Below are 576,716 nucleotides of genomic sequence, written 5' to 3'. Positions count from 1 at the left end.
ACGCTTTTGGCTAACTATTTCAAAAATAAGTTTAGTTTCCCACATGCTCTGATCACTTGTAGTAATATGTAGTCTAGCCACAGGTTTTAACAGTGCCACAAAAACTGGACTCACTTTAGCTTAAAGCTCAACTCCGGGTATGCCATTTAGGGCATAGTTACATTGGTTGGACCAAGGTGAACATGCATATCCCTTACCTGGCCGATCCCTATGGAAATGGAGAATGTCTGTAGTAGTCTCTGCTACTATAGTGATTCTTGCTGTCTTCTGGGTCCTGTGCCGAGCGACTGCCCTGCTGCTCAGTATGAGGATCATTCAGAGAACACTTTGCATTTTCTCAATGCATGCAAAGCATTCTCTGATTGGACAAAGTGGGGGTAACATTCCAATCTCAAACTTAATTTTAGGAGAGCAAATTTTCCAAAGATGAGGGCTGCTCTCCAAGACTTAGACTGGGAGAGAACAATGGCATCAAAGAACACAGCACAGAAATTGGAATTCCTCAAAACCACTGTATGTGAGCAAACTGCAAAATATATTCTCATGGGCAATAAGTATAAAAGTCTAAAAATAAAACCTATGTGGCTCACGGCCAAAGTAAAAAAAAGCTATAAATAGGGCTTTTAGAAGGGCTTTTAGAAAATATGAAAATGAAGCAACACTATTATAATTTAAATGTTACAAGGAATATAACAGAATATGCAAAAAGGAAATCAAGGCTGCAAAATTCAAAATGAACTGCAGATTGCAAAAAAGGGTATGACAAATCCCCACAAATTCTTCAAATACATTAACAGTAATAAGGTCCCGTCCGAACATTTTACAAAGAGAAGGCAAATATATTAAATACCTTCTTCAGCTCTGTGTATACAAAGGAGCATGGGGGAGCTCTTGTCCATAATGGGCATGGTATTGACACAGCCCCAAATTATCCACAATGGTTCCAAACTGATATGGTCCAGAAATATTTAGACAAAATAAAGGTGAATAAAGCACCTGAACCAGATGGCATACACCTAGGGGTCCTAATTTAATTGAGCTCTGTCATTTCAAAGCCATGGTTTCTAATTTTTAGGGACTCTTTAATGACTGGCAAAGTACCACTGGATTGGCATGAGACCAATATGGTGCCTATATTTAAAAAGGGATCATAGTCTTTACCAAGTAGCTACAGACCTGTTAGTTTAACTTCTATAGTTAGGAAGATACTGGAGAGTTTAATAAAAGACCACATAAGATATGTTTTTAGAAAAACATTTTAAGCAACAGACCTCATAAATTCATGAAAGACAGAAGTTTCAGACAAAAATAATTTCTTTTTATGAGAAGGTGAGCAAAAACTTTGACAAGAGAATGGCTTTGGATATAGTATACTTGGATTTTGCAAAAGTGTTTGACACAGTTCCCCACACACAGCTAATGTGAAAGGTAAAGTCTACAGGCTTAGAAAATCAGTTTGTAAATGGATAGAAAACTGGCTAAAAAAAACATATTCAGACAATAGTGGTTAATGATTCATGAGAACAAAGGAAGTCCGATCTGCTGCCCTCCTAACAATCCACTGTATTTAACCAGGATAAAATCAATACATACAGTGGAAATACAGTGGGGGACTGGCAGGTAAATGTGTTTCACACTAAAGACATTGCTTATTCATTACCCAGTGGACCCATGTACAAAGTGTCGGTTTTAAGCACCAGCAACAGCTGTTCCTCCTAATCAACACTGGGTCCACCTTCTGTTATACCAGACTGATGTAAAGATAAAGACAGTTCTGCAACTAACAACAATTATAACATCCCCAAAGTGCAACGCACAAAATTCAACACACCAACCCACAGGATATGTGCAAGAATTCCTGAGTCGCACAATGGAGATGGCAGAAGTAAATATAAAAATAAAAGTGAAAGTGAAGCTGTAAAGAATGCATGGGAAGAAGTAACAAAAAACAACATACCAAGAAGAAAACACCACATCATATATAAATGTATGTATATTGGATCTATCCCAAAAAGGAAGATATACAAATTATAAAAATAAATATAAATATACCTCAGATCAATGACATAAAATCTCTGTCTTATCCTCACCATCCCAGTTATATTAAAGACCAAGAAGGCCCATAAGGCGATGGAACGGGCAGAGACACAGAGAATAATCAAAAAAGATCAGCACCAGATAAATGCATGTAATCAAATAAATGCATGTATTCAAAAAGCTGGTAAATCATAATCACATCAGAGAGGGAGGGGGGTGAGGCCATGGCTGGACAAAGAAGCCACTCATAAAAATGGGTAAGATCCCATTCAAAATTCAAACCATTAGGAATACATGTACGTAAATAAAAAATCCAAAAAACGTCATGTTTGCACAGCAATCTAAAGCCATCTCCACCCCTAGGAGACCTGTCAACTCCCTTAATACCCTGTATGCTCAAAGCACTAAGGTCACCTCCATAAGCACTGTTAAAATATTAATGATTCATACTCTGAATGGTCTAAAGTTATTAGTGGTGTACCCCAAGGTTCAGTATTGGGGCCCTTACTTTTTAACATACACTATATTGCCAAAAGTATTGGGACACCCCTCCAAACCATTGGATTCAGGTGTTTTAATCACCTCCATGGCCACAGGTGTATAAAATCAAGCACCTAGGCATGCAGACTACTTCTACAAACATCTGTGAAAGAATGGGTCACTCTCAGAAGCTCAGTGAATTCAAGTGTGGTACCGTGATAGGTTGCCACCTGTGCAAGTCCATCCCTGGAATTTCCTTGCTATTAATATTCCAAGGTCAACTGTTAATGGTGTTGTAACAAAGTGGAAGTAATTGGGAACAACAGCAACTCAGCCACAAAGTGGTAGACCACGTAAAATGACAGAGCAGGGCCAGCGCATGCTGAAGCACACAGTGTGCAGAAGTCACCAACTGTCTGCAGAGTCAATAGCTAAAGACTTCCAAATTTCATGTGGCCTTCAGATTAGCACAACAGTGCATACAGACGTTCATGAAATGGGTTTCCATGGCCAAGCAGCTACATCAAAGCCTTACATCACCAAGTGCAATGCAAAGCATCGGATGCAGTGGTGTAAAGTATGCTGCCACTGGACTCTACAGCAGTGGAGACGTGTTCTCTGGAGTGACGAATCACACTTCTCTGTCTGGCTATCCAATCAACATATCTGGGAACGGTACTTGCCTGATTGCATTGTGCCAAGTGTAAAGTTTGGTGGAGGGGGGATTATGGTGTGGGGTTGTTTTTTAGGGGTTGGGCTTGGCCCTTTAGTTCCAGTGAAGGGAGCTCAACATACCAAGACATTTTGGACCATTTCATGCTCCCAACAGTTGGAAGATGCCCCCCTTCCTGTTCCAACATGACTGCACACCAGTGCACAAAGCAAGGTCCATAAAGACATGGATGAGAAAGTTTGGGGTGGAGGAACTTGAATGGCCTGCACAGAGTCCTGAGCTCAACCTGATAGAACACCTTTGAAATGAATTAGAGTGGAGACTGAGAGCCAGGCCTTCTTGTCCGACATCACTGCCTGACCCCACAAATGCACTTCTAGAAGAATGGCCAAACATTTTCACAGACACACTCCTAAACCTTTTAGACAGCCTTCCCAGAAGAGTTGAAGCTGTTATAGCTGAAAAGGGTGGGCCAACTCAATATTGAACCCTACAGAATAAGACTGGGATACCATTACAGTTCATGTGTGTGTAAAGGCAGTCCCAATACTTTTGGCAATATAGTGTAAATATACAGAATATATAGTATATTCAGGTATGCATTCATAACTTAATAAGTACCTTCTATTGCTCTCGGACTCCCAAAAAATTTATTTTGCTGCTCTCATCTGACCTCTTGTTGGAGGGTGACTACTTTCATTCTTCATGGTCCTACCCTCTCTTGCTTGCTCCCAAGGTGGGTTAAGGACATTAGTTTGTTAAATTCTGCTCTTTAAATGTATTCACAACTTTATTTACCAAAGGTTATTTGACACAAGATTTATTGTGTTGATTTATGTAGAGGATCTGTAACCAAATACTTCAACGATACTCAAATACCTGATGTGATGTCACATGGAATACAAAACTGGAATTTCATAAATATGAGATAGTCTAACGTTATGGAAAAAATTATCATTGATGTCAATGGCAAGGACACATCAACCCAAAACAATGTAATGTTTGATGGACACACACACTGAAGCTACAAATTTACAAAATAGTGGCAAACAGTACCACTCAAAGTCTATTGCACTAGGTTCATAAACATGAAAAGCTTACATCCAGGGGCGGACTGACCATTCGAGCACTCGGGCACTGCCCGAGGGCCCGGGGTCAGCAGGGGACCCCATGAAATGCCCCTGGTACCTTTTTATAGGCTTTTTTGGGTGTGATTTGAGTGTGGTCAAGGACACAGGGGCCCCATCATCCCTTATTGCCCGGGGGCCCCATGAGTTGTCAGTCCTCCCCTGCTTACAGCTGCAATTTTCTGGGCTTTTCATGTACATGTACCATAGGTAGTCTTTGGGTTAGCTTTTGTTAGTTCATTCAATGGCTATATAGGTTCCATTTTCTATGCTGTCATTGTGTACAGTAGGATTGCACATTGCAGAGATGTGTAAGATGGGCTTACATTATGCCATAGTATCCAGTTTATAGTACAGTACCCTGCCCTTTTTAACTATAAGGCTTTAATTGGTATTCAGTGCCTTGGGGAGGTACTCTGCTCTATATGGGCCACTAAAAGCTCTGAGGGAATAGCTGCAGCCACAGGCCCCAAGAAAAAAAATGGCCAGTGATTACATTTGTGTTGTCTTCCTAAAATATCAAAATTGACTATTAAAAATACAGCCTATAGCTTTTTATAACTCCTTCCTATTACAGTGATATGAATACAAATGTATGATACCACCTGCAAATGCTAAATGTGTATGGAATTGTTGTATTTAGCAGAGCCCCTAAACACACTAGTAAGTTCATGCAATTAATATCAGATGTTTTTGGTCCTGGACAGGGCTATATTGTTCTCTGTTGGTGATTTTCCCTCTATAGATTTTGCTCGTCATGTAGTCGTTATCTTACAACCAGGTATTTTTGTGGAATTCAGAACATCTTCTGTGATTTATCCTACAATTTAAAAAAGGTTATATGCAGTTCTACACTATAGTCTATTATAGCCTAAATACATGTTTAAGGGATTTAGGATATGTTCTCAGTAGCCTGCACAATAAAATACAATGTTTTACCATGCAGGCTAGTGCAGTGCCAGCTCCACGTTTCAGCATGTTTTTTTTTCAATGTTATTTGAAGTGTCACAGTGACAGGTCATTCATTTCACAGGACAGGTGTGTTGCACTGCTGTGCAGTGACATGTGGTGCCATCCAGTGCACTGCACCACAAATCACACCAGCGTTACAGTGTGAATGGGGCACACCGAAAGCAATTGTTTTCTATGTGCCCTAGCAGTGACCTGTGTTTATCCAGTGTGGAAAAACGCAGGTCACAGCAAATAGTGTGTACAAACCCTTAAAGGGTGTGAAATATATAAAATGGAATAAAAAAACAAATCTCATTCTTTGTCATGTTCACTTTATCTTCTCTCTATATGTGGCAGTTCCATCAGAAACATGCAGGTGTTTGTGGTTACCCTCAATATGAAGAATAAAAACAGATAACGGTTTTGTTAACACGTTGCATTCGGAGTGACTTTTGTGTAATTTCCTTTACACCTGGATCACAGTGCGGAGGGTTTCGTTTGTTCCATATCTGCCCATCAGGTAATAAATCACATTTATCATAGTTATTAATTACATTAAAAGTGAAATGCGCCTGTGATAAAAACTTTCAGTAGCCTTATATTTTAGGTTTTACATAATGTTTCAACACCTAAACATTCCAGTTTCATTCCACACCATTGAAAATTTGGAGATACCAAGAGACATCCTATACACTACCCAAGCCATACCGAAGTAATTTGACCCTTTAAATCAATACATGCCCTTAAAACCATGAAGTAAAAGCTACATATTCATCCTGTACTGTGGAATGTGGATGTGCAAACTTTACCTCGCTACTCATAACACATGTTGTGGATAATACAAATTATCTGGCATGTGTGTTGCTCTATCCCACAGTACCTAGTCCATCTCCATCTCGGGAGCAAGCAACAGAAGATGGCCACATTCTTACATACAGTGGGAACATGAAAAATTTATGTACCGTAGTCTCTCTCTATCAGGGAGTCAGATCACAGCAGCAAAAATGAAGAGGAGGCTGAAAGTAATAGAAGGTACTTTTCTGAGTTGAGAATACATACTTTAATAGAATTTGTTTTCTTTAAGCCAGAGTTTAGTGTCACTTTAAGATCTTGGTAAATAGTGTACATACAGTACAGCCATTAATAAATACTCCTCCAAAAAAAACCTCTGATGAGAGAAGCATTGAGGGTGAATTGCTAATACCTTGAATGTCAGGCTTTCTGGATTCAATACCTCAAATCATTGATCTAAAATAAGTATGCAGATAAAGACTTTCTGATTTACCTGACCAGCATACTTGTTTCCATATAACTGATATCTAGCAACTTTGAAAAGGAGGTCAGCAGCTTGACAGGTTAATTTTCTGTTTCAATAAGTATTTAGAAAAGCCTTTTTAGACATACAAAACAGCAGGCAAAATTAGTATCAGAAAATGGTACATATAAAAGAATTTAGGCACCTTACAACAGTGCCAAACTAGGGTTATAAAAGTGACTTCTGTGATCCACACAAAAGAAGAGGAGAGAGACACATAAGTGAACAAGGTGGAAGGTCCTCCGAGGGTGGATATGAGCAACTCGATGACCAATCAGTAAAATATCCATGGAACAAAGGTGGTTAGATGGTCAAGTTCATTTTAAAAGTAGAGACTATAGATCATATATACCAAGACAACTGTTCTGTTGAAACTAACCTGTTCAAATAATTACACCTTTGAAATAAATAGAAATTACTTAATATATCCTTGCTAAAAGGAATCTCCCCAATTAACCTGTTGTTTCTATTTAGTTTTTTTTTTTTACTTGCTCATGTTTTACCAGTATCTATCTCTTCATTGAAATTTAAAAATCTGCAGAGACAAGTTTTGCAGTTTGTATGGGACACCACTAGACTTAACTCCCATACAAACGAGAATATTGGACGAATGATTGTCCATTTTTTGCATGCTAATCTCCATATCAAAACTGAAGAGGTTACTAAAGGTACAAAAATTCTCATATGACAATAAAAATTCATAAGTGATGTAACATATTGTATTGTATTGTATTGTATTTTCGGAAGAAAACGGTACTGATTAAACGATAATTGCACAATCTGGTATCGTATCAAAAAGATTTTTTTGCTTGTCCCTTTTGGATAATTTCACACCGCTTGTCCTGTTTAGCCCTCGAAAGCTGTGTTACTAACAATCAGACTATCATACGATCTCTTCGAAAGCGGCATCAGTTTTCTGATCGTGTGTTAATACCTAATGGCTTAAGAGTCTCACAAAACATTGTCTTTCATCACAAAATCCACAGGGAGTTAAGTTTACCAGATAATAAATATTACCAAGCAGCACAGGTGGCCCAACTGACATGCACATGCAACCTCTGTAACCTCAAGACACAACTTCTGTAAAAATATCTACTTTTATAGGGCTTCCACAGAAATTCTGATTATATATGTATAGAAAACAATAATGAAATGAAAAATATCTGACTAATATGCAGTTAACTGTATATGCAATTCACTGCCTTATATGTATGGTTTAGATAAGTAACTTGTATACATGACTTGTACAATTGGTACATCATCATTCAGTCTCCAGGTGGATTTAACCTGCCACTAGTAGTACTCGAATGTTATTTAATGTTATGTAATTTGGTAATATCTTGGGTTTTAGTACGTTTACCTTTGTTTACAACTTGTGCCGCTGGGTCTTTTTACTTTCTATGTAAAAAAATGTATTTGTTATGCTTTTCTTTTTTAATATTGTTTTCAATAAATATATATCAGAATTTCCATGGGTGCCCTTAAAAAGTAGATATTTTTACAGAAGTAGCGTCTTGAGGTTTTCTGCTGTGAGCTCCGGATTTGTTATTTATTTTTGGTTAACTATTCAAGGTGTAGGCTTTGAGGTCTGTTTTCAAATTTGATTGTTTTCAGTACTGTAACCTAATTTGTCTGCATATTTGGAGGCCTATCTGTAGTCTCAGCAATTGACAATATACTATAGCTGCCCAAAAACAATAGAGGCCCTATTTCCAGGCTTATTACCATTCTCTCAAGCATTGATATGGGACCAAACTAAACATATGGGTAAATTGAGCTTGCCTTTCAACATCCTATTGTCCTTTATGGGTAATCCCTTATTCTCCCAACATCCACAGATGTGTTTGCTTCTTTTTGGTGGTTCTAGCATAACAGGATCAAACTTTACAGTTTAGTAAAGAATGGTAAAATTATCTTTTCAAACATAGAAGAAAAAACATCGGATTCCTCCTAGGGAAATATTCTGGTGCTTACAACTTAAACATATATTAATAGACACCCAAAATTTCAACTCCAACCTTACTTTATTTGAACAAAAATGCAAATAAGATGCTCATGCCCCATGCATGATCACAAATATCTGTTCCCAGCTCCTACTTTATTTGCAGCTCCCAACCTACTACTACTACTACTACTACTACTACTACCAACTACTAAATGAGAAATAATCTGGAGAGAAGAATGGACCACCTTTGGATATCCACAGCCGATAGATCTGCAACTATAGCTGCTGTGGAAGCCAGCTTCAGAGTATTACTTCAGTGGTACTTGGTCACAGCCTGTCTCATAAAGGCTTTCCCAACCTATTCTTAAAATTTCTTTAGTGGCTGTTTGCTACCTGATATATTCAGTTACATTTGGTGGAACTTTCATAGTTTTAGAAGGTTTTGGGTGTAAATTTATCAGATGATTTTCACAGTAAACCCTCAAAGTGATATTGGGAAAAGCACCTGATGGGTGAAACAAATCACAAAATCAAATTAGTAACACAGCTTTATAGCAGCAAAAAGGACCATAGCTAAAGCTTGGAAGTCCATGATTTTACACTTCCAGGAATTTAAGCACATAGTCTCCCACATGTTTTTTTTTTTAATTTTTATTTAGAAGTATGCAACAGTTACAATGAAACAACACAGAGAGGCGTTAGCCTGAATCGTAACAATAGTGGTGTAACCAAAAAGCAATAACAAAATTTCTGATGTTCTGGGAAAAAAGAGGAGAAAAGAAAGGGACAGGAATAGTAGAAGAGAAAAAGAAAAATAAAACAGGGGGAGGGGAGAACCAGCTAGCACATATTGCTCATGGCTCAGACGGAAATTGCATATTTTAGACATATTAGAGGTATTCGTCTGAGAAGCAAAAAGAGGTCCCAATAAAACCATCTGGACTTATGTTCCTCCAATTTGTCTCTGATATCGGAAGTCAAATTCTCCATCTGTTCGATGTCATTCACCCTGGCGAACCACTGAGTCACAGTCAGGCTGCGTTGAGAAGTTGCTTAAGGAGAGATTTATGATAGCATTTTCCCAACATAGGAGTAAGGTTAAAGAGGACCTCTATTGTGTAGAGATATGTCTGTAAATTTGTGTATGAGTTGGAGCACTGGTTGCCAGAAGAACTGAAGTTTGATGCAGTCCCAAAAAATGTGAAGGATAGTGCCTGGGTGTTGTTCACAATGCTAACACCGGTCCGATTGGTTGGGGAAAAGTTTGGCCAGGACCGATGGGGTTCTGTACCATCTGGAAATTAGTTTATATGAAAACTCTTAGTATTTGCTGCAAAGGGAAGACTTATACACAAATAGGAGAATGCGGTCCTTCTGGGGTATGGTATAACTCATCTGTAAGTCCCATTCCCATTTCGCTAAGAAAGGGGGATCAGCAGATGCATGGAGGTCCAATAGTATTTTATACCAGGTCGACAGGGTGCCACGAGTTGGGCCTTCTTGTAGGCACAGTTCTTCAAAGGACAGAAGCTGCCTAGGGAAGAGCTCTGGCCTAGGCAAAGAATCTAAAAAATGGGAGAGATGAAGGGCTCTCCAATAGTCTAGAGTTATGGGCATCTGTTCACCAAATAGTGACTGAGCGGGAATCCATGTAGGAGGCCGAAGGAAATGAGAGGCACGAAGTAGACCTTTTGAGGTTTGTCTTAAAAATTTTGCTTCTGTGAGGCCTGGGGAAAAGCTTGGGTGGCCAATTACTGGTGTCATCGGCGAAGGGAAGCCAGATATGGAAGACAGATGAAAAAAATCTGTCCATCTCTGCTAGTGTGGGGCTAATGACCGGGTGTGAGGCTAAATAGGCAGTGTGCATCTTGCCCGCCCAGGGTAACCCTGCTAGTGGAACTTGGCCCATCTCCCTCTCTAGTCCCACCCATAGTTTCACATACCCATGTCTGCACCAATCAACCACCCGTGTCATGTGAACAGCTGTGCAATACAGGGCGGGATCTGGGAAGCCCATGCCCCCTTTGAGCTTGGGGTGCAGCAACAGTGCCCAACCAGTATGTGGATGTTTCCCTCACCACAGAAAGTGCACGAATGCAGAGGAAACAGCACGAAAAAATCACTGAGGTATCTTGATCAGTAACGTCTGCAGCAAGAATAGAAGTCTGGGCATGGCATTCATCTTTAAAATATTACAACGGCCAAACTAGGAGATGGCCAGCCCATCCCATTTCAGAAGGTCTGCCTGCAATGTGACCAAGAAAGGATGAAAATTCCAAAGGAAGACATCAGATAAATTAGCAGGTATGTTTGTCCCAAGGTATTGTAGGGAACGACTTGCCCATTTAAATGGGAATGAAGGACGAAGGCTCCTAAGCGTGGATTCTGGTATGGAGACATTCAACGCTTCCGATGTTTGGAAATTAACTTTAAACTTGGAAAGAGCCCCATACAGTTTAAATTCTTGTAACAAATAAAGTAATGAAGTCACCAGATTGGAAATCTTGAACAAAAGGTCATCAGCATAGGTCTCCACTTTGTGTTGCAACATCCCTGCCCGAACCCCGCTAATGTTCGGGTTGGAGTTGGCACGACGGAGTAAAGGTTCAAAGGTAAGTACAAATAGTAAAGGTGACAGGGGCCAACCCTGTCTGGTGCCGTTAGAAATTGGGAAAGGGTCAGATTCTAGACCATTCACGTGAACAGTGGCAGTGGGGTTAGTGTATAAAGCGGAGACCCATCGTAAAATGGGAGAAGGCATCCCAACATGGCATAGCGTCTCCTGAGGGAACCTCCAGTCCACAAGATCGAATGCCTTCTCAGCGTCAGTGAGCAAACACATGATAGGGACGCTAGATCTCTAGTGTTGTCTCTAGCTTCTTGCGTCGTTATGAAGCCAACTTGATCAGGTGCAATGAGACATAAAGATTTTAAGGTCACGGTTCAGACGGGAGATAGGCCTATAACTGGAGCATAACAGGGGGTCCTTATCAGGTTTCGGAATGACTGTGATGGCAGCTAGTAACATACCTGAGGGATGGCATGTCCTTCTAAAATAGCATTAAAAGGAGACAGGAAATGAGGCACCAAGCAATCATGGAACGTTTTATAATAAAGAAGAGAACAAACCGTCTGGTCTAGGAGCATTCCCTGTTTGGGTAGAGGCTATGGCCGCAGCAAATTCCTCTGAAGAGGTATGAAGTTTGGTGCTAGCGGAATCAAGCATGGTTGGGATATAAGACCGAGATCACTTGTCTCTCAACATATTAGTTAATAATCGACCGCACATGTCACCGTATTCATAAAACATTCAACGTGTATTAAGCAAGACCTGCTTCGTGTTACGGAAAAAAAATGGTCCCTAATCGCTTCCCGATTCCGCACCAATTCTGCCTCATAAGCATAGTCTAGTTTGTCTTTATGTCGCCGTTCCAGGGTATGAAATTTTGTCAAGAGGTCAGATAAAGTCTTGGCACGCTGTTTACAGATATGGCCGAGCTTTATTAAAATATCTCTAATGTAACATTTGTGAGCAGCCCACATAGAAAAGGGATTATCCACCGAGTTCACGCTAGATGCAAAGTAAGATGTTAGTTCCCTCTGAAGCTCTTTAGACAAGTCAGGATCCTTGAGGAGACAATCACTGAGGTGCCATGAAGGCTGCTGGGGGGTCACATTGGACGGGACTAGTTCCAAAGAAACTGGCGCGTAATCAATGTGGCCTATATCAGACTTCGAGATCATGAGTATCGTCCAATCTTGTGTTAGGAAAAAGTCCTAGAGTAGAAGCCATGTACTGTAGAATAAAAGGTATAATCACGCTCTTGTGGGTGCAGGATTCTATAAAAATAGACTAACTGGTAGGCATGTAAAAAGTCTCAAAGACGAGGTCAATCTTTCCGCGACATTGGGGACGAGCCTGTCGAGGAGTCCTTATGGGGGTCTAGAGTGAAGTTGAAATCCCCTCCTAATACCAAAGTACCCTTAAGGAAGGACTCCAAAACACGTAAGAAAGGTTCCAGAACCTCAAACTCGTTTGTGTTAGGAAGGTAAATGTTCGACAGGGTGAAAGTCTGAGAATTGATTGTTCCCTTTAAGAGCAAGAACCTGCCCTCCGGATCGTGACGTTCATCGAGAAACTGCCAGGCAAGGGTTTTTGCTATAAGGGTACTCGTTCCTTTAGATTTAGACGTAGGAGACGGGTAATGGTAGGCCAGACTGAACTGTTTATCAGTGAGTTTTGGGACCCGATCAGCACAAAAATGGGACTCCTGGAGAAAGGCTATCTGCACTCTGCATCTCCAAAGTTCAGTGAGACAACTGGAGTGCTTCTCAGGTGAATTCAACCCCTTGACATTCCAAGAATTAAATCTGAGGGCCATGGCAGCTAAAAGGAGTGCAACCGGGAGTGCCCGCCTCCTGTACCCAGGGGAAAGAAAAAAAAAGGGGGAGAGAAAGGTGCAGAAAGCAAAAAAAAGTAGAAGAAAAGAGAGAACGTTAAGAAGACTGTCTACAGAAAAAGTTTCCTAACTAGGAAAGCTACTACCACCAGGGCAGAGTGACAGAGTGACCCTGAAGTGGGGGGGTGAAAAGGCACAAACAAGCACAGAGTCCTGGCCAGTTGGGCTCCCCATATCAGTAGTAGTCCAGATCTGGCAGGCCAGTATGATATATCAACAACAATACATGTAAGATAACATTAACCTGTGGTAGTCCCTGGAGGGGAAAAAGGTAAATAGCAATGCAGAAACATTTACAGGCGCAGTCAACAGTCAAACGTACTCGAAGACATACCTGCCAACCTAAACAGGTACTAACATATCCAACCCTACAAGAGAGCAGGGCAAACGTATGTTGCAGGCAAATTCAAACTTCCACAGCAGAGTACAGCAAGGACAATAGTTACAGTTTAAAAAGGAAATACTCCCTGGTCCCAGGGAAACCCGAGGTTCACGCGTCCGGCCTGTGGGGCAAAGAAGGAGCATGCATCAGAAGTAAGGAGATCGAATCCCGCCCTCAGCAGGCAGGGCAGCAAGGATGCAAACCCAATATGCCCATGCCTCCAATAGAGGCCAGTACTCCGGGCGCAGCACCACTTCTCAAAAGAGGACAGTACATACCCCTGGGAAAAGACATCTCCGCAGGCCACAGGACAGGCACGCTGACCAAGGTACACAGGTGGAATGCGCCCTCCCATCCAATGCAATCAAACCCTTTGGGCTGAAGGTCGGCTCCCCCCACACAATCGGAAGAGGCATGTGGCAGGGAGCCAAGGGCCCACAATACACGACTAATAGCAGTGAAATGCACAACAGAAAAACAGTATGAAAAAAAATAATTAAGGAGGAATGAAGCAGCAACTTTTGAAGCCCTCGTTAGGCGCTGAGAGGCAGTTCCGTGCGGGCCTGCGGTAGGTTTCTGCTAGACCGACGGTTTTTTCCACACGCATTGCGGCCTGCCCGCCAGGGCTCGACCCTGTTGATTTTGGGGAGTAGATAGCAACCAATTGGGTACAGGGATCGAGTCCATCTCTGTGAAGGTAAACATATCCGGCAAGTCCGATGGGATTGGAGGTGAAAGGTGAGCATGCCCTTTCAGACCACAAGGTGAAATGGATGGCCCCATTTGTAAGTAAGTCCTTGTTCCACAAGGCCATCCAAGAGAGGTTTAAGTGACCTGCGCATCAGTAGAGTCTTCCTGGAGAAGTCCAGCAGTAGGTGTACGGCAGCGCCATCAAACTCCAGGATGCCTACCCGCCAGGCCTTTTGTATAATTTCCTCCTTAAGGGTAGAGGAATGCAGACAGCATAAAACATCCCTGGGCCTATCAGAAAGGGAGGACTGCAGGCCTAAAGTTCGATAAGCACGTCAGTGTCTGGCGAGCGATCCAAATAGTGGTTGAAAATAGTGGTAACCATTGAACGTAGGTCTGACTGCGGGATGGATACAGGTATACCCTGCAACCTAATATTATGCCTGCGGCTGCAGTTTTCTAGATCATCTAAGATATGACTTGGTCAGAGAGCTCAGTGCTGGAAGACTGTAAGGCCTGCACAGTGTGGAACACCGATCCCTGTCCCTGCTCCAGCCCAGACACTCTAGTATCCAAAGAAGCCAGCAGCTGTTTAAGACGCTGAATCTCTCCCCTCATAGCCTCCTCCATTCTAGCAGCTAGAGATTCAATATCAGATCTTGTGAGCAGCTATTGTAAGAGTGTCCAAAGTTTATGTTAAATATCCCCGCTCGGGGGGGCTCCAAAAATTGGGGAGAGGGAGTACTCACTGAGTCCTGGGTGGGGGGCTCCGTCCTCCACCGCCAAGGCTGAGTCGCCAAAGGAATACTCACCACTCCCCAGGATAGGAGGAGAGGCCGAGCGTCCCATGCCCAGTGAGTCCTCCTCTGTATCTGCCAAGACTGCCAAAGATTGCAGAAGACAAGGTGAGAGGTCACTGAGAAGAGAGAAGGGCGGCATATTGTAGTCAACCGGGGACCGCTGAGATGTGCTGTGGATATCTGTGGCCTCCGCTGGGCGGAGAACCGCATGGCGGGCCAGTGCCATCTTGGAAGGAGCTGGAGTGGAAGAAGCCGGGAGCTCTGTCGAGACACATCCTCACTCTGCCATCCTAAGCCACGCCCACTCCAAAACATTTTTTTTTTAAACTCACTTCCATACAAGTTGAAAAAGTTGTCAATTTTAAACAACTCCTGACCCCTTGGGTGGCATACTACCACCTGACAACTTCAATCTAGTCTTGCTAACCATCAACATTTATCTCCAGTGACCTAGACCCAGCAGTATGCATGGAACTCCTTACTCTCCCCACCAAGAAACTTGCCCTCTTTTCTCCTCCCACTCTTTATTATTCCCTTCTTTTTTCACACTTCCTCTGCTACTTCTATTTTTTTCCCTTCTTTTCCCTGTTCCTTTTCCTTACACCCTACTTCATCTCATTACCTATAAACACATTTTCCCTCTTCTCTACTTTTGTAAATCCATTTCTGCTCCTTTAATACATCAACCTCGCTGTGTCACCCTTAAGTATAAATAGATTATAAATAAAATGCATCCAATCCACATAGCTAGTACATATGTAGACGGTACTTGGCCTCCTGTCCTTTATATGATTATGCATAGAATTATATTACCTGCTTGATTTTCTGTTTCCTGCATTCCAGATGTCCCAAAGATCAGCAAGAATCCAACACCACAAATTAAAACCACAGACTTCATGTTCTGAAAGAAGAAAACATTTTACATTTGTTAACACATCTAATTTAATTGTGATTTGCTTAAATGTGAATTCTTGTGAATATTACATAAATATATCAAATATGTACCAGGCTTTGAACATTCAAAATATCAGTAGTGTCAAATGAACGATTACATGCAAACATTTTAAGAGATGACCTCAGAGACTGCCACGATTCATAGATTACCAACCATGAGAGTATGGACCACATCTAAGGAACTTGAAAAGGATGTCAGTATGTTGCCTATTGCAATCAATCAGTCTCCTAATTGGGATCATGTGTGTTTTGTAAACTCATATTCTATATATAGAAACAGTAAAATCAAACTAAATAGCAACAATCTATTTCTGTGCAAATTTTCATTTTGTAACACTAGTGCTCTTGATTCTGTTGAACAGACTTTATTTGAAGGATCTTTATACTACGTACTAAATGCATAAAGGTGACAGTTGTGTTGCTTATTGTGGCTTTCTTAAATATAATAGCCCTCTACCACAAAGCTTTAGGTGTTTTCACAGACTTTATATATTTCCTGACACACCTAGTGATACTTCAAGCATTGTTTTCATTTCATTATCTTCTATTATACCTTCAGAAGGGAAGGGGAAAAACATAAACTACAATAAATATGCACAAAGGGAGTAGTCACTGGTGAGTTTTAGATGTAATGCTTTATAAAAGTAGATTCTTACTTACTAAGCAGCCCTCAACAAAATGGATCATAAACATGCCAACAGATTAAGGCAGCCCATACAATAATTTTTTTACCTTAACCAGCAGGTTGAAAAAAAAAAGAAAGATCCGATTCCCCCATCCTCTCAATGTGGATTGGGGAGTCATTCCCACTGTGCTATTGTGTTCTGACAGGGGGGAGCCTTCCCCACCATCAGAACGCACTAATCAATGCTGCAGGCTATAGTCGGTGGCACTGATAATTTGGAAAAAAACGAATAAGTTGGTTGTACAGAAGTTGATCAGTAGATCGGCCCAGGGCTCCCATATATTGTTTGACATGAGGTCAGTTCCTGCTTAAATGGCTGTGTTGCCACCCATGTATAGTTGAATTAAGAAAACAAGTGGAAGAACTTATTCTTAGAACCCTTTATCACTGGTCCTAAGTGGGCTTTCATGGCATTTTCTAAAATGCATTTAATTATTTATCGTATTTATGTATATGGTCCTGGAATTTTTTCACTTCATTAGTCCCTGCCTTACCATATAATACCCCTACTACAGTAAAACACACACTCTTGGGCCAATTTTCCTAACATGTTTGAGAAGCAAATACAAACAGAAGAAACCCACAAGCATGCAAACCTCCCATGAACCCAGAGCCACAGTGCTTCAAGGTAGAATGCTAAATCCCTGCCAGCACACTCTCTTGATCCTATTTGACAGTTAGACTGACCATGCTGGGGTCAAATTTCATCTGATTCCTGTTAAATCTTGCAAACATTGAGCTATGGGTGGCCCCTTTTGGCACCATCTAGCTCGACAAATATTGATTTCAAAAACAAGGGAGCCAGGTGAAATTTGTTGGCCAACAGTGACTACATCTATTCAGATCAGTCACTGTTTGAGTATTCAGACATATGTGGGTGTTGCAGCTGTCAGAATACAGTGATAGCAGTGACTAGTCATGTCAGCTTCCACCAGGCACAGGACCCTACAACATAGTTTCCAGCTTGCGGTGGCAGGAACCCTATTGGAGGACCCATTGTCTAGTGATGGGATGTAATCTACATTATCTGTACCACTTTCTTTACCTTTACATATGATATATTTACTGCAACCTATGTAGCCTTTAACATTTCCTTCAATAGAAAATATTGAACCAGAATAAATGGCCTTTAGAATGGAACCCTAAGACACACATACTGTATATAGTAGCTGCCAATTCACCTACAAAACAGTGCAACACAAGGCACATACCCTGCATTATGGTGGTCTGCACTGATGCAAATGGTCCAGGTATGGTGTTTTTGTGTACTAAGTCTGCTATGAGCCCCATCAAAAGACAGGGACTGGAAATGCATAAAAAGAAGACCACCATGTCAGGATTTGGAAGGCTGGGGGCACAAGGGATTAAAGGAAGCTAGGATGCAGTGTGAGAGGTTAGGTTGTAAAGAATATAGGTCTACAGATAAAGAGGTACAACATATGCAGGATTTGTTTATTCTCTGCGTACCACCTGAGGCTTGTCACTTCACAGGGCATATGTAAAGATTTACAACCACTTTAACATAAAATCAAGTTGTACTGACATTTTCTTATGCACAGCCTACTATATCCTAAAATGGCAATACAATCTGATTGAAAGCAGAGACCCTGTTAAATAAAGTGGCAGTGGCAGTAGAAATTTATTATGATACTTGCTAGTTGTGCAGTTGTTTATCAAACATATTTTCAGGAAAAGATACACTAAAATGAATTTTAGTGCACACAAACTAAATATAATACCCAGATATTTGGTAAAATTTACAAGATAGAGCTACATTGAGTTCAAAGATACCAAATATGTCAAATTTCAATATTGTGCACTCCAGTGAAATGACAAAAAACTTAATCTGAAATGAACATTATAGAAGCTCAATAAACATGCAAGAAAATTAATATTCTGCAAATGTAAGCTTTGCATTTAGATTAGCAGCCCCATTCAAGCGCCACATTTTTTGCCACATTCAATTACTTCCTGTTTTTTGGCGGAGGAGGGGCTTTCTCAGCTAAGCACACCCTCCTGTCTGCATGCCTGATCTTAGGGCCAATGGATTCCAGGAAGTAAATTCTACATGAATCATCTGCCCTTACTCAAGATGACCACAGTGGGATGTTTTTCAAAATGATTTCTCAGCAAAATAAATCATGGAGACATTGATGTATGGGGGTGTTTGCTCTGAATATTAAAAATGAATGAAATAGTGTTTTTGGTTTGTGGTGCTCAGATGCAGTGTAGCTCCACTTTTATCTCGGTAGATGGACTTGTAGTTCTCAGTGGAATATGAGTGCAGCAATCACTTGTAGTTCATTGACACTTCTTCTAGCTCTTCAACTGTAAGCCCCTACAGGGGTATGGCTAGAGATCTGGATGAAGAGTTTGTACTAGCTTGACATTGCCCTCCCTATCTACTGATCAAAGCAATGCTGGTTCCTGTGAAAAAAAATAATAAATGCAAATTTTTTTCTTGCGAAATGTGCATATAATATTTTTTCTTAAAGGTAAACAGCCTTTAAGAAGTAATTTTCAGATAATTGCCTAAAAATGGTCCACATCACTTCTTAATCATGTGCTACATTGCTGTGTAAGTTCTACCGCAATCTTGTTTATAACACTTGGAACAAATCTGTGAAAATAGGAAAATATTTGCAGATGTTCAGGTGTAAAAGGTAGAATAGGAGGGCAACTGATTTCCATACATTCACAAGGCGCACGATTTGGAAATAGAGGCCAACTGTATTCATAAATGTCCCTCACCAGTTTTTTTTATAGCGTTTGATGATTATAGGACAGGATCTCCTAGGTTCACCACTTGTCAGGGTAAATTATAAAAACCCTCATTTTCTTTGTTGGGTTTTTTAAAATTTAATTACACATTACATATATACTATGGCTCTGTGACTTTCACCAAAACATAGAAAGCTACTGACAGGCATTAAGTTTAGGCACCTAATATACAGGTGAAACTCAAAAAATTTGAATATCGTGCAAAAGTTCATTTATTTTAGTAATGCAACTTAAAAGGTGAAACTAATATATGAGATGACTCATTACATGCAAAGCAAGATAGTTCAAGCCGTGATTTTTCATAATTGTGATGATTATGGCTTACAGCTCATGAAAACTCCAAATCCACAATCTCAGAAAATTAGAATATTGTGAAAAGGTGCAATATTCTAGGCTCAAAGTGTCCCACTCTGATCAGCTAACTATTATATTATTATTATTATACAGTATTTATAAAGCTCCAATAGTTCGCTCAGCGCTGTACATTACAAAGGGACAGAACATGTGGCAGAACAACAACAATACAATGCAAAACACGAGGGGATCGAGGGCCCTGCTCTTTCAAGCTTACAATCTAGGAGGGAGGGGATGGTGGCACAGGAGGAGATAGCTGTGGGGGATGGGGTGGTAGGAAGAGTGGAGGAGGTTGGCAAGTTAGCAGGGGGTGGGGTAGGCTTCCCTGAAGAGGTGGGTTTTCAGGGTGCGCCTAAAGGAGAGGAGAGTAGGTGATAATATGATGGGTTGGGGCAGGGAGTTCCAGAGGATGGGTGACACCCTGGAGAAGTCCTGGAGGCAGGCATGGGAGGAGGAGACCAGGGAACTAGAGAGAAGGAGGCTAATTAAGCCATAACACCTGCAAAGGATTCCTGAGCCTTTAAATGGTCTCTCAGTCTGGTTCAGTAGGAATCACAATCATGGGAAAGACTGCTGACCTGACAGTTGTGCAGAAAACCATCATTGACACCCTCCATAAGGAGGGAAAGCCTCAAAAGGTAATTGCAAAAGAAGTTGGATGTTCCCAAAGTGCTGTATCAAAGCACATTAATAGAAAGTTATGTGGAAAAGAAAATTGTGGAAGAAAAAGGTGAACAAGCAGCAGGGATGACCGCAGCCTGGAGAGGATTGTCAGGAAAAGGCCATTCAAAAGTGTTGGGGACTTTCATAAGGAATGAACTGAGGCTGGAGTCAGTGCATCAAGAGCCACCACACACAGACGGATCCTGGACATGGGCTTCAAATGTCATATTCCTCTTGTCAAGGCGCTCCTGAACAACAAACAATGTCAGAAGCGTCTTACCTGGGCTAAAGAAAAACAGACCTGGTCTGTTGCTCAGTGGTCCAAGTCCTCTTTTCTGATGAGAGCAACTTTTGCATCTCATTTGGAAACCAAGGACCCAGAGTATGGAGGAAGAATGGAGAGGCACACACTGCAAGATGCTTGAAGTCCAGTGTGAAGTTTCCACAGTCTGTGTTGATTTGGGGAGCCATGTCATATGCTGGTGTTGGTCCACTGTGCTTCATTAAGTCCAGGGTCAACGCAGCCGTCTACCAGGAGATTTTGGAGCACTTTATGCTTCCTTCCGCAGACGAGCTTTATGGGGATGCTGACTTCATTTTCCAGCAGGACTTGGCACCTGCCCACACTGCCAAAAGCACCAAAACCTGGTTCAATGACCGTGGGATTACTGTGGTTGATTGGCCAGCAAACTCGCCTGACCTGAACCCCATAGAGAATCTATAGGGCATTGCCAAGAGAAAGATGAGAGACATGAGACCGAACAATGCAGAAGAGCTGAAGGCCGCTGTTGAAGCATCCTGGTCTTCCATAACACCTCAGCAGTGCCACAGGCTGATAGCTTCCATGCCACGCCGCATTGAGGCAGTAATTGCTTCAAAAGGGGCCCAAACCAAGTACTGAGTACATATGCATGCTTATACTTTTCAGAGGTCTGATATTGTTCTATGTACAATCCTTGTTTTATTGATTGCATGTAATATTCTAATTTTCTGAGATTGTGGATTTGGGGTTTTCATGAGTTGTAAGCCATAATCATCACAGTTATGACAAATCACGGCTTGAACTATCTTGCTTTGCATGTAATGAGTCTATCTCATATATTAGTTTCACCTTTTAAGTTGCATTACTGAAATAAATGAACTTTTGCACGATATTCTAATTTTTCGAGTTTCACCTGTACCTACAGCACCTTTCAGTCTCCCCTCTTCAAACAAAGGAGGGTGTATTCTGATCCAGTAAAGCTTTAGCACCATCCACATATTCCTATTGAACAGTGAGGCAGACCATTGTTGTGATGAGTCAATAGAAATGTATGGGGGCAGGAGGGATTGAGCAAACTCCAACGCTGTTTGGAAGTCATGGAAGTTTACCCAATCAGAATAGTCTGGCATGTGGACAGAGCAGGAGCACTAAACACTGCTGCAAGTATGTAAGTGAGTGCTTTCAATTGGTTAATGCTTTTTTCTCTGTGCTGACCCATTGTTTACATTTTTCTGGGTCAAGTCTGCTGTCTTTCCACTAAAATTTTTACAATGTTTATGTGTTCACTGTATCCCTGGGTTGACCTGCTAGGTGGATGGATCTGAGAAAAAGGGGTTAACATTGTTGGCCAGGTTTTCTTGCCAAATTCCTGAGATCCACCGACCCTTGCAGGTCATCTCACATAAATAGGGGTGCTCCTGTGCCCCTGAGATCTTCCTGGGGAGGGAGGCTGCCAAAAACACTGGCAAAATGTTGACTGTTATGCTGCTGGACTGTGCCCCACCTGGGGGGGGGGGCAGTTGGGGTTCCCTGAGGGGCTGGGAACCTGAGGACTTTTTGGACTCTTTGATATGCACCATGGACTGATTACCTGTTTGTGGATTATTGCCAATCTTGGACTTTAGGGACACTTGCTACCTGTTGTGGATTATTTGCATTTATGGACTCTTGCCTTAAATGGACTACTTTAAGGATTTTGCTGCTACTCTGGTACAATTACCCATTAAGCACTAGAGCACCTCTGTACAGGATGATATGAGAAGTTGCTTTGCCAGGACTGTACTAGTATGTTTGCACTACTTCAGTTAAGACTTTTGTTGCCTGGTCTGAAGTCTCTCAAAAGGGTGCAATGCATGGTGTATCTAAAGAACAGAGTTTACATTAAGGGGGCTGTAGGTTAGAGTAGATACAGTACATTTTAATCCAGTATGTAGTTTGCTGGCTATATTGACATTGCTAGGGACAACCATAAATGTGTCATTTGCTTAGTGCAATCAACCAGCCAGGGAACGAGTGACTTGGTGTAGGGTGATGGTTACTTTGTGAAGAGGTGTTGTGCTTGTCCCCTTCACTAGTGGCTGGTTCCCCATGTACTGGGACTGGACCCATGGCACAGCGTACCTAGGGACCTAGCCAGGAAGTCATGAGAGAGTTATGTAGAGGGGGCCCCTGGGAGAGAAAGCAAGCACGTAGTTGTGAGTGAAATGCATTTTCTGTATCCAGTAGCAACAGTTGGACATATCACTGGGAGTGAGGTGACAGGAATTGGTTGGTGGGGGGCCTATTCTACTGAACTTGCTGATCAAGGGATTTCTTTTGGGGATCTGCTCTGAAGAGTTCATGGGAGACATGTCTGACTGATATTGGAAGGAGGCATCCAAATATCCAAGGCCATTTGTGAGTTCAGACTGGTGTGAGATCCTAGTGACTATGGTGCTGCTATCCCTCTGGAATCAGTGTCACCCTGTTCCTAAAAATGGACATTTCCTTTGGTGTCCCTGTGTAGTTAGTCCATCATTTGCTGCTGCAAGTATTGTGCTAGGAAGTCTGAGGAAGTAAAAAGTGTCCTCACGTTGTTACTTTGCCCAACAGGAGTATCCCACAGTTACCCCTCAGCTGTCCAAGTTCAAGTTTAATCAAGCATCAGAAAAAGGATACCCCTAGAATGTTTAATGAGCCGGAAGAGTGATTGCGATTGTGTGCTTGGCTGCTAGAACACTAACTAGGCAATCTGAGTGGACGTTTTGCTCTCCTCTTCACCCGCAGCTTTTTGGGACACGTCACAGGTCCCAGAAGACTGCGGGACCATTCACAAAGTGTAGTGCAGCTCATGCATGAGCAGAAGAAAGCTGGCTGTGAAACCGCAAGCTTTCACAGTCAGCTCCCTATACTAAAGATGCCAGCGCTGGAAACCCGAAGACTAGTGAAGAACCAGTTCGGGTGATGACAGTGCTGGATCCCTGGACAGGTTAGTGTCGTTTTATTAACCACTTGACCTCCAGAGGATTTACCCCCCTTAATGACCAGGCCTCTTTTTGCTACTCGGCGCTGCATTAATTCAACTGATAATTGTGCGGTCATGCAATGCTGCACCTAAACGAAATTTACGTCCTTTTTTTCACACAAATAGAGTTTTCTTTCGGTGGTATTTGATCACCTGTGCGCTTTTTACTTTTCACGCTATAAACAAAAAAAGGCCAAAAATTTTGAAGAAAAACAATATTTTTTACTTTTCAGCTATAAAAAATATATAGTAAACTCAAAGTTGGTTATAAATTTAGGCCAAAATATATTCTGCTACATGTTTTTGGTAAAAAAAATTCCAATAAGTGTATATTGATTGCTTTGTGTGGAAGTTATAGCATCTACAAACTATGGTATAGATACTGCAATTTACGCCATTTTTTTGCTATACAGAGCTGTGCTAGTTTAACGGAAAATTGCGCGGTCATGCAATACGGTACATAAATGAAATTTACATCCTTTTTTTTCCCACAAATTGAGCTTTCTTTCGGTGGTATTTGATCGCCTGTGCGGTTTTTATTTTTTGCGCTATAAAAAAAAAAAGGCTGACAACTTTGAGGACAAAAAACAATATTTTGGACTTTTTGCTATAAAACATGTCCAGTAAAAAAAGAATTTAAAAATCAAATTTAGTCATAAATTTCTGCCAAAATGCATTCTGCGACATGTCTTTGCTAAAAAAAAAAACCAATACGTGCAAATTAATTGGTTTACGTGAAAGTTATAGCATTTACAAATGGCAGGAAAGATACTGGGATTTTTAGTTTTTTTATATACTAATAATGGCGGCGATCGGTGACTTATGGTGGGACTGCAGGACTGCGACGGACATTCTGACATTGGGGGGTACTGACTTGGGCTCACTGACATCCCCAGTGACACCAATACAGTGATCAGTGCAAAAAAAAAAACACTGACACTGTACTAATGGCACTGGGGAGGAAGGGGTTAAGTTTATTATTCAGGCAAAGGGTTAACTGTGTGAGGGGAGTGTTTTACTAGGGGGCGGGGGTGTGTACTGCAGGGAACACCGCTGATCGGGAGAGAGAAACTCTTCTGTCCTGATCAGCATGTCCTGGAGCTGTCAGGGAACTGACAGAAAGCACAGCTACTGTAGCTGTGCTCTCTGTCAGCGATTGCCGCCGATCGCCGGGACATAGCCGGTAATGACCGGCTGTGACTCGGCGACTGACATCCGCGGCTGTGACCGGCGGGACAGGTAGGGCGGCGGCATGCCTCGCGCGCGCCCCCTACCTGTTTACAAAACACACATTTTAAAACGTGCTTTTGCCCAGCCGTGCCGCCCTGCCGCTGTATTTCTACAGTGGCTGGGCGGCATGTGGTTAAAAGTCAGGATTTGTAGCTGCTGACTTCTAATTTTTTTTTCTAGACTGAAGAACGGCTTTAACCACTTGCCGTCTGCCTGCTGTTTATACATGGCAGGACGGTGGCACTCCAGGGGCGGGTTGCCGTTCATAAACGGCACCCACCATTTCTAGCTGTGCGCGCTCTCTGGGAGCGCGCAGCACCGCGATCCGGTGTCCGCTGTGTCCTCCGGACACAGTGAAACACCGATCATCGGACGGGACCTCTGTACGAGGTCCTGATCTTGTGATCACTGATTGGCCAATCAGTGATCACATGCAAAGTAGTAAGCAAGATGTCACTTGTGACATCATTGCTTACTACGTGTGAAATCTGTGAATGATCACAGAGAACACATGGTACAAGGCTGTTGTGAATAGCTTTTACATCCTAAATGATTGCTTTTACATCCTATATGGGTGTAAAATCAATCACTGTAAAAAAAAAAAAAACAAATCTTCATCACCCCTCACAAGTAGTACATGCCATGGTGACACTGTACTGCTAGGGTGACAGTATGTAAAAAAAAACAAAACATTAATAATATAAAAAAATAAAAATTTAAAAAAAATGTTTAAAAATTATAATTTTTGGTTATAAACTAATTTGGCTTATTTTTTTTTTTTATTTATAAGATAACGGAATACATTTTGGCCAAGATTTATGATGAAAGATTATTTATTTGCAAAACTTTATAAGAAAAACACTTTTTTTCAAAATTCTTGGACTTTTGCATTTACATAGCAAAAAAAAAAAATCCCAGCGGTGAATAAATACCACCAAAATAAAGCTTTATCTGTCTCAAAAAAATGGTAAAAAATTCATATGGGTACAGTGTTGCATGACCGCACAATTGTCATGCAAAGTGTGATAGCGCTGAAAGCTGAAAATTGCCCTGAACAAGAAGGGGGTAAAAGTGTCCGGACTGGAAGTGGTTAAAAGATTACACTTGCTGAAAATATTGTTATAGCAAGCTGACCCCTTTTACATGTTTATCTGAAAAAAATCATTGCAAAGACAGTATTTTCCATTTAAATGAGTATGTCAGTGATTTTCTTTTTCTAACTATAGATAAAATCTGGCAGACAGTGTACCTATCAAATAATGATATGATTTTGTTATATATATGGTATAAATGCTATCTGAAAAATGTGTGCTGTGTGTGTGACCGTTACACTGTCAGATCCCACAGCTACCGCTAAATTTTGTTACACACTCAGCCTCACCCTGCATAGAGATTTTCCACCTCTCAGGACAGCAATTTAAGCACAAGCAAACATACAGGGGTTTATTTACTAAAGCCTCCTACACATGATAAGAATACTGGACAAATGATCATCCATTTTTTTGGGGGTTTTTTTTGCATGCAAGTCTCCATGTTGAAAACAAAGAGGTTACTAAACTTACGAAAAGAATTTCAAAAGCGATTTCATGTATTGTATTATATTTGTATTGTATTTTCGGACGACTACTGTACTGATTAAATGAAAATCGTACAATCTGGTATGGTATGAGAAAAATCTCGTACTTGTCCCTTTGGATAGTGTAGCATGAATTGTTGTGATCAGCTATGTACTATGTACTAATGATCAGATTATCGAACGATCGGTCCTTGTATGAACATTTTCATAGGTTTTTTTTATCATGTTTACAGGCCTAGCCGAACAGTGCAAAATCAGGCTCGCTTCTGCATAGAAGCCAATCATCTTCTAACCGCAAACTTTTCAATTAGGCTTTGGCACTAAAACATGGAAGCTGATTGGTTTTTATGCAGAAGTGAGCCTGATTTTGTACTTTCCGGCTTTAATAAATAAAACCGAAAGTGTTATTAAATCTAGACTATGAAACTCATTACATGCTATATAACAAAGTCTGCATACTCACAAAGCCACTTAAGTATTTATTTTGTGTAGATTGAAATATACCTGGTTGATCCCTCCTTCAGCTGTCCCTTCCATCTTCTCCCACTTCTTCTTCCCCACTGCAGCCTGAGATTGCGTAGACCAGTTATTGTCATCTACTGAGGATGCTCAATTTCATGCCCCTTCTAAACTATTAATTTCCTCCTTTTTCTTACTGGGACTAGAGGGTCACACAAGTGGACAAATAAACAGTCTTAAATGACAATCCCCCTCCTCCTCCATGTCCTCCTATTGCTGAACACTATGGGGGTGGGATATAGTATGCTGATTAATTACATTCACTAAGAAACTCACAAAACTACGGGCAGCACAGTGGCTAAATAGTTAGTACTATCACCTGGCAGTATTAGGGTCATTAGTTTGAATCCCAACCGTAGCACCTGGCAGTACTAGGGTCATTGGTTTGAATCTCAACCATAGCAACACCTGTCTGAAGTTTGCATGCTCTCCCTGTGCCTGTGTGGGTTTCCTGCATATACTCCAGTTTCCTCCTACACTCCAAAGACATGTTGGTAGGTTAATTGGTTCCTGTCTAAATTGGGCCTAATATGTGTAACAACACAGGATTCCTTCGCCGTGCAACCATGGACAGACTGATCCCCGACGGAGTTGGTTGCATGGTTGCACGGCAGAGGAATCCTGGGTGTTGTTGTCCAAGAGATATTCCACAGGAGAGGTGGTATAGAGGCTCACCCACTGCTTGGACAGGAGATTTACATGTGAAAGAGATCAACTTAATGCATTTGTGGAGTGTGGAGGAGGATGACTAAAACAGTGAAGGAGACCCAGACCCACTGGACAGCATCACCATCTCATCACAGTCCAAATAAAGGGATACATGCTTTATATGACCTCACTTAGCGGTTTGGCCATATACACCAGGTGAGAGCACAACCGGAGGAGGTGCACAAGTGTTGTTCTCATTATATCACACGAGGTGAACTGAGGAGCACCCCATTTCTACATAACAGTGGATGGAGAGAGCCACGCACTTTTGTGTGGACACATGAATAGTAATTGCTAATACCTGTAAAGTAAAAAAGAGCCTTGGATGCACATGCCGTCTGATCAAAATGAAAGCTAGTGTCAATCATCTTTGACTCCACCCAGTGGTGTATTTAGACTTTGTGGTGCCCTAGGCAACACAAAATGTTGCGCCCCCCTCCCCCCCAATGAGAAAGCGAGAGAGTCAATAAGTGTTTATATATATATGATTCTCTCTCTCTTCCCTCTCTCTTTCTCCCCCTCTTCCCTCTCTCTTGCCCCCTCCTCCCCTTCCTTCTCTCTCTCTCCTCCCTCTCTCCCTCTTCTCTCTGTTCCCTCTCTCTCTCCTCCTTCTCTCTTCCCTCTCTCTCTCTCTCTCTCTCTCTCTCCTCTCTCTTCACTCTCTTCTCTCCCCTCTCTCTTCATTCCCTCCCTCTCTCTCTCTTCATCCCCCCTTCTCTCTCTATCCCCTCTCTCCCCCCTCTCTCTCCCCCTCCCCCCTCTCTCCCTTCCCCCCCCTTCTCCCCCCCCTCTCTCTCTCTTCCCAACCTCTCTCTCTCCCCCCCTCTCTCCCCCTCTCTTTTCCCTCTATCTCCCCCCCTCTCTCTTCCCTCCCCCCTCTCTCTTACCCTGTCTCTCTTCTCTCTCTCTTCCCTCTCTCTCTCCCCTCTCTCTCCCCCCCCTCTCCCTCTCTCTCCCCTTTCTCTCTCTTCCCCACCTCTCTCCCTCCCTCTCTCTCTTCCCCTTTTCTCTCTCTTCCCCGCCTCTCTCTCTCTTCCTTCTCTCTCCCCCCTCTCTCTCTCCCCCCCAGCTCTCTCTCTCCCTGCCTCTCTCTCTTCCCCCTCTCTCTCTTCCCCCTCCCTCTTCCCCCTCTCACTCTCTTCCCTCTCTCTCTTCCCCCCTCTTTCTCCTTCTCCCTCTTCACCCTCTTTCTCTCTTTCTCCCCCCCCCTCTCTCTCTCTTCCCCACCCCTCTCTCTCCCTCTCTCCCATCCACCCCTCTCTCCCCCCTCCCTCCCCCCCTCTCTCCCTCTCTCTCTCTTCCCCCTCTCTCTCCCCTCTCTTTTCCCTCTCTTTTCTCTCTCTCTTCCCTCCCTCTCTCTTTTCTCTCTCTTCCCTCTCTTCTCTCTCTCTTTTCTCTCTTTTCTTTCTCTCTCTCTTCCCTCTCTTCTCTCTATTTTCTCTCTCTCTCTTCCCCCCGCGTGCTCTCTCTCCCCCCTCTATTTCCCCTCTCTTCCCCCTCCTCTCCCCCCCCTCTCTCTTCCCTCTCTTCCCTCTCTCTTGCCCCCCCTCCTTCTCTCTCTCTCCCCTCTCTCTCCCCCCTCTCTCCCTCTTCTCTATGTTCCCTCTCTCTCTCCTCCTTCTCTGTTCCCTCTCTCTCTCTCCTCTCTCTTCACCCTCTTCTCTCCCCTCTCTCTTCATTCCACCCCTCGCTCTCTCTTCACCCCCCTCTCTCTACCCCCCCTCTCTCTCTCCCTCCTCTCTCTTCCCCCTCCCCCCTCTCTCTCTCCCTTCCCCCTCTTTCTCTCTCTTCGCCCTTTCTCTCTCTTCCTTCTCCCCCCCCTCTCTTTTCCCTCTATCTCCCCCCTCTCTTCCCTCCCCCCTCTCTCTTCCCCCCCTCTCTCCCTCTCTCTCCCCTTCTCTCTCTTCCCCCCTCTCTCTCCCTCCCCCTCTCTCTTCCCCTTTATCTCTCTTCCCCACCTCTCTCTCTTCCTTCTCTCTCTCTCTCCCTCTCTCTCTCTTCCCCCAGCTCTCTCTCTTCCTGCCTCTCTCTTTTCCCTCTCTCTTCCCCCCATCTATCTTCCCCTCTCGCTCTCTTCCCCCCTCTCTCTCCTTCTCCCTCTTCGCCCTCTTTCTCTCTCTTCCCCACATCTCTCTCTCTTCCCCACCTCTCTCTCTTTCTCTTCCACGCCCCCTCTCTCTCCCACCCACCCCCTCTCTCTCCCCCCTCTCCCTCTCCCCTCTCTTCCCTCTCTCTCTCCCCCCCTTCCCCCTCTCTCTTCACTATCTCTCTTCCCTCTCTTTTCTATCTCTCTTCCCTCCCTCCCTCTTTTCTCTCTCTCTTCCCTCCCTCTCTCTTTTCTCTCTCTCTCTTCCCTATCTTCTCTCTCTTTTCTCTCTCTCTTCCCTCTTCTCTCTACCCCCCCTCTCTCTTCCCTCTCTTTCCCCCCCTCTCTCTTCCCCCTCTCTTTCCTCTCTCTTCCCCCTCCTCTCTCTCTTCCCTCTCTCCCCCCTCTCTCTCCCCTCTCCCCCCCCTCTTACCTCCCTTTCCTCCCCCCCTCTCTCTCTTCCCTCTCTTTCCTCTCTCTCTTCCCCCCTCTCTCTTTTCCCTCTCTCTCTTCCTCCCCCTCTCTCTCTCTTCCCTCTCTTTGTTTCTCAGATCGTATGGGGCTGCACACACACACCACCTCCAAGGGCTGCTGATCTCCGTGCAGCAGGAAGGAGGGGGGGGGGGGAGGTGTGTGCAGTCTCATACGATCTGTCAGTGTAGGGAGGGAGGCAGGGATATCCCACATAACACAGCACAGCTCACCTCCTCCGGGCTCTCCTCTCCCTGCTCCAGGTTGTTCCCTGGTCCTGGCTCGTCAGCTGCTGGAGGGAGAGGTACAGGACCATCGATCTGTAACTACTCTCCCCCACATCGATCCTCCTGCTGTCCGGGCCACTGAAAGAGTACCGAAGGTACCCCTCTGATGGTGGACCTGCATGGCTCTGTCCACCACTTCTCAAAAGGTCCCTTTTTCCACCCTAGGCCAACACCTTGCTTGCCTCGCGGTAGATACGCCCCTGACTCCACCTACACCATATTAATGCACACAAATCATACATTCAATAAAGATGTATAGGGAGCTGTAAAATCATTTTTTCTTTTTATTTATAATTTAATTTGAATTGCTCTTCTGAAACTGTTTTTAGTCATGTGACTGCCACAGCACCAATCAGAGCTGGCCAGATACAGACTCATACTGTAGTAATAGAAGCCCATTCCAAGGATCTTTACCTACAGATGCCAAATAACAGAGAAAGATCATGTAACCACACAATATCTCTGCAAGAATAAGGCATTTAGAGGATTTAAAAATAAAACAAAATACAGTGGCATGATATATATGATTTATGAGAATGAATTATGGCAATTAACACTTCTCTGTTTATAGATGGATCACAATTCATGTGGTTTGGCAGGGACTGGCTGAATTTTGATTCATGTGTGGTCACAGCAACTGATCTGTGTATTCTGACAGTAATGAGTCCCTACTGTCAGAATACAAGTCTTAGCATTGAGGATTGGAGAATTAGTTTTTTAAACCAGTGAAATATAAACAAAGAGAGATTGGGATTTTCACGGTGGTGACACCTTCTCTCAGAACAAAAACAGCAACTCTTTAAGTTAAAATCAACAACTTTTATTACACATTTAGTTAAAATTGAATGGGGTAAAGCATTCCTCTAAACAATAGTAAGATCAAAAGAGACTAAAAAATGTAACCCTTATGTATGTCATTAACACCACAACCCCCCAGGGTGCACTTCCCCTCTTGATTTAATACATTGTATAATGATGTAATATATACAATATGTCACATAGTATATCAATCTGTAAGAGGGGGTGCCAGATCTCGACACATTTTGCACTGTAGGTTCTTCAGGGGTTCAAGGGGTGCAGTTGTGAATAACTGATAAAAAGTCAGGGTTCAACTTTTTAGTCTCTTTTGGTCTTACTAATTTTTAGGGGAATGCTTCATTCATGATGCCATCCATTGTATACTAGTGCCTAGCTGTGAATGGTCACAGCTAATCACATGCACATGTCATGTGATTAGCTGTGACCAAATCACAGCTAAGCACAAAAAAAAAAAAAAAAAAAGCTGAATGAATCGATTTCATTCAGGTAAATGCTTGCTTATAGCAAAGTAATTCTTTGCTATAAGTAAATTGTGTAAAAAAAAAAAAAAATACTGATCACTTCCCCAAAGTAGTACAATGTTACTATGGTAACATTGTACTACTTTGGTCACAGTAAAATATGGAAAAAAAATCTTAAAAAAATAAAAAAAAATGTAATAAAAAATTAAATATAATAAAAAAATTTAAAAAAATTAAAAAATATATATATTTTTTTTTTTTCATACTGTCATCAGTCAGTGTCCCTTTTCACCGCCATGCCAGTTATATGATGATGCTGTACTGCACTGGTGACAGTATGTAAAAAAAAAAAATAGTGAAAATAGTTTTTTTAATTTTTTCATTTTCCGAAAAATTATGACAAAAAAATACAACTTCAAAAAACTCGCCATGCCTCTTATGAAGTACGTCGGACTGTCTACTCTGCAAAAAGGGGTCATTTGGGGATATCTGTACTATTCTGACATTCTTGGACCTCAAGAAATTAGATTGCCTGTCAGTACTTCAGGATTGATCAATATTCAGATCTATACCATAGTTTGTGAACTCTATAACTTTCCTACAAACTAAAAAATACATCCTAATTTGGGTTATTTTCACCAAAGACATGTAGCAGAATACATCTCGGCCTAAATTTATGAAGAACAATTGTTTATTTGTAAACTTTTATAACAGAAACAAAGAAAAATGTGTTTTTTTTCAAAATTTTTGGTCTTTTTTTGTTAATTTAGCAAAAAATAAAAACCCCAGCGGTGATTAAATACCACCAAAAGAAAGCTCTAGTTGTGTGAAGAAAATTATAAAATTTTAGTTTGGGTACAGTGTTGTATGACCGCGCAATTGTCATTCATCGATACCTTCATAGCATCACTGCATGGGCCAGTTCACACCTGAATCGCACAGGAACACAGTCCACGTTCCTGTGTGATTCCTGTGCAACTCAGCGCAGTGCAATTTTCAGCCCATTTCTTCGAATGGGCTAAAATCTCACTGGATCACACCAAAAGTAGAACATGCTCTAGTTTTTAAAAAAGACACAGTACCATGCGATCTGGTGCAGGCCACACACTGCATTTGCAATCTGCATTTGGGGTGTGATTAGAATTATATTGACACCTGCAGCAGATCACACACTCAACATGTTTTGAATGCAGTGCATGAAACGTGCATAGAATGCAGATTTCCAGTCTGTCTCCAAACCTGGTCTGATCTATTTTCAGTGCTCTGCAACATGCCCAAAGGGAGCAAGAAACCATAGCATGTCAATGCTTGTCATTTTTTACATGCTTTACTATATATCCTGTAGAAAAAAACAACTACAGAGTGATGTGTGGGGGGATAATGTGACATGCAGCACATTAAAGGTTTAACCACAGTTAAGGCAGTAGTAAACTTGTTTTGCAAAAAAAAAAAAGTTTCCCTCTGCAAAGCAATATCATAATGTGCTAGTATGATTGCATCTAGACATGGTGAAGACAACTTGCTGAAGTTCAAACTGAGCATCAGAATGGGGAAGAAAGGGGATTGCAGTGACTTTGAACGTGGCATGGTTATTGGTGCCAGATGGACTGGTCTGAGTATCACACAACCATCTCTAGGGTTTACAGAGAATGATCTGAAAAAGAGAAAATATCCAGTGAGCGGCAGTTGTGTGGATGGAAATGTCTTGTTGATGTCAGAGGTCAGAGGAGAATGGGCAGACTGGTGGGAGATGATAGAAAAGCAACAGTAATCTCTGAGGAATGTTTCCAACACCTAATTGAATCTACGCAATGAAGAATTCAGTTGTGAAGGGTCCAACACGGTACTAGCAAGGTATACCTAATAAAGTGGTCAGTGAGTGCACATTTTTCAAAACGGGTTCTCCACTTATAATGAAGAGTGTACCCTGGCTAGAGCCCCCTTAAATTACCTATACCAAAAAGTCTCTGGCCCCTGTTACTTACATGAGATATGTCAAGAAAGACTAAAAAAGCCAAAATTGTAACTTTAACATCTGGATGTGTCCCAGAATCTTTGTTATTCAATAGGAGTCTTACTTGTTGATTTTATCATAAATTTGTTTTTTAACAAGATAGAACTTTTAGAATTCATTAAGCTTTGAGGCACAACCTTTATGATGCCATCCACTTATGCCATCCACTTTCAGTTTATCCAATAAAATGCTAGTTCCTCTGTACACCATGCTGTATGTTGCATACTCTGTACACTGGACTGTACAACAGACTGCTATACTATGCTGTGCTGTAAATCACATACTCTCCACTCTTCCTCATTTTCATGCTTCTAAGTTTCTGCTGTCCCATATACACATTGACTCTCCCCCTGCAACCCACTCTGAGTTCTTCTATTTGTTCCAAGCAGAACAACACAATTTGCCTTAAACATCTGTCACCTTCAGCATTTTTTTTTATCCCATAAATTCATCTCCATAAAACAATGCCATTGTTCATCACATACTTTGTCTAACACAAATGTGCCAATTGGACAATTAAAAACTATCCCAAAAATATGTGATAAATAATTGAAACTACATCCCTAACCTGCCTTTTTCATAAACAACCATACATTTTGTGTCTGCCACCAACATCCACTTTCATTTTAAAAGCCTATAAATTAAATTTACCTTTTCTAGTCATATTTTTAAATTGTCTTTTACCTCTTGCACACTGAGTAAAAGTAAGATTTTGAAGCACATCTCCCACCAGTGCCTCTCATCCTACAACATAACCAATCAATTTGTCCACTGTACCAACATGGACACTTTTGTTATAGTAATAAAAGGGCATTTCCGTTTTGGTGCTGGAAGACTATAAACCAGTAAGATGCCACCCTGGGAACAGACATTAGCACTACTATCCGGCCCCCAGCACCAGGGCCGGTGCTAGTCTATTTTGCGTCCTAGGCAAGACCAGCTACTTGTGCCCCCCCCCCCCCAAAAAATTAAAAATAAATAAATACATTTTTAAAACAGTAGAAACATATTAAGTCAACAAAACAAGAAACTGCTATATTTCTTTTCATTTGCAAAATTAAGTGCCATAAGATGCCACCAGCACCAATATTAAAGACAAAATCAGTGTCACGGACAGATTGTATTGGTGGCTGGCAGGGGCAGGGTCACAGATGCAATAAGTGGAGGATGATGGATCCACACTCTGACAGATCCCAGGCTGGAATTCCCCAGACAATGGGGGGGAGATAAAATGTTGTGACAGCAGGCAGTCCAGCCCACACACACAGAGAGAACACCTGAACTGAGAGATCCCACACAGTGACAGATCCGACACAACACACCACCACCAACACTGACACAGATCAGCAGGCCCAGCAGGCAGTAAAAGAGCAGGCTGTGAGATCGTGAAAATGTCATCACTCACTGACAAATTGCATATGTGATAGATGGCCAGCTGGCCGGGTCACACACACAGACACAAGACATCAGAGTCAGACATTACCTTCCTCCGCAGGCATTGGTCTGCCTCCACTGATGAAAGGGAAGAGAAGGGCTGGAACTCCACAGTGATCAGCACCCGCCAGACGGCTTGCAGTATGGGACTGAGTCTAAGAGGAACACTGGAAGAGGTGGCAGTTCAGCTGCTACACTGGCCCCAGACACCTGTCATCTTCCTCTGTCCCTTCTTCCTCCCCTCTGCCACCCCTCCCCTCAGCTGAAGCATCATTCATGACATGCCACACAGAGAGAGTGCTGGCCTGAGCTGCGCCCAGAAGCCTCTAGGTGGCAGTGCACCCTAGGTGGCTGCTTAGTTTGCCTAACGGAAGCACCAACCCTGCCCGGCACACACACAACTCACTCCCCAGTGTTCATGGCAGCAGTGAGATGGCCCCTCCAGTAACTGTACTCACCAGTTTTCACAGCACTGCTGCATGTGCATTAACCCTTCAGTAGCCAGTCTCCACATTACATGCACTAACCCTCAGTGACCAGTTTTCAGTGCGTGTTAGTCAATGATTTAGTGATTAGTCTCCATAATATGTACTTTAAGTGGCCAGTCTTCGGTGCATATGTGTAGCACCCTCCTAGTTTAGCTAGGGGGAGCTAGTGTTTAATTGTCAGTGAGGAAAACTGAGCAACAGCCTGGGTGTGAAAGCCAGAAGGTCAAATTGTGGTCAGGAGCTAAGAGGCTCTGCAGGCCAGCCCCTCTGGAACTTCCCCCTGCTCTGGAGCTTTGGAGGAAAGCCTAGAGACAGTGATTGGATCTGAGGAGTGGCTGGCTTGCACTCTTGAGGGATTCTAGCCAATCCCCAACAGAAGGTCTGGCAAGTGGCTGGGACACCCTTAAAGGCGTTGGAGCCTGTTCAGTTGCATGAGAGTTTGGGTGGAAGATGTGAGGCTGAAGGCAGCTGCCAGGAGGCCCAGTGGGAAGGGACCTACCTGCAGGCCTGGAGCTGGAAAGGAGGAAAGCTTGGAGCTTCAGTGGCCCTCAGAGTGAGGACCATCTGTATGGCAGGGAAGGAGTGGCCCAGCTGATAGGCCTGGGAGCAGCCACCAACCCATCAGTGGTACAGGAGAGGATCTGAGTGAGTACATCTGCACCCCCTGGGCAGATAGGGGAAGGAGCATTCTGGTGGGAAACCAGATTAGCCACCTACCAGTGACTATTAATCTCTTAAAGTGACAGGAACCAGATCCTCTGTTGAGGGATGCCTCCAGATTTCTGGCTGAAGAGAAGTTCATCTAGGGTCTGGGGTGGTACATTAACCCTATCCAGTTCAAATCCCCTAAATAAAAAAACAAAACCAAAGCTCAATGACTGATTTCTGAATCTGGATGCAAGCCTTTGTGAAGATATGTGATGCCTGGCTGTGCAGGACTATAGGACCCAAATCCTTTAGCGACTCCTAAAGGGGTAGTGCTACATATGTATTAACTAGGGTTTCACCGATACCAATATCGGTGCCGATACAGAGTACTTGCACAAGTACTTGTACTTGTGCATGTGTGCATGTGCATGTTCCTGATACCAAAATCGATACCTTTGCGGTTTCATTTGAATCCATAGAAAATGAATGGACTTAAAGAATTGCATGCGATTTGAAGAGGTATCCAGTGCAATACCTGTCCAAATTACATAAATCATAAATCCTCTTTAGTGTCAGTAAATCCCTTCAAATAATCTTCAATGTGATAGTCCAAGAATGGAATCCAATATCGCCTGTCCGAATTACATGCAATTTGCCGCAGAGCTCCTGTGTGAACCTGGGCTTTTCATGGTGTCGTTGAGCCTAAGTTCACACAGGAGTGGTGCGGGAAACCTCCCTGCATGATGGGTTCCACCAGCTCTTGCTCCAGATACCACTTTGGATATTAGCGGCTGCGGTTTTGGCTCCTCCTGCCCCTCCCATGGCTTTCTTACCCCAGCCTCCAGTGGCTCTCTCCCCCAAGCCTTCAGTGGTTCCAGCCATCCACTGGACCCCATCCCCCCTGGTCCCGCTGTACCAGATTGCCGATCCCCCTCTGTCACACAATGAAAGGCTGCTTCACAGGTCCGGGGATTTGAAACCCCCACAGCTTTTAGAAACCCCCTCTCTTTGCATTGCAGACAGTATGGGCTATAGGGATTCTAATAGGTCAGCACCCTCACATGGATGGCGCTGACCAATCAGAAGCTGTCTACAGCAGGACTGGGAGGGATGGGGAAGGGGTCCAGTGGCTGGAACTGCTGGAGGTTCGGGGAAGAGAGTCGCTGGAGGCTGGGGGAGAGAGCAATGGGAGAGGCAGGAGGAGTCCAAGCAGTAGCCGTTGATGTTCACAGTGGGATTGGGAGCTGAAGCTGGTGGAACCAGTCATGCTTTCCCTCACTGCTCCTGTGTGAACTCAGGCTCAAACTCACTATGACAAGCCTGGGTTCACCTAGGAGCTGTGCGGGAAACCTCATGCAATACAGACAGGAATTGCGCCGTACTCCTGTTCAAATCGCATGCAATTCTTTGCAGTGCAATTTGAGCCCATTCATTTTGTATGGGCTCAAATCGCACCACAAAGGTATCAGTACTTAGTATCAGCGAGTACTTGACCAAAAATATCGGTACTAGCCTAGAAAAGAAAATGAATGCAGCCACCACATTTAAGAATTAGTAAGCTGCAATATATTAAATATTTGCTTTTGGGTTTAACACCACTTTAAGATAGTCAGCCTTGTTGTGGGATCCTGGAATGAGTTTCCCAGCTTCTGCATTGTGAAAGAAGATGTGGCTCTTGCTAGTAAGGAGATCTTGCATTTTCAGGCATAATTCTAAAGACGTATGAGTGGAAATGCAGTTATTTCCAAATAATGGATGTACAAGATATCAAACGTTTCAGAATCTTAGTTGAGTAACTACTGATATGTTTGTGGCCAGGGATGGGAGATACTTGGGATGACAGCAACACTGCAAAGGAGACTTGGTGCATGTGCCCAGTATGACTGGATCTAGGAACATCCCTGGCAATATGTGAACCAAAACACAGCCTGCGTGAATTTTAATTGTGCCTTTTTGGGGCCCCTAGAAATTATTGGGAATGTAGCAAACAGCACATGTATTGTGTTTAAATATATTTTAATGCAGTATCTTACAATCAGCAGAAAATAAAGTTAAAATATATATCAGTGCACAAAAACAAACATGAAACCCATAAAAAAATACAAAACTGCAATTATTCTCACAATGTCTGAATTCAGCTTAAATAACCGAAATTTGTGTTAAAATAATTTCTCAATGTCTGTGACCTGATTATTCTGATGTACAATACAGGTACAGCTGTTTTATGAACATAATAAAATTAACAAAATCTTAAAGAGGGCTAATGTAAATTATTCCTGAAAACAGTATGCAAAGAAAAATTCGCTGAAGACCAACATTTTTGAGGATTGGGAGTATTTATGTATTGATTAAAAATATATATTTTTACTAAAAACAAAATTAAAAGCATGATATTTTACATCAAATATTATATAATTTTTAGGGTGAAAAAAGCGATACATTGACAATCAAATAAACACTACAAAATTGCTATAAAGTTTACACAAACAGCTCAGCATAAAGGCATAAAATATAGATGCAAAGGGTTATTCAATGAAATATACATTTTAAAGTAAATAGAGGGAATTTTTAAATTGTTTAACTTACAGTTACAGACAGGGTGTCCTCTAAGACAAATGAAGAAGTGAAATCTTCATGTGAGAAGCACTGTCTGTCAGATGTTGCATGACACAGTTTTGTCTCCACCCAGTGTCCATCACCTCAAACCTCCTCCTTGTTCTTCTATCCCTAATAGTAGAAAAGCACTACAGAAGCACAAAATGTCTGCAAATATGAATAAGGAAAAGACATGGAAAGAAGGTTTATGTACTAAGACTCCAGGCCAGTGGTTGTCAACTCATTATCTAACAGGGGCCTCAAATGCTGCCCCTGACATCACCAAAGGGCTGCACATAATATTGTTCAGTACATGTAATGCTTGAGAGGACTGTCAGAAATCGCAGACCTAGTCAAGGAAATGAAAGTCAGAGAGTGTGGACGTACTACATTTTGTCTGGGGATATGCTGCAGAAGATGATATGAAACTTGGAACCAGGGGCGGACTGACAACTCATGGGGCCCCTGGGCAATAGGGGATCATGGGGCCCCTGTGTCCTTGCCCAAACTCAAAAAAGCCTATGAAAAAGGTACCAGGGGCATCTCATGGGGCCCCCTACTGACCCCGGGCCCTCGGGCAGTGCCCGAGTTTCCAAATGGTCAGTCCGCCCCTGCTTGTAACATGTTATATGAGGCTACTAGAGATCAAAGCTATATGACCAACTCGATGGGCTCCAACCCACCTTCTTATGCAGTGAAGTGTGGCTGACCTAGGTAAAATTCCCAACTGAGCCATATAGACTAAGATCTGGATAGCCACCTCCAAAGGCTCCAGGAAAATTTTCGCTCAGGAAAACGCCTAAAAACTACTTTCTCAATGGTACATGACCCCTGGCTGCATGTCTAACTTCATCCCATTGGTATCCCCCATGTGTTTCCGATGCTGTAGAGAATGAGGCGCTCTATTCTTTATTGGTGGTCCTGCCCCAAGGCCATTTGGTTCTGGATGAGGGTGTACAACATGATCAGATTAGTCCTTAATATCACTTTAACCCTCAACCCACGGGAGGCGCTATTGCATGAGCCAATTCTATCATTGTCTAGAAACCGAAGAAAGCTGGTGGGGTTGTGTTCCTAGATGCACGGCAAACTCCGGCTAGAGTATAAAAACATCCGTTTCTCAATTTTTGGTGAGGTGCCACAGAGGCTTATGGGCACAATGGTGCACAAGAAGCTCACTTCCATGCTAGAGGACACCCATGCCAAATTCCTCAAAGTCTGGGATCCTTGGATCACATACAGTCATGGCCAAACATATTGATACCCCTGCATTTCTGTCAGATAATGTACCACTTTGCCCAGAAAATTGTTACAATTACAAATGTTTAGGCATTCTCACGTTTATTTCTTTTGCTTGTATTGGTATAACAAAAGTGGAGAAAAAAAAATCCAAATCTGACACATTCCACGCAAAACCCCAAAGATGGACTGGACAAAATTAGCACCTTAGCAAAATTGTTAGAAATATTTGCATTCCAAGTTTGTGATGCTCCTGTAATTTGTAATTAAACTCACCTGTATCAATTAACAGATCTTAATGTTCCTGTGTCCACTGTGCGCAACATTGGCAAGAAGTTTACAGCCCGTGGCACTGTAGCTAATTTCCCTGGACATGGGCAAGGGTCCGAGCTCTAGTTAGATATATAGGTCCCCCAAAAATCATACAAGGCCCTTTAGGTCTGATGTGACTGAACCCCTCAAAATGGTGTGGGGTCCCTCACTGCCAAAAGTCATACAAGGCCCTTTAGGTCTGGTCTTACTGCAACCCCCCCAACAAAAAAACCCATATCAGACCTTTTAGGTCTGAAGTGAGTGGCCCCCCAACAATATGCATGTGTACCCCTCCCAACAGGCCATACTGGACCCTTTAGGCCCGTCCTGACTGGAACCCCCAAAAATTAATTGGGTCCCCCCAAAAGCCATATCACACCCTTTAGGTCTGCTCTGGCTGAAAATTCAAAAATATGCAAGGGGTCCCCCAAAAGCCATGCCAGGCCCTTTAGGTCTGCTTTGACTAGAACCCCCAAAATATGTGTGTGGTCCCCACTAAAAGCCACACCAGGCCCTATAAATGTGACAAATGTGTGTATTGTAACCTCAAAAAAAGCAAAAGCAGGTTCTTTAAGACTAGTGTGACTGGAAATCCAAAAACATCCATGATTCCCCGCAAAAACCATATCGGACCCCATAAAGAAAATGCGTAGGTTCCCACCCAGGGGCCATACTAGGCCCTTCAGATCTGGTAAGGCGTTTAAGGGGAACCCCACTGAAAAATTTAGCGTAGGGTCCCCCCCAGAAGCCATACCAGACCCTTCATCTGAGCACGCTGCCTGGCAGGCCAGGAAAGGGGGAGATGGGCATGAAGCTCCCTTTCCTGAATCTTACCAGGCCACATGTCCTCAACATGGGTGGTCCCTGGCAGGGGTGACCCCAGGCACATGTTGATGAGGACAAGGGCCTCTTCCCCACAACCCTGGCCCGGTGGTTGTGGAGGTGCAGGGGGTGACTTATCAGAATGTGGAAGCCCCCTGAACAGTAAGAGGGCCCCCAGATCCCACCCCCCCTCTGTGGAGGAGTATGGGGTACATAGTACACCTGTTTACTCCTTCACAACCATCTAATCCAGCAATAGAGAAGAAAGACACCACACCGGGAAAAAGTCCTTTATTAGGAGGAAAACCCAGACACAGGAAGAATCCAGTCATTTCATGGGGGATTGAGGGGGACCGATCCCGATTCGGTGTTCCCGACCACGACGCCACATCACAACCCACCCACCGACCGCTGTCTGTCCATTCGGTTGGAGGAGATCAAATGTCCACACAGCTAGGCGGAGCTACAATGGGGTCACTCCAGTGGGACAGGGAATGCCCAACCCTACTGCTAGCAGGGGCTTCCTACCCTGCTATATGTTTCCATCCACTACTAGCACCTCCCTTCTCCCCACCCTGAGCTCCATTAGTGAATCAGGAAGAGGCATGGAGGAATCCCCGCCCATATTCTATCCTTGGGGGTGATGCTCCGCTTCTAGAGCTTGTGGGCGGAGCTTGTCAACTACTGAGAAAGCGGGAGAGGCGAGAGGGGGTGCTAGAGGTACAAGCATGACTGGACAAACACGCCTCCGGCACCCCGGTCAGCTCCATCTGTATCTGACAAGTCCCGCCCACCACCTATAGTGGAGCACCGCCCCAATATGGGTGGGGATTCTGCCTTCCTGATTCTTGATTCGGTTTAAGTTGGGCGTTAATAGGGTGCACTGCCCTCTGGGAATTGTAGTCCACTGTGCCCGGATCCTCCTCTGTCTAAAGGCGGCTGGCACAGCTCCGTATTACACTTCCCAGAATGAGAGCGCTTGAATCGAAAAGTTCAAACACAAAAACTTTCCAGAAGTCTGTGATTGGGTTGTATAGTAGAGGGGCGGAGTGTCACAGGTGAGTCACATGTCAGGGTGGAGCTACTACATGCCGTAGAGTTCCGGGGGGGCGGTACAGAGGTGGTGCATGTGGGCGGGGCCTGGGCGTATTTACCACAAGGCGCACAAGGCATTTGCCTAGGGCAGCATTTTTTCAGGGGGGCAGCTGCATTTTTCAGGGGGGCAGCTGCATTTTTCTGGGGTGCAGAGCCGTCCCCTGAAAGAAGGGATGGAAGAAAGGACACACACAGCATTGGAACCAGGTGGGATCTGAGAGGGGCTGCTTGATGGTGTATGAAGAGCCTGACTCTTGTTCCCAGGGATGTCCGGAGCTGTGATGGTGAGTGTCTTCTCTCTTGCCAGGGTGGGGTGGGGGGTTGCCAGTGTATGGGGGGCGGTGGTAGTGGAAGGCTGTCTCGGGTGGGGTGTTGTTGGTTAATGTCAGGCTTTTGTCTTTTCGTGGGGGAGGAGGTTGTTTGTCAGTGTCTATCTGTGGGGGGGGAGCCAATTTTTGTGTTGCCTAGGGCAGCATGAAACCTAAATACACCACTGGGCGAGACATGGAAAGACTCAGAAGAACGAGGAGGACAGAGGACTGCTGACTGCATGGAGTGTGCTGGAAGTATGGAGGGGTGTATGGGGGACTAATGGAGTGTGTTATGGGGTATAGGAGAGTGTATGGGGAATGCATGAAGTGTGCTGGGAATATGGAGGGGTGCGTTGGGGACACATGGAGTGTGTTTTGGAGATTGAATGGAGGATTCATGGAGTATGTTATGGAGAGTGTATGGGGAACGTATGGAGTGTGCTATGGGGTATAGGAGAGTGTATGGGGGACGCATGGAGTGTGTTATACAGAGTGTATTAGGAGACGCATGGAGTGTGTTATGGAGAGTGTATGGGGGATGCATGGAGTGTGTTATGGAGACTGTATGGGGAATGCATGAAGTGTGTTGTGGAAGACGCATGGTGTATACAATGGGGTATAGGAGAGTGTTATGGATAGTGTGTGGGGGACACATGTAGTATGTATGGGGTGTAGGAAAGTGTATGGGGGACGCATGGAGTATAACAGAGTGTATGGGGACGCATCAAGTGTGTTATGGGGTATAGGAGAGTGTATGGGGGACGCATAGAATGTGTTATGGGGAGTGTATGCGGGACGCATGGAGTGTGTTATGTAGAGTGTATACGGGACGCATGAAATGTGTGGAGTATAAGAGAGAGTATGGGGGATGCATGGAGTGTATTAAGGGAGAGAGGAGAATGTATAGGGGATGCATGGAGTGTGTTATGGGGTATAGGAGAGTGTATGGGGGAAGCATGGAGTGCATTATGGGGTATAGGAGAGTGAATGGGGGACGCATGTAGAGCGTTATGGAGTGTGTCATGGGGTATAGGAGAGTGTATAGGAAACTCAAGGAGTGTGTTACAGAATATAGCATAGTGTATAGGGACACGTGGAGGGTGTTATGGGGTATAGTAGAGTGTATGGGAGATGCATGGAGTGTGCTATGGGGGACACATGGAGTGTGTTATGGGATATTGGAGAATGTATGGGGGACCCATGGAGTGTGTTATGGGGTATAGGAGAGTGTATAGGAAGCATAGAGCGTTTTATGGGGTATAGTAGAGTGTATGGGGGATGCATGGAGTGTGCTACTAGGTATAGTAGAGTGTATGGGGGATGCATGGAGTGTGTAATAGAGAGTGTATGGGGGATGCATGGAGTGTGTTATGGGGTTATCGGTGAGTGTGTGGGGGACGCATGGAGTGTGTTATGGGGTATAGGAGAGTGTATGGGGAACGCATGGAGTGTGTATGGAGGACACATGGGAGTGCGTTATGGAGTATAGGACAATGTATGGGGGACACATGGTGTGTGTTATGGGGGATACATGGAGTGTGTTATGGGGTATAGGAGAGTGTATGGTAGATGCGTGGAGTGTGTTATGGATGGTGAATAGGGGATGCATGGATTGTGTTATGGGTATAGGAGAGTGTATGGGGGACACATGTAATGTGCTATGGGGTGTATTAAAGTGTAAGGGGACATGCGGAGTGTGTTATGGGGTATCGAACACTGTGTAGAGGATGCATGGAGTTTGGTATGGGGTATAGGATAGTGTATGGGGGACGCATGGAGTGCATTAAGGGGTATAGGAAAGTGCATGGGGACGCATGGAGTGTGTTATGGGGTATAGGAGACTGTGTGGGGGGTGCTTGGAGTGCATTATGGGATATAGGACAGTGTATGGGGGGGGCGCATGGAGTGTGTTATGAAGAATGTATGGGAGACGCATTTGTTGCATTATGGGGTATAGGAGAGTTTATGGGGGTCACATGGAGTGTGTTTTGGGGTATAGGAGAGTGTATAGGGGACACCAGGAGTGTGCTGTGATGTAGAAGAGTGTATAGCAGGGGCAGACTGACCATTTGGAAACTCGGGCACTGCCCGAGGGCCCAGGGTCAGTAGGGGGCCCCATGAGATGCCCCTGGTACCTTTTTCATAGGCTTTTTTGAGTTTGGGCAAGGACACAGGGGCCCCATGATCCCCTATTGCCCGGGGGCCCCATGAGTTGTCAGTCCACCCCTGGTGTATAGGAAGCATGGGGTGTGCTATGGTGTATATGAAAGGGTATGGGGACACATGGAAAGTGTATGGTATGGGGACACATGGAGAGTGTATGGGCGACACCTGGAGTGCGCTGTGATGTAGAAGAGTTTATAGGAAACATATGGGGTGTGCTATGGTGTATATGAAAGGGTATGGGGACACATGGAGAGTGTATGGGGATACATGGGGTGTGCTGTGGGGTATAAGAGAGTATATAAGGACCACAGTAGGGTCCATTGAGTGCAGTAGAGAACATGGGGTAGGATGGTTTCCGGGGTTCCCTATGAGCTCCCCATACTGTACATACGGAATGGGGGGGGTCACTGTGGTGGGTGGTGTGATGGGGGAGGGGAGGGGTGCACAGCACTCCCCATAGGATGGATGAATAGATCCCGGGATTGGTATTGAGTACGGTGTATATGCTGAGAATTAAGGTGTGTATAGATGGTGGGGGGGACACTGGCTCCTCCCCCCCAGTCCGCTTTGGGGGGTGTAGACTTGTCTTTGTAGCGGGGCGCTCTGAGTGATGACAGTAACCCCATACATTGTCATGTCTTTTCTCCTCCAGGCATAGAGATCAAGTTGTTTGGATTGGAAGGAAATATGGAATCTGGTGACACACCTCATTCTTTTATAGTGAAACTGATCTCAGGAAGGGAAGGTTTTCATCTTATACAGCCGTGGTCTCCAATCTGCGGCCTTTTGTCCAGCCCTTTGGGCACTATTTCATCCACTGATAGCAACAAAGGGACATAATTCCCCCCACTGGCACCTGTTAAGGGGCACATTTCCTCCCAATGACACCAGTAATTATGCCCAGTGACACCAACAATTGGTCACAATTTCACCCAATGACACCAGTAATGGGGCCTAATGACACCAACGATGGGTCACGATTCCTCCCAATGACACCAACAATGGGTCACAATTCCTCCAATTGACACCAATGATTTGTCACAATTCCTCCAAATGACACCAGAAATGGGGCCCAATGACACCAACGATGGGTCACAATTCCTCCCATTGACACCAATGATTTGTCACAATTCCTCCAAATGACACCAGAAATGGGGCCCAATGACACCAACGATGGGTCACAATTCCTCCCAATGACACTCATGATGGGTCACAATTCCTCCCAGTGACACTCATGATGGGTCATGGGCACAAGGCCTGGTAAGACCCAGGGAGGGGGGGCACTCATTTGTCCTTTTCCTGGCCTGCCAGGCCTATGGTCGGGTCTGATAGGAATTTAGGGAAGACCCCCATGCTCCCCCCCATTCTGTGGGGGTGAGGTTCCCCTTAAAGGTCCTACCAGGCCTAAAGGGCCTGATATGGCTTTTAGGGGAACCTCATGCACCTCCCCCCCAATTTTGGGAGGTGGGGTTCTCCTTAAAAGTCTTACTAGGCCTAAAGGGTCTGGTATGGCCTTTTAGGGGGAACCCTATGCACTTGAAAAAAAAAAACACGTTTTACTGTGGGCTCCCTCCTAACCTTCCTACCAGACCTAAAGGGTAGATTAGGAGGGGGGACCCCACGCTGTTTTGGTTTTTTTTAGTTCTATTTTTTTTTTTATATATTTTTTTTTAAATGTTAGTCCTGCTGCAGCAGATTCTATACATTGTACAGATGTGCAACTTTGCAGGTAGTTTAAGGGGAACCCCCGGGCATGGTATTTAACCACTTCCAGACCGGACACTTTTACCCCCTTCCTGACCAGGGCCATTTTCAGCTTTCAGCGCTATCACACTTTGAATCACAATTGCGCGGTCATGCAGCACTGTACCCAAATGATTTTTTTTACCATTTTTTTGAGACAGATAAAGCTTTATTTTGGTGGTATTTATTCGCCACTGGGATTTTTATTTTTTTTGCTATGTAAATGAAAATGTCCAAAAATTTAGAAAAAAAGTGTTTTTTTTTATAAAATTTTGCAAATAAATAATATTTCATCATAAATCTTTGCCAAAATTTATTCCATTATATTTTTAGTAAAAAAAAAATCCAAATTAGTTTATAACCAAAAATTAAAATTTTTAAACATTTTTTTTACATTTTTATTTTATTTTTTTATATTATTTTTTATTTATTTATTTTTTTTTTTACATACTGTCACCCTAGCAGTACAGTGTCACCATGGTGACAATGTACTACTTGTGGGGGGTGATGAAGATTTTTTTTTGTTTTTTTACACATTGCTTTTACACCCATATAGGATGTAAAAGCAATCATTTCTCTTTCTCTCTGTGTGCATTCTTGCACTCATTGAGAAGTACTGAGTGAGCTGTGATTGGTCACAGCTTGTCACATGGTACAAGACTTTTGTGAATAGCCTTGTACCATGTGACCTCTGTGATCTTTCACAGATTTCACACGTAGTAAGCAATGATGTCACAAGTGACATCTTGTGTCAGGAATGGACTTGCCAGTAATGGTGGGACTCACCTGCCTTGTGGGCTGCAGTACCAGGGCTGGCCAGCAGGTGCTCCCAGCAATCAGAGACTCAACCCTGCAGCCAGCCAAACACCTGAAGCTGATTATGCAGGTGTATTTAACCGTTTCAATACCGTGCAATTTTACACCTTCCTGCCCAGGCCATTTTTCAGGTTTCAGCGCTCTCACACTTTGAATGACAATTGCGCGGTCATACAACACTGTACCCAAACTAAAATTTTATCATTTTCTTCACACAACTAGAGCTTTCTTTTGGTGGTATTTAATCACCACTGGGGTTTTTATTTTTTGCTAAATTAACAAAAAAAGACCAAAAATTTTGAAAAAAAAACACATTTTTCTTTGTTTCTGTTATAAAAGTTTACAAATAAATAATTGTTCTTCATAAATTTAGGCCGAGATGTATTCTGCTACATGTCTGTGGTGAAAATACCCCAAATTAGGATGTATTTTTTAGTTTGTAGGAAAGTTATAGAGTTCACAAACTATGGTGTAGATCTGAATATTGATCAATCCTGAAGTACTGACAGGCAATCTAATTTCTTGAGGTCCAAGAATGTCAGAATAGTACAGATATCCCCAAATGACCCCTTTTTGCAGAGTAGACAGTCCGACGTACTTCATAAGAGGCATGGCGAGTTTTTTGAAGTTGTATTTTTTTGTCATAATTTTTCGGAAAATTAAAAAATTAAAAAAACTATTTTCACTATTTTTTTTTTTACATACTGTCACCAGTGCAGTACAGCGTCATCATATAACTGGCATGGCGGTGAACAGGGACACTGACTGGTGACAGTATGAAAAAAAAAAAAAAATAATAATATATATATATATATATATATATATTTTTTTTTTTTTTATTATATTTAATTTTTTATTACATTTTTTTAAATTTTTTTTAAGATTTTTTTTTCATATTTTACTATGACCAAAGTAGTACAATGTTACCATAGTAACATTGTACTACTTTGAAGAAGTGATCAGTATTTTTTTTTTTTTTTTTACACAATTTGCTTATAGCAAAGAATTACTTTGCTATAAGCAAGCATTTACCTGAATGAAATCGATTCATTCAGCTTTTTTTTTTTTTTTTTTTTTTTTTGTGCTTAGCTGTGATTTGGTCACAGCTAATCACATGACATGTGCATGTGATTAGCTGTGACCATTCACAGCTAGGCACTAGTATACAATGGATGGCATCATGAATGAAGCCATCCATTGTATACAACTGTCATGTGACCTGCTGTGATTGGTCCGCCCGTCGCCCTGCCTGGGGGCCCGATGCATGTCGCCCCACCTGGGGGCCCGATGCCTGTCGCCCCTCCTGGGGACCCGGCGCCCGCCGCTCCGCCTGGGGGCCCGGCGCCCGCCGTCCCGCCTGGGGGCCCGATGCCTGTCGCTCCGCTCGGGGGCCCGGTGCCCGCTGCCCCTCCTGGGGGCCCGGTGCCCGCCGCTCTGCCTGAGGGCCCGGCGCCCGCCGCTCTGCCTGAGGGCCCAGCGCCTGCCGCCCCGCCTGGGGGCCCAGCGCCCGCCGCCCCGCCTGGGGGCCCGATGCCTGTCGCCCCCGCCTTGGGGCCCGATGCCTGTCGCCCCTCCTGGGGGCCCGGCGCCTGCCGCTCTGCCTGGGGGCCCGGCTCCCGCCTGGGGGCCCGACGCCTGTCGCTCCGCCTGGGGGCCCGGTGCCTGCTGCTCCGCCGGGGAGCCCGGCACCTGCCGCTCCGCCCGGGGGCCCGGTGCCTGCTGCTCCGCCTGGGGGCCCGGTGCCTGCTGCTCCGCCTGGGGGCCCGGTGCCTGCTGCTCCGCCTGGTGGCCCGATGTGCCGCTGCCCGGAGTCCTGCCCGATGTGCCGCTGCCCGGAGTCCTGCCCGATGTGCCGCTGCCCGGAGTCCTGCCCGATGTGCCGCTGCCCGGAGTCCTGCCCGATGTGCCTCTGCCCGGAGTCCTGCCCGATGTGCCGCTGCCCGGAGTCCTGCCCGATGTGCCGCTGCCCGGAGTCCAGCCCGATGTGCCTCTGCCCGGAGTCCTGCCCGATGTGCCGCTGCCCGGAGTCCTGCCCGATGTGCCTCTGCCCGGAGTCCTGCCCGATGTGCCGCTGCTCGGAGTCCTGCCCGATGTGCCGCTGCCCGGAGTCCAGCCCGATGTGCCGCTGCCCGGAGTCCTGCCCGATGTGCCGCTGCCCGGAGTCCTGCCCGATGTGCCGCTGCCCGGAGTCCTGCCCGATGTGCCAGTCTTTGATATCCCGCCAGTTACCAGACCCGGGCGGTGGAACATTTTTCCCAGCTAGGACTGTTTGGAGCGTCCTGAGGCCCCTCCTTGAGGGGGGGGTACTGTCAGGAATGGACTTGCCAGTAATGGTGGGACTCACCTGCCTTGTGGGCTGCAGTACCAGGGCTGGCCAGCAGGTGCTCCCAGCAATCAGAGACTCAACCCTGCAGCCAGCCAAACACCTGAAGCTGATTATGCAGGTGTATTTAAGGGATGGCCAGACCTGCAGTCTGGGCCTTGGTGTGTGTTTTTCCTGGGCCCCTGTATCTTGTTACCTGCATCCCTGTCCCTGTTCCTGTCCCTGTCCCTGTCTGACTGATTCATTGCTGACCCTGCCTGATCCGGACCACTACTGACTTCTCCTGTTTGATCCCTGGCTTGTGACCCTGACTATTCTCTGCCTGACCCCCTGTACCTACCTGCCCGTTAGTTGCTGTACCTGGCTCGGGACTTGACTACTCTCTGCCTGCTCCTCCTGTTCCTACCTGCCCGATTGTTATTGACCCGGCCTGCCTGACGACGCTTGCATTGTATGTATTGTTATCTGTGGGTGGTTTGGTTTGGTTCGTTTGCACTGTGTTATGTTTTAGTATTGCACTGCGTTTATGTATTGTTAGTGTTAATAAATTATATTGTTTATAACTTATCTGAAGCCTGCGTTTCCCTGCGTCAGTTCACATACCTCTGGTCACACCCTGGAGCTCTGACATCTTGCTTACTACTTTGCATGTGATCACTGATTGGCCAATCAGTGATCACATGATCGGAACCTCGTACAGAGGTCCCGTCCGACGATCGGTGTTTCACTGTGTCTGGAGGACACCGGATCGCGGTGCTGCGCACTCCAAGGGAGCGCGCACAAGCAGGGTGCGGGGAGGCCGTTTATAAACGGCCACCCGACCCTGCAGTGCCACCGTCCGGCCGTTTATATGCAACGGCCGGTCGGGAAGTAGTTAAGCACTTGACAACCAGGCTATACCCGAATGACAGCTACAACGCGGTTGTCCAGTTCTGGAAGGGCGTCATATGACATCCTCCCAGAACACATCCTCCCACGCACCCCTGCGAGCTCCATGATTGCTGTGTCCTACGGACACAGCTGATCATGTGCTGTGGTAATAGGCCAATCACAGCAGCCTTTTACCACGTGAACACCCGTGTCCAATGACACAGCAGATCACCAGTAAATGCAATTGCCCATTATCGGCTACACTTTCCTCATGCTGTCTCGCTGTCTCAGCGCGAGGAAAGTACTGCCGATAACCATCAATTGTCAGAGGACAGATCAGCACCGATCATCAGGGCACTGATGATCAGTGCTCTGATGAACAGTGTTCAGCAGTACCACCCACCAGTGCCGTCCACCTGTGCCCAGCAGTGCCGCCCACATGTGTCCAGCAGTGCCACTCATGTGTGCCCATTAGTGCCACCCACCTGTGCCCGTCAGTGCCTAGTAGTGTCGCCCAACTGTGCCCAGCAGTACCCTTATCAGTGCCACCCATCACTGCTGCCCAGCAGTGCAACCCATCAGTGCCCAGCAGTGCCGCCAGTCAGTGCCCAGCAGTACCACCCATCAGTTCTGCCCAGCAGTGCCACCTATCAGTGCCCATCATTGTTGCCTATCACTGCAGCATCATCAGTGCTAGCTCATCAGTGCCTCCTATCAGTGCTGCCTATCCATGCCACCTCATCAGTGCCGCCTCTCAGTGCCTATCAGTGCAGCCTCATCAATGCACATCAGTGACGGAGAAAAGTTACCTGTTTGCTAAATTTTATAATAGAAACAAAGAAAAACTTTTTTTTTTTTGCTCTTTTTTTGTTTATAGCGCAAAAAATAAAACACCCAGAGGTGATTAAATACCACCAAAAGAAAGCTCTATTTGTGTGAAAATTGGCCTGGGCACAAAGGGGGTATAAGTGCCCAGTAGGCAAGTGGTTGAAGGAATTTAAATTATTTTTTTTTTTTACTTTAAACAATGAAAATTGACTGCCCATTTAAACATTTTACTTTTTGAAATGTTTTTCTTTCCTGATTCATGTCCCTCAGGGCAGTACCCAAGTCCCCATACCTCTTTTATGGCCAATAACTAAGAAAAAGTATGTGAACTCTTTGGGATTACGTGGAGTTTTGCATGAATTGGGCATAAAATGTGCTCTGAACGTCACAACAATAGAAGAACACAGTCTGCTAAACATAATAGTACACAAACATTAGATGTTGCCATGGTTTAATTGCACATAACATGTAAACATTCACAGTGCAGGGAGGAAAAAGTATGTGAACCTTTGGACTTAATAACTGATTGACCCTCCTTTGGCAGCAATAACCTCAACCAAACGTTTCCTGTAGTTGCAGATCAGACCTGCACAACGATCTGGAGTCATTTTGGACCACCCCTCTTCACAAAACTGTTTCAGTGTAGCAATATTCTTGAGATGTCTGGTGTGAATCGCTCTCTTAAGGTCATGCCACAGCAATTCAGTCGGGTTGAGGTCAGGACTCTGACTGGGCCACTCCAGGAGGCGTATTCTGTGCTGTTGCAGCCATTGTTTTGTTGAATTACTTGTATGCTTTGGGTCATTGTCCTGTTGCATCACCCATCCTCTGCGGAGCTTCAGTTGGCAGACAGATGGTCGTACGTTTTCCTGTAAAATGTCTTGATAAACTCTGGAATTCATTTTCCCATCAATGACAACAATCCGTCCAGGTCCTGAGGCAGCAAAGCAGCCCCAAACCATGATGCTCCCTCCGCCATGTTTTACAGTGGGGATGAGGTTTTGATGTTGGTGTGCTGTGCCTTTTTTTCTCCACACATAGTGTTGTGTGTTCTTCCCAAACAACTCAATCTTGGTTTCATCTGTCCACAGTATATTTTGCCAGTAGTGCTGTGGAACATCCAGGTGCTCTTTTCCAAACTTTAAACGTGCTGCAATCTTCTTTTTGGACAGCAATGGCTTCCTCCGTGGTGTCCTCCCATGTACTCCATTCTTGTTTAATGTTTTCCTTATTGTAGATGTGTCAACAAAAATGTTAGCATGTGCCAGAGATTTCTGTAGGTCTTTAGCTGACACTCTGGGATTCTTCTTTACCTCATGCAGCATTCTGCGCTGTGCTTTTGCAGTCATCTTTACAGGACAACCGTGCCTAGGGAGAGTAGCAACAGTGCTAAACTTTCTCCATTTGTAGACAGTCTGTCTTACCGTGGACACATGAACATCAAGGCTTTTGGAGATACTTTTGTAACCCTTTCCAGCTTCATGCAAGTCAACAATTCTTGATCGTAGGTCTTCTGACAGCTCTTTTCTGTGAGGCATGGTTCACATCAGACAGTGCTTCTTGAAACCAGTAAACCCAAAACAGGTGTGTGTTTTTTAAGGGCAGGACAGCTGTCAGCAACACATCCAATATCATCACACTGATTGGAGTCAAGGTTGGCTCACTCCTGGCTCCAATTAGCTCTGGGAGAAGTCATTAAGCTAGGTCCTCACATAGTTTTTCCTCCCTGCACTGTGAATGTTTACATGTTATGTGCAATTAAACCATGGCAACATCTAATGTTTGTGTAGTATTATGTTCAGCAGACTGTGTTCTTCTATTGTTGTGACTTAGATGACGTTCAGAGCACATTTTATGCCCAATTCATGCAAAACTCCACGTAATCTCAAGGGGTTCACATACTTTTTCTTGCAACTGTAGCTTGTCACCTCATGTACGCAACTTCTACGCATTGTTCTGATTAATGATCAGATGTTTGGTTTCGTATTTTTGGGTAAATTCTCTTTCCCCTCTCTCTCCTTCACATCTATTGTTGTAATGTTGGCCCCCCATGGCCCTTTCTTTTTTTTTAACTGTTATTTCAATAAAATCTTTATGGAACTAAAAAAGAATGAACGTTTCTTTAACTATGTTTTAATCCACCGTTTACTTGGACCTTCTGTATACTTCAAAATATAACAGACAAATTCTTTTGAGTAATAGGATATCAAATAACTGATTTTGTTATGTTACATAGAAGAATGGAAAAGATCAAATTAAAGTTCACTTACCCTCGGCTCACACTAGATCCGTTTTGGGGGATATGGCATGGCAGCTCATTCATTTGAATGGGCTGCCATGCCTCGCAAATCGCAGGGAAAAGGCTCCTGCAGCTTTCCAGAAATCACAGCCTGCACAATGCAGTTCTCAGTGTGGGGTCGATTTCCAGTGCGAACGACGTGCCATTAAAACAAATGGCACCTGCCGCGAGTCCCACATTTTGTGTGTGGGTGGTTGCAGCGGCTTCTACCTGCACTAGTGTGAACCGAGGCTTAGGCCTAGTTTACGCTTGCCGTTGAGAGGTGGTAAAAACAGGAGGTTGAGCTGTGTTTTTACTGCTCCCAACCAGAGACACCTAATTGTTGTCTTATATTATGTGGACAACTATAGCGTTTCTTTTCCAGAGAGAATCCATAAAACAAATCTTTTGTCTTTATATTACAGCATATGGATGAGAAGTGTATTTATAAATGTAACTAGTCCAACAGTTCTTTTCCAGAGAGATGCATTTTCTCAGCTCAAAGACATCAGGGCAGGAAAAATGAGTCAGCAGGACAAAGGACAGGGGTCAGAAGAGCAGTGTACAGGGGTCAGCAGGATGGAGGACAGAGGTCAGCGGGGCAGGGTACAGAGGGTCAGCAGGGTAGAGGACAGGGGTCAGAAGAGGAGAGGACAGGGTCAGAACTGCAACATAGCAGCCAGCTATACACTGCAGATCGAGGCTGTGTCTGTAAGGGAATCCGATTTCAGCAATGTGTTGAGTGGGGAAGAGGAGATCTATTGACTGCCCTGTGTGTGGTGCCAGGACAAGATTGTCTAGCTCCCAGGGCGAAGATAACAAACTAAGCCCCCCCATGTGTGAGCATCATGTCTCAGCATAAATCCCCCCTCAAAAAAAAAAAAGAGAATCAGCATGCTCCCCCCATAACTTCTGTCTGCAAGCCAAAATTCTCCTCAAACAACAATGCAAAAATTCCCTCTCCTCCCAGTATAAACCCCCATCCCAGCACAAATCTTTGCCCCCCAATCCTACCTCCAATGCCCCCAATTCTCTCATCCTAGCACAAATCTCAATCACCCAAAAAATCATCCCTCCATGCACACATCCACCTTCCTCTCAAATTTCCCATCCAAGCACAAATCTCTAAATTCCCTCACCACCTCCTAGCACAAATCCCCCACTACTCCCCCCTCCTAGCACAAATCCCCCCACTAATCACCTCTCCTAGCACATCCCCCCCTTCTAGCACAAATCTCCACTCTAATCCCCCCTCCCCCAAATCCCTTTCCTCCAATCCCCTCCCTAAGACAAATTCCTCTAAATTCCTACTCCTAGCACAACTCCTTCCAAAGTACCCTTCCCAGCACATACTCTCCCTTTCCAAATCCTTTGCCCCCACTTAGCTCAGATCCCTCGCCTCCTCTTAGCACAAATATGCACAAAAGTTTCCCCCATGCCCCCTCCTGGCTTAAATCCCCCCAAAGCCTTCTCCTAGCAAACCCCCCCCCCCCCCCCAAATCGCCATTACCCTTTCCAGCACAGCCCCTTCTCATCCCAAGCACAAATGACTGTTTCCCCCCACACCTCCCCCCTCATTATGTACAATTTGCCTGTAAGCCCCATCCTCCCAACTTACAGTCTGGATGAATGGTTCTGTGCTCTGCCCCCTCCTCCTGTCAGAACAGCGCTGCTCCATATAGCTGATGACACAGGATCGCTCTGACCATGGGGCTGTGCACAGTTTCGGTTCCCCCCCATCTAAATTTACTGCTGTGGGACATAAGCGGTCCTTGGAGGAGATTGGGGCGGGTATTGAAACTGTGTACAGTCCGATGGGCGGAGCGATCCTGTTTCATCAACTATATTTATTTATTTATTTCAGGTACTTATATAGCGCCATCAATTTACGCACTGCTTTATATATATATTGTACATTCACATCAGTCCCTAACCCTCAAGGGGTGTACAATCTAAGGTCCCTAACTTACATTCATTCACACATACACATACTAGGGACAATTTTTTAGACAGGATCCAGTTCACCTATCAGCATGTCTTTGGAGTGTGGGAGGAAACTGGAGTACCCAGAGGAAACCCACGCAGGCACAAGGAGAACATGCAAACTCCAGGCAGGTGGTGCTATATGGAGTAGCGCTGTTCTGACAGGAGAAGGGGGCAGAGCACAGAACCGCTACTCCTTGCTCTCTCATCACTTTCTGGAATTAACTGCTCCAGGCTTCCTTTGCTTTGTCCCGGTTCTGAGTGTGGGGATGGGGGGGAAGGAGCTCAGCAGTGTGGGGGGGCACAACTGAAATCTGGGGTAGCGCAGACCACCCCAGCAACCCCCTAGATCCTGCCATTATCATATGTAGAGAACATTGTTGTGAATTTTGTTCCCAATTATCATTTAAGGTATCGTCAACCTTTCTGAGATTAGGGAAAATCTGAATTCTTAAACCCCAGGGAATCATTTTTTGATCATAGTATTTTCAAAATATTTTTAGTGCCAAAAAATACATACTTTCCTCTCTAACATACGTGGTAGTTTAATGAAAATTTTGTCAAGATTAGCTTTTTTAAAGGATGTCACATCTTGCGATCATTGAATTTTGGACATAAAACCTGCCCGTGCATCCCCACAAAAGTCAGCTATCACAAAACAATTCTAGATAAGTTCTATAACAAGACCAGAGTCATAAAAAATACAAAATCAACAAAATATAGAACATAAGGTCAGTCAATCGTCATATGGATCTGGTGTATTAAAACACCTATATATTGCAAAGTGAAAAAATGACAAGTGAATGACCAACAAACAATGCACCACATCCCTGAAGAGATAGAATCTAGAAATATGGGGTTGTGGGATTTTAAAGGTGCAAAAAGAATAAACAAATAATATTGTTATTAAAAGAGATTTTTCTCCATTTTATTACAAACCAATTTTAAAATTGCATGCAAGTACAGTGGTTCTTGACAATCATGACAAATTTGGCTGTTTTCTGTGGCTTTAGGAGATGTAACTTCCCTACATGTTTCGCCCAACCTGGGCTTCCTCGGGATGAAATGACTTTTCCGCAGTACAGTCTACAATTATATCAAGAAAATGTAGAATCAAACATGGTTATAACAAATAATCATTTTTATACACAATACTTTAACTGTCCAGAAAAGTATGTAAGAATCCCCAGCTTACCATTACAATCATGCTGCCGAAGCCATTCAAAAATACACTGATGAATCTACATTAACATTATGGACCAAGCATTTGTGCAATTGCAGAGGATATAAAGAGGGTCAAATATCCACCTAAATATAAATATATTTCTAGATTTTATCTCTTCAGGGATGTGGTGCATTGTGTTTGTTGGTCATTCACTTGTCATTTTTTCACTTTATATAAAGAATTAAAAAATCAATTTAAAAATGAGTGGCTGAATATAATTGGATTCTCCTACCTGTCATTTGGTTGCCTGCCCTGTGTCTGGTCAAACATAACACAGACAATTCTTCTGCCAAAAATCAAGCTCTAGTCTCTAGGGGTCACCATACACATCACAATCTGACCATAAAATCCCTGTACAATCAACCTTACACCAACCAAAACTATGCAATATGGGGACTTTCCTAAACTATCCAATCAGTCTGTATTCAATCAGCCAGGCCTATGTACTGCATACTTGTTGGCAGATCTAAAAGAGACTGTAGAATCAGATTGTAATGTGTGGTGAACACATGGGTTGCAGGATGCTCAAAAGCACAAAATAGGAGGAAAGGTAACTGAATCAGCTGATAAAGAAAGAAAGATAACGAAAAAAGGTCTTATGAATGTGACCTGTAAAAACAAATGCTAATGGACAGAGGACAGCCAGATAAATAGCTTGCCTTCCAGTTTCTCTGAGACACTCTTCACGTAAGTGTATGTCTATCTGGTCCAGCTCCTTTCAGGCATCTGCTGTAGCTCTAACAAGGGCATCAGCCATGGCGCACCCTGAGGCCTGACTCAAAAGCACACAATGCACTGTCCCGGAGGAAGGGTCCCAAGAGAGTTCTGGAAAGGTGCTCCTAAACATTTATCATTGCCCCAAACCATGGTTGAGTGAGATAAGTATTCATGACCTAGAGATAGTCCTTCCCACACTGACTACTGGAACCTCCTTCCAGCAATAGGCTGAAGCAATCAATCTACCAGGCTTTGGGAAAACCTATGAAAAGGTAAGCACTAGCTCTGACTGCATACAGCCTAGCAATAACACATTCTAAATGTATTTAAGATGCCACTGAATGAGCCAGGGTCACTACAAACAGTTCATGGAAATGATTATATTATAATCCCCTGATGAAGCCACGTGACCCAGTGCCGAAACGCGTAGGGAAGGGGCTCTGACGTCACAACGCCATTCAGAGAACACACACAGCAAGTACGGTTAGTGTACAGAGCACACACAGAGGAAAAACTTGTTTTAAAAAGCGCAATTAACTTTTAATAATGTGAGTGGATATTTATGGAGCAATAATAAATACGTTTGAAAAAGGATAAGGCACTATATATTCATTCTTTTGCATGATAACCCACAATATGGAGGAATAAAGAGGAGAGGTGGAGGAAGTGCAAAGACCCCTGGAGGACAGAGGGAGAAAATCCATGCATCCATAACACTAACAGGGATCAGCAAGTCCAGGAGACCCCCAGTGGGAAAAGTGCAATATTACATCCAACTACCCATCGTCTTGGAATATGGTCAAAGCATGAAAAGCATTATCTGGTCCACATAAGGACACAAAGTTATGTTAGCCTAACTTAACGGTTTGGCTAAAATTAAAGTGAGCGCATAATTAAGAAAGATTAATTTACTATCTGATTACAATCACGGAGTGGACAATTTTTTGATTTATTGACTTGGACACTGTTATGTAAATTGTACACTTATTTAATACACGTTTTCTTGATTTTTAAATTTTTTAGTTTTAAAAAATATATTTTTATTTTTCCATCTAGATAACATTTTCTCACTATAAAAAATTATTTTTTGATTATATTGAATATTTATAAAAATGTATAAGAGCATACATTGCACTTTTAAAATATAATAAGGTTTATCACTTGGATTTATAGATTGATTGTTTCATAATTATTTATTCGCATTAATAATTAATAATAATTTATTCACAGTGGAGTGCGACACAAATGTAATATTATACATTATTCCATATAAATTAACCACTTCAATACCGGGTACTTTTACCCCCTTCCAGCTTGTTCACACAACTAGAGCTTTCTTTTGATGGTATTTAATCACCACTGGGATTTTTACTTTTTGTTATTTAAAAAAAACCCTGAAAATTCTTAAAAAAATTTTTTTTCTTAGTTTCTGTTACAACATTTTGCAAACAAAATAATCTTTCTTCATAAATTTAGGCCTCATAAATTTAGGTTAACATCTAGTCTGCTATATTTCATTGGTAAAAATAACCCAAATCAGTGTATATTATGTAGTCTGTGTGAAAGTTATAGAGTCTACAAACTATGGTGTATATATTTTAAAATCGATCAATCCCGATGTACTGATTTCATTTCTTGAGGCCCTAAAATGTCAGGAAAGCACAAATACCCCCCAAATGACCACTTTTTGGAAAGTAGACAGTCCAAGATATTTAGTAAGATGCATTGCGAGTTGAAGTTCAAATATTTTGTAACTATTATTTGGAAAGTGAAGAAATTAAATAAAATTTGTTTTTGTCACAATTGTTTTCTGCATACAGTCAACAGAATAGTTTGGTTCAGAGTTCTACTCTGGGAGGGTAATCAGGGACTTTTTTTTACACTGTGATTGCTTGTTACAATAATGATCACTGTAACAGAAATCATTTCAGCTGGCTTTCATTCATGAATATTGTGATGCTGTGATTGGCCCACAGCTATCACAATACAGAGTGCTATGATTGACCCAGGTACCATATGATCACTGGTGACCAATTACAGATCACACACAGTATAAACAATGATGTCATGAATGGATTCCATTCATGACTACTGTTTACTACATTTACAGTGGCCCGATATCGAGCACCACAATCCTCTGTGTCCAGTGGACACAGTGGTTGCATCATGCTGTTGTGTGCCCCAGGGGGGCCCACACAGTGCACATGAGCACTGAAACATAATGGTATGACACAGTGGGAAGCCGTCTGCCAGCAGTAAATGTACTGTTGGCAGTCAGCAAGTGGTTAAAATGTTATGTTTTTTTTTACTGTGTTCTTTTTAATTTAATTTCTTTTCTAATCTATCACATGTCAACAACTGCACTCTGGCAAGCATAATGTGTGTCTGGTACCAAAGTGCACAGTGAGGATATGTGATACATGTGTTCCTGCTACGCGCTGGGCATTATATGACAATGCATTTTAGATTTGTTATGACATGTAAGCCTGCACATGTGATAAGAAATTTAAAATGAAGTGACATAGTGCAAAGTACAGAGCAGGAAAAATGTGTGTCACCATTGTACTTCATAGTCTTTTGCTTTAACTCATTTTAGATTTGGTATCACATGTAAACTGTTTATATGTCCTGTAAACATGTTCAGCATGGATAAATGATACCTATGTGCTTCGAACTCAAATAGGGCTTCAGTGGGGACACATAGATCCTCACTTTTCACTATGCACCCTGTTGCTTTAAGTCATTACATTTGAACAGTTTACCAATGTTGTCAAAGTTAATGGAAATCTATGGTCACAACAAACACTTTCATTTTATAACATCAGCACTGTAATAGTAATACTAACCAAATTTATTTTTGACAATCCAGTATAAAAACCTTCTTTCCTATTGTGAGTTCTGCCTTTTTGCTGCCCATCAATTTCCACAACTTCCTGGATTCCCTGCATGCTTTGCAGCTTCTCTTCTGCTGTTTTACTTTTCTAAGGACATTTTACTAGCACCGATCACTGTATTGGAGTCACTGGGGATGTCAGTGACAGTCAGTTCCCCCCCAGTGTCGGAATGCCCGCTGCAGTCCCGCTATAAGTCGCTGATCACCGCCATTACTAGTACTAGAAAAAAAAATTCTAGTATATATCCCATGGTATATTGCTGCCTACAACCAGTGATTCCTGTACTGACTCCACCTCCTGAAACCTCTCCTTTCAGCACCTTTGTAGTTCAGAAGGCAGGCTCTGTGAAATGTGTGACACAGCAGTGCCTACTCACAGGACATAGCGAATATCTGTCATGGAATTCAAGGAAGTAAATGTGTGGGGATCTTCACAGAGCAAGTTCACATTTCCTTCAAATTAATAGGAGTAGACTAGACATAATAAAATACAATGAATAAAAAATGAATGTATGATTTTACATTTTGACCATAGATACACTTTAACAAGATATGGTGTGTTAATTGTTACAGCATGAATAAACTCTTTAACCACTTCCCAACTGCCCTATAGCAGAAATACTGCTACAGGGCAGCAGGGCTGCGCAAAATGATGTATATATACATGATATTATATTTCCGGGTAGGGTGCGCGTGCACTACCCGTGCCGCCATTGGCGTCTACAGCTGTCGATCACCGGGTCCTGGCCAGAGATTCCCCGCCAACACCCGATGATCGCCAAATATCACTGACGGGGGAGAGGTCTGAATGTAAACAATAAAGATCTCTCCCTTCTCAGCTCCTTTCTAGTAAAGCCAGCACACAGTAAAACACACACAGCACACAGTGAACCCTTTGATCACCCCAGATGTTAACCCTTTTCTGCCCAGTGTCATCAGTACAGTGTCAGTGCTTTTTATTAGCACTGATCACTGTATTGGAGTCACTGGGGATGTCAGTGACAGTCAGTTCCCCCCAGTGTCAGAATATTCGCTGCAGTCCTGCTATAAGTCGCTGATTGCCGCCATTACTAGTCCTAAAAATACAGTATATATACCGCCATTTGTAGATGCTATAATTTATGTAAGCTAATTAATTTACACGTATTAGGATTTTTTTTTAGCAAAGACCTGTAGCAGAATACATTTTGGACTAAATTCATGATTTTGGACATGTTTAATAGCAAAATATCCAAACTATTGTTTTTCTCACAATTGTCAGTCTTTTTTTGTTTATAGCACAAAAAATTAAAAACGCATAGGTGATCAAATACCACTGAAAGAAAGCTCTATTTGTGGGAAAAAAGGACATAAACTTCATTTGGGTGCAGCATTGCATGACCGCACAATTGTCATTAAAGTAACGCAGCGCTGTATAGCAAAAAATGGCCGGTCAGGAGGGGGGGGGGGGGTAAATCCTCAGGAGGGAAAGTGGTTAAAAGTCATATGAAATATAAAATGACCCAAAGCAACAGGGCAAATAGTAAACAACTAAAATAAATGTTTGTTCTGACTGTGCACTATGAACTCAATTGCTAAAGCCAAAACACACATATTTGCCTACGCTTTTTAATATGCACCCTGTTGCTTAAGTCTAGCAAAAAATGAGACAAGTGGGCATGTCCACACACATGTTTATCATTTTTTTTATCTTTGTGTTACATGTAATTCATAGGCTGGATATACAATGTTCTATGTGCATGCACTACATATGGTAACATTCATGTGTAGGCGTGAGTGGGCCAATAGAATTTGCCTTTGTCTTTCACAATTACTGCAGCACATAGAGGTGAACCAGACACATAGGAAAGACTTTTTTCTGGACATGCATGTTCATTCAGCAAAATGCAAGAGTTTTGTTGCATCAAAACAGACAAGGCTGAATTGGCTTAGGATCTCTCTACATCATTACATATCAATGCACAAACATAGAACTTACTTTTCTGCTTCTTCACCCTGTACCCAACCAGCTGCCAGTTATATTTCGTCAACTAAAATATTGTCATCATAATTTTCCTAAGTGGCATGTTTCCAGTGATGAAAACTAAAAGAAAATTTTCATCAACTGACGAGAACTATGACGAAACTCAATTCCAATTTTCGTCAATGAACGAAAACAAGATGAAAATGTAAGGGAGAGACATTTTTAGAATGTTAGAAAACCAGCTAAATCTATGTCTGTGTAGTTTGTTCAAACCTTAATACGATAAATTATAACATGGTATTAGTTTTTTTTATTCCAGGAGTATATAACAAGTTTGGAGACTCTATTATTATTATTATACAGTATTTATAAAGCGCCAACAGTTCGCTCAGCGCTGTACATTACAATGGGAGACAATACATGAGACAGTACAATAACAATACAATGTGATACATGAGGGGTTCGAGGGCCCTGCTCCTTGGAGCTTACAATCTAGGAGGGAGGGGATAGTGGTACGGGAAGAAAAGCTGTGGGGGATAAACTCTAGATAAATGCTTAAAGTAGAACTATGGGCAAAACTCTTTTTTCCATTTTGGATAGAGTAAGGGAGGGTTATAACCCTTGTCAGATTTTTTTTTTTTTTGCCATCTGTGTCCCATTTCTCATAGCTAAACAGGAAGTGAGAGGAAATTCTTGCAAATTAACAGAATTCCATAGAGACCCCCAGCTAACCAGGACCAGTGCCGCATTGGAAACACAAAAATGTGTTTTTTTTTTACTTTCGCTTTCAATGACAATGATAAACAGGACAAATAGGGTGGTGGTGATGGGGGGGTGAATCTCCCTAACAGGGACATAGACAGCAGTAAAAAACTGACAGGGGTTTTAATCCCTCTCCACTCTATTCAAAACTAAAAAAAAAAGTTTTGCTTTAGTATACTTTACATATAACTTATACCCCCTTCCTGCCCAGGCCAATTTCCAGCTCTCAGCGCTGTCACACTTTGAATGACAATTGCGCTGTCATGCAGCACTGTACCCCTATGAAATTTTTATCATTTTTTTGTGACAGATAGAGCTTTATTGTGCTGGTATTTAATGACCTCTGGGTTTTTTATTTTTTCTTAAAAAAACCAAAACCCACTGAAAATTTTGAAAAAAAATGTTTTTTCTTAGTTTTTGTTATAAAATTTTGTAAATAAGTGATTTTTCTCCGTCACTGATGTGCGCTAATGAGGCTGCAGTGATGGGCACTGATAAGATGCACTGATGGGCATTGATGAGGAGGCACTGGTAGGTGGCACTGATGGGCATTGACAGGCATCACTGATGGGCACTGAAAGGCAGCACTGATATATGGCACTGATAGGCGGCACTAACAGGCACTGATAGGTGGCACTGACTGGCACTGTTAGGCGGCACTGATAGGCGGCACTGATTGGCAGCACTGATAGGTGGCACTGATTGGCATTGATAGGTGGCACTGACTGGCACTGATGGGTGACACTGAAGGGCAGCTCAGATGGGCACTGATATGTGGCATTGATGTGCACTGGTAGGCACTGATATATGGCATTGATGTGGCACTGATGGGCACTGGCACGTGGCACTGTTCAGCACTGACAGCTGGTACTGATGGATACTGACAGGTGGCACTTCTGGGGCCACACTGATCATCAGGGCACACTGATCATCAGTGCCCTGATGATCAGTGTACATGTCCCCTCCGCGGAATGCAGATTACCGGCTCTCCTCTCCTCTCGAGCTGTCAGCGTGACAGCTCGAGAGGAGAGAAATGTCGATAACCGGCATTTCCGTGTTTACATGTGATCAGCTGTGATTGGACACAGCTGATCACATGACCGAGCCGACATCTTCGGCTCTTTCCATGGATCGGTGATCCGCTGTGTCCGAGGGACACAGAGCACCGCCGATTGCCACGCTGTGCGCTACCTGAGTCTTGCATGCACTGTGAGAATGGAAGGCCGTCAAAAGACGGCCTATCAGAACGAGAGAACCACCTTGTGGGCTATATGGTGGGCGGGAGGTGGTTAAAGTGTTACTAAACCCAGGGCCCTGCATTCACTCTATCTGGTCTCCCACAGTACACACAACATGGAAATGCAATTATTTTAGTAAATATAAACTGCTAAATACCTTTTTGCATCAGCAGTTAGAGCAGTCTAGTGACTTCTATCAGTCTATCTCTTTGGACAGTGCTGATTGCCCTGTGCTGATCACATGCTGTCTCCTAAGAAAAAAAAATATCTCTAGCAACGCACACTAAACTGAGCATGTGCACAATGGCTACGGTTCAGTCTGTCTTATCAGGAGATAAGACGTGGACATTTGAACAAGAGGAGGAGCAGAGAAGACAGGATCAAACGGCCTTCTTACACAATGCAGATGATTAACCCCTCTGGTTCCACAGTGAGTATAACAAGTATGCTTTCCTGCATATACAGACTGATTTTACTGTTGTGGGTTTAGTATCACTTTAACTTTATTAAGGTTTTTTTTATGTTGAAGGCTTTCTGGTTCTACCTGGTGCAGAACGCTGCACTGTGTTGATTGATGTGGTTTCTATAAGTACTAGTCTTTGATCCAATCAAAGAATCCATCTCAGAGGCTGCCCTGCTGAAATATTTCTTCTGTATTTATTGTATGCTTCTTCAATGTTAGTGGCTGCATACCCTTGTTCCAAAAGCTTCTTTTTCAAGATTTCGCTTTGGGTATCATAATCTTCCACTAAAGTACAAGTCCTCCTTAGCCTGCAGAATTGTCCCAGAGGAACAGTTTTGATCCATCTGGGGTGATGGTGACTTTTATCATGCAAGTAAGAGTTCCTTTGTAAGGTGTGCATGCGCAGAAATGAAAGCCAGCGTCCAGTCATCCAGAGCGACAGCCAATCCACAGCTTGTGCTCCTGGCGTAATAATATAATATTTTTTATTTTATTAATTGATTATTCTCAACAGTTCATGTCTGCATTTTATCACAGCACACCGCATCGTTAGGCTGCATTGCAGTGTGAATGGGGCACATAGGAAACAATTGTTTCCTGTGTATCCCTGAGGTGACAGACGTTTTGCCATGCAGTAAAATATCTGTCACCACATATAGTGTGAATTGGCCATAACTAAACAAGCTTAAGTTAAAAGATGATTGGCTACCATGTACAACTGCACCAGATTTTGTACCTGCCAGCTTTAATAAATCAGCCCATTGTGTGATTCTACAATTTTACCATAAGAGGGAGACAAATGCTAACTTAAAGTTACATAGCCGACTATTGACATTTTTCATGGGAAGTCTTCAATCTGGAGAAAATACCAAGCTTTATTTAAGGCAAAAAATGTGAAAAGGTAGAAAATAACAATGGTGATGGCTGTAACCATGCCCAGGCACCCTGGGGTGCCTTCAGGTATCTTCAGGGGTGCCTTGGCAATATGCTTAAAAATTGCTTAACACTGTATACGAGCCATCAAGTGCCTCTTAGTTACAAAAAGCCACACGTTTTTATTATGCACCATTACAACGTTCTAGCTGCCAGAGTTCTAAGCACCAATGACATAATTGGTTAATAAGGAGGATATCGGGCGCCTGCACAGCATCCTATTTTGCCCCTCTCCTTCGGCACAGGGGTCACATTAGCAGAGTGATGGAGAGAAACTGAGGGAGAAGGGAAACACTGGAATATAAGTCAGTACCAGTGTGCAAGGGTATTTGCTTTAAAATAATAAATCAACTTTAACGTTGGGTGCCCTACATGTGTGAAGGTTGCTGTGTTATGTAAAAATATTAGTTTTGTTTTTTACATTTTAGAATGGGGTGCCTTGGGATTGTCTAAAATTTTAAAGGGTGCATTGACAGAAAAAAGATTGATTAACACTGCTTTATTGTATCCAAATCATATAAAGTTTTTACTGACCATAGATAAAGACCTGATAAAAGTGATACTCCTGATTATAAGTATTGCTTACAATTAGTGGACTATTTCTGTATTGTCAGAGAAAGGTAACAAGTGCCTTGAATATTCAGGAGGAGCATTCAGAGGAATATGTGATGGAAAATCTCCCTGTAAGCTACCCCTGAGCCTTCACTATTCTACAAAAGGGATCTGAACTAAAAAAATTAAGGTCTGCTATCATATAGGGAATATCTAGACGTATTAAGTGTACCCAAGACCCAAGACCCAAAAAGATTTGTCCTTTGTCTTGAACTGTTCCTGAAAAAGTAGCAGTTGCATGTAACCATGCTTAGACACTCCTGTTCTGTACTGTAGCTCTATATTTGCAGAGTGATATCATCTAAGGCACTGTGTCTGTGCTAATCTTGCAAGATTTGAAGTGAGATTTAGCGATGTCACTACTGTAGTGCTCACTTTTCTCCTTGCTGGAGAGAACGCTGTACCTGAGGATCTGCCATTCAAGAATCTCCCTGCTTCTGCTTTGTCCATTCTGTAGATCAGTGCTTTTTGCACCTCTGCTTCTGCTTTTTGATTATTTCCCCAATAATATCAGATTATCAAACTTTATGGGGAGAACTGTGACACCAGGAAGCAAAGCTATGTGCATCTACCCAGTAGTCTACACACAGGGACACAGTTCATAATATGGCATGGTAAATTAGTAATGGGGAAAAGACAGTCAGCAGTCCTTTGTCTTCTGCTCACCTTTTTTTAATATTACTGGGGTGATACTCAAGAAGCATAAGCAGAGGTGCAGGAAGCACAGTTCTACAGAATGGATGAAACAGAAGCAGTGAGATCCTTGAATGACAGATCCTCAGGTGCAGCTTTCTCTCCAGCAAGGAGAACAGTGCTCACCACAGTAGTGACATCACTAAATCTCACACCAAATCTTGTAAGACTAGCACTAACTGTGCAGGTTCTCTTTAATGAGAATGAAGCATCCAAATTATCACATGTGTGCCAATATTAACATCAGGTGAGGTCTGGCAGGAATATATCTCTATGCCAGTTGCCCTTGAAGAGATATCTGCCCATTTACAGTCAACCTAATTCTAGTGAACATGGTAAGATAAAAGTGGTCACAGACAGTGGACTTGAGCCAGATGGGCACACAGTATATCGTCATTTCATCAAACAATTTCTCAATAATTTAGAACAAATTATATCACAGACTCACACATTCATATTGCAGAGCATGTATGTCTATTTACTCAATACACATACATGGAGATAGTGCTATCCCAACCCAAGAATGCCCAACCTTACTGACAGACTTTAATCCAAGGTGTCTTCTGAGGTTTAAAGATGTCAGTAGATGTCACTATCATCTCATACTGCCAATATCTGTAGTTTAAATACTATTGCAACTTAACAAAATAATTTTAGATGGAGCTTGTGGTTCAGAGCAAAGTCCAGCTACCTTAGTGATTACATTAAACATTTGCAGACTACTATTAGGAATTTTTCAGCATAAACAATCGACAGTAAAAATCCTGCAAGAGAAGAGATCATGATTGAACTTATGTAAGAATCTGAGTATTAATTCCCATAGTGAATTTTGGGTTCACTCATGCAGGGCAAAGCAGCAGCCTTTCTTTATTTCCTCCCTTCCCATCAGCTTATACACTGTTCAAAAAAAATTAAACGAACACTTTTTAATCAGAGTATAGCATCAAGTCAATTAAACTCCTGGGATAATGATCTGGTCAGTTAAGTAGCAGAGGGGGTTGTAAATCAGTTTCAGCTGCTTTAGTGTTAATTTAATTAAGAACAGGTGCACTAGATGGCAACAATGAGATGACCCCCAAAACAAGAATGGTTTTACAGGTTGAGGCCACTGACATTTTTTCCCCTACTCATCTTTGCTCACTGTTTTCCACTAGTTTTGCATTTGGCTAGAGGCAGTGTCACTACTGGTAGCATGAGGCGATACCTGGGCCCTCAGAGGTTGTACAGGCAGTCCAGCTCCTCCAGGATGGCACATCAATACGTGCTAATGCCAGAAGGTTTGCTGTGTCTCCCAGCACAGTCTGAAGAGCATGGAGGAGATTCCAGGAGACAGGCAGTTACTCTAGGAGAGCTGGACAGGGCCGTAGAAGGTCCTTAACCCATCAGCAGGACCAGTGTCTGCTCCTATGGGCAAGGAGGAACAGGATGAGCACTCCCAGAGCCCTACAAAATTACCTCCAGCAGGCCACTGGTGTGAATGTCTCTGACCAAACAATCAGAAACAGTCTTCATGAGGGTGGCCTGTGGACCCAATGTCCTCTAATGGTCCTTGTGTTCACTGCCCCGCACCATAGAGCTCGATTGTCTTTTGCCATTGAACACCAGAATTGACAGGTTTGCCACTGGCACCCTGTGCCAGATGAGAGCAGGTTCACCCTGAGCACATGTGACAGACATGAAAGCTTCTGGAGAAGCCAAGAACGTTATGCTGCCTGTAACATTGTTCAGTATGACCGTTTTGGTGGTGGGTCAGTGATAGTCTGGGAGGCATATCCATGGAGGGACGCACAGACCTCTACAGGCTAGACAATGGCACCCTGACTGCTATTAGGTGTTGGGATGAAATCCTTGGACCCATTGTCAGACCCTACGCTGATGCAGTGGATCCTGGGTTCCTCCTGGTACACAACAATGCCCGGCCTCATGTGGCAAGAGTATGCAGGCAGTTCCTGAAGGATGAAGGAATTGATACCATTGAATGGCCCCCACACTCGCCTGACCTAAATCCAATAGAACACCTCTGGAATATCATGTTTCGGTCCATCCGATGCCACCAGGTTGCACCTCAGACTGTCCAGGAGCTCAGTGATGCCCTGGTCCAGATCTGGGAGAAAATACCCCAGGACATCATCCACCGTCTCATTAGGAGCATGCCCCAACTTTGTCAGGCATGCATATAAGCACGTGGGGGCCATACAAACTACTGAGTACCATTTTGAGTTGCAGCAATAAAAAATTAAAGCAAAATGGACTAGCCTGCTGCATTATTTTTTTTAACTTTGATTTTTGGGGTGTCTTTGAATTCAGTGCTCTGTAAGTTAATTATTTTATTTTCCATCAAACGATGGGGCATCCTTACATTCCTAACACATTACCCAGTCTATATCAGTATAAATATCCAGCATGAGATTTTTCCCCATTGAGATCTGATGTGTTTTCAAAGTGTTCCCTTAATTTTTTTTTCAGCAGTATACTTACTTTGCTTTACTTTCCCTTACTGCTCCATTCTTCTACTCACAGTGAAAGCAAGTTGTTGGACTAGTATCACACACAGGGCTCAGGACACCACTGCAATAGCGCCGTCACATGAGTGATTCACATGCTCTTCTATACCCAGAAGTACTGGAAATTCCTCCAGCTACTGGCACCAAATAGAGCAGCATGTAGGTGGCACTGTAGGTGGCACTGTACTTGTGCTACAGTGAAAGGGAAGTCTGTTAAGGGAAATGTTCCCCTTATGGACTCTGTGAGTCCTCCCTGGGAAGGTATTTTATTGAATGCCAAATAATCGTGAGAGTTTGAGTGGCCATCTTAACGAGGGAGCCTTCCTGATGAGGTTCCCACGTCATTTGGGCATGCTTTGAGTGACTGGCAGGTTAGGGCAATGAACTCACTGGTTAGGGACAGTGCACGGAAAGGTTCCTTGCTAGTAGGGACAGGGTGGGGGACATTGTCCTGTGCTGATGAGCTATCCGGGGATTCCTTCCAGTGAGCCAAAGCGGAGTGGTTATACAAGATACTGGCACCCCTTCAGCCAGCAGATACCACCCTCCAATAGTATTACTGTGAATTACACTACAGACAGCTGTGTTGAAACTGCTTTGCTCATCATTGTACCATAATGTTCTCCCATTGTAATTGCTTTAACTCTGAATAGTCACTATACAATCTACAGTGTTAAAGACCCTGTGTGTGCTTCCTCCGGAGCACTTACCTTGTCTGAGGCCCCAATTAAAATTGAGGGAGCAAATGAAAGGTAAGCATATACTGCTATTGGTAGAGGTGGGTTTAAAGCAAACCTGTTAATTTTCTCTGAATAAGATTTTAAAGCCTGAACAGTGCAATTGAAACACCCCTCCAACATGTGCAGGCTGGCTGTCTAGTTGACAATTTTCCATTAAGGACCCATACTAACAAATGGATGACAACAAGCAGAGACAATACCAAATCTCATGTCAAACTGTGACTCCAGGAAAACTAGAAGAAGAAATAGACACAAGACAACTGCTTCTACTAGGGAACAAATGACATGTACTGTAAACCAAAAGATTCAGAACATACATTCAGTCAGAATCCAGGGGATTGCTGCCTCAATGGTTTAACAGCCAGCAAGTTTATAAGCAGTGCTATAGCCAGCAGTGCTGATCAAGCAGCAAAAATCCAGTAGATCGACTTCTGTACAACCACTCAGCCCACGCTTACTGCACATGGGTTGACATTTGGCTGGTTCCCTCTAAAGCAGCTAAATTTTGATCCATGTATGGCTTGCTTAAGACTTGAGCATGGATAGATGCATATCATAATTATCTTTTTTTAATAACTGATGTGCTTTAATGTGCTGCAATTTACAATTTCAGGCAACCCTCTTCAATTATAGGGTCGGCATGCTCAAACGTGTTGTTTTAACTATAGCTGGAGTCATGTTGGTGGATTCAACTCATAAATGTAACTCTAGTACAGGGGTGTCAAACTTCATTTCATCACAGGCCGTATCAGCATTATAGTTGCCCTCAAAGGGCCGGTTGTATCTGTAAGATTAGATGCCCAGAGCACCCCCCCATTACATCAGCTGTCAAGAATCCCACACCCTCCCTATCATCACCATGGGGGCAGAGCTGGAAAGTAGAAAGTGCAGGGTCTGGAGGAGGACCAGAGGAGGAGTGGAGTCAGTTACCAGAGTCTGCTGAATGCTGAGACCAGGGGAAGCAGAGATGAGGGGGTGCTTCAGCTGCACTGAGAGGTGCAGGATTTGGCAGAGGAGTTCTTTTCTCCTCTCTACTGCTGACTGCTGAGACAAGGTGGGGACAGAGACAAGGGGGTACCTGCAGGAGTGCCAAGTGCCACATGAACTGGCCTAGAGGGCTAGATTCGGCCTGCGGGCCTTGCGTTTGACACCTGTGGTATATAAAGTTTGCTGAACGAACAAATTTTGCAACACTCGGTCGCCCAGCTTCAACAAAATTGATGTATTCTGTTATATAACTAACTCATATGATTGTTAGCACCATCTAGTGGCCATAATGCAGTATTGGTTTTTAAACACTTCAATCAGGTAATAAAAGGAATTTTGGTCACTAGATGGTGATAATGATCATTTGATAAGGTTCTATAACACAGAATAGAGTAAATTTTGTTGGAGCTGTGTGAATGTGTTTTGTGATTTTCTTTTATACAAAGAACCCCTGGTGTCTTGCATGTCTTGGATTTTAGAACATCTAGATATCCCTGCAACTTTTCACAAATCTGTACCTTATTGATACAATCAATGTATGTTTTGATGCCCCACACTACTTAGAGGTTAATAATTTTTCACCTTATTAAGCTAATGTTTTTGATGAGCTTCATGTATATATTTCCTGTTTTGCAACATTGTCCATCTTCATTATCAGTAATAATTTAAACATCTAACAACTCTGCTGCTTGCAAGTCTCTTGAATCTGTTGACCACATACATTTTTTGTATCTTGGTTGTTGGTTTCCGTGCTGCCTGGTGACAACCTTGGTCAGGCTAGGTAAGGAAGTGGTGATGAGAAATAAACATATGTGCCACAATACAAAGAAAAAAGTGGTATATCTAGCAGGATTTCAATGCTTCAGAATGTAATACAATTTGATATGATTGATGTGCAGTTTAGGGAATGGCAGCTCAGTGTGAGAATCTAAGTTTGGAGTTTAGTTATTAGGCTAGACATACATTAGAAGATCTCTCATGCATATATAGGATAGGAGATGAGAAAGTCACCTAACATGGTTATACACCCAATCCTATGGAAGATTTGTCTGATTACCACAATGAATGTAGTTATCCCTTTATTTTGATGTAAAGGGAATTTTCTTTCACTGATTGAAGCGAATTCCCAAAATGTGGAAACATTTTTGTGGGATGTTAAAGCACTCCTCAAACTCCTATGTGGAGGGACTGGGGGCTTTGCTTATTGGCACTGTGTGTGTCTATGAATGCACACAGCCCAGGTTGGGAGCACGTGCACACAGGTGTTCCCTTAGCACACGGCTTGTTGAAGAGGCCCCGGGAGGAATGATGAGTGGAGAGGGCTGGTAAGAGTCTGCTCTGTGGAATACTGTTGCATAGAGCATTCAAGTTTCACATTATTTTTTAATTATAATTAAAAACAAATTAAGCTTTAGTATCACTATAAACTCATGCGGGACCAGCTGTCATCACTCAAGCACTGAGTCAGAGACAAAGCCTATTCTCCTTGCTGTCACATGCTCCCTAATACAGTCTTCTTCAGCCTGTCCCAGTCCAGGCTGCTTCAGTTTGCTGTAGCACAGCCTGTTGACTGCAGTCCAGTACAGTCTGTTCCAGCACATCCTGCTACAGTCCAGTCTCCTGTAGAATGCTACTGTCAAATCTACTCTGTTGCAGTCCACTCTTTTCCAGTCCAGCCTGCTACAGTCTAGTCTGCTACAATTAAATACAGTCTGCTACAGTCCAGTCCAATCTGCTTAATTCCAGTCTCCTACAGTCCAGCACACTACTATCCAGTAAATTCTGCTACAGTCCAGGACACTACTATCCAGTAAATTCTGCTACAGTCCATTACACTACTATCCAGTAAATTCTGCTACAGTCCAGGACACTACTATCCAGTAAATTCTGCTACAGTCCAGGACACTACTATCCAGTAAATTCTGCTACAGTCCAGTACACTACTATCCAGTAAATTCTGCTACAGTCCAGTACACTACTATCCAGTAAATTCTGCTACAGTCCAGTACACTACTATCCAGTAAATTCTGCTACAGTTCAGTACACTACTATCCAGTAAATTCTGCTACAGTCCAGTACACTACTATCCAGTAAATTCTGCTACAGTCCAGTACACTACTATCCAGTAAATTCTGCTACAGTTCAGTACACTACTATCCAGTAAATTCTGCTACAGTCCAGTACACTACTATCCAGTAAATTCTGCTACAGTCCAGTACACTACTATCCAGTAAATTATGCTACAGTCCAGTACACTACTATCCAGTAAATTCTGCTACAGTCCAGTACACTACTATCCAGTAAATTCTGCTACAGTCCAGTACACTACTATCCAGTAAATTATGCTACAGTCCAGTACACTACTATCCAGTAAATTCTGCTACAGTCCAGTACACTACTATCCAGTAAATTCTGCTACAGTCCAGTACACTACTATCCAGTAAATTCTGCTACAGTTCAGCACACTACTATCCAGTAAATTATGCTACAGTCCAGGACACTACTATCCAGTAAATTCTGCTACAGTTCAGTCTATTCTGCCACAGTCCTGTCCAGTCAGCCACAGTCCAGTTTGCACACAGTTCATTGTCCAATGCACTCCTACTGCTGCAGCTCATTGTTTGATTTCCAGTTCAGGTCTGCTACCTGTCTTACCACCAGCACTACCTAGCCCCTACTCTTCACAGTCACTGCTTTGGCTCAGGCATCGACCCTATTCTGGTTCCAAAAGCACCTGTCAGGTGACCTGGGGCTAGCTTGCAGCTAAGTGCATATTCTTGTGATGGCGTGCTTGGTGGAATACCAGCTGTACTCCCAGGGAAAGCAATAGTAACTAGGTAGGAGGTATACACTAGCATCCTGCATGATCTCTAGTAAGGGTCGATTCCCACTGGCCAGGACATGTCATTACCTCTGTGAGGCTTGTCTGAGCTGACGGCCTTGTCCTGTAAAGAACCCTTTCTTGTTAATCAGAAGTATGTAAATTCTTTCAGGTTTTTTTTCGGCATCAGATGTCTTTTTCCCAGATTTGAAAGGCTGCCACCTGGTCCTCTGTTCACATGTCCTCTACGTTTTACCAGGTGGATGTTCAGGCCTCATATGATGCTATCTTTGGGTGAGGGGTCCTTTAAGTGGCCCTTTGAGCTGCAAGCATGGAAAGCTTGCTGTAGTTTAAGTGCTTCCATTATAGCTTCTGTCACTCTCAGTAGTTTCAAGAACTCCATATATGCAAACTATTTCATTCGAAAATGTCTTTGCTGTTGTTTTTGCATTTGCTTTAGATACCGGCCAGGCCTCAGGCCAACCTGAGAACATGTCAATGCACACTAAAGCATACTCTTTGGTGCCTATTCTGGGCATCTGAATGTAGTCTATTGAATTCTTTGGAAAGGGAAATCTGGCTTAGGAGAATGCTTTTGGGGAACATGGACAGGCCTCCATGCATTGCACTGGGCACAAGTGAGACATGTAGCACAAAACCTGGCTGCAAATGCACTAGATCCAGGTGCTATCCAATAGCAGTCAGTAAGTGCCACCATGATGTCTGTAGCAAGAAGACTGACACCATGTGCCAGTTGTCCTAAAACTGGGTACAAAGTCTTGGTTAGACAGCACCTTTTGATCCACTTACAGTTGCAAGAAAAAGTATGTGAACCCCTTGTGATTACGTGGAGTTTTGCATGAATTGGGCATAAAATGTGCTCTGAACATCATCTAAGTCACAACAATAGAAGAACACAGTCTGCTGAACATAATACTACACAAACATTAGATGTTGTCATGGTTTAATTGCATATAACATGTAAACATTCACAGTGCAGGGAGGAAAAAGTATGTGAGTGTCAGGGCAGGGCTGTGGAACGGACAGGTAGGCCTAGTGGCAGGGTAACGCACTGGCTGACGACAACCACCACCAACAGACTGAAGTCCCTCAGGGCGCGGAGTCTAAGTCCCAGGCTGCCCTTCACCAGGGCCCCTGATGGTGGGGATGGACTTGACGCAACCAGGGACCAGGTCGCGGCCCCCGAGACACCCCAGCTGCGGTAATGGCCGCCGCCAATGGCGTGTAGCTGGTGAGAATGACAATAGCGTAGTCAGGCAAGCCGGGTCAATAACAACGGGACAAAACAGTACAGAACAGTAGACAAAGAATCACAGGTCACGGGCCGGGTTCAGCAACGGAAGGTCAGATCAAAGGGAAACACAGAGAATGGTCTTAGTCACAAGCCGAGTCAGAATACCAGAAGAGTCACGAGCGTATACACAGAGCTGTAGCAAGACAAAGACACAAGACACAAGTGCAAAGAGCATGTGCAGATCCCAGGCTTATATGTACTCAGCCACACCCCTCTGGGGGATGGACCTCAGAGACCTGAAGGCATAAAAGATTCCCATCATGCTCAGCAGAAATCCAAGATGGATGCTAGCACATGGAGTAACATAACCTCTGGGAAAAGGTAGGACCTTGACAGTGAGGCCCTAGCTTAATGACTTCTCCCAGAGCTAATTGGAGCCAGGAGTGAGCCAACCTTGACTCCAATCAGTGTCATGATATTGAATGTGTTGCTGACAGCTGTCCTGCCCTTACAAAACACACCCCTGTTTTGGGTTTACTGGTTTCAAGAAGCACTGTCTGATGTGAACCATGCCTCGCAGAAAAGAGCTCTCAGAAGACCTACGATCAAGAATTGTTGACTTGCATGAAGCTGGAAAGGTTTACAAAAGTATCTCCAAAAGCCTTGATGTTCATGTGTCCACGGTAAGACAGACTGTCTACAAATGGAGAAAGTTTAGCACTGTTGCTACTCTCCCTAGGCGTGGTCGTCCTGTAAAAATGACTGCAAGAGCGCAGTGCAGAATGCTGCATGAGGTAAAGAAGAATCCCAGAGTGTCAGCTAAAGACCTACAGAAATCTCTGGCACATGCTAACATTTTTGTTGACACATCTACAATAAGGAAAACATTAAACAAGAATGGAGTACATGGGAGGACACCACGGAGGAAGCCATTGATGTCCAAAAAGAATATTGCAGCACGTTTGATGTTTTGCAAAAGAGCGCCTGGATGTTCCACAGCACTACTGGCAAAATATACTGTGGACAGATGAAACCAAGATTGAGTTGTTTGGGAAGAACACACAACACTATGTGTGGAGAAAAAAAGGCACAGCACACCAACATCAAAACCTCATCCCCACTGTAAAACATGGCGGAGGGAGCATCATGGTTTGGGGCTGCTTTGCTGCCTCAGGACCTGGACGGATTGTTGTCATTGATGGGAAAATGAATTCCAGAGTTTATCAAGACATTTTGCAGTAAAACGTACGACCATCTGTCCGCCAACTGAAGAGGATGGGTGATGCAACAGGACAATGACCCAAAGCATACAAGTAATTCAACAAAACAATGGCTGCAACAGCACAGAATACGCCTTCTGGAGTGGCCCAGTCAGAGCCCTGACTTGAACCCGATTGAAATGCTGTGGCATGACTTTAAGAGAGCGATTCACACCATGTTTGTGTAGTATTATGTTCAGCAGACTGTGTTCTTCTATTGTTGTGACTTAGATGACGTTCAGAGCACATTTTATGCCCAATTCATGCAAAACTCCACGTAATCACAAGGGGTTCACATACTTTTTCTTGCAACTGTATCCTTCTCTTTATCAGTTGCCTGGTTCTGCAACTGAATTAAAGTTTCTATATCTCATTGCTCTTGATGAAGGCAATCTTTCCCCGCTACCTGGGCGATCCCTACAATGGGTGTGACTCCAAGTGTCATAAGGGCAGCATCCTTAGCCACTTGATCTGCTTAACTATTTACTCTGAAAGTCCATATCAGTTAGGTAGGCTTGTTGCTGAGTTGTCTTCCCCTTAGTTGGATTGCCTTTGGACATACCAATTGTCTCAGAATTACTATTGATTTTATGTCACTCAGCTGCTTAAAAACAACAGTATATTTTCCAAAGATGAAGTGGTGGATGGTTGTTTACCTACTGGAGTTTATAAATGGTACTGGATAAAACACTGTTAGGTTTGCTAATGTCTGTGCCCGAGGACAACTCAGTTCACAAACACTATGTACTGAGCCAATTCGAGTGGCTCTGTACCGTGTGGTCATTGTGATAACCAATCATGGTGACTACCAATTTAAACAGTGTATTATTTACTTTGTTCAGCCCTCCCCTTCCTCTTACAACAGAGGAAGATGAGGAAGAATGAACTAATGAGTGGATGGCTTATTCATTTATTAGTTCCTATTCAACAGCCACAGCAGCTTCTAAGTAAAGGTTGTAAATAGCATTTATTCCCCCCCCCCCCGCCCCTGTATTTGTTAGATCTATGTCTCTGTGGTGACTGTATATTAACCCCTTCACTTCCTATATCATGCACATCTGAACATTAATCCCTTAATTTCCATTGTCCCATTGTATGTGACCTGTACATTAACCCCTTCACCTCCTCTTCACTTGTGTATGCCCCCTCAGTACCAGCATGTTTCTTCATTTTCCAAAAATCGTGGCAAAAACTGAGATCACCTTTCCAAAAAGGGGTAATTTTGGTGGTTTTTGTACTGCCTTGGCATTCATATTTTGTATATTTGATGTTATATAACGTATTTGTTGTTTTTTGCTTAATAAAAAATAAGTTAAAAAAAAAATAAAAAACAGTGGTTATTAAATCGCATTAAAAGAAAACTCTATATATCTAGAAAAAAAAAACTCAAATTTACTTTAGTGCAGTGGTGCATGATCAAGTAATTGTTAGTTAAACTATTGGGATATAAAAGGCTAGTGCTAAAGTGGTTAATGAAAAACAGGACTTTTTAATTACTGTACTTCACTTATGGAACTTCTAGCACCAGCTTTTACAGTAAATATAAAATTATGACATCTCGCTGTCGCTTGTGTTTTGTAGTGATAATTTTTTGGAAGATGACCGCCTGTGCCTTGCATCTTCACATTAAGGCCTGTTTTGTTGCCACTACTGTAATACACAGAACTCAGGCAGAGCTCAATATATCACCTATGCTAAACTGATTCTAGCAAACAAGCTCTCTTTGTCTTCTCACTATCACTTTATCTTCAATCTAATAACTCAATCTGTGAGAATAGATACATGGTAGCTCATATATACAAAAAAGTGTAGTGGACTGTTTTGAGGTTTATATTAATTTTTGGGAGAGTCACTATTGTAGTATTTATCACTTGCACTTGCTATATTCCCTTAGTGGGAAGCCACATGATGCACAATTTGTGTGTTATCCCTGTTTTGTGTGTTTTTAAGGGGATTGAGTGCGTCACATTATTTAGTATTTGTTTAGTATTTATTTAGCGCTACACTTTTTTGTATATATGAGTCACTTCACTTATTAGGTATAAGGTTAGTGTCAGCAGCTGTAGGGTTAAATCTTTACCCTCCCTAGCGGTATGATTATGTCCATATTTCTGTGCTGAAAGCGGTACATTTTTTTGCATGGAAATATGTCGTTTTTTTTCTGTAGGCCTGTAATTTTTAGGAATAACTCACTGAATTCTGTCCGAACAAGAGTCTAGTAAACATCCCGGGTATGATAAAACTGGAAACACGAAATCTTAAATTATAATTTAATAAATAATCATAAAAAATAATAGTATAATAATAATAAATTTAATTCAATAATATAATCAAACCAAAAACACTGAAATTTGAAATATAGCGCCAAGTTCGCACATCGCTGAGCTCAGTCGCAAAATCGTTTTCAGTGTCTGATGACGATTTTCCCCACAAAATCATTATCACTCAATTCTGCAAGTCGTTCTGATTTACTATTGCTGTTCTCTAGCTGGTCTAAAACCGCTTTTGACCTAAAGGGACGCTTTTTGGACACCATGGACCATGAAGTTTCCAGGCAGAAAGAACAGTCAAAATGCAGGCAGGGCACAGGACAAAGCACTCGGGACAAAATGTATGTGAAGTGGTTTGAAACAGTAATGTTTTACTATGTAATATTAGTTTATTAGAAAATTACAGTTTTTAAAATTGTAAAAATTTGCCGCCGGTTCCGGCCCTCGTACGTCCCGACGCTCACAGGGACCGGAACACAGAAGCTGGATGCCGGCATCGGCCGGAGGAGATGGCCAGGGACGCATCGCGGGAGCGAAGGACAAGCTAAGCGCTGCAGGGAATCCCTGAGCAACGCCGCATGGTAAGTCCGAGTGTAGCTCGGGGTTACCGCCTTTGGTACTGAAACTTTACCCCGAGCTACACTCGGGAATACCGCCAGGGAGGTTAATACTATTCTTAAAGTAGTTCTAACGGCACAAGTTTTTTTTACCTTCATGCATTCTTTTGTGCTACATCCCCCCCAAATACTCACCTAAGCCTCCTCTTGATCCAGTGATGTGCACTGGAGTCTCAGCTATCCCGGGACTGCCTCTCCTCATTGGCTGAGAGAGAAGTGGAAGCCATTGGCTCCTACTGCTGTCAATCACAGCCAATGAGAAAAAGAGGGGGGTGGAGCCACAGCTCCATGTATGAATAGACACATGGAGCAGCGAGTGCCCCCATAGCAGGCCGCTTGTTGTGGGGGCACCTGACAGGAGGGAGGGGCTAGGAACGCCGGCTGGGGACCCAAGAAGAGGAGAATCCGAGCTGCTCTGTGCAAAACCACTGCACGCAGCAGGTAAACATAAACATGTTTGTTATTAAAATAAATAAATAAACAAAAAATAAGTCTTTAAATTGACTTTAAATGTTAGACCAGATTCATAGATGATGAAACAACAGTCAACTTGTATTCTTCCAATATATGTTCTACCTCATTCACCAGATTTCTGTAGACCTAAAATTGAGAAGTTCTTACATGCATGTAAGCCATCTACTTGGCTCTGCTTTACACCATATACAGTGTATTTAAGCTTCTCGAATCTCACTAGACTGGACCAATAACACAGCAGTCACCAACTGAAGCAGCGGTAAACATCTGGCTGGTGCCTGTTTTAAGCGATAGTGCCAAGTTTCTTGTCCTGCAGGACTTGAATCACAGGAATCCTCTGGAAGGAGCACAGAAGTAGTCAAGTTGAAGCTCTGGTCCAGTGATTTTGGCAGTTTAGAAGAAATTTGTGGTACCCACCCCAACTGGTAATCACATAAGATAAGGAAACTGTAACTTCGATGACAAATTAGCATAAAAGATTTTGATTTCAAAGCCAGTCAAATATCACCGTTTGATAAATTGGGATCTTAATTCCTCACTAAACTCCATTTGCATCAATTCCTTTTTAGTGCAATATATCCAACCTGATTAGGTGGGATTTATGGGACTTATGCGTGGCAGATAAGCCCCAAAACATATTAGTAGACCAATATACCTTGTTTTAGCTATATAGTCTAATTGAGACTATGGTATACACAGGAAAAAGAAAATGTTTATTTTTAGTTATCTTCATAAAGCATTTGATTCCAGTTCCTGGGACTTTTCATATGTTATAGGTTGACACCTTACTTTTTCACCACCCTCAAGATATTATATCAAGATTTCTTAACCTCACATTTGCAAACCCCCTTCACAAGACTGTCAAAATAATCATCATCAGCAGTCCTGTTAGGTGCCAGTAATATATCAATAGCTTGGTTTTACTTTACATAGGGATAGCTAGTAACAGGATTTTATTATATCTATTGATATAAAAACAGAAAATTACAAATATACAAGCTATCTAACAAGATTTTTGCTGTTGTTTTTGTCAAAACATTGAATGGAGAATCAGCTACTGATAATATCAATTGCATGTCATCTGACATATCTGTTGATCTCTGCACATTGGTTTTAGGTCTTATAATGTAGAGAATCCTGTTTAACTAATTACGTTTTTAGAGACCAAGTCCTATACTGTCATTATTTATTTTCCCATACCCTAAGTGGGTATTAAAGTGGTTGTAAAGTCTCTGTCTTAACTTGTACCTACAGGTAAGCTTACCATCAGGCTTACCTGTAGGTAAAATGAGTATCTCCTAAATGTGCACCATTTAGGAGATATTCACATTGGCAACAGCCAATTACATCATTGGCTGTTGACGCTCTACATTCAGGGCACACAGTATACTGTGGAATGAAGAGCGGTGTGACACAGTGGTGGCTCCCGCGTGCATACACAAGAGTGACCATTTATAAGCAAACCTGGAAGGAAGACTGAGTGAAGATGGAGCCACTGGAGTGCTTCATCTGAAAGTTAAGTATGTCATAATGAGCTAGTATGTGGTGCATACTAGCACATTATACCATAAACTTGCAGGGGACCTGTTTTTTTTTGGCTGGCTTACTACAGCTTTAATACCCCCTGTCCCCGGCTCGCTCCCTCCCCCCTCGCAGTTGTCACGTGTGCCTGGCTCGCTCCCTCGCCACACATAGCCTTAAAGCAGGCTCTGCAGGATGAGGGGAGGGGACCACTGTGACCCTCCCTTGCCAGGAGACCCCGGCGGGGGGCCTCTGGGAGGTCTCTGGGCGCCCCCAATGGGCGCAACGTGGGCTCAGGCTCTGCACCCACCAGTGACAAAGGCTGCGGTCATGAGAGCGCGGCCCGAGTCAAGGGGGTGTGCCTCGTTGCCCCGGCAACGCGGCCCTGGGCCGGCCATTGCTGGGGCAACCCGGAAGTGTCCCACACGTCTTTAAAAAGGCTGGCACGGAACCAGGCCGGGCTCTTTCCCCTGTGCCGCTGCTGGAGTCGCCTACCTCCCTGGAAGCCGCTGGGAGGCCCGGGTGGGGGGACTGGGCTTCTGCAGCCATCCCCGCTGAGCACTCTGCAATACCCCAAAGGTCAGGACTAATCTGCTGCCACACTGCAATACCCCAGGGTGGGAGTATCTGCAGCCATCCCCGCTGAGCACTCTGCAATACCCTAGGCTTGGGAGTACCCGCTGTCCTCTGCTAAATACCCCAGGGTGGGAGTATCCGCAGCCATCCCCGCTGAGCCCTCTGCAGGAGACCCCCCAAAGGCCAGGACTATTATCTGCGGCCACTCTGCAATACCCCAGGGCTGGGAGTACCAGCTGCCCCTCTGCTGAATACCCCAGGGTGGGAGGATCTGCTGCCATCCCCCTCATACTCTGGGGCCCGGATTACCCGCTGTGCTGTGGGCTAGAACTGTTTTGCTGTGGGCCCCATGATACCCTGCCTAACACTCTGGGGCCCGGATTACCTGCTGTGCTGTGGGCTAGAACTGTTTTGCTGTGTGCCCCATGATACCCTGCCTAACACTCTGGGGCCCAGATTACCCGCTGTGCTGTGTGCTAGACTGTTTTGCTGTGGGCCCCATGATACCCTACCTAATATTCTGGGGCCCAGGGTATCCGCTCTGCTGTGTGCTGAGGAGGTTTTCCCCCCCCTTTTTTTTGTTCCTGTCGCCTGCTGTGAGCCAGAACCTACCTGCCGGAGCCGTGAGCGTCCGCAAGTCGCCTATGTCCCTGGAAGCCGCCTGCTGCCAAGCGTCCGCAAACCACCTACCTCCCTGGTAGCCACCTGCTGCTGAGCATCTGCAAGACGCCTATCGTGAGTGTCCCTAGAAGCCATGAACTGCCCCTATTGTGCGCACAGACCACCCTTGTCATGCACTGTCCCTATTGTGCGCACAGACCACCCTTGTCATGAACTGTCCCTAGTGTGCGCTCAGACCACCCTTGTCATGAGCTGCCCCTATTGTGTGCTCGGACTACCCTTGTTTGAACCGCCCCATGGCGTGCCCGGGGTGTAGCTACCTGGACTGCCCCCTTGAGTGCGTGAGCCCTCGCTACCTGCTGAGTCCCCGTGAGCCCGATATCCCTAGAAGGCTGGATGGGAGCTGTGCTGAGGTCAGACCCCCTAGTCAAGGTCCTGCTGAGTCCCCGTGAGCCTGTTGTCCCTAGAAAGCTGTGTGGGAGCTGTGATGTGGCCAGGCCCAACAGCCAAAGTCCCGTTGAGTCCCCGTGAGCCTGATGTTGTCCCTAGTAAGCTGTGTGGGAGCTGTGCCGAGGCCAGACTCCACAGCCAAAGTTCCGTTTAGTCCCCGTGAGCCTGATGTCGTCCCTAGTACGCTGTGTGGAGGCCAGACTCCACAGCCAAAGTCCCGTTGAGTCTCCGCGAGCCTGATGTTGTCCCTAGTAAGCTGTGTGGGAGCTGTGCCGAGGCCAGACTCCACAGCCAAAGTTCCGTTTAGTCCCCGTGAGCCTGATGTCGTCCCTAGTACGCTGTGTGGAGGCCAGACTCCACAGCCAAAGTCCCGTTGAGTCTCCGTGAGCCTGATGTTGTCCCTAGTATGCTGTGTGGAAGCTGTGCCGAGGCCAGACTCCACAGTTCAAGTCCCGTTGAGTCCCCATGAGCCTGATGTTGTCCCTAGTAAGCTGTGTGGGAGCTGTGCCGAAGCCAGACTCCACAGCCAAAGTCCCGTTGAGTCCCCGTGAGCCTGATGTCGTCCCTAGTACGCTGTGTGGGAGCTGTGTGGAGGCCAGACTCCACAGCCAAGGTCCCGTTGAGTCCCCGTGAGCCTGATGTCATCCCTAGTAAGCTGTGTGGGAGCTGGGTGTTGAGTCCATACTCCACAGCCAAAGTCCCGTTGAGTCTCCGTGAGCCTGATATTGTCCCTAGTAAGCTGTGTGGGAGCTGTGCCGAGGCCAGACTCCACAGCCAAGGTCCCGTTGAGTCCCGTGAGCCTGATGTTGTCCCTAGTAAGCTGTGTGGGAACTGTGTTGAGACCAGACTCCACAGTCAAAGTCCCGTTGAGTCCCCGTGAGCCTGATGTCATCCCTAGTACGCTGTGTGGGAGTTGTGTTGAGGCCAGACTCCACAGCCAAGGTCCTGTTGAGTCCCCCTGAGCCTGATGTTGTCCATAGTAAGCTGTGTGGGAGCTGTGCCGAGGCCAGACTCCACAGCCAAAGTTCCGTTGAGTCCCTGTGAGCCTGATGTTGTCCATAGTAAGCTGTGTGGGAGCTGTGTTGAGACCAGACTCCACAGCCAAAGTCCTGCTGAGTCCCCGTAAGCCTGATGTTGTCCCTAGAAAGCTGTGTGGGGGTTGTGCTGAGGTCAGACCCCATCGCCAAGGTCCCGTTGAGTCCCCGTGAGCCCGCTTACCGTGTGTGTCCCTACAAGACGCATGTCGCGGAGTGCCATGAACTGTCCTGATTGAGTGCCTTTCATGGTTCAATAAAGCTTTGTGTGTTCCCCATCTTCTTTGTGTGTTCTGTCCTACCTACGCTTCCGTCACACCCCCGTTATAAAATTTTTTTACATAATTTGCCAAAAGGCTTTAGACTTCATGGAGGAGTTCAAATCATCCTAAAATGATGTATTTGAATGCAGAAGACAAAGGTGTTAATTGTCTCTAATATTGTTTGCCGGACTACTAAGCCTCTAGGATTCACTATAAGAGATAACAATATTAAAAGTAGATTTAAGGAAAAACTTTTTTTTGTTAGTTGTAGATAAAATGGAGATGATTTAGAACACCTGTAAGATTTTAATGCTGTCTGTGTCCCCATTAGGGAGATTCATCCTCTCTAATTGTCCTGATTACCATTATCATCGAAAGTGAAAGTAAACCCAAATTTGGGTTGTCCCTAGAAAAGTAATAGACAGGAAATCATGCAATAGGGACACTAGTTATGGCGACCTGGGGGTCCCCTAGGAATTCCCTTTATTTGCAGAGATTTTCTCACTTCCTGTTTTGACTATGGAATAGGATGTGAAGGTAAAACTCCCCAATGGGACACAGATGGCAAAAAATAAACTGACAGGGGTTATAACCCTCCCTTACTCTATCCAAATTGGAAAATAAAAGTTTTCCCTATAGATCTACTTCAAAGACACAAAAAGCAGATATAGAAAGTGCAAGTGTGCCTTCATCGCTGCTGATGTATCCATGTGTATTTATTTCCACTCTGCTCTTCATGTCAACTCACTGCACTCTAAATGGCAGTTTTAACTTTCATTGGTGTCCGAAGTTCCTTTCAAATCTGTTTTTTAATGTAACCTTTCTTCTCTAAATTACATTTGTTAAACATTGTATCATAACCAGAGAAAACCAAGCTGGATAAATGAACAATTCAGTTTAAAAGCATGTTTCACATTTTTGGAGATGGTTGGTCTTTGACAAGTGCTATCATGTCCAATTACATTCTTTGTTTTACTATATCATCTAATGGCATTTGATAGTGGGGGTACGTAAACACTGCAGAATAACAGCTTACCAAAAACAGCAGATGTTCTTTTTTTTTTTTTTTTTTACATATCTATGTAACTAGCCAATTACAGTGTTATGTATTTTTCTCAAAGCACAAGACTTATAAAATTTGACTGCATGGTACAAAAGACTTGATAGATCCAATACAGTAAAGTAGAATGCACCAGACTTACATGGAAGATATGAAGATTAAGTAGTTAACATTACGTATGGTATCAATCAAAAATCTGATGCACTCTGGAAGAAATACAGAATGTATGAGGTCTATCCTATTAAATAGCGGAAAGCTTTTGATTCTGGTTCCCAAGGTTCAGTGGAAAATGTTCAACGAGAAGTAAAGATGACAAATCAGCTTCTTTCCTGTGCCTGCAACTGATTAGCATCGCGTCACACGTATTGCTCCTGTCTGCATTTCAAAAATGTCAGTGTGGTGATCACCCTTTCCTGAACCCACTATGTAAGTGAGAAATGGAACAGCATACAGCAATCTTTCAAAACCTTTTTATTGGACCTTTACAATACAGAGAAATGGTTTCATACAGCCAAGCCCAGGCCAACCTTCTAAAATGCTATCCTATGCTTAAAATCATTTAATGAAAGGCACTTGTGCAGAGACACAGGTGATAGAGCCCCACCACAAAAGCATTATACAGTCCTTTGGCTCCAGCAATGTTAAACAGCAATAACACTGGTTAGGTATCATGCATATATACATATAACATAGTGCAGGCAGTTAAATGTTGCACCATATTAGTCATGGGTAGTAGTAGGAAAGTAAAAATGTAGATAACTTTCATGTGGCTACCTGAATATATTTAGAGGTACAAGCTTAAAAAATTTAGTTTCTTTCTTTAGGGCTGGAAAGATTGTACCTCAAAATATATTCAGTTAACCACATGAAAGTTATCACCTACATTTTTACTTTCCTAAGGTAATGCAGGAAAACCTGCCAAAGTGTTGATGTTTGAAGTTCTATTCTGAAAATATTCTTGTTTTTTATATAATGTCCTATAGCCAGACTGTGTCAGTTTTCAGAAGGCCATTTGTGGTCATTCTGTTCTATGGAACCTCCCAGCCTTGGAACTAAAGCCCTCTACATGCAATATTTCTAGCAATCTGCAATAGGGATGGCATGTTCCATTTATTTCCCTAATGTAGTGAACACACTTAGACTGCTGAGACTTGAAGCGTGATGTTGGGAATCTCTGGCCTGCAGAATTCCAGGTTGCGAATAAGGTTCCTGGACCTCAGGGTTACCAAAAAGCAACAAGAGGCTTATACATTTCAGGATTCCCTGCTGTGCTCAATCAATGCCAAAATTCATTGCATTTTATGCAAAATATCAAACTTCATTGGAATATACCTTCAAATGCACGGCAGCTATTGATCACAGTGGGGGAGATTTACTAAAACTGAAGAGTGCAAAATCTGGTGCAGCGTTGCATATAAACCAATCAGCTTCCAGGTTTTATTGTCAGAGCTTAATTAAACAAGCTGAGGTTAGAAGCTAATTGGCTACCATACACAGATACACCAGATTCTGCACCACTTTTAGTAAATCTTCCCCTGTGTCTTCTAAATCAAAGGCACTAAAGATCCCTAATCCCTTACATAGCAACATGGACCTTGAAATAAACATATTTTATACAAAATTATTTGCCAGATGTATTTGCTGCCTGGAAGGAATGAACTCCTGAATGCATGCATCATTATGTCATTCCCCACCAGTCAATTTGGACAGCCAAAGGCCTAGTATCTGGGAGAAGTCAAAGAGTAGCAAGGCAAGGTGAGTATTTGCAGACTTTCATTCCACTTTAACAGAATATGTATTTGTCCGAATGATGACACAGGAAGGTACTATAACTTGCAGAAGCTCTCCTGCTAGCCCTTTCTACCTTCTAAGTGCCAGGGCTTGTTCCATTTTTTGTTCTTAATATCTCTTTTCTTTTACCTCTCTTCACTCTCTTACTATTGTTTTCCTTCCAGCATCCCCTATTCTCCCATAATGCCTTGAGCATTTATCATTCCTAGGTAAAGTCTTTTCCTGCTGTTTAGCCATTAGGCCCTATGCACACTACAGTGTCTGACATTATCCTGTACAACAATGGAAATTGCATTATTCTCAATGGTGCCCATTTACATCAATGCAACATGGTGAAGTGCAATTTTTGAAAAGGTGTCAGTGCTTCTTTGGTGCAGAATAGTGTGTTTTTGGCCCCATAGACATCAATTGGAGGACACGAAAAGCACATGAAAAAGCATATACAGTATATGCATTTTGGTGCATTTTGTGCAGGGTTTTTTTGTGTAACACTTGTTCTCCTCCTCCTACAAAAAAAGTATGAAACATGAAAATGCATCAAAAATGTGTGTACAAAGAGACACTAAAAAACGCATGATGCAACAACACTGGCGTCAACCAAGTGTCAACCCAGAATCTTTTACATAGTTACATAGTTAGTCTGGCTGAAAAAAAGACAAAAGTCCATCCAGTTCAGCCATAAGAAAAAAAAAAGTTATAATCCTATACCCACAGTTGATCCAGAGGAAGGCAAAAAAAACCCAGCAAAGCATGATCCAATTTGCTCCTGCAGGGGAAAAATTCATTCCTGATCCTCCAAGAGGAAATCGGATATTCCCTGGATCAAGTTTACCTTTAAATGGTAGTATCCAGTTCAATTCTGTGTATCCATGTGTGCATTTTTGAAGCAATGCACTGAGCAATTCCACATTTTCACAGCTCTCACTGTGAAGAAACCTTTCCATGTTTGCAGATTACTGACTATTTTCATGATTAATGGGATATTTTATATATATCACTAATTATAAATGAGTGATTATTCACAATTATTTTTGAGATTTACATTTTTTATTAATAATGATGTGTAATTGGTTTAATAATAATTAGTTTTAATAATCACTGGCATGTATTAATATTATGAATTATTGAGTTTCTATAATCAAATTAATTTCTTGGATATTAAGTTATTATTATATATGAAAATTTATTTTTGGTTAATGGCACGATAATATACGTTTAATTTTATAAATTTTTTTGAAATTACATCACTTTTTTGTATATATATGATTATTAATTTCAAGGGTATAAATAGGGGGTTACTAGTATAAAAGAGATATTATAAAGTAATAAGGAGCGCAACATAATTTGGTGAAATAATATGTATACACAGTGGTAGTTATGTGTTGAATGTTTGCAATCCATTAGAAGTAAGGACTATTGTGTTCAGATTTGTGCTTTAAGGTGGTTATTTGGTAGAAATATTTTGGCTCGCAAGATATATAGAAATTCGTGAGCCACATAGGTTTGATTTTTAGCCTTTTAAACTTGTTGCCCATGGGAATATATTTTGCAGTGTGTTTACATACTGTCTTTTTGAAGAACTCCCATTTCTGTGTTGTTTTCATCGATGCCAATATTCCCTCCCAGTCTAAGTCTTGGAGAGTAGCTCTCAGCCTTGGAAAATACGCTCTCTTGAAATTGAGCGTTTTTATTTTTCTCGTATGTGCTTGCTGTTTACAGCTAACAATAAACGAAATCATGTTATGGTCACTGCTACCTAGAAGTTCTTTTATATGGACATTCGTAATAAGCTCTGCATGGTTTGAGATTACCTGGTCCAGCAGAGCATCATTCCTAGTAGGGGCTTCTATGAACTGTACCATAAAATTGTCCTGTAGTAGGTTTAAAAAAATTTGCCCTTTAATTGTTCCTGCAGTACCATTACTCCAGTCAATTTCCGGGTAGTTAAAATCCCCCATTATTATCACTATCCCAGCCCTTGCAGTCCTTTCGATCTGTGCAAGGAGCTGAGTTTCCACCTCCTCATTAACACTGTGAGGCCTATAACAAACTCCAATGATTACCTTTGTAGTACGCACCCCCATGTGCAGTTCCACCCATAAAACTTCAGCCTCATCACACTCTCTATCAACTAGGTCCTCTTTCACACACGCTCTGAGATCACTTCTCACAGAGACAGACACCACCACCTTTCCTATTTACCTGTCTCTCCGAAAGAGAACATACCCAGGAATATTAATAGCCCAGTCATGTGAAGAATGAAGCCAAGATTCAGCAATACCAATTAAATCAGAGTTCTCTTCATGCACCAAAGCTTCCAACTCACCTGTTTTGTTTGGAAGACTTCTGGCATTGGTGAACAAACACTTTAATTCACTGACACCTTGTTCACATGTATTTTGCATATTTTTTATATTTTAACACATTAACACACCTTCTTCCTAATAGTGGAAATTGATTAGGACACAATGATGTCTACATGTCTATTACACATGTAGCACCCTCCTAGGTAGGTGCTATGATTAGATAGATATTATGCTATGTTTTTGAAAGGTAAAGAGTGACTACAGGCAGAGCGGCTGTAATTATTGCTAGGTAGAGTTATAGTTAGCTCACTATACTGAGTGAGCTGTGATAATTTAGTGAGGTCTGCTCTGTGTGCTCAGATGCTGCTAGTCTGCATAGCTTCCTCTGTATCCAGGAGACTGCAGAAGTGTCTGGATGATATGTGTGGAGCTATGCAGATGGCAGCATGAGTATTGATACAGCCTCAGCCTATCCCAGGGAGAGGGGCTCTAAGGCATGCTGGGTAACTGTGTATATTCAGTGAGCACACAGGGCTCTTGGTCTTTCTTGGCTAGGATTGCCCAAGCCTGGGAGAGGGCATGTTGTTCTCCCAGGCAGCTACTGCAGTAGTCCTCAGGTGGGCTACCTGAGGGTCTGAATTGCTGAGACTCGGGTTCTCCTACGCTGATGAGGGGCCCTTTACTGAAAATCTGGTCTGGTATTATGGAGGAAGTTGTCCAGCTGCTCTTGGGCTATGTGAGTATTGACATCCCTAAAGGATCTTAGAGACTGTGTACTGTTTAACCCCCTCAGGTGCAAGGAAGTCAGCTGCAGGTCTAGCAAAGGAAACACCAGGTGTTGTTCTGAAGAGCTTGGTCCATCTGTCCACTACTACTTAACCACTCTCCCTCCAGAGGATTTACCCCCCCTTCCTGATCAGGCCAATTTTTGCAATACGGTGCTGCATTTCTTTAACAGACAATTGCACGGTCATGCAACGCTGTACCCAAATTAAATTTGTGTCCTTTTTTTTTTTACCACAAATAGAGCTTTTTTGCTATAAAATATATCCAGCAAAAAAAAACAAATTTTGTCATAAATTTAGGCAAAAATGTATTCTGCTACATGTCTTTGCTAAAAAAAAAAGAAAATACCAATATGTGTAAATTAATTGGTTTACGTGAACTTTATAGCGTCTACAAATGGCGGTATATATACATTGGAATTTTTTTTTTTATACTAGTAATGGCAGCGATCAGCGACTTATAGGGGGACCGGGGGACTGCAGCGGGCATTCTGACATGGGGTGGGAACTGACTAACTGCCACCTCAATGACACTAATACAGTGATCGGTGCTAATAAAAAGCACTGACACTGTACTAATGACACTGGGTAGGAAGGGGTTAACATCTGGGGCAATCAAAGGGTTAACGGTGTGCAGAGAAATACACAGCAGCTTGTCTTTGCTGGCAGGAGAGAGACCTGTGTTGTTTAAACACAAGTCTCTCTCCTGTCAGTGTTACTCGGCGATTGCCGAGTGTCGGCGGAGAATCTTCAGCCAGGACCCGGTGATGACAGCCGTAGCTGCCAATGACGGCACGGGTAGGTTGGTGCGTGCACCCCCTACCCGGAAATTAGTTTGCATAGCCCTGTTGCCCTGTAGCAGTATTTCTGCTAGAGGGTGGCAAGCAACTGGTTAAAGGGACACTGCTCTGGAACTCTAAGGACGTTACAGCTGTTATTATTACTACTTGTTGCTACTGTCTTAAGCTGAGGTCCACTGTTTGATACAAGCAAGAACTCTGATATAGCTTGCCCTGAAGATTAGAAAAAATCTTCAATGTACATGGTTTCTAATTTGGAGTATCCCACTCATCTCCTTCATCCATAGCCCAAATCTTCAAAAATAAAAACAAGAAATACAACCCTCCTAGAGTGATTATTGGAGAAATGTGTGAATGAGCCTATGTGCCTGACTGTGAAGCAAAGTAACTAAGCAGGACCTGGACAGTATCCTGCGACTCCTACGGGAGTAGCACTACACACAAAATTGGTGTTTCTCCCTTTGCTCCCCTAGACATATGCAGTCACTCAGTAGAAATTAGGGACCAAGCCCTTGGGTACATAGTGCCAACCTCTAGCAATGCCACTGTGAACAATTTTTGTTATCAAATAGGGAACATTTCAGATGATGTTATCAGTTCCGAACATCATTTAGTATTATAGGGAGCCTGGAGTTCTCCTTTAAAGTTCAATTGAACCCTTTTGCTTTATTACTGTAATGCAGTTAGGCTGCATATACAGTAAAAATGACATTTTTTTCTTTTTTGCTGCTACAGCAAGGATTAAAATACCCTGCACTGGCAACAGGTAGCAGATTTGTCGGTTGGTTTACTAAAGGCAGACAGACTGTGCACTTTTGCAAGTGCAGTTGCTCCAGAGCTTAGTGAATGAGGTAAAGCTTCACTTTGCAAAGAGTACCCAATCACATGCAAGGAAAATGAAAAAAAAAACAGCATTTTTGCTTGGACCCGATTGGACAATGGAAGTCAGCAGAGTTTCTGCTCATTTATTCAGCTCTGGAGCAACTGCATACTGCACTTTGTAAAGTGTACAATCTATTCTCCTTTAGTAAATCAACCCCTTGGACTGCTGCTCACATGCACAAGGGAGCTCTTTAGCAGTCCAACATGCCCCCTAAGCACTGCTCCAATCAACAGCACTCTTGCACCGGTTTACAGTATCTGCAAATGACAGAATTAGACTTTTAGAACCATACAGCTGTTTCAATATACTATAGAGGGCCATCAACTCTTCCTTAGTTTACATACACCTGTGCGTCAAATCCCAGCATTTTTGGGCACCCTGGGAGGCACAAGTACAGCATCCAGCCCTGCTGCCAGCAGTCTGTAAAATCTATGACAGGCTAAAATATATGGTGATTAGGGCTGTATGCTCTCAGGGATGCATGCCCAGAATGCAAGTACAGTGTCTAGCTATGTCAAGTAATCCAAACCCCACCACAACTAAAGTGCAACAAATTGTAACAAAAACAGTGTAACGTTATAACAAGACTCAGATCTATAATTTTTATATATTTTGTAAAGTCAACCCGTCATGAAACATTGGAGGGTTGCTGTTGCTAATTTCCTTTTGCAAATGCTAGTTGCCAGGCTGTCAAACTGATCCCCTGTCTTCAATACTTTTTGAGTCCCTGACCAAGAAAGAAGGCGTTCAGCCAGTGCAACCTTCATATGTATCACAGTAGATGTTTCCTTTAATTCTTCCCCATGGCCACATGGCCACATCCAAAAAAATGAAATAACCCTGCTGTTATAGCTCCTCTGAGCTTAGCTGTTATTACTAATACAGAGATGAAATGCTGCATGATTGTTTTATTCTTATAGTTTGTTTATTACTATTTTTTTTTCATGAGATATTAGAAACTTTACAACATGAACAGAACTAGAAATATAATTAGTTCCATGTACTGAATTTATATTCCACAGTGGGACTGCGAAGAACTACACTGGTAGGACGTTGTTTATAATAATTCAAGTGCTACAACACAGTGGGAGGGGGAATTTATTAAGTAACGCTTTTTCCACAAGCATTATTAATGCACATCAGTTGGTATTATATGGGTTCCCATCAAAGACTATCTCAGCTTTGCTTTGCTTCGACATCTCGAGACAAACTAAATGAAAGTTGGTTAACCAGAAATAAAGACGACAAATCAAGTTCTTTCCTGTGCCTGCAACTGATTAGGGAATGGTTCCCCCCCACCCAGCAGAACTGGCACAAAATGATCACGGGAAATGTGTGCACATGAGATGACGGGAGGGACCTCTGGTTAACCACTTCCCTGCTGCAGGCTCTTGCAAAACTCTGTCTTTTCACAAGTCACAGTGTCAGCACGCAAAACTGATCACAAACACATTTCTAAATAATAATCTCAATATACAGCACTCATAAAAATTTAAATAAAGTCCATAATTGTCCATAAAGCATTATAAATGTCCAATAATGTGCAACATTCAATGTCCTCCTTCATGTTCTCTTCAATACCTGTGCAATAAGTCCATCCGTGAGATTTCCTTGCTACTAAATATTCTATGGTCAACTGTTAGTGGTATTATAACAAAGTGGAAGCAACTGGGAACAACAGCAACTCAGCCATGAAGTGGTAGGCCACATAAAATGACAGAGTGGGGTCAGCGCATGCTGAAGCGCACAGTGCGCAGAAGTCCCCAACTGTCTGCAAAGTCAATAGCTAAAGACCTCCAAACTTCATGTGGCCTTCATATTAGCACAACAACAGCACATAGAGAGCTTCATGGAATGAGTTTCCATGGCCATGCAGCTGCATCCAAGCCTTACATCACCAAGTGCAATGAAAAAATCAGATAAAGTGGTGTAAAGCATGCCGCCATTGGACTCTAGAGCAGTGGAAACGTGTTCTCTAGAGTGATGAATCTCGCTTCTCTGTCTGGCAATCCGTGGACATGTCTGGGTTTGGTGGTTGCCAGGAGAACAGTACTTGCCTGACTGCATTGTGCGACGTGTAAAGTTTGGTGGGGATTATGGTGTGGGGATGTTTTTCAGGGGTTGGGCTTGGCCCCTTAGTTCCAGTGAAGGGAACTCTTAAGGCGTCAGCATACCTCCAAATGTCACACTACTACAGCCGTAACCTCCGCAACCTTAACCCTGCCCCCCTCCACTCTGCAGCTGATCAACTCCACGACTGCATCCTCCCCCTGTCCTGCCCCGACTTGGCTATGACTGCCTACAACAACACGCTGTCAGCAGCCCTTGACTCACTAGCGCCTTTAACCACACGCAACATCAGACTCCGACCGCTCCAGCCCTGGCAGACTGATCACACCAAAACCCTCAAACGACGCAGTCGTGCCCTGGAGCGACTATGGCGCAAAACAAAATCCCAACAAGCTTTCACCTGCTACAAATCTGCCTTCCGCACCTACACCTCCTCCCTCCACGCAGCCAAACAAGCCTACTTCCTGACCCTCATCAAGGCCCTCTCCTCCAATCCTCGCCGACTCTTCTCCACCTTCAACTCTCTACTCTCTCCACCCCCACCTCCACCCAGCACCTCACTCACCGCCCTTGAGATTGCCAATCACTTCAAAAACAAGATTGACACAATTCGCAAGGACATTGCAGCAACTCACACGCCCTCTCAACCCGTCCCCTCTCACACAGCTACCCCCTCATCCCCCCTCCCCCTCGACATTACCCGCAGGGACTTCGTCACTGCTCAAACTCCCTCCAACCCCGTTCCCCCTCACTCAGCTACCCCCTCATCACCCCTCTCCCACAGCCCCACCACTGCTCTGACCTCCACTCCCACCCCACCCTACATTCCTCATACTGAAGCTCCCTCAACACTCCACACCTTTGACCTTACTACCATCGAGGAAGTCTCCAAGATCCTCTCTGATGCCCGCCTCACCACCTGCCCCCTCGACCCTATCCCCTCACAATTCCTACGACCTCCCTCCCCCTCCATCCTACGCTCCCTCACCCACATCTTTAATCTCTCCCTCTCCTCCGGCACTTTCCCCTCCCCACTGAAGCATGCACACATCACCCCCATACTTAAAAAGCCCTCCCTGGACCCCAATGACCCGAACAACCTCAGACCCATCTCCCTGCTCCCACTTACATCTAAACTCCTCGAGCGCCTCGTCTACACCCGCCTATGCTCTCACCTCAACAACAACAACCTCCTCGATCCCCTACAGTCTGGCTTCCGTCCCCTACACTCCACCGAAACCGCCTTACTCAAACTCTCCAATGACCTTCTAACCACCAAAGCTAATGGCCACTATTCAGTGCTCCTACTCCTTGACCTCTCTGCGGCCTTCGACACAGTTGACCACCCCCTCCTCCTCAAAATACTACACTCCCTCGGCCTCAGAGATTCTGCTTTCTCCTGGCTCTCATCCTACCTGTCACAACGCTCTTTCAGCATTACCTATAATGCTACCACCTCCCCCTCACTCCCCCTCTCTGTTGGGGTCCCTCAAGGCTCTGTCCTTGGGCCCCTTCTCTTCTCCATCTACACCTCCTCCCTTGGCCAACTCATACACTCTCACGGCTTCAACTACCACCTCTATGCAGACGACACACAAATCTATCTCTCAACCCCCCACCTCACCCCCTCGGTCTCTGCCCAAATCACACACCTACTGAGCGACATATCAGATTGGATGTCGCTCCACTTCCTTAAACTGAATCTCTCCAAAACCGAGCTCCTTGTCTTCCCCCCAGCCCGAACCCCACCCCCCATTGACTTCTACATCACATCCAACAACGCCAATATCAAACCCGCTCTGCAGGCCAGAGTACTTGGTGTCATTCTGGACTCCAACCTATCCTTCCAGCCCCAAGTCCAATCTTTAACAAACTCGTGCAGACTCCACCTCCGCAACATCGCCAAAATCCGCACATTCCTAACCCCAGAAACCACTAAACAGCTCATCCACTCCCTCATCATATCATGACTCGACTACTGCAACTCCCTCCTCACTGGCCTGCCTCGCCGCTGGCTATCCCCGCTTCAGTCAATCCTGAATACGGCTGCCAGACTCATTCACCTTTCCAACCGCTCCATTTCCGCCACCCCCCTCTGCCAATCCCTCCACTGGCTTCCGATTGCGCAACGGATCAAATTTAAAATCCTAACACTGACGTACAAAGCTGTCCACCATACTGCCCCTAACTACATCACTGACCTAATATCCAAGTACCGCCCAACACGCACACTCCGCTCCTCACAAGACCTCCTTCTCTCTAGTTCCCTGGTCTCCTCCTCCCATGCCCGCCTCCAGGACTTCTCCAGGGTGTCACCCATCCTCTGGAACTCCCTTCCCCAACCCATCAGATTATCACCTACTCTCCTCTCCTTTAGGCGTACCCTGAAAACCCATCTCTTCAGGGAAGCCTACCTCACCCCCTGCTAACTTGCCGACCTCCTCCACTCTTCCTACCACTCCATCCCCCACAGCTATCTCCTCCTGTACCACTATCCCGTCCCTTCTAGATTGTAAGCTCGAAAGAGCAGGGCCCTCGATCCCCTCATGTTTTGCATTGTATTTTATTGTTCTGTCACATGTTCTGTCCCCCTTTGTAATGTACAGCGCTGAGTGAACTATTGGCGCTTTATAAATACTGTATAATAATAAATAATAATAATACCAAGACATTTTGGACAATTTCATGCTCCCAACTTTGTGGGAACAGTTTGGGGATGGCCCCTTCCTGTTCCAACATAAAGACACGGATGAGCAAGTTTGGGGTGGAGGAACTTGACTGGCCTGCACAGAGTCCTGACCTCAACCCAATACAACACCTTTGGGATGAATTAGAGCGGAGACTGCGAGCCAGACCTTCTCATCTAACATCAGTGCCTGACCTCACAAATGTGCTTCTGGAAGAATGGTCAATAATTCCCATAGACACTTCTAAACCTTGTGGACAGCCTTCGCAGAGGAGTTGAAGCTGTTATAGCTGCAAAGGGTGGGCCAACTCAATATTGAACCCTACAGATTAAGACTGGGATGCCATTAAAGTTCATGTGCATGTAAAGCCAATACTTTTGGCAATATAGTGTATATATTGCTTCATGCAAATTGTACAATGTCATTTAGAATAAAGGTTTAAAGAATCTTCACCACACTGGAGAACTCACCAAAAAAAATGACCCCCTCACAATTGAGTAGGTGAATATGCACTTTATCCCCCAAGGGAATAAACATCCAGAGCTGCACGACTTCTTCCTCACAGCATCGCTAGTGTTGTCATAAAAGTGTAAAAGCACTTTATAACTGCATCAATAAAACTACTTGCTAATTCGTTCACATTTATTAGTACATTCCACCATGCATCTGAGTTTAACAGCTCTAAAGTGTAACAGGTCAGCTCCACTGTTTATTGGGCTCTGCTGTCCCACCTGCTGGCCCAATGCGGTCGTGGCAGGTGTTGCTGGGAAGGGCAGTGGGAGCTCAATGTACTTATGTCTGCTGAGCTTCTCTCCAGTGTACGACCAGGAAGTGATGTGTATGACATCATTTCCTGGTCCTGAGCTGTCAATCATCAGGATCAGTGTCCAGGGAAGCGGCTGATGAAACACCAACTGTGTTCCATCAGCTGCAGTGGGGTACAGAGGAGACATCAAGGGTCTAATAGACCCCAGATGTCTCATAAAGAGAAACTGTTATCTATATGCTATCACATAGGGGTATATTGGTCCCCTATGTGATAGCAATACAGTCATCTAAAAATAAATAAAAAAACATTAAAAGAGCCCCATAAAAAATAGAAAGAAAAACAAAAAAGTTTTAGAGTCACCCCTACACACACACATACAAAAACGCATGCATTGTACACCTACATAGGAAAATGGTGCTTTGCCTACAGTTGTTATCAATGACCAGGAATTCCAGAGTGAGAGCAATCATTTTAGCACCAGAGCTGCTGCGTAAGTCTAAACTGATGACCTGTAGGGGCTTTTAGAGCGTTGCCTATGAAAAAAATATAGGGTACTGAAGGTTTTAAGGTTTGACATGGGTATCTATTTACTCGGCACAACCTCATCTTTTATATTTTATTTAAAAAAATGGATAATAAATAGCATTTTTGTGTCCCAAAAATAACTTTAGTGTATTTTTACTGATATTTTGTGTTTTAGAAACCATTGCGCTAATATTGTGTGATGTGAGAAAATTGAATAATCAAAATGTTTTTCTTTAGGTTGTCTGATTTCAGCAATAGTACAATGTTTTGGGGGTTTAGCAATCTTCATATGTAAAAAAAAATTTAAAAAATGTCTCTGGTACACAAGTGGTTACAATACCCGTCTCCTGTTACCCAATACTGTGCCCTCTCTCCTATTAAGGGGGTGGTAGGAGGACAATGGGGGTGTTGTGGCAAAATGCACCTTCGCCTGTATAAACAAACATCCTTGTACCGGGCCTGTCTGTTACCTCCTGAAGACGTCATTACGACAAAAGTGTGGAGCACTGAAGATTCTTTATATCTTTATTCTGAATTACATTGCACAATTCGCATGAAGCAAACATACTGCATGGAGGAGGACACTGAATATTGCACTTTGTTGGATATATAATGCTTTATGGACAATGCAATATATTTGATTTATATTTTTGGGGGAAACTGTATATTGGAATTATTAAAACCTGAGCACACAGTGTGTTACATACAGCAACTGGGAGTTTTTGATTCACTAAGCATGGGTGTTGTTGGTTTAATACATTTCTAAATAGAAGCAGGAGCTAACAGCTGTCCTAGAAATAATTCAGTAATTGAGGCATAATATGACTACCTGTACTATGGGTGTCATACAGTTCTTGACATTGTACTATTTCTGATAGACTACCATATAAAAAATTAACCTTATTTTCATTTGTTAATGTAGTGCTATGATGCGCCATCACCATATTATCAATCAGATTTGAGTTTTTAGCAGTTTATCACAGACAGACTTTGACCAATCGTTGAGGAAAGTGGAAAAATAGCTCTGGACCCATAGGAAAATCTCATTGGTATTGCTATCTTAGAGTACTAATGTCAAAGTAAATGATCTGGTTTCCACACTGGCTACATTTTGGGTTTTTGGGTTGTCCCCCTGACGTATATTGGAATCTGAACCTCTTAGCAGTGGTGTGACACTTCATTGCTGCCATAGCCATTTTTGTATTTGTTTTTTTTTTTTTTGCAAACATGATAAAATGTACATTTTAGGCTTAAAGATCAGTTAGAGTCCCCAGACACTATATATTTCTGAAAGCAGAGACCCTGGAGAATATAATGGTGGAATTGCTTTTTGTGATGTCACATGATTTGAGTGCAACTGTTTAGCAAACCCATATTATCAGTAAACAAAACATTATGTAATAACAGTCTGCAAAAATACACTATATTGCCAAATTGTGGTAATTTTATTTTTTGTAAAATAGAAAATTTGGGGTTGTGTTTAGTAGTTAAACCAAACATGCCAAGTCCTAAAAATTGAATGCCCCTCTTTGGACCTTTGTGTTAGGTATTGCGGTGCAGTAAGTGCACTAGCTCAAATCTGGTAGAATTGCCCCAGAATCAAATTACTTTCATCAAGGGTCTATCAATTAATATACAGTATATGTAGCACTACCACCTTAAGGATTGCTGATGAATTTGGGTCCCCCTATAGTCCTGCAGAGCCAGCTCGCATTTTCCACACAAACGTTCATTCATGGACAGAAATCAGGCCTTGAGCTCTGGTTTTGTTATTTTATTGAGGGGATTAAACTTGCATGGGCTAAGGGGTGTATAGGATGCCAAAGGGTACCGAAATCGGAGGACAACTTCCTGAACTATTCACAGGTTCTTTACTCCAACACAGTCTCTGTTGGAGTGCTAACCAGCAGCTATAGTTGTACTACCCCAGACCCTAGATGAACTCCTCTTTACCCAGCAATCTGGAGACTTTCTTCCTGAGCAGGGGATCAAACTCCTGTTCATTTAAGTAAGGTGTACAGTCACTAGCAGAGGGCTAATCTGGTTTCCTGCAGTGCTCCTTCCCCTAGCTGCTCAGGGGGTGCAGGTGTACTCACTCAGATCCTCTCCTGTACCCCTTGCAAAATGGCTGCTGCTACCAGACCTATCAGCTGAGATGCTCCTACCCTGCCATACAGATGGTCCTTTCTCAGGGGGACAGTTAGTCCTGAGTTTTCCTCCTTTCTAGCTGTTCAGTCACTCAATCACTTCTGCTTAGAATGGGAATCGCTTGCAGCAGGGCTAACAGTAACAAAAAAAACACCTGCCCGGCGCCCAGAACTGCATGTCACGGGCATCGAGCGGTGTAATTTGCACATCCCTGTATCATCCTCCCTGGACACCCTTGCTCCTTTCTCTACATGGCCTCACCTGCTACAATCCTTGCAAACAGATGACACTAGAAGTTTCAAGAGACGCAGCTGTGTCCTTGAGCGAGCGTGGTGTAAAACGAAAAATCTGCAACACTTCACCCTCTACAAAACCACCCTTCTCAAATACAGCTCCAGCCTTCATGCTGCTAAACAAACCTACTATAACACTCTCATCAAAACCCTCTCATCCAATCCTCATCAACTCTTTTCTATCTTTAATTCCTTACTTCTTCCCCCACTGCCTCCACCCACCAACCTACTTACTGCCCAGCAGATTGCCAGTCATTTCAAGAACAAGATCGACACAATTCGTGATGAGATCTCCATTGTCAAGCTTTCTCCTCCAACCAACATACCAGATCCAACACCACACTCAAAACTGTCCTCCTTTGGCCCTGTTACCACCAAGGAGGTTGCCAAACTCCTTTCCGGGGCTCACCTCACCACTTGTCCCCTGGAATTCGTCCTCTCACAATTACTGCAGCCTCCTTCCTGCTCTATCATAAACTCTCTAACCCACATCTTCAACCTCTCCCTCTCTACTGGCACTTTTCCCTCCCCGCTCAAACATGCACTGGTTACCCCTATACTTAAAAAACCCTTGCTAGACCCCACCTGCTTGAATAACCCATCTCCCTGCTCCCATTTGCCTCCAAGTTCTCTAGCGTCTTGTCCAAAACCATATGAGTTGCCACCTCAGCGACAACCTTCTCGACCACCTAGTCTGGCTTCCGCATACAACATTCCACTGAAACGGTCCTACTAAAACTTGCTAATGGACAACTAACTGCTAAAACTAATGGCCATTACTCCATACTCATACTCTTAGACCTTTCTGTTGCCTTTGATGCAGTTGACCATCTTCTCAGTAAACTCCACTCCCTTGGCCTCTGTGACTCTGTTCTTTCCTGGTTCTCTTCTTTCCTTTCTCATCGCACTTTAAGCGTCACATACAACACCAACTCCTCTTCCTCTTTCTGTTGGGGTACCCCAAGGCTCTGTCCTTGGGCCCATCCTTTTCTCTCTACACCTCCTCCCTGGGCCAATTGATAACCTCTCATGGATTCCAATACCATCTCTACGCTGATGACACCCAGATCTATCCTTTCACTCCCCAGCTCACCCTTTTGATTTCCTCACGTATCACAAATCTACTGAGCTACATATCAGTATGAATGTCACACCACTTCCTCAAACTCAATTTTTCTAAAACCGAGCTTGTAATATTTCCTCCTCCCCGATCCCCCACTCATGACTTTACCATTAAGATCAACAGCACAACCACTGGTCTCTCCCCACATGCCAGGGTGCTAGGTGTAATCCTAGACTCTGACCTCTCCTTCGGGCCCCACATCCAATCACTTGCTAAATCCTGCCACATCAACCTCCGCAACATTTTCAGAAATCAACCTCTTCCTAACAACACCACAAAACAACTTATCCATGCCTTGGTTATATCCTATCTTGATTACTGCAACTCCCTCCTCACTGGCCTTCCTTTACACAGGTTATCCCCCCTTCAGTCTATTATGAATGCTGCTGCTAGACTTATACACCTTACCAACCGATCAGTGACTGCTGCCCCTCTCTGCCAATCCCTCCACTGGCTTCCACTAACCCAACGTATAAAATTCAAAATACTTACTCCAATGTACAAAGCCATCCACAATGCTGCCACTAGATCATCAACCTCATCTGCAGATATCGTCCAAATTGTCCACTCCGCTCCTCCCAAGACATCTTACTCTCTAGCTTCCTTGTCACCTCCTCCCATGACCACCTCCAGGACTTCTCCAGAATCTCTCCCATCCTCGGAATGTAGATTGTAAGCTCCATGAACAGGGACCTCCTATTCCTTCTATATTGAACTGTATTGTAATTGTACTGTCCCCTTATATATTGTAAAGCGCTATATAAATCCGTATAATAATAATAATAACCTGCAACAAGACATGAATGTTTTGTGTGCAAGAAACAAGGCCATTTAAAAGCAGATTGCAGAATTTGGAAAACTAGAATTAAAAAAAAAGGCCAAAAGTGTGAAGGAAGAAAATTATTTTTTTTTTCAGATAATAAATATGTTTTTCAATTGAAAAGTTGAACCTCATCTTTGCAGGCATAGTGTCAGGAGCATCTAGCGCTCATGCTCCATCACAGCTGCTGGTCTCATTCCAGCATCCTGGTTTTGGTTGTGATACATTCTTCTTGTCTGTCTGTCCACCTGCAAGGTGATTTATATGGTCAATCCCTGGATGGAGACAAAACCTGATTTAAGCCAGCCAAGCCTGCAGTCTCATACTTGTGATAGCGTGTGTAATACCTGCTCAAGCTCCCTGTCTGTCTGTCCTGCTATGCTGTTTGGATTTCTCTGTTTATGCCCTCTAAGCAGATATCGATTATTCTCTGAACTCTGCCTACCTTTTGATTACGGATTGGACCCTGTCTACTCTGAACCTTGCCTTCTTTGTACCTGGACTGTCATTGAACCACTCTGCCTGTCTGCCAACTGCATGTACTTGTTTGCTGTGCTCAGTGTGCACCTGCTCCAGCATGGTAGACAGGCACTAAAGCATTGCGTATAAGTCCTGGGGGCAACTGAGTACCAGTGGGCCTGCTTGCCATATGGGAAAGGGGGCTGCTATAGGTGAAAAACACAGAAGCTAGCTATAGTATCTGACCACCTGCGTTAGGGGTAAGCATGACACTATCACAAGCCTTTAACAAGAAATTTTTCATGTAAATATGGACTTTACACAGGCTCGTTTATTTGCTAAAGAAGATTTGCAAACTGACATGCCAAGTCCAGAAACTGTCTGTGCCTTGACCCAGAGCCCAAAGTTAACCTGTCTGATCATTTTTCTGGTAACCCCATATGTTTTCCAACTATAAAAAAAATCGTATACTATTCTTTAAGTTTAAACCATGCTCTTTTGCTTCTGAAGCATAAGGAGGTAACCTGATTATTACATGGTTGCAGGGGGAGCCCCAGTCTAGGGCTTTTAGTCTTCCCACAGATGATACAGCCCGAGGGTCAGTCAAAGAATTTTTCAAGGCTCTGGGTTTACTCTTTGATGATCCTGACTGTGCGCACTCAGCAGAAACTAACCTTAGGTTATTATGTCAGGATAAACGCAACACTGTACAATACTGTTCTGATTTCCGCCTCTGGGCACCTGACTCAGGGTGGAATGGCCCAGCTCTAAGAAACGATTTCAGGTTAGGCTTATCAGACTCCATCAAGGACTCTTAGTACACTACCCTTAATCAAAGTCATTGAATGAAGCCATGCAAGTAGCCATCCATGTAGACAGGCGTTTACAAGAAAGGCATGCAGAGAGGTTTGTTCTCTTCCCCCCGTGCAATCTGCCCTGCCACCTCCCCATCAGCCCCTCCTGGGTCTTCTCAACCTCTCCAGGAAGAGCCCATGCCAGGCCAGCAGAAGATCCCAGGGACTCTGCTTATACTGTGGCAACCACGGGCACTTTGTCGCCAGTTGCCCCAATAAGCCAGGAAATGTCAAGAGTCTAATGCATGTGGCGTCTGCTTCTTTAGACCAGTGTTTTTTCAGTCAAGGCCCCCTTTTAAATTATGGACAGTCCCGAGGCACCCTTTCAAACTATGGACAGTCTTGAGGACACCAATTTTAAAATGTGAAAAACTATTCTAATAGTTTTATATAATGCAACAACATCCACACATGTAGGACCCCCAACATTAGAGGGGATTTATTCTATGAAAGCAAATACACTTCTGCTCACTGGTACTGAGTGTTTCTCTTCTCCTTCAGTTTTTCTCCATCACTGAGCTAATGTGACCCCAGCACTGATGGAGGGGGGCAGGGGAGGGTCAAACCAGGATGCTGTGCAGGCAGCTGACATCCTCCTTCTCAACTGATGTCATTGGGTGTCAAGACTCCGGCGGCTAGAAGGTCGTAATGGTGCACAATGAAAACCTGTGACTTTGTGTAACTAAAAAGCAGGTTTGTTCCACCCACTGGCAATTTTTAGACATTTTGCTAAGGCACCCCTGAAGAAACCTCAAGGCACCCCAGGGTGCCTGGGCACCCTGGTTGAGAAATGCTGCTTTAGACTATATGATTCCACGTTCCCCCTGAGATAAACTATTTGTTCCTGCACAACTTATTTCTGCCACTTTTCTCATCACCTCTCAGCTTTTATAGATTCTGGTGCTGCTAGCAATTTCATCTATAGGGACCTAGCACACCGTCTACAGATTCCCTTGACTAATGTGCGCAAACCCTTTTCTATCTTAGCTGTTGATAACTCACCTTTGTCCATGGGCCTGGTCACATTGTGCACTGTACCTATTACTCTGACAACTGGGAAATTTCATAAGGAGACCATCAGCTTCTGCTTGATACCATCTCCTGCTTATTATTATTATTATAATACATTATTTATATAGCGCTAAAAGGTTTGCTCAGTGCTGTACATTATAGTGGGGGACAGTACATAAGACAATACAGTAACAAGACAAAACACGAGGGGTTCGAGGACCCTACTCTTTCGAGCTTACAATCTAGGAGGGAGGGGATAATGGTACAGGAGGAAGTGGCTGTGGGGGATGGAGTGGTAGAAGGAGTGTAGAGTGTAGATCAGCAATTAGGTGAGGGTGGGGTAGGCTTCCCTGAAGAGATGGGTTTTCAGGGTGCGCCTAAAGGTGAGGAGGGAAGGTGACAGTCTGATGGATTGGGGTAGTGAGTTCCAGAGGATGGGGGAAGTCCTGGAGTAGTCCTGCAGTTGGCCGTGGGAGGTGGAGACCAGGGAGCTAGAAAGTAGGAGGTCTTGTGAGGAGCGAAGATTACGGGTAGGGTGGTATTTGGGTATCAGGTCGTTGAGGTAGTTTGGGGCAGCGTTATGAATGGCTTTGTATGTCAGTGTTAGTAGTTTGAATTCTATGCGTTGGGCAATCAGAAGCCAATGGAGGGAATGACAGAGGGGGGTGGCAGATACGGAGCGGTTGGTAAGGTGGATGAGTCTGGCCGCTGAGTTCAGGATAGACTGAAGTGGGGATAGTCTGTGATGAGGTAGGCCGGTGAGAAGGGAGTTGCAGTAGTCGAGTCGTGAGATAATAAGGGAGTGAACGAGTTGTTTAGTAGTGTCTGGGGTTAGGAACGTACGTATTTTGTTGCGGAGATGGAGCCCGCATGAGTTTGCCAACGATTGGACATGGGGTTGGAAGGACAGGTTTGAGTCAAGAGTGACACCTAGGACTTTGGCTTGCGGGGTGGGACTGATGGTTACGTTGTTGGTCGTGATGGGGGGGGGGCACGGGCTAGGGGGAAAATTAGGAGCTCAGTTTTGGAAAGGTTCAATTTGAGGAAATGGAGCGACATCCAGTTTGATATGTCGTTCAGTAGGTGGGTGATACGGGCGGAGACTGAGGGGGTGAGGTGAGGGGTGGAGAGGTAAATTTGTGTGTCATTGGCGTAGAGGTGGTAGTTGAAGCCGTGGGAGTGTATCAGTTTGCCGAGGGAGGAGGTGTAGATGGAGAAAAGAAGGGGCTCGGGACAGAGCCTTGGGGGACCCCAACAGAGAGGGGGAGAGAGGGGGAGGTGGTGGCATTATAGGTAACGCTGAAGGAGCGTTGGGATAGATAGGAGGAGAGCCAGGAGAGAGCAGAGTCTCTGATGCCAAGGGAGTGTAGTTTATTAAGGATGAGGGGGTGGTCAACTGTGTTGAAGGCCGCGGAAAGGTCGAGGAGTAAGAGGACTGAGTAGTGGCCATTAGTTTTGGCGGTTAGCAGGTCATTAGTGATTTTGAGTAGGGCGGTTTCGGTGGAGTGTAGGGGACGGAAGCCAGACTGTAGTGGATCAAGGAGGTTGTTGTCAGTGAGGTGGGCGCTTAGGCGATTGTAGACTAAGCGCTCAAGGAGCTTGGAAGTAAATGGCAGCAGGGAGATGGGTCTAAGGTTGTTCAAGTCGGTGGGGTCCAGGGAGGATTTTTTGAGTATGGGAGTGATTTGCGCGTGCTTTAGGGGGGAGGGGAATGCGCCATTGGAGAGGGAGAGATTGAAGATGTGGGTGAGGGAGCGTAGGATGGAGGAGGAGGGTGACCTGAGGAGTTCTGTGGGGACAGGGTCGAGGGAGCAAGTGGTGAGGCAGGCTTCTGAGAAGACCTTAGTGACCTCCTCAGTAGTAGCAGTGCTGAAGGAGTGGAGTGTTGGGAAGGATAAGGTGTGCAGGATGTTAGGTGTGGTGGGGGCAGGGCGGTTGCGAGGTCAGAGGAGGGGAGAGTTGATTGGGTTATAGTGGGAGGGAGGCTAGGTGGGGAGGTAGGTAGAGCATTGGCAATGTCCTTACAGATTGCGTCAATCTTGTTTTGGAAGTGATTGGCAATCTCGTGGGCGGTGAGTGAGGTACTGGGTGGGGGTGGGGGGGGGGAGATAGTAGGGAGTTGAAAGTGGAGAAGAGCCGGCGAGGACAGGTGGAGGTCCTTGTCTACTTATCATAGGTTATCCTTTGCTTAAACTTCATGACCCATACATATATTGGGCTACAGGATTTGTAACTCTTCTGTGGCCAATACCAGTCACTTGCCTTTACAGTCCTATTTGCCACCTCTCCAGCCAATTGTCACAGTCTGAATCTTTTGCTCCTAGAAGCCGAATTTACCTGCTGTCTCACAGCTTTGAGCCCTGTTTGGAAACTTCTTCTTCTGGGGGCAACCGAGTACTGATAGGCCTGCTTTCCTTACGCATTATCTGCATCTATGGTACTGTAAACTCTATGGGGTTAATTTACTAAAGGCAATTAGACTGTGCACTTTGAAAAGTGCAATTGCACTCTGCAAGTGCAGTGGCTTCAGAACTTGGTAAATGAGTAGAAGCTCTGGTGACTTCCATCATCCAATCATGTGCCAGCAAAAATGCTGTTTTTTTATATTTTCATTGCATGTAATTGGGTATTCTTGGCAAAGGGAAGCTTTACCTCAATTATTAAGTTCTGGAGCAAAAGCACTTGCAGATTTGCCTTTAGTAAATCAACCCCTACAGTTGTGTTCAAAATAATAGCAGTGTGTTGAAAAAAGTGAATAAAGCTCAAAATCCTTCTAATAGCTTTTATTTCCATACACACAAATGGATTGGGAACACTACACATTCTATTCCAAATCAAAACAGGAAGAAAAATATATCAAATTTGTGTTGTTCCTCTTAAAAAATTGTAGAAAAGTGAATATTAGACTGTTCAAAAAAATAGCAGTGTTTGTATTCTTCTTTACAAACTCATTCACTATATAAACTGAAAAATGTTTGAAGATTTTGCTTTCCTTTGAAACACTTGATTAATATTTAGTTGTATAAGCACTGTTTCTGAGAACTGCTGTACATCTAGGACTTATGTGTACCACATATGAACACTCTTTATGAACATATCTTACGTTTTGATCTGTATGGTTATTGCCACAACGTTAATTTCAAGTGCTGCATTACTAAGACTTTTATTTCATTAATGAGGTGCCGAGGTATACCTTTTATGCTAGCAGCTTTTCTACTAATTTTCGCCTGGCGAGTATTAAGTTGTCATATCAAGTTGCGCTCGTTCCAATTTGTTAAGTTCATGCTGTACATCTGTGTTGCATGGAGTCAACCAACTTCTGGCACCTGTGAACAGGTATTCCAGCCCAGGATGATTGGACTACATTCCACAGTTCTTCTCTATTTCTTGGTTTTGCCTCAGAAACTGCATTTTTGATGTCACTCCACAAGTTTTCTATTGGATTAAGATCCGGGGATTGGGCTGGCCACTCCATAACGTCAATCTTGTTGGTCTGGAACCAAGATGTTGCTCGTTTACTGGTGTGTTTGGGGTCGTTGTCTCGTTGGAACATCCATTTCAAGGGCATTTCCTCTTCAGCATAAGGCAGCATGACTTCTTCAAGTATTCTGATGTATTCAAACTGATCCATGATCCTTGGTATGCGATAAATAGGCCCAACACCGTAGTATGAGAAACATCCCCATATCATGATGCTTGCGCAACCATGCTTCACTGTCTTCTCAGTGTATTGTGGCTTGAATTCAGTGTTTGGGGGTCATCTGACAAACTGTCTCCGGCCACTAGACCCAAAAAGAACAATCTTACTTTCATCAGTCCACAAAATGTTGCGCCATTTCTCTTTAGGCCAGTCAATGTGCTCTTTGGCAAATTGTAACCTCTTCAGCACATGTCTTTTTTTCAACAGTGGGACTTTGCGGGGGCTTCTTGCAGATAGCTTGGCTTCACATAGGCGTCTTCTAATTGTAACAGTACTCACAGGGAACTTTAGACCTTATTTGATCTTCCTGGAGCTGATTGTTGGCTGAGTCCTTGCCATTTTGGCTATTCTTCTATCCATTCGAATGGTAGTTTTTCGCTTTCTTCCACATCTTTCAAGATTTGGTTGCCATTTTAAATCATTTGCGATCATTTTAGCTGAGCAGCCTATCATTTTCTTCACTTCTTTTTATGTTTTCCCCTCTCCAATCAACTTTTTAATCAAGGTACGCTGTTCTTCTGAACAATGTCTGGAACGACCCATTTTCCTCAGAATTTCAGAGAGAAATGCACTGTAACCAGCATGTACAACATTTGCTGTCTTCCTTCCTTAAATAAGGGCAATAATTGCCACCTGTTTTTCAAAGAATGAATGACCTCACTAATAGAACTCCACACTGCTATTATTTTGAACATGCCCCTTTCAATTAGTGATTCAATTACACAGAATCAGCAGCAGGCACGTCATGTCTGTTGGGTCTGTTGGATTTCTATTACTCTACTACACCTGCTAGTAAATTATTTGCCATGTAGAAATATCATTTCTACCAAAAACAGTGATTGATCAGGTTAGTGATGTCTGACTGCTATTATTTTGAACTTAACTGTATGTCTTTTCTCTGAAATAAAGTTTTCTGTTTGCAGTGAAGCAAAAAGTACATGTGGACTGTGCACTGTCTGTTCTGTAGGCTATATACAGTCAGCAATGACAGATTCCACGTTACACTACTGATAGGCCTATGTTTGTCCAGTTGCTAATCTCCTGAAGGAGCTCTGATCCAGAGGAGCTGAATTACCGCCCAGGTTATCCATGTTTATCTCTGAGAACAAGGTCAAACAACAAAGACCAAGCATAGAGTATATTATACATTCTTTTTTGTGTACTGTCCTTTCATGAATTAAAATCTATTCTGATTCTGGGAGGCACTCAAAAAAGACCCGCAGTAGATGTACAGGCTGTGTCAATGAAAAATTGTTGCCAAGAAATCCCACAAGTGGTTTTCTAGGTAGAAAGCTGAAATTCAGAAACATGCCCTTTTTACATTCAAGTAAATTTTTGAAGCTGATTTAAATCTATGCATTGTGGGGATGTTTACCTTACCAAAATGCGCAGCAGCTTGTTACATGCGTTGATGTGTTGCCGTGCCGTTCTGCACAGCAAGGCAATGTACATTCCCTGTCCACTTTATTAGGTACACTTTGCTAGTACCGGGATGGATTCCCTTTTGCCTTCAGAACTGCCTTAATTCTTTGTGGCATAGATTCAACAAGGTGTTGGAAACATTCCTCAGAGATTTTGGTCCATATTGACATGAGTTACTGTTGCCTTTCTATCATTTCGAATCAGTCTGCCCTTTCTCCTCTGACCTCAACAAGGCATTTTCATCCACACAACTGTCACTCACTGGATATTTTCTTTTTTTTGGACCATTCTCTGTAAACCCTAGAGGTTGTTGTGCATAGTCAGAGGGGTCAAATTCTGGTCAGGACTGAGAGATTCTGCAGGTCAGCCCCTCTGTAATTTCCCCCTGCTCTGAGACTTTTGGAGGAGGGTGAATCTGATGAGTGGTTTGCTGCGCTTTTGAGGGACCTCAGCCAATCCCCAACAGGAGGCTTGGCAAGGGGCTGGACTCCCTTAAAAGTGTTGGAGCCTGCTCAATAGCAGGAGAGAGAGTTGGGTGGAAGAAGGAGAAAGGAAGATGTGAGGTTGAGCTGGAAGGCTGCCAGGAGGCCTAGTGGGATGGGTCCTGCCTGCGAGCTTGGAGCTACTCAATCACTTCTATGGGCAGCAGAAGGGTGCCCTCCTCCCCCCCCTCGAAGTCCTGCTGTGGGTCCTTGCAGAGGATGTCGGCACTGGGCAGGCCCAGGGAGAGATACATAGTGTGGGCTGAGCAGAGGAGATTAGAGCCGCGGCAGGCCGGACTCCGGAGCTGCCGACTGCACAACGAGAGATGGAGGAAGAGAGCTGGGAGGAGGGGAGAGTTAGCGCCACCCATCAGACACGCCTCCACCAGCGGGACCGACACCTGGACCGGCCCTCACCTCCAACAACAGTTAGTGATCCTACTCAGGGACTGAGACTCCACCTCACCTGTAGTGACACCCTCATATCACTTTTTCTGGGGACAATGACCACTGACCTTAGCCCCCCAAACCTATATCGATAAACATATCACTTATTCTGGGGAATGATGACACATGCCTGGCCCCCCTAATATCACCATTGGGGGACACTGATACCCCTCATATCACTTATACTGGAAAGGAAAACGGATCATATATTGGATGCGCCAATCATATTGCCCACCACCCGGGACATACATGTCAGGCGCTGGGCAGGTGTGGTTTTTTTTTGTTTTTTTTTTTACTGGTAGCCCTGCTGAAAGCAAGCAGCAAGGTTTATTGTTATTATTTTGCTTTTTTGCCCTGACAATCCACTTCTAAGCAAAATAAATTCTGCAGGTGGTGAAAGGGTCACCCCCATGTTGCTGCTTTTCCTAGGGCTCTCCTGTCCAACCATGTAGCCTGGGAGAAATGTGACATTGGTGGCACCACACAGAGAGAGAGGAAATGACATTGTTCCTCACTCTCTGTTACCCTGAAAAGCAGAAGTGATGAGGATTTAGTCACTTCCAGTTTCAGCTCCTTGTTCATCTGGCTGTTAGCAGCCAGGAAAGCAGCTGATCAGACCGATCTGTGTCTGATTGGCTGCATTGGAGGCCAGAGGAGAGATCTTGGGCCTAATAGACCCCAGATCTCTCTATAAAGAGGACTTGTCACAGCCCATTCTGTCACAAGGGATGTTGCTCATCCCTTGTAATAACTTAGTACAATAAAAAAAAATCTTAGGTAAATAATAATGATATAAAAAGAAAAAATGCAAATGTGAATGCATAAGTCCTACATGTATATGTAACTAGTGGCTGCACCACACTTGTGAGGTATTGTACCAAATGTCAGAGCGAGAGCAATAATACTAGTTCTAGACCTCCTGTGTAACTCTAAACTGGTAACCTCTAAAGGCGTTTAAAGCATCACCTATGGAAAATTTTAGGTACAATAGTTTGGTGCCATTCCACAGGCGTACGCAATTTTAAAGTTTGACATATTTGGTATTTATTTACTCTGCGTAACATCATCTTTTACATTTTACCATAAAATTGGGCGCTATATTTGTGTGCAATTAAATGTATTTAAGCGTGCCACCCAAAAGTGGAAGCTCTGCTTGTTTGCCTCCTCCCCTCCACTGCCATATTTGGTACCTTTTGGGTGGGGAAGGAGAAGTGGATACCTAGTTTTGACAGATACCCGCTCCCACTTCCAGCTGAGTTCATTGCAGTGAAGTGAGCCAGACGTTCGGCCCCCCTCTTTCCTCCTGCAGTCTACTGGAAACCTTCACAATTCCCACTCACGCATGCTCAGTGGGCACCTGGCTATGAAGTTGCAAACTGTTGCACATGGTACCCACAGTTCAGATGCTGGCGCCGGGTGGAGAAGAGGGAGAGAAGAGACGGTGCAGGTGAGCACATCACTGGACCCTGGGACAGGTGAGAATGTGTTTATTAACCACTTCCCAACCGACTGTTGCATATAAACGGCCGGACGGTGGCACTGCAGGGTCGGGTGGCCGTCTATAAACGGCCTCCCCGCACCCTGCTTGTGCGCGCTCCCTGGACACAGTGAAACACCGATCGTCGGACGGGACCTCTGTACGAGGTCCCGATCATGTGATCACTGATTGGCCAATCAGTGATCACATGCAAAGTAGTAAGCAAGATGTCACTTCTGACATCATTGCTTACTACGTGTGAAATCTGTGAATGATCACAGAGGTCACATGGTACAAGGCTATTCACAAAAGCCTTGTACCATGTGACAAGCTGTGACCAATCACAGCTCACTCAGTACTTCTCAATGAGTGCAAGAATGCACACAGAGAGAAAGAGAAATGATTGCTTTTACATCCTATATGGGTGTAAAAGCAATCAGTGTAAAAAAAAAAAAAAAAAAATCTTCATCACCCCCCACAAGTAGTACAGTGTCACCATGGTGACACTGTACTGCTAGGGTGACAGTATGTAAAAAAAAAATAAAAAATAATAATATAAAAAAATATAAAAATGTAAAAAAAAAAGTTTAAAAATTACAATTTTTGGTTATAAACTAATTTGGATTTTTTTTTTTTTACTAAAAAGATAACGGAATAAATTTTGGCTAAGATTTATGATGAAATATTATTTATTTGCAAAACCACTTTTTTTCAAAATATTTGGACATTTCATTTACATAGCAAAAAAAAATACAAATCCCAGTGGTGAATAAATACCACCAAAATAAAGCTTTATCTGTCTCAAAAAAATGAAAAAAAAATTCATTTGGGTACAGTGTTGCATGACCGCGCAATTGTCATTCAAAGTGTGATAGCGCTAAAAGCTGAAAATTGCCCTGGTCAGGAAGGGGGTAAAAGTGTCCGGTCTGGAAGTGGTTAAAAGTCAGCAGCTACAGTTTTTGTTGCTGTTAACTTTTAATAAACAAGAAAACAGTTGGAACTCCACTTTTAAGTGTATTTTTTCCAAAAAAAGTTGTGTTTGAAAAACCTCCGCTCAAATACCATGTGACATAAAAAATTGTATTACATCATTTTATTCTATAGGGCCTTTATAAAAGAAAAAAAAATGTATGTATATATATATATATACAGGTGAAACTTGAAAAATGTGAATATCGTGCAAAAGTTCATTTATTTCAGTAATGCAACTTAAAAGGTGAAACTAATATATGAGATAGACTCATTACATGCAAAGCAAGATAGTTCAAGCCGTGATTTGTCATAATTGTGATGAATATGGCTTACAGCTCATAAAAACCCCAAATCCACAATCTCAGAAATGAGAATATTGCATGCAATCAATAAAACAAGGATTGTACATAGAACAATATCGGACCTCTGAAAAGTATAAGCATGCATATGTACTCAGTACTTGGTTTGGGCCCCTTTTGCAGCAATTACTGCCTCAATGTGGCGTGGCATAGAAGCTATCAGCCTGTGGCACTGCTAAGGTGTTATGGAAGACCAGGATGCTTCAATAGCGGTCTTCAGCTCTTCTGCACTGCTCAGTCTCATGTCTCTTATCTTTCTCTAGGCAATGCCCCATAGATTCTCTATGGGGTTCAGGTCAGGCGAGTTTGCTGGCCAATCAAGCACAGTAATCCCACAGTCATTGAACCAGGTTTTGGTGCTTTTGGCAGTGTGGGAAGGTGCCAAGTCCTGCTGGAAAATGAAGTCCGCATCCCCATAAAGCTCATCTGTGGAAGGACGCATGAAGTGCTCCAAAATCTCCTGGTAGACGGCTGCGTTGACCCTGGACTTAATGAAGCACAGTGGACCAACACCAGCAGATGACATGGCTCCCCAAATCAACACAAACTGTGGAAACTTCACACTGGACTTCAAGCATCTTGCAGTGTGTGCCTCTCCATTCTTCCTCCATACTCTGGGTCCTAGGTTTCCAAATGAGATGCAAAAGTTGCTCTCATCAGAAAAGAGGACTTTGGACCACAGAGCAACAGACCAGGTCTGTTTTCTTTAGCCCAGGTAAAACGCTTCTGACGTTGTTTGTTGTTCAGCAGCGGCTTGACAAGACGAATACGACATTTTAAGCCCATGTCCAGGATCCGTCTGTGTGTGGTAGCTTTTGATGCACTGACTCCAGCCTCAGTCCACTCCTTGTGAAAGTCCCCAACACTTTTGAATTGCCTTTTTCTGACAATCCTATCCAGGCTGTGGTCATCCCTGCTGCTTGTCTTCCACACTTTTCCCTTCCACATAACTTTCTATTAATGTGCTTTGATACAGCACTTTGGGAACATCCAACTTCTTTTGCAATTACCTTTTGAGGCTTTCCCTCCTTATGGAGGGTGTCAATGATGGTTTTCTGCACAACTGTCAGGTCAGCAGTCTTTCCCATGATTGTGATTCCTGCTGAACCAGACTGAGAGACCATTTAAAGGCTCGGGAATTCTTTGCAGATGTTATGGCTTAATTAGCTGATTAGAGTGGGACACTTTGAGCCGAGAATATTGCACCTTTTCACAATATTCTAATTTTCTGAAATTGTGGATTTGGGGTTTTCATGAGCTGTAAGCCATAATTAGAGATGAGCGAATCGAAGTATCCGAAGTGGAATTCGAGTCGAATATCGGAAAAATTTCGATTCGTGCCGAATCCGAAAAACAGCCTAATTCGGACGCGCGAATCGAAATTTTTCCGAAAATGGCGGCTGACATGTGCGGCGACGGAGCGGGGATGTCGGGGAAGGCGCGCAGACAAGGCGCGCTGCCCCATAATGCATTCCTCAACGACATGTGATCGCATCAGCCAATCAGCAGCCAGCCAGCCAGCACTGTGTAATGGTCGAGGTATATATAGCGGCCATTTTGGAAATCTTCATTTGCCTGCAGTCATTGAACAGAGGCAGACCGCTCTGTACTAGGGACAGGGACAGAGTTAGGGCCACAGAAACGAGAATTGGGGACAGAGAGAAGTTACTTAGGGACAGAGAACCATTACTCAGGGACACAGACTTGTTAATGAGGGCCACAGAATCGTTATTTAGGGACAAAGAAACGCTAGTTAGGGCCACAGAATTCATACTCAGGGACAGACAGAATTGTTACTCAGTGCCAGAGAATTGTTACTTAGGGCCACAGAAACGTTATTAGGGCCACAGAATTTTTACTCAGGGACAGACAGAATTGTTACTGAGTGCCAGAGAATTGTTACTCAGGGACAGACAGAATTGTTACTGAGTGCCAGAGAATTCTTACTCAGGGCCACAGAATTCATTCTCAGGGACAGACAGAATTGTTACTCAGGGACAGACAGAATTGTTACTGAGTGCCAGAGAATTGTTACTCAGGGACAGACAGAATTGTTACTGAGTGCCAGAGAATTGTTACTCAGGGACAGACAGAATTGTTACTGAGTGCCAGAGAATTGTTACTCAGGGACAGACAGAATTGTTACTGAGTGCCAGAGAATTGTTACTCTCACAGACACAAAATTGTTACTTGCACAGACACAGAATTGTTACTTGCACAGACACACAATTGTTACTCAGGGCCACAGAATTCATACTCAGGGACAGACAGAATTGTTACTGAGTGCCAGAGAATTCTTACTCAGGGCCACAGAATTCATACTCAGGGACAGACAGAATTGTTACTCAGGGACAGACAGAATTGTTACTGAGTGCCAGAGAATTGTTACTCAGGGACAGACAGAATTGTTACTGAGTGCCAGAGAATTGTTACTCTCACAGACACAAAATTGTTACTTGCACAGACACAGAATTGTTACTTGCACAGACACACAATTGTTACTCAGGGCCACAGAATTCATACTCAGGGACAGACAGAATTGTTACTGAGTGCCAGAGAATTGTTACTCAGGGACAGACAGAATTGTTACTGAGTGCCAGAGAATTCTTACTCAGGGCCACAGAATTCATTCTCAGGGACAGACAGAATTGTTACTCAGGGACAGACAGAATTGTTACTGAGTGCCAGAGAATTGTTACTCAGGGACAGACAGAATTGTTACTGAGTGCCAGAGAATTGTTACTCAGGGACAGACAGAATTGTTACTGAGTGCCAGAGAATTGTTACTCAGGGACAGACAGAATTGTTACTGAGTGCCAGAGAATTGTTACTCTCACAGACACAAAATTGTTACTTGCACAGACACAGAATTGTTACTTGCACAGACACACAATTGTTACTCAGGGCCACAGAATTCATACTCAGGGACAGACAGAATTGTTACTGAGTGCCAGAGAATTCTTACTCAGGGCCACAGAATTCATACTCAGGGACAGACAGAATTGTTACTCAGGGACAGACAGAATTGTTACTGAGTGCCAGAGAATTGTTACTCAGGGACAGACAGAATTGTTACTGAGTGCCAGAGAATTCTTACTCAGGGACAGACAGAATTGTTACTGAGTGCCAGAGAATTGTTACTCTCACAGACACAAAATTGTTACTTGCACAGACACAGAATTGTTACTCGCACAGAGACAGAATTGTTACTCGCACAGAGACAGAATTGTTACTCAGGGCCACAGAATTCATACTCAGGGACAGACAGAATTGTTACTGAGTGCCAGAGAATTGTTACTCAGGGACAGACAGAATTGTTACTGAGTGCCAGAGAATTGTTACTCTCACAGACACAAAATTGTTACTTGCACAGACACAGAATTGTTACTTGCACAGACACACAATTGTTACTCAGGGCCACAGAATTCATACTCAGGGACAGACAGAATTGTTACTGAGTGCCAGAGAATTCTTACTCAGGGCCACAGAATTCATACTCAGGGACAGACAGAATTGTTACTCAGGGACAGACAGAATTGTTACTGAGTGCCAGAGAATTGTTACTCAGGGACAGACAGAATTGTTACTGAGTGCCAGAGAATTGTTACTCTCACAGACACAAAATTGTTACTTGCACAGACACAGAATTGTTACTTGCACAGACACACAATTGTTACTCAGGGCCACAGAATTCATACTCAGGGACAGACAGAATTGTTACTGAGTGCCAGAGAATTGTTACTCAGGGACAGACAGAATTGTTACTGAGTGCCAGAGAATTGTTACTCTCACAGACACAAAATTGTTACTTGCACAGACACAGAATTGTTACTCGCACAGAGACAGAATTGTTACTCAGGGCCACAGAATTCATACTCAGGGACAGACAGAATTGTTACTGAGTGCCAGAGAATTGTTACTCAGGGAAGACAGAATTGTTACTGAGTGCCAGAGAATTGTTACTCAGGGACAGACAGAATTGTTACTGAGTGCCAGAGAATTGTTACTCTCACAGACACAAAATTGTTACTTGCACAGACACAGAATTGTTACTCGCACAGAGACAGAATTGTTACTCAGGGCCACAGAATTCATACTCAGGGACAGACAGAATTGTTACTGAGTGCCAGAGAATTGTTACTCAGGGACAGACAGAATTGTTACTGAGTGCCAGAGAATTGTTACTCTCACAGACACAAAATTGTTACTTGCACAGACACAGAATTGTTACTTGCACAGACACACAATTGTTACTGAGTGCCAGAGAATTGTTACTCAGGGACAGACAGAATTGTTACTGAGTGCCAGAGAATTGTTACTCAGGGACAGACAGAATTGTTACTGAGTGCCAGAGAATTGTTACTCAGGGACAGACAGAATTGTTACTGAGTGCCAGAGAATTGTTACTCGCACAGACACAAAATTGTTACTTGCACAGACACAAAATTGTTACTTGCACAGACACAGAATTGTTACTCGCGCAGACACAGAATTGTTACTCAGGGCCACAGAATTCATACTCAGGGACAGACAGAATTGTTACTGAGTGCCAGAGAATTGTTACTCAGGGACAGACAGAATTGTTACTGAGTGCCAGAGAATTGTTACTCAGGGACAGACAGAATTGTTACTGAGTGCCAGAGAATTGTTACTCAGGGACAGACAGAATTGTTACTGAGTGCCAGAGAATTGTTACTCGCACAGACACAAAATTGTTACTTGCACAGACACAGAATTGTTACTCGCACAGACACAGAATTGTTACTCGCACAGACACAGAATTGTTACTCAGGGCCACAGAATTCATACTCAGGGACAGACAGAATTGTTACTGAGTGCCAGAGAATTGTTACTCAGGGACACCTAATCGTTGAATTAAATAGTATGTCAGACAACATGCAGAGGAGTGGCAGAGGAGGCAATGTTTTAGGAGCGAGCAGACGTGGCAGCAGAGGAAGGGGTCGAGGCAGCAGTATTCGCAGCCAGAGGCCAGTGCTCCCGGTGTCATCCAGCGGCCGTGTCTCCACCGACAACCCTGCCGTCATTGATTGGTTGGCTCGGTCGTCTTCCTCTTCCCAGGTCACCTCTGACACCTACAGCCAACGGTCGGTGGGTACGTCAGACACAACCGTTAGTTGGCATGGCCCGGGACCAAGCCCACTGAAATCACGTGTCCTCTACCTGCCCCTGTCCTTTGCTGTTCCCTCACCAAGCGAAGTATCGCATGCTGTGGGCTCAGCCCCACTGTACAGTGAGGAAGAGCTAACAGAGGGCGGTCAGGAACGGGGGGAGACATCGGCCTTTTCAGCAGCCAAGCGAACAAGTACTGGCGAGGAGAGTGGCTCGGTAGCCGGTCTAGAGACAGGTCTGTCTCCTGACCCAGACGCAGCCGAGGGGGCTAGTAGTGAGGCGGAGACCCTACTTGATGATGAGGAGGTTGATCGCACTTGGCACTTGACTCACATAGCTGCTGCCAGGCCCCTAATCTGCCATAGGCCCCTATATACCGCCTCCTCATGCTGCTGCCAAGTCCAGAGTCTGTCATGGTCCCTGTACGGCCTCCCATTGCTGCTGTCTCCATCGCCACACTCTGCTGCCATGTGCCACTTTCAGGTCTCTTCACACTGCTGGTGTGTTAAATTTTTTGACATAGGGTGCAGGCAGATTACGGGCCTCACATAGCTGCTGCCAGGCCCCTAATCTGCCATAGGCCCCTATATACCGCCTCCTCATGCTGCTGCCAAGTCCAGAGTCTGTCATGGTCCCTGTACGGCCTCCCATTGCTGCTGTCTCCATCGCCACACTCTGCTGCCATGTGCCACTTTCAGGTCTCTTCACACTGCTGGTGTGTTAAATTTTTTGACATAGGGTGCAGGCAGATTACGGGCCTCACATAGCTGCTGCCAGGCCCCTAATCTGCCATGGGCCCCTATATACCGCCTCCTCATGCTGCTGCCAAGTCCAGAGTCTGTCATGGTCCCTGTACGGCCTCCCATTGCTGCTGTCTCCATCGCCACACTCTGCTGCCATGTGCCACTTTCAGGTCTCTTCACACTGCTGGTGTGTTAAATTTTTTGACATAGGGTGCAGGCAGATTACGGGCCTCACATAGCTGCTGCCAGGCCCCTAATCTGCCATGGGCCCCTATATACCGCCTCCTCATGCTGCTGCCAAGTCCAGAGTCTGTCATGGTCCCTGTACGGCCTCCCATTGCTGCTGTCTCCATCGCCACACTCTGCTGCCATGTGCCACTTTCAGGTCTCTTCACACTGCTGGTGTGTTAAATTTTTTGACATAGGGTGCAGGCAGATTACGGGCCTCACATAGCTGCTGCCAGGCCCCTAATCTGCCATGGGCCCCTATATACCGCCTCCTCATGCTGCTGCCAAGTCCATAGTCTGTCATGGTCCCTGTACGGCCTCCCATTGCTGCTGTCTCCATCGCCACACTCTGCTGCCATGTGCCACTTTCAGGTCTCTTCACACTGCTGGTGTGTTAAATTTTTTGACATAGGGTGCAGGCAGATTACGGGCCTCACATAGCTGCTGCCAGGCCCCTAATCTGCCATGGGCCCCTATATACCGCCTCCTCATGCTGCTGCCAGGTCCAGAGTCTCTCATGGGTCCCTGTACGGCCTCCCATTGCTGCTTTCTCCATCGCCACACTCTGCCATGTGCCACTTTCAGGTCTCCTCACACACTGCTGGTGTGTTGAATTTTTTGACATAGGGTGCTGGCAGATTACGGGCCTCCCATAGCTGCTGCCAGGCCCCTAATCTGCCATGGGCCCCTATATACCGCCTCCTCATGCTGCTGCCAAGTCCAGAGTCTGTCATGGGTCCCTGTACGGCCTCCCATTGCTGCTGTCTCCATCGCCACACTCTGCCATGTGCCACTTTCAGGTCTCCTCACACACTGCTGGTGTGTAGAATTTTTTGACATAGGGTGCTGGCAGATTACGGGCCTCCCATAGCTGCTGCCAGGCCCCTAATCTGCCATGGGCCCCTATATACCGCCTCCTCATGCTGCTGCCAAGTCCAGAGTCTGTCATGGTCCCTGTACGGCCTCCCATTGCTGCTGTCTCCATCGCCACACTCTGCTGCCATGTGCCACTTTCAGGTCTCTTCACACTGCTGGTGTGTTAAATTTTTTGACATAGGGTGCAGGCAGATTACGGGCCTCACATAGCTGCTGCCAGGCCCCTAATCTGCCATGGGCCCCTATATACCGCCTCCTCATGCTGCTGCCAAGTCCATAGTCTGTCATGGTCCCTGTACGGCCTCCCATTGCTGCTGTCTCCATCGCCACACTCTGCTGCCATGTGCCACTTTCAGGTCTCTTCACACTGCTGGTGTGTTAAATTTTTTGACATAGGGTGCAGGCAGATTACGGGCCTCACATAGCTGCTGCCAGGCCCCTAATCTGCCATGGGCCCCTATATACCGCCTCCTCATGCTGCTGCCAAGTCCAGAGTCTGTCATGGTCCCTGTACGGCCTCCCATTGCTGCTGTCTCCATCGCCACACTCTGCTGCCATGTGCCACTTTCAGGTCTCTTCACACTGCTGGTGTGTTAAATTTTTTGACATAGGGTGCTGCAAGATAACGGGCCTCACATAGCTGCTGCCAGGCCCCTAATCAGCCATGGGCCCCTATACCGCCTCCTCCTGCTGCTGCCAGGTCCAGAGTCTCTCATGCCATGTGCCACTTTCAGGTCTCTTCACACTGCTGGTGTGTTAAATTTTTTGACATAGGGTGCAGGCAGATTACGGGCCTCACATAGCTGCTGCCAGGCCCCTAATCTGCCATGGGCCCCTATATACCACCTCCTCCTGCTGCTGCCAGGTCTAGAGTCTCTCATGGGTCCCTGTACGGCCTCCCATTGCTGCTGTCTCCATCGCCACACTCTGCTGCCATGTGCCACTTTCAGGTCTCTTCACACTGCTGGTGTGTTAAATTTTTTGACATAGGGTGCTGCAAGATAACGGGCCTCACATAGCTGCTGCCAGGCCCCTAATCAGCCATGGGCCCCTATACCGCCTCCTCCTGCTGCTGCCAGGTCCAGAGTCTCTCATGGGTCCCTGTACGGCCTCCCATTGCTGCTGTCTCCATCGCCACACTCTGCTGCCATGTGCCACTTTCAGGTCTCTTCACACTGCTGGTGTGTTAAATTTTTTGACATAGGGTGCAGGCAGATTACGGGCCTCACATAGCTGCTGCCAGGCCCCTAATCTGCCATAGGCCCCTATATACCGCCTCCTCATGCTGCTGCCAAGTCCAGAGTCTGTCATGGTCCCTGTACGGCCTCCCATTGCTGCTGTCTCCATCGCCACACTCTGCTGCCATGTGCCACTTTCAGGTCTCTTCACACTGCTGGTGTGTTAAATTTTTTGACATAGGGTGCAGGCAGATTACGGGCCTCACATAGCTGCTGCCAGGCCCCTAATCTGCCATGGGCCCCTATATACCACCTCCTCCTGCTGCTGCCAGGTCCAGAGTCTCTCATGGGTCCCTGTACGGCCTCCCATTGCTGCTGTCTCCATCGCCACACTCTGCTGCCATGTGCCACTTTCAGGTCTCTTCACACTGCTGGTGTGTTAAATTTTTTGACATAGGGTGCTGCAAGATAACGGGCCTCACATAGCTGCTGCCAGGCCCCTAATCAGCCATGGGCCCCTATACCGCCTCCTCCTGCTGCTGCCAGGTCCAGAGTCTCTCATGGGTCCCTGTACGGCCTCCCATTGCTGCTGTCTCCATCGCCACACTCTGCTGCCATGTGCCACTTTCAGGTCTCTTCACACTGCTGGTGTGTTAAATTTTTTGACATAGGGTGCTGCAAGATAACGGGCCTCACATAGCTGCTGCCAGGCCCCTAATCAGCCATGGGCCCCTATACCGCCTCCTCCTGCTGCTGCCAGGTCCAGAGTCTCTCATGCCATGTGCCACTTTCAGGTCTCTTCACACTGCTGGTGTGTTTAATTTTTTGACATAGGGTGCAGGCAGATTACGGGCCTCACATAGCTGCTGCCAGGCCCCTAATCTGCCATGGGCCCCTATATACCGCCTCCTCATGCTGCTGCCAGGTCCAGAGTCTCTCATGGGTCCCTGTACGGCCTCCCATTGCTGCTTTCTCCATCGCCACACTCTGCCATGTGCCACTTTCAGGTCTCCTCACACACTGCTGGTGTGTTGAATTTTTTGACATAGGGTGCTGGCAGATTACGGGCCTCCCATAGCTGCTGCCAGGCCCCTAATCTGCCATGGGCCCCTATATACCGCCTCCTCATGCTGCTGCCAAGTCCAGAGTCTGTCATGGGTCCCTGTACGGCCTCCCATTGCTGCTGTCTCCATCGCCACACTCTGCCATGTGCCACTTTCAGGTCTCCTCACACACTGCTGGTGTGTAGAATTTTTTGACATAGGGTGCTGGCAGATTACGGGCCTCCCATAGCTGCTGCCAGGCCCCTAATCTGCCATGGGCCCCTATATACCGCCTCCTCATGCTGCTGCCAAGTCCAGAGTCTGTCATGGTCCCTGTACGGCCTCCCATTGCTGCTGTCTCCATCGCCACACTCTGCTGCCATGTGCCACTTTCAGGTCTCTTCACACTGCTGGTGTGTTAAATTTTTTGACATAGGGTGCTGCAAGATAACGGGCCTCACATAGCTGCTGCCAGGCCCCTAATCAGCCATGGGCCCCTATACCGCCTCCTCCTGCTGCTGCCAGGTCCAGAGTCTCTCATGCCATGTGCCACTTTCAGGTCTCTTCACACTGCTGGTGTGTTAAATTTTTTGACATAGGGTGCAGGCAGATTACGGGCCTCACATAGCTGCTGCCAGGCCCCTAATCTGCCATGGGCCCCTATATACCACCTCCTCCTGCTGCTGCCAGGTCCAGAGTCTCTCATGGGTCCCTGTACGGCCTCCCATTGCTGCTGTCTCCATCGCCACACTCTGCTGCCATGTGCCACTTTCAGGTCTCTTCACACTGCTGGTGTGTTAAATTTTTTGACATAGGGTGCTGCAAGATAACGGGCCTCACATAGCTGCTGCCAGGCCCCTAATCAGCCATGGGCCCCTATACCGCCTCCTCCTGCTGCTGCCAGGTCCAGAGTCTCTCATGCCATGTGCCACTTTCAGGTCTCTTCACACTGCTGGTGTGTTAAATTTTTTGACATAGGGTGCAGGCAGATTACGGGCCTCACATAGCTGCTGCCAGGCCCCTAATCTGCCATGGGCCCCTATATACCACCTCCTCCTGCTGCTGCCAGGTCCAGAGTCTCTCATGGGTCCCTGTACGGCCTCCCATTGCTGCTGTCTCCATCGCCACACTCTGCTGCCATGTGCCACTTTCAGGTCTCTTCACACTGCTGGTGTGTTAAATTTTTTGACATAGGGTGCTGCAAGATAACGGGCCTCACATAGCTGCTGCCAGGCCCCTAATCAGCCATGGGCCCCTATACCGCCTCCTCCTGCTGCTGCCAGGTCCAGAGTCTCTCATGGGTCCCTGTACGGCCTCCCATTGCTGCTGTCTCCATCGCCACACTCTGCTGCCATGTGCCACTTTCAGGTCTCTTCACACTGCTGGTGTGTTAAATTTTTTGACATAGGGTGCAGGCAGATTACGGGCCTCACATAGCTGCTGCCAGGCCCCTAATCTGCCATAGGCCCCTATATACCGCCTCCTCATGCTGCTGCCAAGTCCAGAGTCTGTCATGGTCCCTGTACGGCCTCCCATTGCTGCTGTCTCCATCGCCACACTCTGCTGCCATGTGCCACTTTCAGGTCTCTTCACACTGCTGGTGTGTTAAATTTTTTGACATAGGGTGCAGGCAGATTACGGGCCTCACATAGCTGCTGCCAGGCCCCTAATCTGCCATAGGCCCCTATATACCGCCTCCTCATGCTGCTGCCAAGTCCAGAGTCTGTCATGGTCCCTGTACGGCCTCCCATTGCTGCTGTCTCCATCGCCACACTCTGCTGCCATGTGCCACTTTCAGGTCTCTTCACACTGCTGGTGTGTTAAATTTTTTGACATAGGGTGCAGGCAGATTACGGGCCTCACATAGCTGCTGCCAGGCCCCTAATCTGCCATGGGCCCCTATATACCGCCTCCTCATGCTGCTGCCAAGTCCAGAGTCTGTCATGGTCCCTGTACGGCCTCCCATTGCTGCTGTCTCCATCGCCACACTCTGCTGCCATGTGCCACTTTCAGGTCTCTTCACACTGCTGGTGTGTTAAATTTTTTGACATAGGGTGCAGGCAGATTACGGGCCTCACATAGCTGCTGCCAGGCCCCTAATCTGCCATGGGCCCCTATATACCACCTCCTCCTGCTGCTGCCAGGTCCAGAGTCTCTCATGGGTCCCTGTACGGCCTCCCATTGCTGCTGTCTCCATCGCCACACTCTGCTGCCATGTGCCACTTTCAGGTCTCTTCACACTGCTGGTGTGTTAAATTTTTTGACATAGGGTGCTGCAAGATAACGGGCCTCACATAGCTGCTGCCAGGCCCCTAATCAGCCATGGGCCCCTATACCGCCTCCTCCTGCTGCTGCCAGGTCCAGAGTCTCTCATGGGTCCCTGTACGGCCTCCCATTGCTGCTGTCTCCATCGCCACACTCTGCTGCCATGTGCCACTTTCAGGTCTCTTCACACTGCTGGTGTGTTAAATTTTTTGACATAGGGTGCTGCAAGATAACGGGCCTCACATAGCTGCTGCCAGGCCCCTAATCAGCCATGGGCCCCTATACCGCCTCCTCCTGCTGCTGCCAGGTCCAGAGTCTCTCATGCCATGTGCCACTTTCAGGTCTCTTCACACTGCTGGTGTGTTTAATTTTTTGACATAGGGTGCAGGCAGATTACGGGCCTCACATAGCTGCTGCCAGGCCCCTAATCTGCCATGGGCCCCTATATACCGCCTCCTCATGCTGCTGCCAGGTCCAGAGTCTCTCATGGGTCCCTGTACGGCCTCCCATTGCTGCTTTCTCCATCGCCACACTCTGCCATGTGCCACTTTCAGGTCTCCTCACACACTGCTGGTGTGTTGAATTTTTTGACATAGGGTGCTGGCAGATTACGGGCCTCCCATAGCTGCTGCCAGGCCCCTAATCTGCCATGGGCCCCTATATACCGCCTCCTCATGCTGCTGCCAAGTCCAGAGTCTGTCATGGGTCCCTGTACGGCCTCCCATTGCTGCTGTCTCCATCGCCACACTCTGCCATGTGCCACTTTCAGGTCTCCTCACACACTGCTGGTGTGTAGAATTTTTTGACATAGGGTGCTGGCAGATTACGGGCCTCCCATAGCTGCTGCCAGGCCCCTAATCTGCCATGGGCCCCTATATACCGCCTCCTCATGCTGCTGCCAAGTCCAGAGTCTGTCATGGTCCCTGTACGGCCTCCCATTGCTGCTGTCTCCATCGCCACACTCTGCTGCCATGTGCCACTTTCAGGTCTCTTCACACTGCTGGTGTGTTAAATTTTTTGACATAGGGTGCTGCAAGATAACGGGCCTCCCATAGCTGCTGCCAGGCCCCTAATCTGCCATGGGCCCCTATATACCGCCTCCTCATGCTGCTGCCAAGTCCAGAGTCTGTCATGGGTCCCTGTACGGCCTCCCATTGCTGCTGTCTCCATCGCCACACTCTGCCATGTGCCACTTTCAGGTCTCCTCACACACTGCTGGTGTGTAGAATTTTTTGACATAGGGTGCTGGCAGATTACGGGCCTCCCATAGCTGCTGCCAGGCCCCTAATCTGCCATGGGCCCCTATATACCGCCTCCTCATGCTGCTGCCAAGTCCAGAGTCTGTCATGGGTCCCTGTACGGCCTCCCATTGCTGCTGTCTCCATCGCCACACTCTGCCATGTGCCACTTTCAGGTCTCCTCACACTGCTGGTGTGTTGAATTTTTTGACATAGGGTGCTGGCAGATTACGGGCCTCCTATAGCTGCTGCCAGGCCCCTAATCTGCCATGGGCCCCTATATACCGCCTCCTCATGCTGCTGCCAAGTTCAGAGTCTGTCATGGGTCCCTGTACGGCCTCCCATTGCTGCTGTCTCCATCGCCACACTCTGCCATGTGCCACTTTCAGGTCTCCTCACACTGCTGGTGTGTTGAATTTTTTGACATAGGGTGCTGGCAGATTACGGGCCTCCTATAGCTGCTGCCAGGCCCCTAATCTGCCATAAGCCCCTATATACCGCCTCCTCATGCTGCTGCCAAGTCCAGAGTCTGTCATGGGTCCCTGTACGGCCTCCCATTGCTGCTGTCTCCATCGCCACACTCTGCCATGTGCCACTTTCAGGTCTCCTCACACACTGCTGGTGTGTTGAATTTTTTGACATAGGGTGCTGGCAGATTACGGGCCTCCTATAGCTGCTGCCAGGCCCCTAATCTGCCGTAGGCCCCTATATACCGCCTCCTCATGCTGCTGCCAGGTCCAGAGTCTCTCATGGGTCCCTGTACGGCCTCCCATTGCTGCTGTCTCCATCGCCACACTCTGCCATGTGCCACTTTCAGGTCTCCTCACACTGCTGGTGTGTTCCATTTTTTGTCATAGGGTGCTGGCAGATTATGGGCCTCCCATAACTGCTGCCAGGCCCCTAATCTGCCATGGGCCCCTATACCGACTCCTCATGCTGTGACGTTGCAACAAGGTGGAATTCAACCCTACATATGTTAGACCGCCTTTACGAACAGCAAAAGGCCATCACAGATTTCCTGATGTTAAAAGCAGATAAAGGTACTCCCTGTGTAACTTAGATGTCAGCCATTGGCAGCTCATGCGTGACACCTGCGCTTGCTCAGGCCCTTTGAGGAGGCCACGCTATTCGTGAGTCGGCAGGACTATGGGATGAACGACGTCATTCCTCTGTTGCACGTCCTGGAACAAATGCTGTTAACAATGGCTGGTCAGGGTGCGGTAGACGTGGCGCACAGATCTCAACGCCACATGGCCCCTGTGGGGGCAGGACTGGAAGAAGAGGAGGAGGTAGAGGAGGACATTGGTGCTCAGGAATTATTGAGTGAAATGGGTGGTTTTTCCACTCAGCGGACAGGAGTGGAGGAGCAGGAGCATCTGGTAGAGGAGGAGGAAGAGGAGACAGAGGACCTAGACGCACCGTGGCAGTATGCTGTGGAGATGGAGGCAGGGAGTCCCTCGCATTCCTTGGCACAAATGGCCCATAGCATGCTCGGTTGCTTGCGTAGCGACAGCCGAATAATAACCATCAGACAGAGGGATGACTTTTGGCTGTCCACCTTGTTGGACCCTCGCTACCGTTCAAAAATGGTGGCCTTTTTCACACCTGCTGAGAGGGAGGCCAAAATAACGTACTATAAAAAACACCTATGTAGTCAGCTGGTCTCTGCCTGTCTGCGCCAACGTCCATCCTCAGACACTGTGGGCCCTGTGCGCTCGTGTTCCGCTGCCATGGCAGCAGGGGAGGGGTGGGGTGGTAGGAGCAGTGGCAGCTCCACCAGCAGCGGCTGCCTCAGTCTGCAGTCGATGATGAGTAGCTTTCTTCACCAGCGCAGTGAGGAAACTACTAACCAGCCGCAGCAGCAGCAGCAGCATCAGGTGGACCTGGAGCAGGACCTCAAACAACAGGCTTAGGCCTACTTGGACAGCACCCTGCCAACCGAGGTAGACAATCCCCTTGACTACTGGGCAACGAAACTTGACCTTTGGCCCCAACTAGCTGAATTTGCCCTTGAAAGGCTGTCATGCCCGGCCAGTAGCGTGGCATCGGAGCGCGTGTTTAGTGCGGCAGGAGGTATTGCAACTCCGCGGAGGACACGACTGTCCACCCAAAGTGTGGAGAGACTCACGTTTGTGAAAATGAATCAGGCGTGGATTAGTCTGGATTTCAAACCACCAGTTCCTGACACAACTGACTAAATCCGCCATGAATCATGCCCCAAACATGTGCCACTTTCAGGTCTCCTCACACTGCTGGTGTGTTCCATTTTTTGTCATAGGGTGCTGGCAGATTACGGGCCTCCCATAGCTGCTGCCAGGCCCCTAATCTGCCATGGGCCCCTATACCGCCTCCTCATGCTGCTGCCAAGTCCAGAGTCTCTCATGGGTCCCTGTACGGCCTCCCATTGCTGCTGCCTCCATCGCCACACTCTGCCATGTGCCACTTTCAGGTCTCCTCACACTGCTGGTGTGTTCCATTTTTTGTCATAGGGTGCTGGCAGATTACGGGCCTCCCATAGCTGCTGCCAGGCCCCTAATCTGCCATGGGCCCCTATACCGCCTCCTCATGCTGCTGCCAGGTCCAGAGTCTCTCATGGGTCCCTGTACGGCCTCCCATTGCTGCTGTCTCCATCGCCACACTCTGCCATGTGCCACTTTCAGGTCTCCTCACACTGCTGGTGGGTTCCATTTTTTGTCATAGGGTGCTGGCAGATTACGGGCCTCCCATAGCTGCTGCCAGGCCCGTAATCTGCCATGGGCCCCCGTACCGACTCCTCATGCTGCTGCCAGGCCCGTAATCTGTCATGGGCCACTGTTGTCGCTTGTTGGCATATTCCGCTCGTTCAGATGCTCCTTCTCCTGCTACTCCTCTTCACGGATTCCGTCAGCAGTCTTTCTTGGAATCCGTTTCCAAGAGACAACAGTTTGCGAGCACGCACCCGACGGTGCAGAAGCTGAACGTCCTCCTGTCCAAGTTGCTGCTGCCAGGCTCGTAATCTGTCATGCGCCCCTGTACCGCCTCCTCATGCTGCTGCCAGGTCCAGAGTGTGTCATGGGCCCCCGTACCGACTCCTCATGCTGCTGCCAGGCCCGTAATCTGTCATGGGCCCCTGTACCGCCTCCCCATGCTGCTGCCAGGTCCAGAGTGTGTCATGGGTCCCTGTACGGCCTCCCATTGCTGCTGCCAGGCCCGTAATCTGCCATGGGCCCCTGTACCGACTCCTCATGCTGCTGCCAGGCCCGTAATCTGTCATGGGCCCCTGTACCGCCTCCTCATGCTGCTGCCAGGTCCAGAGTGTGTCATGGGTCCCTGTACGGCCTCCCATTGCTGCTGTCTCTATCGCCACACTCTGCCATGTGCCACTTTCAGGTCTCCTCACACTGCTGGTGGTTTCCATTTTTGTCATAGGGTGCTGTATGGCCTCCCATTGCTGCTGCCTCCACCGCCACACTGTGGCTCCACACTCTGGTTTTGGCCCCGTGACTGCCCAAATGAGTGAAGTGTGCGGTGATTCTAAGATCGACGGCACTCATCTGCATGTCATACTGACTGACAGTATTATTTCTCTTCCCCAGCAGACTCCAAGGGCATTTAAATTAAAGGTACAGTGTTCTGCACTAATATTAAGTCTCTCTGAAGCCTAGAAACACCCTTTTTTAAGTTAAATTCACAGCGAATTTATTCGACTCGAATCGAATATTGTCCACGAATTCGCCGAATCAGTCGAATCGAATTTTTCATTTCTTCGCTCATCTCTAGCCATAATCATCACAATTATGACAAATCACGGCTTGAACTATCTTGCTTTGCATGTAATGAGTCTATCTCATATATTAGTTTCACCTTTTAGGTTGCATTACTGAAATAAATGAACTTTTGCAAGATATTCTAATTTTTTGAGTTTCACCTATGTGAAATATATATATAATGTTTGGAGGAGCTAAGTAATTTTCTAGGAAAATAATGCAGATTTTTATATTTGGAGAGAAATGTCAGAATTGGCCCGGTGTGCAAGTTGTTAAAGGAGCAGACACCACAGCTTGATTTGGCTGCTCAGCATGTGCTTGTACTGAGCACCCAAGCGCTTCCGTGTGTGAGGGTAACCTGAAGGAATAACTTTTTTTTTCCCTTGTTGGGGCCGGCGCCTCAATTATTCGCTCTGCAGACGCACTTCTCCTGAGCGTTAACAGAACCTAACACTCCCCTTTCCTGATGAGCACCCAATCGGTGCTCAAAACACTGCAAGATCTCTCCCCTCCCTGCTAGTCCCCAGGTGCCGTGCTGGAGATAGGCAGGAAGGTAAACAGTGCAATGTGAAAAACATTAAAAGTTTTGTTTTTAAAAGTCCCAGACATTCCTAAAAGCACCTCTGCCTAATTAAAAAGTGAACCCTTCCTGTTATCAATAAATACCTAATTTAAATACGGTTTTGGTTTTTTTTTTTTTATCAGGACAAGTAGATTGAGACCCTGATTTAGTCCCTTGGACAAGTAGGTGTTTAAAGAATTTCCACACTCCTTATGATAGCAAGTTGTTGTAGGCAGATGTGGCCAGGTCTGGGCAGGAGACGGGTGAAATTTTATCATAAAGGCACTCGGTAGCAGAGTGAAGAAGGAAAGGGCTGAGGTGGCGGAGGTTTCTGTGGGTAACTGTTTGCTCATTGGAGGCAAGGGAGGTAGGAGGCAACAAGAGTGTGAAGCTGGCAAAGTTGTGATCAGAGAGAGGAAAGTGGGTGTTAGAGAGTTTACAAGGAGTACAAAGGTGGAAGAATGCCAGGTTGAGGGTTTTGCCATTAGAGTGAGTGGTGGTTTGTGTCCACTGTCCATTGTGTTAGGTTAGCAGGAGGTTAGGTTGAGTAGTTGAGAAGTGGCTGAGGTGTTAACATTGACTGGAATGTTAAAGTCACTGAGGATAATGCTGGGTACCTCAGAGGAGAGAAAGTAGGGTAGACATGCAGAGAAGTTGTCTAGAAAGAGTGACACTGAGATGGGAGGCAAGTAGAGGACTGTGATCGTCAGACAAACAGGAGACAAAAGACGATTACAGTTCAGGTTACTGTTTTAATTCCTATTTCCCATCTTTAAAGCAGGTTCTGCACCAGAAGCCCCATCACTATTAATGCTTTCTGTTTTACACTTATATTCATCCACAAGCTTGCCCTTAACATATTCCAATGTCAGTTTATCATCAGGATGTGCATCAAGGTCTGTGACAAATGTTTCAACTTTTTTTTAATCTGCTAAGTAATAAATTAAAGTCTTTTATATCTTCTCCTACACCTCTCAGGCTTCCAACCACTTCCAAGGTGTGCCTTTTGTAATCCTGCATATCCTGGCCTTTCATCAGCTTGGTTTGGTATAGCTTTCTAATCAAATGCAATTTATTTCTGAGATTAGCTCTTTCATGCACCTTTTGTAATCCTTCCCACATTTCTTTAACAGTGTCACACTTGCATACAGTATATGATTTGATCATCTTCTATACTAAGAGAGCTTATGCTCTGAGCTTTCTGATCTTTCTCTATCTACTCATCTGAAGGGTGTTCTGCTCTGAATTCATTTATACATTTCCACATAGCTTCAATTATTAGCAGCATTTTCATCTTGAATTTCCAAGACTGGTGGTTCTGGTTTGTCAGGTTTCTAAATATATGCTTTGTTGCAACTGTGTTACTGCCCATTTTCTTTTATTCTGTTGCAGTCTTCTTTATGTTGCTGTATGACTGGACATCTGGGCCCATAACCTGTTAGAAGTTCTGTATATAGCCTACAGTTCAGACAGCACAGAACAGATGGTGCTTTTCTGCTTCACTGCAAACAGGAAACAGGAAACTTTATTTCAGAGTAAAGACATAGAGTTTACAGTACCATAGAAGCAGCAACAAACTTATAAACACTGTCATCTACTGTTTAAAGAATATATCTCTACTGAAAACTGATGTAATTGTTGTACAAAATACACGAACACTGTATTCCAACGCTGACTTTGTAGACATTCACATCCCAGGGCTGGCTCCAGATTAGTCTTTCACTACCTAAATAACTGACCTGAATATCATATACAACATACCTTCAAGTTTCCCTGGCTGCATTATTTTTCGAGGTCAGTACAGTGAAGCAAAACTGACAGGTGGACTGGATTGGACTGATTGTGTGAAAGGTGTCTATGTATTTGCTTTTATCACAGCTGTTTACTGATAAAACAGAGTACTTTAGTTTATTCACCTGGCCAAAAAGGAAGCTCTCTAGAGAATAAAAGCTTGTCCACCACAACAAGGTAGACTCTTCCAGGGCAGGACCTACACTAAACTATACTAAGGCAACCTTACTAGTCATCATTTTTATAGTGTTGGATGCATGATATACTGTATATCATGCATCCAACACTAGAAAAATGATGACTAGTATGTAGTAGGTTACCTTAGTATAGCAGATATGGACCTTTCATCCAGCCGTTCTGCTCTGCTCAATAGAAAGATCTCCTGCTGAGCAAAGCGGAGTTCACCCCATGTAAAAGGGGACATATTCATTCATGTAAATTACTTAAATATGTAATTTTGTTATCGTTTTTCCTTTTTTGTTTTATTTCATTAAACATCAAAAATAAATTGTATGTTATAGCCTAAGTTTACTTAAAAATGTAGCACCCTCTTAGCTAGGCTTTTTAGGCAAATTTAGTGTTTTGGCTTCTACTTTACCCTAGGTTCACACCTATGCAAGTTGCTTTTGGTGCGTTTCTGCATTGCATTTTGCGTTTTTGCACTTGCTTTTTTTGCCACATTTTTGCAGTGTTTTTCTTTTTTTCTTTGTTTTTTTTTGTTGTTGCTAGGCAAATTTAAAAAGCATCAAAAACGTGGAAAAATCGCAGCAAAAATGCAGCAAAAACGCAATACATTCTTTTCTGCAGTATTCCCATTGAAGTCTATAGAACCAAAAAGCAACGTTCTGCATTCAAAAAAGTCCCTGACCCTTTCCAAAAAACGCACTGGGTAAAAACGCAGAGATGTGAACCTGTCCCATAGGAAATCATGTTAAATGGACTGTACTGTGTTTCTGCAAAATGCAAAATGCAGCAGAAACGCTTAGGTATGAACCTAGTGTTAGTCACAATAGCAGTAATTGTTTAGTGTAGTCTGTTCAGGGTTTAACAGTTTGGGAGTTTGATTACTTACCCCTGCCTCTAGAAGAAGCTTCTAGAACTTAGGGGAAAAGGATTCAAATCCACGGCCTGAATCTTTAGCATGGCCTAGCTAATCCCTAGAGTGGTGTGCCCAGATGGCGGCTGGATCACTGTTAAAATGTCTGGAACCCTGAAAGTTCTTGTCTTTCTCCCCCTGTGGGGAAGGATCCTCATGTTCAAGGGAAAGGGGACTGCTTGTTCCTGGTCCCTCTTTCTAGGACTGGAAGCTAGACTGGATCTCTGGACTGATCACTACCTGGATCTGTCAGTAAAGCCAAACCTCTGTGCTGCAGTGTCTTGTAGTCCCCAGCTGCAAGAATCTAGACTACTTCAGCCTATTTCTGCTACACGGGCCCAGAAATTCTCCTGGTCCTCATCTGGGAATGTATTGCTGCTGACTAGAGATAGGGAAGAGTCCTCTACATTTTGTGCATCCAGCGTTTTGGAGTATCCCTTACCTCATTGTCCTCCCAATGTACCAGTTACTGATCAATAAACTTCAGAAAGACACCCCCTGCACTGTTTATTGAGCCTGGATGGATGAAATGCTGCTGTGTGCCTGGCTGCCCTGCACTGATTAGAAGGAGTCTGTGTACATCTAGAGTGGCTCCTACAGGGACAGCCCTACAAATATATATACAGTTGTGTTCAAAATAATAGCAGTGTGTTGAAAAAAGTGAATAAAGCTCAAAATCCTTCTAATAGCTTTTATTTCCATACACACAAATGCATTGGGAACACTACACATTCTATTCCAAATCAAAACATGAAGAAAAATATATCAAATTTGTGTTGTTCCTCTAAAAAAATTGAAGAAAAGTGAATATTAGACTGTTCAAAAAAATAGCAGTGTTTGTATTCTTCTTTACAAACTCATTCACTATATAAACTGAAAAATGTTTGAAGATTTTGCTTTCCTTTGAATCACTTAATTAATATTTAATTGTATAAGCACTGTTTCTGAGAACTGCTGTACATCTGTGTTGCATGGAGTCACCCAACTTCTGGCACCTGTGAACAGGTATTCCAGCCCAGGATGATTGGACTACATTCCACAGTTCTTCTCTATTTCTTGGTTTTGCCTCAGAAACTGCAATTTTTATGTCACCCCACAAGTTTTCTATTGGATTAACCATTAGCCGCCTGGCCTATAGCCGTTTGGCGGCCGCAAAAGTGCTGCAGATTTCCGGGGTATACGCCATTTGGCGTCCTCCCACACATGCGCAGTTCGCGCGGTTGCAGAGCCGATAACAGATCTGAGTACCATGTGACCTGCTGTGACCAATCACAGCAGGTCACATGACAGTTGTATACAATGGATGGCTTCATTCATGCCATCCATTGTATACTAGTGCCTAGCTGTGAATGGTCACAGCAGGTCACATGCACATGTCATGTGATTAGCTGTGGCCAAATCACAGCTAAGCACAAAAAAAACAAAGAAAAAAAAACCTGAATTAATCGATGTCATTCAGGTAAATGCTTGCTTATAGCAAATTAATTCTTTGCTATACGCAAATTGTGTAAAAAAAAAAAAATACTGATCACTTCCCCAAAGTAGTACAATGTTACTATGGTAACATTGTACTACTTTGGTCATAGTAAAATATGAAAAAAAAATCTTAAAAAAAAATTTAAAAAAATGTAATAAAAAATTAAAAATAATAATAAAAAAAATATATATATATATATATTTTTCATACTGTCACCAGTCTGTGTCCCTGTTCACCGCTATGCCAGTTATATGATGACGCTGTACTGCAGTGGTGACAGTATGTAAAAAAAAATTGTGAAAATAATTTTTTTAACTTTTTCATTTTCCGCAAATTTATGACAAATAAAATACAACTTCAAAAACTCGCCATTCCTCTTATGAAGTACGTCGGACTGTCTACTCTGCAAAAAGGGGTCATTTGGGAATATCTGTACTATTCTGACATTCTTGGACCTCAAGAAATTAGATTGGCTGTCAGTACTTCACGATTGATCAATTTTCAGATCTATACCATAGTTTGTGAACTCTATAACTTTCCTACAAACTAAATAATACATCCTAATTTGGGTTATTTTCACCAAAGACATGTAGCATAATACATCTTGTCATAAATTTATGAAGAACAATTATTTATTTGTAAACTTTTATAACAGAAACAAAGAAAAACGTGTTTTTTTTTCAAAATTTTTGGTCTTTTTTTGTTAATTTTGCAAAAAATAAAAACCCCGGCAGTGATTAAATACCACCAAAAGAAAGCTCTAGTTGTGTGAAGAAAATGATAAAATATTAGTTTGGGTACAATGTTTTATGACCGCGCAATTGTCATTCAAAGTGTGAGAGCGCTGAAACGTGAAAACTGGCCTGGGCAGGAAGGTGTAAAATTGCCCGGTATTGAAATAGTTAAGATCCGGGGATTGGGCTGGCCACTCCATAACGTCAATCTTGTTGGTCTGGAACCAAGATGTTGCACGTTTACTGGTGTGTTTGGGGTCGTTGTCTTGTTGGAACACCCATTTCAAGGGCATTTCCTCTTCAGCATAAGGCAGCATGACCTCTTCAAGTATTCTGATGTATTCAAACTGATCCATGATCCCTGGTATGCGATAAATAGGCCCAACACCGTAGTATGAGAAACATCCCCATATCATGATGCTTGCGCAACCATGCTTCACTGTCTTCACAGTGTACTGTGGCTTGAATTCAGTGTTTGGGGGTCGTCTGACAAACTGTCTCCGGCCACTAGACCCAAAAAGAACAATCTTACTTTCATCAGTCCACAAAATGTTGCGCCATTTCTCTTTAGGCCAGTCAATGTGCTCTTTGGCAAATTGTAACCTCTTCAGCACGTCTTTTTTTCAACAGTGGGACTTTGCGGGGGCTTCTTGCAGACAGCTTGGCTTCACATAGGCGTCTTCTAATTGTAACAGTACTCACAGGGAACTTTAGACCTTCTTTGATCTTCCTGGAGCTGATTGTTGGCTGAGTCCTTGCCATTTTGGCTATTCTTCTATCCATTCGAATGGTAGTTTTTCGCTTTCTTCCACATCTTTCAAGATTTGGTTGCCATTTTAAATCATTTGCGATCATTTTAGCTGAGCAGCCTATTATTTTTCTGCACTTCTTTTTATGTTTCCCCCTCTCCAATCAACTTTTTAATCAAGGTACGCTGTTCTTCTGAACAATGTCTGGAACGACCCATTTTCCTCAGAATTTCAGAGAGAAATGCACTGTAACCAGCATGTACAACATTTGCTGCCTTCCTTCCTTAAATAAGGGCAATAATTGCCACCTTTTTTTCAAAGAATGAATGACCTCACTAATAGAACTCCATACTGCTATTATTTTGAACATGCCCCTTTCAATTAGTGATTCAATTACACAGAATCAGCAGCATGCATGTCATGACTGTTGGGTCTGTTGGATTTCTATTACTCTACTACACCTGCTAGTAAATTATTTGCCATGTAGAAATATCATTTCTACTAAAAACAGTGATTGATCAGGTTAGTGATGTCTGACTGCTATTATTTTGAACACAACTGTATCTTCTATGAATGAAACAGGATCTATAAAAGGAGAACGGGCACATAATAATTGAAGGTCTTTACTATACCCTTTTCATCTAAGATTGGGGTCTGGTATAGATGAAGGGAATCCTCAGCTTGTGTCAGTATTCCTGTAGTAGGTTGTTCACATTGCACAGATGCACCAATTCACAGCCATGTTCACAGCATTCTCTAGACTTGTTATTTAATGCAATTTTGCATATTTAACGTTTCACTTTAAGTATGACTAAAATCGCAGCTCCCCAACAAACAGCATCTTTAAAACCTTTGTCTTGCTTTGGTGCATATTCCCATGGCAGTACACAGCCCCCATGTCATTCGCTTACCAATCCCTAGCATATTAGCCTACAAAACGGCCATTACTATTTTTTTAACAATCGTCTTGCACTGACTTTAATGAGGTAAGGATTCGGTGCTCCTGCTTTAGTCATGTTTGCTGAACCTGCTTTAATGAGAATCCAAGTATGTTTGGCTCATCACTAGATTATAAAGGTAGATGTGTCCAGTCTGCACAGGTGCAGCCTGTATGACAACAATGGCTCCTTACATAGATTCATTGGAGAATAAAGCGTGGACATGAAGGGGCAGAAAGTGTGTTATTTGCACCAGGTAAAAATAAACAGAAAAAAGTGGGGAAAAAAAGAAAACGAATGCAGCTACCATATGTAAATACTGGTATGACACAATTTATCACATTTTTATTTTTTGTTTTTAGGTTTAGCTATGCTTTAAGTCACGTTCACATTTGGTTTATTTAAAGCAGTACTAAGCCCAAAAGCAATCATGTAATAAATTGTAGTTTACCAATTCTTAGATGTGATGGCTGCATTCATTATTTTTTTTTTAGGTTTTTCCCTTTATTTTTACTGGTGATCCTGCCAGTGAGTCTTTCATTTTTCAACTTCCTTTAACAGACCAAGCTGTCTAGCAAACGTGGCAGTTAGAGTACAAAAACAAACTATTGAAAGTAACACTAAGCTCAATTTTTTTCAATCATTCCAAAATAACAAAGTGTACTGTGGCTGTTTTTTGTTTTTGCTGAAAAAGTCTTTTACCAATTTTTTTGAGCTTCTTTTTTCAGTCTTTTACCATTGTTTTCAGGCTTGTCTTCTTTTGTGCATGCTTGCTATCCTGCCCTGATGTATGTAACCACAACTAGTGTAGAGCAAGCAGTGCCGTTATTTCTGGTTACATGCTCCGCTCTGTCTGTATTACAATTCCTATAGAGCTGAGTGTGTCTGCATGATGTTTAGTCCATCTTAGGGGTGAGCAGAAAAGGATGGCTAAATTCACATACCCATGGGGGGCATAAATAATGAACGTAGTCACCCTAGAACAAGAAGTCTGACAACAGCAGAAGAAAGCTTGCTTAAGGAAAAGAGAGATAGAAGGTACATTGTAATTATAGTGAATTTATTTTAGTTTTTACGTTTTTAACTTTATTGTAAGAGTACTTGAACACGGTACTGATATATGAACAACAGATACCTGGCAAAAAATTCCTGCACAAAAATGCAGGGATGGGCAGTAGAGTAAATGCAAGTATTCACATTTTTTCGCGCCAACAAAATTGTCTTAGCTTTTTTGGGATGTGCCGTATGCGCATTTATGCATGTATTTACGTATATACACACACTTAAGTGCATAAAATACCATACAGGAACACAGATTTTTTATTTATTTATTTTTTTACTTGCAAGCTTACAAGCCTGTGTGTACAGGCCTATTAAAAACAACGGGCTGCATTTAGATCAGTAAACAGAAAAAAACTGCACCTGAATGCCTACAAATGTGGCATTTTTAGGCATCTGTGTACAAGAGTTCTAAAACTGACAGGGGTACCATCGTGCTGCTAGAGGCTAGCAGAAAGATCCTGAATAAAAAATGCATGTTATGTTCTATAAAGACGTATACACATACAGGCAAAAAAAGGGCATACACATACAGATGTAAAGCTCTTTTTATCCTCTTCTAGCTGCCAGTGTTTCAATTTACACATACAGTCAGGCCCATATATATGGACAATTTTAGATTTTTTTTCAGGTATTTACCAAAACATATTCAAGCTATAGTTATATACTGGATATGGGCTGAAAGTTCACACTCAGGTATGTACATCCACATTGGAGGAAGGGTTTAGGAATTACAGCTCTTAAATGTAGCCATCCCCTCTTTTTCAAGGGACCAAAAGTAATTGGACAATTGAATCAAAAGCTGTTTCATGGCCAGGTGTGGGCTACTCCTTCATTATTTCTTCATCAATTAAGCAGGTAAAAGGTCTGGAGTTGATTCTAAGTGTGGTATTTGCATTTGGAATCTATTGCTGCGAACCTACATCAAGCCTTCAAAGGAGCTGTCCATGCAAGTGAAACAGGCCATTGTAAGGCTTCAAAAACTAAACAAATCCATCAGAGAGATAGCCGCAGCAAATCAACAGTTTGGTACATTCTGAGGAAAGAAGAACGCACTGGTGAGCTTAGCAACATAAAAAAGGCATGGACGTCCACGGAAGACAACAGTGGTGGATGATCGCAGGATCCTCTCTATGGTAAAAAAAACCCATTCAAAAGACACAGACAGGTGAAGGACACTTTCCAGAAGGTGGGCGTATCATTGTCAATGTCTACAATCAAGAGAAGACTTCACAAGAGCAAATACAGAAGGTTTACCACAAGGTGCAAACCATTCATAAGTCTGAAGAATAGAAAAGCCAGATTAGACTTTGCCAAAAAACATCTAGAAAAGCCAGACCAGTTCTGGAAAAGCATTCTTTGGACGGATGAAACTAAGATTAATCTGTACCAGAATGGCGGGAAGAAAAAAATTGTGAAGCATTGGAACAGCTCATGATCCAAAGCACACAACGTCATCTGTGGCAGGCAGTGTGATGACATGGGCATGCTTGGCTTCCAGGGCCACTAGGTCATTGGTGTTTATTGATGATGTGACAGAAGACAGAAGCAGCTGGATGAATTCTGCAGTGTTTAGAGATATACTATCAGCCCAGATTCAGCTAAATGCAGCAAAGTTGATTGGACAGCACTTTCAGTACAGATGGACAATGATCCAAAACACACTGCAAAAGCAACCCAGGAGCTTTTGAGGGAAAAGAAGTGGAATATTCTGAAATGGTTCAGTTAATCACCTGATCTCAACCCAATTGAGCATGCATTTCACTTGCTGAAGGCAAACCTAAAGGCAGAAAGACCCACAAAGAACAACTGAAGACAGCTGCATTTAGAGCCTGGCAAAGCATCAGAAAGGAGGAAACCCAGTCTTTGGTCATGTCCATGGGTTCCAGACTAAAGGCAGTCATTGCCAGTAAAGGATTCTCAACAAAATATTAAAAATAAACATTTTATTTATGATTATATTCATTTCTCCAATTACATTTGAGCCCCTGAAAATGGAGGGACTGTGCATAAAAATGGATGCAATTCCTAAAATCTGTACTTGATATTTATGTTCAACCTCTTGAATTAAACCTGTCTGCACTTCAAATTCATTTGGATTGTTTCATTTTAATTTATTCTGGTGGCATACAGAGCCAAAAGCATATAAATTGTGCCTGTGTCCAAATATATACAGTATGTCCCTAACTTTATACATTCATTATTTCTTGGGTAGAAACACATATTTGCGTAAATTAAAACTCAAATTTAAAAATGTTTTCTTTACATTAATTAATGCATCGATGAATTAGGAATACTTACGCCCCTGTGTGCATTGTCCCATAGACAACAGTCCACCTGTGTTCAGAACTGTAAAAAAAGCCAACCAAACAAAAAAAAAAAGCCACGCGGATACAAAAGCAGCATTTTTTCCATCTCTGTGCAAGAGGCCTAAACGTCATGTACAAACTTGAGCATGATTCTGTGGCATTAATTGCACAATATATTATTGCATATTACTACGGTACATCACTATCTGACATAAATGTATATCTGCAACCTATAATCGGTGACCTTTGTGCGCTCCTTGCTAACGTATCCTAACAACCTTCAGAATTTATTTTTATTTAATGAAAGCAGACACTAGAAATAGGTAAGCTCTGCTGACCTAATTTTGCTAGCAGGTTCAAAATATACACCGGCCTAATCTATCTATCTAAATTAAGGATTAGCTCCAAAGCAGTGTAATTTACAGAAGATTAAAATAAATAGGCAAATATTTTATGTTTTATTTTTCCCATGTCAGAAAATCAATGGCGCAGCTTAGTTCCACATACAGTGGCATGTTCCTTTTATGACTGATCACTACCATGGGAGTTCATGTGTATGCAGCAGCCATATTTTGCTAGTGGCATGGTTATTTCAGCAACCTTTATAAAACCGTGTGAATCATCACAGAACAAACTGCAATTTGCTAAAGAAAACCTCTCCCATAATCCTATATGACACCCATGTCAAGGGTGTTGTAATTAAATTGGTTATCTAAACACAGATCAGTCTGTCAGTGTGCCCTGCACTAACAGTTCCTCTATGGTCTTGACATTGACTGTAGTGAAACCCAAGTGACATTTTGTTGAAAGGATCGAAAACTAAACACATCATTGCTTATGCTATTACCTGAAAAACTGGACTTGAGCACACAGGAACTTATCATTTTTTTTGCCTTATATTTTTCAAACTATGCCAAAATTCAAACTATTTGAATTCATTTTAATTTTAAATTTCAATGTATTATGTAATGAATATTATTAATAATAATTTCAATGCATTTTAACATTTTAAAGCAGTGCAGAGCGATTGTGCTGTGATAGGTGTAGTAAACCATGAAAAAATAGATATCACCTTATTTAAAGGATAATTAAACCCAATAACAAAAAATGTAATATATTCCAGTCCTTAGATGTGGTGGCTCCATTTGTTTCCTTTTTCAGGCTAAGAACATTTTCAGCACATACAGATAATACCTGTTGATCTCTCCATTAATGCAGTGTGCTTGTTGTGTTACACTATTTGATTTATTATAATTTCTCTGTGACCATCACTTGTTTATCATTACTCTGTGTCTTTAAACTGTCTCCTTCTTTCTAAGCTGAGCTCTTTCTCTCACCATACTTGTGTATACTCCTTCCCCCTGTCTCTCTCTGTAATCATTCCACTGTATCCTGTCTTCCTGAATGCATCTTCCATGAGGCTACAACATTAAAATTTTTCTACCTATGACTATTCGCCATTAAACGGAACATTCAAATGGGTTTCCGCATCTGACTTACTCAACACGTGAGTTTATTAATTGAGTTAAACTATCTGACCCAATGCAAGAGATAGATTCAACACCACAAGGCATAGCTGAATACATGGCGGGAGATAAGGTTTATTGTCCTGTAGTCAGAATAGTCCTTGTCACTTCCAGTGAGTTACACTAAAAGCAAAACTATCTTATCTTTCTTCTTCTATCTGCTAATCCCATCATCTTTCATGTAATGGATATGAACAATGGCAGACATGTTTGAAGTCCAGCCTGGGTGACAACCAAAACTCCCTCTATAGATACAGTGGAGGAGTGTGCGTAGACACCCAGACAAAGGAAGTGTGTTATTCACAGGATTTCTTGGTGTAAATAAAGGGAAAAAGAAAACTAATGCAACTGTCAGAAGCCTGATAAGCTAACAAATTAAATTTTAGTTTTTGGAGCTTAGAAAGGGATTTGACTCAGCACATCCACAATCAAAAATTGGGAACCTGAAGAAGGTGACTGTGACAATAAACTCTGGTTAAAAAAAAAATCTATTCTAATATGTAATTTTTACTTTAACCACTTGCCCTCCGGAAGATTTACCCCCCTTCATGACCAGGACATTTTATGCTATAGGGCGTTGCACTAATTTAACTGGCCATTGCACAGTCATACAACACTGTACACAAATTAAATTTATATAATATTTTTCACACAAATAGAGCTTTCTTTTGGTGCTATTTGATTATTACTAGGTTTTTTGGGGTTTTTTCGCTATAAATGAAAAAGTACTGAAAATAAAAAAAACGCAATACTTTTTACTTTTTGCTATAAAACATTTACAATCAAAAAATTTTAAAAAACAAATTTATTTATAAATTTAGGACAAAAAGTATTCTGCTACATGTCTTTGGTAAAAAAAAATCCCAATAAATATATATTAATAAGTTTGTGCGAAAGTTAAAGTGTCTACAAATGGAAGTATATAAACTAGAATTTTTAATTATTTGGTTATTTATTTAATACTAGTAATGGCGGTGCTCAGCGATTTATAGCAGGACTTTTTGCCTGTGTCTAACATTGCTTCTTCTTGACTGATACATAGACCACATGAATGGCAACTCTTACTGTTACATGAGAGCAGAGCTGTTTTTTTGTTCCTAATTCCTAACCTGCTTAGCTTTGGCATGTTGAGATGCAGTAGTCACACAGATTAGATTTTTTAAAATTCTTCTAACTGCATGGTTGTTCCAAATGCAGTTATCTTAGCATTGCTCTTTTTTAAATGCCATCTCCTGCATGCCACTCAGCTGGTACATAGACCAGTTCCCAGGATGTACAGCATCTGTTTTATTTAACCCCCAAATATGCGGCCTCTTGGTGTCTGGGCCTTTGCATGCAATTAGAAAATACATATGTGCTGAAAGCGTGCGCCCTGCGCGCTCCCAGCATATATGTCCGTGACTCACGGAAAAGTCCTGATCTCCCCTTTCGATTGGGACCTTTTCCGATCATGTGACTGCCGTGATGGCGAATCACGGTGATCACATGACCCTAAAACGTGTCCACCTCCCGGCTTCTGAAACCTCTTAAAGGGCTGGGAGGCGCCGGCGCCAAGAGGTTAAGAAGTAGTGTTAACTACAGCACATTGGTGGTTTGTCTCTTTGTGACCCAGGGGGCAATCAGAACTGTGTGGCAATGGTGCAGTATCAGTTAGGCTTGAAGCACACCTACGCATCATAACGCACATCTTGGAAAGTATTGAACAATGTTACCATCTTGTTTTCAATGGTTTAGGTTTAGATATATGCATTGCAGTGTGTCATTGAAAATAGTTCAGGTATGTTTTTTGATCTGCTGATGTCCATTGAGGGGTCCATAGAAGTTATTGGGAGTGCATGAAAACCTGCAAAGCCCATGACAACAGGCCATGTACACTTCACCTAACTACATCTGGAAAATATCAGGCTTATCCCTGCCTCCCTAGAAGCTGAACCCATAATCTGAAAATACACACAATAAGGAAGTATAAAAAAGCATGAATTGCACATTGAAAAACACATGAAAAACGTATGAAAATGGAAGCACTTACGTGTGACGCCAACCTGATTGATTTATGTTTTATGAGATGCCATTTTTTTAAAACAATGCTTAGCTGATGTACATGGTTGCCACGCTGCGTTATCATCCCTCTTCCTACCAGGCATGCTTTCTATAGACACATGCATCTACAGCCCTATTGTGGATATTGAAGTGGGTCACACTGCAGCTGCTTCTGTTGTCTGCTGACAGCACTGGGACAGTACCTGAACTATAGGATCCTTCCTGGATGTTTTACGATGCCTCGATACTTATTTTTGTGTTCCTCCAGTTATGCTAATTTAGATCTTAGCTTGCCTTACAACTGTATCTTGAATGCCGCCGGCCCTGGCCTTAGCTTGTTTATGGACTACACATTTGCCTGTCTAACTTACTTTGGTCTTCTGTTCGCATGTCATCATTTATTACACAAAGAATCCTGAGAGGCACAATAGAGTAGCATCCCATTGATCTACACCAGTGTTTCTCAAACTTGTTTCAGTCAAGGCATCCTTTAAAAATATGGATAATCTCAAAGAACCCTTTAAAATTCTGCACAATCTCAAGGTACCGCATTCTAAATGTAAAAAAAACTATTCTACACACATCCACAAGATAGTATGTCCAATGTTAGAGGTGCTTTATTCTTCCAAAGCAAATATACCGTTGCACACTGGAGCTGACTAGTATTCCAATGTGTCTCTCTCAGTTTCTCTCCCTCACTCTGCTAATGTGACCCAAGTGCTGATGGAGAGGGGCAGGGGAGGACCAGACAAGGATGATGTGCATGCACCAGACGTCCTCCTATTCAACTGATGATGTCATTGGTGTTAGGATGCCGGCAGCTAGAAGGTCATAAAAGTGCACAATTAAAACCTCTGGCTTTGTGTAACTAAAAGGCAGGATTGATCCACTTGCTGGCTTGTATACAATTTTTGGGCATTTTCTAGGCATGTTGCCAAGGCACCCCTGAAGAAGCCTGGGCACCTTGGTTGAAAAAGGCTGCTCTACACCTTCTTTCAGGGGTTCCTGCTAAAGGTGAGTTCCCATTTTCTTCTGGGTATGAGGCCACCACACTTGCCTGGGCCAATTTTTCCTTATGTGTATATAGTATTAAGAGAAGTTCCATCACTCAGTGGCTGTCACCATTGGCGACACCAAGAGTAGTTTGGGGGCCTTCACCCCCTTGCCAGGACCCCACTAGTGCAGCAATCTTTACCAATTAATCAGCAATCAACAAATGTGTTATTTTTTGTGTCTCCTTTAAACTAATTAAATGCAAAATGTGACGGGATGCTTTGAATTTCTGCACTCTTTCCTAAATGGATTGTATCAGATGGTTGATACTGGTTACTGTACTGTGTGCTTTACATTTTCTCATTGCTGTTCTGAGTACCATATTCAGTCCACACACAACACAGTTATGTTCTATTATTCTGTCTTCTTTATTGTGATGTTTTTCATCAGTTTTTATAATTGTATATAACGTGTTTTAAAGTGTAAGTAAATCCAAATCTTTTTTTTTAATTGTCAAGTCTTTATTTTTCTCTTAGTCCCTTTTGGGATGAATTACCCTATTTGCCTCATGACTATTGTGACTGGAACATAAAGTGATTCAAGCATTTGGAGTAGCCACCAGAACAAAAGATGGGTATAAACGTTCTAATGGGGACACATGACAATTGTCATGGAGAGGGGAATTTCCCTCACTTTGTAGAAATTCCCTCTCTCTTTCTGTTATATCTCCTAGAGAGGAAGTAAAGGAAGACCTCTGCAATGAAACCCAAAAAGCAAAAATAGACCTCTTACGTGGTTTGGAAAGATATGCACACATTCAGGTCCCCTTAGACATACAGTTTCTCTGGTGTTTAATTTGTTACTTTTACCTTCTAAAAACTATATTATCATGTACATTCAGGGCTGCTGTTAGGAAACACATACAGCCAACCAAACAGCCCCCCCCCCCCCAAAAAAAAACCACACTTTACTATGTTTCAGTTATGGACGAACACAGTGAGTGATCAGTACTGATCATTCATTGTGTTCATTCAGAAAAGGAAGGGTCTGATAAATGTGACATATTTACCCTTCCCCCACTCTCCATCTTGAAGGATTCTTTTGTGTTTTTGCAGCTGTCAGTGGAAAGGAAAGAAGGGAAGCCAGCAGCACTGTGAAGGTGGGATACACAGGGGGGCCTGGGCAGCAGGGGGAGATGTATGGTGCACAGGGAGGGTGATGGGTGCAGCGAGGGGGGGCAATTATTGGAATTGATTCCCTCTATGGCTCTCTCTGCAGCTGAAAGCCAGAGAGAGGGAGAGGAGAAGAAGCTGCAGAGAGAGCCATCCAGGGAATCCATTTCAGTAATTGCCCCCCTGCCATGTCCATCACCCAAACTGCCTGGGCCCCCCTGCTGGCCTGGGCCCTATACAGAAGGACTGGTGGTACCCCTTATCCACAGCCCTGTGTACATTGCAAACTGGGAATGTGATCTGCATATAAAACTATCGATGAGATAACATCATTGTAAAATAACAAGAATCCAGCTTGAAAAATCTCACTTGTTGGTGCAGACACCAAAGTCTGCTGCATTTCTCAAAACGCTACAAACCATAGGATTGCCTGATGACCGAGTAATGTTTTTGCTTTATTGCAATAACTTCCCGAAGTGCATGTACAGAAGATCTATCCTACCCCACTTGTTTAACACCTCCAAAAGCTGTGTGTGTAGCACCATGATTAGCGAAGGTAAACTAAATCAAGAGCATGGAGGACCTTATAGTCTCCAACCGAGGCACATATACCAGGTACAGACAGACCTGATTCCTCTTGAATTAATTTTCTACAACTAGGGAGTATGAATCTCTCGAGCCCCAACCCCCAGCACAGCAAGGGATAAATATCAGTGCTTTTTATTAGTACTGTAATGAAAAACAAGCATACTTCCAGAAGTGTCTGTTTCTGAAGGGTTGTCAAATGGTGGTTCCTCATCAATACAGCAACAATTAGTGGTGGCACAGGTAGCAGGAAGGGTGATTCTTCTTTGCAGGAGGCACATTTAGCATTTTTATTTTAGCGATAGAATCACTTTAAACAGTCACAAACATGTACCCAGCAACCCTACAGTCCTATATGCAGTCCAGCTCTCTTCTGACGTGTCCTCACCATGTTTTCAAGATACTCAAATTATATAATATTATTGCCTGCCCCATTGCTATTTGGGTCATTTCAATAAATCTTTGAGTTATTTTAACACCATTATTTTATCTTATGTCAGTTTTCTCTTACTGTATTTGGTTTTATCAGATATTGGTTAGAGTCAGACTTTAATCTATATGCTAAAAAGATATAACTATTCATGTGTTTCCATAGGGACAGAAGCATCTGAAGACCAGGAGGCAAACATCTCATTCTATAACACACCTAAATAGGTGAAATCGGGGCTTTCCCATATAGCCAAAAAGACTCTCTATTTTGCTGGGTCAGTGGAGGAACAATTAAAACAACTTCATCCATTGATTAAATGGACATTTCCATAAGCCTTACAGATAAATTGGATGCAGTGTGCATCAATACCCTAAAGCCCCTTTGGCCTGTTAAATATAGCAATGAAAACATTGTGTTATACCTGCTCATCCTGCTGGAAATCCAATGAGCTTCTAACTTCCTAGGGTGACAATGCTTCTCCTCCCATGAGTGCTAAATCTCAGAATGGGGGTGCGCATACCCACGCACCAAAAGCCACTGGAAAGCTAAGTTACTTAATCATATAGGTATGATTTTTTTCATATACAATATACAAAAGTATAAGATTAAGGGTCTCATATGTTGTAACACCTAAGGATGGAGGTCTAATCAGCCATATCATAAATCACCCCCAAAAACATCAGAGGAAAATTGATTATCCTCACCTGACACCAAAAAACCATAGTATGAAAACTATATATTAATGTCTTCAAACTAATGATTGACAGCACTACTAAAAGGGTAAAAAATATTCACTCAAGTCTTGACTAGGATGGTAATGCATGATATACATCTTTATCCACCCGTAACTGAAAAAAGGCAATGCTCACCATAGATTACTGACTGAAAGCTATTACTGGTGAAATAGCTCTAAAAGGAAGGGGGAAAAGCTCTAACAAGCAGGGCCCTCTGTTTCCTCTTGTACCAAATTGTATCATAACGGTAATGTCTACCTTCATTTTGTAAAGTGCTGCGCAAACTGTTGGTGCTATATAAATCCTGTATAATAATAATAATAATAATAAAAAAAATGGACTTCTAGCTCTTGTTCCTTTATATCTAGAGCTGCCCCAACCTCATAGTTAGTATTGCATTTATCAGAATACATATAAGCTATCCAATAGCCACACTTTCACCTATGGGTGCCAGATGCATATATATGGCTGTCAGATCTCCATCCCATAAAGTAGGAATAAAAGGTGCTCAAACAGGTGCTCACAATAGAAAAAAACAACCAATAATTAACTAGAACTCAACATATTTCACTCCTGGAGTTTTGTCAGGAGTGTTGGAATCATATAAAATGTGTGCAGCCACCATGTAAATCTTGTTTTCAAGATACTCAACTTGTATAATATTATTGCCTTCCCCATTGCTATTTGGGTCATTTCAATAAATCTGTGAGTTATTTTAACACCATTAATTTATCTTCTCTTACTGTATCTGGTTTTATCTGATATTGGTTAGAGTCAGGCTTTAAAAAACATGCCACCTGGCTCTGATCTATATGCTAAAAAGATATAACTATTCATGTGTTTCCATAGGGACAGAAGCATCTGAAGACCAGGAGGCAAACATCTCATTCCATGACACACCTAAATAGGTGAAACTGGGGCCTTCCCTTATGGCCAAAGACTCTCTATTTTGCTGTGTCAGTAGAGGAACAACTTCATCCATTGAGTTAATGGACATTATTTCCATAAGACTTACAGATAAATTGAATGCAGTATGCATCAATATCTTAAATCCCTTTTGGCCTGCTAATATAGCAAGGAAAATATTGTGTTATACCTGTTCATCCTGCTGGAAATCCAGTGAGCTCCTAACTTGCTAGGGTGACAATGCTGCTCCTCCCATGAGTGGGTGTTGTCACAATAGGACAGGAAGTATGTTACTGGTAGGATCACCAGGTGAAAGAAAAGGGAAAAAAGCTGAATAAAAATAAAACAAATGCAGTCACCCACATATAAAGAAAAGTAGGCTACAATATGTTACATTTTTGTTTTTGGATTTAGATACAGTTGAATGTTTCTGTAAAATAAATTTCTGCCCTAAGAATTCATCATCAGGACTATACCGCTTATGAATAAAGAGATGATGCCATACAACTGATCTTATATCTTAACTCACATACACTGATTTATAAGTATAACAGGCTTTATTTGTAGTCATATGACCTCGTTTAGCCAATGAAAAAAATGTAAGCATAAAAACATTGCAATAGCAAATATATTTAATGATGCACATCCATATATGTATATATATGTGTGCTTGTATATATAAGTATATGCATATGTACAAACAGAGCAATGTGCTTCTGACCCATGGAGGAAAGTTGTTCTCTCTTGTGCTGATATCGCTGAACACACCAGCTCGCACTTCGTTCTCACAGTCTCTTCTGCATAGGGTCAATGGTCATTAGAATCTTTGGCAAAATACTGAGTGAGCAGAGTGGGCTCCTGGATACATTCCAGTTCACTTTCAAGCATCATTCGCTCCATTATATAGTTTTTTTGGGGAGAAATTGCAGTGCCCATATCTGGAGTCACACAGATCCCCTATGATGTGTTGGGAGCATTACTGATTGTAATAGAAGTCCCATCCCAGTCCTCTCAGTGAGTAAGGCTTTTTGCATCAGTAAATAAGAGCAGTATTGAGCACCAAGCAAGGCAGGTAACCCCGCTTGACTGGCTCACCCTGGAATGCCTCATATAACAGAGGGTGAAGCCAAAATGGCTCTTGGAGAAAGTTCACGGTGCAGGGCATCCTCCCCTGCTTGTGTAGCATGGCTAAGGGGTCTTGGAACCGCTGCTGTCCTCCTCCGTAGGACTGCCCTCACTGCTATTGCTGGACGGAGGTTCACTGGGTTTAGGAGTGTCAGCACCATCTTCAAAAGCCTCAGGGTTTTCCAGCATCTCACGGATCAGCGGAGGCATTGGTCCTGGGATCTCCATCTTTAATGTGATTGCCCGCTCTGCACCTGTCATAAAGTAATAAAAGATTATAAAACAATTCATTTCTAAGCTATACACACCATCACAGAGAAAAAGCTGGCATGGTTTTTTTCATAGTAACACTGTCCACAGAGTTGTTTAAAACACATTCTTGCTAAATATGCCCAGCTTTTACATTTATGCATATCATTAATATATAACACAGCGTCTATTGTAAATAATGCTCTGGAATGTTGGACTTGTGTTATATCTATGTGTCCAATGCAAGAGTTTACACACCACAAAATTATGAATAAATACGTATAATAAATATAATAAAAAACAGAAACATGAATAAAATCCACTTTTAAAAATAAATCCACAAATGGAGCACACAAGATTTAGATAGCAAAGAAAAATATGCACAATACACATTAAATGTCCTATGCTACTAGTATAAAAGTCACTGGGCACTTTATAAATCTTAGCTACTAGTTTTATTTTAAAGTGTGAAATTGTTTTGTATTTCTTACAACAACCTATAGCAAAAGAGCTTTGTAATTATCACTTTAGCTACACATGTTGAGTAGATTGTGAATATAAAAAGGTGTTAGTGCTTTCTCCCACTGATCTTTATCTGGACACTGAAAATGCAGTGCTGAACTTCCTGTAAAAATATCACCTGCATCTCTGTACACAACTAGTAATTGGCACACAGAATACATCTGTGTTTATTGTGTTGGGTATTACCTTTGGTACTGATACCACGCAGGTCAGTGATCTTCATAAGCATGCGTGGGAACATGTAGGGTTTGTTAGGTCGTCGTCTTCGGGCATAAAATTTAAGTGCCTCCAGTAATGGTTCCTGAAGCTTTTCTACCTTTTCTGGCTCTTCCAAGTCCATCCGATCTACAGGAGATAAATCCAAACCAATGATTCATATCATGTAACTTAATGTGTCACATAAACTCTTGCAATCCTCTATGCCACTCCAGTAATGGCATTTGTGGTGGCCACGTGTGACAACTGTTTCTGGTTGCAGTATGCTTTGACCTTAAATCGGAGTTCCAGCTGAAAAAAAAAAAAATAAAAGTCAGCAGCTACAAAAACTGTAGCTGCTGACTTTTAAAATACAGCCACTGACCTGTCCCTCGGTCCAGCGGTCTCCTCCCCACCGCTGGTTTCACCAGCCATCTTCTTCCCCTGCCGCTGGCATCTTTAGTGTGGACACCCGGCTGCGCTTTGTGAATGGCCCCATAGTCTTCTGGGACCTGTCACGTGTCCCAGAAGACTACAGGGAGGGAGGAGGGGAGGACAACTTTCGCTTCCAATCACCTAGGCGATTGCAGCGGAAGTGGGAGCAGGTACCTGTCAAATTCGGGTACTCCCCCCCCCCCCCCCCCACTCCCCAAAGGTGCCAATCCTTAATGGGGAACGGGGGACAAAGCATTAAAGCGGAACTTCTCCTTTTGGGTGGAGCTCCACTTTAAGTACATGTAAACTCTAACTGGCCAACAGTAGGTTTGCTGTAGGCTTGCTAAAGCATTGTGAATCATGTTGTAGATAATTGGCATTTTGTCATATACTGTATATTAAAACATATACAGTTTTTCTTATTGATCTCATACATTCCAAAATGAATATTTACTGCTTATTCCAGTATGTCTAGTAGTCATGAGACTTTATAAAATGCATGGGGCTTTGCGAAAAACTATAAACTTAAATATACAAAAATCAACACTAAAAACCTTCACCATTTCATTTTTTTAAACACTGCTTCTGAATATATTGATCTGTGGATCAGAAATGAGAGAGCAGCTTTCCAGGGGAGTGGTATAACTACATTTTTATCTGGGGCTAGAATTGTATATGTAAAAGGATACTTAAATCAAAAATAAATGTAATGATTTATGTTGTTTAGGATTTAGGTCATTTGTGTCTGAGGTTGAAATTTTTTGAATTGTGAAAAATCAGACCTCTGCAATGACCTTGAGCAGTAGGATATGAATAACTCCCACATCACTACGTTCCAGTAATGGAACATAAGGCATTTATCAGTAAATAATAGATTGTGACAACTAGCTAAAAACCTAAATTACTCTATTGTCAGTATTACTAAAATTATACACTTTATAGGTTTGATTTGCTCTTTGTGCATGTTAACTTTTCCCGTGGCAAAAAATGCTCATTCATTAAAAATGTTATATATTATGAAAATATAGGTTTCATAATGAGTGTCATACCTCCACAGATTAGGCAGATGGCGCTCAAGAGTCCTGTTTCTGTGTCATCCATTTCCAATGGGAGCAGCTGACCAGCAAAGGCAAACACCAAGTCTGTAAGGGGACCAAAACCAGCATTGTGCATCTGAGTCCGGTTCAAGGTCAGTCCATCTGAAAAGGTCATGGTGTCCTGTTCTGGGGTGTAACGTGTGCAAATTCGCAGCATCTGTCAATAAAACATAAGGTTTGCTTTGTAAATCTCAGCACATACAAATAATACAGATGAACCTACGACATCCTACAAATAATATGTAAGGAGGAACATGCACTTTGAATACAGTTAGAAGCATCATCCACATGTCAGGTTATAAGGGCCAGTTCACAGTATAGAAACACAGTCCGGATGCTTTCCGCATGCGTGTTTTGACGTGTTTTTGGCATGTTCTGGTGCGTTTTTTATGCGTTTTTTACATGTTCCAGTATGATTCTGTGCAGGAAAAATGCAGCCTGTTCTACTTTTTTTTCTGCAACCGCAACGCATTGGAACTGCAAGCACTGATGTGAATTATGACATTGACAACCATATAACCTACTTTCTGTGCGTTTTGAATGCAGAAAAAAAGCAACTGAAACGCATGTAGTGTGAACTGGCCCTAAATCAGTTTATTCATATGAGTACTACTGACAAGGCAAAGTTCCATTAGGCAGGTTTAAGGGTATGTCCAGGCATTACCAAAATGTAATCCCACACCCTTCTCCCCCACTAGAGCATGTCCCAGCATTATTTTGTTTCCTTCTGAAGTGTTTGTGTAGCATAAAAACAGCAGCATTATTTTGCTGGGAAATAAATCAATGTATGGCTGTAGAAAGGGTTACTGAGGGGCAGGAAATAAGTGGAGTTCTGAATGTCAGCAAGAAGGGTTGACAGTGTTGACAACTGGCTGGGAATTCACTGGGAAGGGCACTGTGTTGTCAGCCTTAACAGGATGATAGGAGCACACTGGATTTCCTGCAGATCAGCAGGTATTGTTTTGTCTTTGCAGTGTTTTTAGGGGATAAAAAATGGGAAGATATGTATGTATTGCAGAGATTGCAGACTAAGACTGGGATGCCATTAAAGTTCATGTGCGTGTAAAAGCAGGTGTCCCAATACTGTTGGCAATATAGTACATAGATATATATATGGATATGGAAAGCGCTGTGTAAATTGATAGTCTGATATGCAGTTTGTACTTGTAATAAATAAACCTCACTGTTTCTCTTGTGACAGCTTTCTTTTAAGTGGTGTCATATGTAAGGTTTGTTCACACTATTATTAACCACATCTAACTCCATAGTTTGTCATGTAATTTTTGTAGATCAGAAAGGTAAGGGGTGGCCATCCACCCGTCTTGCAATTGCATCTTTTTTCCACCCGTCTTGCAATTGCATCTTTTTGGAGCGACTACTAAACTTTATAGTGTGGAAGTAGATTTAATACCCTTTAAAATGGCACACTCTGAGTTGCTATTTGTGTCTAAAGAATTAGGGCTAAATACAAACTAAAAAAAAAAGATTCTGTCCTATTAGATGTGTTGCTCATTATGCGATAGTTATTACTATGTGATCAATAGAAACATTTGAATCTAAGGATCTTTATTTTGATCTGTTAAATAGGTGTGAAGACTGCCAAGAAATTAACTCAAACTATGCAACCCAGACAGGTATTTCTTGATTCATTTCCACATCTCCCTTTCAGCCTGGGTTCACAGTTGTGGTGTGCAGCATATCGCATTGTATGGCTAAAATCGCACTGCATCTGCACCAAAAAGGAGCAGGACCCTTTTTTTGGTCTGCACTAGAATCGGCTTACATGGATATTCACACCCCTGCAATCCGATTCTGCACATTGCACTGCATTTTCCGGACCGATTAACTCAACACACCCGCAGCGGTTCGCATGAAAGGGGTGCGATTGTGATGAATTGCGGAATTCGCACAGAAACCGCTGCAATCTGCACCGCATCAGTGTGAACCCAGGCTTAGAGCCACAGCTCTATACATGTCATTGAAAAAAAAGTTTTTTATTCATGATTTAAGGCTAGTATGTGGGGCCATGCAAATTATTTCTTTGCACCCCATAGGTCAGCTGGTTTACAGAGTACAAAGTATAGAAAAACCATATGCATATCTAACTTGCAGAGAACAGTTTCCTTTCAATACGTTTTTATTGGGTTTTTTTGTATTTTTAAGTACAAAGTACAAACTTGACTGCTTTCTAGTATGTAAAGAAAAAGTTACAATAATGAACAGCAGTCAATAGTAGTTGTATACAAGTGGAACAGAATTATAATAAGTAACATTATAGATAACTTGTCAAAAGAACAGAAATAAAACATACATTTTGTGTATAATTGGTTAGTGAACAGAAAAGGCTACCTATCTGTAGCTCATCGGCCGACGTTGATAAAAGGATTATATCATTAAGGATATGCTATCGAGACAGGAGATGTATAGAACACCTCGTGGTTCATGAAGCATCCCTGTTGAAGAGCCAGAAAGAAGAGAAAGGGGAGAAAGTGGAGACAGATTGGGGGGTGAATATCTAAGGCACTTGAGTTTGGTATATAAGGTTTAATAAGGCTATAGGGAGGTGAATCTATCCACTGAAAACTCGGGGTGGACGTGTTGGATCCATAGAGTCCAAGTTTTAAGGAATCTATCATGGGTGTTTGACAGAATGCTAGACAGTTTTTCATTTATTAAGAAGGAAGACTTCTGTGAAGGATACAAACTGCTGTTTCCAGGCTTTTGCTATGGTTTGTTTGGCTGCCAATAGTACATGGGTGGCTTGTTTAAATTGGTGTTTGGACAAGCCCAGGGATTTTAAGTGTAAGAGAGTATACCAAGGGTCTCTTGGGAAGGGACAAGTAAGTAATGATTGGATTAGTTTGAGAACCTTTGACCAAAACAGGGAAATCATTGGGCATGTCCACCATATGTGTAGAACATCTCCCTGTGCGTTACAGCCTCGGAAGCAAATATTGGGGGCTGATGGGTGACGAAACCCAAAATGGGATGGGACAAGATACCACCTTGTCACCATTTTGAAAGCTGATTCCATGGTGAGGACGTTGATGGAGCATGAGGTCAGAGTTCGCCATATCTGTGACCAGCATGCGCGATCTTTAGTGCCTTTCCCATCTGGAAACATAAGCATGATTGTTGGGGTTCTGTAGATTAGTCAGTTGTGAATAAAGGATAGAGATAAGTTTAGGAGAGAGAGGCGTCCAGTGGCAAATGTGTTCAAACAGGGATAGTTGTGTGCTCGAGTCTTTATTGTCAAGGACTGAATTTACCCAATGTTTAATCTGTAGAAATCGGAAAAGTTCTGTGGGGGGGGGGGGGTTGATATTTGTCCCTTATTTCTGCCCAGGTGTAAACTGAACGGCCCGTGAGAAATAAATGGATACATTGCAGGTTGTGGGAAGTCCACCAATGAAATGAAACAGAGGATTGCCCACGAGGGGGAGGAGTGGTAGCTGAAGAGAGATTAGGCCGCTGGTGTATTTTTTGGATTCCTATAAAAGCAGTAAGCAGGCCATTAGAGGACTGATAGATGTGGGTCTGGATCTCGGGGGGGGGGGGGGGAAGTCACCAAAGATCCATTATCTCCTGCGCTCAAGGACTCAGATCAAACAGGCGTTAGTGACAAGCAGCGTGTTGTGTATTCCTCCACCGGTGATCAGAGGTTGTGCAGCTCTATCATGAAGCTAGGGAAGCTTAATAAAACTGTAGAGGAAGATGAAAGAAAGAGCGCACAAACCCTGCGCATTACCTCAATAAATAGTGACTAATTTTATTAATAAGGAAATATACTCACAAAATGATTGTATAACAGGCATAAGTAACCATAATCCAAACAGGGTTACAGGTAAACCAAAAAGGGGGGGTATGAAGGCTAACGCGTTTCGAAGGGTGCTCCCTTCTTCATCAGAGCTGGGTTTGGCAGATAGAAACTTCAGTATGGCAGAGTTCCCATGGCAAGGAGATATTCAGCCACTGAGTGTCAGTATTACAGCAGTTCAGCCTGTTTAGTGTAGACACTAAACAGGCTGAACTGCTGTAATACTGACACTCAGTGGCTGAATATCTCCTTGCCATGGGAACTCTGCCATACTGAAGTTTCTATCTGCCAAACCCAGCTCTGATGAAGAAGGGAGCACCCTTCGAAACGCGTTAGCCTTCATACCCCCCCTTTTTGGTTTACCTGTAACCCTGTTTGGATTATGGTTACTTATGCCTGTTATACAATCATTTTGTGAGTATATTTCCTTATTAATAAAATTAGTCACTATTTATTGAGGTAATGCGCAAGGTTTGTGCGCTCTTTCTTTCATCTTCTTCTCGGGGGGGGAGCCATAAGAGTGAGGCAAGAGAGATCAGGTGGCAAGAGAGCGTTTCTAAAGTTACCCATATGGGGGCTTGTTGTGCTGCATTTAATGAGGATAGAGGTTCGATCTGAGCAACCACATAGTACTTGGAGAAGTTAGGAACCGCCAAGCCCCCCTGTTTCCAGTGTGTGAGCATAGTATATTTAGTGACCTGAGATCTTTTATTGGCCCAAATAAAGCAAAAAATTTGATTCTGAAAAGATTTCAGGACATAAGAAGGGATTGGGATAGGGAGGGTGCGGAATAGGTATAGACGTTTGGGGAGGATAGTAATTTTTACTGCATTTATTCTACCCATCCACAAGAGAGGTTGGTGCAACCAGGTTGTAAGTAGAGTGTTGTGAGAACAGAATGTTGAGGTATTGTTGGCCTCATAGAGAGTGTAGTAGGAATTTTTAAGGTTGATCCCTAGGTATTCTAGATGCGCAGGGGGCCAGGTAAAGTTGTAGTTTTGTTTTAGTATATTTATGTCCTCTACAGGGCGAGAAATGTTGAGGGCTGATGATTTGTCCTTGTTTACTATTAAACCCGAAATGTTGGAAAATCTAGTTAGAATGAAGAAGAGGGTAGGTAATGTGGTGTGTGGCTGGGTCAGAGTGCAGAGAACAGTTTCAACCCTTGTAGCATTCATCAATGCAGAATAAGAAACCCATTGTATTTAGAAAGTAGGACTTCAGAAGCCACAAGCTGACCATTAAGGATGTGGTGATTTGGGTCAAAGGAAACCAAAAATTCTACAATAAAATGCTCCATGGAATTTTTATCTTGTCCTGATGAGAGCTAGGAACATCAACTGTTTATAAAAAACACTTTCATTTTTATTTGTGATTTTTTTTTGGTTCCTCTTTGGCCCATTTTATTATGACCAGATAGTTTGTACTGTCCTTTTGCTGCATTCGCTTCACTTTGATGATTGAATGTGGCATAGCGGGGTTGCATACATATTCACTAACATCACTTTCCCTAACTGTCCCACCAGGTCAAGGTTGGCTCACTAACCAGAATAAGACCCCCAAAAAATGCTGGGCACTTGCACATTTGTAAGAGGACTGATCTCATAGATTTTAGCAGATATACTGCTACCCATAGGAAGCTGCAGCAGAAAAGAACTAAAAGTAAGATATGATGGTGACATTATCTAACTGATGAATTTGATGAGGCTTGGTGAACTGCAATGGTGTTAAGGCTAGGGCAAGAAATTGTATACTGTCTGCTGAAAATTGCAGGCAATGCTGAATTATCAGGATCACTTAAAAAAAGAAAGACTGACTAGAGGGATATAGGAGTATGCCAGCAATTGTTCTACCAATTACTACCGGTAATTACTCACCAGAATGTCAAGGCATGCTGCCTTTAACAGGGTGATTTGGTCAGCAATGCTCAGCGTGGTGAAGCCTGGTAAACGTTTGGCAAATTCCACTATCTTGATGATGCATTTAGTGGCAAGTTCACTGAACTTATCCCACAGACCAAGGTCCAGTTGTACCCGATGATCAGCACTGGAATTCTGCAAGAAAACAAAACGATCATCACTGCTCATACAACAATCACATTCCCACGTTTGTACTATGCTATTGTTTTTAGGACTACCTTCCACTACAGTAGTGAAATAGCTGAGATTTTTTTCTGTTCTCTCTGTAATCTCATGTTGGAAATGGGGAATTTTATTGAGTCAGGCAGCCGCTATGCAGATTAGTTATTCACAGCCCACCAGTCTTACCGTAGTGTATTTGCCAAGCTGGCAAAGTGAAGGGAAGGTTTCCTGGTGAGCTTTGCTGACTTTCTGAATAAGCTCTTCCATCTCAGGAGGCATTTCATAGCTGTCTGATACCACCACCTCTTCTTTCACCTCCTTCTTCTTTTTGTTCCTGTCATTTCGCACCGCTGCACAAAAAACAACACAATGCACAATTAGCCTTATATTCCCCTAACTTGCTAAGATGAGAAAGAGGGACACATTTTTGCAGAAAGTATCAAGGCAAAGGACATACCTATACCACTCACCCAGTTGCATGGCCCATGAAAAAGTACAATGTCAAAAATGATTGCTTACACCCACAAGTGCTTTATTTTCATATTTACTTTTCTAATATACTGGCTTTAATAAATACCAAATGCAAAATTTAGAGCTGGATGAAAAGATTAGTGTAGTATGACACTTTTGGTAGTTAAAGGGTACATTTTCATAGAGGTCTGTGCATCAGACTCAAAAAGAGTAACAACTTAGGAGTAAAGAGGAATTTGCTTCCAAAAGAACAGCAGAGAGGAGCTATGGTGTTCCCTCCTACTGAACATCCTCTACGTCCCCATTAATTTGGCATGATATAGACTCTCTGCTGACCTCTAACTGGTGCGGCTGTTTACAGCTGTAGTTCACAGCATGCATTGCCAGCAGTAATTACAATACAATTTAAAACTGTGGTTGAATTAATAGAGGGACAATTGTGTTAACCTTACTTTTGTGTGTGGCCTTCAAAAAAACCCAATGTGAATCCTTATTGACATGACTCCTCAGTTTGACCACTTGTATGTTATTACAGAGGCTCTTTGCTTTCAGAAGGTGCAAAGCTGTGTGCTCTTTTAAAGTTTTTTTTTTACTTTATCCAGAAGTGAACCCTTTCAAACCTCTAAATTTAGTAATACTCTCACCTCTGGCCAGGTCCACATTTCACCAGCAGCATGAAAGCAGGAATAGCAGGAATAGTAGCTTGTTGATTTAGCTTTAATAGTGGTCATGGCTCTCTAAGCCAATACAAACACGAGGTGGTAGAAGATGGCAGTTGCTTAAGAGAACAGGACCTCTCCTTGTCAGTGCAGAGATCAGAGGTCTTCTTTCTGTTTAATGTGGAAACCCCCTTCAACTACTGCCAGTTGTTAGGAATCTAACCTTTCTTTGGTAAGCAGATCTGGGGATGTATATAAACTTTCCTAAAAATTGGAGACTTACTTTTGCAAGTACTACGGGATCTTCAATCTAATAAAATGAATTCTGAAAGACACTTTTATAGGGAATTGCTTTTTAAGTGGATAAAATAATATGAAAAGCCAGAGGAATGTAATTAAAATGTATGATGATCATATTGTACCTATTAGGGTCAGATGTCTTTTTTTGGAAGCATCGCAATCAATCTCTGCTAGAGGCAACACTGTATTTTCGGGGAAGAGCATACTAGACTTGTGTCTGCTGTCTGAGCATCAATACAAAATATCTCCTGGTCTGAACTTTAACCCTGAAATGTGACCTTTGTCCATGCCTGCAGGTGGTAGGTTTGAAGCACCGCAGGGGATAGAGATGGATGACCTGACTGCTCTTTTAAATCCCTAGTCTCTTCTAAGTTCTTTCTGCCATATATCTTTCTAAAAACCAACCACTGTATACATTTATGGAGAAGCAAGACAAATTGAACATTCTTCAAAATCATGAAGACAAAGACAAGCGACAAGTCGAATTCAGAGAAAATATTACAGGCAAAGAGCCTCTTAACAATCTTATTAACTTTTCAGAGATGTCCTTAAATAAACACATTATGTGACAAGGGAAGTCAGTAACTTGAATATTAAGATATACCGCTGCCTCTTTATTCCAGCAGCCTAGGATATGTACCAGAACTGATGCTACTACAAAAGTGCTAAATAGAAATTAAAGCACACATATAAAAGGCATACTAAGGCAGATGAACACTGACATTGCTTTTCAGTAATACAATTTGCCTTATTTCTGTTGTTAAGTAAAGTTTACCTTTAGGGAGAGGACCTTACTTGCATTTCTCCCTACTGTACATGTCACAGTGCTGCTCTCTCTCACCCTACTCCCCTGTGTCCTGACTCTCCTCACACGTTTCCTTGTGAACTTCCTTTTCACCTCGGGATAAAGTGTGCAGGACCCTAACAACAGGAAGCCAGGCGCCGGAAACCCACTTATAGCATGAGAAGGGCACACAGACTGAGCTGAGAGAAGATAGGGGCTAGAGAGGGCGAAATCGAGAACAAGAGAACTAGACAGAGAGAGAGAGAGAAGGAGAACAGGAGAGAGAATTAGGAAGTGCTAGATTTAGACACAGGAGACAGAAAGGTGGATAGGGAGAACGAAATTGACAATAAGCACAAGAAAGAATTAGAAAGTGCGTGATATAGAAACAGGTTGATAAAGTTACAGAGTGAGTGTGAGAGAGAAGAGACAGGTGGAGAATGAGGGAGAGGAAGAGAAAGGTAGAGAGAAGAAGAGAGTAAGGTAGAGAGAAAGATAGAAAGATAGAGAGTGAGTCAGGCAGAGAAAGGTAGAGAGAAGAGAGCAAGGTAGAGAGAAGCACAGAAAGATAAAGAGTGAGTCAGGCAGAGAAAGGTAGAGAGAAGAGAGTAAGGTAGAGAGAAAGACAGAAAGATAGAGAGTGAGTCAGGCAGAGAAAGGTAGAGAGAAAAATAAAGTAAGGTAGAGAATGAGAGAGAGACATAGAGAGAGAAAGGTAGAGTAAGGGAGAAACAGACAGAGATCCAGAGAGAGAGAAAGAGAGAAAGAAAGAGCGTGAGTCAGGCAGAGAAAAGTAGAGAAAAGAAGAAAGTAAGATAGAGAGAAAGAGACAGAGAGAGAAAGATAAAGAGCGACGGATAGAAAGAGAAAGGTGGAGAGAAGAAGAAAGTAAGGTAGAGAGTGAGAGAGACAAAGAGAGAAAAGTAAAGAGTAAGGGAGAAACAGACAGAGATCCAGAGAGAGAGAAAGAGAGAAATATAGAGAGTGAGTCAGGCAGAGAAAGGTAGAGAGAAGAAAGTAAAATAGAGATTGAGAGACTGAGAGAGAAGATAAAGAGCGAGGATGAGAGAGGAAGAGAAAGGTGAAGAGAAGGAGGGAGTAAGGTAGAGAGTGAAAGAGATAAAGAGAGAGAGAGTGAAAGAGAGAGATAGAGAAGGGTACAGAGTGAGGGAGAGGGAGGAAGAGAAAAGTAGAGAGTAGAAGAGAGCAAGGTAGAGAGTGAGAGAGATGGTGGAAGAGAAAGATGGAGAGAAGGGGAGATTTAGAGAGTGACAGAGAGAGTGAGACAACGATAGAGAGAAAGGTAAAAAATTAGAAAGTGATAGAGAAAAAGGTATAGAGCGAAACAGTGAGAAAGAGAGAGACCAAGCTAGAGGGTGAGACAGACACAACGAGAAAGACAGAGAGTGAGACAGAGAGAGAGAGAGAAAGGCAGAGAGTGAGACACAAAGAGAGAGAGAGAGACGTGGGCAAAGAGTGAGACACGAAGACAGGGAAAGAGAAAAGGGGAGCAAAAGTGAGGGGATGGGGGGGGAGAAAAGGAGAAACAGTGAAAAATAATGGATAGCGGAGAGGGAAAATAGGAAAAAGGCGAGCAGAGTAATAAGAAACAGAGGATGTAAGAAGTTAAAAAAAAAACACAAGGTGAAGAGAGAACAAAAGAGACAATGTAGAGAAGATAGGCTGATTAATGAAGTAGCAGGTTAAGAAAAGAAAGAAAGAAAAAAGATTGTAATTGGAGAGAAAAAAGCTGAGCAAATAAAATGTAAATTTAACCCAAACAAAAGTTAGAAAAGAGAACTGCTACATGGAGACAACCTAGGAGCTAACAAGGAAGATAGTTGGGAGTAAGATTACGAGAAGGAAATAGATAGGAACAATAAATAAGAATTGTGTGCAGATATAACAGTGAGGTCACTTGAACAAAAGAACATGTACAGCGTATGTAAAGACCGAACAGCAAATGACAATAATACAAATACAGACTCCCTGTCTGCCATTACACTGTCTAGTATGGCTCCAAGGAGGGGATGATGGATGTGCCTCTAGTGAGGGAGGGTGAGCCTACAACTCACTAATATGAGAACTCTGAGGCTGAGGAACAGGAGAGAGCAGGTGAGGAATACTGATGGTAAACTATAAAGAAGATTAATTATTCGGCCCCAATCTCTGATATCATGCTGTTTAATAGGTATGTTTCATAGCGCACATTCTCCTATATTCTGATCTACATTGTACTTTTTTTCTATATCTGACATTATAGAGGTGACGGGGCTGACGCGCTGTCGTTTTCTTTTAGTCTTTCCCCATTGGAAATAGGAATAAAGAGTTTCTCACTTTGATGATAGGAGTGGGCAGGATTGTTACTTGAGTATATGTTTATCCTTCTGGAATCCAGAGTCAAGGAGCCTCTCTTTGTAAAGTATCTATTTACATGAGCACCCAAGGGACAGAATGAGGTGTTGGGATTACAAGGAATGCAGAGTCCACAGCTTTAACTAGCTGAAAGCCCAGTGTGAAAGGCCTGACCCCTCTTTTGCTGGAATGATCTATTTTCTTTCTACACCCCATGCAGTGTATGATTGAACACGACCATAACTCACCTTCTTTTGACATGCCAACCTGGAAACATTTTTGTAGTCGGCAAAACTGGCAGCGATTCCGTGTCACCTTGTTGATTTGGCAGTTCTTATCACGGTGACAAGTGTAGACCATGTTCTTCTGTATGCTGCGACGGAAGAAACCCTGCCAGAGAGAGGGAAGGGGGTGAGGTGATTGGATGGAATGAGCGTAAGACAAAAGAAATGATGGACATAAAATTCACAGATTATTCAATAAAGCACTGCAAAGAGGCTTCATTACATACTGTAGCCAAATTCAACCAATCAGATTGCAGCTAATAGTCTGTCACATCAATAGATTGTTCTGATTGGTTGTTATGAGTTATTACATTTTTCTTTTTGCCTTACATGAAAACATGATGTTGGTAACATAAGTTGGACTGTATTTCAGGGAGTGCTAAACAGAAGGAAGCAGAAATGGAAGTTAGGTGGCCCGATCTGAGTTGAATTTTGATTAATTTGTTTTTTGGCCATTTGATGTTTGGCAATTTTTTTTAAATAGCATACCAGAGTCAACTGTACCCTGTGGCAATTCTCTCTCTGTGTTTTCCAGCTAGACAATTATTTTTTAAATAGATTTTTTCCTTTTTACTAAGACGTGAAATAAAATAGTTTTCATGATTGCAACTGAACACTCCTTGCATGCAGAGCTGTAGTGTGCTCCTAAGACTGAACGGTAAAAATTATCCTGCATGCAGCAACTATTTTTTGGCCAGTGCTAATGATTTTCTGACAGAAACTGTTTACTATCAGTGCAACTGCTGCTACAAGCAACAAATACAGTAGCAGACAAAAAAAAAATAGCAATCAGTGACAGGATTTATATTTAGGCCCACCCATGAAGACTCCTGGTCTGCATGACATCATTTTGACCTAGACAAGTAACTGAAGAAATGTAAAATAATTTTTAAACAAGTATATACAGTCAGGCCCATAAATATTGGGACATCGACACAATTCTAACATTTTTGGCTCTATACACCACCACAATGGATTTGAAATGAAACGAACAAGATGTGCTTTAACTGCAGACTGTCATGTTTAATTTGAGGGTATTTACATCCAAATCAGGTGAACGGTGTAGGAATTACAACAGTTTGCATATGTGCCTCCCACTTGTTAAGGGACCAAAAGTAATGGGACAGAATAATAATCATAAATCAAACTTTCACTTTTTAATACTTGGTTGCAAATCCTTTGCAGTCAATTACAGCCTGAAGTCTGGAACGCATAGACATCAACAGACGCTGGGTTTCATCCCTGGTGATGCTCTGCCAGGCGTCTACTGCAACTGTCTTCAGTTCCTGCTTGTTCTTGGGGCATTTTCCCTTCAGTTTTGTCTTCAGCAAGTGAAATGCATGCTCAATCAGATTCAGGTCAGGTGATTGACTTGGCCATTGCATAACATTCCACTTCTTTCCCTTAAAAAATTATTTGGCTGCTTTTGCAGCATGCTTTGGGTCATTGTCCATCTGCACTGTGAAGCGGCGCCCAATGAGTTCTGAAGCATTTGGCTGAATATGAGCAGATAATATTGCCCGAAACACTTCAGAATTCATCCTGCTGCTTTTGTCAGCAGTCACATTATCAATAAATACAAGAGAACCAGTTCCATTGGCAGCCATACATGCCCACACCATGACAATACCACCACCATGCTTCACTGATGAGGTGGTATGCTTAGGATCATGAGCAATTCCTTTCCTTCTCCATACTCTTCTCTTCCCATCACTCTGGTACAAGTTGATCTCGGTCTCATCTGTCCATAGGATGTTGTTCCAGAACTGTGAAGGCTTTTTTCAATGTTGTTTGGCAAACTCTAATCTGGCCTTCCTGTTTTTGAGGCTCACCAATGGTTTACATCTTGTGGTGAACCCTCTTTATTCACTCTGGTGAAGTCTTCTCTTGATTGTTGACTTTGACACACATACACCTACCTCCTGGAGAATGTTCTTGATCTGGCCAACAGTTGTGAAGGGTGTTTTCTTCACCAAGAAAAGAATTCTTTGGTCATCCACCACAGTTGTTTTCCGCGGTCTTCAGGGTCTTTTGGTGCTGCTGAGCTCACCGGTGCGTTCCTTCTTTTTAAGAATGTTCCAAACAGTTGTTTTGGCCACGCCTAATGTTTTTGCTATCTCTCTGATGAGCTTGTTTTGTTGTATTAGCCTAATGATGGCTTGCTTCACTGATAGTGACAGCTCTTTGGATATCATGTTGAGAGTTGACAGCAACAGATTCCAAATGTAAACAGCACACTTGAAATGAACTCTGGACCTTTTATCTGCTCATTGTAATTGGGATAATGAGGGAATAACACATATCTGGCCATGGAACAGCTGAGAAGCCAATTGTCCCATTACTTTTGGTCCCTTAACAAGTGGGAGGCACATATGCAAACTGTTGTAATTCCTACACCGTTCACCTGATTTGGATGTAAATACTCTCAAATTAAAGCTGATAGTCTGCAGTTAAAGCATATCTTGTTCGTTTCATTTCAAATCCATTGTGCTGGTGTATAGAGCCAAAAATGTTAGAATTGTGTCGATGTCCCAATATTTATGGACCTGACTGTATAATATACTTTCCCATCTACTTACCAATGCTAGCAGCATAAGGATAAAATAGTTAAAGCAGAACTCCGGGCAGAAAATGCATTACATGTAAATGATGCTACCTTCATACCTTAATCCAATATGTTCTTCTTTTCATTCACTAGGCTGTTATCTTTTAGATTTCCATTAAACATTTTATGAATTTCGGGTCTCCCCTCAATACCTGCATTGCCGTTATTCCCGCTATCCTCCCAGCCACCGGTTTTGTTACTTCCCCACTATAGTTATTTGCAGTGAGCGAAGACGTAATTACGCCCCAGCTCATTATAGTGGGAGGATCCAGGAGTCTCAGGCTCCTGTTCTTAGATGCCCACTGTTGCAGCATCATTTGATTGACAGGCTAGGAGACTCCTGGTCTGTCCAGCCTCCAATGACCTCACAAAGTGACTGACAGGCCAGGAGTTACATAGTTACATAGTTAGTCTGGCTGAAAAAAGACAAAAGTCCATCCAGTTCAACCATAGGAAAAAAAAGTTACAATCCTACACCCACAGTTGATCCAGAGGAAGTCTCCTAGTCTGTCTCAATCCTCCATGCCTGCGAATGCTGGGCTATACAAATGAGCACTAGGCTATGTGTAATCATCTCTCCCCACAGCCAAATGTGATATTACTAGTTAAGTTGTGGCTGAGCATCGGGTGTGAAAAAATGTGGGCATGTCATGCGGATGATGTGGAAAAGCACACAAGCTCATTCACTGTAATATTTACATATATCCTTCCACAATAATGTCCATTCACTACGATTCCCATGGCATTTTGGGAACTGTAGTTTCTCATGGTTGTGCAGTGAAAATACAGGCTGTGAAGTGTATGACTGCTTTACTCCTCCTCCTGGATCTGGCAGACACTGTTACTTTATGAATTGGAGCTATGAAGTTACAGATATTTCGTCTAATTTCTCATCTAAACGGTGAGGTTTATATCTAACTTGATAAACGTTTATAGGTTTACATAGGCAATACTAATGATTGCTGATTTTTTATTTGCAACCCATTTGCAACCCGGAGTTCAGCTTTAATGTTGATTGAAAGAGTTTAGTTCTGCTTTAATATACAGACTCTCTTGTCACACAGTCATTGTGCAGTAGCAAAGGCTGCGTAAGCTATATGTCCCCCCAAATGTTTACTGAATTAGCCTCAATTCAGCCTGCCAAACATAATGTGACACCCAAACATGTAGAAGAGAATCTAAAAGGAAGCTACGTTTTATATTATAAACATACATCGTTATAACAAATTATAAACTATATATGTATTATTATGATACATGTTATAAATAAGACTTTGAGACTGCTTGCTGTTAGATATGCAATACAGAATTACAGCAGTCCCCATTTTTTTTTGTTAGGCTTTGCACCCCCTCTGTTGGGCTTGTTAGTAAGGGATCTGGGAATGCAGCAAAGAGTTGAAATCATTGATTATTTTAAATAGACACAGATGATGAATGCTTGATGGCATGCAGAGAGGGGGACAAATGAGAGGAGGGAGAGTAAACTCTAGCAGATGGAGATACTAGACAATGGCAGAGAAAAAGAGGGTCAGAGAGAGTTAGTCAGAGATCTGCAACAGAAATAAACCTAAAAGAAAGTAAGACTTATCTTGCAGACTGAACAGAGACATTGAAGTCATATGTCTGATAAAGCAGTCTATCATGTCTCACAGCATTAGTATCTGGAGCCTCATGAACAGATAGACTGGATATTGGGATTATTATTATTATACAGGATTTATATAGCGCCAACAGTTTGCGCAGCACTTTACACAATGAAGGTAGACATTACAGCTACAATACAATTTGGTACAAGAGGAAACAGAGGGCCCTGCTCCTTAGAGCTTACAATCTAGGCATGCCCCACAAAACAGCTACCTCTACTATGAACATATGATGGCCCCCATTGAAGAGTATGTTCTGCCGGCCTATAGGCAGTACATTGTTTTCATTAGTTGCACTAGGGTTGCTGCCTCATCCATTTAACCACTTCTAGTCCGGACACTTTCACCCCCTTCCTGTCCAGGCCAATTTTCAGTTTTCAGGGCTATCACCCTCTGAATGACAATTGTGCGGTCATGCAACACTGTATCCATATGAATTTTTTTAGCATTTTTTTGCGAGAGATAAAACTTTATTTTGGTGGTATTTATTCACCACTGGGATTTTTTTTTTTTTTTTGCTATATAAATGAAAACATCCAAAAATTTTGAAAAAAAGTGTTTTTCTTATAACATTTTTCAAATAAATAATCTTTCTTCATAAATCTTGGCCAAAATGTATTCAGTTATCTTTTTAATAAAAAAAAAAACCCAAATTAGTTTATAACCAAAATTATCATTTAAACATTTTTTTTTACATTTTTATTAAATTTTTTTATATTATTATTTGTTTGTTTTTTTACATACTGTCACCCTAGCAGTACAGTGTCACCATGGTGACACTGTACTACTTGTGGGGGGGTGAAAGCAATCATTTCTTCGTCTCTCTGGCTGCATTCTTGCAGCCATTGAGAAATACTGTGTGAGCTGTGATTGGTCACAGCTTGTCACATGATACAAAGCTGTTGTGCATAGCCTTGTACCATGTGACCTCTGTGATCATTCACAGATTTCACACGTAGTAAGCAATGAAGTAAGAAGTGACATCTTGCTTACTACCATTGGCCAATCAGTGATCACATGATCGGGACCTCGTACAGAGGTCCCGTACGATGATCGGTGTTCCACTGTGTCCGGAGGACACAGCAGGCACCGGATCGCGGTGCTATGCACTCCCAGGGAGCACGCACAAGCAGTGGGCTGGGAGGCCGTTTATAAATGGCCACCCGCCCCTGCACTGCCACCCTTTGGCCGTTTATATACAACGGCTGGATGGGAAGTGGTTAAAACACAGCCATTTTGTAAATTATGAAATGCAGTTGCACCCCATGCATACCCCATGCACACGGCGCATCCTAACGAATATTGGCTCAGTCACGATGTATATGTAACAGATGTAATAAAGACTCCAGTCTTACTTTCAGTCTTGTACAGCTCCTCTCCTATACCGAAACTGCTCACTATAATTTCACTGTACACTGTGAGCTTCTCACAGTGTATATTATAACTTAAATGAGTGTACTTGTGAGCTACTATGGTGTTTGTCTAAACTATTACCGTTAATTAATTTGACAAACAAAACAAAACACAATATATGATACACCTGTGGTTCGCTGGCACTCACACCTACTCATTAGACAGTGTTCTGTGAGAAAATTAAATATATAAATTGTGCCGCGCTCCTGTGTATAAATAATTACAATATTCACTATTTCAAATGACAATCCAAAGTAAAAAAAAAAAACATATATATATATATATATATATATATATATATGAAAAAATAATAAAATGATATATATACTATATATATATATATATATATATATATATATATATATATATATATATATATATATATATCATTTTATTATTTTTTCATATATATATATATTTTTTTACTTTGGATTGTCATTTGAAATAGTGAATATTGTAATAATCTAACATAATCTAGCCCTTTCCTCCCCAGTCTTACTGTTTCTAGCCTTTCCCTTTCATTAATTGGATTTTAGTTTTTTAATTATAGAGGCTCTGCATTACATGTAGGAGTTACCTATGGTGATCTGCATCTAAACAATCTTCCCAGACACTCACTTCTCACTCCTCCAGACTGACTGCCACCCACAAAGGCATTTTGAGATCTGCATAACTACTCAGCTCTCAAAAGTCATCCCACTGCTTGCATCAGGGCTGAGGGTTCTTAAGAAAAATATTGACACAGGGTGCTATGATGTATTCAGGAAGATATGTGCAGCACCCTACTGGCCCCTCCAACCAGCTATGATGTGCCTGCATTGCATGCAGATGCACATAGACCTTGTGATTACATCACTGGTCTAAAATAAAATATTTAATGAAAATAAAAAAATATTTTTTTCAAATTATATTAACCACTTGCCGCCCAGCCACCGCATATAAACGGCGGCAGGGCGGCGCTCGTAGGCAAAAGCACGTTTTAAAACGGCTGCCTTCAACCTTGCGCGCACCCGCCCTACCTGTCCCGCGGGTGTCAGCAGCGGGTCTCCGCCGCCGGGTCACGGCCGGTTTTTACCGGCCGTTTTCCCGCGATGAGCGGTGATCACTGACACAGAGCAGGGCTGCATTGTTTACACACAGCCCTGCTCTGTGACAGTTCGCCGACAAGCTGCAGAGGGAGAGATGAGTTTCTCTCCCTTGATCAGCGCCCCCCTCCCTCCCCCGTCCAGTATACACCCCTGCCCCCTAGTAAAACACTCCCCTTACACATCAAATACTAAAAATGTTAACCCCTTCCTCCCCAGTGACATTAGTACAGTTTCAGTGGGTTTTTTTCACTGATCACTGTATTGGTGTCACTGGGGATGTCAGTGACCCCAAGTCAGCCCCCCCCCAGTGTCAAAATGTCCGCCGCAGTCCCGCCATAAGTCGCTGGTCGCCGTCATATGTCGCTGATTGCCGCCATATGTCGCTGATCGGCGCCATTATTAGTATAAATAAAAATTTAAAATCCCAGTATCTTTCCCGCCATTTGTAAACGCTATAACTTTCATGTAAACCAATTAATTTACACGTATTGGGTTTTTTTCACATAGGCATACACCATAATACATGCAAAGAAGGCCTAAAAGTTAGGGAATCCTGAAGAAAGCCAATGATTTTGTGTGGCAGAGGCTTCACCAACTATGTTCCAACATGGACCATTAGTAATAAACAGACATATATATATATCTATCTATATATATATATATATCTATATATATATATAACTGGCCGTGATGTCTCACCTTGCAACCCTCACAGGAGCTGACTCCATAGTGATAGCCAGAGGACTTGTCATTGCACACGAAGCAGGGCTTGTAAACACGTGGAGGTGGAGGAGGTGACGGGGAGCTGGGGACCATCTCCTCTGAGCTGGTGCTCTGTGTTTCCACAGCTGCACAAAAAATGGAAAAACAATTGGTTAGAAATTTTGGTATACCTGGTATATACTTTATATCTAATACCTAAGACACTGCAGCTACTACATTTTTCTCTTGATCTAATAACTGCACATAAAAGGTATGGGGTTTGTTTTGAATGCTGGTGACATCTCCATGAACCTTTTCCCTTTTCCTTTTTCTACACAGAGGTTTTTTTATAGAACCACTTCACTAATTCAAGGAGATGCGAAGGCCGAAGGTCAGTAATCTCATGTAAACATATAAAGCACCTATATTTATAACACAAAAGGTATTTCAAAAACTGCTTCTGCTAAAGAAATGATTTTCATTTATTTATTTATTTTATACATAGGTTTGCATAATAGTTATGCAATGCCTCAATGATCCTTGGTATTGTAAGCAATGTCGTACAACTACAAGGTTTCGTATTAATTGACCAAACCACAAAATTTTCCTTTATGGTATGGAATATAAGAAAATGTTTTATTATAATAAATAGCAAAAATGATTTTGCAAAGGCACAAGATATATGTACAAAAGTGCGCACGCAAAAAGTTATACAACATTCAAATTCATTGTTTTCAACTTTTTTGCATGCTTGCTTTTGTATATATTCCTTTTGCTTTTGCTATTTATTGAAATAAACGTATTTCTATATAGTATAGTATATGCTTTTTATTGACTTCATTCAAAGTGGTGCAGAGCAGCGAAACCATTAGGGATATTTTTGTGGTTTGGTTGTTCAATAGTTCCGTTTATGTCTTGCACACATAGTGGTGTGGGTTTACATGTGGGGTATGAAGTTATATTCATTGAGAATAACTTGTGTTTCACCCATGTCATCCAGTTCTAGGGAATATATACAGTATCTCATAGAAGTGAGTCCACCCCTCACATTTTTGTAAATATTTATTATATCTTTTCATGTGACAACACTGAAGAAATGACACTTTGCTACAATGTAAAGTAGTGAGTGTACAGCTTGTATAACAGTGTAAATTTGCTGTCACCTCAAAATAACTCAACACACAGCCATTAATGTCTAAACCACGGGCAACAAAAGTGTGTGTGTGTATATATATATATATATATATATATATATATACATATACAGTGGGGATCAAAAGTTTGGGCACCCCAGCTAAAAATTTGTATTAATGTGCATAAAGAAGCCAAGGAAAGATGGAAAAATCTCCTAAAGGCATCAAATTACAGATTAGACATTCTTATAATATGTCAACAAAAGTTAGATTTTATTTCCATCATTTACACTTTCAAAATAACAGAAAACAAAAAAATGGCGTCTGCAAAAGTTTGGGCACCCCTCAGAGTTAATATCTGGTACTGCCCCCTTTGGCAAGTATCACAGCTTGTAAACGCTTTTTGTAGCCAGCCAAGAGTCTTTCAATTCTTGTTTGAGGTATCTTTGCCCATTCTTCCTTACAAAAGTCTTCCAGTTCTTTGAGATTTCTGGGCTGTCTGTCACGCACTGCTCTTTTAAGGTCTATCCATAGATTTTCAATTATGTTGAGGTCAGGAGATTGTGAAGGCCATGGCAAAACCTTCAGTTTACGCCTCTTGATGTAATCCCCCGTGGATTTTGAGGTGTGTTTAGGATCATTATCCATTTGTAGAAGCCATCCTCTCTTTAACTTCAGCTTTTTCACAGATGGCATCAAGTTACCATCCAAAATTTGCTGAAATTTTATTGAATCCATTTTTCCTTCTACTCGTGAGATGTTCCCTGTGCCACTGGCTGCAACACAACCCCAAAGCATGTTTGATCCAACCCTATGCTTAACAGTTGGACAGAGGTTCTTTTCATTAAATTCTGTGCCCCTTCTTCTCCAAACGTACCTTTGCTCATTCCGGCCAAAAAGTTCAATTTTAACCTCATCGGTCCACAGAACTTGTTTCCAAAATGCATCAGGCTTGTCTATATGTTCATTTGCAAAGTTCAAACGATGATTTTTGTGGTGAGGACGTAGAAGAGGTTTTCTTCTGATGACTCTTCCATGAAGACCATATTTGTACAAGTATCTCTTTATAGTGGAATAGTGTACCACAACTCCAGTGTCTGCCAGATCTTTCTGGAGGGATCGTGCAGTCAAACGTGGGTTTTGAATTGTTTTTCTCACAATCCTGCGAGCTGTTCTGTCTGATATTTTTCTTGGTCTTCCAGATCTTGCTTTAACTTCCACTGTTCCTGATGACTGCCATTTCTTAATTACATTCCGAACAGAGGATATTGACATCTGAAAACGCTTTGCTATCTTCTTATAGCCGTCTCCAGCTTTGTGAGCATCAACTATTTTCAGTTTTCTAGACAACTGCTTAGAAGAACCCATGGTGCTGATTGTTGGGGCAAGGTCAAATGAGTGTGGGCATTTAAAACCTTTGAGATTGACATAACCTGGTCTTCCCAGACGATGATTGAGAACAATCCATGACACTGACAGGTCTTAGCTTTGCAAAGGGGGCAGTGCATGCTATAAATTCTGCAGGGTGCCCAAACTTTTGCAGACGCCATTTTTTTGTTTTCTGTTATTTTGAAAGTGTAAATGATGGAAATAAAATCTAACTTTTGCTGACATATTATAAGAATCTCTAATCTGTAATTTGATGCCTTTTGGAGATTTTTCCATCTTTCCTTGGCTTCTTTATGCACATTAATACAAATTTTTAGCTGGGGTGCCCAAACTTTCGATCCCCACTGTATATATATATACACACATATACACAGGGGTTAGACAAAAGAAAATGAGAACACTACCTGGTTTGCAGGTGTGAAAGAGACATTAAGTTTCACATTAAAAGCGGAAGTGATGTAACATTCTTTTGTTTCTGCTGTGTGATGAGACACCTAGCTAACAGGTAGGAAGCCTCACTTTCATCATTCACTGCATGCGCTGCTAGTAATACAGAGTCATGACAGAGCTTACTGAGCTTCAAAGAGGGCAAATTGTTGGTGCCACTTAACTGGTTATGACAGCATATATAGTTTCCAGGAAAACATAGTCTGACAAGCATTAGCACGGTTGACATGGTCAACTGACCGAAAGAGACAAAAGGACATTACGCAGGAGATTGTGACCCTGAACAAGAAAACAACTGCTGCAAAAGTGATTGCAGAGCTCAATCTCATTCTTCAGGGGACTGAGATTGAGCTCTGCAGTCACTTTTCCTGAAGTTGCTTTCTTATTCCGGGTCACAATCCTGCGCAATGTCCTTTTGTATCTTTCAGACAGTTGACCATGTCAACCGTGCTAATGCTTATCACTTATGCTCTATTAAACATGACTCTGTATTACTAGCAGTGCACGCAGTAAATTACAAAAGTGAGGCTTCCCACCTGTTAGCTAGGTGTCTCATCACACAGCGGAAGCAAAATAATTTTGCATCACTTCCACTTTCAACATAAAACATGTTGTCACTTTCAAATCTGCAAATCATGTAGTGTTTCCATTTTTTGGTCTAACGCTTGTATACATATAGAATATATATGTAGAGAGAGGGAGAGAGAGTTTATATAGTTGGTGCATGCATTACTTAAAAATAAATATTTATTTCAACAAAGATACTGTAATTCCCTAAAAGCTGCCTTTTATTTAGCCAGCACCATCAGCTGAAAGTTTAAATGTGCAGTGACAGACAGGAATGGGAGCTGAGATGTTACCAATGTGGTGACTTTTCTCAGAATTAGAAATGAAGAAAGGCAGTGGGCCATAGTCGCAGAAGTGTCATTAGTGTCACACAATTTACACTGGGTATGCACCATAGCAAGTATGGGTAGGTCAGATGATTACCTACATTAATATTATTATTATTCAGGATTTATATAGCGCCAACAGTTTGCTCAGCTCTTTACAATATAACGGGAGATGATACAGCAACAATACAGTTCAATACAAGAGGGATAGGAGGGCCCTGCTCCTTGGAGCTTACATCACTTTACACATCTTTTGGCATTCAAAAGAGAACCTACATTATGTGCTTCAGCAATCTAGTTGTTTGGCTGAACTTTATTAGACCACAGCAATGGCTCCCTTTGCACCACAAGGCCGCTAACATGCTAAAACTGATATATATAAATGGTGTGCAAGCCATGGCTTAGCAACCTCAGATCAGTTTTTGAGGTTCTAGATTGTAAGAAAACTGTAACATTATACTGGGCACCACATCTGTTCAAGAATAAGAGGCATGTGACACTCATATCTATGGCATACTAAACTAGGTTGGGAGGCCCCGGCTACAAATGGTATCCCACCATATGTGGGGAAGACAGGTACACTTCAAAGAATACCGACAATACACAACTTGTGAGAAGTTCTTGAAAGAAAGTAAAGATGAATGTTAATATGCTCATATGAGACCTTTTAATACAGAGGGATTTCATTACTCCTTCTCCTGTTATTAGGCAGGGCCTTTGTCTAAAGGAAGTTGAATGTGAGTATCACAATGACATGTGCTACTAATTTAGTGCAGCCCAAAATAACCAGAAGAGGGAGAAAGAAGGCAGCCTTAACCCTAATGTAACCCAGCCTTCACAGCCCCCTCAGGCTGAGTACATCCCTCGGGGCAGCTCTGCAGATGCTTTTTATCCTAGCTTTCAACACACATAGAATTTCCTGTTCCATTGCCCTGAGAAGCACATTCCAGCTTTGCCAGGTTAGAGGAGACAGGCTTCTTGAAGGCCTGTGTCCCCAGAGAACAGAAATTTTAAGAGAATCCCAAGAAGACCACCTCTTGAGTACCTCAGTGCAGGCCAATGCTACCTCACTTCTCTTTATACTTCCGTCTCCTTCAGTCTCAATGTCATATAGATACAATTCTAATGACTTCACACTGTATTGTGGCTCGTGCTTCACACCATAGTAGAAACGTTACATGTCTCTCAACACACAGCATTGCAGGGAATGTTGTGTTTTTGTATTGCTCGTGTGCTTATTCAATAATATTCAGCAAAGCAAACACCTAGGAGCTCATAACATTGACGTCAATTTACTAAAACATAGTGCATGCTGTATCTTCATTACTGTGCATTGTGGGGCAGATTTACTAAAACTGGAGCACGGGTGTGATGCAGTACAGTTCTTTCTAAATAGCATTCCGATTCACCTTGCTAGCAGAGGTGTGCTGCCATAATGCTACAAGCTTTGTTTTGGAACAATAGGCGGCCCATTCAAATAAATGCAATCCATGTCAACACAGGACATAGCATGCGTGCTCTAACACAATAGCGCGAGTGGGTCCTAAAGGTTTTATTGCGCAAAACACCTGAATTTCCCGCATGCATATTACTGATTTTTGTTGCATTCTGTGTGCAAAAGGCACACAATTACTGCCCTTTAAAATATTGCTAGATACCTCCTGACATTCATTGTAAATTTGTATGAGATTTAACTAATAAGGCGATAGTAAACTCCCCATTGTTGTCTTGTACCTACAGGTAACCTAAGGCTTACCTGTAGGTACAGTACATTTCTCCTAAACTTGCATTCCTTAAGAGATATTTACATGTGTAGCAGCTGGTGATGTCACTTATGTATGCGCACTGCGCTCTCAATGAACGGCATGCTGTCCACTAAGAAAGCTGTGGCTGTGACTCCTGTGTGCATGTACAGGAGTGATGTCCGCGTGGCTCAGCCATTCAAACAGCTGGAGCCTCCTGGAAGGAGGACTGGGTGAAGATGGATTCCCTATCAGCAGTGACAGCACTGGAGGGATCTGTTTTTTAGGTTAGTCTGTCATACTAGCATACTATGACATTTATTTATTTCAGGTACTTATATAGCACTGTCAATTTACACAGCACTTTACATATATAAATTGTATATTCACATCAGTCCCTAACCCTCAAGGGGTGTACAATCCCCTAACCTACATTCATATACTAGGGCCAATTTAGACAGGATCCAATTAACTTACCAGCATGTCTTTGGAGTGTGGAAGGAAACTGGAGTACCCAGAGGAAACTAGACACAAGGAGAACATGCAAACTCTAGGCAGGTGGTGCCGTGGTTGGGATTCAAACCAATGACCCTAGTACTGCCAGGCAGAAGTGCTAACCATTTAGCCATTGTGCTACCCTGTAATCCATCTATGCTGTTTACTACTACTTTAAAGCAGTGGAGACTTTCACTAAATCAGGTGATGCTGTGTTCAATTTGAATACCAATTCATATGCAATTAGCAACTGGAATGTCCATCAAAATGGCAATAGCAGTTGGGCAGTGCTGGGAACTCTAAGGCAAACATTTTGTTGATGAGCCCCCCAGAGATATAAGAATATAGTTGGAAACTCAACCTGGAAAAGCCTCAAAACACATCTCAACGCACATTGACAAGTCACAACACATGTAAATGCATCATGTTGCACATCAAGTGGGTTGATGGACAGGATGACATGTGTTGACTTCAATAGAAAGAGCTTTGCCATGTGTAACAACACACGGTAATGTGCGCTGAGTTTTGATGCGTTTCCATGATTTCAGTGGAAAATCATAAGGGGGTAAAATGTTTGAATCCAGTGGTGTGCATTAATATTATATCATGATGAGATCTTTTATCTCCCAAGTCACAAGAAGATGAAGATATTCATGACTGTCCGGAATCAGTTCATATATTTGTGATATTGAAATGGAACCAATTACAATGCTTCCTTTAAAACACTTAACCCCTCCATATCCGACAATTAGCTGCTAATCTTCTCTAAGCAGTCATCTGGGTTACAAGTGCCATTTAGGAGGCCATCCATCAAGACACAGTGTCCTCTTTCTTTGCTTTCATCCTCATACAACAGGGTGACAGAGACAGAGTGGTTTGGGATTGAGGGAAGGTGTTCATTACAGAGGAAGAATGAGTTCTGAGTAGAGTGGGAGGACAGAGCACACAAACTGTCCCCTCAGAAGAATGTATAAATAGAAAGGGTGAGATGTGCAAAATGCATGATGCTGAAATGGGAACAAGCGAAGAACCCCGCAATGCTCTGAAAGCTGCGGTGTGGCTGGGAGGAGTGCATACTGCCACCGGCAATAATCTGCTTTATGGCTGGGCACTTCTAGACAAGCTGAGTCGTACAGGTGTCATAATCCGATCTGCCTGCACATTCCCCGCCACTATTTCATCAGCTCCAAGGCCTGTCACTTTTCAGGCCCAATTATGGCGTGTCATCTTCATTCCCTGAAGGGAACTGTACAGTCCTGGTCCCGCCAAATAAAGGAAGTGGAAAGGGGATTATAATTATTAAATGCAAAAAAAATTTGCAAATAGAACCGAAAATATTTGCTAATAAGAACAAAGATGTATAATTAAAAATGTGTCTGGAGTTGTATGCATGCATTTAATAACCATGTGTATGTGTTATCTGCCTGTCCAAACAGCTCTCCCCATTTTAAAATGATTTCCAATGCCAGCTGTGTGTGTTGTATGCTTGTTTTTATCAAGGCCATTGGATCAGCATGACAGGCAGGCAAGTGGCATTTTCAGAAGGCCAGGTCAGTATATTTATCTCTGTACACGTTCTCTTTAATGTAAATAATTTTATTAGTGAGTGGAAATGTTTTAAAATCCTTGCTTCTGTGTACAGTTTGTAACTCTACATGGAGGCTACCATATTTCCTGATTACATATACAGGCTCCGTTTCCTGCTTTGTAGCATTGAACAATTATTCAGTTTGATTGCTCCTACTTACAGTGTAGGTAAACTCTAAAGCTGGCAATACATTATTCAGATTTCTTTTGATCAACTGATTGAAAAAACTGAATGGATTGCCAAATCCCCACTGTGCCATTGTGTTCTGATAGCGGGACTCCTCCGTTGCCAGAATACACAGAACAGAGCTTCAGCAGATTGGCAGCATGTGCTGACTGAACACAAATTTTCCAGCAGGACGGTTGATCACTAGATCATCTCCTCCCGAACAGGATCAGCAATAGATGGATCAAAGTTTGTCTGAATCCTGCCCAACTGGCTGAATTTCGATCCATCTATGGCCAGCTTATTTCTCTTATTTGCACACGTCTAGTCTGTTAACTATTCCATTCAAAGTGCTTTATTATATTTGTTCGACAAGTGCAAAAAAACAGCTCTTCATCCAGATAGTTATCTTTGAGCTGATAATTTCCTGTACTCTGTGCCTCTGAACTGTTATCAGTCAGCTCTGTTTCCTGTCATCTCCATGGACTACAGAACATTTTGCCATGTTATGGTGACGAGTGGGATGTGTTATGTAGTCCGTAACACACGCCCAGTCTTAGTGTGACAACATTGCTCAGTATGATTGTCACCCTGGGACAGGAAGTGCAATAATGGCAAGATTACGAGGCTAAAATAAAGGAAAAACTTAAAAAAAAACCCAAAAACTAATGCAGCCACCACATTGAAGGACTGGTAGAAGTGTGGAGGGAGGACCCTCCCCTGCCAGGTATTGTATTCTGACAGCCGGTGAACAATGGTTGCATCTGATTGTATGCAGTCACTAAATATATATGTGTAAAACTGTTTCGCTGCTCAAAAAATACAAATAAAAAACACAAAGTCCAAATAACACCTATGTGTATATAAACGTGAAAGTCCAACATAAAAAGTTCAAAAAGAATAAAGAAAAAACAACTCTTCAGGAAATCTTGGTGGGAAGGACCATGTATCTACTGGATAGTGAACCCACAATCCTGGTGCTGTAAATCTTTAAAGGAATACATGGCCACGGTGAGTATATGGTAAAAATGGACCCTCGTCCTCACATGTGGACCCATATGAGAAACAGGTCAATAGGGCATCTCCCCTCTTAGTGGGGGTAATGAAGTGATCTCCTCCATGCAAAAAAAATCTTCCCTTTGTATATGGTCACTGTGTTCTCCAACAAGCCCTCTAAACGCTCAGGCCGATTCTGCAAATGGAACTCAAGAACCATATAAAGCGACCATAGTGCAGCACGTCCATTAAAAACTCATAGAAGTTTATTTAAATACACTCAGATGGTAACAGTACATAAAGTGCGGTATATCAATAATGATAAGGCTGTGTAAATCGTCTCCTACTGAACTGTCAGCGTTCTGACTCTGATGTCACCCAAGCTCCTCCCCACGCGTATCGTCAAGCATCATGTGACTTCATTTGAGCGACAATTTTCCATCTGGCTCCTTCAACAAATGCTGATTGAGCGATCAACTGACAGTGCTAACGGGGGTACACACAGCTCAAATTTTGGCTGATGTAGCATGAGTTGGCCAAAATGCAAGCTGTATTTTGCAGCCTTTAGAAGAGGATTTCCCATCAAGCTGAAAACTATTCCTGTAAAATCCCAAGCACCTATGACTGCCTGGGACACACACTGCCCTAAAGGTGAGAAGACACTGCCTGATAATCACAAGTAATGCTTCAAACAGAGGCCATTGTTTGCTTTTATCAAGTTTATCTCACCAGTCATTATGCAAGGATGATAATCTCCTTTCATGATATACAGATTACCACTCTAGAAGGAACCAATACAAAATTGCATCACCAATTACTTTTAGGAAAACTGTAGAAACTGTGAAGAGTTAAGGAGAAGTATAGCTAAAGCTTATTTGGCTGTACTTCTATGGATCACAGGAGTGCAGTTAGTTCTGAACTCCTGTCACCCATTTTTCAGCCAACAGAGGGCTGTCAGCTGACTTCACTGTTTCAGGCTTTGGTAAGATCCTCACTTTATAGTCGGGAATCCACCCAGATTCCTGGACTGGTAGCTACCTCAGCCTCTCAGCATGCCGCTGAGAGACTCAGCCAGCCCCTCCTGCCTTTTTCACAGCCCAGCGCTCCGGTGAGTGCTGGAGAGGCAGAGCAGAGAGTCAGTCATTGATCTCTGCTCAAAGCGGAAGGGAGAACTCAGTGATCAGCTGCGTTTGATCGCACAGTTCTCGAGGTAGGGCCGGTGGGAGACAAGTGCAGCTGTAATCTGTGCTGCAGCCATCTACTGTAAGTGAGTATGATTTTTTTATTTCTCTGTATTCCCATACTTCTCTTTTAAATAAAAATTAAAATGACATTAAATAGATCATATTGTGAAGTTGATCAATCTTCAAAATCAAGGTAATTAGAAAAAAAATTTCCATTTCCACACACAGACACAGTGATGAGGCTATAAAACAAAGTGTTATTGAACCCACAACGGTAAAATCAGTCTGCATATGCAGTAAAGTTTGCTTGTTATACTCACTGTGGAACCTAAGGGGTTAGTCCTCTGCATTGTGTAAAAACACTGTTTAATCCTGACTTATCTGACCCTCCTCTTCTTCCAGTGTCCCTCTCTTATCTCCTGATAAGACATATCATGTGGAGTCACTCTGCACATGTTCAGTTTGTGTGTATTGCTAGAGAGGTTTTTTTGTCTTGGGAGAGTGCATGTGATCAGCACAGGGCCAAGCACTGCCCAGACAGAGATCTGGGGTTCTGCATCCTCCTGGAGCAGATAGAAACCTCCTCCTACAAGCTTTAACATATGCTCTGCTGAACACTGATAGAAGTCACAAGACTGCTCTAACTGCTGATGAGAAAAGGTATTTAGCAGTTTATATTTACTAAAATAATTACATTTCCATGTTGTGTGTACTGTGGGAGACCAGATATAGTGAATGTAGGGTCCTGGGTTTAGTAACACTTCAGAAAATAAATAAATAAAATGATATTATCTTCTGAGGCGTGGTTCACACCTATGCTATCTGCTTTTGATTCGATTCTACAGTGCTTTTTGCGGTGCGTTTTGCATTTTTTGCATGCACATTTTTTTAATGTTTTTCACACGTTTTCTGATATGTTTTGTGTTTTTGCTTTTTTTTGGCCAATCTGTTTTTGGGCAGATTAAAAAACACAAAACACTTAAAAAAAAAAAATGCGTCAAAAAAGGCACTACATGCTTTTCTGCATCATCTCCATTGAAGTTTATTGAACCAAAAACGCAGCAGCTGTAAGAAGCATAGATATGAACGGGTCCAAAAGGAAACCATGTTAAATGGACTGTGGTGCGTTTCTGCAAAAAGTAAAAAGCACCAAAAAACACATAGGTATGAACCTTACCCAATTAAAAACTTGAACAAGAAAATAATACAAATAAAATAATAAAACAACCAAGATAATAAAAGAAAAATCTCCTAAATCTGGGCCCATTAACACATAGGCACAAAGCAGAAAGGCTATACAACACTTGGGTTGTCGCCAAGTGTCATCTTCCAGAAGGGATCATACAAATGTCTTTAATTAATGACCATCACTTGTTACAAATGGAATCAGTTTTCCATGCCCCCTTCCCAGTGGAATTCTGTTACCTCCAGAAATCGAAGAGACACTATTAGGAAAGGATTTTACGCCAAACATCATCAGGAGCCAGAGGCTGTCGGCAGCCATAGTGATCGATAGAATACACACAAATGTGAGCCAAGAGCAATACTGTAGTGACCACGACTCCTCCGGCTTACCAGAGTTTCCCAGCCCTGCCTTAACTTCATACATAAACACAACATGCAGACACACTGTGACTTTATAAAGCCTGGTAAATATTGCCTATTAATTGAAGCTCAAAAGAAAATATACATGTATATATGTTGTTTTTCTTTTTTGCTTTTTTTGGATTTTGAAAATATTTACTGTATTTCCTCTTACTCATATAGGAAAATAGACATGTATATTTCACAATCACAGCTTCTCTGGAAGCTTACAGATTGCTTGTCATTGATTACGCATATTCTGATGTAATAATGTATAGTATATATGATTCTGAGTTAAACAGCTGGAAAAAAGCAACAAAAAGATTGTAAATTGCAAAAATATTGTACTCTAATACAGGGCTGCCCTTAGAAACCACATACAGCTAACCTGACAAGACCCCCCCCCCCCCCCCTCAAAAAAAAACACTGTTTACTATGCTTCAGTTATGTACCAATCACTCATTGTGTTCATTCAGTAAAGGAAGGGGCTGGTAAATGTGACATATTTACCAGACCCTTCCCCCACTCTTCATCCTGAAGGATCCTATTGTGCACTTGCAGCTGCCAGTAGGAAGGAGAGTAGGGAAGCTGGCAGCAATGCGGGGCACAAAGGGGGGCCTGGGCAGCAAGGGGGTATGTATGGTGCACAGGGAGGGTGATCGGTGCAGTAGGGGGGCAATTACTGGAACCAATTCCCTGTATGGCTCTCTGCAGCAGCTGAAAGCCAGTGGGAGGGAGAGGAGAAGAAGCCAGGTTTCAGCTGCTGCAAAGAGAGCCATACAGGGGGTAGGTTCCAGTAATTGCCCCCTCCCCTGCGGTGCCGATCACACCTCCACCTACATCCGATTCACCCAGCTGCTTGGGCCCCCCTGCTGGTCTGGGCCCCGTACAGGAGGACTGGTGGTACATCCTTATCCACGGCCCTGCTCTAATATGTAGTATGTCTTATTTCAATCTGCAACAAAATACAGACTGGCAGATCATGTCCTGCTCACTCAAAAAAAACAACTGTTACATAAGGACAGACCGAAACAATCCATTACATTAGTATCAAATCAGACAGGCCCTTGTACTACATAATTGATGGTAGATCTTAAAGCTGTCCAGGTAAAAAAAAATAAAATCAGCTACAAAAACTGTAGCTACTGACATTTAAAAAACAGTCACTCACCTGTCCCTCGATCCCACGGTGTCCTCACACCAGCCGAGTTCACCTGTCATCCTGTGTTTCTGGCGCCGCCAACTTCAGTGTGGGCCCCCGGCTGTGACAGCTTGCAGCTTCACAGCCGGGTGCCCACTGCATATGCCTGAGTAGCACTGCGCTTTGAGAATGGTCCCGTAGTCTTCTGGGACCTGTCACATGTTCCAGAAAACTACAGGGAGAGAGGGGGGCGGACAACTTTCGCTTCCGATCGCCTAGGCGATCGCAGCAGAACTGGAAGCGGGCACCTGTCAAATTCGGGTAACCCCCCCAAAATTCGGGTACCAATCCTTAATGGGGAGCAGGGGACGAAGCCTTAAAGTTGAACTTACTCTTTTGGGTGGAGCTCTGCTTTAAGAAGATGTAAATTAGATTGTATAGTGTGTGGGTAGCCTTAGGGTGACAACGCTCACTCACTGTACCGTATCTATGACTAGAGCAGCACTGTCACCCTAGCACAAAAACTGTGTTACACGTTACCTTTGTGAACTACAGAACATCAATCCCTTTTAGATTGTAAGCTCTCACGTGCTCTCATGACCTGTCTTGAATTAGCTTGTAAAGGTACTGTCTCCCTTTACTTTGTAGAGAAGTTTGAAAAATTTGGTGACGTTTAGACTATTTGAAATAATGCAGCAAATTCTCCAGGAAGTTATGAGCTCACTGGATTTCTGGCTGGATCTGCAGGTACTTTTTGCACTTGTCAAACAGATATAATAAAACACTTTAAATTGTATATTCAACAGGCCACAAAAAAAAACAAATAAAGCTAATTAATTGTTAGCATGTACATACATTTTAAACATGAATTATAAATACTTTTTTTCCCATTGGGTAAATTGGGCTGTATAAGCACATCTTCCATTTGGAATAACAGCAATCAGATATGGTTCATAATTAAATAGAAGACTTCCACATTACAGGGTACACTGATCACTCAGTCAGTATGAACAGTAACTACAGGTCCATAGCATGACTCCAGTCATATACAGTATGCAGTAATGTAATAGAGCACAGAATAAGACCCGGCATTCTCCGTCCATGTCCTAACCGGTGTGGCATAAGCAATGATCAGACACTCAGAGTTAACAAACAAGTGATGATGAGCGCATGGTTAAAATGAAAAGCTTTAGTGTCTAAGAGTGCCATAAAATATCTGCAGGCCTATTAAAGCAGAACTCCGGTCTAAACAAAGACTTTTACAGTTTCTAAATGTGCATCAATTTAAATGTCTAAATGTAGCCTAATAATAATTTATCACAGCCAGAAGAGCTGACCTTCAAAACTATACAACTAGATTTACTGGTTGATGGGAGCCAATGGAGGCCATGTTTTGTTTATGTCCCCACCAGTGACAGCTATGAAATGCTAAGAAGGAATGGCCACACAACTTGTTTTTTTATCACTTGCATAGAAAGGTCGCTGTTTTCCTGAAATTACACAGAGGATATGCGATGTGGCTAATGTTGATGCAAGTACTGCTTCCTGGGTTCTTTTTTAAGATTTCTTTCCCCATAAATCAGGGAACAATTTACTACACATGCACAGAAAAAGAAACTTCCACTGAAGGATTTGCTGGTTTGTGAACAATTGTAATAGACAAAAGACCTTTCTGTTCCAATATGTGCAGATGCCCTGACCGGGAATCAGCCACGCAAACTTAGATCTTCATAGGAACGGAGGCAGGATGAAACCTTCATACAGTGTATATAACATTGCAGGTGACAACAAGCACACAGCGAGTGTTTACCACTGCCAGGAATGTTCTACCATGTTGGAGTCTCAGCATTTCTCATGGAAAGCTTCTCTTGTCTACATATGGAATGCAGCTACTCTTTATTGTACCAGGATGTGACAGTCACCCTTAGGGCCCATTCCCATTGCTGTGGTTCAATGCATACATGTGTTTTTCTTCCAGTTTGAATATTGTGCCATTGATACAAGGAGTATGCAATTTTTGAAAGCTGAAGGGAAAAAGCTGCAGACTACATTTTTCTAAACTGAAACCCATGGAAAAGAGTACACTGTGCGCACGATTATTAGGCAAGTTGTATTTTTGAGGATTAATTTCACAACTCCAGTGCTCTCGGTCAAAATATTAATAAACCTCAAACCTAAATATTTAAGAAAATAAAAGTGAGGTTTTGGCTTTCTTATGAGAATATCTATGGGTGCACAATTATTGGGCAACTATTAGTGTGCAGAATTACTATGCAACTAAATGAAAAATGAAAATGTTCCCATCTCACTTGTTTATTTTCATCTGTTCAATTGAGAGTAATAAACAAACAACTCAGAATTTAGAAATAAACATTTCTGCCAATTAAATAAATAAATAAATAAATCATTGACCGCTACAGCCACCCTTCTTTTCAATAACAGTCATAAGGCTTCCATTAATGGAGTCTCTCAGTTTCTTGATCTGTTGACGATCAACTTTATGTGCATCAGCAACCACAGCCTCCCAGACACTATTCAGAGAGGTGTACTGTTTTCCTTCACCATAAATCTCCTGTTTAAGAAGGGCCCACAAGTTCGCCATAGGTTTAGGTCCGATGAGGAAGGGGGCTATGTCATTATTCTTTAATCTTTAAGGCCTCTACTGGCTAGCCACACAGTGGAGTACTTTGATGCATGCGATGGAGCATTGTCCTGTATAAATATCATGGTCTTCTTGAAAGATTCAGCTTTTTCCTGTATTACTGCTTGAAGAAAGTGTCTTCTAAAAACTGGCAGTAGGTTTGGGAGTCCATCTTCAACCCAAAAAGGTCCAACTAGCTCATCTTTAAAAATACCAGTACCCCACCTCTACCTTGCTGGCTTCTTAGTTGAAGTGGAGCTCTGTGCCTGTTACTGATCCAGACCATCCATCTGGTCTGTCAAGAGCCACTCTTGTCTCATCAGTCCACAAAACCTTTGAAAAACCTGTCTTCAGATATTTCTTGGCCCAGTCTTGACATTTCAACTTATGTGTCTTGTTCAGTGTTGGTCAGGTTTCAGCCTTGCTTAACTTGGCCATGTCTCTGAGCACTGAACACCTTGTACTTCTAGGCACTCCAGATAGGTTGTAGTTCTGGAACATGGCAACACTGGAGTATAATCGGTTCTTGGTAGATTCATAATTGATTCTTTTCAAATCTTTGGCAGTTAATTTGCGTCTTTTTTCTCAACGCGTTTCATGTGACCCTGTTGATTATTTGCAAAAAAATGTGTTGGTTCTGTGATCATGCCCCAATATCTTTGCAATTTCAAGAGTGGTGCATCACTCTGAAAGACATTTTACAGTTTTTGACTTTTCAAAGTCAGTTAAATAGCTTTTTTGGCCCATTTTGCCTAAGGAAAAGAAGCTGCCTAATAATTATGCACACCCTGATATAGGGTATTGATCTCCTTAGGCCACACCCTCCCTCACTACACAAATACACATCACCTTTTATGCTTGAATCCAATAAGCATTCAAGTTTATACAGCTTGGAGTTGGACAATATGCGTACAAATTATGATTTGGTCAAAATACTCACTTGCCTAATAATTGTGCACAGTGTAGTTGGACACTGTACCATTCAATGTAGAAGCTCTTTGCAATTTCTGTGCAGTCTGGTTTCTTACCAGTCTGTTGTCAAACTGCAACATTGGAAATGGGCACAAAAGTTAGACAAATACGCATAGACTTCTCTTGTTTAGCCAGTGTTCTGCCGTAGAACAAGGGTTGTGGAATGTCTGGTAATGATGCATACACATCAGTGGTTGATATATTTTTCTTCTCATGTTATTATGAGCAAGAAATTAGTCTTTGAATACCTTAGAGGTACCTATACATATACACATAATCTCTAGAGAAAATTTTTTGTACTCATAATGAATTCTTTACAGGTGCAGTCCCTGATTTTGAGGGACACATCCACTTGAATATCAAACAGTAGAGACAGCTGTACAAATAACTTCAATTGTCCCCTGAAGTCTATGAGCTATAGTCACCTACATGAGGCTAGTGGAAAAAGGTGTTACTCTATAACTTTTTAAGGTACAGCACTGCACCTTTTTCCACTTGCATTACATTTGTGTCTGGTCCACAAAATTGGACCATATAGTTTTCTCCATAAGAGTGGAGACAAAAAGAATATAAGCCTACATAAGACTGCCCACATAGGTGCAGATGGGGCTCTTGGAGATGCCCCTTTCTTGGAAACAGATAGCCCCATTTTAATGTACACCGCTCAAAAAAAATGAAATAAACACTTTGAAAACACATCAGATCTCAATGGGGAAAAAAAACATGCTGGATATCTATCCTGATATGGACTGGGTAATGTGTTAGGAATGTAAGGATGCAACATCCTTTGATGGAGATGAAAATGATCAACCTACAGAGTACTGAATTCAAAGACACCACGAAAATAAAAGTGAAACAATTAAATGATGCAGCAGGCTAGTCCATTTTGCTGAAATTTCATTGCAGCAACTCAAAATGGTACTCAGTAATTTATATGGCCCCCACGTGCTTGTATGCATGCCTGACAATGTCAGGGCATGCTCCTAATGAGACAACGGATGGTGTCCTGAGGTATTTACTCCCAGATCTGGACCAGGTTATCACTGAGCTCCTGGACAGTCTAAGGTACCATCTGGCAGCATTGGATGGATCGAAACATGATATCCTGGAAGTGTTCTATTGGACTTAGGTCAGACGAGCATGGGGGCCATTCAATGGTGTCAAATCCTTCATCCTCCAGGAACTGCCTGCATACTCTCACCACATGAGGGTGGGCATTGTTGTGCACCAGGAGGAACCCAGGACCCACTGCACCAGTGTAGGGTCTGAAAATGGGTCCAAGGTTTTCATCCCAATACCTAATGACAGTGAGGGTGCCATTGTCTAGCCTATAGAGGTCTGTGCGTCCCTCCATGGATATGCCACCCCAGACCATCACTGACCCACCACCAAAACAGTCATACTGAACAATGTTACAGGCCACATAATGTACTCCACAGCTTCCCCAGACCCTTTCACATCTGTTACATGTGCTCAGGGTGAACCTGCTCTCATCTGTGAAAATCACAGGGTGCCAGGTGCGGACCTGCCAATTCTGGTGCTCAATGGCAAATGCCAATCGAGCTCTATGGTGCCGGGCAGCGAGCGCAGAGCCCACTAGAGGATGTCAAGCCCTCAGGCCACCCTCATGAAGTCTCTTAATGACTGTTTGGTCAGAGACATTCACACCAGTGGTCTGATGGAGGTAATTTTGTAGGGCTCTGGCAGTGCTCATCCTGGTCCTCCTTGCACAAAGGAGCATATACCATTAAGGACCTTCTACGGCCCTGTCCAGCTCTCCTAGAGTAACTGCCTGTCTCCTGGAATCTCCTCAATGCTCTTGAGACTGTGCTGGGAGACACAGGAAACCTTCTGGTGGTGGGATATATTGATGTAGGGTCCAGGTATCACCTCATGCTACCAATAGTGACACTGGCCCTAGCCAAATGCAAAACTAGTGAAAAACAGTCAGAAAAAGATGAGTAGGGAAAAAAATGTCAGTGGCCTGCACCTGTAAAACCATTCCTGTTTTGGGGGTCATCTCATTGTTGCCCATCTAGTGCACCTGTAGTTAATTTCATTAACACCAAAGCAGTTGAAACTGATTAACAACCCCCTCTGCTACTTAACTGACCAGATCAATATCCCAGGAGTTTAACTGACTTGATGCTATACTCTGATTAAATTTTTTTGAACAGTGTAAATGGGCAGCCTTAGCACAGCAGGATAGAAGAGTATCACTAGGACTTGGGGGAAATGCAGTAAGCATTAGAAAACATTGCTGGAAAATTGGACTAATGATGTATAGCCCCAATCCATCATGATAAATCAGTCACTTTTGAATAGTATTCTCTTCAATACTGGTACAATGGGTGCTCTGTTCATGAGCTGCATGGGATGGCATGAATTTTAAACATGTGCCTGTGTCAGTCTGGCTGTGTGTGTGTGTGGATGAAGTCATGGAGCAAAAGGCGTGTGTGCATGTATTTTCCTGTATGAGTGTGTGCGTACTTGTGTGTTTTGGGTGTGTGTTTTAGGAATGTTATAGGCGCAATTGCTCCTCTCTGTCACAATAGATGAAATGCTCTAGCAAAGCTAAGCTGAAAAGCTTTTCAACACCTGGGGGAGAGTTCTTCCCCCACTAATGCAAACACCCCTCTCCTGATCCTGCCAAACTGAGAACTGACATAACCGGTCCCTCAGGTACAAGCAGCCATTAACTCATTCCTGGTATCAGATGTGTCCAGGAGTCTTGAGCTATCTCCACTCCTGGACACATCATTGCCTCTACTGATACTACAGCCAGGTCATTTATAAGGATGTGGTATGTTGGTGTTAAAAAACTAACCTAATCACCAGTGCACAGAATTACATAATGGAAATGGACCACCATACATGAGGCATTTCACCTTGCTCATAATGGTCAGTAAAGTCTACAAGACTAAAGCCGGCCATAGATGGCTTGAATCTCAGCCGGTAATGGAAATGGACCACCTTACATGAGGCATTTCACCTTGCTCATAATGGTCAGTAAAGTCTACAAGACTCAGGCCGGCCAAAGCTGGTTCAAATCTCAGCTCATTCGATTAACTTTGGTACAACCAGGCTGCCAGATTTAACATGTGATTATTGCTAGAGGCTGGTATAGCGGGAGAACACACCAGCTCAGCGGGAGGGATTCCGTTGTCAGCACTGACTGAGTTGCAGGAAATAAATTTGCTCCGTCTATGGCCTACCAGTACATGTTACAGGGAGAACCATGTCTATCCACTTTCTGGTCACAATTCAAAATCCATAAGAAGTTGACCTCAAACCATGAACTATAAAAATGACCACATATCAGAGGAACCTCTTCACCTATAAATGGTCTATGTATGGGTTGACTCCAAAACTTATAGATACTGAATGACTGGGATGAGAAATGTAGTCATGCAAGGGCCACACTAGAACAAGACAGCAGGCTTTGCAGGGCCTCCTATGTTGCCTCTCGCTCAATTTAAGCGTTTCATACCCAAGCACATACAGTGGGGCAAAAAAGTATTTAGTCAGCCACCAACTGTGCAAGTTCTCCCACTTAAAAAGATGAGAGAGGCCTGTAATTGGCATCATTGGTAGACCTCAACTATGAGAGATAAAATGAGAAAAAAATCCAGACAATCACATTGGCTGATTTGGAAAGAATTTATTTGCAAATTATGGTGGAAAATAAGTATTTGGTCACCTACAAACAAGCAAGATTTCTGGCTCTCACAGACCTGTACATTCTTCTTTAAGAGGCTCCTCTGTCCTGCACTCATTACCTGTATCAATGGCACCTATTTGAACTTGTTCTCAGTATAAAAGACACCTGTCCACAACCTCAAACAGTCACACTCCAAACTCCACTATGGTGAAGACCAAAGAGCTGTCGAAGGACACCAGAAACAAAATTGTAGACCTGAACCAGGCTGGGAAGACTGAATCTGCAATAGGCAAGCAGCTTGGCGTGAACAAATCAACTGTGGGAGCAATAATTAGAAAATGGAAGACATACAAGACCACTGATAATCTCCCTCGATCTGGGGCTCCACGCAAGATCTCACCCAGTGGGGTCAAAATGATCACAAGAACGGTGAGCAAAAATCCCAGGACCACATGGGGGGACCTAGTGAATGACCTGCAGAGAGCTGGGACCAATGTAACAAAGGCTACCATCAGTAACACAATACGCCGCCAGGGACTCAGATCCTGCAGTGCCAGACGTGTCCCCCTGCTTAAGCCAGTACATGTCCGGGCCCCTCTAAAGTTTGCTAGAGAGCATTTGGATGATCCAGAAGAGGATTGGGAGAATGTCATATGGTCAGATGAAACCAAAATAGAACTGTTTGGTAGAAACACAACTCGTCGTGTTTGGAGGAGAGAGAATGCTGAGTTGCATCCAAAGAACACCATACCTACTGTGAAGCATGGGGGTGGCAACATCATGCTTTGGGGCTGTTTCTCCGCAAAGGGACCAGGACGATTGATCCATGTACAGGACAGAATGAATGGGGCCATGTATCGTGAGATTTTGAGTGCAAACCTCCTTCCATCAGCAAGGGCATTGAAGATGAAACGTGGCTGGGTCTTCCAACATGACAATGATCCCAAACATATCGCCCGGGCAACAAAGGAGTGGCTTCGTAAGAAGTATTTCAAGGTCCTGGAGTGGCCTAGCCAGTCTCCAGATCTCAACCCCATAGAAAACCTTTGGAGGGAGTTGAAAGTCCGTGTTGCCCAGCGACAGCCCCAAAACATCACTGCTCTAGAGGAGATCTGCATGGAGGAATGGGCCAACATACCAGCAACAGTGTGTGCCAACCTTGTGAAGACTTACAGGAAACGTTTGACCTCTGTCATTGCCAACAAAGGATATATAACAAAGTATTGAAATGAACTTTTGATATTGACCAAATACTTATTTTCCACCATAATTTGCAAATAAATTCTTTCCAAATCAGCCAATGTGATTGTCTAGATTTTTTTTCTCATTTTGTCTCTCATAGTTGAGGTCTACCTATGATGCCAATTACAGGCCTCTCTCATCTTTTTAAGTGGGAGAACTTGCACAATTGGTGGCTGACTAAATACTTTTTTGCCCCACTGTATCTATCTGAAATGACCAGGACTGCATATAATAAAAAGCATCAGCCTTGGCCTATATATATATTGGCTATAGTTTGTAAAAAATAATGAAGTCCCTTTTTGCTGACCACTAAAGCCAGCCATACGTAGGTCGAAATTTGGGCAGTTCAGATGGACAGATCTCTTGTGGCTGGTCATTGCATTCTGACAGAGACACCCATGACAGTCACTCCTTGGCCAACAATTTTCCGCCCAGCTTCTTTGATTTTGAGATCAGAGGATGTCAGGTGAAGTGGTGCTGACAGGGCCACCCACAGTTCAAATTTTGTCTGGTTCATAAGAAATGTGGCTCTCCTGTAGATAAAGTGTAAGTAAACCTTAATAATGAACTTCTCTTATTGGTTGCCTACTGATGCCGCTGAAAGAATTTTACTGTATGTGTTCATTAAATGCAAAAAAAAATAATTGTGATTGTTTCAAAAAATGTAGAGCAGTCCTGTGCCCTGTGCATACTTCCTGTGTTATCACAAAGAGCCCTCCCAGTTCTTATCTTGCATTAAAGAATCATTAGTCCCTATGCTGTGGAGATTTGGAGAATGGGAGGAATTCAATTGTTTAACAATAGACATCTGGGCAGGGCTGACACCAATTCTTATTATTTCAGTCCACCAAAAGGCATGTGGTGTCATTCCACAAAAGGAAATTAGGAGATGAGCAAATTTCTGGCAGATCGGCACATATTTTTCTTTGCCTGCAGAGTCTACATGGGAAATGTGCATCTAATGCAGAGATGTACTGTATTTTATTCTTCCCTGGCATACACTTGCGCTAACATATGATCTTATTTGCTTGCATACCAAATAAATTAGGTCTAATCCACAGGTAACTGGCTTGCATGCGGGAAGCAAGAAACATTACCATCTATTCTCTCTGATATGACACACAGTGTATTCATTCTGATCATATAATGGACACATCTCTCCGTGTATGGTGGCACAGTAAGACTTCCATTGGACTTTATTGTCTCGTTGTGGTGGGAGATGTGGAGATAAAATAGTTTCCGGTGTTCTTCATCTCTTTATCACAGCCTATAGGCTTTGCAAACTGGTATGTACAACTCTAACCTCTTTTGACTGTATGAATAGTTTTCATTAAAGAAACATTGAAAAGTAAAATGTCAGGTTTTGTTTTTACTCTGTATAGACTGAGATCAGTAAGTGATGATGGGATTCACCTTGTGATTACTGGAATAAAATCACTGACAGCTAATCAATCCAGTGAGTGTTGCTGGCAGTCAGTTTATTAGGTCAGGTGGGACATCGGTCTTATGCTACAAATACCCACCTGAGCTGGCTGGAAATTGGATATGAGGGGGACCTGAGCTTATCTCCTTTATGGCTCAACTCTACCATTTTCCACAAGTAAATGAAGATCTTAATCAGCAAATATCTGTCCACATCCTTTTGTATGTATAGAAAGGAGTGAAGAATGGTGGGGGGTCCCTTTATCCTGCTGAGAAATTTAAATGCAGCAAGTCAGAGCAATGTTTGTGGTGGGGGAGGAATGTTGGTTTAGAATATTAGCCATTGTCTTATCTTAAAGAGGTGAAAATCACTCTGTTTTGTGGGGCCATTGTGCATTCAATCTGTGATGTTTTGCATTGTAATGGCAATGGGAGGGGGGTTGGGGATGGCCATGCTTCATTGTAACAGACTCCTGAAAAGTGATACCTGCAACTGATATGAATGGCTATAGTAATGTTGGCCTCACATGGGCAGGCCTTTCTTTCTACACAACGAAAGATACAATACTTGCCAGGTTTACAATTTTGTTCCATATCATTTTTTGTCACATAGTGATCTTGCTAGTATGTAAAGAGTAGCTATTACAAATGGTAAAGAGTATGAATGCTAACAAGGAACAGAACAGAATGGTGGCTTACTAGTTAGCACTCTTGCCTAGGCTTAGCTCACATAGGTTGTGGCTCAAGGTAGAAGGCTACCACATTCTCTGGTAAATTAAAGGTTCCATACCGCTAACTGCTGCTTTCGCTACATAGGTTGTACAGTTTTGTTGGTTGATTAGTGTGTTGTGTACTTATAGGGTAATAGTTTGCCCTGCTTTTCTAGTCATCAGTTAAAGCTGTACTGATGAACAGTGCGAAAACTGTTAATTTAGCTGCTCTGCACCTAGCCTAGGCAAGTCTTGTATTGCTAGGATGGCTAAGCTTGTTCGATGTGATAATGAGACTAGGAGGTCAGTACAAGAAAATAGCCTAAGGGGGAAGAAAGTAAAACCCAACCCTTAATTTTCCCTTATAGTGTTGGGTTCAGGGGTGGACTGACCATTTGGAAACTCGGGCACTACCCGAGGGCCCAGGGTCAGTAGGGGGCCCCATGAGATGCCCCTGGTACCTTTTTCATAGGCTTTTTTGAGTTTGGGCAAGGACACAGGGGCCCCATGATCCCCTATTGCCTGGGGGCCCCATGAGTTGTCAGTCTGCCCCTGGTTGGGTTCCTGGACTCAACTCTCATTAAGACACCGTGATCACCCCTTGTATGTGTCTATACTGTGGTTTTCCACTACAATCTCAAAAGATAACGGTAGCTTAAATGGCTTCCACCCAATACTGGCCAGTGTGATAGTCTGTGGTAGAAAAATGTGCATGCTCCTTTGAATTATGTAAAGTTCTGATGGAAAAAAAATAAACCTCATGAACTGCTAGTACAGAGGCCTGTGCATTCTTATCAGACATTAAACTGCCAAGAGAGCATTTACATGTAGTGTGATAATACATAATCATCTGATCTGGCTTTGTGGACTGACCAAGAGGGTGTTCCTGATCACTGTTATACCAAGTCAGAACAGGCAAGTATTTTTAGCATTCTAATACTTGTCCCCCTTGGTGACATCACTGTGATGGTGGTGCAGACACTGCAGACAGAGGTATTTTCCAATGACAACTTCAGCATGTTAAAAGGAACCCTTAGTCCTCATGCACACTGGACGTTTTGATAATGCCGGTAATGTCAGCTGTGTAAAGTCACATTAAGCTTTTTTCAGCGTTTTTGCATTGGCGTTTAGCCGTGTATTCCCGCGTTTGAATTTTTTAGCATTTTTTTCAGGAAAATTTTTTTTTCTGGTAAAAAAAAAGTCCAAAATTGCCATTTTTCAGCGTTAAAGCTTTTTACAGCTAAAAAACTCCTCTAGAAACCCACTAGTCCTGGGTTTTTTTTCCAGCCAAAAAACATCCCTGCCAAAAAACGTTGATTACAGTCTATGTGTGCATGGACACATAGGATAACATGATGGGGGGTTTACTAGCTGTAGAAAAAAAAAAGGCAAAAACAGCAGCTGTAAAAATGTCAAGTGTGCATGAGGACTTACTCACAAGTGCAAAATGCATGGTCAGCCCAAAACAGCTATCAATTTTAACTTTAATATAAGCGAAATTCAGGTAACAACTCTTCATGGTATCCATTATTGCAGGCTTTTGAAAGATTAAACATTCCAGCATGCGCACAAATTTGTATTTAAAAATCTTCATTTTATATTGTTTGTTACATACCGGAAGGTTTGTCACATTACCCAAAGAAATAACTTATCTACGGCTGGCAATAAAAAGTGGTTATAGAGCATTCTTCCTAAAGCTGAATAATAGCCTGCATGTTTATGTCACCGTGTATACATTTTACATTCAGGATGGACAATGTTTGTGTTTTGTGATTCTACTCTGGCAGATAAAGGAAGCAGATTTTTTAATCATGACACACAGGTGTTGTAATAGCCCTTCCAGGGGGCTCACATACCAGGGCTGAGAACGTCTGCTCTCGGTGACAGCTAGTATAAATTTGACTCATGCTTTCCATAAGTAAAATGATCATAAATCACTCAGTATTAGAGAGAGGATGATTCAAATGACAAACACACATTTGTGGCACATGCTCGGCCTGCCCTGATTAGTCAAAACTTTCCAGTGTAACCAGGGCACCAATGCCCTTGAAAATACTCACTTTGATTAAAAGCAATTTCTTGTAAAGGAAGGAAGTGACTTTACTTATAATAAGGCTTCCTGGTAGATGCCACTGATAGCTAAACAACACCATTTCTGCGGACAGAGTATGCAGCTAGAAACTGAGATAGAAAAGCATTAACAAACAAGCAACACAGAATATCCAGGAAGGCTCCTGGGTATTCAAATGTGTCCGTATTGTGCTGATTTAACATGTCCTTGCAGGTAAAAATGAAATGGTAAATTAGGAGTTGCAGATCCGCCCCCAGAAGGTCAGCAAGTATTCAAAGGTATATTGAATGGCTGAGATCGAATCATCATACAATCATAAGGGGCTGCCTGTACTAGTAGATCATGGAAGTAGTGAGGTTTTGCTCATCACAGTGGGTATGTAAATATTCTATAGACCAGGTCATCCACAACTGAGACTAAAGCAGGCCATAGGTGGATCCAGGGGCAGGTGTGGGGAGTGCGCACCGGGTGACACCTATCTCATGGGGTGACACCGGACCCGCTCCATGAAAAGGTAAGTTGTAAAGCAAGCCGACGATCCCCGCAGGATAGATCGGATCCATCCTGCGGGGATGGTCGACTTTCTTTACAACTTACCTTTTCGTGGAGCTGGTCCGGTGTCACCCCATATAGGTTGCATGCCCACGATTCCCGCAGGATGGATCGGATCTGCGGATTGAGCATAATGGATCGGTGTCCGATCCATTATGCTCCTCATCCTGCGGGGATCGTCGGCATGCAACCTATACGGGGTGACACTGGACCAGCTCCACGAAAAGGTAAGTTGTAAAGCAAGCCGATGATCCCCGCAGGATGGATCGGATCTGTGGATTGGGGAGCATAATTGATCGGAGTCCAATCCATTAGGCTCAGTCCACAGATCTGATCCAATCTGCGGGAATCATCGGAGGCGGTGTCACCAAGTGTTATCGCACCGGGTGACACCAACCCTAGGGACGCCCCTAGATGGATCACAATTTGGCCGGTTCAGTAGGGCCTAGCCGAATTTCCATCCATGTATAGCCTTTCCTGTTTGGCACTTCTGTTGAATGTGAACATTGGAAAAATGTGTTGATCAGCACAGTGGTGTATTTAGGGTTTGTGCTGCCCTAGGCAACAAAAAAATCAGCGCCCCCCGCAGAGAGAGTCTGACATTGACCAAAAACACCCCTGCCTCCCACCCAAGAGAGCCTTCCACTACCACTGCCCCCCCATACACCAGCCACCATCCCCTATGGCGAGAGAGAGACACTCACCTTAGCAGCTCGACATTCCCAGGAACAAGAGTTGGGCTGTGCATACACCATCATGAAATCCTCAGCCTCTCTCGGAACCCACCAGGTCCCCATACTGCGTGTGTCCCTTCTTCTGTCCCTACTTCCGAGGGGCAGTGCTGCCCCCCCTGAGAAATGCCGCCCTAGGCAAATGCCTTGTTTGCCTTGTGGTAAATACACCCCTGGATCAGCAGTAGAAGCCGCTGATCAGTGCACACGAACAATGGAGAGTCCTATTTTTAGAATACAATGTCCCATTGAGAAGGGGAGGGGGGGGGGGTTATTCCTCCATACACCTGGATAGAGGAATCTGTTCATTTTTTTTCGTTCAGCCTATCGGCTGAATGGAAAAAAGCAAATCATCCCTGGCCAGCTTACTGGGTTAGTCCACCTTTACCAAAAAACTGCCCATGGAAATAAGGGGTGCCTGTAGATAAAACCAAACCGTGCAACTTTGTTTAAAGTTGAATAATGCCCTTGTTATATGTGGAGGCCATTGACGTATCTCATGAAGCCTGATTGGAAAACTCCCAGGAAGTTGCTAAGACACTCCCAGCTGTTGCTGTTCACCTTCACCATCAAAGGAGTGAGCTCTCATATGCCGAACGTTTACATCAGGGGAGAAAAAGCACATGTGAAGGGGTTTGAATCAGAGAAATAGCTTACTCCTGTAATGGAGTAACAGCTGGGCCTCTACTAGTAACATCCTTAGCAACATCATGGGAGTTTTCCCAGCAGTTTTCATGAGGTACGTAAATGGCCTACACCTACAGCAAGAGCATTATTCAATTTTGGTCAAAGCTGCACAGTTTGTTTTTATCTCCCTTATCTGCATAGGAGTTTTTTGGTAAAGGTGAACTATGCCTTTAAGGTAGGTCAGGTGGCCACCCAAACCACAGACAGAATGTAGATAGCGTCCATGGGGTGAAAGCTGCAAGCAATTAGTACAATGTATTACCAATTCGTAAATTAAATGTTCAACATGTATATACTGTATAAGAAAATACATTGCAACCCTCTGAGGGATGGTGACAAAAGACAGAATGCTGTCTCTTAGAGGCCCTGATCTCAGTACTGTTTGTTCCATATGCCATATGTCTAGCCATACATTTGTAGATTTCTATTTCAAATAAAAGAAATTCATTGATTTGCCCATCCATATTAAACAGCATGAATAGAGGAATCTCCCTAGTTGGCTAGTGTATTCTGACAGCTGCAGCACCAGTGGCTGTCTGAATACTCAAACAGTCATTGCAGTCATTAGAGCCAGGTGGTACAGACAAGGCCACCCACAGCTTGGATTTCAACTGATTTAGCGGATATTGCCCAAAATTCAAGCCGCATAAGGCCAGCTCATAACTATTGCAAACAATGCTTGCTGACACATGACTCACAAATATTTAATAATGTAATGCCATTCATCAGATACCCAATACAGATTACACAATTGTGTGTATGATGACTGTAATGGCACTGAGGGCAATAAGGCTAGTTCACATCAAAGGAACTCTGTAATAAACCAAAAACAGAGATGGACATTTCTAACTTCTGAAAATGCCAGTCGCCTTGCTGTCATGCTGATCCATTGGCTTCAGAACTGTCTGAATCATTGAGCAGGAACAAGAATGTAGATTGTGGGTTCTGACTTATCTAGCTGCACACCAGTTCCAGTTCAGTGTCCTCAAGTTTTTAGGCCAGAAGCAGCCAGACAAGTAGCATCTTAAAAGGGTCCAGCAATGGCAGCCTACATTTTGCTTTCTGTACACCTTTTCTTACTTTGCGCTAGATCAACAATCCCTACATGCATAATTGTAAACCACGTGGGGCATTTATTAAAGTCAGTTACCAGTGGTTCCTTAAACTGAGTATGGATGTACCAAAGCTGTACTTGCATTATCCAACATGTTAATGTGAATGAGCCAACAAAAGCTGAGTTCTGAATAGTTGGTCTTTATACTATGTTATAATTAAGCTCAATAAAATGAATCACTGCATATGTGGTAGATGACTGGTGGATCTTTAAAAAAGCAGACTTTTGGGTATGGGCTGAATAAATAAATCAGTTTCAATTTTCAGAGGAGACGCGTTACATAACATATCCATTGTTCGGCTCCATTGCATAAACAACATAATTACATTCATCTGCAGTGACCTTGAATAAAACACGCGTGGCACTGCTATGATGTGACACTTGTGAGGTTAGCTTGGGTCAATGACATCTTACTAATTTCATTAATGACTGTGGATTTGCTACGCAAACTGACATGAACATGGGGACAAATCAAACAGTTCAGCCAGGTATGCTTCATTCTTACCCTACGTTCAGAAGAAAAATTTTCATTTTAGTTAAAATTGACTTTAAAATCATAGAATGCACAGATGAACTTTCAGGCTGTAAAACATCTGATCTGATGATTTAATTACCTGGTCACACTGGCAGAACTCAATCAGTGTGGCATAAAAAGTCTAATTTATTTCCTTGTAGATCAGTGAAATGAGTATTACATGCCCCGTCACAAGCACATAGGGGGTTCTTATGTATGTTGCCATAAGTGGATCTAATATACAGAATTATTTCTGGAATGTGAAGAGCACAAGCCTAGTGTTCAGACTGCATGCTGTGTTCTGGCTTGATATGCTGTCAGGATGGAGGCTTTCAGTACAGAATGAAAAAATACCAAACTGTAAGGGCTTCTTTCCACTTTGAACAATGAAATATCTAATCGGAAAAGTGTATTACATAGTAAGGTAGTAAACCGCAAGATATGACTTACCATAAAGGAGTTATTAGCATTAGCAAATTATAATTTTTATGGTACCACCAGGTCAAATTTGGGGCCTTTGGCCCCAAAAGCTATAACCTTTCAATAAGATTCAGTTCTTGTTCTATGGATGCTAATCTGAGATATAATATTGTGGCAATAGGTGCTGGCCTTGGGTCCACCATAAATACATTTGACTTGAACCAAGATTTGGAGGGCAACTTCCAGAGCATCTGGAAACCAAAAAAGGTGACTAAATAGATTACTGGATAAAACTTCAGTGGATGGTTGACAAGAGAACAAAAGTCTTCCTCCTGGGGCCACCCTTGGTTTTACCAGTGAGGGCTGGCAAAGAAAGTGTGACAGTGCTATATTCATCACTGTTCTACAGAAAAAAAAAACTTACTGAACCATCAAAGTGTTTACCATAATGTGCTAGTATTGTATTTATGTTACTGTCAGCACATGGAAGCCTTGCCCAAAAAAAAGTGACTGGGACTAAACCCCAGTAGTGCATAAAGGCTCCCTGCAACTGTTGTTTTTCCTATTACTGAGTTACCGTGCCTTGTTCTACAACAATGGCTAATGGGTCCCACTGCTCCATGCCAAAACTGTGAGAAGGGAGAAAAGCTGCTGCAGACAGTACAGTGCTGGATCAAGATCAAAACAAGGTAAGTGCTTAAAGGAGGGGAAGCTGGGGGAGCTATTATTAAAAGGTTTTTTATCTTAATGCAGAGAATGCATTAAGGTAAGCTCCAAGGAGCAGGGCCCTCCTATCCCTCTTGTATTGAACTGTATTGTTGCTGTATTGTCTCCCGTTATATTGTAAAGCACTGAGCAAACTGTTGGCACTATATAAATCCTGTATAATAATAATAATTAAGGTAAAAAACCTTTAACCTTTACAACCACTTTAATCATTGGCAGGGTAATGATCGCGAAGCAGCAGGAGAGGTGAAAAAAGCACACATCCATAGAATGAATAAAGCAGACGCAGGGAGGTGCTTGCACTACAGGCTCACAGGTACAGATTCCTCTCCAACAGTGAGTAGTACAGTAATAAAATCACCAAATCTTATGAGACTAGCAGTCAGAGGCAGCAGTCCCTTAGATGATCTCACACTCCAGATATACAGCTAATAGGCTGAAAGCACAGAAGTGGCTGGACACAGTCACTTCAGACAGAGCACAGCTTTCTCAGGTGGAATTCAAGGCAAAAGGTACAATTTTCAGTGTACTAATTAGACAGGATAACCTAGCAAATCTTTTGTTTTTTAGTTCAGATATATGTTAATGTTGTTTTGAAGCAAGCTGTACAAAGGCAAATTTGACTAACACTTCTCTTTGTTGGCTGTGGTGGATTTGGACATCCATATTCATGACCAAATGTGACAGATAAGTATGCTCAGCATGGGAAAATGTTAATTATATCTTAGAGAAGAATCAAAAAAACGACTGAGATAAGATTGGTAGCTGCACAAAACCCACACACGATAAACAAGAAATCCTCCCCACCTCATGAGATGATCACATGACCATTTCTGAGCAGCTTGGCAGATATTCCATAGTACAGACTATAGAGAGTATCATTTAATATCAGGGAAATCTGCAACTATATGACATGGCTGGGATGGCAAGCAGTTAAGATGACCATAGGTATTAAAAGACAGTCAGGACCACTAGGCACAATCAACTGAAAGATCTCATTGCACCAGACTACCCAAGCTTGAAAACGTATTTTTTTATAAAGGTGGAAACAATATCAGCTACAGGACAATTTTACTAAAAAATGGTCAGTTGGCTCTGTCTCCTCATACCTTCAGATAAAAGAACGGTTGTGTGGATAACATAGGGAATTTCAATTGTATAGGCAAAGAACACATTTTAGCATGCTACTGGGATTGACTTATTAGAGGAGTAGGAGGTGTTCACTTACATACAGGTTTGCTGTCCCTAGTAAAGAAGGTAAAGCTATGTTCACTTTGAATACCCAATTATGTGCAATTGAAATTAAAAACTAAAAGGATTTTTTTTTGCACATGATTGGGTGATTGAAGAAAACATGGCTTCACCTCCTTTGCTAAACCATGGTTGTCCATAGATGAATCAGCCAATGGGCTGATTGACAAAAACTGAACAAATTCCTCCATCTACACACGGAAGGTAGATGAAGGAATACTCCCCATTGTGTTATTGTGTTCTGACTCGGGGACTCCTCCGCTGTAAGAATACACTGATCTGTGCTGCAGCCAATTGGCTACAGGCTGATTGAAGGAAAATTTTCCGAAACAGCCAGTTTGAGAAGTAGACCATTAGATCGGCTTTTCTGGAATGGGAATGGCCATAGGTGGATTAAAATTTGGTTAGTCCCTGCTGAACTTGCTGAATTTCGATCCATCTGTGGCCAGCTTTAGTGAATATTCATGTTCATGTATATGTTCATTAAAGCAATAGTAAACACTGCTTGGACACTTGTACCTACAGGTAAGCTTATAATAAAGCTTTCCTGTAGGTAAAAAAAAAATCTAAACGTGCTTTCAGTGTTTCTGCAGCCGGTGACATCACTGGCGCATGTGCTCTGAAGGGATGGTATACACATGCCATACCTTCACAGCCCTATGCCGCGACCATGACTCGGGATATTGTCACGACATGGTCATTCAAATGTCTACAGCCTGCAAAACCAGAAGGAAGACCAAGTGAGGGTGGAAGCTCTGTCAGTGGTGACAGTGCGCCCCTAGAGGGCTTCATTTTAGGGTTCGTTTTTCAGAATGTGCTAGCAGGCAATGCATACTAGTACATTATGATGTTACCTTGCGGGAGGCAAATTTTTTTTTCCCCTGAAAGTCCACTACTCCTTTAAATCAATCCCATTCTCTACAGAAAAGCTGCAAAAGAAGATAGTTTCCAGAAATAAAAGTATTTTATAGCACTAATAAAGTATGAAAAATGCTTTAAAAATTGGGGGGGGATATACTATGTTTTACAATACAGAATGTACACAATTGCACCAAAAGTGATAAACTGGTTGGTAAGTTATTAAATGTATGTAGCTCCTAATAGGCAGCGCTATGTTTATACAATTGAAATTTCTTAAAGTTAAAAAGGACAAACACTAAGACAAGGAGCTAACAATCTTCATCTATCTTTTCATAAATATACAGTACAACAGGATGTGCAGTTTCTTTGTGATTTTTCACAGAATTATATGTTAAGCCTAACTGCATTATAAAAACACAACACCCCTTAGTGATTCTTCTTGCAGCTAAATAATGGAACAACATGGAGTCTCTTGTTGTTTTTGGTCCTGTCTCAAGGTATAAAGGAAGGCGAGATTTCAGCAAATTCTTCAGATAATTCCCTTGGCTGACCACCCCCTTTTTACACAGGACATGCACTTGACATCATTAAAGTTTAACGGGATCACACAAAAAAAGGCCCTGAGTGCTCACGGTAATCCTCTTCCCATGACAATGAGAGATCCATTACAAAAGAATTGCGTTGCCCCATTCCTCCTTGGCTCTGTATGGCTTTGCTGACTCTGTATTTTTATGTGTCACATCAGTCAGAAGTACAAATACTCCTAGAAATTCAGAAACACACACACACACAATGGCTTGTATTTATTAGGAGGCAGCATTATTTGACTCCATTGTTGAGTAGGCTGCATAATGCCTTATGGCTCATGGTGGCTGACAGTGACATCTGTGCTTCTTCACCCAGACACGTTCAGCCAATATGACTATGCCTGGGCCATCCCTTGAGAGAATCAGGCATAGTTCCAAAACAATCTTCCATTAGAAATGTAGATATCATAGGCAACTATGAGATCTGGAATGTTTAAAGTGATTTGCATGTGCTACTACTTGCAGTGACTGTCAGCCGTGACCAGAGATCATCATCCATGGTCTGATGTGTTCTGCCACATTCCAGTCCATCATGGGGTGACGCTTTAGTAGGCGGCATTGCTTGAATATACTGAATACTTTACAGCAGCCGAAGGTATCATCTAAAATCTTCAGTATTGTTGGTAAAAAAATTTCAGCATGCTGATCATTTCTTGCAACTGTATCATAAGGTTTAATACTGTTATAGATCATTTGAAGATAGTTCAACTTTCCTTCATTACTGACTAAAAAGTCTTCCAGTGTGTGGCCAGCAGAAATTGCAGTGGTAAGTCCAAACAAACAGAGCCAACATGGACTGAGATTCACACATACAAGCACACCACATACAAGGCGATTAGGTAATGTGTTCAGTAGGACATTACTCAGCCTAAAGAGAGTCATGACTGTGATTTATGAAGAGATGTAATGGAGAGATCTTGTGTAGCTGGGAACCGCTTCATGAAGTGATGCTGTCTCTCCCAGTGGTAGGGGTGGGGTGCCGTCTGCCCGGGTTATAACAACCATCTTCTCCAAAAGTGATGCAAAGCACTTTCCAGCCTTGAAAGCGGCACTTTCCTGAGGACTCTCACATCTGCCTTTTTTCTTACTGTTACACTGATACAATGTCCCTGGGAGATTCAACAATGGTGTGACACGCACAGGCATGCAAACAGCACCAATGCACTTCAGTTTTCAGAGGATAAGTAAATCCTGCCCTAATTACAGTCTAATCTCTTGAGCAATTAAAAATGAAGAATGACAATAAGCCTACAAACAGTGCCAGCCAAGGGAAGGCTTCAGAAGCTGTCTTTTACATTTCCATAAGAATCCCTTCTGTTGGAAAAGCTGGTTATCAGTCCTACCATTTCCTGGGCAGATCTCATTACAGGCCAGGGACTAATCCTACTTAATAGCTTCTGAACACAACAAAACAAACAATTATCCCTTTAGGAGAAAAGGGGGCTCCTCTTTAACTCGATGCCACTGATGGTGATAAAGGCACACCCTTGATGTACTCTAAAGATGTCCATGCATGGCTAGAATTTCAGCCAATTCCTGCTTAACCAGGCAAAATTCAAACCACGAATGGTCCTGACGACACCACCCAGCTAAAAAAAAACTTCAATTAAAAAACAGAGTTGGGTGGAAATCAGCTGCAGTCATCGCTCGGGTGTTCTGACAGTTCTCAGCGGCTTTCTGACTACAATAGCTAGAAGGGGAGAGCTCTCCATTCCCACTCTTTAGCATAAATAGCGGAACCCATTAGATTTCCCTCATTCAGCCCGGGGGCCGAAGGTGAGAAATCTATGCATATATAGATGGCTATAATCTTAGCATTGTTTCGGGCATAGTAAGGAAGAGTTATAACCTCTGACATGTTTTATTTGTGGTCTTCTTCCCTAATGGGGAGCAATCCTTCAGTTCCCTTCGGAATATCACCACTGGGGAAACAGTGCAACACTTTTGTTCAGTAAAATGGAGAACAATTAGAATATTTGACAGGTTATCAAGTTGGAATCCTAGCAGCATCCATATAGATAGAGATGCTAGAAGGTAGTGATCACACTCTATGAGACTTCATGATGGATAATGTCAATATTGTAGGATCAATATTGTAGGACATTTTGGGTTTTACACTTAGCTGAGCCCTGACGAGGATGGTGAAATATATAAATGTACAGTATAGTTATTTTTATTATTTATGGAAAAAAAATAAATAAATAAATTTTATATATATATATATATATATATTAATTTTTTTTTTAATAGTTGGTATATATATTTATATATAGGTGCTCCAGTCTCACTTTCTGCTACTCTAGAAAATCATAATCAGTGACTCTGCAGAAAGGTTAGCATCCCTGCTAGGTTGATTTTAATATCTGTTGAAAATATTTTTCCTCTCTATTTGTCTTAATGACCGCTATCTGCAGGACTGAAAGTGAGGGAAGATCTCCAATTATGAGTAGTTACTGTAAATGGAATAGCGGGGAAATCATTTAATAGGGACACTTATTACAATGATAATCATTGAGAAGATTTTCCTCCTTTTGGGGAGATCTCTCTTTCTGTTGTGCCTTTGATAGGAAGTGAAAAAAACGCATAATGGGAAACAACAGCAATAAAAAACAAAAAAAACCAAGGGTTTTTAACCTTTCTTTAGTCTATACAAAGTAAAAAAAGCTTGCAATTTTATTTAGGATTTTGATTTAACTGTCTGGTTTAAACATGGAATGTCGGTTGGCCATGAGACAGAAATTAAACATTTCTAAGAGAAATCTGTCGTTTTTGCAATATAAACATGCAGATACACTGAACTCAGTCACATTCAGGATCTGACAATGTCTATCTCAGGTTAACTCAGGTGAAGGTATACCCAAAACTTTTTATTTTAAGTTTTGCAAAGGGAAGGGTTAAACCCCCTGTGTCCAGTTGGGGAGATTTCCTTCATTTCTTGATGTGGAGATGTAACAGGAAGTAAGAGTAAATCCCTACAAAGTGAGTGGAATTCATCTGAAAAGTAGTGTCCCCATTGAAAGATATCCCCTCTGTTCCTGTTCTGGAACAACTATAAAAATGTGGATTTCCCATTATTTTGTGTTTCAATGACAATAGTCAGCATGGCATGTACAGGGGTTTAATCTCCCCGGTGGAACAGACAGCAATAAAAACTTAACAGGGTTTCTAACCTTTCCCCACTTTACATACATACACGTTAACCTTGACAAACAACAAAGCATAATTGCCCCCACCACCTTCCAGGAGCCCATAGAACTCATGGCATGGCACAGAGTAGAGGTATTCCTTAGTATGTAATCAGCATACATGATGTTTTTCCATTATAGTTAGTTCTGTACTAACACTGTTAAAGCCTAAAGGAAAATGAAAGGTTGGCTTTAAAACCAACTAAGCCTTACACCACAGCAGTATGTGACAAATCAAGCAGCCTGTCCTGTAAATGTATTATGTCAGCATCAAAGTGTCTGCCTCACTTCCTTCTTCAACCAGGCACCAATATTGCAACAAATACCATTGCGCACGTATGTCACTGTCTGACGCAGGCTCTGACAACTTTTTTTGACTCAGCTATGCCAACGTGAGAAAGGAGAGGAAGTGACATTTCAAAGGGAGGGGTAGATGGGGGAGAGAGTGAGGCTATAGAGAAAAAAACATCAGAAAAGGGGGAAAACCAAAATCCCTGGGGGGAAATGCTAACACTAAATTAGTAGAGTCTGCAGTATTCAATTCAAATGTGAACGCATGACTTAGGGGAACCCTATGTTTCCATATGAATAGGCTCATTCTATAAGATCATGCCTATCTATAGTCTGCACTTGTTGGCAGATAGGAAACCTCAAGCGAAAAGTAGAGGTGCAAAAGAGGATTTGATAAATCTTGCTATTTCATGCAATTGTGCTCTTGAAGTAGAATTAAAAACAATACCTTTCTTCTCTTATGTGCCCACCCTCCTTCTAACACCTGTTCTGACTAACCTGTGTCAAAAAAATCTGTACACTTATCTATTTTCAGGCCACTCTGGTTCAATCACATGATCTGGCCCCCCTATGTAAGTCAGTGGCAGCTGCAGGGGAGAGGAGAGAGCACTGACAATGGATGGGCCATAGGAAACCTATGGGTGATGTCAGCAATCCCGAGCATTGCCAGCAATTGTCAAGTGCTTTCTCCTGTGCCCTGGCTGACACGGGAGATCACGTGGCTAGACTGGAGTGGCCTGAAAATAGGTAAGTATACAGATCTTTTCTTACACGGGTTAGTCAGAATAGCTGTTAGGAGGGGGAGGGAGCATTTTAAGAGTAGTCAGGTTTTGCACAGAATTCTACTAAAAAAATGATCATGTTACAGTTTACCATTCCAATGGGATGGCTGCACTAGTTTTCTTTTTCATGCTTACATTGCAAGTTCAGAAAAATCCCCTGCTGATCCTGCCAGAATTCCAGTGCCCTTGTAACTTCTTGTGCACTGAACTGAAGTCTCTAACAATGTTATCAGTTTTCTCAACTATGTAACACCTCTCGCTTCTGCTATTGGGTAAAAGAGAGGGGGAGGTGTTCTGTAGACTTAACATAATTCCTGTCCTAGTGAGAGAACAGTGCTCCTCCATAGGTACAGATACAGTACCTGCTAAATATCTTTTACTAATGGACAGCATTTTGTGGGTGCAGCAAACTGTCTTGAAAATATAATCTGCAATTCAATGTCAACACTGTTAGGAAGCAAACAATGCAAGATAATGCAACAAAACATGCAATAAAACACCAAAGGCATGAGTGCATCATAACCGACTAGGGAGTGTTTGAGAGTATACAGTCATTAACAGTGGCTAAACTTCAGACTGTTTTGGACATTCAATATACATTTGAATACACATTTTATTTGCTAAAGCATTTCCTCTGTGTCCAGGCTTTTTAAAACTTTACTCCCTGATGAATGGGGAGCTTGTGGCTCCCAAAACACGTTGGCTATTTCTTTTTGTCTTGGCAAAATAATTGTTTCATTTTGGACTCTTCGGCTTGATACTCCTGTTCAATTCCCATGCTATAACTGGATGACATCACTGAGGACACAAAGGGGGTTTATTTACTTAAACTGGAGAGTGCAAAATCTGGTGCAATTTTGAATAGAAACCAATCAGCTTCCAGGTTTTATTGTCAAAGATTAGGCTGGCCATAGACGGGCCGTTTATCGGCCGAATTGTCGGCCAATAAATGAAAAATCGGTCGTTGCTGCCATGGATGCTGCCACCAATGCTTACGAAAAACGGCCATTTTTTGCAGATTTTCCAGCATGATCGATAAAAAGAAAGGAGAAGATCCGCAAAAAACAGCCGACGGCATTGCCCCACTAACAGTGTGAATATCGGCCGATTTTTCGGTCGGATGAAAATTCGGCCGATAATTGACCCGTCTATGGCCTGCATTATTTGAACATGCTGAAGTTAGAAGCTGATTGGCCACCATGCAAAGCTGCACCAGATTCTGAATGCACCAGTTTAAGAAAATCTACCACAAAGTATGAATTACTATCTTATTGATGCTTATTGGTATTTTATTCTTTGAGATGGGTCTATTTATCTTTTATGGCACTAGCTGACATTTCTGTGCTATCATAGTAACCTACTATTTCTAATTTTGTGAAATGTGTGAAAAAAATGCAGTTAGAAATTCCTACAATGCTCAGAGTTCAGGAACCTATAAAAATTCTCTGGGACAAAAAGCCATTGCATCAAATGTGCTAAACTATGAATTAGAATGCAGTGTGATTTAGAAGCTGTTAACACAGCTAATAAAGTTATCAAACATTTGCTCATGTACAAAGCAGCATATCCCACGTACAAAAGGATTATGGTCGTGCAGGGGCAGGGGGGATGGAGTTGAGTATTTGAGAAGTTTAAAGGAACTTTTACGAGGGCCCCAGACTGGTATCAACAGATCAAGGGGAGAGGAAAAAAATGAGGCAACCAGGCCCCTTCACCCAGCTCTCACCTCTACCATCATAAAAAATCAAGCACTAAAAATGCTGGAACAGGAATGAGAGAAAAAAATGACAGTGTTTTCCACCCCAAATTTCTAAAATTGAGGAAATTCTTTGTCCATGGGCTGAACTTCAAAGTAGAAACATTTATAACAGTCATAAAATGTTTACAACCTAGTCGGGCCATTAAGAGCCATTTGTCCCTAATACTGGAATCCTGCTAATTCCTGAAGAAGCAGCATAAGAAGTCTTTTGTCAGTGCTGCATATGTGGGACAGGTTTAAATACTTCCAGCAGAACCCACAAACCCATAATATTCTCAGCTTGTCCATTTCCGTTTTACCGCCCTTTCACCCAACAGCAGCAATTTTACTGTAGTTTGCAGTTTAACTTGTCAAGCACCAACCTACTCCCATCCTGCCTTGTTTTAACCTTTGCAAAAAAGTCACACTTATGGGAGAATGTAGACTGGAATGACTACTCAAACCTCCAGGAAAACTCTGTCTTGCCCAACAAAAAACAAAACATAGTGGGGTTCCTACAGACCATCTAGGGTAGTCATGCCTGTATGCACAATCCAAATGCCCTAAGTCAGTAGTGTTGCATGGCTCACTTCCAAACACAAACATCTGGCCGCACATTCATATGTAAAGCTGCCCATAGACATGAGATGGCCGTTGACCAATCGGCCTGCTTTTAGCTAACTGGATACAATCTCATGTCTAGTATGTTTAAAGAAGAATATCCCCTCTCCATAGACTAACACATGAACACCCTCACCTTGTTATGTTTGAAGTCTTTAATATTAGATGGTGGACAGGTGTGCATGGAAAACTTGGTGGCCTAAAAATATTTTCAACATGGGATTGTTCCATGAACATTCAAGTTCACATGGGATGATCTTGCATGTTTGTGAAGAGGAAGGTGGGATACATGTAACTGCTGGCCTGTCTAATATGAAACCAAAGTTGTTGGCTGGGGAAATTTATCCCGGCCAATCAACTTTGCCATTTACCATCCTAGATTACAGAGTGTTGGCAGGGGAAATTAACTATGACTACTAATACATAAACGTTCCGCTATGCTCACCTTGAGGGTGGTCAGTCTTTGGAAGTTTGTCTGTTCCCGTAGGCAAGACATTGTTACCCCCTCTGAGCAGTTTCATTGTTATGTCATATAAATGGATAACTTTTAAATTTATTTATTAATAACATAGCATAATATATCCCAGTGCAAACACAACATCTAAGACACAGCTTTCCAAAGCTGTGTTTAGAGCTGGTAGAAAATGAAAGACCACTTATGGCATGAGAGAAATTGTTCTGTCAAAGCTACAAGTTACATGAAAATACATTTATCAAAGTTATGTTCAATAGACTTCCATATTTAACCATAACTATATGACCAACTGAAATACCTAATGTTTAATCAGTAATCATATCTGATTGTAGAACCCTGGTAGCAACCAATGAGCTTCCCCATGTTCTGGTGCAAGAAAAGTAGGAACATTAGGACGTTAGAAACAGAGACACTGAGTGGTTGCTGAAAGGGAAACTTAGACCGCTATTCAGTCAAAATGTTTGAGGTCTAGGGTTAGCTGAGCCAGACATGAAGACAACTGATATGTGCATGGGTATCCATTGGATAACTCTGACGTTTTCTTTGGATGGAATAGTCATCTAGAGGAGGTGAATTTTTATTATTGATTATTGTAGTATCTTTTGAGATAAGGCAGGCAGTAAAGTTGTGCTCACTCTCCTCCACTAAAGTAATATGAATAACCAAGTGTACGTGTTAATCCACCAGAATCACAACACAACATCTGACAGCCACCCAACCAGAACTGGAAGTAGGGCAACTCTGGCAATTTCTGCAAGTGCTGGTGTATCTGAAAGTATGCTAGGGCTGAAATGGAATTCTTGTGGACTGGTCGTTCTTGAACAGCTCCATATACAGCATTAAAAAGTAGGTTCTCAATATTTTAGTAATACACTATAATTGTAAATATATATTACTAAACTGAGTCAGCAGAGAGGGGTGACATTTTTTACCTCTATCAGGCCTAAAAAAAATTTGAACAAATGCACTTGAACAATTTATATGGCAGGGTTGGTACCTAGTTTGACATTGAGTTGGTACCTAGTTTCAGTCTGGCATTATCTAATGCTTATGATCAGTGATAGACTAGGTAAAATTCATAAATGTCTGTAGGTAAAAATTGGTTTGGAATGCAATGAAATATAACGTATGGCTGGCCATTCACTATACAATTTTCTTGTACAATTTTCCTTTAGATTTACCAAAACCATAAAATATGAGGTCAAACCAAAACATTTTCAGGAAACTGAATAAGAAAATTGGATATTGTATTGACCAGCCTTAGACCCCATATTATATGTTCATGAATGTTATATTGAGGTAGTATGATGTAAAATACTGACATTAACTAAAGCTGGTCAAACATTCTCCAGATTTTACATCATACTACCTCAATATAACATTCATGAACATATAATATGGGGTCTAAGGCTGGTAATACAATTTTCTTGTACAATTTGCCTTTAGATATAATGTGAAGTCAGACCTAAATACTTTCAATTTGTAAGCAATCAGTCAGGCCCTTGCACTACATAGTTGAAGGTAAGTCTAAAGGAAATTGAACAAGAAAGTTGTATAACCTGTGGCCAGCTTAAGTGAAATCAATACAATTGTCAAGATGCTATTACCATCCTAAGTGAACCTGTCATTTCAATACAGGGAAGGCAGATAATTTTGGGCTAACCCAATACTAAGCTCTATGAACTGGTGACCTCGAAGAGCTTTGTGCCACTACCATGTCACTAAATTCTAGACAATGCACACACATGTGGTTTATATTACACTTTAAAGTCACTAAACCATTGCTGGAATACTTATTGTACGCCATTGGTGGACAGCTTAGCAACAATATAACAGTGATGGATGTAGTGATTCCAGAAAACGTCACTGGAGAGGCATATATAGCTGGAGGAGAGTCAGCATTTACAGGCACAACCTACACCGATACACTCCTTCACCCTTGGTGTGGAGCTTAATGTGTCTTTGCCCTTTTCTGATTGTCATCCTGTTTGTCTGTCTAGTGGCACTTGGCCAAATTTCCATATTAAAAAAAAAAAAATCACCCGCCCAACAAGCGTGAAAGAAAATCTACATTCCGACTGGTACTCCTCCCTCCACCGCACACTGAACACTCTCACAATCTGACACAGTCAAAACAATATCCACACAATCATACCTAGAGCAACCTTCACACCCACAGGACTGACACTGAACCACTGCTGTGCATTCACAAGCACAATCACAGTACTTGACTGTGTAACTTCTTCACCCACACACTTCATCCCTTGGGAAAGCCCACTGCATTGTGTGCACTTCCAGAGATGCTTTGCCGTAAAGAGCACTTTAACTCTTCACTCTCCGGGGTGGCCTGGATCTGCCCTATGATGCCCAAGTTGACCGTTGCTCTAGGCATGGGAACCTGCCTGTCACAACACAGAGCCTATTTTTGCATCAAAGTTTGGCAGGGCGATTTTGCACACACTGAGCGACTGCAGACTAGTCTTTACAGATAAAAAGCTAACAATCCCAGCAACTATTTAGATGTGTGTAGGAAGAGATAGACGAAGCTCCAAGTTGAATTGACATCCATCTACGAGAGTCCCTTGACAAAGCATGGATGTTTATACTGCACATATGGTACTGATATGTAAAAATAATAAGGCATTGCAGTCACCTCTCTGTGTATCCCACCATGGTATGCAGGAGGGGATGTGATGGATCTCACAGAGCAGGAGCTGCATCCCACAACGCTGATCATCTGCAATCACACTAACGGTAACATACAACATGACAATACGGTACATCAGAAATCATTGTCAACCCAAACATTGGCATATTAGTAAATAGCAGGAGTTACAGCTTAGGTAACAACAATGGGAATGTCAGAAGGACTTTGGGCAGTTGCAGTAGACACTACAAACACTTGTCCTGTAAATATCAGTACATGGTCAAGCTTTGTAGTGTCCCATTCATACACAGACACATAAAGAGTTACCTACATTGTAAACTGTGGCTTTGCATCCATCCGAAAGGGTCCAGTCCCCCGAAGCAGCCAGCTTTCCGCAGCATGCAGGCACCTTGGGGACTCATGTCATAGAGTGGCCGAGGCATGAGAGGGAAGGCTTCCACACAGTCATACATTGTGTCTATGGAGGAGAGGAGTGCACAGGGCACTTACTGGAGCTGATCAGGGCTGGCACAATGGCCAATGCTATGACTAGAGATTGCCACCTCTTGACCTGTGCTTTCTCCTTTCTCTCTCTCTCTCTCTTTCTCTCTCCCTCCTCCTCTAGCACAGCCTGCTTTGTGGCATACCTTTTGCAAATAGCCAAACTGCCTTGGGGCTGTGGGAGTGACTAGAGGCTGAGATGGGACGGGCCGCCTTTCACAACAGCCTTTCAACTCTCTGCTTCCTCCACAACTAACTTCATTCTTTACCTGTTCCAAAATCTGCCTAACAATGCAAAGCAATCCCACTGTATCCTGATACCTACCCCCCTACGTCAGCTGTCCTCTGCAACAGGAAAAAGAGACAACCTCAGTAGAAGAGGAAGATACATTTAAATCCCCTTTCACTTTACATTACAAGAAGACATTGATCTGATTACTCTGCAATTCATCCCCAGTAGGGTGTATGCCCTCTTTGTGTGCAGACATTTAGACCTGAGCACTTCGTGAGCGTGCGCAAAAGCGCACGGTTTTGCGAGCGCTCACAAAATGCATGGAAAACGCACGTCGCGCTTGTGGTGCCATTCATTATTAATGACGCGCCAAATGCAGTAAGCAGATGTGTGTTTTTGCATGTGTCAAAATGCTTGACACAAGCATCAAACTATATGGGCAAAAAAGGTGCATGAGCTACTTTGGTGTGTTTGTCGCTCGTAGGGCTGCCCAATGAAATGGATGGGTTGTCCTAGGTCTGTAAAGCCAAAAAAGGTGCAACAACATACATTCATGAGATGTGAACCTAGCCTTAACCACTTGCCCTTCAGAGGATTTACCCCCCTTCCTGACCAGACCATTTTTTGCGTTACGACGCTGCGTTATTTTAACTGACAATTGTGCGGTCATACAACGCTGCACCCAAATGAAAGGTACATCCTTTTTTCCCACGAATGGAGCTTTCTTTCAGTGATTTTTGATCGCTTGTGTGGTTTTTATTTTTTGCGCTTTAAAAAAAATAAAAGACCGACAATTTTGACAGAAAAAAACAATGTTTTTGATTTTTTGCTATTAAACATGTCCAGTAAAAAAAATCAAATTTCGTCATAAATTTAGGACAAAATGTATTCTGCTACATGTCTTTGCTAAAAAATTCCCAATACGTGTAAATTAATTGGTTTACATGCAAGTTATAATGTCTACAAATGGTGGTATAGATACTGGATTTTTTTTTTTTATACAAGTAATGATGCCGATCAGCGACTTATAGCGGGACTTCGGGGATGGGGGGGGGGCAGAAAAATCACCTGGAAATGCAAAATCACGTATTGCATTGCATGATTTTGCACACCCCTGCCGCCCTGTAGCAGTATTTCTGCTATAGGGCAGTGATAAAGCGGTTAAATTGTAAGCTATCACATTGTTGTAAGGCCACATATGAGTCAGTTTTTTGACCCGATTCCCCCATACACATTCAAGGTGGATGGGGGAATCCTCCCCGCTGAGTCATGGGTGTAAATTTACTAAAACTGGAGCACTCAGAATCTGGTGCAGCTGTACATGGTAGCCAATCAGCTTCTAAATTCAGCTTGTTCAATTAAGTTTGGACAATAAAACCTGGAAGCTGATTGCTTTCTTTGCAGAGTTGCACCAGATTTTGCACTCTCCAGTTTTAGTAAATAACCACCATTGCATTATGACAGCAGGAATACTTTACCGCCATCAGAATACACAGATCAGCACTGCTGCTTATAGCCTGGCCGAGCGAAAAAATACCAAAAGGGCGGATGGACAGAAGTTGATTGGCATTTTGACTTCTGTTCAGCCACATTGGCCACACATCGATTGCAATTCAGCCATTCCCTGCTGAACCAGCTGAATTTCAATCCATGTTATCCAGCTTAACCCTTTTGTGTTGAATTGTATTGTATCTGCACTGTCTCCCTTTACTTTTTACAGCACTGTGCAAACTTCTGTTGCTTTATTATGACCTCATGCACATGGACAGTGAGAGGCTTAAAAAATGCTTGGAATAAAAATCTGGGTTTTCTCCTGCTACCCGGGAGAAAACAAGTGCAGTGTACAGCTTGATATATAGGTGAATAGCTGTATGCAGCTGTACTCTTGTAAACACTGATTTCTTTTTGCATTAGCACTTACCTGCACATGTGCATCCAATGTATTTCCTGCACACAAAAGTTCTGCATTCAAGAAATACACTGCATGCACGTGCAAGGGTAAGGGTGCATTCACACCTACAAATGCACCCAACACTGATTATGTGCAAGAACACCAGCAGGGGTTCTTGGCGATTGGCTGCAAGAGGTAGTCCCATTGAAAGCAGTTTAAGTGCATTTAGAGAATTCTTTGGGTCCAGGATCTGATTAGGCACTCTAATTGCGACTAACAGCACACAACACACCTAAACCTGCTCTAAAGCAGGAACATCTAAACACAGGAAAAAGTGATCTTCGATGATAAGTATAAGGTCTCATACACAAACACTGAAGCCTGTAGTTCATGAATGTGTTTGTGACGCTTCAGTCGCCATGTGCTGCATGCTGGCAGCCCATTTGTGTGTTAACATGTGCAGTTAGCTAGTTTGCCACTAGGTGGATCTGTCCCAAAATAGTGTGATAATAGGGAATTATGTAAGTGGGTGTTAAAGCAGAGCTCCACCCAAAAGGGGATGTTCCGCTTTAACCCTTTGTCCCTCGCTCCCCATTAGGGATTGGCACGTTTAGGGAGCGGGTACCCAAATTTGACAGGTACCCGCTCCCACTTCCGCTGCAATCGCCTAGGCGATCAGAAGTGGAAGTTGTCCTCCCCCCTCCCTCTCTGTCGTCTTCTGGGACACGCTTCACGCACATGCTCAGTGAAGCCGTAAGCTGTCACAGCCGGGTGCCCACTCTGAAGATGCTGGCGCCAGGGAGAGAAGATGGCTGGCGAAACCAGCCATGGTGAGGACACCGCTGGACCGAAGGACAGGTAAGTGGCTGTATTTTAAAAGTTTTTGTAGCTGTTGACTTTTATTTATTTATTTTTTTAGGTGATACTCCTCATTAAGTCCCTGTTTGGGCAAAGCCGCCCTGTAGTGATGTACAGGGTGGAGTTAGTGCCAATATACTGTAAATGTCAGGGTGAGAGGTTGGGAGGAGCCTAGATAGACAGGGCACTGGAGCCAAACACCCCATAGCCATGTGCCATTAGCTCCTGTCAAGGGCCCCTAACAAACCTGAAACCCAGTGAGGTAGTTTAACACTGAGAAGAACCAGCTGTAGTCTCCCTGACAGTCTGATGTGGTCTGTGAACGGGATGTAAAAGGCCTTTTGGAACAGGCTAAGTGTTCTTTGATGTAAGTACTATTACCCCTGGGTGTGAGAGAGTAACATCCAGGAGCATGTCTGGCTGGGCACAGCTATAGAATGGGACATAGAGAGAAACTGGTATACAACATAAAAGTATCAATCCCTGTGACAGAAGCAGAATGCTGTGGTTCTAGTATACAGGGAGATTGGTCCCAACATGTGGTGCTCCCAAGGAAAAGATGGCTTATTAACTATGTGCTGACATTCCTGAGTTACTACTATAGAAAGTTAGCTCTTGTATATGGCATTGTGTGCCAAAGAGTCCTGTCAGTATGTTAATGTGATTGCAAATGTCACAACCATCTTTGCAAGCTAAGTTAAAGTGTGGAGAACCTATTTCTTGTGTGAACATTCCTTTATTCAAATATTAAGGCCTATGGCCAGGAGTTGGGCACAATATGGCAATAACTTTCATCTACCAGCAGTGGGTCACTGTCCTATCCAGGAAGAAGCAGAGCAGGGACTCTAGCAATCTGACAACAATGTACACATACAAATGTATAAGCAATCAGAGACTGCACAGACATAGCCGCTCATACCACTTCGACAGGCTTGTGGGAGAAACTAAGCCTTAAAGTGGTAGCAAAGTCAGTTTTTGTACTTGTACCTATAATAAGGCTTAGCTGTACGTTCATCGTTTAGGAGATATTTACCTGTGGCGAGCACCAGCTCATGCACTCTGAAGGAACGGCATGCGCGTGCTGTTCCTTCAGAGCTGTGAGCCGTAAAAAGTGACTCCTGCATGCATGCACGGGAGTGATATCATCGCGGCTCAGCCATTCAAGCCGCCGAGGCCCGCAAACCCGGAAGGACCAGGTGTACATGGAAGCCCTGTCAACGGAGACAGCGTGCTACTGGAGGGCTTTGTTTTAATGTAAGTTTCACATAATGTGCTAGCATGCAGTGCACACTAGCTCACTATGCCATTGTCTTGCAGGTATTTAAAAAAGTAAAAAAAAAAGTAGTGGTTTAGTAACGTGTTAAGGTGGGGACAGGATTCAGCTGAGGAGGGATAGCTCAGGCTCTGGACAGGTGGTCTCTGATAGGACAGAGGAGAGAAGGAGAGGTGCCAGATCCTATAACCCAGGGGTGTCAAACTGGTGGCCCTCCAGCTGTTGCGAAACTACAAGTCCCATCATGCTTCTACCTTTGGGAGTCATGCTTGTAACTGTCAATCTTGCAATGCCTCATGGGACTTGTAGGTTGGCAACAACTGGGGGGCCGCCAGTTTGACACTCATGCTTAACCAATGTACTGGAACACTGAAGGTCACCCTGCAGAGGGGCAGGATTAGGACAGTGCTCTCTTCTGGATAACCTTTCCACAGGAATACCTGCTGGAACAATGCTTAAGGAAGCATTGTGCTATTAACTTACTATAAGTGCTTAACTGCTTGAAGGTGATATTGTAGACTTTGTTTAGTTGTAACTGCTGATCACTTTTATATAAACAAAACATTGAAAGCAAACATATGTGTTGCCTGTTTCCTTTTGGGTTCATTCACTTGGGGCGCTTGGCTGTGTGCCCCATGCAGGTCCCTGTTTTCATGGCATGGGGATGTACATGTGTTGTGTGCATCCCTGTGCCTTAATAGGAGGTAAATCAGCCACCGCTCAAGGAACCGCTAACAAACTCTGCAGAAACCCTGGTTGAGAATGGCTGGTTTACAGAAACCCCCAAATCGGAGAAGGGGAAAGGGGATTTTGGCTTACACATAGCAACAGTCGCAAACATACAGTGCATTGTTTGTCTGTGTCAACACACAATTGAACAGTTTTTGGTATTTAACTGCTTGGCCTAGGAAGCATTTAGTATTGTTTCAGGTTCAATGCAATCCGCACAATGAAATTGTTGCTGTTAAGTCTTTACACAAACACAATTCTGTAGATGTCTCAAAATTCAAAAGATGGCTAAACACAGATTTAGAATAGTGTACGAACAGTCTGTGCAACTGGGCCGTATACAGAATGATTGAAAATCAGACAACAGATTTAGTAGTGTAGCTGTGTGATGGCTCCTTTCCTCCCTAACTCACATTTATATACTAGAGCCAATTTATCTACCAGCATGTCTTTGGAGTGTGGGAAGAAACCCACGCAGGCACAGGGAAAACATGAGATCTCCAGGCAGGTAGTGTCTTGAACCGGTGACCCTAGTACTGCTGGGTGGAAGTGCTAACCACTTAGCCACTGTGCTGAAGTAACTTGAAGGCACTGAAGGAAATAGAATTTTTTTTGCCTTATTTATATTCCTATCCATAGCCTTACACCCTTATGACCTTAAGGGAATGGCCATGACTGTGGAAAAAATGCCCCTTAGATTTATTCAGGGTATATCTACTATAATCTCCCCGAATCCATATGAAAATTGTCTGACCCTAGCGCCAAAACAAGTAGCTATTACCTACTTTTGCGGTTACCCTAATGTTCTCATTGTTGAGTCTATCCCCACTGGGGAGATAAACCCTTTCCATGTGTCCTGGGAACAACTGTCACTAGGACTGAAAATGTGAAGAAATCCTAAATGGAGATACTTCTTCCAGTGACAACTGTACAAGAGGGCATTGTCTGCACTCCGGAGAGATTTGCTCTCACTTCCATGTTGGTAGGTTATCTAACTCCTGTCTAAACTGGCCCTTATATGCATGTGTGTGCATGTACAGTATATTTGCATGTAGCTAAAGACCTTAGATTGTAAGCTCCTTGAGTTCAGAGACTGTTCTGAATGTAAGGTATGTAACGCTCTGTGTAAATTGTTGGTGTTATATAAATGCCTGTAATGAATAAATTGTGGAAATGTATCTGATGGGACAAGGGTTTTAATTATTTTCTATTCTATCCTAAATTAAAAAGTGCTGGATTTAGATATAAACTACAGATGTCAAATTATTTGTTCATTGGTTTGTTACCATAATGGATTAGATAAACACAGAATATATCCCAGTGTAAATTAATTGTGGTGACTTAAACAATGAAGGCCAATGATTAGTGTACTTTAGCACCCACAAGTGACAATGATTTGACACATGACTTCCAGTACCACTAACCAACACTGAGTGTTCCAAAAATCTTCTAGTAGGATCTCATTGGGAACCCTTCTCCAAACTTGGGGATTCCATTTACATGATGAAGTGCTTAGCTCAGAGCATTCCCATTAGGAAAAGTGTAAAGTGTAAGCACATTTACATAGGACCAACAGACTGCTGTGCCTCTCCATTCTTTACAAAGGCTAATCACTTCTCTGCAGGTATTCTGGTGTGACAGGCAGGAGATTGAAAGCCAATATTTTTCTATACACAACAAGTTAATGAATATATTTTTAGATGGAGAAGAGGTGATTTCTGGGTAGTATATGTTTCTTCACCATGTACGTGAGTCAGATTTACAGATGTATCTGTATGAGCACATACATGTATGAAGAAAGATGTTTTGTAATTCTTTTTCAGATCATAGACCTCATTCGTCTAAATGAATCACTTCCACAGTCTAGCAAAACGCTGTCAGGGCTTCATCTTCCTCCTTTATCAATATGGACATGCCACGAGCCAAGCGATTTGTACAATTCCAGGATGGAATTCTCTATTTTGAGAAACTGTAATTCAATAAATGTCATCAGTGCTTAGTGAATGTTTATTGAATCTGCACTGTCCAGGAATGTTTAGCGAGTAAGGGATCCCATCAGAGTTTAGGGCCCCCCTTGTGAATGATAATAAGCACAAGTGTCAAAAGTTCTCATTATTATAGAGACTTTCCAACACTTTGTGTGAACCACCAGCAGTCATTCCCATTTCTGCACATGTATTGTGCTTACATGGTTTGTTTTATTTCTTTTTTTCTTTTGCCCTTACACAGGCAGATCTTTTATAACGGGGTAAAAGATGTGATACTTAGGATTGGGGTTAGCTTTCCATAAAGTCTCTTGTTTTATTGCTTACAGCTCAAAGAATTTTTCATAATGTGTTTACAGAAAGAAAAGATTTTTGTTTCCCCTCGGAGCAATGCTGCCGGCAAACCCCTCTACTCCCCCCTTCCCGTTTATCGTTAATAGAGCTGCCAAGCGTATTGCTATATCTGCTAACTTTTATGTTACTTAGCCATATGGTGTATGGTGGTGTTTGTATAAAAGCAGTATTTGAAATATAAAGATTGCCATTTTCCTCTTTTGAAAATGCAAGTTGGTTGGTTGTGGATGTGTCCTTTGGACATGTGGCTCAAAAAGTTTCTGTATAAAGGCCAGGCATCTAGCATTTTCTAAAGTAAAGATCATCAAACACTGCCCAACATTTCTCTCATTCCTTTAAATACAGCAAAAGCCTAAACCTTTTTTTTTAAATTTTAGGATCAAGCAAGGAATTGTTAAAACCTTGTCATATTTTTATTGCTGTCTGTGGTCCACTCTACCCTCTCTGTTTGTCCTGGTGAACACTATTAACCCTTTGAGGACCGTAAGATTTTGGAACGCCAAAATAATCAATTTTTTTGTTTTTAAAGTTCGTACACTTCAGTTGCTGTAACTAAGCCATTTCATGAAATAATTGGCAAAAAGCTAGATCCATTTGTTGTTTGTTGATAAGAACTAATATTTTGACTCAAACCAAAAAAAAAAAAGAGTTTTAAGTTCTTGATCAGATCATACACGCAATTAAAAACATGGGACAAATACGTCCCTTGGTCCTCAAAGGGTTAACTGGGACAGAAAAATGATGGGAAGTCCAGAATGTTGCAAATATCACCAGAACAGGAACAGAGTTTTTATCTTCCAATGGGGACATCTGGTCCATTGATTTCTGTCAAAGGGGGAATTTCTCCTCACTTTTTTAGGGATTTCTTCTCACTTCCTGTTGGATCTCTGGAACAGGAAGTGAATGGTCCCAATGGGACACAGACAGTAAAAAATGATCAGCTTGGGTTTTACAATTTCCTACTTATCTGTAATCTGTTTGGTAAATGTATTGGCTTAGGGCCCTTTCACACAGGACCTCTAATCAGGTCTGCCTGTCAGGTTTTTAGGCATTGATCAGAAGCTCCATATAGCTCTATGGGCAGGCTGATGTTAACAGAGTTTTTTCTGTTTACATGTTTAAATCTGCCTACCTCCAATTTTGGCCAGGTCCACAAAAAAGGAAAAGTACTGCGTCCTTTTATGTTTTTTAGGACCTAAAAGTGTTGGATCAAAGGTAGCCTGATGTAAACAGACACAGGTCCATTTACATCCTACCTCCCAAGGAGTTATCATGGGTCCACTTGTGTCCACCGGACACAAACTGAATGGGCAGGGATGATGGACAAAAAAAACTGACATCCGTCCCATTCAGGTCCAATTCAGCAGGGGATCCACTCACAGACCTGCTGAATGGAGAGGAGCAGCTTCATGTGAAAGAGCCTTTAGGATAGACTTTAAATTGGACTGGGTTGGCGACAATTTAAATGGTGACACATTGTAAAGCAGAATAAACAAGTGCTATATAAACACAAGCAAAGTACAAAAGAAAATCAAATACTGTAGATCTCAGAAAAATTGTGTATAATATCAGCATGCAGTTTCTGACAGTATTTTAAGTCTAGCGGTGATGCTCTTCTTCAGCTAGAAGGATGCGATTTCCACATGAGACAAAATGCCCCGGTTGGAATATGGAGATGAGTGCTCTCTGCACAGTGTGAATCTGATGCTAATGGTCAGAGCAGCAAATAATAGACACTACCATTACCCAGTGGTCATCAGCGAGCATATGCTCATTGCTGACACACAAACAGTATGAGCTCACACCGGGGTGCACCGCAGAAGCTTCATTCTCACAAATGCCGTGGCCTGGGAAAGGCTCCTCTAGACACAATTTTTTTCACTGAATGGAGCCTGCTGATATAAAATCGACATGCTGGCTACACAATGCATACTGTGTTAAAGGTTTACTAGGCCAAATCTGCTCAAAAAATTGATGGACTTTTCTATGTGCTTTATACTATATATATACTGAATAAAGCTGTGGCAGTAGACTGATCACATTTCATCTGGTTTCTGATGAACCAGATGAATTTCAAGCAGTAAGTGCCCCTGCTGGCCCCCACTTGCCCAACATTCTGTGATTGTAAAGTTGAAGGATCTGGACAGATAAATCTCGGCCAAAAAGTGACTATAGTCAATTAGCAGCAGTCACTGTTTGGCATGGCCCACTGTATCCTGACAGCCACCAGAGCCAGCTGTCAGAAGGTAATACCCTGAGCGGATGAATCATCCATTTATCATGGATGACGGAATCTCTTTGATTTCTGCTATTCGGACAGTAGGCTAAATTAACTGCCCAATAGACATCCTGTCTCCTTGTCTTTATACAAGATTATTAGTTTGCATACAGTGTGAATGATTTTATATGCCCCCTAGGCAGGGAAAAGTTTAAAAATCCCTCAAATTCTACTCTAGCATCCTAATATTTTTCTACCAATGTCACTTCATGAACAGTACTTAAATTTTATGTGGGATAGGTTTCCTAAAGAGCTTTAACGCATAAAATATATTTTTAAAAATAATTTGAAACAATTACTTTTTAAAGCCATTTGATGTCGGGCTTAATATACAATTTAACTTGGTGGGTTGTGAGTACTACCAATATATCACCACCCAATGGGAGCAATTCAGTCAGGCATTTGGAACACATTTCTGGTGGTGTGGATGTAGTTGAGAGCCTTGAGCCAGTTTCACGAAAATCCTGCTACATTTTCCTTTTAATGCTGGTCATAGTTGGATCTTATTTTTTTTTGTACAGCCTAGAGGCTGAAGGCAAACGAACAGATTCCTTCATCCACACAGACGAGATGGATAGAGGAATACCCCCCCCCCCCCAGGAGAATAACAGCAGGGCTCTCCACTGTCAGAATACACCAATCAATGGCTGAGGCCTATTGGCTGCAGCCGCTGATCGACAAAAGATTTCCAGCTTGTCCGTTTGACAGAAACCAATCTAACAATCGAATTCTCTTAAACATGGGTGACCACACAGATTGAAATTTGACTGCTCCTTGAAAGTACTAAAGCCAAAGCACTAGCATGACAGCCAAGAAAATAGTATTTTCATAAGAAAAGGTCAGCAAGATCTAAAGTGAAGAAAAAAATTTGATTTTGACAGATTTGATTTTGTGACATGACTACACATATGCTAAAGGGGCAATAGAAACAATTGGATAAGGGATGCTCTAGCTTCACCTTTAAAGGAGAAGTACAGCCAAGGCTGTACTTCTCCTGTGGATCACAGAAGTGCAGTTCTTTCTGCACTCCTGTGACCCGTTTTCAGCAATCTGCTGAGTGTCTGAGCCAGTCGCTCCCTCCCCCTCCACAGCCCAGCTCTCCAGTGAGCACTGGGGGGGCTGAGCAGACAGCAGTGACAGTCACCACTCTCTGCTCAGAGCAGTCAGCGGTCATGTGATCGCTGAGTTCCCACCCTTAAAGCCGGAGGGGGACAGATGCAGCATCGGGCCGCTGTTGCATCCACCTAGGTGTGTATGATTTATTTTTTAAAAAAAGCATACCTATACTTCTGTTTTAACTGTTCCATTTTCCAAGGGGATGTATATCAGCCAGAGGTAGTCTTTAAAACAAACTGATTATAAGTAGAAAATGTATTAAAGAACCTTTCAATATCAATATTTGACCAGCTTTAGGCTATATTTAATTCTGTTTAAATCTTTGGTATTGTTTCCAGCAAAGCATATCTTCCATAGGGACAAATGGTAAAACATGTAAAATGCAGTGCACTAAAGCCACGCCACACACTTGTCTATTGCTAGGACACGAATGTAGCCTTACTGTACAAATTATCATATAATATAATTTTTTTCCCGTTTACAAACACATATGTGACATGCAGTCAATATTAAAGGCAATAGCAATATTACAGTGCAGTAAGCTATGCATGAGACGGCAGTGTTAACATTGCAAGAGGAAGCCAAATAGCTCTGGATGGCTAATAATGACTGACAGTGGCTCATAAGACTGAATGGAGCCAATCAGAGTCATCAGTAGCACATTACAAACACAGTGGGAGACATGCACAAGAGTAAACTAGTGTAAAAAGTTATAGAGGCAATTGTGACACTTTACAGTAATTGCACCTGTTAGATAACTTCCTCCGGTGGCATTGAAAAGAACAAAAAGACTGCTATTAATTGCAGTACAAGGCCAGTTCTAGTACAAAAATCCACTAAAACAAATAGTGGTCTTTAAACCTAAAAAAGCCTGTTATACAAGGCTAAAATCGCTGCAGCATGACATTCAGATCAGATATATGTCATTCTTCAATCAACCATCACTTAACATAAACAGCATTTTTTTCTTCTGAAAAGGAGGATATTTTGTCAGAGAGCAAATTTCAGATCACAGTTTGTTTTTTTACTGTATATTTACTAGCTATCAGCTTTCAGTGAAGAAATCTGTCAAAAGTTAGCAAGCCGTTGTTTCAGTATCTGTATGTACAGAAAATTTCCAGGGTCTAGTAGTTTTTTCCCAAGACACTTTTTGCTGTTTGGATAGTAATAATTGTAAAAAAGAAAACCCAAAAAACATATTTTTTAATTGTATTATTATTTTAGAGGTGTCCACATGCATATTACATGCAGTCGGTAAGGTTTCCACTAGTTTTCTCCACAACTGGGCAAAGTAATGCTAGCCATACACTAGTCGAAAAATCGTTCAAACTCATTTTGAATAACGAACATTCGGTTGTGAGAGCAAACGATATTGCCATCATGTAAAGACCGAATTTTGAACGATAAATCATTCAATGGACATAAATTAATCCGTTTTTCATTTGTTTTTTTACATCCGTGCAGTACGAACAGTTTAATTTTTAACAGGCAAGAAATACATGAACTTTTCAATTTATTTTTCGTTCGGCAGACGTTTACCAACCTTTTCCTTGGCTCAAAAAAGTCATAACCAATTTTCTATTTGTGTCCATTAACTGGACGAAAAACGAACAAACTGTTCCAATGATGGAATTGCAAGCAATTGTTTCGCCTTCTATAGCCACCATAAGGATGTGGGCAACCCTCCAGCACTAGACTAAACAAGGCCACACTCGCCATCATATTAATAGCTGTTCCAGACTGGGTACCCACTAATGGAAGCAAACAGAGCTGGAAATCTAGGTGATCCTTATTCTTCATCATTAGTGAAACTAGCATTGTGTTACACATCACATGCCACATATACACACAGGATATGAGCCCAAAAGTTTGTATGGATTTTTTAAAATCATTCAGTAGCTAGTGAGATGCTTCCTAACATCTTGTCACAATGTATTGGTCAAGTCCAACCAAAACAGATCAGTTATATAATTCACTGGTCTAATGAATCCATGTCTTACTCAACCAGGGTTCAGTGAAACCCTAAGATTCCTCCAAAAGTTGAACAGTACTTGAACAGTAAATGAATTCTGCCTCTTAGACAAGGCCCCAGTGACAATAATGATCTTTTTAAATATCAAGGTGGTGGTGGTGGGGGGTGGTTCTTTTCCACCAACCAATAATTTGAGGAGCATTCTTCCCATTAACCAATAATGTAAAGAGCAATTTTTCCCACAGACCTCAATGTATTCTCTCCACTTACCACCAGAGTAATGGAGCCCTTCACTCCTAACCACCAATGTAAGGGGGCATATTTGTCAAAACGTATGCCACAATCCATTGTTTTTAAATATGTAACTTACTGTTTATGCTAATGTATCTTGAGAAGGTAATATATTAATTATAGCACGGATTCTCTGAAACAGGGTATAGTCAAAGATCCAGAAAAAAATGCTATAAAGGGTGTTCTACTCCACTCCAAGCTAACATGGAGTCCCAATAATCTATAGCAATGTGGCAACAAAATTTGAAAAGCAACAAAAAGAGACTCCTAATGGTGTTTGTAGCTAGGAACCAATCTGCAGATCTTAACATGGAAATCCCTAGAAATGTAAGACATTTGAGATTTAATTGCTATACTGATTCTGAGTGTCATTGTCTTAAACTGTGGAAACCGGTCCCATTTTTTATATATCAGTGTTCCTGTATGCCACAAGAAAATGGAGTTGTGACTAAGCTGAAATTTTTTTAAACACATATGGGACCACTGGATGACAACAGAGAAATCCATATTTGTTCGATTGTTCTATTTTTGTGCAGAAAGTGGAATAAAAAATAACTTACGATCCTAAGTAAAAAGTCAGTTATATGAAGTTAGGGGCTTGTGTATGGAAACTTTATCTCATAGAAACCAATCTACTGCTATTTTTGCATCACAGTTTCTAAAACAAAATAAAGATTTTGATTGGTTGCTAGGGACATATGTACATTTTCTTACTATAAAACTTTGCACTGTAGAGGTTTTGAAAAGTCTTTCCAACACATTTTCCAAAATAGTCAGTCAACTTGAATACGATATTCCAACTTTGGATAGACAGTAGAAAGCTGAACAACCAAGTTCATCTCTCAAGGACTACAGTGGTGAGATATCTTTGTTAGCCTGCCTGAAGTTTTACTCCTGCTGCCTTCTCTATCATGGAAAATTAAAGAAATCCACCATGCCTCTCAGCTAAAAAAGGGTATTTACAAAGGAGAGAGTTAAGCCGGCCATAGATGGACAGAATCTCGTCCAGTTCAGCAGGGACCGGCCGAGATTCAATCCATCTATGGGCAGGCAAGCTGTATTGAAATCAATCCATCGACCAACTTCAGTACATCCGGCCTGTAGGATTTTTTCCATGTGATCACTGCCAGCGGCTATAGCCCCCAAAAGTGTTCATTGTGTTCTGCCAACAGGGTAAGCTCCACGCCAGCAGAACACAATAGCACTTCGGGAGGGATTCCCCCATCAACATTGACTGTGTTGATCAGGGAATCGAGCAATTTTCTTTCCTTTCACCCATGGTGGAAGGAAAGAAAATTGCATAATCTATGGTTTGCTTAAGAAACATTTACCGACATTGGTGAAGGTTTGTTTTCAGATAACTAGTGTTTATTTGCATGAAAAATGATGTGCAGAAATCATACCACCTGACATATTTGGGTTAATTTACTAAGGCCCACAGCACACTTTTGAACTTGTCGCTGGAATGTTGTTTACTTGCTATACAGGGCAGAAGAATACTACGGTGCTGGTGGAATGGCACACTTGTGAGATGAGCAAGGCCTTGCTGGTGAGGGAGATTCGGCAACATTTATGGTCAGTAAGGAAGCAACACCATGGAAGCAGGTGAATAGTTTTCTTTGCCATTGCTAGTGATCCTGTTTCTAGTTAGTTAGTTGTTGTGAATGACAGGGTCATAAGTGTGCCATGGCCCTAAAGAAGGAGAAAGCTCTCTTAGGGGAGTCTGTTCTCTTTGAAACATAAGGCCTGGTGCACACTAGTGCGAATTAGGATGTGACCAGGGGCGGACTGACCATTTGGAAATTCGGGCACTGCCCGAGGGCCCGGGGTCAGTAGGGGGCCCCATGAGATACCCATGGTACCTTTTTCATAGGCTTTTTTGAGTTTGGGCAAGGACACAGGGGCCCCATGATCCCCTATTGCCCGGGGGCCCCATGAGTTGTCAGCCCGCCCCTGGATGTCACTTTAGTTGCACAGAAATCACATTGTTGTTATATCAATGTAATTCGGGAGGGCGTGATTTTGGAAAAGGTTCCTGTACTACTTTGGTGTGATTTTAATGCAACTTTGGCCCCATAGAATATACAAACCTTGTCAAAGCTGCATCATAGTACCACTACATAATAGAACTGAAAGTTGGATCAAAATCTTATCCCAGCAGAGTGAACCTAGCCTAAGTCATGCAGAGGATTTATTTTCTTGCACATTGAGGACTGAAGTGAATAGAGCTTTACTGGGCTCTAAAGAGTGATTACTCTACTCCTTCAGTACATAAAGTAACTGATAGATATAGAAAAATCAGTTTTGACCTTTTTTATAACAGAAAAAATAGACTGTATGTAAAACTCATAATGACATCATGTTACTCAATGTGAAGGTGAATAGTATTACAATTGTAAGTGACTTGTTCTGCTGGCTAGCTCTGTAAACACGTTTTGACATAGTGACTCAATATATCATGTGTACATGTTGGAATTACATGAAAACTTTCTTTCCATTAACACAAGTGTAAGTAGATGCTCAGTGCCATGTGACATTGCACAGAGGGTGTAAAAAGATCACAGACTGGAAATATAATGTTGACACTGCATGGGAAAATGTATGTTTGTCTGAACCAGAGGAAAGCCACCATATACTGAACATTAGACCTTCTTGCTGGGAGTACTGGTATTTGATGTACAGAGACTAGGGACGTAGGAAACACCAGCTACTAACAAACAGTACAAATTATTATTTTACTATTAAACTCCCATGTTCTTTGCACTTTTATAAATCCATTTAAACTGTAATAATATTTTAGTATTACATCAAGCCACTGTTATCTGCTGAACACAAATGTGGGGTTGATGCACCAAAATGGACCATAAGGGGGTTATTTACTAAAACTGGAGAGTGCAAAATCTGGTGCTGCTCTGCATACAACCCATTCAGCTTCCAGGTTATATTGCCAAAGCTTAATTGAACAAGTTGACGTTAGAAGCCGATTGGCTACTGTTCACCGCTGCACCAGATTCTGAGTGCATTGGTTTTAGTAAATCCCCCCCCAATTGTCAGTGTCTCTGTGTTTCCCCGCAGCAGCCAGGGAAAGTCAAATATGATTCCTTAACGGGAGGGTAGGTTTGAATCTGACTAGCTGCTGTAAAATATTACAGACAGCATAGCATCCACTATCCCTCACTCTATTTAGCCTGATGTGTACATCTCTATATTATTTTATTTATTGCAGGTACTTATATAGCGCCATCAATTTATGCAGTTTCACACACACATATATATATATTGTACATTCACATCAGTCCCTAACCCTCAAGTGGTGTACAATCTAAGGTCCCTAACTTATATTCATACACATACTAGTGCCAATTTAGACAGGAGCCAATTAACCTACCAGCATGTGTTTGGAGTGTGGCAGGAACCTGGAGGAAACCCATGCAGGGACAGGGAGAAGATGCAAACTTCAGGCAGCTGGTGCTGTGGTTGGGATTCAAACCAACAACCCTAGTACTGCCAGGTTGAAGTGCTAACCATTTAGCCCACGATACACAAAATTTACTATTTTACTACCAAAAGTGTTCTGCCGCACTAAAATTTTTATCCAACTTTATTAGTGCAATTGTTATTTATAAAGGCCAATATAAAAGGAAAAAGAAAAGAAAAAAGGAGTATGGATTAGCAAATCATTTTTCCCTTATTGGATCCTTAAGGTACGTGTACCCAGGGTTGTGACAGGGACGTGTCCTTTGCCTACATATAGTATGCTAAAGCGTGTCCTCTTTATCATTTGTGAATGCTGGGAGGTATGAAGACAGCTCCTATTAAAGATGCATTGGAGTTAATTTACTATATTCCCTCCATGTGCTGTGGGACTGCATTGAGTTGCTATTCCAGCCCAATCCCACCACAAGACAAGGCAAAATGCCTTGTCTCCTATCTAGCTGGTTCACATTACCGTGTTACAATGGTATGTGCTGAAAAAAGTGCTGTGTGTATTATTTTTTTTCCAGCGCAACACAGTGTAAGGCAAGTCACCACCTCTCACCATGCAGTAGCCAATAGAACTTAGTTCTTAGAACTTTAGTTTTCACAAAAAAAAAAGATGTTATGCTTACCTGCTTTGTGCAGGGTTAGTGCACAGAGGGGTCAGATACCTCCTCTCCTGGAGTTCCCCAATGGTGCTCTGTGCTGCGCCTCTTCTTCATGTGCTCAAGGGCGTACATACCATGAGGCATTTGAGACAGGTGGCGTTTTTCAGGGGGACAGCGTGGTGTTGGTTGGTGTCAGGCTCTCTCCGTGGAGGGGAGAGTGATGTTGGTCCGTGTCTAGTTCTCTCTGTTGTGGTGGTGGTGGGGGGGGGGGGTGTTGATCAGTGTCAGGTTCTCTCTCCGGGGGGTGGGTGTTGGGGTTTGGATGGGTGGTGTTGGGTGGTGTCAGGCTCTTTGCACGGGGGTGGTGGTGTTGGTGTCACTGTCAGCCTTTCTCTCCAGGGGGGGGGGGTAATTTTGGTTTGTGTCAGGCTCTCTTTGCGCATCCATGTGTGCATCCATAGACAAATGCAGAGCAACTTGGCCCCACCCTTGCTCTCTTCGGAGGAAGAACAACTGGAAGTTTTTTAATCTTAATGCAAAGAAAGCATTCAGGTAAAAAACCAAATAGGTATTATTATTATTATACAGTATTTATATAGCGCCGACAGTTTGCTCAGCGCTGTACATTATAATGGGAGACAGTACACGAGACAGTACAGTAACAATACAGTATAACACATGAGGGGTTCGAGGGCCCTGCTCCTTGGAGCTTACAATCTAGGAGGGAGGGGAGAGTGGTACAGGAGGAAATAGCTGTGGGGGATGGAGTGATAGGAAGAGTGGAGGAAATCTGCAATTAGGTGAGGGCGGGGTAGGCTTCCCTGAAGAGATGGGTTTTCAGGGTGCGCCTAAAGGTGAGGAGGGTAGGTGACAGTCTGATGGATTGGGGTAGTGAGTTCCAAAGGATGGGGGAAGCCCTGGAGAAGTCCTGGAGACGGGAGGAGGAGACCAGGGAACTGGAGAGTAGGAGGTCTTGTGAGGAGCGGAGAGTACGTTTTGGGTGGTATATGAATATCAGGTCGGTGATGTAGTTTGGGGCAGTGTTATGAATAGCTTTGTATGTCAATGTTAGTAATTTGAATTTTATGTGTTGGGTAATTGGAAGCCAGTGGAGGGTATATTGGTGTCCCAGTTGAACTCAGGACCCCAGGGCAGCAAGGCAAGCATGCTAACCATTTAGTGGCTGAATTAGAGGCTGTCATAATGCCCAGCACCTTCTCTGCATAGTTACTTGTATGTCACACAGCATAAAGAAAACCCTGGAGGCACAGCAATGTACAGGATAGTCATTAATTATAAACGAATGCTTTAGTTTGGTATGCTGATATAGACTACTGTGGGTTCGTTTTGGTTATATTGTCTGATGCAGCAAGAATGAAGAAATGAGGTGGGGAGAAATCATGACTTCAATTAATTTGTGGTAAATATCTTCCTTTTTTTATATATAAGTAACAAAGAGCACATGCTAAGTAAGAAATGTGAACCCCACAACCATACAGAATTGCAGCTAAAACCTAACTAGTCATAAAAATGCTTCCTCCCTCCTACTAACTAACCTGTGTAGAAAAGTTGTATATACTTACCTATTTTCAGCCCACTCCAGTCCAGTCACACGATCTGGCTCCACCGTGTCAGCCAGCGGTGGCTGCAGGGGAGAAGAGGGAGCACCAACAACAGCTGCACCATGGAAGCTTATGAGTAATGTCATCATTCCCAGCTTCACAGCCCTTAGCGGGCATTCCCTCTATTTCCCCGCAGCTGCCGCTGGCTGATAATGGGGATCACGCGACTAGACAGTGATTCATTATCATGCTCCTTCTTCCATCCATGTAAGTAGCATAAAGTTTGTATAGAATAACACTGAATGTTAGCAGCCTATTCACATCTGAACATGTTTACTTTGAATTTTTAGGCTTGAGAAAGTAAATCTCAACTTCAGCCTATTGTTGGCTAAGGCAACACATAACTTACAGAGAGCACTGAGGTTGGCTAACAAACTGCTGCATGCAGCAGTTTAGATGTTCAAATACTTAAGTTACAAATGCCCCACAAGAGCCGTAGTAAAGCTGCCTATGGAAGCCACCCACTGTTGAAAATATTAATTTTAAATGAAATGTGGTTACAGTTTTTCTACAGTTTTTCCTCATCCCCTGAGGAAGTCCAATGACAAAACACGTCACTTGATTGTGGCAAAAACTGATTAGTAGCTGTTATGCTGCGAAATAGCTTTTATTTGAAGCTTGTCTAATTGGAACATCTTTATTGGAGCTCTGACAATAGTGCTGTGGTGCACTAGAAATATGTGAGAGACACTTGGTTGTATACAATAATACATTTTAAATTATGGTATTTCACTATTGTGAAGCTTTTTTTAAGCTTTTTAGTACCATAACATATACATCTATGTATGGAGCCATTTTAATGTGGAGGAGTGGAAGACTGATTCCTGGATGTCGTGGGTGGATATGATTAGTCTCATTTTGACCTGTCTATGATTTGGAGGTCAAAGTCATATGGTGAGTGATATTTCATGAGGTGGTGTCACTCGGGGATCCAAGTCTCACTTATTGCTGTGGCAGTGATACAATGAAAAGACTCCAAAATATGGGACTTTCATGACAAATTCTTTACACATTTCATAAGCACTTCCTTAATTTTGGGTGTTTTACTTTACATATGATGTATAGACAATAAAAGCAATCATCTTTCTACCCGGCACAGGGGCGGACTGACAACTCATGGGGCCCCCCCGGGGCAACAGGGGAGCATGGGGCCCCTGTGTCCTCGCCCATGCTCAAACCACACCCAAAAAAGCCTATGAAAGGTACCAGGGGCATCTCATGGGGCCCCGTACTGACCCCAGGCCCTCAGGCAGTGCCTGAGTTCCCAAATGGTCAGTCCTCCTCTGACCTGGCATATTTAAAAATTTAGAAAATAGATCACATTCATTCCCTATGAGCTACAGGCTTCCCTGTGACACTAGGTACCTTGTAATCTGGTAGATAAAACACTGACCTAACTAACACAATTGCACCTAAAAACAGCATAAAGGACAGGTCCACTTAGAAGAAATATAATACCTATAGGATGTAGTAGTCTCTGCAGCCACTAAAGTTCAGCTAGCTGAGACTTGCACTTCCTCAGTAGCTGGGGAAATACAGGTTGACCATGCTCTTGACAGTAGTGTTGAAAATGATGTTGAAATACCAAGATTACTTAGAACTACGTATGCTGATTGCCATGGACAAATGCAGTGTTACCGAAAGTGTGTATAAGTGCGCCACTAGTGATAGTCAGCAACAATGAAGGTGGCACACCTCTTCAACAATTAAAATCAAATTGGGCAGAACTCATAATGCTACCAGGTACATTTTAATATGTATAAAGTTTAAATCAGAACTCCAGAAATTTTTTTCCATGTAGTGGGGCTGTGCCTGCACAGCATGGGTTAACTGCTCGTTTTGTCCACAGCAAGGCTATACTCATCCAATCCTACGATCCTACGATCCTCCCGAAAACAGTGCACCCCCACATCCAGTGGTGGACTGTTCCTACCTTCCTCACCGCCAGAACCGGTCTATGGACGTGATGACGTCAGAAACATTCCACTGCACAAGACCACTAGACCATGGGGGAGAGAAGCGGCAGGGATTGGTCTTGCGCAAGGAGGTTCCGCGAATTAGGATAGCATATCTCCACTCTCCTTACCCCTAGATAATTGTTTTATGCTGTATAAACAAATAAATACCAAATATTTTGAAAAAAAAAACACATTTTTATGTTATAAAATTCTGCAAACAAATAAACTTTCTTCATAAATTTAGGCCAAAATGTATTCTGCTACATTTCTTTGGTAAAAAAAAATAACCTAAATCAGTGTATATTATTTAGTCTGTGAAAACGTTATAGAGACTGCAAACTATGGTATATACAGGGTATATTTGAAAAATGATCAGTCCCAAGGTACTGCCGTCCTTTCTCATTTCTTGAGAGCCTAAAATGCCAGAACAGCACAAATACCCCCCAAATGACCCATTTTTGGTAAGTAGGCAGTCCAAGGTATTTAGTAAGAGGCATGGTAAGTTTTTTGAAGTTGTAATTTTTTTGTCACAACTTTTTTGAAAATGAAGAAATTAAATAAAATTAGTTTTTCACTTTTTTTACATACTGTCAGCAGTGCAGTACAGCATCATCATAAGACGTACCAGTATGTTGCAGTGCCTACAGCTGCTATCCGTTTGTAGTAAATCTACTGTGGGTGGCAAGTGGATAAAGATACCACTGTCCCTCTGAAGGTAGCCAGGATATGTTATACTGAAAAAACATTGTTTACATGATTTCATAATCACATTAAATCTGGCCATACAAGGCTGAAATTTTAAGCTGTGAATAGGTCGAAATTTAAGCTGTAGGTAGTCCTTCTGACACCACCAAACTCTTAAACCTTGATTGAAAAATTGAAGGTGCTGGGTGGAAAAAATCTGGCCAAACAGTGACTTCAGCCAGCAAACTGCAGTCACTGTTTGGGTATTCTGACAGCCGTGGATGCTGGCTGTCAAAATACAATATCCAGGGGAGATTTGTCCATCCACGTTGTTTAGTGTCCATGAATCTATAATCTATGATTTTTTTCTCAGTCAGCCCATTGAGCTGAAAAAGAAAAATCTTTATGTGCATGACCAGTTTAATTTAGGACACAGCAAAGTCTCTACTGATATGCACTGCTAATGAAAGTCGGGGAACACTTTATTATGGTGTTTGCCGTGCCAAGTATCAGTTTTTCCCCTGCTCTTGGACTACAAATGATATTGTTACACATTCTATTTATTGTAAAACTGGCAATCTGAGTACTTTAAAACAGGCAGTATGACCTACGTGGATTCCAAACCCCTAGGCTGTGCACCTTCGGTCTACACAGTCCTCCAACTTCCCCTTAACTTTCTTAGTCTTAACTTAGCAGCAGCCCCCATAAACAGGAGCTTAGAGTAAGATAAAAAAAAGGTACATATCATGTTTCACACAAGCACTGGAAAGAGTAAAATATGTTTCTTAAGTACTACTGTATGTGGCAGATTTCATCATCTTGATACATATCTACAGCCTTGAGGCCATATTTCTTTTTTTGTTGCAGCAGATGTGCTAAGTGGTGATAAAAGCCGAAGTGTGAAAAAGTTCTCGCAGCAAGTGCCTGCGTATACGTATACACACAAATATGTACGTGTACAAAGTTTAATACTAGAAAGATTTCTTAGTATGAATTGTGTGTATTGGCTTTTTGTCCACCTTTTCTTTGCTCACATTTGTTCTTTCGGTCTTTGGGAACTAAAAACCTCCACTCATGTACGCTCACACCTACGGTGCCCACTTCACTCCCTCTCTGTCAATCCATTTCAGCCTTTCTGGCTCCCTTTCTCCCCTTAGGTCAGGATGTAGTGGTACATTCCTGTGGCGTGAAACTCTGCATTTTCCTTTCAATATGAGTCGCCTGTGTGAGGGAATCCATCTCCCCCTCCTTTCCTCTCTCTCCCCTCCCTGTCAGTAAGATGCAGGCAGCCAGCTCTGTATGAACCCTGCCAGAACCCCCTTTGGGTGCAGTAACCTCCATGTGACCCAGCCCTGTGTCAGTCCTTCCTTCTCTGCCTGCTACACAATTTTCCAAGGCATTGATACTATTACACGCCTGCCCTCTCTCTCCCTCTCCTGGTCCCTATTACTTTCTCCTCTTGTTCACCCTTTCTTCATCCCGTCTCCCCCTTTCCTCCTTCTCCCCTCCTCCATTGCCTGGTTTTATTTCTCTTGGTGCCTTCTCCATATTTTTCCATCTCGGAATAGCTTGGTTTTTTTTTTTAAATGCTCTTACTTTCCTTTCTCATGAACCATTTCCCTTTTTCTACAGTTACACCGCTATTTTTTTTTTTTTCTTCTCACACTTTTCCTGTTATCTGCAATGTTCTTCAACTCTTTTTAAGTTTTAAAGGATAAAAAACAAGTGACATAACTGCCATTGTTAACTATCTCTCATCAGTGTGTGACTTAACTGCCATTGCTAGTTTTTATGTAAGGTTAGGTAGTAGATTTTCATATGAACTTTGGACAAAAATTCTCAGTACATTTGATGACTTGAATGTCATTCAAAAGTAGTTCAAAAGTTTGTTTGCTTGAAACCGTTGATTTTGGAAGGACTTTACCGAATGAGGACCGCATATGATGTTAGAAATTCATTTTTTAAAGAAAAAATGTCCTTCCCGCTCCTTCAAATTCGATTGAAAATGAACGTTAATTAGGCTCCACTATTAGAAAACTGAATTAACATTCTTAAAATAAAAAATTTAAAAAGAAAATCTACTAGTGTAAATACAGCTTAATCCCTTAGCGCTGGCACCTCCCAGCCCTTTAAGAGGTTTCTGATGTCGGGACACGGGGTGGGGTTTTTGATCATGTGACCACCATGATTGGCTGTCACAGAAGTCACATGGTCAGAAAGCTCCTGATCACAAAGAGGTTAAAGCAGTAGTAAACCACAAAAAATAAAGTAAAAAAAAATCTTCTCCCTGCAAGTTAAGGGCATAATGTGCTAGCATGCATTAAATACTAGAACATTATGAAAGACTTTCCTGTCACAGCTCCCCGTGGTTCCATCTTCACCTGGACTTCCTTCCAGGTTTGTGGGCAGCGACCATTTGACTGTCTGAGCCGAGCTGACATCACTCCGTTGCATGCAAGTGGAAGTCTTGGCCGCCACAAGGCTGTCACAATGAACAGCATGCCATCCATTAAGAGCGCAGTGCACTGGTGAAATCACTGGTGCTACAAAAGTAAATATCTTCTAAATGGTGCACGTTTAGGAGATATTTACAGAAACTAAAGGTAAGCCTTATTAAAGGCTTATCTGTAGGTAAAACATAAAACAATAGACTACTTCCACTTTAAGGCTGCCAAACATGGCTCAGAATTTGGCCGAACTGGCTGAAATTGGAGCCGGGAGTGCCATGTGACTACCACTTTACTCAGCAAAGGTGGGTTGCTTTTGTCGAAGGAGTTGGGTAGAAAATTCTTGGTATCAAATCAGATGCAGTCACTGTTCAGATGTTCTTACGGCCATAGGTACCAGCTATCACAATATAATACCAGACAGTGGGAATTTACCCATCTGTGTTGTTGTAGCATAGATGGTAGAATGTTACATTTATTTCACTTGCCCTAACAGCTGAACAAAATAAATCCATGCATGTATTGCCAGCTTTATTCTCATCATCATTTTTTCTTCCGTATCTGTATCCCAAGCTGTGTGTGTCTCTCTTCCTCAGTCTATCTATACAATCTATGTTTTCCTACCTTCTCTCCTGATTCCATGTGTTTTTGTCTCCCCTGACCCATCGTGCACAATATTTTCCATATCCTATATCCTATATTCAGCAGTGGGAAAACGTGAAATTTAGCAACTAATTCAGATCTATCACCAAGGTGGTATTCTTTATTTGAATATAAAGCCTAGTATGTTAAATATTTTTCCAATTAAAGTGAAATTGTAAAAAGAAAAGTATGGGGGTTGCCCAGCGACAGGTTGAGGCATAGGCAGAAGAGGTGACTGTTTTAGACCAGGGGTGTTAAACTCAACTTCATAGCGGGCCACGTCAGCATTATGGCTGCCCTCAAAGGACTTACAGGACTATATAAAGGTATCTACTCTTGATCATATTAAATATTTGCATTTGCTTATTACTGGCTTTAGTAATAACTTAAGACTGAAGCTGTGAAGAGCAGGTGCAGAATGGCACGGAGCCCACTCCCACTCCTGTTACAGAAGATGCAAGTCTGAAAAGGAGGGTCGCACACCACTGGTATCATCCATAAGAAACTTTATTGGAGACAGACAGAACATGGTTCTGACATGGTGTTCTATCTGAGCAGTCACCAATAAAGTTTCTTAAGGATGATACCAGTGGTGTATAGCCCTCCTTTTCAACTAGAATAGAATTTAATTATTCTCATAATAATTATAAGCAGATGTCCAGAGCATCCCACCTCCCTTATATCAGATGTCAAAAGACCACCCCCCCTTCTCCTCACCATCAGAAGTCAAGAGTCCCCCCACCCTCCCTTATATCACATTGTACCCCCCTTACCTTGTGCTGCTGCCAAAAAGAAGAGGCGGGTAGAGCTTCAGGAAAGGTGTGAGGGCCACATGAATTGGCCTGGAGGGCTTGATTCAGCCCACCGGCCATGTGTTTGACATGTGTCTTAGATGCTTCAGCAGGAGAGGATGCAAAAAGGACAGACTGTGCAACCTATTCTGCTGAAGTCATTCACAGCTCATGAAGTTGGGGGTGCACCTTGGGCTTTTTGCCTAGGGTACTAAGAGACCTTGTCCCAGCACTGAGGCTGCCATTGCTGGTCTTCTTTTAAAAATGCTTGTTGTCTGGCTGTGTCTGGTGTCAACACATTTTCATTCAGCCTGGAACATTCATGCAGTAAAAGAGTATCTTGAAAGTGTCAAAATTCTTTGTCTGAGTTGTTCCAAGTCAGTGACTCAGGTAGCATTAGGGCCCATGCACTAACATGATGGCTAGGCATTTTAGGAAGAAATGGTTGGTAATGGCAGCCTCCTCCATAATTCTTATCAATACATTTTTTCTCTAATACAAGTATATCTAATGCCAAAACTGATTATTTTTTTTTGCAGTCTGTGTACCAATAAGAAGATTTTCCTTTACTTCCTGTCATTAACGCACAACAGAAAGTAAGAGGAAACATCTCCAAAGTAAAGAAAGTCCTCTCTTAGATGGCTGTCACTGTAACAAGTGCCCTATTGGAATAGTTCCCCTTTTTTCCTGTTCTGGCTACAATTCTAAATGTCAGCTGTTCCCTCAGTTTTCAGTCCTGGTGACACTTGTCATTTGGACAAATAGAGAAGATGAATCTCCCCAGTGAGGATACAGACAGCAAAAATCCTTACTTGTTCTATCAAGATACACTTTAAATTCTACATGAAAGCTTTAAACCCAATGAACAACCTCCCCTCTGCAACCCAATGGGAAAAAAAGATTTTTGATGTACCGTAGACAAGTCAGCTTTCACATATTTAAAAGAAGACTATGGGCACATCAAAGTACGCAGCAGTCTACATTATTGTTTCTCAAACTGTGATCCATGAACCATTGGCGGTTCGCAGGCATGTGCCAGGTTCTCTGAAGCCATTGTCTTACACTCTGCTGTAGAATAAAACATATGTGAGAAGCAGTAAAGAGCAGGGGCTATAAAAATCAGATAACACTGACTGAAAGAATATGAGACACCATAGGAAAGTGGCAGCAAGGTGTCAAGTAAGTGGGAGAAAGGCAGAAAAAAGACCACAACTAAGTGTGACATCTATCTTCAGGTGACAATTTTACGGAGCAAGAAGCGGATGTGCACATAGGTACATCTGTGAAAAGTGGTCCATAGACCGAAGAACTTTACAGACTATTGGCCTAGAACTGGCATCTTATGCCTAAGGCTCTCTTCACATCCTGACATTTTAAGGTGTGTTGAAGGTGTAGTGCATTGGTATTGTCCCCTTTGTTGCATCTTTCATGCAGTCTCCAGCAAAAGTCACTTTACATAGAGTTCAATGGTAACGCATCCATAAAAAGGCACAACAAGGCTACCATATATAGCATCCATAGCACGTTAAATAAGCAGATGTGAGCAGAGTAAAAAAATGTAGTTTTAAAAAAAAAAAAATAGGCTACATTAACACAAATATGTTTTTCAGTGTAGTTACAGAGCGTTGCATTTTACAGTTCTTTTATGTGCTATTCATCCATACGAGAGGCAGGCTTTACTTGAGAACGCACCAGGAAAAAGCAGCAAGCATAACTGTTTTTAGTGCAAAGGTGTGGATGCAGCCTAAACATTCTCGATTGATAGGGGGAAAGTAAGGGCTCTTTCACAATGCTCAACTGAAAAAATGCTAATTCATTATGTTTTTGCCATGCTTTCTTTTCATTTCAATGGGGAGTTGCATTTCTAGTGCACTTGTTACTGCACAAGCATGCACCAATAAAGCAGTAAGCAGGATTTTTAAAAATGTAACTGACATGCAACTGACTGTTGTGAAGAGTTCCATAGGATTTAAAGGGATGCTCCCCCCCCCCCCCCTTTTTAACTGAAAAGCTGATCAGTGTGAAACTGCCCTAATATGTTAATCTAAAAGTTTATATATATATATATATATATATATATATATATATATATATATATATATACATATATATGTGTGTGTGTGTGTGTGTTAATTTAACTGACAATTACACGGCCATGAAATGCTAAAATGCTATACATAAATTAAATTTATGTCTTTTTTTCCCCACAAATAGAGTTTTCTTATGGTGGTATTTGATCACCTCTGAGATTTTTATTTTTTTGCGCTATAAATAAAAAAAAAAAAAAAATTAAAAAAAATGTTTTCTTTCTGCTATAATACATAGCCAATAAGAAAAAAATTTAAAAAATCAAATTGCTTCATATATTCAGGCCAATATGTATTCTGCTACATATTTTTGGTAAAAAATCTCAATAAGCGTACATTGATTGGTTTGCGGAAAGGTTATAGCGTCTACAAATGGTGGTATATATACTGGAATTTTTATTTTATTTTTTTTTTATACTAGTAATAGCGGCGATCAGCGACTTATAGTGGGACTGTGATATTGCGGTGGACAGTCAGACACTAACTGACACTAACTGGCACTTTGTGGAATCAGTGACACTAAAAAATATGCAGTGACAACGTACTAATGACACTGGATGGGAAGATGTTAAACATCTAGGGTGATCAAGAGGTTAACTTTGTGCCTAGCTATGTGTAATGTTTACTATGTGTGCTGTTTTCACTAGGTAATGTGCTGGATTTTATTCCCTGCTTGCAGGGAAAGAGAATCCAGCAAATTGCCGCTGACAGAACATAGCTCTGCCTTTTTCAGATAGGCAGAGCTGTGTTCTGTCAGTCTCCTAGATGATCGGTGGGTGCCGACCCTTATCCATTGACTGGCACCTGCTGATCGCTTCTGCTTCAATGCTGAGCTCCCCCCTCCCTTTATACTTACCTGAGCCCTATCTCGATCCAGCGGTGTGCATGAGAACTGCAGCTCTCTCTCTCCCTATTGGCTGCTGCAGCAGTCAATCACAGCCAGTGAGGATGGAATGGGGAGGTGAGGTCAAGTTGCGCTCTGTGTGTCAATAGATACATAGAGCCAGCTCGGGAGTGAACATGCACGAGTGCTCCCATAGCAAGCAGCGTGCTGTCTGGGCACTTGGTAGAGGAGCCAGGAGTGCCAGTGGGGGGCCTGAGAAGAGAAGGATTGGGGCTGCTCTATGCAAAACCACAGAGCAGATAAGTATAACATCTTTGTTTTTTTTTAATTATTATTATTTTTTTTATTAATTTTACAATCACTTTAATGGTGACATGCTGCTGGCTTTGCCAATGGACATTGGTCCTGGAATTATGCAGGCTCCATCAAAAAGAAGGTCACTTAGCCACAGCTTAATGAACCTCTAGCAGCTTTTGGAGGCACCATGGTTGAGAATAGCTTATTTTTTCTATATTTTGAAAGGATACAGTAATGTAAACAATGCGATGTCAAATGTGCTAAAGTACTTGATTTTTGCACTAGATATTTCAGCTTGAGGACTACCTACTGATCTTCTCACATTAACATTCATCATTTGTAATCTGTAGTGTGGTCGAGCAACAAATAATTGTTTTACTGCAGTTGGATATAAAGAATTGTCAATATTGAAAAGGACAGAGGAAAATGTAAGCAAACACTTTCTATAAGGTTAAAGACAATAAGGATAATATAAAGGATATACACTCACCGGCCACTTTATTAAACACACCTGTTCAATTGCTTGGTAACACAAATTGCTAATCAACCAATCACATGGCAGCAATTCAATGCATTTAGGCATGGTGAAAACAACTTGCTGACATTCAAACCGAGTATCAGAATGGGGAAGAAAGGGGATTTAATTGACTTTGAATGTGGCATGGTTGTTGGTGCCAGATGGGTGGGTCTGAGTATTTAAAAACTGCTTTGTATTTAAAAAACTGTACAATATTGTTTCATCTCTGTGTATCACCTGAGGCCAGTCACTTCACTGGGTATATGAAAGGGTTTACAACCACTTTAAATGAAACCTGTACTAAAATACAGAGACTTCCACTGCTATCTTCATTTTGCAAAGGCTAGCTGTCTGGTGGCTATCTCTGGCTTTAATACTTTTTGAATCCTGTGGCCATAATTAAAAAGTTAGAATAGGAATAGGTCAAAACTCCTATTCCAAAACAGTGATAAGAAAATTCCCATTCCACTCGGCAACCTGGAAACCAGCGTTTTCATAAGGAGAGGTCATCAATGGCAGCCTCCATACTTCTTGAGCACAGCAGTACAGGTTTCCTTCAAAAATTTGTGATCCTGGCATAGTGGAAGGGATGAGTCCTGCCTGACTTTCTGTCTTTAGATCAAGTGAAGATCACTGTGGGGTGTCTCACAGATTGTGAAAGGGCTGATAAGAAAACATACTCAGATGCACAACTGTACAGGCAATGCAAGAATGTCTGCTGTTACAGAGGTATTATTTTCGATTTACAAACAGAAGTATTCTTGATTTGCAAACAGAGGTATTATTCTTAATTTACCTAGCACCAACATCTTCCACAGTTCTGTGCAAAGAACAGAACCTTGACCAAACAACCTTATAAGTTTAATAAATATTTTACACATTTCACATTCAGACAGTCTGAAATATATTTTTAGGATTACTTTAACAAGATGGTACAAAATACAAAGAAAAAAAAGTGCTGTTGAACTACAACTCCAAGCAGGTTCAGGAGCAATATCTGAGCTATAGAGAGTGTCTAGAGTGCTCTAAAATACATTAGAGAATAATTGAATTCATAGTAGCCAGCTGTAAAATAATATTCCTGGTGAAGGGTACTTATAACCCTGTAAGATGCATTTTTAAACATCTCAGCTTATTAAGTGCACAGAAAGTAAAGTGTTGAAAGGAAGACAAATGTGCCAATGCAGGTTATTCAAACAGCGTAAACACCCACAAAAGCAGAAGTTGGTATTTCCATCAGTGGTTCTACGCCCAGGGCTTGCCGCGCCCCTGCTAGTTCCAGTTACTGTCTCTGGTCACACACATGGAACCAGTTATAGTCTGGAGATGACTTTTTGGCACCTTGGGGTGAAATCTTTAAAAAAATCATTAGCATCTGGAAGGCGTTTTGAATTTGATGTGTCGTGACAATCTGCATAAGGGGAAGTATAGTTAATGCTCCTAGTAAAGTTTGTCAAGCAGGGCAAGTGTGAGTTTATAGCCTGGTATAGTGCTAAATAAAGACAGGCGAAAAATAAAGAAAAAAAAATCTTGTGTAAGTCATTATGGTGGATCTACAAAATGTGTATTTTTATCTTACACACACTTTATATAACAACGGACAGTCCTTTCTAGCGTTCTTCCCTTGCTGCTGAGTATATGAAAGGCACTATACAAGTACTGATACAAACAAATACTTAGCACTCCACATATGGAGAACACCCACAGATTAATGTGAAAACAAACACCCTGTCATTTCAGGTTAAACACAAAGTAACTGGCAGGGATGAAGGGGTTAAGGGCTGCCAAAAGGTCGAGGGTACCCTGGAGCAGCTGAGCCTGGTAATTGGAAGCAGAAGGGGCTGCAGAAAGGTCCACACTGAGTGTGAAGGTAACAGGGTTCTGCACTCCTCTCCTTCTGACACTCATGCCTTTATGGACACATCTAGACATTCCCTCACTCCCTGGTCCCACATCTGGGAAGACGTCACATCCTGTCAAGCGAGACTCAGACACTGCTAAGAAATGCCCTGTAGCTCTGCCTCCCAGACTGAAACTGAAGATCAAGAACAAAAAATGAACTGTTAAAGACATGTTAGCTCAAATAACTATTTAGAAAATCTCTTGGCAAGACAAGAGGGCTCAACAATGAGGGCACAACGTACATTCGGCAGACCTCAGCCTATTAACAAGTTCAGAATGAAGGTATCCCCCTCGTAACAGAAAATTGCTGGAATAAGCTAAGTATTGGTTTTAAATACAGAGCTGGAGATCAAGATATTTGACTCTAATAACACCAGAAGCTTAGCTGAGTCCCACAAATGCAAGCTTTAGAACAGAATGTGAACATGCCGTCTGCTGACACACCCTGCCCAGAGCGAGAAAGAAAATTCAGGTTTCCTGTACTGAACAAAACCATACTGGATTAGGACCACAGCACAGTTGCCGTAATGCTCTCACTTCTGTATAAGCTGTACTGTTGTTAATGACTAGTTGTTGTTCCCCAACTGGGATTGAAGTTCTTGATATGTGAAGTAGACATAAAACACAACTGTATGGCATTTAATTTGCTAAAGTCACTTTATGTCATAAACGGTTACCACTTTATTTTTTTTCTACTCATAAAATAGTTTTTTTTCATTCATTTTGCACCTCCGTGCAGATGATCTCCTCCAGCTTCTTTAACCTATTTCTTATCTACAAGCACTGGTACCAGAGTATGCTGAACATAATTTCTCTAGAGTAGAGATGAGCCTAAGGACCGCATGAACTTATCTCTAGCTGAACTCCAAACTTGCGTGCTTTTTTACCTCTAACTGGTTCATTACCTGCCCTGCAGCTTGCCTCTTTGTTTATGTGAAAAGAAGCATTAGTTCGGCTAGAGATGGGTTTGGAAGATACCTGAGTTCTTCTCTACTTTGCACCCATGTCCTGATAATGACAAGAGTGGACAATGCCTGCGTAACGCGTGTCAGCTTGACATGGCAGGAGCATAACTGAGACACAGGATGTTGCTACCATAACGGGTGGTGCCTGTTATGGCTGAATTACAGAAGAGTTTACCCACACATGTGCATATGGCATATTTCCCCAAGCACACAAGTGGTGCATTTGGGGTAATATGCCATACATACATACATGGGTAAATGCAAACTGCAAAAGCCATCAGCCTTTACGTGAGTACACCCGCGTAAAGCCATTACCTTGTATGGACAGCTGTACAGCGCAGCTCCATGGGCACCAAGAGTTTTACACTAGGGGACTTCCTTACTGTATTCCTTACTGGCAATTTCAACATTTGTTTTCAAATGCTGCCAAGGACAGAGGTAAGTCTCAGTTTTTGAGCGAGAAATAAATTGAGAGGTAAGTCTCTGGAGCGGGATAGAAAATTCAGGTTTCCTGTACTGAACAAAGTCTCAGTTTTGAGTAGGGAGTCCTAAACGTGTCAGCAGTGTCAAATGTTTGCAGTGAAATAGTTCTCTGTTGAGCATTATGAAAGAGTCTACTTTGTTTGAAAGTGTGGGACTCTTGTATATCTAGATGACAGTAGGCCATAATAAGTCATGGGAGCTCCACCAATGAAAGCTATAAAAATCCTCTAGACCAGGAGGGAACAGGGGGCAATTAAGAAGTTGGAGGAATGGAAGGTGAGGGAAGAGAAAGCCTATAGATTTTTACAGAATCTGAAATGGACAATGAATGAGTCAATACTGGGTTGAGAGGTCTGGGGCATAATTAAACGGAGCATCCAAATGAGTTAAGGGAGGAAGGCATGCTGAACAACCACCATGTCTAGCAAACTTCAGAAAGGTGCGTCCTGTCCAGAGTATGGTTGAATTACTGGGACAATTTAGGCCACTTTGTTAGGGTGTTGTTTCATGATAAATAATAGATGACTAATGAAATATTATTATGTTAATTTGATCTATATTTGAGTGTTGCTTGTCTGATGGGCATTAAGTTGTGTTTGGAATGTTTGGATGGTATATGTGATCCCATTACTACACTTATAAGGAGTGCAGTTCCCATTGACCTATAGTAGTGTACCGCACAAATATGTCTTACCAAGAGTGTCTACCTGTTCATAAACAAGGCATTTGACACCAGAACCTGCAGCAATCTCCTACCCCATTAGGCTGATAAATACTTTGTACACACACAGTAAAACTTTTCTTCTCCTTTCTGGATTGACTCTAAATTAATCAGCCATTTCCGGTATGTTGGAAAATCTCTACACAGCCCAAAAAGCTGCAAACTATGCCTGAGATAGTAACATTGCTGCTTTTATTGGGCTTGTGGTCAAACTTAGATACAGTAATGAAAATAGTTTAAATTTAATCATGAAAAGAAGATTTTGGTAATACCTAACACAACCCATAGACCATCCCATAATCATCATCTCATCCTGCAAATTTGTCTGCATCTTGTGACCACTGGGATGGGTACTGGCACTTCAACAGACCCCTTTGATAATGTGATCTTGAGGTAATGGATATTACAAAGGTACGATTTTCCTACCAATAGCCTAACAGCACTAAGAATTTCTGGTCAAACGTAAGTACACATAATTGGAAGACACTATTATTTATATGCATTCGCATATTGGGTGGGTAAGACCCAGGGTCGGACTGACCATTTGGAAACTCGGGCACTGCCCGAGGGCCCGGGGTCAGTAGGGGGCCCCATAAGATGCCCTTGGTACCTTTTTCATAGGCTTTTTTGAGTTTGGGCAAGGACACAGGGGTCCCATGATCCCCTATTGCCCGGGGGGCCCCATGAGTTGTCAGTCTGCCCCTGGTAAGACCTTTAATATCTATAAGTTCATTAAGGAACTGATTCCATGAGACGTACACTGCCATGTTTTCCTCTTACTCTTTCAAAAGACTGCATTTACAATAACAAATCAGTAGAACATTCTAAGCCAGTCGGTTGACTTGCTCACATGTAAACACACATTTGTGTCCAGGCCCTGGGAATGCTGCATGCAGTGAAGCCTACTTTGTTGTTCGCCTGATCTGTTTCTCATCATTATCATACTTTTATCTGTATATTTATCTCAAATGTTTATTTTCACCTATTTTCTATTTGAAACTTGTCATTTTGGGAAATATATTTGTAAGACTTTTAACATGTAGTATTGTGCATGTCCAGTGAAGAGTTGGTAATCAGGGTATATTTCCACTTTGCTTACCTGATTTTCCATGATGTCCTTTGTTACCGCTCCATATAAAAAGAATAAGCTCTATCATACTGCTTTTTTATTGTCAATTTTTACTAATTTTTTTTGTTGTGGAGACAATATGAAAGGGCTTACAGCTTCTGTAAAGTTTTACTGTAATCCAGGACCCTGTTAGAGAGATTTTCCTTCCTTTTTGGTTGTCAGGACAATGTTTTAGCAGACAGGAAGTAAGAGAAAATCGTCAAAAAGAAAACATTCCGCTACTTAAAGCAGACATTCACCCTAAAAAACACATTGTTTGCATCTGGCTCCAGACCCCTCCCTCTCCAACAATTTGATTTTTTTTTTTCATTGTTTGTTCCATTTTTGTGCAGCACAGCATTTCCTCCTTTGTCGACTAGGAGAGAACGGCGATGGGCCTAATTCACACGTGTGCAGATGTGCGCAAGGTCTCTGTTTGACTTTCAGTACCTGACAGAGACCTAGAAAATCTGTGCATGCATGGGTTCTCCTGCACACAAACATGTGCATGGCACAATTGAGGGGGCACAGGACTTCTGTTTGGTCTGTGCACACACCATGTTGTTGGCATGAACGCAGATATACCGAAGGGCTTTGCCAGTTTCCAAAGGCCAGGCAGAGCTCTTTGGCACATCTGCACACTCGCCCGACCATAAAAAATGGTGGCACTGGTGGGGGGGGAAGGGATAAGTAGTAAGGGGTGTTGAAATTCCATTTTAACTTAAAAAGCATTTTTATTTTATGTTGCTGCTGGAGAGATTACTTCACTGGTAAAAAGATTGTTTCTGGGACAGTGAGTAAGAGGACATCTCTCTAATCGAGCCTCAGGTAGTAAAACTTGACAGGGGTTCTAACATTTCCCCACTGTATCCAAAACTAAAATGCTTTTGCTATAGACACACTTTAAGTTATCAAATCAATATAACAAACCAAATCAAAGAGTTGGAGTGTTCACCAGTCCTCATTTGTTCTATGTACACCTCTTTCTTGACCTAGAGATTGCTACCTCTTTGCTCTCATAGATTTCTTATTTAACTGTTAAAGTCTGTAAATATTTTTCATCTGGTTTAAATTTTGTTTGCTTTGAAATTATGGAGAATTGTGTTATATTTCCTGAGAAATCAGAAGAACCAGGAAGACTTCCATTATGCCAATAGAAAATGAATGTGTTGTAGACCACGTTATTAAACCAAAACATGTATTTGAACATGTTTCGGGAAGCATAACATGTAAAATACATTTAAAGGATACTGTAAAGCATACTGTATTTGTTGCTCCTGAAAACAATCCATCATTTAAGCATATTTAAATTTTATCCATAGTCCATCTCTGGTCTACATATTTTTTTATTTTTGAACAGCAGCATTTGCCATTATTCCCTAGTCCTATTCTGGTGACACACAGCTGGCTCAATTGTGGCTCAATTGACCTGGGTGGAAAATTCTTGGCTTAAAATTGACTGCATCCAATTAAACAAAGTCACTGTTAGGATTCCTCCATTCATGCTCTTTAGTGTAAGTGGGGGAATCTATTAATTTCTCTCATGAAACCCACAGGGCTGAATGAGAGAAATCTTACCATGTGTGGATAGTAATTTCTTATCTCTGCGAGGTAAGCAATAAGTTAACAATATGATAAAAACAGAAAAACAAACGCTAAAACCGTAAGCAGCTGATGCACCGAAAAGGTAACCAAAAACAACCTCCAAAGTAATCAAATAAATATAGGTGCAGCACAAAAATAACCAACTTAATAAATTATTATTATTATTATACAGGATATATATAGCGCCAACGGTTTGCTCAACGCTTTACATTATAGTGGGAGACAATACAGTAACAATACAGTTCAATACAAGAGGGATTTGAGGGCCCTGCTCCTTGGAGCTTACAATCTGGAGGAAGGGGTGAATGGTACAGTAGGTAGTCACTGTGGGGGATGGAGTGGTTGGAAGAGTAGAGGATTCCAGAATTAGCAGAGGGCGGGATAGGCTTCCCTGAAGAGGAAGGCTTTCAGTGATCGCCGAAAGGCAAGTAGAGTAGGTGATAGTCTGATAGATTGGGGTAGGGAGTTCCAGAGGATGGGTGACGCCCTGGAGAAGTCTTGGAGACGAGCATGGGAGGAGGAGATAAGGGAGCTAGAGAGTAAGAGGTCTTGCGAGGAGGGGAGTGTACGGTTTGGGTGATATTTAGAGATAAGATCAGTTATGTAAATTGGGGCAGTGTTGTGGTGGTGGATACCGAATGGTTAGTGAGGTGGATGAGTCTGGCAGCAGCGTTCATGATAGACTGGAGGGGGGATAGCCTACGATGAGGTAGGCCAATGAGGAGGGAGTTACAGTAGTCAAGGCGTGATATGACAAGGGAGTGAATATGTTGCTTAGTGGTTTCCGGGGTTAGGAACGGGCATATCTTGGAGATGTTGCGGAGGTGAAGTCTACATAATTTTGTCAGCGATTGGATCTGGGGCTGGAAGGACAGATTCGAGTCTAGGATTACACCTAGTACCCTGGCGTGAGGGGATGGACTGAGGATGGTGTTAGCGATATTTATGGTGAAGTCAGTGGGGGTGGCGCGGGCAGGGGGGAATACTAGGAGCTCAGTTTTGGAAAGGTTGAGTTTGAGGAAGTGGAGTGACATCCAAGCTGATATGTCACTTAGTAGGCTAGCAATGCGGGTGGAAACTTAAGGGGTGAGGTGAGGGGTAGACAGATAGCTTTGCGTGTCATCAGCATAGAGATGATAATTGAAGCCGTGGGAGTTTATCAAGTGACCAAGGGAGGAGGTGTAGATGCAGAAGAGAAGGGGTCCAAGGACAGAACCTTAGGGGACTCCTACAGAGAGAGGGAGTAAGGAAGAGGTGGCAGCGTTATAGGTAACACTGAAGGAGCGCTGTGATAGATAGGAGGAGAACCAGGAGAGAGCAGAGTCGCTGAGGCCAAAAGAGTGTAGTTTTTTGAGGAGGAGGGGATGGTCAACCGTGTCAAAAGCCGCGGAGAGGTCGAGTAGTAGGAGTATTGAGTAGTGGCCGTTGGTTTTTGCAGTTAGTAGGTCGTTAGAGAGCTTTAGTAGGGATGTTTTGGTGGAGTGTAGGGGGCGAAAGCCAGACTGTAAGGGGTCAAGAAGGTTGTTGTCAGTGAGATGGGAGCTCAGACGATTGTAGTCTAAACGTTCTAGGAGTTTAGAGGTAAATGGCAGCAGGGAGATGGGTCTAAGGTTGTTCAGGTTGGTGGGGTCTAGGGACGGTTTCTTATGTATGGGAGTGATGTGTGCGTGCTTTAGAGGGGAGGGGAATGCACCTGTAGAGAGGGAGAGATTGAAAATGTGAGTGAGGGAGCATAGGATGGAAGAGGAGGGTGACCGAAGGAGTAGTGAGGGGACAGGGTCCAGGGAGCAGGTGGTGAGGCGGGCTTCTGAGAAGACCTTAAGGACCTCTTCGGTGGTAGCGAGGTCAAAGGAGGACAGTGTTGAGGGAGGTATGGTGTGAGGAATGCTAAGTGGGGTGGGTGTCTGTGTAGTGGGGATGTCCCTACGAATTGCGTCGATCTTGTTTTGGAAGTAGTGTGCAATCTCATGGGCAGTGATTGAGGCACTGGGTGGCGGTGGGGGTGGAGAAAGTAGAGAGCTAAGGTAGAGAAGAGCCGACGAGGACTCGAAGAGAAGGTATTAATGAGGGTGACAAAGTAAGCTTTTTTGGCAGCGTGAAGGGAGGAAGTGTATGTTAGGAAGGCAGATTTATAATGGGTGAACGCTTGGTGGGATTTGGTTTTACACCATAATCGCTCCAGCGCGCGACTGTGTCGTTTGAGATTTCGGGTGTGGTCGGTCTGCCAAGGTTGTAGAGGTCGGGGCCTGATGCTTCATGTTGTTAGGGGAGCAAGATTTCTGCTGGTCATTGTCTGCTGTTTAGTGGGGTAGGTGTTAGAGGACGATTAGACTGTGAAGGTGATGAGATTGTGATCAGAGAGGGGAAATGGGGTATTTGAGAGGTTATAGGGAGTACAGTGGTGAGAGAAGACAAGGTCTAAGCTATGGCACGTATTCATAAGGGGTGTGCTTATGAATACGTGCCATAGCACGAAACGCGTCAAGGAAGAGCCGTACGCAGTGACGTCATGCCGCCGAGACCACGTGGAGGTCCGGCGGCCATCTTTAATTCACATATGGTCAGTGTTATTTTACCTTGTTCAACTACTATACCTGAAATAAATGATATTTGGAAATACTACACTATGGGCATCCCTCTTTTTGGCTCTTTGTGAGCTGATACTAATACAGAGCCCATTCTGCAGGACGACTGAGGAGCTGCAGACAACCCAGGAGAAGAGGATCTCTCTGACCAAACCAGGCTGTACACATCATTAAGGGGACCTCCGGTTGACAACTTAACATTTAAATGATGTTATGATTACGCATCTGGTGAGTGCGTAATCTTAACATATTCACGGCACATCACCTGGATAATATTTAGAAATATATGGAGCACTTACCTAAGATCATTCTTGGATGGATCTTCACGATTAGCACTTTATGAACATTCCCATGATTATTTATTGGAATTAGATATTTTAGCACTAATTTGTGCTCACGATTGCCACTTTATTAGCACTTTATTGTGGATATAATTTATTAACACAATATTTGCACTTTGTCACCTTATTTACCAGTAATCATTTGATTCATACATTTTATATATTTATTGCATATGGTTGCATTATATTGATTAAGTTGGTTATTTTAGTGCTGCACCTGTATTTATTTGATTAACAATATAATATATCTAGGATTGGTCACACCTAGCCAAGTAAAAGCAAGCAATACAACAGTTTCAAATATCTTCTGTAATAGGCCATGTAAGTATTATTTTAACAGGTGCTTTTGAATGTCAGAAGTGATTTCTATTGACTGAAGCCAATTGTTCTTTTTCTATGGAGAAAGTAACAAGGCTTTCACAAAGGTAGTCAGATATTTCATTGTGATAGGCAAGTGGAGACACGACTGTTTATCCTCTTAAGACAGTACTTTGGGTCTTACAGATAGACGAGTTAAGGATCAACTGCATTGGAACATTGGAGAACCTCCTGTGCAATAATGAGTGCCTCTGACTGTTTGCTATGCTTGCTATCCCTCTTTTTAATTGACCCACACAATATTTAAAGTTGGCACCATTGTCTGTGTTTGTAGAATGGTCTAAAGCAGTGAGTAGTTTGGCACTAGGCATGACTGCTTTATAGGATTTTTGGTGGGCCTTACTTATACTGTTATCTTTCTCATTGGCACCATTGCCACTAAGGCGTTGTACTACTAAAATGGATATACAATGTGTAGTAGTAGATGCCACTATTGCAGAAAATGACTCACAATGACACATGGCATAGTCTAAAGTTGCCCACATAAGGACTCATATTGCTGAACAATCATAGTCATATGACAATCTCCATTTACTAACATACAACAATCACAGTAGGTAATTTTCATCGGTCAGGCAGATTCGAAAATCAGCAGGCAAAACCCACTGTTCTCCACCGGCTAGGCAATGACCTGCACTGTACATAATTTTCTATAGATAGTTGTTGGATAGAGATTTTACAGTTACTGGGCATGTATAGTAAAATATTCATTAGAGAGTCTAGATGTTCCTGCTAAAGCTTGTGCAGGGAAACCTTCAGTCCTGGTGGCTTATAGTTACATAATGGAATCTCACTGTGCTCCTGTAGAGATTCCAAATCAAATGCAGATGATATGCATTTTTTCTATTCATTTTCATTTCCTTTTCTATTGCATAATAAGCTGTAATGTCCAGCCTTATGGAAGGTTTGGGGCCACACGTGAGGTTCCTGCTTGCCCACGAGTGATTATATAGATATGCTATTCAGAGGTACAAGAAAAGCAGATAGTGATGTCATATAAAAGTAAATATAGTAACATAAAAGTGCAGAATTCTTTTAGGCAATGAAGATGAAGAATCCATAGTGAAATGATATGATGTTCAAGCAGTGCTTTTAACAAAACAACACCTGTTGCAAAAGGTTATTTTAGCACACTAATGTTACGTGATTAAATAAGGACTACAGATCATGTCAAACATTATCCTTCAAGATATTTTCACTCTAGACCCAGGTGTCTGCTCCATGGGTCTCTCTTCAATGAATGGTGGTCACCTGGGTGGAATAAAAAATGTACTCTGCATACTTGTTTAAAAGGCAATATCAGCATATAATGGTGAAAACACAAGACTGCTGGCTCAGTCATAGGTAAACTATTTCATCTCAGATTGCTGGAATCACCTGAATAATACATTTTTAAATGCACTAAGGGATATGGTTATGGCCAGAAATATCTTTTAGAAACAGAAATATTGTAATAGGAGGTTATGTTCTGAAACTGGAAAATGATCATCTCAGGGGAAATGTCAGGAAGCACTGCATAACTTCACAATAATGACCGCAGATAGGTTCCCCTGTTATGGTGGTACAAGTTTTTAAAAAAACATTATGAACTGAGAGTTGTCTGAACAGAATTGAACCTACTAAGCCAGACTGTGGAGTTTAGACAAGTTAAAAGCATAGACCATGCAGAGAGGAAGCCATACTCATGCATAATTATTGTTGCAGCGCATGCATGGGCAAAGCACTCTAACCTCTGCCCTTTTGGTGAATGGGGGTTCACATGGTTTGCCTGTTGGATCATGTCGATTGCAATTATTGGAACAATCATATCTCAGGACATTTTGACAAGCATGCCAGGTAAAGAACTAGTATAAGCTGAGCTCTGATAAGGGTTCCTTAGTTGCAAGTAGATATGTCACCTTGCCCCAGTTTGACAGTACACTATATGTCCAAAGGTTTGTGGATACCTGACATCACACTTATACAAGCTTGTTGTACATCCCATTTCAAAACCATGGGATGACTGTGGAGTTTGCCACCACTTTGCAGCTAAAATAGACTCCAATTTTCTAGGAATGTTTTCCACAAGATTTTGGAGCGTTACTGTGAGGATTTGTGCTCATTCAGCTAAAAGTACATTTATGAGGCCAGGTGTTGATGCTGGACAAAAAGACCTGGCTTGAAATCAGCTTTCCAGGGGTTCTGTAGCATTGAGGTCTGGGTTCTGTGTAGGGAACTCAATTTCCCTTACAACAATTTCTTCAAATCCTGTCTTTATGAACCTAGCTGTGTGCACTGGGGCACAGTCGAGATGGAACCGAAGAAAGGCCTTCCCCAAACTATTACAAGTATGGAAGTGCACAGCCTTCTAAAATGTAATTGTATTTTATGTTGTAGTATTAACAGTACATTTTACGCGAAATCTAATTTTAAATATGGTAATTTGGGGAGGTGTCCACATAGCTTTGGCCATATAGTGTATTTAACAGACATCTTTGCATGATGTGAATGTACAATATATGTAAAAGCTCAGCATAAATTGAGAGCGCTATATAAGTACCTGTAATACATTTAATGGTCGGTACTAGTATTTTGCAATGGTAATACGTACACAATGCAGCATTTTCCTTTACTGTCCGCTGCCCAGCACTGCAGCATGTTCACATGTATCGCATCTTCAGCTGCCCTGAAACGCATATCACAAATCACATAACAGCCTATGAGAATGAATGGTGTGGTCAGAGCCAACAAATGAAGATGCTTACGTTAGTTGGCATGATCACATTCCCCTAAGGTGGTAGTGTCTTGTAATGAGACAGTATCTGTAATGACCATGTACTAGTCTCTTTCATATGGCAATCTCCGTAGTGTGGCAGCTTCTTTAACATGACAGGCTCTTTAGCTAACAGATTCTTTAACACAGCACCCTCTTGTAAACTTAGCTGTAACTTTTATTAACATTTTAATCTTTATTACAGAATCTGTATGATGGGCTTGACTCTTTCTAATGATAATGTCTGTAACACAGCATAGTCTTTTAAGTATGTGAGTATATGGATGTGATTGTGTATATGCAAGAAAGTGTACAAGCGTGATCATATATCTTTGTAGGTGAAGGTGCATATTGACACTAATGTGTGTGCATGCGCCTGTATAAGCATGTGTCTGACGACTGTCTGGACAAGTATGAGATCCCTAAAATGTGTCTTATTTTAGGGTCCAGGCTCATAGAGGGTTAAAGATGAACTCCAGGCAAAGAGCTAAATACTTTGGTAAAATATGTATATGGCAGCTATTTTACTTGTCAACATATTTGTAATTTTGTACATCAGGTCCTGAGATTAACACAGCAGCACTAAGTGGTTGACTGCTGTTTTCTCTACTGTGGTTGCAGTTTGGGCAACTCCCTGCCTCTAACCTGTGCATGGACAGTTAAGGAACAGCAGAAGACTATTGAGGTCATCTCCCTGCTCCTGTATCAGCATGATCCTTGTCAGCACATGTGCATGCAGCAGAGCCTGACTGGGTCCTAGAACTGCCCGTCCCTCTCCCAGAGTTCTAAAGTTGAAGAATTATGAATGACAGATTCAGGTCCATACATTACTTACATTTAAACATGCTTTTACTGAATGTATAACTGCATTAAACTGTGTTTATTGTATCTGTTTCAAATGTAAATTTAAAATGGGACCCATGCTTTGATCATGCAGGCAGACTTAAACCATACAAAAAGTCGTGAAGATGTGAAGGTAGCACAAATATGTGCAGCTGATGGGGCGTCCAGGGGCAAAGCAAGGGGTTCACCTTATACACCATTGGATGAAGTTATGAGAACAAAAGTAATAATAATTTCTCACAACTCAGACAAACTTGTGACTAAGCACATAATCTTTCAAGTTTGGGTGGAAATTCACAAGTTATTGTGTTTATTATACTCTAAACAATGCGTCTTTCAAAACTTTGAAATTCTTCCTCAGTAAAATCAAAACAGGCTTTTTTACAATAGCTATTATATATACCACAACTGTATGTACATCCTGTGATATTTTACAGCCAGAGGGGTCTGGTATACAAGAAAAAAAAATCACAACTGAGATCGACATATTATTCTACGAAACAGCACGGCATGGCTTGTGGCACAACTAGGGGTATAACCGTACCAAGGAACTTAGCAAAGAAACGGGTACCAAGGCCTTAGTTTATGCTGCTGTATTAGTATAGTGGTGTGGTGGGCTTCACTATGGGCAGAGCTTGTCAAAAGCCACACCCAGGTAAAACATGCCAACACCATTGTAAGTGCTATGAGATTATCACAGTATTACTGATACATAGCCATACGTGTTCTATTCAGTACCATGGGTATATGAGATCAAAGTTGTGTTAACTGCCAAGGCAGTATGAGCCAAGGTACTGTTAAGATTCTCTATGGAACCATTCATACCATATGCATTGGACTATACTGGGCAGCCTTGGCCAATACAGTCCCAACACACATTCAAGGCAATTTACTTTGAGTCCTATGAGTTCAGTTCATACCACTGTGCTGCAGTGGTATGCGCTAAAAAAAGTTGGAAATGCTCTACTTTTTTCAGCACAGCATGTTGCAACACATCATACTGCAGCGCCTAAAGATGACTTAAATGTAATTTTGTGACATTTCAATGAAGTTGAAAAAAACAAATAAAAAACAGTGCAATTCATCATTACAATGCATTGGCATTACTCCCTTCACAGCGCACACTAGCGGCCACAGTGTAACGTGGTCGCTGGTGTGAACAAGCTTTTAATCCCTATAAGGAAAGAAACTGCATGGACCCATGGGGAAGTTTTAAATGAGAATGAAAGATGGACCTTGTCCTAGTTTCTTTCTTCAGCTTCTGTCAAACCTTTCTCATGGGTAATCGTACTTCAGTTTCTTATAATGGTTAGTAGAAGAATATCTGCACACACAAGAACAATGACATCACTTACATTGTAAATTATATTCATTGCTTACAGTAATCTTTTATGGCTGTACACTTTTAAACTAATCCTTGTTACCAACTGTCCATTGCCCTTGTTTGTTTGTTTTTTTAAGTGATTATATATTTTTTTAAGTGGTTGTAATCCCTTACATATACCCAGTGAAGTGACTGACCTCAGGTGATACACAGAGATGAAACAAATCCTCCTACAAAAGTTGTACCTGTGTATCTACAGCTGTCTTACCTCTACATTCATTCAAAGTGCAGAATATACACAGGATCTCTCAGCTCTGAAAAGCAGGGGGTGGGGAGCTGAGGTTACATCAGTGAGGAGAGCTCTGAGAGCTCATTGGAGGGAAGGGACACACCCCCTTCACACAGCACACAGGAACAGAGCTGAGGCTGTCAATCTGCTGCAGGTCCCTCCTCTATCACCATGTTTCTGTTGGTGTCAGGAAAACTTGTCAGAAATTATATATGCTGGTAGCAGAGGAACAAGAAAGTGGACAGAAATGACACTTGCTCTTGCAGCACTTGTGCATGCTCAATCCTGAGCCACCTCTGTGTGTCTATGGGACACAGAGTGTGGCTCAGCTCTGTCCCCTGGTCCGTCCTCATTGGTTGTGATTGATAGCAGTGGAAGCCAATGCCTCCCACTGCTGTGTCTTAGCCAAGGAGGAAAAAGAGACCAAGGAGAGCTGAGGCTCCCATACACATCACTAGATCGGGATCAGGCTCAGGTAAGTATTACAACCACTTTAAGCTGGCCAAAGATGGGTCATTTTTTTTCATTTAACCAGCTGAAAAAAAAAAACCTAGAAGATTCCTCTATCCACACAAGCGAGTGTGCACCCAGGCGTGTAAGATGGGATGGAGGAATCCCCCTGCCAGGGCATTCTGACTGTGGGACTCACCCTGCTAGAATACACTGATCAATGGCTGCAGCTGTTGATCAAGAACAATTTTCCAACATGTCCTCTTGACAGAAGTCAATCAAATAATCAACTTCTGTCAAGCACATTGAAATTTGTCTGAAATGTGTCCAATATATGGCCAGCTTTATCAAAGTGAATGGTAATTTAGTTTAATAAATAAGGTGAAGTAGTGTTCACAGTAATCCAGTCATATATAAGAGCAAATCCCATTATTATAAAGTGTTACTAAACCCAGGGCCCTGCATTCACTATATCTGGTCTCCCAAAGTGCACACAATATGGAAATGCAATTATTTTAGTAAATATAAACTGTTAAATACCCTTTCTCATCAGCAATATATAGCAGTCTTGTGATTTCTATCAGTGTCCCGCAGAGCACTGATTAAAGTTTGTAGGAGGAGTTTTCCTTCTCCCCTGATTGTCCGATGAGGCTGCATAACCCCTGACCCTCTGTCTGGACAGCCCTGATTGGCCCTATGCTGATAAAAAAAACTCTCTAGCAATACACATCAAACTGAGCATGTGCAAACTTGCCTCCAAGGTTCTGTTCTATCAGCAGATGGATTGGGGACAGTAGAAGGGGAGGATCAGAGAAGACAGGATCAAACAGCCTTTTGACACAATGCGGAGGATTAACCCCTTAGGTTCCACAGTATAACACACATGCTTTACTGCATATACAGACTGATTTTACTGTTGTGGGTTCAGTAACACTTTAACTTCCCCTGCATATGCATATTCAGGTGTCAATGAATTAAAGCATTTGTTCACCAATGCTAGAAGTCTGCCAAGCAAAATAGGTGAGTTGGAAGCTTTGGTGCATGAAGAGAACTAAGATTTAATTGGTATTGCTGAATCTTGGCTTCATTCTTCACATGACTGGGCCACTATGTTCTTTTTCGGAGAGACAGGGTAAATAGGAAAGGTGGTGGTGTCTGTCTCTATGTGAGAAGTGATCTCAGAGTGAGTGTGAAAGAGGACCTAGTTGATGGAGAGTGTGATGAGGCTGAAGTATTATGGGTGGTTCCTACTACAAAGGTAATCACTGGAGTATGTTATAAGCCTCCCAGTGTTAATGAGGAGGTGGAGACTCAGCTCCTTGCACAGATCGAAAGAGCTTCAAGGGCTGGGACAGTGATAATAAAGGGGGATTTTAACTACCCGGAAATTGACTGGAGTAATGGTACTGCAGGAACGGTTAAAAGACAGTTTTATGGTACAGTTCATAGAGCCCCAACTAGGAATGATGTTCTGCTGGACCTGGAAATCTCAAACCATGCAGAGCTTATTACAAATGTCCATATAAAAGAACATCTGGGTAGCAGTGACCATAACATGATTTCATATATTATTATTATTATTATACAGTGTTTATATAGCGCCAAAGGGTTTGCTCAGCGCTGTACATTAGCGAGGGGGACAGAACATGAGACAATACAGTACAATACAATACACGAGGGGTTCGAGGGCCCTGCTCTTTCGAGCTTACAATCTAGGAATATATTGTTAGCTGTAAACAGCAAGCACATATGGGAAAAATAAAAACGCTCAATTTTAAGAGAGCTAATTTTCCAAGGCTGAGAGCTGCTCTCCAAGACTTAGACTGGGAGGGAATATTGCAATCGATCAACACAACACAGAAATGGGAGTTCTTCAAAAAGACTGCAAAATATATTCCCATGGGCAACAAGTTTAAAAGGCTAAAAATAAAACCTATGTGGCTTACGGATAAAGTTAAAAAAAGCTATAGATAATAAGGAAAGAGCTTTTATTAAATATAAAAATGAAGGAATGCTATTATCATTTAAACATTACAAAGAATATAGCAGAATATGCAAAAAGGAAATAAAGGCCTTAAAAATTGAAAACGAACAACAGATTGCAAAAGACCAGCAGGACCAATCCCAAAACATTCTTCAAATATATTAATAGTAAAAAGGTCAGGTCCAAGCATGTAGGCCCTTTACAAAATAATCTAGAGTGGGTGACTGGGGACAAAGAGAAGGCAAATTTATTTAATACCTTCTTCAGCTCTGTGTATACAAAGGAACATGGGGGAGCTCTTGTCCATAATGGGCATGGTATTGACACAGCTCCAGATGATCCACATTGGATCACAACTGATATGATCCAAAAATATTTAGACAGAAAAAAGGTGAATAAAGCACCTGGACTGGATGGCATACACCCACGGGTCCTTAAAGAATTGAGCTCTGTCATTTCAAAGCCATTGTTTCTAATTTTTAGGGACTCTTTAATGACTGGCATAGTACCACTGGATTGGCGTAAGGCCAATGTGGTGCCAATATTTAAAAAGGGGTCAAAATCTTTACCAAGTAATTATGGTCCTGTCAGTAATTATAGACCTGTCTATAGTTGGGAAGATACTGGAGAGTTTAATAAAAGACCACATAGATGAGTTCTTGCTGGAAAAAAATATTTTAAGCAACAGACAGCATAGATTCATAAAAGACAGAAGTTGTCAAACAAATCTGATGTGGCATACTTGGATTTTGCAAAAGTGTTTGACAGTTCCCCACACACGGCTAATGTGTAAGGTAAAGTCTATGGGCTTGAAAAAATCTGTACGTAAATGGGTAGAGAACTGGCTAAAAGATCGTATTCAAAGAGTAGTGGTTAATGATTCATACTCTGAATGGCCTAGGGTTGTCAGTGGCATACCCCAAGGTTAAGTGTTGGGACCCTTACTTTTTAATATATTTATAAACAATATAGGGTCTGAGATTAAAAATCCCATTTCAGTCTTTGCAGATGACACCAAGCTGTGCAGTGGAATAACGTCCTTACAGGATGTCTTCAATTTACAAGCCGACCTCAATGCTGTTTAATTGGGCAACTATGTGGCAAACAAGGTTTAATGTTGATAAATGTAAGGTTCTGCACTTGGGGGCTAAGAATATGCATACATCATACATACTAGGGGAGTACAACTGGGGGAATCAATGGTGGAGAAGGATCTCTGAGTTCTGGTAGATCACAAACTTAATAATGGCATGCAATGCCAAGCTGCGGTTTCTAAAGCGAGCAAAATCCTCTCTTGTATTAAAAGAGGTATAGACTCCAGAGAGAGAGATATCATTTTACCCCTGTACAAATCATTAGTAAGAACTGCAGTTCAGTTTTGGACACTGATTCACAAAAAGAACATTGGGGAACTGGAGAAAGTACAGAGAAGGGCAACCAAACTTTAGAGGAACTGAATTTATTCTCTCTTGAGAAGAGGAGATTAATGGGAATATGATCAACATGTATAAATACATCAGTGGTTCATATAGTGAACTCGGTGAAGAGCTATTCATCCTGAGGTCATCACAGAGGACAAGGGGGCACTCTTTACGTTTGGAGGAAAAGAAATTTAATCTCCAAACACGGAAAGGTTTCTTCACAGTAAGAGCTGTGAAAATGTGGAGTAGACTCCCTCAAGAGTTGGTTCTGACCAGCTCAGTGGATTGCTTTAAAAAAGGTCTGGATTCTTTCTTAGATACACAGAATATAACTGGATACTAACATGTATAGGTAAAGTTGATCCAGGGAATATCCGATTGCCTCTCAGGGGATCAGGAAGGATTTTTTTCCTAGCAGGAGCAAATTGGATCATGCTTTGCTGCGTTTTTTTGTCTTCCTCTGGATCAACTGTGGGTATAGGATTATAATTTTTTTTTTTTTTTTAATGGTTGAACTGGATGGACTTTTGTCTTTTTTCACCCAGACTATGTATTTGATTAGACATTCAAGTTGAACACACCTCATTTACAACATTTAGTAAGCATAAATGTATACCTATTTATATACCTTTTAGCCACCCTAATGTGCATATTAATAAAAGGTATAAAGGCCGTTCACATAGCAAACATTTTGCTTACTAAATGCAACAAGAAATGATTAACTTTTCCCGTACAACACAATCAATACAAAGAACATATACAAGAATAAAATAATACAATTATAAATAAATACTTTCTACAAAAAAGGTATTTTTAATCTGTCCTGACTAACGCAATCAAATTTGCCAGAAGTCTGGAACAGTGCAGTAAATCCTAGGACAGATTGTTCTGGCTTTAAACAAAGGAATTTTTTTTCAACAAACCTTGTCGTATAAAGATGAAGCCCTGTGATTTTATAAGAGACAAATTCAATGGAGCTTATATACAAGAGCCATTCAAAAAAGACTGGATTGAATCAATTTAAATGCAGCATTACCCCAAATGTTATATAGGCAGTCAGCTCTTTATAGTAGTTTCCATGTAAAGAATAGGGCTAACTATTAAGGTTACTGCCAATATAAGGGAGAGAATACCATTATTTCCCAGTGATTTTATAAGTTCTTGTAAAAGATACTACCGAGAAGGGAATTTGTCCAATCACAATTAACCATATGACACCCCTGATGCCGAGGTTACACCAAGAGCAAATGGATGTTTCCCCATTTCAATATCTGTTGTAGGTTGTTATTCATTACACTAATTTGAAAATCCAAGAGATTGTTGAATCACACTTTGTCATTTCAAGGGTATGTCCCTTCTGGTCAAATTCAGAGTATGATTACTGTAGAGGATCTATGATCAGCCTCATCTTTTTTAAGTAGACAAACTTTTTACAATGCTGGACACCTGTGTTGAAATAGCCTGCAATGTCCCAGACAGCAATAAATACAGGAAGCCCTGCTTTCTAAAGAGGAGGCACTAAAGTAGCCTGAATTGGAGTCATAAAGTTGTCTAAGGAGGGAGGGGTCCTTCCTGCTCATTTATAGTGGTGGGAATAGGAGCTGGGGGGAGAAAAGTTCAGAGTGAATTACCGGCTGACCAAAAGGAGGCACTGGAAAGATATCCCAGGTCAGATGTGAGGTTCAAGGGGAGACAGTGACAGCACCAAGCAGGAGGCTGGGAAGTATCATTAATCAGTGGTCAAGTGGATGCACCAAGGCTTACTGATAAAGTGGGCATTGCATTAAAACAACATTAACAATTCCATGGCTCTGAGGCAGTCAGCAACTCTATTAAACTTCATATGAAAAACATTGCAAAAATGATATAAATTGCTACACAAATATTTATGTGCAATTATTTATGCCTGTGATTATAGCTGTATTAGTGTACTTGCAAAAAAAAGTACACACAGCGCCCAACTGTTAATTTTTAAAAAATGTGTAACAGCATGCATTGCCCCTTCATTCCCGTTTTTGTTTTCTTCTCCCCTTCCTTGAGAGTTAAGAAGATAACATTTTTTTATGTAATTTTTTCTTTTTTTTTTAATCTGGTCCCATGATGTGAGGGACCGATTCTGTGTTTTAAAATAAAAAAGTGTGAGTTAGACTTTGTGTATTTCAGGCTCATTGCCCTACATTTCCAGTATGAGTGGCATTAGAATAGTTTAAGTAACAGACAACTTGTATCTAGCCTAACGTTCCTGGTTATTGGAACACTGTGATATGTTGTGCCATAATGCGCTCCTAAATGTCTCCGGTGAAGTTTATATTTTCCCATATTGTTTACTGTGTGATGGTACTTCCTTGTAAATGCACAATGTCTAAATAAAGAATTACAAAAAAAAAGTGTAACAGCATGAAGTTTCAGAATAACACTGACATCTTTATCACTGACATCTTTATCAAATGTTATGCAGAAAGTACACTACAAAATGTGTCATTATTTGGGGGGAAAATAATTAAATCCTTCTCTAAAATATTTCTGTATAATACTGTACACTGTAGGCCTCATGCACACTGGATGTTTTTGCTGTATCTCCTAGATGCCTTTCCTCTTGGCAGTGGTGTTTTGGCGGAAACAAAATGCTTAGCGCTTGTAAACACATGTAACGTATTTAGGTGCGTTTATATGCGTCAAGTGTTAACCACTTGCCCTCCAGAGGATTTACCCCCCTTACTGACCAGGCCATTTTTTGCGATACGGCGCTGCGTTACTTTAACCTCCTTAGCAGTAATCCCGAGTGTAGCTCGGGGTAAAATTTCTATACCAAAAGCGGTAACCCCGAGCTACACTTGGGCTTACCATGCGGCGCTGCTCTGGGGGTCCCTGCAGCACTTACCTTGTCCTTCGCTACCGCGATGTGTCCCCTGCAGCATCCCCGGCCATCTCCTCCGGCCGATGCCGGCATCCGGCTTCTGTGTTCCGGTCCCTGTGACGTCGGGACATACGGGCGCCGGAACCGGCGGGAAATTTGAATTTTTTAAAAAATGTCATTTTTGCTGTCATTGCTATTTCAATGCATTTCACATATATTTTGTCCCTACTGCTTTGTCCTGTGCCCTGCCTGCATTTTGAATGTTATTTCTGCCTGGAAACTTAGAAAAGTCCATGGCGTCCAAAAAGCATCCCTTTACGTCAAAAGCGGTTTTAGAACAGCGATAGTAAATCAGAACCACTTGCAGAATTGAGTGATAATGATTCGTGGGGAAATTCGTCATCAGACACTGAAAACGATTTTGCGACTTTGCTCAGCGATGTGCGAATTTGCCTCTCTATTTCAAATTTCAGTGTTTTTGGTTTGATTATATTATTGAATTAAATTTATTATTATATTATTATTTTTTATGATTATTTATTAAATTATAATTTATGATTTCGTGTTTCAAATTTTATCATATCCGGAATGTTTAATAGACTCTTGTTCGTACAGATTTCAGTGAGTTATTCCTAAAAATTACAGCCTACAATAAAAAACTACATATTTCCATGCAAAAAAATGGTACCGCTTTCAGCACAAAAAATCGGAAAGAATCATACCGCCAAGGAGGTTAACTGACAATTGAACACTCATGGAACACTGCACCCAAATTAAATTTATGTCCTTTTTTTCCCATGAATTGAACTTTCTTTTGGTGGAATTTAATTGCCTGTGCGGTTTTTATTTTTTGCGCTATAAAAAAAAAAGACCAACAATTTTGAGAAAAAAATAATATTTTGGACTTTTTGCTATTAACCTCCCTAGCGGTCTGATTATGTCCATATTTCTGTGCTCAAAGCTGTACATTTATTTGCATGGAAATATGTATTTTTTTTATTGTAGGCCTGTAATTTTTAGGAATAACTCACTGAAATCTGTCCGAACAAGAGTCTAGTAAACATCCCGGGTATGTTAAAATATGAAACACAAAATCATAAATTATAATTTACTAAATAATCATAAAAAATAATAATATCATAATAATAAATTTAACTCAATAATATAATCAAACCAAAAACACTGCAATTTGAAATATAGTGCCAAGTTCGCACATCACTGAGCAAAGTCGCAAAATTGTTTTCAGTGTCTGATGACGAATTTCCCCACGAATCATTATCACTCAATTCTGCAAGTGGTTCTAATTTACTATCCCTGTTCTCTATCTGGTCTAAAACCGATTTTGACATAAAGGGACGCTTTTTGGACACCATGGACATTTCTCAGTTTCCAGGCAGAAAGAACAGTAAAAATGCAGGCAGGGCACAGAACAAAGCACTCGGGACAAAATGTATGTGAAATGGTTTGATACAGTAATGTTTTACTATGTGATTTTAGTGAATTTAGTGAATGTCACCTTTACAACTTTCAAATTTCCCGCCAGTTCCGAAACTTTATAGCGTTTAGAAATGGCAGTATAGATACTGGAATTTTTATTTTTTTGTATACTAATAATGGCGGCGATCAGCAACTTATAGTGGGATTTTGGCAGGCATTCTGACACTGGGGGGACTGACTTGGCGTCACTGACATCCCCGTGACACCTATACAGTGATCAGTGCTAAAAAAAGCATTGACACTGTACTAATGGCACTGGGCTGGAAGGGGTCAACATGAGGGACGATCAAAGGGTTAACTGTGTGCTGGGAGTGTTTTACTGGGAGGCAATGTGTTGGTGCTTTAATGTAAGGACACTGCTCTGAATGGCTGTGCTGTGCACAGCCATCCAAAGCAGTGTGTCCGAGCCGACAGGGAGGAGATCCTTGGAAATCACCGGCAGGGACCCGGTGGTTGACAGCCGCGGCTGCGAATGGCAGCACGGGTAGGGCTCACGCATGGCTTGCGTGCACCCCCTACCCAGAAATGCAAAATCACGTATATATATATATATATACGTGATTTTGCGCTCCCCTGCCACCCTGTAGCAGTATATCTGCTATAGGGCAGCGGGCATGTGGTTAAATAATTTAATTGACCATTTTATAATTTATTCACGTGCCTAGCAGTAACTCACATTTAGACAGGTTAACACATGTTTACAGGCATCAGGCATGTTTTCTGCCAAAATGCCGCTTCTCCTGGATGCCCTGGCAGGGAGTTTTTATTTTCTGCCTCTAAAGGCCCCACCTCTAAACTCCTATGTTTGCATGGACACATAGGCTAACACAGAGGGGCATTTAGAGGCAGAAAAAACACCAAATGCCCCTAAGAGCAGCATCAAAAACGTCCAATGTGTCTGACCAGTATATAGTGGGAGGCAAACAAGGCATTTGCCTGGTGCGGCAATTTTCGGGGGGGCAGCGCTGCCCCCCCCGGAAGAAGTGGCAGGAGGGATGGGGACCTGGTGAGGAGGCTGCGTGGATGGTTGGCTGGCTGCAGGTTAGTTCTTGTGGTCGGGCGGCAGTGGTAGAGGTTGTTGGTGAAGGTAGTGGGGGCGATGGGTGGGTGATCTGTTGTCGGTGGCCGAGGGGGGTGGAGGCGGAGGGTGGTGGCGACGGGGGGGGGAAGATGTGTGTTTGTGGTGGTGGTGGTGCGGCGGAGAAGGAAGATGGCAATGGGGGGGTGTTTGTGGTGGTGGTTGGTGGCGGAGGAGGGTGGTGGCAAGGGGGGGGGGTGTTTTTGGTGGTGGTGGCCGGCAGCGGAGGGTGGTGGCGACAGGAGGGTTAGGTGCTGGTGGGGTGCCTAGGGTAGCACAAGAAGTGAATACACCACTGTGCCTGACACCATAATGTGTTCTAAAATGTTCCTGAAAAAGAAAGCTCCATGTCTACACAATGTTGGTGATTTAATGAAATGCAAAATGTTACTAAGAACTAATGGTGGCTATACTGATGTGAATGTACAATATATATGTAAAGCGCTGCATAAATAGATGGCGCTATATAAGTACCTCTAATAATAATAATAATACTTCTATAAATGGTTGTTTTCTTTTCCGATCAATCTCTTCTGATATGATTAATCAATCTATAGTCAACAACCTATTCAATCAATATGACAGATACAGGAAAGTTGGATTTTGATCAATAGACAAAACATGATCATAACTTGTGATCAGAAATTAACAGTCGTATCTATGTTTCTACCATGCAATCTCATAATCTGATTGGTTGAAATACAATCGTTTTCATGAAGAAAGTATCTCAGTGTTGATGACTGACGCAAAACCATCAATAATTTTCTGCCCTGGCCAATTAACTCAGTTTATAAAACATAATATTACAGTGCAAAAATCAAACAAACAATAGTGCTGAAAAAATTAAAAATCAATAGTGATGAAACAATAAAAAGTTCAATAAAGTACACAAATTTTTTTTGGCACCGTCATATGTTGGAGCACTTAATCACCATGTATTTGGAACAGTGAACTTTTTATTTAACTTTTTATTGTTTCATCACTATTGATTTTTAATTTTTTCATCACTATTGTTTGTTTGATTTTTGCGCTGTAATATTATATTTTATGTTTGGTGGGTCTTTTACCTTACGAGCAACAGCATTAATTAGTTGGAGTTTATTTTTCACATAGGCACGGGTTAATTTTTTCCTTCTTTTTAAATTAACTCAATTTGATCGTATCCAATTTAAATTGCATCAAAATCGATGGGAAGAAAAGTTATGGCAATTTCACTGTTTGCAAATTCAATCATGCATCGATCATATAATGATATTGAAGATTGGCGTGGCAATCATTAAGTTAGTTCTCTGTTACTAATTACTATCAGACACAACATAAAGTCAGAATGTGATAAGTGGCTATGGGATACACCTCTGGTTCTTAGTAAGTGTATGTGAATACCTAGGCCCAAGTCACACTAACAATCCTATTGGTAACAAGAATTCGATAGTAAAAGAGTTGCAGAATACAGGGAGAACATGTACCAACTTTGTATGTGTCACTCCCTGGCCAGCTGCAGAAGTGAAGGTGTGGTTCCCTCATTGCTTAAAATACTGCAAAACCCAATGCCTAGCTCCAGCTGGCAAGGAAGCGACACATGCAAGCAGATGAGTATTTACACTACCCACTGTGTTCTTCAAAACATAACGTCCTGCCATTAGCAATTTCTGGATTCCTCCATCCATGCTAAACTGCGTAGAAGGAGAAATTTCCATTGTGGCTGTCAGCATACCTATGCATGTTTCTGATTGGATGCAAGCAAAAACTGAATTTTCCACATGGCTCCCTTGACAAGGGTTGATTAAAAAAACGAATTTTGTTGAGCCAAGTGGTGCTGATAGGGCCACCCAGAGAATGTTTTTTTGGCCAGATTCAGCTGAATTTGAATGAAACTTCATCTGTGTATGGCAAGCTTTAGGGCCAGTTCACACCAGAGCATGTGACAGTTCACACCAGAGCATGTTGTTGGAAAGCTGTGTTCCGTGCGCATTTCCAGCACTGCATTCAAAACACACTGCAGTTGCAATCTGCAGCAGGTCAGCAGGGACCGGCCAAGATTCAAACCATCTATGGGCAGGCTGTAGCCGCTAGCAATAATCACTGTGTTCTCCCGATATGAATGGATTCCCCAATCAACACTGACTGTTTTAATGGGGGAAATCAAGCAATTTTCTTTCTTGCAACCAGTGGGAGCAGAAAAGAAAATTGCATCATCTATGGGTGGCTTAATACTTAGGACAGAGTAACTCATTTGTTGCTTTAAATAACTTTGGTATCTTCATATGAATTTATGGGTCACGGGACGTTACCTCAGGCAATCGGAGCATATCAGGAATCAAATAAAAATGGTGAGCGCTAGAGTCTTGGAACTGCTTGCAACAAAGGTAAGTGCCAATACACAAAGAACAAATAAATCAAGATAGTGCATCGCTATATGTATGCGACTACCAAAATAAATAATATGTAAAATTATCATAAATCAGTATATATAAAAACAGTGTGTATTAAAGTGCCCGTGCAATAATTTAGTTAAAAAAAGTACTTCATGTAACAATTCATGTGACGGAAAACCTTCAATAATTTTCTGCCCTGGTCAATTAACTCCGTTTATAAAATATAATATTACAGTGCAAAAATCAAACAAACAATAGTGATGAAAAAGTTAAAAATCAATAGTGATGAAACAATAAAAAGTTCAATAAAGTACACAAATTTTTTTGGCAACGTTTTATGTTGGAGCACTTAATCACCATGTATTTGGGACAGTGAACTTTTTATTTAATTTTTTATTGTTTCATCACTATTGATTTTTAATTTTTTCATCACTATTGTTCGTTGGATTTTTGCACTGTAATATTATATTTTGTTTGGTGGGTATTTTACCTTACGAGCAACAGCATTAATTAGTTGGAGTTTTTTTTCACATAGGCACGGGTTCAAAAAGGAGTAATAGTGCTTAATCCAAAAAGTGCCTCTTCTGTGCGGAATCCTCCACCACTATGCACTAACCAGAAAGCTTTAGAACCACTAATGGCACCACGCGCAGCCCAAAAACCATATATAATGTAGTATTTATTGAATTTAAGATTTTTTACATTAAAATGAAGCCATCAGTGGTTCTAAAGAGAGACGGAGCTTCAAGGTTTACTCTACTGATATATCTCAGGCTCCTGGTCAGGGGCGGACTGACAACTCATGGGGCCCCCGGGCAATAGGGGATCATGGGTCCCCTGTGTCCTTGCCCAAATTCTAAAAAGCCTATGAAAAAGGTACCAGGGGCATCTCATGGGGCCCCCTACTGACCCCAGGCCTTTGGGCAGTGCCCGAGTTTCCAAATGGTCAGTCTGCCCTTGCTCCTGGTTGTATCATCAGTGGTTTCTAAGAGTGAGAGAACTTGTTTTTACTATATTATTGCACAGGCACTTTAATAAGCACTGTTTTCATATATATTGTATATTGATTTATGATAATTTTACATATTTATTGATTTTGCTAGTCACATATATATAGCGCTGCACCATCTTCATTTAATCTGAGCATACCAGTCTCAGAAAACAAGTCAGCTTAGCCGATCCAAAATTCCTATATATTCAAATTGTGGCACCTGCAGCTTCACCTGAAATCAAGCTGTTTATAAGTAGGTCAAGGAAAGAAAAGATCTATTAAGTGTATGATGGATCACAAATGGTCACTGCTGAGAAAGAAGAAACAAACTCAGGGGAATAATAACCTTATTAAAGCGGTGATGGTCTTTCACTGTCCATTCAGCAGGCTGGTTGCAGACTGGTGACCAAGCTGTATTTCATGAGGTCACCAAACTGGCTATTCGGTCTGGTAGAGGTGTCTGGACTACAACACAGGCTACTATTGCATCAAGATAACAAGAATAAACTGCAAAAATTAAAGTAGACTTGAAAAATACTAGCGGAAAACAGAAGACAAACATTGGAATTTTCTTTATCTCTAATGCACTGTCCAGTAGTAGTCTGTGAGTCTTCTAAGACTTGTGTTCTTCTCTTTGAAAGAAGAGGAGTGTGGACAATTATCACCTTCATTTTTCCCTTTACCTTCAAAGGGAGTGAAGTTTTACTACAAAGTTCAGCTGCCTTTTGTTTAAAGCAGCTGCAGCTCTACTTTCTGTAACATTACTGAACTGAGAAACTGCTGAAAGAACAAAGACGTGGACAGTATCCCATGCCACTAATAAAAAATATGAACCGCTTGTTTTACAATGGTAAAATTAAACGTTTTACCAACCTACAATCTGCTCATAAATTGCCTTTTTAACATTTTTTTTTGTCATTCAGACTTCTATTGCTGACTTCTCTTTCTGAAAATGCTAGTTGCCTGATGATCATGCTAAACCAGTGGCTTTAATACCTTCTAAGTTACTGGTCTGAAACAAGCATCCTAGATTTTCAATTATGAAATACTCTACACCTCCATGTTCTCTGTCTCAGTTAAGCTGGCCACATATGTATAGATTTCTTTTGTTTTTCCTCTGGGATAAACAAAAGAAATCTAACAGATTCCTTTATCCATGCTAACAGTGCGGATGGATGAATCTCCCGCTGTGGGTTATTCCAACACCCAGTACTCTACATTGCTTTGCATAGCTGGTGGCAGGTGGGTGGAGGGTTGGGTCTTGGCTCAGCATCTTTCTTTAGCACGCAGAAGTTTGTTCAATAAGCTATGAGGAGAATAACAGAAAAGAGATAGGGCAGCAATGCAGGCCTGGTCCTGGCAGCGTTATGAGAAGGAAGGGTGAGGTTGTGCTGGCCCTACTGTGTGCACTCTGTCACACCCAGAGGAGGTAGGCTGCAGAATTAAGAGAGGAGATGTGGCTTTACTGCTGACTGCTACTACTGTATAGTGTTGAAGCCCATAATTTGGGCTTCAGCCTTGGGTGGAGCTACAGCCAGCACTAAAAGAAACAAAAATGTCCTTTCACTTGAAAACCCATGCACAGATTTGAATGACTGCTACTACTGTATAGTGTTGAAGCCCATAATTTGGGCTTCAGCCTTGGGTGGAGCTACAGCCAGCACTAAAAGAAATAAAAATGTCCTTTCACTTGAAAACCCATGCACAGATTTGAATGACTGCTACTACTGTATAGTGTTAAAGCCCATAATTTGGGCTTCAGCCTTAGGTGGAGCTACAGCCAGTGCTAAAAGAAATAAAAATGTCCTTTCACTTGAAAACCCATGCACAGATTTGAATGACTGCTACTACTGTATAGTGTTAAAGCCCATAATTTGGGCTTCAGCCTTGGGTGGAGCTACAGCCAGTGCTAAAAGAAATAAAAATGTTCTTTTACTTGAAAACCCATGCACAGATTTGAATGGGACCAAGTGTGATTTGCATTGGGTCCTCTGAGGGATTTAAAATGCTTTTTAATCTTCTGGTGAGGGTTCTTCTTTAGCCCTCATCCACACAGTTGTACACCTGTGTGAATGGCAGTCTTTTCCTGAACAGGATGCACAGGTGGTCCATGCATCTGCCTGCAGGCAGTCCCATCATGTCTATTGGGATGCAGTGGCTGTACAGACACAACTAGATATTGGATGAAAGGAATTGGTCACAATTTGACAGCCATGCAGGTGCAGATGCGTGTCTAATACTAATAGATGTGAATAGGACTACAAGGGTGCAGATGCACTGAACACCTGTGCATCCTGTGCAGGCAAAGACAGCCTGTTGCACAGGAGTACAGATAGCTATGCTCGTGTGAATGAGGCCTTAAGATGAATACTAGTCAAAATGAATTTTTCAGTTTTGGATTGAGTGGGGAAGGATTAGAACCCCTGTAGCGTTTTATATGCTATCTAGGACTTTGTTAGAGAGTTTCACCAGACAGAATTAAATGAAAACAATTTCAAATTTCAACAGCAATACAGGCATTTATAGATCTTTTCTAAGGGTAGTAGTAGAAGAGGGGAAGGATGTAGCCATAGATGGTTTTTTTCACTTCCTTCCAATATCTAGTGTGTATACCTATATTTAGACAGAAATATAGATAGAATGGGGGCTGATGAAAACCCATTGATCAACACAAGCAAGTTCAACATGAGTGAGTAAGCAAATGTCAAGAGAAAATGACAGCAACTTAGGACAGATCTATAGCCAATATTTATATATATGTCCTGAAACATTACAAAATAATTTCGTACACTGTCATTAGACGTCAGGAGCAGGCTCATTGTCACAAAATATGTACCTCTCTTTACAAAACTGTGCGTTTAAATATGGTTATCATTGCTTTGTTTCTGATTTTTGTTACATATATAGAATGAAATAAATGTCCTTCCTGTTTATGTCTATGGAGACAAAGGTTTGCATTCTTTGTAAACAGAAGTCAATGTAATTGCATGCATAATATAATTTATGCTTCATTCTATTTGTCTCAATGATCTGAACCACCATCTTGAGGTGTTATTTATGTAGTAGAGGGGTCAGGAAGGGAGGAGATAGATAAGGTAAAGGACATGCGCTATGTGCATATACCAGTCTGAGTGACAACTGGCGTGACAGACACAGTACACTGGACAGGATTGCATGCAAGTCCCCTTCACATTGAACTTGCTTTGTTTTAAAAACTAGACACAGGACACTTACATGGAATGCAATATTTGCTGTTTTCTCACCTCTGTCAGACAGTAAGATCGATGACTCTAACTACAAGTCATTGGCGTAGGGGAAGAAAAATCACCTAAAACCCTGAACTAAGACCCAATGTCTACTTTTATACATATCGCATATAATGGTAAATAATTATTTGAACTATGTTGAAGGCCTTATTTTTAAAGAATTTCTAGGGGCCCATTTACCTTTAATAATTAACCTTTATCATAAACCATTTAACATGCTTTATGTTAAGACAACCCATTTATTATTAATGAGCTACGAGAGCTTCACAAGACAACCCCTTTATACCCTTCTCAACGCACCATAATATATGTATGTTGTGGTGCACTGACATATGTTGTGAAGAAGTGCCTACTTAATGAGAAGTGCCTAGGCACTCCTGTAGCTTGAGCCTCTTAGTTTTATATCTGCATTGTGAGATTATCTTCTACACCTCAGTGACTCTGACTGCTAGTCTCAGATTTGGAATGAGATTTAGTGACGGTACTTCTGAACTTCACACTGTTCTCCTTTCTGGAGAAGAAGCAGTGTTTGAGGACCTGCAGTAGAAGCACACCCTTGCTTCTGCTTCATTCATTCTGAGGATCTGTGCTTTCCCCACCTTTGTTGCTGCTTTATGAATATTTCTCTACTAGTCATCAGATAATTATTCATTAAGAGGGCAGCTCTGACATGAGAAAGTAAAGCGCTGCATCTATAACAAGAGGGCAACCACCACAGTGAGACACAGTGTGGAACGAAGCATGGTAAATCAGTAAAGGGTAAACAGATCAGCTGCAGAGAGCTACAGGTAACATTGGTGACTGGGGACAAGCTCAGGCATATTCAGATGCCAGTGCAAACTGGCCTATCCTACTATAGGCCTACTATCCCAGCTATTACACCAGGAAGGTGTCACTGTGGACCTATAAATCAGAATATGTATATAAGAAAATATATGCAGCGCTGAAAGGATATAGATGGTCATAAAATCTGTAACTGACAATAACATAAAAACAGCGTCTCAATCTCATTAAAAGGTGCTGAACGACAATGGATAAACAACAGTCTCAAGTAGCACAGCAGGTGCATATAGTGACATATGTGATAACATCAGTGAACTTGGTGATGGAAAAAATCCGTGACTCCTGTGGTGATGAAAGTGGATATAGATTTGCACTAACCAGATAGCACAATCTCTTGCGCATGGAGTATATAAGACCTACTCCTGGTACTCTGAAACTGGAACACAGCAACCGGGTGTAGTCATCAAGGCAGCAACCACCAGGTGTCATACATCCGGGTAAGGTAACCAGCCTCCAGATATGCAGATGTCAGCCACCAGGGGGAACACACACATCAGCATGCGTCAGGTCACAGGAATCACCTTCAAAGAGGGGGGCTCGCAGGAACAAAACAAGCCCAAGAAGAAAGCTTCCAATGGTGTAATATTTTATTAGCCAAAGTGGAGCATAATAAATGAGAATCACTTACATAAAAATCCAAGATGTCTGCCGGCCGTCCAAACAGGCCGTGCGGTGTGTACACAATGCTTAAGGGCACCTCCCTAATGCATTTCGTGTTCATACACTTTATAACAGGGAGTGTGCCCATACACAATGAAGTCTGTATATACCAATCGGCATGCGCCGTGCATCGTGCCCGCATATTCGCGTACTTTTCGCGCATGCGCAGTCTATGCGGGCAGTGGCCATTTTCTTGAAGGTCGCTTAATAGCAAAAATGGACCATTCGCGCAAGAACCTTTTAATGAGATTGAGACGCTGTTTTTATGTTATTGTCAGTTACGGATTTTATGACCATCCATATCCTTTCAGCACTGCATATATTTTCTTATATACATATTCTGATTTATAGGTCCTTGAGGTTTACCTTGATATGCTAGCAGCTATTTACACAGTGTCACTCACCCAGCGCTTGTATATTTTCATTTTGTGTCACTGTGGACCACTGATCACATGTGGCTGAGCTGTGCATATTCAGGCGAACCGGCCTATCCTACTATAGGCCTACTATCCCAGCTATTACATCAGGAAGCTGTCACTGTGGACCACTGATCACATGTGGCTGAGCTGTGCATATTCGATGCCAGTGCAAACCGACCTATCCTACTATAGGCCTACTATCCCAGCTATTACACCAGGAAGCTGTCACTGTGGACCACTGATCACATGTGGCTGAGCTGTGTATATTCAGATGCCAGTGCGAACCGGCCTATCCTACTATAGGCCTACTATCCCAGCTATTACACCAGGAAGCTGTCACTGTGGACCACTGATCACATGTGGCTGAGCTGTGAATATGTGCAGCTTTGGAGAGTGAAGAATGCATCACCCACTTATGATTGGCGGTCCACAGTAACAGCTTCCTGGTGAAATAGCTCAGGCAGGTCCAGACTATTATCTGAACAAGCCAAGGCTCATCCCTGCTGGTGACTAGTCCTTTGCCCACTGCTTCCATTTTCTGTGCAAGGAATGTCATGCTTCTTTTTTAACAAACTATATTGAAACATTGTGGTCTTGATGCATCAGACCCCATACTTACTAAGATTTTTCCCCAGACTTGCACATTTTGTGTACCAAATGAAATAATACATTTGTGACTTACTGATTACATCAGACGTTATTGTCATCATTGGAGGGGAGTCAATAACATTACAAGGTAACGTTACGTACAAGGTGCGTCTTTCACATTCCAGGTAAAGGCTATTTTACGTGCAATATTTATCTGATTTGCTGTCTATATAAGCCAGTATGCATGGCATAGACCTCACGCAGAGTCAGGGTTAGGTTGAATGATCATAGGTATGCCATTTGTACCTGTAGACCACCAATAAAGCTGGATTCTGAGAAGCCTAACAATTCTGTTAGGAGTTAACATTTCTTTCCATGCAAACACAATTTGTGTAAATTAGGACAAAGGGTGCTGCAAAAAGGTGCTTATTGGAGATAATTCTCATTGAGTAATGCTATGTGAAATGTAATAGATCTGTACGCATGATATACAAAAGCCTACCAAGTACATATAAACCCTACTTAGTTTACTAAAGCACTTTGTATCATAAACAACTGCCATGTTTTTTTTAACATAAAATGTGTTTCCTCTTTTCATTGTGGTTGATCTCTTCCAACTTTTGTCAGCTACTTTATGTCTATATGCATTTGCACTAGTGTTAGCTGCACATCACTGCTCAAGACAAACTTACTGATAGTGATAGAAGTGGATCATGTCTGGGCAATGTATGTCAGCACAGCCCCTTCTAATTTCAACCAAGAGCTCATGTAGGAGGATGGCAATGCAGGAGCACAATTAGGAGACAGGGGCGCAGCGTTGTCACCATACAACAGGGCCTTTATGACAGGATCACTAGGTATTATTTTAATGAAACCTGCAGACATAAAACAATTGAAAGTGACTTATGAAATTACAATAACATGTTACAACTAATAAGATTTTAGTGACTGGGTTGAAATGCCAACAGTGCATAGGGAAGATTACATGTGGCAAGGACATTGACAAGATGCCTGCTACTAAATTCTGTAAGTTGGCCAGAAAATCTTCTTTTTTGTGTCTCTCTGAAGTTAGTGTCACCAGGCATTTGATTCCTTTCACTAGCAGGCAACCGACAGATCAGATTTCGGCAGGTTCCGCAGGGACCGGATGAAATTTGGCCTGTGTGTGGCCCTCTGATCCACAGAAGTCCATCACTTGATGACTTTTACTCAGCCGGTTGGATGAAACCCCCTAACGAACTACTGTACTGTATTCTGACAACTGGCACTACTGGCTATCTGAACGGTGCTTGTGTCTGATTGGTTGCGGGCGCTGTTTGGCCAATAATTTTGCAATAGAATCCCTTGACAAAATCAATTGAACAATCATTTGTTGTTGAATGGAGTTGAGCTGACAGGCCATGCACTGCAGAAATCAACTGAATTTTAGTAGTGTATGGTCAGTTTAAGCCCCATCAATTTGATTCGTCAATGCCCCTATTTAACGTGAGTTCCTTATTTGATCATCGAGGCACACTAAAGTTAGAAGTCACAAAGTAAAACAGGTTTTGGAGAGTCACAGAAGTTTTTTTCTGGCTAACAAAGATGGCAGGCAGGGTATTTAAAGTGGAGCTTTAGTCAGAAAATTAAGTCCTGCTAGATCATTTCAGACTGGTCCCTTTTGCAGGAATAGCTATGCAAAATATTAAAAATAAGTACCTATACTGCTTAAAATCCAGTAATACACTGTCTCACCCTGCTCTGCACATACTCAGTTGCTCTCTATTTTTAGGCACTGTGCCGAAAATGTAGAAGTTGATCTGCTGAAAGATTTACTGCTGCTCAGGGGCTCTGGGCCTCAGCAAAATGGCAGCCTCCAGTAAGAAGAAACTGGAGCAATGCTGGAGACAATTTACAGCACACACTAATTGTGGTAACATAATTATTAATGTGGAATGTACAGTATGTTCCTTGCTAAAGAACAATATTTTAATCAGGTTGATATGGGTAAAGTTCCACTTTAAACTGAAAACAATTTAAGTGACTATATTTAGTTTAAACTCTGGAAGCTGTGCCCAAAAAAGGAAAATAGAGGGCACAGGGCTAGCCATCAGTATTGCCTGCTGTCTTCCTGCAGCTGATCTTTCCCCCATTACTGACATACCATGCCTTGTCCTGCACTGTGTCTCTGTGTAGAGGCAGCCATCTTGGTAGAGGCAGGGTTCTGCTTCCTCATATCAGAGCTACCAACAAGGAGAACAATGAGCAGCACAGTAGTGATTCCACCAAATCTCATTCCAAATCTCCTAAAGCACATGGTTTGTTTTTTAAAAAACTTAATAGATTCCTCCATCCATGGACTCGAGGTGGTTGGTGGTTGCGGGAATCCTCCTTGCTGTGTCACTGTATTCTGACAGTGCCCCCCCCCCCCACCACTGTCAAAATACAATGATCAGTGCCGCATGCGCTGATTGAAGTAAAATTTGCCAACAAGCCCGTTCATCTATCGATCACCTTCTCATGAATGTGAATGCCATATTTAAGACTAGCCATCTGTTTAAGACTAGCCATCTGAAGCACAGTGCACAGGAGTGCCTAGGCACCCTCACATACCAGGAAGAGCACTCCTAATTTCAGAAGGTATCCAATAGCAAAGGTTGCCTTTTCAGGAAACTGCTTAAGCACAGTTAACATTTCGCGGTGCTCATATTTAACATAGCAAACCTCACTTTTTAAGTTCAGATCCACTTCAAACAATAAATATACTCCCAAAGCATAACTATTATTTTATTGAAAAATAACTAAAAATACACCATGTCTCAGTGGGAATATTGCACAGGCATAATTTTATTCCTTCTCTTTGCATTACTATTTAAGAGAGTGCAGCTGAGTTTTATTACTTTCAAATGCACAGCTTCAACCTTTAAAATTCCTACTTCTTGTACTCCTATGTGGCCCTGATTGTATCCCTGTTAGCCGATCTGTGCCATAATAAGTCCCGTGCCTGTTTCAGCTTGAGAACATGGCTGCTAAGATTCCTTTTTTCTTTACTGGCTTTGCAGCCCAGTTCTGATGAAACGCTCATTATAGTCTCTAAAGAGAACTTGGACGACAAAGCAGATTGTTGAATGTGTTTAAGATTGCTTCAATTTCCTGTGTTTTTGCAAAAATGTATTTTTTGGAAAGGCTGGTGCTGGCAGCTGAGCCAGTAGTGGGGTCAATGGAAGAACAGCGAAGTGCTCGGTGGGGTAGGTATGAGGTGAGTTAAGTGGAGAAGTAGGCATGTCCCTGACAAAGAAAAAATCTGCTTAGCTGATGGAAAAAAAGATGCATGGCTGAGCCAGGGGGTTTCATTGGATTCCATAAGAAATAAGTACAGCTTGATAAACTCTCACCGGGTGCAGCGTAGCACCTCCAGAAGTCTATATGTGTTAGAATGTGATACCGGCATCTTCAGGGGATATGCTTTAGCTCCATGAAGAATATGTTATTGCTGTCAATCACATCTCAGTAATCTGCAGCGGTTTAGGAGAAGCTTCTGTGCTGGGCAGAATGCATATGTTTACTGTCTTAGCAGTGTTGAGATGCTGGCCATGCTTGTCGGTCGGTGATAATGCACCGCTGTCTGCTGGATAACACAAATGAAACATCTGCTTTCCAACAAGGTGAGTATCAATCAGCACGATAATCATGTAACTTCATGAGAGCTACATAATCACTGCTGAGGGCCAGGGTAAGGGCGAAGACATTAAAGTAATATTGCGGCACTGCATATTCTATATGTAGCCTACAGAGTTCTTCCATTTGAAGTCCCAGCTAAAGAAAACAGTGTGTTTTGGAACAGCTGCTATGTATGTTGAGAAGGGGGGGAGAAGCTGGTATTACAGCTTATTCTAAGTTAGATTTTACCCCCACCTCCCTGGCAAAGTCTATCCGCACCTCCCCTCCCATCCTGCTCCTCCTAGGTTCAATGGAAGGACACTATGTTGAAAACCCCTCCTCTGTTGATGAGCCCAAAGCAGATTTCTGCCACTTCGGCTAGTAGTGAAGGAGTTAAGTCTTGGACTGGCTGGGTATTTTGCTCCCTCTGCAGACGAGATGGGGGAATGACAGCCCTGCTAGCCTTATACAACCAAAGTAAGAGATTATACTTTGTATACCATCAGAAGTTTGCGAGTGCCAGTTTGGGAATACTGGCTTCTAAGACATCTTTAAAGTTCATTCCTAGAGAGAAGCTATATATGAGCTGCCTGGAAAAGCTATTTTTTTTCTCTCCTTCAGTGTCTCTTCAGTACTATATTAAGTACCTTTTGCATATGTACAAGGCACCCTCTGCTGTTAACTTCTATATTCACAATTAGTGTGCTCTATGTAATAAAAAGATTTTTTTTTAAGGAAGTTCTTTTTATTCAAGAAAAATACTATTCTAATGTGTTTTACATATGATGCACCATATGGCAACGTAGAACTAAGGCCAAATTTGTTTTGTATTATAGAACTTAGAGTAAAGCTAGCAATACACACAGATTTTTTTTGTTCATCATGAGTGAAAGAAATCTAACAGATCCCTCCATCCATGGCAAACAGCGCAGAGGGACGAACCTTTCCTGTCGCCAGCTATGGGCACCAGCTGATGGGCTGCAGTCACTGCTGGCCTGGACATTTTCTGCCTGACTTCATCAATCTCTAGATTGAAGTTCGTTGAGCCAGATGGTGATGGCAGAGCCACCTACGGATACATTTTGGCTGATTCAACTGGAAACATCAAACATTTGATCCCTGTATGCCCACTCTAAATGATGGTTATAATCCTTATAACATTTTTTTATTTTTTTTTGCAATCAGGGTTCCTTTCACTTCCTGTCCAAAAGCCGTAATAAGAAGTAAGAGGAAATCTCTCCAAAGTGAGGGAAATTCCTGATTGCCACCAGGGTCTCCAGAACTAGTGTCCTCATTGGAAGGTTTACCCTTAGGTCTGCACTGGTGACAATTCAGAATTTATTTATTTATTACAGGTACTTACATAGCACCATCAATTTATGCAGTGCTTTACATATATATTGTACATTCACATCAGTCCCTAACCCTCAAGGGGCGCACAATCTAAAGTCCCTAACTCACATTCATATATACACATACTAGGGCCAATTTAGACAGGATCCAATTAACCTACCATACTAGGGCCAATTTAGACAGGATCCAATTAACCTACCAGCATGTTTTTGGAGTGTGGGAGGAAACCAGAGTACCCAGAGGAAACCCACGCAGGCACAGGGATAACATGCAAACTCCAGGCAGGTGGTGTTGTGGTTGGGATTTGAACCACGACCCTAGTACTGCCAGGCAGAAGTGCTAACTATTTAGTCACTGCGCTGCCCAAATTTGGGATTGTCTTTCACTTTCACTCTCAGTAATAATAGTAAAGAGAAAAAACAGAGAAGGTTAATCTCTCTAACAGGGCAACAGGCAGCAATAAAAACCTGACAAAGGAGTATATATGTTACAAAATAGAGCCAACACTGATATGGTGGGCTGAAACATGTCAGCGTTGGCTCTACTTTGGAGCGTAAGTACTCCTTCGGATTGAATAAAGATTGATTTTATCAATATTCCCCTGTTTGCCAACTTTACCTTGGAGGTCTTTTGTGTGTGGGTTGGAGACCGCTTGTCAAGCACGGTGAATGAAGAGAGTTCTAGCCCACCATATATCCACAATTGGGTTGTAGTTTTGGTACTTTACTTGATTAGTTAAGCTCCAAGGTTACCCCGTATAAGAAAATGGTGAAATTGGAACTCCCGATATTCATATCCTTTGACTATAAAGGAAGGAACAAAATAAAATCTCTGGAATATTCCTCTAATTAAAGGTTCATTTTGAAGGATAGGAATAGTCCTCAACTTTGCTCAAAAGTTTGAGTCGTGCAATAAAATCTACTTATTCAACAGTAGAAGGAACTTTGATTTCAAACATGCATTCACCAGCCACTTTATTATATACAGTACACCTGTTCAATTATTTGGTAGCACAAATTGCTAATAAGCCAATCACATGGCAGCAAGTCAATGAATTTAGAAATCTAGACGTGGTGAAGATGACTTGCTGAAGTACAAACCAAGCATCAGAAAGGGGAAGAAAGGGGATTTAAGTGACTTTGAATGTGGCATGGTTGTTGGTACCAGACAGGCTGCTCTGAGTATTTAAAAAACTGCTGATCTACTGGGATTTTCACACACAACCATCTCTAGTGTTTACATAGAATGGTCCAAAAAATTAAAATATCCAATGAGCGGCAGTTGTGTGAACAAACATGCCTTGTTGATGTCAGAGGTCAGAGGAAAATGGGCGGACTGGTTTGAGATGATAGAAAGGCAACAATAACAATATGAACCAAAATCTCCAAGGAATGTTCCCAACACCTTGTTAAATCTATTCCCTGAAGAATTAAGGCAGTTCTTAAGGCAAAAGGGGGTCCAACCCCGTAATAGTAAGGTGTACCTGATAAAGTGGCCAGGGAGCATATTTCAGAATTGGGTCCAGTCAGTAAGCTACAAAATAATTTTTTTGCAATATTCAAGCTATGTAATGGGTGAAAAATCTAACTAGGTATTTGAGGTCAGCATCCATCAGTGCTATCGGTAACCTGCATCTCCCAGCATGCTGGATGAGGTATGCTGCCTAGGTATTAAACTGTTCACTAACGAGTACAACTGCATGATGGAGCTAGGTACTTATTTAAACAGCAAGCGAACATTACTTATTGCATTGTAGCTGTGTATGGAAAGAGTAGACCGCTTTATAACTGAATAAACTTTTTATCAAGCTGGTGAAAGGCTTTGTGGAGAACCACATGGCTCCACCAGTCTCACTCTCCAATGTAAATAAATATTTTTTTTTTCTGAGTAGCTTACCCTCCTAATTAAAAAGCAAAAGGTGTGGGAAGGCTGAGAATGAATCTCTGGGGTAGAGATGGTCTTAATCCCAAACCCAAACGTCTTTAGCTACAGAATAAACAGGACTAATGGACAGAGGGTGAGCACTAAGGATTAAATGTCTGTTTGAGAAGGAGGTCTATATGGATGGACAGAAGGATCCGAAATAGATCTAGATAAGGAAGCAGGAAAGGTAAATGCTTTTAGGGTGATAAGAAATTTAAAAGAGAAAAAAAATAATAGTCTGCTTATATTTAAAGATCTATTATCCTTCAGCATCAGACTGTTATTCTGTGCCTCCAGTAGGCACAGGGATAGACAGATCAGCACTGTTAACAGGGTATCACCTTGTTACATGGGAATCCCCATTCAGCCATTCATGAGTCTCTGGCCCTGTGCCAAGGAAAGCTTGGAGATATTATTATGAAGGATGGAATGTTCTCCTCATATAAAAAAATAACATGCCATCTGGGATAAAAAATATTGCAATGTTATGTACATATGAAATGAACAGTGGGCAGTTACTATGTTACAGCAGTGTGTATCATAAACAACTGGCACATTTTTTTCTCATAAAGTGCTTATTTCAGGTATTTTGGTATTTTAGGGTTGCTTATCTCCTCTAACCACTTGCAGTGATTTCCTATCTAAATGCACTCACTCCACTGGCGACTGCACATAGTTGGTCTGGACCAGCTTCCAGATAGTGACAGTGATGTTCTCACATCTGTACAATGCATGTTGACACAGCCAATTGTAGAGTCAAGCAGGGGGGCATGTGACTTGGTGAGCACAGTTTGGAGATGGGAAGAGTCTTAACAAGGACTTTATCGGAAAGATCAACAGGTATAATTTTAATGAAAGCTGCAGATCTAACAAGACTGAGAACAAAAGATGTAAAACTACATGGACATGTTTAATTTTGTATGAGATTTGTAATGGTTGGGTTAAGGTCTACTTTAACCAGTTTCACAGAGCTGTGATCTAATGTTTTAACATTTGGTGGTAGGCTGTCTTGATCTTTTCAATCATTTTACAATCAAAATCTGGTGGAAACAGTTAAATCATTGTAGTGTGTATGGCCAGCATAAGAGTTAAGTTTTCATCCTGTATATCTGGTCTGGCACTGTAATTCCCTGTAAATGCGTGTAACTGAAACCTTTCTTCTCATTACAGTCATTCAGAATGCATACTTTCCCAGTTCCTTCTAATAAATATCAGGCCAGAAACACATGGTGGTGAATGCCACAGAGTATGGTGAGTCACCGCCTGAATTAAGAATATGAAGAGCATTCTTCAGTAAAGAGGCGACTGATCCATAGGCAGATAGCAGAGACATCAGGAGCTGCGATGCTACAGAAATACAGCATGGAGGACGATCTCTGCATATGACAGGGAGCAGAAAAAGTAAGGAATATTTCCCTACATGTGACAAAATGTCATGAGCTGGCTGAAAATATTTCAGTCTGAGCACACAATGACTGTTTCAGCTCCAGCACATCTCTCATCTTTCATTAGAATCAATAAGAGATAAGCAATGTATGGCCACAAGGCCATTTTGGAAGCTGTCCAAGTTTTAAACATTTACAGGTTTATTGCCAGCATACATCTATTAATATACATATGCAGAAGAATTGTCAGCATATCATTAAAACCCTTGCTCCTTTTTTGGGGACACCCTGTGTGTCAGGTTATGTCAGCATGTCACCGGGACAAGAATTGAGGAAAATCTTCCCAATAGAGACAAAGGCAACAGAAAAAAACAAACAGAGCTTGTAACCTTTCTGTTCTTTGTCCAAAATAAACCAAAAAGTTTTGGCTGGAGCTGGGTTTAATAAATGCAATCACATATACCAGTTAATAGGGTGGTGGCAAATCCTTTGCACACATAGTTCATTGTGGATGTTGTCTGACTACTGCAGCATTCTTCCATCATCTGGGTCCACCTTTCTGCATGGCAGTATAGACGTGGAATACTGTTCAGCAGACATTGTCCAGTGTTTCTCCAGAATTGCTAGGGGTTCTCTGAGGAAGGGCTGACTAACCTCCAATCTCATGGTGCTTACATAATTCTGGGTTCAATGCCACTTGGCAGTCAGAAGCATGGCACCAATGATCTTGTAAACTGTCTGTAATGGTAACATTGTTAACATCTTCACACTGTCCATCAATGTAAAGGGCACACTTCCCACTGATCATCAATGTAAGGGGCATTCCCCTCACTGATCCTCAATGTAAGGAGCATTCTTCCTGTTGACCACAAATTTAAGAAGCATTCTGCCCCCTAATCACCAAAGTAAGGGGCATTCTTTTAACTGATCACCTATGTAAGAGGCACTGTTTCCACTGATCACCAATGTAAGGGGCATTTTTCCCACTGACCATCAATGTAAGGGACATTCTTCCCACTAATCAGCAAGGTCAGGGACATCCCTCCCACTGATCACCATTGAAGGAGCATTATTTCCACTGACAACCAATGAATTTTAACCGGGGCTCCCAGAGACCTGAACATTATTTCAAGGGTTCAACTGTAGTAAAAATGTTGATAACATCTGCTGTAAAGGCACCTACTGACATAAAATCAGAAAATAAAAAAGAATGCGTATAATCTAGCATGTATAGTAGACCTTTCAAAATATACAGTGCTCAAAAAAATGAAAGGAACATTTTTTAATCAGAGTATAGCTTCAAGTCAATTAAACTCCTGGGATATTGATCTGGTCAGTTGAGTAGCAGAGGGGGTTGTTAATCAGTTTGTGCTGCTTTGGTGTTAATGAAATCAACAGCAGTTGAACTAGATGTGCAACAATGAGACGACCCCCAAAACAGGAATGGTTTTACAGGTGGAGGCCACTGACATTTTTTTCCCTACTCATCTTTTCTGACTGTTTTTCATTAGTTTTGCATTTGGCTAGGGTCAGTGTCACTATTGGTAGCATGAGGCGATACCTGGACCCTACAGAGGTTGCACAGGCAGTCCAACTCCTCCAGAATGACACATCAATACGTGCCATTGCCAGAAGTGTCTCCCAGCACAGTCTCAAGAGCATGGAGGAGATTCCAGGAGACAGGCAGTTACTCTAGGAGAGCTGAACAGGGCTGTAGAAGGTCCTTAACCCATCAGCAGGCCTGGTTTCTGCTCCTTTGTTCAAGGAGGAACAGGATGAGCACTGCCAGAGCCCTACAAAATGACCTCCAGCAGGCCACTGGTGTGAATGTCTCTGACCAAACAATCAAAAACAGACTTCATGAGGGTGGCCTGAGGGTCCGACATCCTCTAGTGAGCCCTGTGCTCACTGTCTGGCACCATACAGCTCAATTGGCATTTGCCACTGAACACCAGAATTGGCAGGTCCGCCACTGGCACCCTGTGCTTTTCACAGATGAGAGCAGGTTCACCTTGAGCACATGTGACAGACGTGAAAGGGTCTGGAGAAGCCGTGGAGAATGTTATGCTGCCTGTAACATCGTTTGAGCATGACTGTTTTGGTGGTGGGTCAGTGATGGTCTGGGGAGGCAACACATGGAGGGATGTTCAGACCTCCACAGGCTAGACAATGGCACCCTGACAGGCAGTTCCTGGAGGATGAAGGAATTGATAACATTGAATGGGTTATCATGTTTCGGTCCATCCGACACCGTCAGATTGCACCTCAGACTGTCCAGGAGCTCAGTGATGCCCTGGTCCAGATCTGGGAGGAAATACCCCAGGACATCATCTGTCGTCTCATTTGGAGCATGCTCCGCCACTGTCAGGCATGCATACAAGCACATGGGGGCCATACAAACTACTGAGTACCATTCTGAATTACTGCAATGAAATTTCAGCAAAATGGACTAGCCTGCTGCATAATTTTTTCATTTTCATTTTCAGGTTGTCTTTGAATTTAGTCCTCTGTAGGTTGATCATTTTCATTTCCATCAAACGATGGGGCATCCTTACGTTCCTAACACATTATCCAGTACATATCAGTATAGATATCCAGCATGAGATTTTTCCCCATTGAGATCTGATGTGTTTTCAAAGTGTTCCTTTACTTTTTTAAGCAGTGTATATAGAGTCAATGGGCCTGGTTGAAATGAAATGTTAGAATGTGTAATTGACAGTATCACATTTGTATTGAAGTCTTAAATTAATGAACAATCTGGTGATAGAGCATATGTTGATAAAGGCAGGGTGATAAATAATTTGAAAGTTGTGGGAAGTGACTGAAGCAATGACAGAAAACTAAAAAGAACAGTAAAAATTGCCTATCCAACCTTACCCTATGCTTCCAAAAGCTCAACTCCAGACAACTGCTAAAATCACCGCCACATAGCAAAAAAACTAAGAATCTGAATATGACTTGGTATAAGCTTTTTAGGGCTGGATTCACACTGTTGTTTTTCGGTGAAACACGTTGGTGCGCTGTGGTGGCATTCATTTTGTATAGCACCCCAATGTACCTGCATTGCAATACACTGCAATGAATAGTAACACACTACTGTGCATTTGGGTACACTGTGTTAATTAAAATAATGCATACTGTGCGATGTGGGGTGTGGAATGGTGGAATTACTAAAAAATAATGTGTGTGTTCATTACACGCATGCAGGTTACCACGCTGCATCAGTGTGAATCCAGCCTAAAGCTAGTCTGGGGCAAAACCAGAGGTCAAGGAAAAACTGTCACCAGCACACCGAGGATCACCAATATGGGTCCAAAGGTTTTAATAAACCATCACATAGTTACAGCAAGGCAACGTTTCGGAGTCTCGCAGGACCCTGATGAAGGGGTCCTGCGAGACTCCGAAACGTTGCCTTGCTGTAACTATGTGATGGTTTATTAAAACCTTTGGACCCATATTGGTGATCCTCGGTGTGCTGGTGACAGTTTTTCCTTGCTGATTTTGTTTGGTTCCAGCCGACGGTCACTGCAGCACCTACTTATACATACAGCCATTTTTAACGCAGGAACGTGTGCGTTTGGATTATACACTTGAAAACCAGAGGTCAGTCACATGTACTGCCATACATATGTGCTGACAGGGATTTTGCAGACAGGAGAAGAAGACAACTGACAAAGGGGGAGGCTACTGCTGTTATTTCACTGTATAATCACAGACTGGAGGCAGAGAGGTTACCCAGCATTATTACTTAAAGCAGAACTAAAGGCACACATACTGTACTTACCTTAGTTCCAACAGTTTAAAGCCCGCGAGTACTGGTCTTCAACCATTTTAATTGGCCAGAGCAGATTGACGTTACTCCTGCGCATGTACACTGGCAGTGTGCCAGAATGTAAATGTACATTCTGCAAAGTTTTGTGAACGGGTAAGTGTACTTTATTGTAGAAGAGACATTGCATGTTTGCACCCTGCCTGTCTGCAATTTTTTAGTTTTTAACTTTAGTTCCACTTTAACTGTAAAATGAAAAAGTCTGGTCACCAACCTGGCTGTGCTGTGTATATTTCAAGACAGGATGGACAAAAATACAAATCATTTGCCAGGTAAAACAGCTCCCAGACATAAGTATTACATCTGTGTATTCACCTGTTCTCCTGAAAATTAGCTTTAAATTATTAGTTTCCCTGTGTGACTCATTTTTACTGCAATTATACCATTATGTATCAATTATCAATTCAGGTGAGATAATGGGGTGGTAAATGTTTTTTTGTTTGTGTCAATATTTCTTGCAAGATTCCTTTGCTGAAGACAACTTGGTCATTTTTCAGAAGCAAAAATAAAGGCTACCCATAGATACTAGATAGCGATCTGAAGAAATGGACAATTTCAGCTTGAAGGTTTGCCTGAGGGTTTTTTTGATTAAAAAAATATTCCTATAAAAGATCTTCCATAGTTGGCTGGACAGCACAGTGGTTTGGTGGTTAGCACCTCTGCCTTGCAGTACTGGGTCCTTGGTTTGAACACTGGCTAGGACACTATCTGCATTGAGTTTGCATGTTCTTGTGTGCTTTATGAATGCATCCTGTTAAGTTAATTGTCTCCTGTCCAACATGGCCATAGTATGTATGAGATAAGGACATTAGACTGTAAGCTTTTCAAAGAGAAGGTAGTGACGTGAATCAATAGTTTGTAAGGTCCTGTGTAAATGTATAATGCTATACAAATGCCTGTAGCAAATGAAATACATAATAGAACAGTCGTACACAGTATGCTAACACAATTTCTACACGTGGAAGTATCATTTTGATATTATTTTGCGCTATTGTAGCATGTATACTTTGTGAATAAAAGATCTTTTTTGAAAAATAAAATATCTACTATGACCACAAAGGTCTTTCTTACAAGACCACATTGATGCAAACATCTTTTCCAAGTCTGGCAAGTGCCATTATAATATACTGGACTCAGGGACCATGGTGCTGATTCGCATATCAATGATATACATGTCAATTTGGGAGACACAGGAATAACAGTAAATCATTTATTGGTGACAATTTTTTTCTTATGTGTATGGGCTCCTGAAAGAAGAGGGACAAACGTGGATCCATGGTCTCCACAAGGCATTCCTTCAGTAAAAAGGGTTAAACAGGTGAAGTTAATTGAAAAATCCTTTCCTTTTGTCCTCAGGGGAAAACAAAAAGATTCATCTTCTAATACAATTAAGGAAGCTAATCTGTCAGATACGATCAGAGGCTGGTGTCTCTCTCAAACAACAGGCAGTAAAGTCATTACATTAGCCATCATCAAGCTTCCCCTAGGAAAACAAATAGGGACTTCTGTTCAGAAAGTGGGAGAGGGTTTCCTCTCACCAGCAGGCCATGCTGTGATGGAATCTAAAGGGATTAAAGGAAACATATTTTTTTCCTTAACTGGCACCATAGCAAATATGTGATATAGCTTTGCAGACAAGGATAAAAAAGAACAACATAAAATTGTATATAACAGCATTAGATGAGTCCCATTAAGTGTCAGTCATCTTGATGAGTTCTCCAAAAAAAAATAAATAAATTGAGGACTCTAAACCAGCAGACAATTATATCAAATTAGGAATAAAGATGATCTGCACTGTTGCAAACGTATGTTAAACAATGATTGCCACTTAGTGGGCAAACATGAGTCAGTGCTGCAGTCACAGACTATGTATAGACTGTATATTATGGAGAGAACATGTGAGAATCCTCAATGGATTACTTTATTCCCATCTGTCAGCTTACTTTATTGCCTCTTAAAGCGGAACTAAACTATCTGAGCACCACAAACCACAAATGCTATTTATTACTTTTTAATATTCAAAGCAAACTTACCCATCCATTCAATTCTCCATGTTATTTTGTTAAGAGATCACTTTGAAAAACATCCTCGCGACCATCTTGAGTAACATTTAATTCCTGGAATCTATCTGCCCTTGGCTCAGGCATGCATACAGGAGGGTGTGCTTAGCTGAGAAAGCCCCTCTTCCTCTCCTCAAGATGAAAGAAAAAAATGCCCAAGAAGACTCCTGGGATGTATGGCATAATTTGAGCCTGAGCCAGAAATCAGGAAGCAACTGACTGAAGCCTAGTACTCACTATGAGAAGATCGGATGACTGGTCATTTAATTTTCCACTAAAGTGCGTATCATGACGCAGCCGGAAAATTCTTGGATGAAAAAGGCAAACACCTACTAGCGTAGTAGTAGTAGTACACATTAAACGCAATAGTAGTTGTAGTACACATGAAACGAAAAATCGGATGTTGTGTTCATGTGTATGATAAAAATATTCTATTCGGTTTTTGTCATCTGAAAAGTTGGAATCAGCTGTCGAAAGCCCTATACCAATGATCAGATAATTGTCCAATCGTTCTTTGTACAGAAATTTTCGTACAATTTTCTTATCGTGTGTACGGGCCATAAGGCTAGCAGCATAAGGATTAAAGATAATGTTGACTACAGTGTTTATTTCTGCTTTGAAGAAGACCTGTACTTAAAAGGATATACATAAGCTGCCACTACTGGCCTTCTGAAAATGCCAGTGGCCTGGCTATCTTTGGCCCTGATACTTTGAGATAATGATGAGGAAAAAGTATTTAGCTTATAAAATCAGAGGTCACAAATCCAGATGCCAAATTTGCTAAAGATGTCAACATTCTTCTAGCCTCTCTTTGATCAAGAGAGTGTGGCGTACGCATGGATTTGAATGTAAAAATACTAAGCAGCTGCCCAGATTTTTGTATTTTGTTTTGCTGATCTATACGAATCACAGGCCTATTAAAACAATGGGCTTCATTTAGATCAGTACAAAAAAAATGCTTGAATGCATAAAAATGTGGCGTTTTTAGGCTTCTGTATATAAGAGGCCTAAAAGTAGCTAATTAGTTTTGGTACAAATGTGATACAGTAACACAGCGCAATAAACAAATCAACTTTGTAAATATTTATTAGATTTCTTATATCCTTACACTTGCATGAGCATTTTATGTATCCTTTATGTCCATGGAAAAAATTTAAATTTTACAGAGTATTCACATAGACATAACATTCAACGAGTAAGGAACGTTCCCTCTATGAACCGGCCAGCTGGAGTGTGATGTTGATTTCCACCAAGGAAGCTGAGTGCATGGAGTTTGTATATACTTCCCCTGTTTACACTAACCCCACAATGTTTGCTGCTTTATTCACAGCTATATCATAGATAACAAAATAAACATAGAGCAAAGAAAAACAGAGGAGAATCTTGCAGCGAGCAATCATTTATTTCATATATGTTAGTAAAAAAGGTAAAAAGATAAAAGCACATAACTAGTCATTTTTTATTGTTCTTGTATTTTTTTGGGGTGAATTCTTGTATCTTATAAGAGGTAGTTGTCCTGTTTCTGAAATAGCAATAATGAAAAAAATCTAGTAAAGGGAAATACATTCACAGAACAATCTCATGGCATTTGAGTTTTATAGGGTATGTTTTTTTTTCTTTAACTCAATTTTTATGTATTTAATTTTCTATGATGTCTCTTCATTCAAAGCTATAATTAGCCTACACAGCACACATCAAGGATTGCATCAAGCTACACACACTATTTTATGACATCTCCTGACAGCTCATTGTGATGTCCACCGTAAAACCTTTCTCAGCAGCTTTTTGGCAGAACAGAACTGGAAGTGAATCTCCCTGCTAAGTATCTGGATGTAATTGTTCCTTTGTGCTTCTGCACCCAAAATCACTCAGTGTGACAAATAGGTTATGGATGAAGCATAATGGACTTAAGGTACAATTAAATTGCATGAGATAAGAGTTTATCTCTCTGCCCTGCCTGCAGAGGAGCCTGGAGATAAAAACTTCAGATAAACACTTAGAATTCAACAAAATCTGATACCTGTCCTCCCTTCTTAAGCCCCATACACACAATGAGAATATTGGACAAATGATTGCCCCTTTTTTTTGCATGCTAGTCTCATATTGAAAGTGAAGAAGTTACTAAAGTTCCGAAAATTCTTGTACAATAGAATAAATATTCAAAAGTAATGTCATGTATTGTAATGTATTTGTATTGTATTTTCGGATGAAAACTGTACTGCTTAAACGAAAATCGTATGATCTGGTATCGTACAAGAAAACTTTTCATGCTTGTCCCTTCAAATAAAAGCGGTATTTTTCGTACGATTTACTGATCATGTGTACTAGGCTTGACAATTAACACCTGTTAGATTGGTGATACACAGGTTGAGACTGCCATACATTTAACCTCCTTAGCGGTATTCCCGAGTGTAGCTCGGGGTAAAATTTCAATACCAAGAGTGGTAACCTCGAGCTACACTCGGGCTTACCATGCGGTGTTGCTCAGGGGGTTCCTGCAGCACTTACCTTGTCCTTCACTCCCGTGATGTGTCCCCTGCCATCTCCTCCGGCCAATACCAGCATCCGGCTTCTGTGTTCCGGTCCCTATGACGTCGGGATGTACGGGCGCCGGAACCGGCGGAAAATTTGACATTTTTAAAAAATGTCATTTTTGCTGTCATTGCTGTTTCAATGCATTTCACATATATTTTGTCCCTACTGCTTTGTCCTGTGCCCTGCCTAAATTTTGACTGTTCTTTCTGCCTGGAAACTTTACGTCAAAAGCGTCCCTTTACGTCAAAAGCGGTTTTAGAACAGCGATAGTAAATCAGAACCACTTGCAGAATTGAGTGATAATGATTTGTGGTGAAATTCGTCATCAGACACTGAAAACGATTTTGCGACTTTGCTCGGCGATGTGCGAATTTGCCTCTGTATTTCAAATTTCAGTGTTTTTGGTTTGATTATATTATTGAATCAAATTTATTATTATATTATTATTTTTTATGATTATTTATTAAATTATAATTTATGATTTCGTGTTTCAAGTTTTATCATATCCGGAATGTTTACTAGACTCTTGTTCGGACAGATTTCAGTGAGTTATTCCTAAAAATTACAGCCTACAATAAAAAACTACATATTTCCATGCAAAAAAATGGTACCGCTTTCAGCACAAAAAATCGGAAATAATCATACCGCCAAGGAGTTTAAAAGAATATTTTGGTGTAATATGTACCTATGACAAAAGCTGGGCATACACGAACAGAAATTCGGCCTGTTTAGTCCCAACAACCAGAGTAGAAATGTGTAGTTAATTGAGCATTCTTATTATAAAAGAAAAGGTTTGTATTATATACGCCAGATAACTGTGCATGCTTACACATATAGATGAAATGTGTATATCTGACAGTGGCTGGGTCAAGAAAGGTCTTTCTGTGGTCAGTTCACTGGCATGCCCATCTGCCCGTTAATATCTATCATTCATCAAACACTTGAGTGCTGTAGACAAGAACGCACAAAGTCCTCATTCTGGAGGACAGAACAGTATGAGTAGAATACTGAGGAATGAGAAAATAATACAGGGGAATGCGTGCAGAAAGGTAACGTCCGTATAAGAGGTGCGAGCTACATCTGCAGCAGTATGGGGTAATATTTTCCAGGTGCTCAGCCAGCTCACACTAAAATGAAAGCTGTCACACTCCATTCACAGCTGAAACTTGCCTAACCCCTTCTAATACAAAGACTCTGTTAACCCCTATATGCCCTGTACATGGTAAATTAACATGGAAACAATCCTTATAAATGGGCTTCATAATCATTTTTATTTTTAATTGTCATAAAGCTATAATCTGTCTATGGTTATGCATGTTTAACTTGCTAGGGGAAATTGCAGATTACAGCTAAAATCACTTTTTGACAACATTGTTCACCCAAACTATTCAGTATATGAACAAATGTTTACAAGCATTGGTGGCTTTTAGTGGGCTATAAGGTACCCATAGATATTAGAAGATTAGTGACAAACAGCAAGCAAATACCAAGGTCTGAAAGATCTCTTCAAGGTCATGCTTGTGCTGAGGGTGCCATCCCAAGGACATAGGTGCCAAAGTGCAATCTCTGACCATTTTGAAAGACAAAGTTCCTTTGATGGTTGGTTTGTTCGGGTTTATCTGACCACCCTTAAATGTTTCTGACTATATATATATATATATATATATACATATACACACACACACACATATCAGCCACAACTTTGTGACCACCCACCTAATATTGAATAAATCCCCCTTTTGCTGCCCTGGACCATCGAGGCATGGAGGCCACAAGTCCTCTGAAGGTACGCTGTGGTATTTGCCACCAAGCCATCAGTAGCAGATCCTTTAAGTCCTTTAAGTTGTGAGGTGGGGTCTTCATGGATTGGACTTGTTTTTTTTTTAGCACATCCCACAGATGAGCAATTGGATTGAGATCTGGAGAATTTGGAGGCCAAGTCAAAACTTCAAACTCATTGTGTTCCTCAAACTATTCTTGAACAAATTTTGCAGAATGGCAGGGCACATTTTCCTGCAGAAAGAATGAAAGAGGCCACTGCAATCTATGCGGAAGATATATATTATTCACCAAAATTATAATAGTTCCATTATTATTAGAGAAATAATTTTCATATAGCTTTCATTTGTACATCATTTGGTGGAACTGTCCATCCTTTGGAACCAAATCCCTCCATTCCTCTTTCTTCTTCAAATGTCTCTCATTTTGGTCTCATTTATAGTCCTCCATATAAATTTTACACAAGTTATACCACCCTAAACCTTTTATCCAACCTCTAAAGTAATGTATTGTTGTAAAAAACAGTAAAAGAGAAAAGTAAATACAAAAGCACCTTTGTGTTTAACCAATTCCGTGCCACCATATAGCAGAAATAGCAGTGACACCATTCGCAGCCTTGGCTGTCAATCACCGGGTCCTGGTGGATTACTCGCCAGCACCCGGTGATCGCCGAGTATCTCCGACAGGGGAGAGACCTGTGTATAAACAACACAGATCTCTCCCCTGTCAGCTTCCGCTATAAGTCGCTAATTGCCACCAGTACTAGTAACAAAAATAAAAAAATTCCAGTATATATACCACCATTTGTAAATGCTATATCTTTCAAATTTTTTTTTTAGCAAATACATGTAGCAGAATACATTTTGGCCTAAATTTATGATGAAATTAGATTTTTTTACTGGACATGTTTAATAGCAAAAAGTCAAAAATATTGGGGTTTTTTTCTTAAAATTGTTGGTCTTTTTCTGTTTATAGCGCAAAAAATAAAAACCGCACAGGCGATCAAATACCACTGAAAGAAAGCTCTATTTGTGGGAAAAAAGGACATAATTTTCATTTAGGTGCAGCGTTGCATGACCGTTCAACTGTCAGTTAAAATAGCGCAGTGCCATATCGCAAAAAATGGCCTGGTTAGGAAGGAGGGTAAATTCTTTGAAGGGCAAGTGATTAACCAATCATTTTTTTGCATATTCATCCTTCCTAGTTTAATGTCCTGTTTACACCTGTGTGTTTTAGATGTGGTGCCTTTAGAAAAATCTGGCTTGCTGCATCTCTTATGCACTTTAATGAAAATGCATATTATATAGAGTTCAATGGAAAAGCACCTAAAAAGCAACTAAACGCACCTAAAACACACCACATAGATGTGAAGCAGCCCTAAGAAACTGGCGGGGATGGGTCCTCTGCCTGCATACTGTGTGCTAAAAGGATCTTTCTCATCTCAGAAAGTTGGGAGGTATGTGCTTTAGACCTTCTCTGCAAATAACTAAATGAGCCACTACTAACTTGCAAGATGAGAAAGAGCTACTTTGATGTTGACTGTCTTTGACTGAAGATGTGACCATTCCAGGAAGGTATCAGAATCTGTATCCAGCAATACCATGGTCACTTCCATTGTCCCTGATCAATATGAAGGCGCACCCATACACTACAACTTATCTCTGTCTCTCCCGTTTCAGACAGGAGTGGTAGCAGAAAGAGTGGTCCTCCAGTGGGACCATCTCAGCCTGAGGGACCGTTATGAACTTTATAGCCAGACAAGTCCATTACTCCAGTTGCCTTTTTGTATGTTTCCATAGTTAAGAGTGGGCATCACACACGGATGGCTAATGCCATAGACAGTTCGAATCTCGGCCAAATCAGCAGCAATATACATACGATTATCACTAGCGGCTGATATTCTTCCCCCCACTGGAAGTATACAATGGCTTGGCGAGAGGGATTCCCCTATCAACACTGTCCCATGGTTGCAGGAAAGAAATTCGCTCAGTCTCTGGCCTGCCCTAAAGTGGTTCTAAAGGCTGAAGGTTTTTTTTGTATCTTCATGCATTCTATGCATGAAGGTAAAAAACATTCTGTGTGCAGCAGTTCCCCCTAACACTTACTTGAGCCCCATCCCGATCCAGCTATGTCCACGAGAGCCTCAGTTCACTCCTGATTGATAGTGAGCCAATCAGGAAAGGGAGGGGGGAGAGGTGGGAGAGGGCCGAGCAGCGGCTCTGTGTGAGAATGGACACGCAGAGCAGTGGCTCAGGAGCGTGCCAGCTCGGGTGCCCCCATTGCAAGCTGCTTGCTGTGGAGGCACTGACAGGAGTGAGGAGTCAGGGGTGCCAGTGGGTGACCCAAGAAGATGATGATCCGGGCTGCTCTATGCAAAACCACTGCACAGAGGAGGTAAGTATAACATGTTTGTTAAAAAAAAAGACTTTAGTATCACTTTAAAGATGTATCTAAAGAAAACAAAACCTGTAAAGGTCTATTGCTGTATTTAAGACCAATTTCATAATCTGAATTGCATGTACATACATAATGAAGTGGACAAATGTGGAAGTGGATAATAATCAAATTACGTGTTATGTATATTGTGTAAGAATATTGTGATGGATCTTTGCATGGTTTTAACAAAAACTTGTTTGCTTTCAGATTTTTAAAAAAAATTATTGCTTTTATATATGCATTCAATTTCAGTCAGAATTATACTGAAAATATCCCTTCCTTTGCCATATACTAGGTATTAAATATCCAGCTGTGGCTATACAGTATTTCTGTACTGTAAGCAAATTCTCTCCTCTGACATCTCAGCAAACCTTTCTCCTATAAATCTTAGTGTCTGATCAAAGCTGATAGAGACTGGCCTACCTATGATCTGATCCATGTATGGTCAGCTTTATACAGAACCGGGACATATATGGCCACCTAAATGATATATTGTCTTTCACAAGAAGTAGATACTTAAATACACAGAGATATGATCTCATAACAGAACAATGAGAGGCATCTGTAAGAACTATCCCTAACAATACCATTTAACTGGCAAAAGAGATACCATCTTAATTAGGTAACTAAGACAACAGAACAAAAGAAGGCGGCCAACACAAACAGCAAGTAATCCATTAGCTATGAATACATAAAATTCAGCCATACCATAAAGGTTTACACCTGCAGACGAAAATACTAAAATATTAATAATGGAAAACTATACCTCCAACTGTAAAGAGAGAAAAGTGTGCCTGGCAGCTAATTATGTTATATAGTAGTCTGTAGTTTGTACTGATCTCACCTATGTGCTTTTCAGATACGTATACAGTATTTGTATTTCCTGTTGTAGGAGAAAGACGGATTTGGAAAGCTGTTCAAGCCTCACTGCATGTCAGATGGCCAACAGTTGCTGTATGGCCTGCTATGCAGGTAGTACTATATATCTGAAGATGAAATAGGAAGGCGCTTCTAAGTGCAGTATTCTAAGGTCAACTTTTAATAACTGATTGGTCTTGAAGAAGGAGCGCTGCGCATGATCCGAAACATGTCACTGCTCCATGCTCACGTCACTTCCGGTCCGTGGACAGCATGCGCTCCAGCGGTCCGGAGAGAGTTGCGGCCATCTTTAACACTTCTCCTCAAGCTCCCCTTGCAGCTGCTGGCTGGCACAGCAGCTCCATCGCTTAGAGGACAGCGCTCTGCTATTGATGGATTACATTAGAGCCTGTTTATAATATCACATTGTAAGTGTTTTTAACCGTTTTTATTAAAAGTTGACCCTGGAATACTGCACTTAGAAGTGCCTTCCTGTTTCATCTTCTGCACAGAGTTGGCTTCCACTCTTTAGAAGTGCTGTTCAGTACCGGGTTTCCTATACATCATCCATCATTGGCTGCCATACTCCCACAGCATCGTTCACGGACGTGCCCTGCTACCCACTTTACTAGTACTATATACCACCAATCCTTTTGTCCACATATAGCCAACCAAGCTTACTATAGATCTGGGTTGTTCAACCTTTTGACCTTCCTGGGCCACATTGGAAGAAGAGGAAGTCTTGTGCCACACATAAAATACTCTAATAATAAGGATAGCTGATGAGCAGAAAAAGGCAGGCAGATCACAAGTTGATGATCACTGATATAGATAATGTACCAACCTAAGTACTAAAACTTCATTTTTTTAAATATTTTTAATTATAAATGTAAAAGAGGGCAACTTAAAACTAGTGCAATATTTGACCCTGTTTTTGATAAACTAACACATCAATATCTGATTCGATGGACGTAGTAGCAATTCTCAATGAATTATCAAGGTGCTAATCAGATATTTTGGTTCTAATTTTGCCTTCCATGTGCTTCATCCTTGAAAATAGTAGCTCACAAATAAGGTGCTGCCAAAAACAGATGATATGAATAAGGAGTGATTGTGAGGAGTGGGATATTTTTCTTTGGGAGGATAAAACTTATAAAAGCCCAGTAAAGAGACACTGTCAAATTTTTTTAGCCACATGTGTTCGGTAAATGTAAATGCATTTTTACAAAAAAATAAATAAAGAAAAACATTTTTAAATCAGTTTACGATATTGTGTTGGGCTGCATTCATAGCCGTCTAGGGTCACAGGTTGGACACCCTTGCAATAGATAGTAGAGTGTGATCAGATGTTCCTTGGCCAGTAGTGTTTGGAGGTGCCTCACCTAACCATCAGATAGTGTCCTGATTCAGCTGAAAAGAGATGGATTGCTAAAATGTTTTTTAATGTTAATGGGGTCCTTAAAGTGAACCTGTGCTTTGCTTATGTATGGTTAGTGTACGTTCTTTTTAACCACCCTCTAACCAGAAGAACACCTTCTCAGCTTCTCCACAACTCCACTTGGAGAAACCACCCTGTAAGCTACGTGTCGCTCAAGTCTCAGTTTACACAGAGCTTTGAATTCTCCTCCTGTGACAGCACTGGTGCTTGGTGAGTTACCCATCTTACCCCTTGAAATTTTCCACATTTTGTCATGTTACATCCAAAAAGTAAATGTATTTTGTTGGGGTTTTATATGGTAAACCAGCTCAAAGCGGCACATAATTGTGAAGTGGAAGGAAAATGATAAATGGTTTTCAAATTTTTTTACAAATAAATATGTGAAAAGTGTGGCGTGCATTTGTATGCAGCCCCCTGAGTCAATACTTTGTAGAACCACCTTTCGCTGCAACTACAGCTGAGAGTCTTTTTCGGTATGTCTCTACCAGCTTTCACATTAAGGGCCAGTTCACACCATAGAAACGCAGTCCAGATGTGTTCCAGATGCATTTCCACATGCACATTTTTGGCACGTTTTATGCGTTTTGGTGCATTTTTTATGCTTTCCGGTTAATTTTTCCCCCTCTTTTTCTTCAATTTAAATAGAGACATGTGCATTCCAGTGCCTTTTTAATGTGTTTTGGTGCATTCCGGTGCGTTTTTTTATGCATTTTACATTGTTCCAGTACAGTTATGTTCATAAAAAATGCATTCTGTTCTACGTTTTTTTCTATAGCCGGAACACACTGGAACTGCAAGTGCTGATGTGAACTATGACACTGACAACCATATAACCTACTTTTTGTGTGTTTTGGATGCAGAAAAAAAGCACACTGAAACACATGTAGTGTGAACTAGCCCTTAGAGAGTGAAATTTTTGCCCATTCTTTTCAAAATAGCTCAAGCTCTATCAGATTGGATGGAGAGCATCTGTGAACAGCAACTTTCAAGTCTTGCCACAGATTCTCAATTGGATTTGGGTCTGGACTTTAACTGGGCCATTCTAACACATGAATATGCTTTGATATAAACCATTCATTGTAGCTCTGGCTGTATGTTTAGGGTCATTGTCCTGCTGGAAGGTGAACCTCCGCCCCAGTCTCAAGTCTTTTACAGACTGTAACAGTTTTTTTTCTAAGATTGCCCAGTATTTGGCTCCATCCATCTTCCCATTAGCTCTGAACAGCTTCCCTGTCCCTGCTGAAGAAAAGCATCCCCACAACATGATGGTGTTCAGGGTGATGCGCAGTGTTAGTTTTCCACCACACATAGCGTTTTGCTTTTAGGCCATAAAGTTCAATTTTGGTCTCATCTGACCAGAGCACCTTCTTCCACTTGTTTGCTTGGTCCCCCGCATGGCTTCTCGCAAACTGCAAATGAGACTTCTTATGGCTTTCTTTCAACAATGGCTTTTTTCTTGCCACTCTTCTATAAAGGCCAGATATGTGGAGTGCACGACAAATAGTTGTCCTGTGGACTGATTCTCCCACCTGAGCTGTGGATCTCTGCAGCTCCACCAGAGTTACCATGGGCCTCTTGGCTGCTTCTCTGATTAATGCTCTCCTTCCTCGGCTTGTCAGTTTAGGAGGACAGCCATGTCCTGGTAGGTTTGCAGTTGTGCCATATTCTTTCCATTTTTGGATGATGGATTGAACAGTGCTCCATGAGATATTCAAAGCTTGGGATTTTTTTTATAACTTAACTCTACTTTAAACTTCTCCACAACTTTATCCCTGACCTGTCTGGTGTGTTCCTTGGCCTTCATGATGCTGTTTGTTCACTAATGTTCCTTGACAAACCTCCGAGGGCTTCACAGAACAGCTGTATTTATACTGAGATTAAATTACACACAGGTGGACTTCTTAATTAGCTGACTTCTGAAGGCAATTGGTTCCACTAGATTTAAGTTAGGGGTATCAGAGTAAAGGGGGCTGAATACAAATGCATGCCACACTTTTCACATATTTACTTGCAAAAAAATTTTGAAAACCATTTATCATTTTCCTTCCACATTTATGTGCCACTTTGTATTGGTCTATCACATAAAATCCTAATAAAATACATTTACGTTTTTGGTTGTAACATGACAAAATGTGGAAAATTTCAAGGGGTATGAATACTTTTTCAAGGCACTGTATGTTGGCCTGCATAGAATCATAGCATCAGGAAGTAGAAGCCGGCTGCCGATGACAGTTCTTTTAAAAAACGGCAGGATGGGTTTTGCTATTCACATGGAGGAGAGACCAAAGAAACTGCAATAAAAAAAAAGAGGCAAGTAACGAATACTAATTTTATTTGTTCTTACATTAAGATTGCAAAGTTTTAAGCTGGGAGAAGGGAAAGTCTGCTTTACCCAATCTAATGAAAACAATAAAAAAAGGTTTTGGCTTAAGCTGGACTTTTTCCTAAAGAGATAGGTGAAAGCATGCTTACCTTAGGGAATACTTTCTTTTCTACAGAGAGAAGGATATCATCACTTAACTCTCATCCAAACTAGTTTGCATTTGCATTTTGATGATGTCATATGTGATCACGAAGAGCAATTTCAAAAGTTGTGAAAAAAATATGAGTTTTTGCCATTTTGAGTAATGGGTTCACTTTAAATAATGTACAAGCAAGCAAATAACACATACAAAGATTTACTGATTACTAGTCACATCAAGTGAATAATAATACTTTTTTTTAATCATTTGTATTCAAACCCCGTGTACTTCATCATGCATCACAAGCAACAAAACCACAAGCTGTTAGGAACTGTAATCATCTGATTCACCTTCTGAGACCTCAGTAGCATCAGTAGTATAAATCTGCTTGAGAAGTAGTTTATTACAATCGCAAATGATGAGGAATTATAAAGGTGTAACACCCTCCTAGTTACAGCAGGGGGAGTTAGAATGCCTAATGTTTAGTCCGGAGCTACTATCAGCTCAGGTACAATAGCCAGAGGGGTCAAATATGGATCAGGGCTGAGAGACTATGCAGGCCAGCCTCTATGGAATTTCCCCCTGCTCTGAGGTTCTCAGGGAAGGCCTTGGAGACAGTAGGTGGATTTGAAGAGTAGCTGGCTGCACCTCTATAGGGACTTCAGCCAATCCCCAATAGGAGGCTTGGCAAGGGGGCTGGACTCCTTAAAAGGTGTTAGAGTCTGCTCAGTAGCAGGTGTGTGGGGAGTGTAGAGAAGGTGTTGGAGAGTAAAGGAGGAGGCTGGTGGAAAGGGGACTGCCAGGAAATCCACTGGGATGGGGCCTTCCTGCCAGCCTGGTTCTGGAGAGGAGGAAAACTTAGTACTCACTGAGAGTGGATCCCCTGTGTGACAGGAAGGGGCCATCTAGCTATCAAGTCTGGCAGCTGTAGCCATCCACAAGCTGTGCAGGAGAGAACCTGAGTGAGTACACCTACATCCCCTGGGTGGATAGGAGAAGGAGCACTTTGGGTCAGAAACAAGATTAGCCCCCTTTTGGTGACTGTGCACCTACTAAAGGGAACAGGAGCCAGATCCCCTGCTCATTAAAGGAAAAAGACTACCTACTGACTGCTGGGTAGAAGAGGAGTTCGTGTGGGGTCTGGGGTACTACAACCAGAGTTGCTAGCTAGCACTCCAATAATGACTGTGTGTCTTAAAGGAGCAGTTGGAGAGAGGAGGAGGAGAGCAGATGTTGGTGATGGAGCTGGTTGGGTGGAAGAGTGCAGGAGAATGCAGAGTGCTGTGCGGCAGCCAGGAGGTCCGCTGGGATGGGGCCTGTGTGCAAGCCTGGTGCTGATGAAGGAGAAAGCTCAGGACTCATGGGACTCTACTGAGAGGAACACCTGTAAAGCAGTAATGAGCTGTCCAGCTTACAAGCCTGGCAACTGCCACCATCCACATGCTGTACAGGAGAGCACAATGAGAGAGTACACCTGCAACTCTTAGGCAGATTGGGGAAGGAGCACTTTGGTGGGAAACCAGATTGCCCCCCTTTGCTAGTGACTGTCCACTTTACATAAGGGAACAGGATACAGGTCCCCTGCTCAGGACTAAAAAGAGACTTTGTCTTTTGGAGGTGCTGGCTAGCACTCCAACCATGCTGTCGAGGCCTTAAAGGAGATGCTGTATATAGTCGGTAAGCTGTCCTCAAAGTCCATTAGGCATCCTATACACCCCTATTCCCTATCCAAGTTCAATTTCCGTAAATAAAAAAACAAAACCAACGCTCAAGGTCTGATTTCTTGTCTGTGAATGAACGCTGTGTGGAGAACGCACATTGATTGGCTATGCAGGGTTATAGGGGGACCCAAATTCAACAGGAACCCCCAAGGGGGTAGTGCTACAAAGGTAATGCAGAAACTGTATGTTACCATTCAGTTTACATACGTTTAAAGCAGAGCTCCATCCAAAAAGGGAAGTCCCACTTTAAGACCCCCCCTCCTCTTCACCAAGGTATACTTTTCGGGGGGGGGGGAGTTCTCCTCTCCCCATCCCTCCCCGCAGTCTTCTGGGACACATCCGAGGTCCCAGAAGACTGCAAGACCATTCACAATGTGCAGCACGGCTTGCAAATGCGTAATGGGCACCTGGCTGTGAAGTCGCAACCTGTCACAGCTGGATGAACACAATTGAGATGTTGATGCCAGGGACAGAAATCCGAGGGAAGGAACAGCTCGGGTGAGCACATTGCTGGATCCTGGTACAGGTGAGTGTCTGTTTACTAAAAGTTAGCAGCTACAGTTTTTGTTTGGCTGCTGACTTTTAGTAAACACAAAAATGACTGGAGCTCCTCTTTAAACACTGAAGGGTGACCCCACTTTCCCTGTTAAAGTCCCATTCACACTATATGCTTTGGGCTGCACTGGGCTACCTTGCCCAACTTGCAGTGGCAAATTGCCTTGAACCCTATTGGGTTGATTTACTAAAACTGGTGCACACAGAATCTGGTGCAGCTGTACATAGTAACCAATCAGCTTCTAACTTCAGCTTGTTCAATTAAGCTTTGCCAATAAAACCTAGACGTTGATTGGTTACTATGCACAGCTGCACCAGATTCTGTGTGCACTCATTTTAATAAGTCTCTTCTTATTAGTTCAGTTCACACTTAAAAAAGTAGGGCATGTATTTTTACAGCGCAGTGTGTTGCAACACACTACACCGCATTGCAACGTGCTGCAGTGCATAAGGATGAATGAAATGTAATTTTGCGGTATAACACATCTGCTGATGTGAATGAGCCCTGAAGGAACACAGTAGTATCACCTCCTTGCCTACAGCCTGCTAAATGAACAATTAGTCCCCCAAAAAGGCCCTCCCTGGCCACTGCGCCTGTCACACTAATAGCCACATGGCAGGCAAGTTTTGTACAAGGGGTGTGTTGAGTCTGATGCCAAACTGAGACTAGTTCCCCATTTGGTCCACTTTACTTTTGATTGACAGTGCACAGCAGTGGTCAGATCCATTGCCATCATTCAGTCCAACAGCAGATTTCTCACCTGCCCACTGCCGTGCACTGTCAATCAAAATCAAAGCAGACCTGATGGGGAACAAGTCTCCCAGTTTCTGATCAACCTCCACTCACTGTGGGAATACTTTCTCATCTACATAGGCATTGCCATATTTGGGTATTGATATCATCTGTCATTACTTTGGTCCCTTTGTTTACATTCAGCTTTTGGCAGAGGAATTTTCCAGCTAAAGGCTGAATGGGGCCGGGGATACTGAACTGTGTGGGAGGCTGTCACATACATGGCTGTGGGAGGCTGTCACATACTTCCCATCTAGGGTTGCTACCTCATCCCTTTAAAACCCAACATATTAACTACACAGGTTCAGTGGCTGATTGAGGTGGTAATAAAACTCACTTAATGCCTTATCAGCATTAAATTTGCCTCAGAACCTGTGTAATTAATACGTGCTAGGGTTTAAAGGGATGAGGTGGCAACCCTACTCCCATCACGGGCCCGACACGCTCACACAGTTGCATTTAATATCCATAAATGAAAAATACCAGTCCCATCTGCCACTGAGGTACAGAGTAAAGATACTTAGGGGAAATGCTGAAGACCCTCCCCTTTCTGAAATGTTAGCGAATCATGAGCCAGCTGGAACCCCAAGGATACCCCCCCTTGCACCTATGATTTACAATGGTAAAGGTGTGAATGATAATCCCTGGAGGCACTCACTAGAACATGAAAGGTCAATGTCATCTGTGACCTTTACTAAAGGCATTAGGGAGCCCAGAAAATGCCCAAGAGGTTAGCTGGTGCAGGTGCAGGTGAGGAGGGGGCAGGAGAGGCCAAGCCAAGTCTGCAATCGTGTTAGAAAACGGGGTTTGTATGCAAAGCGTGCCCAACCTAGAAAAAGTATTCCCAAGCTCTGTAACGGCATCAGGTCCAAAAGCCAGGCAAATAAAAAGGTAACGAGTTTAAAATGAAAATGCCTGCTTACAATTGAATGTGATGCAACCAGCACGCCGACATATTTCCCCTAGTAAATGAGACATCATAATTGCCCTTAATTACTGCAGGAAGTCCAGGCCTTCTGCCGCTCCCCCAGGCTGTTAGCATGCCCTATTCAATGGTCTTTGGCCATCCAGCAGGCATATTTGCATTTTTGTAGTTTCACTCTTCTTCTGGTGTTATTTATTCAAGGCAGTGTTTTAATAAGATGGTATGGTTTATTACAGTACAATATTTCATTTAGTTTTTAATTGGTTTTACTTCAATTTTTGGTTATTGTATATGTTAACTCTTGAAGGTTTTACCCCCTTCGCGACCAGAGCATTTTCCCTGCTTTTGTGCTACTTTAACTGACAATTGCGTAAATTAATTAGTCTGTGTGAATGTTATACAGTCTACAAATTATGATATATATATTTGAAAATTGAACAATCCTGATGGACTGACGGCCTATCATTTCCTGAGGCTCTAAAATGCCTGGACAGTACAAATACCCCACAAATTACCCCTTTTTGGAAAGTTCAAGGTATTTAGTAGGTTGCAAGGGGAGTTTTTTGAAGTTGTGTTTTTTTGTCACAACTCTTTGAAAAATGAAGAAATCAAATAAAAATATTTTTTTAATATATTTTTCTTTACATACTGTCACCAATGCAGTACAGCATCTTCATATGACTGGTGTGGCAGTGAACAGAGATACTGACTAGTGACAGTATGTAAAAACATAAACAAATATTTTTTAATTCAATTTTTAAATTTTATTTCTTTTTTTAACATCTTTTTTTCACTGTTTTTACCATAGTGACACTGTACTACTCGAGAGGGGGGTGATCAGGGATTTTTTTAAATATTATTATTGCTTATAACAGTATTGATCATGGTTAGAAGCAATAGTTTTAACTGTCATGAATGCCTTTTATTCATGAGAGCTTGTTTACTATTATGATGCATTGATTAGCTAAAGCTAATCACATGGTTCAGGGTGCCAGGTACCATGGGAGAGCTGTGGGCCAATCACAGCATCACAATTCTAAGCAAGCTGTCATGGATGGAAGCCATTCATGACAGTTTTGTTTACATTGTAATTATGTAATCGCTATGATTGGTCATAGTGATCACATGATAACCGACCGGTCATAGAGGTACTGAGCACATGATCACAGTCACAGAATCGCGTTGCTGTGCTCCCCAGGATGCACGACAGTGCGCATGTGCTGGACGGCATACCAATATATCATCTGGCCTGCAGCAGCTGTCCATAGTAAATGTACTGTGGGCAGGTAGCAGGTGGTTAATTTGCTGTTATTGGTGAACTATATTTTGTTTGTTTTTGTGTCTTTACTTTTTGTTTGTAATTATTATTATTATACAGGATTTATATAGCACCAACAGTTTGCTCAGCGCTTTAAAATATAAAGGGAGACAATACAGCAAGGATACAGTTCAATACAAGAGGGTTAGGAGAGCCTGATCCTGGGAGACTACAATCTAAGAGTAATTGTTATTTTGCTTTGTCCTTGACTTTGCTTTTTGCTTTGTCTTCGATGAGTATAAATGTATTTTATAATTTTCCTTTGGGATTAATAAAGTATTCTGAATCTGAGTACTAAGGAGTTTTTAGGGAATGAGTTCCACTTGATGAGTGTACCTCAGCCCTGGACATGCAGAACATCCTTTACCCTGGGGCTAACCCAATACATTGCACCACATGCCTAGGTGGGAGACAAACACAAGGATCAATTGCCCACTACTGACCTGCCCTGCATCTTCTGCCTGACAGGGTCTGGGTATGATTCACTGCAAAATGAGCCATAGTGGCCCTGCAGCAACTAAAGAAGTAAGAAAAAGAAGCAGTCTTGAAAAAAATAAGAAAGTTTTAATTATCTCAGAGCCAGAGAAGATGATTATTCTAACAACACCAGAAACAATCTGAGGCATGCTGGGAGTGGGAGGGTTATATTGGGCTGTCCTAGCAGCTTTGTTTTGTTACTTTCCAACCTCCTGTAGGTGGCAGTATAACCTAATGTTTTAGAATACTATCCTGTGTCCTATGATCCATGACTAATAAAATATGTTTTTTAAAGCACAAAGGTGAATGGGCTGTAAAAGGATTAATGTACATTGCCACTATGAACAAAAAAAATCTTACTAAGCATGCCTTGATAAATAAGGCCTTGCTCAAGGCTTTCAAAGTTTTGAGAAACTTCCATGAGTTCAATAAAAGAAGCAAAGTTATTTCTGTTCTACAGTCTTGTTCATATATCTATTGTAAGTCACAGCGGGAGTTTACTCTAAAAGTTCATAGTGCACTGAAGTACAAAGGAAATACAAAATTCCAGGCTATAAAAACTCACATTAGATCAAAAACAGATTTGCATGCATGCATACTATAAAATTTGGACTCCTGTGGTTTCCCAAAAGCTAAAGGATAAAAACTGTTGTTTTTACAATGCAAGGACAGCCCCTGTAGATAAATATATACGCAGGGTACCTGCAGAAGTTGATAGGGGTCCTTAAAGCTGAATTCCCTGTATGGCATGCTTTACATATTTACATCGGTCCAGCTTGAACCAGTGTAAGTATATATGTGCCATACCTGTGGGATTCCCCTGGAAGCTGGAAATCACTGCAGTAGGCATTGTTACTGCAGTGATTTGTGCTGGATTCCAAGTCCTGTGGCCAGTGCCTGCATTGCTGCTTAACTGAATACAGGAGGTTGCTCACTCGACACAGGTGCCAGTCAGAGAACATTTTGCATTTTTCTCAATGGTGGATGAAATGGAGACCATGATGTGTTCACCATGCCTCTCCACCGCATCTAATAAGAGAACGTTTGTATCCATTGAGAACATGCAGACTTCCCTGAATGCGCCGTTGCCGAGCAAACACCCTCCTGTGTTTAGCTGCTCAGCATGGGACCCATAAGTGGTGACTTATACACTAATTTCCAACTTTCATGGGGACTGCACAGGCATGGCACATATATACTTACATTGGTCCATGTTGGACCAATTTAAATTAAAAAATTCATCTTTCATTAGAAAGCAGTGGTAGATTTATCTTCTACCTATACTGATAATCAATGTAGGAGTCACTAAAATTTTTACGGTCTAGGTTTTTTTTCTGCCCATGATTATTTGTTTCATCTCATATTTATTACTAAAGATAGTTTTTCCATATGGAACGGCGCGGGGAATTCTTTATTCTTTTATTTAAAACTCTATAGAACCTACTGATTCCACTAAAGTGCAATGAGCTTTCGGTATAACTATTTTTTGTAGGGGTTCCCTGAGACCTGAAAATTATTTTAAGGATTCCTCCACAGTACGTTGAGAAATTATATATACAGTATATAAATATATAATCCATGTATGTATATATACATTAATACCCACGTCAGATAGTTGGTTAATAATCCACATGCCTAAGGGATAAGAATGTGCATCCCTTTAAGGCACACTCACTGACCTCGCTGATGATGAGGTCATGAGGTCCCTGGGACCGGACAAGGTTCTGTACCTGAGGGTGTCCCGAAATGTGTCCTGTTTGTCTCCAGAGGGTGAAATGTACCCTTCACACACTGGAAACCATCAGTCCTGACAAAGGGCCAAGAAGGGAATTTTAAGGGCTTTGACCTTATCTACACAGTGATTACTGACACATAATGACCTTGTTGTAACATTGATAATTAGGCTTTAGTCCTCATGGGAGATACAAAGTAATAAAAAGGCATAGTTCAACTACAGATAAATAAACATATCACATAGTAAAATTAAGTTCCTAAATCACATAAACACAGCGAAAATAGTTTTTCATTGTTGTAAGGCTTTGAGCTGCTAACCTTATCATTTCCATATTGTGAGTGAATAATTATAGTATCATCATATCCAACAAAGAAAAAATGTATCATCCAACAGATAAGGCAATTAAAAATACATAAATAAATAAATTAATAAATAAGGGGGGTAAAGGAAAGCAGAAAATAAGACCATGGAGGAGAGAGAAGTTCGTAATCACGTACGCTCCTAATATGTGAGGAAACTAACAATGATATGATTAAAGTATGGCTATGTACAGTACATCTAGACATATATTACAAGCTAGTTTATGTAAAAGAATTTTAGCAACCCCTATGGATGAATATATCAAATTAAATTTTTTTTTTAAATCATAAAACATTTAAAATAAAGGCAGTATAGTGAGGGTCAAAGTTGTTCAAAACAAGGCCAACATACTGCCATAATGCCATACAAAAAACAGCATGTATTGGAGCTAGATTTTCTAGCTAGATGTGGATGGGGGAATCACTGCCTCTGAATTATTGTATTCTGACAGAAAGGAGACTTCCCCGCCATCAGAATAGACTAATCAGCACTGCCAGCTATAGCAGGCAGCAGTGATCGAGTGGTAAAAATCCATAGATCGACTTCTGTACAACCACCCTGCCCATACATGGATCAAAATTCATCTGGTTTCTGCTAAACCAGCTGAACTTCAATCCATGAATGGCTGGCTTTGGGCACAGTAGGTAAGTAGGTATTTTTTTTAATTCAGGACACCTGTGTTTTGCAGGAGATGTTCAATCTGTACATAGGCTGGCGTGCCACAATGCCCATTATAGGCAGATCATTGCACTGGGTCCTTTATTAACCAGGGAGCATTTGGCAGGCATAGAAAACAAAGTCTCCTTTTTGGATTTGTGTCCACTCTGCAACCAGTCCTCTTCTTCTAAGACAATGTCCTTGCAAATAATTTGCTTGGTGCGAAATGTGTTTAAACCATTTCCAGTTACTCTGTGTCTTCCACCAATTTCATAAAGTGCTCACCACAGTGCACACCACAAGGGATAATCACTCACGAGATGATCTTCATCACTTAGCCCTAAAGCCTCGTACACACGATGAGCATATTGGATGAAAACAAAATGTTTTCAGAGCCAATGTCCGACAATCTGATGGTCAGCACACAACTTTTGAGAGCCGATCATGATAGTTCATGCAAGAATATCCAAAGGGAGAATCATAATTTTTTTTCTTGTAAGATAACATCATGACTGATTTTCATGTAATTTAGTATAGTATTTGTAGAAAAAAAAAATCCAGTGACCAAGACCATGCATGATCGGAAATGGAAAAATACATTGCAATACAATGCACTACATCACTTTCGAAGTTGTATTCTGTAGTACGAGAATTTTTGTAACTTTATTAAACTCTTAATTTTTTATATAAGACTATTTTCATCATGTGTACTAGGCTTAAGTTGGTCAAAATTCACGTTTTAGCTGGATCCACTCTCTCTTTACTCCTTTTTCCTCCTCCAATGTGCAGTCTCTCGTTTCAGTGGCAACTCAGGAAAAAGAAGGGAGAATTGGCTTGCATAGCATAAAGCCTTTTAAAACTTAATTAAAAACCAATATAAAAAGAAGTCACATTTCCATATGCTATACAACATTGTTTAACAAACGCCTTACTAGACACTGCTACCTTCAAGCATCAGAAGTGGGTTCAGCGATGTTATCCTTTTACATGTGAGGACATCACAAACCAATCCCATTGAACATGTTTCTTCACAAAATGACTTCTTAAGGAATAGTTATAAAAGGTTTTATGCTATACAAACCTCTGCTCCTAATGCGGACATAAATAAAGTTTTGACAAAATCCCAGTAACAGAATGCCCATTCCCTGAGCATTTAATAGTGGGAGACAAAGTAGGGTGTCCTTGTGTGCCTCCAAGCCAGAAGTACCATGCCTTTCTCAAGGCCTTCTTTGGGCTCTATAGGACAATAAGGGCAACAGGGAGTACATTAACCACTTTACGGATGGGCACTTGCTGTAGGCAAAGCAGTGTATGGATACATTGCTGCCTACTTCCGGGTTTCAGGCTTGGGTGTTCGTGCCCCCCTCCCACCAGCAAGTGCCGGCCAATGATTCATGGCCAGGACCTGCTGATCAGCTGTGTACGATCACAGCCCAGAGCTCTGTGTTGGTAAACAACACGGGGCTCTGTACAGAGGGAGCGATCTGTACATTTCTCATCCCTGCAAAGCAACACACTTTACACGAATTACACATACTTAGGCACATATTTAACCGCTTGAATTCCCTAGATGTTAATCCCTTCCTAGCCAGTGTCATTAGTACAGTGACAGTGTATAGTATTATCGCTGAATTAATGTCACTGGTGATGCCAGTGGCAGTTAGCCAGTGTCAGATTTCCCGCTGCACTCCCGCAGTAACATTATAAGTCCCTGATCACTGCCATTAGTAGTATTAAAAAAAAATCCAGTATATATACCATAGTTTGTAGGTGCTATAACTTTCACCCAAACCAATCAATATACACTTTTTGGGATTTTTTTAATCAAAGAATTTATAAAGAAATGTTATTTTATTGGATATGTTTTATAGCAGAAAGAAAAAATTTTTTTTCACCCTTCTCAGTCTTTTTTCATGGATATAGCAAAAATCAAAAACCCAGTGGTGATCAATTACCACCAAAAGAACGCACTATTTGTGTGAAAAAAATGATATAAATTTCATTTGGGTATAGCGTTGCATGACAGTGCAATTACCAGTTAAAGTAGCACAGTACGGTATAGCAAAAAATGTCCTGGTCATGAAAAGGGTAAAACCTTCCGGAGCTGAAGTGGTTAAAGATATGAGCCTGCACCTTGAAGTGCCTGCTATGTAGTGGGCCTGCTTCTTTGTCTAGTGTGGGTAAAAAACGGGTTCAGTTTAGAAGAAAGTGCGCATTACTATGCAGTGGTACATTTGTATTTCTGTTAGTAAGCACTAACAGTCACAGTACATCTAAATGGAATGCTTAAATAAAGTCTTTACTAAACGCTGATTTAAAAGGTAAGCAAGCACAAGAAATAAAATAGACCAGTACATTACAAAATGGAAAAAAAAATTGTAACTTAAGCTCGCCAAGCATAGAAAAACATCAGTTTTCCAAATCTATCCACCTTACATTATAGTGGAACAAGAGGTGTGAGTCTTTATATTAGAAACAGTTAATCCCTCTGAGGGGATCAGAAGGGAGGGAGCTAGAAGCCACTTTGGAATGAGTGACAGTTCTTAAACTAGGCAGCTTCGTGTACTTGTCCTGATCTGTATGTTGAAGTGGGCAGAGTGCCAGTCAACACTCCAAGCCTGTCCTGGCATGTAATTCCCACCAGAGCCAACACAGAAGGACCCCAACCAAAAAAAGATGCAGAAAGTGTTAAGATGTTGTAGAGGGGGAGAGAGAGAAACAAATATCAGAAGTAAGGAACATTTTATACATACATAACCAAGAAAAATACTCGATGTGAGAAGAGGCCAAGAGAGGTGAAGCAACTGACACACACAAATACAGTATAACAGAAATTGTAAAACTCACAGGAAAAATAGGGGGACAATCAGGGGCGGACTGACAACTCATGGGGCCCCCGAGCAATAGGGGATCATGGGGCCCCTGTATACTTGCCCAAACTCAAAAAAGCCTATGAGAAAGGTACCAGGGGCATCTCATGGGGCCCCCTACTGACCCCGGGCCCTCGGGCAGTGCCTGAGTTTCCAAATGGTCAGTCCGCCCCTGGTGAAAATATATATACTTGGCTAATGCAAGCCATAGATGATATCATTTCCTTTCCTTCCACCGTAGTGGAAGAATGGAATATCGCTCGATTCCCCCATCAACACAGTCAGTGTTAAAGGGGGAATCCCTCCCACAATGCTTTTGTGTTCTGCTGGCAGGGAGCCTTCCCTGCTCGAAGAACACAATGATCACTGCCTGCTGCTACAGCCTCCAGCAGTGGTCGTGTGCAAAAAATTCAACAGGCTGATTGTAATGAAGCCAATCAATCGATCGACTTCAGTACAACCAGCCTGCCCAGAGATGGATCAAGTCTTGGACGGTCCCTGCTAAACCAGCTGCGATTCAATTAATCTAAGGCCAGCTTAAATAAAACAGGATTGTGTGCATCTTGACCTTTCGTTCCCAGGTGTGCATACCTGCTGTGATCATTATGAAGGGTTCCCAACAATCCTTTTTGGATTTTTTTATTAATTTTAAATTATGGAGCATGGAACGATAGGAGCAGGAACATGCAAAGATGGTGGGATCCCCAGCATTCCCAGATGAACAGAGTCAGCAATTATGACAGGAAGATCTTACCATAGGCTATATCAGACACATAAGAAGCCAGGGGCTGGCCCAATCCAGCAGGCTCTACATACAGTATATCTAAAATATATCTTTTGGGTAGACTGACCTTTGAAGCTGAAGACATCTAGTAAAAAGCAGCCTCAGTGTCCCTGCGCAGCATAGTGATTGCCATCAATTCCCTTGCTGGGTTTACTGTCTGGCTGAGCATAAAAAGGACTACTTTCATTCTAAAGATGGACTAAGATATGATATTGTATCAGTAGGTGGTTTGTGATCAACAAAATCAACTCTTGGTCCTGTTAACATGTGAAAAACACTGTAGAAGCATGTTGCTCTGTGGCAGTGGTCCCCAAACTTTTCAAACAAAGGGCCAGTTTAATGTCCTTCAGATTTTAGGGGGGCCGGATTGTGGCCAGTGAGGGTAGAGAAAGTTCCACGCCCAGCATTAGTGAGAGTAAACAATGTATCAGGTCTGGTGTTCAGTTGCATAGTACCTGTACTCAGTAAGAGGAGGAATGATGCCCCTTCATTGGTATTACCAGGAAGAATATTGCCCCATTGTTGCTGTCAGAGGGTGGAATAGTGACTCATGATTGGTGTTAATGGATGGAATAGTTCCCACACCTTGATATTAGTGGGAAGAATAGTGCGCCATTGTTGGTGACATTTGGGGTAACTATACCCCATTTTTACTGCCAGTGTTAGGATGCCTATAATCAATGGGAGGAATAGTGTCCCAAGGGCAGGATAAAGGCTAGCAAAGGGCCACATCTGGCCTTTGGGCCGCAGTTTGGACACCACTGGGATCTTTTCAGGAGATGTAGGAAGTGCCCCCCAATACCTTGGCATGGCTCCCAACTGTTCATGAATTTTGCCCTGTATTTTGCCATCCTTCTTTCATCCACAACTGAAGGTCTGATGTATAGCTTGTAATAAATCTATGTGCCATTAAACTGTCAAAGGTGTTTATACCGTTCTTTATGTTACAGTCCATCCTGTAAATGAATGTGTTCTATATATTTTAAAACTACTGGTCACATGGATGGAATGTTGTTCCTCTTACCTATATGCAATAAATGGTGGAATGGCAATATTTTAACACCAAAAGTGTCTCTCTTTTCTAGCTTTTAAAGTTAGGTCGTATGTCATGGCCATTGCCTGCAAGGATGTGATTTGTTTTGTGAGTGTGTGGGGCTTGGCATTATCATATATGGCTAATTCGTAGCCCATCAGTCCTATCCATGGACACTTTAATCAGCTAAGAATGTTTTATATATATATATATATATATATATATATATATATATATTTACAGTATGTAATATATTACTGATAATACATTTATAATACAAAGCTAATCTACAAATGGTAAACCACAAGCATACATCATTTTATAACCCAAGAACCAAAAACATTTTTATATATTACAGCTTACCAGTGCATAGATGTAGTGGCTGCATTAGTTTTATTTTTTTCATCCTTTAGCTAGTTTCACCTGATTTTTTTGACAGTAACACACCTCCTGTTCATCCTGTCATTTACTGTACTGTACCAATAGAGAAGCAGCTATGTCACCCCAGGGAAGGATTACAGAACACCTCCCCCTTTCGCTATAACATGTTGTGCGTATTTTGTAGTTCGCTGAAGAAAACTGTTGAGGGTTGATGACATTTACTGAGATCTCAGTCCTGTTACAAACACACTGCTTTTCTAGCAGAGGCGTCCCTAGGGTTGGTGTCACCCGGCGCAGTAGCACTTGGTGACACCCCCACCAACGATCCCAGCAGAATGGATCGGATCTGTGGATTGAGCATAATGGATCTGACTCTGATCCATTATGCTCAATCCGCAGATCTGATCCATTCAGCGGGGATCGCCGACTTTCTTTACAACTTACCTTTTCTTGGAGCGGGTCCGGTGTAAGATGTTAACTTTTGCATAGCTGTGGGGGGTGGACTGATGGAGAGAATATATGTACAGATGTTAGGTGGGGGCAAGATAGGCCTCTCTGAGATGAGTTTTTAGGGATTGTAACGTGGACAGAATAGGAGATAGTCAAACAGATTGGGGTAGGGAGTTCCAGAGAATTGGAGAGGCTCTGGAGAAATCCTAGAGGCAAACATGGGAGGAGGTGACAAGAGAGCTAGAGAGCTGGAGGTCTTGAAAGGAACGAAGAGCCGGTATTTTGAGAATATTAATGATATATCTGGGGGCAGAGTTGTAGATGGCTTTGTAAGTTGTTAGTATCTTGATTTTAATCTGTTGGGTGAGCGGGAGCCAGTGGAGGGGTAGCCCATGGTACTCTTCATTGGCAGCTACTGTACTCAGACAGCCACAAGCTGCCTGAATACTTGAAAGCAACTGCATTTTAGGCCTCATGCACACAGAGCATCTAGAAAAGCCCCTCTGAATCCCAGAAATACTAGCAGGAAAATGTGGGATAAAAACCGCACTAAAAAGACACATATTGCACATGCGTTTATACACCTATAGCATTTGAGCATAAATGCATTCTGTTGGCTAGAACATTAATTTATTTTGGCCATTGGAATGCAATAATGCTCAAATGCTATACACACCTAGCATGTCTGTGTATCTAGGCACGTTTAGACGCGTATAGCGTTTTTTTTGCTCTTAAACTCCTCTTTAAACATTCCTGTGCCTGTAAAGCACCTGAAACTGGGTTAGATGTATTAGACAGCAATTGAAAATGTTGCCCTAAAGTTGATGTGTTGAAAGCAGAACAAATGGGCAATCATAAGATTTGAGCGACTTTGACAAGGGTCAAATTGGAATGGCTGGTTGACAAGGTTAGAGTAACTTCAAAACAGCAGCTCTTGTAGGATGTTCCTGGTGTGCCGTGGTCAAGACCTACCAAAAGTGGTCCAAGGAAGGAAAACCAGTGACCAGGGTTATGAGTGGATAATGCTCATTGATGCACGGGGGAGAGAAAGCCTGTGTATTACACTCCAATAGAAGAGCTGCTATAAATCAAATTGCTGATAAAATTAATGCCGGTTCTGATAGAAAAGTGTCAAAACACACTGTTCATTGGAGTTTGCTTTGTATGGAGCTGCCTAGAAGCATACCAGTTAGGGTACCCATGCTGACCGGTGTCCACAGAAAATGGAAGAAGGTGGCCATTTCTTATGAATCACATTTTCTTTTACATCATGTGAATAGCCAGGTGCCTGTAAGTCACTTACCTCTGGAAGAGTTGGCACCAGAATGCACTATGAGAAGAAGGCAAGCCAACATCGGCTTGAAAGATCTGCTACTGATGGCTTGTTGCCACATACCACAGCATACCTTTAGAGGACTAGTGGAGTCCATGCCTCTATGGGTCAGGGCTGCTTTGGTGGAAAAAATGGGACCTCCTCAATATTTGGTAGGTGCCCATAATGTTATGCCTGATAGGTGTAAAATCAGTGTGAAAATTAGGAACGACAAGCAATATAATGCCAACAGTGATTGATTTTTTCATGGCTTCCCTACCGCAAACTGAAATGCAACTAGTTGACATCCTTATTGCACATTGAACATTTATTAGTGTGAGGAGGAAGACAGCTACAACCCAACACAACATGTAGAAACAGCTTTTCTGAAACACAGCCACAATATTTTCATTGAAAGTAATATTTCTCTGAGGACAGCAGCCAATTACACATAATTATTTGCTGTGTTGAGAGATCTATGAAAGGAAGCTGGAAAATGTGAAGTACGGAGGCCGGGGATGCTAGTAAACAATGAGTGAAGGAATATGGAGGTTGATGTAAACAGACAAAAAGATAGGAACGTCGCACCCCTCCCTCAGGAGTGCCCGGGAGAATGTATTCTTGATTATTATTATTATAACGAAAATAATTATATGTTAAGAGTCACAACTATGAGCCACTGCACCCATGGGTGCGGTTCTCCTGATGGAACAATTTGTCTTGTGTAAAAATACCGACTTGGCACGGTTTCTTTCAGACTTAACCTAGCTGTGCCTAAAATGCAGGTACTGCCACCGTTGTGCATAACCCCAGGCTTTGTCACCTCAAACAGCCTAGTAATCTGGGGACAGATGGGCTTCTGTGTTTTGATTGATGTCAGGGAAACTTTGTAACTGATGTATGTCTTATGTGACCTCAAACGACTGGAAATGACAATACCTGTGACATTAAAGTAATTAAAGTGCATGCATCAGGTTGTGGAAGAAATGAAGGAAATGTCATAAATGTCATTCTGCAAGCCTTTGGTATTTATCTGTGAAAGAGCTGGTGCATTGTCACCACTCTCCTTCCCTCTTGTCATTAACAAAAGGGACGACTGGGCAGGTCACATATAAATTTGGGCAATGACAAGCACTTTGCAAGAACTTTGCAATCATCTATCAGTATTCTGGTTGTTTATATCTGACTGTTTGCTACAGCTAGCCATATCATAATTTTGAAAAAAAAAAAAAAAATTATAAGCAGAAGTTATCATGAGTGAATACCCAATTGTCAAAATGACCAGCAGATCTAGATATGTAAGCCAGCCATAGATGGTTTGAATTTTGGCCAGTCCCTGCTGAACTGGCCAAGATTCGATCCATGTATGGGCAGATTGATTGTACCCAAGTCGATCCATCGACTGACTTGGGTACAACCAGCATGTCGGATGCATGTCAGCGGCTTTAGTCGCTAGCAATAATCATTGTGTTCTCCCGGCAGGAGCAACTTTCCACGCCCGCCAGCAGGGAGAATATCATAGCTCTGCAGGAGGGATTCCCCCATCAACACTGACTGTGCTGATGAGGGATTCAAACTCGTGGTTGCAGGAAAGAAAATCACATCATCTATGGCCTGCCTTAGGCAGCTGAAAACATATGCTAATCTCAATATTTCCTTGAGCTTGGCTTTGCCTCTCCAGTCTTCCTGTTGGTAAGTGGTTACCCATCACATCTCAAAAGGCAGGAGGACCAAGCCCAAGGTGAAGCTGAAAAGTCAGGTAATTTCACTGTAACTGCTGCTTATGTGTTTTTTCATCAAATGCTTCAAATGCTCAATCTGAATTGTAACATCTATTCTGTCCCCAATGGGGCATCCTAATCACAGGACTGTTGACAAACATTGTGGCAGGCTGATATACAGGTAAGTGTACAGCTGGAGCAGGGAAGGGTGGGTTACTGTAATTTGGAGTGGGGTGGGAGGGTGCAGAAAGGGGCTGTGAAAGCCCACTTATCCTTTATCCTGGGTTCACGCTTGTGCGGTGCGGCACATCGCATGTGATTCACACAGGAACTGCACCGCATTCCTGTGCAAATCACATGCGATTTCTGTTCAGTGCAATTTGAGCCGTACATTTTGTATGGCTTAAATCGCACCGCATCCGCACTAAAAAAGTGCGGGACCCTTTTTTAGTCCACACCAGAATCGGATTGCATCGGATCACACCCATGTGATCCGATTCTGCACATCACACCGCATTTTGCAAACTGATTTCAGGATGTCGTTAACTTAACATACACACCCACAGGGGTTTGTATGAACAGGGTGCGATTATGATGTGGTGCGGAAATTGCACAGAAACCAGTGCAAATCCCGCACTGCATCAGTGTGAACCCAGGCTCAAAGGATATTACACCTTTCATAACATGTTAAATATTCAGGGTGTAACATGTAACATGTTACGAATGGACCTGCACCCTGCACCCCCCCCCCCATCCCTGTTGAGACAGCTAGTGGGGGATCTTCTCCCCCGTTAGCTGTCACAATGTTAAAATGTTAATTAACTGCCATGGCGCTGTGTAGCACGGTGGTAGTTCATTGAATATTCCTGTCAGTAAGTATCTGCTTGCCCGTATGAGATATACAGGAACACAGAAACACAGACAGGTCTGCAGGAGACCTGCATAGTGCCAGCAATCTGCTGATCGCTGGTGCAATGCTTTAGAGGCTCCAGAAACCAAAAATATTAAATGCACAATTTTTTACCTGCAAAAAATGTGCATTTATTATTTTGTGTTAAAAGGTGAACTTATCCTTTAAGTTTCAAGCAAAGATTCCTGCTGAGTCTGCCAAAGTCACCACCCAGCTCAAAAACAATTATCGGCCTAACAGTCACTGTTCAGGCATTGAGGCCAAAGTAGGTGCTACAGATGCCTGAATGCAATAGCCAGAAGTGAAGATCCATTCACTTTCGTAGCGTGCGTGGAAGAATAGATTAATTTGCCAAATCCGATCCATATGTAGCCATTCCTGTTCGTCAAAAGTCAATTGTTAGATCGACTTCTGTCGAATGGGAATGTTGGAAAACTTTAGTTTTTTTTTTTTTTTTTAATTTAAATATTTATTAAATTTTTCATGTTAATACAAAAACCCAAAAAAAGGGAAGTAATTCTCATATAAATAGACATTTATAACATTTCTACCTTTCCCTTACTAAAAATTCTTTTCTTTCCCCTCCCACTACCCCCCCCCCCCTCCCACCCCTCTTCCCCCCTCCTCCCCCTCTGCAGACTCTGGCCCATTCTATTCTTTTGAGGCTTATTAATTTTTTGTTAACAACCTAGTTCATATTTTTCTATATTTCTCTTTCAATCCTGCTCTTTCCCACTTTTCCCATCTCCTGGAATAAACTCCCATCTTATCTTCTTGCATATGGTATGATCTTTCCATTCTACCTATCTGATTTACTCTATTAATCCAGTCTATCTCCTTCGGTACCTCAGCTTTCCACCAAAACTTGGGTGTTGGAAAACTTTAGTTGATCAGTCAATCGCTGCAGCCGCCGATCAGTGTATTCTGATAGCAGAATCCCACTATCAGAATACAATGTCCCGGTGGGGTAGATTTCTCCAGCCACCTCATTTGTGCAGATCTAGGAATCTTTTCTTTTTTTTTTTTTCATTCAGCCCACTGGCTGAATGAAAAGAAACAAATCATTTATGCCAAGATTAAGTTTCTGGCACATTTATAATTGCTCCTTTTTGCACTATATGATGATAGCTATAAGTCACTTGTCCATTTTTATTTCGAGTTGAGAGTTATGTACCACAACAAGCAATCGTCAAACCCAAGTGAAGTATGAAAGTTGAAGAATTATCACGTGACTATTATTGGCTGCTACACAGCAATGCAGACAATTCTTACTAATGACATGTTGATAAATGAGATCCATTGACTGGGAAAGCTCAGATGTTCTAGACTTGACCTGCAGTCATATATGAACAATTCTACCTTAAGCCTGTAGCAAACTGGTCAATGCAGAATTTGTGAATGCTATCATCTGAGAAAGCACTATTTAAAATGTAACCTATATATATTTGGAAAGTGATGATGTCACACCTGGGAAAGATCTAGCATTTATACAAAACTGCATGAAATAAGTCACGACTTATTGTAAAAGTGTCATGTGGTAGAAATCCAGACAGTTAAAAGCAGAAATCTGTTTGGACACCATGGAACTGGTAACATTACTAATTACCTTATATTTATATGACCTGTAAGTGGAACCTAGTGACTACAAAACAATGTAAAATTACATTAATGAACATGCAGCCAACACGACTAAATCATTTCTGCCTTATAAACCACAACATTCCATTAGTTAGTGGGCCACATGTGACTTGGAGGGTCACATTATGTTTCCCAATGGTCACATTGTGTTTCCCACTTTGTTACCTAGTGGAAAACACCTAGGTTCCTTGATGATAGATCAGCATATAGTGTAGTAAATACATATAAACTGGTGCTCAGTGCATACTCACACAGAGAGGCCATTTCTTTTGGCAAATCGGTAGGAAAATTTCTAAAGAAGCTTCCATTGGCAAGCATTTCGAAAGGCGGGGAACTCCTGATGCCTCCATTGAACGCAAATGGATAGACAGACTGGGGAAATCCATTGACATGACCGATTGGTGCACCGGATCCACATAAGCGCTCCTTGCTGCTGTTTGCCATGGTGATATGATATCTCAATAGTCAAGGAGCACCTCCTCAGGCAGATATATCTTGTCTAGTTGTGCTGCGATAAATCCATCCTGCACTCTTCTGGACATGTGAGGAGTGATTTAGTGGCCGAGCTGTACACTGCAGTTTCTCACATATTTTCCTGAAAAAAAAAACACAATAAATTAGTGAGTTTTTATCTATAACTCAAAGGCTTGCCCAAGCTTAGATTTCAGTGGTGACAGCATGTAGGCTATGGTGAAATGTAAGAAATGAGGAATGTAAGATTGGTCGTTACCTGCTCATTAAGCCATAAACCATTGTCCTCTACTAAACTGACATTAGCAGCAAAATTTCACTTTTGTGAATAGGAACAATACAACATCATCACAGCAAAGTACAATACGTACAACTGAAGCTTGCAATTTACCTACAGCTAACTGGTGAATTATGTCCCTATAAAGTATAACCTAGTTGATAAATATTAGCATCAACACAATTAAATGAATATTAAAACTTAACAATTTTCTCCAGCCTTCAGTTTTTTCATCATTTTGGGTAGGACAGAGGAGATTTACAGGGATTAGAATCTTTGTGAAGTTTCACTGCTGTCTGTGACCCTGTTGTCGAAAGATGTGAGGAGCCTTCCTGGCCAGCAGAACACAATGAGTACTATTAGTGGCTATAATCGCTGGCAGTAATTGAATGTATAAAAAATCTGACAAGCTGACTGCACCTAAGTCGATCGATGGATCGACTTTGATAAATCAGCCTGCCTATACATGGATCGAATTTTGTCTGGTTCTTGATGAACAGACGAATTTTGATCCATGTATGGCTGGCTTAAGTCATGCTAAGAGATGCCCTCAAGTCCCAGGATCACACAACTACTGCATCCAGTTTGAAGGCATTCCTTTTTTCCTTTTGGATTTTTAATGTATTTTATATTATGCAACAAAAGAAAAGACATATTGTAAAGGGGGCAAGGAACACCCCAAATGCCATGGTAGGTGGGAACACCCCGAACATCATAGTAGGTGTGAACAGAACCTTCAATAGAAGCCACGAGACTTTTATCTGTAACCAAAATAGAACCTCTTGGTGAAGTGGCCAGGAAAGGCAATATGATGCCTTAGATCTCACACTAAACATACAGTGCAGCTATGAGATTCACAGAACACTAGTTTATATGTTACAATTCAAGAAATGAAGTGCTATTTTTCAGAGTACTGATTAGGCACAACTTACATTTCTAGATCTAGAAAATCTTTTCTTTTCACTTTTTAAGTTTAGTTGCACTTTAACCACTTGCTCTCCTGAGGATTTACCCCCTTTCCTGACCTGGCCATTTTTTGCGATACGGTGCTGCATTTCTTTAACTGACAATTGCATGGTCATGCAACGCTGCACCCAAATTAAATTTATATCCTTTTTTTCTCATAAATAGAGCTTTCTTTTGATGGTATTTGATCACCTGTGCATTTTTTATTTTTTGCACTATAAACAAAAAAAGACCAACAATTTTGAAAAAAAACCTATATTTTTGACTTTTTGCTATAAAACGTGTCCGGTAAAAAAATTTAAAAAATCTAATTTTGTCATAAATTTAGGCCAAAATGTATTCTGCTACATGTCTTTGCCAAAAAAATACCAATACATGTAAATTAATTGGTTTATGTGAAAGTTATAGCATTTGAAAATAGCGGTATATAAACTGGAATTTGTTTAACATTTTTTTGTTTACTAGTAATAGCGGCGATCAGCGACTTATAGTTGGACTGTGGAGGGTATTCTGACATGGGGGGAACTGCCTTGGTGTCACTGACATCCCCAGTGACACCAATACAGTGATCAGTGCTAATAAAAAGGACTCACACTGGGCAGGAAGGGGTTAGCATGTGGAGCGATCAAAGGGTTAACTGTGTGCTGTTTTACTATGTGTGCTGTGTGTGTTTCACTGTAAGCACACTACTTTGTATGGCTCTGCTATGCAGAGCCATACAAAGCAGTGTGCTGGAGCTGACAAGGGAGAGATCTGTATTGTTTACATATAGGTCTCTCCCCTGTCGGAAATCCTTGGAGATTGCTGGGTGTCGACAGGGAATTACCGGCCAGGACCTGGTGATTCACAGCCGAGGCCGCGAATGGCGGCACGGGTAGGGCGTGTGCGTGCCCCCTACCCAGAGTTGTTAAATCACATATATATGTGATTTTGCACACCTATGCAGCCCTGTAGCGGTATTTCTGCTATAAGGCAGTGCGGAAGCGGTGTCTAAATGTATATCAACATTCATTCCCTAACATCCACACATTACAAAGATTTGTTTAGTCTTATTTCCTCTTAGGACAAAAGGGCATTTCAATTTTATATTAGCTTTAAAATGAAAAAAAAGTGATGTTTCCCACATGATACTATAAAAATAAAAGACCGCATACTCATTGCTATAATTGAAACATACATGTGATCATAAGGAGCTGGTATTTTAATGTAATTTCTAGTACCGTAATATGTACTCCTGAGAAATTCAGGGGTCATAACCAATTTTAATATGTCTGTATTTGGCAACTGGACTAAGAAGAGGTTGCCAACAGACTGATAATAAGCAGAATCACTCATTCATTCATTGATGCAACGATTGTCCAACACGCTACAAAAATCTCCATAGAAAAGGAAACAGGAAACTGTTGATAGTCATAAAGGGCACAGTACCATTTGTTGGCCACGTCAGGTTGAAAGTTTGCCTTGGGTCCCAACAGTGTGCCAGTGCTCCAATAAATTGCCAGGGCTAATAATTGAAGCTGTAACTTTAACAATTCTTCTCCCAGGTTATTTTGTTAAAAGAATTGATCAAATAGTTTCCACCAATATGGGAAATCTCTGTGACCAACCCTCGCAATTGCTCCCTCTTTGGAGCTGTTCTTCATCCTATTCAATATAACTCCGCGTGACAAGACCCTATGGAGTGTTAATTCAACAGCTGCGGCCCATGCACTACCCAGTACCCAGCACTACAGAATACTAATTGTAGACAAAGTATTCTTATTTCTTTATCGTACATCACAGGACACAGAGCACTAGTCATGACTATGTGGGTTATAGGCCACCTATAGGTGAATGGACACTGGCTGACCAATCAGAGAGGGAGGTCCTCCCTTATAAAACCCCTCCTATACAGGTAGTACCTCAGTTTTTTTTGCCAGTATATGTAAGGTGTATGGTTATGGAAAGTGTTGCTGTGCTCTTGAAGCGTACCTGAAAGTCCAGAACGGTTCCATTAGAGAATCAGGGACTTTAATGGGATCCATTCGCAAGGCTATGAGCTAAAATGGATGGTGCCCAAGCCTTGCTGGATAAGGACTGGAGGGAAAATGAGAGGTGTTGTGACTGTGAGTTTCCACCAGGGGGAGTGCTCACTGTTGTTCCCGAGATGTGCATGCTCTTTTTGTTGTCGGCCACTATAGGGAGTCTGGCCGAAAATGGAAGTCGGACATATTTTGTTTATCTGGAGGCCAGGACACACGTGGGCTGCTGCTGCTCATAGATCTCTATTCAGTAGGGGCACGTGGGTACTCCCCTGAGGGAGAAGTGTGGACCAGTCAGTCAGGAGCCGCCTTTTGTGGCTTATAAGGCAGCATTTGCATTGAGTGTTTTTACTTCAGCACACTACTTGCATAACTGTATCATTGTGTTCTGTGTTTACTATTGGAGGTGCACAGGTTTACACTATCTGAAGTGATGTCTTCCAAAAAGAGTGGGGGAGGTGCAGCAGGAAAGGGCACTAATGTACCACCGATGGGTCCTGAAGAACCTAGCCGAAGGTCCTCTGTAATATCCTCTCCTGACAGACCAGAAGTGACTGGATAGTCTGAGCTGCTGTGTCTCTCTGGCATTGTGGCTGCTTCTGGGGCTTCTGCCTCAGCATATGTAACCAAGGATGATCTTGCTTCAGCCTTAGCGGGTTTAGAAGATAAGATCGCTGGGATGATTGCATCAGTTTCTCAGGGGACTAAGAAGTGGGGTAGATCCCCATCACTAAAATCGCCAATCTTGGAGCAGGAATGGGTGGAGCCTGAGGATGAGGAAGAGCTGAAGGAAGGTTAGGCAGTAGAATTTCTGTCTGAGGAGGCACAGCCTGAGGAGAAGCAGGAGGTCTCTGCCTCCCAATCTCAAGAGTTTTTTAGTCCAAGAGCTCAATGATATGGTACAGTCTGGATTCAGGCTACTTCCGATAGAAACCTCTGAGGTTACTTATTCTTCGATGGGCTCTTTGAAGCTTTCACAGAGTACTCGGGCCTATCCGGGGCATCCTCTTGAGGAGCAAATTATGTATGCTGACTGGGATCACCCAGACAGGGTTTTTGTTCCACCAAAGAAATTTTCTGTTTTGTACCCAATGGAACAAAGGTTTGTTAAGAAATGGGGGTTGCCTGTAGTGGGTGCAGCTGTTTCATCCCTGAATAAATCTTTAACATGTCATGTGGATAATGAACAGGCTTTCAAGGACTCAGCAGATAAGAAGCTGGAGTCTCTCCTTAAGGCCTACTTCTCCCTGGCAGGTTCTGCCACACAGCCAGCTGTAGCAGCTATTGGCATTTGCTAGAGTCTTTCTGACCGTGTCAAGCAACAGATTAGAAGACCATCAGTGCAGGGGGAATACTATGCCGAGGATTTGGAGGAAGTTTTGCATGCTTTGTGTTTTGCAGTTGATGATCTTAAGGATTCAATTCAGCAAATTTCTTGCTTGGCCCTGTTATCAGTGCACATGTGCAGTGTTTTGTGGCTGAAGAGTTGGTCAGCAGAACTGCCATGCAAAAAATTGTTGGCAAGATTTACATTTCATGGGGAACGGCTGTTTGGGGAAGATTTGGACAAATATATCCAAACGATTTCAGGGGGTAAAAGTACTCTTCTACCCTCTAAGAGGAAATTCAAACGCCCTTCTTTTAAGGTGTGAGGGCCTTTGGTTGCTGGGCGCTCATCTACCAGGCAGTCGTTTCGCCACACACGTTTACAGCCCATGGCATTGTAGCTGATCTCCCTGGACATGGATAAAGAGAAAAAATGATCAAAGACTGCAACTAACTATTGTTCAAATGGTGGATAAAGAACCTCGATCAACTTCCAGACAAATTCAAGCTGACCTTCAGGCACAGGGTACAACTGTGTCAGCCTGCACTATACGTCACTATCTTAATGAAAAGGGACGCTATGGTAGGAAGACCCCACAACTGACACAGAAACATAGAAAAGCCAGATTGGAGTTTGCCAAAACTTACCTGAGAAAGCCAAAATCCATTTGGGAATATGTGCTGTGGACAGATGACCGCACAATTGTCAGTTAAAGCAATGCAGCACAGTATTGTAAAAAATAGCCTGGTCAGGAAGGGGGGTAAATCCTCTGGAGGGGTGTAAATAAATATGAACAATGTGACCCCTGGGTAGACTTGCTGAACATGAAAGAATTTCACAAAAAAATGTGTTTTATTTTATCACGTAAACGATGGACTTCTCTACAGTAAAATGCTAATTTAGTGGCATTATGGTGAATGGAAAACTGACAAGCTTCTTTATGGATTCTCATAAGATGTTCATGAAAACATGGAGACCTGAATGACATACAATTGTCCACAAATTTTTGAAGTGAATCACAACACTTTTACACTTGTTTAGAAATATGAGCCCTGAGGTAAGCATCTCTCTTCTTATTATCTCCCTTTTTCTTGCCATTTTCCTTTACTTCACTTAATGTCTATTTTTTGGCTTCATTTTCCATTGTTTCCAAGCTTACTGCACCTTAAAAACCAACTCCAACCAACTTCAACCAAGCCTTTTTGTTGATAGAGTCAGAACTTGTGAAAAGTTTGGTTGCTTTCTATTCCAACCAGGAACAAGGATGAGTGGGAATGGGTAGCACTGAGATTGAAAGACAAAAGAGAGCAACAAAAACCTGACAGATGTGCTTATCCTTACCAATCTGCTAAATAAATGTATTTTGCATAATATACAGGATCTGTTTCTGTTTGGTTGGTATCCTATCACTTTCTGTCCTTGTCACTGAGACAGGAAGTGAGGGTAAATTTCCCCACCTGGGAAAACCTAACAAAGCTTCTAACCCTTTGTCAGAAGTTAGGGTTTGCCTTCCATCTCTTAACTTCATTTACTAAAGCTGCTAGTAAAGCTGACCATATATTATGCAAATTTTGGCCAGTTTCTAATTAAATAAAATTCACTACATGGGTGGCTTTGTTGCCAATCTCCTGCCCAACATCCTTCGATTGAAGAATCAAAGGAGCCGGGCATAAAAGTGATAGCATCTGATTGGACAGACAGATATTCTGACAGGCACTGTTGCCAGCTGTCAGCTTACTTTAGGCACAGTGGAAGATTCATTTATCTGTACTATAAAGTGTTAACTAGTTGCCGACCGCAGATAGCCAAATGACGGCTGCACTGCGGCCGGCCAGTTCTGAGTGGACGTCATATGACGGCCTCCCAGAACGCGCTCTCCTGCGCGCCCCAGGGGGCGCGCACCCGGCGATCTCCGTGATCGCTGTGTCCTACGGACACAGCTGATCACGTGATGTGCTAAAAGGCCAATCGCAGCGGCCTTTTACCACGTGATCAGCGGTGTCCAATGACACGCTGATCAGAGGGAAATGCATGTGCCGGTTCTCGGCTGCACTTTCCTCACACTGTCAGATCGTGAGGAAAGTACTGCAGAGAACCGGCAGTTGTCAGAGCGGGGATCGGCACCGATCATCAGGGCACTGATGATCAGTGCCCTGATGATCGGTGCCCAGCAGTGCCACCCGCAAGTTCCGCCCACCTGTGCCCAGCAGTGCGCCCACTAGCTCCGCCCACCTGTGCCCAGCAGATCACCCACCTGTGCCCAGCAGTGCACCCACCTGTGCCCAGCAGTGCACCCACCTGTGCCACTCTGCAGTGTCACACACCTGTGCTCAGAAGTGCCACCTACCTGTGCCCAGCAGTGCCACCCACCTGTGCCCACCCACCTGTGCCCACCAGTGCCACCCACCTGTGCCCACCCACCAGTGCTGCCCACCAGTGGCACCCACCAGTGCAGCCCAGCAGTGCTACCAGTCTGTCCCACCAGTCAGTGCCCAGGGGTTGTGCCAGTCAGTGCCGCCAGTCAGTGCCCAGCAGTGATGCCAGTCAGTGCCGTCTATCAGTACCCATCATCAGTGTCACCTATCAGTGCCGCCTATCAGTGCTGCATATTAGTGCCGCCTATCCGTGACACCTCATTAGTGCTGTCTATCAGTGCCGCCTATCCGTGCCACCTCATTACTACTGCCTATCAGTGCCCATCAGTGCTGCCTCATCAACGTACATCAGTGAAGGAGAAAAAATACCTGTTTGAAAAATTTTATAATAGTTCGAATTTTTTGCACTTTTTTTATTTATAGCGCAAAAAGTAAAGCGCCCAGCGGCGATTAAATACCACCAAAAGAAAGCTCTATTTGTGAGAAAAAAATGATCAAAATGTCATATGGGTACAATGTTGCATGACCGCGCAATTGTCAATCAAAGTGCGGCAGCGCTGAAAGCTGAAAATTGGCCTGGTAAATAAGGGGGTATAAGTGCCTGGTAGGCAAGTGGTTAATGAAGGAAACTGTTAGATTTTTTAGTTTAGGCTGCAGGAAGAAAGTATAATATCTAACTCTGTATAGAGAGCTAAATTCTCAAAGCTTGGCTTTATCATCTTACAGCACTGCGTGTTTGTGACTGTACAACCTCATTCTGAATAGCTGACAGTAAAATGACAGATCAAGATTTTGCCTTCTATTCATAATTAAAGGCTAAGTTAATCTTTGGAACATGTTACATGTTCCACCCACATTTAGGGTGAAACATGTAAAATGAACAATGGAAAAGAAACCGCTCCAGGTGAGTGAATGACCTCACAGCCCATCCACACATATCAATTGGTGCCGGCTCGATCCCTGATCGTAGACACTTGCAGAAACAGAGAAGGCTGGTCTCAGGTCAATAAAGTTGTGCATAAAACATTATTTATTGGATTCTTCAGAAGGTAAATAAAACAGACATTGCAGCTCCAATAACAGACACAGAATAGTAAACGTGTTTCACACAAAAATGTGCTTAATCATTACTTCTCTGTTTCTACACGAGTGAAACATGTAACATGTTCCAGCTCCTGCCCCCCTCCTCCTGATCCCCCCTCCCCCTTGTGACAGCGGGTGGGGGGTTTTTTTCCCTGCACCCGCTGTCAGCAGTGCGGCTGTGTGGGGCTCCACCCACACAGCCATGTCATTCATTCACAAAGTCCTGTAAATGAAGAAACTACAAGTACCATCCACCACTGTGGCAGACAAACGTGTAGTTTCAATGGACCGCTGGGGCGCTGATGAGCGTTCTTATATTCCACTGAAGTGTCCTCTGGCTTTCAAACAGTCTGCACAGAGGTACAAGCTGAAAGCCAAAGGACATGTCTGCAGGAGCCCACATTACACCTGTGACCTGCTGGAAAAAATAATAAATGCGTTTTTTTCCTGAAAAAATATGTGTATTTATTATTTTTTCTATAAACTTATCCTGTGAACTTATCCTTAACCGGTTCCCCACCATCCTATAGCAGAAATACTGCTACAAGCTGGCAAGGCTACGCAAAATCACGTATATATACGTGATTTTGCATTTCCAGGTAGGGGGCGCGCATGCCATTGGCAGCTACAGCTGTCGATCACCGGGTCCCGGCTGGAGATTGCGATCGCCGAGGAACAGTGACAGGGGAGACGTCTGTGTGTAACAACACAGATCTCTTTCCTGTCAGCACCGACATGCTGCTTTGTATTGCTCTGCATAGCAATACAAAGCAGTATGTTTCCCTAGTAAAACACACACAGCACACATTAAAACAGCACACAGCACATAGGTAAACCTTTGATCGCCCCACATGTTATCCCCTTCCTGCCCAGTGTCATTAGTACAGTGTCAGTGCTTTTTATTAGCACTGATCACCGTATTAGTGTCACTGGGGATGTCAGTGGCAGTTCGTCCGTTACCCTCCAGTGTCAGAATGCCCACCGCAGTCCCGCTATAAGTCACTGATCACTGCCATTACTACTATAAAAAAGATAAAAATTCTAGTATGTATAACGCCATTTGCATTTATTGGGATTTTTTTAGCAAAGCAATGTAGCAGAATACATTTTGGCCTAAATTTATGACAAAATTTGATTTTTAAAGTTTTTTCACTGGAAATGTTTTATAGCAAAAAGTCAAAAATAGTTTTTTTTTTTTTCAAAATTGATGGTCTTTTTTTGTTTATAGCGCAAAAAAAAACCAAAAACAAAAAAAAACCCACAAGTGATAAAATACCCCCCCAAAAAAGCTCTATTTGTGGGAAAAAGGGATATAAATTTCATTTATGTACAGCGTTGCATGACTGCGCAATTGTCAGTTAAAATAATTCACTGCTCCTAGAAGCTAAATAGAAGTGTTATCCTATATGTCCATACACAACTTCTTTAGACTATTAGCATTTTTTGAGCTTCAGCAACTAGGAAGAAAAAAAAATTGTTTTGTAGAGTTTTTCGGAGCATTTTTCCAGCAGAATAAAATGCTAAACGCTGCTAAAAACCACTATTACAAGCGTTTTTTATCCACTGTTGAACTTAAAAAACGCTAGTGTGCATGGAGCCTGAATCTGACATAGATGACTAGGGTTGAATGGCCTGCCAATACAGATGCCGGTGTGTATTTGTATTTTGTGATGACAGGAGTTATTATTATTATTATTATACAGGATTTATATAGCGCCAACAGTTTGCTCAGCGCTTTACAATATAAAGGGAGACAATACAGCAACAATACAGTTCAATACAAGAGGGTTAGGAGGGCCCTGCTCCTCGGAGCTTACAATCTAAGAGATTGATGTGTATACATATTCTCTTACTGTAATGATGTTTGACGTTTGAGCCTTGACGCTTGTTTGCAGAGCTGGATCGGGGGGGGGGGGGTGCTGGGGTGAGCTGTGCCCCTCCCCCCCCAGATTTTGATCTTGCCCCCCCAGGACCAGTGGCAACAGCAGGGTGAACCCTATAATGAAGCACTGAAGCCCAGCCCAACTACCACAAAAGAATAAAATGAACGTTTGTTGAAACTTTGCACCCCCAGATCAGACAGGCTAGATCTGGCCCTGCTTGTTTCTAACTTTTTTTTTTGTATAACAATAAAACTTGATTATACAAAAAACTCCATTTCTATTCATTTGGATGGCGACAAACAGAATATAATGATCGTTAATGCATGATCTTTTCTGCCTCCCTTGTTTAGTGTTCAGAACTTTAATAAGAACTGACTGAAACTAAAGAAGTTAGGCGCCAGCTGTAATTTTTTAGAAGCATTGGCTACCTGGCTCCAGGGATTTCTCCAGCCCCGTATTAGTCTGTTGAGGAACAGAAAAAAAAAGTTGTGCAATGTGTGTGCCATATGACTGGCCAATGGAAGACATTCACAGAAATAATGAGAACACACTTTCCATGTTCACATAGGAGGCTGCTTAGAGGATAGGGATTTGGACTTGGTGTGCTCTTCTCTGCTGCCGTGCTCCTTGTGTTTCTGCTCTACATGGAGCCACGCCGAAAGCAAACCACAAAACACTGGACACTGCAAAGTACCTAAGTCCCCCCCCCCCCCCAAAGAGATGCAAAAAGAAGCTTTATTGACAAACCTACAATTTTCGCCCGGTTGCCTTTATCCGCATAGAAAAAAAGAGTATATTATTTTCCTTAGACTCAATGTAATATAATGCACAAGGCAGTACACTCTGTACTCTTTTAAACAAAGTGAATTCTAGAGTGTTTGTTATACTTTCTAATCTAATTACGGAGAAGCTGAACGTAACTTGCAGAAACATTAGTCCTGGCTGACTAGAGTAGACGACTCCATTAACCCATCGCACAGAGGCAATTTGTGAAGGGTTAAGTCCTGGCAGCGGCGGCAGCTGAATGAGAGAACAGGGTGTGGATCTGCTTTCTGTGTGTTTTTTCCCCTTTTTGAGCGGCGTCCAGACTCGGTGGAAATGTGTGCCGCATGCACCATATGATTTAAATCAGCAGTCTTTTTGGGCTGTGAGATAAATAGCGCTTATGTTCTCACTGCCAGCGCTGGGGCAGGCTTGGCTCCCACCGAGCTGCAGCCTTGGCTGTACCACCCCGAGGGCAGAAACTGAGCTCAAATATTCCACATGGAACTCAAAACCACACTGCTAACTCACAACAGGCTCACTCTGTCCCTGTGCCGTCCTTACGCTCCCCCCTACCCTGTCTGTCACCCGCACCCCCTCCCTGCTATTTCCTTCGCTGGCTCTTTCTCTTTTTCCACATCCCTCCTTATTCTCAGTCTCTACTTCTCACTTTATAGCTATTCTGTCTTGCGCTTTCTCCTTCTATGTCACAGACCTGAAATGCCTAGGTGTAAAAAAAAGGAATACAATACTTCCCTTCTCCCTCTGCTCACCCAGAACACCATGGTATATTCTGGGTCCTTTAAGCTCCATTCACACTTGTGCGACTCCAAAGTTGCACTGGAAATCGTGGGACTTTGGAGTCGCACAAGTGTGACTGGAGCTTAAAGGACCCAGAATATACCATGGTGTTCTGGGTGAGCAGAAGGAGGAGGGAAGTATTGTATTTCTTTTTTTACACCTAGGCATTGCAACTTTAAGGCCTCATGCACACTGGGCGTTTTAAAAAACGGCGGCAGTGTTAGCTGTAAAAAGTTGCGTTACAAACACACATTTTTCTGCATTTTTCAACTTTTTTGCATTAGCGTTTAGCCACATTTTTCCACATTGACTTGTTTTACACAAAAAGAAAAAAAATAAACATTTTGGCTCAAAAACACAGGTTTGCCGCAGTTTACTGCATTTGACCGTGTTTACTAGCGTTAGAGCATTTTTACAGCAAAAAAAAACACTTCTCTTGAAACCCACAAATTCTGTTTTTTTTCTCAGCCAAGAACACACCATGTGTGCATGGACAACTAAGATACCATGCTGGGTTGTTTACTGGCTGTAGAAAAAAATACCAGAAGCCAAAAACAGCAGCTGTAAAAATGTCCAGTGTGCATGAGGCCTTAATGCGACTTTGATGCGACTTGAATGTCAGCGTAAAGTCGCATCAAAGTGGATCGCAGCAACTTTGAAAAGGTTCCTGCACTAAACAGGTGCAGTTGAAAATAAGGGTCTGTGAATTGTCATGCAACTTTATGTCTCCAAAGTCGCATGATAAGTCGCACAAGTGTGAATGGAGCCTAATGTTTTGGTCACATCTGCGCATTCTGTGAACGTGTAGAATCGCACGTTTCTGCACGTGTTCACGAAAAACACAAGTTGTGCTTGCAGTGCCAAATTGGTAAAGGCACCCCAATGCAGAAAGCATACAAGTGTTTGTAATACACAAAAACACACAAACAACACAGTAACAAAATGCAGAAACCAGAATGCGGCAAACAGCTGCATGAGCTACTGGCTGTACCTGTCACAGGTAAGGTAACCCATTTAAAGCAACAGGCTGTGCTATGCATGTCGTACGGAAAACGTGCAAAAAGAATGTGCGTTTAAAATACGCTAGGTTTGAATGCAGCTTTAGTCCTTGTACATACATCAGGTGGCATTCTGCACAACTTTCAAAGACTTTCCTGCAAAAACAAGTGATAAAAACTGAGGAGCTGCACATGGTGCTGCAGGTAATATTTAGCTAGTGCGACATTTCCATTCTACCTTTCACATGGGTGGACCGATTGGGTCCGCCTGTCCGTTTTTCAGGTGAACCCAATCAGACCATCTATTGTTCTCTATGGAGAGGAGGATTTAAACGAACATCCCTTTACACCAGCCTGCATCCGATCCACAACCAGATCTAGGGGTGTGCTGGGGCGGGCTGTGCCCCCCCCAGATTTTAGTTGTGTCACCCCCAAGCCAACCCAAACCTGCCACTATACTGCCTAAGCTGCCACTATACTGCCCTAACCTGCTACTATACTGCCACTATACTGCCCTAACCTGCCACTATACTGCCCTAACCTGCCACTATACTGCCCTAACCTGCCACTATACTGCCCTAACCTGCTACTATACTGGCACTATACCGCCCTAACCTGCCACTATACTGCCCTAACCTGCTACTATACTGCCACTATACTGCCCTAACCTGCCACTATACTGCCCTAACCTGCTACTATACTGCCACTATACCGCCCTAACCTGCCACTATACTGCCCTAACCTGCTACTATACTGCCACTATACTGCCCTAACCTGCCACTATACTGCCCTAACCTGCCACTATACTGCCCTAACCTGCTACTATACTGCCACTATACTGCCCTAACCTGCCACTATACTGCCCTAACCTGCCACTATACTACCCTAACCTGCTACTATACTGCCACTATACTGCCCTAACCTGCTACTATACTGCCACTATACTGCCCTAACCTGCTACTATACTGCCACTATACTGCCCTAACCTGCTACTATACTGCCACTATACTGCCCTAACCTGCTACTATACTGCCCTAACCTGCTACTATGCTGCCACTATACTGCCCTAACCTGCTACTATACTGCCACTATACTGCCCTAAGTTGCCACTATACTGCCCTAACCTGCTACTATACTGCCACTATACTGCCCTAAGTTGCCACTATACTGCCCTAACCTGCTATTATACTGCCCTAACCTGCTACTATACTGCCACTATACTGCCCTAAGTTGCCACTGTACTGCCACTATACTGCCCTAACCTGTTGCTATACTGCCCTAACCTGCCACTATACTGCCCTAAGTTGCCACTATACTGCCACTATACTGCCCTAACCTGTCACTATGCTGCCCTAAATTAACACAATACCATCCTATTCTGATACTTTACCGCTCTAGTTTGACATTCTACTGCCCTAGCCTGACACTATACTGATCCCAGTTATACTTTGTGTGGGGAAGAGGAGCTCTGCTGCCTGTACCCAGGCTGTGTGCATTGCAGGGATGGGAGAAAGAGCTGTGCCCCTGTCCTCTGCCCTGCAAACAGTGACCCCCTGTCCTCTGCCCTGCCAGCAGTGACCCCTGTTGTCTGCCTTGACATCTGTGAACCCCTGTCCTCTGCCCTGCCAGCAGTGACCCCTGTCCTCTGCCCTGCCAGCAGTGACCCCTGCCATCTCCCCTGCCAGCAGTGACCCCTGTCCTCTGCCCTGCTGACCTCCCATCCTCTGCCCCCCCCTGACATTTTTTACTGCACCCCCACATCGGGCAGGCTAGATCTGGCCCTGATCTGATCCACTAAAAACAGACAGATGGGGGATCCGTTCCCCATCAGTCTAGTGGATCAGATCAGATGACATTTGGATGTAAATGGACATGCAGTGCGTTTACATCTGACCACCCCATAGAGAACAGTGGACTTTGTACGTTTATGCTCTGCACAAGTGGAGCAGACATGGATCTGTCATCTGCCTGCTTAGCGTGGATCAGTGAACAGATCCTCTGCTGTGCAGGTGGATCTGCTTGGTGGAGTCTGCCCATGTGAAAGGAGTCTAAGGCCTTATTCACATGGATGCAGCATGCAATGAGGAGTGACCGTTAGTCACAGGTGTTTGTGCACATCCACGGGAAGCAGCCAATGCATGCATTTTACACATATCCAAGCGGCTGCATGTGTACAGGAGCGCATGAGTTGCCCTTGACAAAGGCAGTTTGTTTCCAGGGCCATGCGTCGGTTCCTGCATGGATGTAATTGCTTGGATGTGCATAAACCCACGGTGTCTGTCAAACTGTCATACAGACTGCCGCCTGCAGCTGCATGTAAACACCCCCGTCATGTATGACCCTCTTCCACCATGTAAATGAGGCATGAACAATTTTTTGCTGAGGAGAGCACTGGTACTGGCATTGGGAACAGCCATTGCATGCCTTCTTTTAGGGCCCACTTCCAGCACTTGACACAGTGTAGCGTGTTGTGGTGCCTTTAAATTTGAATAGCATCCCAACACTCCAATGCAGCGCAGCATAACATTTTGTGTTGGAGCACACCTCCATTCACTGATGTGAACTATCACTGCGTTGTAGCATGCTGCATTAGGAAAACGATGCATGTCAGACTTTCACGGCATTGCATTGTGTTGGTGGCCCATTCAAAATGGGTTGCCTTAATACAATGCATTTTAACGTGCAGATGCTGAAAAGCACTAGGTATGTTGTCACTGAATAAGGCGTTATTCTACCGATAATTCACTGAAGCCATTTATAATTTTCTAGATAGGTGAACTATAACAGTAAAGAACGCTGCACTGAACCCTCCTAAAAGTGTATCTTTGTCCAAATCTTCTTTTTTATTTCATTTTGGATACAGAAGAGAAGGGTTTAAAGTTACATTTAGCTAAAAAGCCCAGCTAAATTGTGCAAAAACACATCCGAAGTCTCCCAAAAGCGTATGGGAAAATGTGTTATGAAATGTGTTTGATGAAACCAAGGTTGAATTTTTTGGCCATAATTCCAAAAGATATGTTTGGTGCACATCACCAAAAGAACACCATACCCACAGTGAAGCATGGTGGTGGCAGCATCATGCTTTGGGGCTGTTTTTCTTCAGCTGGGGACTTAGTCAAGGTAGAGGGAATTATGAACAGTTCCAAATACCAGTCAATATTGGCACAAAACCTTCAGGCTTCTGCTAGAAAGCTGAACATGAAGAGGAACTTCATCTTTCAACGACCCAAAGCATACATCCAAATTAACAAAGGAATGGCTTCATAAGAAGAAGATTAAAGTTTTTGAATGGCTCAGCCAGAGCCCAGACCTGAATACGATCGAAAATCTGTGGGGTGATCTGAAGAGGGCTGTGCACAGGAGATGCCCTCGCAATCTGACAGATTTGGAGTGTTTTTGCAAGAAAGAGTGGGCAAATATTGCCAAGTGAAGATGTGCCATGCTGATAGACTCATACCCAAAAAGACTGAGTGCTGGAATAAAATCAAGAGGTGCTTCAACAAAGTATTAGTTTAGGGGTGTGCACACTTAGGCAACCATATTATTTTAGTTTTTTGTTTACTCCCCCCCCCAAAAAAAAAAGATTTCAGTTTGTTTTTCAATTGAGTTGTACAGTTTATAGGTTACATTAAAGGTGGAAAAAGTTCTAAAATGATTTATCCTTGTCTCATTTTTTCACATCACAGAAACCTGACAGTGGTGTGTAGACTTTTTATATCCACTGCATGCATCCATATGTTGGGGTGCCCGTGCTCATGTCACTGAAAGAGGTAAGGGGGGTGGACATAAACATCAATACGCCACACATATGCGCTCATGATGGCTGAGGAGTCTGTGCTGAGAGTGTGCTTACTGCATGCTCCGAACACAGTCACAGCTCCTGTTCTCTAGTTATGATTGGAAGCTGATGGGAATAGGCTCCCAACCATGTGACGACTGACAGCCAGTGGTCATGTGATCGGGAATTCTATCCTGTCCCCCTAAGACCCAGTCCAAGGGTTGTGGTGGGTGGGCAGGAGGGGGTTAATGATATATTAATGATTGCAGGGCTGCATTAATTTATGTCTTTTATATCTGCCTAGAGTTGAGCTTTAAATTAGCGAAGGTCACAAGCCAGAAGTCAGGATAAGCCAAATTAAGAAAGAGGTAAACAGGAACCAGAGGACAAGCTGAGGTCAAGCCAGGAGTTCGCCGAAAGAATAATACCAGGTACACAGAAAACAGTAACACAGTCATGCAGTTATTAGAGCTTCCATTGTCCATGAAACTCCTTGGTGTAACTAGGAATGATTCCTCCACAGCTACCACGGGAAATTATAAATTAAAATTGTAATATTTTTTATAATTCCATGATTCTATTATGCACTATGGCAGTTCTGGCAAGCTGAATTCACCAAACAGCCACATGCTAAATCTTGAAGGCATTTAAAAATATAATTTCCCCTTTCCACTTTGGTATTATTTCCTTCCAGCATGTCTTCTTTGCTTCACAGACCACAGTTCCCAATGTCCACGCTAGCTATAGCCCTGTTCTAGAGTGTCCATTGAGAATGAAAATGCACTTACTTTAACCACTTAAACACTGGGCATTTTCACCCCCTGCCCAGGCCAATTCTCAACTTTCAGGGCTGTCACATTTTGAATGACAATTGCTCGGTCATGCAACACTGCACCCAAATGACATTTTTATGATTCTATTCACACAAATAGAGCTTTCTTTTGGCGGTATTTAATAACCACTGGGTTTTTTATAAATTTTGGTTTTCATTTTTTTTGTAAATAAATTTAAAAAATACCAAAACGTTTGTAAATAAATATTATTTCTTCATAAATTTAGGCCAAAATGTATTCTGCTACATTTCTTTGGTAAAAATAACTCAAATCAGTGTATACTGTTTAGTCTGTGTGAAAGTTATAGAAATCGCAAACTATGGCATATACACTCACCGGCCACTTTATTAGTTACATCTTGCTGGTGCCAAGAAAATATCCCCCACACCATTACACCACCAGCCTATTGATAAAAGGCAAGATGGATCCATGCTTTCATCTTATTTACGCCAAATTCTGACCCTACCATCTGAATGTCACAGCAACCAGTCTGCAATTCTCCTCTGATCTCTGACATCAACAAGGCATTTTCGTCCACACAACTGCTGCTCACTGTATAGTTTTTCTTTTTTTCGGACCATTCTCTGTAAACCCTAGAGATGGTTGTGCTTGAAATTCCCAGTAGATCAGCAGTTTTTGAAATATTCAGACCAGCCCATCTGGCACCAACAACCATGCCACGTTCAAAGCCACTTAAATCCCCTTTTTTTTCTTATTCTGATGCTCAGTTTGAACTTCAGCAAGTCATCTTCATCACGTCTACATGCCTAAATGCATTGAGTTGCTGCCATGTGATTGGCTGATTAGCAAGTTGGGTTACCAAGCAATTGAACAGGTGTACCGAATAAAGTGGCAGGTGAGTGTACATCTGAAAATTAGTGGTGCACCGAAATGAAAATTCTGGTGCCGAAACCAATGACGAAAATTCAGAATTCATGTGGCCGAAAACTGAAACCAAAATGTCTGTATATGGGGGTGGGAAGGCTCAATTTTTTTTTTTATTTTAATGTGTATTTGTATTTATTTTTTTTAACCTATGATTTTATTGCTGCCACATAGGGGACCAATAGTCCCTTATGTGATAGTATATGAGTGACAGGACGGGGAGAATGACTGCTATAGTGAAGGGGAAAAAAAGTTAGTAATTACATTAAAAAACCAGCAGTGACATTTAGCAGTAGCTCACTGTATACACCGCTCTTCTCCTGCCTTTAAACGGCGCCCCCCCACATTTGCAGAACACACAGCTCCCTGTATCAGCACCTGTATTGGCTAAATGTTTTCTATTGGCAAAATGCCGATAGGGCTATTTTCAGTCGATATGTTTCAGCCGTCGAAATTTCAGTGCATCCCTACTGAACGATCAATCCTGATGTACTGCCTATCTCATTTCTTGAGCCCCTAAAAATGTCAGGATAGTACAAATACCCCACAAATGACCCATTTTTGGAGAGCAGACAGTCCAAAATATTTAGTAAGAAGCATGGTGAGTTTTTTGAAGTTTTTTGAGACAATTTATTGAAAAATGAACAAATGAAAAAAAAAATGTTTTCTACAGTTTTTTTGTTTTACATACTGTCACCAGTGCAGTTCAGTGTAGTCATATAATTGGTGTGGCAGTGATCAGGGACCCTGACTGGTGAAATATATAAAAAAACAAAAAAAAGATTTTTATATAATTGAAAACATTTTTTCTCTTTTATTAGTACATTTTATTCCATTTCTTTTTTACATATTGTGACCAGAGTAATACCACTCTGGGGAGATCAAGATCAGGATTTTTTTTGTACACATTATAATTGCTTATAACAATGAATAAGTGTTATAAAAAAACATTTTTACTGAATGAAATCGATTCATTCATGGTGTTTTGATATGATTAGCTGTGATTGGCCACAGCTAATCACATAGTACAGATGAGCTGTGATTGGCCCTGTCTGAACCATGTGATCACTGTGACCAATCACAGCAAGCAACACAATTGTACACAATGAATGGCATGAATGGAAGTCATGCATTGTGGACAACTGTCATGTCATCCACCCTGGGCTGTTCTCTCCACCCTTACATACCACCCTTAAGAGGGATTCCGGGCAGATCGTCATTGATTTATATACTGCGCATTATCTATGCGTATCTGGTGAGTGCGCACTTTAACTATTTGTTTGCCGTTCACATGGATTGTTGAATAACAGAATACCAGGATTTACAGTGTCACCTTGGGTCGCAATTTCGAAAATATCTATATAATTTTTAATATATGTATGGGCTTTTAATGATATTATCTGCTTTTTATTGAATATAGATTTTATTGAATATTATTTATGCACAATTTTTATGCATGTCATGTGATTTGCTGTGCTTGGTCACAGTGATCACATGGTACTGGCAGCAGCATGGTACAGTGATATGTCATCAGCTGTGTCTGGTGGACACAGTAGGTGACATATTGTGCTGCAGTGCAGCCCATGAGTCCCGCACAAGGTGCATTCTGGGGAGGACATTAAATGATGTCCACCCAGAATGAGAGCGCTCCTGCCTGATCGTCATTTGTCTATAGACCAGGCGGGAAGCAGTTAAATTGGCCCTAAAGACTGAAGGTTTTTTACCTTCAGGCATTCTATGCAGTAAGGTAAAATACCTTTAGCGTTCTTCTTCCCCCTCAGCCCCCTCCAATACTTACCTGAGGCCAATCTCGATCCAGCAATGTACATGGGAGCAGCAGCTCTCCCTCCTCATTGGCTCAGACACAGCAGCATGTCAGTCACAGCCAGTGAGGAAGGAGCAGGGAGTGGGTCCAAGCCCTACACTGTGGAGACACTCAGCTTGGGGAAGGAGCCAACAGTGCAGGTGGTGAACCCCGTAAGAGGAGGATCGGGGCTGCTCTGTGCAAAACCATTGCACAGAGCAGGTAACTATGACATGTTTGTTAGCTAAAAAGAAAAACACATCTGAACCTTTATCACTTTACCTCTCCATATAGCAGTAAACAAATGTTCTGCACGTGTTGCATCTGGTAGGCAAAAAAAAAAGAGACTAAGCATTCAAAAGTTTATTATAATTCCGCTAGACAAAAGTTTTACAACTATTACACAGTCTTTCTCCTACTTCCTATGAGCTTGAAAACACTTGTGAGGGAAGTGCGCCAGCCACTAAGTCATTGGTGCAGTCTATGCATTCATACAAGTGTTTTTTCTGGTTTTGTAATCACCTGACGTGGTATGCATTTTTGGTGTTCGATTAAGGCAGTATTTTCTGCCACATAAACTTTTTGCACCAATACATTTTTAAACAAACACTGGCTTCTCACACAGAAAAAAATGTTTTGTAGAACGAGAAATTATTATTTCTATCATAGTAGTTATAGTAGCTCTCTCCTCATTGGCTCACTGGCTGTGATTGACTGCACACAGAAGGTTTCTTACCTTCATTCATAGAATACACGAAGGGAAAAACCTTGAACCTTTAGAACCACTTTAAGCTAGACATACAATGCATGAATTTCAGCCAGTAACTGATGAACCAACCAAAATTCGATCAATAGGTGGCCCTGTCGCCATCCACCTGCCCGGAATTCTTCAACTGAAGAACCAAAGGAGCTGGCCAGAAAATAATCAGTCGAACAGCAGCTGCATTCAATTAGATGCAGGTACTGGTCAGGTTCTTTTACAGACGGTGGGGTCAGCTGTAAAAATACAATAGCTGCTTAGGATGATTCATAAATCCGCACTGTACAGCATGGATCAAAGACCTGTAAGACTATTTTTGGTTCAGTCTGCCGTCCTAGGAAAAAAAACACATATATAATTGATGTAAGTGCACGGTGGAGCAGGGGTGTCCCCATTGGACCACCTGTGACCACCTGTGGTGCTGTTCTGCCAGCAGAAGACCTCAAGCTGTTAACCACTGCAGTGCTCAGAGACAGGAAGAGTACAGGAATACCTGCTGTGAAGACTTCTTCAGGATCTAGCTGTCTGCATAACGTGGAACATACTTCATTACAGGTAAGTGATGTGACTAAAGCTGTAGGATTCCTCAGGAAGTCACAGTCAATGCCTATATCCAAGATGGCAGAGCCAGGACCTGATTTTTCAAAGTCATCAGCTACAGTATTTATTGTTGCTGACTTTTAATTTTTTCCTCTTAAATTATTTATTAATGAATGCATAACTGAGTCCAAAGATAGTATAACATCAATAGCCGAGACCAAATGACCCCTCAAAATATCAGCGTTAGCATACAATGCGCCAGTTGCTCTACACTCAAATCTTTGGTTCACAAACTATTGTGCCAAAAGCTATTGATCCCCACCAAGCAGTTGATCTTTTATCAGGCACTACAAATCTAGATGGAGATACTGGACAGACTACTCTCCCATTAAATACATTTTTAAAAAATCCTGGGCTGTTTAACAATTGTAAGGGAGGACTGGGCTGAGAGAAAGGGGAAGTTTGCCCCCAAACCAGTACAAATAATATATAGTGGTCTGGTGGCCCTAAATGGAGATAATCCCCCATTTAGACCTCTGTGTGAGCGGCACCTACAGCAACTGACAGCTGCTGCATCATATAGCTATCTACTTGATGTTCAGAACTGTGTTCACAGCACCTGTCTTCCCTTTGCAGCTCTGTGATGTAATGCAACCAAATGCAGAGATCTGCAAAGGAAGTCAATGCTGGAAAAATGCTAAACTGTGAATTTGCTGTGCTCATTCATTAGAGAAAGCAAGGATAAGGATTATTTGTAATGATAGCATGATATTTTATTTCTGTGTGTCCATATCAGTTTTACAAAGCAGAAGTCATGTTGTTGAGCTCACAAAGTACTTCCTCTTTAAATTCATGCCTTACACTCCTCATTGTTTAGCATATACAGTATATGTGAAAAGGTGTACAACGAACTATATTCTTTACAAGAACACCCAACTTTTTCACCATTGGCACCAGCCAGTACAGCCCTACAGCTCACATTGTGTGCTACACTTTCTTTAGCCCACAGAAATCTGTCCATTCCATGAGGGACAAGATGCTTGCCTGCCAGGTCAAAAGGTACCAAACCAAATTTTCTATTGATATCTATGGAACTACATGTTTACTAGTCCATTGGAAGTATATTCCAAATTGCAGGCTCCTTGATTCTGCATAAATTTGTCCATCATTGGTTTATATATGACAGTATTTTATGTTATCTAGTCCATTCACCAAAAACTGATTTTTGTCAGAGGTGGGAGAGTTAAATCACCAAACAGTTCGAGACATAAGCCTCTATTCAGTTGGAGAATGGGGAATGTTCTGATATTCTTGATCTTGTAGTGCCTTCATTTGAGTATCTTCACAGTAGAATCTTAAGCTTGCAAGTAGGTCTTCTTTCTAAAAACACCTTGTCCCAGGGCAGTTACACTTATTTTAAACATGCAATAAATGGAGGTCTAATCCTTGAATACTTTTACAATGTTTTAATTCAGAACTTAAAGGTGGAGAACAGGAGAAGGTGGAATATCAAAACCTCTTCCAATGTTCCTATAGCTTTTCTGGCTTGCAGTCGCCGGGTGGGTTTCAGCATCCAGAAGCACACAGCTACCACTAGAGCAATTCAGCAGTGAAACAGGAGGTTATTTTGTTACTCCATTACAGTCTCTGATTCTAGCAGAGAACAGTTACTGCAGGCTCATGGTCTCCAGGTACACAGATGAAAAAGGGTCACACAACAACCCCTTTGACAAGAATTTTAGGAGAACTGTTTCATTTGAGACTGGTTGAACTCACTGATGTCAAACTTACCGTAGGTTGGCCAACTAACAACGCAAACAAAAAGCTCCATATCACACCCTTGCCACAGAACTCTGGAGCAACTAAACAGAGTTTTGGCTGATAATACAGTACAAAAAGTACCTGAGCACCGTATCCTTGCAAATACTTTGCAAAGGTGAGAAGGTGCACCCAAAACTCCAAGGTGGACAGGAGAAGAGTTGTAAATTACAGTAGTGAGATCTCATAAACGAAGCCAAAATATGGCCACCAGGATTTTTGTATAGCTAAAATATAATTTTTGTTTGGACTAGTCCTGGAAAAGAAAATGCAAAATGATGCAGGTATTAAAAAAAACCTATAATGTTAAATATGCCCACTGGATTTTTGAATTAATTAAACAAAATTGCATCACAATGTAACTATAATCATAAACCAATTGCTAACCTTCTCTTCTATCATAACATTATTCAGAGGATCCCTACTTACACGTGTGTCCACCTTTTATAGCACAGGCTTAAAAGTGTCTTAAAATAATCTTCCCTTTGGTACAGTTTCCCTGTGGTCTGCAGATCATTCTCAGGAGTGATTTCAAGGCAAAACAAGCTTTTACAAGGCATTTCTGGAATTTGCAGCCAAATAATGCTTAGTATTACATTTTTTTAGTCACACCAACCACCAAAAATGCTGGTCCCATTCTACATAAGCTATCAGGTTTTTGTGCAAATATCTCCAGTCCTGCAATTACCTCTGCCTTATGCTGAGTTCTCTGCTTGCTGTGCTCTTTATACCAAGGGCCAAGCTTCATGCAGCAGAAGCAAAAAGCATCAAAGTGCAATAAAATACTAACAATAGCTAACAGAAATTAGGCAAAGTCATGATAAAAAAAGTTCAAATGGAATAAAATCTAGGATCATGTATAGAGTACTGCAACTTACCCAGTCTTTCCATTGCACTGTACTGAACTGTTTTTCTTTAAAATGGAGAGCTATGTATTATCTACATATTACATCCTACTAAAAGTACATATTGTCATAGTGTGGATGGTCCCCTTAAACAAGTATTATTTTCATCTGAATTGAATACACAGCAAAGCCCCAATACAGTTTTAGAAAAACAGCAACATTTTCTGTTTTTTTTTTTATTCTGTTTTAATAATTTCTAGTAGTAGTGTACAAGATACAGTACAGTACAATTGGACAGTGTATAAAATAAACACTGCTAACAAAACATAGAACCAGAGTAAGCCCTACATGTGCTGCAGTACAATACAGTACTGCAGCACATGGCTGTCAATACAGGTACAATGATGGGATTCCAAAAAGCATATATATGTGGTTGCTCATGGTAGCAGGAATACCACCGTCCAGACCTGATTCACAGTGTCACCAACACAAAAGCTGAGCAATGCATAAAAGTTTGCCTGACAATATTGAGACCATACTGATAAAGCGGGAGCCCACTGGACAGATGGGAAGAGAGTTGAAAACACGATTGACAAGTCCGTACCCATTGAAATATGGAAGCACCAGGATAGGGTGGCTGTGCCAGAATTCTGTAACCACACCTAACATTCTTGAATTTGGTCAGACATCCTAGGCTCTTGTAGAAGGCCTTGTACCATGGGAGAGCAGAATTAACAATCAATTTCCACCTGTCCAATGTTGGGCAGACAGTGGATTTCCAAAGAAGCACAACTGCTTTTCTGGCATAATATAATATAGTCAAGAGTATTCTAGTAATGTTCCTAAGGTTCTACAAGACCCAACAAGCATATTTCCAGTTCCCGGCGTACCTGAACAGTAGTTACAACTGGTATAAAACTCTGATTGGCATGAGATAAAAAAGATGGACAATTTTAAACTGGATTAATGTATCCCTTGCAGAAATTAAATAATAAACAGGGTAATTGAAGATATATCTGCACGCTCAGATACTATATTTTGGTCACACCCATTGCAGGGGTAGTGTGTTGTCTCGGGCTGGGGGTAGAATTGGGTCTAATGGAAGTATCTGTGATTTACCTCAGTTAATTTCCAACCCAGAAAACTCATCTAGGATGACTAGTATGGCTTTCAAAGAAAGGTTGGGCTCCTGCTAAAAAATAGGAGCATGTCATTGACGTCAACGCTTTTGGTGTCTGGTATTGTAGATCAGATAATTATCAACATTTCCAGCTTTCAGCCATGACAAAAGTATTAAAAGCTTATTTTTAGAATTCTTAACAACTCTGCCTTTAGAAACTATAAAGAAAAGTTGAAGTTTTTTAAATATTTTTTGTATTCAAATATTACTGGACTAATCCAAGATCTTCTTTATTATCTTGATGTTCTCATTCATTATTGTAGTATTTTAAATTACCCTCTGTATAATGAATGGATAAGTATGACAAAAAAAAACAATAAACTATACTTTCAGGAAATATGTTTTCACAAACTAAATTTTTTGCTATTTTAAAGTGTTTCTCTTACCCTGTTTCTTTGCCCTTAATGGTAAGATTTAAAGTACAAATAAAAGCTCCTGTATGACAGTCTACACAGGTCCCTAGTTCAGCTGCTATGTGATGCACAAACCTCAAACTTAACCTATAAACAACAACTACCTTTACCCTTCTTGACTGAGCCTAATTCTTCTTCATTTGTGTTTCACATGCTCCCTCTTCCAGACACTGCAGCTCACAGGGGGAGGTTTCAGCAATAAAGGCAGTGCTGTCAATCCAGAATTAACCACGCTCTCTGCAACATTTTTTCATTCCACTTTAGTGCAAGCAAGCACAGCCTATATGAGAGTAACAAATCTGCTCTGAATTCAGAAATTGTTTAGTGTCATTGCCATACCATCACTGGAAGCTACATTAGGTGGGCTTCAATGGCAGACTCGACAGGTATTTGTGAGATTTTGCAGAGGAGCTAAGAGAAAACTGTAAGCGCAGATGATTGCACAATATTTGGAGGCCAGAGTCTGTCAAAACCTATGGCAGACTTTCTCAAAGTTTGGGATCCTTGGATCACACATAATACCCAGATAACCGTGGACAGGACCTTGCTTTCAATTTGACCACGTTTAGCAACTTGCTGGCATAATTATCTGGTCGAGTTTTGTGGGAGAGACCCCTTCAGTCCTTTCCCCCCACTCTCTCCTCTTTCCTCCTTTTTCACAGGCAAGTCTCCCCTGTAACTTTTCTCATTCTCATCTTTCCTATTCCTTTCTCCCCCCATTTTTCTTTTTCCCCCCTTTTTTTTCTCTTTTCCCTTTACACGTTGTGTTTTTGATTATTGACAGTGAAGACAACCCTCATTGCCTGATGCATCATACTGATGTTCTCAACTGAGATTCTCCTGCATACTATTGGGTAGTAGTGTATTTTATCTTTAACCTCGCTGATATGGGCTAATGTGCCCTTGAAACCATTGATACAGTGTGATTTCTTTGTCACACTATTTGTACCATCTCCCTGTGCTTTCGACTGCAATTTACACCTTTTTCTCTATTGTAAAGCTTGAAAACCTAATAAACCTTTTGTACAACAAATTCTATGGCAGGCTGATACCAGATGGGGCTGAATGCTGTACCAAGTGGTACCTGTGTCAGCTTCAGCATACGCGGCGGTGCAGGAGGGCAAACCTTGTGGCTCACAATCAGGAGGCTGGCTGCAAGAACCAGGACGAGACAGACAGCTCCCAATGATGTCAGAAAGGAAGATGGCAGCTCAGGACCTGATGTGCACCAACACAGTGGTGGATCACAGCAGATCAACACTGGATTCGCTGAGAGTGTAAGTATGTTTATTGCAGCTGAAAAGGTAAGAAGGGAATACAAAAAATCACCTGGGAGATAACTCGTTAACATGTATGATTAGCTTAAGGCAATCTTCAGGACCTTCCCCTATATTTATTCTATAGGTTTTGTTGACAATTTTAATAAGTGCTAGGCCCAGAAACGTCTAGGACAAGTCTAATGGATAAGTTATATAGTATTATTTGTCACCAGTAAATCATGGTACAAATAACTATATAATATCTTTCTGCTGGTGAAACTATTAGTTCTTGTGATTCTAACTTACAGTACCACACCTTCTGTGAAAGCTACAAGACAGGAACTCTGACAGTGGGCTAATGGCATGATACTCTCTACTAGTTTGTTGCTTGGACTGACTAATAAGAATAATATTCACAACTCGCAGAGCTGCATTCCTACAACTGAGGCTGAACATGCCGTATTTTGAGAGGGTAAAAATGTCAGGTTAGAATTATTTAACACTTTCAAAGCAAAAACAGCCAATAAAATTGCTTTTGCTAAAATAGTTACAGCCATGCCTTATTTTGACGGCACACGTGCAGACAAGATAAAGTTATTAATTCAAATCCCCATTGGAAGACCTCCCAGCACTGGAATCTCTGATGGTTATAGGGGAGGGAGCATGGAAAACTTGATGTTATATGTTTTATTAAACATAGGCAGTGCCTTCTGATCATGGAGATATGAAAACAAACAGGCATTAATGCTTGGTTCACAGTTGCGTGGGCTTCGTTCTGGTTTCAATGGGCTATAATACCTGCAGAAACAAAGGAAAGAAGTCCCTAACCCTTTTTTAAAAATCTTGCTGCACCATGCAGTTTGCTGCATGCATAAATGCATTTGCTGATGTATGGTGTGCCATTAGAAATTAAAGAGCAGCGCTTTTGCCTGTGGGTCAGGAAAGCATATGATTTTACACGTATTCCCGACCCGCAGTAATGTGAACCTAACCTTACAGCACAATGTCTACCAATCACTTTATATAATTTTGGTAAATTTTTCTACAGATGAAGACCCCTTTTAAGTAATGCCTTTACGTAATTTATTGCTGACTCGATTGTGAACAAACAACAGTACCATAAATTGTGCATTTTAATTAATTACAATTTGCAATTTAAATGTAATTACTTTGTTTTTAGAAAAAAAGTAAAGGGCTGCACACAAGCTCCAAGATTAGGATATGTGTCCCTGTAATGTACCATTAAGAAAAGTGCATTCACTTACCTTACCCTCGCTCCCATAGGCTCTTCCTTCTATATGAACCATCCCCCACAACCGTTTCTCTTTGGCCAATGATCTCACAACTGTGACATCATCACATACAACGCAGGACCATCAGTAAGGCAAATAAAAGTACTTTTTATTTGTCCCCTAGGCAATAAAAGGTATATAACAATTGTCATGCAGGGGGGAGCCCCGCTGTAAAGGTAGGTTTTTTTTCATATTCCTAGAGTTATACTTTAATCACTTAGACCATATATTTAGACAAGCATTCTCTTTTGCATATGAATATGCACTGCTCAAAGACATGCGGTTGAACACAAAAGGCAGGTTCCATATGGGTTCCATGTGACCTGCTTGGCTGTACTACAAGTGCATCTCACTAGGACCAGCTGCTTCTAAAACGCAAAGCAGGAAAAACAGTGTCTGAACTGTCATTCACACTGCACCATTGAGGTAAATGGGAATGTGCTGGCCTGCATTCGATATACACCAATCAAGCATAACTTTATGACCACTGACAGAGTAAGTGAACAACACTGATTATCTTGTTGTAATGGCATCTGAAAGTTGGTGTCATATACAGTATTAGTCAGCAGGTAAACAGGATGTCCCTGAAGTTGAGTGGATGTGTTGAAAGCAATTTGTGTATGGGGTTGTGCAGCCGCAAACTGGTCACGGTGCCCATGTTGACCCGTCTCCACAGTCAAAAATGCCTACAATGGGCTTGTGAGCATCAGAACTGGATCACAAAGCAATGAAAGAAGGTGGCCTGGTCTGATTAAACATGTTTTCTTTTACATCACGTGGATGGCTGGGTGCATTGCATCACTTACTTGTGGAAGAGATGGCACCAGGATGCAACATAGGGTGAAAGGCAAGCCGACAGAGGCAGTGCAGTTCTTTGGGCAATGTCCTGTTGGGAAATTTTGAGCCCTGCCATTCATGCGGATGTAACTTGACACATACCACCTACCCAAACATTGTTGCTGACCAAGTACACCCCTTCATGGAAACAGTATTCCAAATAGCAGTGGCCTCTTTCAGCAGGATAATGCACCCTGCCACACTGCAAAAATGGTTCAAGAATGGTTTGATGTAAGCAACAACGAGCTTGAGGTGTTGACCTGGCCATCAAATTCTCCAGATCTAAATCCAATTGAGCATCTGAGGGATGGTTGTAAAAATATGTCTGATTCATGGAGGCCCCACCTCTCAACTTACAGGACTTCAAGGATCTGCCACTTACGGCTTGGTTCCAGATACTAAAGCATACCTTCACAGGTCTAGTGGCATCCAAGCCTTGTTGGGTTAGGGCTGCTTTGGTGGCAAAAGAGAGACCTACTCAATATTATGTGGATGGCCATAAAGTTATGGTGGATCAGTGTACACTTCAAAAGCATGTCAAACAACACCTATCTACGTAAGCTCTAAAGCTGCTTGAAAGTGGTTGAAATTGCCTGAAAATCATACAGTATATAGCAAATTGTGAGTGGTTTTAGATTGCTCTGGTAGAATCACCCATGGGTCACTTAAAGCACAGGGCACCAAATACAAGTATTTATTACATGGCTGTGTAAAACCAATCAGATTTATGTTATAATTTCATCCATAAACTGACAGGTATCATAGTCTTTTTCACTAATGTATACATATTAATGCCCTTGTGACTTGTTTTGCAGCCTTGTCTTAGTAATAGTGCATTAAATAAGCATAAGCACAATTAAATCTTTGACAGAAACCTGTATAATTACACGCAACTTGTAACGGGAAATATGTCACCTGTAAAAACACTGGCAGCGGATTTTTTCCAGCCAAAACAGGGCAAGAGACAACTGTTCACAGAGCCATTCGGTTACACAGATGAAGGCCAGATTTAAAAAAAAAAAGATCTGGCTTCCTTCACCCCAGCAATTAGTGTAACTAACAGTGCTGCCACTGTATGTACTGCGCTGTTCCATGCATATTCTCAGTGGACCAAGCAAGAGGATTTTCTCACAAGGTTTCAGGAGCTGAACTATTTGTCATCATAGTGATTATCCAGCAAGAAATGCTGGCTCATCAATACATGATACTTCAAAATAATAATGTACAGAGTCTGTCCAGAAATCTTCGCCCTACAATGTATGTCTTGGACATACACGATGATTTTGAGCTGATATGAAGTAAGCATGTCAGTATGTGTGAAAGAAAAGGCAAGTTATTTCTTCCTTCTAAGAAATCCTCTTTAGGGGAGGTTCACACGATTCGCGTGCATTTCTGTGCAGTGCGATTTCAGCCCATTCATTTTGAATGAGCTGAAATCGCACCGCACCAAGAGTAGTGCATGAACTACTTTTGGAAACGCACTATACAAAAGTACCAAGCGATTTGGTGTGGGCGAAGGCACTGCATTTAGGGTGTCGTTAACATTGCAGTGACACCCACTGCAGATCGCAAAGGCATTGCGGTTTAAATACGGTGAGGGAAATGTGCACAGAACGTGGGTTTCCCACAGTGCGTTCTTTTGTGAACGGGCCCTCAGACTCAAAGGTCACAAGCATGCTAGACAAGTTTGCACATTCTAATAGGGAGTCAGGCCAGAAGAAGGCAGCAATACAGCTACTCCATACCTCCTGAGGTGAGAAAGGGCACCTTTTAGCACAATGTTTGTAGAAAAAGAAAATGCCCATCACACCTCCAGTTAAAGTAGAATTCTAGGATAAACCTAATTAATCTTAACACTACACCCTTCTCCTACTAAGACCTATGAGCTAGAAAGATGTAATAACTAACGAGCAGGGCCCTCTGTTTCGTCCACCATATTGTATTGTTGCTGTAATGTCTAGCTTGATTGTGTAAAGCGCTGCGCAAACTGTTGGCGCTATATAAATCCTGTATAATAATAACTAGTCTATTATAAGGCCACTCCATCCAGTCATGTTATCTCCCCTGTGTAAGAAAGTACTGGCTGCAGGGGAGGGAGAGACAATGGCTGGCATTATCATAAACCTTTTCTATAAACCTTCCCCAAAAACTCAAATCCTACCCCTCATTCCCAATATACCAAAAATGTCCACAATACAAAATCCAAAATTGTCCACACTATCCAATCTTCCAGCTGTGATAAATATCCGATACGTCACTCCAATCCAAGATACCTCAAAAAAATGAACTAAATATAGTGCATTATCTTTCAACATATCATATTATGTGAAATCATGCAAAAACACTAGTGATGTAAAACATAATATAAGCAATATTATAAATCAACACGTGAAATAAAATCCACACAGCTCCACTAGTGATATTGTGAAATAATCACTCCAATAAGTGAAATACTGGCATTGGCTTGGGCACGGTGACGTCACCCATAGGCTTCCTATGTCCCATCCATTGTCAGCACTCCCTCCTCTTCCCTGCAGCTGCTGCTGGCTGACACAGGGAAGTTGGATCACATGACTGGACCAGAGTGGCCTTCAAATAGGTAAGTATACATATCTTTCTTATATAGGTTAGTCAGCATCGGTGTTGGGGGGGGAGGGGAGTATTTTTAAAATTAGTTGGATTTATCCTGGAATTCTACTTCAGGCAAGCCACAAAACATAAACAGTGCTAGATTTTCATCACTGAAGCCTGTAGACCCACACATTTTGGTATCATTTTAACACCCCTAGCTGTTCTTTTCTGCAAAACATTTATTGTGCAAATAACCTTACATGAGATGACTATTTTTTATCAAAAATGGAAAAAAATGTGTGGCCAATAGCTATGCAGGGAAAAGTTACCTTTTTGCCTTGCTGCAGGCATGTGCTTACTATGTTTGATGTTAAATGCAGCCCTGCCCACAACTGCTTTTTTTGCTTCTACTATTTCATGATATTAACTCTTCAAAATAACAAATGCAATAAGTGCATGAAATTGTATGTTTTTATATATCAGACCAAAGAAGGATATACAATATAGAGAGGAAAGGGACAGAGGGATTTGGTTCCAAACATGGGACAGCCCCTCCAAATGAGGGAGAGCTGGATGCTATGCTACTCTATAGTGCATGTTAGATGCATTTACTATATATTGCAGAGGAAAGTTTACAGCAAGTCCAGACACCTGCTGGGTCTCTATATTCAGGCTGCTGAGCACCTGGGATGAATTTGCTTATATACTTAACAATTGTTGGTTAAAGTGTTACTAAACCCACTACAGTAAAATCAGTCTGTATATGCAAGAAAGCATGCTTGTTATACTCACTGTGGAACCTAAGGAGTTAATCCTCCACATTGTGTAAATAAGCCGTTTGATTCTGTCTTCTCTGATCCCCCCCTTCTTCTAATGTCCCCAATCCATCTGCTGATAGTACAGAGCCCTAGGAGACACTCTGCACAAGCTCAGTTTAGTGTAAACAGCTGGAGAGCATTTTTCTTTCTTTGGGTTGGTGCATGTGATCAGCACAGGGCCAATCAACACTGTGCAGACAGACGGTCAGGGGTTTTGCAGCCTCATAGGACAGTCAGAGGAGAATGAAAACTCCTCCTACATGCTTTAACTAGTGCTCAGCTGGACATCGATAGAAGTCACAAGACTGTTATATACTGCTGATGAGAAAGGTATTTAGCAGTTCATATTTACTAAAAGAATTGCATTTCCATGTTCTGTGGGAGACCAGATATAGAAAATGCAGGGTCCAGGGTTTAGTAACTTGTAAAGCTGGCCACAGACTTGCAGCTATCTCCAAAAGAATGATGTATAGGGAGCTATTTGTCTGCTCCTGAACAACTCAAGACTCAGGACCTACCACCATACTTACCTGGAGGTAGCAATGTCACACAAACAGACCTCCTGATCAATTTCTTTTCTAAATAGCTGAGTGCAGAATCAAGACCTGCTGACAGGGAAGTTTTCCAGCAGGTTTTAAAATGTCTCTGTGCCATGATGAAGTACTGAAGCAGTTCAAAACATACCCAATAGGTGCATGTACATCATCATTTCCATAGATACAATACACATAAAACAAGCCTTCTCTGCAGGCAATTGGCACATGTACAGGATACCTCCATTAAAGTGGAACTAGACTCTCTAAATCAACACCAACTAGTAAATAAATAGGAAGGTAAAGTATATTATACAGTATTTACTTGTTTTCAACAGTTTTTTTACATTTCTTCAGTTGCTTCCTGGTTTCTAGTCTAGGCCCAAATTATGTCATATATCCCAGGAGTCTTCGTGGGCATTTTTTTTCCTTCATCTAAGGCAGGGGTCCTCAAACTTTTTAAACAGTTCACTGTCCCTCAGACCGTTGGAGGGCCAGACTATAGTTTAAAAAAAAAACTATGAACAAATGCGGACACAGTACAGGAGATGACCAGAGACTGCAGACATACAACGGCGGCGGGACTACTGGGCTGGCCGCTCCATAAGACGCACAGACATTTCCCCCCAAGTGTGTCTTATGGAGCGAAATATACGGTAAATGCAGGACACCTTGTTGGGTCAGATCTGTGTACAATGTAAAGAGAGAGAGAGGGGGGGAGATAAGGAGGGGAGAGAGAGAGGGGGGGGGGAGAGGAGGGGGGAGGGGGAGAGAGAATGAGGAGGGGGGGGAGAGAGTGAGAGAGGAGGGAGGGGGAGAGAGAGAGGAGGGGGGAGAGAGGATGGGGGAGTGAGAGGATGGGTGGATGGGGGAGTGAGAGGAGGGGTGGAGGGGGGTAGAGAGAGGAGGGGGGAGGGAGAGAGAGAGGAGGGGGAGAGAGAAAGAAGAGGGGGGGAGGGGGAGAGAGGAGGGGGGGGAGAGAGGATGGGGGAGTGAGAGGAGGGGGGGAGAGAGAGAGGAGGGGGAGAGAGGGGGAGGAGAGAGAGGAGGGGGAGAGAGAGAGGGGGAGAGAGAGGAGGGGGGAGAGGAGGGGGGAGAGAGAAGAAGGGGGGAGAGAGAGAGGAAGGGGGGGGGAGAGAGAGGAAGGGGGGAGGAAGGGGGGGGAGAGAGAGAGGAAGGGGGAGAGAGAGAGAGAGGAAGGGGGGAGAGAGAGGAAGGGGGAGGGAGAGAGGAGAGAGGGGGAAAGAGAGAGGGAGGAGATCGATCATCTATTGCACTTATCTAGGGTCCGTGGCCGTGATACCCGACATGCAGCGATGGAGTCTCCTCTCTTGCTCCCCCTCTTCATGGTCAGCTCTAGGCTCCGCCCTCCGGCCGTGACGGTTGCATGCACTGATCAGAATAGATGGCCGGCTGGCTGCAGAGAGGCCAGGTGAGTGGTGCGGGTTCATAAGCGAGCCCACCTTCCCATGTTCTAGAATTGCTGATCCCGCCCTCCTGCCTCCCGCCCGAGCCCTGCCGAGCTCTCCCGACCTGCCAAACCCTAGTCCCTTGCCTCGCGGCAGATACGCCCCTGCCCGGTGGGCCGGATAAATGTCCTCGGCGGGCTGCATGTGGCCCGCAGGCCGTAGTTTGAGGACCCTGATCTAAGGGAAGGAAAGGCTTTCTTAGCTAAGCAAATGCTGCATGCTTGAGCTATAAGCAGGCGGATTCAAGAAAGTAAATGCTACATGAATCATCCCCTTACTCAAAATGGACATGGCTAGAAATGCTGGGGGGGGGATTTAAAGTGATTGCTCATCAAAATAAAGCATAGAGACATGGATGGATGGGTGAGTTTGCTTTTAACATTAAAAATCAATTCAATAGCAATTTTGGTTTGTATTGCTGAGATACAGTTTATGTCAGTTTTAGGTTATGAATTTAGGCACATTTATAAAAATGATAGAAAAGTGTATCTGTTTGCCATATTAACCAATCAGTTACCAACAGTCATTTTTTAGTGCACATTGGAAAGTGAAATGAAAAATCTAAACAGCTTCCACAGACTTTACAATCCTCTTTTTTTCGACCTTAATGAATCGGTCCTGTTGTATTTTACTAGAAGAAAAGTCAGACTGTGGATGTGCGCATACGTCAGGCTCAAGCCCAAAATATTTCACTGGCTCCCAGCACACTATAGATGGGTAATGAAAAGAGACAACGGAAAACGATACATCTCATTTTAACATGTGTGCAAAATAACCCCATAAAACTTCTGCCCAGATCTCGCACTGATGCCAAGTGATAATAAATTGCTCCACTTATTTAACACAGCTCATCATAATGGCTAAGTAACCAAAAACGTATTGTACATACATATTTGGAGTATGACATATTATTTCAACTGTCTTTTATATTAAGGGAAAAAAACACAAATGAGAAATTTAATATGGAATTCCATGTCAAATGAAATCCTGATGATGGTTTGTCTTTGTGTAGTGCAGGCCAAACATGACACATGGCTTGCTTTACTTAAAAACTAGGTGCAAATTGAACCCTTTCTTATAGATTAAAATGTATCTACAAAGTAGCTGAAATAAACTTTTATTGGATGGTCAGGCACACATATTTTTCATGCACAAAGAAGTCCAATGCTGAATCTGGCCGTATGCTTTAAAAACCTGACTCTACAGCCTCCCATTGTGTTTATCAATTTCTGTGTGGCCTAATCTACATTTAAGCTAGATATACATTATGCAATTTTCTTGTTCAATTTTTGTTTTAGCTTTACCTTCAACTATGTAGTACAAGTGCCTACCTGATTGCATAAAAATTTTAAGTGTTTAGGTTTTACCTATTATATGGTTTTGGTAAATCTAAAAGAAAATTGTACAAGAAAATTTTATAATGTATGGCCAGCCTAACAATCTTTTCAATCTTTATCCAATCAAATGGGGCATTCACACTACATAGTTGGTAAATCTGAAGGCATTTGTACAATTAGATTGATAATGGTACAAAACATCTTTGATAAAATGAGAAATATCAATGTGCACAATGATATTTTGTTAGAAAGGGATGTCTAGGTGTAAACCAGCCTTTCTCAACTGGAGTGCCACCTGAGTTTTTCAGGGGTGCCATCATTTAATAGCATCTCAAGCAGCAGTGTACTAGATATAGGTGGCGTCACAGAAGTGGGCTTTCTTCCGTGGTACCACACATGTTTTTGTGCTGGGAATGTGCTTGACTGTGCATCAACAGCTCTTGGTCTCAGAGTAACGTTTGGGTACCAGTAAGACTGGCTCCAGATCATGTGGTCACTGTGATAGGCAATCACAGTGATCATTACTGATAGAACTTGGCCCTGTATTTTTTCTTCTCTGTGCAGAGAAAAAGGTCCCTTCGCTAGAGAAGTATGTGTGAATTAAAAAAAAAAAAGAAAAGAAAAAAGTTAGTTGAAAAAAAAATGTTATATATAAAATAGTTGGATCAGGGCATAATCTAGTTTAAGATCAGTACAAGAGTTAGGGTCAGTGTCAGTGCAAGTATTAAAAGAAGAGTATGCCCAAAGCTTTTTTGGCCATACTTCTTTACTGGGTCACAGGAGTGCCCCTACTTGTGCTCTCCTGTGACCCAGAATCAGCCAACAGAGGGCTAAGGACATCACAGAGCTGCTCCAGGCCCTGGAAATGATCCTGACAATAATGTTGCTATCCATCCAGCTGCCTGACTGGCATGTGGCTCAGCCCCTCAACACACCGCTGAGAGCATGAGCCAGCTGCTCCTGCCCACTCCACTTCCTAGAACTCCAGTGAGTACTGGAAGGGCAGAGCAGAGAACGGTGACTGACAGTCAATGCTCTTTGCTCAGAGTAGACCGAAAACTGAGTGATCTGTGCTCACATGATCTCTCAGTTCTTGGTGTTTGTGACGGGAGTGAGTTTTGGGGGTGGGGGAACCGCTTGGTCAGCTCATGTTCCCCTCATTATGTTTAACCCACCCTGTGCCTGTTTAAGGGGTACAGGGTGTGTATGTGAATGTCTGAGTCTTGTGTATAGTGTGTGTTCCTTTGTCTAGGCCACATGGCTGTCCATTGTCTGTTTGCCATGTACTACCCCCCATTGTGCTGTGTCTTCCTGTCCAGCCAACTATTATGGGATGTACTGTTTGTGTATTGGTGTGGGGGTTGGTCAATATCCTTTGCCGCATGGCTGCATCCCATTGTTCTGTGTCTGGTTGGATGGGGAGGGGTGATGAGGTGTTTCCTGCCTATACTGTAGCCCTTCCCACTGATAGGGTGGGCTGATGATGTGTTTCCTGTCCCTGGTTGTCTTTCCCCGCCCTCTGTATAAAACATGTTGTTTGTGTACAGTAAAAGTAGTTTCTGTTTTAAGAGCTGGGTGCTGTCTTTTTCCTGAGGGATTTCAAGGGCGTGGTCCGTGGATGGTGTTCGGACAGGAGAAGTTGTGCTATAACGGAAAAACTCAGTGCAGTCTGGGTTCCGGTTCTGTTACAGTGTTAAAGCCAGCAGGGAACAGTTGCAGTATCACAGTGATGCTACAGCAATATCATTGAATAGGTTCATTTTGTTCAATTCCCATACGTCTCCTTTAATGTTAATGTGTTTAGGTAGAAATAAAAAAATTGCAAAATGTACAGTTACAAACAACAAAATATGCACACGTAAGTGGTATTCTTATGCATGTCAGAAGTAGGAGGGGGTTTTTTGATGGTGGGACATCTAATAGCAAAAAAATAATCCGCTAAAGTTTAAAAAATATATATTTTTATATTTTGATAATTTGGCTAGATTTGATCGCTTGAATTAAAATATAAAAAAAGGTAAAATACTAGTAAATTTGTGCTTGGGGCGTATACTATTAAAAATGGAAAAGCCACACACACGAATATATTGATATACAATAAATAGAAATGTATGAGAAAAAAAAGTCCTGTGCTAATTCTAAAATTAAAAAAATGACAAGGTACAATTCCCCTTGGTGACTCAAGATTTTTGCATACCATTAAAGGGTGCCGTGATGGAAACAAGGTTGAGAAATGGTGTTTTAGACAAGTTTATTGGCTACAATCTAAATGCCATGTGCTAGACTGGTAATTTTGCTTAAATTATAGGGCATGACCTGAAATAACACTACAGTACTCAAGCACACTGAGAATGCGGCAGTGCCATGCATGGTGGGAAGGTTTTCTCTTCCATTCAGATAGAGTCCTGTACTCAATATACAAATATTTACTGACATTATTATTATTATTATACAGGATATGTATAGCAAAGATATATAGCACATCAGAAAAGTCATCCGCTAAGCACCAAAGGTAACCAATAAACCTCAAATAACCAAAATATAAAAGAAAAGTGCAGTGCTAAAAACAATATAATAAAATTAGGTACATATAATGATACATAAACAACGTTCACTTATAGTCACCTTATGAACATTGTTTATGTATCATTATATGTACCTAATTTTATTATATTGATTTTAGCGCTGCACTTTTCTTTTATATTTTAGGATTTATATAGCGCCGTTTGCTCAGCGCTTTACGATTAAACGGGAGACGATACAGCAACAATACAGTTCAACACAAGAGGGATAGGAGGGCCCTGCTCCTTGGCGCTTACGACATCTGACGTGTCTAATTTTATCTCAAGTACCCCTAAAGTATGGACGTTTTTGGCCTCAGTTTATATCTGTGTTTTCCAATTATAGAGGTTGTAACCTCTGTTTTTTCATTTTACCTACAGGTAAACTTATAATAAAGCTTACCTGTAGGTAATATAAATATCTCCTAAAATGTGCACAGTTTAGGAGATAATCTCTCTTCATTTAATCCGGCGCATGTGCTCTGAAGGAACAGCATACCCCTGCCGTTCCTCCAGAGCTGTGTGCCGTGGGCCGCACTCCTGCGCACAGTGACATCATCGCAGCCCGGCCTGTCAGAATGCCGGAGTTTGCGAACTTAGAAGGACGGGTGAAGATGGAAGCCTCCACAGTGGTGATAGCGCATCGCTGGAGGGCTTCGTTTTAAGGTAAGTTTTACATAATGTGCTATGCAATGCAAACTAGCACATTATGACATTACCTTGCAGGGGACTTTTTTTTTTTTTTGTCTGCAGTTTACTACTGCTTTAATGCCTTTTCATTTTAAATAACTAAAATAAATGATTCCGTTTGTTTTGCATATGATTAAAAACTGTTTAAGATTTCAAACTACTATATCAAGTGTACTGTAACAGGCGTGAACACACAATGGGGTTGATTTAATAAAACTGGAGAGTGCACAATATGATGCAGGTCTGCATAGAAACCAATCAGCTTCCAGTTTTTTTTTTATTAAAGCTTAAAGTGTTACTAAACCCACAACAGTAAGATCAGTCTGTATATTGGGCAGCACAGTGGCTAAATGGTTAGCACTTCTGCCTGGCAGTGCTAGGGTCGTTGGTTCAAATCCCAACTACAGCACCGCCTGCCTGGAGTTTGCATGTTCTCCCTGTGCTTGTGTGGGTTTCCTCCGGGTACTCCAGTTTCCTCCCACACTCCAAAGACATGCTGGTAGGTGAATTGGATCCTGTCTGAATTGGCCCTAGTATGTGTATGTATGAATGTAAGCTAGGGACCTTAGATTGCACGCCCCTTTAGGGTTAGGGACTGATGTGAATGTACGATATATATGTAAAGTGCTGCGTAAATTGACGGTGCTATATAAGTACCTGAAATAAATTAATAATATGCAGGAAAGCATGCTTGTTATACTCACTGTGGAACCTAAGGGGTTAATCCCCTGCATTGCGTAAAAAGGCTGTCTGATCCTGACTTTTCTGCCCCTCCTCTTGTTCAAATGTCCACGCTGATAAGACAGACTGAACCCGTAGCCCTTCTGCACATGCTCAGTTTAGTGTGTATTACTAGAGAGGTTTGTTTTTTCTTGGTAGAGTGCATGTGGTCAGCACAGGGCCAATCAGCACTGTCTGGACAGAGGTCAGGGGTTTTGCATCCTCCTAAAGCAAAATGAAAACTCCTCCTACAAGCTTTAACCAGTGCTCACCTGGACACTGAAATAAATCACAAGACTGCTCTAACTGCTGATGAGAAAAGGTATTTAGCAGTTTATTTTTACTAAAATAATTGCACTTCCATGTTCTATGTACTGTGGGAGACTAGCTATAGTGAATGCAGGGTCCTGGATTTAGTAACACTTTAATTGAACAAACTGAAGTTAGAAGCTGATTTACTACCATGCAGAACTGCACCAGATTTTGAACTCTCCAGTTATATTAAATCAACCCCAATGAATCTCTCCAAGCTTCCATGTGTTGAGAACCATTAACGTACAGAGATTCACAGAAATCCGACTTTCTCACAGATGTTCTCACTGCTCTCTGTCCTTTGCTGATGGATATGGTTTAGTGCATGGCAGGGCTAAACATCCAAGTAATGTCAAAATTATGAGTGTGGAATGCTGCTATAACTGTCTGCCTTATTTTTAATAAGAAAAACATTTTTTAATTATGCACAAACTGAAATACAAGCACATTTCTGGAACCCAATCCTCTCATAGACTGAGAACCACATGTATAAGAACAGCCCAATAAGTTCTTCAACTCACCATGAATGAATGAGTAAAGCAAGGCTCTCATTGAGTCAAAATTGGTTCCTACAGCGTACTAATGTTTCTGAGTGTTTATGACATATTTAAGGGTCTAGCTTATCATTGTCCATATACACATTTGTAGATCTGAGATCTGTACTGATATAGACTTTGCTATGTTTACCTTTATTTTGAAAGTGGAGTATGGTGTTATAGTTTAATGTTTGAATTACATTTTAGGCATATGGCACAATGTTATCCATGGTTATTGCATGTATTGAGTTTACACTATCATCATCGCCTTATAAAATAATATTCTGGTTTAATATAGGTATATTGTATGCACAATTGCACTTTGGAATTTTTAAGAGACAGAGAGCCACTTTTCTTGAAGTAGTTATTTTACATCTATGCAGCAGTCTTTATTTATATTCTGTTTTTGCTAGCGCAAGGAAATTATTTTATTTCTCTTTAACGTATGTTTATGTAGATCACAAAATGCTCACCAGAGCTGCTTCACACCAGATGCAGTCCAGTGCATTTTAATCTGCATCAAACATGTATGCACAGTGTCGTCATTCCAATGGCCCTAGTTCCCACCACAGCAGTGGGTTCCAGTGTAGTCAACAAAAGGAGAACATGCTGGACTTTTTCTATATGGAAAGCATCTGGAATGCAGCGAAAAGGCGCTTGAAAGCATATAAAGACACCAGAAACACACCGGAATGCACAAGTCCTGAATTGAGAAGAAAACAAGTGTTGATGCACAGCAAATTAACACAGGAAGACAGTAATGGTGTGTGGCTTGGAACATTGTCTTGATGAACAATTCCCAAACATTTGTGTTTATTCTTGAAAAGTTTCCCTAGCAGGCTAGCATAGTCTGCTCAAGTGGTAGTTTGACCATGTAACCCAACATCACCATACATTTTGTATAACAGAAAACTGTTGCCATCACATTTTCAATTGAAATGACACATTTTGCCTTCTTTGTAGACAGAATACTTCCATTGTTTTGACTCTGATACAATGTAGTAATGTATCCTTGAAGTGGTGAAGTTTCACACACCTACCTATTTGCCAAAAAGACAACCCATCATAGCGATGAGCCAATAGGAATGTGTGGGAGCAGGAGAGAGCAGAAACCTCTAGGTGTCCATATGCTATACCTGTACGATTTCTTTTTTAAGTGAAGCCATCTTTTTCATTTCAAATTAAGACTGAGCTGCAGCATTAACAGATTTGTCCATATTGAAGAGATTCCATCCAGGTGACTTAAGCTGACCATAGATGGTTGCATCTCAGCTAGTTCAACAGGGACCAGCCCAGATTAGAACCATCTATGGGCAGGTTGATTGCACCAAAGTTGATTGTTGTATGAGTTGGGTACAACCAGCACGTTGGATTTTACATTCAATTATTGCTGGCGGCTAATATAGCTGCTAGCAATTATCAGTGTGTTTGGAGAACACAGTAGCTCTACGGGAGGGATTCCCCCATCAGCACTGACTGTGTTGATGGGGAAAGCCGTGGTTGCAGGAAATCAAATTGCATCAGGTATGGTCTGCCTTAGATAGGGAAGGATAACACTATTCTGAATCATATGTCTAGTATGAGGGTATTACAGTATAACTTGAAATCATAATTCTATGATTACACCAAACCAACAGAATATTACCATAATGTAATTGTTAATCATGTACTATCAGAGAATGATACTTATCTCTAAATATAATAACTGCATTAGTTTAAATAATTATCAGTACAGATGAATACATATATAGCCTCTGTCAGCATAAATGTGGGGCACTGAGCCAGTAGGCTGCCTACTTCATATACCAATACAAGTAATTAATCATTAGTTAGCTCTTAATAATACCTTGAGAGAAATTTACTAAGACTGGTTCAGACAGACTCTGGAGCAGTTGTGTATAGCAACAAATCAGTTTCTATCTTTCATTTTTAAGGCTGAACTGAGCAAGCTGAAGACAGAAGCTGATTTGATACTAGGCACAGCTGCTCTTGATTCTGTTTGCTCCATTTTTAATAAATTCCCCCTTTTGTGCCTTATTCTATAAAATGTCTGTGTTGCCTGTGGCCACCGATCAGATTAAAGCAGGGCCTGACAAATCAAGGCATCAGGTCGCCAGGGTTCACACTTTGCTTCCCACTGACTTCAATGTAAAATCTCATCCCATTGATTTCAATGCAAAATTACATCCCTTTGACTTCAATGCAAACTTGCATCCCATTGATTTCAATACATTATCACGTCCCATTGACTTCAATGCAAAAATGCCTCATATTGTCTTCAGTGCAAAATTGTGCCCCAATGACTTGAATGTAAAAAACACCTCCAACTGACTTCAATGCAAAATCACCTCCCATTGACTTCAATGTAGAAACGACTCCCATTCACTGCAATGTCAAAACGCATCCCATTGACTTCAATGCAAAAACACCTGCCATTTATTTCAATGCAAAAACTCCTGTCAATCGAAATGCTATGTGAACACTTATCTCCGTATGCCACTTTACTCTATCATTTGCAAGGCTGGAATGCAGCGCTACAAACGTGCACAGGACCCTTTTCGTAATGGCACTAAAAATGCAATGCGTGCGGATCACATCTGTGTGAACCACCTCAACAGGAACACATTTCTAGCCTGTTATACAAATCTGTGAGATTGAAAATGCATCCAGAATTGCATATATGTGATCAGGGAAGCTCCATTCACAGCGTTTTGGGATTACTGCAGAATCGCTGTGATCTCAAAATGCAGGTTCATGTGCCATTATTTTCAATGGCACCTAAAACATGGTGCAGTTTTGCCGTGATTATCACGCGGCATATTGGATCGCGTGAAGCTTGTCGCCCAAAAGTTGCCTTGCCCCGGGCAAGGCAACCCTGCAATCTATTTTTCATTAAATCATTTCTGTGTCTTTCTGCCACCTTGAAATGTCTTCTATGAGCTCTTGAACAGAAATGCACATTAGTTGTGGTCAGGTGCACTGCTCTATGCACATTACACATCCCACAGTCCATAGTTCCATGGTCCATCTCGGACGCAAGCATGAGAGTGGCTACGTTCCTGCATACAGTGGGACCATGGAGAATGAGCATAGCTACACTCTAATAGGAAGTCATATAGCAGCAATAGCAAAAAAAAAAGAAGAAGAAAGTTGGAGGAGGCTGAAAGCAATAGAAAGTACTTTTTTGGGTTAAAACTACATACCTGAAATTTTTTTTTTTTAAATACACAAAAATTTTGTGTTACTTTAAGGCACTTTTCAGACAGAGGCCCATTTTGTTTAGCTGTTGTGCAACCTAAAAATCTACCAGTAAGAAACATGCAATTTCATCATCATTATAGCCATATAACTGACAAAAAAAACTGAGTATGCTGAACTATTTCATGAAGTATTCATGTCAGCTCAGTAATGTTTCCCAGGGGTAAATGTCATTCATGGTCTCACAAAAGGTGGATTTGTAATCCCCCACCCAAGAACTGAACTATAACTGACTATCAATATTTTTATGTAAATCAATAGTTTTCTGAACCTTTCATGCTACACTGTGGCCTGCACATATGAAAGGTTGTTGCTTTCACTGTCGTTCCTGCACTGTCATACACAGATCAGATGTACACACAGTTTATAACTCTACAGCATGAACACCAGATGTCCCATAAGACCTGTGCAAATGATGGTGGCAAATGGGGCACCATAAATCGATATAGAGCAAGCACTGCTGGAACTGACTTTGCTCTACAAAAATGTATACACATCAGTGAGAGTCTGGAATATATCTACTTTATTATATGTACTTTACCATTTTAATAATTCATGACAAATGTCTCATATTTTTTGCATTACTAGCCTGCACCATTATATTTTAATTGTCAGCAACGGGGGGTATTTCTTATAATAGTACCAAAAAGCCTGTTTAGATCACTGATGGGGAACCCGGCACCTTTGAAGGTCTCACTTTTAGCCATCTTTTAGCCTTTGAAGGTCTTACTTTTAGCCATCTGCAATTTTAAACAACCCTACATTTGACTTCAACAGAAAGTCAACAGCATTCAATAATAATTTAGACTAAGGTCATTATGGATCCGTGGTAGATGTTGACAGAACACGTTATCTAAAACAATACTGATATGTAATGCAACAATTATACTACCAACCCTAGGAATCTCAATAGCATTGGGGTGCTGCCATCTATGAGGAGCAGTACCACCTGGACCAACAGTAGTGCCCAGTAGTGTGTAGACGTCAGGGCTCCTGCAGGCTCTGCCTTGTATTTCCCTGCAGCATCCTCAGCATAAACATTGTTAATATGCATTATTTATTATACTACTTCCCAATAACCTACATAAAGGTTTGTCTGTGCAAACCTGAGGGGCATATTTATCAAGCTTTTCTGATGCTTTCTGGGCTAATTTATCGCAGTATGAAGTTTATGTAAAGTGATTTTTTTAGTCTGGTAAAGCGAAGGGAAAAAATGACTTTGGAGATTATGGGGAAGTTGAAGTGTTATGATTTAGTAAAAGGATGAGTTGTAAAAATACTTCCTATCAGGTAGGGATAACAGAATGAGTGATAGCTGGGAGGCGTTTCTGCTCCTTGGGGTAAATGTTTGGGGGTTGTCTTCTCAGTTCTCTAAATAACCCAGGTTACTATTGTGACGGGAGTCACTTTGGGTGGGGGGACCATGGAACCCAGCTTACTTTGGAGAGGTGGGGAGACCCCTGTCTCAGCTCCCCATATCCCTATTATGTGCAAGTCACACTGTGCCTGTTAGGGGTACAGGGTGAACTGTCCTAATATTGTGTAGACATGTTTAAGAGATAGGTGGGGTGGGGGTTGTGGATTGTTTGGTGTTGTGTGGCTGCATCCCATTGTTCTATTGTTTGTCTTTCTTGGGAGCAAAGTATTATGGGATGTATATGTTTATGTGTATTAGCTTAGTGGGGGGGGGCAGTCTCCAGCAGCCCTCCCTCCTGATGGGACTGTCTGCTGGTGTGAAGTTTGAATACCTGTGTGTCTCGTTACTAAATGTAGATTGCCCCACCTTGTGTCATTATGCAGGGAGGGGGGTTTGCCCTTGAGTGTGTATATCTTGTATCTGTGTTAAAAATGTCTACCTTCTGGCTTACTTCAAATCTGGTTTCGTCTGGATCTTGGGGTAATAAGAGTCACTGGTCTTGTGTTCCAGAGCCTGAGAAGCAGCTTCTTGATGGAGATACCCAGTCGTGGATGTCTGGGGTCCGTCACAACTATATTATGGGGTGAACCAACAAGGTGTTCAATAGCATTCTCCACTAGCTTATTGATGAATGAAGCCACAATAATATGTATTAATAAACTAGGATAAAGGTACTACACAAGGTTAAAGTGATTGTAAAGCTTCAGTTTTCTTTATTCAAATAACAAACATGTTATACTTACCTGCTCAGTGCAATAGTATTACAAAGAGCAGCCCCGATCCTCCTCTTCTGGGGTCCCCCACCAGCACTCTACTCTCTTCTGCGGGTGCCCCCATAGCAAGCTATTTGCTATGGGATACTCATGCAGGCTCAGTCCTGAGCCAAGCTGTGTGCATCCATAGACACATCTACGGACACAGCTGATCACGTGATGTGGTAAAAGGCCAATCACAGAGGCCTTTTACCACGTGATCAGCCGTGTCCAATGACACAGCAGATCACCGGTAAATGCAGTTGCCAGTTATTGGCTGCACTCTCCTCACGCTGTCACAGCATGAGGAAAGTACTGCAGATAACCGGCAATTGTCAGAGGATGGATTGGCACTGATCATCATGGCACTGATTATCAGTGCTCTGATGATCAGTGTCCAGCAGTGCCACCCACCAGTGCGCCCCAACTGTGCCCAGCAGTGCCACCCACAAGTGCCCAGCAGTGCCACCCACCTGTGCCCATCAGTGCCACCCACCTGTGCCCATCAGTGCCACCCACCAGTGCCCAGCGGTGCCACCCATCAGTGCCACCCAGCAGTGGTGCCAGTCAGTGCCATCAGTCAGTGCCACCCATCAGTACTGCCTATCAGTGCCCATCATTGTTGCCTATCAGTGCCACCTCATCAGTGCCACCTCATCAGCGCCACCTCATCAGTGCCGCCTATCAGTGCTGCCTATTAGTGCCCATCAGTGCTGCCTATCAGTGCAGCCTCATCAACGCACATCAGTGAACCAGAAAAATTACCTGTTTGCTAAATTTTATAATAGAAAAGAGCGACCGCGCTGAAAGCTGAAAATTGGCCTGGGCACGAAGGGGTATAAGCGCCCGGTAGGCAAGTGGTTAATGGGGAGCAGGGGACTAAGGCTTAAAGTGGAACTTCCCCTTTTGGGTGGTGCTCCACTTTAAGGTCTTCATGTTATATAGTTTAAATACCATGTCATATATATATTATTTATCATTGTAAAAAAACATATTCCACACTCCTTTTTTAAAAATTTTTTGGAAAAAACCCCCAAAAAACGACTGGGAAAAAAACGTGAAAAAAAATGTTTTTTCCCCAAAATTTTCATTTTTTTTCCAGGCCTTCCCATTTCTACCTGCTTATTACATTTGTTACCTAGAAAAGCTTCTTTTTTTACCACTAAAACTGATTCCAGTTAGATACTAGATCTTGTATTCTCCAAACTTTGGCCAGTTAACTACTTGCCAACCGCAGATAGCCTAATGACGGCTACACTGCGGCTGGCTAGTTCTGGGAGGGCGTCATATGACGTCTTACCAGAACGCGCTCTCCTGCGCGCCTCCAGGGGCGCGCACCCGGCGATCTCCGTGATCGCTGTGTCCTACGGACACAGCTGATCACGTGATGTGGTAAGAGGCCAATCACAGCGGCCTTTTACCACGTGATCAGCCGTGTCCAATGACACGCTGATCACCGGGAAATGCAATTGCCGTTTCTCGGTTGCACTTTCCTCACGCTGTCAGAGCCTGAAAAAAGTACTGCCGAGAACCGGCAGTTGTCAGAGCAGGGATCGGCACCGATCATCAGGGCACTGATGATTAGTGCCTTGATGATCGGTACCCAGCAGCGCCACCCACAAGTTCCGCCCACCTGTGCCCAGCAGTGCCGCCCACTAGCTCCGCCCACCTGTGCCCGGCAGTGCACTCACCTGTGCCCAGCAGTGCACCCACCTGTGCCACCAAGCAGTGCCACCTATCTGTACCCATCAGTGCCACCCACCTGTGCTACCCACCAGTGCCCATCAATGCAGCCCAGCAGTGCTGCCACCAGTCAGTGCCCAGCGGTTGTGCCAGTCAGTGCCCAGCAGTTGCGCCAGTCAATGCCTAGCAGTGCCGCCAGTCAGTGCCCAGCAGTGATGCCAGTCAATGCCACCTATCAGTGCTGTCTATCAGTACCCATCATCAGTGCCGCCTATCTGTGACACCTCATTAGTCCTGCCTATCAGTGCCGCCTATCCATGCCACCTCATTAGCCTTGCCTATTAGTGCCGCCTATCAGTGCCCTTCAGTGCTGCCTATCAGTGCCCTTCAGTGCTGCCTATCAGTGCCCATCAGTGCCACTTATCAGTGCCCATCAGTGCTGCCTCATCAACGCACATCAGTGAAGGAGAAAAATTACCTGTTTGAAAAATCTTATAATAGAAACAAACTTTTTTTTTTTCTTCAAACTTTTTGCAATTTTTTTGTTTATAGGGCAAAAAGTAAAGTGCCCAGCGGTGATTAAATACCACCAAAAAGAAACTCTATTTGTGAGAAAAAAATGATAAACATTTCATATGGGTACAATCTTACATGACCGCGCAATTGTCAATCAAAGTGCGACAGCGCTGAAAATTGGCCTGGTAAAGAAGAGGGTATAAGTGCCCAGTAGGCAAGTGGTTAAATAACATGAATGGAGAATGCCCTGACTCTGTGAAATGCTCCATCAGTGCGTATGCAATCTACTACAACACTGATGGTTACGCTTTATTAACACAGAGGGACTGGTATTATAGAACTGGTTATAATAGAAACAAAGAAACTTTTTTTTTTTCAAATTTTTTGCACACTTTTTGTTTATAGCGCAAAAAGTAAAGTGCCCAGCGGCGATTAAATACCACCAAAAGAAAGCTCTATTTGTGAGAAAAAAATTCTAAAAATTTCATATGGGTATAATCTTGCATGACTGCGCAACTGTCAATCAAAAGTGCGACACCGCTGAAAGCTGAAAATTGGCCTGGTAAAGAAGGGGGTATAAGTGCCCGGTAGGCAAGTGGTTAAGCTGGCCATATAGTAGCAGATTTTTCGAGAAAACAATTGTACAGACATTTGTATGAAAATTCTCAGTACACCTGATGACTTGATAAATGAATGATTGCACTTTTCTGAATGAAAACCACATTCACTGTTAGAAGTTCATTCTTTACAGAAAAAAATTTCCACCCTGCTCCTTCGAATTTTCTTGTCACTTAGGTCTAAAGTAAACGTCAATTAGACCCCATTAGTGATTCGAGAATTGAACAAACATTCTTAAAACTAGAAATTTCTAATTAAATTCTACTAGTGTATGACCAGCTTCAAGACCTGCGCACACCTCTGTCCAATGACATTGCTCTTCTTCCGATCACTAAGATCACTATATTGGATAGAAAGATGGCAGGTGGGAGGAGTTTAGCTCCAAAGTCAGGAAAGACAAGTTTGTATTAACAAATAAACTAGGCAGATGACCATAAGAGTCCTTCTGACTAACATAGGTAATATTTTTTGAAGGGACTTTTGGAACATAGTAACTGGCGGACAGGTAGACAATGCCAATTTTCATACTTGTATGCTGGTCCTCAGTGAAAACCTCTTTGACTCTGCTCCATTTGCCAAGTCATGATGCAAAGCTGTGTTGAGCTGTTAGAGATCTACAAGGATGGAGGTGAGGAGTTAAAATAAAGGTCTCCCTCTAACGCAAACCTATAAAATAAATATGGGAGCTGCCATTACTGACCACATTCCGAAAATCTTAGTTGCTGGATTGCTATACTGTCTTACTGGCTTCCGTACTTTCTGAGTCAATGACCTGGAAAAAATATGAAGGACAAATATCAGCAGTTCTCACCTCAGTTTCTGCATGCTTGTTCTCAGTCAGTGAAAATATTACAGCCAGAAACAGCCAGGAAACTAGCATGTTTGGAAGGGGGTTGGCAATGGCACTGTAGTTCCCTTATCATTACAGATCGTAGAATATTATAGAATAACATACAAAACATGATGAAACTTGATGTAAATAAACTTATGTTAATGTTTTAAAAGTAATATGCAAACCCAACATTTCATATTCCTGATATGTGTCTGTTGTACCATGTACTTGAAAATGTATTCTGTGCTCTTTGTATTGCTTCCTTTGTGTAACATAGCTGGTGTTCCTGTCAGTCCCTTTGCTTTCCTATTAAAAACTGACCACACTAGGTATGAGAGCACAGACTAGTCAGTTTTCTGGCTGTGCTAGGAGCCAATCCAATGATCAGACTTGTGCTGACACACCCCCTGCATAGACATTCACACGGAAGATCAGTGTACTGCTGTTTCTCCTCCTTATGCAGCTGAGAACAGAAGGTATGTGATCACTTATAAAGCATGTTTATAATATTTTTAATATCTATACACAAATGTTTTGCCTTTCATTTCTATTTTAAACTGAAGTGGTTGTTTTACAAGGTGAGAGTTTACATATACTTTATTTTGTAAGTATATACAGTATGTACTGTACACGTATGCAGTCATGTTTCCTGATTACAAATACAGGCTCTACCTCCTGCTTTGCACGGCACACAATGATTGCAGTTTATTGCTTCTTCTCCCAATACATATCCGTGAGTTGGCTTCCCCATTAGAAACAATGTTCTCCAAACCAGATCAACTTTTCGAGTCCACCCCCCCCCCTCCTCATTTGTTGAACCACTACATATTATGTAACATTCCTCCCCATTAAAAAGTGAAAGGTGGGGGGTGGTGACGATTCTGCCGAAGAGTTCCTGAGGAATATGGAGTACTCCAAATCTTGTGAATAGTCACTGCAGGACAATGGAGGATTGTTTTCTAAGTGCGTTTTGGGCTACTAAACATTCCCCAGGGTCCACACAGAAAATTATGACAGCACCTTCCATCAGTGTAATACAGCATTTAGGCACAAGGTGCACTTTCAGAGGGTGACAGTTATTGCACTGAACCACTGCGCCATCTAGTGACTAATTTCCAAATTTCTATATTTAGTACAATACCAAAAAATATGGAAGCACAAGCTGTTATAAATGTAAAAGCCATATGAAAAATTATGTTAAGGTAAACACTGCAATAATATACTGTATATAAATATAAACTCACTGAAAATACAATTTACTCTGCTTTTTAGAAATAACATACCAAGTGCATGGTTATGAATAACCCAAATCTTATACATCATTTGTCTTCATTATGATTGCTCTCATAGCCCATAAACAAACTAAAGTACATCACCTGACAAGTAGAATAAGCTCACATATACAAACAGTTCAAAATACTGTATACAAATTGTAGTGTAACCAAACATGCGTGTAAAAACACACAACTACATCATAAATTATAATCGATTCATTGTCATCCTACATTTGTGTGTTTTTGTAAGTGCGACATCTCATCACTCTACTAGTCAGATTAAAAAAAACACTGTAAGACAGTGAAATCATTATCTCTGGAAGTACTGCGATTTTTCTTCTTTCACGCCTGCAGTAAAATATTCTGTTACAACTGTCTAGTTCTTTTCTATAATGCAGAACAGAACATGTGCACAGGCACACCATTCCACATGCCTATAATACACCCTTGGCTATAAGCTACATTTCAACATTCCTACTGAGCACAGTAGATACTTCATGAGTCCTTACAAGTAGAGGTATACAGGACATTTAAAGCTGAACCCTGGGCAGAAAAACTTTCATTTAAATGTATTCTTCAATAGTAACAAAATATGTAAATGCACTTTTTGTGCACAATATGCCTTTGCCCAAATATTACCTTTTAAATGTAATGGTGATATCATCACTGTACTGTACACAGCCTGTGCAGAGTGCAGAGCTGTGGGAGGGTCCCAGCAGCAGGGGCGTATTTACCACAAGGCAAACAAGGCACCTGCCTAGGGCGCCATTTTTCAGGGGGGTAGCACCTCACCCTAGAAGACAGGATGAAAAAGGGACATGCATGCCATGGGAACCAGGTGGGATCCGAGAGAGGCTGCGAGCTGCTTCATGGTGTATATAGAGCCTAACTCCTGTTCCCGGGGATGTCGGGAGTTGTGAAGAAGAGTGTCTTTTTCTCTATCGCCGGGGGTAGGGGGGTTGGAAGTCTCTCCCGGGTGGAAGGCAGGGGTGTTTTTGGTCAATGTCAGCAATGTCAGGCTCTCTCTGCTGGAGGGGGAAGGGGGGGAGGTGTTGGTCGGTGTCTGTGGGGGCAGAAGATCTTTGTGTTGCCTAGGGCAGCACAAAACCTAAATACACTACTGCCCAGCAGGCTCTACACCAGAGGTCCCCAACCCCCAGACTGAGAACCAGTACCAGTCCATGTCCTGTTAGAAATTGGAGGCTTGATCTGTATTAATGAATTCACATGGGAACGAAGAAGTGCCAGAGTGTTTTACCGCTTCAGCAGCTCTGTAATCCCGACTTCCGCATCACACGACTCCCTTTTTTTTGTGTATGAACTTTAGCAGATAACTACAGTGCAGCACCAGACCAGTTACCCTGCACAAGGAGAGAGAGTATCAGTGACAGGTCTTCATCAGGGATGAGCTCAGGCATGTCCACACGAGTCTCATCCGTCCAGCCAGGAGGCTGTCAAAGGGGTCAGTCAGTTATACGCAGTGGAGGCATTCCCCACCCCACAACCGCTCGTATATGTGTCTCCAATAACTATGATTGGCTGTCCGCTTTGACAGCTTCCTGATGGAAAAGTTCAAGCGGGTTCGGACTCATATCCAAACCCACCTGAGCTCATCCCTATTCTTTGTTATAGAAAGCTCCCAAACAGGGCCAAACATTCACACTGGATTCATTCACAGAACTGGAAAAAAAACACAAACCAATATTTGCTTATCCCACAGTTTAGCTTTGAAGGATAAGTTCGCCTTTTAACGAAAAATAAATGCACATTTTTGGCAGGTAAAAAAAATGTGCATTTACTAATATTTGTTTTAGGAGCCTAGAAAGCATTGCACCAGCTTTCAGCAGATTGCTGGTGCCATGCAGGTCTCCTGCAGACTGTCAGTGTGAGCAAGCAGTGGGCTGGCGGGCAGTTATACACTGACGGGAAGAATCAATGAACTACCAACTGCACCGTGGTAGTTCATTGAGAACTACAAGCCGACAGTCGCAAAGGATGTTGGTATTTATAGTTCATTGATTCACAGGAATCTGTGAATCATAATGTCCCTGTGTCGGCAGAGCCCTGAATGACCGTGCTCCCTTTGAATTGTGGCAGCGAGTACAGGGAGAAGATCCCCAGCTCACTGCCACAAGGGGGGTAGGGGTTATGGGGAGAGGGGTCTTATGCTGATCATGTTACATATTACACCCTAAATATGGGTTTAATGTAACATGTTCAGAAAGCTGTTATCCTTTAACCGGCTCCCCGCGCTACCTGAGCCGCCATTGGCGGCTACAGCTGTCGATCACCTGGTCTCGGCCAGAGATTCCCCGCTGGCAACCCGGCAATCACTGAGGAACACTGACAAGGGAGAGGAATGTATGTAAACAACATAGATCTCTCCCCTGTCAGCACCAACATGCTGCTTTGTATGCTGCATAGCAGAGCAATACATAGCAGCATGTTTCCCTAGTAAAACACACACAGCACACATAGTAAAACAGCACACAGTTAACCCTTTGATAACCCCAGATGTTAACCCCTTCCTGCCCAGTGTCATTAGTACAGCGTCAATTCTTTTTATTAGCACTGATCACTGTATTAGTATCATTGGGATGTCAGTGGCAGTTAGTCAGATGTCAGTGTCAGAATGCCCGCCGCAGTCCTGCAGTCACACAATAAATTGCTGATTACTAGTATAAAAAAAAAACAAAATTCCAGTATATATACCGTCAGTTGTAGACACTATAACATTCACGAAAACCAATTAATTTACATGTATTGGGATTTTTGTTTTAGCAAAGACCTGTAGCAGAATACATTTTGGCCTAAATTTATGATGAAATTTGATTTTAAAATTTTTTTACTGGATATGATTTATACCTAAAAGTCAAAAATATTGGGGGGGGGGGGGGTGTTTCAAAATTGTTGGTCTTTTCTTTTATAGCGCAAAAAATAAAAATCGCAGAGGTGATCAAATACCACCAAAAGAAAGCTCTATTTGTGGGGGAAAAAAGGACATACATTTCATTTGGGTGCAGCATTGAATGACCGTGCAATTGTCAGGTAAAGTAATGCAGCGCCGTATCGCAAAAAATGGCCTGGTCAGGAAGGGGGGTAAATCCTCTGGAGGGCAAGTGGTAACAAAAATTATTTACACAGGTGGTCATTTTGCTGTCCTATTATCATTTATCAAGATTATGGGTAGAGATGGAGGAGCCAAATGATTACAGATAGCCCTAGAACATGGAATGACAGAGGTTTGCAGCAGGATTGAGAATCAGAGTTGGGGAATAAACTGACCTTGTCACCACAGGATCACTTGTAAAATAAGCCCATGCTGTAAAAGAGGAGCATGCATACTTACCATTCCGGCCCAGATCTTCAAACTCTGCCGCTTTGCTGCTACCTGACCATTGCAGGTATTTACACACTTGGAGGTGTCAAATTCTTGCAGAAGGTGGAGAGCAGAAAAGTGGTGGAGTTTGAAGACATAGGCCAGTATACAAGATCTTTTTTTAACAGCAAGGCAAAATGCCTTGTTTCCTATGCGTCCGGTTCCCACCATTGCATCATGATGGTGTGCTTGCCGTGTACCCTACTTTTTTTTAGCACAGCGCAGTACAGTGCAAGGCAACTGTGTCTCACGGCGTGGTGGCCAACACAACTTAATGAAATGTCCCTGAGTGTAATGCAGTGGCTGGTGTAAATTAGCCCTTAATCATCTTGAGTTATACACAGATGCTTCAAGCAATGGACTACCTACTTTGTCAAATTTAGCCAGGCATGGCCATATCAGTGGAGAGCTGTATGTCTGGGGACTGGATGACTTGCTCCCTAAACATACTAGTTACTAAAAAGAACCTGCAGATTGGATAGCCAGAGGCTTTATACTCCAGGATGGCCCACAGAAGGGTTTGTTTAATTTCGTTTTCAAAAATGCAGTTAACCCTAGCAAGTAATCAGAATGATATTCTGTAAAAAAACTTCTGGCGTCTCTGTCAGGATTCATTGCAATTTAGAATAACTGAGCAAACTCCTTGACGGCCTGGAATTTTATACGCATTTGATAGGTAAAAGTAGACAATTTTTACTACAGTGAGCTGTTGTTTTCCAAAGGGAAGAGCCACCCCAAAACAGAAGGAGCTCTGACAGTAAATTGAGGGGCCCTAATGTGAGTTCCAAAGGAAAAACAAATGTTCAGTATAATTCCATATGAACATGTCAAGACTTCAGACACCATGATTGGCTGTGGGCTCCCCGGGGAGAATAGGAGCAGCGAGCTGAACACACCTACCAGCCTGAAACACACAGCCTGGAATCATTATCTAGGAACAAAGCTTTCATTTTCAAAATTGCTCCTCTAAGCATGATGAGACGATCGCTTGCAATGCATTTTGAACATATGACATATCAGTAAAAACATTCTCCGGTCCATGAGTGCTTTAACAGGCCAGCTGGCCCAATGATAATGACCTGACCGATGTGCAATCAACATAGTTTATGGTAATACAGGAAAGAGATACCTAATTATACTGTACAACATCAATGCGCAAACGGATGACTTAGCCAGACCCGTGAGCATTGCTATAAATTGTACACGGTTTACATAAGGGTTCCATAAATCACATCCTCTAAAGCAGGTCTTCTTCTTTCATCAGATGCTTCCTAAACTCTCTTTTTGCTTAGTGCTTGTTATTGATGGATGACGTACAGTAGAACTCTGCTCCAAACAAAAACATTTCTATGGTTTCTAATGGAAAGCTTTTATCTTCTGTCTTTGTATCCATTGCAGAGATTTCCCCTTAATTCCTGTCCCAAAGATCACCTGTCACCAGAACAAGGAACAAATGGAAATATCAGCTGCTGATCTGTGTATTCTCATAATGGAGGAGTCCCCGCTGTCAGAATACAATTTCTCATTGGGGAAGATTCATCTATTCACCTTGCTCGTGTGGATGGAGAAATCTTGGCTTTTTCTTTTTTTTTCAATCAGCCCACTAAAACCAGTTAACATTGACAGTACACAAATATGCAGCCTCTCGGTGGCTGGGCCTTGACGCCAAGCGGTCACATATTTGCATACCAAAAGTGAACAAGCATGTGACGAGAGGCATTTACTGGTGCCTCCTGCAAGGTCATGATCACTACTTGCGATCGGAACCTTTCCAATCATGTGACCGCTGTGAGAGCCAATCATGGCGGTCACATGACCCTAAACCCCACCTCCCAGAGTCACAAACCCATTAAAGGGCTGGAAGGGGTTAAGGCTCATTTAGAATTGCGGTTGGGGGACGTAAATAACTGCCCCCCCTAGCTGCAAAGGCAGTGGACAGGGGTCACAATGCTTGTGGCACAAGTTATCGCTTCTGTTGGGCTTGGAGTGCAGTACCAATTAATAGAATAAGGACATGCCACAAACACTCAGCAACCTTATGAAATGCACACAGTGGTGGCACATTGGTGAGACATTTACAGGATTAAAACAGGAAGTGAGGAGGTGTCATATCACCTCCTCCCCACCTGCCAAACACTTCTGAAAAGTGATCCGAAATGGTCCAATAACCCCACACTCCCTCTCCCAGTATTTCCTGTCCAACTCAAATCGTAGGGCTCATTTGGACTTGAGATTGGAGGTAGTAAATACACATGATTGAGTCATGTTTTTACTGCCCCTGACTTTACCCCCTTCCTAAAGCTGCAAAAGCAGATGTTCACAAAGAAATTATTCCCCCTGTTACATTCTGCAGCCAGTAGCACTGACGAACGCAACCCATTCAAGAACATAGGACCATGGTGAAAATGCCCTGAAACCATTTGCAATGCACACAGTTGTGGCATGGCAGTGCAGCGTTAACTGGGTTAACATAGGTGGTAAAGAGGCAACATATAGCCTCCACACCGCTTGTGAACCACCTTTGAAAAGCAATCCGGCCGAGGATCACTTTTCAGAGACCTGGCAATTTTACCACAGTCTAAACGCAGCCGTACACTTATTTGCCCTCCCTCCTCATAGATCTTCACAGTACAACCCCTCCCCAAATAAAGTCTCCTGGCTGATACATGCAAGTGTAGTAGAATCTTTATTCATTTATATGGAAAGGCCAGTAAGCACCGAGACCAATGGTGGTCACTGCTATATTATAAAGGAATGGAGGCTCCCCAAAAACTGGGCAGACGGTTATCTGTACATTCTCTACTACTGCACTCTACTTGCCCTCCAGAGGATTTACCCCCCTTCCTGAGCAGGCCATTTTTTGCAACACGACACTTTGTTACTTTAACTGACAAATGCGCAGTCATGCAATGCTGACATTTATGTCCTTTTTTCCCACAAATAGAGCTTTCTTTCAGTGGTATTTGATCACCTCTGCATTTTTTATTTTTTGCACTAAAAAGACTGACAATTTTGAAAAAAAAAAAACAATAATTTTGACTTTTTGCTATAAAACATGTCCAATTAAAAAATAAAAAAAATCAAATTTCTTCATAAATTTAGGCCAAAATGTATTCTGCTACATGTATTTGCTAAAAAAAACCCAATATGTGTAATTAAGTGCTTTATGTGAAAGTTATAGCGTTTATAAATGGCAGTATATATACTGGGATTTTTTTTTTCACTAGTAATGGCGGCGATCAGTGACATATAGCGGGACTGCGGCTGGCATTCTGACACTGGGTGGGAACTGACTGCCACTGACATCTCCAGTGACACTAATACAGTGATCAGTGCTATAAAAAAGCATGGACACTGTACTAATGACACTAGGCAGGAAGGGCTTAACATCTAGGGAGATCAAAGGGTTAACTGTGTGCTGTGTGTGTGTTTTACAAGGGAGACATGCCATTTTTGCACAGCAGAGAGATGCAAGACAGCATGTTCATGCTGACAGGAGAGACCTGTGTTGTTTACAATCGCTTTCCCCGATTGTCGGCTGGAAATTGCCAGCCGGGACCCGGTGATTGACACCTCTAGCCGCCAATAGCAGTGTGGGTAGGGTGGCACATGCGCCCCCTACCCGGAGATGCAAATCACGTATATATACATGTGATTTTGCGCAGCCCTGCCGCCCTGTAGCAGTACTTCTGCTATAGGGCGTAGGGCAATTGGTTATAAATGATAACAGATGCAATGGAAGTTTATTGGGCTTTCTTTTGCAATGTCTAATTCCATTATTAAAATAGCAGTGAAGCAAAGAGCTACCAGTGCTACTGAGCACCATGAATGGTATTTGTAAAACTGGATCTATGAAAGGACAGCATAGAAGTAACTGTAATTAACACTTTAGATTTGTTTTGCAAGGAGAGTTTTTTCAAATTAAATTGTTATGAGGACAGGTGTAAGTTGTGCTTAGAGTCATTCTTTAAAGAAATCAAATCACCACGATTTGGGATTGCGATGGTTCTGTCCACAATCCCAAATAGTGAGATGTGAATGGGGACTTAAACACATTGGTTACCTGGACAGCTCTCTCAACACTAGAAAATAAGAAAAGAAAGAGGCATACAAGCTTTGTGAATTACCTCAATAAAAACTTTAATCATAAAATATAACAGATATATACTCACAAGCATCAAATGTGTACAGGAATATCATGAACGACAATAGTCCATGGTCTGAAATAGTGCGCGAGTCCCACAAGCAAGGTCGCTTGAAAAATGGCTGACGTGTTCAGTGTGATGTTTATTCCTGTACACATTTGATGTTTGTGAGTATATACCTGCTATAATTTATGATTAAAGTTTTTTTTTTAGGTAATGCGCAAGGCTTGTGCACCCATTTCTTTTATATTCTTTTATAGTGTCATAATGGGCTACCTCAGCCCTTAGGGGGCTGCACAGCACCGCCTTATTGGATTGAATGCTAAAGTTTATGAAGTCCCTTCCACAGATGCCAAATTCCTGCTCTTTGAGTGCCGGAGGTTTGTATCTTCTTTTTTGCTATCTCAACACTACTTGGGAATAAGGCCCCATTCAAATGAATGTTTCGATCGGGTCTGCCTGTCCGTTTTTCAGGCAGACCCAATCAGTCCCTCCATTCTGCTTGATGGAGCAGCGGGTGTATGTGGACTTTTACACCCGCCTACCTCCAAATCAATCCAGCAAAAGCAAATGGAAGGGGATCCATTTTCCTCCATCTAACCAGATCGGAGGGCAAGCGGGTGTAAATGAACAGACCCATCAAAGAGAGTGGGCTGTGTCTGTGTCCGCTCTGCATAAGCGAAGCAGACACGGACCTGTCACCCGCCTGCTCAGCAGACACATCCCTCTACTGAGCAAGCAGATCACAAGCGGAGTCTGCCCCGTGTGAAAGGGACCTAAAAACTTTTATGGAAATAAGGATTTCTTTCAACACGAAATGCAATATTTTGCAGCACAAGGAAGTTAAATATCTTGTGCACTGACTGACAGGCATTCATTTCAAACAAATCCACTAAAATAATGTAGAATAGGATATGCCTTAACTTCCAATATACAGTACCATCAATAAGAAACGTATGTTCCTCTCCAGCACACACAAACACAAATATATCCATGTATATCGGGAAATTTGCTTCTTTTACTTTCTCCAGTTCAGTGTCCAAGATCCCCCCTTTGAATAAACGCAGGGGCTTGAATGAACAAGGCACCTATTCAGTGAAGCCCTCCTCTCTCAATCCCTCTAATGTTTGGCTTATTCAAATAAAATAAAGTGATATATGCTCCTTATTCCAGGCGAGTCCAGACCCGCTGCTCATTAGTGGCTCATGTCTGGATGTCTGGCAAGGGAGAGGGAGGTCCCATATCCTGATTTCCAGGAGGGCTATTAAAGGTGGGGAGGGGGATTTGGCAGCAAGAGGCACCTTCAGACAAGGCAAAAGTAAATGGAAAAAGCAAAAGAAAAAAAAAATCTGTACAAACAGGCAGAGTGTAGAGCAAGGTAAAAGGAGGAAAGTGAGGACACCGCAGAAACAGAGTCACATTTGAGCCTTTCGGTTGCACGTGCACACAAATAAGTAGAGGCCAACTTATTCAGCTATGGGGATGTACAGAGCGCAGTAACCCAGAGTTACCAGACACAATTCATTCACTAGCTGAACTGCCTGTAGTATTCAGAAGTCTGATTGGGTTCTATGAATTATTGTACATTGCACATCTTTACAACTCTTTGTGTTGCCTTTTTGTAAAGAGTTAGCCACAGACATAACAGATTTGTTGTCCAATCAGGATGATGTCAGTTCTGTCCAATCAGAAGAGGATCCATGAACATATCCCATGTTGAATCGTAGCAGAATGGAAAGGATTTCACGTATGTAACATCTTTTCCATTCATTTTTTTGCTGCATTTAAAAAGCAGAGCTTTCTGGACCCACATTCGATCTATGAGAGGCTATATGTAAACCGACTTAGGTTCTTTACATTTGATTCCTTCATCCTAGATTGTAAGCTCTAACAAGCAGGGCCCTCTGTTTCCTCTTGTACCAAATTGTATTGTAACTGTTATGTCTACCTTCACCTGCGCAAATTGTTGGAGCTATATAAATCCTGTATTATAATAATAATAATAACCTCTGATCTGCCACATCTAGGTCCAAAAAAAAATAGAAAAGGCTACAAACCTTTTTCTTTTTTTCACACTTGGACGGACTAAGGGTTAATTGAATGTAAGCTGATACACGTCCACATACATCCAGCACCCATAGACTAACATGCAGCTTCTGATCAGACCACCCCTGTGAAAGGGACCTTGGTGTTTAGGTGTATTTTGAAACCTTGTTATATTACTGAGTTAAAGGGTTAGTTTGTCTTTACAAAAAAACTACCTATGCAGATAAGGGGTATCTGTAGATAAAAACAAACTTTGCAGCTTTGACCAAATTGGAATAATGCTCTTGCTATAGGTGTAGAACATTTACCTACCTCAGGAAGCCTGACTGGAAAACTCCTAGGACGTTGCTAAGGATGTTGCTAAGAGACTCCTAGCTGTTACAGTTCACAGAAGTGAGCTCAGAGCTACTGCATTAGAGGATAGAAAGCACAGGTGAGGAGGATTGAATCAGAGAAAGAGCTCACTCTTGTGATGGTGAACAGGAACAGCTAGGAGCCACTTAGAAACATCCTTAGCAATGTCCTAGAAGTTTCATGAGGTACGTAAATAGCCTACACATATAGCAAGGGCATTAGTCAGCTCTAGAGAAAACTGCACAGTTTGTTTTTAGCTACAGACACCCCCAGAGGCGGACTGACAACTCATGGGGCCCCCGGGCAATAGGGGATCATGGGGCCCCTGTGTCCTTGCCCAAACTCAAAAAAGCCTATGAATAAGGTACCAGGGGCATCTCATGGGGCCCCCTACTGACTCCAGGCCCTCGAGCAGTGCCCGAGTTTCCAAATGGTCAGTCCGCCCCTGGACACCCCATATCTGCATAGGCAGTTTTTTGGTTAAGGTAAACTATTCCTTTAAAGCAAACGTAGCCATGATTTAAAAACTGGAAGGAACTTTATTGCAGAAGTGAATTCTGCACATGTGCAGTTCAGTGTACATCTGTGGCAAGCCTCGGTGCTGGGATGAATGAACTTCTGTACACATGTGAGGGATTAATGTCATCCTGACCCCACTAATCATAATGACCAAAAGCCCCGAACCTGGAAGAAGCCAGAGAGGAGATATGAGCACCAGTGAGAAAGTTCAAGGATCTTGCATTGTTGGACGGCAGGTGAATATTAATGGGTATAGTTCTGCTTTAAATTGTGTAGCAGGTGGCTGGCTGGACTCCTTTTCTGTGCTTCATTCATCTTATCATGACATTAGGATCTTAAAATGCTCAAAATGTGCCTGCACACACTACTGTCCACCATAATGTAAGACAAAAGATGTCAATTGTGGGTCCATTCAAACTTGAGCATTGTGGCAAGACGTGCTTAAATATGTGTGAAAACATGCGTTTTTAGAACTCACATGCTATATGTGTGTTTACTCTCTTCTTCTATAGGGAGAGCTTTGCTGAGAATGTTTTGTGTAGCAACAAGATCTCTTTATTGGCTTACGTTTTGTGGACATGGGTGCATCATAAATTGTAAAACACATATGGTGGATTACCTAACCTGATAAGTATGCATGTATCAATCTGCAGGAAAGTTGCTGCAGTCTGATTGGGTATGGTCAACTACCATCTCTATGCCAATGACATGCAAATCTAGCTCTCTACCCCTTGCCTCACCCCTTCAGTCTCTGCCTGAATCACTAGCCTACTGAATGGCCTATCAGATTATCATTTCTGGTACTTATATAGCGCTGTCAATTTATGTAGCCCTTATACACATATATATTGAACATTCACATCAGTCCCTAAACCTCAAGGGGTGTACAATCTAAGGTCCCTAACTCACATTCATACATACATTAGGGCCAATTTAGACAGGATCCAATTAACCTACCAGCATGTCTTTTGGAGTGTGGGAGGAAACTGGAGCACCCGGCAGAAACCCACACAAGCACAGGGAGAACATGCAAACTCCGTGCAGGAGGTGCTATGGTCAGGAATTGAACTCATGACCCATTTACTGCACAGCAGACGTGCTAACCACTAAGCCACTGTGCCGCCTTGGATGTCACTCCACTTCCTCAAATTAAACCTTTCCAAAACCGAGCTCTTAGTTTTCCCCCAGCCCATGCCCCCCCCGACTTCTCCATCACGACCAACAACACCACCATCAGTCCCACCCCGCAAGCCAGAGTACTAGGTGTCATTCTAGACTCCTATCTGTCTTTCCAGTCCCAGGTCCAATCGCTGACAAATTCATGTAGACTCCACCTCCGCAACATCTCCAAAACACGTCCGTTCCTAACCCCAGAAACTACTAAGCAACTCATTCACTCCCTTATAATATCACGACTTGACTACTGTAACTCCCTCCTCATCGGCTTATCTCATCACAGGCTATCCCCGCTTCAGTGTATCCTGAATTCTGCAGCCAGACTCATCCACCTTACTAACTGCTCCATATCCGCCACCCCCCTCTGCCAATCCCTCCACTGGCTTCCGATTGCCCAACGCATAAAATTCAAATGACTAACATTGACGTACAAAGCTGTTCATAACACTGCCTCAAACTACATCACCGACCTGATATCCATATACCACCCAAAACGTACTCTCCGCTCCTCACAAAACCTCCTACTCTCTAGTTCCCTGGTTTCCTCCTCCCATGCCCACCTCCAGGACTTCTCCAGGGCTTCCCCCATCCTCTGGAACTCACTACCCCAATCCATCAGACTGTCACCTACCCTCCTCACCTTTAGGCGCACCCTGAAAACCCATCTCTTCAGGGAAGCCTACCCCGCCCTCACCTAATTGCCGATCTCCTCCACTCTTCCTACCACTCCATCCCCCACAGCTATTTCCTCCTGTACCACTATCCCCTCCTTCCTAGATTGTAAGCTCCAAGGAGCTCCAAGGAGCAGGGCCCTCGAACCCCTCGTGTATTGCACTGGCTTTTATACCATTTTTGGGCAATGTTTAGGCATTTTGCCAAGGCACCACTGAAAAAACCTGAAGGCACCCCAGGGTTCTTGGGCACCCTGGTTGAAAAAGGCTGCACTCTATGCATGAACTTAATAAATGTGCAGCCGCCCCCCCAAATACTTACCAGAGCCCCCTCTTAATCCAGCAATGTGCACGGGAGCTTTGGCTGTCCTGGCTCTCTCTTTGCTTATTGGCTGAGAAAGCAGTGGGGATCAGTGGCTCCTGCCAGTGTCCATCACAGCCAGTGAGCCAATGATGAGAGAGCGGGGAATGGCGACAAGCTGCATCTGTGTGTGAATGGACACAGAGCAGAGGATCATGAGCAAGCATGCTGAGGGGGCAGTTGGCAGGAGGGAGGGGCCAGGAGAATCGGTGGGGGGGCCTGAGAGGCGGACAATTGAGTCTGTTCTGTGCAAAACCACTGCATAGCGCAGGTAAGTATGAAATGTTTGTTATAAATAAAAACAGCCTTTACAATCACTTTAATTTGGTGAGCTATGAGATATTCTGAAAAATATCCAGCCAAAAAACCCATACTGGCCAGCTAAAGATTTCTGGTGACATTTCATGTCTATGGGTACCTAGAGGCTAAAACTTATGGATTAAAGTAAAACAGCTGGAGAATGTCAAGCAATGACAACTAAGGGAATCAAATTCAATTGATAATAAATATGAACAGGTCAGAAAGGGACTAGCCCTTTAACTGAACAAATAAGTCAGAAAGCACTGACACCTGAAATGTATAACACCTCACCACCAAATGTATTATAGGTATCTATATAATGACAAGTTACATATTGTACATTAGTCCCTGCCATCAAGGAGCTTACAAACCGAGGTCCTTATCTCACATTCATACACTAGGGCCAATTTTATACAGAAGCCAAATAACCTTCAAGTACATCTTTGAATTATGGAAGGAAACCCAGGCAGATAGTGTAGCGGTTGGGATTTGAACCAATCACCCTAGTACTGCTAGGTGGATGTGCTAACCACTTAGCCACTATGCTGCCAAGCAAACTACACTCTTAAAAATTCATGGATAGTCTGTATAATATTTTTTTTATTCACTTAGAAATACCGTCATGAGATGGGATGTCCTGCACTTACAAGTGAAGAGTTAGACATCCTGTATTCATGGACCAGGAGGGTGGGGAATGTTTTCCTGAATGTCCAAATTATAATTACAACCTATTACCATCAAAACAGAGCTCTATTCATTGACCTGAGCCTTAATGCCCTGACTCTGTGACCTCTACACAGCAACTAAAGGTGAGCCAAAAGGCACTCTAGGGACAACCCATTTCTATGTACTGTATGTGTCATTAAATCCGACAACACAAAATGACAAGGACTAGGCAGACAAAACAAATCAGACATATTGGCTAATAAAAATAAAAACATATAAAAATAAAACAAATATCATATGGAAATAACACTATAGTTCCATATATAGAGTAAAAGCAAAAATGTGTATATATATATATATATATATAAAGTAATCTGCAGAAAGTATAATCAAATGAGCCACATAAGCAGCTCTGCCCCATATTACCCATCACAATGGTGACATTATAAATTAAAATGAAACTCCTGACAAATAGCAGTATATAATGATGTAGGGACCAGATGTAAGTAAGGACACCACATCTAAAAAAAACTGATAGAAATACAAAACAGGAAGCAAGTTTTAGTATTCAGGATTTCAGTGGTGTCTCAACAGGCATGTACAACTGCAGATCAATAAAAAATAAATTTTATTACAAACACAATTAAAACCACAAAAAACCGCATTGTGTCACAGTGCTTTGTATAGTCATAGAAAAATGTGACATTGATCATTCAAGTACGGCCTGCCCATATCACCACCTTACACGCTCCTCTGACACGATATCATAAATTCTAGGATTTTCTAGATATTACAATTAATTGTCTTAGTAATAGCTGGAAATCACAGTGGCATTATGGTAGGATTTATTTGACATATTTCACAGAACCCAGCTTGCTTCCTTAGGAAAGCACAGGAGGCATATCTATGATGGTACAATAAAAAAACTAAATCATTCATACACTTGTATCATGGTCAATTCATATTGTCATATCCAGACCTGGAGAGGATTATTCCTCTCATTCTGATGAAAAATTGTTATACGATCTTGTATGTATGACAGCTTATCAATGCAGATTCATATTTAAAGCTGAACTCCAGAAATTAAGCCACTGTACAAAATGTACTGGTTTTCTTTGAGTCCAAAGAGGTATATGCCATCTCATGGACTTATCTTTTTATTCTCAGCTGATGGTTTTATGGAGCACCAGGAATACAACTGATATATCCCGGTGCTCTGACAGGAGATGCTGAAGTTGATTTACTAAAGGACAAATAGACTGTGCACTTTTCAAGTGCAGTTGCACTCATTTTCCCCAGAACTGAGTAGATGTGGTTAAGCTTCCCTTTGGAAAGCATACCCAATCAGGTACAAGGAAAATGTAATAAAAAAAAGCATTTTTACCTGCACGTGATTGGATGATGGAAATCAGCAACAATTTCAACATTCCCTGAGCTCTGGGGAAAATGAGTGCAACTGTACTTGCAAAGTTCACAGTCTACTTGCCTTTAGTAAATCAACCCTACTGTCTTCTCACACACAGAATCTCTCCACCTCTCCCCACTGCTGTTCATTCACAGAAAGCTTTGTATTCTGTGAATGGGTTCACATGATACAAAGCATTCTGTGATTGGGCAGGAGGAGAGAGTCAGGCACAGCGCCTGCATGCAACTCTGCAGCTGCTAAAGCTGAGATCAGAAGATCCAGGATCAGAGCGCCAGAAGTTTAGAGCTAGGCTCGCAGCGCTCAGTAAAAATGTCAATTGTATATTAAAGAGCTAAATTCATGAGGTGGCATGCACCTTGCTTGACTTAACCCCTAGTAATCTAGACAATTTTACAAAGTTGCTGAATTCCTGGAGTTCACTTTTAAAAAATGGCCACATCTTTATTTTTTTTAAAACATTTAGAAACATGACAATCCTCTCCGCATGGAAACAGTGAGACATCTGATGCTTTCTTAATGCATGTAGCCACTCCTAATCCTTAGCATGTCACAGCTTTGTAGCAGGAAAAGAAGAATTTGAACCAGGAAAAGAAGTTTAGCTCCCATGACTCAATGCAGTCTGCGACACTTTACTATGCTGAAACTTGAAGTATTAGGATGAGCCCAAGGATCATTTTGGCAGGCTGTGGACTGCATCTAGTTGTCCTCCCATTACCACTGAAGGAAGTAAAAACAATCATCGGTTCAGTTTAGTCAAGACACAAATATAAAGAATACAATGATCACTGCAGCAGCTATAGCCACCGGCAGTGATCGGGCGAAAAAACCCTGACAGGCTGGCTGTAGAAATCGATCAATATATCAACTTAGGTACAATCAGCTTGCCCATAGATGGTTTGGAATTCTTCTGTTCCTTCTTAACTGGCCAAATTGTAATCCGTCTGGCTAGTTTAAAGTAGTTGTAATCCTCAGACATGAAATATGAACAAAGCATATCCCTCTATATTGTGTACTTGCCTCAATTAACCACTTGCCATCTGCCCTATAGCAGAAGTACTGCTACAGGGCAGCACAGCAACACAAAATCACGTATATACTGTATACATAATTTGCATTCCCAGAGTTGAGGGCGTGTGCATGCTGTCCTACCCGCACCGCTGTTGGTGGCTGGGGATATCAATGACTGGGTCCTGGCCAGCAATTCCTGTCCGAAACTCGGAAATCTTTGACAATGCTGACAAGGGGAGAGACCTGTGTGTAAACAACAAAGGCTTCTCTCCTGTCAGCATGGGCATGCTGCTTTGTATCTCTCTGCCCAGCAGATACAAAGCAACATGTCTCCCAAGTAAAACACAACACAGCACACAGTTAACCCTTTGATTGCCCCAAATGTTAAACCCTTCCTGCCCAGTGCCATTAGTTCAGTGTCAGTGCTTTTTATTAGCACTGAACATTGTATCAGTGTCGCTGGGGATGTCAGTGGCAGTTAGTCAGTTCCCCCCCAGTGTCAGAATGCCCGCTTCAGTCCCGCTATAAGTCGCTGATCGCTGCCATTACTAGTATAATAAAAATAAAAATTCCAGTATATATACCACCATTTGTAGACGCTATAACTTTCATGGAAACCAATTAATATACAATTATCAAGCTTTTTTTGCAAAGATGTGTAGCAGAATACATTTTGTCCTAAATTTATGACAAAATTAGATTTTTTTAAATTTTTTATTGGATGTTTTATAGCAAAATGTCAATATTTTGTTTCAAAATGTCTTTTTTTTGTTTATAGCAAAAAAGATAAAAAACGCAGAGGCGATCAAATACCACCGAAAGAAAGCTCTATTTGTGGTAAAAAAGGACATATATTTCATGTATGTACCGTGCTGCATGACTGCGCAATTGTCAAAGTAATGCAGCACCGTATCGCAAAAAATGGCCTGGTCAGGAAGGGGGGTAAATCATATGGAGGGCAAGTGGCTAAGCGCAATAAGTGCCATATCTGTCTGCTACTTCATTCCTTGCTATCAGCATGAATCACTTCTGACAAGTTTCTCTGACACAGGGGAGGGATCTCCAGCACACAGCCTGTGACTTACAGCCTTAGCTCTGTTCCTGTGTGCTGCGTGAAGGGTGGTGTGTCCCTCACCTCCAGTTAGTTCTCAGAGCTCTCCTCAATGAACTCTGCAGTGTGTAATATCAGCTCTCTACCCCCTGCTTTCTGAAAGCTCATACAAGCTGTGTAAATTCTGCACTGTAGAGAAGGAATGGCTGCAGATAAACAGGTACAACTTATGTAGGAGGAATTGTTTCCTCTCTATGTATCACCTGAGCCCAGTCACTTCACTGGGTATATATAAGGGTTTACAACTAGTATAAGTTGCTGAAAAGGTGATTTATGTCAATTTCACAGCCTATGTCAGTTATAAAATAGGTATGTCAGTTTGTTTTTTTCAAAACGCAGAATCTAAGTTCTAAACCAATCAAAGTGAGGGGAATTTGTCTTTTGTACAGATGGAAAATTTACCCTCACTTCTGGTTCTGGTGACAACTGTAAAATGTTGGAATTCCCAGCACTTTCTGTCTTGGTGGCAACAGACACATAGAGTAGGTAAATTTCCCCATGACAGGGAACCTAATGCTTCTCTACTCTATACAAAGTTAAAAAAACAAGTTGGCTATTCTTAAAATTTATCAAGATAGTTACTAAAATATATTTCAATAAATGGTACAAATCCATCCACAACACTACCTCCAGCTACATCACCAACTTCATCTAAAGATATTGACAAATCGTCCTCTCTGCTCCTCCTAAGACATCTTGCTCTTTAGCTCCCATGTTACCTCCTCCTATACTCGCCTCCAGGACTTCTCCAGAACCTCTCCTATCCTCTGGAACTCCCTAACCCAGCGTGACAGGTCAGCTCCTACCTTGTCCGCCTTTAGGCAATCCTTGAAAACTAATTTATTCAGGGAAGCCTACCCCACCACCACCTAAGAACTGTACTTGAGTCACCTCCATCAGATCATCCCCTGCAGCTATTACATATTATACCACCTCCTGAGCAGAGCTCTCCTATTCCTTCTGTATTGAACTGTACTGTAATTGTACTGCACTACGCAAACTGTTGGCGCTATATAAATCCTGTACTATAATAATTGTAAAGTTACCAGGGAAATGAATCCGCACCTCTGCAACCCTGCTTCCACAAAAGCAGCATGTCACAAGATCCATAAGGAAATCATTAATTTACGGGCTGCCATTTGAAATCCCTTGTCAGACCAGCTCACATTGATGTATATACCAGTGTACGGAGTACAAAACCTGAACATGGGCAATGAAAAAAGAAGGTTATGATAAGTCTTTCTGAGAAAGCCACAGGATGCCCTTATCCTACAGTGTCTGGCACCAGAACTAAAGAAGAAAAAAGGGGCGCACAAGCCTTCTGCATTACCGGCAATCAGCATTCTCATTAGGATCTGTGTTCAACATTTACGAACTGAAAGCTGCAAATGCTTTGTCAAAGCTTGCTGTTCACACTGCTCTTATACAAGTTGAAATCCATGTGAAAACATTCCTTGCTGTTTGCTCATTCTGCCACTGTTCTGCCTGAGTCCAGCCTCCACCACCTCTACAAACTACCTTTACAGGGGCGGACTGATCATTTGGAAACTCGGGCACTGCCCGAGGGCCCGGGGTCAGTAGGGGGCCCCATGAGATGCCCTGGTATCTTTTTCATAGGCTTTTTTGAGTTTGGGCAAGGACACAGGGGCCCCATGGTCCCATATTGCCCGGGAGCCCCATGAGTTGTCAGTCCGCCCCTGTACCTCTATGTTTGCTACACTTTCTTTGACACATGTAGGGCCAGTCCTGGACCAATGGAGGGTTGCTGGAGAAAACTGAGACCCATAACTTTGCAGTTTCTTGTTTATTTGTGACTCTTAAGGCAATGTCCATTGAAGCCTTCATTACTGTAATGCAATACGGAATCATTTCAAAATTCACAAACATGAACATACTATGTGAATCACAGGGGGTGATGCAGTATAAATGTCCATTGGAATAATCCCATTCTTGAATTACTGCTATTCATTCTGGTCTTCTCTAATGAAGCATTTACATGTTTAAATTGATCATTTTTGCAAGAATCTAAATAACAAATACTGAATAGAAATCTATCATCTATTTACAGTTCATCAAGTCTGTTGGGTTCTTTTCTTAATGCTTGCGGTATGTGAATACTGCTATAGGTTCAAACTTGTCAATACAGCGAAACGGGGCAAAAGTTCAAAATATACTTGAAAAAGAACTCCAAAAATAGTACGCTGTTAGACAGGAATAGAACACGTGATAAGCCCTGTTTAACTGCATTTCCTATGTGACCAGCAGGTTATGAATACTGCACACATTTCTGTTTTTTACATCTTTTTTTCCTTTTTTAGTTGATTTGTTAATGCTGCTCTGCCCTCCATTCTGTTCCTTGTACTGCTGCACTATACATGGAATCCTCCCGCTGTACATCCATCCTGTCCTGCAGCATACTGCTCTGCTGTTGACCACACACATAAATGTTTGTTATACTCACTGCTTACCCAGCATCATATCACGATAAATGTATGCCACACATACCACATCTATTTCTTGGAAACCAGAATATAAGAGCAAAATATAAACAAATGTTCTCCATACTCGCTATGCGCTATTTAACCCCTTTAAAGCAGTAGTAAACTGTGGCCTTAAAAAAAAGAAAATCAAGGCATTAATTTACTAGTATGCATTGCTTACTAGCACATTATGAATTACTTACATTAGAACGAAGCCCTCCAGTGGAGTGCTGTCATCGCTGTCATCGCTGTCAGGGCTTCCATCTTCCCCCGGTCCTCCCTCTGGGTTCTATGTCTACAGTCCTTAGAATGGCTGAGCTGCAATGACATCACTCCTACGCATGCGCACAGCAGTCACAGTTTACGGCACAGAGCTCTGAAGGGACAGCACGAGTATGCCATCCCTTCAGAGAGCATGCGACGGTGACGTCACCAACTGCATCCTGTGTGAATATCTCCTAAAAGCCGCAAGTTTAGCAGATATTCACCGTACTCACAGGTAAGCCGTATCATAGGCTTACTTGTAGGTACAAGTTAACCACTTACCCCCGGAGGATTCCCCCCCCCCCCCCTTCCTGACCAGGCCATTTTTTGCAATACGGCTCTGTGTTACTTTAACTGACAATTGCGCGGTCATGCAAATGAAATTTATGTCCTTTTTTTCCTAGAAATAGAGCTTTCTTTTGGTGGTATTTGACCTCTGCGGTTTTTTTTTTTTGCACTATAAACAAAAAAAAAACTATTTTGAAAAAAAAATAAACAATATTTTTGACTTTTTGTTAGTAAACATATCCAGTAAAAAAAACTTTAAATCAAATTTCATCATAAATGTAAGACAAAATGTATTCTGCTACATGTCTTTGCTAAACAAAATCCCAATACGTGCAAATTAATTGGTTTACGCGAACGTTATAGCATCTACAAATGGTGGTATATACACTGGATTTTTTTTTTTTTATGCTAGTAAAGGCGGCGATCAGTGACTTATAGAGGGACTGCAGGACTGCGGTGGTCATTCTGACACTGGAGGGAACTGACTATGCCACTGACATCCCCAGTGACACTAATACAGTGATCAGTGCTAATAAAAAGCACTGTATGACACTGGGCAGGAAGGAGTTAACATCTGGGGCAATGAAAGGGTTAACTATGTGCTGTTTTACTAACTTTGCTTTGTGTGTTTTACTGTGTTTACATACAGACCTCTCCCCTGTCAGTGTTCCACGGCGATTGCTGGGTACCGGCAGGGAATCTCCAGCCAGGACCCGGTGATCAACAGCTGTAGCCGCCAATGGCGGCACAGGTAGGGCAGTGCGTGCAAAATAACGTGTGTGTGTGTATATATATATATATGTATATATATGTATATATATGTGTGTGTGTGTGTGATTTTGCACAGCCCTACCGCCCTGTAGCAGTAGTTCTGCTATAGGGTGGTAGGGGAGTGGTTAAAAAGCGGTTAAAACTGCTTTAACAAAAATTGTCCACCTCCACCCTGCTCAATGGGGTTGATTTACTAAAACTGTAGAGTGCAAAGATCTGGTGCAGCCGTGCATGGTGGCCAATCAGCTTCTAACTTCAGCATGTTCAATTAAGCTTTGACAATAAAACCTGGAAGCTGATTGGTTTCTATGCAGAACTTCAGGGGGAGTTCAGCTTTTAGACTGGGTGTGCCCAAGTAAATAAGTTACCAATATAAGGAGACATAGACAAATAAAAATGAATGCTTGATCAAATCTCAGCAAGGAGTCACATATGGGCACAAAAAAACACAAGTTTGTTCAAACTGCTACACTAGCAAGGTTCACTAGCCAGTCATGTTTTGATGGTGAAGCTGTAATGTGTGTGTGTGGGGGGGGGGGGGGGACATTTTAAAATTCCCTTCCATTGCCAATGTCCTTGAGGTGATAGAATTTAAACATTTTTTAGGATACCACAGCTTTAGATGTTCATCACCCAGTCCCGGAACCTGCATCATGAACCTCTCAAAAAAGCCTATGAAAAAGGTACCAGGGGCATCTCATGGGGCCCCCTACTGACCCCGGGGCCTCGGGCAATGCCCAAGTTTCCAAATGGTCAGTCCGCCCTTGCTTGTCACTAACTTAGGCATACCACTCACTTGTCCATGGAACATGTGAAAGGGCAGGGACTAACTTTTGTAAAAACGGCATATCAAAACAATCACCAAGTCTAGAGGTCCAGGCAGTTGAGGTCATGTGCCTTTTGCAGATGCTCCACCATGGCCCCCAGGCACCCTATTTCGTCAGTATGAACCACAATTAAATTAAGCAGCAATATGGAGTCTTTAGACGTTGCAGGGGCAAGAGCTCAGCTTTTACGTTAATCTATCAATTTGGATATACCTTCAGTGGACTGTACCCATAGATCTACTGAGTGCTCATGGATCTTTTCATCATGCTTTCTGTTTAAGGCTTCATGCACACTGGGCTTAAAAAATGCCAGTTCTTTTGGCAGAAACAAAATGCTTATATAGAGAGTTTTTGTACAGGCATTTAGGACCATATAGCGTTTTTTTCTGCCAGAAAAAAAGGGGTTTTTTTTTTGCTTCTAAACATTGAGCTTAAAATACGCCTCTAAACGTCCTAATGTGCATGGACACATGGGAGTTTATTTACTAAAGCTGGAGAGTCCAAAATCAGACTCCCTTCTGCATAGAAACCAATCAGCTTCCAGGTTTCATTGCCAAAGCTTCATTGAACAAGCTGAGGTTAGAAGCTGATTGGTTTCTATGCAGAAGGGAGTCTGATTTTGGACTCTCCAGCTTTAGTAAATAAACCCCATAGGATAACATTGAGTGGCTTCTATAGGCAAAATGCAAAACTCCTGTAGAGGCAGAGTTTTTTAAGCCCAGTGTGCATGGACCCTAAGCTACCAAAATTTGTGATGGGTTTATTTAAAGTAAACTCTTTTAAAAAGTTAATTGACTGAGCACAAGTGATTGTAATCAGAAATCTAGATCAGAAGCAGAGAATTTTGCACTTTTTGAAGTACAAAGTTAAAAAAACAAAATGTAGGCACATCAGCTACCTGGGATTTGTCCAACACTACTAAAGGGAATAAGTGTACCTTTGTTGGCGGTAAGATGATGTCCTAGGAAGGTATTATACAATCATTACAACATATCATTATAATTTAATTGTCCCTTTGGGTAATTTGTCACTGTTTAATACTAGGGCTATTTTCTTATATCTTGTTATTTTTGTGTGTGTAGTAACATCTAAGTATTTAGTATGCAACACCATAGTTCAGTACTGTCTGGCAGTTTACCACTAACTACAGCTGTACTCAAAAGTTTGCACACCCTAGCAGAAATCATGACATTTTGGCATTGATATTGAAAATATGACTGATCATGCCAAAAAATTGTCTTTTATTTAAGGAAACTGATTACATTATCACATTATTATTATTATACAGGATTTACATAGCTCCAACAGTTTGCTCAGCGCTTTACAATATAACGGGAGACAATACAGCAACAATACAGTTCAATACAAGAGGGTTAGGAGGGCCCTGCTCCTTGGAGCTTACAATCACATAGTTGTTTGGCTCCTTTATAAATCATAATGGTAACAAAAAAATCACCCAAATTGCCTTGATCAAAAGTTTACACAACCTGGAATGTTTGGTCTTGGTACCGACACACAAGGTAACACAAACAGGGTAAAACAGCAATAAATGTAAATTTCCCACATCTGTGGCTTTTTAAATTGCAATTAGTGTTTGTGTATAAATAATCAATGAGTTTGTTAGCTCTCATGTGAATGCACCGAGCAGGCTGGATACTGAGCCATGGGAAGCAGAAAAGAACTGTCAAAAGATCTGCGTAACAAGGTAATGGAACTTTATAAAGATGGAAAAGAATATAAAAAGATGTCCAAAGCCTTAAATATGCCAGTCAATACTGTTCAATCACTTATTAAGATGTGGAAAAGTTGGGGAACTCTTGATATCATGCCATGGTCAGGTATACCAAGAAAAGAATGCAGTCACAACTGCCAAAAGAATTGTTCAGGATACAAAGCAAAACACACAGGTAACCTTCTGAGAAATACAGGCTGCTCTGGAAAATGACGGTGTGGTTGTTTTTAAGGAGCACAATATGATGATACTTGAACAAAAATGAGCTGCATAGTTGAGTTGCCAGAAAGAAGCCTGAACTGTGCCAATGCCACAAAAAAGCCTGGTGATGCACTTCAAGGTGTTGTCGGGCATATTGTAACTGGGCTTTTCTGTGGCATTGGCACAGTAAAAGCTTCTTTCTGGCAACTCGAACATGCAGCACATTTTTGTTAGTATCATCGTATTGTGCTCCTGAAAAACAACCACACGGTCTTTTTCCAGTCAGCCTGTATTTCTCCTGAGGTTACCTGTGAGGTTTTTTTTGTATCCCAAACAATTCTTCTGGCAGTTGTGGCTGCAATCTTTTTTTGGTCTACCTGACTCTGGTTTGGTATCAAAAGATCTCCGAATTTTGCACTTCTTAATAAGTGACTGGAAAGTACCTACTGGGATATTCAGGGCTTTGGGTTGCTTTTTATATCCTTTTCCATCTGTATAAAGTTCCATTACCTTGCTATGCAGGTCTTTTGGCAGTTTTTTTCTGCTCCCCATGGCTCAGTATCCATCCTGTTCAGTGCATTCACATGAGAGCTAACAAACTCATTGACTATTTATACACTGCACTAATTGCAATTTAAAAAGCCACAGATGTGGGAAATTAACCTTTAATTGCCATTTTAACCTGTGTGTCACTTTGTGTGTCTGTACCAAGGCCAAACATTCCAGGGTATGGAAACTTTTGATCAGGGCTGTTTGAGTGATTTCTGTTATCATTGTGATTTAAAGAGGAGTCAAACAACTATGTTATATTAAACGGCTTCATATGGTCACTTTCCTTAAATAAAGGACAGTTGTTTTGCATGATCAGTCATATTTTCAATATCAATGTGAAAAATTTCAGCCAGGTTATGCAAACTTTTTAGCACAGCTGTATATCTATACTAAATATTAAAAAAGAGAAGATTTTTCCCTTTGGCCATAGAGTGGGGTAGATTTACTAAAACTGGTGAACTCAGAATCTGGTGCATCTGTGTATAGTAGCCAATCAGCTTCTAACTTCAGCTTATTCACTTAAGCTTTGGCAACAAAACCTGGAAGCTGATTATTTTCAATGCAGAGTTGCATCATATTTTGCATTCTCCAGTTTTAGTAAATAACCCCCAGTATGTTTGCTACTTGGGCTCTCAATATATGTGTCCCACTTGTAAAGGCCACTATTGATGTTATAGGAAAAAAATATCCATAAATAGTATTATTATTATGTAGAGCCGACACAATCTGTAGCTCTACCCAAAAGCTTCAAAACACATCATCATATTCCAATTTGAATTGGCAATTGTATGAAGTTGTAAAGCAGTGGTTCTCAACCTTCCTAATGCCGTGACCCTTTAATACAGTTCCTCATGTTATGGTGACCCCCCAACCATAAAATTATTTACCCAGTAATTATAATTCATGAGTGTCGTTTTACCTCCAATACTGCTGCTTTCAACACAGTAGCTGCTTTTAACAGAGTAGCTGCTTTCAACACAGCAGCTGCTTTCTACACAGTAGCTGCTCTTTACACATCGGAAATATGTGTTTTCTGATGGTCTTAGGGGACCCCTGTGAAAGGGTCGTTCGACCCCCAAAGGGGTCGCGACCCACAGGTTGAGAACCACTGCTGTAAAGGGTTTCCTTGAATGCACAACACCAGTTTTCACAGTTATAAAAAACTGAGATATGAGCAACAGCCACTGAGAATACTCAAATACAAATACACAAATGTATATTGTAGTTTGGGATCACTAGTGTTTCAGTATTATACAGTATATGGTGCTGTCTACGGATAACAATTGACTTCTGTGCAAAATACACCACTGGGGTTCATATGCAAAAGCGCATTAGAAATTTTACAATATTCTGACTGCTATCAATTGGATTTGATGTTACAAATTTATACTGCCTATAACTACTTCTCTTCATGCCACCTTACTATAATATATGCAGGATGCCTTTTAATTAGACCCCCTATAGATTTTTTTTTTTTTTGCAGGCTCATATAATAAGGCAGTTCTAAAGGCTATGGTGATGTACAACCTCAGAAAGTCCCAGTAACTAGTCAGATTTTCCTATCCAGTAGTAAAAACTGTTAAAGATGTGCACAATATACATAGAGTTTGTGTATGAGTGTAAGACTTTTACTGTGATTAAGCAAGATTTCCTAGAAGTTTATGTACTCTATGCTTTTATTTGTATAGTTAGATTGGTCCAGCTTGGACCACCAAGGGTGGAAGAAAAGACAATTGCTCAGTTCACAGTCAGTGTTGATTGAGGAATCCCTCCTGCAGTGCTATTGTGTTCTGCTGGTGGGGAGCCAGTGGCACCAATAGTTCGGGGAAAAACTCAACAGGCTGCTTGTACACAAATCACTCTAAAGCTTAGTCTACACCTTCACCCTAACTTTATCTTTAACCCTAAAAATGAAGTCTTAACTTTTTTTTTTTTTTTTTTTTTTTAGATTGTTTTACCTAAAGTATAACTAAAGGCATATTTTTGTTTTGGATAGAGTGGAGATGGGTTAGAACCCCTGTCAGGTCTTTATTGCTCTATGTGCCTCTTCACCCTCTCTGTTTGTCCTGTGTACCGTTATCATTGAAAGTGATAGTAAAAGAAAATCCCAAATTTTGGGTTGACACCAGAACTGTAATGGAGGAGAAAGTTTCCAATGGGGACACTAATTCTGGTGAACTGGTTGAAACCCCAGGATTTCTCACTTTAGAGGGATTTCCTATGACTTCCTGTTCTGGCTATGTGACAGGAAGTGAAGGGAAATCTCCCCAAAAGGACACAGATGGCAAAAAAAAAAAAACCTGACAGGGAATAACTTTGCTTTTAGTTATACTTTAGCATTCTGTTTAAACATAGTGTATTATTACTGCTTGGACAGGGGTATGCCCTGAAAGCTTGTCCTGAAAATTTGAATGTTAGTGCAAATAAAAAAAGTATTACAGAGATTAGTCATTGTTTTTGTGTACCCTTAAACATAGCCTAAACCTAACCCCTAAACCTAAGCTTTACCCAATCCCTACCCATACACTGAAGGGCCCATTCACACCTGTGTGTTTAACACAAGTTAACCATTGTTTTAAATGCCAAGTCCATTTTTGGCAAAAAGGTACAAAATGTACCAACACTGATCCCATGATTAAGGTGCATTTACTACTTTTTTGCAATGAAGCCTACAGAGTATTGCACCCATGATCAGTGCATGGTAGGTGCAATGATTTAGGCTTGTACAGGGGTACAGACCTGACTATAGGAAGTGCTGATAAAGTACAGAGCAGCAAGAGAGAGGAGCTGTGCTCTAAGTAGTTCCTCTGCAGTGGTTGCAGGTAGGGCGTGTGGAAACTTCCATTCATGGTCCCTGGACCTTGATGATGAGCTGTGTAGGTGGGCTAGTCATGCTAAATTTAACATATCAGAAGATTCCCCAGGAACAGTGGCGGACTGACCATTTGGAAACTCGGGCACTGCCTGAGGGCCCGCGGTCAGTAGGGGGCCCCATAAGATGCCCCTGGCACCTTTTTCATATGCTTTTTTGAGTTTGGGCAAGGACACAGGGGCCCCATGATCCCCTATTGCCCATGGGCCCCATGAGTTGTCAGTCCGCCCCTGTCCAGGAAGATGCACTCCACGATTCAGGTAAGTAGGTGGTGTGGTTTTTGGGGATAGGATATAATATACGACCAGTTTCATGTTACACCCTAAATACAGGTGTAATATGAAACATGGCCCAAAAGGTGGAGTTAGCCTTTAAATGTTGTGATTTCACAGCTGTGCGATGTGGTTATCTGCCCTGCCTGTTTTTATATGCAGTGCTGCGTGTTAGAGCGCCTATTGACAATAATGGCATTAAAAACATATGATTGTTAGTAATGCAATTTTTTTTATATGAGATCTACCAGCCATAGTAATAATAATAATAATACTTTAATAATAAATATAACCAAATATTAAATATAACCTAATTTAAACTTTAGCTAGTTAGAGAGCTGAAGCCTACACCTGACTGGTGGCCATGTCTCATTTTTCTTAGGAAACCTGTGCACGGCAATTCTGGAACTGTTGCAATTGCAATAAAAGCAGCATCTCCAATAAATTCCAGACACATTCAATCCTATTCCAGCTGAAGTCTCATGGCAAAAATGTATGCCGAAATATAAATATGCAGACAATACATACTTTCTGGACAAAATAAACTATTCCCATATGTTAGACTGTATATTTAAAACAAAGTTAAATCAGCTTAAATATGCTTACATAATCCACTATGAAAAGACATGGGTGTAGATAAAAGCTTTCACGTGCAAGCCTATTTTATATATGCCTAACTATAAAATTATTATCTGTTTTACTGTTTTTATAGAACAATGCAGGCATCACCACTCTGGAACAATTTAGATCAGTGTTAACACAGATATCTATAATTAATTCACAAATAAAAAGAAAGACAAACCTGATAATGGCCACTCTCTGGCAACAGAATGTTTTGTCTATGCAGCCTGACGCTGTTGTTTGAATCAGATATTACATACAAATGAGTATAATTCATTACTTTTTATTTTGTATTACCTTCTTTTATATTTATGACTTTTTATTTTTAGATTTATGACCTTAGTGTTTGTACCTGTTCTGCAGCCCTGATGAAGGGGTAGTGTGTTTGACCCCTGAAACGTGCTGGCTCTATTTTGCTATAAATCAATTTTATCATTAAATTGCCTTGGACTCTTGGATGTTTGGTTGGTACTGTCATTGGATTGTATGTGTGCGGAGTCTCATCTCTGGTTCCTTTCCCTTTTTCCTGAGGGTGGTCCTGTTTTGTAGAGTACTGCTGAACCAGTGCCAGTGTGCCCAGTGACAATTTCAGTGACCTTAAAACATCTGAATCCCACGCCACATTTGTTCCTGTGTTTGGACTGTTGCTTGGGTATCCTCACATACACTGTACAGCTTTCTAACCCAAAAACTTTCAGGCTGGATTCATTAGTGTATGTGAACCCAAATTAATTTTTATAAGTTTCTTACCTGAAAAGTCTGCTAGTAACAGTGCTTCCTGTTGCAAGTTGATAACGATGAGCCACTGCCTCTCCAATAGCAGCAGTGTTCTCATACTGTCACAAAAACCCCTTCCTTTGGCTGTTGGGCTACATATCAAGCCTATGAAAAAAGCAGCCAAGCAAAAGAGCCCAAACGGCATGCTGACACTGCTGCTACTATCTGAGAGTCAATATCCCAGTGTTGTCAGCCTATACAAGGAAGTGCTGTTACGGACAAAATCTCCAGCTAAGAAACTTTGCAACATATTCACAAAAAAGTATTTGCTTAGAAAAACTTTACACAATGCGGCATAGTGACAAACTGAAAAATAGATTCTGGGTTTACATACACTGAATGTTGTGTTTTTAATGCATGCAATATGATGTGCTGACATGTTTTAACATGCATTAACATACTTTGCTGTCTTTTTCTGCATGCTCCTTACCTGTTGCCCCAATCCTCCTCTTCTTAGGTTCCCAGCTGGCACGTCTAGCTACTCCTCTTCTCGGTGTGCCACCATAGGAAGCCTCTTCCTATGGTGACACACCTGCGAGCTCAATCCCAAGCCATGCTGCCTGCGTCCATAGACACAGAAAGCGCAGCTCTGCCCCACCGCCTTGTTACAGGATTTGATTGACAGCAGCAGCCAATGGCTCCTGCTGCCTGTGAAAACAGGAATAGCTGCTACAGACACAGTAGTCAAATTGAGTGAAGAGTCAGGTAAGTATGAAGGAAGGGAGTGACAGGGCAATACTGTTACCTAAACATTTTTTACCCTAATGCAGGGAATTAAGGTGAAAAATGTTTAGGCTTTAGAACTGCTTTAATTTTCATGGAAATGCATATTGATAGACTTATTTATACCGGCGGTGCTTTCATATAATGTACTGCATTGCTGCACAAAGATATATATATAGTTATAGTTAGTCAGGCTGAAAAAAGACAAACATCCATCTAGTTCAACCATAAAGAAAAGAAAAGAAAGAAAAAAAAAGTTATAATCCTATATCCACAGTTGATCCAGAGGAAGGCAAAAAAAAACAGCAAAGCATGATCCAATTTTCTCCTGCAGGGAAAGAAATTCCTTCCAGATCCCCCGAGAGGCAATTGGATATTCCCTGGATCAACTTTACCTATAAATGTTAGTGTCCAGTTATATTCTGTGTATCTAAGAAGGAATCCAGGCCTTTTTGAAGCAATCCACTGAGCTGGCCAGAACCAACTCTTGAGGGAGTCTATTCCACAGCCCTTACTGTGAAGAAACCTTTCTGTATTTGGATTAAATTTCTTTTCCTCCAGACGTAAAGAGTGCCCCCTTGTCCTCTGTGATGACCTCAGGGTGAATAACTCTACAACGAGTTCACTATATGAACCACTGATGTATTTATACATGTTGATCATATCCCCCCTTAATCTCCTCTTCTCAAGAGAGAATAAATTCAGTTCCTCTAATCTTTCCTCATAGCTGATCTCCTCCATACCTCGTATCAGTATATAAACAGGCATGGCTCATCTGTAGGGCAATTCTATGCTTGAAGTGACCTTCCTGTGGTATCTGACTACGATATACCGCTGTGAACCACTATGTCGTGATGAACACAGTCTCACTGAATCCTAGGTATTTTTATGGGATAAAAATGGATTTCAACCTTTTAAAGTCATACTCCACCATAGGCAAACATTTGTGACACGTACTTTATATCATGAGCATGTTTAATAACCCAGAAAACCCAAGGAAAGGATGATTGCAAGCATTTTGGGAGACAATCACAACGAGAGGTTTGTAGGTTCATATTCTGCAATGAAAAAGCTATATTATCCAGCAAACCAGTTTAGCAATACCCTTTAATGATAATTCTTAGGTTGGGCTCCTTTTAATCCCAGTTGGCAAAGACTTTTACAACTTGAAATAAATGAATTATTTAAATAAAAAGTAAATATTTAGCGGTGCTGTGGTAGCAGTACTAGGCTGACCCGATGGCCGATTTTAATATGTAATGTTTTATATGTCGATGCAGTGAGCTCCTTTTATAAAATACAAAGTTTCCGATTTGTCCTACGTGAGAATTGTTGTGTCATTTATTGGATAACTATACAGACAGTAGAGCAAGCTTTTAAGGCACATTGGCCTCTTCTTCAGACAAAGAGATTGCCTAAAGAAGAGGCCAGAGTGCTTCCAAAGCATATACTACAGCCTATTTAGCTAGCCAATAGATGATATCACCATAAACCCAAACTTCTACTTCTGTCAATGGCTAACCCAGTACAACGCTCTGCTCGCGTCATATTACGATACACACTTTCACAAAATGGCAGCCAAAGTCCATAACTTTTTACTGTTCACTAGTGTATAGAGAACAGTTTGTGATTGCGGACTCCTGTGGCCATTTTGTGGGTGTCTAGCTGGACGAGTTCTCATGTTGAGGATCTGTTTAAGAGGCTATCTGATTCCTGCTTACATCAGGCAGCCGTGTATGTTCAGCCAACTCTTTTTTTTCTTTGGCTTAGATAGAATGGAGAATGACTAGAACCCCTGTCTTTACTGCTGTCTGGGGCTCTGTTAGAGAGCTTCCCCTGGTTTACTGTCCTGGGAAAAACTATTTTCACAGAATGTGTGGGAAAATCCCCAACATACAGACAGAAATTAAAGTGGTAGTAAACTCTTCATAGAAAGAAAGAAAGAAAGAAAGAAAGAAAGAAAGAAAGAAAGAAAGAAATAACCTGCCCCCCTGCAGGCTACCACATACTAGTACAATATGGCAGACTAGATTTCTGGCAGATCAACAGGCATTTTCTGTACTTGCAATTCTTGTAGAGACAGAACATGGGAATATTTGGATGTACAGCAGACGTATTGTATAATGATTTTTTTTTTAATTTTCAGATATACACTTTAACAGCTTTCCCACCACCCTATAGCAGAAGTACTACTACAGGGCGGCAGGGCTGCGCAAAATCACGTATATATACATGTGATTTGTATTTCCGGGTAGGGGGTGCGTGCGTGAGTTGCCCTACCCGCGCCGCTATTGACGACTAGGGATGTCAATTGCCAGGTCCTGGCTGGCGATTCCCCGCCGGCACTCTGCAATTGTCTGGAAAAGCTGACAGGGAAGAGACCTATGTACAAACAACACAGGTCTCTCTCCCGTCAGCAAGGACATGCTGTTTTGTATTTGTATGCACAGCAGAGAAATACAAAGCAACATGTCTCTGTAGTAAAACACAATACAGCACATAATGTAAAACACACACAGCACAGTTAACCCTTTGATCCCCCCAGATGTTAACCCCTTCCTGCCCAGTGTCATTAGTACAGTGTCAGTGCTTTTTATTAGCACTGATCACTGCATTAGTGTCACTGGGGATGTCAGTGGCAGTTACTAAGTTCCCACCCAGTGAATGCCCACAGCAGTCCCACTATAAGACGCTGATCGCCACCATTACTGATATAAAATAAATAAATATATAAAAATTCCAGTATAACAACCACCATTTGTAGATGCTATAACACATATTGGGATTTTTTTTTTAGCAAAGAGATGTAGCAGAATATATTTTGATGCAAATTTATGAAGAAATTTGATTTTTTTAATTTTTATTGGATATGTTTTATAGTAAAAAGTCAAAAATATTGTTTTTTTGTTTTTTTAAAATTGCCGGTCTTTTTTGTTTATAGCGTAAAAAGTAAAAAACGCAGAGGTGATCAAATACCACCAAAAGAAAACTCTATTTATGGGGAAAAAAGGACATACATTTCATTTATGTACAACATTGCATGACCGCGCAATTGTCAGCTAAATTAACACAGCGCCGTATCGCAAAAAATGTCCTGGTCAGGAAGGAGGGTAAATCCTCTGGAGGGTAAGTGGTTAAATTTCATTGTGCAGAAGATGATGGGTATAAATGTAAACAAAAGAAAATTAAAAACATGTTTTATTAACTGTATATTGTGAATGCTAACATTTAATTTACATACAGACTACATTTCTGGAAATGCCAGTGTATGGTTCTTGAAATCTAGCATCTGGACCGCTTTGTTTTATTGCTGGAGGGTTGAAGGGACATTTACATGTCTGCTGCGTAATAATGCACATGGATTAATGTGTGTTATTTGTGTGCAATAAGGCAGTTTCCGACCTACTAAGGCATTCCAAAATGAGACAACATTTTTGCCATAATGTAAGCTGTCGTGCGATGCAGCATTTTGCAACACATGTGCGTTGGGGTGGTATTCAAAGTGAATGGCACAGCAGTTTATCAGTGCATGCAATGTGTTCCTGAAACAAATAGATGTCAATTAGCCAAAGAGGCACAGATGATAAAACCAGCACAGGAGAATCTTTGGTGACACCAAATTTGGTCGATTAGCAAATCAGGACGTTTTCACCAAATTCTCGGCTGTGCATTCATCATTAAGCCCAAGGCTGGCATTCACATACAATGTTATGACTGAACTAATTGAACTGTATATTGTATGAGCGTACAGGAAGTAAAAAGAGATTTAGAATGCTGGACAGTTACCTAACAACAAACCTAACTAAACCACACACTTTGGATGAACAAATAACATACCAGCTTAGCATAAAACAAGAATTGTATCCAACAAAATAAAGACAAAATTAGCGTAAACAACTTCTAAACATACCATAAATCAGAGGTGACCTTGTATTTTGGCTTCCTCTATATCAGCACTTTTTGGGGACCGCAAATTTAAGCACAGCAGTGATTTAAAGCTTGAACATTGACAAATCAAACAATTATAGTAAAACTAAAGCCAAAAACTAGATCAATTTGGAAAGTTTGGGGAAGATATTAGAACCCCTGTTAAGTTTTTTTCTTGCTGTTTATGTCCCACTATGGAGATTCACCCTCCCATTTATGTCCATTTTGACTGGGACTGAAAACAAGGAAAAATCTAAATTTTAGGTTGTCACTTACACAGAAATAGAGAAAAAAATCATAGGGGAACCTTTTTTGGGTGGGAATTGTCTAGAAGTTATTCTTTACTCTAAGGTAGCTCATAGATGAGTCTTTTTTTTTTTTCATTCAATCAGCTGGTTAAACGAAAAAAAAAATTTGACTTGAATCCCCCATTCACACAGGTGGATGGGGGTTGATCCTCCATACTGAGCTATTGTATTTTGACAGCAGGGAGACTAAAGCTTAGTACACACGATCAGAAAATCGTAAAAAAAATACAGCTTTTGAAGCGATCATACAATAATCTGATAGTAAACAGCTTTCATCTGAAATTATTTGAAGGGACAAGCACAAAACTTTTTCTTGTATGATACCAGAATGTACAATTTTCATTTAATCAGTACAGTTTTCACCCGAAAATACAATACAAATACATTATAATACATGACATCACTTCCGAATCTTTATTCTTCCTACAAGAATTTTTGTAACTTTAGTAACTTTTTCATTATTGATATGAGAGTAGCATGCAAAAAAAAAAAAAAAAAAACCGACATTCATTTGTTCAATATTCAAATGGTGTGTATGGGGCTTTACCCACTATCAGAATACACTGATCATTGTTGCAGTCTAGAAAATCCGACAGGGTGGTCACACAGAAGTCGATTGCTAGATTGACTTCTGTACAACCGCTATGCCCATGCATGGACTTAAATTTGGCCAGTCTCTGCTGAACCAGTCGAATTCTGATTTACAGTACAGTCTGTATGACCAGCTTAAGGAGATTGCTCACTTTCTATAGAACTCCATAATTTTAACACTTTGTTTGTGGAATACAAAACTAAAAAAAAGTTCTGGCTTAAGACTGAAAAGCTATAGACAAGAATTTGGGAAACCCATTGTAATCTCTGCAGCATACCCTATTGGATCCCCGTAGTCCTAGCATTTAGCTTGTATGTTGCTGACATATATATATATATATATATATATATATATATATATATAGATGTCATTTTGTACCATCCAAAACAGCTCTAGAAACATAAAAGAGTGATGGTAGAAAAAAGTGGTCCATCAAATCTTCTCCATTTTTGTTTAAATTCATAGATTTTTTTAACTATGTTTGGCCCAAGCATGTTTGAATCCACCTACTGTTGACTGAATCACTACCTCTGCTGGGAGTTTATTCCAAGCATCAACTACTCTTTTGGTAGAATAATGCTTCTAGGATTCATTTTGAACTTTTCTTCTGCTAGTTTAAGGTCATATCTTGATCTTAGCTTCATATTGAAAATACTTCCCTACTGAACCTTATTCACCAACTTCATGTATTTAAAGGTTTCAAGCATGTCTCCCCTTTCGCTTCTTTCCTCTAGATTGTACATATTAAGTTCCTGAAATCTCTCCTGGTATGTTTTACCCTCAGACCTTCCACCATTTATGTTGCCCATCTTTGGACTTGCTCAGTCTTACCAATATATTTTTGTACATGAGCTTTACTAGGTATCCGAATGTTTTGCATGGGCTCATCTCACCTTTTTCAAAGGTTTCCACCTTGAAAAAAGTGGGCTGTGCGCCACTAAAATGTTGGGCACCTGGTAAAGCTGTTTTGAATGGTACAAACTGACTCCTCTTCAGGAGTTATTAGTGCCTTCTTCATTTTCAAGACTATACTGATCTTTTTCTGTAGTGCACCCAGGCATCTATCCCCTTATTGTGCACAGGGATCACTCTTCTATTCAAAACTATAAAGTGTATATATAAATCTATATAAAATGTATGTGTATATATATATATATATATATATATATATATACCAGAAAGCTTGGCGTTCAAGTGATACCCCGTATTGGATAAGTTAAGTTATTAAAGATGAAATTTTGAGTATAACCTAGATCTAAGTTATCCTGAAAGCTTGCAACTTTAAAGTACTACTAAACCCAGGACCCTGCATTCCCTGTATATTCAGTCTCCCACAGTACACTGAACAAGAAAATTATTTTAGTAAATATAAACGGCTAAATACCTTTTCTCATCAGCAGTATATAGCAGTCTTGTGACTTCTATCAGTGTCCAGCTGAGCACTAGATAAAACTTGTAGGAGGAGTTTTCATTCTGCTTTGACTATCCTATGAGGCTGCATAACCCCTGACCCTCTGTCTGGACAGTGCTGATTGGCCCTGTGCTGATCACATGCACCCTCCCAAAGGAAAAAAAAAACTCTCTAGCAATACACACTAAACTGTGCATGTGCAGAGTGACTCCTAGAGCTCTGTACTATCAGCAGATGGATTGGGGACTGTGGAAGAAGGGGAGGATCAGACAAGACAGGATCAAGCAGCCTTTTTACACAATTAACCCAGGTTTAATTACAGGATTAACCCCTTAGGTTCCACAGCGAGTATAATAAGCATGCTTTACTGAATATACAGACCGATTTTGCTGTTGTGGGTTTAGTAACACTTTAATAACTTCAGCTAGTCAATAAAGGGTATCAAACTCCAAACTTTTTGCAATAATCGATGGCTAACATGGTACAACACTTTACTTATTAGGAATTGAAAAGAAAATATGAAAGAAAGCCAAGTTCTACAGACAAAGTGAAAAGTTCCTTGATTTGCAGAACAGAGTTGTATCTATTGCTAAGAACTGGACTGGCAAATACAAAGAAAGCTTCCACATTCATAGCATCTAAAAGATCAGGAGCATGCAATATATAGGTATATTTGTGTACACGGGCTACCAGATTTATATACACATGTAAGCACAGTGTTCACCCAAAAGGAACATGAGTCAGCAGTGAGTACTACAGGTTTTTAAAAAATCATAATGTTCAGCCAGAGGAGCCACAAATTATTAATTTTTTTGCTTTGAAGCATCACCCCAGGACAGAGCAATCCAGCAACTCAATCACACACTCCCCACAACCTAAGTGTCTTCAACATAGAAACCAATGCTGTGGTTACTTAACCACATCACAGCGTCACTGCTCCGCTCTTCCCCAAACTCCCTCCCTTTACCATCATCCTCCCGCGGTACCGCACACAAAATCACAGAGCCGCAGTCAGAGACAGCTCCAGGGGGCAAGAGGCGGCGCAGGAAAAGGGTGATGTTTTTATTACCATGCTGCCAACCCCTCCTCTGAGTTCACCTCATCTCACCTCCTTTCCCCCCACACTCTTCTCTCCAAACTCCTTCCCCATTAAAATATGAAAGCATGAAGGAAAATAATGAATGGCACCAAAGACTCCTGCTGGCAAAGGAGGGGACTGCACCGCCAATTTACTTGCAGAATAAAAGTTCAGAGGTTAATAGGTAAATGTCGGCTACTCCATCGTGCTCACTTTTACCTGATCGTTTAACTCCATCAAATACATACTGTGCAGCTGTACAATTAGGTGCGGATTCAAACTTTTGGGCCAATGGTAATGGTTCCAGGAGAACAGGGCTTCACATACTTCACTCCAGCTGAAACTACTGCCTAGCAAGGCACTGCCAATAACTAATTTAGGTCAGCATGCTTACATTTCCACTTGAAATATAGTATACCTTGGGCTTTATGAGGAACTCTCTGTTTAGGATTACAGCACCCATTATTCTGCCTCTGGCTTATTATTGATACTGATACCTACACCATACAATCTGATTGTACAATCTACCACCAACTATGTGGTACAAGGGCCTGTCTGATGTGATTCTGAATTGAACTGGTTGTATAAGTATGTCCTCCTATTGCATAGATATGATAATTTTAAAGAAGATTATACAGAGATTGTACAATGAGATTGTATCGTGTATGGACGGTGTAGGTGTGCATTTTTTCCATTTATTATACTAACTGCCAAAAGCTAAACCTAGGTTTAATGTAATAGTTAACAAACAGTGCCTTACTGTACAACCCAATAAAGGTAGTCAGCAAGGAGCAACAGAGGAAAGACTGATGTAAACCTTGTCACTGCTGCCATCCGACTCTGGTGGGTAAAGTGTTAATAATACAATGTTATGCAAGCTGTAGGATTGGGCAACAAGAGGTGATGCGTACCAGTCCAAACAATCTTATGGTTAAACGGATAATTAAGGTAAATACCAAAGAGGAAATAAAATGTCTAAATATATATATACTTTAGGTTTTAAGCTGCCTTGAGCAGGGTCCTCCTAACCCTCATACCTTGATTTGCATTGTAACTGTACTGTCTACCTTGATTTTGTGTTTTTCGTTTATTTTTTATTTCTAGTTTGCGCTGTGCAAACTGTTAGCGCTATATAAATCCTGCATAATAATAGTAGTAATAAAAATTTAAAAATAAATAAATGAAAAAGATAAAATTAAAAAAAAAAAATATATATATATATATATATATATATATATATAGAAATACTTTGAAATTAAAAATTAAAAATCAGCAGCCTTCCAGGTAGGGAAAAGATCAAAGCCAGTTACTCTGCCAAACGAAGTGAAGAAAAAAAAAATGTTTTTGACTTGCAGTACAAAGTTGTATCTTGTGCTAAGACCTAGATTGACCAATTCAAAAGACACTTTGAAAGATCAAGGCTCCATGCTGCCGATGCCTACCAAAAAAAGTGATACCCATGCCAGTAATCCACCATTCACCAAAAGAAAACTGCTGAGCATTCCTGCACATGGAAAGGTAGAGTGCAGAGCAGTTAGACTAGAGCTACACGGGCGATCCTTGATTGTGCGATAAAATTACAAGTAATCAATCGCCAGCTATAGAACGCACTTCATCATATCCAGAGCTACACCAGCAATCTTTACATGATTAAAATCCCAATTGCCAGCTTTAGAACATGCTTAATAATAGCTAGTGCTTCATGCGCACCTTTTATTGACATGATCATAATGATGGTTGCTTAGTTCTCCAAATTAATCGCATTGCAGGTAGCCTAAGCAACTTTTTTTGTTGTTTTTATCCGATGACCACCTACCAGCAATTAATTGCTTTTAGTTGCTTTCGCATGCGATCATAAGAGAATTTAAATACAGAAAAGTAGTTTGAATTCTACAATCCCCTCTACTAAAGCGTCCAATCACCTGAGCAAAAATGGTGGAAATATCACATACAGTCATGAATACTAAAAATTGCTTTTTTTATATTCGTACCATCAAAAAAAATCGACCCCCTACAATCATGCATTTGAATCTCAAATGCCCCCAACCAGAGGACCAGGGGTGGACTGACAAATCATGGGGCTCCCGGGCAATAGGAGATCATGGGGCCCCTGTGTCCTTGCCCAAACTCAAAAAAGCCTATGAAAAAGGTACCAGGGGCATCTCATGGGGCCCCCTACTGACCCCGGGCCCTCGGGCAGTGCCCAAGTTTTCAAATGGTCAGTTCGCCCCTGCAGAGGACCCATCACTTAAGTCCTGGTAACCTTTGGATGTCACCGGAATACAATCCATTTGCGACAATTGTCCATACAGGGAACACATACGAGAAAATGTAAGTTGGCGATTATGTTATCAGCTGACATCCTTTCATTGTTGGTTTTGTGTTCATTACAAGAAACTTTTATGCAAACTTTAAAAAAAGTTTCCACAAAAAATGTATTGGAAGAGGGAAACATAGCCTGGAAAAGCTGAAAACGGAGAGGGAAGCGATGAAGAAAACGAAGAAAGGGGGGAAGAAAACAGGAATGTGAGCTGACGAGAAAGGAGACAAAGATCCAGAAGAGTAAAGTCAGCAAATGGAGAGGAAAAGAGTGAGAGGGAGCTGACAGCCGTGACCTCTGCCCTCTGTCAGACAACGTGTCAGAGTGTGCCCGGCTGGTGGTGTCACAGGGCATTGATGACCAGAGGGGCAGGAAAGAGCTGGGAGGAGAGGGACGTGCACGGGGCACCAGCCGGGTTCAATTAATGAAAGGGAAAAAAAGCTCTTCTAACTTCCTGAGATGAGAAATCTTCCCTCCTCCCTGTAAAGTCCCCTAAAGGAAAACAATAGGAGTCCTTCCCCCAGCACAGTGACTGGACGCTCACCTTGTCCAGCCGCAGTACACGGTGTCTCCTCCACACGTACCTGGCCGCCTCACCCAGCGCAGACACTCTATGTGTGTATCTGTGTGTGTGCTCTCGCCTCCTCTCCTACTTACACTACCAACTCATTACAATCTGCTATTCATAACCCGGGTCATGTGACTCCCACTCACAAAATATAAAGCACATTTTCTCTTTCTCCCTGAAAACCACAGAATGAATTTCAGTGGAAAGCACGGAAAATGTATTTCCCCCCCCCCCCCCCCCCCCTCTTCTGGCTGTGCCATTCCAGGCAATGTAATTTTAGTCATTATATGACCATCCTTCTGGAGAGGCCTGCAGAACATTCCTGTGTACACAAACACATGTGTGCGAGACGTCCAAGTCCTGGTGTGTGCGCGCCTCTGTGTCCAGTGCAAATGGACAGGAAAGTGCCGCTGACTATTAACCGTTCTAAATTCAGGGATCAGCCAAAAAAAAAGTGCGTTTTCATTTCCAACAAATTTCAGCAAAAATCGGGGGATTTCCGGGCTTTGTAGCGACGTGATTGGAGTCGTTGTGGATGGTGGTTTTTAGGGTTCCTGCAAACGGGCATATCATTTTACGCATAATCTTATTGGCAGTAAGATCCTACATAAAATCTTGTCCGTACGCTGAATGCATGGAGCGTTTATACAGCTAATTTACCCTACTGGCCCTATTCGTTGATAGGACGCAGGCAACTCCTGCCGCCCAGCGCTTTTCAGTGCAGGGAACTCCCATAAGGTAGATTTACACTGTATGCAGGTAAACATTAACACAAATGTTTCCACATGTGTAGCGTAAGGGCTCATTCACACATGAAGTAGGTAGGCGGTAAAACCAGGAAGTTAAGTCGCAGTTTTACTGCCTGCCTGAACAGCTCATGGCTGTACACATGCTGTGGCCTGATGCTGTGCTTCACTGCCCCAGCAAAACGTAAACAGCTTGTCACTTTCAGCGGGCGGTGCCGCCACCGAACGTGACTAATGCAGTTTTAAAGAGCCTCACTGAAATCGGAACCGTATGCAATGCACGCAATTGCAGCACATTATAGGGTTAAATCAGGCGGTCAAACACCCCTAAAAAGCAATCCGAACATGGATAGCTTTTCAATTGAGCAGCAGTACCCGCCACACCTGTGACTGAGCCCTAAAATATAGGACTACAGATGCAAGTTTTTCTATTTTTATTGCCCAGCTGAACGCAGTTTCAGATTACAGCCATTTGCGGAGCTGTGTGTATGGCTCCATAGAATACAATACTGCTGCGTTCAGGTCCCTATAAATGACGGATCTAAACACAGAGTATTGTACACCCGCACACAAGCCCTTAAGGTTGCACTGGGCTTTGAACAGCTCCAAAGGCCTCATTCACATAGCTGGATCCTGTGGCTGGGTCCATAGGTGGATGCCAATAGTTGTGGGGACTCAGCCTATACAAAGCAATGACAGGCTGATGGCTGTATGTGAGTGTTCCCATGTCATCGCAAATCCAACAATTACCTGTGGTTAGGGACAGATGATCACCCCTGGATTCAAGCTGTTTGCATCCAGAGGGATCAGCTGTTCCTAACTGCAGGTAATTGTTCGATGTGCGATAACATGGGGACAACTATGACCACTGTTAGCCTGTTATTGCTTTGTACAGGCTGATTGCCGGCAACTATCTACATCCACATTATAGGGTTAAATCAGGGGGTCAAACATCCCTAAAAAGCAATCCGAGCATGGATAGCTTTTCAATAGAGCAGCAGTGCCTGCCACACCTGTGAATGAGCCCTAAAATATAGGACTACAGATGCAAGTTTTTTTATTTTTATTGCCCAGCTGAACACAGTTTCAGATTGCAGCCATTTGCGGAGCTGTGTGTATGGCTCCATAGAATACAATACTGCTGCGTTAAGGTCCCTATAAATGATGGATCTGAACACAGAGTATTGTACAACCGCACACAAGCCCTTAAGGTTGCACTGGGCTTTGAACAGCTCCATAGGCCTCATTCACATAGCTGGATCCTGTGGCTGGGTTCACAGGTGGATGCCAATAGTTGTGGGCACTCAGCCTATACAAAGCAATGACAGGCTGATGGCTGTATGTGGGTGTTCCCATGTCATCGCAAATCCAACAATTACCTGTGGTTAGGGACAGATGATCACCTCTGGATTCAAGCTGTTTGCGTCCAGAGGGATCAGCTGTTCCTAACTGCAGGTAATTGTTCGATGTGCGATAACATGGGGACAACTATGACCACTGTTAGCCTGTCATTGCTTTGTACAGGCTGATTGCCTGCAACTATCTACATCCACCAGTGAACCCAGCCACAGGAGTAAGGTGGATTCTTGTTGTAGCTGGCACTAAATTTGTATGAATGAAGCCTAAGCATTATGGACACTCTTTTCAACTATCCTGGACTTCTTTCTGAGCCATAAAAACAGATCCTCATTCGATAATTTACATTTAATAGCCTTTACTCGCATTTAGACGCATCTAGAGTATTTAATCCACCCCCCCCAAACGCACAGATTTCTATTTTCACTAAACACAGCTGAAAAGAACGTACCTAAACTCAGGTGAACACACAGTGTGAATTGTATCATTAAAAATCATTATATGCACGTGCTTAGAATTATCCTACACTCACAGGTCCATCAACGCCAGTGTGAATGAGGTTTTAGCCTCTTTATTTACTTTTTCACAGAAAGAAAACAGGCAGTAAAAAAACAGGGAAAGAAAACAATAGCAAACAAATAATGATTAGAGTGTTACAAAACCCAGGACCCTGCATTCACTATATCTGGTCTCCTACAGTACACACAACATGGAAATGCAATTATTTTAGTAAATATAAATTGCTAAATACCTTTTATCATCAGAAGAAAATAGCAGTCTTGTGGCTTCTGTCAGTGTCCAGCTAAGCACTGGTTAAAGCTTGTAGGAGAAGTTTTCATTCTGCTCTGACTGTCCTATGAGGCTGCATAACCCCTGACCCTCTCTCTGGACAGTGCTGATTGTCCCTGTGCTGATCACATACACCCGACCAAAGAAAACAAATATTCTCTAGCAGTACACACTAAACTGAGCATGTGCAGAGTGACTCCTAGAGCTCTGTACTATCAGGAGATGGATTGGGGACTGTAGATGAAGGGGAGAATCAGGGGAAGAGGAAAATCAGAGAAGACAGGATCAAACAGGCTTTTTACACTTTGCGGAAGATTACCCCTTAGGTTCCACAGTATAACAAGCATGCTTTACTACGTATCCAGACTGATTTTACTGTTATGGGTTAGTAACACTTTAAATACATTTGAAAGCAGAAATGAAGGCAACGCTTTTTTATAGTTTTGGATGAGGTAGAGATGGGTTAGAACACCTGTCAGTTTTTATTGCTGTCTGTACTCCTGTTAGGGAGATTCACCCTCTTTATTTGTCATGTTTACTGTTATCACTGAAAGTAAAAGTGAAACAAAAAACACAAATTTTGGGTTGTCACTAAAACAGGAACAGAGGGGAAATTCTCCAATGGGGACACCAGTTCTCACTTTGGAGGGATTTCCTCATATTTTCTTTGTGGCTATGGGGCAGGAAGTGAAGGGAAATCACACCAGTGAGACGCAGATGGGAAAAAATTGACAAGGTTTATAATCCTCCCTTACTCTGCCCAAAATGATAAAAGAAAGTTTTGCCTTTAGTTCTATTTTTAAAAAAAGGTAAAAAAACCCAGAAATATAAAGAACACAAAATTAAATAAACAAAACAATTCCGAACACCCCCCTTCAAAAACACTCCCGCTTATTAAAAATGTAGAATAGATTTATTTTTTCATCTAAATTTTGCATAAGCAACTCTATGAGCTGAAATCAGTTTCCACTTTGATGACAATTCACTGATGATGAAAATAATTTCTGCCAGAATCACGTTGCTCATCCCTACCTGCCTATTTTTGATGATGGTCAAAATGCAGCAGGTTTAGCAGCCAATCAGGTTTTGGTTTTCAATGAGCAGTCAGAACAATAAGAGATGAACTAGCTATAAAGGGTTATACATTGTTTTTCACCTTAAAGCCAGACTCCAGCCTGCAGTTTAGTTTTGATACCATAGGTAAGTGTTAGGATCTCTGGCAGGTTTTAAGCACTGTTCATATTCACACTAAAGAGATTTACAGTACCTTCACTTAGCCCTGATTTGCATGGGCACGAGAGGCCATTCATTTGGATGGACTCTCGTGCCCCAGGACATGCAGGGAAGAAGTCCCTGCACTACTTTGGAAATCACAGCCCACATGGGAACCGAGGTTCCCAGTACAGTTGCGATTTCCAGTGCGATCAGTGTGCCATTAGAATTAATGGCACCCACCTGTGGGTCCCGCATTCTTCTGTGTGGGTGCTGCAGGTAATTGTGCAGGTCTCGCAGTGGCACCACTCATACAGATGTGAACCAGGGGTTACAGCCGGTTCACAACGGGAATCACAGAGGGACAAGCTGTGCATTCTTGTGTATTTCACATGCAGTCCTGTGCAGTGGGTTTAAATTGTACCGCATCAGAAGTAGTGCAGACACTATATTTGTAAGCTCACTGCAACCATATCACATGCTACTTCAGAAAACACACTGCTTTTGCAACCTGTGTTTGGGGTGCTGTTAACCTAATACTGACACCCGCTGCAGATCCCACCTGCAGTGCGTTTTGAACGCGGTATGGGAAACACATATGGAATGTGGGTTTTGAACACCATGCTCTGGTGTGAACTGGACATTACTGTTCTGAAATTTATCACCTAGAAAGTGTTGTGTAACAGAAGCCATCTGCCGAGCGGCATGTTCTTTATATGTACAGCTAAACAGGTGGTGGGCTAGCACAGGTTTTATCCCCTAGACCTACCAGCCCAATCTTTTTCTTTTGGGTACCCCTTGGAACCTGCCAATACATAGTCACACCCTGAGAGACTCCCAGCCTAGCCTAACCGGCACCCACAAAACGTTAGTCCCATACCTTTCTCAGGCTTTATGGCAATGAACCCTATTAGGAGACTCACCCAGTACCTGTTTTCTTCCAGTAGACACCCCCATCTTGAAGTTAGGAGAAGGAAGGGTCCAAGTCAATAGAAGCCTTTTACCTGTTTACTGGATGAAACTGATTTACATTGTTACATACTTCATTCATCCCAGAGGTGATGGACAGGGGCGGACGGACCATTTGGAAACTCGGGCACTGCCCGAGGGCCCGGGGTCAGTATGGGGCCCCATGAGATGCCCCTGGTACATTTTTCATAGGCTTTTTTGAGTTTGGGCAAGGACACAGGGGCCCCATGAGCCTCTATTGCCCGGGGGCCCCATGAGTTGTCAGTCCGCCCCTGGTGATGGAATATTCATTGAGACTGAAAACAAAGAGAAAGAAATAAAGGTGGAATCCCAGTAGACTATAACAGGGCCCTACTTGCCAAGGTGCCCCACACTGGCATGGAAAGTGCTGACGCTACCTCACTATACAGTATATGGTCACACCCCATACTACTCTGAGGGCCTCTAGCAGCTACTTAGGATACTACATGGCCTCCTCAAAACAAGGTTCCTAAGCTTACTCTCAGGGGTAACTATGGCAACAACTAGTGGCCAAACTGGGGAACTACACTGGGGACTCTTCTGCCCGTACCCTATAACAGGAAGGCTGGTCCACTCATTCAAGGTGTTCCTCCATAAAGTGCTGCCTAAAAGTGGACCCTTGTAGAGAAGGAGGAGGTTAGAAAAAGTAAGAACTTTTCATGGCTTACTCTTGCAGCATGTTAAAGGATAAGTGGGGGATTGGAAAAAAATACTTACTTACAAAACTTACCTTTTTGTGGAGCGGGTCCGGTGTCACCCCATGCAGTCGGTGTCACCAGGTGACCGCACCCCCGCACCTGCCTCAGGATGCCACTGCTGCAGCATCGGTCTGATGCTGCAACTGTTCCCCACAGCTATTGTATTCAGCATCCTTGGCACCCGCCACTGCCCCTGTGGAACCGTGACTGATCACCTGATCAGCCAATTTTTCAACTTGTGGTGGTATGCTAAGATAAAACGTCTGTAAGTGAACAAAAAAAAGTGCATGTGAAACACACACAAAAAAGTGCACTAATCGCGGGTGTGTCTCTAGTCCACCTCTCAAGGAGGTAAGACCCCTCCCTAACCCCCCCCCCCCAGGGCACAAGGCTTCTAACCGGGTCAGGGCTCATTGTGGCCTACCTGACCAAAAGGCCTGGTGGACTACCCTGCTCATGGTCAGCCAAAGCCAACCACCGTGGGGCTCTACCGTGTGAAAGGAAAATAAATAAATACGTGCCAGTGCTAGGGTTCCCACCTCATCCCTTTAAAATCAAACACATATTAGTTACACAACTTTTTGAGGCAAATTTATTGCAGATAAGTGAGTGTAACCACTTTGCGCCTATAGGCAAAACATCCAGGTGAATTATACCTTGTTTTTCAAGACAAATTAGGCTTTCATTTGGTGGTAAATGGTAATAGCTATCTCCTGATTTTATTTTTATTATCAAAGGAAAACTGGCCCAAAATAGTAAAACAAACCCTTTTTTTTTAAACTTTAGCTGTATATTTCTTGCTACTACGATAACCTGCCACCAAAACACAACCCAAAATAATTTCTCCTGCTCCTGACGATCGCAGCAATTCCATAAATGTGTATGTTAATTGTTGTTTGCACCCGTAGTACGGCTAAGAAACAATAGTGTGCATTTTTCTTTTTTTTGATCCTGACACTGACACCAATTTAAAAATTGAAAAAAAAAAAATACTGACCCTGACCCTTGACCCAAAAACTAAACATGACACTGACCAAGCTCAAACCTTGATCTGGGTATTTTTTTAAATTGTATTTGTTATTATTATTTGTATTTATCTATTTATTTTGCAAACACTTGTTTTCTTTTTCTCTATGAAAGGACAGAGAAAGATACAATGTATCGCTCTTCTCCATTCAGAGAGAGAAAACAGGGGGTACTGTAGCCAATCAGAGGCTATCACAGCGATCAGGAGTTCTGGGTCCCAATTGTGAAAAGGGGAACCAGGGCTTTCAGTGAGGCCCTGGTCTCTGTGCTGGGAGCGCGCTGCACACAAAGATAGGTATGCAAATTAGCTGCCCCATGGAATAAACCCAATGGGGCCACATATTTGCGTACAGTTGGCGTGAAGGTATTAATTACCACCGTAATCAATCACAGAACCTGTGTAACCAATATTTGTTCAGTTTTAAAGGGATGAGGTGGCAATCCCAGCCAGTGCATTGGCATTGGCTAGGTCTTACAGTCTGGTAACAAAAATTGCCCTGGTCTCCACTAAAAGGCCTAGCCCATGAGGTGCAGTGCAGAAAAACCCAGAGGTGCAGTGGCCATTTGCACATTCTGACAGTGGGGCCCCAAACCCATAGAGATACTAAAAGCACCCCTGAGGCAACCAACTCCAAGGGGGCACTGACTCTGCAGGTTCCCAGCCTTCCTAGTCCCCTCCCTCCACAGGGAATACACTGTTCTTCCTCCCTGATAAAACAGATACCACACTTGATCTTAACCAAAAAGCTGAGAAGCGATCAGTCTGCACCTGATCAGCCAATGTTATCCACCCAGCCCATTCCATTTTTAAATCAACCTTTGTCGATCCAGTTGGTGCTTGTAGGGCAACCCAGGGCTGGAAGTTAGCCTTGCATGGTTAGTTTAGATATTCTTGCATATTTCACACTGTTTCCATGCATGCATACTGTACATTCAAGTCCAGAAAGTAGATGTGCATGTCATGTAAAATCTCTAGAACATTTTCTTTTTTCAGTTTTGAATAGAGTAAGGTAAAAGGGAGGTTTAGAGTCCCTGCCAAATTTTTCACTGGGACAGGGAGTGAAGAAAACGCTCCCTAACAGGGGCAAACTGGCAATAAAAACACTATTAACCAGTTGCCAACCACAGATAGCCAAATGACGGCTATACTGCGGCCGGCCAATTCTGGGAGGGTGCCATATGACGTCTTCCCAGAACGCGCTCTCCTGCGCACCCCCCAGGGCACGCACCCGGCGATCTCCGTGATCGCTGTGTCCTACGGACACAGCTGATCACGTGATGTGGTAAAAGGCCGATCACAGCGGCTTTTTACCACGTGATCAGCTGTGTCCAATGACACGCTGATCACAGGGAAATGCAATTGCCGGTTCTCAGCTGCACTTTCCTCACGCTGTCAGAACGTGGGGAAAGCACTGCTGAGAACCGGCAGTTGTCAGAGCAGGGATCAGCACCGATCATCAGGGCACTGATGATCGGTACCCAGCAGTGCCACCCACCTGTGCCCAGCAGTGCCCTACACCAGTGCTCAGCAGTGCCACCCACCAGTGCCCAGCAGTGCCACCCACCTGTGTCACCCATCAGTGCCACCCACCTGTGTCACCCACCTGTGTCCATCAGTGCCCATCAGTGCTGCCAGTCAGTGCCCAGCAGTTGTGCCAGTCAGTGCCCAGCAGTGCCGCCAGTCAGTGCCCAGCAGTGCCGCCAGTCAGCGCTGACTATCAGTACCCATCATCAGTGCCGCCTATCAGTTCCACCTATCAGTGCCGCCTATCAGTTCCACCTATCAGTGCCGCCTATCCATGCCGCCTATCAGCCCTGCCTATCAGTGCCCATCAGTGCTGCCTATCAGTGCAGCCTCATCAACGCACATCAGTGAAGGAGAAAAATTACCTGTTTGCAAAATTTTATAATAGAAACAAAGAAACCTTTTTTTTCAAATGTTTTGCTTTTTTTTTGTTTATAGCGCAAAAAGTAAAGCACCCAGCAGCAAGTAAATACCACCAAAAGAAAGCTCTATCTGTGAGAAAAAAATGATAAAAATTTCATATGGGTGCAGTGCTGCATGACCGTGCAATTGTCATTTAAAGTGCGACAGTGCTGAAAGCTGAAAATTGGCCTGGTAAGGAAGGGGGTATAAGTACCCAGTAGGCAAGTGGTTAATTAGTAAGGTAGACCAGAATCCCTTTAGTTTTGAATTGCTATTTGTGTCCCCACTAGAAATTTCCTCTCACTTCATACCAATGTGACAATATTGTCCACAGGACAAGAAGTTACAAAAATCTGCACGCAGGAAAAGCAACACTGATAGGGCTTCAAACTCTTCCCTACACTTCAGGAATAGTATTTTTGATAATTTCTGCCAAAGACTAAAGCTGGCCATACATTATAACATTTTCTCATATAATTTCCTTTAGATTTAGCTTCAACTATATAGTGCAAGGGCCTACCTGATTGCATACAAATTGAAATGGTTGAGGTTTGACCTCCTATTAAATGGTTTTGGTAAATCTAAAGAAAATGTGTACAACAAAATTGTATAGTGTAAGGCCAGCCTAGGACTTCAAGCAGTGGTATGGCCTTACCAATACTTTAAAAATAAAGCACATTTATAAAGCAACCTGAGCACTATTCAAATGAATGAAATACAAAAATAGGCAGAAGGGAACCAGATTGTATGACTTGACAAAGTCATGCGACTGGCTTTTCCTCCAATCACAGAGTTCTCAAAGCAGCGTAATACAGGGGCACAGCAGTACAAGCATCACTGCATTTTATGGCCATGTGGAATAACAATGTAGTGTCCAGCAAACAGCAGTATCTTCTTCCCATTATACTGTATGTGGGTCCCTTCCACTACAACAGTACTTAAACTGACACTTGTTAAAGCAAAAGATTCTTTATTTACCGCAAATAACAATCTGGTTAGTAAAGCTAAACCAGGCCATATTGATTCATCTGCAGCATGAATTGTAACAAAAGGCCCAGTAAAAAAAAAAACTATAGAAAAGTTTAAAATTAATTGGTCTGGCACATACTATAGGTCTAATAATGCCTGTTAAAGGATCTTCATATTATGCTGGAAGAAATTTATGACACAGTTATAATTAAACCAACAGTATTCTGCACTATACACAATATTACACTAGAAAACACATCAACATGCACATACTTACAACTTTTGGGTAGCTAATGGTTATTTCTGGAGGTCACGCAGGACTATGTGGTGAACATAGCCCTGGGAAAAACATGAAAAAGAGAGAGATGGCTCATCCACAGTCACGACATGTGCATTATTAAATTATTCTGTGGCTTTTGTGGTTAATATTTTATTGCAACAAAGGAAACCATGCACTCAATCATGACTTCACAGGACTACTGCAGAACTATAGACAGAAACATTTCAATCGTATGGACATCTCTTGGATGTGATAACAGACAATATTTTGCCTTGGTTTTATACGTTAGGGGTTTAAAGTATAATATGGCTGGTTAGCTTACGTATATAGAATACTTCAGACAACCAAGAATACAATTAGCAATCAAAAAACATAAGGCAATCGTGGTCTGACTTTTAGTAAAGGGTGACATCAGTGTATACTGTATAGTTTAGATGAAGCAATTATGTCCATTGTGTTAAAGCAGAGTTAAATCCTTCTATCATTTACAGCCAAGAAAGTGGCCATCTTAGTCTCTGTTTGATATGCAGTTGCAATGGTGCTTCGCATGTGATCAGTTATGACACCAGCCATTTGATGGCTTGACCGATTGCTTGACAGCATAAGCAACTGTGACAGTTATCATTCATACATAACCATATGGACCACGCATAATAAGTGCAAAAATCGACAAAAAATATAGCCAAAATGAAATAAACTCAGTCCCACTCAGTGAAAATAGTGCAAGGTGCTGATATTCAACTGTCAGTTTCTTGATTGTGAACGCTTTCTACCTTTCTACAACCGGTGCTCCACTGTACTCAGAATAGTGCCCCACATGGACTGACACTCACCATCCAATGACCACCTATCTCTAGAATGGTCATTCGTGCTTCTGGGACTATCCTAGTGAAACAGTGTTGCTATTGGTAACCACTTCTCCTCACAGTGAGCTGTATCTGAAGCCAACTTTCTCCTTTCCTCCACAAGCAGAGTAGATAATAAGTCACCATGTATAAAGAAATAAAAGGGGATATCCCATAGTGTAAAACCGCTTTTATTTTTATTATGGGGAAATTGTTGCAAACATTACACTCACAAAAGAAGTGCCCGTAACCTGGCACCTGGTGTACTCAGCCTTGTTGCTGTTGTAGTATGAAAATGGCTGCCGCTATGGTGGTTAATCCTCTGAGCGGCATGCATTCCACAGTGCGGATGTGACGTCATCAAACCTCGACACGTTTCGATCATAGATCGTCTTCAGGAAGTGCTCTGAATGTAACTGTTGTAGGAAACTGTTAACTTGATGGGTTTAGTTCCGCTTTATCTTTAAACGTGGAACTAAAGTCACTATACTTACCTCCTCAGTTCACGCCGGCACGTGAACTGAGCTACTCTTGTGTAGCTCAGTTTACATACCAGAGAAGACTGTGAGTAGGCAAGTAGATGTATTTTTTGCAGCCTGTTTGTAAGTTTTTTGTAAGAGCTTTAACAGCTTTAACTGCTACCAGAGAAATGTAATAGGGGTACTCATACTGTCTATGGGGCACTTGGGCCCAATAACATGTTCTAGAGGGACTTCCATAATTTAAAATGTTACTACTCAGGTAGGAAATTTTCACCTTATAGCCATTTATTTCTCAAAGTACAAATATAGGCAATCTCTCAGTCTTAAAAATAGACCTGCATGTTGAAAATATTCAATTGTGCGTGTCTGAATGTGTGTACAAGCCACAAAAACAATCTGATGTCTATGACAAATTTTTTTGGGGTAAATAGCTTTTTCATCTAGTTGACCCAGACCCCCGCTTATATTTACCAGAGCCCGATCTAGATCCAGTGCTGTGCACAAGCAGAGGCTCTCTCTCTCCTTTTTGGCTCAGAGTCACCATCATGAGCCATTGGCTTCCACTGTTGTCAATCACAGCCAGTGACAAGGGAGCCAGGGCGGGTCCGAGCTCTATGTCTCGAAAGCAAGCCCACACAAGTGCCCCCATAGCAAGCAACTTGCTATGGGGGCACTCAGCAAGGGGAGATAAGCCAGAAGCGCTAGCAAGGGATCCGAGAAGAGGAGGATTATTTGGAGTTGTTTTTTATGAATCTTTTAAATTCTATTCCATTGGAAGGGAAGAATTACAATGACAGCCTAAAGCGGCCCATAGGCATTGGAAGGCTACTGGGTGTAAGGACAATGAGGTCAACTGGTAAGTGTATATACTGCCAAGGTCTGAAACACAATAGCTTTGCCAGGGGGAGGTTGTGTTGTACTGCACTTACCTCTGGATCTGGTTTATATCAAAGGAAACAACAGCAAACAGGCAAGGTTTTGCAATTTTTCTGATCATTGTTCACCCATGTAACCTCATCCCCATCTATGTACCTCAACTTACCACCTGGCATATAGCTTGTGTGGTCTGACTCCTAAAAATGTCCTTACACCTCCCTCTGCTATGCCATTTGTAGACATCCTTTCTATAGCACATAAAAAAGCTAAAACTTACTTGATTTGTAGAGTTCAAAAAGAATTAAATAGTAAAAGATATCACATGTAGACAACTTTAGATACGTTCCAAGAAAACCACTCCTCATGTTCTCCCATATGCTGAATATAACTCTCCAACGACCTCCTAACCGCCAAAGCTAATGGCCCACTACTCAGTGCTCCTACTCTTTGACCTCTCCGCGGCCTTCGACACAGTCGACCACCCTCTCCTCCTCAAAAAACTACACTCTCTTGGCCTCAGAGATTCCGCTCTCTCCTGGCTCATGTCCTACCTATCACAACGATCCTTCAGCGTTACCTATAACGCTACCACCTCCCCCTCACTCCCCCTCTCTGTTAGGGTCCCTCAGGGCTCCGTCCTCGGGCCCCTTCTATTCTCCATCTACTCCTCCTCCCTTGGCCAACTCATACACTCTCACGGCTTCAACTACCACCTCTATGCCGACGACACACAAATCTATCTCTCAACCCCTCGCCTCACCCCCCGCAATCTCCACCCGAGTCACAAACCTGCTAAATGACATATCAGACTGGATGTTTCTCCACTTCCTTAAACTGAAACTCTCCAAAACCGAGCTCCTAGTCTTCCCCCCAGCCAGCACACCACCCCCCACTGACTTCTCCATCATGTCCAACAATGCCACTATCAGGCCCGCCCTGCCGGCCAGAGTACTTGGGGTCATTCTAGACTTCAACCTATCCTTCCAGCCCCAAGTTCAATCACTAACTAACTCATGCAGACTCCACCGCAACATCGCCAAAATCCGCACTTTCCTAACCCCAGAAACCACTAAACAGCTCATCCACTCCCTCATCATATCACGACTCGACTACTGCAACTCCCTCCTCACTGGCCTGCCTCGTCACAGGCTATCCCCACTTCAGTCAATCCTGAACACGGCAGCCAGACTCATGCACCTTACCAACCGCTCCGTTTCCGCTACCCCCCTCTGCCAATCCCTCCACTGGCTTCCGAATGCACAACGGATCAAATTCAAAATCCTAACACTGACGTACAAAGCCGTCCACCATACTGCCCCAAACTACATCACTGACCTAATATCCAAGTACCACCCATCACGCACACTCCGCTCCTCTCAAGACCTCCTTCTCTCTAGTTCCCTAGTCTTCTCCTCCCATGCCCGCCTCCAGGATTTCTCCAGGGCGTCAACCATACTCCAGAACTCCCTACCCCAATCCATCAGACTATCACCTACTCTCCTCTTATTTAGGTGCACCCTGAAAACCCACCTCTTCAGGGAAGCCTACCCCACCCCCTGCTAACTGCCGATCTCCTCCACTCTTCCAGCCACTCCATCCCCCACAGCTATCTCCTCCTGTACCACTATCCCCTCCCTCCTAGATTGTAAGCTCGAAAGAGTAGGGCCCTCGAACCCCTCTTGTATCACATTGTATTGTTATTGTACTGTCCCATGTTCTGTCTCCCTTTGTAATGTACAGCGCTGAGCGAACCATTGGCGCTTTATAAATACTGTATAATAATAATGTATATATACAGTATCTCCCAGAAGTGAGTACACCCCTCACATTTTTGTAAATATTTTATTCTATCTTTTCATGTGACAACACTAAAGAAATGACACTTTGCTACAATGTAAAGTAGTGATTGTACAGCTTGTACAACAGTGTAAATTTGCTGTCCCCTCAAATTAACTTAACACACAGCCATTAATGTCTAAACCTCTGGCAACAAAAGTGAGTACACCCCTAAGTGACAATGTCCAAATTGGGCCCAAAGTGTCAATATTTTGTGCGGCCACCATTATTTTCCAGCACTGCCTTATCCCTCTTGGGTATGGAGTTCACCAGAGCTTTACAGGTTGCCACTTTTTTTTTAAATTCTGTCTCTCAGAGTGGGAATGCACCTACAATGTGAATTTCAGACCCCTCCATGATTTCTAAGTGGGAGAACTTGCAAAATCGCAGGGTGTTCAAATACTTCTGTTCCTCACTGTATATGTATATATATATATACTATTCACACTGCTAGTATAATTCTATCACTGAACCAGAGAAAGAGCCACATATGAAATCCAGCGAGTCCAGTGATACTGATTACAAATGACACTGGAAAACAAGGGAAGCTCATACAGCTATGAAAGCATAGCTATACTTGGAGTGAAGCTGTAAGCATGGATGATTATGTTTCCTGGAAATCCCCTTATCTACATCTTTGGACAATCATTACATTTACAATACATGGGTCTGATTATTAGAGCAGCACTGGAGGTGGATTGGGCTACTTTGTTTAAAGGTGAACTCCAGCCAGATAGAAACACACTAATGCAAGTTATATCAGTACACTTTTTTTTTTTTTTACAAACAGCTAGTAGACTGTATATACCATATTTTGTAGATGCTAAAACTTTCACGCAAACCAATCAATATACACTTATCAGAATTTTTTTTAACAAAGACATGTAGCAGAATACATTTTAGCCTAAGTAAAAAAAATTTTTTTTTTCAAAATTATTTGTTTATATAATAAAACATTAAAAACCCAGTTCTGCTCAAACACCAACAAAAGAAAGCTCTATGTGTGTGAAAAAAAAGTATATAAATTTCATTTGGGTACAGGGTTGCATGACCGCGCAATTACCAGTTAAAGTAGCACAGTGCTAAATAGCACAAAATGGCCTGGTCATGATGGGGGTAAAAGCTTGAGTGGTTAGTGTCCACTGAATCCTCTTTTTGTTACTGTGATGCAGCCTGACTACCTATACAGTAGTAAATCTGATCTTCTTTTACTCTTTACTTAACTAGTAAGTGCTGCAGCAAGGGTTAAATTGTCATGTACTGCTGCAGTCTGGACAGTGGGACCATAGTACTCTCACACAAGTGGCCTGACTCTCCAGCAGCCCCTAGGGGTGCCAGGGCTGAGACTCCAAAAGAGATTATTGCTGCTGAGCAGGCTGAAGCTGAGAAAGATTGTCTGCTGCTGTACCCAGAGAGATTGCATGCAGCTACTATCTGCTGTTCCAGAGGACCTGGAGACTTGGTGCTGTTCTTGCTCTGGGGCGTCCACGCAAATCCAACCTTAAAGAATATGTAAACCCAACATTTCATATTCCAGATATGTGTGTGCTGTACCATGTACTTGTATGAAAAGTATCCTGTTTTCTTTTTATTGCTCCCTTTGCAGTAATTGAAATCCCTGGTGTTCTACCAGTCCCTCTGCTTTCCTATCAAAAACTGACAGCACTAGGCATGAAAGCACACCATGGTCGGTTCTTTAGCTGTGCTGGGAACTCAGCCTGCTTTTCTCCAATGGTCAGACTTGTCCTGACAGCCTGCCCCCCCCCCCCCTTCCTGCACAGCCTACCACTGGGAAGATCAGTGTCCTGTTGTTTGTTTCCTCCGAACTCTTTTGCAGCTGAGAACAAAGGGAATGAGATCACTTTTACATAAAAAAGGGGTAAAATGTATATTTTTTCTAATATATATGCACAATTGCTTTGCCTTTCATTTATATTTTAAACGGAATAGGTTGTTTTACAAGGTAAGGGTTTACAATCACTTTAAAGTGAGTAGAAAAAAACTAAATTTGTAAACTGCATACAAGTTTGTATTCATCTGATTATATACGTACATATTAAAAGTCTAAGATGAATCCTACAATTCTGAATCACGATAGCCTGTGTTCCTGTTGTAAATATAAATAACTAATTTGGGTCACAGCTCTAATATGTTGTAAATATAAATGATAACTAATAACTAATGTGATTATTAGTGTTTGCGGAAACAGAAGTGCGTCAACAGGTATAGAACCCAAACTCCTCCAATCCAAACAAATTTCCACAGCTACTTGGTTCTTTCCAGAGACTAGCATTTATTGGATCCCAAAATAGGCGACAAAGTCCAAATGAGTATTGGTGAAATACCCCTGTTCTTCTGTCATATCCTAGCAAGCATATACTGTAGACACTCCACCATCCAGCATATACAGTATGTCCAATCTATAGTATGCACCTAAGTGGCTTCCATGCATGCAATATTGTACATTATATCCCAGATTATTCCTTAAAAAAAACTGCCGCTGTAAGACAGTTGTAAAGGCAGCTGATTGGTTGATCAAACACTTTTGAATTTCTGCCTTCGTGTATTCTAGGTGTGAATGTAAAAATCTTCTGTGTGCAGCTTCCATTACCCGAGCCTCCCCCTTATACTGACCTGAGCCCGATCTTGATCCAGCGATGTGCACAAGAGCTGAGGCTCTCTTGGCTCTCTCACTTCTCATTGGTATAGAAGCAGCAGCGGGAGCCATTGGCTGTCAATCAGTGAGGAGGGAGCAGGGGGTGGGTTGGGGGTGGGAGGGGGGGTTGGGTGGCAAGCCATAATAAGTTATTTTTCAAGGGTCAACTAAAGATTGAAAGAGTAGGAGCTGACTGGACATACACATGCCATTATGTTGTAATAGTAAGCTCAGCAAAAAAAGCAGAGCAAGCACAGTCCAATCACCCTCAAGCATTTGTGTCTGGGGCTGGGGCTGATTCCCTTTTGTGTGTGGAGCAGGGTAGAGAAGTTGTACTACAAGTAGATCTAGAAGTTGGAAATAGTTTTGTAAACATCACCCAGAAACTTAATGATTTGTAAGCAGGGGCGGACTGACCATTTGGAAACTCGGGCACTGCCCGAGGGCCTGGGGTCAGTAGGGGCCCCATGAGATGCCCCTGGTACCTTTTTCATAGGCTTTTTTGAGTTTGGGCAAGGACACTGGGGCCCCATGATCCCCTATTGCCCGGGGGCCCCATGAGTTGTCAGTCCGCCCCTGTTTGTAAGTATGTTTAGCCAGTCATGTGATCCAGGCCCCCCCTGCCAGGCAGTACAGGCAGCTTCTCAACCTCCGCTGCAGCAGCATCACAGCTCAGTCTATCAAACACTCACAGCCTGCTGAATGGATAATGAAAGATCATCAGCACACTAAGGAGTTCAACCATGTGCTCATTTCTCCCATCAGCATCTTTCCTATGTTATGCTGACAGCACTGTGTACTGCAGCAGAACTTGATTTTCTCTTGTGTTGATCCTACCTTTACCTAGGTACTTCCACTCACTGGCCACTTTATTAGGTCCACTTTTCTAGTACCGGGTTGGAACCCCTTTTGCCTTCAGAACTGCCTTAATTCTTCATGGCATAGATTCAACAAGGTGTTGAAAACATTCCTCAGAGATTTTGGTCCATATTGACACGATAACATCACACAGTTGCTGCAAATTTGTCAGCTGCACATCCATGATGCGAATCTCCCATTCTATCCCATTCCAAAGGTGCTCTATTGGATTGAGATCTGGTGACTCTGGAGGCCATTGGAGTACAGTGAAATTTCATGTTCAAGAAACCAGTTTGAGATAATTTGAGCTTTGTGATATGGTGCATTACCCTGTTGGAAATATCCATCAGTAGATCGGTATGCTGTAGTCATAAAGGGATGGACATGGCCAGCAACAATACTCAGGTAAGATGTGGTGTTTAAACGATGCTCAGTTGGTACTAAGGGGCCCAAATTGTGTGAAGAAAATATCCCACCACCATTACACCACCACCACCAGCCTGAACCGTTGATACAAGGCAAGATGGATCCTTGATTTCATGTTGTTTCTGACCCCACCATCTGAATGTCGCAGCTGAAATCGAGGCTCATCAGACCAGGCAACATTATTCCAATCTTCTATTATCCAAGTTTGGTGAGCCTGTGCGAATTGTTGCCTCGATTTTCTGTTCTTAGCTGACAGAAGTGGCACCCGGCCTGATCTTCTGCTGCTGTAGCCCATGTTGCCTTTCTATCATCTCAAACCAGTCTGCCCATTCTCCTTTGACCTCTGACATCAACAAGGCATTTTCGTCCACACAACTGCCACTCACTGAATAGTTTCTCTTTTTCGGACCATTCTCTGTAAACCCTAGAGATGGTTGTGCATGAACATCCCAGTAAATTAGCAGTTTTTGAAATACTGAGACCAGCCCGTCTGGCACAAACAACCACACCACATTCAAAGTCACTCAAATCACTTTTCTTCCCCATTCTGATGCTCTTTTTGAACTTCAGCAAGTCGTCTTCACCATGCCTAAATACATTGAGTTGTTGCCATGTAATCGGCTGATTAGAAACTTTTGTTACCAAGCAATTGAACAGGTGTACCTAATAAAGTGGCCAGTGAGTGTACATATACCATGGAAAATCTTTCTGATGCTAGGCATCTAAGTGTCTGAAAACAGCAGAGAGTTTGTAATGCCCAGCTGGATTAGAGCCAAAGTCCGCAGCTCACAAAGCCTAGCTGACTATTCCACTAACCCATTGGGAGCAACCCCTCCACCCTATAAGGCAAACCTATACAGCATGCACAAGATAACCTAAGCAAAAGCCTGGGGCCTGGTGCATATCCAGGGGGCCACACTAAAACCTTCATGCTCCTGCAATAAACCAAGGGGCTAGTGCGGTTGTCCAATGCTGTACACCTGCCTGTCACCTACCAGCATTTGGTATCTGATGGCACCATAACCCTGCAAAAAAATGCATATGGGAGCCCTTACTCCATTTCTGGAACCTTTGAAACTTTCACTAGTACCAGAATGTCATGTATCTGCTTATGGGACCTGTAACCTCTATACAGTGCTTCAACAAAGAGATGCTTAACAGTATGGAGCCAGCTACAGAAGGAATCAGGGCTCATTTATCAACATTGCTCCTATGGTTTTGATAAAGGAGTCAGGCTGTTGGCTATCATCCTTATCCTGACTTTAATATCTACTGTGACACAAAACTGGAACTAGTATCCTGAGCAAAAAACTGACTTTTCAGCTTTTGCTGGTTGCTTGCTTGTTCCAGGTCAGTAACTAGGTAGCGAAGTTCTGGGCAGCACAGTGGCTAAGTAGTTAGCACTTCTGCCTGGCAGTACTAGGGTCGCCGGTTCAAATCCCAACCATGGCACCACCTGCCTGAAGTTTGCATGTTCTCTCTGTGCCTGTGTGGGTTTCCTCTGGGTACTCTGGTTTCCTCCTACACTCCAAAGGCATGCTGGTAGGTTAATTGGCTCCTGTCTAAATTGGCCCTAGTATGTGTATGTATGAATGTGAGTTAGGGACCTTAGATTGTACACCCCTTGAGGGTTAGGGACCGATGTGAATGTACAATATATATGTAAAAGCGCTGCGTAAATTGATGGTGCTATATAAGTACCTGAAATAAATAAATAAAGAGAGGAACTGAATGAAAGCACCGGTGCTTGCATTTTTCCAGCGGTTCTATGGCCAATGCAAAGGGACCTGGAGAGAGCAGGAAGCCCCTGCTCGTACCTCTGTGGAGTGTAAAAGGGGCTGAGAGTACATTGTTGGAGAAAACCCTAGCCATAGGAGCAGAGTGCAAGAACCAAATCCATGTAATAAATTTTGGACCAAATTCAAATTTAGACAGGGTCACCCAGAGGTATGTCCACGTGGAAGAAAAATATATTTTAAATATATTTTAAAAATATTCTTCCCAAATATATTGACATATATTTGAAATACTACAATTTTGGCCGTATTCAATATATTTCAATATATATATAAACTGTATGTTGAAATTCATTTTTTATATATTACAAAAATATCTGAAAAATATTTTTAAAAATACATTTTCAAATATGTCTTTGAAAATACATTTAATCTACATTTTTGGAATGCATTTACAAATAGATGTAAAAATATATGTTAAAATGACTTTTTTATATGTTAAAAAAATCTGAAGAATATATTTAAAAAAATATATTTTTAAATATATGCCTTCAGAAAATATATTTAAATTTACATTTTTTAGAATACATGTTAAAATACATTAGCGTAGGCCAATGTATTGTAAAAATATGTCACATATATAATTTTTTTTCTAACTATATTGGAAAGATATTTCTCTTCCATGTGGGTGGCCACTCCACCGAGTCGAAAGCTTTCTTGGCGTCTAGAGAAGCAACACCTCTAATGCCAATGTTATCATGTTCAGTGTAAAGAGTCTACGAAAGTTGATGTCAGTGCCCCTACTTGGGATAAACCCCAACTGGTTTTTGTGAATCAACTCATTAATAACAGAGTTGAATCTACAAGCCAGGACTTTCGCCAAACGTTTTGCGGCGATTGTATTTTTTAAACAGTCAACTCTGGTGCCTTCCATAAGTCTGTCCAATGGTTTGCTTTAAACAAAATAGGTATTAAAAAGTATTATTAGTTGATACAAAATTATATGTTTTGTGTTTAAAAAAAAATAGATATACATGTTCACAACCAAAAACGGCAGAGCCGAAGTGAAAGAAGCAGCTGCTGGAGGAACGCTTGAACATAGAGGTAAACAGCCTCAGGTCTTCAAACAGGTTTAACCGGTGAGAAAATAAAGTGAGGAGCTGAAAGAGGGTGAGGCAAATAATACCAGTGTACTTGTGTGACATGCATGTACATGTGTGAGTAGAGGCGCAACTCAACCCTGAGCACATCTGCAGCCGACACAGCTGTCTGCCCACCACACAACCAACCTCATTCATCAAACTGTCTGACACAAGGACTAATACTGCCGTCCATAGCAGCCACACACTCACTCCCTTTCTACACTTTAAAGTGTATCTCAGAGCCAAAGGAAGAGAATAGCATAAGCAGTACATCTTTGAAATACATTTACATTTTCCTGGTGCTATTTCACTTTAAAAAGTTGCAAATATAAAAAACTGTTCTTGATCCTGCCAGAAATCCAGCATGCTTGTATCTAACTGCAGATGGCTGACAAACCTGTCTCTGCTGCACTGAAATTCTGAAGTTCTAAAAAGTGTTGTCAGCTCCGACTGAGTTCTTTCCCGTTGAACTACAGCCCCCACCCTCAAAGAACTAGGGCCCTTGGTTTAAATCCCAACCAGAACACTACCTGAATGGAGTTTGCTCCATATTCCCCCTGTACTTGTGTGGATTTATTTATTATTATATAGGATTTATATAGCGCCAACAGTTTGCTCAGCGCTTTACAATATAACAGGAGACAATACAGCAACAATACAGCTCAATACAAGAGAGAAAGGAGGGCCCTGCTCCTTGGGGCTTACAATCTAAGATTTACAAAGAACAAGGCAGAGGGAGGTGTTTCGTAGTCCAGCAGAGAAGATAAAGGAAGGGCTGACTATACTGCTTGAGATTTCAGTGCAGCAGAGGCACTATTGCCATCTTACTACATAAAGGTTGGAGCTCACCAGATTTCTGTCAGGATTGGTAAGTATTCTTTGTACCTGCAGCAAACGAAAAGAGCCAAAACATTGGAGCAATGTACATGTACTGCAGAAATGTGCTGCATATTGTTCCATATTTCAACCAACTATACACTTTAAGGGCTCCTAACGTGTGGTTGAGGGGCAGTAAAAACCCTTGGTTGAGCCTTGCTTTTACAGCTCCTCAACTGCAACCCTCTTTAGCTGCAGAGGCAGCAGCAAGGGGTTTACACCTGCAGCAAAGCATCATAGCCGTATGAAGAATTATACCCCCTGCTGCTTTCTGCAGGAGTAGCACCTGCCGAAAGTGACCAATTCAAGTGAATGGGGTTGCTCTGCAAGTGCCCCCCAACCACGTGCAATGCACATGGCTGCACCATGCTAATACGGGGATCAAGAGGTTAAAGTAGGTGGCGAGGAGGCAATACAACACCACCTCACTGTCTGGGTAATGTTCTCTGAAGAGTTATCTGAACTTAGATCACTCTTCAGAGAACACCACACACATGAATGAGCTTTAAAGAAATCATGAATGTGGTGGGATGCAGTGTGCTACAAGAACATTTCCCCCATGGTCCTCTGATAAAGACCATATGACATGCTATAGTGCAGTTGTGTAATAACATGACAGAGCATGTGTTACAAAAACCGCCTTAGCTAGATTCAAACCAGAGTAATGTAGGTTGGAGAATTTTATCCAACTCCTCATTGCTCTTTTTCTGACAGCTCTTAAATAACAATATGGCAACATACAATTTACAGGGAGATTCCCTGACATGAAATAAATACGTGTTGCTTTAACCACTTCCCGTCCGTCCTATAGCAGTAATACTGCTACACGGCGGCACAGGTGCACAAAATCACGTATATATATGTGATTTCACATTTCCGGATAGGGGGCACGCGCGAGCAGTGCGCTATTCGCAGCCTCAGCTGTCAGTCCCCGGGTCCCGGCTGGTGATTACTCGCCGGCACCTGGTAATCATCTCCCCTGTCAGCTCCTGCACACTGCTATGTAGAGCCATGCAAAGCAGTGTGCTTACAGCGAAGCACACACACACAGCACACAGTAAAACAGCACACAGTTAACCCTTTGATCGCCCCACATGTTAACCCCTTCCTGCTCAGTGCCATAAGTACAGTGTCAGTGCTTTTTATTAGCACTGATCACTGTATTGGTGTCATTGGGCATGTCAGTGACACCAAGTCAGTTCCCCCCAGTGTCAGAATGCCCGCCGCAGTCCCGCTATAAGTCACTGATCGCCGCCATTACTAGTAAAAATAAAAAATATATATCGCCATATGTAAACAATATAACTTCCACGTAAACCAATTCATTTACATATATTGGGACTTTTTTTTAGCAAAGACATATAGCAGAATACATTTTGGCCTAAATTTATGACAATATTAGATTTTTTAAATTTTTAGAAGTCAGATACTGTTTTTTTTCTCAAAATTGTTGGCCTTTTTTTTATAGCGCAAAAAATTAAAACCGCACAAGCGATCAAATACCACAGAAAGAAAGCTCTATTCGTGGGAAAAAAAAGGATGTAAATTTCATTTGGGTGCAGCGTTGCATGATTGTGTAACTGTCAGTTAAAGTGACGCAGTGCCGTAACACAAAAAATAGTCTGGTCAGGAATGGAGGTAAATCCTCTGGAGGGTAAGTGGTTAAAAAAGTATCTTTTTGGAATTGGGAAGGGCTCATAGACACAGAAGTCACTGAAAATAGCATGGCACAAGAGAAAGGGAAGCTGAAAGAGCTACATTTCAGCAGAGGTTCATTTCACAGTGACAGAGGGAATCTCACACTAAGCTAGGAGGGTGGTGCTACAAGCTGGAGTAAAAGCACATATCGATGCGTCTTTCAACACTTTTTTTTGATCGTCAGCTCTTTATATGGAAACTGTCTGCTTCTCTGACAGGGATCAGACAAGCCTGGGCACACCTAGTCGCACACATTTACAGACACATAGGATTCCCATTTAAGAACAAGCGCAGGTGAATCATAGTTATTATTCACGTTCATCTGTGTACCCTCAGGGTGCGGGGCATGTTCATCCTCTCCGAGACCACAGTGCCACACCTAACATCCTCATTTATGCCCACATTCTTCCTTGTGCAGCAACAAAAGGGTCATTAGAAAACCTGCACCACTGGGCTCATGTGAACCCTGGGTGGAATAGAGAAGCGCTCTCTGTTTCTCCATAGCTACTTTCTCTGACATCCAGGGGCGGACTGACAACTCATGGGGCCCCCGGGCAATAGGGGATCATGGGGCCCCTGTGTCCTTGCCCAAGCTCAAAAAAGCCTATGAGAAAGGTACCAGGGGCATCTCATGGGGCCCCCTACTGACCCTGGGCCCTCAGGCAGTGCCCGAGTTTCCAAATGGTCAGTCCGCCCCTGCTGACATCACTTCTGTTTGACATCAAATGCACAGAGGCTAAGATGGAACAAATATATTCACACACGTTCTATACAATTAGGAAATTCTGACTTAGGAAAAGTATGTCATCCACCTTACCAACCACTCCGCTTCTGCAACCCCCCCCTATCATTCCCTCCACTGGCTCCCGATTGCCCAACGCATTAAATTCAAAATACTAACACTGACATACAAAGCCATTCATAATACTGCCCCAAACTACCTCACCGACCTGATACCCAAATACCGCCCAACACGTACTCTTCACTCCTCACAAGACCTCCTACTCTCTAGTTCCCTGGTCTCCTCCTCCCATGCCCGACTCCAGGACTTCTCCGGGACTTCCCCCATCCTCTGGAACTCTCTACCCCAATCCATCAGACTGTCACCTACCCTCCTCACCTTTAGGCGCACCCTGAAAACCCATCTCTTCAGGGAAGCCTACCCCACCCTCACTTAACAGCTGATCTCCTCCACTCCTCCTACCACTCCATCCCCCACAGCCAATTCCTCCTGTACCACTATCCCCTCCCTCCTAGATTGTAAGCTCCAAGGAGCAGGGCCCTTGAACCCCTCCTGTACTGTTTTGTTACTGTATTGTCTCATGTACTGTCCCCCACTATAATGTAAAGCGCTGAGCAAACCTTTTGGCGCTATATAAATACTGTATAATAATAATAATAAAGAGAAGTATGGGAATGTTTTTTATTTAAAAATCATACTTACCTAGGTGAATGCTGCATCTGTCCCCCGCCGACTCCAAGGGTGAGAATTCAGCGATCACATGACCACTGATCGCTGCGTTCTCACCACCACTCTGTGCAGAGAACAGGACTGTCAGTCACCACTGCCTGCCCTGCCAAAGCACCCCCCCCCCCCAGTGCTCACTGGAGAGCTGGGCTGTGGAGGGGAGGGAGCCGCTGGCTCAGGCTCTCAGCGGCTTGCTGAGCTAGGTGCCGCTCCAGATTCTGGGGTGCAAACCGACTTTGAGGACCAGTTCACACTATATAAACGCATTTCAGATGCGTTTCCGCATGTACATTTTTTCTGAGTTTTTGATGTGTTCCAGTGTTTTTTTTTATGCATCCCAGTTCATTTTGTCCCCTCTTTTTTGTCAATATAAATAGTAATATGTGCATTTTTGGTGCGTCTTGGTGCATTTTGGTGCGTTCCGGTGCATTGTTGACGCATTTTACCACGTTCCAGTGCAATTCTGTGCAAGGAAAATGCAGCCTGTTCTACTTTTTTTTTATGTAACTGGAACTGCAAGCACTGATGTGATTTATGACATTGACAACCATATAACCTACTTTATGTGCGTTTTGGATGTAGAACAAAAGCAGCTGAAATGCATGTAGTGTGAACTGGCCCTAAAGCTTTAAAGTCAGGATCTTTTTTATGCATCCCAGTTCATTTTTCCCCTCTTTTTTGTCAATTTAAATAGGGACATGTGCGTTTTTGGTGTGTCTTGTTGCATTTTGGTGCGTTCCAATGCATTTTGTATGCATTTTACCGCTTTCCAGTGCAGTTCTGTGCAAGAAAAATGCAGTCTGTTCTACTTTTTTTTCTGGAACTGCAAGCACTGATGTGATCTATGACATTGCAACCATATAACCTACTTTCTGTGTGTTTTAGATGGAGAACAAAAGCAACTAAAACGCATGTAGTGTGAACTGGCCCAAAGCTTTAAAGTCAGGAACTTTCCCCAGCCTGGACTGGCTGAGTGACATCAGCCAACAGCAGCCTTCAGCCCGTTCTCAGCTGAAAATGGGTCACAGAAACGCAGAATGAACTGCACTCCTGTGATCCACAGAAGAAGTACAGCCAAAAGAGCTTTGGCTCTACTTCTCCTTTAATCACTGTAGCCCATAGCCGAACAAAAACTAACTTGGTGGCTAGCATCTCTGTCTTGCAGCGCTAGGGTCCTTGATTCATGACTACAGTCAGGTTATCACCTGCATGAAGTTTGACAGTTCTCCCTGTGCTTATGTGGGTTTCCTCCCACCTCCAAAGATATGTACAGTATCTGACAGAAGTGAGTCCACCCCTCACATTTTTGTAAATATTTTATTCTATCTTTTCATGTGACAACACTGCAGAAATGACACTTTGCTACAATGTAAAGTAGTGAGTGTACAGCTTGTATAACAGTGTAAATTTGCTGTCCCCTGAACATAACTCAACACACAGCCATTAATGTCTAAAACGCTGGCAACAAAAGTGAGTACACCCCTAAGTGAAAATGTCCAAATTGGGCACAATTAGCCATTTTCCCTCCCCGGTTTCATGTGACACGTTAGCGTCTCAGGTGTGAATGGGGAGCAGGTGTGTTAAATTTGGTGTTATAGCTCTCACTCTCTCATACTGGTCACTGGAAGTTCAACATGGCACCTCATGGAAAAGAACTCTCTGAGGATCTAAACAAAAGAATTTTTGCTCTACATAAAGATGACCTAGGTTATAAGAAGATTGACAAGACCCTGAAACTGAGCTGCAGCACGGTGGCCAAGACCATACAGCGGTTTAACAGGACAGGTTCCCCTCAGAACAGGCCTCGCCATGATCGACCAAAGAAGTTTAGTACACATGCTCAGCGTCATATCCAGAGGTTGTCTTTGGGAAATAGACGTATGAGTGCTGCCTGCATTGCCCCAGAGGTTGAAGGGGTGGGGGGGTCAGCCTGTCAGTGCTCAGACCATACGCCGCACACTGCATCAAATTGGTCTGCATGGCTGTCATCCCAGAAGGAAGCCTCTTCTAAAGATGATGCACAAGAATGCCAACAGTTTGCTGAAGACAAGCAGACTAAGGACAGGTGATGGACTGGCCAAGCATGTCTCCAGACCTAAACCCTATTGCGCATCTGTGGGGCATCCTCAAACAGAAGGTGGAGGAGCGTAACATCCACCAGCTCCGTGATGTCGTCATGGAGGAGTGGAAGAGGACTCCAGTGGCAGCATGTAAAGCTCTGGTGAACTCCATGCTCAAGAGGGTTAAGGCAGTGCTGGAAAATAATGGTGGCCACACAAAATATTGACACTTTGGGCCCAATTTGGACATTGTCACTTAGGGGTGTACTCACTTTTGTTGCCAGCGCTTTAGACATTAATGGCTGTGTGTTGAGTTATTTTGAGGGGACAGCAAATTTACACTGTTATATAATCTGTACACTCACTACGTTACATTGTAGCAAAGTGTCATTTCTTCAGTGTTGTCACATGAAAAGATATAATAAAATATTTACAAAAATGTGAGGGGTGTACTCACTTCTGTGAGATACTGTAGTTCATTGGCTCCAGTCTAAATTGGCCATAGTATGTACGCCTTGTAAGGTAGGGACATTCAGGGCAGGGACTCCATGATTTACTAAAGGTAAAAAGACTGTGCTCTTTGCAAGTCCTCAGTTTCCACAGAATTTAGTGAATGTGGCGAAGCTTCACTTTGCAAAGAATACCCAATCACATGCAAGGAAAATAAAAAAACAGCATTTTTGCTTGCACATGATTGGATGATGGACGTCAGCAGAGCTTTCTCTTGTTTAGTAAGCTCTGGAGCAAATTCCCTTTGCAGAGTACAACTGCACTTGCAAAGTCCACAGTCTATTTGCCTTTAGTTACATAGTTAGTCTGGCTGAAAAAGACAAAAGTCCATTTAGTTCAACCATAGAAAAAAATAAGTTATAATCCTATACCCACAGTTGATCCAGGGGAAGGCAAAAAAAACCCAGCGAAGCATGATCCAATTTGCTCCTGCAGGGACAAAAATTCCTTCCTGATCCCTTGAGAAGCAATCGGATATTCCCTGGATTAACTTTACCTATAAATGTTAGTATCCAGTTATATTCTGTATATCCAAGAAAAAATCCAGGCCTTTTTTAAAGCAATTCACTGAGCTGGCCAGAACCAACTCTTGAGGGAGTCTATTGCACATTTTCACAGCTATTACTGTGAAGAAACCTTTCCGTGTTTGGAGATTAAATTTCTTTTCCTCCAGACGTAAAGAGTGCCCCCTTGTCCTCTGTGATGACCTCAGGATGAATAACTCTACACCGAGTTCACTATATGAACCACCGATGTATTTATACATGTCGATCATATCCCCCCTTAATCTCCTCTTCTCAAGAGAGAATAAATTCAGTTCCTCTAATCTTTCCTCATAGCTGAGCTCCTCCATGCCTCTTATCAGTTTGGTTGCCCTTCTCTGTACTTTCTCCAGTTCCCCAATGTTCTTTTTGTGAATTGGTGCCCAAAACTGAACTGCATATTCCAGATGAGGTATTACTAATGATTTGTACCGGGGTACAATGATATCTCTCTCTCTGGAGTCTATACCTCTTTTAATACAAGAGAGGATTTTGCTCGCTTTAGAAACCGCAGCTTATCATTGCATGCCATTATTAAGCTTGTGATCTACCAGAACTCCCAGATCCTTCTCCACCATTGATTCCCCCAGTTGTACCCCCCCCTAGTATGTATGATGCATGCATACTCTTAGCCCCCAAGTACATAACCTTACATTTATCAACATTAAACCTCATTTGCCACATAGTTGCCCAATTAAACAGTGCATTGAGGTCGGCTTGTAAGTTGGAGACATCCTGTAAGGACGTTATTCCACTGCACAGCTTGGTGTCATCTGCAAAGACTGAAATGGGATTTAGAAAATCAACCCCCTTGGCTCCTTCAGGGCAGGGACTGATATGATCATGTAGACTGGGGTTAGCACCAATTTTAGTCAGGTCCCTCCCCTGAGTGGATCTGGTTGGTGGAGTTGGAAATCCCAATATATCTGGTCGAATTGCACTTTTGCAGTGTTATAATGTGCATGTTACAACAAAATGTTAACAGCTCTGACACACAGGTAGTGCACAAATGATCATTGTGGTGCACTGTGTCAGAAAAATTGCAGCATGTATGTTTTTCTGTCTGTTCCTGTGCATTGGCAGCCTATTTCGATTGAATGGGCTGCCTTAACACAATGCAAGTTACTGTGTGACACAACGCATACTAACGCACGTGTGTTAACGCAATGCACAAGAACAACAAAGTGTGAATGAGCCCTTCACATATCACATGTTAACTTTCCCTTTGCCTCCTGTGTGTGAAAACAGTGTGAATGGGTAAATCTAGGATCTATCATTAAAGCGAGACTTCACCCAAAAGAGGATTTCTGCCCTCCTCCCCCCTACTCTACCACATTTGGAACATTTTATTGGGGGTGGGGGGAGCAGGGACCTGGTTTTGACAGATACCCACTCTCACCTCCACTTGGATCACCTAGGTGATCCAAACAGAGATTCGTCCCCCCCCCCCCTTCAGTTGCAGCTTTCTGGGATATGTCACAGGTCCCAGAAGGCTGCAGGACCATTCACAAAGCGCAGCGTGGTTCGCGCATGCACATGAAGAAGCCAGCTGTGAAGTTGCAAGCTATCACAGTCGGCTTCCCACACTAAAGATGCCGACAGAACAGCCCTGGACACCTGGACAGGTAAGTGTCCTTTTACTAAAAGTCAGCCGCTTTAGGATTTGTAGCTGATGACTTTTAATTTTTTTTTTCTAGCGCAAAGAACCTCTTTAAAAGTGCAGATAATTTATTAGAAAAGTGACGTACAAATGTTTCATACTCAGTGTGTGCTAAACTGTACAATGATCAGTCCAAGAATGTCATAACCAGGGGCGGACTGACCGTTCGGAACTTGGGACTGCCTGAGGGCCCGGGGTCAGTATGGGGCCCCATGAGATACCCCTGGTACCTTTCATAGGCTTTTTTGGGTGTGGTTTTAGTGTGGGCGAGGACACAGGGGCCCCATGATCCCCTATTGCCCAGGGGCCCCATGAGTTGTCAGTCCGCTTCTGGTCATAACCTAAAGTAACCAACCAGAATGTACTCTATTAAAGTCAAATTAGAGCAAGACTCTAGGGGCTCTTTCAGATGGGCAGCTGGGGAGTGGTAAAAGTTGGCAGCTGAGTCACAGATTTACTGCTGTAACTAACACATGTAGACAAGGCCTTACACTTGCAGGGCTGTACACATGCTGCAACCAAGATTCTTTGCTCTGTGACATTTTTAAGTTGAGGTGCAGTTTGACATGCGGCATTGCCTGTCAAGGGCAACCAAACTGATATGAGGCATGGAGGAGCTCAGCTATGTGGAAAGATTAGAGGAACTGAATTTATTCTCTCTTGAGAAGAGGAGATTAAGGGGGGATATGATCAACATGTATAAATACATCAGTGGCTCATATAGTGAGCTCATCACAGAGGACAAGGGGCACTCTTGGAGGAAAATAAATGTAATCTCCAAATACAGAAAGGTTTCTTCACAGTAAGAGCTGTGAAAATATGAAATAGAATCCCTCAAAAGTTGGTTCTGGCCATTTCCGTGGATTGCTTTAATAAAGGTCTGGATTCTTTCTTGGATACACAGAATATAACTGGATACTAACATTTATAGGTAAAGTTGATCCAGGGAATATCCGATTGCCTCTTAGGGGATCAGGAAGGAATTTTTGTCCCTGTAGGAGCAAATTGGATCATGTTTTGCTGTTTTTTTTGCCTTCCTCTGCATCAACTGTGGGTATAGGATTATCACTTTTTTTTTTTAATGGTTGAACTAGATGGACTTTTGTCTTTTTTCAGCCAGACTAACTATGTAACTAAGATGGTGCCACTGCAGGACCTGCACAAATAACAGCATCCACAACCACCCACACAGAGGAATGCGGGATCCACAGATGGGTGCTATTAATCCTAATGGCACATTGCCCACAATGGAAATTGCAACTGTACTGGGAACCTCAGTTCCTGTGTGGGCTGCGATTTCACAAATCGGGACTTCTTTCCTGCGTGTCCCGGGGCACAGCAGCCCATTTGAATGAATGGGCTCTCGTGTCAGTGCAAATTGCAGCCCGCACGGCCAGGTGTGAACCTAGCCTAAGCACTATAGTAAGCACTAATGTGAAAGAAGCCTGACTGGGTGCTACAGGTATTACATTTGTTTCTTTGTATTATTTTATTGATGTAACCTAGTTGCACCTTTTGCTACAATGATGTCAGGCTATAATTAGTGGATCAACCAGGAATAGTGCTACTGCTACTTTGTAGGTAGACAGGAATACCTTCAGGCTTATTTAATATAGCTGTGTAAACAGCAGTGTATACATGAGCAGCTGCTAAACTCGAGTTTAGGAGCCTTTGGCATTTTTTTTGCCAAAGCTCCTAAACTCAACTCCATAAAAGCCTATGGGGTTTATTTACTAAAGCTGGAGAGTCCAAAATCAGACTCCCTTGTGCATAGAAACCAATCAGCTTCTAACCTCAGCTTGTTCAATGAAGCTTTGGCAATGAAACCTGGAAGCTGATTGGTTTCTATGCAGAAGGGAGTCTAATTTTGGACTCTCCAGCTTTAGTAAATAAACCCCTATGAGTCCATGTACACATAGGCTTTTACCATAGTTTAGGAGCTGCCATTGTTAGGTGAGGTTAAACCTTCCTCTGCTGAATGCGGAAGTATCGCGTTCAGGATAGAAACTTTTAACCACCGACTGTGGCAAAATGCGGCAAAACTGCGGTTTTCGCATTTTGCCATGGTTTTCCCGCGGCTGACGGTCAGGGTAGGCTCCTGTACATGGAGCCTTAATGTGCACAGGCTGTAACCCATAGCAACCAATACAATGTCACCTTTCATCAGATTAGAGCATTGTAAACAATGATGGATGAACACTGGGTGCACTGTGGCTTACTGTCAATGTATGAATTTCCCTTTGCCTCCTGTAGGTCTACACAACCCCATGACACTGACGTCACACAAATATGCGGCCTCACAGAACTGGGCTTTTTTCCGTGGGGCCACATATTTGCGTACCTGTCTTTATGCTAGCAGCACGCCACACAGCGCGCTCCCAGCACAAAGACCGGGGTGTCGCTGAGAGCTCCGGGTCCCATTCTAACGTCGGGACCCAGGACTCCCGATTCCGGGTCACATGATTGCTCTGATAGCCTCTGATTGGCTATCACAGTGATCAGTCACTGTACAGTCTGGCCTGCTTGGGTTTTTTTTTTCTCTCTATGAATGGAGGAGAGAAATACATTGTAAATAATGTACATATGGTGCAGCGCTAAAAATAAATACACAATGAAATTATACAATATTATTAAAAAATAATAAATTCCCAAAAGGGATCCGAGATAAAGTGCAAAGAAATATAAAGTGCAACTATGTGAATATAAAAAAATGGGTCACAAATTCAGACCCTATATGCTATGCAAAAACAAAAAACAACCCAATCCCAAATTGGGATGATACACACCAAACTGTGTCAGCAAGGTGAATCCCATAAAATGGGATAATCTTAAAACGACAAGTGCCAAATCACAATATACAAAATGTATACACAATACACACAGTGAAAAATTCAAAAGCAATAAATATGTGTAGTGGACCAAACAAATATTAAATATGCAGTGAAAAAACAATTATTGTGAAAAACTGATCACATATAACAAAGCAGCAAATGTCTGTTTGAGTCCAATAATGGTGCTGTTGGAATCCTCCACACTAAAAAACAGTGCTCCACTATCAACAGGGAACTGGTGCCGTGCGGTGTACATTCCAAAGAAATCCCAAAATGGCTGAAATGCCCGCTCACCTTCAATAAGTGACCCTACGGGTCAACACGCTTTTGGATCACACCAGGCTCCTACGGTATAGATCTCCTTAATGGCCGACCTCCATATACATAGGGTTCCAATTGTACCAAATATGTATTTTTTTTGTAGTTCAATATGATGAACAGGCAAGCCGCGCCCGCTCATTTTCATATACCCACGGCCATTTTTCTGTAGTTCGATGGAATAAACATACAGACATGCCTCACCACTACTAACACCAGGGAAAAAACTATTGGAAACCTAATGCAGGTATATATGAGCTAAGGAATAAATACCTTATACCTGCTAAAAATGAGGAATATCTATTTAATACATATACTGACGCTTAAAAAACCTATTAAGTGTTATAAACACATAAATTGAAAAATAGATAGATATTATATGCCAAAGAAACGGCCTTTAATAGTATATGACCTACCCCAATAAAAAGGCATATATACAGTCATGGCCGAAATTGTTGGCACCCTTGATATTTTTCCTGAAAATCAAGTATTTCACACAAAAAAGGTATTGCATTAACACATGTTTTGCTATACACATGTTTATTCCCTTTGTATGTATTGGAACAAATATAAAACAGAGGCAGAAAAGCAAATATGACATAATGTCACACAAAACCCCAAAAATGGGCTGGACAAAAGTATTGGCACCCTTAACTTAATATTTGGTTGCACACCCTTTGGAAAACATAACTGAAATCAGTCGCTTCCTATAACCATCAATAAGCTTCTGACTCCTCTCACCCGGAATTTTGGACCACTCTTCCTTTGCAAACAGCTCCAGGTCTCTCTTATTGGAAGGACACCTTTTCCCAACAGCAATTTTAAGATCTCTCCACAGGTGTTCAATGGGATTTAGATCTGGGCTCATTGCTGGCCACTTCAGAACTCTCCAGCGCTTCTTTGCCATCCATTTCTGAGTGCTTTTTGACGTATGTTTGGGGTCATTGTCCTGCTGGAAGACCCAGGATCTTGGACGCAAACCCAGCTTTCTGACACTGGGCCCTACAGTGCGACCCAAAATCCTTTGGTAATCCTCAGATTTCATGATGCCTTGCACACAGTCAAGGCACCCAGTGCCAGAGGCAGCAAAACAACCCCAAAACATCATTGAACCTCCACCATATTTTACCGTAGGTACTGTGTTTTGTTCTTTGTAGGCCTCATTCCGTTTTCGGTAAACAGTAGAATGATGTGCTTTACCGAAAAGCTCTATCTTGGTCTCATCTGTCCACAAGACATTTTCCCAGAAGGCTTTTGGCTTACTCAAGTACATTTTGGCAAACTGTAGTCTTGCTTTTTTATGTCTCTGTGTCAGCAGTGGGGTCCTCCTGGGTCTCCTGCCATAGCGTTTCATTTCATTTAAATGTCGACGGATAGTTCGCGCTGACACTGATGCTCCCTGAGCCTGCAGGACAGCTTGAATGTCTTTGGAACATGTTTGGGGCTGCTTATCCACCATCCGGACTATTCTGCGTTGCAATCTTTCATCAATTTTCCTCATCCGTCCACGACCAGGGAGATTAGCTACAGTGCCATGGGTTGCAAACTTCTTGATAATGTTGCGCACTGTGGACAAAGGCAAATCTAGTTCTCTGGAGATGGACTTGTAACCTTGAGATTGTTGATATTTTGCCACAATTTTGGTTCTCAGGTCCTCAGACAGTTCTCGTCTCCTCTTTCTGTTGTCCATGCTTAGTGTGGCACAGACAGACACACAATGCAAAGGTTAAGTGAACGTCTCTCCTTTTTATCTGCTTTCAGGTGTGATTTCTATATTGCCCACACCTGTTACTTGCCCCAGGTGAGTTTACAGGAGCATCACATGCTTGTAACATTCTTATTTATCCGCAGTTGTGAAAGGGTGCCAATACTTTTGTCCAGCCCATTTTTGGAGGTTTGTGTGACATTATGTCGAATTTGCTTTCTTTCCTCCCTTTTTTTGTTTTGTCCCAATACACACAAAGGGAATAAACATGTGTATAGCAAAACATGTGTTAATGCAATACGTTTCGTGAGAAATACATGATTTCCTGGAGAAATATCAAGGGTGCCAACAATTTCGGCCATGACTGTATACCATCTTGGGAAATATATATACAGTGGGGATCGAAAGTTTGGGCACCCCAGCTAAAAATTTGTATTAATGTGCATAAAGAAGCCAAGGAGAGATGGAAAAATCTCCAAAAGGCATCAAATTACAGATTAGACATTCTTATAATATGTCAACAAAAGTTTGATTTTATTTCCATCATTTATACTTTCAAAATAACAGAAAACAAAAAAATGGCGTCTGAAAAAGTTTGGGCACCCTGCAGAATTTATAGCATGCACTGCCCCCTATGCCAAGCTGAGATCTGCCAGTGTCATGGATTGTTCTCAATCATCGTCTGGGAAGACCAGGTGATGTCAATCTCAAAGGTTTTAAATGCCCAGACTCATCTGACCTTGCCCCAACAATCAGCACCATGGGTTCTTCTAAGCAGTTGTCTAGAAAACTGAAACTGAAAATAGTTGGCGCTCACAAAGCTGGAGAAGGCTATAAGAAGATAGCAAAGCGTTTTCAGATGTCAATATCCTCTGTTCGGAATGTAATTAAGAAATGGCAGTCATCAGGAACAGTGGAAGTTAAAGCAAGATCTGGAAGACCAAGAAAAATATCAGACAGAACAGCTCGCAGGATTGTGAGAAAAACAATTCAAAACCCACGTTTGACTGCACGATCCCTCCAGAAAGATCTGGCAGACACTGGAGTTGTGGTACGCTATTCCACTATAAAGAGATACTTGTACAAATATGGTCTTCATGGAAGAGTCATCAGAAGAAAACCTCTTCTACGTCCTCACCACAAAAATCATCGTTTGAACTTTGCAAATGAACATATAGACAAGCCTGATGCATTTTGGAAACAAGTTCTGTGGACCGATGAGGTTAAAATTGAACTTTTTGGCCGGAATGAGCAAAGGTACGTTTGGAGAAGAAGAGGCACAGAATTTAATGAAAAGAACCTCTGTCCAACTGTAAAGCATGGGGTTGGATCAATCATGCTTTGGGGTTGTGTTGCAGCCAGTGGCACAGGGAACATCTCACGAGTAGAAGGAAAAATGGATTCAATAAAATTTCAGCAAATTTTGGATGGTAACTTGATGCCATCTGTGAAAAAGCTGAAGTTAAAGAGAGGATGGCTTCTACAAATGGATAATGATCCTAAACACACCTCGAAATCCACGAGGGATTACATCAAGAGGCATAAACTGAAGGTTTTGCCATGGCCTTCACAATCTCCTGACCTCAACATAATTGAAAGTCTAAGGATAGACCTTAAAAGAGCAGTGCGTGACAGACAGCCCAGAAATCTCAAAGAACTGGAAGACTTTTGTAAGGAAGAATGGGCAAAGATACCTCAAACAAGATTTGAAAGACTCTTGGCTGGTTACAAAAAGCGTTTACAAGCTGTGATACTTGCCAAAGGGGGCAGTACAAGATATTAACTCTGCAGGGTGCCCAAACTTTTGCAGATGCCATTTTTTTGTTTTCGGTTATTTTGAAAGTGTAAATGATGGAAATAAAATCTAACTTTTGTTGACATATTATAAGAATGTCTAATCTGTAATTTGATGCCTTTTGGAGATTTTTCCATCTTTCCTTGGCTTCTTTATGCACATTAATACAAATTTTTAGCTGGGGTGCCCAAACTTTCGATCCCCACTGTATATGATGGGAAAATTTTATAAAAAAAAATATATATATATATATATATATATATATATATATATATATATATATAAATCCATAAAATTACGTACTTAATAATATATATATATATATATATATATATACATGAGGAACCTTGTTATATTGAAAAGAAAAAAATTTGAATATAAAAAATAAATAAAAATGAATAAAAATGGAGGAATGTAATATCCATCAAAAATTGGACCAACCTAAAAAAATATAAAAAATATAACAAATATATAAATAGGAGACACATGACTACACCCACAATATGTTTACATATCATAACTCAGTAACAGATGCACATAAATAATCAAATAAATAATATTAAAATAATATTAAAAAATCAGGTCAGGTTTAAGCATCATTAATGAAACAATTGAGATCAAACTCAACATTGAGACCTAGAGGCACTTGCATTTGCATGAAAAAAATCCATTTGGATTCTGCCTGGCTCAATGTTCTAATTTTATTGCTACCCCTCCAGTGTTTCTTATATCTCGGAATACCCCAAAACTTTAAACTGGATGGGTCTTTATTATGATGCCTTGCAAAATGTTTGGACACATAATGCTTAGGGAAACCCTTTTTGATGTTTTGAACATGCTCTCTTTATCTCACCCATAATGGCCTTTTTGTACGCCCTATATATTGCAGCCCACATCCGCATTGTAGTCCATAGACCACCCCTTCCGTTCTACAGGAAATGAAGTCTTTTATTATGTATTCCGTGCCATTACTATTAGAAATTAATTAATCCCTTCTACGATTTTGTCCCTTTGTCACTTTACACATATAGCAGGATTTACATGGAAAAAAACCTTCCTGATCCAAAAATGTAACTATTTTCTTATTGGTTGGTGGATGCAAAACTTTTTTGCTTAATTTGTTTCTTAAAGTGGGAGCTTTTTGATATATAAATTTAGGCTTTTCTGGTAGGATCTTATTCAGAATGGGATCTATTTTGAGGATATTCCAGTATTTCCTGAAGATATTCTCAACCTTTTTATAATTTTTATTGAAGTCCAAAATAATAGCTGTTTGATCATTAAACTGATATGTTTTTTCTTTATCTCTTAACCACTTGACCTCCAGAGGATTTACCTCCCTTAATGACCAGGCCTCTTTTTGCTACTCGGCGCTGCACTAATTCGACTGATAATTGCGCGGTCACGCAATGCTGCACCCAAACGAAATTTACGTCCTTTTTTTCACACAAATAGAGCTTTCTTTCGGTGGTATTTGATCACCTGTGCGCTTTTTATTTTTCACGCTATAAACAAAAAAAGGCCAAAAATTTTGAAAACAATAATTTTTACTTTCAGCTATAAAAAATATATAGTAAACTCAAAGTTGGTTATAAATTTAGGCCAAAATGTATTATGCTACATGTTTTTGGTAAAAAAAATCCCAATAAGTGTATATTGATTGCTTTGTGTGAAAGTTATAGCATCTACAAACTATGGTATAGATACTGCAATTTACGCCATTTTTTTGCTATACAGCGCTGCGCTAGTTTAACGGACAATTGCGCGGTCATGCAAAACGGTACATAAATAAAATTTACATCCTTTTTTTCCCACAAATTGAGCTTTCTTTCGGTGGTATTTGATTGCCTGTGCGGTTTTTATTTTTTGCGCTATAAAAAAAAAAAGGCTGACAATTTTGAGGAAAAAAAACCAATATTTTGGACTTTTTGCTATAAAACATGTCCAGTAAAAAAAAATGTAAAAATCAAATTTAGTCATAAATTTCTGCTAAAATGCATTCTGCGACATGTCTTTGCTAAAAAAAAAAACCCAATACGTGTAAATTAATTGGTTTACGTGAAAGTTATAGCGTTTACAAATGGCGGAAAAGATACTGGGATTTTTAGTTTTTTATTTTTATACTAATAATGTCGGCGATCAGCGACTTATGGCGGCGATCAATGACTTATGGCGGCGATCAGCGACTTATGGCGGGACTGCGGCAGACATTCTGACATTGGGGGGTACTGACTTAAAAAGTTTGTCAAAAAAAGAAGATAAATAAATAAAGAAATATTAAAAAATAAAATACAAAATAAAGAAAAAATACCTAGATCAAGGTTTGATCTAGTTCAGAGCCAGGGTAAGTGGTTGGGTCAAGGTCAGGGTCAAATGTCAAGGCCAAAAGGACAGGGTCAAAGGTCAGGTTAGGTTTTTTTAAAATTGGTATTAGTGTCAGTTAGTGTCAGTGTGTTTTGGGTAAAAAAACACAAAAAAAAACAAACTGCGCACTATTGCTTCTGGGCTGTACTACGGGTACAAACAACAAATAACATACACATATATGGTATCACTGCGATCGTCAAGAGCGGGAAAATTTATTTTGGGTTGTCCTTTGGTAATAGGTTAAGGTAGTAACAAGATACACACAGCTGGATTTAAAAAAAAAATATAATTTTTTTACTATTCTGGGTCAGATTTCCTTTGATAATAAAAAAAAAAATCAGGAAATATCCATTACCATTTACCACCCAATAAAATCACAATTTGTCCTGAAAAAAAAAAAGGTTTAATCCACCTAGATGTACAAAGTAGTTGTGATGATATGTACGGTTTTACTAACACATGTCAAAGTTGCAAATTTGTGCTTAGGCATTAAGATTTGTTTTACCCTTAGGTGTGAAGGGGTTAATGAGGCTAAGAGCAATATGCATCAGCAGCCAATAAACCTCTTTGTAGCACATTCTGGGTTGATACACATTACAGTATTTTGCACATCATTTTCACTGTGTGTACTTTATCACAAAATGAAATTACCTGTGTCAAAGGTAGACACTAAACACCATTATCATTTAACATAGCATCACATTAATGTGGCAGAGATAAATGATTATGGAAATCCTCTGTTTGCCTTCCAGCAAACACGCTGCCAATAGATTCAATACAAACGTGTTTAAAGGAAATCTATGGTCACAGCATGCACTCTCATTTTCTAGTGTCAGCATTGTAATAACAATACAAACTATAGTTATATTTGACAATCCAGTACACACTTACTTTAAGGCCAGGTTCACATCTGTGCGGCCGTGTGGGCCGTGATTTGTGCAGGCATGAGAGCCCATTCATTTGAATGGACTCCTGTGCCCTGGGATATGCAGGGAAGAAGTTCCTGCACTTCTTCGGAAATCGCAGCCTGCACAGGAACCGAGGTTCCCAGTACAGTTGCGATTTCCAGTGCGGGTGGCGTGCCATTAGAGTTAATGGCACCCACCCATGGGTCCCACATTCCTCAATGTGGGTGGTGCAGCTGCAGGTATTTGTGTAGGTCCCGCAGAGGCACCACCCACACAGATGTGAACCTAGCCTACGAATCTCCTTTCATGTTGTGATTCCTGCCTGTCTGCTGGTCATCTCTTTCCACAACTTCCTGGATTCCCTGCATGCTTTTCAGCTTCTCCTCTTCTGTTTACTTTCATTTTCTAAAGACTATGTATCCCATGGTACCTTGCTGCCTGCAAGCAGATTCCTGTACTGACTCCGCCTCCTGAAACTCCTCCTGTGTAGTTCAGAAGGCAGGCTCTGTGAAATGTGTGACACAGCAGTGCCTACTCACAGGGCATAGTGAATACATATCACACAATTCAAAGAATGTGTGGGGAGCTTCAGAAAGTAAGTTTGCAGACTTCAAGATCCTTCAGAATAATAGGAGTAGGCTGGAAATAATTGAGATACAATGTGGAAATTAATATATGATTTTACATTTTGACCATAGATACACTTTAAAATGATTGTAAAGCCCTTTTTTGGTTCAAATAAAAAAAGAGGTTTATACCTACCTTGCACAACACAGCCCCATACCTCCTCTTCTAGAGCCCCCTGCCAGCGCTGTCTGCTCCTCACAATCATGTGCCCCCATAGAAAGCTGTATGTTGTGGGGGTAAACATACGGGAGTACTCCCGAACTGGGCTGTTTGTGACTATAGACACACACAGCATGTCTCTGCTTCATTTCCTGTTCCCTCTTCACAGGATTTGATTGACAGCAGCAGGTGCCAATGACTCCCGCTGCCTATGTGTCCTGTAAGACCAGAAGGGGAGAAAATAAATGTGGCTAGGGACAGTGCTGGATCGAGAGAGGACTCAGGTAAATGTTTAGGGAGGAGGGGGAAACAAGCGGTAAATTGTTTTTTTACCTTAAAGTGTTTGTAAAGGCTCAAGGTTTTTTCTCTTCATGCATTCTATGCATGAAGGTCAAAAACCTCTGTGCAGCATTCCCCCCAGCACCCCTAATACTCACCTAAGCCCCCTCTTGATCCAGCGATGTGCACTAGAGTCTCAGCTATTCCGGGACTCTCTCATCTCATTGGCTGAGACAGCGGTAGGAGCCATTGGCTCCCGCTCCTGTCAATCACAGCCAGTGAGTCAATGAGAAGAGAGAGGGGGCAGGACCGAGCAACAGCTCCATGTGTGAATGGACACACGAAGTAGAGGGTACCCCCATAGCAAGCTGCTTGCTGTGGGGGCACCCAAAAGGAGGGAGGGGCCAGGAGAGCCTGCAGGGAACCTGGGAAGAGGAGGATCAGGGCTGCTCTGTGTAAATCCACTGCACACAGCAGGTAAGTATAACATGTTTGGTATTTTTTAGAAAAAAAATTAAGCCTTTAGTATTGATTTCATGTAGAGAATGCATAAAAGTGGCTGTAAACCTCAGACATGAAATATGAACAAAGCATAGCCCTCTAGAGTGTATATTTGTCTCAATTAATAGTACTAGGTATCATTTCTGTCTGTTGCTTCATTCCTCTGCTATCAGCATGAATCACTTCTGACAAGGTTTCCTGACACCAAGAGAAAAATGGTGATAGGGGAGAGACCTCCAGCATATTGACAGCCTCAGCTTTGTTCCTGTGTGCTGTGTGAAAGGGGAGTGTGCCTTGCTCCAATCAGCTCTCAGAACTGTCCTCACCTTTAGTAGAATTATAGGCAAACCTTTTTTTTTTTTTCCAATCACCTAGGCGATCGCAGCGGAAGTGGGAGCGGGTACCTACCAAAATCAGGTACCCACTCCTTAAATGTGCCAATTGTTGGGGACCAGTACTTTTAAATGGAACTTCCCCTTTTGGGTGGTGCTACGCTTTAACCGCTTGCCTGCCGCCCTATAGCAGAAGTACTGGTGCAGGGCTGTGCAAAATCATGTATATATAGGTGATTTGCATTTCTCGGCAGGGGGGCGAGTGCGCACGCCACCCTACCTGCACCGCTATTGGCAACTAGGATTGTCAATCACAGGGTCCTGGCCAGCGATTCCCATCCGGCACTCGGCAATTGCTGGGTAAAGCTGACGGGAGAGACCTGTCAGCATGGACATGCTGTTTTGTATCTCTCTGTACAGCAGAGAGATACAAAACAGCATGCCTCCCTAGCAAAACACAACACAGCACACATAGTAAAACACACACAGCACACAGTTAACCCTTTGATCACCCAAAAGTGAACCCCTTCTTGCCCAGTGCCATTAGTACTGTATAGTGTCAGTGCTTTTTATTAGCACTGATCACTATATTAGTGTCACTGGGGATGTCAGTGGCAGTTAGTCAGTTCCCCCCCAGTGTCCGAATGCCCGCAGCAGTCCCACAATAAGGCGCTGATCGCCGCCATTACTAGTATAAAAAACAAAAATTCCAGTATATATACCGCCATGTGTAGAGGCTATAACTTTCATGTAAACCAATTAATTTACACGTATTGGGATTTTATTTAGCAAAGACATGTAGCAGAATACATTTTAGCCAAAATTTATGAAGAAATTTGATTTTTTAAATTTTTTTATTGGATAAGTTTTATAGCAAAAAGTCAAAAATGTTTTTTTGAAAAATTGTGGGTCTTTTTTTGTTTATAGCGCAACAAATAAAAAATGCAGAGGTGATCAAATGCCACTGAAAGAAAGCTCTAGTTGTGGAAAAAAAGGACATACATTTCCATTTATGTACAGCATTACATGAGCACGCAATTGTCAGTTAAAGTAATGCAGCGCTGTATCGCAAAACATGGCCTGTCAGGAAGGGGAGTAAATCCTCTGGAGGGTAAGTGGTTACAGTGTAGCTAAACGCAAACCTTTTTTCATTTTAGAGAGAGTAAGGGAGTTTTATAACCTTTTGCCATCTGTGTCCCATAGGGGAGATTTCTCTTCATTTCCTATCTCATAGCCAAAATAGGAAGTGAGAGGAAGTCCCTCCACAGTCAGGCAGTCTTGAGGTGGCACCAGGGTCACCAGAACTAGTGTCCTCATTGGAAGATTTCCCCTCTATTGCTGTTCTGATGTCAACCCAAAATTTGGGATTTCATTTTAGTTTTACTTTTAATGATAACAGTAAAGAGGACAAATAGAGAGAAAAAAAAAAAAAAACCCTACAGAGGGTCTAATCCCTTACAACTCTATAAAAAACTAAAAAAAAGCCTTTAGTTATACTTTAATAGTTGTGCAGCATTTCTCAACACAGTTTAGGCACCAGTGAGAGCCACCAGTATGCCATAGGGGTGGTTTGGTAAACTACAAAGTCAAGGCTGCATTTGTGGTGCACAGTTTGGATGAATATGAAGGGTTTAGGGGTATATGATGGCACCAGCTGGTTACTGCTTTCATATCACTATAATCAGCATTACCATACTTCCACAACAAATTCCAAGCGCTAGCTATGTACTGTATCATACATTATAAAATACATCTGCAACATCTTACAGTGACAAATGCGCAGTGTTGTTTCCTGGTTTGCTTCCTACATGACCCATCTGATTCATCATCTAGATTTATGGTTGCAGGGGAAGATAAGCAAGTCTGAATTCTTCCAAGCAGGAGCCAGTGTGAGTGAAAAAGATTTCTAGGAAAGAGATGTATGGTAGCTGCCCTCAAAACACAATGCTGTAACATCCAAAGTTCTAGCACATGTTTTGTATTAAAATTACAGGCGGCAAAAGTGCAAACATGACTAAAAAATACTTGAGAGTACTATAGTTAGTATCTAAAAGTGAAGAAGGATAATTCCGTAAGAATATGTTATTAGAGTTTCCGTAGAGTTGAGGGCAGCAGTGAATAGCTAGCCAAGTGCTGTTACTGATTGTCTATCCAGCGATGCCCGTCGCAAAAAAAAAAAAAAAATAACGGAGGGCATTACATGACTGTGTGAATAGGGTAGGACAGCCAGGAAAAGGTTAAGGATAGGCTGGCAAGGTTTTAAAATATGCAGGCTGACCTGATTGGTGAAGGCATGGGGTCTCGACCACCTTTGGGAGTGGTGTAGGGTCACAACGCTTTCAGTACAGGGGTGCAGACGGAGGAAGAAAGCTCCCACCCACCCTCTTTGTGTTTGTTTGGGGACTTCTGGTTCCTCGTCTGTTATGGCACTTGGGCGGTTTGTTGGTCTTTGGAGGTGGCAAAAATTTGAAGCTAAAGTGAATGGTTGAGACTCATCGGTGGTATGGTGTCCTCGGGTGCATTGCGGTTAACCAAGGTTTAACTGGAAGGTGGAGGTAGTGCACTGCGGATTGTGTGTTTTGTCTCTGAGCTGGTGGGTTGCAGCTGGAGGCTTATTATTACTATTATGGTTAAGGTTCTGCAGGGAATAAATGTATTTTTTTGTGCCTTCTAAGACCAACAGCTGTGTAGTGGAATAACGTACTTACAGGATGTCTCCAACTTACAAGCCGACCTCAATGCACTGTTTAATTGGGCAACTTTGTGGCAAATGAGGTTTAATGTTGATAAATGTAAGGTTATGCACTTGAGGGCTAAGAATATGCATACATCATACATACTAAGGGGGTACAACTGGGGGAATCAATGGTGGAGAAGGGGTACATCTCTTCTACACTAGTCAAGTCAAGTTTTAGAGAGCACTTTCACATTCCATGCACACTGGAAAACGCTACTTCTACAAGAGTTTTGTATTTGCCTGTAGAAACAGCTCAATGTTATCCTATGTGTCCATGCACATTAGGACACTTAAAGGCATATTTTAAGCTTAGTGTTTAGAGGACCTTCTGGTTTGCATTTTGGATTGGAGTTTTCTAGCAGAAAAAAAAATACTAAACGCGCCTAAACATTGTACAAATGCTCTCTATATGAGTGTTTTTTTTCTGCCAAGGGAACTGGCGTATTTATAAGCCCAGTATGCATGGAACCTAATGCTGTCCTCTGAAAAATGTCCAGCCTAGTGGAGCTATAGACAAGAATGAAAGCAACAATGACAACAAAGACCAGCACTACATCCATGCTTATTCTGCCATATGATAGCACTATGTAGAGGTTTCCCAAGCAATCATCTGTATTGAGCAGTTGAACAAAACCTGTAAAGTCCAAAACCAGCACTCAAATTCCTATACGTTGTTTGTTTCCTCTTGGTGACTCTGCATCTATGATCACTTAAAACGATTGTAAAGGTAAATTTGTATTCTTCCAAAACATAAGAAACATGTCTATACTTACCTGCTCTGTGCAATGGAATTGTTCAGAGCGGCCCCAAACCTCCTCTCCTTGGGTTCCCTGCCGATGCTCCTGGCCCCTCCTCTCCGTCCAGTGCTCCCCCACGGAAAGCTGTTTCACATGGGGGTACTCCTGCATGCTCGTTCCTCAGCCCCACTGCTGCTTCCCGCTCCCTTTTCACTGGCTTTGATTGAGAGCAATGGGAGCCAATGGCTCCAGGTGCCCCACCAAAGCCAGCGAGACACAGAAGTGAGGGGAGACAGCGAGACACAGAAGTGAGGGGAGAGAAGAGCTGCAGACGTGCATGATGTTGGAGCAAATGAGGGCTCAGGTAAGTAAAAGGGGGGGAGGGGGATGCTGAAGCCTAAACATATTTTACCTTATGTTTAGGCTTTATAACCACTTTAATCTGCAGGATGGTACAATAAGGTGACCAGATTTTGAAACTGAATTCTGGGGACCATGCCCATTTTTAAAGGAGGTGGGATGGACTAACAGAGGCAGATATAATCTGTTGCAATGAATGGTGGGTGTGGCTAAACTGTGCTAACAGTAGGGGGGGCTAAAAGGGGTATAGTTAAAGTGTTTTTAAAGGTAATTTTTTAAAACTAAAATGATAAACAAGGTATATTCACATGCTCTGTGTAATTGTATTCCACAGAGCAGCCTTGAACCTCCTCTTCTGGGGACCCTCACTGGCTATATTTTCTCCTCCTCTCTGTGTGCCCCCATAGCAATCTGCTTGCTATGGGGGCACACAGTGCATGCTCGTTTCTGAGCTGTGTATATCTATGGAGCCACTTTCCATAGACACATATAGCACACAGAGCAGCTTAGACCAGCCCCCCATTTCCTTCTCACAGCTGTTGATTAACAGCAGCAGGAGCCAAGAACCTGTGTGAAAAAGAAGAGAGGAGAGAAGAGATCCGGGCATGCACAGCGCTGGATCTCCTTTCTCCTCTCTTCCTCTTCAGGGGGAGGACAGAAAGCTATAAAACATTTTTTACTTTAATACATTACCACTTTACAGAAAACCTAAGCCTACTCTGCTGCAGGTCAAGAGTGCTCTTTAAACTTCTCCGCAACTTTATCCCTGACCTGTCTGGTGTGTTCCTTGGCCTTTATGATGTTGTTTGTTCACTAATATTCTCTAACAAACCTCTGAGGGCTTCACAGAACAGCTGTATTTATACTGAGATTCAATTATATACAGGTGTATTTACTAAATAGATGACTTCCGAAAGCAATTGGTCCCACTATATTTTATTTAGGGGTATTGGAGTAAAGGGGGCTGCATACAAGTGCACGCTACACTTTTCAGATATTTATTTGTAAAAAAATTTGAAAACCATTTATCATTTTTCATCCACTTTACAATTATGTGCCAGTTTGTGTTGGTCTATCACATAAAATCCCAATAAAATACATTTACGTTTTTGGTTGTAACATGACAAAATGTGAAAAATTTCAAGTGGTATGAATACTTTTTCAAGGTACTGTATATTGTATTTGAAATCTGATCAGTCCTGATGTACTGAGGGCCTATCTCATTTCTTGAGGCCTAAAATAACAGGACAGTAAAAATACCTCCCAAATGATCCTTTTTTGGAAAGTAGACAGTCCCTAGAGGCATAGTGAGTGTTTTGAAGTTGTACTTTTTTCGTCTCTTTTTTTGGAAAATGGAGAAATTCAATAAAATTTGTTTTTTCCACAATTTTCTTTTCATGCTGTCACCAATGCAGTACAACTGGTGTGGCGGTGATCAGGGATACTGACTTATGACAGTATGTAAAAAATAATAGTAATTTCTTATTCAATTTTTTAAACATTTTTTCTTTTTTAACTTTTTGTTTACATACTGTAATCAGAGTAGTTCAGTGTCACCATGGTGACACTGTACTACTCTGGGGAGGAGGATCATCAGGGATTTTTTTTGCACTATTATTGCATATAATATTGATGATCAATGTTATAAGCAATAGTTTTAACTGTCATAACTTACTATAGTGATGCTGTGACTGGCTACAGATAATCACATGGTACAGGATGCCAGGTACCATGTGATAGCTGTTGGCCATTCACAGCTTCAAAACAGTAAGCAAGCTATTTATGACAGTTTGTCTTACATTGTGATCGGTATGATTGGTCATAGTGATTACAATACCCTGGCCGCTCATAGTGGCCAGATACCAATCACCTTGATTCACTGTGTCCACCAGTCACGGGTTTACGCTGTTGCATGCCCCAGGGAGGGCATGTGCTCAGCGACATACCAGTATATCACTGAGCCTGTAGTTGCTGCCTGCTAGCAGTATTTCTACTGTTAGCGGCCAGCAAGTGGTTAATACACACAGTGCAGGGGTCAGGAGTGCATAATGCACAGAATTTAGGGAGTCAGGAGTAAGTAACACACAGAGGGCAAGATTAAGTAATGCACAGAGTGCAGGGGTCAGGAGTAAGTAACACACAGAGTATAGGGTTCAGGAGTAAGAAATGCACACAGTGCGGCGGTCAGCAATAAGTAATGCAGAGATCGGGGGTCAGTATTAACCTCCCTAGCGGTCTGATTATGTCCATATTTCTGTGCTCAAAGCGGTACATTTTTTTGCATGGAAATATGTATTTTTTTTTATTGTAGGCCTGTAAATTTTAGGAATAACTCACTGAAATCTGTCCGAACAAGAGTCTAGTAAACATCCCGGGTATGTTAAAATTTGAAAAACGAAATCATAAATTATAATTTAATAAATAATCATAAAAAATAATAATATAATAATAATAAATTTAATTCAATAATATAATCAAACTAAAAACACTGACATTTTAAATATAGCGCCAAGTTCACACATCACTGAGCAAAGTTGCAAAATCGTTTTCAGTGTCTGATGACGAATTTCCCCACGAATCATTATCATTCAATTCTGCAAGTAGTACTAATTTACTATCGCTGTTCTCTAGCTGGTCTAAAATCAATTTGGACCTAAAGGGACGCTTTTTGGACGCCATGGACTTTTCTCAGTTTCCAGGCAGAAAGAACAGTAAAATGCAGGCAGGGCACAGGACAAAGCACTAGGGACAAAATATATGTCAAATGCTTTGATACAGTAATATTTTACTATGTTATTTTAGTGAATTTAGTGAATGTCACTTTTTGTCATTTTCAAATTTCCCGCCGTTGCATCCCCGTACGTCCCCAAGACCCAGAAGACAGATGCCAGGATCTGCTGGAGGACATTACAGGGGACACTGCAGGAGGGACATCGCGGGAGCGCAGAACAAGGTAAGTGAAGAACAGATCCCGGAGCAGCGCCGCATGGTAAGCCCGAGTGTAGCTCGGGGTTACCGCTTGTGGTACTGAAACTTTACCCCGAGCTACACTCGGGAATACCGCCAGGGAGGCTACGTAATGCAGAGTGAGTATGAGGCACTACAGAGAGCAGCATATCCTTCCCTCTGTCTATCTCTGTTACTGACCACTTTGAAAAAAAAGTAAAGTTAGTAAACCCCTGTCTAAACCCCTAACACCCAGTATTGCTATCAGCACAAGTTACTGTCCAAGAGTGCATTGTACTGCAGGAGCAAGGCGGCATCTCCTCTTCTTCCTAACCTCTCGCTCAGCAGACTGCACAATGTGGGTAACTTTGTCATTGAACCTGGACAGAGTGGGGAGCTAATGAAGACACACCCCTCCCCATTCTCCTCCCCATCCAGGCACAGGCAGCCAAATGGAAAAATTTGCCACTTAGAAAAATATTGCCAGGGAGAATATTCCACAGCCCATACGCTGGGGATGCCATTTGAGAAACATGGAATAATTTGGGGCACTTCTTTTCTGGGGACAGCTTCCTAAAAACTGAGACTTTTCCAGGAAAAAGGAGATGTCTGGTTACCCTACAGTGCAAAACCAAAAAGTGATTTTAGATATGATTCACTGTATGCTTTCACATACACTAGGCATTCCATTTGTTTGTATTGTCCCCAGTCCTACATAAAGCATCTTCATAAGTGGAAAGTACAGAACCCAAGAATATGTAGCCAAGTGCTTGGCTAGCAGAGCGAGCTTCTGTAAGGACAGTGTGTTGCGTCCGCTGTATATGCATCTACCGTACTTATATGCAGACAGGGGAAGCCAGCAGGCATGAAGGACTTGAGATACTAGGCCATAGTGGTAAGGTAGGCCATAGTGGACTATGGGAGATGTAGTTTGGGGAAAGAGGAGGAGAGAGAGAGCATTTTTCCTGGGCTGTGGAGCCAAGGATTTCCTAGCCACAAGGGGACTGGAGGGCGCACGCTTCTGCTCCACCATATGCACTTGCCAGCTGCAACCTGAGGCCAGATACCACTGTCAGGGAATGAGATGATCGCCGAGGCGATCAAATCTGCACATGCGTAGAATCCTGACAAAACATACAGGCAGGCACTAAGACCCAGGCGCGCCTGTCAGGAGTCGGGCGGACTATTTAAACCCGGCTTTGTCTGACCATTCTCCTGCTTAACTCCGCACATTCTGACCTCCTGTTGACGAACCCGGCTTGTGACCTGTTTATCCCTCTGCCTGCTGATTCTGTACTACACCGCCACCACTGTTACCAACCTGGCCTGCCCGACGCTGCTCTAGTTACCTCCTCACATCAGACTCTTACCCGCTATACACCTTCTACGGTGCCTCTACCACAGCTGGGTGAACCCAGGGGCCGCGACCTGGTCTCGGCCTGCTCCAAGTCCATCCCCACCATCAGGGGCCCTGGTGAACAAGCAGGTCAGAGCTTAGATTCCGCGCCTTGGGGGATTCCGGTCTGTGGAGTGCTAGAGGCTACCGCAGTTGGATCCTTGACAGAACCATAGGGCACCACTAGATATCCCGGCCTTGTTAACTGTAAGTCCTGATGCCGAGTTAGCTCAAGTGGTACCTGCAGCTTACCACCAATTCCTGGACGTGTTTAGTCCACGGGGGTCAGAGGTTCTTCCCCCACATCGGGCCTATGATTGTCCCATCGATCTGCTCCCGGGCTCCGAGATTCCTTTCGGACGCATTTTCCCGTTATCTGAGCGGGAACTAGGGGCCTTAAGAGAATATATAGATGAGAGCCTCCAGAAGGGATTTATCCACCCTCCCACATCCCCGGCCGGGGCAGGGATTTTCTTTGTTGAAAAGAAGGACGAATCCCTGAGACCGTGTGTTGATTACAGGGACCTCAATAAGATTACGGTCAAGAACTGCTACCCCCTTCCTTTGGTCCCAGAATTGTTTCAGAGGTTGAGGACGGCATCTTCTCCAAGTTGGACCTCAGGGGTGCCTATAACTTGGTTCGGATACGTGAGGGAGACGAGTGGAAAACGGGCTTCACACTCGGTTCGGACATTTTGAATGTGTTGTCATGCCTTTTGGACTATGTAATGCACCGGCCACCTTCCAATGACAATGACATTTTCAGGGACTTTCTGGATATCTTTGTCATTGTCTACTTGGACGATATCCTGATATTTTCTTCATCCCTGGAAGCACATCGGGGACATGTTAAGAGTGTGCTGGAACGCCTCCGTCAGCATGGCCTTTATGCGAAAGCCGAGAAATGCTGCTTTGAACAGGAAAGCATTTCATTTCTTGGTTTAATAATCTCCACTACGGGGATCGCTATGGACCCACAAAAGATCTCGGCCATCCTGGAATGGCCTGCCCCCACGGATAAGAAGGGAGTTCAGAGATTTATTGGGTTCGCCAATTTCTACAGAAAATTCATAAAGAACTTCTCAGGCCTAGTAGCGCCCATTACCCAGCTCACCAAGGTAGGAGTTTGTTTCCAATGGACTCCAGCTGCACAGGCAGCTTTAGACGCACTGAAAACGCTATTCACAACGGCTCCCATTCTGAGCCACCCTGACGCATCCCTACCCTACATACTAGAGGTAGACGCATCGGAAGTGGCTGCAGGGGCAGTATTGTCACAGAGGGTGGGGGCCAAGGAGCTAATGCATCCAGTGGCTTTTTTCTCCAGGAAGCTATCCCCGTCTGAAAGGAACTACAATATTGGGGATAGGGAGTTACTGGCCATTAAGACAGCTCTGGAGGAATGGCAATATCTGCTAGAGGGGGCCCTACACCCCATTCTGGTCTATACTGACCACAAAAACCTGGAGTATTTAAAAACAGGCAAACGCCTCTGTCCACGCCAGGCCAAATGGGCACTGTGTTTCACGAGATTTAGTCTTCACATAATGTATCATCCTGGGTCAAAGAACACTAAGCCTGATGCCCTTTCTCGGATGTTTGAGGATCCTAGGGAAACGCCCCAGCCAGACACCATCCTGCCGGCAGGTAGCTTTCTATTGCTACAGTCGGAACTACTGTCTAAATTGCAGGCTGTCTCCAACCGGGTTCCTGACCTGCCTGGGGTCTCCCTGCTGAACAAGGAGGGTCTTTTTTGGAGGGGGGAACAGGTCGTGGTACCCAAGGAGGTCCAGTCCCTGGTGTTGGGGTTTTGTCATGACCATCCCCTAGCGGGACACTTCGGGATACATAAGACATTAGATCTGACACGACGTACATTTTGGTGGCCAAACATGGCCAAGGGCTGTGAAGCATGTGTGAAATCTTGCCCCGTCTGTAACCGAAACAAACTCACCAGAGACAAGGCCTGGGGTCTATTGAAACCATTGCCAATACCTAACCGACCCTGGAGTATGATCTCGTTAGACTTTATTGTTGAATTGCCAACTTTGTGGTGGTGGACCGCCTGTCTAAAATGGCCCATTTTCTTCCACTAGCCAAGACACCATCGGCCTCCGAAACAGCCCAAGTATTTATTAAAGAGATTGTGAGGCTGCACGGAGTGCCAAAAGAGATTGTCTCGGACCGTGGAGTACAGTTTACTTCCAGATTCTGGAAAGCATTATGTGAAGGGCTGGAAATTAAGTTAACTTTCTCATCAGCATATCACCCCCAGACAAACGGGCAGACAGAGCGTACTAATCAGACGCTTGAGCAGTATCTGAGATGCTATACATCTTTCCTGCAGGATGACTGGCTGACACTTCTTCCAATGGCAGAATTCGCATATAACAATGTGAATCATTCCTCCACCAACCAAACCAATTTCGCTAATTATGGGTTTCACCCTACCTTCATGCCAGACCTGGTTCCTGAGAACTCAGTCCCGGCGACTCAGGAAACCTTAGAATTCTTCACTACCAATAACAAGCTACTACAAGAGACAATGGCTAACGCCCAAGAGGACAGTAAAAGGTTCGGTGACAGGAGAAGAAAGGGAGAATTGGCTATACATCCTGGGGATCGGGTTTGGTTATCAACGGTCAACCTAAAACTGACTTGCCCATCCAGAAAATTGGCACCCAAGTTTGTGGGGCCCTTCCAGGTAGAACGTAAGATTAACGAAGTAGCGTTTAAGTTGGCTCTCCCTGAATTCCTCAAGATACACCCAGTCTTCCATGTATCGTTGTTGAAGCCTGTGGTTCCAAACCCCTTTTTAGACCGCAGGTCTAGACCTCCAGAAGCCATAGACATCAATGGGGAGGAAGAATTTGAGGTGGAAGCAATTTTGGATTGTTGGAGGAGGGGTGGTCAAGTACAGTATTTAATCAAGTGGAAAGGCTATGGGCCAGAGGAAAATTCATGGGAACCTACCCAGAACGTCCATGCCCCCAGATTAATGCGGGAACTCCTTCACAACCAGCCTCAAAGGAGAAACCGGTTGGGCATCCGGAGGCTGCCCGTAAGGGGGGGCAATGTCAGGGAATGAGAAGATCGCCGCGGCGATCGAATCTGCACATGCGTAGAATCCTGAAAAAACATTCAGGCAGGCGGGCACTAGGACCCAGGCGCGCCTGTCACCAATGACGGCGCCAGGCAAGCACTAGGACCCAGGAGCGCCTGTCAGGAGTCGGGCAGGCTATTTAAACCCGGCTCTTGCAATGCTCAATTGCCCTATGGTCTTATCTGTGTTCCTGAGTTCCTGAGAGTAGATTGTTTGTTGCCGACCCTGCCTGACCCTGATTTGCTGTCCGTCTCCTGTCCTGATCCCTGGCTTTGTCTGACCATTCTCCTGCTTAACCCCACACGTTCTGACCTCCTGTTGACGAACCCGGCTTGTGACTTGTTTATCCCTCTGCCTGCTGATTCTGTACTACACCGCCACCACTGTTACTGACCCGGCCTGCCCGACGCTGCTCTAGTTACCTCCTCACATCAGACTCTTACCCGCTATACACCTTCTGCGGTGCCTCTACCACAGCTGGGTGAACCCAGGGGCTACGACCTGGTCTCGGCCTGCTCCAAGTTCATCCCCACCATCAGGGGCCCTGGTGAACAAGCAGGTCAGAGCTTAGATTCCGCGCCTTGGGGGATTCCGGTCTGTGGAGTGCTAGAGGCTACCGTGGTTGGATCCCTGACAACCACAAACCGAATAGCTGTGAGTCAGAGACTTAAAGAGGTGATTTGGCCTGAGTGCAGAGGCTGAGGAACTGCTGCCAGCCAAGTATCCAGATCAGGGTCTATTGTGCATGGGGATAGTGATATGGTCCCTTGCTGATTTTCAATTACCACTGCTAGTAAAGAGAAAGAGACTGACTGTCTACCTGGTAGCATCAAACCACTGCATGGAGAGCTTTAAAAGGACAGTACTTGGGTGCACCACCTTAAAAACCAGGCCTCACTGAGGGGGTTGAGAGCCAGGAGACAACTGTCTACTGATTACTTCACAGGGACCATATACTTAGTTGCTTCATTTATGCTCTTGTGGTACAGTTGTTGGGAATGAGTAGCTACAATTTAATGTTCATATCAGGTTACCTATTGAGAGTGAAAAGGGTTCTTCCACTGACTTAGACTTTCATGCATGGTTATTTACCTCCAAACGTGATAATATACAATCTTTACTTGCAGTTAGGCTCCGTTCCCACTAGTGCAAGTTCAGATGCTACATGAGTCACACATATTGTTTTCAATGGTGCCCATTCACATCAATCAGATCGCAGGAGTGAGAGCCTAGTCTTAAACAGTCTGGTGTTTTTTCCTGATACCTTACTATAGCTGTGTGCAGGATACGGATATTTGTGCTTATGTAGGTGTTTGCATCAATCTCTTTTACTCAACCAGTTGTGTCAAAGGGATTGAGGCTGTTCATGGAATTGTGGCATTAGAACAAAGAGCACAATCTATCAAGTGGCTCCTCCAGGGGTAAACTCTTCACATAGGTTTCCAGGGTGGGGTGGCAGCTGTAGGTTAGAAGCCTTCTTTGCTGAGCAGCAAAAGCTGCTGCTTACATGAACTGTGGAGGTTCCATAGAGCAAAGGTTTATGGTCCAAGGGCACTGTAGACAGGTGAGCTGAGGAAGGAGCTCCCAGGTTATGTGAAGTTGCCCAAGCTGTCAAAAGGATAAGCAGGCTTCGAGCTCTTTCTGATGAATTTGTCACTTGTAAACATGAGTTCAAACTCTGCGGCCAAGTGGATAAGGCACTATGGCCAAGTGTCTGTTCTGTTGCTCATAAGTTTGTTTCCTATTGATTCAATTTCTTCTATTAACTACTTCTTTAAGTAAGAGACTCTGCTTGAACCATCTGGCTTTACCAGCAGAAAAATCCAGTAAATTATTGCACTATAGGGTATGCTGAAGCGTGCATTAGCCAAAGAACTGTACCTTTATTGTAACCATTAAGCTGTTGTGCCTGGACTCTGTCCTGTACCATAAACATCTGTGCCTGGATTTTATCCTGATTTCCTAGACGCCTCTGGCCACAAGCCCTAGCCTGCCATATTACATTTGGCATGTCTTCTTATTAGCATAAAAGAGAATGGAAAGAAAAAATAATACTATTGCTTATTTACTTCAATTTACTTGTACATACGGTACATTTTCAGCATGTACATTTTAAGGTGTTTTATTTGTGCTTTAGTGTTTTTATGTGGCATTTTTATGGGTACCTCATGTCAAATCTCTGTTAATATATTATTATATCCTCCATTTTAAACAAATATTAAAAAATATTTATATGTAATCATGTACACTATTTTATGACAAGTTTTCTGCTGCATCACTCTATTATTTTTGCATTGGTTTTTAATTAATTTTTCTTTGATTCAGCACAGACAAACATTAATGGAAACAAATGTTACAAAGCACACATGTGGTAATATGGACCTGTAATGTATATGCTCTTTCTTTGTTCCACCTTTTAGTGTTCATTTATTACATAGCTGGGTTGAAAAAACCTTAGCACTTGATCCAGCTAGTCAGTATGAAAGACCTAATTACCGTATTTTTCGCCGTATAAGACGCACTTTTTCTTCCCCAAAACTGGGGGGGAAATGTCAGTGTGTCTTATAAGGCGAATATGGAGCGGCCGGTCCGGTATTTCCACCGCGGCCGTGTCAGAATACCGGGCCGGCCGCTCAGCTCTGCAGCGGGACCTTACCTGTTTCTCTATCCAGCGGCGTGCTGTCTTCCCGGCTTCTGTAGTGTGGGCACTGGGCATGACAGCCGGGTGCCAAGTGCGCATGCGCAAGAAGCGGTGCTTTTTGTGAATGGTAAGGCGGTACCTGGGACACATGACAGATCCCAGAAGCCGCCGGACCAATCACAAAGCGCAAGTGCTTCTCGCTCATGCGCACTGGGCACCCAGCTGTCATGCCGAGCGCCATTACAGAAGCCGGGAAGACAGCGCACGGCTGGATCGAGGAACAGGTAAGATAAAAAAAAAACTCTGCGGAAGTAAGAGCGGGTACCTGTCAAATTCAGGTACCCGCTCCCCACCTCCCCAAAGGTCAGCAGTCATCTGTACTGTCCGCAGTCTCTGGTCATCCCTGTGCTGTCCGCAGTCTCTGGTCATCCCTGTGCTGTCCGCAGTCTCTGGTCATCCCTGTGCTGTCCGCAGTCTCTGGTCATCCCTGTACTGTGTCCGCAGTCTCTGGTCATCCCTGTGCTGTCCGCAGTCTCTGGTCATCCCTGTACTGTGTCCGCAGTCTCTGGTCATCCCTGTGCTGTCCGCAGTCTCTGGTCATCCCTGTGCTGTCCGCAGTCTCTGGTCATCCCTGTGCTGTCCGCAGTCTCTGGTCATCTCCTGTACTGTGTCTGCAGTCCATTAGTTCAGAATTTTTTTTTTCCTGTTTTCTGCCTCTAAAACCTAGGTGCATCTTATGGTCAGGTGCGTCTTATACGGCGAAAAATACGGTAAATGGTTTCCAACTTTTAAATTAAAAGCAGAGGTTTTGGTTGCATATATTCTCAGATATAGGTGAAGCCACACTGCTGTGTCAAGGAACCAGAAAGTGTGGTCCCTAACCCTAATGTACAGTGAAGGAAATAAGTATTTGATCCCCTGCTGATTTTGAATATTTGCCCACTCACAAAGAAATGATCAGTCTAAAAATCGAATGGTAGGTGTATTGTAACACTGAGAGACAGAATAGCAACAAAAAAGTCGAAAGAAATGCATGTCTAACAAATTATGGATGGAATTGCATGTTCATGAGGGAAATAAGTATTTGATCCCCTTCACAAAACATGACTAAGTACTTGGGGGCAAATCCCTTGTTGGCAATCACAGAGGTCAGACGTTTCCTGTAGTTGGCCACCAGGTTTGCACACATCTCAGGAGGGATTTTGGCCCACTCCTCTTGGCAGATCCACTCCAAGTCATTAAGGTTTGATGGCTGACGTTTGGTAACTCAAACTTTCAGCTCCCTCCACAGATTTTTAATCGGATTAAGGTCTGGAGACTGACTAGGTCACTCCAGGACCTTAATGTGCTTCTTCTTGAGCCACTCCTTTGTTGCCTTGGCCGTGTGTTTTCGGTCATTGTCATGCTGGAACACCCATCCACGACCCATTTTCAATGCCCCGGCTGAGGGAAGAAGATTCTTACTCAAGATTTGATGGCACATTGCCCTGTCCATCGTCCCTTTTGTTGCGGTGCAGTTTTCCTGTCCCCTTAGCAGAAAAACACCCCCAAAGCAGAATGTTTCCACCACCATGTTTGACAGTTGGGATGGTGTTCTTGGGGTCATAGGCAGCATTCCTCCTCCTCCAAACATGGCGAGTTGAGTTGATGCCAAAGAGCTCGAATTTGGTCTCATCTGACCACAACACATTCAACCAGTCCTCCTCTGCATCAATCAGATGTTCAGTGGCAAACTTCAGACGGGCCTGGACATGTGCTTTCTTGAGCAGATGGACCTTGCGGGCACTGCAGGATTTCAATCCTTGTTGGCGTAGTGTGTTACCAATTGTTTTCTTGGTGACTAGTGTCCCAGGTGCCTGGAGATCATAGACAAGATCCTCACGTGTAGTTCTGGGATGATTCCTTACTGTTCTCATGATCATTGATACTCCACGAGGTGAGATCTTGCATGGTGCACCAGACCCAGGGAGACTGACAGTTGTGTTGTGTTTCTTCCATTTGTGAATTATTGCACCAACTGTTGTCACCTTCTCACCAAGCTGCTCGGCGATAGTTTGGTAGCCATGTCCAGCCTTGTGTAAGTCTACAATCTTGTCCCTGACATACTTGGACAGCTCTTTGGTCTTTGCCATGGTGGAGAGTTTGGAATCTGATTGTTTGATTGCTCCTGTGGACAGGTGTCTTTTATACAGGTAACAACATGAGATTAGCAGCACTCCCTTTAAGAGTCTGCTTCTAATCTCAGCCTGTTACCTGTATGAAAGACACCTGGTAGCCAGAAATTCTGCTGAATAATAAGGGACCAAAGACTTATTTCCCTCATGAACATGCAAATCAGTGCATAATTTGTTAGACATGCATGAATGAATGTTTGAATTTTTTGTTGCTATTCTGTCTCTGTGTTACAATACACCTACCATTCGATTTTCAGACTGATCATTTCTTTGTGAGTGGGCAAACATTCAAAATTCAGCAGGGGATCAAATACATATTTTCATCACTGTATCTGAGCTTCCAAACTGGGGCATGTAGTATATAGCAATGATTTGAAAGCAAGCTTACTGTGGAGCCTCATCCTGCTTAAAAGTATGTCAACACACCAGACCTTCACATTTGCTCATGGCATATGAAAACCCCTAGTGTGTGTCTACGCCAAATCTAGTAAAGCAAAAGATGACAGCCGCTCAGATTACTTTATAACTATCAAAGGAAAGGTGTGCAGAAACTTCTCATTTAAGATGATTTTAAAAAATTGCATCATCAGAACCAAAAACTTGAAGTTATCATCAGAATGTACCGTATGTGGATTTTAAGTATACGAATTAATAAAAACTCTTATAAAGAGTGGCCCAATTTGCTTTAATAAGGAGAAATTCCTTCCTGATCCCCAAAGGCAGTCTAATAACAAGCTGGGTCAACATTCTGGAATGTTATTTCTTATAAATGTTAGTAGCCATTTATATTTTGTGAATTTAGAAATGCACACAGCCCTTGACTCTACTGAGTCTGCTAGAAATAGTTATTTTGGAAGACTATTACAAATTTTCACAGCTTGTGAAGCAGCTTTTTATGCCATGCAACTGCTAATGTACTTCAAAGATAATAATTTAAAAAAATAATAATGTTGTTAACAGTACATACATATTGTATAGTTCGGCACAGAAGTGAATAAATGATACCTATCCCAGCCCTTGGGTAAATGTATATACAGTTGTGTTCAAAATAATAGCAGTCAGACATTACTAACCTGATCAATCACTGTTTTTGGTAAAAATTATATTTCTACATGGCAAATAATTTACTAGCAGGTGTAGTAGAGTAATAGAAATCCAACAGACCCAACAGTCATGACGTGCATACTGCTGATTCTGTGTAATTGAATCACTAATTGAAAGGGGCATGTTCAAAATAATAGCAGTGTGGAGTTCTATTAGTGAGGTCATTCATTCTTTGAAAAACAGGTGGCAAATATTGCCCTTATTTAAGGAAGGAAGGCAGCAAATATTGTACATGCTGGTTACAGTGCATTTCTCTCTGAAATTCTGAGGAAAATGGGTCGCTCCAGACATTGTTCAGAAGAACAGCGTACCTTGATTAAAAAGTTGATTGGATAGGGGAAAACATATAAAGAAGTGCAGAAAATGATAGGCTGCTCAGCTGAAATGATCGCAAATGCTTTAAAATGGCAACCAAAACCTGAAAGACGTGGAAGAAAGCGAAAAACTACCATTCGAATGGATAGAAGAATAGCCAAAATGGCAAGGACTCAGCCAACAATCAGCTCCAGGAAGATCAAAGAAGGTCTAAAGTTACCTGTGAGTACTGTTACAATTAGAAGACGTCTATGTGAAGCCAAGCTATCTGCAAAAAGCCCCCTCAAAGTCCCACTGTTGAAAAAAAGACATGTGCTAAAGAGGTTACAATTTGCCAAAGAGCACATTGACTGGCCTAAAGAGAAATGGCGCAACATTTTGTGGACTGATAAAAGTAAGATTGTTCTTTTTGGGTCTAGTGGCCGGAGACAGTTTGTCAGACGACCCCCAAACACTGAATTCAAGCCACAGGACACTGTGAAGACAGTGAAGCATGGTTGCGCAAGCATCATGATATGGGGATGTTTCTCATACTACGGTGTTGGGCCTATTTACCAGGGATCATGGATCAGTTTGAATACATCAGAATACTTGAAGAGGTCATGCTGCCTTATGCTGAAGAGGAAATGCCCTTGAAATGGGTGTTCAACAAGACAACGACCCCAAACACACCGGTAAACGTGCAACATCTTGGTTCCAGACCAACAAGATTGACGTTATGGAGTGGCCAGCCCAATCCCCGGATCTTAATCCAATAGAAAACTTGTGGGGTGACATCAAAAATGCAGTTTCTGAGGAAAAACCAAGAAATAGAGAAGAACCGTGGAATGTAGTCCAATCATCCTGGGCTGGAATACCTGTTCACAGGTGCCAGAAGTTGGTTGACTCCATGCAACACAAATGTACAGCAGTTCTCAGAAACAGTGCTTACACAACAAAATATTAATTAAGTGATTCAAAGGAAAGCAAAATCTTCAAACATTTTTCAGTTTATATAGTGAATGAGTTTGTAAAGAAGAATACAAACACTGCTATTTTTTTGAACAGTCTAATATTCACTTTTCTTCCATTTGTTTTAGAGGAACAACACAAATTTGATATATTTTTCTTCATGTTTTGATTTGGAATAGAATGTGTCGTGTTCCCAATGCATTTGTGTGTATGGAAATAAAAGCTATTAGAAGGATTTTGAGCTTTATTCACTTTTTTCAACACACTGCTATTATTTTGAACACAACTGTATCTAGGTGTACGATAGGAATCCCCACGAAACGTTGGACTTTACTGGGACATCAAGAGACATGGAGAAAAAACAATTCAAATCTTTATTTACAACACATCATATAAAACACAGAGTACAGTGGATATAAAAAGTCCACACACCCCTGTTAAATGTCAGGTTTCTGCGATGTAAAAAAATGAGACAAATATAAATCGTTTCAGAATTTTTCCACCTTCAATGTGACCTAAAAACTGTACAACTAAATTGAAGAACAAATTTAAATATTTTTTTTTGTGAGGGGGGGGGAAATAAACAAAAAACTAAAATAATGAAGTTGTATAAGTGTGCACACCCTCTTATAACTGGGGATGAACCTGTCAGAATTAAGCAATCACATTCAAAATCATGTTAAATAGGAGTCAGTACACACCTGCCATCATTTAAAGTGCCTCTGATTAACCCCAAATAAAGTTCAGCTGTTCTAGTAGGTCCTGACATTTTCTCAGTCGCATCCTACAGCAAAAGCCATTGTCCGCAGAGAGCTTCCAAAGCATCAGAGGGATCTCAATGTTAAAAGGTATCAGTCAGGAGAAGGGTACAAAAGAATTTCCAAGGCTTTAGATATACCATGGAACATAGTGAAGACGGTCAACGTCAAGTGGAGAAAATAAGGCGCAACAGTGACATTACCAAGAACTGGACGTTCCTCTAAAGCCAAAACATCCAAGCGCAGATACAATTTGCAAAAACACATCTGAAGTCTCCCCAAAGCATGTGGGAGAATGTGTTTTGGTCTGATGAAACTAAGGTTCAATTTTTTTAGCCATAATTCCAAAAAATATGGTGTTTTGTATTATCAACCTATTGTCTAAAATACACCTCAATGGGATAAGGACAAGGTAACCTATACATATGTAGCACACTCAACCAGGTTAACATTAGTATATATGTCCAACTCTTAAGGCCTCAGCATACCAAGACATTTTGGACAATTACATGCTCCCAACTTTGTGGGATCAGTTTGGGGATGGCCCCTTACTGTTCAAACATGACTGCGCACCAGTGCACAAAGCAAGGTCCATAAAGACATTTATGAGCGAGTTTGGGATGGAGGAACTTGACTGGCTTGCACAAAATCCTGACCTCAACCCGATAGAACACCTTTAGGATGAATTAGAGCAGAGACTGAGAGCCAGGCCTTCCCATCCGACATCAGTGCCTGACCTCACAAATGCGTTTCTGGAAGAATGGTCAGACACACTCCTAAACCTTGTGGACAGCCTTCCCAGAAAAGCTGAAACTGTTATAGCTGCAAAGGGTGGGCCAACTCAATATTCAACCCTACAGACTAAGACTGGGATGCCATTAAAGTTCATGTGCGTGTAAAGGCAGACGTCCCAATACTTTTGTCAATATAGTGTATTTAATGTATATTTAACCACTTGCCAACTGCCTGCCTGCTTTGTACTGAGGGTGGGCAGCTCGTATAAGCACAATCATGTACCTGTATGTTGGCACTGACTTCTGGGTCCAGGGCACATGCGTGTCCTCCCCGGCTGACTCCCACTGTGATTGGACACAGTGAGATTTTGTCAGCAGTTTTTAGCCAATGATTCATGGCTGAGACCTGCTGATCAGCTGTGTCCAGTCACAGTCCCTGTGTTGACAAACCACAAAGGTCTCTGGTCAGAGGGAACAATATGTTTGTTTTGTCTCCCTGTTTTGCAGGGAGAAGGAGCAAACAGATATTTGGTAAAAAGCAGTACACATTACACACTTTTAGGCACATAGTTAACTCTTTGATTGCCCCTAGATGTTAACCCCTTCTCAGCCAGTGTCATTAGTACAGTCACAGTGTATAGTATTATCTGTTCACTGTATTAGAGGCATAGTTGATGTCAGTGTCAGTTAGTGTACATTCCAGCCAGCATCAGTTTGTGTCAGATTGCCCTATCATAGTCCCACTAAAAGTTGCTGATCACCAGCATTACAAGTATATAAGATGAAAAAAAAAAAAAAATATATATATATATATATATATATATATATATACAGTATTATCTCCCAGAAGTGAGTACACCCCTCACATGTTTGTAAATATTTTATTCTATCTTTTCATGTGACAACACTAAAGAAATATCACTTGGCTACAATGTAGTGAGTGTACAGTTTGTATAACAGTGAAAATTTGCTGTCCCCTCAAAAAAACTTAACACACAGCGTTTAATGTCTAAACCACTGGCAACAAAAGTGAGTACACCCCTAAATGAAAATGTACAAATTTGACCGAAAGTGTCAATATATTGTGTGGCCACAATTATTTTCCAGCACTGCCTTAACCCTCTTGGACATGGATTTTACCAGAGCTTCACAGATTGCCACTGGAGTCCTCTTCCACTCCTCCATGACGACATTACAGAGCTGGTGAATGTTAGAGACCTTACGCTCCTCCACCTTCGTTTAAGGATGCCCCACAGATGCTCAATAGGGTTTAGGTCTGGAGACATGCTTGAGCAATTCATCACCTTTATCCTCAGCTTTTTTAGCAAGGCAGTGGTTGTCTTGGAGGTATGTTTTGGGTCATGATCATGTTGGAATACTGCCCTGCAGCCCAGTCTCTGAAGGGAGGGGATCATGCTCTGCTTCAGTATGTCGAAGTACATGTTGGCATTCATGGTTTTCTCAATGAACTGTAGCTCCCCAGTGCCGGCAGCACCCATGCAGCCCCAGACCATGACACTCCCACCACCATGCTTGACTGTAGGCAAGACACACCTGTCTTTTATACTCCTCACCTGGTTGCTGCCACAGACACTTGACACCATCTGAACCAAATAAGTTTATCTTGGTCTCATGAGACCACAGGACATGGTTCCAGTAATCCATGTCCTTAGTCTGCTTGTCTTCAGCAAACTGTTTACGGGCATTCTTGTGCATCATCTTTAGAAGAGGCTTCCTTCTGGGACAACAGCCATGCAGACCAATTTGATGCAGTGTGCGGCGTATGGTCTGAGCACTGACAGGCTGACCCCCCACCCGTTCAACCTCTGCAGCAATGCTGGCAGCACTCATACGTCTATTTCCTAAAGACAACCTCTGGATATGACGCTGAGCACGTGCACTCAACTTCTTTGGTCGACCATGGCGAGGCCTGTTCTGAGTGGAACCTGTCCTATTAAACCGCTGTATGGTCTTGGCCACCATGCTGCAGCTCAGGGCCTTGGCAATCTTCTTATAGCCTAGGCCATCTTTATGTAGAGCAACAATTCTTTTTTTTTCAGATCCTCAGAGAGTTCTTTGCCATGAGGTGCCATGTTGAACTTCCAGTGATCAGTATGAGAGAGTGAGAGCGATAACACCAAATTTAACCCCATTCACACCTGAGACCTTGTAATACTAACGAGTCACATGACACTGAGGAGGGAAAATAGCTAATTGTGCCCAAATTGGACATTTTCACTTAGGGGTGTACTCACTTTTGTTGCCAGCAGTTTAGACATTAATGGCTGTGTGTTGAGTTATTTTGAGGGAGCAGCAAATTTACACTGTTATACAAGCTGTACACTCACTACATCACATTGTAGCAAAGTGTCATTTCTTCAGTGTTGTCACATGAAAAGATAAAATATTTACAAAAATGTGAGAGGTGTACGCACTTCTGGGAGATACTGTGTGTATATATATATATACATATATATATATATATATATATATATATAAAAAAAATTTCCAGTATATATACTATAGTTTGTAGACGCTATAACTTTCACTCAAACCAATCAATATAGACTTATTGGGATTTTTTTTTACCAAAGACATGTAGCAGAATACATCTGGGCCTAAATATATGAAGAAATTCGTTTTTTACATTTTTTATTGGCTATGTAGTATACCAGAAATTAAAAAAAAAAATTTCACCCAAATTATCAGTCTTTTTTTATTTATATAATGAAACCCTTGCAACAAAAACTACTACATCTTGTATTTTTATAACCTCCATAATTTGTAAGAACAGCACCAAGTCTTCCAGGCATGGAATGAACAAGATGGCGACATATTGCAACATCTGTCTTTTTTCTATTCTTGAAAAACAACCTCCTTTAGAGCCTTGATGCTGGATGGAGAGTGATGCTTAACTTGTCTCTTCAGAATTCCCCTTATGTGTTCGACTGGGTTCAGATCAGGAGATATACTTGACCACTGAATCACTTTCACCCTGTTCTTCTTCAGAAAGTGGCCTTAGGTGTGTGCTTTGGATCATTGCCATGTTGGAAAAGGGCACGGAGTGATGGTAGCATGTTTGCTTTCAAAATAGAGCAGTACATCTGTGAGTTCATGATACCATCAATGAAATGCAGCTCCCCGACACCAGCAGCACTCACGCAGCTTCACAGAAGGACACTGCCACCATCATGTTTCACTGTAGGCACCATGCATTTTTCTTTGTACTCCTCAACTTTGCGACACCATACAGTTTTGAAGCCATCGGTTTCAAAAACATTTATCTTGGTCTCATCACTCCAGAGTACAGAGTCCCAGTAGTCTTCTTCTTTTTCAGCATGGGCCCTCGCAAATTCTAGAAGGGCTTTTTTGTGCATAAGCATTAGGACAGGCTTCCGTCGTAAGACAACACCCATAAATGCCATTCCTCTGGAGGGTACACCATATTGTGTCACAGGAAACAAACTCCCCAGTTTGGCTTTCTACTCCTTTAGCTAACTGCAGTGAACTTGCATGGCGATTTTCTTCAACCCTTCTCATCAGAAGACGCTCCTGAGTGTAACTTCTGTGGACAGCTGGGATGTCTCAGTGAGATGGTTGCAGTTGCATCTTTGTTAAATATTTGTATCACTTTTGCTACAGTATTTTGACTAAGTAAAGCTTTGCTGATCTTCTTGTAGCCTTCACCTTTCTTGTGTACAGAAATTCTTTTCTTTCTCAGGCCTTGTGACTAGAGATGAGCGAATCAAAGTAGGCGAAGTGGAATTCGTTTCGAATATTAGGAAAATTTCGATTCCTATTTTTCCTAAAATGGCGGCGACATGTGCGGCGACGGAGCGGGGATGTCTGGGAAGGCGCGCAGACAAGGCGCGCTGACCCATAATGCATTCATTCATGACATGTGATCGCATTAGCCAATCAGCAGCCAGCCAGCCAGCACAGTGTAATGGTCGAGCTATAAATGGCGGCCATTTTAGAATTCTCCATTTGCCTCCAGTCATTCAACAGAGGCAGACCTGGCTGTATTCAGGGAGAGAGTTAGGGACAGAGAAACGTTACTTAGGGACACAGAAACGTTAGTTAGGGCCACAGAATCGTTACTTAGGGCCACAGAAACGTTACTTAGGGCCACAGAAACGTTACTTAGGGCCACAGAATCGTTAGTTAGGTCCACAGAAACGTTACTTAGGGACACAGAATTGTTACTCAGGGACAGACAGAATTGTTACTGAGGGATACAGAATTGTTACTGAGGGCCACAGAATCGTTACTTAGGGCCACAGAAACGTTACTTAGGGCCACAGAATTGTTACTTAGGGACAGACACAGAATTGTTACTGAGGGACACAGATTTGTTACTGAGGGCCACAGAATCGTTACTTAGGGCCACAGAATTGTTACTTAGGGACAGACACAGAATTGTTATTGAGGGACACAGAATTGTTACTGAGGGCCACAGAACCGTTACTTAGGGCCACAGAATTGTTACTTAGGGACAGACACAGGATTGTTACTGAGGGACACAGATTTGTTACTGAGGGCCAAAGAAACGTTACTTAGGGCCACAGAATTGTTACTTAGGGACAGACACAGAATTGTTACTGAGGGACACAGATTTGTTACTGAGGGCCACAGAAACGTTACTTAGGGCCACAGAAACGTTACTTAGGGCCACAGAATCGTTAGTTAGGGCCACAGAAACGTTACTTAGGGACACAGAATTGTTACTCAGGGACAGACACAGAATTGTTACTGAGGGATACAGAATTGTTACTGAGGGCCACAGAATCGTTACTTAGGGCCACAGAAACGTTACTTAGGGCCACAGAAACGTTACTTAGGGCAACAGAATTGTTACTTAGGGACAGACACAGAATTGTTATTGAGGGACACAGAATTGTTACTGAGGGCCACAGAACCGTTACTTAGGGCCACAGAAACGTTACTTAGGGCAACAGAATTGTTATTTAGGGACAGACACAGAATTGTTACTGAGGGACACAGATTTGTTACTGAGGGCCACAGAATCGTTACTTAGGGCCACAGAAACGTTACTTAGGGCCACAGAAACGTTACTTAGGGCCACAGAATTGTTACTTAGGGACAGACACAGAATTGTTACTGAGGGACACAGATTTGTTACTGAGGGCCACAGAAACGTTACTTAGGGCCACAGAAACGTTACTTAGGGCCACAGAATCATTACTTAGGGCCACAGAAACGTTACTTAGGGCCACAGAATTGTTACATAGGGACAGACACAGAATTGTTATTGAGGGACACAGAATTGTTACTGAGGGCCACAGAACCGTTACTTAGGGCCACAGAAACGTTACTTAGGGCCACAGAATTGTTACTTAGGGACAGACACAGAATTGTTACTGAGGGACACAGATTTGTTACTGAGGGCCACAGAAATGTTACTTAGGGCCACAGAAACGTTACTTAGGGCCACAGAATCGTTACTTAGGGCCACAGAAACGTTACTTAGGGCCACAGAAACGTTACTTAGGGACAGACACAGAATTGTTACTGAGGGCCACAGAATTGTTACTGAGGGCCACAGAATCGTTACTTAGGGACACAGAAACGTTACTTAGGGCCACAGAAACTTTACTTAGGGCCACAGAATTGTTACTTAGGGACAGACACAGAATTGTTACTGAGGGACACAGAATTGTTACTGAGGGCCACAGAAACGTTATTTAGGGCCACAGAAACATTACTTAGGGCCACAGAATTGTTACTCAGGGACAGACACAGAATTGTTACTGAGGGATACAGAATTGTTACTGAGGGACACAGAACCGTTACTTAGGGCCACAGAAACGTTACTTAGGGCCACAGAAACGTTACTTAGGGCCACAGAAACGTTACTTAGGGCCACAGAATTGTTACTTAGGGACAGACACAGAATTGTTACTGAGGGACACAGATTTGTTACTGAGGGCCACAGAAACGTTACTTAGGGCCACAGAATCGTTACTTAGGGCCACAGAAACGTTACTTAGGGCCACAGAATCGTTACTTAGGGACACAGAAACGTTACTTAGGGCCACAGAAACTTTACTTAGGGCCACAGAATTGTTACTCAGGGACAGACACAGAATTGTTACTGAGGGATACAGAATTGTTACTGAGGGACACAGAACCGTTACTTAGGGCCACAGAAACGTTACTTAGGGCCACAGAAACGTTACTTAGGGCCACAGAAACGTTACTTAGGGCTACAGAAACGTTACTTAGGGCCACAGAATCGTTACTTAGGGCCACAGAATCGTTACTTAGGGACACAGAAACGTTACTTAGGGCCACAGAAACTTTACTTAGGGCCACAGAATTGTTACTTAGGGACAGACACAGAATTGTTACTGAGGGACACAGAATTGTTACTGAGGGCCACAGAAACGTTATTTAGGGCCACAGAAACGTTACTTAGGGCCACAGAATTGTTACTCAGGGACAGACACAGAATTGTTACTGAGGGATACAGAATTGTTAATGAGGGACACAGAACCGTTACTTAGGGCCACAGAAACGTTACTTAGGGCCACAGAAACATTACTTAGGGCCACATAATCGTTACTTAGGGCCACAGAAATGTTACTTAGGGCCACAGAAACGTTACTTAGGGCCACAGAAACGTTACTTAGGGACACAGAATTGTTACTCAGGGACAGACACAGAATTCTTACTCAGGGACAGACACAGAATTGTTACTCAGGGACACAGAATTGTTACTGAGGGACACAGAATTGTTACTGAGGGACACAGAATTGTTACTCAGGGACACAGAATTGTTACTGAGGGACACAGAATTGTTACTCAGGGACAGACACAGAATTGTTACTCAGGGACAGACACAGAATTGTTACTGAGGGACACAGAATTGTTACTGAGGGCCACAGAACTGTTACTTAGGGCCACAGAAACGTTACTCAGGGACACAGAATTGTTACTCAGGGACAGACACAGAATTGTTACTCAGGGACAGACACAGAATTGTTACTGAGGGACACAGAATTGTTACTGAGGGACACGGAATTGTTACTGAGGGCCACAGAACTGTTACTTAGGGCCACAGAAACGTTACTCAGGGACACAGAATTGTTAATCAGGGACAGACACAGAATTGTTACTCAGGGACAGACACAGAATTGCTACTGAGGGACACAGAATTGTTACTGAGGGACACAGAATTGTTACTGAGGGACACAGAATTGTTACTCAGGGACAGACACAGAATTGTTACTGAGGGACACAGAATTGTTACTGAGGGACACAGAATTGTTACTGAGGGACACAGAATTGTTACTGAGGGCCACAGAACTGTTACTTAGGGCCACAGAAACATTACTCAGGGACACAGAATTGTTACTCAGGGACAGACACAGAATTGTTACTCAAGGACACAGAATCGTTGAATTAAAGAGTATGTCAGACAACATGCAGAGGAGTGGCAGAGGAGGCAATGTTTTAGGAGCGAGCAGACGTGGCAGCAGAGGAAGGGGTCGAGGCAGCACTATTCGCAGCCAGAGGCCAGTGCTCCCGGTGTCATCCAGTACAGTGAGGAAGAGCTAACAGAGGGCGGTCAGGAACGGGGGGAGACATCCGCCTCTTCAGCAGCCAGGCGAAGAAGTAGTGGCGAGGAGAGTGGCTCGGTAGCCGGTCTAGAGACAGGTCTGTCTACTGACCCACACGCAGCCGAGGGGGCTAGTAGTGAGGCGGAGACCCTAATTGATGATGATGAGGCTGATCGCACTTGGCAGCCTCGTCGTCATCAGGCTATTGCTTCCGCATCATCAGGAGAAGAGGGTGGCAGCTTGGCAGCGAGCAAAACAGTCGGTGGGTTGTCTCCATCGCCACACTCTGCCATGTGCCACTTTCAGGTCTCCTCACACACTGCTGGTGTGTTCCATTTTTTGTCATAGGGTGCTGGAAGATTACGGGCCTCCCATAGCTGCTGCCAGGCCCCTAATCTGCCATGGGCCCCTGTACCGCCTCCTCATGCTGCTGCCAGGTCCACAGTGTCTCATGCCATGTGCCACTTTCAGGTCTCCTCACACTGCTGGTGTGTTCAATTTTTTGTCGTAGGGTGCTGGCAGATTACGGGCCTTCCATAGCTGCTGCCAGGCCCCTAATCTGCCATGGGCCCCTATACCGCCTCCTCATGCTACTGCAAAGTCCAGAGTCTCTCATGGGTCCCTGTACGGCCTCCCATTGCTGCTGTCTCCATCGCCACACTCTGCCATGTGCCACTTTCAGGTCTCCTCACACACTGCTGGTGTGTTCAATTTTTTGACATAGGGTGCTGGCAGATTACGGGCCTCCCATAGCTGCTGCCAGGCCCCTAATCTGCCATGGGCCCCTATACCGCCTCCTCATGCTGCTGCCAGGTCCAGAGTGTCTCATGGGTCCCTGTACGGCCTCCCATTGCTGCTGTCTCCATCGCCACACTCTGCCATGTGCCACTTTCAGGTCTCCTCACACACTGCTGGTGTGTTCCATTTTTTGACATAGGGTGCTGGCAGATTACGGGCCTCCCATAGCTGCTGCCAGGCCCCTAATCTGCCATGGGCCCCTATACCGCCTCCTCATGCTGCTGCCAGGTCCAGAGTGTCTCATGGGTCCCTGTATGGCCTCCCATTGCTGCTGTCTCCATCACCACACTCTGCCATGTGCCACTTTCAGGTCTCCTCACACTGCTGGTGTGTTCCATTTTTTGTCATAGGGTGCTGGCAGATTACGGGCCTCCCATAGCTGCTGCCAGGCCCCTAATCTGCCATGGGCCCCTGTACCGCCTCCTCATGCTGCTGCCAGGTCCACAGTGTCTCATGCCATGTGCCACTTTCAGGTCTCCTCACACACTGCTGGTGTGTTCAATTTTTTGACATAGGGTGCTGGCAGATTACGGGCCTCCCATAGCTGCTTCCAGGCCCCTAATCTGCCATGGGCCCCTATACCGCCTCCTCATGCTGCTGCCAGGTCCAGAGTGTCTCATGGGTCCCTGTACGGCCTCCCATTGCTGCTGTCTCCATCGCCACACTCTGCCATGTGCCACTTTCAGGTCTCCTCACACACTGCTGGTGTGTTCCATTTTTTGACATAGGGTGCTGGCAGATTACGGGCCTCCCATAGCTGCTGCCAGGCCCCTAATCTGCCATGGGCCCCTATAGCGCCTCCTCATGCTGCTGCCAGGTCCAGAGTGTCTCATGGGTCCCTGTACGGCCTCCCATTGCTGCTGTCTCCATCGCCACACTCTGCCATGTGCCACTTTCAGGTCTCCTCACACTGCTGGTGTGTTCCATTTTTTGTCATAGGGTGCTGGCAGATTACGGGCCTCCCATAGCTGCTGCCAGGCCCCTAATCTGCCATGGGCCCCTGTACCGCCTCCTCATGCTGCTGCCAGGTCCACAGTGTCTCATGCCATGTGCCACTTTCAGGTCTCCTCACACTGCTGGTGTGTTCCATTTTTTGTCATAGGGTGCTGGCAGATTACAGGCCTCCTATAGCTGCTGCCAGGCCCCTAATCTGCCATGGGCCCCTATACCGCCTCCTCATGCTGCTGCCAGGTCCAGAGTGTCTCATGGGTCCCTGTACGGCCTCCCATTGCTGCTGTCTCCATCGCCACACTCTGCCATGTGCCACTTTCAGGTCTCCTCACACTGCTGGTGTGTTCCATTTTTTGTCATAGGGTGCTGGCAGATTACGGGCCTCCCATAGCTGCTGCCAGGCCCCTAATCTGCCATGGACCCCTGTACCGCCTCCTCATGCTGCTGCCAGGTCCACAGTGTCTCATGCCATGTGCCACTTTCAGGTCTCCTCACACTGCTGGTGTGTTCCATTTTTTGTCATAGGGTGCTGGCAGATTACGGGCCTCCCATAGCTGCTGCCAGGCCCCTAATCTGCCATGGGCCCCTGTACCGCCTCCTCATGCTGCTGCCAGGTCCAGAGTCTCTCATGGGTCCCTGTACGGCCTCCCATTGCTGCTGTCTCCATCGCCACACTCTGCCATGTGCCACTTTCAGATCTCCTCACACTGCTGGTGTGTTCCATTTTTTGACATAGGGTGCTGGCAGATTACGGGCCTCCCATAGCTGCTGCCAGGCCCCTAATCTGCCATGGGCCCCTGTACCGCCTCCTCATGCTGCTGCCAGGTCCACAGTGTCTCATGCCATGTGCCACTTTCAGGTCTCCTCACACTGCTGGTGTGTTCCATTTTTTGTCATAGGGTGCTGGCAGATTACGGGCCTCCTATAGCTGCTGCCAGGCCCCTAATCTGCCATGGGCCCCTATACCGCCTCCTCATGCTGCTGCCAAGTCCAGAGTCTCTCATGGGTCCCTGTACGGCCTCCCATTGCTGCTGTCTCCATCGCCACACTCTGCCATGTGCCACTTTCAGGTCTCCTCACACTGCTGGTGTGTTCCATTTTTTGACATAGGGTGCTGGCAGATTACGGGCCTCCCATAGCTCCTGCCAGGCCCCTAATCTGCCATGGGCCCCTGTACCGCCTCCTCATGCTGCTGCCAGGTCCACAGTGTCTCATGCCATGTGCCACTTTCAGGTCTCCTCACACTGCTGGTGTGTTCCATTTTTTGTCATAGGGTGCTGGCAGATTACGGGCCTCCTATAGCTGCTGCCAGGGCCCTAATCTGCCATGGGCCCCTATACCGCCTCCTCATGCTGCTGCCAAGTCCAGAGTCTCTCATGGGTCCCTGTACGGCCTCCCATTGCTGCTGTCTCCATCGCCACACTCTGCCATGTGCCACTTTCAGGTCTCCTCACACTGCTGGTGTGTTCCATTTTTTGACATAGGGTGCTGGCAGATTACGGGCCTCCCATAGCTGCTGCCAGGCCCCTAATCTGCCATGGGCCCCTGTACCGCCTCCTCATGCTGCTGCCAGGACCACAGTGTCTCATGCCATGTGCCACTTTCAGGTCTCCTCACACTGCTGGTGTGTTCCATTTTTTGTCATAGGGTGCTGGCAGATTACGGGCCTCCCATAGCTGCTGCCAGGCCCCTAATCTGCCATGGGCCCCTGTACCGCCTCCTCATGCTGCTGCCAGGTCCACAGTGTCTCATGCCATGTGCCACTTTCAGGTCTCCTCACACTGCTGGTGTGTTCCATTTTTTGTCATAGGGTGCTGGCAGATTACAGGCCTCCTATAGCTGCTGCCAGGCCCCTAATCTGCCATGGGCCCCTATACCGCCTCCTCATGCTGCTGCCAGGTCCAGAGTGTCTCATGGGTCCCTGTACGGCCTCCCATTGCTGCTGTCTCCATCGCCACACTCTGCCATGTGCCACTTTCAGGTCTCCTCACACTGCTGGTGTGTTCCATTTTTTGTCATAGGGTGCTGGCAGATTACGGGCCTCCCATAGCTGCTGCCAGGCCCCTAATCTGCCATGGACCCCTGTACCGCCTCCTCATGCTGCTGCCAGGTCCACAGTGTCTCATGCCATGTGCCACTTTCAGGTCTCCTCACACTGCTGGTGTGTTCCATTTTTTGTCATAGGGTGCTGGCAGATTACGGGCCTCCCATAGCTGCTGCCAGGCCCCTAATCTGCCATGGGCCCCTGTACCGCCTCCTCATGCTGCTGCCAGGTCCAGAGTCTCTCATGGGTCCCTGTACGGCCTCCCATTGCTGCTGTCTCCATCGCCACACTCTGCCATGTGCCACTTTCAGATCTCCTCACACTGCTGGTGTGTTCCATTTTTTGACATAGGGTGCTGGCAGATTACGGGCCTCCCATAGCTGCTGCCAGGCCCCTAATCTGCCATGGGCCCCTGTACCGCCTCCTCATGCTGCTGCCAGGTCCACAGTGTCTCATGCCATGTGCCACTTTCAGGTCTCCTCACACTGCTGGTGTGTTCCATTTTTTGTCATAGGGTGCTGGCAGATTACGGGCCTCCTATAGCTGCTGCCAGGCCCCTAATCTGCCATGGGCCCCTATACCGCCTCCTCATGCTGCTGCCAAGTCCAGAGTCTCTCATGGGTCCCTGTACGGCCTCCCATTGCTGCTGTCTCCATCGCCACACTCTGCCATGTGCCACTTTCAGGTCTCCTCACACTGCTGGTGTGTTCCATTTTTTGACATAGGGTGCTGGCAGATTACGGGCCTCCCATAGCTCCTGCCAGGCCCCTAATCTGCCATGGGCCCCTGTACCGCCTCCTCATGCTGCTGCCAGGTCCACAGTGTCTCATGCCATGTGCCACTTTCAGGTCTCCTCACACTGCTGGTGTGTTCCATTTTTTGTCATAGGGTGCTGGCAGATTACGGGCCTCCTATAGCTGCTGCCAGGCCCCTAATCTGCCATGGGCCCCTATACCGCCTCCTCATGCTGCTGCCAAGTCCAGAGTCTCTCATGGGTCCCTGTACGGCCTCCCATTGCTGCTGTCTCCATCGCCACACTCTGCCATGTGCCACTTTCAGGTCTCCTCACACTGCTGGTGTGTTCCATTTTTTGACATAGGGTGCTGGCAGATTACGGGCCTCCCATAGCTGCTGCCAGGCCCCTAATCTGCCATGGGCCCCTGTACCGCCTCCTCATGCTGCTGCCAGGACCACAGTGTCTCATGCCATGTGCCACTTTCAGGTCTCCTCACACTGCTGGTGTGTTCCATTTTTTGTCATAGGGTGCTGGCAGATTACGGGCCTCCTATAGCTGCTGCCAGGCCCCTAATCTGCCATGGGCCCCTATACCGCCTCCTCATGCTGCTGCCAAGTCCAGAGTCTCTCATGGGTCCCTGTACGGCCTCCCATTGCTGCTGTCTCCATCGCCACACTCTGCCATGTGCCACTTTCAGGTCTCCTCACACTGCTGGTGGGTTCCATTTTTTGTCATAGGGTGCTGGCAGATTACGGGCCTCCCATAGCTGCTGCCAGGCCCCTAATCTGCCATGGGCCCCTATACCGCCTCCTCATGCTGCTGCCAGGTCCAGAGTCTCTCATGGGTCCCTGTACGGCCTCCCATTGCTGCTGTCTCCATCGCCACACTCTGCCATGTGCCACTTTCAGGTCTCCTCACACTGCTGGTGGGTTCCATTTTTTGTCATAGGGTGCTGGCAGATTACGGGCCTCCCATAGCTGCTGCCAGGCCCCTAATCTGCCATGGGCCCCTATACCGCCTCCTCATGCTGCTGCCAGGTCCAGAGTCTCTCATGGGTCCCTGTACGGCCTCCCATTGCTGCTGTCTCCATCGCCACACTCTGCCATGTGCCAATTTCATATCTCCTCACACTGCTGGTGTGTTACATTTTTTGTCATAGGGTGCTGGCAGATTACGGGCCTCCCATTGCTGCTGCCAGGCCCGTAATCTGCCATGGGCCCCTATACCGACTCCTCATGCTGTGACGTTGCAACAAGGTGGAATTCAACCCTACATATGTTAGACCGCCTTTACGAACAGCGAAAGGCCATCACCGATTTCCTGATGTTAAAAGCGGATAAAGGTACTCCCTGTGTAACTTAGATGTCAGCCATTGGCAGCTCATGCGTGACACCTGCGCTTGCTCAGGCCCTTTGACGAGGCCACGCTATTCGTGAGTCGGCAGGACTATGGGATGAACGACGTCATTCCTCTGTTGCATGTCCTGGAACAAATGCTGTTAACAATGGCTGGTCAGGGTGCGGTAGACGTGGCGCACAGATCTCAACGCCACATGACCCCTGTGGCGGCAGGACAGGAAGAAGAGGAGGAGGTAGAGGAGGACATCGGTGCTCAGGAATTATTGAGTGAAATGGGTGGTTTTTCCACTCAGCGGACAGGAGTGGAGGAGCAGGAGCATCTGGTAGAGGAGGAGGAGGAGGAGACAGAGGACCCAGACGCACCGTGGCAGTATGCTGTGGAGATGGAGGCAGGGAGTCCCTCGCATTCCTTGGCACAAATGGCCCATAGCATGCTTGCTTGCTTGCGTAGCGACAGCCGAATAATAACCATCAGACAGAGGGATGACTTTTGGCTGTCCACCTTGTTGGACCCTCGCTACCGTTCAAAAATGGTGGCCTTTTTCACACCTGCTGAGAGGGAGGCCAAAATAACGTACTATAAAAACCACCTATGTAGTCAGCTGGTCTCTGCCTTTCTGCGCCAACGTCCATCCTCAGACACTGTGGGCCCTGTGCGCTCGCGTTCCGCTGCCATGGCAGCAGGGGAGGGGTGGGGTGGTAGGAGCAGTGGCAGCTCCACCAGCAGCGGCTGCCTCAGTCTGCAGTCGATGATGAGTAGCTTTCTTCACCAGCGCAGTGAGGAAACTACTAACCAGCCGCAGCAGCAGCAGCATCAGGTGGACCTGGAGCAGGACCTCAAACAACAGGCTTAGGCCTACTTGGACAGCACCCTGCCAACCGAGGTAGACAATCCCCTTGACTACTGGGCAACGAAACTTGACCTTTGGCCCCAACTAGCTGAATTTGCCCTTGAAAGGCTGTCATGCCCGGCCAGTAGCGTGGCATCGGAGCGCGTGTTTAGTGCGGCAGGAGGTATTGCAACTCCGCGGAGGACACGACTGTCCACCCAAAGTGTGGAGAGACTCACGTTTGTGAAAATGAATCAGGCGTGGATTAGTCTGGATTTCAAACCACCAGTTCCTGACACAACTGACTAAATCCGCCATGAATCATGCCCCAAACATGTGCCACTTTCAGGTCTCCTCACACTGCTGGTGTGTTCCATTTTTTGGTCCCTGTACGGCCTCCCATTGCTGCTGTCTCCATCGCCACACTCTGCCATGTGCCACTTTCAGGTCTCCTCACACTGCTGGTGTGTTCCATTTTTTGACATAGGGTGCTGGCAGATTACGGGCCTCCCATAGCTGCTGCCAGGCCCCTAATCTGCCATGGGCCCCTGTACCGCCTCCTCATGCTGCTGCCAGGTCCACAGTGTCTCATGCCATGTGCCACTTTCAGGTCTCCTCACACTGCTGGTGTGTTCCATTTTTTGTCATAGGGTGCTGGCAGATTACGGGCCTCCTATAGCTGCTGCCAGGCCCCTAATCTGCCATGGGCCCCTCTACCGCCTCCTCATGCTGCTGCCAAGTCCAGAGTCTCTCATGGGTCCCTGTACGGCCTCCCATTGCTGCTGTCTCCATCGCCACACTCTGCCATGTGCCACTTTCAGGTCTCCTCACACTGCTGGTGTGTTCCATTTTTTGACATAGGGTGCTGGCAGATTACGGGCCTCCCATAGCTGCTGCCAGGCCCCTAATCTGCCATGGGCCCCTATACCGCCTCCTCATGCTGCTGCCAGGTCCAGAGTCTCTCATGGGTCCCTGTATGGCCTCCCATTGCTGCTGTCTCCATCGCCACACTCTGCCATGTGCCACTTTCAGGTCTCCTCACACTGCTGGTGTGTTCCATTTTTTGTCATAGGGTGCTGGCAGATTACGGGCCTCCCATAGCTGCTGCCAGGCCCCTAATCTGCCATGGGCCCCCGTACCAACTCCTCATGCTGCTGCCAGGCCCGTAATCTGTCATGGGCCCCTGTTGTCGCTTGTTGGCATATTCCGCTCGTTCAGATGCTCCTTCTCCTGCTACTCCTCTTCACGGATTCCGTCAGCAGTCTTTCTTGGAATCCGTTTCCAAGAGACAACAGTTTGCGAGCACGCACCCGACGGTGCAGAAGCTGAACGTCCTCCTGTCAAAGTTGCTGCTGCCAGGCTCGTAATCTGTCATGCGCCCCTGTACCGCCTCCTCATGCTGCTGCCAGGTCCAGAGTGTGTCATGGGCCCCTGTACCGACTCCTCATGCTGCTGCCAGGCCCGTAATCTGTCATGGGCCCCTGTACCGCCTCCTCATGCTGCTGCCAGGTCCAGAGTGTGTCATGGGTCCCTGTACGGCCTCCCATTGCTGCTGTCTCCATCGCCACACTCTGCCATGTGCCACTTTCAGGTCTCCTCACACTGCTGGTAGTTTCCATTTTTGTCATAGGGTGCTGTATGGCCTCCCATTGCTGCTGCCTCCACCGCCACACTGTGGCTCCACACTCTGGTTTTGGCCCCGTGACTGCCCAAATGAGTGAAGTGTGCGGTGATTCTAAGATCGACGGCACTCATCTGCATGTCATACTGACTGTCAGTATTATTTCTCTTCCCCAGCAGACTCCAAGGGCATTTAAATTAAAGGTACAGTGTTCTGCACTAATATAAAGGCTCTCTGAAGCCTAGAAACACCCTTTTATAAGTTAAATTCGCAGCGAATATATTCGACTCGAATCGAAATTTTTCCACGAATTCGCCGAATCAGTCGAATCGAATTTTTGAATACTTCGCTCATCTCTACTTGTGACATTTCTCTTCCATGTGGTACCATTGCTGAAAGCATGAAATGGGAAGGGGTTTTCTTTAAGTAACGCCCTTTTATATTCAACTGTCTGCTGGACACCTGTTTAATGAATAATTATACTCACCTGTAGTTGAATTCTTGTTAATTAGGATTTTGCTGTTTAAAAATTAGCTTTGCTCATAAGACTTTCATTGGGTGTATTCATTTTTTGCAACATGGTCTTGAATGAATGTGTTAGGAAAAATATTTGTGTGTGCAAATTAATAAATCTTGATTCTGAAAGGAAAGTAAATGTTTTCTGACAAACCTGTTGGTGGTGTACTCATTTATGCTGAGCAATGTGTATGTCAATAACACTTTTTTTCATTTAATGTACAATCACTTTGTAATACAGATTTCTCAAAACATAGAAAAAGAAACCAAACAACCTGCCTGTATATTTCTAACCTGATGAAATAAGCCCAAATCTCTGTATCAAAAGTCATACAAGTAGAAGTAGAACATCAGAATACAATTTAGGTTGCCCTGGTAAGATAGAGCTATAAGCAATTGCGTCATTACACTGACCATAACTAGATTCTTATATACCGTACTTCTAAAAAAAAAACTAGTATTGTAACACTGTATTGTAACTTGCTATATCCAGGATTCTTAAAGAGAAATTCACCATTTCTGTTTTCTACTGTTATACTAAAAAAAAAAAAATCATTACAGCAAAGGAGTACCAATAATTTAAATCTGAGCTCCAGGCAGATACATAAACAACTAATGAATTTAAAGATGAAATTGTATACATTTGATGTAAACCCTAACTGAAAGGAATTTCGTTTTCTACAAACTGTGTATAGTAAAAGAAAAATGAAAGAAAGAAATTTTTTAAAAATAAAATAATTGTTTTCACCTTTTACAGTAGTTTTGTGCTGCTGAATATCCGGTCTACAATTAGGAGGCGGGGACAAAACATACCAAAAGGTGCCTGATCAAGGACCTTTATGGCAACTATTATTTTAATGAAAGCTACACATTTAAAATATTGATAATTATATTTAAATGACCTTAACATATTTATAACATATTTATATCAGATTTTGGCACAGACGGCGTGGCTCAGTTCCACCTCCCGTTCTATTATCACAGAGGAGGGAGAGAGTGGAAAGAACTGCTGCTCTCATCCACAATGCTGGTTCGAAATCTGGCTCAGCTAAATATAAGGGGGGTGAGGGGGATTCCATGACACAAAATGTTTTTTACCTTAAGGAGAGAGCAGACTAAAGCCGGCCATGGATGGAGTAATTTTCTTTCCTGCAACTACAGGTGTTGATGGGGGAATCCCTCCCACGGAGGCATTGTGTTCTCCTGGGGGGGAGGGGCGGGGGAGCCGTCCCTACTGGGAGAACACAGTGATTACTCCTAAAGGCTATAATAGCTGCTAGCAATAATCACATGTAAAATCTGACAGGCTGGTTTCACCTAAGCAGGGGCGGACTGACCATTTGGAAACTCGGGCACTGCCGAGGGACCGGGGTCAGTAGGGGGTCCCATGAGATGCCCCTGGTACCTTTTTCATAGGCTTTTTTTTTAGTTTGGGCAAGGACACAGGGGCCCCATGATCCCCTATTGCCCGGGGGCCCCATGAGTTGTCAGTCCGCCCCTGCACCCAAGTTGATCGATCGATCAATCAACATGGGTACATACAGCCTGCCCATACATGGTTTGAATCTAGGGCGGTCATTACTGAACTGGCCAATATTCAAACTGTTCATGCCCGGCTTAATGATGCTACATCAGTGTGTGCTCCACTCTCTAAACATCAGGCTGGGGGTGTGATCTGAACTAAGTTGTACTGATTCTGTAGTGAATTTTGAGGATTTGGGTATATGGCAGAGGTGTCAGAAAGGCAGACTTTACAGAATTAAAAAAATCCCTTAGGCAGGGAAAACAGTTGACATTTACAGTATATATATGAACTGTGTGTTTAGCAGTTTGCCTGGAGTTTATCTTCAAGTTAACACCCAACCTATGGGCTCCCAAACAGCCTGTAGCCTTTGCTAAACCAAGACACCAACATTGACAGTACTCTTTTTTTAAAATGAGATTGCTGCTTTTGGGCAGCACGCCAAGAGCCACAGAAATGACTGTACTCTATCATTTTCACATTTTTACGGATCACTGGACCCCTACTCATCACTTTTTTCTGAGTGTAAAAAGAAGGTTCATGCCCTAAAACAGCAGCTAACATAGAAAGTTCCTGTTAGGACCAGAACAACAAAACATCGGAAAAGACCATGCAGCTAAAAGCATTACAGTAGTGTCCCATCTGCTTTTTCACATTTGGCAAACAAATGATTATTATTCATTCATTACAGGCATCTACATAGCACTAGCAATTTATGTAATGCTTTACATATTGTACATTCATATCAGTCCCCACCCCCAAGGATCTTGCAGTCTTGGGTCCCTACATCACATACATAAATACCATACATACTAGTGCCGATTTAGAGGGAAGCCAATTAACATGAAAACAAGAGTACCCAGAGGAAACCCACGCGAGCATAGGGAGAACATGCAAACCACATGCAGGTGGCGTCATGGTTGAGATTCAAAACAATGACCCTAGGGCTGCAAGGCAGAAGTGCTAACCACTAAGCCACTGTACTTACCTCGCTGGGGATGTCAGAATAATTCTCTCAATTTCTGAGCCAGTAATGCACATGATGGAACCCAGGCTCACAGTTCTGACCATTGGAAAATATCAGACAAGTAGATAATCCAGAGAGTACTCATTGTTCAAGTCCCTTCTGTCTATGCAAACCCCTGTCAAGACATAAATGACCTAAAAAAGAAGAGAAGTCGACAGAATAACTGTCAAAAGGCTGCAGTCCTAAACAGAGTCACATTGGAGAACCCATTTAATCTTACAACAGATCTTATGGAAAATGCATCCATACTTAAATGTGTGGCTCAAACCCTCCTCCACAGTCCATTTTTTTGGGGACTGGAAGAACCAAACTTATATTGGGGTTGATTTACAGCAAATATGCTGTTTACTTTTCATGGGAATTTTTCCTTACCTTAGTGAATGATGTGAACGTCTGCTGACTTCCATCATCCAATCATGTGCAAGCAAAACCAAATTTTTTAAAATTTTCTTTGCACGTGATTGGGTATTCTTTGAAAAAGATCAACTTCTATACAACCGTTGTGTCAGATGTTCCCTGTTCAGTGGTGTATTTTGGTTTTGTGCTGCCCTAGGCAAGACTAAAATTGGGCACCCCCCCTGCATCTAAATTTACCCCTCCCTTTAATCAGCAAACTCCACCCCTTCCTTTTTAGGCTCCACCTCTTCCTATTAGAGCTCCGCCCACTGGCAACAATGGGGAGCTATTCCTCCCACTGACACCAATGATGGGGCACAATTCCTTCCACTGACACCAATGACGGGGCATTATTCCTCCCACTGATACCAATGATGGGGCGCTATTCCTCCTACTGACGCCAATGATGGGGCACTATTCCTCCCACTGACACCAATGACACTTACCTTGGTGACCCCTGCTCCAGTCTAGGCTCCTTCCCTCTCCCATCCACAGCCAGCATACCTGGTTGCAGCAGCACCATCTGCACGGCACACTTACCGGTCAACTGTCTTCTTCACTTGCTCTGGCTGCTCCCTCACTCGATCTTCGTGCTGACGCTCGGCTCCTCCTCTCCAAGCTCCGCCTCGTCGCAGGTGATTGGCCGCCTGTGTGCCTTTCCTGAGCTACAGTTTTGGCGCCCAATCACCTATGAGGAGGTGGAGCTTGCAGAGGGAGGAACAAGCTGCCATAGGCTGTCCAGTGATTCCGAGGGTGTGGCCAGATGACAGGGGCGGCATATCATCCTGCTCACACATCGCATCCAGGGAAATGAAGATACCGGACCTGGGGACCTCTTTACCCCTCCTCCAGCAGCGCCTCTTGGACTGGATCGTCGTGGGACTGGGACACGGAGCCAGGTAAGACACAGCAGTCCGATGCCCGCCCCTGTACTAAGTGTCCCTTCCCTAAAAATTGCCGCCCTAGGCAAATGCCTTGTTTACCTCGCGGCAAATACGTCCCTGTCCCTGTTCAATCAGTGCTGCAGACTATAGCTGGCAACATTGATCAGTGTATTCTGACGGCGAGGAATAGCTCAGTTGGGGGAATCAGGTCCATTTTTTTAATTCAACCTGTTTGAATGACAAAAACTAACTAATGTATGGGCTGCCTTTCAGTGAAGGACAGAGAACACTTTCCATTGACTTTCAGAGGAGTTAAAGGCAGCAGGCTACATTAAAAAAGTTGACATCCTTTTTAAAATAATTTGTGAAGGTTTCATAGTTTTTTCTGAGTTAATTAAAATGAGTCAAAAGAATTACAGAGAATGATGAATCATCTTACAAATCCAAATCCTTCCCATGAACAAGACAGATACTTTCCGAGAAATAATTATTGCTATGATGTTTCAGTGTATGTGCAGGAAAATGCCATTTGATATTTTGATTTATGATAGGTTAGTGCTTGTAGTGCACTCTGGAGCTGCACACGGAGGGCGGCTTCTGAATGCCAGGCTGCTGGCAAATCAAAATGGTCTGAAAGGGTCAGAATGGAAATATTTTGGAATGGAATGAGAGAAATCATCTTTATAGAGTGTTAATCCTCAACAAGGCTGAAAAACAAGGATGGTAGTGAGACATTTTGTAGAAAGCAAAAACACCAGGTTTCAGACTGAGGACAGAGATAATATAAAAGGCTTATTTTGCTGTGTCCTGGAATTGAGCAGCATGCAATTCCTAAGTATCAGGCTTCTTATATTACCTCTTTCACTAAATATTTAAATAAAAAATTTCAAACGTTTTGGCTTCATGTACATGAGCAGCTCCTAAACTCGAGTTTAGGAGCTTTTGGCATTTTTTTGCCAAAGCTCCTAAACTCAACTCCATAAAAGCCTATGTGTTCATGTACACATAGGCTTTTATCAGAGCTGCCGCATTCAGGTGTGTTCAAACCTTCCTCTCCTGAACTTGGAAGAATAGAGTTCAGGATAGGAACGTTTTTACCGCCGACCGGTCAAATCGTAGCAAAAAAAACAAACAAAAAAAAACAAAAGCTGTGGAGATTTTAAATACATCCCTAAGACTCCATGTACATGAGCCTACCCTTACCGCCGGCCATGGGAAAACGCAAAACACGTCAAAACAGCGTTACCTCGGTTGCTGCGATTTGTGTTTTCCCATGGCCAGCGATCAGGGTAGGCTCTGTACATGGAGCCTTGGGGGTGTACTAAAATCTGCACAGCTTTTTGTCCTGTAAAACTGCATGTACATTTGATCTGTGTCAATTGGGGCAAAATCGAATGTTACTAGGCTATTTTCTCTCCAGGTCAAATGTTATACATACATACAGCATAAAATGAATCAGGAAAAAACACATTATGGCCACTGGATAAAGCTAACAATCATAAATAAATAGTAAATAAGTATTTATTGCCTATGATTATCACTTCCTTCTAGTAGCCATATTGCAGTATTTTCCTGTTTTGTTATATGCTATATGAAAGAATAGTATTCGAGAGAGAGAGAAAATGGCCTAATAACATTCCTTTTTACCCCCAATCACATAGTATGAATGTACATGCAGTCAAGTCCCTTTTGTCTAAGCAAACCTCTGATGCTGTGCGGAATCATAATTGCACCCCATTCATGCGAACTGCTGCGGGTGTGTATTTTAAGTTAACAACACCCCAAAATTGGTTCGCAAAACACGGTGCGATGTGCAGAATCAGATCGCATGAGTGTGAATAAGACAAAAAAAGGGTCCTGCACTATTCTGGTGCGGATGCAGTACGATTTGATCCACACAAAATGTATGCACAGAAATGGTCTGGGATTTGTACAGGAATGTGGAGCAGTTCATATGTGAATCACATGCGATGTGCCGCACTGCATCAGTGTGAACCAGGGCTAAAAGCACGAATAGCTCTGTTTTAATAAATACACCCCATAAAGAGCATGCTATTCTTAACAGTGAACTTCTCTTATTTGCTCCCTTTTGGTCTGTTAAAATTACAACTGAAAATGTTTTTGATATGTACTTTATGTCCAATAAGTGCCAAACGGGCGGACTGACAACTCATGGGGCCCCCGGGCAATAGGGGATCATGGGGCCCCTGTGTCCTTGCCCAAACTAAAAAAAGCCTATGAAAAAGGTACCAGGGGCATCTCATGGGGCCCCCTACTGACCCCGGGCCCTCGGGCAGTGCCCGAGTTTCCAAATGGTCAGTCCGCCCCTGGTGCCAAACAATACAAGTTGGTCCTGGAAGAAATCCAGTGAGCTTTTAACTTTCTGTGCTCCCACTATCAACCCCATCAGTTATCATCCCTGCCCAGTTCACTCTGTGGACTACAAAACAACTCTGCACATAGGAGTGAGAAGAAAGGTGTTTCGTAGGCCTAGCACACAGCAGCATTTATTGACACCCCCCGAAGCCTAGGGGGAGTATCTCAGAAACTCACTCAGAGGGTCAGTACGCCTACGGAACACCTTTCTTTCTTCTCACTCCTATGTGCAGAGTTGTTTTGTAGTCCGCAGAGCGAACTGGGTAGGGATGATGATTGAAAGTGGGAGCACGGAAATTCAATTATTTTAGTAAATATAGATTGCCAAAATACCTTTTTTCATCAGCAGTATGTAGCAGTCTTGTGACTTCTATCAGTGGTTAAAGCTTGTAGAAGGAGTTTTCATTCTTCTCTGACTGTCCTATGAGGCTGCATAACCCCTGACCCTCTGTCTGGACAGAGCTGATTGGCCCTGTGCTGAATACATGTACCCTCCCAAACAAAAAAACTCCCTAGCAATATACACCAAACTGAGCATGTGCAGAGTGACTCCTAGAGCTCTGTACTATCAGCAGATGGATTTGAGACAGTAGAAGAAGGGGAGGGTTGAAGAAGACAGGATCAAACAGCCTTTTTACACAATGTGGAGGATTAATCCCTTAGGTTCCACAGTGAGTATAACAAGCATGTTTACTGAATATACAGACTGATTTTACTGGTTTAGTAACACTTTAACTCCTTCCTGCCAGCCGTGTGCGTATATGCGGCTTTTCCAAGGGTGGGTCTTACCGCCAAGAGGCCGTATATATGCTTACCTAAAGAAAACACAACTGTGCCGACAGCATGCACCATGCCTGCTCCCAACACAGTTACCGATCTGGAGCTTTCTGATCATGTGACCACTGTGACAGCCAATCAAGGCAGTAACATAATCAGAAATCACGCCCCTGCCTCCCGGGCATCTGAAACCCCTTAAATGACCGGGAGGTGCCAGCACCAAGGGGTTAAAGTGGTTTTAAACCCTTACATAAAAGAATGACAATGAAGTGACACACAGAAATGAAACAAATCGTGCATAAGTTGCACCTGTTTATCTGCAGTTCTATTTTCTACAAAGGCTGAACTTTCAGAGAGCTGGGGGTGGGAAGCTGAAGTTACACTCAGTGAGGTGAGCCAATTGCTGTCATTTGCAGGAGATCGCTGGAGATCCCTCCCCTGTCACCTTTTTAACTCTTGGTGTCAGGAAAACTCATCAGAAGTGACTCATGCAAATAGAAGAGGAACAGGGCAGCAGACAGAAATGGCACTTAATGCTCTTGACTGAGACAAGTACACACTATAGAGGGATATGCTCTGTTCATATTTATGTCTGAGGTTTACAAGCACTGTAACCACTTCAGTACCAGACATTTTTACCCCCTTCCTGCCCAGACAAATTTCAGCTTTCAGCGCTGTCACACACTGAATGCCAATTACTCAATCATGTAACACTTTACTCCAATGAAATTTTTAAAATTTTTTGAGACAGAGCTTTCTTTTGGTGGTGTTTAATCACCACTGGGTGTTTTTTGTATATAAATGAAAAAATACAGAAAATTTAAAAAAATCTTTCTTCATAAATTTAGGCCAAAATGTATACTGCTACATTTCATTGCTAAAAAATAACCCAAATCAGTGTACATTATTTAGTCTGTGTGAAAGTTATAGAGTCCAGAAACTATGGTATACTGTTCATATCTGAAAAATGATCAGTTCTGATATACTGATGGCCTCATTTCTTGAGGTCCTAAAATGCCACGACAGTACAAATACCCTCCAAATGAGGCAGGGTCAGTTTTTGTACGTAATGTTTTTGGAAAATTAAGAAATTAAATTTTTTTGGGGGCGGGGGGGGGGCTAGTGTACATGCTGTCACCAGTGCAGTACAGTGCAATCATATAACTGATGTGGCAGTGATCAGGAATGCTGACTGGTGATAGTATGTACAACAAAAAAAAATTAAATAGATTTAAAAAAAAAAAAAATGTTTACATTGTCTGTTCTTTTTTTTAATTTGTTTTCCTTTTTTTCCTTTTTATTCGTTAAATACTGCGACCAGAACAGAGTTATGTTACCATAGAGACACAGTACTACTCTGGGGAAGTGATCAGGATTTTTTTTTAACACTATGATTGCTAACAATGATAACCTTTATAAGCATTCATTTTTTATGGATGGCATCAATTCATTCACAGCCATTCACTGAGTACTAGTGCGAGAGCTGTGATTGACCACTGCCATCACATGGTACAGGTGGGTTATCATTGGCTTTGTCTGTACCATGTAATCTCTGTGACCAATCACAGAGATCATCAAAACAGTGCACAATGAATGGCTATGAATCCATTCATTGTGTACAAATGTGCTGTGATCACTGTGGTCACATGGTACAGGGACCAGTCCAGTACAATGATTTGTCATTAGCTGTGTCCCGTGGACACAGTGGGTGACAGATCACCACACAGCATGGCTGCTGGGGTACACACAAGGCGTGTGACTAGAGCATGTCATATGGCATCCTCCCAGAATAAGATGGCTCCCACCAAGGCCATGTGGGAAGCAGTTAAGATTGAATTGATGACACATAATAATACTAATGATTTTATTTTTTAATTATTTTTAATGCTTAACAGTTACCATGTCAGTCACACAGGGAGGGCATTGTTTTTAAATAACCAGCCAACTCATGAGGGTATATTTTTTTAAAGCAGAGATTATGACTCTGCCAATCCCTCCACTGGCTTCCACTAACCCAATGTATAAAAATCAAAATACTAACCACAGCTTACAAAGCCACAACACTGCCCCTAGCTACATCACCAACCTCATCCACAGATACCGCCCAAATCGCCCACTCCGCTCCTCTCATGATATCTTCCTCTCTAGCTCCCTCATCACCTCCTCCCGTGCTAGCCTCCAGGACTTCTCCAGAGCCTCTCCCATCCTCTGGATCTCCCTACCACAGCATGTCCGGTCAGCCCCCACCCTGTCTGCCTTTAGGCGATCTTTGAAAACTCACTTCTTCAGGAAAGCCTACCCCACCTCTACCTAAGGACTGTACTTGAATCACCTCCGCCAGATCATCCCCCGCAGCTATCACCTTTTGTATCACCTCCCCCTTCCTTTAGATTGTAAGCTCCACGAGCAGGGCCCTCCTATTCCTTCTGTACTGAAATGTATTGTAATTGTACTGTCTCCCTTATATTGTAAAGCGCTGTGCAAACTGTTGGTGCTATATAAATCCTGTATTATAATAATAATAATGACATATACCAAACATTCATTGCAGATTAATCTTTCTGGTGCATATGTTTTAAATTACAGTGATTGATTCCTCTGCAGTGAAGATTTGGTGAAGGTATAACTATAACCAAATTACTTACATTGTATGAATGAGCACTAAAGCTCAGCCACTGTGTAGCAGGAAGCAGAACCTGCATGTGTGATAAGCAAATGTGGCTGCCTCATCTTCATAGTTACAAATTATTACAAAATCTATTATTTTATATTAACACACAATAATGTGATTTCAAGCTAACTTCTTTTATCTGATGTATAAAGATAAAAAGCTGTGCTTACCCTGCTAATATTTGAAAATATCACATACTAACTAGTGCAAAAGCATACAAAAAAAAATCATACCTCAATTAATGCAAAAAGTCCAGTGCTAATGTACTTAAGGTGTTATTTCAGTCCACATCAAACTGCAGTAATGCAAGGTTAAGGTGCAAACATATGTGCTGTAATTCTTCTTAAAATAAAGACATCATTAGGAGATGCCCCGGATGTGATAAAATACATAGAGGCAGGAACTTCCAGTTACCGCACCACTCCTGCCTTTCGGAATGCACACCAGCTCCTGGGTGAATCAGAGTGGTGGTGGCCCTATACAGAGCATTGGCAGACCATTTCAGGTGCCAGGATAAGGCACAACATATTGTGACTGTAATTTTGTAACTTTTGCTTGAGATTTTAATAAAACAGTGATTACCCTATTAGGTTTTTTTTGGCTTCCTCTCTTTCTATGGGTGATGTGGATTTGAGCATACCGGTCCCGTGGATGGTGGCATGATACACAGCAGGATTGTGAAAAAGCACTTATTGACCTTAGTATAGGCTTAGGGAGTCAACAACCTCTGGTGAGTTTGATCCCTGAAGGGCAGGGGCGTATTTACCACAAGGCAAACAAGGCATTTGCCTAGGGCGGCATGTTTTAGGGGCATCCACCGGAGGACATTGCCGGGGACACTGCAGGAGGGACATCGCGGGAGTGCAGGACAAGGTAAGTGATCGAGGGATCCCTGAGCAGCGCCGCATGGTAAGCCCGAGTGTAGCTCGGGGTTACCGCTTGTGGTACTGAAACTTTACCCCGAGCTACACTCGGGAATACCGCCAGGGGGGTTAAATACGTTGGCACTGGACTTTTTTCATTAATTGATATATGATTTTTTTGTTTGTATTATTTTGCAGTAGTTGATATATGAGATTTTCACATATTAGCAGGATAAGTGCAGCTTTTTATCTTTATACATCTGTTATATGGCATGCACTAAGCATACACCATCAGAGCATCAGTTACTCTGGGATTCTTTTCACCATTTTTTTTTTTTTCTATTTATTTCACTATTTATCATTTGAAGTTAATGTTTATATTTATCAGTCTAAGTGTAAATTGGTAAACATTATTTATCATTGAGGCACACTCTCATTCAATTGTTGGGTGGGTATTTTATTATTTTAAAAATTTATTACAGGTACTTATATAGCACCATCAATTTACACAGCGCTTTATATATATATTGTACATTCACATCAGTCCCTAACCCTCAAGGGGCGTACAATCTAAGGTCCCTAACTTACATTCATAAATACACATACTAGGGTCATTTTAGACAGGTTCCAATTAACCTCCCAGCATGTCTTTGGAGAGTGGGAGGAAACCAGAGTACCCGGAGGAAACCACGCAGACCATGCAAACTCCATGCAGGTGGTGCCGTGGTTGGGATGCAAACCAATGACCCTAGTACCGCCAGGCAGAAGTGCTAACCATTTAGCACTGTGCTGCCCATATTTTTATTTATATACTAATTTCTGCTAAACTGTGAAGATGCCATCCATTCCTTTTAAAGAGAAAGACTCTCAACTGGGCTTATTCAAGAATGTGAGCAGTCATTCGTAAATTATTAAATCTGTACAGCTTATTCAAGAAATTAACATCTGTGCACTTGTTTAGCTTTATTAACATGGGCAGCACAGTGGCTAAATGGTTAGCCCCTCCGCCTGGCAGTACTAGGGTCGTTGGTTTGAATCCCAACCACAGCACCACCTGCCTGGAGTTTGCATGTTCTTCCTGTGCCTGCATGGGTTTCCTCCGGGTACTCCGTTTTCCTCCCACACTCCAAAGACATGCTGGTAGGTTAATTGGCTCTTGTCTAAATTGGCCCTAGTATGTGTATGTATGATTGTGAGATAGGGACCTTAGATTGTATGCCCCTTGAGGGTAAGGGACTGATGTGAATGTACAATATATATGTAAAGCGCTGCATAAATTGACGGCGCTATATAAGTACCTGTAATAAATACATAAATGAACACTGTCCATGTCTGTCTTTTCAGTGAGAGTTGGAAGTGAAAGGTCACCTAAAACCTGTCAGTTGCTGACCAGTCCAGCTGTTTGTTCCCATGTACAATTTACCAGTTTCTGAGTGTTCAGTATGTGGACTCAGGCAGTTGTCAGTCCAGGAACTGTCAGATGTAAAGTAAATACAGTTAAAAGCTAAGTTCATCTTTTCCAGGAAATACTATATGCAGTTAAGGGGCCCCAGTAGTAGGTATTAAAAGCTGTGCAATTATTTAAAGCAGAACTATATTCACATCGGTTCCAGCGATGAAGCGTCCCTCTGCTACCTGCCCGTCAGCTGACATCTTCGAGTGGCCAGGTTCTGGTCCTGATCGCTGGCCACTGTCATTGGCCAGGCTGAGATGACGTCACTCCCAAGCATGTGCAGGAGTGACGTCAGGTTTCGCATTGCTGAATTTGTACAGTGTGCTGCACATGCGTTGCTTACTGTACGGGGGTGGACAGGCAGGTAAGTAAAATTTACATTCATTAAAATTAGTAACTAAAATTCAAATTAATTGAAATTCCTGCCTGTCTGACAATTTTTATTTTTTTAGTTAAAGTGCCACTTTAATTTTTTTGTCATACCTCTTTGGGTCCTCCTGGAAGCCTGGTTGAAAAAACTCCCAGTTAGCAATACCCCATGTCCTGCTAGAATACAAAAAAACATTGTTTTTTACTCCTGTAATGCTGAGAGTGAGCTCCTGACAGTTTTCCCATCCTAGCAACAAAGCAGAATGTGGGAATTGCCAACTGGTAATTTTTGTCCAGGCTTCCAGGGACCCCAAATGACTTACAAGTATGACAAAAAAGTATGAACATTTTACAAAGCTACACAGATTTTAATATGTACTGGGGCCTTTTACTGCACAGGCTTTTATACAGGAAAAGGTGAACTTAGCCGTTAAATAAAGAGTCAAATACACTATAATGCCCCGTTCATATGGGGTGGACTCTGATTGATCAGCAGGGGATCTGTCTGTTAACCCCCTGCTGATCAGAACAGAACCAGCGGATGATAGGTCTGCATCTCCTCTGGTTCTGCAGAACAGACACAGACAGAGCTCGCTCTGCTCTATGGCCAGCTGGGTTTAAATGGACTCCGCTTTCCGTTTACACCTGACTGCCCTCCAATATGCCTGGATGGAGGGGGACAGATCTGTTTCCGTTTTTTTTAGCAGACTGGATCAGATTAGAGTAAGCCAGCTGTAAACAGACCCAAGTTTGCTTACACCCACCAGACCATTGGGAATTAAAGGTCCGATCAGGTCCACCTAAAAAACTGACAAGCAGACCTAATTGGATTGCCAGTGTGAAGGGGCCTTAGTGTTTCATATGTAAACCTGCTGAATTAGTCCTGATGTTCCCTTACTTCATGGAACAGCATCAATAAGAATCCATACCTAATAAAGCTACCTTAGTTATTTTAAGTTAGTTATTTTGGACAAGAGGATGGGATTTGGTGGAGCATAGCTATGGAAAGTCAGGCCCCAGTAACTAAATTAGACAAAGGCAGAAAATAGACTTTTCTGGCTACAAAAGATAATAGGACTTGTGTTGTGCCATCTGCAGGACTTTACTTTTTAAAATTGTAAGTACAGCTACACCTTGTGGTGTCCATAGACATGGGATGGCAATTAGGATAAAGAACTGTAAGGCAACGGTCCTTCAGAATGACTGTGATATACAGTAGACATGCATGCTCTTAGCTGCCCAATGAGCAACTGATATGGGTGCAAAGGCCTTACCTCAGAGAAGCAACAGCGATGTCCTAAAAATCTGTCCCACATGATTCATTATTCCTCCAATATTGGTAAGCTCAGGGGTAGCTGCTAGGGTGCAAGCTACCCACTGACATATGATGGTTTCCGCAATCAACTGGATGAGCTGAAGATCACTTTATATGTGCTGTATTTATACTTTACCCTGCTCAAACAATTTCAACATGCTTTTGCTTGAGGTCTACACTTGAGCCAGCAGAATGGTATAATTTACACTCATTCTTGTTCCAAAATGGTATACAGATGTAGCGCTTACCCAGGAAAGGAACTGCTGATGTTTGGGCCCTTTGATTTTGGATGTCAACAACCTTCCTGGCAATGCCACATGAAGGCTAAAAGGGGAATATTTATTTGTGCAACACACAGAAAATTGATAAATAAAATGGCAATAACAGTGAACAATAACAGATACCAATATTGTATAACACTATAACAATCGGAGGACCTAATGTCTCTGCCTTGAACCCTAAAACCAAGGAGGTCCTAACTAAGACGCAATACTGGGAACTACAGGTCTGTTAGTCTCTTCAAACCCCTTCCACTGGTCTTGTAATCATTGGGGACTGCTTTTCAGCATGAATGAAAAAAAGTTATACTACACAGAAGTGATCCAGACATAAACATCAGAAAAGGTAACTTTTCTTCCAACAGATATGACCTAAAGCTCTGGGGCTGGAGTTCCACTTTAAAATACTGTTTTCCCCATCCTTGTTTGCATTTCAGTCTCTTTCAGACACTTCTTATTTACAGGCACCCAGTTCCTCCATGATTACTCTGTATTGGCTTCCTGATAGTGACAATGGTGGACCATGCTGGCACACTTGTAGTCTTCAACAGGGGAGCTTAGGACAGGATGACAACACAGAAGGACAATTGGAGACCTTGGTCCTTCATGACAGGATTACCAGGTATTCTTTTAATGACAGCTGCAGATTTAAAAAAAAAACGTTTGAAATGACATCAATATGCTAAAGCTTATATGAGATTTTACTCATTGACTTTCAATCTACTAGTACTTAGTGCCTGTAAACAATGCATGTTATGTACAAAGCTGTCTACAGTATGGAGTTGGGTACGCTCAAACATATTTGATGGAACTACATTGATAATGATGATGAAGGGGTTACAGTCAAGATCATATCTGATGAATTGTTCTATTATGAGTCAGTATTTGAAGTAAAATAAACAGCATAACATTATTAGGAAATATTAATTTTATCTTTTTATGTTTATCTTAACAGCAGTTAAGCAAACCATAACTAAATCTCGTTTCTTAACTCTGTATAAATAAAATTTGTTAGGCTTGGCCGATAATTAATGAGAAATCATCAATTATTCTTACTGATCCACTGTCTAAATTTCATTAAATTTGTCTTGGACAGACTATTACTTATCTTCCAATTTGTGTTCTTGGACACGTAGTGGGAGAAATGATATGTAGGAAGACCTCTCTTTTTTCCCTGGGATTGTTCTGTCTCCTTATTTGATTATGTTCATTTCTCTGTATTCACATTTAAAAAAGAAAAAAAGGATGACCTTTTATATATGTACACAAGTAATGATGTACCAATTGTTTCTTAGGTGGGTAAATCAGCTAATACAACTGGTGCATAATTGCCCTTTCACACTCATGCACTTTTGATGTGTTTTTGTGCAGCTTAAGTGCCCTTTCAACTATTGAACTAAGCCCTAATTGTAAATCATCATCTTTAGCAAAAAACAAATCTATGCCAGACGAGGGTGCGGTGGGTGTCCCTACACACCATTTGGCCAATTGATGAATCTAAAATATAACCTTTATTCAGGTATATATAAAAATGTATGTTAGGCTGTAATAATGCCTATTGGAGTGGAATGTAATGCGCACAACAATAAGACTGGATACCATTACAAGTGTTTACCTTTCTTCCAAATTAATAATAACACCAGACCAGATCAAATACCATACTGTTTTAGATGAAGTGATGGCATAAAGAAGACACTGTAGTTTGATGATAACCCTATCAGAGGGAATATATAACCTCTATTAAGGAGATAAAGTTACCCCATGAACAAAACTACTGTATTTTTCGCTCCATAAGATGCACCTAGGTTTTAGAGGAGGAAAACAAGAAAAAAAATAATCTGAACCAAGACTACAGACATAGTACAGGAGATGACCAGAGACTACAGATATAGTACAGGAGATGACTGCAGACACACCACCAGAAATGACCAGAGACTGCAGACATATTACAGGGGATGAACAGAGTTCTTTCAGCAATGCACAGATGTACAGTTTGTGAAAAACAGCTCAGGGTTTGGTATAACAGTCCACATGCAGTCTATGGGGGAAGGACATACCTGGCCAGATGTGCTCAGCATCCTCTCTGAGGTCCGGGGGCGGGGCTCTCACTCACATCACAACTTCTACTACAGCAGCTCCTTCTTGAGCATACAGACTGCATGGGGCGGAGTCAGTGGAGCTTCTGGACCTGGCTCCGCCCCCTCCCTTCTGACTGGCCTGGTATTCTAACGTGGTCGCAGCGACGGGGGGAGGCCTGGTCAATATTCGCTCCATAAGTTGCACAGACATTTCCCCCCCATTTTTTGGGGGAAAAAAGTGCGTCTTATGGAGTGAAAAATACGGTAATCTGATAGTATATTCTGTCTTGCTATAGATATGTAATACGGGTACACTCATCCACGGGCCTTAATGTCAGCCTCTAATGGACAAGCCCCATACATCACCATATCCAGTCACAAATACCTCACTATCCTGAGGAATGCAAAAGCGCAGAACAAACCATTCCAAAAAAAAGGGGGGGGGGAGTAAATACCATGTGCATTCAAAAAGTGCTCCCAAAGAAAGACAAAAAAAAAGAAACTATACATGTTTTGTTCCAAAAAACAGAGCTTCATCAGGAGTATAAAGAATTAAAATAGGTCACATAGTGGCTGGAAGTTGTGCTCAGTTTTACATAGAGCCCTTTCCCACTGATGCTTTTTTGATGCGTTGATGCACTCCCACTGACATTCAATGGAGGTGCCTTTTTGGTGCACTTTTGAAAAACTGCACCAAGGATGCAGCATGCAGGACTTTTCAAAGTGCAGCACACCTGCAGTGTGAACAGTTATATGGGATTTAATTTGGAGTATTTTTAATGCCCTTTTTTTGCACTGTAAAAGTGCAAGAAAAGCACACCAGTGTGAAAGGGGTCTTCCTGTAAAATTGATACATCTTTTACTTTTTGACCAGTTTGCTAAACCTTCTGCTGTGAAGCTGGGCATACAGAAATAGAATTTTGTTTTTACATTTTCAAATTGTTCATTCCATTTTTGAATGGTTTCTGGTATCAAATCAACACTTGTTTTTTACCACAGGGACAAAAACATGAGTAGGGTGGACAATTTTTCTCAAACAAATGAAATTGGTAAAAATTATAGATATATTGTAATGTTCATGTTCTAGGCACAAATGAAGCCTGTTTAATAAGTCTGGGATTCCATTCAAGTAGCAGGACTGAGCAACGTTTTAAGGGCTTTTGAACTAATTTAGAAACAGCGGAGTTGATTTGCTAAAGGCAAATAGACTGCACTTGCAAGTTCAGTTGCTCCTTACTAAATGAGGGGAAGCTCTGCTGACTTCCACCATTCAATCATGTGCAAGCAAAAATTCATTTTTTTTATTTCGCTTCCATGTGATTGGGTATTCCTTGTAAAGTGAAGCTTTGCCTCATTTACTGAGCTCTGGAGCAACTGCACTTGCAAAGTGCATCATCTATTTGCCTTTAGTAGATCAACCCCAATGATGGCAAGATTGAATGCAATGACAAATAATTTTTCTGGATTTCTGTACAAACATTCAACTGAAATTCCACTGGTGCATAGTCATCTTTATACTGATCACAGACATATTTCGATCATGTAAGTGACACTGCGCTGATGCTAGCATATCTGATATGACTTTTGCAACGTCTTTGCTTTCATTATCTCAAATATAAATGACTGAAACTGAATATAAGATAATCAGATAATTACTAGTACATATTTAATATAAAACTGAACCTATATCTGGCTATACCTGTGCATAGAGTATGGTACAAATGGGTTTATACTTTACCCATTATTGTTATTCTTTGTTCCAAGCAGGTAACTGCCACACCTCTGCCATTATAGCTCTTAATCTATACATGCTTCCCTAGAGGCACTTCCACTGACACACCTGAATAATCATCCTGCATTTAATCCTATTGTCTGCCTGCAGAGCCACACTACTTACGTTGTCAAATGCTGGCTAACTTACCTATTTATCTCATGTTTTCAATCCATTAGGAGGATCAGAGGCTACAAATATACTGTTATACACAACATAAACAGCTCATGCTGGCAAACGTTGTCCTGTTGTAATGAAGGAACATTATTAGTGGCACTGCATTATTATTTTAAATTATACTAATACTTTTAATATACTATAAATCTAATCATATCTGTGTTCTGTCAAATAATGCAAAGACACATGATGGTGGCATTATGGCAGACAGTCCACACTTTCTTAACGGATTAGACTATGTTGCTATGAAATTTTTCAGACCATGATTTCTCTTCCAATTTCAACATGCCTTTTCTGTTCATATACACTATATTGTCAAAATTATTGGGACACACCTCTAAATCATTGGAGCAGACTGCTTCTACAAACATTTGTGAAAGAATGGCTTGCTCTCAGGAGCACAGTGAATTCAAACGTGGTACTTTGATAGGTTGCCACCTCTGCAATACGTCCATCCGTGAGATTTCTTTGCTACTAAATATTCCATGGTCACCTGTTAGTGGCATTATAACAAAGTGGAAGCAACTGGAAAGAACAGCAACTCAGCCATGTAGTGGTAGGCCACGTAAAATGACAGAGCGGGGTCAGTGCATGCTGAAGCGCACAGTGCGCAGAAGTTGCCAACTGTCTGCAGAGTCAATAGCTAAAGATCTCCTAATTTTGTGTGGCCTTCAGATTAGCACAACAACAGTGCGCAGAGAGCTTCATGAAATGGGTTTCCATGGCCGAGCAGCTGCATCCAAGCCTTACATCACCAAGTGCAATGCAAAGCGTCAGATGCAGTGATGTAAAGCATGCCACCACTGGACACTAGAGCAGTGGAGATGTGTTCTCTGAAGTGACAAATCACTCTTCTCTGTCTGCCAATCCGATGGACATGTCTGGGTTTGGCAGTTGCCAGGAAAACAATACTTGCCTGACTGCATTGTGCCAAGTGTAAAGTTTGTATGTGGGGTTGTTTTTCAGAGCTTGGGCTTGGCCCCCTAGTTCCAGTGAAGGGAACTCTTAAGGCGTTAGCATACCAAGACATTTGGGACAATTGTCATGCTCCCAACATTGTGAGAACAGTTTGGGCATAGCCCATTCCAGTTCCAACATGACTGCGCATCAGTGCATAAAGCAAGGTCCATAAAGACATGGATGAGCGCGTTTGGGGTGGAGGAACTTGACTGACCTCAACTTGATAGAACACCTTTGGGATGAATTAGAGCAGAGACTGTGAGCCAGGCCTTCTCATCCAACATCAGTGCCTGACCTCAGAAATGTACTTCTGGAAGAATGGTCAAACTTTGCCATAGACACACTCCTAAACCTTGTGGACAGCCTTCCCAGAACAGCTGAAGCTGTTATAGCTGCAAAGGGCGGGCCAACTCAATATTGAACCCTACGGACTAAGACTGGGATGCCATTAAAGTTCATGTGCGTGTAAAGGCAGGCGTCCCAATACTTCTGGCAATATAGTATATATTAATGTTGAATGAAATGCTAAAACAACTCTTCTTTATGCCTTTGCATTAAAGGATCACTACTGCAAAAAAATATATATATTTAGTTAACTTTACGCTGTCTGTACATTAAAGTTTTATAATTATTAGTTCATAACTATATCACTTCTTTAAGTTCATTCCTCACATCATTTTTAGTTTTTCACATGTACATGCAGACTAAGCTGCCCAACAAAAGCAAAAGTGAGAGGGGTTAGGACTCTGCTAAAGTTTTTACAGATGTAACATGGATTCTCTGCGGTGAAGTCATCATTCTTGAGGAAGGATCTACTGTCTTAGTCAGCTGTCTGCAGGAGCATGGGCAGTGTGGGGTTCCCCTTATGTTTATATGATTCATTGGTGCTTATGAGAGCAATTAACTCTGCTTTCATATGTAAGTGCATTGTTTTCACCTCCTAATAAATGAGAATTTTCAGTGAATACTGTGAGTTTCTTTTTGTCTTTATAAGTTCTAATGGTGGTGAAGCAGAAGGAGGAAAAGTTAACCTTTAAGGTCTTGAGAGTGGCCAAAATCTCTGAATGACAAATCGGACATTTCTGAGAGGGGAGCAATGGAGGAAAATGAACCCTTTTGGGTCCCTTACGCTTGATGACCTCCTATAATTAAGGGGTACTCTCTTTCAGGTGAGCAGGCACCTATTATCACAGCAGTGTTCAGTAGAGGAGTTTTGTAATCACACACAAAAATATCTTGTGTTATGGAGGATCACTGTATTGAAGCACACTATGAATGTTTTTTCAATGGACATTTTGTATTTCAATGGTTTTTATTAGTTTTAAACATTTTAAACAAAGAAGGACATAATCAAAAGGCCCGCCCACGCAGGGGCTATAAATGGCACATAAAATATAACCGGAACAATGCTACAACTCCGGGAAAGCAAAAAGCATGCCCACGCAGGGGCTATCAATGGCATAGACAATACAAAAAGTACAGTGGAGAAACCCCAAGAATGAAGCAAGTCAAAGGCAGATCTCTACTGCCACACAAAAATCAGACAAAAACAAAAAGGAAAGTAGAGTAAAGAAAGAAGAAGACAAGACCAACAGTAGGGATCCGGGAACGCCAGAACCGATCATCAACCTAGACCCTGGCTAGCCGGGGGGAGCTTGGGAAAAGCATATTGCAACCACAGCTACCAGATTTTCAAAAATTTGCGTTGGGAGTGATTGCGGATACTCGACATCTGTTCATTGAGCATCAGAGTGGACATGCAAGCCTGCACCCCCTGAAGAGGGACAGATGTGCTTTTCCAGGCCTGAGCAATTGTTCTAGTAGCCAAGAAGAACAAATATAAAGCCGACTTCTACTGGTGAGCCAACAGGCCCAGTATGGGACAATGAAGCAGAGCATACAGGGCTAGCCGGCATATGGAGAGATGAAACAATATATAGAGAGGGTCAAATACACGAGACCAAAACTGAATCAATTCTGGGCATGACCACCATATATGTAACACATCCCCACGATGGCCACAACCCCGAAAGCAGAGATCTCTATAGGTGAGGTTCACCTCTGCTATACGTGCCGGGACCCAATACCAACGGAACAGTACTTTGTATGCCGCCTCCAGCGTATTTGTGTTGAATGAACATTTAGCTACAGCGCTGAGCGAACTATCGGCGCTTTATAAATACTGTATAATAATAATAATATTCAACGGACATTTTGTTTGTGACACTGTTATATATATTATTTACACTTACATTTAAGGTTAACAATTGAATAGGTTGAGTGAGCACAGTTTACATCAAATTTGTATTGATTCATTTTGTGTTATTTTGAAGCGGTTGCACACGTATTATATTACTTTTATATTTCTTTTAGCACTGCACTTATTTTAATTAGTCACAACACTGGAGGAAGCCTGGAAAAGCAGTGGTGTGCTTTGTAATCTGCATATTTTATTTGGGTGTAGTAAATGGGGAAATCCAGATGGAGATGGGAGCACACAGATAAGGGAGGACAGCAGACAAGGAGTGCACAATAAAGAGGAGGACAGTAGATCCCAAACCAGCAGGTAAGGATTGCACAGTAAAGAGAAAATCTTTAGGGGTCAAGTCAGCAGGCAAGAAGTACAAAGCAAAGAGGACAGTAGAAGTAAAGGCTGCAGGAAAGAGGTTCACAGTCAAAAAGGAGGACAGTACAGATCAAGCCAGCAGGGAAGGGGTGCACAGTAAAAAGGAGGACAGTAGAGATCAAGTGAGCAGCCAAGAGGTGCACAGTAAAGTAGAGGACAGTAGAAATAAAGGCAGCAGTGAAGGGGTGCAGAGTAAATAGTAGGACAGTAGAGATCACGCCAGCAGGCAAGGGGTGCACAGTAATAAGGAGGACAGTGGAGCTTGAATCAGCAGTAAATGGGTGAACAGAGGTGGACAGTAGAGAGGAGGTAATAAAAACTTTCAATGGGGCTTATACATTTATAGCTATGCCTTTATTCACTGCAGGAGGCAACTGCCACATCCAATCCAGACAAGCACACAAAGAACATACAAATTCTAAGCTAACCAAGACCTGTGTGAAGTGAACCCAGGACTCAAGCACTGAAAAACAACATGACAAACACTAAACAACCAAAACAAATTTACTTGATACATTTTCTTTGGCATACAGATTATTTCCACTTGCATAATGCATTAGATGAATAACTAGGCATGTCAAAGAAATATGTTTGGAGATCAATACTGTATTTAATTAAAAAGGAATTTGAAGTGTGTATTCAGGAAACAATGTACTGTTCTAGCGTATTATAGGGGAGCTGTCTGTACATGCTTTATGCCCCTAGATTTAGCTGTTGATAATAAATATATATTACCAGGCATCAGTAGGAAAGACACCTTAAGCTACATTCTTTCCGTGAATCCAGGAATCCTCATTGTCTTCTTTGTGCTGTAGGTTATGCATGGGGCATGATATATCTGGAACACCACATAGTCTTTATCATCTTTTCATTTTTGTATGTAGCGAATAGCGATACAAATATAATCTCAAAGTGTGCTCTGGGATTTACCATAAAATATGTAATTAGGCTGATCAGTCATGGTTTTCATTTTCTGATGCTTCCTATGGAAATTTGGAAAGAGTGTGAGACTATGACCCCCCACCTTGTTACCACCAAGACAGCAAAGACTAAAAGTCTCTGCTGTTACATTCTTCTTTAAGCTCTGGCACGACCTGGATGAAACATGTAACAACGGGATACACATGCTCATTTTTACAGTCAAAATGGAAATTTGTTTCTGCCACTGAAAATCATTGTAGATCATGGAGGGTACGTGATATGATATCCATTGAAGTAGTGGTAGGTCACACACAGATCGACTGCTGATTGGATTATATATTTAATATCAATTTAATATCAATCCCCGTACTCCTAAACACCACCCTCCCTTTTTCATGTGCACTCTGGAATGCCCACTCTGTCTGTAATAAGCTCACCTCTGTCCATGACCTTTTTGTCTCCAGCTCCCTTAACCTACTAGCAATTATAGAAACCTGGCTTCAAGCAGCAGATTCTGCTTCTCCCACAGCACTTTCCTATGGAGGCCTTCTCTGGACCCACTCACCCAGACCCAGTGGTCGGAACGGTGGTGGAGTTGGTTTGCATCTATCCCCACTGAGCACCTTTCAAGTCCCCCATAACCCTCCCTCTCTATCCTTCTCTTCTTTTGAGACTCACTGCATTCGGCTCTTTTCTCCCATTCCTCTGAGGATTGCAGTGATCTATTGGCCTCCTGGACCGGTGTCTCGCTTTCTTGATTTCTCTGCCTGGCTACCCTACTTTCTCTCCTCTGAACTACCCACTATCATTCTTGGAGATTTTAACATCCCCATTAATGTGAACAACCCGGCTATATCCCAACTCTTCAACCTAACCTCATCTTTTGCCTTAACACAATGGATACAGTCCTCCACTCACTCTGATGGGAATACATTAGACCTTGTTTTCTCCCATACTGCACTCCCTACAACTCACAAACACCCCCTTTCCTCTCTCTGATCACAATCTCATCACCTTCACAGTGTCCTTGTCTTCAAACACCTATCCTTCCAAGCAGCAAACAATTACTCGCACAAATCTTCACAACTTTAACCCTTCTCTTTTCTACTCTGCAACTGACCGCCTCTATGACAGAATCTCTCCCCTGTCCTGCCCTGGCCTGGCCACTGCTGTCTACAACAGTTCATTTTCATCCACATTAGACTCATTTGCTCCTCTAACCACACGAAACATCAGGCCCCGACCATTACAACCGTGGCGGACTGATGACACCAGAAATGTTAAGCAACATAGTCGTGTACTGAAGCGAATGTGCCGTAAAACCAAATCACAGCAAGCTTTCACCCTATATAAATCTGCTTTCTTAACATACAATTCCTCCCTCCATGCTGCCAAACAAGCCTACTTTGTCACTCTCATCAATAGCTTGTCATCCAGTCCTCGTTGTCTCTTCTCTGCTTTTAACTCTCTACTTTCTTTACCTCCACCTCCACCCAGAACCTCACTCACTGCTTACGAGATTGCAAATCATTTCAAGAACAAGATTGATGCAATTTGTATGGCATTTCCACTGCAGACATCCATCCATCCCACTTAGCATACCTTATACTAAACCTTCCTCAACACTTTCCTCTTTTGACCTTGCTACTACTGAAGAGGTCACTACGGTTTTCTCAGAAGCTCGTCTAACTACGTGCCCCCTGGATCCTGTCTCCTCACAACTACTACGGTCACTCTCTTCTTCTATCCTATGCTCCCTCACTCACATCTTCCATCTCTCCCTCTCTAACGGTGCCTTTCCCACCCCTCTAAAGCATGCACACATCACTTCCATACTTAAAAAGCCCTTGCTGGACCCCACCAACCTGAACAACTTAAGACCCATCTCCCTGCTCCTGTTTACCTCTAAACTCTTAGTCTACAATCGCCTGAGCTCCTACCTCACTGACAACAACCTTCTTGACCCTTTACAGTCTGGCTTTCACTCACTCCACTCCACTGAAACTGTCCTTCTAAAAATCACTAATGATCTACTAACTGCTAAAACCAATGGCCACTACCCCGTACTCTTACTACTTGACCTCTCTGCGGCTTTTGATACTGTTGACCATTCCCTCCTCAAAAAAAAACTCCACTCTCTTGGCCTCCAAGACTCTGCTCTATCCTGGTTTACCTCCTACCTATCGCAGCGCTCCTTCAGCGTTACCTATAACTCTGGCTCCTCCTTTCCACTCCCTCTTTCTGTATGGTTCCCTCAAGATTCTGTCCTTGGACCCCTACTCTTCTCCATATACACCTCCTCCCTTGGTCACTTGATAAACTCCCATGGCTTTAAGTACCATCTCTATGCTGATGACACACAAATCTATTTTTCTACTCCTCACCTCACCCCTTCAGTCTCCTCTCGCATTACTAACCTACTAAGTGACATATCAGCATGGATGTCACTCCACTTCCTCAAACTAAATCTTTCCAAAACTGAGCTCTTAGTATTCCGTCCAGCCTATGCCCCCTCCCCTGACTTCTCCATCAAGATCAATAACACAACCATCAGTCCCATCAGTCCCTCCCCTCATGCCAGGGTGGTAGGTGTGATCCTGTACTCCAATCTAGCCTTTCAGCCCCAAATCCAATCACTGTCAAAATCAGGTATACTTCACCTCCGCAACTTCTCCAAGATACTCCCGTTCTTAACCTCTGAAACCACTAAGCAACTTATTCACTCCCTTGTTATCTCTCGCCTTGACTATTGTAACTCCCTCCTCATTGGCCTGCCTAATCGCAGGCTATCCCTTCTTCAGTCTATCATGAATGCTGCTGCCAGACTCATCCACCTTACTAACCATTACGTATCTGCCACCCCTCTCTGCCAATCCCTCCACTGGCTTCCCATTGCCCAACAGATAAAATTCAAAACATTAACAATCACATATAAAGCCATTTATAACTCTGCCCCAAATTACATCACCAATCTTTTCTCCATATATCACCCAAACCGTACTCTCCGCTCCTCGCACCACCTCCTGCTCTCTAGCTCCCTTGTCTCCTCCTCCCATGCTCATCTCCGGGACTTCTCCAGAGCTTCCCCCATCCTCTGGAACTCTCTACCCCACTGCTCACTTTTAGGCAATCTCTGAAAACCTATCTCTTCAGGGAAGCCTATCCTGCCCTCAGCTAATAATGGAATCTTCTACTCCTCCTACCAGTCCATTCCCCACAGTTACTACCTTTTGCACCACTAGCCCCTCCCTCTTAGATTGTAAGCTCCCAGGAGCAGGGCCCTCCTATCCCTCTTGTATTGAACTGTATTGTTGCTATATTGTCTCCCGTTATATTGTAAAGCGCTGAGCAAACTGTTGGCGCTATATAAATCCTGTAAATTAATAATAATAAAAATATTAAAATGCACCTAAAGCCACATTTATTTATTATTTTTGTATGATTGGTAAGGGGGTTAGAATCTCTGTCACGTTGGTACTGCTGTCTATGTGTCCTAATGGATCTTTCGTGGCCATAGTTGATATTTGGTGAGAAAGTGATTCAAAATCAAAAACAATACAGTTGTTACCAGAACAGGAGGCAAGGGGTAATTTTTTGTTGACAACTATCTAAAGCTCACCATACAATGTCAATGTGCCATATGTTGGATCCGTTGAAAGTCTGGGACTTATCCAATGAGAGACTGCGGCTGTGATCCCGGAACTGACTAGGACTGCATTCCAGTGAGATTCAGCTGCTGTACCTGGCCCTTGAAGAGAGGACTTCTGTAGAAATCCAGCTTAAAGCGGAACTTCACTCTCTCAATTAACATGGACTATTTTTAATCCTTGTACTGCTAGTACTAATAGATAGGAAAGTAGATCACATTTACTTGTTTTAAATGTTTTTTTTTTTTACATTTCCTTAGTTACTTCCTGGTTTCCATGCCTAGGCAAATGATGTCATACACCCCAGAAGTCTTCAGGAGGGGAGGGTGTTCTAAGCTCAGCCTATGCCTGAGCTAAGGGCGGATGGATTCCAGGAAGTAAATGCTACATGAATCATCTGTCCTTACTTAATATGGATGAATTCTCAGCAAAATAAAACATGGAGATAAGGATGGATGGGGGAGTTTGCTTTGAATATTAACAATTAATTAAAATGGTTTATGGTGCTCAGAAGCAGTGCAGTTCCACTTTAAGAAGGATACCTTTTGCTGGCCTTCAAAGGACTGACGGACATCCAGAGACCCACCACAGTGGTGAGAGACCTCTTGGTGACTGACTTTCCCTGTTTGCCCATTCTGTAGGATAATGGTACCCTTAGGGAATGCCTTGAACCCTTTCCTTTAGGATCAACCTTTCTCTGTTTGGATTACAAATATACATTGTACATGGTTTTAGAGAGCTCTACCCCAAGGATTAAGGGCACCAACACCAGCAGGACTGGATTTTTATACTACTGGCCAGAAGGGTAGGAATGGACCCGGTATTTTTCAAGTAGGCCTTTTGGTAAATTTGACTGTTGACATAATAGTTACTTATATTTAAGGTTCCATTGCACTGTACAGTTTCACTGCATTATTGTGTTGTACTATAACTGCTGTATGATAATATACTGCTGTTTTGTGTTCATAATTTTTTTCCTACAAGGTTTTCGCATCTAATAATAAAGCCCTTTCCTAAATCACATGGTGTGTCAGTGAAACCTGAGGTTGGTTTTGGGTGGGTCATTATAAGCAGGACAGAAAAACCCAATCAATGCAGCAGATGCTTCAGAGGTGAGCACTGCATATGTAAAACGAGGACCTACCTAACTATCTAATCAGTCAGGCCCTTGCACTACATTGATACGTTGGTAGAATGTATGAAGATTGTATAACAAGATTGTAAAGTAGTTAGTTTCAGGGAGGTTTCTCTTCCTGTTGGAGATATTTCCATGCACTTTTTGTTGGGTGTCCAGTATAGGAAGTGAAGGTAATCTTCTCAATGGAATACAGACTGGGTTTTTACCTATTGCAAAAAGAGTTTGTGCTCTGAATTAGAGATGAGCGAATTTTTCAAAAATTCGATTCGGCTGATTCGGCGAATTCCAGTGTGAAATTCGATTCGATGCGAATTTCTTCGCTACGAAGATGACTTATAAAAAGGGTTTCTAGGCTTCAGAGAGCCTTTAAATTAGTGCAGAACACTGTACCTTTAATTTAAATGCCCTTGGAGATGAGGAAAGAGAAGGAGAAGGAGAAGGAGAAGGATGAGAAGAAGGAGAAGGATGAGAAGAAGGAGAAGGAGAAGGATGAGAAGAAGGAGAAGGATGAGAAGAAGGAGAAGGATGAGGAGAAGAAGGATGAGAAGAAGGAGAAGGATGAGAAGAAGGAGAAGGATGAGAAGAAAGAGAAGGATGAGAAGGAGAAGGATGAGAAGAAGGAGAAGGAGAAGGATGAGAAGAAGGAGAAGGAGAAGGATGAGAAGAAGGAGAAGGATGAGAAGAAGGATGAGAAGAAGGAGAAGGATGAGAAGAAGGATGAGAAGAAGGAGAAGGATGAGAAGAAGGAGAAGGAGAAGGATGAGAAGAAGAAGAAGGATGAGAAGAAGGAGAAGGATGAGAAGAAGGAGAAGGAGAAGGATGAGAAGAAGGAGAAGGAGAAGGATGAGAAGAAGGAGAAGGATGAGAAGAAGGAGAAGGATGAGAAGAAGGAGAAGGAGAAGGATGAGAAGAAGGAGAAGGATGAGAAGAAGGAGAAGGATGAGAAGAAGGAGAAGGAGAAGGATGAGAAGAAGGAGAAGGATGAGAAGAAGGAGAAGGATGAGAAGGAGAAGGATGAGAAGACGGAGAAGGAGAAGGAGAAGCAGAAGGAGAAGGATGAGAAGAAGGAAAAGGAGAAGGATGAGAAGATGGAGAAGGATGAGAAGAAGGAGAAGGAGAAGGATGAGAAGAAGGAGAAGGATGAGAAGAAGGAGAAGGATGAGAAGAAGGATGAGAAGAAGGAGAAGGAGAAGGATGAGAAGAAGGAGAAGGAGAAGGATGAGAAGGAGAAGGATGAGGAGAAGGAGAAGGATGAGAAGGAGAAGGATGAGAAGAAGGAGAAGGAGAAGGATGAGAAGAAGGAGAAGGAGAAGGATGAGGAGAAGGAGAAGGATGAGAAGAAGGAGAAGGATGAGAAGAAGGAGAAGGAGAAGGATGAGAAGAAGGAGAAGGATGAGAAGAAGGAGAAGGAGAAGGATGAGAAGATGGAGAAGGAGAAGGATGAGAAGAAGGAGAAGGATGAGAAGAAGGAGAAGGAGAAGGATGAGAAGAAGGAGAAGGATGAGGAGAAGGAGAAGGATGAGAAGAAGGAGAAGGAGAAGGATGAGAAGAAGGAGAAGGATGAGGAGAAGGAGAAGGATGAGAAGGAGGAGAAGGATGAGAAGAAGGAGAAGGATGAGAAGAAGGAGAAGGAGAAGGATGAGAAGAAGGAGAAGGATGAGAAGAAGGAGAAGGATGAGAAGGAGAAGGATGAGAAGACGGAGAAGGAGAAGGAGAAGCAGAAGGAGAAGGATGAGAAGCAGGAGAAGGAGAAGGATGAGAAGAAGGAGAAAGAGAAGGATGAGAAGAAGGAGAAGGAGAAGGATGAGAAGAAGGAGAAGGATGAGAAGAAGGAGAAGGAGAAGGATGAGAAGAAGGAGAAGGAGAAGGATGAGAAGAAGGAGAAGGATGAGAAGAAGGAGAAGGATGAGAAGAAGGATGAGAAGAAGGATGAGAAGAAGGATGAGAAGAAGGAGAAGGATGAGAAGAAGGACAGTTCTGTGACAGTTTCTCTCTATTTATGACAGTTCTGGGACATTCACTCCATACAGCTGTTTCAACCGCTGTATGGAGGGAATGTCATGGAACTGTCAGAAATAGACTATTAATGACAGTTCTGGGACTGTCCTTCCATGCAGCGGTTGAAACATTGTATGTATTTGTTTCCATAAATGGATCCATTTATGGAAACAAATACATACAATGTTTCAACCGCTGTATGGAAGGACAGTCCCAGAACTGTCATTAATAGTCTATTTCTGACAGTTCTATGACATTCCCTCCATACAGCGGTTGAAACAGCTGTATGGAGTGAATGTCCCAGAACTGTCAGAAATAGACTATTTCTGACAGTTCTGGGACTGTCCTTCCATACAGCGGTTGAAACATTGTATGTATTTGTTTCCATAAATGGATCCATTTATGGAAACAAATACATACAATGTTTCAACCGCTGTATGGAAGGACAGTCCCAGAACTGTCATTAATAGTCTATTTCTGACAGTTCCATGACATTCCCTCCATACAGCGGTTGAAACAGCTGTATGGAGTGATTGTCCCAGAACTGTCAGAAATAGTCTATTTCTGACAGTTCTGGGACATTCACTCCATACAGCTGTTTCAACCGCTGTATGGAGGGAATGTCATGTAACTGTCAGAGTCCCAGAACTGTCATTAATAGTCTATTTCTGACAGTTCTATGACATTCCCTCCATACAGCGGTTGAAACAGCTGTATGGAGTGAATGTCCCAGAACTGTCAGAAATAGACTATTTATGACAGTTCTGGGACATTCACTCCATACAGCGGTTGAAACATTGTATCTATTTTTTTCCATAAATGACATTCTGCAGATACACTTAGAGGAGCGCTGCAGATACACTTTTTGCCGGCTTGGAATTATTCTTATTTTCATCCTACTTCTTCTTTTTCTTCTTATGAGGATGAGGATGAAGAAGAAGAAGTAGGATGAAAATAAGATTAATTCCAAGCCGGCAAAAAGTGTATCTGCAGCGCTCCTCTAAGTGTATTTGCAGAATGTCATTTATGGAAAAAAATAGATACAATGTTTCAACCGCTGTATGGAAGGACAGTCCCAGAACTGTCATAAATAGTCTATTTCTGACAGTTCTGGGACATTCACTCCATACAGCTGTTTCAACCGCTGTATGGAGGGAATGTCATGGAACTGTCAGAAATAGACTATTAATGACAGTTCTGGGACTCTGACAGTTACATGACATTCCCTCCATACAGCGGTTGAAACAGCTGTATGGAGTGAATGTCCCAGAACTGTCAGAAATAGACTATTTCTGACAGTTCTGGGACAATCACTCCATACAGCTGTTTCAACCGCTGTATGGAGGGAATGTCATGGAACTGTCAGAAATAGACTATTAATGACAGTTCTGGGACTGTCCTTCCATACAGCGGTTGAAACATTGTATGTATTTGTTTCCATAAATGGATCCATTTATGGAAACAAATACATACAATGTTTCAACCGCTGTATGGAAGGACAGTCCCAGAACTGTCATTAATAGTCTATTTCTGACAGTTCTATGACATTCCCTCCATACAGCGGTTGAAACAGCTGTATGGAGTGAATGTCCCAGAACTGTCAGAAATAGTCTATTTCTGACAGTTCTGGGACATTCACTCCATACAGCTGTTTCAACCGCTGTATGGAGGGAATGTCATGGAACTGTCAGAAATAGACTATTAATGACAGTTCTGGGACTGTCCTTCCATACAGCGGTTGAAACATTGTATGTATTTGTTTCCATAAATGGATCCATTTATGGAAACAAATACATACAATGTTTCAACCGCTGTATGGAAGGACAGTCCCAGAACTGTCATTAATAGTCTATTTCTGACAGTTCCATGACATTCCCTCCATACAGCGGTTGAAACAGCTGTATGGAGTGAATGTCCCAGAACTGTCAGAAATAGTCTATTTCTGACAGTTCTGGGACATTCACTCCATACAGCTGTTTCAACCGCTGTATGGAGGGAATGTCATGGAACTGTCAGAGTCCCAGAACTGTCATTAATAGTCTATTTCTGACAGTTCTATGACATTCCCTCCATACAGCGGTTGAAACAGCTGTATGGAGTGAATGTCCCAGAACTGTCAGAAATAGACTATTTATGACAGTTCTGGGACATTCACTCCATACAGCGGTTGAAACATTGTATCTATTTTTTTCCATAAATGACATTCTGCAGATACACTTAGAGGAGCGCTGCAGATACACTTTTTGCCGGCTTGTAATATTAATCTTATTTTCATCCTACTTCTTCTTTTTCTTCTTATGAGGATGAGGATGAGGATGAAGAAGAAGAAGTAGGATGAAAATAAGATTAATTCCAAGCCGGCAAAAAGTGTATCTGCAGCGCTCCTCTAAGTGTATTTGCAGAATGTCATTTATGGAAAAAAATAGATACAATGTTTCAACCGCTGTATGGAAGGACAGTCCCAGAACTGTCATAAATAGTCTATTTCTGACAGTTCTGGGACATTCACTCCATACAGCTGTTTCAACCGCTGTATGGAGGGAATGTCATGGAACTGTCAGAAATAGACTATTAATGACAGTTCTGGGACTCTGACAGTTACATGACATTCCCTCCATACAGCGGTTGAAACAGCTGTATGGAGTGAATGTCCCAGAACTGTCAGAAATAGACTATTTCTGACAGTTCTGGGACAATCACTCCATACAGCGGTTGAAACAGCTGTATGGAGTGAATGTCCCAGAACTGTCAGAAATAGACTATTTCTGACAGTTCTGGGACTGTCCTTCCATACAGCGGTTGAAACATTGTATGTATTTGTTTCCATAAATGGATCCATTTATGGAAACAAATACATACAATGTTTCAACCGCTGTATGGAAGGACAGTCCCAGAACTGTCATTAATAGTCTATTTCTGACAGTTCCATGACATTCCCTCCATACAGCGGTTGAAACAGCTGTATGGAGTGATTGTCCCAGAACTGTCAGAAATAGTCTATTTCTGACAGTTCTGGGACATTCACTCCATACAGCTGTTTCAACCGCTGTATGGAGGGAATGTCATGTAACTGTCAGAGTCCCAGAACTGTCATTAATAGTCTATTTCTGACAGTTCTATGACATTCCCTCCATACAGCGGTTGAAACAGCTGTATGGAGTGAATGTCCCAGAACTGTCAGAAATAGACTATTTATGACAGTTCTGGGACATTCACTCCATACAGCGGTTGAAACATTGTATCTATTTTTTTCCATAAATGACATTCTGCAGATACACTTAGAGGAGCGCTGCAGATACACTTTTTGCCGGCTTGGAATTATTCTTATTTTCATCCTACTTCTTCTTTTTCTTCTTATGAGGATGAGGATGAGGATGAAGAAGAAGAAGTAGGATGAAAATAAGATTAATTCCAAGCCGGCAAAAAGTGTATCTGCAGCGCTCCTCTAAGTGTATTTGCAGAATGTCATTTATGGAAAAAAATAGATACAATGTTTCAACCGCTGTATGGAAGGACAGTCCCAGAACTGTCATAAATAGTCTATTTCTGACAGTTCTGGGACATTCACTCCATACAGCTGTTTCAACCGCTGTATGGAGGGAATGTCATGGAACTGTCAGAAATAGACTATTAATGACAGTTCTGGGACTCTGACAGTTACATGACATTCCCTCCATACAGCGGTTGAAACAGCTGTATGGAGTGAATGTCCCAGAACTGTCAGAAATAGACTATTTCTGACAGTTCTGGGACAATCACTCCATACAGCTGTTTCAACCGCTGTATGGAGTGAATGTCATGGAACTGTCAGAAATAGACTATTAATGACAGTTCTGGGACTGTCCTTCCATACAGCGGTTGAAACATTGTATGTATTTGTTTCCATAAATGGATCCATTTATGGAAACAAATACATACAATGGATCCATTTATGGAAACAAATACATACAATGTTTCAACCGCTGTATGGAAGGACAGTCCCAGAACTGTCATTAATAGTCTATTTCTGACAGTTCTATGACATTCCCTCCATACAGCGGTTGAAACAGCTGTATGGAGTGAATGTCCCAGAACTGTCAGAAATAGACTATTTATGACAGTTCTGGGACTGTCCTTCCATACAGCGGTTGAAACATTGTATCTATTTTTTTCCATAAATGACATTCTGCAAATACACTTAGAGGAGCGCTGCAGATACACTTTTTGCCGGCTTGGAATTAATCTTATTTTCATCCTACTTCTTCTTCTTCATCCTCATCCTCATAAGAAGAAAAAGAAGAAGTAGGATGAAAATAAGAATAATTCCAAGCCGGCAAAAAGTGTATCTGCAGCGCTCCTCTAAGTGTATTTGCAGAATGTCATTTATGGAAAAAAATAGATACAATGTTTCAACCGCTGTATGGAGTGAATGTCCCAGAACTGTCATAAATAGTCTATTTCTGACAGTTCTGGGACATTCACTCCATACAGCTGTTTCAACCGCTGTATGGAGGGAATGTCATAGAACTGTCAGAAATAGACTATTAATGACAGTTCTGGGACTGTCCTTCCATACAGCGGTTGAAACATTGTATCTATTTGTTTCCATAAATGGATCCATTTATGGAAACAAATAGATACAATGTTTCAACCGCTGTATGGAAGGACAGTCCCAGAACTGTCATTAATAGTCTATTTCTGACAGTTCTATGACATTCCCTCCATACAGCGGTTGAAACAGCTGTATGGAGTGAATGTCCCAGAACTGTCAGAAATAGACTATTTATGACAGTTCTGGGACATTCCCTCCATACAGCGGTTTCCGGCAAAAAGTGTATGTGCAGAGTTCCTCTATTCTGCAGATACACTTAGAGGAGCTCTGCAGATACACTTAGAGGAGCTCTGCACATACACTTTTTGCCGGCTTGGAATTATTCTTATTTTCATCCTACTTCTTCTTCTTCTTCTTCTTCATCCTCATCCTCATCCTCTTCTTCTTCTTCTGAGGATGAGGATGAGGATGAAGAAGAAGAAGAAGAAGTAGGATGAAAATAAGATTAATTCCAAGCCGGCAAAAAGTGTATGTGCAGAGCTCCTCTAAGTGTATCTGCAGAGCTCCTCTAAGTGTATCTGCAGAATAGAGGAACTCTGCACATACACTTTTTGCCGGCTTGCAATTATTCTTATTTTCATCCTACTTCTTCTTCTTCTTCATCCTCTTCTTCTTCTTCTGAGGATGAGGATAAAGAAGAAGAAGAAGAAGAAGAAGTAGGATGAAAATAAGATTAATTCCAAACAGGCAAAAAGTGTATGTGCAGAGCTCCTCTAAGTGTATCTGCAGAATAGAGGAACTCTGCACATACACTTTTTGCCGGCTTGGAATTATTCTTATTTTCATCCTACTGCTTCTTCTTCTTCTTCATCCTCATCCTCATCCTCAGAAGAAGAGGATGAGGATGAGGATGAAGAAGAAGAAGAAGAAGAAGAAGAAGTAGGATGAAAAGAAGAATAATTCCAAGCCGGCAAAAAGTGTATGTGCAGAGTTCCTCATTTTTCTGACAGTTCTCTCACAGCTTCTTCACATGTACAGCGGTTGAAACATCTGTATCCTAAATGGAAACTAATAGATACAAATTGTATCTATTAGTTTCCATTTAGGATACAGATGTTTCAACCGCTGTACATGTGAAGAAGCTGTGAGAGAACTGTCAGAAATAGAGGAACTCTGCACATACACTTTTTGCCGGCTTGGAATTATTCTTCTTTTCATCCTACTTCTTCTTCTTCTTCTTCATCCTCATCCTCTTCTTCTGAGGATGAAGATGAAGAAGAAGAAGAAGTAGGATGAAAAGAAGAATAATTCCAAGCCGGCAAAAAGTGTATGTGCAGAGTTCCTCTATTTCTGACAGTTCTCTCACAGCTTCTTCACATGAACAGTGGTTGAAACATCTGTATCCTAAATGTAAACTAATAGATACAATGTTTCAACCGCTAAACATGTGTTCCTTCTGTCAGAGAACTGTCAGAAATAGCGGAGCTCACTGCAGGGACACTTTTGCCGGCTGATCGGGAAATGTTCGATTCGCGCACCCGAAGTAGGCAAAATTTCGGTTTCGCCGCGAATCGAATATTTCCTGAAATTCGACTCGAATTCCGGTTCGCCTGGTTCGATTCGCTCATCTCTACTCTGAATATTAATCTGGGTGGTTAAATTGCTCATTTCAGTTGTTGTGATTATACCCTGTATCTTATATGAGCAAACCTTATCTATCCATTCAGCTTGCAGGATAGCATTCTTGATTAAACTGTGCAGTTGTTGCAGTGTAGGTCAATGACTTGGCTATGCTACATGATGAGGATGGGGGAGTCTGGATCTAGGGCTGGGGCAAAGGGGGGCGGAAGCTCTGGGTACAGGGTTTTCATGTATGGAGGGGGGCACTGTGTAACAATATATGAGGAAGACACTGCCCTCCAACATACAGTGGCTGTGAGTAGACCTGCTGCTCCCCACAGTGTAGATCACTGTCTCCTCCCAACAGTTTCCACAGCTCACCCCAGCATACAGATATAAGGTTATGGAGAGAAGTTTATATCTAATCCACCTCTCAAGTATCTGACCTGCTCCATGCTGTAAACCTGCCCAAAACAGAAAGTTAGCCAGATACAGTGAATGTGTGGTATTGGAAGAGGTTATATGTGTGTATGTAGGAGTGTGCACGGGTGTATGTATGAGACTGTGTGGATGATTGTATGTGTGAGTCTGACCCACTGTGTACAATACACATTCCTGAGCTATGCCCTCTGTATGTTACAAACTCTGGAAACTTGAACCTTGTGCGTTACTTACTCTTGACCTCTGTACTTCGAATATTACTGACTCATGACAATTACACTCTGTGAATTTGTGCCCTCCTGATCCCTGCATACTATATGTTGTGTACTACTGGCCCCTAAAACATGCATTACACACTGCTGACCCCTTCACTCTGTATGTTACACACTTTTGACCCCTGCACTGTGTATGTTACACACTCCTGACTACTGCACTCTTTACGTGGGTATAACATTTCTCTTTGGTAAAGTCTACAACATGTTTGACTAACCTTGAAAAGTCCTAAATGAAGCAGGTTTTTGAAGCTGGAACCTTAAACCATTTAGGTCAAGCTTCCAGCAGTTTTGAAGTAGTGCTAATAGAGGAGAAAGGTGCCATTCATTTCTACATTTTTCAGTTTAAACAGTGATCCACTGTCTACATTGTCCAACCCAACCAGACATCAGAAAATTCGAGATAAACATTAGAAATTATTCATCACTTCAAAAATATACTTTTGGAGAGGAAACTCCTAGCAGTATCACATTTAATAGCAAATAGAAATGCAGAGTAATGAATGAGTGGCACAACGTTCTGTAATACATGAACGAAAAAAACGAACAAATGAAAAAAATAATATTACATATTCATTGTGAATTATTAAATGTCTTTTACATATAATCAGTATATACTTCATAGCCTACAGTATGTGATCAGACTACTCTAATCTACAGCACAGCAGCACTCATACTGAAAAAGGTAGGGTCAGTACCAATCAGGCTCTGCTACATGAACTCTGGTTTGGTCGCATCTTGAGCATGCAGTTCAGTTCCCATCACCAGTCCTCAGGGAGGATGTGCTGGAACTGGAGAGAGTCCAGAGAAGGGCAACAAAACTGATCAGAGGACCTCAGTTATGAGGAACTACTACATACATTAAACGTATTCCCCCAGGAAAAGTGATCCCTTCTGAGGTGACATGATTGCAATATATAAATACCTAACATGGGAAATAGACTATTCAGCCTGGAGTTATTTAAGAAGGCACAGGGCCATTCAACGAAGTTGGATGAGAAGCAGTTTAATTGTAACTCCCTTCTACAATTGGTGGTGTCAGCTGAGTGTCAATAAGTTCAAAAAGCTATTAGATGGGCATTTTAGTGAGCGCAATATACAGGGCTATGGGAATTGGTAGGGACATAAATACATAAACACTCATACATCCACATAGGTTGAACTGGATGGACTGATGTCTTTAATCAACCTTAACAACCATGAACATTTGCTGACAGTGAACATTCTGACGTGAAATGAGAGCAGCTGTTCCTTCATTGTTCAACTACAGGATGGGAAAAGAGAAGTAACTAAAGAGGCAAAACCTCAACAGCCATTATTTTCTGTCATCACCCATAATACGAGGTGTGTCCATAAAGTAATGAAAATGATATTTTCAAAAATCTTTTATTGAAAAATTTTACAATTGATCATTGTCTCCTTCAAAGTATGCACCTTGTGAGTATACACAACACTCCCAGTGATTTTTCCATTCTTCTTAGTATCCACGGAAGTCTTCAAGTGGGATGGCGTTCAGAGCCTGTGTAGTGTCTCTTTGGACTTTATTCACACTACCAAAATGATGTCCTTTCAAACCCTTCTTCATCTTTTCATAGTGAACCATCAGTCACGGTTGAGAACAGACCTCACTGCATCCACATTTGGTTCCATTTTTGTCAAAGAGGGGCATCCTGAACATTATTCGTCTTCAACACTTTCTTGTCCTTCCTTGAAAGCCATGTGTCATTGGATACTGGAGTTTCTCCATAAGCTTTCCTCACCATTTCCAAAGTTTCTTATGCACTTTGAGCCAATTTCACACAAAAACTGTATTGTGTACCACTGTTTCTAACTCGCTTGCATTATTCTTAATCCAAGGCACTTGAACAGAGTGTCACAAAAAGAATGTCTTGACTTGAATTAGATCAGTGTTCTAATGTATACCTGGCACCCCACCCAAGTGACCTTGGCCAGCGTCTCCATTCGCAAAGCCCTTCTCGAGTGTAGGAACTTCATTCTTATTACTTTCTGGACACACCTCATATGTTTGCAGATATGAAAAGTGGACATTTAAGTGTAGCACACAGAGGCGTAGCTAGGGGGGGGCAGGGGGGTACATATGTACCCGGGCGCCAAGGTACAGGGGCGCCAAAATTAGCTCACAAGATCACTGCAGCGGCTGCAGCAGATGTGTCATCTGATACGTCTGCCATCCACAGTGAGTTATGAGAGGAGAGAGGAGCCGGCCGGCCGGGAGAGGAGCGGAGAGGAGGGCAGTGAGCCGGGCATGTGCCAGAGGGGACGAGGGGAGAGCCGAGCCAGGTGAGTAGTGCCATGGATGAAGGGGGGGGGCAATGTGATCGGGACGGGGGGGTGTCTACAGGGACCATATGAAGCGAGGGGGGGTGTCATGAGGTGGCCTTTCATCCCTGGGCGCAAAATATCCTAGCTACACCTCTGGTAGTACATCATTGACAACATAAGATTATGACTTGTCTAGAGGTCTGCTTTAAAGGATACGTTTTCACCTTTTGTAACATGTTATATTTTACACCCATATTCAGCGTACAACATGTTACAATTGCACTGGCCCCCACACCCCCGGGTTCCTGTTTTCCTGTTTTGACAGTGAGCGGGGGATTTTCCTCCCCTTGCTGCCAGTATCTGAAGAAAATGCTCTGCCCGTTGGGCCGCATCATCCACTCACAGTGTTCTGTGAACTGGAAAACTACAAGTCCTGACATCCTTTGTGGCTATCAACTTGTAGTTCTCAATACTACCCTGGCACTGCTGAATGCTGTGATAGTTAATTCTCTCTACCTGTCAGTGTGTATCTGCCTGCCTGTACAAGGTATGAGCAGACAGATAAAGTGACAACTTATATCAATAAATACCAGCGCAAACCCACATAATAAATTGCATCACCCAACCTATTAGACAAACTAAAAAAACGTGACCACTTATATGCTAATGAAATAATAAAAAAATATATATATAAATAAATACATAAATAAATAAATAAGTAAATAATTATTGAATTAATAAGTCCAGTGACAAAAAAAATCCCAAAATAACAGTCCCGTGACAAAAATTGTAATTATACTGTAATTTTCATTGGATTCTTCCGTGCTTTTGATCCCTTCACCATCCACCAGTGCAAACACCAATATTAACTGCACTCACCAGATATTAGTGAGTCACACGCCTTTCAGGAATATTAAGGGCTCCTGGACCCCCTTTTTTTTATATAGGACCTCCAAATAATACCTCCTTTCAGATCTGGGTACCTCTTCTGGTTACTCCTCTCACCGAATCCCCCAAGGAAAATCAGGAAGAAGAAAAAACCATAGCGTAATACCGTAGTGATTTCTCATCAAAAAAAATCTCTCCAGACCACTCACATTTTAGCAGGATATAACCCACATTTTATTTGAAACAACAACGATCTTTCTTTAAAAACGATCCTCTTTCCATGTACAGCGACTCTTGCATAAAAGACCCCACAGCCTAGTATACAGCAGGATGGCAGACCTCAGATGCAGACTCATTCACTATTCAAAAATGGCCCCTTGGAACGCACCGCTCGGCGTGCGTTCCACTCACCAGAAATGACGTCAGACGCCGGAACAGGCAACCGGAAGTGCATCAGCGCGTTTCGCCCCACCCAAGGATTGATAACGCCCTGTGGATGGGGCGAAATGCGTTGACGCACTTCCGGTTGGAGCGAGGATCGTTTTTAAAGAAAGATCGTTGTTGTTTCAAATAAAATGTGGGTTATATCCTGCTAAAATGTGAGTGGTCTGGAGAGATTTTTTTTGATGAGAAATCACTACGGTATTACGCTATGGTTTTTTCTTCTTCCTGATTTTCCTTGGGGGATTCGGTGAGAGGAGTAACCAGAAGAGGTACCCAGATCTGAAAGGAGGTATTATTTGGAGGTCCTATATAAAGAAAAGGGGGTCCAGGAGCCCTTAATATTCCTGAAAGGCGTGTGAGTCACTAATATCTGGTGAGTGCGGTTAATGTTGGTGTTTGCACTGGTGGATGGTGAAGGGATCAAAAGCACGGAAGAATCCAATGAAAATTACAGTATAATTACAATTTTTGTCACGGGACTGTTATTTTGGGATTTTTTTTGTCACTGGACTTATTAATTCAATAATTATTTACTTATTTATTTATTTATGTATTTATTTATATATATATTTTTTTATTATTTCATTAGCATATAAGTGGTCACGTTTTTTTAGTTTGTCTAATAGGTTGGGTGATGCAATTTATTATGTGGGTTTGCGCTGGTATTTATTGATATAAGTTTTTTTGGTTTTTGCACCTGTGTACAGCAGCATCTCACGGGGAATTGTGTGTCTAATAAGAGAATCCTGGGCGCTGAGGTTTTTTCTTTTTGTCTAGATAAAGTGACAAGTCTGCAGGAGTCCTGCATGATACCCATGATCTGCTGATCGCAGGTGCAATGCTTTAGTAAAAAAATATTAAATGCACATTTTTTTTAGCACAAAAAAAAAACATGATCCTTCTAGGTCACAAGCTTATCTGTTATATATCTCATTAAGTAAGGGAGGGAGCATACCACACTAATTTCATTTTTTTTTTACCTGCAAAAAGATGTGCATTCATTATTTTCTTTTAAAAGGTGAACTTATGCTTTAAAAGAAACTGAAAATATATCACGTCCAGCAAATAATAAATGAAAGTGCATAAAATGTATAAATGAATGATAAATTAATGATTCCTGTGAATTTAGTTGCTGTGGATTAAAACTAATGCTATATAGTCAAAACACAGTACAAAAGCTAATTTCATAAATAAACTGCACTACTCTAAACCTTCAGAAACAAAATGTAAAACTAAAGAATCCCATACTGTCTACAACCCGGAGGAGGCCAAGTCGATCTTGGAGGCGCTACACCTTTTGTCCCCATGGGACACCAGCAGCAGCCCAGTGCAGCCCTCCAGTTCACATCCTCCTTCCAGTCACCTGGGTGGCATATGGAAGAAAGTTGGAAGACGCAAACACTCCCTCCCTCGCACCCCCTCATAATCAGGATCCCCACGCTCTGACCCTGGTTGAATCTGGATCAGTTGGTAAACTCTGTTTTCCTATTGAATGGCTTGGCCAGCTGGTCGAATGCCTCTTGACCCCACCAGTGTGGTGGCCTTGACTGCCCTTTGTTGAATGTTATGTCACTTTATTTGCTTATTACTTTGTATCCTTGACTGGAGCTTTGCCCTGGCTGGTGTGAATGTTAGCGGCTAGTGCCACCTTCCCAAATGTTGCTCTCCACAAGGCTGCTGGATTGCCATTGTTTGAGGCGTGAACCACCCTTTACCTTTTCAGGTTGGATTATCCCTTCTTTGTGCCTTCCAAGACCTTCCCCCCTCCTCCCTTTCTCATGCCTGCTGCCACTTGGCAGGAATTTGCCCCTCCAGCCTGTGTAGCCCCCTATTCCCCCACTCATGTGTTCTACATCTGTACCCTGATGGCTGATGGACACCTTGCCATGTGTATTTACTTTTCTATATGGAGATACGTTAATGTAGATGATCCATGTCTTTTTGCCTTTATGGTGTGTGTTTAGTGTTTAGGATGCCCCCTCCCTGCCTTGTGGGTCCACGATGCTGGTTGTTCCACCATTTTCTTGGCCAGGTGGCCCCATAACTTGGGGAGGCTCTATCCTTAATGGGGTGGTGGATGATTTGCAACTTGAAGGTTACTGTTATTTTGGGCTTATTTCTGGGACTATGCCATTGGGTTATTGTGATTTTCATACTGTTCTTGTGTATCTCCTGTTCACTGACTCCCCCCCTCCTTTTTTTTCTTTCTTTCTACTCCTTCCCCCTCCCCTCTGTCTCTTTCCCTCCCCCTCCCTTACCCCCTCCCCCCTTTTTAACTTCCATGGCTCTCTAAGACAGCCCCGACATATCTGGCGTTCCTTATGCGGGCAACCACTATAGGACGAATTTATATTCGGATGATGCCCTCCTGGTCCTCACCAATCCTCTTATTACTCTTTCCAATTTACAGGCAACATTGGATCACTTCTCAGCTACTTCATGACTCTGTATAAATCTTTTCAAAACTACGGCGCTGAAAATCACCATCCCTGATGACCTGGTCAAGCATCTACAGACACAATTCCCCTATGGTTGGGCACCCCATTCCATAGATTACTTGGGGTTTAAACTCACTTCCTCTCCTCCACCTTGTTCTCAGCCAATTACTACCTCCTGCTGTGCTCCCTGACCTCTCCTCTCCAATCCTTGCAATTCCCCTCCCTCTCTTGGATAGGCAGGATCCATGCAGTCAAAATGACAATCCTGCTCAAAGTCCTCTATTTTTTTCAGATGTTGCCTATACATGTGCCCTCCATTTTAGTTAGGTCTTTTGCTGAACAAAATCATTCAGTTTATCTGGGCTCATAAACACCCCAGAGTCCCCAGATCGATGCTATATATCCATAGATTATATGGTGGCCTGGGAGCCCCTAATATGGCCAAATATTATCTGGCAGCCCAGATTTCTCATTTATCTATGTTACATGCCACCTCTGATATCCCATTGCAGGTGATCTTGGAACTATCTAATTGCGGCCTGATTTCTTTGCAGCTGTTGCTTTGGCTTCCTCACAAATTAGGCACTCTGACACTAAACCCTCTTATGCTTCATAGCTTGAAACTGTGGGATTCTGTTCAATATTCAGGAAACCTGATGTCCCCTTTCCTGCCTCTTTTACTTATCATCAATAACCATCTTTTTCCACCAGGGTTAGAACAATCTTGTTCCTTCTCCAGGTCATAAAATGTCTTTTCAGCATACCTGTCTATACTCCCTGGGGTCCCTGGCTTCTTTTCAGCGCTTTACACCATTCTTAATGGTAGATCATCTTTGTCAACTCTTTACTATGTGACACAATGGGAGCGAGATCTTGAATTTTGTATTGAGTTGGAGGACTGGAGCAAGGCCTGTACAATGATAGTGAAATGCTCATTCAATACTACCACCCTCAAGGCTGCCTACAAAGTGCTCCAGCAGTGGTACTGGGTCCCAGCTAGGCTTGCCTTGCCTATCTTGGCAGCAGAGACAGATGTTTTAGGAATTTGTGGTCAGTGTGGGGATGTCCTACATACATGTTGGTCATGCCTATGTCTGGTTGGCTTCTGATCTAAGATCTTTGGCCTACTGCAGACATTATTTCATGTGACAGTCTGTAAAGATGCCCGGCTGGCTCTTTTACATTGCCCTATACCAGGCCTTTTCAAACCTCAGCAGAAATTGGCCTCATACCTCTTTTTCTCTGCCAAGCGAACCATTGCACATGCCTGGAAGACTCCATATGTTGCTTTCCAGGGGGTGAAAACCAGGATGGCCACTCTGATGAACAGATGTCTGGTATACTTAAGGATTCACATGCAAAATGTTTGAAAGTCTGGGAACCATGGATAAGTTACTCCTTCCCATCCCTGCCCACGACTTGCTATTGTCAACTATAAACCACATCTGTACAGGCCCGTGGTACTTGCCCTCTCCTGGGGCCTCTCTCTCCATCCTTCTTCTTTTTCTCCCCCTTCTTGTCTCCCTTTGTTTCCTCATTGTCCTCTTTTTTTCTGATATGAAGTTTACTGTTGATAACTGCTGTCCTCTAGGGCAAACGTTTTCAACCAGAGTGCCTAGGCACCCTGGGGTCCCTACTAGATTCTTCAGGGGTGCCTTGGCAAATCGACTAACAATTGTCAATAAGCCAGCAAGTGGATCAGGCCTGCATTTTTGTTAAACAAATCACAGGTTTTTATTGTGCACCATTACGAACTTGGGCACTGTGAGGCCAACCGCTGGCATTCTAACAACTGATGATATAATTGGTTGATAAGGAGGATGTTAGGTTCCTACAATAAATCACCTCTAATGTTGGGTGTCCTACATGTGTGGATGTTGCTGCATTATGTAAACTATTTGTTTAGTTCTTTACATTTTACAGTAGGGTGCCTTGGGATTGTGCATAATTTTAAAGGGTGTCTTGACTGAAAACAGGTTGAGAAACACTGCTCTAGGGCACAATGCAGTGTAACATTTGATCTTTACCTATTTTTTTAACCTGGCCCTCTCTGGTCCTGGTAAAGATTTAATCTAATGTTACTCACTTTACGTACAGTCAGGTCCATAAATATTGGGATATCGACACAATTCTAACCTTTTTGGCTCTATACACCACCACAATGGATTTAAAATGAAACGAACAAGATGTGCTTTAACTGCAGACTGTCAGCTTTAATTTGAGGGTATTTACATCCAAATCAGGTGAACGGTGTAGGAATTAAAACAGTTTGCATATGTGCCTCCCACTTGTTAAGGGACCAAAAGTAATGGGACAATTGGCTTCTCAGCTGTTCCATGGCCAGGTGTGTGTTATTCCCTCATTATCCCAATTACAATGAGCAGATAAAAGGTCCAGAGTTCTATTTGCATTTGGAATCTGTTGCTGTCAACTCTCAAGATGAGATCCAAAGAGCTGTCACTATCAGTGAAGCAAGCCATCATTAGGCTGAAAAAACAAAACAAACCCATCAGAGAGATAGCAAAAACATGGCCAAAACAACTGTTTGGAACATTCTTAAAAAGAAGGAACGCACCGGTGAGCTCTGCAATACCAAAAGACCCGGAAGACCACGGAAAACAACTGTGGTGGATGACCGAAGAATTCTTTCCCTGGTGAAGAAAACACCCTTCACAACAGTTGGCCAGATCAAGAACACTCTCCAGGAGATAGGTGTATGTGTGTCAAAGTCAACAATCCAGAGAAGACTTCACCAGAGTGAATACAGAGGGTTCACCACAAGATGTAAACCATTGGTGAGCCTCAAAAACAGGAAGGCCAGATTAGAGTTTGCCAAACGACATCTAAAAAAGTCTTCACAGTTCTGGAACAACATCCTATGGACAGATGAGACCACGATCAACTTGTACCAGAGTGATGGGAAGAGAAGAGTATGGATAAGGAAAGGAACTGCCCATGATCCTAAGCATACCACCTCATCAGTGAAGCATGGTGGTGGTAGTGTCATGGCGTGGGCATGTATGGCTGCCAATGGAACTGGTTCTCTTGTATTTATTGATGATGTGACTGCTGACAAAAGCAGCAGGATGAATTCTGAAGTGTTTCAGGCAATATTATCTGCTCATATTCAGCCAAATGCTTCAGAACTCATTGGATGCTGCTTCACAGTGCAGATGGACAATGACCCAATGCATACTGCAAAAGCAACCAAAGAGTTTTTTAAGGGAAAGAAGTGGAATGTTATGCAATGGCCAAGTCAATCACCTGACCTGAATCCGATTGAGCATGCATTTCACTTGCTGAAGACAAAACTGAAGGGAAAATGCCCCAAGAATAAGCAGGAACTGAAGACAGTTGCAGTAGAGGCCTGGCAGAGCATCACCAGGGATGAAACCCAGCGTCTGGTGATGTCTATGCATTCCAGACTTCAGGCTGCAATTGACTGCAAAGGATTTGCAACCAAGTATTAAAAAGTGAAAGTTTGATTTATGGTTATTATTCTGTCCCATTACTTTTGGTCCCTTAACAAGTGGGAGGCACATATGCAAACTGTTGTAATTCCTACACCGTTCACCTGATTTGGATGTATACCCTCAAATTAAAGCTGACAGTCTGCAGTTAAAGCACGTCTTGATCATTTCATTTCAAATCCATTGTGGTGGTGTATAGAGCCAAAAAGGTTAGAATTGAGTCGATGTCCCAATATTTATGGACCTGACTGTACATACGTTGGTTCTTTACATGCCTGTCCGATGTTGCCCTTGGTGTTATAATTTCTTGAAATTCCATGAAAAACATTTAAACAGAAAGCTAAATAATATAAACAGTGAATAGATCCAAGTAAAAAATCTCAGATGAAAAGGTTGTGCAGATGTAGACAAAAGTGCTCCACTTCCCAGTGTTCCCATGCAGACAGACACTCACCACAAGTTGTTGACCTACTATTGCTAGTCTGCTCAGTAGCTCTTCTGTTTTGGGATATACAGTACCCCTAGATTTCCAATGGCTTGTTCCTATTGGTCTTTCTCAGATGGTGTACCATCATGCATGCAAACAAAATACCAGAGTCTGACTGGGTATGTATGGTTTGCATAGGGAGGAAAAGATGGCCACGGCTATGCATGCAACGGCCCTCCCTATGCAAGCCATACATGCAACCAGTTCCTATAGGCACCTACAAATGTGACTGTGAATTTTTTACTATCCTTTTCTGTGTTTAATAAAATCAAATGGTTTTACGCTATGAGACCCTACCTAGTATTTTGTTTGCATGCATTACGGTACACCATCTGAGAAGAACCCATAGGAACAAGCCATTGGAGATCTTGGGGTATATCCACAAACAGAAGTGCTACTGACCAGACTAGCAATAGTAGGTTAACAACATGTAGTGAGTGTATGTCTGCATGGGAACACTGAAGATACTGAGAAGTAGAGCACTTATTTTGTCTACAACTGCACGAGTACCTTTTCATCTGGGACTTTTTACTTGTATCTATTCACTGTTTATATGATTATTTAGTTTAAGTGTTATTTTTGCATTGTTACGATAATGTTTTACATTTTGTTTATAAAGGTTTAGAGCAGAGCAGGTTATTTATGAAATTAGCTTTTGAACTTAGCCTTTAACCATGTTCATTACTTTTGGTTTTAGGTATTACACACAAAAAAAATTGTGTAAACAGGAAGATAAAAAGTTTCAATAAAAAAATCTACATTAAAACAATATCAGCTGGGTGGAAAAAAATCTAACATATTCCTCCATCCATGCTACTTAGTGACGAACTGAAGCTTTGATATGTACAGAGAGCACAACCTACCTGCTCAGCACTTGATTTTTTCACCTAGGCATTGCTGTTGTGCATCAGTCTACCACCCTTATGTTGGTAACCTGTTGATCTGAGGTTTGTTTGTAATGCTGGAAACCTTCTCCTAAAGTCACACACAACATCCATTCACACTTCATTGTCTTCACACCCATATGGGAAACCTGATATTACAATCTTCAGAACTTAGAGGTTTCTTGTAGGTACCAGTCAGATACAGACTCATCTCACAAAGTGATTGCTGATACAGGAACAGTATTGAGAAAGTACGTTCCAAGTGACACTGTGAGGAGCCTTGTATATTCTGGCTATAGTAAATTGCAGATCTTTCAGATCAGTTTTTACCATGGCTCTGGAATATTCAATAGTACCTGGAATTTCTTCCTAAACCCTTTGACATAGACAATGTCACAAGCAGTGACTGGATTGGAAAGGCTGCATGCAATAATCATACTATGACCAGCCTTTGACCTGTACAAACAATGTACATTATATTGCCAAAAGTATTGGGACGCCTGTTTTTAGACACACATGAACTTTAATGACATCCCAGTTTTAGTCTATAGGGTTCAATATTGAGTTAGCCCATCCTTTGCAGCTATAACAGCTTCAACTCTTCTGGGAAGGCTGTCCACAAGGTTTAGGAGTGTGTCTATGGGAATATTTCACCATTCTTCCAGAAGAGCATTTATGAGGTCAGACACTCTGTCAGATGAGAAGGCCTGGCTCGCAGTCTCTACTCTAATTTATCCCAGTGGTGTTCTATCAGGTTGAGGTCAGGACTCTGTGCAAGCCAGTCAAGTTCCTCCACCCCAAGCTCGTTCATCCATGTCTTTATGGACCTTGCTTTGTGCACTGGTGCGCAGTCATGTTGGAACAGGAAGGGGCATTCCCCAAACTGTTCTCACACAGTTAAAAGCATGAAATTTTCCCAAATGTCTTGGTATGCTGAGTTAAGAGTTCCCTTTACTAGAACTAAGGGGCCAAGCCCAACCCCTGAAAAACAACCACACATCATAATCCCCCGTCCACCAAATTTACACTTGGCACAATGCAGTCAGGCAAGTACCATTTTCCTAGCAACCACCAAACCCAGACATGTCCATTGGATTGGCAGACAGAGAAGTGTGATTCATCACTCCAGAGAACACGTCTCCACTGCTCTAGAGTCCAGTGGCAGTGTGCTTTACACCACTGCATCCAAAGCTTTGCATTGCACTTGGTGATGTAAGGCTTGGATGCAGCTGTTCGGCCATGGACACCCATTCCATGAAGCTCTCTACACACTGTTGTTGTGCTAATCTGAAGGCCACATGAAGTTTGGAGGTCTTTAGCTATTGACTCTGCAGACAGTTGGCGACTTCTGCACACTGTGCGGTTCAGCATGCGCTGGCCCCACTCTGTCATTTTATGTGGTCTACCACTTTGTGTGCTTTTGTTCCCAGTTGCTTCCACTTTTATAATACCACTAACAGTTGACCGTGGAATATTTAAAAGCAAGGAAAGTTTGCGGATGGACTTATTGCACAGGTGGCAACCTATCACGTTGAATTCACTGAGCTCCTGAGAGCGGCCCATTCTTTCACAAATGTTTGTAGAAGTAGTCTGCATATCTAGGTGCTTGATTTTATACACCTATGGCCATGGAGGTGATTGGAACACCTGAATCCAATGATTTGGTGGGGTGTCCCAATACTTTTGGCAATATAGTGTATGTACAGAATGTGTGAGCCATACAAAGGGTTTTTCAACAGCTGTTTATGTACATATGCAGTGTAGTTAAAGCATGTTTATAAAAATCACTATATGGCTGTGTGAAAACAAGTAAACATGTAGTCATTACAAAATAAGGAAAATATAAAACAATCTCTGTTTGTGGTCGACAGCAGTCCCAGACTGGCTATGTGGGAGCTCTGACATTTGCCAGAAGGATGTGTGACGGAGGTGTAGGTAAGACAGAATGCACACAGAGAGCAGTGGGCACAGAAGGTTTTTATTGAGGGATTCGGGCACTTGATTGATGCAGCAAGGGTTAAGTCCGGGGCACACAGCAGAGGGACAGTTCAGGCAGGTAATGGGTAAAGTCCAGGCTACAACAGGGCAGTTCAGACAGACAAAGGGTAAGTCTGGACACACAGCAGAAGGGTAGGCTGGCAGGCAATGATAATCCGGGCACACAGCAGAGGGGCAGTTCAGGCAGGCAGTGGGCAATCTGGGCACACAGCAGAAGGTAGCTCTGGCAGGCAGGAGGTCCGTGCACTCAGCAGGAGGCAGGTCTGGTAGGCAGGGTAATCAGGGTACACAGCAGAAGGTAGCTCTGGCAGGCAGGGTAATCAGGGCACACAGCAGAAGGTAGTTCACAGGGTAGCAATCCAGGGACTCACCAGCAGCAGTAGCCTCAGCAGAGGAAGTCTAGGCAGATAGACACCAACTCCTCACGGGTCTTCAGAGGGCTGTGTGTCCTGGACGCAGCTTCAAGACTACACAGGCAATATAGGACCACAAGTCCCAGCAGTGCACAAGGCAAAGCACAGATCAATGCATCTCCTAGTTAGGGCTCAGCCAGGAGTGGCTCTGAACATCCTGACTCAAGCTCTCCCATTCATAAAGTCTTTTTCCCCACATAGGGACAGTATGGCCCTTTTAATTGACCAAGCCCCAAGCTCAGGGTGCTGACACATCTGGCCTTTCACAGCCACAAAATACCATGCTGTCTGCGCTCCCTGCTGAGATCAATCCTATCTCCCACCCCCTGCGGGGCACAGGAACTCCAGATTATAAACAAAGCAGACAAGCTGACTGTTGGCCACACGTGTTAACAAAACAACACAAAAATATAAGAATATTTCTGCTGTCCCTCACATGTGTGTATTCATAGGCTGATGTAAGCCTTAAAAATTAGAAGCAGTCTGCCTATCAATCACTGTACAATGTGGAACCCCTCAAACTAACAGGACTACTTCCAAATCAGATCTTGTGTTTTGCTTTGATGCCTACCTAAAGGATTGCCTGGTGATCCTGCCATGAAGATGTGTGTTGTGGAGTGACAACCCTCTTCCAGCTGAGCTCCTGCACTCTTTCCCTGTCACATGCGTCCCCTAGTGGAATGTGTGCCAAGAAACATTGGAGAAATACAGTATGGTTCACCTTTGTCATCACCAGACAACCAGTCTAGACTAGAGCAATGATGTGCTGAAGCAAATGCATGCAGATAGGAGGTGACTGAAAGAGACCGCAGAAGATAAGCAGCGCTAAGAAAACAAATCAGGGGGAAGAAAATGTGAAAGTTGTTGTTTATGAAAAAAAACAAAAAAAAACATGATATTTATTTATGGTATACAGGGCTTTAGGAAATTAAATGGAATTCAATTAAGCTTTGTTCACACAAGTGTGAAAAAGCCTAAGGATTTACTTTAAACCTGCTCCCACCCCCATTCTTAGCCTATTCTAATTACCCTGTAAGGGAAAGATGTCTATACTCACCTATTCTGAGGTCTGGTCACATGATCAGCACTCAGTGGCAGCTTCAGTGTAGAGAAGGAACAGCCAGCAAGGAATGCTCCATAGAAAGTCTGTGGGTGACATCACCACCCAGGCTCTGCATACGTTTTCAGTGATCTCTCCTCTTCACTGAAGCCTGCCACTGGAGGGGACCATGTGATCAGACTGGAGGGCCCTCAGATTTGGTAAGTATAGACATGTTAAACCACCATTGTGTAATTATGAGTTTAGTGCTAGGGGTTAATGCTGCACACTGTATTCCAGATACAGGGAAAAATAAAATAATTAAAAAAAAGATTGTGCAAAACCTCTGATATTCAAAATCACAATTAAATCAAATGGTAAAATGATATAAATAATATGATCAATGAATAAACTCACCAATATAGTGAAAAAATTAAACCATTTTCAGTATAAGTCAAACAATAGTGTATAGGAAATGCAAGTTCATTCCCAAAGTAATTTTTAGGGCTCCTAAAAGTGAAAAGTGAAATATTTTTTCACTTTTTCACTATATTGGTGATTTTATTAATTGATGTTGATATTATTTATATTACATTGATCTCATTGTGATTTTTAAGGTCAGAGGTTTTGCGCACTCTTTTTATTTATTAACCCCTTTGCGCTGGCGCCTCCTGGCCCTTTAAGAGGTTTCAGAAGCCGGCAGGCGGGGTGGGGTTTTAGGGTCATGCGACTGCCGTGATTCACTGTCACGGTGGTCACATGATAGGAAAAGGTCCTGATCGCAAGGGAAGATTGGGACCTTTCCGTGAGTCACGGACATACGTGCTGGGAGTGCGCAGGGCGTGTGCTCTCAGCACATACGTATTTTCAAATATGCAAAAATGCGGCCGCTCGGCGTCAAGACCCAGATGCTGGGAGGCCGCATATTTGTGTGCGCTCGGCGTCTAGGGGTTAAGTATAGACATCTTTCCTTTACATGGTAGATAGAATAGGCTTAGAGTGAAGGTGGGAGCAGGTTGCCTTAACTTCTACTTTAATTATAATTTGACAGCTGAGAAATATCTTAAGCAAACCATTACAAGTGAAGGTGAAATCAGGTTTTATTGCATATAATTTAATAAAAATGTCTAGTGTTATTTCATACCAGAAAGTCAACCTTTTGTAGTTAAATGCTATTTTTTTTTTTTTACTATGCCTAATTTTGGCCAAGGATGCATGGCTACACAAGTTTTACGATCTTTTCTGTGGAGTATTACGCAGGTGTTAGTCTTTATTTGGAACTTTCATTGTACCAAAAAAATGCCTACATTATTCTAGTCGCTTTATGTTTAGTAACCAATGCTGACATAATCTCAGGGTAATATCCCCCTAAAGTAAATGGTTATATTGTATTATTTCAAGTGCAATGCCAGGCAAATGTCTTTTTTAGTTTCAGAAAGCGTGTAGAAGATTTAAAACTTCCATCAAGTTTGTGTTATTCTCTGTGTCCCGTTTATGGAGATCTCACTTTACTTCCTTGTGGGAAGCTCCAGGACACTACAGTGAGATGAAAACATAACACCATTATAGCCTATGAGGAAAAGTCCATGCATGTACAGTACCGTGCAACCCACTGGCTGAGACAAGGACTGGAGTTTTGCCGGTATAGATCACAGTTTTGACAGCTGGTAACCCCCTGCTGATCTAAGGTAACTAAAAGGAGATAGAGAAAGAAACAGAGGGACTGCACACCAATAAGGTCACTGGCTAAAACAGGTTTATTCAGGCCACAGATATACAGGTGAAACTCGAAAAATTAGAATATCGTGGAAAAGTTCATTTATTTCAGTAATGCAACTTAAAAGGTGAAACTATTATATGAGATAGACTCATTACATGCAAAGTAACTTAGTTCAAGCCGTGATTTGTCATAATTGTAATGAGCTCATGAAAACCCCAAATCCACAATCTCAGAATATTAGAATATTACATGTAATCAATAAAACAAGGATTGTACATAGAACTATATCGGACCTCTGAAAAGTATAAGAATGCATATGTACTCAGTACTTGGTTTGGGCCCCTTTTGCAGCAATTACTGCCTCAATGCGGCGTGGCATGGAAGCTATCAGCCTGTGGCACTGCTGAGGTGTTATAGAAGACCAGGATGCTTCAATAGCGGCCTTCAGCTCTTCTGCATTGTTCGGTCTCATGTCTCTCATCTTTCTCTTGGTAATGCCCCATAGATTCTCTATGGGGTTCAGGTCAAGCCAGTTTGCTGGCCAATCAAGCACAGTAATCCCACAGTCTTTGAACCAGGTTTTGGTGCTTTTTGCAGTGTGGGCAAGTGCCAAGTCCTGCTGGAAACTGAAGTCAGCATCCCCATAAAGCTCGTCTGCGGAAGGAAGCATGAAGTGCTCCAAAATCTCCTGGTAGACGGCTGTGTTGACCCTGGACTTAATGAAGCACAGTGGACAAACACCAGCAGATGACATGGCTCCCCAAATCAACACAGACTGTGGAAACTTCACACTGGACTTCAAGCATCTTGCAGTGTGTGCCTCTCCATTCTTCCTCCATACTCTGGGTCCTAGGTTTCCAAATGAGATGCAAAAGGTGCTCTCATCAGAAAAGAGGACTTTGGACCACTGAGCAACAGACCAGGTCTATTTTTCTTTAGCCCAGGTAAGACGCTTCTGACATTGTTTGTTGTTCAGGAGCAGCTTGACAAGAGGAATACAACATTTGAAGCCCATGTCTAGGATCCGTCTGTGTGTGGTGGCTCTTGATGCACTGACTCCAGCCTCAGTCCACTCCTTATGAAAGTCCCCAACACTTTTGAATGGCCTTTCCTGACAATCCTCTCCAGGCTGAGGTCATCCCTTCTGCTTGTGCACCTTTTTCTTCCACACTTTTCCCTTCCACATAACTTTCTATTAATGTGCTTTGATACAGCACTTTGTAAACATCCAACTTCTTTTGCAATTCCCTTTTGAGGCTTTCCCTCCTTATGGAGGGTGTCAATGATGGTTTTCCGCACAACTGTCAGGTCAGCAGTCTTTCCCATGATGGTGATTCCTACTGAACCAGACTGAGAGACCATTTAAATGCTCAAGAACCCTTTGCAGGTGTTATGGCTTAATTAGCTGATTAGAGTGGGACACTTTGAGCCTAGAATATTGCACCTTTTCACAATATTCTAATTTTCTGAGATAGTAGATTTGGGGTTTTCATGAGCTGTAAGCTATAATCATCACAATTATGACAAATCACAGCTTGAACTATCTTGCTTTGCATGTAATGAGTCTATCTCATATATTAGTTTCACCTTTTAAGCTGCATTACTGAAATAAATGAACTTTTTCAAGATATTCTAATTTTTCGAGTTTCACCTGTATACTACCAAGTCCTACTGCTTTGTCTCAGCCAATAAGGAGAGAGAGACCCTGAAGAGCCAAGGCTTCTGTGCACAGAGCTAGATAGAGATCGGGCTCAGGTAGGTATTGGGGGAACAGCACACAGAAGGTTTTTTTTAATTTCTTGCATAGAATTCATGAAGGTAAAAAGAAACTTCAGCCTTTAGAACCACTTTAACCACCTCTTGCCCGCCATATAAGGTAATGACGGGCGCAAGGCAGTTCTCTCATTCTGGGAGGACATCATATGATGTCCTCCCACTCTAACCCCCTGGGGCGCGCACTGCAGCGACCGGTGGTGTGCTGTGTCCCTGGGAGTGGACATGTATACTGATCATCATGGCACTGATGATCAGTGCCCTGATGATCAGTGTAGCCCTATCAGTGCCACCTGTCAGTGTCCATCAATGCCACCTGTCAATGTCCATCAATGCCACCTACCAGTGCCTCCTCATCAGTGCCCACCAGTGCAGCCTATCAGTGCCCATCAATGCAGCCTCATTAGCGCACATATGTGCAGGAGAAAAATCACTTATTTACAAAATTTTATAACAGAAACTAAGAAAAAAAAATTTTTTTCAAAATTTTCAGTTGTTTTTGGTTTGTTCACCAAAAAATAAAAACCCAGAGGTGATTAAATACCACCAAAAGAAAGCTCTATCTGTCTCAAAAAAGATAAAAATTTCATATAGGTGCAATGTTGCATGACCGCGCAATTGTCATTCAAAGTGTGACAGCACTGAAAGCTGAAAATTGGCCTGGGCAGGAAGGGGGTATAAGTATCCTGTAGGCAAGTGGTCAATACAGGTCCTTATATTACGCTGACAGTTTACATACTGTCCACATCAGTCCCTGCCCTCAGGGAGCTTATAATCTAATGTCCCTATCTCATATGTACACTCATACTAGGCCCAATCTATATAGGAGCCAACATTTTCTACCAGCAAGTCTTTAGGGTGTGGGAGGAAATCCATGCAAGCACAGAGGGAACATGCAAACTCCATGCAAGTAGGGTCCTGACCAGAATTGGATACCAGGACCCCAGTGCCGTAAGGCAGAAGTGCTAACCACTATCTGTGCTGCAACCATCATTTCATCTCTTTCTGTTCTAAGAATGATAAACTTAAAACTAGTTGCTATGGGTTATTGTGCTTTGCATATAATTGCTGTTCTTTAATATACTTTACTAAATAAACCTGTTCCGTGTAATTTCAGAATAAACTTTAAAGAGCATTGTATGACATAGAAACCAATCATGAATCAACTTTTATTATCCTAACTGCTCTGATAATAGTAGGTTTCTAATTGGTTGCTAATTAGAGCTGCAGGTAATAACAGTGATACTCTGGTTAAATCTGTCCAGAGAGCTCATTAGGTTTCAGTAGCAAGCGGTAGTCATAAAATACGGAATGAAATAATATGATGGACCGGGCTGCACATGTTTAAGTCTGTTGTTGACACGGCAGACGAATGCTTCTTCCAATCAGGAGATGTAATTAGAGCGAATCCACCCTGTACCCTACCGGCAGCACACTGGCATGTGAGAACAGGAAGCGGTGAGAGTGTGGCTGAGAAATGCTATGACATTATGTGAGTCACCAGCTGAAGTAGCCCAACAGTATGTAACCCTTTGTTTGCAGATTTAAGGAAGGAAGGGTTAAACACAGCACTGCCTGGCAAGAAACCCCTACAAAAGATCGGTGCTCACTCTAGGGCCTTGCAAATGAACATGGTCACAGATTAGGGTTCCATGATCTTCTGACCAAGTACCTGAGGCCCATGGTACACGGGGCCCCAGGCCACCTGGTGCGTGATATGCTAAAGGGGAGCTATAATAAAAAAATACAACACACCAGGATTCCCAAAGCTCAGGGTCAGAAATTACTGAATAAAGATAGTGACCCAATTATCAATAATGCTGACTCACATAGATAGATAGATAGATAGATAGATAGATATATATATATATATATATATATATATATATATATGTGGTATCCTCGGGACCCTAATCATAAATGGGAAAATAAAGAAAAAAGACCAGAGGGTAAAGGACCCAGAGGCCAAAAAGGGGGTCCAAAAATAATTTAATTTGCAGTAAAAAAAGTACAAATATCACAAAGACATATATGGCATGGTAAGCCAAAATATATTTTGGCTTACCATGCCATATATGTCTTTGTAATATTTGTATTTTTTTACTGCAAATTAAATTATTTTTGTTTATTATTTGGTTTTAAAGGGGAGCTATTCCTGAACCACCAGAAGGGCATCCACTTTCCCGAACTACCACCAGCACCATGGCCAATCAGGCCTAGTGCGTCCCTCCCCAGTGGGGAATGTAGGTGCTGCACATCAACTCAGACCCAGAACTCTTCTTCCCAACTAACATAGTTAGAGGGCTGGACCAGGGGTGGACTGACCATTTGGAAACTCAGGCACTGCCCAAGGGCCCGGGGTCAGTAGGGGGCCCCATGAGATGCGCCTAGTACCTTTTTCATAGGCTTTTTTGAGTTTGGGCAAGGACACAGGGGCCCCTTGATCCCCTATTGCCTGGGGGCCCCATGAGTTGTCAGTCCGCCCCTGGGCTGGACTATTAGGCATCACACGCCTCTAGAGGGAATGAGCCCATACCTCAAAGAGAAACCCCCCTCACATTTAATTCTGTAGAAATAATGTGTTTCTGGACATTTCTTGAAACTGAATTCCAGGTATGTATATTATTGCATATATACATTGGTTCAGCTTGGACCAATGTAAATGTGCATATTCTATACCTGTGGGATCTCTGTGGAAGATGGAAATTTCTGTAGTAGCTCCTGTTACTATAGATAGACCTCTTTTACATGGGGTGGACCCGTCAGTGGATCCACTTGCTCTGCCCGCTGATCTCCGCTGAGCACGGATGACAGGTTCGTGTTTGCTCTGCATAAGGACACAGCCAGCTGTCCTCTATGGACTATGGGATGGATAGAAAGAGACAGCCTGTCTGTTTTCATCCAACTGTCATTCGATCCTCCAGAGGGATGGGGAATGGATCCCCCTCCATCTGTTTTTAGCGGACAGGACTGGATCGGATGCAGTCGAGTGTAAAGTGACACATGTCCATTTACACCTACCATGCCATAGAGAGCAATGGAGCGTCCGATCAGGTCCACTTGTAAAACAGACAGGTGGACTCAAGCTGGCCCGTGTGAAAGAGCCTTGTTGTCGCTTTGTTCTGTTCTTGTGGCTGCCCTGCTGTATAGTTATCACAGGGTGTCACAACGCTTGAAACGTGTACCATTCACAGAATGCCTTGTCTCTTACATCACAAATGCAAAGTATTCTCTGAATGGACAAGGAGGAGGTCATAATGTCACCCCCTGTTGTTACTATGGATAGCTGCTTGGCAGAGGACCTTTAATACAGTGGAGATCACTGTATTATCAGAGAAAACTACAGTGATTTTTATTCTTCTACAACAGGCATCACTAAATGGCGGACCGCGGTCCGGATGCACACCCAGCCACTGTTTCATCCAGACCCGGTCACGCCATTTAGGAACCGCTTCTTTCCCCTCATCCTTCACCGCTGTAATAACAGCAGAACAGACAGCAGGAGACAGAACATTTACGAAATGAGTGTGGAATAACAGCTCAGTATTGAACAGATTGCAGGAACGTGAGCTGTCATAGCATTTCTGGATCGGATGTGGGAAGCACAGCATTGAATAGAACACAGCAGCTTCCAGGGTAAACTTTTTACGTTTACCAGCAGCTGATTGGAAGCAGGGCGATCCTAGCAGCCAATCACCTGCTGGTCAATACAAAAAGTTAATACCGGCAGCTCCCGTGCTCTATTCAATGCTGTGCTTCCCGCATCTGATCCCAAAATGCTGACAGCTCCCGCGCTCTGTTCAGTTCAGTGGGGAGTTGTAAATGCTACTCTTCAAATATACCTGTAAACACCTATGTGTGCATGGCCATAGACACAGAGGTGCTTTTACAGGCATAAAAAAAAAAAAAAAAACATTGAACACCTGTATGAGTGGCGTTTTGTAAGCTCTGTGTGCATGAGGCTCACTTCACATTTTATTAAGGCACCCTTATTACAGCCACTTCCTGTCTACATGCACGCTCTCTGCCAAAGGCTGCATGCCATTTCTTATAACAGGTTTTCTGATGGTGACATAGTCACTTGTAGTCTCAGTCAGAAGCCCTTGTGACAGGGTGACATTCATGGTCCTATTACCATGAAAATTACTTTGAAATTTTATTACCACGTTCAAGCTTACATGAGATTTTAGTGACTAGGTTTTCAAATACATTAAGGAGTGAAACTTTATTTTTCTTCATACACTGGCGAAAAGATCAATTCATAATCTGTGGTCAACCAAAGACTTGAGATGTGATCCCACGAATGATGTATAATATCTGGAGTCTTTTCCACCGACAGCAGTACACATGTAGTGCTAAACCCTGAAGGGGCCACTGCAAATATACAGGTTCCTTGTTCAGAGGCTGCCTGCCCCATTTCCAGTCCCAAAACACACAAAAAACTCAGTCTAGGGATGTCTTATGAAGATTCATTGCAGATCTTGAACAAGTGCAGGGAAGAGCATTTAGGATTGTAGACTACTCAAGGTACAACATCTTGGAGGCAAGCTTCCATGAAAAATCATGTTCCAGCAGTATTTGGCCCTTCAGTAACAACCTCAAAATAATGCTGATAGTGTATGGGACAGCCAGTCAGTCTGAGACCCTATGAGAGTAGTCACAGTCCTTAAAGCAGAATTCCAATCAAATGTTTTATGTTCCCATGCAGTGGGGCTGTGCCCAAACTGCATGGGTTAACTACTCATTTTATCTAGGGACTCAGGGAAAAACTATTCTTACCCCATCCTCTGACTCTCCAGAGCTGGTCTATGGGTGTGATGATGGCAGGAACAGCCCGTTCACAAGACCGTTAGCGTGCAGGGGGAAGGAGTGGCATAGGATCAGCAGATTAGGTAAGTATATCTCTGCTTTCGGAACCCCTAGACAAAAAGCAGCATTTAACCCATGCAGTACTGGCACAGACCCACTGCTCCAACCAAGATTTCACAGGCAAGTTTCAGTGAGCAGTTCTGTTCCTGGAGCTTCAGGGAAAGAGCACCCACCTCCTCAGCTGAGCTTCCACAGGCAGGTTTCCTCCAGCAAGTCTCCTTAGCTTCAGCTTCCTTCTGGCCCTCAGCCATAACACCTGCTGAGGCCTAGCAGCAGTAACATCTCTTTTTTTTTTTAGGGAGATTTTATTAACTTTTGCATACAGAACAAAAAGAAAAACAGGGCACATGAAGACAGGCATTTTGTATAAGCAGTAACATCTCTAGAACACACACATACTCATTCCTAGGGAAGAAGCCCCAGGGGAAGACAGAGCTCTATTTAGATCAGGGGTCCTCAAACTTTTTAAACAGGGGGCCAGTTCACTGTCCCTCAGACCGTTGGAGGGCCGGACTATAGTTTAAAAAAAAAAACTATGAACAAATGCGGACACAGTACAGGAGATGACCAGAGACTGCGGACATACAATGGCGGCGGGAAATACTGGGCCGGCCGCTCCATAAGACGCACAGACATTTCCCCCCAAGTGTGTCTTATGGAGCGAAATAGTGCCCCATCATTGGTGTCAGGGGAAGAATCGTGCCCCATCATTAGTGTCAGTAGGAGGAACAGTGCCCCATCATTGGTGTTAGTGGGAAGAAACGTGCCCCATCATTGGTGTCAGTGGGAAGAAACGTGCCCCGCCATTGGTGTCAGTGGGAGGAATAGTGCCCCATCATTGGTGTCAGTGGGAAGAATCATGCTCCATCATTGGTGTCAGTGGGAGGAATAGTGCCCCATCATTGGTGTCAGTGGGAGGAATAGTGCCCCATCATTAGTGTCAGTGGGGGGAGGAATAGTGCCCCATTGTTGGTGTCAGTGGGGGGAGGAATAGTGCCCCATCGTTGGTGTCAGTGTGGGGGGGGAAATAGTGCCCTGTCAGTGGGGGAAGGGGATAGTGTCCCAACATTGGTGTCAGTGGGAAGAATAGTGCCCCATCTTTGGTGTCGGTGGGAGGAATAGTACGTCATTGGAGTCAGTGGGGGGGAATAGTGCCCCGTCATTGGTGTCAGTGGGGGGGGATAGTGTCCCAACATTGGTGTCAGTGGGAGGAATAGTACCCCATCATTGGTGTCAGTGGGGGAAGGAATAGTGTTCCATCGTTGGTGTCAATGGGGGGTGGAATAGTGCAACATTGTTGGCGTCAGTGGGGGGGAGGAATAGTGCCCCATTGTTGGTGTCAGTGGGGGGGAGGAATAGTGCCCCATTGTTGGTGTCAGTGGGAGGAGGAATAGTGCCCCATCATTGGTGTCAGTGGGAGGAATAATGCCCCATCATTAGTATCAGTGACACCAATGATGGGGCAGTATTCCTTCCACTGACACCAATGACACTTAACTTGCTGACCCCTGTTCCAGCATGGCACACATGGCACACTTACCTGTCAGCTGTCCTTCTTCACTCCGGCCTCTCCCTCACTCGATGTTCGCGGGGCCGCTCGGCTCCGCCTCCTCACAGGTGATTGGCTGCCTGTGTGCCTTTCCTGAGCTACAGTTCTGGCGCCCAATCACCGGTGAGGAGGCGGAGCCGAGCGGCAGCACGAACATCGAGTGAGGGAGTGGCCGCAGTGAAGGAAGGAGCAGCATTTCCTGAACTGGATCGTCGTGGGACTGGGACACGGAGCCAGGTAAGATACAGCAGCCCCCTGCCCGCCCCTGTACTTAGTGTCCCTTCCTCGCGGCGTATAAGCCCCTGCCGGCGGGCTGGATAAATGTCCTCGGCGGGCCACATGTGGCCCGCGGGCCGTAGTTTGAGGACCCCTGATTTAGATCCTCCCAAACATTTATCTTCTACCAGGCCACGCCTTTTGGGTCAGATTCCCAAGAATTGGCTAGGGTACAAAAAATATTAAAAAAACAGTAGTCGCTCCCCCTACTCTATTGCTAGAATTTTCTTTCAGAGACAGGCAGAAGCAATCAGCTACCAGGCTAAGGGATAAACCCGATCACACCAAAAAATTAAATTGCAGTACAGATGGTTACAGCAGAGCTTTACACTAAATTTTGCCAGCCCAGGGCAGGGGTGCTACACTCACGGTACTCCAACCCTTCAGTCATCTGCACAGATCAGGACCACTCACAGGCAGACTTTCATTGGGAAAAAACAAGTGCCTCTGACCCCTGGATTATTACAAGCACTATTCCAAATGTCAATTCTCTTCTGCTAGTATCAGGTCATTTATGGCCACTGATTTACATGCATAGTTTTGGACATCTTAGACTCTTTGGACAAGGTCACACAATAGTTTTATGTCAGTTTGCAGATCATCATTTTGCCTTGGTTCACACTGATGCGGTGCGAAATTTGCAGTGTTTTCTGTACGAATTCCGCACCGCATCAGAATCACACCCCGTTCATGCGAACCGCTGCGGGTGTGTATCTTAAGTTAACAACACCCCGAAATTGGTCCGCAAAATGCGGGGCAATGTGCAGAATCGAATCGCATAGGTGTGAATACCCATGCGATCCAGTTCTAGTGCGGACCCAAAAAAGGGTCCTGCACGTTTTTGGTGCGGGTGCGGTGTGATTAGAGCCATACAAAATGTATGGCTCCAATCCCACCGCACACAAATCGCATGTGATTTGCACAGGAATGCGGTGTGGTTCCTGTGCGAATCACATGTGATATACCGCACCGCATATATGTGAACCCAGGCTTAGCTGATGGTCGTATCACTTGCTCACATCATCTCACGGTGTAAGTGTTAAGGAAATTCTGTGGTCCTGTCAGATCATCTTGGGTGGAGACAGTTTGTTTTGACATTATCAACAGCCGTGATGTTCCTTGCAAACCTCCTTGATGGCCATCACCTTTAACAATATTTTTAGTGTATCCTTCAGACTTTTCTTATTCAGAATCTTTTCCCCAAGATTGTTCCTTAAAACCTTTTATTATCTATCCACTTCAGATCTGTGTGCATAGAAGTTTCTCTGCTTTAGCATGTATAAGCTTGCAGTTGTCCTATCTAAACATGGATAGAGAAGGGAATTTATTTTTATTATTTTCATACAATAGACTAGACAGGATGTTGATTGATGGAGTGGAAATTAAAGGGCCAGACACTACGGTTTTGACAGATCCCAACCACGGCACCACCTGCCTGGAGTTTGCATGTTCTCCCTGTGCCTGCGTGGGTTTCCTCTGGGTACTCCGGTTTCCTCCTACACTCCAAAGACATGCTGGTAGGTGAATTGGATCCTGTCTAAATTGTCCCTAGTATGTGTATGTATGAATGTGAGTTAGGGACCTTAGATTGTATGCCCCTTGAGGGTAAGGGACTGATGTGAATGTACAATATATATGTAAAGCGATATAAGTACCTGTAATAAATAAATAAATGAACACTGTCCATGTCTGTCTTTTCAATGAGAATCGGAAGTGAAAGGTCACCTAAAGCCTATCAGTTGCTGATATATGTACAGTGCTGCGTAAATTGACAGCGCTATATAAGTACCTGAAATAAATAATGGTGAGATACTTTTTTTTATGGTTCAGGGACTCCTGTGGTGAGATCTCTGGCTCTAACCTCCCTTGCTTCAGCCATTGAAAGGGTATTCTCCTTGAATTTGTATTTGATTTTAAAGACCATTGTAAGGCTCAATGCCCCCTTTCCCCCAATTACCGCTTAAGGGCTCCCCAGAAGTATGCTATGCTTAACTTTTTTATACGTACCTTATTCCAAAATCTTCAGGCTGCCTATATCACATGCTTGGTCCTCTTGCTCTTCAGTGTTGACTGATAACCTCAACACTGCTCTCTGCATCAATACACTATGAAATTAGGGTGCAGTAGTAACACCTCCTCAATGGGTGGGCCCATGACACCCTGCATGCACAGTATGGCCTCAGTTTTCCAGGTTGCCAAACCGGGATGTCATTCAACCTTGAAAACTTTAGATATTTTGTGCCAAAAACGACTGCAGGGGACATCTCTTTTACGGGAGCTGTTTTTAAATTTCTAATTCTACAGAGGGACTATATATAAAATTGCCCAGAGTTAGTCTTTAAAGTAAATCTGTGCTTTGCCCCCACCCTAACCTTTCCCTTGTTCCCCACAATTTTGTTCAGCTGAAGTCATGTATAAGCACTAGCAGTGTGAAACGCGTTCACTGTGTGCCTTTCGCCCACGGTGTCTACTTTTGCTGTATATGGCATTTTGAAGATTATTATTGTAAAAGTGGATGCAGTTTTCAAGTGTGCAGCAAATCCTATTGCATTTTTTTCATATGGCAGGATGAGCAGTGCTTGTACCTGAATACACAGGAGGTGAAAGGGACTGTGTGGTGGAGCCACCTGGAGTAGAAGCATACACATTTACCGTAGTCACTTTGTTCAGCTGCTGGGAGACAAGAAATACCTGGCTACAGAGAAACATGTGACTTACTTTATGTAACAGCACTAGGTCCAGCACCAGCCTTGTCACATGGGGACTGTCCATAGCCCTACGTGAGCTATGACTTGAGTGACTTAGAAATTACATAGGGGGCCCCTCTCTTGGTCCTGGCAGGTGAACGGAGCAATAGGGGAATGAAGAAAAGGTGAGTGTGTTCTGGGGAAGAGAGCATGAAAATAAACTCATTACTTTGCTCTGCATGGTCAAAGCACAGGTTCACATTAAATTATAAGGAATGGATCAGGATGAGTGGGACCACCTAGTGGATATCAGAAACCCAAAACTCTGAGAAGAGTCAAACAAGACCCAGAAACCATGGAAAGGAGTTCTCTAAAAAAAATATGTAAAATGGGGTGAAATAGAACACAAGACAACACCTACAACTGACACTACTTATATGGCATAACCAAATTGAAGACAATGGTTGTGAATCTTTCAAACGGCCAAAAATCAAAAACCCAAACTACTATCTCCTGATACAGTCAAGTAAAGCACTGCATGTGGCACGGTTAACATAAAGTCCCAGGTTTTACAAAGATCCAGGTACATCCTCTATATAGACATAAAAATGCATTTTGCAAAAAAATAAACAGATGAACACTTGAAAACGATGCAGTATAACATTAATCTCTTCAGCTAGCCAAACAGAAATGTATGCGGATTTTTAAAAGGGCTTATTACAGCTGCTGTATACACCACATTTATGAATAAACCAGATTATGTTTCCTATGACTCGGGATTTAGTACCTGCACATTACCAGTGTGTTTAGTGTCTGGCATGTTATTTTAACCTCTTTGCTGCCACAGGCTGTTCTGGCAGCAAAGGGTTATTATAATGGCATACTCTGTATACCGTTTTCTAGCTAAAGAAGGCCCCCTTCAGACTTCCTGCTGTGTGAGCGGGTGGGGAAATCCCTCATAGCAGACACATCTGTAACTAGTTTCAGCTGAATGGCGCCTGTGTGTTTCTTACCCTCCAATGCTCTATTCGCTCGAGGTGAGACACAAGGTGTTAGGAAGGCCGTGGCAATCAGCGCTTTCAGCAAGAACCTTCTTAAACTTTATTTGCCTGGCCATTACTCAATGTCTCTGCCTGAGCAATTCCAGTTCCTCCATTTCAAAATGATTTTAATGTTTACAAACCAACCTGCGGTGCACACTCAAAAGGAAACAGAGATCAGAGAGACAATGCTTCGGAATATTTGGAAGAAGACGTTTTAAATAAGTATTTTGTTTAATTTACTTTTAAAATGTTTTATGAATCTTGGTCATTGAGTGCAGGGAAAGCTATGCTTATTCCTACCCTCCCTCCTCTTCAACTTGGTTCTCCTCCAGTGAAGAGGTGCTAGAGGCAGTCCGGCTCCTGGTGACTGCTATTGCCTGGGAGGGTGAGACTGGTGTGATGGGCAGGACTAGTGCTCCTTTAATCGCTAGCCAAGTACCAGCGCTGTGACTCATGCAGACACTGTGGGAGCCAGAACAGAGCTCTCAAATGGGAGGATGTTCTGGAAAAAATAGACCCCCTTGACTAGCGCCAGTCCAACATCAGAAGGGCCTATAAAATGTTCAAAGGGGTGCTACAGTATGTTCAGTCAGGGTAAAAACCAATTAAACACCTATAAGCGGAGATATAAACCAAATATAAATTTCCAAGGTGCTAGAGGGGTTCAGCTTATTCCACTGACATCATTTTAACATAAAATTTGAAAACTTAAAGTGGATCGAAACCTACTCACTAAAATCTTTTAAAAGCTATAATATGTTCACATAAAGAGCCATTTTCAGTCTTTTTAAATAACTATGCAGCTTTCATTAACAAAATATCTAGAAATCTTAACATGAAAGCCATTTTTAATCACTTCTTTCTTCCAATTGTGTTTATGCATTGTCACCCTGTCATGAATGTTCCTCGTGGAGACTACAGGATGCCTTGACAACATACGTTGAGTGGGCATGATCTATCAGGACAAGACCAATGATGCAAAGATGATAATGGAGTGTGTGCCTATAGATAAGAAGTGCCTGAAAGAGGTGACAGGAGATCAGTAGCACTGAGGTCAGAAAAAATGTTAAAACAGTATTTGTTTATAATACACCAAATAAGGCATTATTCTACCCATAATTCAGCAATGCTATTATCATCTTCCAGAATTATAAAAGCGTATAAGAACTATGAAAGTATAAGAATTGTAATAGCAGTGATAGTTATATTTGATAATCCACTGTAAGCCTACTGGAAAAAATCTCTTTTTATGTTGTGAGTGCTGCCTGCTTGTTGCCTATCAGCAGTATGTCAACAACTTCCTGGATTTCCTGCATGCTTTTGCGCCTACTCCTTTGCTCATCCCTTTGGTTTACTTTTGATTTCTAAAGACTGTTCTGTCTCTCCAATCTAAGCATTGAAAGTGTGATCTCTGTAACTTACAGTTGTGATGAGATAGCGATAACTCCAATCTCAGTTGGATACCACAGTCAGTGACTCAATCGAGATGATATCTTGTAGATCTTGTGAAGTTTATTCCATAAACTGAGAGAATCTTACAACAATGAACATCTGATAGGTCAAAAGATCATAATGTGCTCTGCTTCATGAGACATGAGGATTGCTGAAATGCATTACTGGGAAGGGGGTGGGCTATCTATACAGCATTAACTAAACCAAAGGAAAGGGAGGAGCAAAGACAAAATATAGAAAACACTTAAAGGCATATGACAGTCATGTGAAACATGACACTCCCCGTCGAAATCTATGATTTCTATTATAATAAACTTTAGTTCAAGTCAAATATAAATAATGAAGATTCTTTCCAGGAACATCTGCAAAACAAGAGGGAAGGGAAGAACAAAGGAAAACAATGCAAACATTTAGCATAATACTTGCAGATGTTGGTCTTGAAAGTCCAAGCTGAGACATGGAAATCCATATTCAGAGGGGAAGGCAGTAACATGCACGATTCCTTCATACCTCCCTTTAAATCAGGTTGATGACTTGTCTTCCTCTTTGGGCAAAAAAAGTACTAGTTCCTTTATGGGCCTGAAGTAAAGGTGTGCAGAACCATATTTCATGGTGGATATGGCCAAGATGTGTCCCGAAATGCAGTAGTAGGTACTGCACGACTGCCACGGTCAGCAGGGTTGAGGCTAGTGGGAACATAGTGCCATTGTTCAGGCGTAGAGAAGACATGAATCTCTCTTCTGATGGCATTCTTTAAGGATGCGTGGGTGTAAGAGCTTGGTATCTGGAGTTGTTCTAATGATTTTAGAGACTGTTTCCAAGATTCCCACCTTTGTTGTTTCTCCTTGGGTAAGGGAGTATCCCAGTCTGAACTTTCAGAAGTAAGTTGTCTCAGCAATATTTTACCCTGAATGGTGAGAGGTGTAATGAAACCTAAGGGATCATAAATGCTGTTCACTGTAGACAAAACTCCTTGCTTTGTGAAGGGCTTGTCACAGGCTGATGCTTGAAATGTGAATGTGTCTTGTTTAACATTTCAAAGCAATCCAAGACTGCGTTGTGTAACAGAAAGGTCAGATCCTAGTTGGAATTTCTTCACACTGACAGCATGGTCATCAGAAGGAAAGGCTATTATGACCTTGTCGCTGTTAGAGATTATTTTGTGAAGTCTAAGGTTTGCAGAGGCAAGCATGTTCTTGGTTCTAGTAAGAAGGTCAATAGCTTCTTCTTCATTGGGCAGAGATTTGAGTCCGTCATCTACATAGAAATTCCTTTCGATGAACTGTCTTGCATCAGATCCTAATTCTTTCTCACCCTCTTGAGCTGTTTTCCTCAGTCCATAAATTGCTACTGCAGGAGAAGGACTGTTACCGAAAACATGTACCTTCATTCGGTAGTCTATGACTTCATCATTGACATCATTATTGCGGTACCATCGGAACCTGATGAAGTTTCTGTAGTCTTCACAGACGATGAAACAGCGGAACATCTGCTAAATGTCAGCCATAACAGCAATAGGCTCTTGTCTGAAGCGAAGTAAAACTCCTATGAGATTGTTGTTCAGATTAGGCCCAGTGAGAAGATTGTCATTGAGGGAGATACCTTCATGATGAGAACTTGAATCAAAAACCACCCTAATTTGATCAGGCTTGCAAGGATGGTAGACACCAAAGCATGGTAGATACCAACATTCTTCTCCTTCCATAAGAGGAGGTGCAGGCTCAGCATGATCTCTCTCAAACACCTTCTGCATAAAGTCCACAAAGTGCTTTTTCATCTCAGGCTTCTGGTTCAAACTGCAATTTAAAGAAACAAACAGTGATTCTGCGTGTACCCTGTTGTTTGGTAGTCTCTTTCTTGGGGTACGAAATGGTAGAGGTGCTACCCAACTGTTGGAATCATCTTGGTAGAAGTCTTTACTCATGGTTTTCAAGAATTCTTTGTCTTCTATGGTGGCTGCCAACTCATTGTCTTTAGTGGTTACCTTGAACACTGTGTTGCCGATGTTGTCATCCCAGAGATTAAGAGCTTTCTTATTGTCTTGTATGATGTGCCGTTGTGCACCTTTTTTAAACAGTCTTTCTTTCACAATATATTTATGTGGTCGTTTGGGGGGTCATTTTGGGGGTATATGTACTGTCCTGGAATTTTAGGGCCTCAAGAAAGGCAGTCAGTACATCAGAATTGATCAATTTTCAGAGATATATATAACATAGTATGTAGACTCTATCTTTCAGGTACCGTATTTGCCAGCGTATAAGACGACTGGGCGTATAAGACGACCCCCTACTTTTCCTGCTAAAATGTAGTGTCTGGGCTATACTCGCCGTATAAGACTACCCCTCTTCCAATGCACAACAGTGGGAGGAATAGTGCCCCATCATTGGTGTCAGTGGGAGGAATAGTGCCCCATCATTGGTATTAGTGGCAGGAATAGTGCCCCATCATTGGCATTAGTGGCAGGAATAGTGCCCCATCATTAGTATCAGTGAGGGGAATACGTGCCCCATCACTGGTATCAGTGGCAGGAATAGTGCCCCATCATTAGTATCAGTGGGGGGAATAGGTGCCCCATCATTGGTATCAGTGGCAGGAATAGTGCCCCATCATTAGTATCAGTGGGGGGAATAGGTGCCCCATCATTGGTATCAGTGGGGGGAATAGTGCCCCATCATTGGTGTCAGTGGGAGGAATGGTGTCCCAACATTGGTGTCAGTGGGAGGAATGGTGTCCCATCTTTGGTGTCAGTGGGGGGTGGAATAGTGCCCCATCATTGGTGTCAGTGGGGGGTGGAATAGTGCCCCATCATTGGTGTCAGTGGGGGGTGGAATAGTGCCCCATCGTTGGTGTCAGTGGGGGGGAGGAATAGTGCCCCATCGTTGGTGTCAGTGGGAGGAATAGTGCCCCATCATTGGTGTCAGTGGGAGGAATAGTGCCCCATCATTGGTATTAGTGGCAGGAATAGTGCCCCATCATTGGCATTAGTGGCAGGAATAGTGCCCCATCATTAGTATCAGTGGGGGAAATAGGTGCCCCATCATTGGTATCAGTGGCAGGAATAGTGCCCCATCATTGGTATCAGTGGGAGGAATAGTGCCCCATCATTGGTATCAGTGGCAGGAATAGTGCCCCATCATTAGTATCAGTGGGGGGAATAGTGCCCCATCATTGGTCTCAGTGGGAGGAATAGTGTCCCAACATTGGTGTCAGTGGGAGGAATGGTGTCCCATCTTTGGTGTCAGTGGGGGGTGGAATAGTGCCCCATCATTGGTGTCAGTGGGGGGTGGAATAGTGCCCCATCATTGGTGTCAGTGGGGGGTGGAATAGTGCCCCATCGTTGGTGTCAGTGGGGGGGAGGAATAGTGCCCCATCGTTGGTGTCAGTGGGAGGAATAGTGCCCCATCATTGGTGTCAGTGGGAGGAATAGTGCCCCATCATTGGTATTAGTGGCAGGAATAGTGCCCCATCATTGGCATTAGTGGCAGGAATAGTGCCCCATCATTAGTATCAGTGGAGGAAATAGGTGCCCCATCATTGGTATCAGTGGCAGGAATAGTGCCCCATCATTGGTATCAGTGGGAGGAATAGTGCCCCATCATTGGTATCAGTGGCAGGAATAGTGCCCCATCATTAGTATCAGTGGGGGGAATAGTGCCCCATCATTGGTCTCAGTGGGAGGAATAGTGTCCCAACATTGGTGTCAGTGGGAGGAATGGTCTCCCATCATTGGTGTCAGTGGGGGGAGAAATAGTGCCCCATCATTGGTGTCAGTGGGGGGTGGAATAGTGCCCCATCATTGGTGTCAGTGGGGGGGGGAATAGTGCCCCATCGTTGGTGTCAGTGGGGGGGAGGAATAGTGCCCCATCATTGGTGTCAGTGGGAGGAATAGTGCCCCATCATTGGTGTCAGTGGGAGGAATAGTGCTCCATCATTGGTATCAGTGACACCAATGATGGGGCACTATTCCTCCCACTGACACCAATTACACTTGCTGACCCTGTTCTAGTATGGTGCTGCTGCAGCCAGCATATGTGGTTGCAGCAGCACCTCTACACTGAACACTTACCTGCTGCTCCTGCACTCCATTTTCGCAGGGCTGCTCAGCTCCGCCCCCTCGCCGGTGATTGGCCGCCTGTGTGCCTTTCCTGAGCTACAGTTCTGGCGGCCAATCACCGGTGAGGAGGCGGAGCCGAGCAGCTGCGTGAACATCCAGTGGCTGAACTGAAGGAGCAGCCGCGCTTCCTGGACCGGATCGTCGTGGGACCGGAGCCAGGTAAGAAACAGCCCCTGCCCACCCCTGTACTTAGTGTTCCTTCCGTTGGAAGGGGGGGCAGCGGCGGCACCGCGCCGCCCCCCTAAAAAGTGTCACTATGCCGTATACCGGCGTATAAGACGACCCCCGACTTTTGAGAAGATTTTCAAGGGGTAAAAAGTCGTCTTATACGCCGGCAAATACGGTAGACTAAATAATATACACTGATTAGGGTTATTTACCAAAGAAATGTAGCAGAATACATTTTGGCCTAAATTTATGAAGAAAGATTATTTATTTGCAACATTTTAGAACAGAAGCTAAGAAAAATGTTTATTTTCAAAATGTTTGGTATTTTTTTCATTCATACAACAAAAAATAAAAAACCCAGTGGTTAAATACCACCAAAAGAAAGCTCCATTTGTAAAAAAAAAAAAAGCTATACATCTCATTTGGGTACAGTGTTGCATGTCCGAGCAATTGCCAGTTAAATTAGCACAGTGCTCAAAAGCAAAGAATACCCTGGTCATGAAGGGGTAAAACTTTCCAGGGGTCAAGTGGTTAAGGCAGGATCCCTACTCAGTTAAAGTATATCTAAAGCGTAAACATTTTGGATAGCATGGGGAAGGGCTAAAACTGCAGTCAAGGTTTTATTGCTAATTGTCTCTCACTAGGGAGATTTCCCTTCACATCCTGTCCTGTAGACTCAACAGGAATTGAAAGAATATCTTTCAAATGTGAGGAATATCCCCCATAAGCTGGGTATACACTAGTAGATTTTTTAATAAATGTTTGTAAGAACATTGGTACGAACATGCTTATGAAAATTCTGATCAGTACATTCTATGACTTGATGAATGACGTTTGACAGTACCTCAAAATTTTGTTTGCTTTTAACATTGGATTTTGGTGTGGTCTTTACCAAACACCGCATTCACAATTAAAAATGTGTTCATTTGAGAAAAAAATTTCCATTCTGCTCTTTTAAATTCTCTCAGCACTGTGCTTTAAAATGAATGTGAGTTTGGTTCAAAAATCAAACAAATGTTCTGAAAAGAAGAATTTTCTAATGAAATTCTACTAGTGTATGGCCTACTATGAATTAGTGATGAATAGATAGGTGCTGTACTCCAATAAAATATATAACATAAACTATATATACACCCTATAAACCCAATTAAATAACTGAATAATGGGTATTGTGAATGAATGGCAATAATTGGATTTCAAACCATTCATAAACCAAACAATACACAAAATATAAATATAGCTAGATATTCCTAATTTTATAAAACGTCCTTTTGCTTCCACCATGTGCTGGATGAATTCAAAGTGTGACAGTCCTTCTTAGACCTCAAAATTGGTGACATAGAAATCCATGTGTCCACACCTCAGTGCAAAAGCAAACGAATGGATCACTCACCAGACCTATATGACCCCATTACAGTGGTCATATATCGCACTGTGTTTTGTAGACCTGGATAATCGCTGGAGGTTCCTCCACATATGATTACCATCACATACACTTCATGGTTAGATAGCCAAAGGGACTGATGTATAGTTTCCAATAATTCCCCAAATGATAGTTGAAGGGATTAGGATAGGTAATCCTGGTTGTTTATGCCATAACACTCCAAAGTAATCACAACAATAAAAACCGTTCTAAGTGTAGCATTTAATGAGCCGACAGTAGGAATCCAAACAAACTGAATACACGCACATGATATAGTGCCTGGGAAGCTGGCACCAGCATGTATGGCCTGTATTATTCAGGTTAAGATGGCCGACGTGCGTTTCAAGACTCTGTCCCGGCCGTACGTGACGTCACCGAAGCCCGGATATGACGGAATCACGTTTTTCTTTGAAGTACGTTTTGCCTGGCAGCGTCTTCAGGAAGTTTGGCACCACAATAATTCATTTTTGTATGGCCTACTTTATCTTCACTTTCATATAAATTACATTGGTGATTAGATCAGTTAAAGAGAGTGAATCTTCCTAAAGGGAGCCATAGACAGTAATAAAAACCTGATGGCTTCTAGAAGGGACACAGTTCTAATATAGACGTTTGCATCAAAAGTAGATGCAATCATTCAACACACATTCACATAACAGTTAACTGGAAATCAAAATAAAGAAAATCAAAACAAATTACAGTAAAACATCAAATTGTTCCAATTACCTGTCAGAGTGGTCCCTAAACTCAAAATAACCCATTAAACTAAGACATATTGAAATAATTTGTGTTCATATAGTTCAACCATAGGTTCCCAATCTTTGTAAATTTAATGGAACGTGGATGACTTAGTATTAGTAATAGTATTTTTTAATCAATTTTAAAAAGTTGGTGTTTGATGGGGGTAAGGAATCATTCACCATATGTGGAATGCTTTGCATGTACTGTATTTCCATAAATACAAATATATAGGAACACAGTTCTGGTGTAAGTTCTGGGAATGTGTTCATCCATTATATCATATCCAGATACAGTATATGGAAGAGCATCGCAAGATTAGTAATGCAGCTTAGACATAAGAGGCCCATTTTAGCTAAATGCTCCATTTTGTTGTAAATACCATAACTACAGTACATTTCAAACAATCAGTTTCTCTACAGTGCTAATAGCTCATACCAAGATTGTTCTGTTTCAGTCAAATACATCTCACTCAGGGACGGGATATTTTGTTTCCTTTTTGAATAAGAAGTGGAGAAGGCATGGTGCCCCAAAGTTTGTAGAAGATTTAAAACATTAGTAACTAATATTTGCTCACAGGATCCCACTATTGCAGCTGGCACACTTATGGCAGCATTAGGCTTCTCCATCGTTGACCACTCTAAGCTAAAGGCCAGCTGGGGGGCCAAAAAATACTTATAAAAATTAGGAGAAGTCCATAATTTGACTTGATGGCCTGGAAAGCTGTTTGTGCAATTCATTTACACACGTTTTACCAAATAAAATACATTATAGAATTAATTTTCTTAAACCTTAAGTATAAATATGGGGGAGTGCAAAATACATAAAGTCATTTAGGAAGGAAGATCAATTTCCTTAGATTCTACTAATTACATTTAGAAGGATTGAGTTTTATTGTTGTAATTCAAGATAACTGGGGTAACACTAAAAACCAGAAAAGGCTTTACATTATCTTGAATGGTGCTCCTCAAGTATTTGAATTCTTAAACCACTTTTAGTTTAGATAAATTTAAGAAGAGGTAGGTTTTAGTTGGGCCAGTGGGGATAGTCACTGGCTTGTACCAGCTGACCATTAACCCTGAGGCTTTCTCAATGGATTTTTTCCTTCATTGCTTGGAAGAAACTATCAAAGACACATAGGTAAGCTAATGTGTCATCTGCATACAAGGAGATTCTCTCCTCTAGAGTGTTCTACTCAAGGCCAATAACTTCAGGTGATTGCCATAGGAGGCATGATAAGGGTTCCATTACAATAGCAAATAGAAATGGTAATGATGAGCAACTCTGGCGGGTTCCTCTCCTGGCTTAGACAATTGCATTATCAAAGCCTCATTCGTGAATGGTGAAAGAACACCATCTTCACCGTATAGTACTTGAAAAGTCTTGAAGACTGTAAGAGCTAGGGTGGTCTCAGTTTATACCATTTTAATGGCAACCTGTTTATACAGGGGTTTATTGGCCTCAATGGTCATTAGAGACTCCCCAATTTCCTCAAGCATAATAGGACAGTACAATTGATATGCATTTGATAACTTGGAAAGATCAATTTGAGAGTGGTCATCAGTGGCATTTGAGGAGGAACTAGTGTCTATTTATTGAAAAGATCACCTGTAGTGCAGAGTGTAAGGAGACAGTTCTGTGAAACCAGCTTCAGTTTTCACCAACCACATCTTTCAGGTCAGACTCATACTATAGTTTACTATAGTTTTTAGGACAAGAAATGGGGTCCCAGGTTTATTATGAAAGCCCCCCAATCATGCTGGAAGCTGTAGAGTAGAGTCTCAATTGGGAGCAGAAGGCAGGTATGCCAGTTCCTTTAAATTGTAGGTCACAATGGACCTGCTGAGGCAGGGTGGAGACACAGCTGAGCATGTGGAGCAGAACCAGATGGCAACAGAGAATGTGAGGAGCAATTGCAGCAAGGAAGATGAAGGGGCAACTAAGAGGTAAGGCTTCCCAACCCACTTCCAACACATCCTTCCTCTAAATTCTGTTCTTGATTTAAGTGAAGACACAAAGAGATTCACTGGTACTCAGGTTTGATAACTTTAAGGTTTTTTAAGCACTAGGTGCTTTTCTGGCTCTTCAGCTGTGGGTAACATGTTTGTTTTGAAGTGGGCATACAGGCACATATATCCTCTCACATGGGGTGCAGTTAAATGCCCCATGCAACATGCAACATGAATTTTTTCTTTAGGGTGAGTGGCCCAAGTGGGTAGGATACCCTTCATTTATTTCTGTTTAAATTATTTTTATTGATTTTTGAAAAGGACACATGATCAGAATTTATTTATGGGTCCCCAATGGTACTAAAATCATAGGTTAGCTATTCTCTCAGCAGGGTTGTTCTTAGAAACCATGGGGCCCCATACAGCCAACCTGATCAGCAGCTGAAAGCCAGCAGGAAGGAGAGAAGAAGAAGAAGACAGCTTTCAGTTGTTTCAGAGAGAGCCATACAGGGGATCAGTTCCAGTAATAGCACTACCCCCCCCCCCCACCCCACCCACATCTGATTCACCCAACTGCCTGACAAGACCCTGCCTCTCAGACTAGAGGAATTCAAAGATGTAAAGGCATAGGTAAGCCATGGTTCCCATATTTTAAGAAATTTAGATTGTGAGTAATTTAGAAGACTAGATAATTTCTCTTTAACCAGCATCATGTTCATGCTGCCTTTGACTACTTGAAAATGGATAGTGGGCTTTGGCTGTCATTTACTTAGCACCTGGAACAAATATGTAGCTAATTTCTACTGGTGTGAAAAAATATGGTGTGGAAGGGATATCTTTTTTTCTTTTGGAACACTTATACTAAATCATTAGATTCAGGTGTTTCAATCACCTCCATGGCCACAGGTGTATAAAGTCAAGTACCCAGGCATTCAGACTGCTTCTACAAACATTTGTGAAAGAATAGGTCACTCTCAGGAGCTCAGTGAACTCAAGCATGGTACCGTGATAGGTTGCATGCTGTGCAAAAAGTCCATCCATGACATTTCCTTGCTACTAAATATTCCATGCTCAACTGTTGGTCGTATTATAACAAAATGGAAGCAACTGGGAACAACAGCAACTCCGCCACCAAGTGGTAGGTCACATAAAATGCGGTGTCAACGCATGCTGAAGCGTACAATGCGCAGAAGTCGCCAACTGTCTGCAGAGTCAATAGTTAAAGACCTTCAAACTTCATGTGGCCTTCAGATTAACACAACAACAGTGCATAGAGAGCTTCATGGAATGGGTTTCCATGGCCGAGCAGCTGCATCCAAGACTTACATCACCAAGTGCATTGCAAAGCATTGGATTCAGTGGTGTAAAACACGCTGCCACTGAACTCTAGAGCAGTGGAGACCTGTTCTCCAGAGTAACCAATCACATTTCTCTGTCTGGCAATCCGATGGATGTGCCTGGGTTTGGTGGTTGCCAGGAGAATGGTACTTTCCTGACTGCAATTTGCCAAGTGTAAAGTTTGGTAGAGAGGGGATTATGGTGTTGGGTTGTTTTTCAGGGGTTGGGTTTGGCCCCTTAGGTCCATAAAGACATGGATGAGCGATTTTGGGGTGGAGGAACTTGACTGGCCTGCACAGAGTCCTGACTTCAACCTGATAGGACACCTTTGGGATGAATTTCAGCGGATACTGCAAACCAGGCCTTTTCGTCCAACATCAGTGCCTGACCTCACAAATGCACTTCTGGAAGAATGGTCAAACATTCCCATAGACACTCCTAAACCTTGTGGACAGCCTTCCCAGAGGAGTTGAAGCTGTTATAGCTGCAAAGGGTGAGCCAACTCAATATTGAACCCTACGAACTAAGACTGGGATGCCATTAAAATTTATGTGCATGTAAAGGCAGGTGGCCCAATACTTTTGGCAATATAGTGTATACGAAGACAGAGTTTAAAGGAGGCCAGACATTCTGGACCAAAAAATGCTCAGCTTTGGGCAAGACCACCAAGCATGTAGGACCTATCCACATAGGCCACACCCTCTGAAGCATCTGTAACTGTTATGATAGCATAAGCTATTTGAGCTCGTACCCAATACCACAGAAAGAGAACCTTGTATGCTGTTTCCAGAATGGTTGTATTAAAAAAGCATTTCGCTATTCTAGACCAGATTTTACTCTAAATCCAGAGAGTCCATTTTGGTCCTCGAGATCCAGAGAGTCAGTGTGATCCCTGGGTGTATGAGATAGATAAATTAGTCCCTCGCTTGTTTATAGTGGAGTATCACAGGGGTATAAGTTTGGGATACTTAGAAAAATTGATAGGTAATTCCATAGCAGAAGTGTGGTTAGGGATCTCAACAGGGGTTAGTAATTTGTGGCAAAGAGAGAACCATAATAAGAGGTCAGTTTGATAAGAGAAATGGGATTGGATCTGAAAGAAGGCCTCAGGAGGTAGTGTAAAGTGCAGGGCCGTAGATTTATTTTGAAAGTTGGGCAAGTAAGTCAGCAAGCAGTCAACTGCTTTAAATATGTCAAGGGATAGGAGAAAGCCTGGGATTTTGTATTAATGTAGAAGGTGGGTAAGGTAGATATTTTTGTGCATGTTGCCCCCCCGGGCTTAAGGACCCCCCATTTGATCCCTAAAAATGAGAGATCTATAATATCTGTCAATTTGAAAGCTAAGGACTCTACCTAGCAATCCCAGTTTAAAATCCAAAAAGGGAAATAAGTTGAAACTGTTGGGGATCGGCGGCCTTGTCTGAAGTTTTAGGAATCGTAGTAATATGCACCTGCTGAAAGGCAAAAGAGAGACAGGCTAAGTTTTTAAAAGTGTAAAAAAGATAGATCAGATGTGGGACTAAAAGTGAGGGATATCTTTTGTAATAAAGACCTCAGAAATTGTCTGGTCTGTGTGTTTCTGATGGTTTCAGGGAGCTAATAGCTAGAAGAACCTCAGCTTCCGAGATATCCTCATTAAGGGACCTACAGACAGCAACAAAAAGAGTTGGGAGATGTTGATGCTGAAAAAATTAGTCTGGTTTAATAGTTGAGAAAGAGTCAGGTTTGCTATTTGCTATATAAGGAAGAGAGTAGGAGAGCAAGCAAGGAGACAGTTTTAGAAGGGTAAGATCTCTTGCTCTGTTGTATGGGGGTAAAGGGTTTCCCTACTTCCCTACTGATTTGAGTTTTTGGCCAACACAGGACCAGGTATTCTTCATTTATTGTAATCTCAGTGGGTGCAAGGACATCAAAGCACATGGAAATCTGGGAGTGGAGGAGCTCGACTTGTTCCCTCCAATATCTATAATGTGGATACTTTGCTTCTTATGTTTTATTGTACAAGAATACAGTGGCAGAGCAACAGGAGGACCATCAAGGGTAGCAGAGAGTGGTTCAGCCCACAAGGAGGCGATCGAGGAGGACAGCATGGTGGGTCTAGGTGATTTTGCCTACAAATCTAATTTAAATATGTCAGGTTTTAATGATGATATTAGAGTGTATGAGGCAATTAAAAAATTTTCAAATCATAGACAAAGAAAGTGGCTAATTGGTTGGAGAGAGAACTGAATGAAGAGATTAGGAGTTAGTTAGCAAGGTCAAAATGGTCAGGACAAGAACACTTATGCAGCATTTTTATCATCACCTCACTCTCACTTATCCAGGAAAATGGATGAGTCAGCATGGGAGGGCAATATATTGAAATATTTAACGTCACAAGGGAAGCAGTACACGCCAAGCTGCAGGGAATCAATATGGAGAAAGGCCATAATGAGGACTGTGGAGTTGAGAAAGGGTTTTGTGGTATTTTTTAGCAAGACTGCCAAAAACAAAACTGAGCAACAAACGAACCTGATAAGGTATTTTGATTTCATAACTGAAGCAGAATCATTTCATTGAAAAAAAGTTTGGTTGGAATATGTTGGGGACCTTAGGCTTAGGTTGGTACAGTACAACCTGAGGCTTTGCTTTGGTCAGAAGGATCATTGGATTGCAAGGCAGTGTAGAGGCCCTGCTGGGAAGCAATTGTTCACATATGGAAAGGGCCCTACAAAGAAGACCAGCAACAAAGGTTAGATGGAGTTTACTGCCTGATGTGGTCAAGAGGATAAATAGGTGGGAATCAGAACATTTTAAGGTTTATTCCTATCTACATTTATTGTAAAGGGAGGGGGTTCTCAATGTTGATTTATTATGATTTTTTATTACTTACTAGTTAGACATTGTACTGAAAGGTTTTAATGTTTTATTACAGAATTGCCACAAGTGTTGGTGTGGATTGGGGGACTCATATCTGTTCTGTGGGCAAACCGGGCTAACACTAGGCTGGAAAATACACAGCTGGGTGTCCCTCAGGGTGGAGCAATACTAAGAGAGCTAGGGGCCAGAGACATGAGGTGGGTTTGGGTTTTGCCAGAGTTAACAGGCCTCCAGATGTGTTGGTACTGCATGTAAGGGGCAACATAGGATTCTAGGCATCCAGGGAATTGATTCAGGATTTGACTTGCTTCGCTTCCACAGAGAATTACTTGCAGTAGTGGTAGTCTGACGAGTAAGGTTTGGAGGTACACTCACTCACCTCAACAAAGCTTGTTTTAAAGTAATTTAGGAGGTAGGCTAATTTTTAGCTGAGATTGGAAGCCTTGTGGACACTTGGGAAGTCAACTGCATTCATTTTGCAGCTGTCATCAATGTGAAGTGTGGCTGGAAAGCAGGGTGGATTTTTGTAAAGCATTATTGGCTAGCAGACACCAATTACCCCTTTCTCGTAACCAACACTTGTTATGTTATGTTTTGGGCAGCACAGCGGCTAAGTGGTTAGCATTTTCCCCTAGCAGTACTAGGGTCGTCGGTTTGAATTCCAAGCATGGCACTACCTGCCTGGAGTTTGCATGCTCTCGCTATGCCTGCATGGGTTTCCTCTGGCCCTAGTAAGTGAATGGATGTGAGTTATGGACCTTAGACTGTATGCTCCATGAGGGCAGGGACTGATGTGAATGTTTGATAAATATGTAAAGTGCTGTGTAAATTGGTAGCGCTATATAAGTACCTGTAATAGTAATTTGTAAATCAGAACTACTGCTATTATTATTATACAGGATTTATATAACGCTGTCAGGGTCCTGTCCACGGCAGAAGTTCTGGAAGATCTGGCATTTCTGCCAATACCCTGCATGCCCGCAGAAGCACGCATCAGCCTCAGTTTGGTGCCAGACAGCCTTTATAAGGAGGCTCATCACTTCCTCAAGTTGCTGGATGATCTCTAGCTCCCCGTGCCTTGTTCCTGTTTCCTGTAATTGTGACCTGTGATTTCCTGATACCGACTCGGCTTGCTCCTGGACCTGTCTACTCTGCTTTACCCCTGATCTGACCTCGGCTTGGCTTACGGATACTCTCTCTCTCTTGCTCCTCTGTGTATGACCTCGGCTATCCCATCTGACTATGTCTGCTCTGATTCCCACCTGGTACCTGACCTTGGCTTGCACCCAGGGGCGGACTGACTATTTGGAAACTCGGCACTGCCCAAGAGCCCGGGGTCAGTAGGGGGCCCCATGAGATGCCCCTGGTACCTTTTTCATAGGCTTTTTTGAGTTTGGGCAAGGACACAGGGGCTCCATGATCCCCTATTGCCCGGGGGCCCCATGAGTTGTCAGTCCGCCCCTGCTTGCACCGACTACCCAGTAAACATCTAAATCCCGGAAGGGCTTGCATACCATGCACAGGCGCCTCCTGTCTGCAGACCTATCTCCATGCACCAGCTGTGCTTCTAAGTGGACCACCAACCAGCACTCCTACAGGCGACCTGGGCAACTTTGGGCCTGACTCCCGCTTTCCCACTCTCAGGGGAGTCCGGAACTTAGTTGCAAGGGAAGCCCTTGCATTGGCCTCCATCACCAGGTACGTGATAAGCACCAACAGTTTGTTCAGCAATTTACAATATAAAGGGAGACAAGACAGCAACAATACAGTTCCATACAAGAGGGTTAGGAGGGCCCTGCTCCTTGGATCTTACAATCTAAGAGGGAGGGGCTGGTGGTACAAAAGGTAATAACTGTGGGGGATGAACTGATAGGAGGAATAGAATATTCCATTATTTGCTGAAAGCATGATAGGCTTCACTGAAGAGATAGGTTTTCAGAGATCACCTAGAAGTGAGCAGAGTAGGCGATAATCTAATGGGATAGATAGTTTTAGAGGATGGTGGAAGCTCTGGAGAAGTCCTGGAGATGAGCATGGAAGGAGGAGATAAGGGAGCTAGAGAACAAGAGGTAGCGGAGAGGACGGTTTGGGTGATATTTGGAGACAAGATTGGTGATGTAGTTTGGGGCAGAGTTATAAATAGATTTTTATGTTATTGTTAATGTTTTGAAATGTATTCATTGGGCAATGGGAAGCCAGTGGTGGTATTGGCAGAGAGGGATGGCTGATATGGAACGGTTAGTAAGGTGGATGAGTCTGGCAACAGCATTCATGATAGACTGAAGAGGGGATAGCCTGCGATTAGGTAGGCCAATGAGGAGGGAGTTACAATAGTCAAGGCAAGAGATAACCAGGGAGTAGTAGTTGCTTAGTAGTTTCAGAGGTTAAGAACGGGAGTATCTTGGAGATGTTGTGGAAGTGAAGTCTACAAGATTTGGACAGTGATTGGATTTGGAGCTGAAAGGACAGATGGGAGTCCAGGATTACACCTAGTACCCTGGCATGAGGGGAGGAACTGATGGTTGTATTACTGATCTTGATGGAGAAGTCAGGGGAGGGGGCACGGGCTGGAGGGAATAGTATGAGCTCAGTTTTGGAAAGATTGAGTTTGAGGAAGTGGAATGACATCCATGCCGATATGTCACTTAGTAGGTTAGTATTGCGAGAGGATTGTTTTGGTGGTTAAATAAGGGCTGCTATGGCCATTTAAGCCCATGTTGCGTAGTCAGCACATGTTTTATTAGGGATTTCATCAAGTATATAGCAATTAACAAATCAATCACACAAGTTGCTATTCAGTTGAAAGGACATACTGTATTAACCAAGCCCAGCACTGAAAAGAAAAGAGTAACGTATGCTTCAACTAAGTTGCAAAGTGCTGAGTAGTGGCTACCAATGCAATTTAGAATGAGTAAAGGTCTTGCCTGTCATTCTCATGTAGGCATATGTTTGTCTATGGTCACCATGTTTGCACCTCTTATAGTAAAACTATGGGCAAAGTCAAATAATAAATATACGGTATAATGCAGTCTGTCACTAGCATTGTCATAGCAATCTTTGTTTTTCTGAGTCCTTCCTGTAGTTGTATTACCTGTTGATCCTGTCAGTAAGCCTGTTATTTTTCAACTTTCTTTAACAGACAAGCTGGAAGACGGAAGGTTGAAAAGAAATTTTTAACATGGACAGGGGTGCTTACAATGGTTGATCTTTCCTCATATAGTTAAAAATTCCAAAATAGAAATGTAGCACTACCCCTTTAGGAGTTGCAAGAGATTTGAGTCCCCATATAGTCCTACACAGCCAGGCAACATGCATTTTTCCGTTCAAATTTGCAGCCAGGAAGCAATGACTAATCCTTGAGCTTGTATTGATGTTTTATTAGGTGTTAAAAAAACTTGGATAGGGTAAGGGGTGTACGGGATTCCCAATGGAACTAGTACTGACAACAAACTTTCTGAAACTATTTACAAGTCTGTACAGCAAAATATCCTCTTCTGGAAAGCTAGACAGCCTCTCCCAGTGTAGCACCCTAGACCCCTAGGTAACTAGGAGGGTGCTACAGAAAAAAAAGCTGTTGCTGTTACCTAAAAAGTGTTTGCTAGATATAGGCTTTATCTTGTTAGTCGGTTATGAAAATTCCATCTAAATCCACTAGTCCATCTAATAATACCCTAACCATTGGCCAGGGGTCTCAAAACTGCTCAAAGGACCAGTTTAATGTCCTTCAGCCTTTAGGGGGGGCTGGATTCTGGTCACTGAGGGTAGAAAATGTCTTAGGCCCTGCATCAGGGAGAATAACCATGACCTCAGGGTTGGTGGTCAGTAGCAGGATGAATAGTGCCCCATCATTGGTATCAGTGGGAGGAATAGTGCCTCATCATTGGTGTTAGTGGGAGGAATAGTGCCCCATCATTGGTGTCAGTGGTAGGAATAGTGTCCCATCATTGGTGTCAGTGGGAGGAATAGTGCCCCATCATTTGTGTCAGTGAGAGGAATAGTGCCCCATCATTGGTGTTAGTGGGAGGAATAGTGCCCCATCATTGGTGTTAGTGGGAGGAATAGTGCCCCATCATTGCTGTCAGTGGAAGGAATAATGCCCCATCATTGGTGTCAGTGGGAGGAATAGTGCCCCATCATTTGTGTCAGTGGGAGGAATAGTGCCTCATCATTTGTTTAATTGGGAAGAATAGTGCCCCATCATTGATACTAGTGGGAGGAACAATTCTCTATCATTAGTGTCAGTGGCAGGAATAATGCCCCACTGTCGGTGTTAGTGGGAGGAATAGTGGCTCATATCATTGGGAGGAATAATGCCCCAAGAGCCGGAGAAAGGCTAGCAGAGGGCTGCATCTAGCCCTCAGTTTGGAGACCAATGGCATAGACTGACAAAGCTGCTATCCAAGGGTTGATACACTGCTCCTTCATAGATACTGTACAGGAGAGGTATATTTCATGGCGCCGCTCCAAGCTTTGTAAGGAAGGAAAAGACAGGACAGGAGGTGTATTACTGGCCATATCACCAGGTGAAAATAAAATAAGAAAGCCTCAAAAAAGAAAGCTAATGCAACCACCACTTCTATGGATTGGTAAACTGCAATATATTTTGGGTTTAGATATGCTGTAAATGCAAAGCTTTCATAAAATGTAGTTATTGTTTCTACTTACTAGCCAACACATTTTGTATTTACTAGTAGTACTGTACTATACTATAGGTACCATCTTTTTCTGTTTTTCTTTTTAAATTTCCTGACACAAACCATCAGCCTGATGTGCGTGGCATGGATTGCTACCATTTTGTGTCGCTGAGTGAAAATGCACCTTTTGTTTATTAAGGCAGAAACATTGTGACACAGAGGCCTTCCAGTAAACCTCCTCCCAAATTCCTCGCCTGCTGTGTATTTATGTGTATGAATGTGTGGTGTGTGTGTATGTGCTCACATTCTCCATTACATTACCTCACAGTTTCCAGTGTCGCTGAGAACATATTGTAACTATGGCAATGCAGTTTAAATTAAAAAAAAAAAACTTAATTACGAGGAACTATTTTGTTCTAATGTCGGAGCCATTCTGCTCCCAGAAAGGGAGGCAGAAAAACACAGCGCTGGCACACTGTTAAATTCTCTCCAGAAAATAAAAAAGCAATCCAAATATCCAAGATACAAATATTTGCTGCTAAGGCAGTAAGTGGCACCTCTCTATAACCGATGATTATAACAGGTCTGCAGAGGATTTACAGTCAAATGCCAGGGCAATGGTTGCTTGGGCCTTTCCAAACATTGGCACAATTTAAAACAACAATATTATTGGTTTTAATTATTTATGTGATTCAGTTATTTTTTATATCTGCATACCTAATTCTGAAAGCAGTTACTGTGGTTTCACTGAAATCCAGATAATTTGGGGGGAGTTGTACTGGTGTGGAGAATATAAATGGGGGATCAAAGTCCTTGCATCTTGAATCCCATGCTATAATGAAAGCAAACATATAGGGAATACTTGGTCAGAAAATGCATTCAGAAACCATACACAGTATGGTTTAGCCTCTTTTAAACCCCCCCCCCCACCCCACCTAGAGCAAATTGCTGGACGGTCCTCCCAGAATGAGCCCTGAACATGGCTGCAATCTGTCACGGGCTGTGTCCACTGGACACAGCCTATGACTGATCAGTGTACCGGCCCGCTTCTGGTATCATGTGATCGCCGTGACCAATCACAGCAGAGCACATGACAATTGTAAACAATAAATGGCTTTGATTCATGCCAATCATTGTGTACAATTGTGTTGCCCTCTGTGGTTGGTCACAGTGATCACATGGTACAGACAGGGCCAAACACAGTCCATCTGTACCATGTGATTAGCTGTGGCCAATCACAGCTAATCACAACAATTTAATTCATAAAATGCTTGCTTATAGCAGTCAAATTCACTGCTATAAGCAATCATAATGTGTAAAAAGAAAAAAAATCCAGATCACTTCCCCAGTAGTACAATGTTATACAGAACTGTAAAAAATGTGTTGCGCTACATGGGCCACCTACTTCCCACCTTAAAAGGCCATCTGAAATACCGCCAGTGCAAGCAATAACCCCCAGCCACTGGTATCAGCAATCATTGGTGTTTATGGGGTAGTATAAGTACAGTAAAGCTGCTGAAAAGTACACCAGCCAGCCAGCAGTCAGGTTCTTTGTCCTATACAAGCTCTTCCAGACCACTTTCTCTTCTTGCCAGAAGCAATCACTGTTCTCTAGAGAGGGCATAATGATTCGCTGAGGATGGGCAGTCCTGAGCCCCAGCAGCCTGCCAGTAGTACCAAAGATGTAGATATGTGTTGAGAGCCACAGGGAACCCTAGCATTACTCCACAGACACCTGACTCCCTTCTGCAATTGCTTTTTAGATAAAAACTTAAATAAAGAGCTAACATTTTGTGTGATCTTAAGTTAAGAAAAACATAATTAAAAAGTTGGGAACTACTTTGCAATCAAAAATTGTTAAGATAATAAACACCTTGATAAGACGTATGTAATATGCAACGTAGCGTATAGAGTGCAGGGGTCATGACTATGCAATGCACAATGTAGTATATAAAGTGCAGCAGTCAGGACTATGTAATGAGCAACATAGTATATAAAGTGCAGCGGTCAGGACTATGTAATGTACAGCAAAACATATAAAGTGCAGCGGTTAGGACTATATAACATACAATTGGTTGTAAAGAATGCAATGCTCAGGAGTCTCTAATGTACAAAATGTAGCAATCAGGACTATGCAATAAACAACATGGAGTGAGAGATCTGGACTATGTAGTATAGTACATGGTGCAATGGTCAGGACAGTACAAAAAAATCATATGTGGTGACATGGACAGGGTTGTAACATACATAGTGTCAGGACTTTGTGGCCAGTGTGCCCCCCTCATTGTGTAACATACAACATAGGGATAAGGTATAGAGTGGGTTTAGAAGTCAGCACTGTGTAGTGCATTGAGTGCAGTTGTGAGGACTATGTACAACATTACTTGCTCAGTGTGCTCCCTTACACTTGTGGTTAGTGTTCAGTGTCCCTCCTTACATTAGTGATCAGCATGCCCACTTACACCTAAGTTCAGTACTCATTTTGTTCCCTTACATCGGTGGTCAGTGTTCAGTATAAACCCCTACGTTGGTGGTCAGTGTTCCCCCTTATATTGGTAGTCAGTGCTCAGTGT

The 576,716-nt window shown here is 42.5% G+C and overlaps 1 protein-coding gene across 2 annotated transcripts; it reads right to left on the bottom strand.

Moving 5' to 3' along the window:
* Positions 1–149,905: 149,905 nt before the first annotated feature.
* RARG (retinoic acid receptor gamma) lies at positions 149,906–413,345 on the bottom strand. 2 transcript variants are annotated; one of them, XM_089691462.1, is made up of 9 exons: positions 413,194–413,345; positions 322,618–322,961; positions 171,190–171,338; positions 163,706–163,847; positions 159,075–159,238; positions 158,685–158,861; positions 152,943–153,147; positions 151,450–151,608; positions 149,906–150,746 (listed from the first exon to the last, which is right to left on the bottom strand). In XM_089691462.1, exons 2-9 carry the CDS (start codon positions 322,808–322,810, stop codon positions 150,556–150,558), a joined length of 1,380 nt encoding a protein of 459 aa, XP_089547588.1. In that variant the 5' UTR covers positions 322,811–322,961; positions 413,194–413,345; the 3' UTR covers positions 149,906–150,555. The 2 variants fall into 2 exon arrangements, with proteins under 2 accessions (XP_089547588.1, XP_089547589.1); XM_089691463.1 differs by lacking the exons at positions 322,618–322,961; positions 413,194–413,345 and adding an exon at positions 214,182–214,492.
* Positions 413,346–576,716: the final 163,371 nt, after the last annotated feature.

Source organism: Staurois parvus, unplaced genomic scaffold, assembly GCF_062004578.1.
Source record: "Staurois parvus isolate SC_StPar_1 unplaced genomic scaffold, SC_StPar_1.0 ptg000562l, whole genome shotgun sequence".
Taxonomy (NCBI): Eukaryota; Metazoa; Chordata; class Amphibia; order Anura; family Ranidae; genus Staurois; species Staurois parvus.
This window is presented reverse-complemented; position numbering and strand designations above follow the sequence as displayed.

Excerpts from the sequence above, each read along its gene's own strand:
- RARG (XM_089691462.1), bottom strand. The coding sequence starts at position 322,810 with ATGGCAAACAGCAGCAAGGAGCGCTTATGTGGATCCGGTGCACCAATC. Across the intron at positions 158,862-159,074 it reads AGCTTGGCAAATACACTACG|AATTCCAGTGCTGATCATCG; the intron begins GTAAGACTGGTG and ends GTTTTCTTGCAG. Across the intron at positions 153,148-158,684 it reads CAGCATGCCTTGACATTCTG|ATGCTGCGAATTTGCACACG; the intron begins GTGAGTAATTAC and ends TTTTATTGACAG.